This window comes from Sturnira hondurensis, unplaced genomic scaffold, assembly GCF_014824575.4.
Source record: "Sturnira hondurensis isolate 20B ecotype Veracruz unplaced genomic scaffold, ASM1482457v3 Scaffold0024822, whole genome shotgun sequence".
Taxonomy (NCBI): Eukaryota; Metazoa; Chordata; class Mammalia; order Chiroptera; family Phyllostomidae; genus Sturnira; species Sturnira hondurensis.
In genome coordinates this window covers 7,532,158-8,034,034 of record NW_028097453.1, presented here as the reverse complement: position 1 = coordinate 8,034,034, position 501,877 = coordinate 7,532,158, and the positions used below count along the sequence as shown (strand labels likewise).

Below are 501,877 nucleotides of genomic sequence, written 5' to 3'. Positions count from 1 at the left end.
GAGCTCATCAGACCTTAAAGAACTCCATTAACCGCCTAGCACATTCCCCCCTTGGATTCACCAAATTAAACCCCCGAAACCCCCTAAATCATGCCCTCTTCCAACTTAATTTCCTCATGTTAGACATGCGAGGCCGCTCCGCGGCCGATCGCCTCTGGCACCCTCAAACCCTAAACCAACACGCCACAGTCATGTGGCGCGACCCCCTCGCGCATTGTTGGAAAGGTCCTGACCCTGTCCTCATTTGGGGAAGGGGTTCAGCTTGCGTTTATGATCGAAAGGAGGATGGCCCGCGATGGCTTCCCAAGGGACTAATAAAGCGCATCCACCATCCGCCCACCCCATCCCATGAAACTGATCAGACCCCGGGGACAATAAGAACCTGAGGGAATTTTTTCCTTTCAATTACAGGTAAAACATGGCCTCCCCATGGCTTTTCCTCTCGTTACTGCAAACACTCTTACACCTGAGAGCACATGGAGGACTTCGAGAACGGCCCCGCGACATTCACCAAGCCCTCTATGGAACGCCCTGTGAATGCCGTGGAGGAACCACTACCAATTACGCCATCCCCTCGCGATATACTCAGGTAGTAGACTGCAACACAAAAACAGCATACCTAGCCTATTCCCTCACAGCGACAGGAGGTACATCTAAACCCGCATGGTCCTGTGTGCCTAAGCCTCCTGTCATACCTGCCAGCAATGGGATACCAGGACCATGCCCATGCACCACCTTTTATCCATCAATACACTCTTCCTGCTATAATAGAGTTCAGGAGTGTACCTCCGGCAATAAAGCATATTTCACTGCCATACTCCAAAAATCTAAAAACACTGCCAACATAGGGGACTGGGGATCCAGTTCAGCAGTCGCCGGTACTGACTCCCATAAATATTTACAGGCTGGCTGCCCAGGTACTGTAGGGCAGCCTGTATGCTGGGAACAGACCCCCTCCATCCACATTTCTGATGGGGGTGGGCCCCAGGACACCATAAGGGAACTCACTGTCCACAGGCAGACAGAACATCTCATCGAAACCCAGTTCCCCAGACTTACCCATCATCCCCTGGCCCTCCCCAAATCACGGGGAGTAGACCTAGCCACCCAAACTATGGATATGTTAACAGCTACCCACCAAGCCCTTAACACCCCCAACCCTACAAAGATTGCTGGCTATGCCTAAGCCAAGACACCCCTGTGCCTCTAGCTTTCCCTGCCAACATATCAATCCTCAACGGTGCCACTCTAAATTGCACCCTCAATCAACCCTTTAGGGTCCAGCCCGCACTTTTCCTTTCCTCCACCTGTATTTACAAGGACTCACAAAATAACACCTTCGACATCCCTGTCGGCTTTGCTAGCTTGGCCAATTGCAGCCACATGATCGACTATAACACGTCCCTTTGCCCAGGTCCCGGACGAGCCTTCGTCTGCGGCAATAATCTCGCCTTCACTGCCTTGCCCTCCAACTGGACAGGGCTATGTGTACTAGCTACCCTATTACCTGACATAGACATCATCCCCCGATATGAGCCCGTCCCTGTCCCTGCCTTTGACCATTTCGCAGGACGACACAAAAGAGCTCTGGCCATTATTTCCCTACTTGTTGGCCTAGGAGTCTCTGGAGCAGTAGCTACAGGAACCGCGGGATTAGGAGTTCCGGTCCACTCATATACCAAGCTTTCCGAGCAACTCATTGATGATGTTCAAACCCTGACTAGTACTATCAGTGATATCTAAGACCAATTAGATTCGTTAGCAGAAGTAGTCCTTCAAAATAGGCGAGGCTTAGACCTCCTCACCACCGAGCAGGGAGGTATATGTCTAGCCCTACAGGAACGCTGCTGCTTCTACACTAACAAATCTGGCATTGTCCGAGACAAGATAAAAAACCTCCAAGAAGGCCTTGAAAAACGGCGAAGAGCATTAGCCGAGAGCCCCTTTTTAACAGGACTTAATGGTTTACTTCCCTACCTCCTCCCCCTTCTCGGGCCCTTAATCACCATTATCCTAATCTTAACCTTTGCCCCTTGGATCCTCAGGCGTGTTACCCCATTAGTTAGAGACCAGCTCAATGCCATCCTAGGGAAACCTATCCAGATTCACTACCATCAGCTAGAGATGCTAGATCGAGAATGTGATCCATATTCATCAAGGCCCTCTCCCACGAGAGCTGCATAACCCTCGAGAGTTTGCATTACAGCCTAGTTGCTGTAATGGATACCCCTAGGTGCATGACAAACTACTGCAAGGAGAGGCCCTTAAGAAGGCCATTCTCGAGTCTCCTGAGAGGTAAGCCGGCTTGCATAGAGGTCCGTACCCATTTCCTCTCCTCCGAAAAAGGTACATACGGGGCTCAGGAGGAGCCTGGCCACTGCCTCCCCTAGCTGGTTAATGTCCATAACAATTCGTTACCTCCTTGCCTTAAAAAACAAAAAGGGAGGAGATGTCCGGGCCTAAAGACGGCTGAGAGCTTGGCTGATGCAACCCAAACAGGATATTGCAGCCAAGCCAGGCGGCCCCACACTTGGGGGCATCCCTGGATCCCGAGTACTAACTACCAACCAAGATGCTGATCACGCGCCCACCTACCAACCGTCGCTAGGAGCATGCAGTGAGCGTGCACAGGACAACCTATTAGAACCACTTCCCCTTTTTCCCTGCCCCTATATAACAGCCCCACTCAAAATAAAATTTGCAGCTTGATCAGAATCCTTTGTCTTGCTGTCATTCTTCGCGCCTCTTGTTCCCATCCCTATTTATCCGTTTCAGGTAGACTCGGGACCCCAGTTGACTGTTCCTCGCGACAGAACAGGCCCGGATACCTTCGTTCCGTGGTCCAAGTGAGTTTTAGTTACATACTCCTGTCTGTCGCAGTTTCGCATTCCTTTCAGGTACACAGAATCAATACATACTATTATTGCTCTGCTTCGAGAAGTGATCCGCTGTCAGGTTAAGGTAATAGAAAGGCTACTGTTTCTCATCTTTTTTTTCCCTTCCCACTTGGGCCTTGATACCTACACAGTTCTCCATAGTTGTAGGGGATTTTGGGGGGGGGAGTGTTTTTTGGTTTTTGTTTTTGTTTGTTGCTGTTGTAACACAATATGGATCAGGAAGACAGGAGGGAAGGGATTTCTAGGTGTTCGGGGACTTCATGGACCTCTGCCAGCTTGTCGTAAAACGTCCTCCAGAGACTTCCAACAGCAGGGTTTTTTTTGTTTTTTTGTTTTGTTTTGTTTTGTTTTGTTTTTGTCTTAACACCACTCGGCCTTAAAAACGTTTGTCCCTTGCCCGGAACAGTTCATCCTCTTTGCAAAAACAGAGGTGCTAGAGGTACCAGAGTAATACCGAGGCCCTCTCCGTTTTTGAGACTAGGCGGCTCCAAAGAAGTGTTTGCTAGAACGGTTCAAAGGCGATTAGACCCTGAACCGGTCAACCTATCCATGAAAACCCCACGGACAGCCACCGAACCCGCATCACTGGGGCAAGTGGTGGCGAGAGGCAAGGGTGACGGACCTATGGAACACACCAGGTGATTCGCGGTTGGTACCCACTGACGCGTTGCTTTTACAGTTGCCATATTCCTTGGGAGGATCCTCTCCACAGTTTTGAGTCACGACCCCAGACATTTTCTTGCCCCTTTTCCTAACTGTCCTTTCCCAGAATTGTTTGTAACGCTACATACAAAGCTAGCTGCATTTCCCCTTTATTCCTTCATTAATTCAAGGCACCAAATACACTACATTTCTACCCTGATTAGAGTTCAAGAACATTTTAAAGAGGTCAAGTGAGAGCAGAAGGTAAAGCACAAAAGAAAGCCGTAAAACTGAAACTCCCTACCAAAAAGAGAAAGAGAGAAAGACGGTAAGCACACTGCAGCAAGGTCCTAGCTCTCATCCCCTGGCTTTGGCTCTTGTTTGTGTGTTTCTTAGGTAGCTGCACAAAACCCCAAATACTATCTTCCCACATGATTTCCCTCACTTCCTGTCTATTCCACCCGATCAAGTACAGATAACTTATTTCCTAGTTATTGTACTAAATCTGCCCCTTCTCTCCCATGCTTTGTCCAGGGCCCCAGGGATCGCCTCCCTGCTTTTTTTGCACATTGTGAAATGAGGCCGATGGCTGGAACTTAAGAAGTTCAGGAAAAGCATGGAGATGGGGGGGGGGGGGCGTCAAAGAAAAGGGGAGAGATTGCGTTTACAGAATAGGAATATAACAAAAAATAAACATGAAAAATAAAAGAAAGAAACCAACCAAACACGCACGCTCACTCGTGCCTTCACAGACACACACACACACACACACACACACACAGACCTTAAGAGGCTGTGTCAATAACTGAATGTGCTGGGGAGGAAGTAGTCAATATCTGGTTCTGAGGACTCTCAAATATATGAGTAGGGAAGCAGAAAACAGCTAATCTTGCACTGACAGTGGAGATGTAACTAAATTACCCACCAATCAATAGTTCCGTTTAGCACCGACATCTACACTTACACGTTTCAAAGCAAGACTGACACCCTGTTCTGGCTCTGTGACCAGTATTTGTGCACATGGCTTCCCGAACCAAGGGAGAGATTTAAAACAAAAACAAACAAACCAACCCCCCACACACACCACCACCATTTGTACCCTGAGATAAATTAAACGTTCTGGGGTACATATAGCAGTAAACCGAATATTCTTGGAGTTAGCCTAGCTCAGAGTTCTGTTTTTCCTTTGGACATCTACTTAAGCTAATTTGTCTGATATATACATTTTTAAAAATTCCTTCGCCGAAAGATGTGTTTATTGAATTGAGAGAGAGAGGAAGGAAGGGAGAGAAAAACATTGATTGTGAGAGAGACATGAGCTGCTCTCCAAGGTGTTGGCAGGGTCCAGTTCCTAAACTCTTCTAGGAAAGGATCCCTAACTTTTTTTTAAAGATTGTATTAATCTTTAGAAGGGAAGGGAAGGAGAGAAGGAGAGAAATATCAGTGTATGGTTGCTTCTCATGCATCCCCTCATGGGAACTGGCCTGAAACCCAGGCATGTGCCCTGACTGGGAATCAAACTGCTATTGTGTGATTTGCAGGCCCGCGCTCAATCCACTGAGCTACACTAGCCAGGGCTGGAAAAAATTCCTAACTTTTAAGCTGCTGGCAGCCCTGGTTTTTTTTTTTTTTTTTGGCTGTGACAGCATAAACTCCAACTCCTACCACCGGTTCTTCCTGTATGTTTCTGCATCTTCTTATCAAGAACCAGTCATATTGAATTACAGCCCACCCTAATGACCTATTTTAAGTCAATTACATCTACAAAACTCTATTTGCAAATAAGGCCGCGGTATAAGGCACTGGGAAGTTTGCTTTCCAACATATATAGTGGCAGGAACACGGGTCAACCCATAATATAGTCAACAGCTCTGATAGGCTTGTTATGCCCCCAAACATGTCCCCATCATAATGCCTAAATATGTGATTATTATTTTTCAAATTATTATTTTCAGTGTCTCAATTTGAATGCAACCAATGACTTGTGGACCTGACCGTGGAGTGTATTGTCCAGCAAGAAATTTCCTGCGCAAAATTTCTCAAACCACTTTTGACACAATCAGTCAGCCATAGCAGCTACTCCCTACACTACACATTATTTTTTTGTCTTTCAGTTGTATTTTTACCTTTCTTGAAATAATAAAGGCTAATATGCTGAAAATGTGTGTTTTCTTTCATCTTCCACATTAAAATTGCTACACTAATATTCACCAATTTTAATAATACATTTTAACCCATGCTTATATGACAGCTGTCATGATAGAATCTAACAAACTTCTTTTGAATAAAATTAAAGACAACTAAGCACTACTACAGCAATTGCACAGAAAAAAAAACAAATGAACTTTTTGGCCAATGCAATAAAACTAGAAAAAATTCACTATGAATTGCATATTAGTTAATATTATTGAGTTCTTAAATTTTTGGATGTAATAATGGTATTGTTTTCATATAGGACAATGCCCTTATTTTTCAGAGACACTATACATAAAGTATTTTGGGAGAAGTTTCAAGATAGTTGCAACATCTTTTTGAAACCAGAAAAACTGGTGTTTGGGCTACCTGTCACGTACCAGACCCAATAAGCAGGGACAGCAATTGAATCTTTATGGGCACTTACTCAGAAGGACAGTGATCTGGGAAGATGGTGGGTTTATACCCTAACAGACTGTCTTAAATTCCATTTTCAACTGGAGGAGAAAAGGGGATTGGAATTCAGGGGGAAAGTTAATCAGATAAAAAGCTGTAGCATTCTTACATCTGTGTCCTGGGCAGTGGACATCTCACCCTGGAGGATGATGGTTCAGAAACCATCTTGAATGATTGAGACCTCTGAGGCACAAAGATGGAACTGCTTATAGTCTCCAGAAATCAAGGACTGTCATACCTTCAATTCCTGAAACAATAGCTTTTACATCCATTGATTGCTAAGCTTATTAGCTGTTGGGGACCACTTTGTGTGGCTTCGGACACTGTAGTTCCTCACAAGCAAAACCGTGCCAGTAAGTCTTGAACAAAAAACTGGGAATGCTGGTAGCAGGTACCATCCCATACTAACACCACTAACATCGAGGGTTCCTGTGGGAAATCAGGCCCGAAGTATACATTGTATCCTTTGAAGCTTGCTTTGCTTCGCTATAGCCCTTTGTTATAGGTATAAACCAGATATTTAATGCATAAGAAGTAAACTCTCTATCTCTTGAAATACGCTTTAAAAACTTTCTGGTATCATTATGTCTAACAGACCCTGACCTGAGGCAGATCTTTGTGCTTCTTCAACTGTCATCTATACATAATATCTGTTTTTTATAACTATAGCCTTCGGACACTGATTGATGAGCTGTCCATGTATGCTGCATATCCCTGCACTTATGAAACAGGGTGGAGCCAAGACGGGGGCCCCAAATAGGGATTCGGAATGGGGTCCAGAACTCAAGGTGTCGAGGAAATATTAGAAAGGTATATAGGATGTTCTCCTCCCCGCCACAGGTATAAGCTGGGGGAAGGGACACATGGAGCAGGAAGATGCAGAGCTGTTTTGTACAGCCAACCTCTGTTTTGCAGCTAACCTCTGGCATGGTCATTTAACATACCTATAACCCTTAACTGGTTGCATAGATATGTTCAATAGCTGTGGCCATGCTTTGAGCCAGGGAGATGGAAGTGACTTCCACCCAGGCAGCTTCCCCTGGCTACAGCACTTATGTCAGAGCTTGGAGATTGGCTCTATGACATGAGGCCACACCTGCCCAGACTCACCATGGCAGTTCAGTAAACTTGGAGTAATACAGGAATGCTGGCAGGTGCAACTGATTGTAGGAGGAGTTGGAAATGGGGGTACAGAGGAAGGTTGGTGTGGGGACTTAAACCCAGACACAGCAGCCATTAAAGGAGGAACTACTCGGCTTTGGCCAGGGTGGGGGCCCCCACAGCTTTGCTGGGGAGAGGACCCCACAGCTTTGGGGTGCTCTCTTTGGTCACATGGCTTAAGAAGTAGGAGAGACTTTGCCTGAAAGAAAGGGGATGAAAGGACTCTTGCTAGTGGGCCATGAGGAGGTGTCACATGACTTTGGATTAACTGGAGGTCCTGGCCTGACACAGCTGATGGTGCTGGGAGCCTGAATCACGGACTTCTACTTCTTTTCCTGAGATACGGTACCCCAGACTAGGGCAGAGGGAGAAGGAACGACTTTGTGTGTTTGTGGGTGTTTTAACGAACTGTGGGATTTTAATGAAAATATTGGGTCAATACTTTACGTCTGTATGGCTTTAAATAAGCATTTCCTTTCCTTTCCACAAATCTCTGACATTGAGAGACGTCTCCTCTGCTGGCGGGCAATGTGAACCTAGTTGGGGTTGCTTTTGGTAACAGTATATTGTACGCACCTTTGACCCTGTTCTGTAACACTTACCCTGCACGATCCAAATAAAAACTGTTTCGCAGAAGGGTTCAGGATATTCTCCGCTAGAGGAAATCTTTTTTAAAAAAGATTTTTTTATTTACTAAAAATAAAGAAATAAATAAGATTTTATTTACTTATTTTTAGAGAGAAGGGAAGGGAGAGAAGGAGAGAAACATCAATGTGTGGTTGCCTCTCACATATCCCCTACTGAGGACCTGGCCTGCCACCCAGGTATGTGCCCTGACTGGGAATGGAACCTGCGACCCTTTGCTTCAGAGGCCCATGCTCAGTCCACTGAGCTACACCAGCCAGGGCTCCACTAAAGGGAACCTTTACCACTGGAATGACAGACTGTGTCCTGGATGACTCATTCTCATCCTTGGAGGGCTGGAGAGCCCTCCACAATTCCACAATTAGCTTTTGCTAGAAACTGAAATTTTTCCAACATTTGAGCCTGACACCAAATGATGGTTCTTGAAAGTGAGCCATTATTTTCAAGTGGTTCAGAAAATGTGTGTACATGTAAATGAAAAAACAAGACAGAGATAAAATGCAGTGAATAACTAGAAATGGTGAGGGCCCTGGCTGGTGTAGTTCAGTGGACTGAGCGCGGGCCTGCGACCCAGAGGATCTCGGTTCCACAATTCCCAGTCAGGGCACATGCCTGGGTTGCAAGCCAGTTCCTGGCAGGGGACACATGATACATTGTGTGTCCTCAGCAGAGGCAACCATACATTGATATTTCTCTCCCTCTCTCCTTCCCTTCCCCTCTAAAAATAAATAAATAAAAATATTTAAAAAATAAAGTATATCTTTAAAAAAAGAAATGGTGAATCTAGAAAAAGAAATAATGTCAGTTTTTCATCACTTTGGTAGCTTCCAAAGTTCCAAAACAAAAAACATTGACAAATAAAAACAAACCAAAAAACAACTTGTAATCAAAGACTTTAAAAACTGGTACAGAAATAAGTTTCATAGACATTAATTATTGTTTAACTTTATTAATCCCACTAAAATATTGACAATATTGACTTTTAAAATTCATAGAATTTCAAGATAAGATCATATAAGATTTTTAATTCCTTTATATTTAAAAGGCTCTCCTATGTTTGAGTTATCATACTTTAACTAAAATTCTGACTAATATTGCTTTTCATTATAGTTTGCAAAATCCATCAGAGGTAACAGTGATTTATGCAATTGCACTAGTTTAGGTATATTGAGGGGAAGATTAGGATCTTCCAGGACATCAAAGGGAAAACATTCCAAGTACCAATGCATGGGAGATTATGGTGTGGTATGGTTCATTTGTGTGCAAATGGATGTACCCCTCCAAGGGCCAATGGCAGATATCCGCTTGACGTGTAAAAGTTTCTCAAATTTACACAGCAGCAGAGGGCAGCTGTTTTGAAGTGCTCAGTCCAAAAACCTTCAATCAGTCCTCGATACTTCATAATCCACATTCAGTTAGTTTAAATATATACCTTGAATACCTCTCACCATCTCCACTGGCCCCTGGGTTCTCAATGCCCCACCATGGAAGAAGTCCAGCCCCGTCCTCAGCAAGGCCAAGGCAGGAGGCAGTGTTCAGAGCTTTCACCTGACGTGAAAGCTTAGCCCTTTGGAGCCAGCAAGGTGACTGCTAGACAAACAGTCTCCGCCACTAACCAGGTAGCTTAGCTAGTTCCCTGGTGCTCTGAAGGCCGAGTCTTCGTGGCTGCAGGCCACATGGCTGTGGAGAGAGAACATGTGAGCCCATGGGGGCTAACGTGTAACTGGGTGGGGGGAAAGAGAGAGCGAGAGAGAGAGAGAGAGAGAGAGAGAGAGAACGCTTCTTGTGTCCCTGGGATTACATTAGACTGAATTTGGGACGGACCAGGTGCCTTTTCTAAATGACCAATCAATTTCCCAGGGTTTCCCAGGCTTGACAACTTCTTACCATCTCCACTGCTATCAGCTCTCTTTCGAAATGCTGTTACTGTAGCCTCTTTGATACATTTCCTGCCTCTACTCTAGCTCTCCTAGTGTCTTTTTTAACACAGCACCTCGGGCGAGCTGTAGAAAACATAAGTCAAATCATGTCATTACTCCAACCAAAGCCTCCTGGGGCACTCCAAGTTACTGAGAGTAAAAGCTAAAATCTTTGCAGTGGCCTATGAGATTCTTCGAAGTTGTACGTGATCAACTACCGCTCTGATGCCTTGCCTCTGGGAATCTTTCCTTTGCTTACTGTACTTTAGCCACAGTAGCCTTGTGTATTCCTTGAACTCCCTGAACTTTTGCCTGCCTCAGGGCCTTTGCACTTGCTGGCTTTTTGGCAGGGCGGGCCGGGGCTGGTGGTGGGGCTAGAATACTCTTCTCCAAGCTATCCTATGGCTCACCGGGTTACTTTATTCGGGCCTCTGCTCAAATACTAACTGATTGGACCTGTCATTCACACTGTGCTCCATAGTCTGCTTCCCATCATAGCACACATCACCCCCTTAATATCATTCTGTTATACATTTCTTTCATTCGCTTATTTCAGCGTCCACCTACTAGGATCTACCTTTATGTGGATGGGGAACTCTTCTATTCTGTTTACTGCTATATGTACCCCAGAACGTTTAATTTATCTCAGGGTACAAATGGTGGTGGTGTGTGTGGGGGGTTGGTTTGTTTGTTTTTGTTTTAAATCTCTCCCTTGGTTCGGGAAGCCATGTGCACAAATACTGGTCACAGAGCCAGAACAGGGTGTCAGTCTTGCTTTGAAACGTGTAAGTGTAGATGTCGGTGCTAAACGGAACTATTGATTGGTGGGTAATTTAGTTACATCTCCACTGTCAGTGCAAGATTAGCTGTTTTCTGCTTCCCTACTCATATATTTGAGAGTCCTCAGAACCAGATATTGACTACTTCCTCCCCAGCACATTCAGTTATTGACACAGCCTCTTAAGCTCTCTCTGTGTGTGTGTGTGTGTGTGTCTGTGTGTGTGTGTCTGTGAAGGCACGAGTGAGCGTGCATGTTTGGTTGGTTTCTTTCTTTTATTTTTCATGTTTATTTTTTGTTATATTCCTACTCTGTAAACGCAATCTCTCCCCTTTTCTTTGACGCCCCCCCCCCATCTCCATGCTTTTCCTGAACTTCTTAAGTTCCAGCCATCGGCCTCATTTCACAATGTGCAAAAAAAGCAGGGAGGCGATCCCTGGGGCCCTGGACAAAGCATGGGAGAGAAGGGGCAGATTTAGTACAATAACTAGGAAATAAGTTATCTGTACTTGATCGGGTGGAATAGACAGGAAGTGAGGGAAATCATGTGGGAAGATAGTATTTGGGGTTTTGTGCAGCTACCTAAGAAACACACAAACAAGAGCCAAAGCCAGGGGATGAGAGCTAGGACCTTGCTGCAGTGTGCTTACCGTCTTTCTCTCTTTCTCTTTTTGGTAGGGAGTTTCAGTTTTACGGCTTTCTTTTGTGCTTTACCTTCTGCTCTCACTTGACCTCTTTAAAATGTTCTTGAACTCTAATCAGGGTAGAAATGTAGTGTATTTGGTGCCTTGAATTAATGAAGGAATAAAGGGGAAATGCAGCTAGCTTTGTATGTAGCGTTACAAACAATTCTGGGAAAGGACAGTTAGGAGAAGGGGCAAGAAAATGTCTGGGGTCGTGACTCAAAACTGTGGAGAGGATCCTCCCAAGGAATATGGCAACTGTAAAAGCAACGCGTCAGTGGGTACCAACCGCGAATCACCTGGTGTGTTCCATAGGTCCGTCACCCTTGCCTCCCGCCACCACTTGCCCCAGTGATGCGGGTTCGGTGGCTGTCCGTGGGGTTTTCATCGATAGGTTGACCGGTTCAGGGTCTAATCGCCTTTGAACCGTTCTAGCAAACACTTCTTTGGAGCCGCCTAGTCTCAAAAACGGAGAGGGCCTCGGTATTACTCTGGTACCTCTAGCACCTCTGTTTTTGCAAAGAGGATGAACTGTTCCGGGCAAGGGACAAACGTTTTTAAGGCCGAGTGGTGTTAAGACAAAAACAAAACAAAACAAAACAAAAAAACAAAAAAAACCCTGCTGTTGGAAGTCTCTGGAGGACGTTTTACAAGCTGGCAGAGGTCCATGAAGTCCCCGAACACCTAGAAATCCCTTCCCTCCTGTCTTCCTGATCCATATTGTGTTACAACAGCAACAAACAAAAACAAAAAACAAAAAACACTCCCCCCCCAAAAAAAACCCCTACAACTATGGAGAACTGTGTAGGTATCAAGGCCCAAGTGGGAAGGGAAAAAAAAGATGAGAAACAGTAGCCTTTCTATTACCTTAACCTGACAGCAGATCACTTCTCAAAGCAGAGCAATAATAGTATGTATTGATTCTGTGTACCTGAAAGGAATGCGAAACTGCGACAGACAGGAGTATGTAACTAAAACTCACTTGGACCACGGAACCAAGGTATCCGGGCCTGTTCTGTCGCATGCGGAACAGTCAACTGGGGTCTGGAGTCTACCTGAAACGGATGAATAGGGATGCGAACAAGAGGCGCGAAGAATGACAGCAAGACAAAGGATTCTGGTCAAGCTGCAAATTTTATTTTGAGTGGGGCTGTTCTATAGGGGCAGGGAAAAAGGGGAAGTGGTTCTAATAGGTTGTCCTGTGCACGCTCACTGCATGCTCCTAGCGATGGTTGGTAGGTGGGCGCGAGATCAGCATCTTGATTGGTAGTTAGTACTCCGGATCCAGGGATGCCCCCAAGGGTGGGGCCGCCTGGCTTGGCTGCAATATCCTGTTTGGGTTGCATCAGCCAAGCTCTCAGCCGTCTTTAGGCCCCGACATCTCCTCCCTTTTTGTTTTTTAAGGCAAGGAGGTAACAAATTGTTATGGACATTAACCAGCTAGGGGAGGCAGTGGCCAGGCTCCTCCTGAGCCCCGTATGTACCTTTTTCGGAGGAGAGGAAATGGGTACGGACCTCTATGCAAGCCGGCTTACCTCTCAGGAGACTCGAGAATGGCCTTCTTAAGGGCCTCTCCTTGCAGTACTTTGTCATGCACCTAGGGGTATCCATTACAGCAACTAGGCTGTAATGCAAACTCTCGAGGGTTATGCAGCTCTCGTGGGAGAGGGCCTTGATGAATCTGGATCACATTCACGATCTAGCATCTCTAGCTGATGGTAGTGAATCTGGATAGGTTTCCCTAGGATGGCATTGAGCTGGTCTCTAACTAATGGGGTAACACGCCTGAGGATCCAAGGGGCAAAGGTTAAGACTAGGATAATGGTGATTAAGGGCCCGAGAAGGGGGAGGAGGTAGGGAAGCAATCCATTAAGTCCTGTTAAAAAGGGGCTCTCGGCTAATGCTCTTCGCCGTTTTTCAAGGCCTTCTTGGAGGTTTTTTATCTTGTCTCGGACAATGCCAGATTTGTTAGCGTAGAAGCAGCAGCGTTCCTGTAGGGCTAGACATATACCTCCCTGCTCGGTGGTGAGGAGGTCTAAGCCTCGCCTATTTTGAAGGACTACTTCTGCTAACGAATCTAATTGGTCTTAGATATCACTGATAGTACTAGTCAGGGTTTGAACATCATCAATGAGTTGCTCGGAAAGCTTGGTATATGAGTGGACCGGAACTCCTAATCCCGCGGTTCCTGTAGCTACTGCTCCAGAGACTCCTAGGCCAACAAGTAGGGAAATAATGGCCAGAGCTCTTTTGTGTCGTCCTGCGAAATGGTCAAAGGCAGGGACAGGGACGGGCTCATATCGGGGGATGATGTCTATGTCAGGTAATAGGGTAGCTAGTACACATAGCCCTGTCCAGTTGGAGGGCAAGGCAGTGAAGGCGAGATTATTGCCGCAGACGAAGGCTCGTCCGGGACCTGGGCAAAGGGACGTGTTATAGTCGATCATGTGGCTGCAATTGGCCAAGCTAGCAAAGCCGACAGGGATGTCGAAGGTGTTATTTTGTGAGTCCTTGTAAATACAGGTGGAGGAAAGGAAAAGTGCGGGCTGGACCCTAAAGGGTTGATTGAGGGTGCAATTTAGAGTGGCACCGTTGAGGATTGATATGTTGGCAGGGAAAGCTAGAGGCACAGGGGTGTCTTGGCTTAGGCATAGCCAGCAATCTTTGTAGGGTTGGGGGTGTTAAGGGCTTGGTGGGTAGCTGTTAACATATCCATAGTTTGGGTGTCTAGGTCTACTCCCTGTGATTTGGGGAGGGCCAGGGGATGATGGGTAAGTCTGGGGAACTGGGTTTCGATGAGATGTTCTGTCTGCCTGTGGACAGTGAGTTCCCTTATGGTGTCCTGGGGCCCACCCCCATCAGAAATGTGGATGGAGGGGGTCTGTTCCCAGCATACAGGCTGCCCTACAGTACCTGGGCAGCCAGCCTGTAAATATTTATGGGAGTCAGTACCGGCGACTGCTGAACTGGATCCCCAGTCCCCTATGTTGGCAGTGTTTTTAGATTTTTGGAGTATGGCAGTGAAATATGCTTTATTGCCGGAGGTACACTCCTGAACTCTATTATAGCAGGAAGAGTGTATTGATGGATAAAAGGTGGTGCATGGGCATGGTCCTGGTATCCCATTGCTGGCAGGTATGACAGGAGGCTTAGGCACACAGGACCATGCGGGTTTAGATGTACCTCCTGTCGCTGTGAGGGAATAGGCTAGGTATGCTGTTTTTGTGTTGCAGTCTACTACCTGAGTATATCGCGAGGGGATGGCGTAATTGGTAGTGGTTCCTCCACGGCATTCACAGGGCGTTCCATAGAGGGCTTGGTGAATGTCGCGGGGCCGTTCTCGAAGTCCTCCATGTGCTCTCAGGTGTAAGAGTGTTTGCAGTAACGAGAGGAAAAGCCATGGGGAGGCCATGTTTTACCTGTAATTGAAAGGAAAAAATTCCCTCAGGTTCTTATTGTCCCCGGGGTCTGATCAGTTTCATGGGATGGGGTGGGCGGATGGTGGATGCGCTTTATTAGTCCCTTGGGAAGCCATCGCGGGCCATCCTCCTTTCGATCATAAACGCAAGCTGAACCCCTTCCCCAAATGAGGACAGGGTCAGGACCTTTCCAACAATGCGCGAGGGGGTCGCGCCACATGACTGTGGCGTGTTGGTTTAGGGTTTGAGGGTGCCAGAGGCGATCGGCCGCGGAGCGGCCTCGCATGTCTAACGTGAGGAAATTAAGTTGGAAGAGGGCATGATTTAGGAGGTTTCGGGGGTTTAATTTGGTGAATCTGAGGGGGGAATGTGCTAGGCGGTTAATGGAGTTCTTTAAGGTCTGATGAGCTCTCTCTACAATACCTTGTCCCTGAGGGTTGTAAGGAATGCCTGTAATGTGCTTAATTTGAAGCTGCTGACAGAAGGTCTGAAAATTTTTTCCGGTGTAACCGGGGCCGTTGTCTGTTTTGATAGTGTGGGGTCTGCCTAGGATAGAGAGGCAGTGGATCATGTGAGAGACAACGTTCTTAGACGCCTCGCCTGTCTGGAGGGAGGCAGCTATAAAGCCACTGAAGGTGTCAATAGTGATGTGGATGAATTTTTGCTTCCCAAAGGCAGCGAAGTGGGTAACATCCATTTGCCGGATGGCATTAGGGATGAGTCCCCGGGGATTGACCCCCAGATGGGGTGCAGGTGTTGAGGGGACGCAGTGAGGGCAAGCCTTGACAATTTCCCTGGCCTGGTCTCTAGTAATTTTATAAAGGAGGCGAAGGGTGTGAGCGTTTAAATGGTGCAAGGTGTGGGCTTCGGTGGCCTCGGCGATTAGATCTGTGAGAATAGGGCAGGCGATCTGTGTGGCTACGTCTGCTAAGGTGTTGCCTTCTGTCAAAGGCCCAGGGAGGTCAAGGTGAGCGCGGAGATGTCCAATGTAAAAGGGGTGCTGCCTTTGTAAGATAAGGTTTTGTAGCTTGGTAAATAGGGGGGTGGCGTTTGTGGAAGGTTTAATGAAGGGGACAGTTTCTAGTAGGGGAACTGACTGAGCTATGTAAGCGCTGTCAGTATAGAGGTTGAAAGGTTGATTTGCAAGCGAGGTGAAAACTTCAAGTATGGCAAATAGTTCCAGGAGCTGGGCGGAAGAGTATGGGGATTTGATAGAAAAGGGCTGCTTGTCTATGACATAGGCGGTGGTGCCGTTTGAAGACCCATCAGTAAAGACGAGGGTGGCCTCGGGAATTGGTGTCATTTTGGTTACTTTGGAAAAAATGAACTGGTGGGTTTTAGCAAACTGGACAAGGGGATCACTGGGGTAGTGATTGTCAAGATGTCCTGTGAAGGAGGATAATGCTATGGCCCATTCATCTGAGGTTTGTAGAAGCCAGTTAGTTTGGTCTTGTGTATAGGGGGTAATTATGGAGTCAGGGTCTCTCCCGAATAACTGACGGCTGGTGGACCGTCCTTTCATAATTAAGGTGGCAAGAAGGGAGGGGTAAGTGAGTAATACTCGTGAGGGGGAAGCTGGCAGGTGGACCCAAAGAAGGGGGTGGCCATTTTTTGTAAAGTCTTCTGTTGTAGGTTGCCAGAATATTCCTGTTGGAGTATGGGTTGTAGGGAGTAATAGGAATATGAGGGGTAAGTCAACGAATCTGTCTGGTGTGTTGGGTTTGAATGGCTCTGTTAATAGTGGTTAGGGATTCTTCTGCTTCGGGGGTTAAGGTACGCGGGGATAGAGGGTCTGAGTCTCCTTTTAGAATGTTATTGAGGGGAAGGAGGGCTTCGGTGGGAAGTTTTAAGTAAGGCCGGAGCCATTGAATATCCCCAAGTAGTTTTTGAAAGTCATTAAGTGTCTTTAGGTTATCAGACCTGAGGCGGATGCGGGGGGTAATCACTTGTTGGTTATATAGCTCAAATCCTAGATAGGAATACGGATCAGATGTTTGTACTTTATCAGGGGCGATTTGTAGTCCCTGATTTGCAAGGCACGTAAGCATATTGGCATGGCAGGCCTTGGCCGTGTTGCTGTCAGGACAGGCTAGGAGGATATTGGCTTGAGGCCACTGAGCTCTCACTGGGGCAATTGCAGCTGCAACAAACTTTTGACACAAGGTGGGGCTATTGGCCATGCCCTGTGGTAGTACCTTCCAATGGTAGCGGGGCATAGGACTTTGGAAATTGGTTTGAGGGACACTGAAGGCGAAGTAGGGTTTGTCTTCTGGGTGGAGAGGGATTGTGAAAAAGCAGTCTTTTAAATCAATAACAATTTTATAATAGTTGGCAGGGATGGCAGTAGGCGAAGGGAGGCCAGGCTGTAAAGCTCCCATGGGGACCATTATTTTGTTGACGGCTCTGAGATCTTGTAAGAGGCTCCATTTGCCTGTTTTCTTTTTTATAATGAAAATGGGCGTATTCCATGGGGAGTTGGTGGGCTCAATGTGTCCTGCCGAGAGCTGTTCCTGTACTAACGCTATTGCAACTAGGGTTTTCTCATGGGTAAGAGGCCATTGATCAACCCAAACAGGGTCTGTCACTTTCCAGAGGATTTTATCTGCATGGGGTACAGGACTGTCAATGGACATTAGGGAAAATTCTGGTGGTATCCTAGGCCTGCCTTATCTGCCTTGGGGGTGATGGTAATGGGTTCTGTGATGCCCTGATTTTCTTTGCCTAATCCTTGACCGGGCAGGTAGCCCTGATTAAGTATTTGAGTCATGACAGTGCTGTTGGGGCAGCACATGATTACTTTCATTTGTGCTAGGATATCTCGTCCCCATAGGTTAACGGGCAGGTTGGGGATGATATAGGGGGTGACAGAACCACTATTCCCTTCGGAATCTTCCCACCGTAGAACTTGAGCGCTTTGTTGAGGGTTGGTCGTTTGCCCGATGCCGCGCAGGTGGGTAGCGGCAGAGGTTAGCGGCCAAGACTTTGGCCAGTGGGATTGAGAAATGACTGTGGCATCTGCTCCTGTGTCTAGAATGCCTGTAAAGACTTTACCATTAAGTTTGAGCTCTAATAAAGGGCGGTGCTGGGATATCTGTTGAATCCAGTAAGCGTCTGAGGAGCCGGGGGTACTATGGCCCCGAAAGGTTTTTTGAAAATTTGAATTGACATGTTGTAAGGGAAGGATGATAACTTGAGCTAGCCTAGTTCCTTTTGGTATGGTAATTAAGTTCAGAGTGGTAGAAAGGATAATGTGGATTTGCCCTTCAAAATCATTATCAAGGATTCCAGGGAGGACCTGGATTCCCTGAAGGGTAGAGCTAGCTCCGCCAAGAATAAGGCCAAAGGTGTCGGGTGGTAGTGGGCCATATACGCTGACTGGGAGCGTTAAGGGGCTATTCTCTGATGTTAATATTGTGTCGGTGGTGGTACAGAGGTCCAATCCTGCGCTGCCTGCTGTTGCCCTCCATAGGTCGGTGATGTGGAGGCGTGGTTGATTACTGGAAGGGCAGGGATGGACTGGTTGGATACTTGGGGGTTGAACTGTGAAGCCCCGGAGTTCAACCCTGGGTTGGGGCCCTGGGGCTGGCCCCTATTAGAGTTTCCCTGTTTTAGTGGAATGGGTTGTCGGTAAACGTCTATTCTGGAACGGCATTCTGATGCCCAATGAAATCCCTTTCTGCAGAGGGGACATTTTGTGGCAGGGGGAGGCTTTTTAGGGGTAGGACTGTCTATATCTGGGCTAGCCAGGTTCTGTGCCCTTTGAGGGCAGGATTTTAAAAAGTGTCCAGGCTGGTTGCAGTTGAAGCAAAGACGATTAAGGTTATGGGTTTGCTGACTGGGCGCAAAGTTTTGCAAGGCAGCTCCGATAGCAAGCCCGAGAGCATGGGCGGAGCCAATGCCCGAGCAAAGGCAGACATAGTCACAGAGGTCCCCCTGGCGGTTTGGCCCGAATAGCATCTTGGCAGGCGGGGTTGGCGTTTTCAAAAGCGAGATGCCCGACGAAGGCGCTTTCGCTTTCGCCTTTGCCGGTGCCAAAGAGCCGCGCTCTGCTAGTTCCTGCAAGCGGCTGATAAAGTCGCTGTACGGCTCCTCTGGGCCCTGTCTAACTTTAGCAAGGGAAGTAGTAGCCGCGCCTTTCTGGGAGAGGAGCTTCCAGGCTTTAAGGCCAGCGGACTGAATCTGTGTTAATAGCCCGGGGGGAAATTGAGCCTGTTTTTCGTTATGTTGGTAAGGGTTAGTGCCGAGAAACTTTTTTATAGTCCAGTGTTTAGAGGAGGATTTACGCGTGTTGCGCTCAACAAATTGTTTAGAGGTTTCTTCATATTCACTCTTCCAGAGTATAAAATCACCTCCGCTAAGGGTGGCTCTAGCTAGGAAGAACCAATCATTAGGCGTGAGCCAGCGTTCACTGAGGTTCTCAATCAAGGCAATAGTGAAAGGGGCAGTAGGGCCATAATTAGCTACTGCTGCTTTGACCTTTTCTAGGGTTTTTAGGCTAAGTTTTTTGTACGTGTGAGAATATGAGGCAGAGGCTCCTTCATCTCTAGTATTGCCTTCTGTCTCTTCCTCATCAGAGGCTGAGTTGTCTGAGTCTTCTTCATTATCACTGTTGGGTAGAGGGACGGCAGAGCTATCTATGGCTCTGGGTCTGCTGGGCCGATTTTGGGACCTGGTAACTGGGAAAGCTAAAAGTTCAGCAGGAGGGGAGACTGTCAGGTCAGTAAACTCTTTTGCTACGGCTTTGATTTCACGTATGAGAATTAGGGCCTCTTGAATGGAGGTTTTTCGGAGGGGAAGATTTCGGTGGGTGGCCAGCGGCTCAGGTCTGTTTAAATCAGGGGGTAAAATGGCCGCCGCATCGGGCGCGGTAGGAGGGCGTAGATTAGCGGAGGCATATGGCAGCGGCCGAAATGGAGGCGGCGGAAATGGTGGAAGCATTGCCGCTAGGAGGGGGGGCCAATCAGGATTGTTATAGCAGGCCGCCTCCTCCTCTAGGTCCGCCTGATGCGCTGGGTCAAGTTGATCCTCAAGTCCTGAGTTGGCGGGGCTTTTGAACTCACTAAGGGCAGGGTATATTGGGGCAGGTTTTGGACCTGTGTCAATATCGATGGATACTGAGGGACAGGTTGAAGGGGCCCGCGAGGGCGGCCGCGATGGAGGGTCTTTGTATCTGGCAGATCTGGGACAGAGGGGGCTCTGGAGGGGTGGGCAGGAATGGTTGGTAAGAATTTTCTGGCCCTCTTTGCATAAGCGTTGGATGTCTGGGGCGTGACACTGATTAGTGAGGACATCTTTTATGAGGTTATAATAATTGAAGGTGGTAATAGGGACGGTCTGGGGGCCAAAAACACGGTAGTAATCGTTAAGGCAATCCCCGACCCGATTCCAAACTCGAGAGTCAATCGTGCCTTCCTGGGGGAACCATGGACACGTTTTAAAAATGAAAGCAAAAAATGAATGTAAATCTTTCTTTCGAACCCGAATTCTTCGAACCTTGAGGGATTCTTTTAATTGGCTAACATTTCATTCTGAGAACATGCTTGTCCCATGATTGGGCCTTACCTGGCCGATGCCGCCGTCGGGGTGGGGGTGGGGGTGGGCGGGCAGGTCACCATCCAGAAGTCGTCTCGCGGTCGGGCAGTCACAGCGCTTCTAGCGGGTATCGGTTAACCGGGATGGCTGTCCGCTCAAGCAGTCTCCGGGGGGCCCCCACGTTGGGCGCCAGTTGTTCCGTCCCGCGGAACAGTCAACTGGGGTCCCGAGTCTACCTGAAACGGATGAATAGGGATGGGAACAAGAGGCCCGAAGATAGACAGCAAGACAAAGGATTCTGATCAAGATGCAAATTTTATTTTGAGCAAGGCTGTTATACAGGAGCAGGGAAAAAGGGGAAGTGGTTCTAATAGGTTGTCCTGTGCACGCTCACTGCATGCTCCTAGCGACGGTTGGTAGGTGGGCGCGTGATCAGCATCTTGATTGGTAGTTAGTACTCCGGTTCCAGGGATGCCCCCAAGGGTGGGGCCACCTGGCTTGGCTGCAATATCCTGTTTGGGCTGCATCAGCCAAGCTCTCAGCCGTCTTTAGGCCCAGACACGGGCCCACCAAAAGTCTGCTGTGGGTGCGGAGGCGTGGCCTCGAGTATTACTTTGGTGTTCCAGTAACATTTGGTAATAAAGCTTCCAGAGCTTCTTGTTCTTCTTGGAAAGAACAAGTCAGTTCCAAAGCACTGACTGACCTGACTGACCTAAATGCCACAGAGCCAACCCCTGCATCCCGGCCCAATACCCCTCCAATTAGATGGACTTCAGTACATCGAGGACCAGGCATCGTTAGACGTTTGTACCGTGGAGGCGGTTCCCTTGACCGCGAGTGAACAGGCCCTTCCAGGTAGTTCTCCGGCCAGCTACGTTACATCTGGCCCTGTGTTTCGTGGGCACCTCGCCCGCCCCCCTTAATAGGACAACATTTTCACCGGGAAACGAAGGGGTAGGTGGCACGGGGGCAGCAGGGTGGAGACGTGGCAGTAAAGACAAGTGACACAAGCGACCCAAGCTCTTTCGCTGAGAAGGTAGGTGGCTCTGAAAAGAGCCTTTGGGGGTGAAGCGGCCGGCGACTCGTGCGAGCGCCGCGTCCCGGGAGGGGCTCACTTGGAGCTGGTGTACTTGGTGACGGCCTTGGTGCCCTCGGACACGGCGTGCTTGGCCAGCTCGCCGGGCAGCAGGAGGCGCACGGCCGTCTGGATCTCCCGGGAGGTGATGGTGGAGCGCTTGTTGTAATGCGCCAGGCGGGACGCTTCGCCGGCGATGCGCTCGAAGATGTCGTTGACGAAGGAGTTCATGATGCCCATGGCCTTGGACGAGATGCCCGTGTCGGGGTGCACCTGCTTGAGCACTTTGTACACGTAGATGGAATAGCTCTCCTTCCGACTGCGCTTGCGCTTCTTGCCATCCTTCTTCTGGGCTTTGGTGACCGCTTTCTTCGAGCCCTTCTTGGGCGCGGGAGCGGACTTGGCCGGCTCAGGCATAGCGGGACGCGCGAGCAGAGGTAGAGAGCAGGAAGGCAAACGCGACAGCAGCGGGACCGAGGCTACCGGAAGCGACTCGGGACTTATAGAGGATGTATGCAAATTAAGGCTCTGAGCACGCTGCATTGTGATTGGTGAGTTTTCAGCGGCGCGCTTGCGAGGGGGTGGGGGAGGCGGGCATGCAAATGAGCGGATTCTCCCTGCGCTCTGTTATTGGCCATCGGGACAAAGCTGCGCTGGGGCCAATCAAAGCGCTCTCTGGACAATCGCCGTTCTGCCTATAAAAAGCTGAAGCGGGGCCGTTGAGGGCGACTTTCTCGGTCGTCGGTCGGGAGCTACTGGCAGTGCCCGGTGCCGTCATGTCTGGTCGTGGCAAGCAGGGAGGCAAGGCCCGCGCTAAGGCCAAGTCCCGCTCTTCCCGCGCTGGTCTCCAGTTCCCCGTGGGGCGTGTGCACCGGCTCCTGCGCAAAGGCAACTACGCCGAGCGGGTAGGGGCCGGCGCGCCGGTCTACATGGCGGCCGTGCTGGAGTACCTGACCGCCGAGATCCTGGAGCTGGCGGGTAACGCCGCCCGAGACAACAAGAAGACGCGCATCATCCCTCGTCATCTCCAGCTGGCCATCCGCAACGACGAGGAGTTGAACAAGCTGCTGGGCAAAGTGACCATCGCCCAGGGCGGCGTTTTGCCTAACATCCAGGCCGTGCTGCTGCCTAAGAAGACGGAGAGTCACCACAAGGCAAAGGGCAAGTGAGGCCGGCGCTTGGCGCCCACCCAGCCCCCGTTTCGAAGAGGCAGCACCTGTGAAATCAAAAGGCTCTTTTCAGAGCCACCCACTCTTTCAAATAAAGGAGCTGTTAACAGTAGCTAGTTGCTTGGCAGGCCACTTGTCGCGGCAGTAAGTGGCAACCCCACCCATGTGCGGCGCTAGGCTCCCAACTCCGCCACCTCGATTGGGCTGGGTGGGCCGGGGCCGTAAGCCTCAACGCAGCCACCTCGGACGCAACAGACCCCTCGGGCGCCGCCCGTCATTAAGGCGACTGTTGACTAAGTCCTCTGTCAGGCGGCCCCTAGTGCCCTCACCCCAGTCTGCGCTGAGCGCGCAACTCCCCAGTTAACCCCCTGAGGCCTCCGCCCGGCCCTTGAGACCTAGCAGAAGCGGAGCAAGCGGTTTTTCGGGATTCTGGCGGGCCTGGGGCTTGGCCCAGCCGAGGCCGGCTTTCTTTGTGGTTGGTGGGTTTGGGTGTTTTTAGAAGCCTTTTAAGATAAGGGGACCCCAGTTAGGCGGTCGGAGGCGGGACCTTGGGCCCGGGGCGGGGACAATTTTCCGATCCGAAAGGCAGGAAAAGCCGTCCTTCAGACCGACTAAGGGGCTCTGAAAAGCCAACAAGGTCACCAGGGGGCCGGTGCCAAGTCAGAGACTGAGGTCCCATTCGGGAGCGAGAGGGCCTGGTGGGTGGCCTGACTTAGGGAGTGAGGGGTCGCGGAGGAACACTCTGAACAGTTGCGATTAAAAAAATACACACACACACACATATATATATGACAAGAAAAAAAAACCCCACCAAGAGCAAAAAATTAACAACACTACTAGGCCGGAGAGAAAAAACCAGGTAGGAAGAACTGTGGGCATATACTGGAAAGTAGACAGGGAGGCGGGTGGCTGGGGGCAGGGAGCATTCTGCGCCAGCCAATCGGGCACGCCAGGGGAGATGACGTCACAGCCAATGGGTAGCCAGCGCGGGACTTTCAATTTGATGGCCCCGCCCAATAGGGAAAAGACTGTGCCTATAAAGACGGCTGTTGCGGCCCCGGGACCGATACCCTCCCGTCCGCTGTGTTGTGTAGGTGTTCGCCATGGCCCGGACTAAGCAGACCGCGCGCAAGTCGACCGGTGGTAAGGCCCCGCGGAAGCAGTTGGCCACCAAAGCGGCTCGCAAGAGCGCGCCGGCCACGGGCGGCGTCAAGAAGCCGCATCGCTACCGCCCGGGCACCGTGGCGCTGCGCGAGATCCGGCGCTACCAGAAGTCGACCGAGCTGCTGATCCGCAAGCTGCCCTTCCAGCGCCTGGTGCGCGAGATCGCGCAGGACTTCAAGACCGACCTGCGCTTCCAGAGCTCGGCCGTCATGGCGCTGCAGGAGGCGAGCGAGGCGTACCTGGTGGGCCTGTTCGAGGACACCAACCTGTGCGCCATCCACGCCAAGCGCGTCACCATCATGCCCAAAGACATCCAGCTGGCCCGCCGCATCCGCGGGGAGCGGGCCTAAGAAGCGCGCGCTCGGTCCTAGGTTCCATCGCATCCAAAGGCTCTTTTCAGAGCCACCCACGAGGTCACTGGAAAGGCGCTGTATGCCACTGGGTCTCCGCGCGTCCGTGGGAGGGGAGGGCGGGCGCTCAGAGGCGGGCAGACAGTACCGGGCTCCCAACACGAAGGGCGTAGTAAAACCCTCCCGCTGGCTCGCCTTCCGGCCCGTTACTCGGAATCCTGGGAGTTCGGGACAGTACTCGGCATTCTCGCGCCCACGTGGTCGGGCTCCTCTGGGCTGTCTTGTCCACGAGCGGGATCCGAGTCGGTGGTGGGCCGCCTCTGGAACGAGTCCTTGGGGCGCCGGCGATTCGTGGCCTGGAGTCCACCCGGGAAGCCTCTCCCGCCTCCCGCCCCCGCCCCCGCCCCCGCCGGAAATGGCCCCACCCTGCGCGGCTCTCTGGCTGGAGAGGAAAGTCGTCTCCTCTGTCGAGGCGGGGCGGTTTCTGCAGCTTCAAGGTTCCGGGTTCCTGTGTCACCACGACTGGATGGCACGTCCCACCCTCTTATCCTAAGCTAAAGCCTGGGGCGGGGACACGGACCCTTTGGGCCACTCGTGAGCCTGGGCCTTCAACGGACCGTTTCCAGCCCGGAAACCTTCGGCTTTTCTCTCTGGGTACTCCGCCCAGACGCGGTTTCTCCACCTTTTTGAAAGCTCCCTTTGCCTCTCGAGATGAGACACAAGAGGAGAGAAGTAGGGACTGTGGCGGGCCTGCTACAGGTTGCCACACGTTCCTCTAATCTGGATCTGGGCAACTTCCCAGGGCGTGTCTCTAGGTCTCCCCCGGGTGCCTGATTACCAGGCTGGATCTCCGCTGGGGCCTCGGAGGCGCGTGAGGGCACCAGCTTTGCACCTATCCTCTCACCCATCCCCAGGGCACACAGCTCGAAGGGACGTACTGACACAGGCTGGCTCGCTATATCAGGTCCGGGGGTAGCTGAGCACACCCTGGAACCTGAGATAGCGGTGTCAGGTGTCGGTCCTCTCTGCCTGCCGGCCCCGAGCTCTCACTGCTTTCATCTAACAGCCTCCGCCCCTCCCCGCTTCTTTCCAGGGAAGTCGCGCTGTCTAAACCTCAAATTTAGTAGCATTGTTGACACCCAGCCAAGAACAGGGTAAGATTTTGTGTTCCTGTCACTGTAAAGGCCTACCTACCCTCACAGGAGTCTCTCAAATCTTTCGACTTGTTTGGGAGACTGGCACAAACTTGAGTTCCTCAATACAAGAGAGCCATTGAAGACGCACGTTTTACCATTTAATGATTTCTGTACTTAAATCACTTCTCTACTCTCAGATGAGAGTTAACGGAAAATGAAAGACGAGGTAAATAAATGCTCTTCCTCCTGATAATTAGCTTCTTATGTGGCTAACTTGGTTGCAGGAAAAGTCTACCCTGCTTCCACCGAGTGAAAAACAGCCCGCATTCGCTCTGAATTCTGCCTTGGGGCAGCAGGGACTGGTGCGTGTGCCTGCGTAGAGGGGAAACGAGCTACTGTTGGCCTTGCTGATTCACACCTTTGCTTCCTCGCAGAGGACTCGGCCTTTGGGTTCACACTCTCTCCCGGCAGAGGACTCGGCCTTTGGGTTCACACTCTCTCCCGGCAGAGGACTCGGCCTTTGGGTTCACACTCTCTCCCGGTCGTCCTCCTTACCCTTCTTTCCTGGTCCCCATCTCGGCCGCCTCGGGTTCTCCTCCTCTTTCTCCGCCAGCCCCATCCACATCGTGGTTTCTACCCACGCGGGCCTTCGCCTTTTCCCTCCCTGCAATTCAAGCGGCGAGATCACGGATGCTCTGCTCTCCGTATCTCTGCCTCTGACAAGTGCTCCCAATCGGTATCTCCTGCGGAGACCCCTGTCCTGGGCTCTACACCAACGTTTTTCTAACTGCCTTGCGGCCGGGTCCTTCTGGATGGGCGACAGGTGCTTGGAACTCCAGTTATTTCCAAAACCGCATCCTCTTGTTTCCCCAAGCTATTTTTCCCCTTCCAGAGTTCTCTCATCTTAATGAAAGACACCTTCGGTTCCCCATCCCGAGCCCCCCCGGTTAACCTGTTCAGGGCAGAAATTCCTTCCTCTTGTCTGTTGTCCAAATCTCACCAGTCACCAAAATGTTATCAGATCTACTATCTGACTTTCAATTCTGCCACCCGCCCTCCATCCATCCACCTTAGTCCACGGACACTCTGCCCTGCAGCTAAGCTTCCACTCACTCTCTGTGAGAGTTGTCTTTTCTTTAAATGCCTGGAAACTTCCCACCTCCTTCCCAATTCCCTTCAGAATGAAGTCCGTCTTCTTTCTCACGGCAGTTCAGACCACTGGCGGTTCAGATTGGAACCCTCCTCTTGACCGTGCAACACAACAGGTCTGCGACTTCAGCAAGGAAATCTCCGTAGGCCTCACTCTTCCCCACTTCCGCCGGAAAAGCGGCGAGAGGCAGTAGCACCTTGCCGACGCTCTCCTCGGAAATATTAAAAGTGACGCTTCTTAGAAAGCACCCAGCGCGGTGTCCGCTCCAGAAGAAGCGTTCGATCAGTTTTAGCTACTCTACGGATAGCGATTACATCTAAAATATCCCAACATGTACGTCTGGGACCCGGTGTACGTCTGGCTCCCGGTCTCTCTCAGAGCCTCCCCGGGTTCCAGGCGTTCTGACCCCACGGAACATCCGCGGTCCCCAGGTACACCAGGCCCTCCTCACACGTTCCCGTTTCTCCGGCGTGGAATGGCCCGCCCCCTCTGGGCAGCCCTGAGAGCCCCTCCCTGCTCTTCAAGATCCGGCCCCTTCCCTTCAGCCTCTTCACCCTCATCTCTTCGGGTCCTCCTCCTTTGCCTCCCCACCACCCCCACCCCGTCCTATCCTAACACCCCGTCCTACTCCCTTACCTTCAACCATCAGGCCGGGAGTATCCCCCACCCCAGGGTAAGGATTGGGCCTCGTTCACCTCTGTGGCACCCGCACCCAAGCAGTGCCCGGCACACCATAGCTGGTCGGGAAATGCTGGATGAGGGGCCTAGTTCACCTGCCCTTCGGCTCTTTGCCTTCAGTGAGGGAGCTGGGCCTCTCGTGATGCGCGCCCCCACCCCCACCCCCACGGCTCTTGGGGTCCTTGAAGTTAGCAGACCAAGAGCAGGCCTGGACCGGACCCCTGGGAGGAACTCCCAAGGTCCTTGGCAGGGTCGCGGAATACGGAAATACAGGGCGTCTGGAAAGCCCACGAATGGATGGCCAGGGTCCCAGACTTGGCCCGCTCCTGGGGAGAGTGACTGAGCAAAGAGTTCGAGGACCTGCACCCCCGCCCGCGACGCCAATCCGTCCCCGGGTGCAGAGGATCTGGGGAGGAGGAATGTCTGCTTTCCTATCAGCAGAGACCTCAGGTTCGGCCTTGCTGACGCAAGTTTCCGGGGATGTGGTGGAGGGTGGGGGTTCGGTCGGGGGCTGAGAGTGAAGTACATAAAGAAAGGCAGGCAGGAGGAAGGAGGATGCCAGAGAAGAGAAAGGGCATGGGGAACACAACTCCAGGGCCTCACCTCCCCGCTACGAAGTGGGGGTGGGGAGTGGTTAAGGCCCGAGGCCCCTTACGGGGAGGGCCAGGGCTCCTGGCCCATAACCGGGAAGAGGCTCCAGAGACAAAAAGACTGGCATCTCCACGTCCTCACGCGTAGAGCAGCATCCTAACGGCACTCACTTCCAGGTCGCCGTGAGGATGAAAAGAGATAGGACGGTCCACACACAGAGGGCTTAGAACAGAGCCGTACACGCGGTCACGAATCTATTTGCAGCACCAGCACCCACGATGTGAATAACAGTGACATATCAATTGACCTAAGGCCCAATCTCGATCGTAACCGCAAGCAGGTCCGCCTGCCTGCCGCCGCGGAAGCAAATACTCCACAGGCAGGTGCTCACGTAAAGGAGAGTGGTTCATTTTCAGGCGCTGGCCACCTGGAAGATGGGGCGCTCCCCTCTCAAAGCCCATCGCCACCTCTCAGTGGAGGCAGTGGCAGTGGCTTTTATAAGGAGAGAGAGAGGGGAACAGAGCAGAAAGGGAGGGGGTTGAAAAGTCCTCTGCGTGCAGGCGAGCACAGGCCGTTCCCATAAGGCAAATGACGGTTCCGCGTGCGTCGTCCTGGCTCCAAGGATGGATGGAGGTCAGCCAGTCTCCCGGAGCCGGGGCGCTCGAAGGTCGGAGTCTGTCGTCTTCCGAGGCCAGTGCCTAGGATTCTGATACAAACGAGATGTTCGTCTACAAGCTACACACTCGTCGGGAGTCCGTCAGCGCTCACAGGGACGGTGTCCAAACAATGATGGGGCGGGTCACCATTTCCCACGGTCGCAAGTTTCCACCGTCCCGCAATCACTTCATTAAAACACACACACGCACACACAAGTTGGTGAAGAATTTTTAACACGCCACCAGCTTCCAGACTGCGTGGCATGGGCAGTAAAAATAACCCGGGTTCCTAGGTGGCTTGTGGCCCATCTTTCACTCACCTCCTCTCCTTCAATTTCACAATAACCCCGGGAGGGAGCGAGGGAGGGCCTTCTTTTCACTCTGATTGAATGGTCGAAGACACTGAAGCCCGTGAGGAAGGGACACCCGGGAATGTGTGGCTCACACAGTCAGAAGATGGCACCGGCACGGGGTACAACTTGAGCCCGAGCCCTATGGTTTGCTTCTCGTTACATTGTTTCGGAAGAAAACAGTACACCATCCTTACATGTGGAGATACAGTATCGCTGCATACACACGCAGTAGCTCCGTCTTCTGGCCCCAAACTTCGGTGAGATGGAACTTCGTATTACTACCTACTGCACGTTCATACGCACCTAAAAATTGACACGGAGGTGTACAAAACACGGAGGTTGTTTTTCACTTGGGAGAGTTTCGACCCTCCTTTGCTTCATTAATTAAGGATACCGCCTCCCATTTTCTGCATTGAGCTTGCCACCCGTTCGCGGCCTACAAGCCGGCAACCGAAGAACAGGGCGATAGAGAAAATTACGAGAACGCAGCTCGAAACCAAGAGTACTTTTCACGCACTGGCCAGCTCTCACCCTAATTGTCTTAAAATTGCACTAATGAGTTCACCTGTGATCTAATGCCCTGAATTTCTCTTCCCCGGTTTCTGAATGGCTGTTGATCGGACTTGACTTTGCAGGTGCTCGCACGCCTTTTCAAGTGAGCAGTGAATGGCACAAAACAGCGTCCAAGGTGACCAGGGCCCCGGAGCCACCTGGCCTACTCCCTCACTGCGGAGGGAAGGGAAGGGAAGCCCAAAGAGTAACTCTCGAAGCTCGACAGGATCACGTGGCAGAACTGGCCACGCTCCGGAGCGCAAATCTGGGGCTGCCTTGAGTCTAACAGCGAAGGCGGCTTGACCTGGCCTCCTTTTGCCGCTTTCAACTCCCCACAGCCCAGCAATACGACCGCCAATGTGGGTAACGCGCCGCAAAAGAACGATGGAGCACAACGTCCCCTTCAGATAGCTGTGAGCAGAAGGGCTCTGCCGGCATCCTCCCGTCAACCACGGGAGCCCCCGATGCACAACGAGGGCGAAGGGAGAAGCTCCTCGGGGGCGGCCAGTACCCCAGCACCCTAGCCGGGAAAGCGAAGCGAAAGCGCGCCCCGGAGGCAGGAGGGAGGCAGGAGGAAGGGAGGCTGGGGTGGCTCACGTGGTGAGGTCAAGTTCCCGCCTCAACCCCGGGCCCCTAGCCCCGTCCCTGAGGAAGGCCCCCAGCCCCGTCCCTGAGGAAATTAGGTATGTGGACGTAGAGGAGAGAAATACCAAGTTTGAGTGGTAAAGGCAGCAGTGCCCTAAATGGCTGAATCCGCACACGGAGTGCTGTGGAGCGCCTTTCACTAGTCCACGAACACCCAGGTCCCGACGTGGCTGCACAGCTGCAACGTGGCGGAGAAAGCCTCGGTCCCATTGTTGGCGGTGCGACACCGCGTGATTTACAAGCACTGCCTCCTGAAATGCGACGCTGGCGGGGGCACAGGGGCAGTTGGGTGAAGGGCCCAGCTGCAAGGCGCGCGCGGGCACACACACACACACACAAACACACACAGTACCCAGCTCTTCCTAAAACTACATGAGTGGCCCTAAAAAGGGCCTTTGAAATTGTCGCACGTTAAAGCCTGTAGCAGCGGCCTAGCCTCCGAAGCCGTACAGGGTGCGTCCCTGCCGCTTCAGAGCGTACACCACATCCATGGCAGTGACCGTCTTGCGCTTGGCGTGCTCCGTGTAGGTCACCGCGTCCCGGATGACGTTCTCCAGGAACACCTTCAGCACGCCCCGGGTCTCCTCGTAAATGAGGCCTGAGATGCGCTTCACTCCCCCACGCCGTGCGAGCCGGCGGATGGCGGGCTTGGTGATGCCCTGGATGTTGTCTCTCAGAACCTTGCGGTGACGCTTCGCGCCACCTTTGCCCAAGCCCTTCCCTCCCTTGCCTCTCCCAGACATGGTTACTACGACCTGATCACTCAAGCTTCGGTGCTGGTGAAGCCGGCTCGGCCCCTGATATAGGAGATCATCGGACCAGAGTGAAAACCGGAGAGCGCGCGCGAAATGGTCCCCGCCCCTCCGCAGTCCCTGGTTTCTTTCCTCGCCTGTCCTGTCCCTTCCCCCACTCCCCACGCCGCCCTCTAGCGGACCCTGTCTGCCCACAGTCAGATCCCAGACCCGCCTTCGGAATTCCGCAGCTGTTTTCCTCCCCTTCTCGCCACCTGGCCGCTCCCCGGACGCATTAATATTTACCCTCCTGGGGGGAAAGACCAGAAGGGCAAATGGCGGCCAGGCGTGGGGAAGAGACGAGAGAACGCGCGCCGGGTTGAAATCCAACGAAAGGATCCCAAGCTCCGAACCCGGGCAACACCGAAGGGCGGGGGAAAAAAGCAGTTTCCGAGCCCATCTCCAGAGCACCGGGTCCCAGTGCGGGTAGGGGTGGGGCGAGGGGGAGCCGTACGGGGAGGTCTCCGCAATGCCGGGGTTTTGCCTCCACTTTCTGGGTATGGGCATTCGTATGTTGAAGACACCATGTGACCGCACTTGTAAATAGGACTTTTAAATAGGCGGGTAACACGATGGGATCGTGGGGATGGGCCCCAAGTTAACAGGAGTGGTGTCTTCTTGAGGAGCGGGGATCGGAACAGAGACGGCACAGAAGGACAACTGTGAGAGGGCAGCCACCTGCGAGCCTATTTCATAGGTGAAAGACTCCAGAAACCATTTGCTTTCGCCTTTTCCTGGCATTCCTTTTGTACTGTAACCCCTGCTAGACAGGGTGCCTTTCTTGGTGGTCAATACAGAGGAAGTGCTTCCAATACCCAAGGAGCAATTCATTTGGCTCTCCTTGGACGTCCAGGATAACCTGGGGCTCCTGTGAGGAGATGGTGGTCATATTTCCCCAAGCCCTCTGGGGACTCCTCAGCTCTGTTAGTCCTCATCTTCAAGGCACATTTGGGGACTGGTGTTCTTCCAGTATTCCCTCTTGTGTGGGTTAGGACAGTCGTCTTTTAATGTCCCTCCTGCTTGTAATACATACATTGGTTTTTCTTCTGACACATGCCTGGTATTAAATACCCTAAAGGCTGTTTCCATCAGTTTGGAATGTTTCGTCTCTGGCCCTATTGGTAATTTATTGGGGTTTTGAGGCTGGACCAGGAGTTTAGTAGTTGCCCCCGCAAAGCAGCTCCGAGATGATTTCATGAGAAGGAATTTATTGGAAGACAGCAAGGATGGTATTCAAAGCACCGTGTCCCAAATAAAGCATCTGACCCATCTTTTGGGGGAAATCATTGGCAATTGCAGGTATAGGTTGGGACATTCCTGTGAATTCAGTTAAACAACATGGCAATACATATCCATGTTTGAAAATGGCATAACATCTGTGCTTCTGGGAGGAAATTTCAGTATTTTAAGGAGGGTGTAATGAGGAAAGTCCATGAAGTCATTAAGATCAGCAAAGTTAAAGACACTAGAAGATAAAATTTTGTTTCTGCTAATTCTAATAGGCCCTAGGATTGCTTATGGTAGCCTCTTGTAACATCATAAATTTTGCAATAGATGTAATCAGTCTGCAGAACATCGCTTTTTTAGCTCCACACAAAAGTTACAACAGTAGGTACCGCAGCATGAAGCCTACCATAATGACCACTAAGGCCATCAGTATCTTCTTCCATAAGGTGGTCCTGATCTCAACCAGGGCTCAGCCCATTGGTTTATCAATAAGAATGGGTCAGATATCAAATTTATTCACATCCTAAAGAGCTGGAGATAATGTTCCCAGAGTTATCTGGTACACACACACATACACACAAAAGTCAAGGTGTATTCTGTTGTTAAGGTGTATTCCTCCTTAGGCTCCTGTGTGAGTATCTAGTGCTATTCTATTTTTGGATTACAGCATTTATCAGGGGTATTTCCATAGTTATGAGTGACATTCCTTTGAAGATATTTAAGCAACATTGGTTATAGCTTGTTACTACCTAACAGATTATGCTTTCTAATCCCAGCTGTGGGGTGAAAACTGATAACATGATACCAATGGAAGATAGACATGGTGCATCCATTCTGCAAACCAGGATAGTGAATGAAATTGACAGCTGTTCTTTTGCCTTCCTTTCTTGTACGTATGCAAGAGAGCTCAGAGAGCAGCTGGTTTATAAAGAACAAGTCACTGCCATGCCCCTGGTCCCTGATAGGCCTGTCCTTACACAACAGAGGACTCCAAATATTCAAAGTTTAGTCCAAAAGATACTTTTATGACTGGTCAGAATGGAGCTCTTCTGATTGGTTGGTAAAGATGTTGGTGGTGTTACAGAAAACAACTCAGCCACTTCCGGGTGTACAGAGTGGAAGTTCATTTTATGCGGGCGGACCCAGAGAGTCAGTCTTCAAATTCTGGGCCTTGAGCAGTGGGAAAGCCGTTATTTTTATAGAGCAAGGAAGGGCCTGTGCTTTAGACCGGAAGCAGGAGGCAAGTTTACAGAAGCAGAAAGCAGAGCGTTTCATTATCTCTGGTATGTAGAGGATAAGCTAGAAGAAACAAGATGAATTACTGGAGTGTAAAAACCTGGGTTGTAAAAACAACTCCCTAATTGCTATGCTGTATTCTAAAGTAGCTATCAACTTCCCCCAACATTTCCCCCTTTGATGTTTGACAGCGCTGTTAGCTGGTCTAGCATCACTATAAGGCTGGTCTATACATTTTGGGGTATCTTCTGATAATGATGCCTCTGGAGGGACAGGATCTTGGCAGTTGTCCTGTGAGTCACTGTGGCCTCTAGATTCTGGACTATGGTCCGTAGTATACAGGGGCCAAAACTCAGGCCTAAGAAAATGATGATTAGGGGTCCCAGGAAGGGGAGCAACCACTGGAGCCAGGTTTGAGGGTTTATTCCCCAGTTCTCTAGTTCTAACTTTCTCTTTGGTGTGGCGGTTTATATTCTCTCTGATTTCTTTAACTTTCTTTGCTATGATCTCTGACTGATTTACATAGTAGTATCATTTCTCTCTTAGGAACATACAGGTTCCCCCCTTTCCCTGGATTCAGAGCATTAATGAGGTTTCTTTCCTCATCATTTTTCTCCTCCTATGATTTACTATTAGGGAGGAGTTCTGAGATTTTTTCTCCTGGTATCATATAAAGGACAATAGACGAAGGTGTCATCTTCTTGTAACTACTTCCGGCTGGACATGGACGTTGTCCTACCTACCCTTGGGTCAGCGGTACCCTGAAAGAGGAGGGGGGTGCAGCGTGGAGGCAGTCCTTCCTGCAAGGGGAAGGACCTTACAGGGTCCTGGTCAGTTGGCTGTCACCAGAAAGTTGCAGGCTTGGTATCCAAAGGCTGGCATTACTGGACCGTTGGCCTTCTGGTCAGGTCATATTCTGGAGGTGACAGATTAGGCAAGAAATTGGAAGCACAATTAAATCATAACTATTAAATGACAAAGACAGGGACTTCAGTAAAGAATGGCTTATCTGGAGGAAGGTGTACAAGGCATGCTACAGCTATCCAAGACTCTTGTGGCCTGCTATACTTCACTTGGGCTGAGGGGAATACATTAGGATTTCCCTCCTTTCAGATTTCTGAGCCCTTTTTGTCCAAGCTATCAAGACGGGAAAGGGAAAACCAGTTCTAAAGTAAAGCCTACAGACTGCCCCAACCATTTATCAACCTAACTACTTTGTTCAATCAAACCACTGAGTCTCAGGGGGGCAATGATGAAGATGGGCTTCTTAAGTGAGGCCTATATTGTAACTAATCATCGATAGGCATAGGCAGGTCATAGGCATTCGCCCTATGAAAACAGAAGGACACATAGGTTAATTCACACAATAATTCCCAAACCAGTCTCTGTGCCCATGAGACTGTCTTTTGGGATGACATTCCATTGCAAGGTCCTTCCTGAAATGACATTTAACAGTGGTAATTTGACAGGTCCTTTGCACCTGTAAATGGTACATCTTCGGTGACATCACACACCTGGTTTCAACTCTTAAATGAAAATAAGCTTTTAAGACAGTTAGCTGTGCCATTCTGATGTCCAATACTGAGCATAGTGATTTTCCTTGAACTATAATTTTTCTCCTTAAGATCACCCTTACTGTTATTACAGGGACTACTTTGGGTCCCACTTTTGATTTTGACTGTTCATTTGCATAAACACACCAAGAGCAGCTTGGATCACTTAGGATCCTTAAGTCTGCTTTGCTGGAACTCACACAGGGAACTTTCAGATTGACTTCTCAGTCCGCCCCTCAGGGCCCAGAAGCAGAGCCACACACACATCTGCCATCTGGCTTCACCTGTACCAGTCATTTCACTCAAATCCTTGAGCCTCCATTGTGCCTACAGGTTCCTTTTAGCCACCTTTCAGGAAAGCAACCTTCGTTCCTTCCCTGGAAAGGCTGGCTGGAACCACACAACCAACCAAAGTACCAGGTTTTTTCTCGTGCGCTTTTGCTAGCTTCACAGGTCAATCCCAGTTCCTCTGAGCTCTCTGGTAATGACCAGAACCCATACATGCCTCCTTCAGGCATGACATTCCAGTCCTGGTTAACAAAACCACTATTAATGATTGATCTTATTGGTTTTATACAAAGAAACCTTACATCATTATTTATTCCTTCAGAATGCCAAATTCTGGAGGGATCAGGTAGGGAGAAAAACACAAAGCTTGAAGGAAAATGTTTCTCCTTCTAATACCCATCAAGATGCATCTCCATGCCTTATACCTTCTATTACTAACACCACATAATTTCTTTCCAAAACCTTCACATTTCCATTTATTTTTATAACTTCCCACAGACATTCTGCAATATTCACAAACCTTCTATAACCTTTTTACCTCTCCAGATTTCTCTATAATTTACTTTTAATCCCTGTTCCTTTCCCACACTGGGAAGGACTGTACTTAAACTCAGTATCCGGGAGCTAAAAGTCCCTAGCACTATAGGCATCTTCTACTAAAAGTCCCTAGATTCCCAGGGACATTTTGCACCTTTCTGAAGCTTAGACCTTGCAAACACCCTATAAATCAGATGGTCAGCCTTGGATCTCAGTTCATGACCTTCAAAACTAGAGCCATTCCTATCAGAACCAGTTACACAGAGAATGTGACTGCTGCAGGGTCCACACAGCATCAGTATACAGCTAAGCAGGTTTACAGAAGCAAGAAAGCAGGGCTGCTGATAGGGCCATACAATGTTCTTTTGTTCTTACTTCTTAGTTACTTAGTTGCTCACCCCTCCTTATCTTAGTGGCTGGACCATGCCCTTCTGACTTGTCTGGGCTTGTCTAAGCAGGTCTCCTGCTACATCTCCCCCCTTTATCTATTCTGAGGATGGGAGGAGGTCTCCCAAAGACTAACTCATACGGGGTATAGCCTGAAGGGTTAGGGGCATTCCTAACCCTAAGTAGTGCCAGCGGCAGCAAATCAGTCCAAGGTAGTCCAGTCTTCTGGTGCAACTTAGCTAGAGTTTCCTTGACAGTCCAGTTCATGCGCTCTCCTTTTTCCGATTTCTGGGGTCAGTATGCAGTGTGCCCACTCTGTTTCGATTTGTGCCCCTTCTTTAAGGACACCCGGTACCCAGTCTTGGTTAGCAGTTTGAACAGGTGGCAAGGGCCCTCCCAGCACCAGTCTCGGGTTGGTGCGGCTGAAAGGAGGTCATTTACACACCCAGTAACACTGGGTCAGGCTCCTTCTCGGTGAATGATTTTAGATCTCTGGCCAGGGCCTCTCCGAGGGGAGTGGGAGAGGTTCTGAAGCCCTGTGGCAGCCTGGTCTGGGTCTAAGCCAGCTAAACTGAGGACTGTAGGCGCCCATAACCCTGGTCTTTGTTGCCTGCCAGTGGGCTTTTTCTTTTTCCTTTTCGGAGCAGATACAGAGCAAAATCTGAAACATAGAGTTCCAAAACAATACACAGGTAGAGGCATTCTCTTGCACCAATGTGTCCACTGGTGCCTCGCAGAGACATGCTCCTTTGGGCCCGGTCTCACGGCAGAGTCATGCTGCTTTGCCTCAGGCTGAAGCACTCAGTTAGTGCCAACTGACCCTTCCTGGGTCCCGGGTGGCAAAGGCATTCTCCCCAACCAGCTACAGGCAACCTTTCCTAGGTCTTACAATACAGGTTTCTGATCATAAACAGAACCACATGTGAGAAATTCGCTCTTTTCACACAAAACAAGAAAACAAGTAGTTGAGGTTTCCTTTACTCCAGGTTTAAAACTTTCATATCCTTTATACATATTTCTACTTATCTAGATTTATCTATCACTCTTTTTACTCTTGGTTCCTCTGCTTAGGCAATCTGGTGGTTCCCTGCTCCCGGGAGGTATCTGGTTTCCTAAAGGACCCACAGCCAGGGCCGCCAGCACGGGCTCAGGAGGTTTTCACAGCTCTCTCCTGGCTCAGTCAAGGGGCCTTGGCTGGGGTAGCCCTGCTTGTCTCCTTGGCGACCCGTTTAGCAGGACCGGGTGCAGGGGGCCGTGCGGGCCTTGGCTGCCTCCCGTCCCTCCAGCCCCGGGTGGGGGGGTGGGGGGGTGTCACTCTTGCTCCGTAGGTTTTTCACCCATGGAGCCACAAACACAGTCACTCCTACAAACACACAGACAAACATCCAAGAGTTTATACAGTCCAGCCCGAGTAGAACTGCTCCCGTCGGGATATGTTTCCCCTTCCAGATGGCCAATTATTTGGTCTCCAGAGGTCTTAGAGCTAATTGCCTGCCTGAGAGGTGATTAGTCTCTCCTTCCACCGCGAGGGGTGGGCTGATCTCGGGCTCTGGTCCCCGGGGCACTTACTGATTGGCGCCTTCTCAGGTCGGGATAGTTCCAGTCCGCATCCCACCTACCCAGGTCGAAGAGCGGTCCGGAGGATGACTTCCCCGGAGTTCGGGGTGTCCGGGATCCGAAATTACCGGAGCGTGCGCTTCCCTTCAGCCGCCGGGCTCCCTCTGGGTCACTCCCCCGTTGCCCCTTTACCGGAGGCAAAAAAGGCCTGCTCACCATGAGTGTCTTTTCTGGTCAGGCAACCAAAATGTGACAGAAAACAACTCAGCCACTTTCAGGTATACAGAGTGGAAGTTTATTTTACGCGCGCGGACCCTGAGGGGTGAGTCTCCAAATTCTGGGCCTTGAGCAGTGGGAAAGCAGTTATTTTTATGGAGCAAGGGAGGGCTCGTCTTTCGGGCCAAAAGCAGGAGGCAAGTTTACAGAAGCAGAAAGCAGAGCGTTCCATTATCTCTGGTATGTAGTCGATGAGCTAGAAGAAACAAGACGAATCACTGGAGTGTAAAAACTTGGGCTGTAAAAACAACTCCCTAATTGCTATGCTGTATTCTAAAATAGGTATCAACTTCCCCCAACAGTGGTAGGGCAGAATATACCTACGCAGCTCTGATTAGATAGAGAAAGGCTGTCCTATTGCTTTAGATAGGATTCCATGAACTTCTTTTTGCCTGAGAGATCCCTGTGAAAAAATGACTGCTAGGCTCTGTTTTTACTTAAATTTGAGGCCAGTGAGCCCCCAGGAAGCCTCCTTAGTAGGTATCGTCTTTGTCAGAGTCCACATATTGGAACTCTGTCAGACAGGGTGTTCTTTTAAGTGGTCAACACAGAATAAGTGGTTCCAGTATGCAGTAGAAATTCTAACAGGTCTTCAACTTCTAAAGTAACCCGAGTGAGGCTCCACAGTGGAGATGATCTTATTCCGCAGAATCTTTTGGGGAGCAACTTGGCCACGTCAATCTTCATATTCAAGGGGCATTTGGAGAGCAGTGCTGCTTCCCACCCACCCTCTGGGGATGAGTGGAGCATCCCTCCTCCAGTGCTTACATATGGACATTGGTCCTGCCCTAACTTAGGGGCCTGTGAGCCTTTCCTAACGTGGAGCCAGGGTTACTCACTGGAGGCATCTTCTTTTGGAATGTCACCTGGTCCCGAAGGAATGGCTACTGCCAAAGGAGCAGTCTAGTTTTCTTTTCCCTGTCTTTCTTCTTTTCATCTGTCCTGTCACTGAACATGGTAAAGGCTGTTTCTATCAATTTGGAAGCGCCGTTTTCCAGTCCTATTGCCGGTTTTCGGAGTCTCTTCCTTTCTGTGTCTGGAGCACTTTGGGAAATGAAATAGGTGCCCAGCACTACTTTCCCTCCTCCCTCCACACTCCAGGGAGTAGGTTTTTGAAAGGGAGGCAGATAGTAAGCTAGGAAAATTCCTGGGCAAATGGAATGGGGAAGTTGAGATAAGATCATTAAACAAGGACAAACAAACTGAACAACTTACAGCTAGTGAACTGCAAGACCTTACCTTCCCTAACCAAGGACACTTGAGAGGAAAAGGTTTATGCAGAGACAAAGCCAGTGGCGATTACTATGGCGGCACCATTCGCCAGCAGGCCTATGACCTGGTTAAACCTGACGGCCATTTTACTCTTCTGAGCTTCTGTCTCCAGGACTGAAAATTACTGGAAAACAAGAACAGAACGTCACCAACTGCCCCTGCGGCTCCAGGCAAAAGATCACACTGGAGCAAACTGCAGCTTATTATACAAAACCACTCACACTTCCTGTTGCACAGCCTCCAGCAGCCCAGGGGCCATACAACAGCAACCCCTTCCACCCTTTTATAATCCAATTAATAACCTAATAAAAGCTCAAAGCACTTGCCACCCGTGGCTGCTGCATATCTCTACACCTAGCCTTTTCCCTCTCTTGGAAAGTAAAATAAAAACTTTGCTCTCTGCGTTTTCTTCTCAACGTGAATTCTTTCACAGCCTGCGTCACAACCACCCTAACAGTTTATACCTCCCCCCCTCAACCAGAGATTATCTAGTTTAAATCACCCTGGTTAGGAAATAGAGAACAGAGACTTAATTAATGCCACCTGTGACAGCCAAACGCAAGGACAGATGAAGTCAGGGGAACTAATAACAAACACCTGATTATAGCAAGACCCAAGATCAAAGTAAAGCAGTAAAGCTGGCCAGAGAATAATCCCAAACTCCCTTCTATGCTCATTTTGATACATCAGCATATTAAAAACACCTGGAAAGCTGATGCATATCCTATTGAAACCCTCCCCTAAGATTCTCCCCAGAGTGGGAGGAAAAATAACCCAGACAAAGACCTGGTGGGGACTCGCTTTACAGCATACCCATACCCCTTCTTGGGCTTGGACTTCTTACTGCCTACTAAACCCTAAGGGTTCCTGTGGGATCCTCTAGTGGCAGAGACTTAGAAGCCAGCGTATTAGGGGGCAGGAGTGTCTTGAATGCCAAACGTGGAGGGGGTAGATTTTACCTTATGAATAGTGTAGGGGAAAAGGTTACAGAAGAGAAACAAGATTAACGTATATGTGGAGATGCTCATAAATATTAGTAATCAGAAAAAGGAAAATCACCCTGACTGGTGTGGCTCAGTGGATTGAGTGCTGGCCTGAGAACCAAAGAGTCACTGGTTCAATTCCCAGTCAGGACACATGCCTGGGTTGCAGGCCAGGTCCCCAGTGAGGGGTGTGTGAGAGGCAACCACACATTGATATTTCCCTCCCTTTCTCCTTCCTTTCCCCTCTTTCTAAAAATAAATAAAATTGTTTAAAAATTTTTTTAAAAGAAAAGGAAAATCAAAGCAATAATGAGATGTTACTTTAAGCTGGATACTCTAGGAAACATTGGAAAGCTGAATAATTCCAAGGGTTGCCTAGGATGCAGGGCTTACGTATGACTGGTGCCCTTCTCGTGGGCTGTGGACTAGGGCAGCTATTCTGAAGAGCAGCCTGATACTTCTTAGGTCAACTAAGTAAACATAAGAACCAGCAATTGTACTTCCAGATATTTATCCAAAAGAAATTCCCACACTATGAGAGTGGACAGAGAAACTGTGGTGCATACACTCTGTGGAGAACTCTGCAGCATTAAGTGGATTAAATGGGATTTAAATAACATAAAAATGGGAGTAACTGCAAGAAGTTTGTCAGTGGAGAAAGGAAACCAAACAACAACTGCCAAATCTAACAGCAAAATTGCCTTACAGACAATTAGGTTTGTGGAAAAAATGCTTGCAGCAAAGATGCTCATGGCAAAAATAGTGGACAGTAATAAGTCACACCAGCTGTGATTCTATTTGGTTCTTTAAGATGACTACATTTTTCTTGTCTAATCCTGAAAACTCTGGCCCTGCCAAGCTGTTTATACTTCATCTTTACCTTTATTGTCTGCCTTTATTTCTACATTCTGGCTATATTCTCCCTCCTTCCACAGTGATTAGAGAGACTCTAAGAACTAGATTGTGTGAAAAACTGGTTTTTATGTGTCAGGTCCCAGCTTCAGTCTTTCATACAGACCTCCTTTGATTCTGAAAACCTTCCTGTAATCTGAGGAAAAATTCTCAGTAACATTAAGAAGAGAAAATTGAACTTTGATAAAGCTAGAATTTGCCATGGTTCACATAGCCTAGAGTATCTGGCTGTCTGTCTATCTATCTATCTACCTATCATCAATCAGTCTATCTGCCTGCCTCTGATCATTTTGGAGGAAATATACATGCTTGTTTTAAGCAATTCAAACAATTTAGAAGTGCTAAATGAATATAACAAAAACCAACATCTATACATCATTCTTGAATTTCTATGAGCATTTTTCTGATAATTCTCTATACATTTATACATATTATGTATACTAGTAACATTCTGTGTACATAATAATTCTTTGGACTCCAGTGGAGAGATAACATGTACATTAAGATCTAGAATATAAAGGTCAGAGTGAAAGGTTGCAAAAGAAGAAAATAAGAATGTAGTGGGTGACTCAGGAGCATCTAGCCTGGGTGCCTGGGAAGATAGCGCCCCTATGTAGAGAAGTGGGGGACCTGGAAAGAAAAGGTAAGACTTCAGACCGGTCAATTGTGAGATTCAATCACTCAGTGGGGCAGGCAAGTAAGTGTCTCTGTTACCCTGTAATGGAGGCAGAGAGAGCCTCCAAGTAAATTCTATATGGTCATTTATATACGTTCTAGTGGTAGTTCTGATTTCACCCGAGGAGGGAAGAGATGGCAGGTGAGCAGTGGCTTTTGGAGAGCCCGTGCCACCTGGGTGAAAATGAGAAGGAAGTCATTTTGTTAGTAAAGTGATAAAATAGTATTATATTCCTTATTGTTACAGATGGTGAGAGACTTTCTAAAAAACAGCCCTTTATTAATGCAAAAAGATGCATAATGCATATTCTGTGCATATTGCATGTTTGGCAATATTCAGAGGTTGCATACAGCAACTACGGGGTTCAGTTAACCCATTTCATGGTAGTATTTAGTGGAGGAGCAGGATGGGAATGAGGCCACTGTTGATTTTACTGTAAAGAACATGTATAATTATTGGTTTAAGGACAAGATCTTGGAGTAATTTAAGAGAAAAAAGAAACACAGCTATTGATTATAAAATTCAATACTATTAAAAATACAGACCAGTAATCTGTAAAATAAGCTGACTACAGTTTTTATTCATACATCTTTTTTGTTTACCCTAAATACTTAGGTAAACAAAATAAGCTTTTGTTTACCCAAAACAAAGAGAAAATCAGCTTTTACCTGTTTCCTCTTGGAATATTTTGTACTACAGCAAACTTACTAGGCTCATTTACCTAATTTTTGTTTCCACTAAAGAAAACAAAATTCAACATTATAGTGAACAAATATAGGGTAGTATATATTCAGACTCTAAATACTTTTGTTTCATTTAAAGAAAAAAGTGTTACTCAGATCAGTGGTTCTCGAATCTTAAAATGTGTATCAGAATCACCTGGAGGGTTTGTTAAACCATAGGTATGTTTCACTCCCCAGAGTTTCTCTCATTTAATAGGTATGGGGTGGGTCCAAGATGCTGTAGTTGATTTTAACTAAAAAGTTCCAGGTGATCTGATGCTCCTAGCTAGATTATAGCTCACACTTAGAACCACTAGCTTAGCCGGTGGGTAGTTTTCCCTCCACTCCTCCCATTATTCTGTGATTTCTCTTCAAATCTTTAATATGTCCTTCTCCAGAGTATCTCAGTGAAGCTCAGATATATTCAATCTACATTACCTTTAAAGTTAAAAAAGTCATAGTGACATTTGCTATCAGTTGCAACTGAGATTTTAATTGAAAGGGAAAATGAAACATCTTTAACACCGAATCCTGATTTATTTCTCACCTGGAGCTCTTCACAAACACTGTTCTTGCAGCTCTTTCCCTGCTCCTCCTCCTCCCTCTCCCCTTTACTGTGTGTATGAGCAGGATGCCAGGCATTCTGCTCCTTATTCAAAGCCTGACACAAGCCCCAACTCCACAGCCATGCTTCTCCACTTCCCAGCAGCCAGTGACTTCTGTCATTACTATATTATAGTGGAAGGATTCCTATAGTAATTATGGTGTATATTTATTTATGTTAAAAATTTTGTATTGTTTTCTGCATTTCTTTAAGATTTTATTTATTTTTAGAGAGGAGAAGTGGGGGAGAAAGAGAGGGAGAGAAACATCGATGTGTGGTTGCCTCTTGAGCGTCCCTTCCCTAGCCCACAACCCAGGCATGTGCCCTGAATGGGAACTAAACCCACAAACACTTTGGTTCACTGGCCCACACTCAGTCCACTGAGCCACACCAGCCAGGGCTGTTTTCTTGATTTCTTATCATACTGAATTGTATGCTACCATGTGGTATTCAACCATATATGTGCGTATATATTCTATTTATGATTTTTCTTCTCCATTCTGATAAGCTCCTAGAGGGTCAGTCATGGCCTTTGACTGGCTGACATCTCCATGTTAAGCACCATGTTTTAAACCTAGTTCACCTTCAAGTGTTTGGTTCTAAGGAGAACAGCTGAATACAGAGGAACAACTGGCTTTTCTTTTGGGAGCTGACATAATTTCTTTTTTCTGCCGACTACTATATAGCCAAATTTAGCTGTAAAATTACACGGGTAGAATGCTTAAAACGTCCTTTACTTAAAAATGTAATAGCTAATAAACTATAATTAGGCTTAAGGATTAGCGGTGTAGATCTACCACATTTCAAGAAAATATAGAAGCGGTAGTACAGAGAATGACACTTTGTTCTTTACTGTGCAGATACAGAATAATTTATTTGCTTTTGCCTCACCAATGATTACATTGTACTTTCTATATTGATGGTAGGTGTGTTCCTGCAGGCCTCTCATTCCTAACTACAACAGCCCCTATTGGGGAGGTTACACATTTGAATCGTTACTTAAGATTTGCTTTCAAGACATTAAGATTATTAATTTGTTTTGCTATTATAGGATATTGCCTCTGCACCTCTATCTTTGCAGTGTTGTCCCTGAAAGACAATTATCTCATAGGTCTTTGACTAAATTTCCTTGAATGTAATACCAAGTAACCAAAATCTAAAAAATGTAAGGTACAGAAGACGCTTGTGAGGACACTTTTTATTGAACACCAAAAACACAGGAAACCAAGACTTTCTACACACTGGTCAGAAAACCGCCATTTTACAAATGCACTAAAGAACTCGACATTTGCCCCACCCTGTATCCGGCTGTTTGAATGGTTAACTGGATTTGGTGAATTTCCAAGTACTCCTGCATCTTTTCAAGTGAGCACATCACAAAACTGCATGTTATGTTCAGGCCCTTTGGGCCACCTGGCTCACCCCCTCACTGAAGAGCCGGAAATGAAGCCCAGGTTACTCGAAAACGGTCAAGAGGCAGAACTGCATGTAGATTATAAACCTGCAGCTGCCTTCCCGCTTTGCTCAAATGTAGCGAAACTGGAGCTAGAGGGTCAATTGGTTTTCATTTCCCACAGCCTAGTGTAACAAGCGATCACTCTTAACAACCTGAAATACTGCTTCAACCTGGAGCATTGAACGGTTTAGGCTTTTAAAGCTGAAGTGAAAGGGAACTCCTGAAACTTAGACGGCTACTGGGTAAATACACACTCGCCGCTAAGTCCTAAATGCAATTACCTACATTGCGAAAACAAGTGTTACAGCTCCTTCAAAACGCACATGGATGGCCCTAAAAAGGGCCTTTGGAATTGCCACCACTTTTAGAGTTCAACAGGCTTAACCTCCAAAGCCGTACAAGGTGCGTCCCTGTCGCTTCAGGGCGTACACCACATCCATGGCAGTGACCGTCTTGCGCTTGGCGTGCTCCGTGTAGGTCACCGCGTCCCGGATGACGTTCTCCAGGAACACCTTCAGCACGCCCCGGGTCTCTTCGTAAATGAGGCCTGAGATGCGCTTCACTCCCCCACGCCGTGCGAGCCGGCGGATAGCGGGCTTGGTGATGCCCTGGATGTTGTCCCTCAGAACCTTGCGGTGACGCTTTGCGCCACCCTTGCCCAAGCCCTTACCTCCCTTGCCTCTCCCAGACATGCTTACCACCACCTGGCCACACAAAGCTCAGTGTCGGTTAGGCCAACTCGGCCCCTCATATACGAGAGCATCGGACCGGATTGAAAACCTCAAGCACATGGGCGGGAAGTGGTCGAAATCGTCCCCGCCCAACCGCGGTTTCTTATTTCATTGCTCACGTGTCCTATCCCTTCCCCGCTCCACACACCGCCCTCTAGCGGCCTGTCTGCGGCAGCCAGGTCCCAAGCTGGGCTTACGGATTCCGCAGCTGAGCGGTTCTCGCCACCTCGATGCTCCCGGGAGACATTAAATTCAGGCGAAGAGGAAAGGTCTTTCTCGGAGAGACCAAAAGAGCAGCGTCCAGAGAAGGAAAAGAGGCGAGGACGCCAGCACCATGTCCGATCCCAAGAGGATCCCAGGCTTCAGGCTGGTGACAGGAAAGGGCTACAAGCAGTTGTGATCCTTAGACAGACGGACTAGGTGATCTTCAGAGTGGCACCTGGGATGTGGGGGAAGGAGGAGAGGAGGTCGCCCTGGTGTCCGAGTCTCGTCTCTATTGTGGTGGTAGGAGGCTTGAGATTTCGCCTCACCCGGGAGAAGTGAGATCCTAGGAAAATTGGTCACATTATTGTAAGAGCTGCCAGACTGCCCTAATAACCTAAGGCGCCAAGGAAGGTTAAAGGAACTGGGGAATGGAGATAAAGAGCCTGCTTAATCTTAAGGCGTTAATGACAGTTGCTCACCACTCAGGTTTGCCCGCCAACAAGAGACCCCACCAATCAAAACCTCTGCCTTTGTTCAATCGAGCCAATAGCTAACCGCTACATCTGCTTCTGTATCCCCAGCTTGCTTGCCTGCTCTTATAAAAACCCAACAGTCTGTAAGCCAGGCGCGACTTCCATTTTGGCGGCTCTGCGTAGCCGCGGGACTGCGGTCTCATTTGGGAAGTTCGCCCCTGCGCAGGTTAAAACTTGGCCAATAAATATACCATCAAGTTGCTCTCAGTTTCTGTGGACTCCTTTCACTCGCAATTTGCATATAACATTTGGAGGCCCCAGCGAGATCGGGAGGAAGTCTTTTGGTTGGAAACTGAGAATTCGGAACCCGGGTAAGTGTGCCGCGGAAATTGGGTTGGAGTCTAGACTCATTTGAGCCGTGAGGCGGTAGGCGAGACGTTGCCGGTAGTCCGCCCACGGGGTTCTCAAGGAGAGGACGCTCTCGAGAACCGGAGCTTTCGCTCCCGCGACTTGGTCGCATTGGTATATTTTCGTTTCTTTTTTTCGCTGCGACTGAACGCGCCCGCGAATTGTGAATGTGTGAGACTGTTGTGCGCCGCGGCCTGTTTGTGCGTGAATGGACTGAGTGGAAAGGACTGGGTTGTGTGTGTCTGTGTGGGTTTATTGTGATCCTCACCGTTGCAGCCACTTTCCTCATTCGAGACGTCGTGAGAACTGCGTCCGCAATGGGACAAGGAGGCTCTACCTCAAACACTGCCCTAGACTGTTTACTAAATAATTTCTCTGACTTTCAGAATCGCGCCCGGGGCTACGGGGGTCCGCCGCCCGACCCGGAGGTCCTGCGAACTCTTAGTGAACTCGAGTGGCCAACCTTTGGCGTGGGATGGCCCACGGAGGGGACCTTCGACCTACCCCCTCTACTTGGGGTCCGGCGGGTAGTATATGAGACCCCCCACCCAGATCAGATAATATACATAGATGTATGGATAGATATAGCCACTGACCGCCCGGGCTACATACGCCGGTGCCAGTCAAATGGCCAGAGAAGAAGAAGGGCCCTCTGTGTGGCAACGGCGCCAAGGCAGAATCCCCGATTGGAGGGTGAAAAAGGGCGCCGACCGAAGAAGGGCCAGGCGGACGGGGGAGGGAAGGAATTATACCCCGTTTTGCCCGAAATACCCGAAGACCCGCTGTTAGCTCCCTCCGCTCCTCCCCCATATCATCGGCCACCACCCGACTCCTCTAGCGGGAGGACGGAGGGAGTCCAGAGCCCTCCTCATACCCGCGGCGGTGCACAGTATGGGGGTGACGGTTTGGCGCCAAAACCAGATGGCACCGCCATTTTGCCACTTAGGGAAGTGCCGCCAGCACCAGATGCACCCCCACGGGCACCGCCCCGACTGATATATGTACCCTTTGCACTAGTGATTTATATAATTAGAAGCATCAAGACCCCCCCATTTTCGGAAAAGCCTCAAGGGTTAATCTCCCTCCTTGAGACCATTTTTAGAACCCACCAGCCCACATGGGATGACTGTCAGCAAATCCTGCAGACCCTCTTCACATCAGAAGAAAGGGACAGGATTATTAGGCTGCAAAAGCTGTCATGGGAGAGGAGGGCGGCACAGCAGCGGGGAGGAGGGAGCTAGAAGATATCCTCCCCTCTCAGCCACCTAATTGGGACTCCAATTCCAGTGGGGGAGGGACGCGCGCCTCCAATATCGCTGGGTTCTACTCAGGGAACTAAAAGCAGCAGCTAGGAAGCCCACCAACTTCAGCAAAGTCAGTGAGGTCATACAAGGACGAGAGGAGTCCCCTGCTGCCTTCCTAGAAAGACTTATGGAGGCTTATAGGGTATACACCCCCTTAGATCCAGAAGCTCAAGAAAACCTACGGAGCAGGAGTGACACCCCCCTTGCTGGAGGGACGAGAGACGCCGCCATTTTGTCTCCGGGAAGTGCCATTGGTGTGGGATGCTCCCCCCGGCTGGTGCAGCCAGGCCGCATCCAGGGCCGAAGCCCCACTGCCGCCGCGCCCGCCGCCGCGCCTCCTCCGTGTGTCCACGGCGTGGGCAGATACAGCCGTGCGTCGATCCGGGAGCCGGCAGCCCGCCCTCCCGAGTCCAATGCTTCTTGGATGGAATCCTCGTCTGGCTCCTCCTGCCCCTGGCCCCGCTGAGCCCCAGCGACAACGTGAGTTCCTCCCGGCCCCGCCCTTCGCCCCTCGGAGCCGAGGCCACAACGGCAGTTCCGCCCAGCGCCTGGCCCCGCCCTTCGCCTCCACCGGTGATTTATATAATTGGAAACATCAGAGCCCCTGGGCGGGGCTCGGGGCAGCTGCGGGAAAGCCCAATGCCTGTGTGTTATTTTCGGAACTCTGTGTTTTAAGTTTTGTTCTGTATCTGTATCTGAAAGGGAAGAGAAAGCCCACTAGCAGGCACCTACAGCCCTCAGCCTGCTGAGGGTCTAACTCTAGCTGGCTTAGACCCAGACCAGACTGCCACAGGGCTTCACAAACTCCCACTGCCCTCAGAGAGGCCCTGGCCAGAGATCTAAAATCACTCACTGAAAAGGAGACTGGATGACCTTGGACAGATTTGCTGCTGCTGGCACTGCTTAGAATTAGGAATGCCCCTAAGTCTTCAGGAGACCTCCTCCCATCCTCAGAATAGATAAAGGGGGAAATGTAGCAAGAGACCTGTTTAGACAAGCCCAGACAAGTCAGAGAGACTGAGTCCATTTGCTGAGCCACTAAGATAAGGAGGGGTAAACAACTAAGTAACTAAGGAGTAAGAACAAAAGAACATGACCCTATCAGTAGCCCTGATTTCTTGCTTCTGTAAACCTGCTTAGCTGTGTGCTGCTGCTGTGTGGACACTGCAGCAGTCAAAATTCTCTGTGTAACTGGTTCTGATAGGAATAGCTCTAGTTTTGAAGGTCATGAACTGAGGTCCAAGGCTGACCATCTGATTTACAAGGTGTTTGCAAGGTCTAAGCTTCAAAAAGGTGAAAAAATGTCCCTGCGAATCTAGGGACTTTTAGTGGAAGGTACCTGTAGTGCTAGGGACTTTTGGCTGCCACATACTGAGTTTAAGTACTGAGTTTAAGTATAGTTCTTCCCGTGTGGGGAAGGAACCAAGATTAAAAGAGAATGATGGTTAAATCTAGATGAGCAGAAATATATGTAAAGAATGTGAAAGTTTTAAACCTGGAGTAAAGGAAACCTCAACTACTTGTTTTCTGATTTGGTGGAAAGAGAGCAAATTTCTCACATGTATTCTGTTTCTGATCAGAAACCTGTATTGTAAGACCTAGGAAAGGTCACCTGTAGCCGGTTGGGGAGAATGCTTTGCCAGCCAGGACCCAGGAAGGGTCATTTGGGGCTGATAGGTGTATCCACCTGAGGCAAAGCAGTATGTCTCTGCCATGAGACCGGGCCTGAAGGAGTATGTCTCTGCGAGGCACCAGTGGACACATTGGTGCAAGAGAATGCCTCTACCTGTATATTGTTCTGAAACTCTGTGTTCCATATTTTGCTCTGTATCTGCTCTGAAAAGGAAATTGAAGATTCTAGAAAAGGTTGAAACTTCATACTCTGTAAGAAAGTGAATAAGGAAAAGGTTTATAAATATTGTAGAAAGTCTGTGGGAAGTTATAAAAATAAATGGAAATGTGAAAGTTTTGGAAAGAAATTATGTGGTGTTAGTACAGAAGGTATAAGGCATGGAGATGCATCTTGATGGGTATTAGAAGGAGAAAGATTTTCCTTCAAGCTTTGTGTTTTTCTCCCTACCTGATCCCTCCAGAATTTGGCATTCTGAAGGAATAAATGATAACATAAGGTTTCTTTGCATAAAACCAATAAGACCAGTCATTAATAGTGGTTTTGTTAACCAGGACTTTGACTGGAATGTCACGCCTGAAGGAGGCATGTATGGGTTCTGGTCGTTACCAGAGAGCTCAGAGGAACTGGGATTGACCTGTGAAGCTAGCGAAAGCCCACGAAAAAAAAAAACCCTGGTACTTTGGTTGGTTGTGCAGTTCCAGCCAGCCTTTCCAGGGAAGGAACGAAGGTTGTCTTCCTGAAAGATGGCTAAAAGGAACCTATAGGCACAATGGAGGCTCAAGGATTTGAGTAAAACGACTAGTACAGGCGAAGCCAGATGGAGGATGTGTGGCTCTGCTTCTGTGCCCTGAGGGGCAGACTGAGAAGTCAATCTGAAGGTTCCCTGTGTGAGTTCCAGCAAAGCGGATTTGAAGATCATAAGTGATCCAGGCTGCTCTTGGTGTGTTTATGCAAATAAACAGTCAAAATCAAAAGTGGAACCTAAAGTAGTCCTTATAATAACAGTGAGGGTGATCTTAAGGAGAAAAATTACAGTTCTAGGAAAATCACTATGCTCAGTATTAGATATCAGAATGGCGCAGCTAACTGTCTTAAATTTTCATTTAAGAGTTGAAACCAGGTTTGTGATGTCACCAAAGATGTACAATTTACAGGTGCAAAGGACCTGTCAAATTGCCACTGTTAAATGTCATTTCAGGAAGGACCTTGCAATAGAATGTCATCCCAAAAGACAGTCTCACAGGCACGCAACTGGTTTGGGAATTATTGTGTGAATTAATCTGTGTGTTCTTCTGTTTACATAGGCCGTATGCCTATGACCTGCCTAATCTGTCACCTCCAGAATATGACCTGATCAGAAGGCCAACGGTCCAGTAATGCCAGCCTTTGGACACTAAGCCTGCGACTTCCTGGTGACAGCCAAATGACCAGGACCCTGTAAGGTCCTTCCCCTTGCAGGAAGGACTCCCTCTGTGCTGCACCCACCTCCTCCTCTTTCAGGGTACCCCTGACCCAAGGGTAGGTAGGACGACGTCCATGTCCAGCCTGAAGTAGTTATAAGAAGATGAGACCTTCGTCCATTGTCCTTTATATGATTCCAGAAAGAGAAAGGAATCTCAGAACCCCTCCTAATAGTTAATCACAGGAGGAGAAAAATAATGAAAGTGGCTCAGTTGAAGAAAACTTACAATGCATAAATAGGCTTGACTATGGCCCAGGGCCAGGACAGGAGCGTCCTCCTAGTGGCAGGACACTCTTCTCTCCTTCCTAGCCCCCGTCCTAGGACCCCTGATCATCCCAAATAAAGAAAAGTCAAAGGTTTGACTAATGGAGAAGAGAAGGAGGGAATGTAAGAGCTGCCAGACTGCCCTAATAACCTAAGGCGCCAAGGAAGGTTAGAGGAACTGGGGAATGGAGATAAAGAGCCTGCTTAATCTTAAGGCGTTAATGACAGTTGCTCACCACTCAGGTTTGCCCGCCAACAAGAGCCCCCACCAATCAAAACCTCTGCCTTTGTTCAATCGAGCCAATAGCTAACCGCTACATCTGCTTCTGTATCCCCAGCTTGCTTGCCTGCTCTTATAAAAACCCAACAGTCTGTAAGCCAGGCGCGACTTCCATTTTGGCGGCTCTGCGTAGCCGCGGGACTGCGGTCTCATTTGGGAAGTTCGCCCCTGCGCAGGTTAAAACTTGGCCAATAAATATACCATCAAGTTGCTCTCAGTTTCTGTGGACTCCTTTCACTCGCAATTTGCATATAACAATTATATTGCCAAAACTTCTGGAGGTCAGTGAATCCGCTGTACTGTCATCCAAACTTCTGGTGACAGAAGAATAGATAAAGAAGATTCAACGATATCCGGTAACTCTTTCTAGATCTCTAAAATCGACTCTTTTCAGCCAGGATTTTGATTTCAAATTGAGGCCCCACACAGAGCCCAGAAGTTTGCTGAAACGGGTTTCTCAAGAGGAAGGACACCTGCTCCACATGGAGTCATTACCAGAAACTGCCCTGTGAAGTTGACTGGGGTCCTTACGGATACCATGTTCATTGCCAGGGTCTTCTGGAGGCAAATCCATGAGAAGATGTGGTTTCTCCATCATAAAGAAGCAGAGTTTTTCTGAGGAAGGATTCTCTTATTTCATTTATTTATTCATGTATTCAAACATCTTGTGTGCCTTCTTTCATCTCACCTTTGGCTTCTGTATGCCAATGTGTAGTCATGGATTTCAAAGCGGTGTTTTTATCCAGATCCCGGCGGTTGTTCTTCACTCATTTTTAAACTCAGAAGTCAAACTCTCCAAAAGTCAAAATTTAAAATGCAAATCTCTAAGGTGCAACTGCCATGGGGACTGAGAAGGTGTATTCCCTCACGCCTACCCCTTTCCTCCATCTGTTCACTGAACGATACCACTGTACATCACATGTTTAAAACAACACCTTGAAATTCACAGATGTTGAGGGGTAGTAGAAGATGCCACCCCAAAATAAGACTAGGAGTTCAGGACATGCCAAACCAAAATGGTGCTTTGGTATAGTGATTTTTTGGGGGGGGCCATAGGTACTTAAAAAAAACAAATGCCAGGACACACTTTTGAACTCCCCCTGTCTGACTAAAGACAGGTTCCCCCCAACCAAACTCCATTGCCTGGGCTAAAGAATGAAATAAGACTGAGCAAAAGGAATAAAGCATACAAATTTTAATGTTTGTGTTTGTACACAGTAGCCTTCAGAAGGAAATTAAGACCTGAAGAGCCCATTGATCCCCAAGTGTGTACATCCTTCTACAACAAAACCGTGATTCTGAGGCTGGGGCTGGGGCAGCAAATAGTGGGACAATAGCCAGGGTACATGGGGGTAAGTCATGGAGGATACGGGGTATTGTAGTAGGTTGGTTGGTACAGCTCCATTTTGATGTCGATTCTGTGCCTCTGATGTAATGAATATTCTTCTCTTCCTGGGACTGGAAGGGTATCTCTCACGTGGGACATTTTATGAGCTACTTTTAGATAAAAGTGGCAGGTCAGAGAGCCCTTTCTGCATTGGCTGTTTCTCAAGTTCCTTCAGCTCAAAATCAATTTACCAAAGTGGCATGTTTGGGGGAAACATGTTCTGCATCCCATTAAACTCATAGCTGCTATAGGGAAGGTGAAATTTCACTTCTGCTGTTAGAGTTTTTGGCTGGGCCTGAGAATTAAACTGATGGGAGACATTAACGGGAGGAACCATATACACTTATGTACTGTCAGTTTTACTTGCCATGGGAGCCCTCGTAAAGGTCAAAGACTCCGTTAGAGCTGAACACTTACACACTGAATTGGACACAGACTACTCAATCGGGAAAATGTAACATGGCAACAGGGTTTGAATTGGTGCATTAACAGTGGGAAAGCGACCAGGAAGGTAAGGGTTAGTTTAACAAGATTCATTTGAGGTTTCTGTCAGCTTTGCACCTGCTGTTCTTCAAGTGCTTGTAGCTCACAATAATCCTTATGCCCAAATGGCATATTTTAGGCAGGTCATATTCTGCCACGGATGGGGTACAGGATGTGCTACACCAAAATATGGCCCCTTAGCATATTAAATATTTTAATGTGGCACCTTCCATATTAAAGTGGTATTCCCATGGATTTTCTCCCCTGAAACAGGTCATAAAACCCTCTTATGTGAGATGCCTTCCCTAGATCCAGAGGAAAGGAGCATCCCTATTTTTAAAGGCAAAGGACACACAGAAGGGCCCCAACAGGCCTTGCAGTTTCCCCCAGGTTCCTATATTTACCTCATAATCTGTAACCCGTCTCATTTTTACAGACTGCCCACGCTGCATTAAACTTAGCACAAAAATATTCAAGTATAACTGTTTCTTCAGATCTTCATTTTTTTTATGAAGATTTCTGTGTCACGTAAAACATATGCAATGAGTTCGTGCGTTTTTCTCCTGTTAATCTGTCTTTGGCAGTTTAATTTTCAGATCCAGCCAGGGACCCCAAGAGGCTGGAGGATAACTTTCTCCCTCTCTTGTACCCACCCCCCACTGTATAGTACAGGCAGTAGTACTTAAGGAATGAAGGGGAAGTTTTTAATCCAATGAGCAGTATGTTAAGGGAATGAGTTGTCTCAGAATGGGATAATAAACGAAGCTCAAAATCCTGTGCCTTCTCAATTTGGCCCAGGGCTGCAGGCCACTCAAGACAAAAGGGAATCAGGCATCTGACCTCATCTTGGTGGGACCTGAAGCCCTGAGGGTACTTGAATCAAAGATTAAGTACAAACTGTCTTCCCAGGACACATATCTTAATTTAGTCCATTACTTTTGTATTAACAACAAACCTGTGAACATATAAAACATTAGGAACCTAATAATTCACCTGTAAAACATTTTCTTTTGCCTGCTAATTTCCTACGGTAAATCTGAAGCTTCTCAGGCCTGTGTTTCCCCCGTCACAGTGCTGAATAATAAAATTTCAGTGCCTAATCTTGAAACTGCTGATTCTTATTAATTATGGCGAAAGAAACTTCAGAAGGATTAGGAAGAAATATTCCCTCTTCCCCACAGCTGCAGCAAAGCAAAGGTTCTTCTGCATTATAAACTTGCTTCTGATAAAGCAGCTATTGAGAAATATCACTGAAATACCACTATATTTACCAATGTGGAGACGAGGTGAAACTGAACTAACATGGACGTGAATTCTGTTATTCAAAGTGATTTCTAAGGCAACCACACTCTACAGTTTGTTATATTTTGAGTAGTGTTACCTATGTGACAGGATGGTGAAAAGCTAGGAAAATTCCTGAGCAAGTAGAATAGGGAAATTGAGATAAGAAAATTAAACAAGGCCAAACAGTTTAAGCAACTTATAGCCAGCTGATGATTTGCAAGACCTTCTCTCCAGGAACCAAGAACATTTGAGAGTGAATAGTTTGTATCTCTCCTCTCTAACCAGAGAACACCAAGCTGAAATCTCTCTGGTCTGGGAAAAGAGAGAACAGACACCCAGTTAATGTCACTGGTGCCAGTTAAAACCAAGGTCAGATGAAGTCAGGGGAACAAATAACAAAAACCCCATTAAAAGCCAGACAGACCCAAGATAAAAACAGTGTAACAGACCAAAGAATCTTCCCACACCCCTGTATATGCTCATTTTGACGCATCAGCATGAAAGACGCACCTGAAAAGCTAATGAATGTTCTGCTGACAGCTTCCCCTATGATTCTCACCCACAGAAAAAAGACACAAAGCCCTCAGGACAAAGACTCAGGGCGGCTAGCTGTGGAGCGCGCCCCTCCCCCTTCCTGGGCGTGAACTTTTTCCTCCCAAAGTCCAAGGGTCCCCAGGAGACCTGCAGCCAGGGGATCACTGGGCAGCCACAGCTGGACCTGAGCTTCCCCCTGATCCTGTCTCCGAGCCCCCGTGTTTTCTCTCATTTCCCTGTGAGCTAAAAGCAGCCCTGCTGGCTCACCGCTCCGTTCCTGTAACTTTTCTAGGGAGCCGAAGCAGAGCAACGCCTCGGCTCTCTCCTGTTACTTCTACCCCGAGTCCTTCCTTTGTTTTACTGTCCCGGCCTTAATAAATGTACTCTCAAAATCACCTGGACTCCTGTTGTGAAGTCTTTCCTACACAAAGTCAAGAACTCACACACTACAGGCCGGACTGAGGCAGACCCGCTCCAGGCTGGTCCCTGTCCAGTAATACCTATACTTCTTAGAAGTTGACTATTTTGATTAATTATTGTATTCGATTTATTGTCCTGGAATTAATATTTAAATTTGCATCTCTTTTCTGAAGAGTAAAAATTCCTATACAATTCCTTTATTAAGCCAGAGAAAGAGTCTTGGGATTTTCTTTTTTCTATATCCTAAAGGTAAAATAAATTCCATGACTTTTGGATTCTATATGAATACACAGCTTGAACATCTTTTTTTAAAATATAAAGTGCATACATAGCCAACAGTGCATACATTACAAAATAGAACAACCCCCGCCTCCCCCACTCCCGCCAAAACAAACCCAAAACATTGCAAAGAAATGTGACATTTGGGCAAGCTGCTTTGGGCTGTCACCTAGATGCCATAATTTCTTCTGATTGGAATAGTTCAGTGGAAGAAGTTTGAGAAACATTAAGTGATGTGATTACATGACAGGAAAGTTCATCCTGTCATGAAAGTTTTAAAAGGTACTCCAAGTCTGATGAAACTGGAAATCCATTATCATTTCACTCTCTCACTTTAGAATATTATGCAGGCCTGGTTACTATCTGAGACACACCATAATTTCTCTGAGGCTGTTTCTTTATCTGTAAAATGAGGAAAATAACATCTATTTCACAGAGTTGTGTGATTAAATGTGATGGTGCATAGAGAAGAATTTGAAAATACTGATTCGTGCTCTATACATGTAAGGCATTGTTACAAACCACCACAGGAAGGCGTAACAGCTGTTCACATCAGGTGTATTTTGCCTGACATTCGAGATCTTTCCCCTAGGATAGGAGATTGCTGCTGCCCTGGGGGCTTGTGGAGACACAAAGACACCAAATTGCTACATTGTCTTTAGTGTTCAGGAAATCCGCTCACAATCACTTATTTCACTTTGACTTCTGCGGGAAGACAACCATCCATATTGACATCAAGGTAAGCTGTAAGCTTTTTTGGCTTGCTCCAGTTCTCAGGTTTGAGTTTTTACAAGGTTTGGATTCAGTGCTCTTTCAATAAAATAGGCAGCTGTTTCAAAGTTTTGTATTTATTACAACTTTAAGCATTAGTAACCTTACCTAAGTGCTGTTTTATGGCATGCAATTTTCTGAGCAATACTTCAAAGCATATGAAATAATGAAAAGGTCTTTGATCTTCAATTTCCTTGTAGAGAAAGCTTTTAAGCATTAGAAAACGCCTTAGTGAAGGACATATGCTGGCGATTTAGTAATCCATGAATAGTTTATTTGTCTTGAATCTTTAACTTTTAGTCTGACTGAAGTGTAATTGGACTATTTAGAAACTATTCACCACTGTAAGGGAGGAATCAGTATTTCTGGTCTTATCTTCCTTCATTTAGGTTTCATCTGTAACACGTACATGATCATTCAAATGGACTGAGGAGAGAACAGCATTCCAGCGGGAAAAGGATACAGAGAGGAGGACGATGCTGCAAGTTCCACCAGGTCAGCATAGGCCTTGCACGGATTCTGAAGTCAGGTAAATGCAAATTAAACTTTTGGTTCCTTCACATTAACTATTGTTTTGCTGAACCTCAGTCATATTGCGCTTAGCGAAGTGTCAGGCACTAAGTATTAACTGTGGGAAAGGCGTTACAGTAACTCATGGCTGGAAATACAGGCTGCAACCCAGCCTGATGTGGAAACCGGCCTTCAGTGTCTGAGTCATTATGGTTGAAATGAGACATTCACACAGACTACAGAGTCCTGTGGAGGAAAAGGGACAGCGGAGCTTCTCCCAAGGGGAGCAAAGCCTTGGCTCTTGCCGGGACTGGCCTTTATTAGGCTGCACATTACATGATGGTCCTCATTTACTATGCACGTGTTGCTTTAGGTGACTACCTTTTACAGAAAACAATGGACCAATGCCGATAATGACATCACAGAAGAGGGATATTTGCAAATGAAGAGGCAAAAGTGGTTGAACCGGTTACACTGGTCCTAGGAAGGTTTAGCTCAGATTTTGGGATGTTACTCTGTAGTAAATGTTTGCCACTGGGGGCTGGGCCCACGCCATGCAGAATGGTCTCCTACACTAGTCCATGTGAAGGCATACTTGTATTTCTAAAAAAGCTGTTAAAATACAAGCTCCAGATGTGCAAAACCACTTTGTAATGTGCTCTTATAAGATTCACACCAATTTAGTCCTGGCTGGTGTAGTTCATTTGATTGAATGTGGGCCTGAGAACCAGAGGGTCGCTGGTTTGATTCCCAGTTAGGGCACACACCTGGGTTGCATGCCAGGTCCCCTTAGGAGACGTGTGAGACAACCACACATTGGTGTTTCTCTTCCCCTCTTTCTCTTTTCCTTCCATCCTCCAAAAATAAATAAATGATATCTAAAAAAAATGATGCCAATTTAAAAGGAAGATCTTTTTATAAAGAGATTAGCGTAAGAATCTAATCCAGTAAAGACTGAATTCTAGCCAATGAGATCACAGTTCTGAAAGTTCCTGGTAGCTTTCTGGCCCAATCAAGGCGAGGTTATGTGTATAAATAAGCTAGTCTAAGCCACGTAGAATAAAAGCGGCGGCATCATGGCGCGTACTAAACAAACTGCGCGTAAATCGACCGGTGGTAAGGCCCCGCGGAAGCAGTTGGCCACCAAAGCGGCTCGGAAGAGCGCGCCGGCCACGGGCGGCGTCAAGAAGCCGCATCGCTACCGCCCGGGCACCGTGGCGCTGCGCGAGATCCGGCGCTACCAGAAGTCGACCGAGCTGCTGATCCGCAAGCTGCCCTTCCAGCGCCTGGTGCGCGAGATCGCGCAGGACTTCAAGACCGACCTGCGCTTCCAGAGCTCGGCCGTCATGGCGCTGCAGGAGGCGAGCGAGGCCTACCTAGTGGGGCTCTTTGAAGACACCAATCTGTGCGCCATCCACGCCAAGCGCGTCACCATCATGCCTAAAGATATCCAGCTGGCTCGCCGTATCCGTGGGGAGCGGGCTTAAAATGTACCGGCTTCAGCAAACACCCAAAGGCTCTTTTCAGAGCCACCCACATTTTTTTTGAAAAGTGCTGTGCTGGATTTTCAGTTACGCCGTATCACATCACACACCAGTGTTGTGGGTAATGGTACGTTTATCAAAGTCCTGATTTGGTTCTACCAGTAACATTCTCGAAGGTGCTATCTCAAAATGTTAGCATAAATACGAATGCAGAAGGTAACATCTTTTGGAAAGCAAAAGTATTTTTGGATTGTCTAAGTTTTAAATTGTAGTTTCTGGAGCCATGCTGGATGTTCGCTTAAAATTCTTGTTGCCCAGGTGGTTAGGATTTTAACTGGTAAGAATGGGGTAAGAGACATTGTAATGGGTTCGTAGATGCCTAAGATCCCGAAGACGGGCGTGAGGTAGAGACCAGTTACTTAAATTACTAAGCTTTAATAAGCTTTTTGTTGGTTGTTTAAGAAGTATATGTCCAATTTCTAGTGTAGTAGGTTCCTCGCTGCATAATACAGGTAGCACAAACCAAAAAGGGAACTTAAGGGAAATAATACCTCGAACTTTAAAATAAAATGCACAGAGCAAAACTGCAAGAATAAGATACTTAACGTATCTAGCCGGCGCTATAGATCTCGCCCATACATTAGCCTACCTGGAAAGTGAAAGCTAGCAGCAAACAAGACCTCCAAACTGCAATCTATCCATTGTCATGATTTACTTGTTACTGTGAAATGGGGCATTTTGATTGGCTAACAAGACTTTTGTTCTAATGACCACTGAGGGGGAGCGAGCAGTATCTTATTTACATGAGCCCCACCTCTATGACGCCACTGTTGGAAGTAAACCAATGAAAACTCAGTACTGTGCGAGTCTTCATTTGCATGTAGGCTCTATAAGAAGCGCGCAGCTAACTCTGTTGTACTCGCGGTTGGTTCTACTGGTGAGTGTCGTTTGTTTCTCGCTGAAATGCCGGATCCTGCGAAGTCAGCTCCTGCTCCCAAGAAGGGCTCTAAGAAAGCTGTTACGAAAGTGCAGAAGAAGGATGGGAAGAAACGCAAGCGCAGCCGGAAGGAGAGCTATTCCGTCTACGTGTATAAAGTGCTGAAGCAAGTTCACCCGGACACCGGCATCTCTTCCAAGGCCATGGGCATCATGAACTCCTTCGTCAACGACATCTTCGAGCGCATCGCCGGCGAGGCCTCCCGTCTTGCGCATTATAACAAGCGTTCGACTATCACCTCCCGGGAGATTCAGACGGCTGTGCGCCTCCTGCTGCCTGGCGAGCTGGCCAAGCACGCCGTGTCCGAGGGCACAAAGGCGGTCACCAAGTATACCAGCTCGAAGTAACTGTGCAGGAAACGTGATAGAACAGCTACTTTTTACCCCAAAGGCTCTTTTCAGAGCCACTTCAATTACAAGAAGTAGCTGTAAACGCTTGTAAGATTGGTAAGCTTTTGGTTAAGTGGGTCGGGCTCGTGGTCAGTATTTGGGTTTAGGGCAAGGTTGGGACGTGATAAAGGCTAGTCAGCCTATTAAAACTGGAATCTTCTGTAGTCTAGTGGTGTCTAGTAGCACGAGTCTTGGTGGTATTAAGTGGTTTGTTCTCAGTGGTCGGTACTTAACTGGCATTTTAGTAGAAGTGCACAGAACCCCGAGTTGAAACGTTGGCATTGTTTCAACACTCGAGTGGTGAGGGTTTTTGCCATTCCATGTCCCTAAGTGTGTTCATAAGTGTTGAAGCGTTTTCCTAGCGTGTACAGATGGAGACCTCCACTTAACATGCTTCTAAAAGACCAATGAGTCCAGATGTAGCCACCTTATCCTGTTTTTCTTGCTCAGTAATTATCAGGCATTTTGTCCCCCACTCCATGGGCCATCTGGCAATAACCAGAGACATGCTTGTCATCACTGGGGAAAGGAGTACTCATTGCTTGAATTTAGCCGGTAGAGGCCAAGGATGCTGCTATAGGAAGTATCCTGTAATTCCTAGGATGGCCGGTAATCTGGTCCCCCTCCTGTGTAGTGTGGGAAACCCAGGAACCAAATCCCTTTCAGAATTTACTTAGTCCTTACTTTGATCAAGCCTTCCCTGCCCTCACTCCTACCCAGCCAATATTGCTGTTGGTGAAAGCTGAGCAGCAGTACAGGCTTCCCAACTCTGCAGGGGAAGAACCACCTTTGTGCTTCTGAAACGTCCAGGTGCCTCTCCTGAACCTTCCTGATGAGGTGGAAAGGAGGTCGTTTTTAGTGTTCCCAGGTGTTTTGTTTTTCTTAATAGGGTTTCGAGGGTATGATGTACAAAAGTCCACAGTTAACACATGGGGTGAGCTTTTAAGGACCTCTTGTTCAAAACTTGCATAAGGCTATTTCTGACAAAGGCTTATTGACATTTTACCAAATAAAATCTACCCTCAAGGCAAAGGTAAATTAAAAGTTTCCAATTCACTTGACAGGCCTTGAAATGAGGCCATTCTTGACAAATTTGGAGGAATTTACAAGTCAATCTTGTGCTTAAAATGAATTTGACTAAATTACAACTTAGGAGTTTAAATTTACATCCAGTTAAAAGTTGCATAAATTGGACTGTAATAAATTGCTTCTCACTGGTAAACTGGACTTCTCAGTGAGTCATCTTGTGATAGGAGAATTCACTCAAGAAATGAGAAGGCCAAGGTGTTCTACTATCTACAGTCAAAGTTGAAGAGAGTTATGTCTGGTCTCACCTAGATTCTTAAAGTCTAGGTGCTCTCTTAACTACTAGGACAATATTTCTCAGTCTTTTGAAGTGTTAGAGCATCATCAATTTGCTCACTTAATCAAAAGCAATCATTAATTATCCATTAAAATTAAATCCTAATCCCTTATCCTGAAACTAAAGGCCTTCTACCAAATGGTGATTGCTCATTTCCACCAGTCCTCCATTTTATACATCTGTCTTAAACATCTCTTTGTGCTTCTGTCATATCTTTTTTCTGTAATCAGTTGTCCTTCAAACAATTCAAACCCTATCAACCTGTTAGTTCTTTAGAATCGTGCTCAAATCTCACTCTGTAAAGCCTTCCCATCCCATTCTAGTTCACAGGGAAGTCTGTCCTTTTCTCTTAAGGTTTTATTCCTTGCACAATGCATTCACAACCATGTAGCTTTGAAATATTGTGTAGCCTTGTTCCTTATCTTTTTCATTGTTTTTCTTGTGTTTGTTTTCTTTGGGTACTTAGAATCTTCCACAAAGTCTATTTCAATGCCTATTATAAAATAGTTTCTCATTGAAAGTTTGTTGACTGACTGCCCAGGCCATAGACGTAGAACCCAAATTGATCTGAGAATGGAAGGTTCAAGAATGCCGATAAATCTGCCTATCCTGTCCTTCATTTTTTTCTTGCTCCTTCAAGCTGGAACATTCTTCTAAGTGCCTTTAATAATTGACCCAGTTAAAACTCGTGTTAGAGATTTAAAAATCCTGAGAGGGGCAGATAAAGTAGGGCATTTTATAGCTTCCCTTCAGCCAATGTAGCTTTGTGGCCAAAACATGAGATTAGAGTGGAGCTTTTGCAGCCTGTGTGAGGTGCTGCTTTCCCAATGCTGTAAAGCAGGATGAGGAGGGAAGGGCATTTCAGCAGACGAAAAAGGGGGTTGGGATTAAGATGAGGAGCTTTAAATAACAGGTCCAGAAAGCAGGCAGTGCAAGTGTAGAAATTGGTTTGCCTGGTTAGGTCAAATGTCATCCAGATTGGTAAAGTCATCTTTTTAAGGATTAGTCAGTGGACTATGGTATGTCTAGAAATCTCTAAAAATGACAGTTTAATCTTCTGTGATGTCTTTTAGACAAATATTTCACTTTTTAAATGGGTGCATTTCCTAAAAGTGATCCAAAAGTCAAGCAGTCTCTTTAGAAAAAGCATCTAGTTTGTACTCCAGCCCTTCTCTTTATCAGTGAGATTAAGGCAAGTTTTTCTCTGTTTGTGTCTTCATCTTTAAATTGGGAGTAATAGTAATGCTGACTTCATAATGCTTTTAGGAAAGGTAAAGAGTAAATACATGTAAAAATGCTTAGACTTGACAATAAACATTTCCAATGTTAGCTGTTGTTGTTACTAGGGAAGTCCTGTCGAGTGTTAGGCCAGTTTTTGCATCTCTGATGTACCAGTGGTAATATCTACTAATTCAAGATCGTGTACTAAACACATGTTGCATTTCTCCCATCTTCCACCTCTAATTTAGAGAAAATTGACCAAAAAAAAAAAAAAGTTGGCAGATGAGAGAAAAGTTCAAGAACAATTATTTAAAGGTCTTAGAAATTTAAAATGTGGATATTGATACAAAAATTCAACAAGAGAATTGAATACAAAATAGAATAGGAATAGCTACAAGAAAATACGGGAGCTGAAAGAGGAAGGCCAGAAATCTTCCCCCAAAAGCATGTAAAAAGATATAAAGATGGAAAATAAGAAAAAAAGTTAAATGGATAGATTCAGATGTTACAAAATTTATCCAATAAGAATGTGAGGAAAGAATAAAAATAATGTAAGAAATAACATACAGACCTACTGAATAATGTTCCAATTGGAGCTATTTAAATGATAAACTTTGTGAGTGGTATCCCCAAAGTTGTGCAGTGGACAGCCTAAGTGGCCATACAGAAAATTTCTTGCAGAAAAAATTTTAAAGACTATTTTATAGAATCTATACAATACATAGTTACATACATCCTCAGACTGTGAGGTCCTGTTAAATGCTGAGCATAGAAAGGTAAATTAAAAGGACCTTCACCTAGAGACCTAATGATAAATTTCGTAACACAAGAGTTAAGGAGATGACACCCTGGGAAAATTCTTACAAAGAAATAGGAATCAAGTTTATATCAGACTCCTTATTTTGCAATGCTGTATATGTGAGAAGATAATAAGCCAGTATTTTTGTAATCTAGGGAAAATAATTTAGAAACTAAATTTCTATATCCAATCCAACCACCATTTAAGTGTGGCTAATTTTTAAGACTCTTTTGAAAGAATTTCTGGAGTTATATTCCATCAAGAATAAGAAAAAATTCTAAGAGGAAGATGTGGGATACCAGAAGCAAAGGTGGCCAGTGAAATATTTCCTAAATATAAGTTTAGATTCTAAAAAAAATTGTTTCAGTCTTAGAACAATTGGTCTTTATTCATCTAGCTAATTTTATAATGGAGTAACAGAAAACTAAGAAATTAGAAATCAGGTGGTAGGAGAAAGATGAACCAAAGGTTCAACTAACAAGATATGCTACACATACCAAATTACCTGCAATACAAATTTAAAAGAAACGTGCCATAAATGATAGATGTAAAGTGTTCTGAGGTCAGATACAGGTACCAATGTGATAATCAGGGCCACACAAGAAGCACTGATTTATTGAATCCATCAGGTCTGTACTGAAATTTCTCCTCCGTTTTGATTAGTTATTCAAGTTTGGATTTTAAGATTTTTGTTTAGGTAAGCATGTGACCACAAAAGATTTTACATTTATGTTCTCTGCTCCACATTTTACTTACAGTTTTGAAGAAACAAGAGCTCAAAACTACTAGAGTGACCGCAAATACGGGCATCTTTTGGTGTGGCTACCCCTCCCCATTAATTTTTTTTTTAAATCAGGAATTCAAATTCTAGGCTATTTGTCATGGGTTGACAAGAGTGAAGAGAAATGAACAAGCTAAGTAAGAATTACATTATATTCAGGAAGAGGATATAGATATTATTACTCTAGAAGTTGTTAGAAAAGCATAGGTTTAAATATATATAAACAATATACGAGGTCTGTCCAAAAAATATCCAGCCACAGGATGAAAAACAGAAACATTTATTGAAGATACAAGAAACATTATACATAGCACAATGAGGCCTCAGTCCCCTTCAAAGTAGGCACCTTGGGATCTCACACAGTTCTCCTAATTGCCATCAGCTGCCCTATTGTATTTTCCTGAATCTCATGGATGGTCTGAAATCTCTTCCCTTTCAAAGGTGACTTTAGCCTCGGCTGGTGTGGCTCATTGGACAGAGCACTAGCCTGTGAAACAGGTTGTAGGTTGAGTACCAGTCAGGGTACATGCCTAGGCTGTAGGCCAGGTCCCCAGCTGGGAGTGAGAAGGAACTGATTGATGTTTCTCTCCCTCTTTCCTTCCCCTCTCTCTAAAAATAAATAAATAAAATCTAAAAAATTAAAAAAAAAAAAAGGTGATTTTAGTTTTGGGAAAAGCCAGAAGTTGCAAGGTGTCAGATCTGGGCTGTAAGGGGGCTGAGTCACCTGGGTGATTTGATGTTTTGCTAAAAAACTGTGCATGAGACGTGATGAACGAGCAGGTATGTTGTGATGAAGCTGCCAATCACCAGTTGCCCACAGCTGTGGCCTTTGGAATCATCCAAATAGTGTCTGTGGGGAAATGTTCAAGCTTAATGCAAAATTTGATGTAGATTCATTGTGACAACCACACAGTACACATGCTCCCTCAAGAGTATCTACTGCCCCCACTGACTAGTATAGTGAAGTTGTCATTGTTTACGCATGTGCATTCCAGTGAAACTCTCCTTGGCTGCCAGGTTTCATCAATGTGCAAACCAACCGTTCTCACTATATTAACAATGGCTGGACTTTTTCCAGACAGACCTCATATATGTATATGTATAAAAAGCACTAGAAGAGGGATATTTGGATATTTCCTCTTTGGATATTTGTATACATTTAAAAAAATATATATTCACAAATATTTAAAATATGAATGATAAAATTCGGATATTTCAATCCCAAAAGCAGCAATTCAGTAAGTGATCATAAATTGTTTGCTCTTAGACATACACCCATGCATATATTCAGATGAATGTGCATACAAAGGTTTTTAATAAATTAACAATCAGTGTCCTGGCTGGTGTAGCTCAGTGGATTGAGCACAGGCCTGCGAACCACACGATCACGGTTCGATTCCCAGTCAGGGCACATGCCTGGGTTGCAGGCCAGTTCCCAGCAGGGGACTCACAAGAGGCAACCATACACTGATGTTTCTCTCCCTCTCTCCTTCCCTTCCCCTCTAAAGGTAAATAAATAAAATCTTAAAAAAAAACAAAACCAAAATCAGTGGTTATATGTTAATATAGATATACCTTTCTCAGGGACTGACAGATCAAGGTGACTAAAACTCATTGATGTAGAGGATTTGAAGAACACAGTTACCAAGATTAATCATAACTATATTTAAAATTGAAAAAGTGCGTTATTCCGAAATTCACGTGGAAATTCACATGGAAATTCACATGGAAATTCACATGGAACACTGGTAGAAACTAACCACGTGTGAGATGGCCAATGAAAGCTGAACAAGTGCTGGAAAAAGCTGAAACCATGCAAGACACATTCACTCATCATAATGCAATGAAATAACTGAAAATGCTCTCCTTGATGTATACTATTAAAGAAAAGCACATGGGTTAAAGGGGGATATCGCAATAAAATTAAACACTTTTTAGAAATAGAGCGCCATACATTAAAACCTATGCTAAGAGATCAGAAGAAAATCATAGCTTTAAATTTTACTTATGGGGAAATAGAACTATTAAAAATAGTATATTAAGCTTTCAACCAAAAAGCTAATAAAGGAGGAAAGAAACAGAAATCAATGGAATAGATTATACTTCCCCACTCCCACTCTCCTAATTGCCATCAGCTGCCCTATTGTATTTTCCTGAATCTCATGGATGGTCTGAAATCTCTTCCCTTTCAAAGGTGACTTTAGCCTTGGCTGGTGTGGCTCATTGGACAGAGTGCTAGCCTGTGAAACAGGTTGTAGGTTGAGTACCAGTCAGGGTACAGGCCTAGGCTGTAGGCCAGGTCCCCAGGTCTCTTAAAGTAGAATTAAGAGAGAAAACAAAAATCTGGTTCTTTGAAAGAAAATAATGGGTTAATTCTTAAGTAAATTAGTACTGAAACAGTATGCAACTATCAGCAACATGAGACATAGAAGATCATTGAAATTGGTATGTATATTTGATAGATATTTTTGAAAATATATACAAATATTTAAAATATGAATGATAAAATTTGCCCTAAGAAAAATAGACTATCTGAATAAAATATAGCTATAGAAGACACTGAAAAGATAGGCAAATAGCTACCCTTGAAAAAGCACCAGGCCCAGACAATTTTACCAGACTTTGAGGGGAGAGATGATATTTATGTTATGTAAAGTTGATGAAGACAATGATAAAAGATTAAAAGCCACCTGCTTATATTATGAGGCAATGACACTGAGAGATATTAAGTTGTTAACCCCTGCAAGTTAAATAAAAGTGTTTGGTACAAACAAATCATCTGTAAAAATTAGGTATTATGGGGCCACAATACAAGATTTCAAAGTGGAATCAGAGATAATTGGGGTAAGAAACTGCAGTCTAAGGAGCTATTAAGTGTAGGGTAAAGATTTCAATTGTAGTTTATTCTGTACAAAGCCTAAGAAATTTTAACATGTGATTCAATTAAAGTTAGAAAATGATTATTTTCCAAAGTAACTATGGTGCCTAGAAACTTGTTGTAAATGCCTATTTCTTCTCTCCAAGGCTTTATCTGCCCTTCCAGAAGAAGTCACAGCCGGACTCCACCCGATCGCTGTTTTACTGGGGACCCTGTCAATGCTTCCTCCACGTTAAATTACCTTCTCCGAGAGCACCGCCTGTGGGAAGTTTATTTCTCCAGAATGTGTAGACCAGTTATTTCTAGTGTTTCTTAGAGATATTTTACCTCCATTAAATCACAGACCATGTTTGGGAATCTCTCCCTTTACCATACGCTCCCTGTGCACAATTTATTTTCTATCCTCTCTAAGGGTTAAGGAGCACTACGTGCTTAGTGTGATATGGAGATGAGAGGGGAAGGCAGGGAGATGAGCTACTTACCCTTTGGGGATTTTGACCCCATATTTAGAAACGAAGCAAGAAATGAGGACTAAAGGAAGGACAGCAACAATTCTGTTGGCTCCCATTTTACTGCATTAATGAAGAAGAAGTCTGACCCTAAAGAACCACCTTATTATGGAGGCCCGGATTTTCAACTTCAGCATTTTTTTTGACATCCTGCCAAGCTTAATATATAGTTCTCTTATGGTCTTTCGGTGTTTACACTATTATAACAATGAAGTTGATAATAATTACTTCTTAAGCTTCTAACAATACCACTTATAGTAACTCACAAAAATGACAAACCTGGAAATCCACAAAATGATAAAATTTCTAGAAAGAAAATAACTTGTGAGATATTAACAATGATATAAATAATGGGGTTATGTCATGTTCATGAATGATAAAAGTCAGTATTATAATGATGCTCCCTCCCTCCAAAGATATACAGACTTAATGCAATCCCATTCCAAATCCAGTATCACAGGAGAATTTGATGTAGCTGATCACTCTTTCTTCAGACACTTCCATTTCTTCTACCTCATCAGCAATTCCTCATCAGCATCCTTTGCTGCTAAATCATTTACGCATCCTTTAAGATTTGCAGGTTCTAGGGTTCAACCTTAGACCATTTTTCCATTTTCTATCTGTACTTTCTGTTTTCACTGTCTCTTCTACTTTGTCTATGACTCCGAACACCACATATGTGGTGTTTGATTCTCAAATTTTTATCTCTTGTCCAGGCTTCTTCTGTGAGCAACTAAAATGTCAAATAGGAATTTTAGATGCCCAATATAAAACTTTTGCTTATTGCTACTCCTCTCTAGGAGTTGTTCCCGATTCCTCTTTCCCACATTCCCTACATTTAACCAATCAGCAAGCTTTTTTGGCATTTCCTACAAAATACATTCTAAATGTGACCACTTCTCAACATCTCAACTACCACCACACTAATCTAAGTTACCATTCCCTCGCACCTGGATTTCTGTTTTCCTTGCTTCTCAACTGTTGCCCCCTTACTGTCTCTGGGGGTCTGTCTGCAAATAAGCCTGGTGGCAGTGAGGACTGTCAACCCCCCTTCCAGCAGTTGCTTGGAATCCCAAGGCAGGTCTGGCCATCTTTGGCTCCTGGGCAGGGAAATTCCTAAGTCCAGAAGGCGCTGAAGTTTCTCCCAACTGGCTAAGGGAGCCAGGAAAGACCCAGACTGGATGCAACTCTGTTTTACCCCAAACCAGGCCAGCCACTTCAGGGGTTCATTCTTGTTAGGAATCCTCTGAGTGTTCGGAATGGGTCTGCACTCTTGTAGAAACTACTATGGTCCTGGAATGAATTTTAGGGCTCTCCCTAGGGGGGCTGCAACAGGAGAAACAATTGATCCACTCTCCTCACAACCAGTGGCCTGTTTTCCAAAACACTCTACTCAGGGGTGGTGTTAGGTCTGGAAGCCCTGGGGTTTTCCGGGTGAACCAGGAGCCTCTCAAATGATGCCTGGGTATGTCCAGGGACAATACCGGCCAGGGACAATATTGTCCAGGGACAATACCAGCCCTGGGTATTGTCCCTGCTAAATCTGAGGGCAAAAAGGAAGAACTCACCTCCATCCCCCAAACTCATCCACCCACCCGGGGGTGGCCTCCCTACTAGCTGCATCAGTCTCCTCCAGGCCTTTGTTCTCAGTCCTGGAAACTTGTCATCTGGGATAAAAGAGGCCTTGTACCCGTGAGGGAGAAGCCCCGTGGTTCCCCAGTGCATTTCAGAGAAGCCCTTGAAGAGCCTAGAGGCTCGCTGCACAATGGCCTGCAGCCTCTGCCGGCCCGGAGATCAGATGGTGGAAGGACCAGTAGGAACTCGGCCTGTACCTGATTGGGCTGCCATTCCGCACGCTTCACCTGCTCCCTCCCTGCGGCCGCTGCCCGGGACCGCCTCTTTCTGTAGTCCCTGCCCTAGGGCCCAGATCTCGGGTCCCGGGATCCTCCCCTTGCTGCGGTCACCTAGGCCGTGCTTCAACGGAGGCCAGACTGAGCGCTCAACCCACTCCCTCTGCACCTCCCAGCAGCCCCTGCGCGAGATGGCCGATCGGATTCCTCCCGCACTCCCCTCCCCACCGCCCCCACCCTCCACCCGCCCGGGCCCTGGCCTAAGACGCCGCAGGCATTGCCTATGGCTTCCCGCGATATTTCTCTCCTGTTGCTGCGGGCCCAGCCCACGCAGGAGGTGGCTTCTCACACCTGCCTTGCCCGAGTAAACAAGGCAAGATATTGGGGGCGGGGGGGGGCCCGTTCAGAGTTGGAAGCTCTTTTCGGTACCGGAAGGAATCGGATGCCCATGACCCCTCGCTTTCCTCTGCCAGCACAGCAGATGCCGCCAACGCACTCTAGCACCTATTTCTTGCTCCTGCCCGCTCTAAGGAAGCAAGAATTCCTCGCGGGGCCTTGGGGGAGATTGTGGAAAGGGTGCGCCTGTCAGCTTTGCTCAGCTGGGTCCTCGCGCTCGCGCGCGCCCCCCAGCGGCCTCCTTAACGAACTCAGGTCTCAATGTGCGGACCGCAGGGTGGCGCCAGCGACCTTCCGCGGGACACGGTCCGAGCACCCCGGACCACACTGGTCGGAGAGCTACCACAGTGGCCTGTCCATCTCGCAGCCAGGTTCCAGCCACTAGGTTACTGTGGAGCTAAAAAAACGTATTAATGACTTTCTTAAGTAGCTGACTTACAATAGAATATTAATGATCGATTAATGGCAAGCAAACCTGTGAACTAAGAAAACTGAATATGGATTTACAATATTCAGTTTTGTGGGGGAGGCTGGTGGGGGGGTAAATGAATGAAACAATTTCTTCTAAATTATTTGAGGAAATATAAAACACCAATTTATCTTCAATGTATTCCTTTTACTTGTAGACATACATACCCTAGCCTATTGTGATGCAGCCAAATTCACAGATGAATAGATCAGGTATAGAGCTATGCATGTTTGTTGCCTAGATAAAGTAAGGTGCCATTATCAGTATTTCTTACTTACTCTCTCTTTGCCTCATTCTTATGACTCTTCCTCCACAGCCAAGCACTTTTTGGTGATAGTATAAAGAAGAGGGAAGGTCTTGAAATGAAAGTCGTTGTAAATTCTGCCCTACCTATACTATGGACCAGGATTCAGAACATCTCAACATGGGCCAGTGTATCCACTTCTAACACATAGCTTTGCCCCTAACACCCATGAGTATCACATAAAGAAAGACTCAAATATTTACCTCTGGCTTACAGTGCCTTTGTGGCTTTGGTACACTCAGATTTTTTTTCTTTACTACCAGGGTGATGTATCATGACTTGGGATGGGTGAGAGAGATGCCTTTCTTTTGTAAACTGGGAAAAGGGTGTGTGGGAAAGAGTAGGTGGAAAAGGAGAACCAGTTTTGAACATTTACTGCAGGCATTTTCTTAGGCTGTGCAATATAATGAAAGAGTGCACAGGGAAGTTGATGGTTTGGACCTTGATTCCCTCAAGCAGTTTGCTTCTACTGCTAACTAGTAAAATTCTAAAATCTGACCTTAATTTTTTTAAATAGTTTATTTATTTTTAGAGAGAGGGGAAGGGAAGGAGAGAGAGAGAAAAAAACATCAGTGTGTGGCTTTCTCTCACATGTGCCCCCACTGGAGACTCAGCCCGCAATCCAGGCATGTGCCCCAACCGGTAATCCATCCAGTAACACTTTGATTCACAGGCCAGGGCTCAATCCACTGAGCCACACCAGCCAAGGCATACATTTCAAGTTTTCACCTTACTGTGTTGCTCTTGGTGAAGAGCAACAGTAAGTTGGCTTGCCCTTCCACTCCATGGTTCCTGGACCCATATATTCTTTCTACTGGAGTCACAGTGAATATATGGCATCCTGGAGAATGGCACCTCCATTGTATCTTCCAGTTGTCTTTTCGGCAGGCTGTCCAACTCTTGTAGACTGGCCAGTCGGCAGTTTCTGGGTGGTGCGGTATATGATCTGCCCAAGTCCGGTGGTCACGGCCGCTCCTGCACTTTCACTCCTGCTGGCCTGGTTAGATACTCTGCAGTGCAGGACTCCATGCCTGAGGATCGGGCACTCTGAAAGCCCCTGGAGAGTGTGCTGTCTGAGCCGGGGGTGGGCCAGGAAAGGCAAATCCATACCTGGAGTACATGTGGATTCCTGCGAGAAAAAAACTGATGGCCCTTCCAGGATGGAGGGGGCCCAGTGCAGCCAATGGGATACCAGGTAGCAGGTGGTATCCTCGAGGTAAAGAATCCCAGCAGAGGCTCAGCCTTGGTCTCTGCTATTTGGCAGCAGCACTAGCTGCATGAGCCTTGGTGAGAGTCCATGGCGTTGGGCCATGTGTAGTTCGTCTGTAGCTCGTCTGCTTCTGTTTCCATTACGCTGAGTGTCTCTTACTTGGGAGATGTTCTCTGCTTAATGGGTGATAAAAAGATCTTCACACTTCGAGCCCACTGCCATGTGCCCACCCACAGACTTCCACCACAGACGTCCCTATTCTTACTCTTCTAATCTTCCTTCTGTGTGCCTTGATCAGCCAGTCACGGCATTTGCCCCCATCTGGAGGGTGGATATAGTCTCACCTGGGGTGATTTCTCTGTATGCACGAAGTGGGTGACTAAGCTTTCCACCTGAAACCTGGCCAGTTGGGATGACTCGACTCACCACTACCTTTAAAGGCCTCCTGTGAGTTGCTGTAAACTTTCAATTTGCAGCCTCATATTGAATCGGTCCATTTAAAACTTTTTTCCTCCCCTTTCAGCTGGTCATAAGGGATGCCCATGTAACCAAAGGTGCTGGTGGGTGCCATGGGTGCCTGAGCTGCCTGCTCACACAGTTTGTTTGTGCCCTTTTGTCCTGCTTGGTCTCAAAAGTACTATTCTTGTTAAATTGTCACTAGGCCACACTGACCTTATGACTTGGAAGATCTAACTATACCTAGCTCATTCTGTCCTCATTGCCACCTAGTGATTAAAAACAAAATAAAACAAAAAAACTTTTCTGTCCCTACCAGGGCCCGAAAGCACACTAAAAGTTGTTTTTCAAAAGGCATCTCTGTTGCAGGTGGCACAGCCTTGCTCCGGAATCACAGGGGGATTGCACTGTGCTTCTCCAGCTGGCTCTTGCCAGATTCTGCGCAGCACCTTTTCTCTCCCCCGATACTCCCAGTGCCACGAGGTTTGCTGCATTATCTGGCCCGAGTGGTAGAGGCTCCCTGCATTCCAGCTTTGACCTACTGAAAGCCCTTTTGTCCCATGGTGGGGCAGAGTTGTAATGGCCACCATAATGACAAGGTATGTTAAGACGGACAAATGAAGCAGGCAACTCCATAGACGATAATACAATTCATTATAGAGTGATTTACTTATAGGAATATTGGGTTGGAGCAGAACAGATGACCCAGCAGTCTACACAGATTCTCCACTACAGATTCCTGTTGCCGTACCTTTTTTTTATTTTTTATTTTAGTATTGTAACTCAGGCACTAATGATTGATGAGACAAAGAAACCAAGAGTGAAGTGCACGCCATACTTTCTGGTGGTCTTGTGATAGGCGATGGCTTATAACAAATACTGTCACTGGTTTGGTGGTCCTGCCATTCCAACCATTAGTAACAAAAATGTTTATGACTCCATTTGAGGGAACACAGATAATCGCCAACCAGAAGGCTTTGATAAGGACAGTGAGGTGGGTCAGAGGTCAAAGCATGGAATTTAAAAATGAAATGAAATTGCAGGCTCAGAGATGGAGTTGTTTTATGCATACCTACATCTATACACTCTTTGGTGCTCCAGGTCCTGTTCAAAGCTGCCAGCCTTCCAACGTTACCCGAAATGGGCCCAATAAGGATCCTCACACATGAAATACTCTGCTTGTAAAGCCCGGAAAGGCCCACCAAGTGCTGTGATTTCTCTGAGGTAGGGGGGACAGGATGCGATAATATGGTTTTGAGGCGAGGCCCTGACTGCTGGACTTTCGGATGTGGTAGCTCCCTGAATCTTTCAGAGTCTATCTCCCAGCCCCTGGAGCACCAAGTTTCTCCTGTGTGCTGGTGCCACTCCTTGCTCATTTGGCCTGATTAACATAACGTGTGGGGACGACTTTCCTCGAAAGTACCCCCAGCTGCCACGGATGAGAGTAACCATGACTGAGACATGATGTGATCTGCTTGAGGGGCAGGGGAGAAGTGGCCATTTTCCCATAGGAAAAAGGCTGTGAGCAGTGGCCAGTTTCTCAGGGGAAAAGGCATTGAGCTCCCTCCTCCAGGGGCTTTTATTGGGTTGTAATTCACAGGAATACAGGGTGGCAAGAATCAAACAGTAAATAACATTTCAAAGAAATCTGAGGGCTTAGTATGAGTCAGAGTCTGTCAGGAACGGAGTTTTAGGGTTTCCTGCTCGAACCCTTAACATATGAATGAAAGTACTCTTAGCAGAGCAGATTTCACAGGTTTATCAGGAAGTCTTTGTGATGCCAGACTGTTTCTCAGGACTCGCTCTAGTAAGGCAAGGAGCTGCACCCCTCCCCATCAGGTATTCAGGTTTAAGGGGATTAGAGCCAGAAAGCGCTCCTCCCAGAGGACAGGGGACTCAGGCTTTGTCAAAGCAGGGGAAGGTAGGGCAAGAGTCCATTGCTCCCTCTTTGTTGCAGCCCCCTGCCCCAGTCCTTCCATGAAGGTCTCCCAAGTGAATTCGTCTGGCTTAGGTTGCCCCCCCGCTGTGAGGGGTCTTACCCATCATTGACTTCCGACCAAGCTTTGGGGGCAGGGAGAGGAAACTGAGGCAGCGTTTGCTACCAGAGACAAGCTTTGTCTCCTGCGGCTGGCATTCCAGAGGTCGTCCCTCACCCTTCGCCACAATTCCTAGAACCAGGCAGAGCGGTCTACAACAATAATGCCATCAATGTAATGGATTAATATGAAGTTCTGCAGGATGATAAAGATGAGGGTGAGTCGGCTTAGCTCTGGGACAAAACTGTATATTGTATACTGTACATTCCATGTGAATATAAATTTGTAATTCAGACAGAAAAGAATACACATCATTGGTCACATATCACGTGCCTGAGGCCACACTGATTTTCTCTAGTGGGGCTGCCGTGGCTATTGTGGCTACTACTTAGTTGAGCTGGCAGTCATATCCAGAATCCATCGACGCTTCTGCAGGGCCCAGTCTGCTTAGCTGAATAAAGGCGTAATTGGGATCACTTCCATCCTTTAGATTTGTACCACCCCGTACAGTAGCCACTAGGCACATGTGACTATTTAAGTTCAAATTAATTAAGCAAAATTAAAAATTTAGTTCCTCAGTCACACTAGCCGGAAAGTGCTCAACAACCACATGTAGCTCGTGTCTCCAGTTTGAGATGAAATAAAAATAAAGAGGAGCGAACCCTTAAACCTATAGGGCCAAAGGCCAAGGACAGGGCACCCTGCCCCTGGAGAAAAACGTGAGGCCTGGGCACCCACCTGGAGAAAGTGTGAGGTGGTCTCAGGCCTTGATCAGTCCCAGCTCTCAGGCTTGGGGAACAGGCAGGCAGGCCTGTACTGGGGGGCACCCAAGAACCCATTCCTGGCACAGATAAAAGCCAGAAGTAAGGGCAGACTGACGTGCAAATTGTTCAATGAAGAAATTTATATAATCAAATGAATTTTTTAAGCATTGAAATACATATGAGAAAAAAACTGTGACAAAGATTACAAACATGGAAAAGTCTGGGGAGGAAGTACAGGAGAGATCATTTGGTATTTGTCTTTCACCACCTGGCTTATTTCTTTATTTAATATATTTTACAGATGCCCCATTTTCCCTCCTTCACTCTCCTCTACCCCGTGCACCCCCTCCCACCAACATTCCCCTCCTTTAATTCATGTCCATGTGTCATACATACAAGTTCTTTGGCTTCTACATTTCCCATACTATGATTACCCTACCTCTGTCTATTTTCTACTTACTGTCTATGCTACTTATTCCCTGTACCTTTTCCCCCTCTCTCCCTCTCCCCCATTGATAACCCTCCATGTGATCTCCATTTCTGTGGTCCTGTTCCTGTTCTAGTTGTTTGCTTGGTTTGTTTTTGTTTTTTGTTTTAGGTGTGGTTGTTAGTAATTGTGAGTTTGCTATCATTTTACTGTATATATTTTTTCTTAGGTAAGTCCCTTTAACATTTCATATAATAAGGGCTTGGTGATGATGAACTCCTTCAACTTGACCTTATACAAGAAGCACTTTATCTACCCTTCCATTCTAAATGAAAGCTTTGCTGGATAGAGCAATCTTGGATGTAGGTCCTTGCCTTTCATGACTTGGAATACTTCTTTCCAGCCCCTTCTTGCCTGTAAGGTCTCTTTTGAGAAATCAGCTGACAGTCTGATGGGAACTCTTTTGTAGGTAACTGTCCCCTTATCTCTTGCTGCTTCTAGGATTCTCTCCTTCATTTTAATCTTGGCTAATGTAATTATGATGTGCCTTGGTGTATTTCTGTTTGGGTCCACCTTCTTTGGGACTCTCTGAGCTTCCTGGACTTCCTGGAAGTTTATTTCCTTTGCCAGATTGGGGAAGTTCTCCTTTATTATTTGTTCAAATAACTTATCCACTTATTGCTCTTCTTCTTCTCCTTTTGGTACCCCTATAATTCAGATGTCCTGGAGATTCCTAAGCCTCTCCTCATATTTTTGAATTCTTGTTTCTTCTTTTTTTCTGATTGGATGTTTCTTTCTTTCTTCTGGTTCGCACTGTTGATTTGAGTCCCAGTTTCCTTCCCATCACTATTGATTCCCTGTATATTTTCCTTTATTTCACTTAGCATAGCCTTTATTTTTTCATCTAATTTGCAACCAAATTCAACCAATTCTGTGAGCATCCTGATTACCAGTGTTTTGAACTGTGCATCTGATAGGCTGGCTGTCTCTTTGTCACTTGGTTGTATTTTTTGTGGAGCTTTGATCTGTTCTTTTGTTTGGGCTACTTTTTTGTCTCAGATTGCCTGCTACATATAAGGGGCAGAGCCTTAGGTATTCACCAGGGTGGGCAACCCACGTCCCTGGGTTGCCCACCCTGGGTTGTGATGCTATATGTGGGGGAGGGGTCTGAGAGGGAGCAGTGCTATTTTCTCCTTTCTCTTCCAGTTTTCAGTCACTTCCCCCATGACTCACAGTCAAATTGGTCCCTTCTGGTGGTGGTTCCCAGGTGGGTTGACTTGTGTACGTTCTAGGACCCTGTGGGTCTCTCCAATGAACTCTCCTGTGAGGCTGGGAGTCTCTCCCACTGCCGCCTCAACCCCCACAGGTGTTTCCAGTCAGTGGTTTGAGGCTTTATTTCCCTGTGCTGGGACCCCAGGTTGCGAGGTCCATTCTGCTCCCCCTTTATTTCATCTGGTTTATCTGCATGCGAATGTGGGACCACGTGCTCTACCAGCTGCTGCTTCAGTCTTGCTGGCCATCTGCAGCCTTGTGCACCCCATTCTCAATCTGCCACCTTGCTTTGTCCACCAGCCGCTGCCTTGCCATGAGTCCTCTTGGTCCCGGCTGCCCGTCTGTGACCTTCGTACCCATCTGGATGAATGTTTTGTTTTTAATTCCTTGGTTGTTGGACTTCCTTACAGTTGGATTTTCTGTCAGTTCTGGGTTTTGTTTTTAAATTGTTGTTGTCCTTCTTTTGGTTGTGTGAGGAGGCACAGTGTGTCTACCTATGCCTCCATCTTGGCCGGAAGTCCCCTCTCAAAAGTGATTTGTATGGTAGGTTTCCTTCTTTTTGTTCTATATTATTTATTTCCTCTTGTGCCCTTATAACCTGTCTCTCTTTCTGTCTCTGTCTTAATCTCTCGTACTTATACACACACTTACCTTTTTACCCTTTCCCCAGAAATATTGCTCAAGATACCCAATAGGATAATCAGGTTAGACTTGATTTTCAAGTTTTTAAAAAAAATTTATTTTTATTTATTTTTTAGAGAGAGGGGATGGGAAGGAGAAAGAGTGGGAGAGAAACATCCATGTGTGGTTGCCACTCGTGTCCCCTGCTGGGAACTGGCCTGCAACCAGACATGTGCCCTGACTGGGAATTGAACCGGCGACCCTTTGCTTCATAGGCCCATGCTCAATCCACTGAGCTACACCAGCCAGGGCGATTTTCAAGTTTTTAAAGATTGCTTTGGAGGAGGTCTCACATCAAATCATCCCTAATTATAAAATTTCCAAGTTTCGTTCCATTTAAGGCAGCTCATTTATTTGCTTTATTTAAGAGTTAGTCGGATGCCGTGGCACTCACAGTTCTGGCGTCTTTCACCTTTTGGATGTTTCTGCCCTGTGCTCATGGAAAGGAAGGTGCAGGGCCTGTCTTGACTTATGGGCACCCTCAGAGCTGTTCCTCCTCCCCCGGCTCCTCCTGGGGCTTCTGGGGCCTGTCTTGCAGCTAGTTTTTTTCCTGACATCTCAGCTCTTCTTCTAAACATCTGTCTTTTTGACAGAAGGATGTTGTTACCTTCTTCCCATGACCAGAGTCGGCAGGAATTTCTAAAATCCACTTTTTCTTTCTCTGCAGTGTCTTATATATCATCACACAGAAAACAGTGTTTACCAAAAATATTATTCCCAGTACCAGATGGAGCAGGACGTGAAACCACTCAGGAGCTGGTGACTGAAGCCCTGGGAGAGAAAATGAGGAGAGAAGAAATGCTGTTTAGACACCAGGGGCGGTCTGACTGGGTTGTGTTTGGAAGAGACGGTTGACTGAGGCCTGCCTGCCATCCCTGTCCCCAGTGGAGACGTCAGTAATTTCAGGGGGCAGGAGGCAGCTGCAGGTGGCCCCGGCTGGGCCCTGTGGTGTATGGACAAGGGACGGGCTCCTCAGAAGACCTTCACTACCAGGGCCCTGTCGTTGGACTTTCTCCCTAGTCTCAGAGGCAACTGCTATTTCTACTTAATACTTGAAATGAATGTGAACTGAAGATGAACCCTTTTTTTCCAAGGAGCTTTTTGTCCTGGAGCTCACAGTCCTGTCACCCCAGCCAGATATAGACACCTGGGCAGATATTTGTGTGTGGCCCTGAAAATCCTCACCTTACCAGCCTGCCACATGAGGTCCTTGGTTCTCAAGACCTATGATAATAGATAAGAATGCAATATATTGCTGATTAGGGTGTTGGTGAGAGAGAAGGAGCAGAGGGAGGGATAAGAAGAAGAGATAGAGAAAGAGAGAGAAAATGGAAAATATAGGAGAAAAAAGAGGGAAGGACAAAAACAAGGACATAATTAGAGAAAGGAAAGGAAATAAAAGAAAAGGCAAAGAAAAAAAATGTAATGGTGTTTACAAGATTAGCGAAGTTCTGAATCAAGAGCGGAAAGGCCTGTTCATAGCATTTTCCTGTCCACGCCATGAACAGACCACAGTCCCATTGGCACAAAGGGAGCATCGTCTCTTGTGCTGGTCGATTCCCATCATTCTCACTCACCAAGCACTTGAAGCTCCAGTTCGGGGCTGCGCTTGATGACATCTCCATCTCCTGTGGTGGCCTCACACCAGTAGAACCCGGAATCTTCTCTCCCAGCAGTCCATATCTGGTAGTCAGAGGATTCGGCCCTGCTCACCAGGGTCTGATTGGCCAGGTAGAAGGAGAAGTAGAGTCGCACCAGAGGGCTGTTCGGGAGCAACCTCGTCTCACAGCTCAGATTGACCGGATTGCCCTCCAGCAGGGGCAGTGAAGAGGATGCTCTCAGCACCGGGGCTGGAAATAGCTCTAAAGAAAAAGTTGACAATTGCCTGCTTCAGAGTTAAGGTTCATTTTGCGGAAGATATACTTCTCCCCACCGCTTTGGGAGCCTGTCTCCACAGAGTGTATCCATAAAACACAATTTTTTCCACTTCCAGCAGAGAGGCACTGTTACGGTTTCCGCATAGATATAGTCACCAGCTTGCTCATAGCCTCCTGGGAGAATCCTCCACACAGTTCACGCTGTCCTGAATAACCATGTTATTCATTAGATGACTGTGCCTTTGGGTAATGTTTGGCCAGAAGTGGATACACCCACACCCTGGCCAGTTCAGTGTTTCATTGCTTGTATTCCTGCCTCAAAAGATAATCTGGGACAATACTTTCTTTCCCATAGGAATTAACTTTTTTTTTCAGATAGAAAAAAGCTGATAGTGGTTATGAGTACTAAGATGAAGTCCATGAAGGAGTCACGACAAAGGCCACGTGCAACTGGGACAGAGGAAGCTGCTTGGACGGCAGACGTTCAGGAAGCAGTGCAACCAGAGAGGCCACATCTCCCCAGAGAGATGGACAGAAAGTATAACCAAGCCCTAATGTCTTCCTGCCCTCCGTTTCTAGCAGGTGTGTCCCACCTTTTGGCATCTCTGGGCCACACCGGAAGAGAAGAGTTGTCTTAGGCCACATATTAAATACACAAACACTAATGAAAACCCATGATCAAAAATAGGGTCATGCATAGTTTTCACTATATCCGCCACTACAGATAAGCAAAAGAGTCCTCTCGTGCGGCCTGCGGGCCACAGGTTGGACACGCCTGCTGTGGAGCTTTTATGAGATTCCCTGGGTTATTTTCTACCTACTTGAGTGACTCTTTATTTCATGCAAATAAAATAAAATTGATGAAATGGATCCTCACCATGCCCTGGCCTTGAAATTAACTCCTGAGTTTATTTACAGGGCACCACGGTATTCTGGAAAGAGCAACAGACTGGGACCCAGAGAACCTCCGTTCTGGTCCTCCCTGACCCCCACCTCCGCTCACCCCTGGCCACTGGTCATGCTGTGACCTTCAGGAAGTCAGGGTCTCAGTTTCTTCATTTGCAAATTGAAGCAATCATTTATGATGGCTTCACGGGTCCTTAAAGCTACAGTTCTATGACTATTCAGATACAATACCTTTAACAGTGATATTTACTCCCGCTGATGAGAAGCGAGGCTTTCCATACAAGCCCGAGCAGTGGTAGATGCCATTGTGACTCACGCTGGTTTTCAAGATGGTAAATTCAGGATTCCAATAAGAAAACTTAAAGGTCTTCTCATTGTGGTAGAAAAATATCTTGTATATCGGCTTGTTCTTCCATCCATGACACCTCAAGGCCAGAGGTTTCCCTTCAGTGACGACTCTGCTAGAGACCTGCAGTAGTAGCCAATCTGGAAAATGGGGGCCCAAAATGCTTGAATACAGTGGCACAGGTACCCTTAAGGAAGTCAAACACTGGGGGCTTTGTCTTTCTCCTTGAACACCCCACCCTGGAGTTCTGCTGAATCTGAGGCCTATCTCACATTCCTCAAATCTCCTTAGCTTTGCCAGGAAGAAAAGCAACCTTTCCCAGCAGCCCTGACCACGGCCCCTTCTTGTCTTCTCTGACCAGATCTTAGAGGTTGGTTGGGACAACAGTTTTATCAATGTGGTAGGCAGTATTCTAAGATGATCCCAGTAAGTCACACCCTTGTCTGATCCCCTTCTAGCCACCAGAGTATGACAAAGTTGGTGGGGTGTCCTCCCATGACGTTGTTACACTAAATGAGACTCGGTGCTAGCTGTCCGACTAAGAGTCTCCTGCTGGCCTTGCAGACGTGAGCTGAGGTGTTGTGAGATGGCCTGTGACAGACACATGTGGCAGGGGGCCTCCAGCTGACAGCCCGCAAACAGGCAGAGACTTCAGCCTTATAGCCACAAGGGGCTGGATTCTGCCAGCGACCCTGTGAGCTTGGAAGACTCACAGGAAGGACCACAGCCCAGCAAGCACCCCGATGGCAGCCTCAGCAGAGCACCTAGCTAAGCCGCCCGGAGGCTCCTGTCCAATGGCAAGATAATCAATGTATGTTGCTTGAAGGTAAGTCGGTGGTAATTTGTTACATAGCAATAGAAAACTGATACACTCAACTCCTGACTAATTTGTTCATAAGATCACATATACTAAGGCAAACACACATGGCAAACATATCCAAACATATTTATGCTTCTAAATTAACAGAAATACTCACATATGTGCAGATCAGTGATATAGCTTGTAACAGCAAGCTCCAAGTCAAATGGGCCCCCACTTTGGATGGGCACCTCTACACATAACTAAAAATGCTTCTTTTTCCCCTCCCTGGGCAGTTGGTTTGGCTAAATGAGCGTGAGGTTCTGAGAGGACAGAAGCGGAGAAGGGACAGAAGCACTTCTCCCCCCTCAGAGCTCACCTACGGGGGAAGGCGGGCGTCCCGTGCTGCGCAGAGCACAGCTTTCCGTCTCCGATGCTGCGCTCTTTCCTCCCTATTCCTGTTCTCCACCAGGAGGTGCTCAGAGTGCGCCACCCCCACGCGTCCGCACACACAGTGGGAATTTCAACAAACCTCCCTCCGAAATCTCCCAAAATGCTAGTGATGATATAAACATTTCAATGACCCAGTGAATAGACTCAGTTTCATGGATTTACATAGAATGCTGTACCTCAGAGAAAATTCTCATAGTTTCCAAATGCACACCCAACAGTTGTACAAATTGAACACATACCAGACCACAAAGCAGTTTTCCACAAGTATCAGGGACCCGTACCATATTTAACAGAAATTCTGACCAGAATGCCAAAAACACTTTTAGAGAAAACACTTTCTCTAAAAGTAGAAATCAGTGACAAGGAAAAAACACCACACTGCAAAAACGCTTCTAAATAAATCATGAGTAAACGAAAGAAAGAAATTTATAAATAAAATTGAAAACATTTAGCCTTAAAAGATAAGAGTATTGTATATCAAAAATTGGGGAATGTGGCTTTTAGCAGACATTAATTTTCTACTCAAAAATCATTCTCCCTATCTTTATCACCTTGGAGTAGGGTAGAGACACTCATTTTAAACCACAGGACTGGGACTTGGGTCCATGGACCAGCTGTATTTTCTTGGTCTCAGCACACACCGATGAACCGAAGTAATTGGGAGCTAGTGCAACGCCATTGAAGCCTCCACTGCTGACTGACCGTGGCAAACATCTTTACATACAGTATGGAGAACATCAACCAAAAAACTTGATGTAGTGTACTGTAATAAAATTAAAAACTTTTGCTTGTTGAAAAAGAAAACAGCATACTCAGATAGCAAGAAGCCAGGCCACAGAGTAGAAGGTATTTACTACACTTGAACAAGGACTCATACCCAGGATGTATTAAGAGCTACCACAAGTCAATATGGAAGAGGCAGAAAAACAATTTTTAAAAATTGGCAAAAAACCTAGGCAGGTACTTTACAAAAGAGGATATCCAAGCAAATAATAAATGTAAAAAGTACTCGGTATCATGAGCCATGAGGGAAATGCAAATGAAAACCATAGTGTGATGTCACTGCACATGCGAATGGCTACAGCGAAAAATACAGGAAACACCTGCTGTTGCTGAGGGGCGACCACGACTCACCCTGAGAGTGGGTGCCGACCACTGCGGAAAGCTAAAGCTGAATATATACGTATTTTGTGCCCCAGCAATTCCACTCCTAGGCAATTCCAGCAGACATGTGCACATACGTGCACCTGCAGACAGGCACAGAGAATCCACAGTGAGTGTCTCTAAGAGGCCCAAACTGGAAACAACCTAACAGTCCAATTAAATGGATGAATATGGAATATTATACTGTGATGAGAACTGCAACTTTACATCTGTGAATCTTACAATTGACGTGAGTAAAGGAAGCCAGACACGAAGAGCATGTACTATACTGTACTATATCCATTTATATGAAGTTAAAAAACAGGTGAAAACATATGGTGTTGAAAGTCTGTGGAGGCAGCAACTAGAAATGGGCTAGAGGGAGATTCTGTGACTCTGGAAACATTTATTTTTCCGGGTGTAATTTACTTTGTGAAAATTCACTGATGTGTACACTTCAGGTTTATTGTACGTTATACTTCAGTAAAATTTACATCAAAATACCATGTAAAAATACATAATTGTTGACTTGGGAAAGAATATACCTGCCAACAAGGACTCCTTAGGGTTAATTGGGCTCAAATTCGTAGACTCTACCAGCCACTGCTGGCAGGGGCCGCTCCTGCACCCTGCATTTCAGGGGAAAGCCTCAGACTGACTGCCGGCTCCCCGCTCTGTGCCCCTTAGGAGGGAGTCCCTGGAATCAGCTTTCAAGCAGTGGGCTCAGACATGCCTCATCCAATTGGAGTGGCTCAAACCACACAAAGTCTTGTATTAAAAGTGTTGTCAGCTCCCCTCACCTCTCTACTCTCTAGCATAGGACTTGAGTCCCGGAGGCCTAACAGACACAGGGTAAAGCTAGCATTTCTCCAACGTTCCTGACGTTTCCTTAGCTAAAACACATTTCCTCCAAAAGCAATCTAGTCCACATAAACCTAATTCTGCCTGCAGGATGGATTCACTTTTGCATTGTCAATTACACGGAAGTTTTAGCTTAATGCTTTTGAATAACTAAATAATCTGTTTGAATGATTTGTCCTGAATAATGAAACATTTTGATCTAAAGAGTATTGCAGTCTCCATCTCTTGATGTAGAAACCTCTTACAGACTTAAGTAGATGGTAGGCTTTTTTTCTGCTTCTATTCATCAGAGTTTAAAATGATAATAAAATAAAATAATAAAATTAATAAAATAAAATAAAACAAAATAAATACATTTAATAAATAAATAACTGTATGAAATGAAATACATAATAAATTAAAGGATAAATATGATCATAAAATAAATAAAATAAATATGTTAAATAAATACATAAATAAAAATAAAATTAAATAATATAATAAAATAAATAAAATTAAGTAAATTAAATAATAAATAAAATAAATACATAGAATGAAAGAAAGGAAATAAAAATATAATAGCAAAATAAATAAAATTAAAAATTAATTGCTTATTAATATAAATAAAATAAAAGAATAAATTTTTAAAATAAATAAAATAAAGTTTCACAGTAATTCCATATCCAGAATATTATCCTACAGATATACCATGAAATGTGCCCCAGATAATATGCACAAAGATGTTTACCACAGCAGCGCTTGTCAAAGCAAAGCATGGAAACACACTGGAAGCTTAGCAATAACGGGTAAATCGGTTATAGCACAGCCAGAAGGCAGACATTTGCAAGTATGAGGTAGATCTCTATTAATATAAGCAGACCTTCACAGTATTTTAAGTGGTAAAAGGTGTAGGATAGTATATATAGTATTCTACCGACCACTTGTTTTAAAGTTTATATTGTTGACAGTTTTGTTTCTGTGGATGCTGTGTGCAGGGCTAGGTGCTTGGGATGGGAGGGAGACTTCATTGTGCATCATTGTCCATTTCTCCAATGAGTGTTATTTACTATGGGCGGGTATAATTTTTAAACAAAACTAGATAACTTTGAATAATGACAAACTCCTAGGGCCTGAGTTTTACTCTAGATACCCTCCTCACACCTGCCCCAGTCGAGTGTTTGGGGGGCACAGTTTGAGGACTCTGATGTGGTCTTTTGATGATCTTGACTTGGTTGACCTGGCAGGCGCACAGAGCTGAGACCCATACTCAGACAAATCAATACACACACACACACACACACACACACACACACACACACAGACACACACACACCTGACATCCAGAAAGGAAAAAACACAAAGGAAGACCTTGCGAACTCCAGCTGTCCTCTCCACGCCGTACTTACCTCTGTGGACTTCCAGATGTATGGGGTCACTTGGCTGCGAGAGACCTGTCTGGCACCTGTATTCCCCAATGTCATTGACACTGGCAGCAATGATGCTGTAGCTGGGGGTCATGGTCTGAATGGCTGTGCCATTGAGAAACCACTGTGTAGAGCTGTCCCAGGGCAGGTGGGCTCCCTCACACAGGAATGTCACATTTTCCTCTGAAAATACACTGACCCACGGAGGCTGCAAAGTGAGCACTGACTTTGCAAGGTCTGCTGTGGGGAAAACAGAAACAAAAACAAGTGGCACAAAAGGAAAGGCTCTGAACAATAGGGAGGTTCTGTAGATAGCACTAGGGAAAAATGTATATTTAGATTAGGTTGAAAAATAAGCAAGAGAGAACCTACAAATCCAGCCATGAAGGATGTCCAGACCCGGCTGCAGAGGCCTCTGTTCATGTTATGAAATCTGGGTGTTGCTGATTTGGGGTTCTAAAAACCCCCAATGAAATGGGATAGACAGTGAAACAGGGTTTTAAACTAGTGCGACTGGGTTGAAGTCGATTTGCTGGATTACCTCTGAGGGTTCCTCTCAAGCCTTAATAAGCACCTGCACTGGAAAGCAAGATTCAAACCCCTCACTTTCTAACAGCCCAGTGTCTGCTTGATCCTCTCTGAGGAGAAAAAAAAAAAATTACTCAGCTTTCTTGTACGGTGACTAGTGTGGAGGAGGCTGGAAAACCCAGCACGGCTGCTTGTGCAGGTTTGCAATCCTTGCCCTTTCTTGCTAAATAGGCATTAAGTGCAGAGGTTGAAACTCATTTAGAATATCTTAGAGAGAACCCCTAAAAACCAGGATTTTATCAAAACCACATTCTGAATATAGGAGACCTCATATAATTTACAAATGTCCCCCCTTTCTACCCTCTCCCCATACTGTCTTCTTTAGGATAATAAAACCTAGCTTTTGGAAACAGGAGTGTGCCGGAGGAAGAGAAGTTGAGTTAGCCATTACTCACCTGTTTGACCATCACCTGGAACTGTAAGCGACCAAACAATAGAGACATCACCAGTTCGTCCGTGGAAGAAGAAAAGAAAGGGAGAATTAGGGGACAGAATTAATATAGACTTTAAGGGGCCAGCTTAGGTCTCTTTAGTTCCTCTCTTCCTCCTTTCCAAAAATCAGGTACCAATGGTACGGAAGAGCCTATAGGTGGTGATTGATGGGACTTTATTATGACCTGATGCTTCCAGGCTTAATGTTGCCTCAGAGTTTCCCTTCCCACCCTTTTGATAAAGTAAAGACCAATAAACCATGGAAGCACAGATACAATCATTGTCTCCATACTTCTAGCCTAGGTTACCAAAGGAAGACAGAAAACACTCAGTCCCCTTAGCCAGTGCCTGCCCCTTCTAGTGACCCTCTCCAAGCCCAACTTACCCCAAAGGAGCAGAGCTGTTAAGAGCCACATCTTATCCCCAAGGTGATGGCACCAGTGGCATCTGTAACATGCAAGACATGGAAGAGAATCTGCTGAGGCATCCGGAGCCAAGATTAGGAAAGAGGAAGGAAATGGCCTCTTCTGATCATGTCCATCCTGTCCCTTTTCTGGGAAATACATCCAGAATTCTCGAAGCATGCGCTCCCCTCCCTCATGCTCCTCAGTCTGTCTCCCCCCATGAGACACTGGATTTGGGGGTTATGAAACTCTGAGAATCCAAGGGGAGGGCTAATGTTTTAGGACATTCTCTTCTGAATATTCCCTCTCTACCAACTATGATTCTTTTGGGGCTAGAATATGGCAAAGCCCCATTTTTGAAACTGGCTCAAAGCCTGGCTAATCCCTCCAACACTGGATCAGTTGAAACCAGACTGTTCTCCCTCAGCCTCTGGGGGACACGTGAGCAGGTACTCACCTGTAAGAGCACCTCTAACACACACCAGCGCCTGTTCCTCCGGGAGTGCATGCAAGACCGGTTCCCATTTTCATTGAAAAAGAAGGAGGCCATCTTTCTGAAACACATTCTGAATTTGGGGTATTTGCCTTGGCTAAGTTCAAGGAAATTATACATTTAATGTAAATTCTATAGAGAAGAAAAGTAACTCATGTAGAAGTGGAAATGCCTGTAAGAAGGGAGTATCAGAGTGTAGAAGGGAAGCTCTAGGCCACCAAAGTGAGTTGTTTCAGGAGGCAGAGTTGTTCAAAGATAAAGAGCTTTTTTTTTTTTAGTTATTCTGTTAGGAGAGGAAAAAAAAAACTAAGCAGAAACTAGGATGAGTTCAGTGGGAGCAAAAGGGACTTAGGTAGCAATCTCACTGACAAGAGAATTAAAAATGACAAATAACGCTGCAGATGGACTGGACGGCCCCAGTGCCTCACCCCACCTTGAATCTATGCTATCTGCGCAGCCTCATGGGAGGCTGCTGGCACTTGCCTGAGCCCGGGCTTGGTTCATCCACGTGACTTTCATTGGCCAATGAAACCAATGAAATACGGGTGGAAACAGCCTTGTGCTAAGTCCAAGCTAGACTTTAGGAAGCTTTCCATACAATCGTGCATCCTCACCTGTTTTCCTGATTGTCATGATAAGAGCACAGGCTGGCTGTTGGGAGGCAGGGCTGTCCTCACCACGGCAGCCTGAGGTAGAGCTGCCCCAGCTGTCCTGCAATCTTCACGTGAGAAACAAATGCTTACTGCTGTGTCCCACTGAGATTTGGATTTTTTTAAAAGATTTTATTTTTATCTTTAAAGGGGAAGGGAAGGAAAGAGGGAGAGAAATATCAATGTATGGTTGCCTCTTGTGCATCCCCTGTTGGGAACTGGCCTGCAACCCAGGCATGTGTCCTGACTGGGAATCGAACTGTGATCCTTTGTTCACAGGCTCATGCTCAATCCACTGAGCTACACCAGCCAGGGCTGAGATTTGGAAATTTTTATAGAGCGATAGCTGACTGATACAAATGCAAAGCCAGGAAAGTGGGTGAGGAAGAACTCAGGATGTTCTGGGAGAGACAGGAGAAGCCTCAGCTGCTTGAAATCTACATTTCAATTCTGTATTTATAACTATTATACTATTTGGTCCTCAAAATTTTCCACTGCACGGATGTATCATAATTTATTTTATCAACATTTCTTCATAGACACACAGGTCATTTCTAATGTTTTACTGTTATGACCAGCATAATCTTACACCTAGTTTTAAACACTTCACTTATTTCTGTAGGACACAGTTCAAGAATCAGTATTGCTCAGTCAAAGGAAATAAAGATTTGTCTTTGGAGGGATGCTGTCAGATGTCTTTCACTACTATCATCGTTGCATGTGTTTGGAGAATGTTTCTTATGTACCAGGAAAATACACTTTTTATGTATTTTATCATCGAATCCTCACTATAAATTATGAGTAGACACTACTGTGATGTTTATTTTACAAATGAGGAAGTGGTCAAAGAGAAATTTGGTAACTTGTCTGAGATTATAAAAAGTGAAAACAGAATTGAAAACCGGACAGTTTGATTTCCTTTACACTCTCACAAATAGTGCATAATAGTCCCCACCCCCTCCCTTGTGATTTCTGCTTTGTAGTAAAATAGTTGCTTGTTTGAAAGCGAGTAAGTGCACTCGCTTCACAGACCAGGGAAGCCCGGGCGAATGAGCGCTGCTGCGGAAGAGAAGTGAAGGAAAGGTGAAATGCTTTTTCCTGAGAAGAACCTGTAGTTTCCAAGTATTGAAGAAATGTAAACCCATGGAAAAAGAACCAGGAGATAATTGAACAAACACTTAACTAAGGCAGAGTAGTCACTAGTACTTAATGGCCAGTGAAAATCATGATGCTCCTAAGGACTATTAGGAGAATTTATATCTAAATGTGACCTATGTACTTCCATGTATTGATGATATTTTATAATACCATCATCCTCATAGGATTTATAGATTTAAAATCATTTCACAAACACACTTTTCTCATAGACTTTGGTCTTACTTGCCTATTTTAACTAAAATATTTTTCTTCTTACAGTTGATGATAGTAATTTGTGAACAATGACTTGATATAGTTTTTGAAAGGTAAAAGAACTTACATCTTATTAAGAATTGACAAAAATTATTTTATTTTGGCATTGGTTATAAGTAAAAAAGCAGTCAATAATTCCTTATTCCCTACTATTCCTTCTTGAACAGCCATATATTTTAGAAACTATGAAAATGTGTCAACTAAATTTTAGGTAAATAATGTATATACGTGTCTATGGCACAATTTTCCCTCAATATGTTTTGCATGCTATAGACTATTCCTTGAATAGCTGCAATGTACTACTACTTTGTTATACTTGCTAATGCTGTGAGTCTTTCTCAGGAGATTCAGATAAACTTTACCTAAGTTTTTCTTCAACTACTGTCGGGGCCTAAAGATAGCGGATGCAATCTATCAAGATCGCACCAGGAGGGCTTGGCTGAGGCAACCCAAACAGGATATTGCAGCCAAGCCCGGTGGCCCCACCCTTGGGGGCATCCCTGGATCACAAGTACTAACTACCAATCAAGATGCTGATCACGCGCCCACCTACCAATCGTCGCCAGGAGCATGCAGTGAGCATGCACAGGACAACCTATCAGGACCACTCCCCCTTTTCCCCTGCCCTCTATATAACAGCCCCGCCTAAAATAAAATTTGCAGCTTGATCAGAATCCTTTGTCTTGCTGCCTTTCTCCGCACCTCTTGTTCCCATCCCTTTCATCCGTTTCAGGTAGACTCGGGACCCCAGTTGACTGTTCCGCGGGACGGAACAAACTACCATTCATTATAAAAAGTCCCTCACTGGTTCAATTTTGAATTTCCATTAGAAATTCAATTTTATTTTTTTATTCTTATTCTTACTTCTTAATCTATCAACTCTTTCTCTGGTTCTTGAATCCTCTAAGTCAATCCACCAACTTTAAAAAATTTAATCCTCACCTATGACTTTATAGTTTTTTCATTTAGTCTTTATGGTTACTTTATGGTAGTGTTAGAATTTGTCTTTTATAGATGACTTTAACTTTGGATGCCCTTGTCCATTTCCCACTTTGTCATCATGAATATATACATCAAGCCCTTTGACTAATTTTCTTGTGTGCCCTTGAGATTTCCTAGGCTCTTTAAATCAAATCATTATAAATCATAGTCTGTTCTGTTACACACACTCTTCACATAGACCCTCCCCTAACTCTACTGTCTGAGTGTGAGTCAGCACTACCCTGAAAGGCCATCATACAGACCCACACTATAAGAGGAGCCCACAGTGGCTTGTTGGATCTTACAGTGTGAAAGTTCTGATCTTTCCTTTTCCCTAAGCTAGGACCTCTCTCCTGCACCACCTTGGCATATCAGAAACACCTTCAGAGTCATGGTAACATGGGCAGTAGCCAGGTGGTCAAGACGGTTTGCAACTATAGGGGTAGAGGAAGAAGTCAGGAAGGTAGAGAAGGCAGAAGGTTGACCACAAACTCTTCCTACTTCTTTTGCCCTGTTCTACCCCATGGAAAGAAAACAAATCTTTATTTCTTTTTCAGACCTTTAAAAGAGTTATGTAATATTTTATGCAAATGAAAGAATGGACAATACACGTGTATATAGTTATGATTCACAATAAGCAAATAAACAGTTATGAACCTACCACTTAAGGACTAAAATATTACTAGTAACAGACCAGATTTCCAGCAACAATGGAGTAGCAGAGATTTGATTTATTTTCTCACCTGAAATGACAAAAATAAAATATAAATAAAGGTTTTCAAAACAGTACATAATTATGCAAGATAAACGCCTGCATAATGTGTTTCAGAAAGATGGCCTCCTTCTTTTTCAATGAAAGTGGGAAACCGGTCTTGCATGCACTCCCGGAGGAACAGGCGCTGGTGTGTGTTAGAGGTGCTCTTACAGGTGAGTACCTGCTCACGTGTCCCCCAGAGGCTGAGGGAGAACAATCTGGTTTCCACTGATCTAGTGTTGGAGGGATTAGCCAGGCTTTGAGCCAGTTTCAAAAATGGGGCTTTGCCACATTCTAGCCCCCAAAGAAACATAGTTGGTAGAGGGGGGATATTCAGAAGAGAATGCCCTAAAACATTAGCCCTCCCCTTGGATTCTCAGAGTTTCATAACCCCCAAATCCAGTGTCTCACGGGGGGAGACAGACTGAGGAGCATGAGGGAGGGGAGAGTATGCTTTGAGAATTCTGGATGTATTTCCCAGAAAAGGAACAGGATGGACATGATCAGAAGAGGCCATTTCCTTCCTCTTTCCTAATCTTGGCTCCAGATGCCTCAGCAGATTCTCTTCCATGTCTTGCATGTTACAGATGCCACTGGTGCCATCACCTTGGGGATAAGATGTGGCTCTTAACAGCTCTGCTCCTTTGGGGTAAGTTGGGCTTGGAGAGGGTCACTAGAAGGGGCAGGCACTGGGCAAGGGGACTGAGTGTTTTCTGTCTTCCTTTGGTAACCTAGGCTAGATAGAACTCATGAGTATGGAGACAATATTGTGCTCCCATGATTTATTGGTGTTTATTATATCAAAAGTCTTAAATCTCTCTTTAAATAATATCTGTATGTGGTATGAGGCAGGTATCCAACTTCTTTTCTTCCTTAGATATAACCAATTAAATTAAAAAACTTAAATCATTCCTGACATGAACTGCCAATTCTATCATAAACTGTTTTCTTATATATGTGCTTCTCTTCCTAGAGTCTCCATTATTTTATTCCCCGTTGCCTTATCCTGTGTCATTACCACATTGTGTTGCTACTACAGCTTGTTGACCCTACAGAAGGAATACAGCTGTCAACAAGGATGACTTTGGCTAACTGGGCCCAGCTTTAGCATCTAGCAGTGTATTGTTTGCAGAGGGCCTCTTCAGGGAAAAGCCACCAGCTGGGCTGCTAAGCCTCCTGCACTGCATTCATGTGGTCTGAGCAGAACCCTATAAAGGAGTTGTTAAAATCATAATTTAACCAATGGTTGAACTGAGCCCTGTCCAGTCCAATGAGCTCTGTCCTCACTCCCATTGTTAGCAACCAATGAGAGTACCTCCATAAGGACCACTCAGGACTCCCCGATTCTGACTAGTCAGGACAGTGTTATTTGAACAATCAAACTATACAAATTTGGATTCATTATTTACACAGAAATGGGCAAACACGAGACCAAGGTGGGCACTTTATATAACTGGAACTCCCTTTGCCTTAGGGTAGGCACTTTAAGTTTCCACCAGAAGCTGCCTGCCTCCTGGGTTTGCAAACTGTTTACCTGAGTAAAGTCTCTACTTTTACTGCACCCTAAGCTGGGGACTCCTGCTGGCAATGGATTGATGGCAGTGACCTTTTGTAGACAGGCGTTATAGGGCATCCTAACATATGGTAGTGCACGTCTCCCTGACTTACCCATCTTCAGGAATGCTATTCTTTTGTTTTTGCTGATTTTTAAATAATTATTGGGCTTTAAATTAGAACTACATTAAATATGTAAATTAATTTGAGGAGGATTTGTATCTTTATGACACTGAGTTTTTCAAACCATAAATTTGGTGTATCTACTCAGTCTTTTGCTGTTCCTTTAATAGTGTTCATAAGTTGCATAGTTTTCTCCATACTTGTCTTGGACAGATCTTGTGGGAGTTCTTCAGGGTGCCTGTGTGTGTGTGTGTGTGTGTGTGTGTGTGTAAGTCTTTGCTAATTCAAAGAGTCATTATAAATTCACATTTTCTAACTGTCTGCTTATAGTATCATGGAAATGCAGTGGATTTAGGAAACAATGACTTTATATCCAGACACTTTAAATATTTTCAGATTATTTATTTGCAGATTCTTTTGTGCCTTTTTTGTAGATGTTCATATTATCTTCAACTGTTATAGAGCTTTATTTCTTCCTTTTTGGTCCATATGTGACTATTTTCTGTAGGATTTGGGGAGATATATCTTTTCAGGAAATGATCATTTACATCTCAGTTTGCTGAATCATAAATGGGTGTAGGATTTTACTGAATAATTTTTCTTGCTAAGTTGAGAAGGTAATTTTCCTCCTTAAATTTATTATGTGGCTAATTATACTTAATGGATTTTCCGATGTTAAGAAACTCTTATATTTCTTTTTAATGTAAATTTAATTTTATCATGATTTAGTATAAATTATTAGGTGTTGATGGATTTGACTTGCCAGCATTTTGTAATTCATATTTCTACATTGATATTTATCACAATTTTCACCAGAAGTTTGTTAATGCTATTAATATTTTCAAATAACCAACACTTAACTTTGTAGATTTTATATATTGTACCTTGTTTTTTATATTTTAATTTTTTGTTCTTATCTTTTTATCTTTCTTCTTTTTTTGTATTTGTTCTGTTTTTTTTCTTAAGTTTGATGCTGGGGTTATCAGTTTTATCCTTTTATCAGTCTTAATACAAGAGTTTCTTCTTTATTCTAATTACTATTTTAACTATATCTCATAATTTTGGATTCATAGTGTTTCTATTATTGGTTATTGATAAATATTCTAAATTTCCTTGACTTTTTGATTAAGTTTTTTCTGTTATTTGCTACTTTTCTCTTTCCATTTTCCTCTTCTCATGGTTTGAAATTTTTACACACTATTTTTCTTCTTAGTGGTTGTCCTAAAAGTGTATCTTTTATGTTTTCTATAAGAACTTACAAAGATAATCCCCAAGATGAAATCTTCAGAGAAGAAACCTTTCACCAATTTCATGCTCGAGGTAGTGACAACAGAGTATTAGTAAAAGTTCATGGCTGTGTAGTTCTAATGTACGGAATGTCTTCTGTAGCTCTATTTTACCACCTTTTCCCCCAAACTATTTCAACTTATGGCAAATCTGTCTGTGAAGATGTTGACTAACCCCTTTTATGACAACGCAACCCAGAATTTCTCTAAGAACTTTCCTATTGGTGATGTAGTTCTGTCCCTCGATATCCTGAGGAACTGATGATGAATAATGGTGGTGATATTTTCCTCACAATAACCGATGTGAGGAGGCACATTGGAACACCGGGAAAATAATGTTCCTATGAGTAAAATGGACACTTTGAGGAGCGTTTTACAATCCATTGCAGCTGGAAGCTTCCAGTCTAGTGAGCCAGCTAATGCGTCTGCCCACGGTCCCCCAGCAGTCCAGACAATGAGTAACGATCACTCCGTGATGAAGGTCTGTGGGAGGCAGAGCAGTTTTTCTGAACTTCAAAAAGCTCTCAGTTCACAGAACTCCTAGGGATAGCTAGCTGTGGACTGATGGACTCGGCAATGTTTTGTCACAGGAGAAGTTAATTGAATGAAAACACTGCACTGCTGGGGATCATGGGAAGCGCATACATGGTCTTCACCCTTGAAATTGTCTGCACAATGGCTTTGTTTCCTAGGGTTGCATCCAGTCCAGGTCAACACTGACTCGCAGTGTAACTCGCTCATGCCACCATGACTTCATTTCTCTTGCCCAATAGCCTCTAGGCTGATCTTAGCAGGAAGTGAAAACAAAACTTACTGGAAAGGCAGAGTAACAGAAACTTAAGTAGATTCATCCATCTAAACAAGGCTGGGATGCTCCAACATCTGACTCGGTTTTGTGCCTCAGAAAGAAAGCTGAAAGAGGTCAAGTAACCTGGTTATAGTCAAAAGGTTAATAAATAGTGCCGAGAGACACAAACTTGTTCCAAGTCTTGTTTTCTGCAATAGTGATATAATAACTGTTAAGATTTGACCAAAAGGGAATTATCGCTAATTGACCCTGAGTATGCTCCCCTCTGCATTGTAACTGGGGAATCTTTTCTCAGGCAATTAGCAGCTTTATCACATAGAAGAGGAGGCAGCTGAAATTTAGGCAAAGCCAGATTCTTTCTGGGGAAAATCAGTTCTTTGCAACAGAGGTGTGGTGAGAGTTAAGAAATAAAGCATTTACATATTATGGTGGCTTACCACTTGGTAAGGATAGTAAGTGTATTATCTTCTGACTTTACAGAGGGTGAGCCGAGGCAGGTTGTAGTCAGAACTTTTCTTTACAACCATAATTTAGGGTATTAGGGTAGACTTCAATAACGCCTCTGTTCAAGACAGCATTCCGGACAGATCCTCTGGCCCTCCTTCTTCTCACCTGACTTTGTGAAGATGCTGTCACACGGGGGTAGTCACGTTTACGTCAGGGTTTTCTGTTGAACACTGTCTGGGAAGGAAGGAAGCTGGCTCTGTCTGTGTCGCTGCTGAGCCACGATGGCTTGAATAGGATGCTCCCCCAGGGAGGACAGTGACAGTGTTGTGACATTCCTAATGTCACAATCATATTTTTTCCCGTTCCACTAGTCGCTTCTGCCTCCAAGTTTTGGTCCTTCTGATCTCAGAGACGTTGCAGTTGCTAATGTGGCCCGGACTTTAGCCCACTCTCCACAGTTTCAAAAGCTGTGGTCTATGAGGCTAAATGAAACAGAGGAGATGGGAGGTCTGAGAGTTCAAGGATTTCCAGAGATCCAACCAATCATTACTCTCCCTGCTTTGGTTAGGAATACGGTTATCCCAGCTCAAATAGAAGACTTTTGGCTCAGTTTAGAAAACTGGGGAAAGGCCATTTCCTATATCAGATGTGCAGGACCCTCATTTTCACAAGCTAAGTGAATTTAAAGGTAGTTTCTCTTCTATACAGATTTTAAAAAATTATTTCCTGCCCTGGCTGGTGTAGCTCAGTGGATTGAGCGCGGGCCTGCGAACCACACGATCACGGTTCAATTCCCAGTCAGGGCACATGCCTGGGTTGCAGGCCAGTTCCCAGCAGGGGACTCACGAGAGGCAACCATACATTGATGTTTCTCTCCTTCTCTCCTTCCCTTCCCCTCTAAAGATAAATAAATAAAATCTAAAAAAATATATATTTCCTTTTTCATAGTATTTTTTTAAGATTTTTTATTTATTTATCTTTAGAGGGGAAGGAGAGAGGAAGAGAAACATCAATGTACAGTTGCCTTTTGTGCGACCCCTGCTGGTAGTTAGCCTGCAAGGAACCGGCCTGCAACCCAGGCATGTGCCCTGACTGGGAATCGAACCGTGATCGTCTGGTTCGCGGGCCCGCGCTCAATCCACTGAGCTACGCCATCCAGGGCTTTTCATAGTATTTTTAACACCAAGTAGATGGGGATGAGGGTTCCCCTCACATCAAGTAATACTGATATTAATGACCCACAGGGAGGGCAGAGGCCGCAGGTTAGCGTACAGTCCCACACGACTGGCCCCCACCGTAGAGGACAGTCAGCAGGCCAAGTTGTCACCTGTGCTTTGGGCTCACCACCTATGCATGAGGGGTTCCCCTAACTGCCTCCACAGGTTTATAAAAAGTATTGATAATATCAAGTTGGAAAGAATATAAGACACTGTATATTTTTATACACTGTCAGTAGGGGTGAATTGGCAGAGCCTTTTTAAAAAAATGTTATTTAGCAGCATATAAGCAAATTTGAATTTTGCCCATTAGGTTAATATATTACATTGGACCATATGAAATTGCCAGTAGTTGACAAATTTTTACCTAAAAAATGAACTTGATAGATCAAAAGAAATCACATGCACTAAGACACAAACAGAAAACAAGTAAAATGTTTTCAAAATTTCAAGAGGGTCTTATGTAGGATAGATAGTGAACCAAGGCAGGGAGGAGGAGGGAGGCATGTCTCACCCACTAACTCGGCAGGCCTGGGCTTGGTCTGATAATATTGCCAGGTGTTCCGACATCACAGGAAACGCCATGTCAGCACGGGAGGAGGGTGGTCCCTGAAATTCTGTGTATCCTCATCTCCACTATCTGGGAAGGAAAGCCTTGAAACTGTGCTTTCATCCCAAGGCCTGGAAGGTGGGAGAGGGTCCAGTGTCCAGAAGAAGCCCACAGAACAGCTTTGGTTAGTTGCCTGCCTCTGGTTACATTCTGTTTCACTACGAGTCCCTGATGCTTACAGAGAGAGCCCGTAAGTAACTTTGGGTGACTGCCCCAACTTTAATTAACTGCTTCCTGTCATGTATCTGCTTTACAATAAGATGAAGGAGTGGGGTCTTAAAGAAGATAAGGATTCAGGCTAACAGACCCCCACACATTCCTAAGTTTGGGTATTCACGTCCCCCCAGGAAAGCTGAGCTGGTACCACCTTTACTCGTCAATCAATATGTAACTTCTTCGCCCCATCCCGCCAACTATGTAAACCCTCAGAACAAAGGACTCTCACCCTTGGCTCTCGGGCAACCCCACTCAGGCCACCCAGCCTCTAGATACACCTGTGCTTGCCCACCCTGGCCTTTGCCTCCCTTACTCTGCTTTGCCTCTGCCTTTCATCCCCCGCTCCCCGACCTAGAGAGCTAGGCCGTTCTCTTCCATGAAAACCGATCACCAATAAACCCTGCTTGCACACTCATAGATTCACTGCTCTGTAATTTTTTATGGTGTGGGCAAAAACTGAGTTTCTGGGAATTTCTCTGGTAACAACGGTATGGGTCAGAAGGGAACTGAGCTAAACCAAAACTCATTTTCAACTGGTTGTGTAAGGCAAGAATTTCCCCTCTTACAGAGGCCTCGAGGGCTGGATGGCATAATTTCCATTGTTCTATCAATTGCTCTGTCTCCTGAGAGAATGCTCATTCTTTCCTGATTGCAAATCCATACATACTTCATTGCCATCTGGGAAGTATTTTATTGTGTCTGGTGTTTTTGGAGACTATTTTCCACTTAAACATTGAGAATGTGGCCCTAAGCCATAATTTCTGGATATCATTTTGAAGCAGAAAGTGAGATGACCATTCAGATAGGAAACATTCGCAATGGCCAGTCCCAGATTCAGCATTAGATAGTGTATGGACCCGTCGTGGGGGCCTCAGGATGTGCAGGAGTGCTAGAAATTCGCTTCCGGGGTTCTCTCCGTCCAAGCCATCTGGCAGTTGGAAAGAATCTCAGGATTATTCCACTGCAGGGTCGCGGCAACCACCAAAAACATCGCTAGGATAAAAAATGGCGGAGAATTTTTCCATCACCTCCCCAAAATCCTAAGTAAACCTCACACTTTTGTGCTCGCGACTCTTTTGACCACAGAGCCACTTTCCTGTGCTGACCTGGCTTCTGTTTATTTAAATCTCTGTGCACATGTGCTTCGGTCTACAACACCTTTAACAACATAATAAAAATAATGAATGTTTGATTTCAAATGATGTGACCTGGTTCTTTTTTCTAAGTAAAGTCTGAACATGAATGGAGTGGCCAGCTGGGGGATTCACAGGAAACACAGTGTTGGCTTTGGAGACTGCAGCCTTTGAGCTCGTTGCCCAGGGTAGACTGGCAGAGGAAAGCACGTTCTGTAGTAATTTCCTGTGATAAAGTCTGTATTTGTAGCGACTTGACAGTTTCCACAATGGTGGGACTGTGATTTGTACTCCATCCTGTGGTGTCAGCAACGTAGGCTTAAGTCAGACCCGTAGCAGTAAAATACAAGCATATTTCTTGAGGTATTTAGTATATTTAGAAGTTGATAATACATTTCCGGTAATAGTGACAAGGATATTTAAATCAACCCTCCTTCTGAAAACCAAGGTTGGATAAAACATAGAAAAACATATCCTTAAACTCATCAATGGGACAATTAAACAATAAAGAATTACCATGCTAAGGTATAAACGAAGTGGAACCCAGAGACATTAGCACGCATGGAAACCTCCTTTTCCTATGGGCATTTCCCGATTTTGCAAATTACGTGTGACAGCCTCCTGTTGTTAATGGCGCAGAAATAAAACACCAGGCTCTGAGCAAGTTAGGGAGTCTACCAGAACATTTCTATAAAAAGGTAGGACCCCAAATTGCTATAACATTAGTGGTACAGGGGGGATCTGGCCAGATCACTGGGCAGAAGGGAGGGACCCCAGAAACAAGTTGGGAAGTGCTGGAGGCAGCAGAATCGAAGCCCAAGCCAGTGATAAATCTCCATACCCCAGGGTAAGGGTGAACGAACGAGCACAGCTCAAGACGCAGCAGGGAGACGCTTGCACAGCGTATGCTCCGGCTGAAAAGGTCCCAGCATGTGTACTGCAGAGGTTATGGTGGCAGGAGGAGGGGCAGAGATGCCCCAGGTGCCTAGCAGGAAAGCCTTCACTGTGGGTCTCAAATCTTAGACCATGATTATTTTTTCAAATACAATATGTAATATGCACTCAGTGAACACACACAAAAACACTAGACTTTGGGTGTGAGAACCAGTGGACACATCAGGCAACAGAGACTGACCCTTGAAATAGTGGAAATTATGAAGTTACCAGAAAAACTATAAAACAATGGTATCTATAGTGTTCATGAAGCAAACAAAAATTTGGAAGAATTTTGCCCACTAGGTGCCCACAAGGCCACCTAAGGCACCAGTCTACCCACAAAGATGCAGGGGAGGAACTACAGCTTGCTGTAGCAGGGCAGCCCCGGGCATCATTCCTTGTGACAAGTGTTTGCTCCTCCATTAGGTATTAAGGGCTGGGAAAGTGGGAAGGCCCTGCTAGTAAAGATGCAAATGAGGGTAGAGCTGCACAGCCCTGATTGGACATAGCAGGTCTCAGTCCATTGGTCAAAACAGGATTCCAAGAACTCCTTTATAAAGTTTGAGTAATTAAGCAGTAACTGCAGGAGGTTTGGCAGCTCAGTTGGTGGCTTTTACCTGTGTGCAGAACGCATGAGAGGCCTCTGCTAGAGGCTGCTAGACTCGCATGAGAGGCCTCTGCTAGAGGCTGCTAGACTCGTTATGAACTTGTGCCCCATTAAGCAACCACAAGGAGTCCTTGACAGATATGTTCCTTCTCAAGGTCCATGCAAGCAACACCTGCATTTCCATGCTGCTTTGGAACCACTTGCAGTGAGAACACTGCAAGCATATAGGCCAGCCTTACGTTTTTACTGTGACTAATTTTTACCTGGAAGTATAGCCTAAACACCAAAACAGAGAACAGAAAAAGAGCCCCGAATTCAAGTCTGCTGAAATATGAGGCAGTTCTTACAGTTTGTCTCTTGTGGACTTAAAGTCTATGGAGAAGTTGACTATGATAAATTTGGTTGATGGTAAATAAAGTTTAAAATTATATCTAAATAACTGATCATTTTTTTGTACTCCCTCTAAGTGTTGGGGGAAGATGAAGTCAAAGTTTGGGGTGTGTATCTTTGGTCCATTATATTAGGTATGTCTAGAAAAAGTTCAACCATTGTTAATAAAACAAGAACAACACCTATGTAACTTGGCAGTTAAGGAGAAAGGACTGGAATGTGCATGCCTGCACAGTGATTACTTCACTGTACTGGTCAGTGGGGGTGGTAGACACTGTTGAGTCAGCCTGGATACTGTGTGGCCACCACATTCAAAATGATTGAGCAAGTAGAACAATGAATCTGCATCAACTTTTGCAATAAGTTTGAACATTCCTCTGTGGAAATTATTAGGATGATTCAGAAGGCCGCAGCTATCATATATGGGAGTCTTATTTTATTGTAAGTTTATTATATATTTTTTCTTTCAATGAATTTATTGGAGTGATACTGATTAACATAATTATACAGGTTTCAGGTGCACAACTCCACAACACATCATCTATACATCGCACTGTGTGTTCACCACCCCAAGTAAAGTCTCTTTCCATCACCATTTATTTCTTATATACCCTCTTCTACTCCCTAACCCAGTACACACTACACTGTTGTTCATGCCCATGAGTTTCTCTTTTTTTTCCTTTTTACTCAATTTCTATACCCCTCCAACCCACACTCCCACCCCCTCCCAATGATAGCTGTCAGCATGCTCTCAGATATCTATGAGTTTGTCTCTACTTGGCTTGTTCATTTTGTTCATTTTGCTTTCACACATATGTGTGAAACCATATGGTACTTGTCTTTCTCTGACTGGTTTATTTCACTTAGCATGATACTTTCTAGGTATTATGCTGCCACATAGGGTAAGATTTCCTTCTTTTTATGGTTAAGCAGTATTCCATTCTGTAAATGTACCACATCTTTTTCATCCATTTACCTACTGATGGACACTTGGGCTGCTTCCAAATCTTGGCTACTGCGAGTAACCCTGCAGTGAACATAGGGCTATATACCTTTGTTTGAATTAGTGGTTTTGGTTACTTTGATAAATCCCCAGAAGTGGAATTGCTGAGTCATAAGGCAGTTCCATTTTTAATTTCTTGTGGTAACTCCATACTGCTTTTCACAGTGTCTGCACCAGTCTGTATTCCCACCAACAGTGCATGAGGGTTCCTTTCTCTCCAGGTCTCTGTCAACACTTGTTATTTGTTGACTTATTGATGAGAGCCATTCTGACAGTGTGAGGTGATAATCTCATTGTGGTTTTAATTTGCAATTCTTTGGTGATTAGTGATGTTGAACGTGTTATCACATGTCTATCGGCCATCTATATGTCGTCTTTGAAGAAGTGTGTATTCTGGTCCTTTGCCTGTTTTTAAATTGGATTGTTTGGTGGGGTTTTTTGGGGTAGTTTATAAGTTCTTTATAAATTTTGGATCTCAACCCCTTGTCTGATGTATCATTGGCCAACATGTTTTCTCATTCAGGGGGTTGTCTTTTCATTTTGTAGATGGTTTCCTTTGGCGTGCAAAAAACTTTTTGTTTGATGTAGTCTCATTTGTTAACTTTTTCTTTGTTTCCCTTGTATGAGGAGGGAAAACATTGCTATGAGAAATGTCCAAGATTTTACTGCCTATGTTGCCTTCTAGGATTTTTATGGTTTTGAGTCTAACATTTAAGTCTTTAATCCATTTTGAGTTTACTCTTGTGTATGGTGTAAGAAGGTGATCTAGCTTCATCTTTTTAACATATCTGTCCAATTTTCTCAACACCACTTATTGAATAGACTACTCTTACCCAATTGTATGTTTTTGCCTCCTTTGTCAAATATTAACCAACTATAAAGGTGTGGGCATATTTCTGGGCTCTCTATTCTGTTCCATTGATTTACATGTCTGTTTTTATGCCAATACCATGCTGTTTTGATTACTACGGCCTTCCAATTTTATTCTTCTTTCTCAAGATTGCTGTGCTATTTGGGGTCTTCTGTGGTCTGTATAAATATTTGAAATATTTGTTCTTGTTCTGAGAAATACACCACTAGTATCTTGATAGGAATTGTGTTGAATCTATAGATTGCTTTGGGTAGTATGGACATTTTAATGATGTTAGTTCTTCCTATCTATAAGCTTCCACTTATTTGTATCTCCTTCAATGTCTTTCTTCAGTGTCTTATAATTTTCCAATTACAGCTCTTTTACATCCTTGGTTAAATTTATTCCTAGGTAGTTTTTCGAACAATCACAAATGGGACTGTTTTCTTAGCTTCTCTTTCTAATAGTTCATTATTGGTGTATAAAAATGCAGCAGATTTCTGGATATTTATTTTGTATTCTGCTACAAGGAAAAAATAATCTAACTTTACACTTAAAGGAATTTGAAAAAGAACTATAAATTAAATCCAAAGTGAGTAGAAGGAAGAAAATAATAAAGATCAGAGCAGAAGTAAATGAAATAGAATCTAAAAAAAACAATACAAAAGATCTGGACCTGGTTCTTTGAAAGGATAAACAAGATTGACAAACCTGTAACCAGACTCATTAAGAAAAGAAGAAAGAGAAACAAAATAAATAAAATCAGACACAAAGGAGAAGTAACAACTGACTCCACAGAAATAGAAGGCATTGTAAGAAAATATCACGAATGACTATATGCCAACAAATTGGACATTCTGGAAGAGATGGATAAATTTTTACAAACATACAATCTTCCAAAACTGAACCAGGAAGAATCAGAGAATCTGAATAGACAGGTTACCACTAGTGAAATTGAAGCAGTAATAAAGAATTTCCCAACAAACAATAGTCCTGGACTGGATGGCTTCACAGGTGAATTTTAGCAAACATTCAAAGAACTAACACCTCTCCTTCTGGAACTGTTCCAAATGATTCCAGGAGGGAAGACTCCCAAGCTTGTTTTAGGAGACCGGCATCATCCTAATTCCAAAACCAGATAAAGATTCTATGAAGAAAGAAAACTACAGGCCAATATCCCTGATGAACATAGATGCTAAAATCCTCAACAAAATATCAGCAAACAGGATTCAGCAATACATTAAAAATACATGATCAAGTGGGATTTATTCTAGGGATGCAAGGTTGGCATGATATCAACAAATTAATAAATGTGATACACCATACAAACAAAATGAATAAAACCCACATGATCATATAAATAGTTGCAGAAAAAACATGGGATAAAATCCAGCACCCATTTATGATTTAACAAAACAAACAACCACTCAAAGTGGAAACCCTGAAGATTCCACAAAAAATTCACTAAAAGTGATGTATGGGAATATTATATTCACTCAGCAGTTCCGCTTCCCAGAATGTATCTTCGATTAATCCTCAACCCTATTTCTATCCCGTTTTTGGAAAAGTGAACGACAGCGCTAAGAAAATGCAAAACACAACAGAAAACACAGCAATTAAGACCGTGCTGACCGGGAACCAACCCGAGAACGCAGTGGTGAGAGCGCCAAATCCTGGCCACTACCAGCAGGAAACTGCAAGAGTCACCTCTTTTCTCTTTCTAGCAAGAGCTATCCTTGCACCGGCCTCTGAAAAAAACCACCGTTCCATCCTTTCCGGTGTCACCTCCCCCTTTTAAGGTATTGTCCCGGAAAGTCATTTCCTCTTTGCTTTCCCTCCAAAAGAAGCCCACACCAAAGTTCAAGCATCCACGGGATAGTGGACGCGCCCCGAGGCCACCAGGTTCACAAGACCGGAGCAAGTGGTCCCTTTCCGACGGGCCCTCAGCACTGCCCTAGAGGCGCGCCTTCACGAGGCGGCCTGGAGTGGAGAGAAGGGGGTGGTGAGGGAGTGGAGACACCTAGGTTGAGATCGGGATCCCCAACTTCAGGAGGGACTCCGAGGGGAGCGGACCGGAGCAGGCGGGGCTGGTGCACGCTCTCAAGCGAGGCTCCCCAGCCCTGAACTGGACGCTGGCTCTTACCCCGCCCTCAACCTCCCCACCCTCCGCTATTTGCCACGCCCGCATTTCCCCCTCCTTAGTTGATGGAAACTCCATCCTTTGCAGGCTCAGGCCAAAACAACTTGATGCCGGTCTTTTTCTCAGAATCCACATCCTAAGCAGTTAAAAAATCCTTTATCCTCCCTGGCTAATTGCGAACTTCGATCTGCTCAATCTCTTCCTTGGTCTCTGATTTTGCCGAATGGCTCGCCAGTGAAAGTAAGGAGGCTGTTTCAACTCGCGACCCTCGATCCATTAAGACTTCAGGGTTTGAGACTTTTCATCTCGGGACACTGGGGTTGGGCCCCCGCCGAGACTCCTCGGCTTTACCCGTCTAAACCAGCCTCTTCCAGGCGAAGGGCCAGGGGCAGGGCTGGGCCCCTCTGGTCTGGTCGGATCAGGGGCCCCGCACGCCACCAGGCGGCCTGCAGACGAGCTCAGGGTGGCCAGGATTCACTTTGCCGGGAGGCTGCGGGATGCAGGAGCGCTGTGCGCGCGGGCGCACGTAGCGAGCTTGGGGCTGCCGGGCACCCACTGCGCAGTAACGTCGCGTCTAGTTCTCACCACGCGCAGTAACGTCCGGATCGAGGCAGGGAGAGAACCGCGGGAGAAAGGCAGCAGTCCTGTCCAGTAAGGATCCCAAAAACGGTCTTGAAGAAACAGAAAGGGAGGGGTGGAAATAGCAAAGTGCATGGAAGAAATTCTGAGATTTCCTCATCTACAGCCACAAGCAAGAGTTGGTACCCGGTCATCCTGGTGCTGGTAAAGGTGAGTTGGGTGTCTGCCTCCAGTTGGGGCCAAAGCAGATAATCTTGGCCTGGCTACCAATGAGGACGCAACCCCTCCGCCCTTTGCACATCACTTGAATCTGTAACACTTGAACTTCGCTCCCTAGGTTTTTCATGAATTGCAAAGAGTTAACTGGTAAATTTATTTTTAATGCACTTGAAATATGCGTATTTTAAAATCTTTAGCAAAGGAATTTCTGACGGGTTTTGAATGAGGACTTTGATGTATGGGGGAAATTCGAGAACCACTAGGCTGGGGAGGCAGCGTCTAGTGTTAACGACACACACCCAGGAACAGCACCTCAGCCAGGCAGGCCGGGGCCTAGGCTGGGCCTACTTTACTTCAGGTGCACTCTTGGTGGAACTTAAGATGAATCTAGGACATTCCCAACAAATATTTTAATTTTAATATTTTTAATTGAATTACACATTCCCAAAGTTATATAACTAGCACACGAAAGCTGCTTTATATAATACCATTTTTTTCAAAGATGGGAAAAAAAGATGATATATAAATGACAAAGCCCCATAAAATGGCTTTTAAATATTGGTTGTTTGCACTGAAGTTTTGCTTTCTTGGATAGGCAACACGTAACTCCTCTTTCTACAAAATCTGACAAGCACTGCAAGTCCCTAAAATCAACTTTCTAGTTCCAGCCCATTCTTTCCTGTGCCTTTCCTCGGCATCTCCCCATCGTCTTTTCTATACAATAAAAATCAGTTCTTCCTCAGCCTCTAAGTTGCATCCCCTCACTGAACAATCAGCCCACTAAGTTAGGGGCCTTCCCGTGAGACTCCGTTTCTCTGCAAAAAACAGAAAATTGCAGATCAAACATTGTATTCATGGTCATAAATAACAGAAAAAAAATTTCTATGACCAAAAAATATCTAGATGCCTTATTGAGTGTTGCAGATGTTTTATCTCTAGTTTGGCTCTGAAGGTAGCTGGAGATTTACTTCCTCCAGAAGCTTCAACAGAGGATCTTTAGCTAAAGGCTCAGCCATAACGGATGAGGGCACGTGCAATGAAGTGAGAGTATATCTTGATTTGCGTGGTGGCTACTTCTCCATGTGCATATTTCAAAATGTATTAAGCTTTGTGGAAACGTCAAACCTGGAAGACTCTACAACTTATGAATAAGTTGGTTACTTCTGTAAACAAGACAGTATGGGAGCAGTAAAAGGATACCTATATAGATAAATGGAACTGAACTGAGACACCTGAAATAGACCCACCTTATATGGTCAAGCTATTTTTTTAAAGATACTGTAACAATTCAAATGGGAAAGGAGCATAATTTCAACAAATAGCCCTGAAACAACTGATTGTCTACATAGTGAAAAAACTGCAGTTCCTACCTCACAGTGTCAATGAAAGCTAATATGAGTTGGCTCATAACCAAGCCACACAAATTAAAACTATACAGTTTGGGGGAAAATACATGAGAATATCCCTGTGACTTGGTGGTAAGCAAAGATGTCCTAAATATGACACAGAGAAAAAAGTAAAAAAGAAAAGTGATAAATTAGACTTTAACAATATTATAAAATCTTCACCCCAGTAGACATTAAGTGAAAAGGCAAGTCATAGACTGACAGAAAATACTCAAAAAACATACGTGGCAAAGACCCTGTCTCCAGAATATATAATGAATCCCTAATATAAAAAGATAGAAAAGAGAGGGCAAAGGAATGAGGGATGGAAACACAAGAATCTGTAGTCCCAAAGAGCAGAGCAGAAAACTTGTGAATATTTTTACATGAAAGGTTATAAAAATTTCTGGAAGGTGAGGTTTCTGGTCTGCAAACAAGCCATGGAATCTATAGTGGTTTAGGATAGTTCTGAGGCCAGGAGGTGAATTATATACAGCCCAGCACAAATAACGCTCCTTATAATAGAATAATACAAAATATTCTATTACAAGATCGTAAGCACATAATTCTGTAACATAACAATATCATACTCAAACATGCCATATGACATGTTAGGTGGAATGTTCAAGTTAAAACTATAAATTATTACACCCATATTATTACCCTACCAACCACACTCAAGCACGCCTCACTTCTTCCAGACCCTGTATATTTAAGAGCTGAAAAGTAAAACAGTAAAGATTGTAGAGAAAATTTAGGAAAATGTATTCACAATCTTAGAGTGGGAGAGATATTTTAGAGTAGGGTGCCTTTTAACAGTAAAAGAAAAAATAAAGAAATTAGATTTCATCAAAATTCATATGGAAATAGAAAGGCACGCCACAGACTGAGAGAACATACTTTTAATATTCTTATCTGAAAATTACTGTAATATTGAATATATAGAGAGCTTTTAGAAATTAACAAAAGCCAAGATAATTAAAAACGAGCAAGATACTGATGTAGGTTTTCTTCACAAAAGAGAATTTCTAAATGGGCAAAATACATAACAAAAGACATTCAATATCATTACTTATTAAGGAAACAGGAATTAAAGCCACAATTAGATACCTTTATGCACCCACAAGAATGAGTAAAATTTTAAAGACAGAGAACACAAGAATGTGGGTTAGCTGTCATATATCTTGTTGCTGTTGAGAAGGTAAAATTGCACGGGCAGTTTCTCATACAGTTAAATTTACACCTACCCCATAACACAGCAGTTCCACTGTCTGCAAAAAGAATCGTACAAGTATATTCATAGCATCTTCCTTCACAACAGCCACAACTAGAAAAGACCCTCTCACTCATCCACAGCAATAGGACAACACACAGGAACAAAACTCATCAAAAACGACAGAATAGCCCTGGCTGGTATAGCTCAGTGGATTGAGTGCGGACCTGTGAACCAGAGGATCGTAGTTCGATTCCCAGTCAGGGCACATGCCTGGGTTGCAGGCTGATTCCCAGCAGGCCAACTCCCAGCAGGGGATGCACGAAAGGCAACCATACATTGATGTTTCTCTCCCTCTCCTTCCCCTCTAAAGATAAATAAATAAATAAAAATCTTTATAAAAACAAACAAACAAACAAAAACGACAGAATAACACACTCGACAGCATGGACGCATCTAAAAACATTATATTGCATGGGAAAAAAAGCCAACCACACAAAAAAGTATATTCATATGTGAATTTCAAAATAGTCAACCCTAATCTATGGGGCTAGAAATCAGAATGGTTTATATCTACCTATGTTTTTGTGAACCGTTTAAAGGTAAGTGACAGACATAATCACTGAACCTAAACAATTCACCATGCAAGTGACTTAATCTCTTTTGATACCATTTATGGACTCCAACATTCCTTAATTCAGGTTTTCAATCCACTTTTTCTGTAAAGAGGTCTGCCAACATTTTCTGCAGAGCCGGACAGTAAATATTTTAGGCTCTGTGGGCCATCTCGTCTCTGTGGCAGCTGCTCAAGTGCCACTGTGCTGCAGAAACAGCCATCACAGATATTACATAAAAAGTAAGCATGGGTGTGTGCCGATAAAACCTTATTTACAAAAACAGGCTGCGGGCTGGACTTGGCCGGCTGGACTTGGCCAGCTGGCCCTGATTTACTGAGTCCTGCACAAAAATTACAATTCTTTTTCGTGCCCAACTTACGACAACTCGTCCTAGCTGGGTAGCTCAGTTGATTAGAGCATCTCCCCGGTACACCAAAGTTGCGGGTTCGATCCCCAGTCAGGGCACATACAAAAACCAACCAGTGAATGCATAAATAGGTGAAACAACAAATCGATGTTTCTCTTTCTCCCTCTCTTCCTTCCTCTCTCTCTAAAATAAAAATCAGTGAAATATTTTAGAAGTTACCAAGAAAAGTCCTGAGTGTTTTTGTAGGCCTTACTTTTAATCTTATTTTTGTCTTCAAAATCTTGGAGCTTGATCAAGAAGTCGGGAGGCAAATCTTCGTGAAGTCGTCTCTCTTATCACCGAGCATGAGGGCCAAGAGCAAGGGCTCTGGAGGTGAACTGCCTGGGTCTGAGAGCTGGCTCTCAGCATCGCAGGGACCAACTGGTGCAAAAGTGAGCTCAGCCTCTCAGGGCCTCAGTGCTCTCCCCTGCGACAAGGGGTGCTGGCGGCCTACACCCGCTCAGGGGTGTTCAGTGGACTAAGTAAGTTATTCCACGGTGAAGCACGGAGGAGCCGAGCTGTAAGAAAGCTGTTCGTATTGTGTCTTCTGTTTCTACTTCTAACTGCACCACTGCTGACACTCAACATCCACCAGAATAAGTTAGAGTGTTACATGGTTTGGTTGGCCTCTGCTCCCCAGTATTAGTGACCAGCCTCTGGACAGCTGGTTATCTGATGGCTTTGAGGATGACTTGGCGGACAGAGGAGATACTGCCACAGGGGACTGGATCCCACTCCATCAAATTCTCGGACCTTGGAAAGGCATCGCGATGGCTTAGCTCATGGCAGACAAACTTTTGCACATAATTTTAAGAAGTGCTTTTAATATCCAGTCATATTCACCCAAATATTATTAGAGAAATCCAAGTATATACCAATGACACCTTCTTTTCTGTTGTTCTTAAGAAATCAAAGTAGGAAAATTGAATTTACCTGGAATTTGTAGATGTTCTGTTTCGGTTATTGATTATCTGTGGCAATCCAGCGTTCACCCTGAAAACAAATAAATAAAGCCTGGTTTAAAAGAATTCTGTCTGGAGTACTTGGAAAGTTACCAATTCAGCTAGGATCCACCACAGTACCAGCTTCAGAGAGAAACTCATTAGAATGAAAGGATTTACTGCCTTTTCCCCTCAGGGCACTTGCCTGTTCTTGGCAAGGGGCAAGAGACTGAGAAGCTGGGGAGAGGGCAGCTGCTGGGAGTCAGAAAAAAAAAGCACTTTAATCTCAGGGGGGTAGGAGTGAAGAGGTAGGGGGTTTGGGGTGGGGAGGGAATGTCCAGGTCCTGGAGAGCATTAGGAAGTAACTGAACACTTGGTAAATGTTTTTCCCTCAAAGCATTTACAAATTCAGCTAAATGCTGACAAGAAGCTAAGAAGGCAAGCAGGGTACAGCTGAAAGAGCAGTTTTCAGTGGTACCACGGTGCAAAAGAGCTACACTTAAATTGAAGTTCAAGACCCTCCAAGGAGAAAGTGCTTCTCAGATGGGAGTCCTGAAGATCTATAGCCCAGGAATGTGGGCAAAACCAGGTGCAGCCTGAGACTTCCCACGGGTTCAGTCACGCTCAGTCACGGGCTGCACTGAGGCCATCTGCCCCTCTGTGATCGCACCCAGCCGATCACATTATCCAAAGCCTCCATAGTTTTCCACACGTCATCAGGTCTGTTACTCAATCACATTTCCAGGCATGCAAAGAAATAAGAGCAAAAAGGGGAAACAACAAACCACTGAAACTGGCTTACACCCCGACTGAGCCATTGCAGTATCAGCAGCGAGCACTCGGGGTGGGGTAGGTGTGCAAGGATGCAGGCAAGGGGGTGAAAAGTTAACACCAGACAGCAGGGATTTAAAAATCAAATAAAAGTTCTAAAACTGAAGTACAGGGTTTTGACAGTGTGGACAGCTGAAGAAGAATTGGTAATAAAAGATAAATAAGTACAAGGGGGACTAAATGGTTATGGAAAAATACAGTTAAAATACCCATTTCATAAAAGTAAACTGGTATGAAATACCCAGCTGGCAGAGGGCGAAGCAGAGGGACCTCAGAGAGGAGAGTAATAAGGAGCACGGGGCAAGTTGTAAAGGGCCACCAAACGCGTCTGGAGTCTCGTGTCATCCGGTACGAGAATTGGGTTGAAAGCAGTTTTGTAACATGTAATGGCCAATTAAAGAAATAACTGAGGAGCATTCTAGCCAAATGTCCAAGAAACTCTGCCCGCTCCAAATAGGATGAAAACACGAGAACTGCATCCAGTACACGACTGTAAAACCGAATGTCAAAGGCAAACAGAGTCATGGAAGCATCCAGAAGGAAAAAACTCACATGACTTTAAGTATTAAAGGGCTAAAACACTATCATTTTCAATGTACAGTTTAACCCCTGACAAACTGTCGTTCAAAGTAAAGGCCTTTCCAGGCAGGCGGCGAACTGCACTGAACAACAGGTGAGGGTAGCTTTTCAGGCCGAAGTTCAGGGACCCGAAGGGGAACATGGGAATGAAGGAAAGAATGCCGAGATGGGTTAAAAATGTGAGTGAGTAAAAAAATTACTGTCCAAAATAATAACAACAACAACAATGTCTGTGTGATTTCAATGTACTTTGAAATAAAATGCATGACAAATGGAGCTAACATGAGTAAAGCCCTAGCATTGTGTGAGAAATATGAAGTGTATCAGGACGAAACCAAAAGCTCCACAGTGATTTGTGTGTGTGTGATGTCAGCGGTTTCAAAAACACGAAGCGGGACTCCAGGTCAGGCGGCCCCTCCCACTCCCCTATGCAAGTGGCTCTGTTGTGTCGCTGAACAACTGCCGGCACTTTTCACTGATGCCCTCCATTCCATGGATGAGATTTGTAAAAAGACATCATTGATTTTTAGAGAGAGGGTAAGGGAGGGAGAAAGCTAAGGTGTGAAACGTGGATGTGAGAGAGAGACATCAATTGCCTAATGCCTCCTTTGTGCCCCTACCAGGGACCGAACCTGCAACCCAGGCATGTGCCAAACCCCCACCTTTCACTTTACGGGACGGCGCCCAACCAAGTGAGCCGTACTGCCCAGGGCTTCATGGCCTAGATTTTACTGGGTTCTGTCATGGGCCTTTTTCTGACTTTTTGGCAGCCCAGGTAACTCTCTCAAGATCTGAATAAAAGAATAAACAAATCTATTAGATGTGCACATTTGCACCACGTTCAATACTCAGTATTCACTCAAGGCCATAAAATATTTTAAGGACTTTGATAAAGTGGATAGTAACTTACAGAGCCACAATAAAATTCAAAACAGGTATTAGCAGAGTATGATGTGAATAGAGGGTTTTTAAAAAAGCAATGCAAAAACCAATCGTCTACAAGTAGCAAAGTTTGGGGAGGGGGGGTGTTTAGAAGGTTGACATTGACTTCATGTTAAATGAAACCCCTGCGTGGCTCCCTACTGAGAGGAAAAGAAATCCAGCATTGCGGTGGAATATAGGCAGTATTATGGGATGGAAAATAAGATGTCATTATGCTAAATTTATTAGTCAAAATTAGAGCATTATACTCAGTTTTTGGTCACTATGCTCTTGAAAGGCTATTGGGGTATAATTTGGAGAGTTCCCAAAGAGAAACAGTAATAATGAGTAATAAAGCTTTTAAAACTTCTTTGAGGAAAAGCCACAAGAATTATCTTCATTGAAACTATCTTCAAGAAAATAAAAGGTGTTGAGAAAATATTGTTTTGATGTTTTCTAGCAAAAGGAAGCTTAATTCGCTTAGGTTTTTCTTTAGAAACATATCGCTTGGTAGTATCAGCCGAAGGGTACCTAAAACTGGCTGGTGGAGAGGGGTGGTCTGGGTTGTAGAGAAGCCCAGGGACAGGCAGGCCTGTGCTGAGCGGGGCTGGCCGCCAGAGGGCAGAGCCTCCTCCGGTTCTGTAGCTGCCTGCACCTTCTCATTCCCCGATTACCGCTGGAAACCTGGCTCCCTGACTCATTCCTCATTCCCGTGGCACAATTGTTGACTAGGTGTTCGCCATCTCAAACTTTATTCCTACTGCACGACTCTCAAAACTTGTGGCTGATAAAAAAGGTTTTCTGATATCTGAAGGGATACTCCCAGGGAACTTTGTCTAATGGTAAGTAGCAAAAATATCCATCCCTTAACCCAGCTTAAAACCCATTTGTTTTCATTTGTTGACATCACTGTTTGCTTGCTTTTTCTTCTAAAACGCCTCTAGGCCACCCTCATCCTCCTGTTGGCAGTGTCTCCCCCCACCCCCCCCATTTGTTGTGTCTTTCCTCCAGCCCAGTAGGTCACCAGGGTCATGATGGCTGAGGGGAGCCCTTCACGTGGGCACATTGTAGGCTTTGCTCTTCCTTGTAATTCTGCTCTTGTGATCTGATGCTCCTATAGGATTCTCTTTAAAACCCCAATTTCATGAAACCACAGTTTTGTTTTGATACCTCTCGGTAGCTTTGGAGAAAAGCCTGGCCATTGTGGAGACCCAGACACATTTCTTTCCCATCCCTTTTCTTTTTTTCAAAGGAGGCAGTAAGGGAGTTTTTTCCTGAGAAAATACTACAACTGAAGGCTGGGATGCATCAGCCCTTAGAGAGGAAGGGAGCTGCTGAGAGAGGAGGGAGCGGGCAGGAGGCTTGGCCGGAGGAAGCAGGACCCTCCTCTGAGTCCCACAGCAGGTAAGAGACCTTCAGAGGCTTCCACTGTCAGAATCAAGTTGCTGCCATCACAGCTAGACCTTCCTGCTAATTCCTTAGGGAAAAGGCTATAGTGGTTTTATCATTACATTATATTACTCAGAGTAATTTGGTTTTAACTAACAACTCGTGTATTCACCAAATATATGATCTTCGCGGGTGCTTGAGATTTCAGGGAAATCTCCCAGTCTTGTGAGTGGCGTCACTTCCGTGCATCGTGCATCGACAGCGGCTCGCAAGAACCTCCTGTTGGCAGAGATGTTTCTCTGGCCAACGCTGACCTGTCCCAGCCCAAGAAGGGGGATTTGCACAAAGGCTCCTTCAACTCCACTCTGTTCTCTGCAGATGCTCCTGTCCCTGGTTTCTGAAGTGGTGTTTTTGATGAGCTTAATTTTAAAAATAACCTTACAAATTTGCCAAATAATGGCCTGGTGGCTGGATTTTTCATTGGTCTATCCTGAATGGCTGCTCTCCTATTACTTTTCAAAGGTGTTCAAATAATATAGGATTAACTCACTACACAGTTACCTGTGGGCACCAGTTATGGAAATACTAAACCATCACTAACTTGCTTAGTGGTTGAGGCAGATCAGAGGCGATTAAAATTCTGCTTTGTGTTCCACTGGGTCACTGCCGACATGCACCACTTAAATTTCACTGGCCCAGAGAATAATGTTAGAGCTGAAATAGCCTTAGAGTCAGTCATCTGTCCTCATTTCGGAACTGAGAACACTCAGGCCCCCGGATACAGTCGCTTAATCGAACTGGCAGAAATAACAGAATCCTGGGCGCTCAGTTCACAAAGCCTACACCCACTTTGTCAAATACATTTTTACAATTTATATTCTTGTGATTATTTTTGTTAAAAGTTGACTTTATCTTGGAGAAGTTTTAAGTTCAGAGAAAAATTGAGTGGAAAATATGAAGAGTTCCTGCATCCTCCCCTCTCCCACACATGCATAGCCCCCTCCCCCACTACCAACACCCTGCCCTGGACCTGTATGTGTGGCGTAGTTTACGTTAGGGTTCATTCTTGGTGGAGTGCACTTTATGGGTTTCGACGAAAGTATAAAGACACGTATCCACCATTAAGTATAATCCACCAAAAGTATAAAGACAAAGTGACCATTCACTGCCCCAAAAATACACTGTGCTCACCTACCTACCCCTCCTTCCCTCCCTCCTAATCCCTGGCGACCACCGATCTTTTTATTGCCTCCATAGTTTTCCCTTGTCCAGAATGTCACACAGGTGTATATGCAGCTTTTGCAGATTGGTTTCTCTCACTTAGTCATCTGCGTCTAAGTCTCCCTCAGGTCTTTTCGTGGCTTGACTGCTCATTTCTTTTTAGTGTTGAATAATATTCCATTTTTCTGAAAACATACCACACTTTTTTCATCCATCGACCACCCGAAGGACATCTTGGTTTCTTCCAAGGCTTGGTAATGATGACTAAAGCTGCTATAGACACCGTGTGCAGGTTTTATGTGGATGTAAGATTTCAGCTCATTTGGATAAACATTGAGGAGTATGATTTCTGGATAACATGGTAAGAATATGTTTAGTTTTGTGAGAAGCCACAAAACCATCTCTCAGAGTGGCTGTAGCATTTTGCATTCCCACCAGCAATAAATAAGAGTATCTTTTGCTCCACATTCTCACCAGTACTGGGTGTTATCAGTGTTTTGGATTTTAACCATTCTAACAGGTGTGTACTGGTATCTCATTGTTGTTTCAATCTGCAATTTCATAATGACATACGATGTTCAGTGTCTTTTCATATGCTTACTTAATGCTTTTTTATTAAATGTAGGTGAGTCCAGAACACTCCCTAAATCAAGTCCAGTACCATTAAGGTTTTCTGTGCATAGGGACAGACTGCCAACAATGAAGTTTACAGTGGTTTTGATTTCCAGAGCTTCCTCCCAACAGCAGGTTAATTGGCCAAAAGTGTTGGTTGAATGACTGAGGGATGGACACCCAACACTTCTGTAAAGTCACTTTCCTGTCATGCAGGCATGTATAGGAGCTGGTTCTAGTATTCACTGAGTCTTCCTGAGCATTTACATAGCTACATACCTGGCAGTCATTTTGATTAGTAAAGAAATGTGTGCATTGCGTGATGGACCTTAGTGGGCAAAAAAATCCCTAATAGAAAAAGGAACATGAGGTTGAACATTTCATGTTAGCTTGTAAAGTAGTTATTATCACAATAATTATTATTAAAATAAGTCCTGGGGAAAAATGAGGGAATCCAACAGAATCTTGATTCTCTCCCATGATTTTCCTTACACTTTCCCAATTAACACCTGGCTTTGTTCACTGTGCTGAGATGGATTATAAACTGAAGAGAGGGACTGGGAGCAGATTTTAAAGCAGAATTGCAGAAGAAAGCCTGGTTCCCTTTTCAGAAGTATGGGGCAGGGGGGAGACAGTTTCGGAAGGGGCATCTCACACGGAGGAAGGCTTTGTTCTCCTTCCTTCATTCCCTTTACCACATTCATGTCACTAGTGCATGCTGGAATTCAGCATGGGGGATTGTGGGTGACATTCTCACAGTACTTTCTTCTCAAGTGTCACCACCTATCAGTCACCCCTGTCCGGCGTTACTGTTTCCTTTCCACTGTAGGAAATACTCCCTGATCCAAGATCAGGCTCGAGAGTTGACCCGCCTGCGGCAGAAGGTGAGGCTCGGCGGGGCCGTCTCCTCCCTCCTTGTCCAGCATGTCAAGAACACAGTGAAGAACTTTGAGGAGCTCCTCGGCAGCAGTAAACTGGACCGCTCCGTGGGGCAGCACTTCCGTGAGCAGCTGGCCAGTGGGCGAGAGCTGGCAGAGAGCCTCGCCCACAAATTCAGCGCAGGTGAGCTGGCCCCAGGGCCCAGGAAGACCTTCAGTCCCTCCCAAGGACCTAGGCTCACAGGAGCCCACAGCCACCCACAAGTGACTTCTCAGTCTGGGGCCCTGGCAGAGTCAGGACTGGCTGGTGGGGAGCGACAGAGAAGCCCCCAGGGTTGGGGATGCTGTGATCATCGCCAGCTCCTGCCTCTCTCACGGAATGTGTCCGCTGGGGCGGGAGGCATCACTGGGGATGACAGCATTTATCTGAAATGTATTGGCATAAAGAGAAGTAGAACGAGGGCCACTGGTTGCTGTGAAAAGAAGGGTCTTCGATTCCTAGTTCATGGTTGACTCATATCTGTTTATTACCAGCTCTGGAGAGGGTTATATTTCTTTTTATTCCTGTTTTGTCAACCAAAAAAATAAGTCAAATAATACCAGCCCCTGAAGGCTGCACGATTGGTCTAAGAACCAAATGTGCAATATTAATAAGTGCACTACAAAAAAGTGATGAAAGGGTCACGCTGATTGGGCGTGGTTTACACTGTATGTACTGGTACCTGGTGTTGGGAACATCAATTAAATACTGTTCCGGAGCTTTTTACTTAGGACATTTTCTAGAACACCTGAGGGCACATGGCAAGAGCGGACTTGAGGCCGCTGTGTGTGCTCCTGGTGGTGAAGTCAGAGAGGTGGGACGGGGACGTCTGTCACCTCTGAACAGACAGGGGCAGTTTCTCCACGAAAGCTGTGACAGGACACACAGACTCGAGACTGGGAACCAGCCCTGTGGCAGGACTTGGAGGCTCTGGCTGGAGCGGCTCAGAGCCCAGCTGGACCAGTGTCCCATAATCTATGGGAAAGGAGACATTGTTAGGTTGTACTCTGATGCAGGGCAGCGCAAGTAGATTATGGCCTTGCTGTGGGCTCAGGAAGGCCTGTGCCAGACAAGTTGTCTGAAGACTCAACCCCTGGTCTCCCGAGAAAATTCAGAGTATCCTGGGCTCAAGCGACACGCAGCCACGTCTCTGATCCCAGAGAGAAGCCTGCCTTTGTTTGTAGTCCAGGAACTGACACCTGCTTACGTCGTGACTGACCCTTTTGGGAATTTGGTTTTCAGATGACTATATAAATAAGAAGAATCAGAGGGGACAGATGCTTCGGACTCTCAGGTAACTCTGTGTTTTCAGGGTCTGTGTGGGATGTGGCCTGGTGAGGGATCCAGAGCAGGGCCGAGGAGGGCAGGAGGGCCGGAGGGCAGGAGGGTGGGAGCTCTCACACCCCGCACAGAAGCAAACGGCTGGTGATGCCATCGAACCGTTGTGTATCCTTAGTCTCGTTGCCTATTTTGTTAACTTTATCGTTCTGTTGGTTCCCATTCTCATATTAACTTACCAACTTAGTCATATGGGGCTGCTGTAACCTAACTACCCAGTCTTAGGGGTCTCTGGTCCCCCTTGGATGACCTCTGGCTTCCCCTAGCCTTTTGAAGACCAGAGTGAGATTACATCGGGGTTTTTTAAGGCTGACCCAAGGGATGCTGGGAGATGTTAAATAGCTACACATTTTTCTTGCAAAAAAATTAATACTATAGGAGTATACTTAGGGGAGGAAGTCTAGAAAGTACCAAACATCTGGGAGTCTGCATTGCCGCAGGAAGCAGTTTGAAATGGGCCACTGCAAATACTATGAAATGGATTATGTTCACTGAGCGCATTGAGTTCTCACGGCCTCTGGGTGTCCTGTGAAAAGACATGAGTGCTATTTAAAGGGCCCCATGGTTCTTCTCTCTTGGTCAGGGTGTTTGTGGCCAAAGCACCTGTTTACGGTGGTTCTCCTCTGGTTCCCCCACTTCCCCCCCACCCCCGTCTACCCCCAAATACCAAGGAACTGTTTGGCTTTCTCTCTAAAGAAAATGTCTCCTTGACATCTGGGGCCTCTTTTGTGAGTCCCCAAATCAGTACATCTGTAGCATTCAGGTGACCAGTATTTTCTCTTCTTTTTCTTCCCCCTCTAGTATCTTAAGGAAGATGAATAAGATGGGCGGAGGGACGGAAGTCCTAGAGACCAGGCGGGATGCCCCGCCCTGGACTCTGTTCCAGATCCACTCCAGCAGCTGTGCACAGCGGCCTGCCCATTGCTACCCCGGCTGCGCCTCCCCACGGCCCGAGGAGCAGGAAGTGCATCCCACGGTGAATATGGCCAGTAAGTACCAAGACAGCCTCCACTTTCCTGGCACTCACTCATCATCCAGACCAAACCCTGCGGATCCACGATGGACCTAGTTGAGCACAGGTCTGGGACTCAAGGCCAAGCGTCACTAACATCGGGTCTCTGATCTTGGAACCCTGGGGTAAACAGCCACAATTTCTATTTTCTGCTCATCACTAAATATTCTTTGTTATTTGTGCACTTACAGATTCCATCCATCATTCTAATAATTTGGCTATAATATCCCCTAAACCATTAGTCGCTGGGACATGTCTCAGGTTTAGACTGAATCCATCACCAGCATGTCCCCTCCCCATCCCAGAGGACACTTGTATAGCCTTGGTGGGGACAGGAGGAGGAGAGTAAGTTTAAAATCAGCACTTTAACTTCCCTCCTAAGAAAAGCATTCAAATTTTTTTAGGCAACTGTATGAGTCAAATCCTGATGTGAATAACACTGAGAAACCATCCTCGGTTCCTGGCTATAGCTGATTTTTAAAAAATATATATAATTTTCTTTTTTTTCTAAAGTATTTTAGGCAATTGATGAGCCATCGTGCACTTTGACCTGGTACTATTCCTGTTTCTCATTTTACCCTGAGGAACAAAGCAGTACAGTGTTTCCCCCAGGATTCTAGCAGCCAAGGAAAGACAGAAAATATACATTTATCAAGCACCTGTTATGCTCACATTGTTGACCACTGGTGCTTCGTTTAATCAGTATTGTGATCCTCTCCAGCGGGTGTTAGTGTCCTGACTTGCTAGCACAGCTGAGGGCAGTGAAGCTCAGTGGAGTCAGGGGACTGACCAGAGGTACCAGCAAGGATGACATGCACCGCGAGCCTGCCTGACTCGGAGGCTTGGGCGGTCCACTGTGCCGCCGCTTGGGCTGGCAGGGACCAAGCAGGGACGGAATACCTCATACACTCTTCTGCTGGGTTTCTGCAGCCAATGTTTTGCCAGTCTGCTCTTCCTGCCCCCGAGCTCAGCCCAAAGGCCTGGCCTCTGCAAATGAGACAAGACCCTGCACACACTGCCCTTCCACCCAAGAATTCATAAGCAGATGGACTGCCCTTTGTATGCCCATGAGCTCTTCCAAGGGGCCCAAGGGAGTTGTGTGTGCATCCTTGAACTCCACTGCCCAGGGTTGCTCGGTTCAACCTCAGCACTGCCCTGAGAGACAGCAGGAGGAGGGCAAGCACACCTTCCCCTCGCCCGCAACCCCTGCCGCACACTGCAGATGTGGCCTCTGGGGAGGTACTGGAGAGCATCTGCCTTGTTTCTTGCTGCCTCTGTCTTCCCTGAGGGAGAGGGAAGCCCTCCTTTTTCCCATTTGCTGTCAAGATCATCTTAGAGGGCAGTGGCTTATTATTAATTGGCAGCTGGTCTTACATAAGCTGGGGGAGGAGTGACCCACTGGGTACTGATTTAAGTGTGCAGTTCCCTAGAGGAACTTGACGTGGTTGAGGTGAAACAAGGACCTCACTCCTGCCTGCCTTGGGAGAAACACGTCTACTTTACAGCCCTTGACAATAATCCTTGAACAGAGGCAGACTGTTAAACTTTTCTCAGAATCATGGTCCTACCGCCCTGTTGGGTTTTTTTTTCCTCAAAGGGAGACAGCAAAGGACATGGCCATGTTTTCATGGCATTACTGAGTTGTAAGATGCATATATTTTGTGGTTCTACAATCCCCCACACAGAAGTACTGCAGTCATTCTTTGGACAGGAGCTGGATCATCTGAACTACGTTTATGAATTATTTTTGCAATCTCATGAGCCATTCTGGTGGGTCCGAATTGCCACCTGCCTTGCTCAGACAGCCCGTAGCCTCTGTAGGGGTCCAGAGCAGCTCAGGCAGGAGGAGGGGGGGTCCCCAGAAGTGAGTCGCCCTGTCTAGATTTCCTGCACCTTGGCTGGAAATGGAGGCCATTTTCCCTTCCTCTTCCTCCTCTAACACCTCCAGTCCAGAGCAACCCATGAAGCTGGTATGCTGCTGGCAAGGGCACAGACTGTTGGGTGAATAGACCACCTGGTTATGGACCAGCAAATGCTTCATTCTCTTACTCTTTTTGTTCCTAAGATTGGCAATGGGTCCTGCTGTTGGAGGAGTCATTTCCCAAGTTCCTCCCTGGGATCATTCTGGCACTGAGAATGTTAGAGGGAGCGAGGAGGGGGGCCCCTGTACTTTATGTGTGTGTACTTTGATTCTTGATACTACACCTAACCACTACTCACTGATGTCATGGGTCAGCAAGTGACTGTAACATTGGGATGAAATGTGCAGTCCTTGGGAAATGAGTTTCTAATTGACATTCAACAGTAGGCTTGGGATAGCTGACATCCACTTTATAGACTTCTGTCCATGAATTACTCTATTAGTTTCCCAAAATTGCCATAACAAAGTATCAAATCTTGGTGTCTTAAAACAACAGAAAAGTGTTCTCTCACAGTTCTGGAGGCAAGGCATCGAAATTAAGGTGTCAGCAGGTCCACTCCCCTCCTCCGTGCCTCCTCCTAGCTCCTGGTGGTTGCCGGGGACATTCCTTGGCTTGTCGTTGTGCCACTCCAATCTCTGCCTCCATTGTCACATGGTTCTTCCCCCATGTGTCTCTTTGTCTCTTCCTCTTCTCATAATGGAATTTGGGGTCTATCTTAACCCATTATCATCTCCTCATAGCTAATTACATCTGCAAAAGCCCTATTTTTGAATACGGTCACATCCAGGGTTCTAGGCGTACATGGATTTTTGGAGGACATTGCAGCCCAGTGTAAGCATCTTTAAACAATGTCCTCATTTCTGACTTCCCCATTTTTCCTCACTTATGTTTCTTTCTGGCCAGATGACAGCCTGGCCACTCCTGCTGATCCAGCTCCATCGCCCAGCAGCCCTTCAGGGGCCGGATCTGCGCAGCCCTTCTGTGCTCCGAGTGGCACCAGACAGCTGAGCAGGACACCAGAGCCTGGGCACCATGGGTGCAGCAGCCCGGGAGACGAGATGAGGCCTCAGAAAATGAATGCGTCCGGGCACCTGTCCTCTTCCTCCTCCTTCTACCAGCCCAGCTCCACCGCCTCGGGTACAACACAAAGGAGCAGTTGGTGACATAGAGCCCACTGACAGGAATGGCACCTTTATTTCCTGGCCAGAGGATTTTCCATCCCTCTGTTAGGTCTTGGCTCACAGAAGTGGGTGAGGAAATGAAGGGGCAACATCCCATGGGTTAGCCAGCGAATGAGATTCCACCTCAGTGCTGGGCCTTTCCAAGTGCCTCTCCCGTGTCCCTTACCTAGGGACTCACTCTGGGCAGGAGACTACTGGAAGTCAGGGGCATTCCGAGGCTCTCTGAAGAAAGGATGAGTTGTCCCACATTCATGTGCTCCCTTCCCTCTGACTACAAACTACTTAGAATGACTGCAACCTAAATTTAGACTGTTCTCGAATTCCAAGCTCAGACTTCCATGGGAAGGTCTTCCTCAGGTCAAGAGCTATTATAGGATTGGAGACTGTTTACACACACACACACACACACACACTCACTCACTCCCTTTGTGTACAGTTATAAGTCAGTCCTGCCTCTCCAACTTTGCCATTAGGTTTGGAGTCAGTGATCCTGGCACTCAGGGCCAAAGGGTGCAGCCATGTAGAGAAATGTCTTGGAGCAGTTCAGTTTCTGGAACCCAGATAGTATAACAATAAATCATTTAAAATTCTCACAGATTATTCTGGGAAAGATAGCAGGGTGGGTAAGAATTCAGTATTCTCCTCCTCCCAGAACCACATCAGAAATACAACTAAACTATAGAACAACCATCATTCAGAACGGTTTGAAATCTAGCTGAACAGAAGTCCTATAACTAAGAATATAAAGAAGAACCCACATCGAGAGTGGTAGGAGGAGCAGAGATGCCGAACAAGCTGGTCCCACACCCATGTGTGGTGGATAAAAATTGGAAGGGTATCTTGGCTGCAGAGGTACCCCCTGAAGAGTAGGGGTCCCAGCCCCACACCAGGCCCCCCATCCTGGGGTTTCAGGGCTGGGAAGAGTCCCATAATTTCTAGGTGTAAAAACCAGTGGGGGTTGTGGTTGATAGAGACAGAGAACTTCTGGAGTTCCAGGCAGTTCTTCTTAAAGGACCTGCACACACACTTACTCAGGCTCACTCTGAATTCCAGAGCTGGGATAGCAGCTTGAAAGATGCCAGAGGTATACAGGGAAGAACTGAAGTGTCTAGCATCAGAGCAAGAGCTGGAGGGGCAGCTTTCTCCCCAACAGAAATGCTGGCAGAGCCCATTGTTCCTTTTCTGAGCCCTTCCCTTACAGAGCTGGCAGGCAGGCACTGTATCTGAGTCTGTATCCCCCTGGCTGTGATTCCCTGAAACCCCGTTCCACAAACTTTTGGGCCCACCCAAAGTTTTTCCAGTGGCTTTTCCTTGAGAATGTTCCATCTTGGCTCATGCTCCAGACTTTGCTAAAATCCCTCAAACAAGCAGCATCTGGCCTCAGTGTGCCCAATACCTCTGGCTACGTTGTCCCAGCCCCAGAACTAGCCACAGCTGGCCTTGGTTCACAGCTTGGCCTTGCCTGGGCACCTCCAAGGCCAGCACCAGTGGTGGCCATCTGCACATTGCTTTGTAGCTCATGCTGGTGGGCCCAGGCAGAACACAGACTTTGGCTGACCTTGTCCTGCACCTCTGGGGAGGCTCCAGACCCAGTGCACCTGATGGACAACTTCAGACCATGTTAAAGCATTACCTGACCAACTCCAGCTTCAGCAACACACTGAAGCAACAGATTCAGGGGGGCACTAGAACCCCCTTAATGTAAGTTCTGCTCCATGGGGTGATCCTCCATAGTCGTCACAGCTAGCCCTTTACAGTTGATCAACCTGTGGGGCTATATCCCTCTGTGTGATGTGCCAAAAGCAATTAAGGCTCAACTACAACCGGAGGGTGTACACAGCCCCAATAGGGGGGGACACCTGGAGTGCCCAGTTTGGGTGAATGGGGAGGCTGTGCCAGTGGACCCTACAGTACACCTACTACATTAGGCTAATCTTCCAAGCCTGGGAGACATAGTATCTCTACCTGATACATAGAAACAAACAGAGAGAGGCTGCCAAAATGAAGAGACAAAGAAACATGTTCCAAATGAAAACAGAACAAAACTCTAGAAAAAAAAACTAAGCAAAAGGGAGACAGGCAATCTACTAGATGCAGAGTTCAAAGACACTGGTTATAAGGATGCTCAATGAACTTTGGGCAAGAGTTGATGAACTTAGAACTTCAACAGCATAAAAAGGAACATTGAAACTATAGAAAAGAACCAGTCAGAAGTGAAGGATACACTAACTGAAATGAATTTATACAGGGAATCAACAGAGTAAATGAAGCTGAGAAAACAGTGATTTGGAATATAAGGAAGCAAAAAAAAAAAAAACCCACTCAATTGGAACAGCAAAAAAAACCAAAAAACAAAAACATGATGAAAGTGTAAGGAGCCTCAGGACACTTCAAGCATACCAACATTCACATCAAAGTGCCAGAAAGAGAAGAAAGATCAAGAAATTAAAAACCTAATTGAAAAAATGATGACAGAAAACTTCCATTAGCTGGTGAAGGAAATTGACATACAAGTTTAGGAAGTGCAGAGAGTCCCAAACAAGATAAAACCAAAAGAGGCCCACACCAAGACACATCATAATTAAGATGCAAAATATTAAAGAAAAAGAATCTTAAAAGCAACAAGAGAAAAGCAGTTAGTTACCTACAAGGGAGCTCCCATAAGACTGTCAGCTGATTTCATGACAAAAACTTAGCAGTCCAGAAGGGATTGGCAAGAAATATTCAAAGTCATGAAAAGCAAGGATTACTCTGCCCAATAAAGCTATCATTTAGAATCAAAGGACTTATAAAGAACTTCCCAGACAAGAAAAAGCTAATGGGGCTCATGACCACCAAACCAGTATTATATGAAATGTTAATAGGTTTTCTCAGAAGAAGAAGGGAAAAAAGAAAAAAATATGAATAAAATGGCAGTAAATACATATCTATCAATAATTGAACTAAAAAAAATGAAGCGGAACAGAAACTTTTTCTAGGAGGAGGAGAACATTAATTATCACTCATTACTCGCAGCCTGATCCAATTTCACATGCATTTACCTTAGCCTTTCTGTGAGTGGGTGGATGTTAAAGGTAATGGGTCAACAGGGAGGAAAGATATAAGATAGGGAGGAAGGCCTCCAGATTGTTACCAAAGAAGGTAGATAAACTTTATAATTGTGACGCCAGTTTTACCTTGAGGCCTTTAGCAGTTTCTCACCCTGGTCTCCAGCCTGGTGTCCATTTCCCTGAGATGTCCTCAGTCTCTGCCTGGGAGGAGACCCTTACAGAGGACCATCTTGTGATCAAAAGCCCAGGTGTTCTTTAAACAAAGTTTCCTGGTGCTTTCTGGGTACCCAGGTGAGTGGAGGAAGTTGACACAAGTATAGAGGTGGGTAGGGATCTTGTAGAGAACCCCTGGGCAGGCCCCACACCTGCCTATGAGTGATCAGCCATCTTCTTCCTCTCCATGTCTTGGTGGTCTTCAACAGGGACTGACCTGCTGGAAAAGAACCTTGTTGAAATCCAGAGCCTGCGCCAGCGTCTGGAGGACTCTGTCTGCACCAATGACCGCCTGCAGGAGAGACTGGAACATGCACTCAGCAATCTGGACCAAGGAAAAGGTAGGAAGGCCCAAACCCTCTGGCTCTGTCCACGTGTAGGGAGTTTCAAAAGGTCGTATAGGTTTGCAGTTGTCAGGCACATTGGTGTGTACCACTCCACTGTTCCTCACAATCAGCCCAGAGTGGGAAGCAGGCACAATTGTCACCATTTTATAAATGAAGACACTCAGTAGCTTGCCCCACTCTGTGCCAGGTCCTATTCTCAGGGCTGCCTGATATGATACCCATTCTTGTAACTCCTTATACTGCCTGGTGCTGCTCCTGCGCTTGTATCCTGACGGGCAGATGGTAGAACCAGGACTTCCATGGTGTCCACATTGGCAGAAGGAGAAGCATTTCTCACCTTCAGGCCACAGCCACATGCCAGACACCCCTGCCACATCCCCCATGTGAATAGCCTGTGTTCCCGCATTCTGCACCCTGAGGCTCTAATCACTTAGAGACCAGTCCTTCCACACCCCTCCTTCCTTATCAGAAGAATGATGATCAGGTCCCCTACACTAATACAGCAACAACCATAGCGGGGGAAGGCTCTGCTCCCCAGCCGCAGCCATTGCGTGTGGGTGTGTGGCCCACTGTGGTGCGCCTTAGTCACATCACTCTGTTGTCCCAGTGCGCAAGGCCCCTGGGTTTTCTGCTTGGCTGGGACTGAAACTTTGGCGTGTGCAGGAAAGTGGGTCTTTGAAAGGATCTGTTACCCAAATGTGTGACTTGTGTGGGTTGTTTTTATTCACTGCAACAGTGTCCACCTCTGGCTTCCACGGGTGGAACGTGGAGTCCATGCTTTCGCTCTGCACAGGAGAAGGGGGGGCCTTCTCAGAAGCTAAGTGGAGTTGTCGGGCTCACAGAGGGCAACACCCAAGCCTGGTCGCTTCCATACCCCTCCTTTCCACAGCAATACCATTTGGAGAAGCAAAGAGAAGAGGATGGAGAGTATAAAATTGCCCAGACCCACGCAGCCCAAATTGTAATAGTTATACTCAATCTAAACAAGGCTGCTTCTTATGAGATCCCACCAACATGTCCGTAGACTCCAGGCTCTAGGTGTGAGCAGGTCTGAGAATTCACGTTGCCCAATCTTCGCAGATAACCAGAGACTCACTGGCTGTGAGCTGGTTTCCAGCTTGGTGTCTCTGTTCCCGCTTTTCCTACTTCCAGCTGGGTGTGAATCCAGTGGGGAAGGAATGTCAGTCTCCGTTTGGAGCAGTCAGTGAAGAGAGTCCCCAAGTCCCCCCAGCTTTCACCGCGGCTCTGTCTCTCCCGCCCTAGGCGCTGCCCAGTGAGCTCCATCCAGATGGCTCCCTCACTCATGCACTCAGGGTCTTTGTGGAAGGGTCCTTCATGCAGCTCTGGGTCAGGACCTCTTGTGACATGGCGATGCCTGCAGGGCCTAGAGGAATGTTCTTCGGAACATGTCCAGCCCCCTTCCAACAGCATTCTTGGCTGTGGACTTGGAAGCATCAGACATGACCTTGAAGTGAATGGACCAAATTAATAAATTGTTATTTAAAAATTAATGTTTACATATATTTATTGAATGCCTATGAAGAGTAAAATTTCTGTAGGAAAGAGTAAGACCCAGAATGGCCTAAAATTCATAGAAAAGGTTAAAGGGGAAAAAATGAGTCTTCTCCATGATCTACCCCTGTTTCAGGAGAATAGACTAGAAAGGCCACTCCTGGGGCCTTTAGCCATCAAGGGTGGGGCTGTGGGACTCCCTGGCCCCCACTACATTCCTGGTGAGAACATGAAAACTATCACATGTGAAAAGATAGGAGGATAAAATCTGAATGTTTTAAGTGAAGACAATTTCCCAGACCCAGGCAAACTCCATTCAAGAGAATGACAGAACCTGCTTCTCAAAGTCATGACTACCACAGAGTTGTCTCGAGGCTGGAAAATAGCAATTGTTAGTTTTTCAAAATAATGAAAGTAATACATTTTAATGTGTAGAGAAGAGTACATTTTTTTTGATCTTTTGAAAACTAAGGCTGGATTGACATTAATTAGATAGTGTGTGAGTACAGAGAAAAGGTGGGCACTGGGAGCCAGAATAGGTTCACCCTGAGCAAGTTAAGCCACATTCACGAATCAGCAGGTCCGAGGAGCTGCCCAGAGAGCTGAGCCAAGTGCAAAAATTAGGCCCATGTGTCAGCGGCCATGGCATGACTTGGCTGTAAGACAACTTCTGGATGCCACTTCTTTTCGGAAAGACATAGTTTTGCTAGTTTTCAGAGTGTTTTGAAGGAGTATTTAATGAAAAAAAAGCACCTGAGAAGAAAAGACTGTCTATTAATATAGTGTCATTAAATATCGGAACGGTTGTCCTGTGGAACCGGAATTAAATTCTGTGGGGTTGGAGGGCAGAATGAACGCCCATGGATGATAAGGACACAAAGGCCTAGGCAGACTTCATGACGAGAGCGATTTCTGCCAACTGGCCTGACTGACCCGTGACAGAAGTCGCGTGCCTCCTTACGGAAAGAGCGCTCTGTCCTTGGGGGTATTCAAGGCTGGGACAGATGTCCCCTCATGAAGAATGTCTGAGAGGAAAACCCTGAAAGGAGAGAGCTTCCTGAAGTAGGTCCCTTAGGCACAATCTGGTTTTGTGATTCTTTGGTCGACATGCGTGGCTTGGTCTTTTAAACGTTTTGTTGCAGGGTTTGTACACGTCTTGAGTGGATGCTGCCTTTATCAGTTGGTAATCACAAGAGTGTCCACACACCGCCTCAACAGCTCTCTGAAGCCTTGCCAACCACCCACAGCCATACCAGGCACATGAGCCCCTGATGCCTGGGTACTGAGCTCAGCTCCTGGAATTTGGACACCACTCTTATTTCACTGAACCCAGATAAGTGCAGGTCACCCCAGGGGCAGATACATAGCCCGAGTGGGCAGGACACCAATCGTGAGCTTTTCCTCCACTGTTGCCTGAGATCTTGATGTCAGGGGGGGTGTGATGGGGCTCACCTGCCAGCAGACAGTCCTGCAGTGTGGAGAACTCCAGTCCCCTCTCCCTGTATCGCCTTCCCAGCACGGACTCATCAGAGCAGTCCAAGGAGATGAGATTCCCGAGGAGGCCCTGCTGTCCTCTCCATCCCAGTTTCAAGAGCTCAAACCGCAGGGGGAGCAAAAGCAGGCAGAGTAACAGGAGCTTCCATAGAACTGGAAGGAGGAGCGACAGAACTTGTATTTCCAGAAGGAACAGAACTTGGACACCCAGCATCTGGATAAACGCTCCAAATGCAGTGGTCCCCGTTTCACGAGCCGGAAGTGCCTCGGGCAAGAGAAGTGGTGCCTACATGGATAGGCTCCAGCATATTTTGTTCTGGGATACCATCTCAGTCCTCATTGGATGGTCTTGTGATATAAAAGCTGTGCTTTATATCACTTTCCTAAAAGAATGACAGATGCTGACATCACAAAATCACCTGGCCCCAAAGACTCAAAGAGGCGTCATGGGCCATTACTGTATTAGTTACAGCTGCATGTCCCCACCCTGCAGTAGGTTCCCGGTTTGCCACTTCTTTTTTTGTTTTGTTTTTTGCTTTAGGCAAATATAGGTGCTCAGGTATTTAAGCCACTCTCAAACGCCTAATCCGTAACACCATAATCATACAGTCGACCTCACGTGGCTGTGGGGAGCACCAAGATGGCTTACAGAATGCCCAGCAACATAGCAATCACTGAATAATGGCCAGGCATTGAATATATTCTTTATATGTCAGATCTCTTCTATTTTGGGGTGATTTATTATTCCATTTGAGGTGCACCAGTTTTTGTCCTTCTCCAATCCCTCTGAACTCACTCTTTCTTGCTTTCTGAGGAGGACGTTCTCTTACTCTCTCGGTATTTCTTATCGAACCAATCTCGCCTGCCTTCGAATACTGCCCTCCACAATCCAATCTGCTTACACATTTAACTTCCATTGTTTCAGTGTAGTAGTGTTTGGCTATGCTTTCCCTCTATGCTGTCTTTCTGCCCTCCTTGCCTTCCACATGAGAAGCCAGCCCTCTGTCTCAGTCACCGTTGTGCGTGCTCACCTACCAATCAGCCTTGAGCAGGAAATGAGACCATACTCATCAGAAACAGGATAGTTTTAACCAAGGTACTATCGACAAGGTGGCTCCTCTCATGAGATCAGCCCAGGGCGCAGAGGAAATCACATCTGTGGCTCTTGGGTCCACTTAATTTCTTGTTGCCACTTATAGCTCAGACTAAAGGTAAAGAAAAAAAGGTGGAGTGACATGAGCTTTCACAGAACTGGAAGGAGAAACAACAATTCTACCATTGCTCTTTCCTCTATTCCCCACACTTGCCAATAGCCGATACCCTTACATCTGTTCTGGGTTTGGCTCTGGTGATGGCCGTGAGAATTTGCCTTGCAGACCTTCCTAATCGGTGTAGCTCAACTGGCTGAGCACCCCAGCTGCTGCGCTTTAAAATCTGTCTCTGAGGCCACAGCTCCCACGGGCTGCTCCTTGCCAATAGCAGCCCACAGCGGGGATGCTAAGACAGACCCTTTCCTGGGAGACACAGGACTCTTTGTTGGCTGAATTGGCGCAGTGACTTCACAAGGGCTTTGATGGATTTAGACATCGTGGCAGGCAGTCTTGGACACTTCCACCCAGCCTTCTCTTCCTCTCTTCCTTGCTTGGAGTCAGATTTGCTTCATAGCATGAAGACTCTCCCATCCACCCTAAGTACCTTCCTAGTTCCTTTTACACAGGCATTTCCCCTAATAAAGTCTGTGTATATTTACTCAGCATTTGCTTCTTGCAGAGTCTGGAATAACATTGCTGTCATCCTGCCAGCCCCTTCCACCTCTTTGTGCTGCGTGCACTATGAACTCTGCTTTGTCCCAGATACAGCTTCCCCTCTCTCCTGACCCCGCCCCCCAGCCACAGGGGAGTCTGTGCATCAGGAACACACGAAGGCCATAGCCATGCATAAACGTGCTGTGTTGATCACCCTTCATTCGCTTACGGTCACCTGCAATACATTCGTGAGCATACAACATTCAGAGAGCAGAACAAAGCCACTAAATTGAAACAAAGGCATTTCAAGGAAGGGCCTCAGCCTTTGAGGAGTTCTCACACCAGTGGAGACATAGGAATTCAGAAAGCAAGGAAGTACCGTGGATAGGCCTCGTGGTAAAAAGTGTCAAGGGTACGCTGAGGACGCAAAGGCAGAGGTGGTCATGTCTTCTTGGGAAAAATGGGTAATATTTCAGAAGGGAGGGGCTGTGCCCGAAAGCTGCAAGGTTCTCTAGGTGAGCGCTACAGCTTACCCAGCACACTTGAAGCACGAGGTACAATTTGTTGAGAGTTAAGCTGTCCAACACATGCAATAGACTCTCTCTGGGATGGTCACAATGTCCTTTCACGGTACCTTCCCCTTAGTGAAGCCAGGAGGCCTCCGCCCCCTTTATTGGAAAACCATAGATAGATGTGTGGAAAGATGGACGGGCCAGCAAGTAGGTAAAGAAAGGGACATTGATAGGTTGAAAATATAATATAATTTGTTACCACTTCCATGGAAAGCAAATTTTCAAGATTTACTTAAACGAAAAGCATCTAACTAGGATAGTGTAGCAAGCGCACGTCCCGTTCTCTACATCATAGAAACCCCGCAGTTGCGTGTGCGACAGTGATGGCTGCAGCATATTTGTAATTACAACACCCTCAAGCCAGCTGAATTTCAAAAGGGTTAAAGAACTAGCCCACAACTATGGAAGAAATGCCTTTGTCAAAAATAATGCCGAGGCTCTTTCTGCCGCCCCGAGCCTGTGGCGGCCTGCCGGGAACAGGACTCTGTGACAACAGATATTCTGGGAGGCTGTGGTTACAAGACCATTCCTGCTGGCTGTAAGCGGGGTCTCCAGGCCCAGAGGCTCACCGCTCTTCTTAAAGCTGAAGATGTTTATGCTTGAGATGAAACTGAACTCTAGGCAGAAGACATGCTTATGTGTGCAAAGCAAGAACAGCACAGTGACCCCTGGTGGCAAACCAAATAAAACCAGAGTCAGCCAGTTGGGCGGGGGCGGGGGCGGGGGGCGGGGGAACCTGTGCTCTTGGAAACTATTCACTGTATAAAATGGAAAATGAAAAATGAGTATATACCCATAAAAATCTGGGTACCCAGTTATAAGGAAAATACAAAATTGAAGGAAGTATTTGTAGCTTATATAAGAAAATGTATCATACCTAGGATATCTAGGATAAGGCTGATGTCTAGGATATCTAGATAAGATTTTATTAATTAATTAAAATCTAGGATACAGTTTTCAACCTCCCCTTCCCCCACCCTTAATCGAGAAGACTCAAAGGGTTAGGTCCAGACATGCTGCTGTTTGAGGGTCAGAGGTGCTGAGTGAGTTGATTTGTCAGGGAAGCACTTTGTCTCCTGCCAATTCTGCTCATAGGTGGAAGTCCCAGGGCCAGACAAATCCCAGTGTTTTATGGCTCACCTAGTAGTGTCGGTCCTTAAAGGCAGCGGTTCAGATTAGTTTTCACCGTCAAGAAAGCCAGTGAGGCAGCTCATCGTCTAAGCGTGATTTGCACCGAAAGATGAGGCCTCCCAAACTGCAAACAGAGACTTCTTCGACGCCTCTTGAAAAGTATTTTCTCTTGTCTGCCCAAATCTACTAATCTTAGCTAATTCCAAAGACTCAAGAGTGTAAGAGAAATGATCTTCAATTATTTCTGTGTAAAAACTGAGTTCCCAAATATAGTATGATTCTTCTCTTTCTTTTAGCAGGCCTTTGAAACTGGCTAACATTCCTACAACTAACCATTGGAAAATTATAGACTAGGTGGGGATAGAAATAGCTTTTCCATAGGGTCCTTTTGGTATCCTCTCAGTCTGAGTGTGACTGTGTGTATATATCTTGTAATTTGATATCTGGTAATACTTTCTGTGAAACATATATCTCTCATGGAATAAAAAACACGGCTTCCTGTGAAGTGGGTGTAATATAGCACTATGTAATAGAAAGCATTTTTCATACTTCCTGAGAAAAGAAAGGAGAGGAAATTATCCAGTATTCATTATGAGAAAATATTCTGCAACTTCAGAACTACATTGCCTTATTGAAAGGCTACACCATGTTAGAATCTCAGAGCATGAAGAAAAGACTCGAAGGACTTCTAGAGAGAGAGAGAAAGGGACTTTGGGTGAAGCATTAAATCTCAGAATGTCATCAAAGCTCTTAAAACAACATTAAACAAGAAAAAAGATCAGGGAAGACCACTTTTTTTTCCCCTTGGAAGACTGCTATTAAGCTAGAATTTTATACAAAAATCAAACTGCCAAACATGTGTGAAGGCGTATTAGGGCTATTAGCGTCCAGTAAAATGAGAGCAAAAATCAAGGAACAGAAAAGCACAAAACCTAAAAACAGGACATTTAACACAGAAGAGGAGGGAAGAGAAGGCCCAGGATGACAGGTATGAAGTTCGCCTAGAGAGTGATCAAAGTAAATGTGAGCAGAAGCATGGAGAACTCAGTGTGGGAAGTGTTCTGGAGAAATTAAATAAAACTGAGCATATGTGATATTTATTAACAGGGAAATTCCAAGAATCGAGGATGTTGAACAAATCTGGGCTGCTGACCAGTTGTCCTAAAACCCAGCTTCCTCTCCAAAAACTACAGAAGCAAGAGAAAAACATGGCTCCCAGGACCTGCGGCGTCCGGACCACACTGGTCAAAGCGGTAACTGACCAACGGCAGTCCCCTCTCGCGTGGCCGGTGGGGCTGGGCTGACCCCGTCAGGTGACAGGAGATCTGCAGGGCCCAGTCTCCAGGAGCAGCATTGACCTGAGGCAGTGGGAGCTGCATCTGTGGTGGCTCTGAGACACGATTCATACTGGAAGAACCAAGATGCTCTGCCAGGGCTCAGAAATTAGGAAGCAGGGACCAAAACAAGTGAGAACTCTAAGGTGCCTGATCTTTTTGGCCTCTAAATTCATTCAAATCAGTTCGCTAGTGGCTGTGATGAAGGCGACTGAAGATCCCTCTAATAAAGCTCCCTGGAGGAAATCTTATGCAGCTTGGTCTTAGAGGAATTCTTAGGGGTCAGGTCTCAAAGTGGCCACTGAAGCCTGGACGCCTTTGTGTAGGGACAGCTTTGGATCCCAGACCTGAGCTGGGAATTGGTAGCCTTGAGAAGGAGCTGGACCCCAGTGGCAGTTCTCCCCAGTTAGTTCTTTCCAGGAGGAGCTCCAAAAGCAGAAGGGCTCTCGGCGTGGTTGGGAGCTGGGGCGTCACCGAGTCCAGGTGTGGGGTTGCAGAACCTGAACTGCTGGGAGTGTTCTGAGCTATTCAAGCAAGTTTGATTTCGGAACATCGGTGGCTCACTGGCAGTGTCTGTGGGTTCATCTGGAGTACCCAGGCTTCATGTCTGGCCAGTGTAGTGTTTGCCATTCACTCTCCCACAGTTCATTTGCTGCCTCGGAAGACTACCTGGGGGAACCTTCAGTGTGCATGCAGCAGTCCTGCTGGACTGATTATTGTACAGGCAAGCCTGGTCTACGCAGACATCTAGCAACCAGGAGGCTGCTGTGAACTGAAGGAATTTTCAGAAACCTGGTAGTGACTTTGGAGTAAAAGATATTCAGCAGTCTGGCTTGTGTACCTTGGGGCCAGGTTGTGATTCTGGAGGGATAGTGCTTGGTCTGAGGCACAACCATCACCCTCAGGTTGTGTCTTCCAAATGGGAAGTGAGTTCTGGCACATTCCTTGAAAGTGGGACATTTAGAAATTGTATCCTTTGCACATTCACCCATACCTCTGACTGATCTAGACAAAATCAGCAAGTCACTGTTGAACTCTGATTTGCATGCTGGGCCTCGGGGGTTACCTAGTAGCTTCTCACTATGCAGTAGGCATGAAGTGACTGAACCCCCAGGGAGGAGAATGGCTCTGGGGTTTGCCAGAAACCCCCAAAGTGATAAAGATGTTAGGAACCATGGCCTTAGGGAACCAGAGAAATGCAAGGCTTATAGGTAATAATCCGTATATATGGAAAGCTCAAGGAGGGCAGTTTGGCCTCCCAGGTGGGTGAAGGTCAGAGTCTGGATGAATCAGGAGCCTGTGGCTTCCAGGAACACCAGCTGCTTGGGCTCAGCCCTGCTCAGCAGTGACACTTGGCTCCAGAGAGCCCCAGCAGGTGGGAGAGAGGGGGACGGCTAAACCAGGTTGTGTCACCCAACCCAGACGGACATAGTAACGGGCAAGGACAAAGCAGAAGAGAAGGATGAGTCTGTCTGAATCTGCACAGCACATATGACAAATGGATGTCAGGTTATGTTTGTAGGTAACACTAATTACGAAGCTGTAGGACTGAAGACTTTGTTTCTTTGCTCTGGCTCCCTCCATCTTTAGAGCCAGCACTGAATTCCTGATGTGCTTTGAGTCTCTCTGACTTCCTGGTCCGCTGACCTCCAGATCTGGGTTGAAAGGGCTCGTGTGGTTAGGTCAGTCTATCTGGGTGATCTCCCCATTTTAAGGTCAAATTAATTACACCCACAAAATCCCTTCTGCCGTGTAATGTAACATGATTGAGCAGATGATCCCAGACAAAACAGACCGGAGACTTTAAAACAAAATGTGTCAAAGACAAAGAGGAATATTTTATAATGATAAAAGGTTTAGTCCATCAGGAAGATATAATAATTATAAACACATATGCATCTAAGAGAGTCCCAAAATATAGGAAGCAAAAACTGACAGATTTAAAGGGAGAAATAGAAAACTCAACAATAATAGCTGGTTCGTCAATACCACACTTTCAATAATGGATAGAATGACGAGGCTGAAGATCAACAAGGAAATAGAAGACTTAAATAGCATAACCTGATAGACATGTATAAAGCACGCCACCAACAAGAGCAGAACACAATTTCTCTCAAGTGCATTTAGAACATTCTAAAGGACAGACCACTCACTGAGCCATAAATATTAGCTTCAGTTCATTTAAAGGACTGAAATCACATAAAATTTTGAGACATCTCACAAATCAATACTGTCACACAGTCTAACCATAGGTTGACAACTCTAGGTAGTTTGTCTCGTCCTTCCTTCCTTCACTTTGTCCTGAATGCTCAGTGGCACATATGGAGGTGACCACAGTCACACACGTGTAGGCCCTCAGCCCGGAAATCTCAGGCAGCTGAAGGGAAGACATACACATTCCAGGAAAGTGTGACTAGTTCCAGCCTCACAAAAACAGGGAGGCAGTGAGACACAGGCAGTAAGGAGGTGTCAGGAGATCACTTTCTCTGCGGTCTGTACCCCTCTTTAAAACCTCAGAGTCTGTGTCACCAAGTCCCACTGCACAGAAATGTGATGGATCACCACCAACCCCAATAGACCCACGACCCTGATCTTTGCCATGCTCTGACTGAGATTACAACCACCAATCAATAGCTTTGGGTCAACACAAACTATCAATTAATGTTCTATAAAAACTGCTCTGGGCATAAAGAATAGCACTAGTTAGTTTACAAGTCATTCCAAGCGAGGTGGTCACTACATGTACTCAAAGAAACACTCAAAACCTAATTCAATGGCTTTGACAAATTCAAAATATACCCCGTGGAACTAGAGTGAAATTTATAAGTGACAAGCACAAAATATGTATATAAAGATGAAAACATGGACTTCCAGCCAAGATGGAGGCATAGGTAGATACACTGTCGGTGCCTCCTCACACAATCTAAAAGACAACAACAAATTTAAAAACAAAAAAACAACCAGAACTGCCAGAAAATCAAACTGTGTGGAAGTCCAACCACCAAGGAGTTAAAGAAGAAATACTCACTCAGACCAGTAAGAAGAAGAAACTCAGACCAGTAAGAGGGGTGGAGACGGGCAGCCAGGTGGAGAGGACTCGCGGGCAAGGCAGCAGCTTGTGAGCCATGCAAGGTGGCAGCTGGTGGAACAGGCAGTCCCACATACTGCAAGGAACAGCTGGGGAGTGAGACAGATCCTGCAGCCCAGGGTTCCAGTGCAAGGAAATAAAGCCTCAAAACCTTTGACTGGAAAAAACCTGTGGGGGCTGAGGCTACAGCGGGAGAAACTCCCAGACTCATAGGAGAGTTCGTCGGACAGACCCACAGGGTCCCAGAATGTACAAAAGCCCACTCAACTTGGAATCAGCACCAGAAGGGCCCAATTTGCTTTGGGGTAGCAGAAGAAGTGACTGAGAGCTGGCAGAGGGCCCAGCAAGCGGCATTGTTCCCCTTTGGACTACCTCCCACCCCAGCCACAGATAGGGCCACGACATAGCGACAGGAGTTGCCCTGCCCTGGAGAATACCTAAGCTCTGCTCCTTAGACCTTAAGAGGCACCTGAGATTAAAAAAATATATATGGCCCAAATTGAAGAACAGATCAAAGCTCCAAAAATGAACTAAACAATGAAGAGATAACCAACCTCTCAGATGCAGAATTCAAAACACTGGTAATCAGGATGCTCACAAAAATGGTTGAGTGTGGTTGCAAAATAGAGGAAAAAGTGAAAGCTATGCAAAGTGAAATAAAGAGAAATGTATGGGGAACCAACAGTGAAGGGAAGAAAACCAGAACTAAAATCAACAATTTGGAACAAAAGGATGAAATAAACATTTGACCAGAACAGAATGAAGAAACAAGAATACAAAAAAAATGAGGAGAGGCTTAGGAACCTCTGGGACAACTTTAAATGTTCCAACATCCAAATCATAGGGCTGCCAGAAGGAGAAGAACAAGAGCAAGAAATTGAAAACTTATTTGAAAATATAATGAAGGAGAACTTCCCCAATCTGGCAAAGTAAATAGACTTCCAGGAAGCCCAGGAATCTCAGAGAGTCCCAAACAATTTGGACCCAAGGAAGCACACACCAAGGCACATCATAATTATATTACCCGAGATTAAAGATAAGGAGAGCCTCTTAAAAGCAGCAAGAGAAAAGGAGACAGTTACCTACAAAGGAGTTCCCATCAGACTGTCAGCTGATTTCTCAAAAGAGACCTTACAGGCAAGAAGGGGCTGGAAAGAAGTATTCCAAGTCATGAAAGGCAAGGACCTACATCCAAGATTGCTCTATCCAGCAAAGCTATCATTTAGAATGAAGGGACAGATAAATGCTTCTCAGATAAGGTCAAGTTCAAGGAGTCCATCATCACCAAGCCCTTATTATACGAAATGTTAAAGGGACTTATCTAAGGAAAAGAAGAAGATCAAAAACTATAGACAGTCAAATGACAACAAACTCACAACTATCAAAAACTGAACCTAAAAAAAACCCCAAACAACTAAGCAAACAACTAGAACAGGAACAGAATCACAGAAATGGAGAGCACATGGAGGGTTATCAGCAGGGGAGTGGGAAGGGGAAGAGGGACAGAGAATAAGTAGCATAAATGGTAGGTAGAAAATAGACAGGGGGAGGTTAAGAATAGTATAGGAACTGGAGAAGCCAAAAAGCTTATATGTGTAACCCATGGACATGAACCAGGGGGCAGGGGTGTGCAGGGCAGAGGGGAATAAAGGGGAGGATAATGGGACAACTGTAATAGCATAATCAATAAAACAGATTTAGAAAAATAAAGTGTTCTATGAAAACAAACACGTGGTTTGAAACTAAAAAAAAAAAAGATTAAAACAGAAAGCAGCCCCCACACAGAAGAGGGTGGGACTTTTTGGTGTGGATGTCAAACCTGACTTGCAGTTTGTTGAACAGCCAGCATGACTCCCCGGTGAGGGAAAGTGGCCACCGCAACACTGGGCCGCAGCAAGAAGTAAACGACATAGTTGGGACAGAAATCCTTTTTACAAATTAATTATTTATACACTGAATATTCTACTCACACTTTTAAAAATAATATTAAAATGGGCCCTGGCTGGTGTAACTCAGTGGATTGAGCGTGGGCCTGTGAACCAGAGGATCACGGTTCGATTCCCAGTCAGGGCACATGCCTGGGTTGCAGGCCGGTTCCCAGCAGGGGACACAAGAGAGGCAACCATACATTGATATTCTCTCCCTCTCTCCTTCCCTTCCCCCTAAAGATAAATAAATAAAATCTTAAAAAAATAATAATATTAAAATGGTGTGGAAAAACTAGAGAATCAAAGAACACCGAGACTACCTAACAGTTTTGGAAACAATGAAAGAATTGGGGCAATATGGGTTGCTTGGTGTTTTCTGGGTTCTTGTAAGAATGAACAATAAAAAACATGCTTAAACTTTAGAAGGAGATGGGTCTCAGCCCAGGGTACACAGATGCTGAGAGTGGCCGCTGAGAGGGTGGTGCCCATCCGCGCTGACCCTCAGAAGAGACCAGAGGGTTTTGTGTATAGTGTGGCCTAGGCAACGGGAAGACAGGGGCTCCTGAGATTCCATGACGCTGTCCATCTTCTAGTTCTGTTATTGTGACCCCAGACGGTTCCCTGGCGTGAAGGGTCCTCTCTCTGGCACTCAGAGCCTGAGCTACAGGCGGTGCCTTTGGCTCTGAGCTTTGGCACACTGTGCCTTATTTTTGTGGTTAAAAAGTCTCCGAGTTTTGGAATGCTGATAAAGATTAGCTCAAAGCTGGGTTAAGAATTACATCTGCATTCTTTAGACTTGTTCAAAACCATTTTTTCACTTAAAGAGACTTTGTTGGGGTATCATGTGCCTCCTAAAGAGCCCACCCATTATAAACATAATTTCCCAGGCACTGCGTCACCACAATCCATTTGCGTGTTTTTAGTTTATTATCTGTTTGGTACTTTCCCCCAGATTCTGGCTCTATTTCTTCTACCACGAGCTTCAGCACGGCAGCATCTCCCCCCACTTCCTCTGGTCCCAGGACAGAAATGAGCATCCCGGAAACCAGCCAGCACCTGTGCTCCCAGCTGGAGGCAAGCAAACAGGACTTCGGAGACATCACAGCGAAATTCCTCACGTGCCAAGCTGCCGCTCAGGCCCTGGCCAAGCAGCTCCAGAAATACAGTAAGTCTCTGGGGTCACAGTCGCCAAAGTGATAAATGATGGTCCCTCTTCCCTCTGAGAACCTAAACACTTGCCACACTTTCTTCTTCTCTTTCCTTCATCAAAGTAAATGTCATCCTGACTATATTCCTAGAAAGGTAGAAGTGGGTATTTCACCTTCAATTTTCAGAGCATGGAAATGCTGAGGCGGAAAGGAGTCAAGTTTGCGGTGAAAGTGTAGGGAGGAGTGGAGGCGAAAATCTGGATTAAGGCACTAAACTAAAAGTCAGACATTTACTGAGCACTCATCTGCAAAGCACTGTGCTGACTACACCAGGGGAGAGGGAAGACAGAGAACACCTATATGTTGCGACCCTCCAAGGCCGGGCAGGTCCACGGTATTCACACAGATGGAATAATGTTCACGGAGCCATTGGAATGTCTGGCATGACTTTATTCACAGGTGGGTGAGCCATGCATGCTGTGAGCTGTGTGTCTATCTGCACGTCTCATGTCATGACCCTTGCTCCCCAGCATGGCACCCATCATGGCGCCGGTCCCCTTGCATGTGTCTCCCATCGTCGCCCCTAGCAGGGAGTCCCTACGTGTTGAAGGGACTCCCTTTACTAGAGGAGAACAAAGCCGGAAAACTGCCAGAACATTACATTGCATAACATCTTTCTGCACATGCGAGCCCACTTCGTGTGGTGGGGACAGTTTGTCAGGCCCAGTATCAAGGCTGTGAGAACACTGGTTATCAGGCACATCCCAGGCTCTGGGAACACTGCGCCCCTTAGTCACTCAGACATCTGGGCAAGGAAGCCAGACTGCCTCCACTTACCCTACTACCTCCCTGCCTTAAGGGGCCTTAAAGCTGTCTATTCCCAACCACAGACACGTGGAGAGAAGAACATCAGCAGCAGACACAGAGGGAAATCCTGATGCCAGGAGCAAGATTCTTTTCCCCCATAAGTTCAAAGAAGCCATTCTTCACACCCTGGTGAACGCCTTGAGAGCAATTCCAGGAAAATCCGAGACTCCAGCACCTTTTCTCTCTCTCCCTGAGCATGAACTTTGCCCACAGCAAGCGAGTCCAGGATCTGGGCTTTGAGACACAGGTCCAAGATGAGAATGAGGCCCAGTGGAGGAGACCCTGGGTCCCAGGAGCGGGCCGGGTCAGTGGAGGGGCTGCCCCTTCCCTGTCCGTGTTCCGCTTTCACTCTTGGAAATCCACTGGGCAAACCTGTTCATAATCCAGGGGAAGGGGGAGCTGTGGCCACTGAGGAGCATGGGGGCGAAGGCACGGGAGGGACAGGGATCTCAGAGGAGGGTTCTTATTGACGTTAGGTTGAGCTTGCTTTAAAATTTCTACACTTGTTTTTCAATAAATCAATAGTGGGGGGCAGGGTATAACATTTGCTGTCCAACCTACTGACTTGGGCAAGAAGGCCTACTTATTAAAAGTGGAAAGATGGACTTTGGGGTGTTGAAGTATAACTTTTTACATTATTCATTATAATCATAATACATAAATACATAATACATAATACAACTGTAGGACACATTTGAAGCTACAGGGGGAAAATATCACACAAGATCTGAGTGAAGGTAATGCGGTGCAGGACAGCAGGAAGAGCGTGTTCCCCGAGGCCAGACTTCCTGGGTTAAAATCCAAGCTGCCTGGGTCTTGGTGCCTCAGCGCTCCCATCTGCAACGGCAGTAGGAACAGTACTGGTGCTGATTCCACGCCGGTAATCCTTGCAAACCTGCTAGAACAATATACTGTGGCAAACGTCACGCAGTCGTGCTCCCTTTAGCCCGACCCAGCACTGGTTAGCATTTGAATACACACCCCTCAGAGTTTTTCCCTAAATGTACTCATACATTTTTGTGCAGTGGTATCCAGAGAAACTTGTAAGTCTTTGAAATATTGGGGGTGGGGGGCTATTGAAACGCTCACTGTTGGAAAATCATCAGGTTTGCAGGCACTCGGGTCTCCGAAATTCCTACTTCATGCCCCACGTTACTGTTTTACTTAAGAGGCTGCCAGTGGTAGAGCGACCCAAGATTTGGAGTCAGCCCTCGGGGGGTGTAATTTCCAACTTTGCCTCTTTCCAGTTGCATCATTTTGAGCAAGTTATTTTACCTGCCTCTGAGCTTCTTCCCTCATCTCTAAAGTGAGAGTCAATCAAGTACCGTGTAGTTGAAAGATTAAAGGATGGGATGCAGAAATCCCAGTGTAGAGCCTGGCAACAGGGTTAGTCTCGTGCCTGGGATGGATCCTGCCTCCTCCCTGGAGGGCAGTGAGCACAGCAGCAGGTGGCACGCGTCTCTGTTTTCTCAGAGTACGAGGACCTCACGGAATCCGTGCTGAAGGAGGACGCGCCATTTGAGGAGGGGGATCTGGCAGAGGTGATGGGAACAGCTGCCTGGCTTGGGTAAGGAGGTACCTGAGTGCCGAAGTGTGGGAATTACTGTTTGAAGTGGGGCAGCCGAGCTGGCAAAATAAAGAGCCAGGAGAAGGGCAGAAGGGCACAGGGCAGGCACAGCAGCAGACAAATGGTGGGGCTGTGGGACCTGGGTTCTGGATTCGTGAGGTTTTGGGATTGTTCCGTAAATCATATAGGAATAATATGAAAATGCGCTTGGGTTGCAATGCTAGCCGTGTGGCTTCTAGCTGCGTGACCGTGGGCAAGTTTACCTAACTTTCTGCATCTGTTGCCTCAGCTCCCTCCTCTGTAAAATGAAAACACCAACAGCCCTATCTCAGAGGGTTAGGAAGATTAAATGCGTGATGACATGTGGCCAAAACCATCTCTGACACATAAAGAAGCTCTTGACAAATATTTGCTCTAATTGTTATACTTGCTCCTATTTTTTTAAAAGATTTTATTTATTTATTTATCTTTAGATAGGAAGGAGAGAGGGAGAGAAACATCAATGTATGGTTGCCTTTTGTGTGTCCCCTGCTGGTAGTTAGCCTTCAAGGAACCAGCCTGCAACCCAGGCATGTGCCCTGACTGGGAATCGAACCGTGATTGTCTGGTTTGCAGGCCCGCGCTCAATCCACTGAGCTATGCCAGCCAGGGCTCTTGCTCCTATTTTTTAATGGATGTGGTGGTTGTCATTAATGGGCCAACATTTTCTAGTACAAGAGATATTGTCTAAGCTTTCCAAAGTTCCCTTGGGTGATAAAAATGTTTCTTCCCCAATTTTGATTTTTTCCCTAAATAGTATACTGTGTGGAGCTAAGCGGTAGGGCTGCTGGGTAGATGGATAACGAAGCAGCTGTCGTCTGGAAAATGCATTAATTTGCTGAGAACCAGGATGGACCATCCTGAGAGGGTTTTAAATACGGGGTGGACTGTGTGGCACTCAAAACTTCTTTTAACCTCCAGTTGAAACCAAACCAGAGAAGCTCACATGTGTGAAATCCACTAAAGCAGACATATTTGATTGAAGGAGGCGTGGGTCTGGAGCCCCCCTTTCTCCCTAGGCTGATGCGTTCACTCCTCTGGCACTTTCCAGGAACACCACGGCACACAGTTCTGTATTTTTGTGAAAGACAATCGGTAGACCACCCAGTAGACAGTAGGGAAGAGACTCAGGGATCAGAAGGGTAGGGTCTAATCCAGCTGTAGGGTTACGTGCTTCTGAGTGGTAGTGGATGGAGTCCTACCTGTGTGTGAACTCTCTGTGTGGCGACCGTAGTAATACATGGCCCTGTCTCTAGCCTCACAGGGCTCACATCCTACACTGGGATCCATGAGAACTATTTGTACAATAAGAAAACAATGCAATCCTGAACTTTACTTACTCTTCAGCACCTCCTTACTGATGTGCTATCCTTCCTGACTCTTTGATTGGTCTTCCTTTCTGTCCTTTAACTGACACCAGATGCACCCGCCCAACATTCTGTGTCTGGCTCCCCACCCCCTCTCATTCCAAATAATGTTTGATGAACATCACATGGAAATGCATGCGGCTGAAGTGAGGAAGAGAAGAGGCACCTTTTTAAAGCCAAGTTAATAAAAAACGAAGAGACAAACCCACTGGTGTTTCCTCACTCCCTCGGCCACAGATCCAGTGTGGGAGAATTCAACTCGGGATCCCTGGGGGCACCCTAAGTGCTGCAACTCCCATAGCCTGTGAATCCACTACACTCACTTTGCCATTTCACTTTCCTTTCCCACCTCAGGAGATACGAGTACCTAATTCAGGCTCAGGCCAGAGAACTGGCTCACTTACGGTGGCAGGTACAGGAAGGGAAAGGTGTCTGCGACCTTTTCACCCAGCACGTGAGGACTGCAGCCAAGTCTTTTGAGAACCTTTTTGGGACCACTGACCTAGCCTGCCACCAGGGACAAAGATTCTGTGAGCAGCTGGCCCAAGGAAGCCAGCTGGCTGAGAGCCTCGCCAGCAAACTCGGCCCTGGTGAGTTGGTTTCCAGGCTCTAAAGACCCTGACCTCCTCCCCAGGACCCCGCCTCACATAAGACGCCATGCCTCCAAAACTCTAAGAGTGACTTTTTAGCTGGATGTTTTGTGCTGGGTTCAGACTATGGATAGGGAAGCTGTCACCTGGAAATACCTGGGGACATTCATGTGGGCCCAAGGCAAGACCCCACAGACGTTTTTCCTCCAGGAGTCAATGCCGAGGCTGCACCAGCCCTTGTGGTTCTTCCCATTGTGTAACCACGGGGTGTGCCTCGGCAACGACCCTCAGGGGCACTGGAGAAAAATGGGAGGAACTGAAGCAAACCCAAGGGCTATTATTCACAGGTCCTAGAGGGTACCCAGCACCTTACAGGCCGCGGAGCAAGGTCACGGGTAGAGAGAGAGCCTGGGTCTTTGGGTCCCACTTTCACGGGGGTTGAGGGTGGGTTGTCTAGGGTTTCCCAGGTTCACTCTCTGTATTGGTGAATTTAAAACATAAGAGTGGTAATTAAAGTGCAAGAAGGAAAAGACAAGTGCTCAAACATCAGTTATCCAAGTCAACCAGAGATCTCGGAAACAAAGGAGACACCGGGGTGGGGGGGCAGCAGCCTCTTCACCTTTTGTGCGGCTGGCAGTGTGCCAAGGGGAGGCCGCTGCCCTGGCAGGGGCTGCCTCTGCAGTCAAAGCTTAATCTCAAGCATTCGGATTACAAATTTAAAAAAATGTATGACTCTTCTAATATGTTAGATACAACTTTGTTTATTAAGTTGGTTTGGTTGACATTGGTCAGTGAAAGTACATAACTTCCAAGTATACAATTCTATATGCAATACATTATCTATATATTGCGTTGTGTGATAAATCTCCTTCCATCACCATATATTTGGCTCCCTTTTCCTTCATTCTACCCCCACCCCCTTTCCCTCTGGCAACCATTTTTTTAAAAAGCCTAACACAAACTATTGTTCTGGGGTATGTCCCCAAGTAGTGCGGTCATGAAAAAGTAAGGAAATGCCTCTGTGACAGGACAGCGATGAGTTCTGGAGGAAGCCAGGAGTTTGGGGGGCGGGGTACCGGGAAGACACACCCGGGCCTCCTCTGGGGCAGTAATGCTCTGGCCCTTGACGGGGGTGCCGGTCACCGGGTGCTCACTTTACAAATATTTGTTAAACTATGCACTTTTTTGGCATTCTATATTTCACAATTATTCAATTTTTTGATGAAGAGAAAAGCCAATTGTCAGGTGCTTACCTACACCTGGTTTCCACCTCCCTTTCTGGGGAGTCTGGCCTGTCAGGACTGCTCCGGTTGAGTACGGTGGAGAAAGACACAGGGCTGGAGGTCACAGTGTCCCGGCCCCCTCCTTCATCACAGCAGGAGGCAGCAGCCAGCCAGTCGTTTGTGGTTTTTAAGGATTATTGAGACGCAATATAACGACCCGCTGTAATATCAGTTCTGAGTTTTGAAAAATGTATACGGTGGTGTCAGTACCACCGAAATCAAGATACGGAACAGGTCCCTGCCCCCGGAAGTTCCCTTGTGTTCGTAGGCCCCCACTTTCCCTGCCCCCAGCCCCACGCAGCCACTGGATCCGTCTTCCGTCTGTCCAGATTCCCCATCTGCAGNCCGGGTGCTCACTTTACAAATATTTGTTAAACTATGCACTTTTTTGGCATTCTATATTTCACAATTATTCAATTTTTTGATGAAGAGAAAAGCCAATTGTCAGGTGCTTACCTACACCTGGTTTCCACCTCCCTTTCTGGGGAGTCTGGCCTGTCAGGACTGCTCCGGTTGAGTACGGTGGAGAAAGACACAGGGCTGGAGGTCACAGTGTCCCGGCCCCCTCCTTCATCACAGCAGGAGGCAGCAGCCAGCCAGTTGTATACAGTGGTGTCAGTACCATCGAAATCAAGATACGGAACAGGTCCCTGCCCCCGGAAGTTCCCTTGTGTTCGTAGGCCCCCACTTTCCCCGCCCCCAGCCCCACGCAGCCACTGGATCCGTCTTCTGTCTGTCCAGATTCCCCATCTGCAGAGTGTGTCCGTGGTTCGTCCCGTTTGTGACCGAGCACTATCCCGTCACAGCCGCGTTCCCCCTCTGGTTTACCCACTCTCCCCCCGAGGGACATCTGATGGTCTCCAGTGCGGGGCAGTTAGGATGAATCGCTATAAGGATTCACATACAGGTTTTGTGCGGAAGGAAGTCTTTATTTCACTTGGGTAAATCTGAGAGCAGGGTTGCCGGGTCACATGGTAAATGTATATTTAACTTACAAGCAACTGCCCAACTGTTTCCGAATGTGGTTGTACCATTTCCAGTTTATTTGAAGAAGTTTCTTTTCATTCCTTATTTGCTGAGAGTTTTATTTTGCATAGATGTTGAATTTTGTCAAATGATTTTTATTCATCTGTTGAGATGATTGTGTTATTATGTGAAGTACTTTTAGATGGTACTCTGGGCGTTTTGAATGTTATGTTGTGGGCCCCTGGTCCTGTTAAAATCTTCTGGAAATTATGTGTTAGCCGGCAATCAACCCCTTGAGGCTCCGAAGGCAGCTGGTTGAGTTCTGTCCGCTCTCTGTGGGCTGAGTTACAATGTCAGGTCAGTATTCATGCCTTTGAGGTGTTGTTCAGGTTGGTCCAGCAAGTTTGTCCCTCCGGTTTGGTCTGGACTAGGCAGTTCATGTGGTGATTCAGTTCTCTAATCCTCGGCCTTGAGTCCTTAGGTCTGCTTCACATGCATTGAGTTTGTGGATGAGCCCGGGACTCTTGTTAGCTCACGGACAGCTTTCCAGCCTCTCCCAGTCTGGCCCGGTGCCCAAGGGTCCCGTTTCTAAGCTCCTCCCTTCAGAAAGACGGGCCTTTCTCTGAGATTTGTCCTCTCACGCTTCGCCGCAGTTCCGCACGACTGGGGCTACTTTAAGAACAAGAAGGCAAGAGAGTTGAGAGAAAAAAAGGGGGTACTCTGCACTTTTCAGACAACGGGTCTCCCTTTTCCTGGCTCCTTTGACCAGAGAGCTGGATTCCCTCCTGTGGTTCAAGTCTCTGCTCACCTGGACAATACACTTCTGTGGCTGTGCTGGTCTCTGAGTGGGGTCAGGNTGAGTTTGTGGATGAGCCCGGGACTCTTGTTAGCTCACGGACAGCTTTCCAGCCTCTCCCAGTCTGGCCCGGTGCCCAAGGGTCCCGTTTCTAAGCTCCTCCCTTCAGAAAGACGGGCCTTTCTCTGAGATTTGTCCTCTCACGCTTCGCCGCAGTTCCGCATGACTGGGGCTACTTTAAGAACAAGAAGGCAAGAGTTGAGAGAAAAAAGGGGGTACTCTTTGCACTTTTCAGACAACGGGTCTCCCTTTTCCTGGCTCCTTTGACCAGAGAGCTGGATTCTCTCCTGTGGTTCAAGTCTCTGCTTACCTGGACAACACACTTCTGTGGCTGTGCTGGTCTCTGAGTGGGGTCAGGAGAGAAGAGGGGGAAAAAAGACAAATGAAAAAGGGGTGAAGATTCTCTTGCCACTCACTCTCCGGCATGCAGAGGTCCTTTGGTCCTGTTGTTTGGTTAGAAAGAGGTAGTTTCTTCTGAAGTTTCTGTGGCTCAGACACGGCAGCGGGTTCTGTGTGACAGTGGTGGGGACACACACCCTGGTCTAGCACCCGCCCTGCGGTGCAGAGGGTCACAGGTGGAGGCACACACAGAGGGCAGCTGGGCAAGCACCCGCAGGGTGGCCGGGGAACAAAAGACGTTTAAAACCCTTTGCCTTGACTCGGTAGCAGACCTCAAGGTAATGATTCACCACACCAGGAGCTTTCTGCCCAGGGCTGCTCAGGAAAGCCAGCCAGCCTACGTCGCTGAAGACACATGCCGAGCCCTCCTAGAATAAGGCTTCCAGAGCATTCTGAACACACACGTTGAACACTATGTCTCTGATCACACCTCATATTTGTGGTGTGTGAGGTGGGGTCTGCTCAGTTTCTGACTCTATTTGTGGTTCATAGAAAATCAGAATGACAAGGATGAAGATGGACAGAAGGCCGTGGCACCCAGGTAACTCTGAATGATGAAAAGGCTGATGATGGGATGGTGAAATTTAGAGAAGATTCCAGAAACAGACCACAAGGCCAAGGTCCTAGGTCCAGAAAATATAAACAAACAGAAACTGCTGATTGTCCCTGTTGTGTGAATTTATCATACAAAGATAAAACAATGCTGTCTGTTCTTTTTGCAGTTCTTGTATTGGTTAGCATTTCCTAATAATTCCTCAAGTTTAGTTATTAGCTAAAGGCAGTCTGACCTAAAAGCAAACCAGCCAGTGATCCCCGGTTTCTGTATTCTGAAAACCTGTGTGTTTCAAAACCAAAGTGAGATGCCTCTCTGAGGTATGTTGGCCGATGTTTCATAGCCAGAAAGTTCTTCTGAAAGATAAAACTCAACCCACATCAAGTATTTGGAGAGAAAGGTCTAGACGCTGTGAGAGCCCTAGGAGATGATATTCTCAGGGTCCAGTGTTAAACGGACGACTTCCTACAAAACTAAATTTGTCCGCAGTGTTTTAGAGCCAATGTATGGTCTCTGCGTGTCCCGGTGTCCTATGTGTGTTTCAGGGGAGTGGCCGAGTCTCCACCTCATCCAATGTCATGAGGTCGGGACACCGAGCACCTGCCGCTCTTTCCTCCCCAGTTCTAGGCGCACTAACCTCAATCAAAACTGGACTGGCAGGCTTTCTCTCTGATTGGATGGCCCCTTTGGTTTCTGGTACCTTTTTCATGAGCCTCAGACCAGGACCAGCTGTGAAGCTTTGATTCCAGGCTGCCTCAGTTTAATCTCCTCACTCGCCTACCCTCTGCCCCCAACCAGGCGCAGCAGGGGCCTCCAGAAGGAAGAAGTGAATGAGGTCCTGGAGGACTCGCTAGATGAGCGGTATCTGACTCATTCCAGTGGGCACGACTCCTCCCAGCCTCCCAGCAGCGATGCCTTCCTGTGTGCTGTGCAGAAATCCAGCTCAGCTGTGGCTATAGCCAGTGAGTACCTCCGTCATAAAGAGAATAAAACTCCGGCGACCAGAAGACTGGGGAATTAGCTCCAGTGGCTTCTGTGCACTTACCGCCTCGGTCTAGGCTGAGTGTGCCACCTCTGCAGGTGGGCCCTGAAGATTCACTTTGAAAACGTGATGAGGTTGAACAGAGCTCTGAGGCCAAGTGTCCAGTTCCGGGCCCTGGAGGTCAGGTAATTTGCACTGCTCCCGGTCCACACGTCACCTCAGTCACGCTGGCCCTCGCTGGCACATGCGGGCTGACGGACTCCAGGCAAGAGAGAGAGTGAGGGGTGGTGGCAACTCCCTGCCAACTCTTCGGCCGTGTACAGGATCTAATAGGCCTCCTTCTTTCGGATGAAGCATCTTAGCTTTCCTGAAATGTTCTCACTAATTACAGATTCTGAGCAGTGTCCCTTGAGCTTTTTTTTAGCTAAGGATATCAGCAGCCTTGCCCATATTTTTGGAGGTGTGATTATCATTGTTCCTGAGTTCACGTCCTGGTCCCTGCCTCCCTCCGGTGGCTCAGCTCCCATAAGGTTCCATCCCACCACCGGAACGTCAGGTAGGGTCTCTGGATGGCTGGCATTCCTACCCTTGGTGTAGCACCACAGGTTTTGGTTTTTGAAGGTGTGTGAGCTCAATCACTCTGTGATCTCATCTAAACCTACAGGCAGCATATCTCGCGGAGGAAAGTCTGAATCTAGCAGCAATACCACTAGCGTGCCCCCTTCTTCCCTCCCTCCCCCCCGTGAAGCCCCTCCAGGAGTGTAAGAACCCCTTGGGGTTGCAGCCTCACTGGTGTGTGTACACCTCAAAACTTCCACCTTCGTCTCCTTTCCTTATGTGACTTTGACTTTCCTTTGGGGAGGAAAGGATGGATTGTTAAAGAACCATGCATCTTACGTGCTCTTCTGCGTGACAGAGGGGGAGACTGTCTTCACTCGCTCACTGCCCACTCAGTTTTTACAGGGATGTTATAAGCCATGGTAGGGTCTGTCTTTCTGCTGGAAGTGGGTATAAATACGTGCTACTCAGACAGACCCTTACAGAGGCACCCGCATTCCTGTTTCCCATTTCACCCTGAGACACAGAGGGCGGTCTTCGTCACCTGCTAAAGATGGTCAGGCATAATGCAGGTGGCAGAGGTCATTAGTAGAGAGGAAGACATTTCCTAGCGCCCACAAAGTCGTATGGAAGAGGCGGAAGAATGGCGAAAGGCAGAGGTCTTGCCGAGAGGCCCCTGGCCACCCCGTTAGTGACCAGGATTCTCCATCTTCTGCCTCATTCCATGTCCCGGTGGGGTGACTGCAGAAGGTGAGATCCAGAACCTGCACCAGCACCTGGAGGAAATCCTTTTCATCAATGGCTGCCTCGGAGACAACCTGGAGCATCGTCTCAGCATTGCGGACAAAGGAGGCAGCACAGGAGGCCCAGGTCTGCAGGCTTCACTCTGAGGGCGTGTCACCTGTGCAGGCTTCACGGGTTTCGGGCACGTTGCTGTGCCTCACTGATTCCTTACAAATGGCCCCGCTAGGGAGACAGGGCAGGCACTTCTCTTGCTACTTCATTGTTGAGGAAATAGGCTCAGAGATTGGCCCCGAGGACGACCTATTCCTCCAGCACAGACCTCTGGCCTCCAGACCACTGCTGTGTACTCCCTGCTGCTCCTGTGTGACTGTCATTCAGTAGGACGTGGGCTGTGGGCTCCTGATCCAGCAGAGTGAGGGTCTCCATTGCTGCCACCCTCACCCCCCCAAGCCTCACGTCTGGGTTCTTCTTCATCCTCCCAAGGCGGTTCATGCCACGTGCTCCTCTTAGACCGCAGTCACACAAAGGCCAGCGTTCTGCCGTCTGGTGCTGGGCCACTCGGTGGGAGAACACATGAATGCCCTGAATTTCTTAAAGGCCACGTGAACATTAAGCTTCTTCCCCATTTCACGGAAGTCCCAACCTTTAGGTTCCCTTGGTTTTCTTCTGCACCGAGACAGAAGGGAAGGAGAATGGCAGAAATCATTCCCTTAAGAAAATGCGTGTAACTGGCCTAAACAAGCTGTATTTCCTGGAACAGGATGCACTTCTAACCTCTACAGGGAGATCTTAGAGTCCGTTGTCCAGCTGCACAATGAGAATAGAGAGATCGGGAAGGAAACCGGAGGCTCCCGGCTTACCTGAACCGTATTCCCAGAGGTAAGTGGTCAAAACCCAGAAAGTGCGATCCCTCTCAGCAGTCGTTTCTCGGGCCCCTCCTGGTTTAGAATGAAAGTTGGTGGGAGGCCAGCGCCATCCTAGCCCTCCTGGTCCATAAACCTCACAGTGTTTCTCAGTCTAAGGAGGGCTGCCTCCTGGGTGTCCCCTGTACAGCCGCCCAGACTGTAAGTCCCAGGAATGAGTAACCCTGGGAAATTTACTGTTTAGGCACAGACTGAACCCCACTACAGCAAGCCTGAAAAGAGAAGAAAGCACCCCAAAGTGAGAAGATTTAAGGGAATAATTATTCCAAAATCTGCCAAGATTAGATAAACTCACTGCTAGGATGCTGAAAGAACAAGCAAATAGAATTTGGATTCTGGGTCAATAGCCTTTGAGAAAGGCCCTGTAAACTTAAAAAGAAGCAAAAGCCCCAATTTTCAAACTGATGAAAATAAAGTACTAAAACATTTAAATAAATGTAATTTATGTTGACTCTTGGCAAAAAACAAATTTGTTGTACTCAAACCTTAATATTCCAGGCACCTTATGCTTTCTAACTCTTACTATTGCGGAGAAAAGGCAAACCAAAGCAAAATACCCTCAGATTGGCAAAAATGTTTACAAACCTACAAAGTATCTTCAGTCCATCCCCTATTTGATTGGCTGCTGACTGGAGGTTCCAGTGATGACCTCCTTGGACTTCAGATGCCAGATGCAAGTTCAGGTCGTTACCTGTGCTTCTGACTGACTGGCTATGAAAATTAGAGGTTCCCAAGACCCCCCACCTTAGGTTCAATGAACAGAACTCAGGGAAGCATTTTACTCACTAGAGTATGGGTTCATTACAGAAGAATGTATAGCGTAGGAACAGCCACATGGAAGAGACACAGAGGACAAGGTACGAGGAGAGGGCACTTCCCTGCCCTTCCAGCACCTTGATGTGTTCGCCTTGGAAGCTCCCTGCATGCCATCCTTTGGGGTTTTATGCAGGTGCCGTCACACAGGCAGTTGAGTAACTCACTGGCCATTGGTGGTTGAACTCAATCTGCAGCCCCTCTCCCCCCCTGCCCCACCCCAGCGGCGGGAATGGGGCAGGGGATGGGACTGGAGGTTCCAATGCCCCAATCATGTGGTCGGCTGCCATGCAATCTTCCCCCACCCCGAATCTTTAGGTGCATTTCAAAAATCCCATCATTCAAATCGCCAAACACGCCTTCCTGGCTCTCACCACTTAGAAAATTCCAAAGGCTTGAGGAGCTCTGTGCCAGAAACAGGATGAAGACCAAATAGATATTTCTTGTGATAGATCACAATATCACAGATGCTGTGAAGACCCTGCCGTTTTTCACATTCTATGGTTTTTACCTTGGCACCACCCTCCTATTTAAAAGGAACAAGATATAGATTTAGGAGCAGGATTTCCATGCAAATATCCCCTCTTACACAGAGCAGACTGTTTTCGAGTGTGCGTGTGTGAAGCCAGGCACGTTCTCCTGGGAGGTGCGAGAAAGGCCTCCCCTTCCCTCCAGAAGAGAAGACGGGAGAGCGAACTGATGCTGAGGAGGAAGTGGAGGGCTCAGGCTAAGCCCCCTGCGGCAGCTTGGGCAGGGCCATCCGCCTTGTGAGCTGGTGGCGGCCTGTGCTCCACACAACGGGGTAGGTGGTGGGAGGGGTCTCTCCCTCTCATCGGCTGGTGTAACTGCCCCTTTCCAGACTGGAGCCGGCCACCCAGCTCACCCACTTAACTGTGTTTGGGTTGCACATGGCCTCTCTCCTCACTTACCTCTTCCTCCAGCCTCAGGTAGGTATCCACCGAACCTGAGAGAGGATTCTCATTTAGTTTTTGTTTGTTTGTTTCAGATAACAACTAACTCGGGGACTACAAAAAGTTCTTGTCTAATTTCAGTAAAGTTTCTTAATCACAGCAGTTCCCCCAGCTGGTGAAAAAGAACCTAACAAAACAAGTGGAAGTTGAAATCTGGAATAAAGATGGCTTCACCTCTGAGAACTGGATTTCATGGCCACTCTAGATTTTTCCTCCAAATGGAGAGCTTGATTGCAGACATTAAAGCCCCTCATCACGCAGATAGAACTGCCTAAGAGACACCGATACCTAGATTCAGACAATCTTGAGAGGCCCGAACCCTTTTCCCTCCCCACCCCCATCCTGGGGATAGCTGGAGTCATCCACAGCTGGCAGAAAACGGCAATGACTTGGGACAAGCATAACACACAACAGTATCACGGCAGCCCGTTCAGCTGTTCAGCACATGCCCATTTCCCTTAAAGGCTGAAGGTTTAGAAATCTCTGAGAATAGACTTTATCTTATATGCATTCTGTCGCCTATCTTTTTTTGGTACAAATCAAAATTATAAAGTGTTCTGTCTCCAGCTAAAAGGAGGAAACATAAACATTAGTATGCCCACGACATTCGTACCCCAGAGTGAAAGCAATCAAGTCTGGGTGCATCACTTCACTCCAGAACTACCTGTCACCGAGAGCCTGGTATTACACAGAAAAACTAGACTGTGTCTCTCTCTCACTTTGGGAACTGAGAGAACTCAGGCAAAATATTCTGCCCCCCTAGTTAGGTGCTGTAAGCAAAGGAGCAGTTTCATACACGTCCAAGGGAACGATGACAGACTCTCCACCAGAGAACGGTCCTGAGAGGTGGTTGTTCACTCTTGTATTTGGTGTGTAGGCCTAGCAAAAGTCCAGTCTGGTGGTCTGTTAAGGACCCACAGAGAGGTTACACCTGCAGGGAACTGGTAGTTTTCAGATAACTCCACCTCATTTGACCATTTTTTTCCCTGAAAATAAATTCCTCGTATCCATTGATTTGGCTTTTGCAATCAACTATAAAAGTGGGACATTTTATTCAGAAGCATTGAAACCTACCAAGCAGCCTCCTACTCACTGGACCCAGGTTGGAGGGCTAGCTCCTGAGAGGAGGACAAGTCCTGGGTGGCACGCAGGGGTCTCGCAGATGGGTTTGTGCAGCGGACTAGTGACTGACACTTCCTTGCACTGGCAGCTGGTTTTGAGGGCCGTCACGCCCTCCTGCAAGGTGGAAGCCTAAAGACAGCAAATTTTAGTCCAGGACTTAGCCAGCTCTTCAGTCTCCCCGTTTACACATCCCCCCACAATTATTCATTTTGAAAATTTCAAACCTGCATATAAGTTGAAAGAGCCATGCAATTCTATCCACCTAAATTCAACATAACAGCCACTTGCTCATTTTCTGTCTACACACACACCCACACACATGTTCATATTTAGCAAATGATGACAAAAAGCTCACGTCGCCCCTAAATACTTCAGCACGTATTTCCTGAAATTAAGGGCAATATCCTATATAACCACAGTAAAATTCACTCAAATCTAAGCACTCTAATACTAACTCAATAATACTATCTAACATATGCTCCAAAATGTGGCCTCTGTACATAGACAGGTGCTCTGTCTACAGAGCATGCCTGTGCCCTTCGCCCCCACCCCACTCCTAAGCTCCAGGGACCCGTCTTTTGTTGTAACCTGTTTCCTGAGCCCGTTTCTTCTCCGGTTCACTTCTTCTACCTCTGAGACTCAGGACTTTCTCTTACAATTGGAGTCTTGGCCCTGAGTTCTTCTCCTGGCCATAACTGCAGAACCGAGGTTTCTGAACGGCGCCTCACACCTGCTGCCATTTTTTCCACCAACAACACGGTGCGGTGTCGGAGATCGTCCTCCCCGCTGTCCGCGAGTCCCCTCCAACGCTCGCCTGCACTCTCCTGCTCCAGCCTGCTGCCTTCCATCCTTAAGCTCTAAACGCAACGCAGCCCACTCCAAAAAGAATGAATATACAAATATATATAAAATGCACACACATATGAGAGGTTAAGTCTGAAGAGTGTGTGTTGTGGCTCTGATATTTCCCCACGTACCAATTAAAATTCCTAAATTGCACTTTAATCTTTCTTACCTGGAACTTTATCCCACTTTTTTTTTTTTGTTATTGTTGTTTCTGAAAAGAACAGTAGGTAGGTATTTGTGCTTCCTACTGCATCCTGCCAGGCATGGGGCTCTCCAAGAACAAAGTTGTAGTAATAATAATAATAACAATAATAATAATACTGTGACTATTTTTGCAAGGAAAATACTTAAAGAAATTCAGCATCTGCCAGCAGGTCAGCGCTTTCTGTAGTGGATGCAGTGACCCCGGCTCCAGTCCGAAACCGCAGTGTCTGCTTTCTTGATTTGAACGGACACGTTTTCCGGCTTGCTTTTAATCCCAGCACCGACCGTGACCCTGACAGCGGGTCCAGACAGCGGTCTCGCCAACACAAGGCCTTGGAGAGTAGGAAAGGCGACCCCATGGTAAAGCGAATGCCTAGAGCCAGGTCCTCATTGAGAACCCAGGACGCGCCCCTGTCTGAGCATGCGCAGAAATTACTCCCAAACGTGGAACCCTCTCCTGGAGCCTTGTTCGTAGCTTCCACTAATGAAATAGCGCCGTCGTAGCCACTTTTCTGGTCGAGATATTTAAAACGTTAGTGAAACATTTTGCGTTAAAATAAAATCCAAACTCCTGGCCAGTCTAACTGTGTGGGTTTATCTCCACCCCCCCCATCCCCGTGTTTATGCTAACAGCGAATTACCAAACTGTAATTCACAGCGTAAAATGCAACAATATCCTACAAAGCACGGGAAATCCCTCCACAACAAAGAATGGTCGTGTCAACATCGGTGGCGCCGAGGGGGAGAGTCCCGGGTGCAGACCCATGTCCGCACTCCTGGCCAACGGGGCGACAAGAATTCCCGACTCATTATTAAATGTGGGGAGCCTCGTAAGGGATTTTTGGCCGGAGCACCCGAAAGGACAGCATTTCCATCCACTACCGTAGGGAGAAATGCCGGCGCGGAGCCGCGGATCTTCGGGGAAAGCATGTTCCACCCCCCACCCCCACCCCTGTGGCCTTGGTCGGATCCCCTCGGGGTCCCTCCCACTCTGGTCTCCACCTGGGCACCGTTTCCACCGCGACCCTCTCCCCGCGTGGCTGTCCGGCAGAGGCGCCACTGCAGGGCCGAGCCACTCGGAGGCAGAACTTTCACATGCGACTTGGAACTTCCCTTCGGCGGCTTCTCCCTTTCCCGGTTTCCTCCCACCCCCTTGCTCTTCCAGCCGCGGCGACTGCCCAAACGTCGTCCTCTACTCCCTGAATCCAGCAAGGGGGCCGGGTTTTGGGCTGGAATTTAGCAGACCCAAACAGTGCAGACGGCGGTGTGCGCTCAGCCCAAAGTTGGACAACTCACTGCCTGCAGCCCCTCCCTGTGTCTGCGCGCCTTTGTTCAGTCTCCCAGCACCATCGGGTAATTTTTCGGATATGTTTTTGTCCACAGTTCATAGCTGTTATCTGTACAAGAGTGACTCTGAAAAAACGTAAGCGGCCATTACCAGAAGCTGAACTCATTCTCTCAGTAATGGCAGCCGAGCAAACTGGGTTTAAATCTCTGCGTCGCTGTGTCAGCTTGGCCGAGTTGACAGACACATCTCCAAAGTCGCCCATCGAGTGAAGAGGAGACCTGAGAACCAGTGTGTGCGGAGGAAGACCAGGGGGCGCACGAAAGGCGGCCTCCACCGGGCCTGGGGAGCTGCGCCCCTGAGCAGCGACCAGCGGCCACCGTCACTGTCCCTCACCCAAGCGTTAGGGCTTCGCAGGCTGTGGAGGCTCTTCTACCGCTGGTCATTGTGCTTCACTGCCGCTCCTGCGCGTGAAAGGAAGATGCCTGCGTGTGGAGAGACTTTACAAGAAGGCGACCCTAACAGCAGGGTCCCAGCCCTTTGGCCGCCGGGGACAGAGGCTCGTCCATCTCTGGACTCTGCGACCACAGCCCAGTCCCAATAGCGCTCCGGGAGGTCTAGGTCCGCCTCCCCGCCCCGGGGCTGCCGCCCCTCCGGGGATGGTCCAGAAGGTCCTACTCTCCCAGGTTTCTCTGAAAGCGTCCTGCTTCACATCGAAGCGTCCTGCTTCGATACATCCAGCGCTCAGCCCCGCAAGTGGCGCGTGGAAAAGGCGTTCAGGTGCACAAGCCTTGGCGGGAATTGGCGCACTGAGGCTGCGAGACTGCCCGGAGGAGGCAAGAGGGTGGCGCCCGGGGTAAGAAGGGACTTAGCACCGATACTCAAAGATCATCAACAAGAACAACTCAGTTGCAAAGTGGATGGAAACCACCTTCAAGGAAGAGGCCTCGGGCCCTAAACAGAACTCCGAATGTTCCCCCCTAAGACCCTTTGCATCTACAGTGTTTCCATCTAGTGGGAATCCTTTGTTCCCATCCTTCCAGTGCTGGAGGTGTTGGGGGGGGCGGGGGTGGGAAGGAAGAGACACTTAATTCTTTTTGACGCCAATGTTTTATTCAAACCCCACATCTAATTAGGAGTTTATTTTTTTCTTGAGGGTCAGGAATGGACGTTGGTCTGCCCAATTCTCCCCTGTCCTGATCTCTGAATTAGAACAAAAGACTCTCCTTCATTTAAAAACAAAAGGCAGGGAGATCAATTTGACACGGGACCCTTGGCCCTCTGGAGAGCCGAGGATCCAGACACTTAATTTTGGAATAGTGTGTTTGGCCTGTACCTGCACCGTCCCTTTGGCTCTGCTCCCAGTTTCCACCCGAGGCCTGTGGAAAAAGACAAATACATGAAATGCTGGTTTACCAGACACTGAAATCAGGCAGCAAAGGATAGCATCCCTGAGAGATAGGAATCAAACAAGGTGAGCCCTACTGTTGGCCCAGCTCACTGCTTTCAGAGACTTTCCAGGGTGGACACGAGGAGGGGCGCTGCAACCAACTCATTGGGTTGTGGAGATGAAGCTGAGCCAGGCCGCTAGAGTTCACGGAACAAAGGCCCAGATGTTAGCAGCAATGTTCTTGAGTTTGGCAAGAAAGAGTTCAGAACCCAGAACTGGAGCACAAGAGGAAGGCAATTTAGAATGCGAAGCGAAAGTACCCTGGAAGAGCATATTCAAGCAGGGTGCTCAGAGAGCTGCCCTGGCTTTTTAGAAAGTCACAGAGGCAGCAGGAGTGAGGCAGCGGGGCTGTGAGGGCTCAGGAAACAAGTTACAAGGCAAACAATGGGCCCGTAGAGATTAGGGGAAAGCCAAAGGTGCAGTCTTGAAGAAGGAAGGCAGGGGAGGGGAGAGAGAGAGAGAGAACTGAGTCCTTTGTCTTAACAGTTATCATCTGTTTTTTAAAGGCAGGACTTTCAGGGGAGGTCTCAGGGGAGAATACAATAGAATATTCATCACGTTTCTGAGTGTGTCTTTTAATATGCTGATTCATCAGTTTGAGCTCGCAGAGTCAGGGTCTTGGTCTCTACCTGGTCTCTACCTGGTCTCTACTGATTGGTCGGCGCTAGGGTAGGTGGTCATTAGTCATTGCATCTGGTCCTGAGCCAGGCACCGCATCACTTCGTCTGGATATGCTGCTTTTCTGTGCCTGGACCTGAGGCCTAGATGTTATCTCTCGTTTGACCAAAACTGTCTCTGTGGTCAGTAGACCCAGGCTTCCATTCCTAAAATTATCTGATGGTGATCAGAACCTCCTGGTCCTGAAGGTTTAATGCCTTAATCCCTTAAGGAAGATGTGCAGAGAGGAGGCAGGTGAGTCAGGGTGCTGGATGAGGCCAGTCTGAATCCGATGTCGGCCTGTTTGCCCATTGCACTTGCCACGGAACGTTCCTAGTTTCTTACTCTCCTGCATCACAGTGATGAGAGAGATGGGCAGAGAACACAGGCGTATGCAGAGTCTCCTTCAAGCACTTGTGAAGAAACTGCCTGAGGCCAAGGGAAGAACCCTCTGTGAAGATCAGAAGTTTCAGGGCCTGGTGCTCACACCGGACAGGAAACCATGCTCATTCCCACCAGCCAGAGCAGACTACTCACAGGCCACTGTGAAGAGCCCTCAGGAAGATCTTGCCCCAGGTGAGGGAACACGCAGCCTGAGACTGACCTACCTAAAAACTCATAAAAGCAATCCCCCAAGGGATCAAACTGTTGACAAGTCACTTAACTGGACCCCAGGACAGAACTCCAGAAGATTTATGAGACCACCTAAATAGCCACTTCCCCAAATGGTAAATTATGACAATGTCTGGCCTCCAGTCAAAGAGTGCCAGGCAGGCACAGAGGCGGGAAAACCTACCCACAACGAGGAGAATAATCAGTCTATTGAAATGGAACCATAACTGATGATATTACAATGAACTTTAACAGTTATTATGAGTGTTACATATGTCCGAAGAGTTTATTAGAAACGTTGAACATGTACGAACGTCCAGAGTCAAACTTTAGAGATAGAAGCAATAATGTCTGGGATAAATTCACTAGATGGAATTAATAAGAGATGAGACCTTGCAGGGAAAAGATTAGGGAACAGAAACCCGTGAACAATGGAAAATATCCAAAATGAAACACGGCCTAAATTATGTTTTAAACCAGTGAGTGGCAGTGCAAACTTAAAATGCCTAATGTAGGAGCAGGAGTAACTTTCCCGCGATCTGGCGTTGGTCCCTTTTAGAACCCCTCCCACCCACTCCTTCGGCTCCCGCCCCAGCCACCTCTGCCAGAAGGAGCGGAGGGAGCCCCGGTGGCGCTGCCGGTCGGGTCCAGCGGGAGCAAAGTAATCACGGGAGCCCACCGGCCGTCCAGCTTCCCCTCGGCCCCTTCGGCTCAGGCCGAGGGGTTCGGCTGCCCCGTTTCCCTCAGAATCGCCCAACGCAGGGCTTTCGAACTCCACCAGCGCGTGGAGTGGATTCCCCGTCTCGGGCCTTCCAAGGTCGCAGAGTCTGCGCAGCCCTGCGCAACAGGGGCGTGGGCTCCACCTAGCGGCGACCGAGCGCTTGCTCTACCGCCTGCAGATGTCTCTGTCGGTAGGTCTCTGTGGCGCAATCGGTTAGCGCGTTCGGCTGTTAACCGAAAGGTTGGTGGTTCGAGCCCACCCAGGGACGTGTTTCTTATTCTTAAAAAAAAAAAAAAAAACAACAAACCAAACCTTTGCGCCTGTTTCTTCTTTGCATATTTCCCTCTCAACCATTACCGAGACAGACTTCCGCCATTACTACCCTCCTGTCTACTGTGTCTCCTGCACAACAGGAGGGACCTCAGCCAAGAACTTTAGGGGAATCTGAAAGTCACTGCACTGTATTTTCTTTAACACTCTCCACATACTTTTCATATTAAATTGTTTCTGTCATTGTGGGGTTACAAATAATGCTGTACTCATCATTCTTGTACACATATCTGGCCACTTGTTCAAGCATTTCTATGGGGTAGGGTCCCAGAAGAGCAATCATTCTACGGCAGTGTTCACGTGCTTTCTATAGGATTCCATTTCTGCTCCTTCTGTTGACTTATTACACATCTGCCGGGTCCAGCCTCGGCAGGTCTCAGGGTCCCCAAAGGAGGGACGGTGCAGGCGATGAACGAAGAGTCAGATACCCGACTGGAGAACCGCCAGCCTCTGAGGTTCTGACCGAGCTCTCTGAGTTTGATTTAAGCTTTATTTTTATAGAGACTGTTACACATCATTAAAGGAACAGGTGTATGGCATAATCAGTTCAACAGAAAAAATCAATACAAAGGTAATTAGGAAAAATACAGGAAATTGCACAGACTCCGTCGTGTTACGCAAAGGGTATTTTGACCAGGAGAGCCATCAGTCAGATAATTAGAAGTAGCTGTATGTACAGAGTTTTAAATGTCTCATTGATGAATAGATGAATTCATGTGGATGAATAGATGTTCATTTAGAATTTGGCATGGGTCAAAAGGATACGCTAGACTGGACAGAGGTTATGGGAAATTCACTGCAAGGCCTTTGTGTGTCTAACTTATCTATCTTTCTGTCTAACATGCTTCTTTATGTACTATGGACTCTGACTCCTTGGTAATTGTTTCTACGTGTTTAGTTTGTAATAGGTAACCAACTTCTCCTGTTTCTTTGCCTGTCTAATTCTAATTGATATATATTCCTGTCCAAGGTAGAGGAGGGGCCATTACTCAACAACTTTTAAACATTCAGGGGCTACTTCATTAGGGGGGGACTTTGTTCTCTGGCCAAGAACTCATTTTGTACAACTCCATTGGAATTATGCGGATCATTGGGCCTGAAACACAGGTGTCTAAAAATCCCACCACCTATTAATCGCAAACACAAACATGCAGGGAGAGAGGGACGGGAAGTCCAGCCACAGTTGCCTCTGCTGTGCAGATGCATCTCATCCGTCTGACGGCTGCTGGTCGGCTCCCGACATGCATCACTCCTTCTCTGGTCGTTTCAGCACCTGCCGTGGGCCCCGCAGCGCACACCTGGACCTCCCCACAGCCTGCCCTCTCGTGGTCGCGTCTCCCCGCCCGCCCTTGGGCTGGGGTTGCCATGCGTGGCACTTTACACCTGCCACGAGCCCCGCCACCCACCACTGTCACTGCTGTTTCGTCTGTCCCACGTTTTTAAAGAGATGTGAGTAATAAGAAGAACATCTTCTATTGCATATATTTTCCCGTACAGGTACTGTTTCTGTCTTTGTGTAAACCCGGATTTCCGCCTGGTGTCGGTGTCCTTCCCTGCGGAGGACGCCCTCCGCGCCCCTCCTCTAGTGGGGTCCGCCGTGATGAAGTCTTTGTGCATCTGCGTGTCTGTCCCCGCCGTCACTCCGCTTCATCTCCGAAAGACTTCTTGCGGGGGAGGCACAGACACAATTTTTTAAGTTTGGTAGAATTATAATTTCCTTAATGTCTACCTAATGTAAGTGTAAGTAGTGGTGTGTGAGATTATGCACTGGTGTGTGCTTATACTTTTTAGATTTCAGTGTGGCTACTGGAAAATTGTGTTACATGTTAGACTTGCCCTTTCTCTCCGTCAGACAGCAGGCTGTAGATCCTACCCCCAGCTCAGGGGGAGTAGGCAGGGCGGAAGGACGTGTTAAAGTACACCCCGGCCTAAATCCAGATTGTGAGGATGCTCCCGAAGGAACAACTCAGTTTCTTTAACAAGTGAATGGGAAAAGACAGAAGGAGAGAAAAGAGAAAAGAGAAAGAGGAAAAGGAAGCAAGAGCCACTGAAAGGGGAAGGAGGAAGGGTGGGCTGGCAGGAGTGAGTCAGGGAAGGAAGGAAGGAAGGAAGTAGGGAGGGAAGGAGGGAGGGAGGAAGGGAGAAAATAAGAAATTACATTTTTCAAGAGATTTAAAGACATATCCAGTGACCATAGTTGGTGGACCTTCTTTGGATCCTGATTCAAAGAAACCAACTTAAAACAGTGGAAAATTTGAACACTACTTATGACATGAAGTATTTTACATTAATTTATGAATAGTTATGATATTTTGAGAATGCTTTAAAAATAGTCCTTCTTTAGGGAAAGATACTGGTATAATCACAGATAAAATAGGATGTTCGGAATTCACTTTCAATGATGCAGGAAAAGATAAGGGGGTGGCACGGGAGGAAAACAAATCAGCCATGAGCTGGCGTCTGTTGCAGCTGGTCAGTGAAGACAGGGGTGTTCTGTCACATGAGTCTGCCTACTTTTGTGGGCCCTTAAAATTCCACTTCTGTATGAGGATGATAAAGGGTTCACCTAGGATGATGGCCGCTGAATCTCTCCACACATATTTCAAAGGGCTAGAGATGAACAGAGTCAAAAACACCACTCGCAAGCCTGCCCGGGAACCACCACAGGCCAGAGAACATTGTGGACTCCAACTGCTTTGTACTCAGAAAGGTCTGGGAGCCGACAGCAGTCGAGGGGTCAGCAGAGACCGTGCACTTAGAGGGGAGGACAGCAAGGAGGACCTCCACTCAGGAGGGGGCACCGGTAAATGCATCCACAGGAGGAGTGTCGAACACTCAGCGCGTGCCTGAGACCTGGCCGACCACAGCTCCGGCTAATGGGGAACCAAAGGAAGGGGTTTGACAGGGCAGAAGACCAGAGGTGACGATTTGGGGGATGCACAATTTGGGGGGCAATGGGGAAGACCTGGATGAAAGTAACATCTTTTGGGAGCTTGTGATAAAGAGGAAGAACGAAGTAAATGATATAAATGAAAGATCCGATGGTGTAAAACAGAATCCCAGAATCAAGATGACAGGGGAATTCAAGGGTTAAAGATTTTAGCTTTAATTAGAGTTCAGAAGCTTAAATGATTACTGCACGGGGCACTAGGTGACCTATGTGACTCCTGGAGGCTAACAAGCCATTCAACCTTTGTGCCCCAGGGGGTCTGCAAGCAATCGAGAAGGTATCTGAGCCATTGTGTTCCAGGGAGGGACTGTCTGTGACACAGATAAAGAATTCGTGGTGGTTGCTGAGGCTGGTGTGGCTCAGTGGACTGAGCAATGGCCTGTGAACCGAAAGGTGGCCCGTTCAATCCCATGCCTGGGTTGCTGGCCAGGTCCCCAGTTAGGGTCCAGTGAGAGGCAACTAACAGATGTGTCTCTGACACAGATGTTTGTCTCCCTCTCTTTCTCCCTTCCTTCCCCTCTCTCCAAAAAATAAATAAGAAAAATTACAAAGAAAAGAATTATTGATTAGTAGACAAAGAAATACTAGGAAAATCGTCCCTGGACTGCAATTCTTACCTGATTAACCTTTTCCCAGACCCCTCACCTACACTTTCTTCTCCTTATAAAAAGGTCAGCTTGAGACAAGAGTTTTCACGGTAGGTAACCCGCCTTCTCAGGTTGACGGCGTCTCAGTGAAGTGAGCCCACAGAGATTCACTCCTGGTCTCTACTTATTTGTTCTGGCAGCACGAGCACCGACTCTTCCAGTTTTACTGTCGCTTCTTCTACCCTAAGTCCTTCCTTTGTTTCACTGTCCTCAACTTCAATGGACGTCCTCTCAAAATCACCTGGACTCGTATTGTGAAATCTTTCCTACATCAGGTCAAGAACCCCCTCGCTACAGGACGGCCAGAGGCAGACCCACTCCCGGCCAATCCCTGTCCGGGAACAGAAGGACAGTGGGAGGGGCGAAAGGGATCAGTTCCATGGTGATGGGAGGGAACCGGAATTACTGCTGAGCATTTGCAAATAGTGAGTCACAATGCTGTCTTCCTGGCATCTACAGAACCTTAGAGACCCACTTTACCAAGATTCCAATTGATCAGTAAGTCAGTGCATTACAGGAGAATGTGAAGAATAAAGCAGAGCATTTTACATCTAGAAAATATGATTGTCCCTCTTACCCCCAGATGGTGACATGCATGAGGTCAGGGATTGGGACAGTGCAGTGCATCGCAGGCGTGTTGAACCCCAACACCTAGCACATTACTTGTGCCATGTAAAAACAGAGGTCCTAATGAATTAATAAATAAAATGTAATATATAAATACAATGGAATAGTATTTAGCCTTAAAAACGGAGGGAATTCCGTGCTATAACATGGATGAACCTTACAGACCTCTGGTAAGTGAAATGAGCCACAGGAAGACAAATACTGTATAACTCTGTTTGTACGAGGTATCTGGGGGAATCAAATTAGCAGGGCCCAAGAGCAGAATGACGTTGACAAGATGGGGGTGGCGAGAAATGGGGAGTGGTTGTTTTGTGGACACAGAGCTTTGCGTGTTCTGAAGATTGCTTGCACAGCAATGTGATATGCGTAATACTACCGAACTGTACACCTAAAGATGGTACAGATGGTAAGTTTATCTTACGTGTATTTTACCACAAGTTTTTAAAATGAACTTCCTCCAAGACTCTACGTGGCATAGGCCCCAATGATACCTCAAATCTCATCTCCTCCGTCTCTCCCCCCCTTGTTTCCTCTCTCCTCCAGCCACACAGGCCTCCTTGATGTTCAATGAACTTGCCAAGCTCATTCCTACCACAGGACCTTTGCACAGGCTGCCCCCTCTGCCTAGGATAATATTCACGGCCAACTCCTTCTTGCCAGTTGGGACAGGGCTCTGCCCGGGGCCGCCTGGCTGGAGGGAGGGAGAGTCTGGTAGGGACCCCACTGCTCACTCTTGCCCACCCCTGTTATGCTGTTGCTGAGACTCATGCAGCTGGTCCAAAGTTCAATGGTTGGTACGACCTGTGTAGAGCCCAACCCTGTGCAGAAGTAGAATAAATGAACATATGATGCAGTTGAGACCAGTGGCCGCTGGCTTGACTCTAGAATAGATCAGTGATGCAGGGGCTGTTTATTTAAAACAAAACTCTACATATGAAACCAGTACAAAGCAAAACTGAAAGAAAAAAAGGCAAAACTCTGGGGAAGAAAAGTTTACTTCCTTTCTTCCTTCCCTCACCCTGCTCTGCTCATACTCCTTCCAAGCTTCCTTCTGTCCATCCTCCTTTCTACCTTTCCATCCATCTATGCATTCTTTCTCCCTTCTTTCCTTCCTTTCATTTTTACTTTCAGACATCCACCTTTTCTTCCTCCTCCATCTATTCCTTCCTTTATTTCTTCTACCATCTATCCATCCATCTACCCATCCATGCATCCTTCTGCCATCATCCCTCCTCACTGCTTCTCTTCCTGCCTTCTTCCCATTTCTACCGCCTTCTATGTATCTTTCTGTCTGTCCTTCCTTCTAGCCCCCTTTCTTCCATCTGTCTGTCTTTCTTTGTACCCTCCCTCTATCCTTCCCTTTCTTCCATCCATCCATCCGTCACTCCTTTCATCTGGCTTGTCCTCCTTTCATCAATTTCATGCGTCTTTCTTCTTCCCCTCTTTTTTCTTTCATCCACCTTTTCTCCCTTCCATCTGTTCATGCATCTTCCTCCCAGAGACAAGGGGCAGCGCTCTGGTTGCCAGCACCGTCTCTGCTACAGAAGGCCTTGGTGTTGCGATGGCTCAAATGTGTATTTTGTGGCAAAAAAAAGTCCAAATTCTTCTTAAACTAGAGTAACTGAAACCTAATCAAAGTTAAGTGACTTTTCTAAAGTCATGTTGCCATCATTTAAGTGCTGTTAAAATACCCTTAATACCATACACTATACATTGAGCAATTATGTACCAAGCTTATTTAAAAACTTCTGAAGTCCTAGCCAGAACATGCTCAGTGGGGACAAGCTAGTTTTCAGAGAGATGACCTATTGTTTAATTTTTTTGTACAATGGAATTGTTTTCTCAGTAAGACCACATTAAGGTTGCACGTGTATGAAACTGTTACTGTGAATAGAAAGTCTGAGGTGACTTAGGGAACGGGAGTCCTGCTTAGTGTCACGGGCCTACGGAGAGACAGCACCCTCTTCATGCACCTGAGGAAGCAGCACGTGTGTCTCTGCACCCTTCAGTCTACAGGTGAAGGTGGCTGAAGTGGGTGACAGCGACCGCAAGGTGGCGGAGAAATATGGCTTTGGACTTTGGGATTTGCAAGTGGGAACATGCAAAAGAAAATACGTAATTTTAGAAGACACTTTCACATCGTAGTTGGCGGTAAAGGCCGCTGAATGTTTAATCCATGAGCTGCCAATCAGTTTATAGAGTGACTGTCCTGGTTTGGCCTTGGCCGATATTAACTATTTTAAGAAAGGTCAGGGAATTGCGGAAGAGCACAGCTACCTCAAATGGAGATAACCCGAAACATCACATCGCCCAGTCATTCTCACAAAAACCACAGATGCGACTGCGTTCAAGTTGTACTCACATTTTCAAGGATAAAATTAATTGGGAGGCACAAGCAAAGCAACCAGTAGCCTGCCACCACCAACACTGATTCTCCCCGAATTAGGACGTGCTCCAGCCCCGATTAGCCATGGGTGGCCTCTAAGTAATGTACGAGGTCATCACACAAAACGGAGCTGCTTCTGGTTATTTCCTATGCCATTACTTACACAACCAATATGACGGTTTCCAGGAAACTAGGCCACATAATCCCATAGATTCCAGGTTTCATTCTTTGCATAGTTCCACGTATCTTACTAGATAAAACCTACTAAAGCCATAGGGAAGGACTCTCCCAATAGCAACTACCATTAGTGTATTTGGTCTCCATTAGATATTCACCAGGAAAATTAACAAAGATAACTTTCTTCCTCTCCAGGCCATTCCCCCACTGAAAGGAAATAATAGCAATTGGAAGGAACATTGTTTCTCTTCCCCAGATTGTCTAGGTGGAGTTTTAGGCACAGCTTGTAAATCAGCAGGCGTTCCATTCCCTTTCTCTGAGAAAGGCTGTCATGGTTTCTCCCAGCCTAGCTCATTAGTTAGTGCCAGATTTCAGGGGGAATATTCTTAGAAATAACATGATCACAATCCTCTCTGGAATCATAAGCCACTTTATGAGCAGGCTTCCGTTTTGCTACCCCCTCCCTCATTTTCCTTTATAACCTCTTTGACCTACATCCTTCCCCCAGTGACGGAGCCAGCTCAGATGTATTGCTCCCCCTAGAGGTGGGCCAAGGAGGCGCATACGCATGGCCATGCCCAAACTTAGCCCTAACTTGGCTACCTGCAGTCGTAAACCAGCGTTAAGGTGCCATTAGGAATGTACACTGCCAGGTTTAATGGTATGGATTTTGTATATTTTGTATGATATTAACATCCTTGGTACAAACTTCGACATGGGACCATGGGATCAGACAAGAAACACTGTGTGAAGTGTGGAAGATATTATCTAAGTTACTCTCAGTTGTGTCATTGCTTTCTCCCCTTGCCCTGGAATTCCATCTGCAGAACCTAAAACACTTTGCAGTGGAGCCCCCACTTGCCATCAGATTCAATCAGAGGACACAACAATTTAAACTGTCAGCCAAACTTGAAATGTTTTCGACCGCCCATTCCCATGATCACTGCCAATGAGGGTGATACTGATGTGGTATATCCGTGTCATGTTATGTTTCTCTGTCTATTCCTGTGCTCAGCACGTCAAGCTCTGTCTGCTAGCGCACCTCTGAGCACACACAGGAAACCCCAGAACCTTACGTGTGGGGTCTTCGGGTTGTGCTTGGGAAATGGCAGCCAGCACTTCATGTCTCTCAGAGCTCTGCAGGGCTCTTGATAAGGCTGGGCCTTAGGCAGTGCCCCTGTCCTTTCACTGTGGCGAGGAGTGACAGAGGGTGGACGGGGGGGGGGGGGGGGGGGCTCGGTGGGGTTGGGGCTGCAACTCCCGGTTTCTGAGCTGGAAAGCCGAGGCAAAGCTCGAACACGCGCGCACGCACACACACCCCCCACACTATTTCCATGTTGGCAACAATGTTTACAAATCTGTGAAATGCCAGCAATCTGCTCCAATCCCTCCAGACTTGTTTGCTGACCTCCTGCTTTGAGCAAGGCTTTCCTTCCGTCCACTCAACAGGAGACGCTCCAGCAGCCCAACGCAGACCACCAGGGATCCTTTGACCCCTGTGTGTAAGCCCCTCCTGCCTCTACGGACTCTTCCGAGTAGAAGTGCCTGCCCATGGGCACCTACCGGAGCTTCTGGGGAGTACAGGAGTGTTCCACACCCAAACCCCACTTACTGCTCCTCCCCAAAGGCACCTGGCAACCACTAACAGGTGCAGAAGTCTGACTGTTCCGTTTCCTGGCCTGGGGGGGATTAACTTTTAAACACAATTTACCTCCAAGCTCTCCCACAGCTGTCAGGACAAAGCTCCCCATTAGACTTTGCTTGAAATCACATCACAAACAGCAATTAACTCTAAATGGATCACAGACTAAATATAAAAGCTAAAATAAAACCTCAAAAGGAATACATAGAAGAAAATCATTGTAAATTTGGGCTCAGGAAAGAGTTCTAAGGCACTAAACAAAAGCACAATACATAAAAAAATTAATGAATTGCATTTCATTCAAATTAAGAACTTTTTTGCACCAAAAAACACCATTAAGAAAATGAAAAGATAAGCCATTTACCAGCAAAAATACTTGCAGATCAAATATCCAATAAAAAAAACTGTGTTCACAATAGCTAAAGAACTTCCTCAACTCAATGAAAAGAAGCAATGTAATTTTTTTAAGTCAGTAAAACACCTGAATAGATATTTTACCAAAGAGGAGTACATGGTTTGTTTGCAAGCAGATAAGAAGGTGCTCAAAGTCATTAACTATTAGGGAAATGCAAATGAAAAACAAGAAGACAACACTTTACACAAAGTAGTGGATTCTGTTAAAAAAGACACTGCCCTGGGGGCTGAGAATGTGGAGAAATGGGACCACCCCACACTGCTGGTGGGAAGGTGAAGTGATGCGGTCGCCTCGCCTCGGAAAACGCTTTGATAGTTTCTTGAAAGGTAAACATTGGCTACCAGAGGACCCAGCAATACCACACCGGGAATCTACTCCAGAGAAACGAGGACAGGTGCACACAGGACTTGTTCGCAGGTATTCACGGCAGCATTAACTACAACAGCTACAACAACAGATACTGGAAACGACCCAAATGCCCGCCAGCTGGTGCGGGGGTAAACAAAACCTGCTGCGTCTGTAGGATGGAATGTGTTCAGCAATAAAAAGTAGCGAAATCTGATACAAAGCTACGGCGCAGATAAACCTCACAAACGTTATGCTAAGGGAAGGAAGCCGGTCACAAAACACGCATATTGCCCTGGCTGGTGTAGCTCAGTGGATTGAGCACGGGCCTGTGAAGCAAAGGGTCGCTGGTTCGATTCCCAGTCAGGGCACATACATGCCTGGGTTGCAGGCCAGGTTCCTGGTAGGGGACCCGTGAGAGGCAACCACACATTGTTTCTCTTCCACTCTTTCTCCTTCCCTTCCCTTTTAAAAATCAATTTAAAAAATATTTAAAGACAAACTCGTAGAGACTAAGGGCAGAGTGACGTCTGTCGGGGCGGGAGGGCCCCGGGACATTGAGGGAAGTGTTCTGAAACGGGGTTACGTACTTGACCAACTCTGTCACTAAAACACAAGTTTACAATGGTTAAATTTTATTGTATGTGAATTTAATGTTGTAAAAGGGGGCGTCAGTCCCAAAGCGAAGGGCGTGGGGTCCTGCGATCCCGTGGGAGCACCTTGCGCGGAGGCGCTACCGCCGGGCCGAGGGGCAGGCTCGCCCGCAGCTGCAGTGAGGGCGCCCGGGCCACTCCACCGGAGTCCGGGAGGCGGACGCGTTGCTGGGAGAAACTCCGCGGAGCTCCCGGGACCTTAAGGAGGAGGGCGGGGAGGAACTGAGGGCTGCAGGGCACGAACCACCACCCACACGGGCAGGTGTCGTCCCTGGGTGGGCTCAAACCACCGACCTTGCGGGTAACGGCCAGTCCCCCCGCCCGAGCGCGGCGCGGACACCAGTGGGCGTGAGCCACGTGCCGATTGCACTCCGGTCTCCTCCGGCCCCGCCGGGAAGGCTCGGGTTCCCCCGGCCTGTCCATCCCGCCCGCGCGCACAGCGAGCCCGAATGGGCCGGGAATCCGAGGCGCGCACGCCGGGCCCGCCGCCTCCTCGCCGCCCCGAGAGCCGCCCCGGCCCGGCGGAGGCCCGCAGCCCCTCGCGGGGTCACTCACCTCCCGCTCCCGGCCGGCGTCCGGGGTCGCGGTGGGAGGACGCGAGCCGCGGGCCGGGCCGGGCGCGCCCAGGAGATGCCCCGCGAAGGACGCCCGTGCCCCTGGGGTGGGGGTGCGGGGCGGGGGAACCGAAACGAATCTACAAAGTCTGGGGACTTTCTGTCCCAGAGGAACCCAGGTCTTTCACACCGGCTGTCCTTACAAACTGATTGTGGCGGCAGACTTGGAACCGGGTAAATGCTCTAGAAGCGTCTGGAGCCCCCAGCCCCACCCCCCACCCCGGCCGGGGCGGCGACGGGGAGAGGGGCGACTGGGGAAAGCAGAAGGGGTGAGGCTGAGGGTGGGGAAGCTGGAGTGTGAGGGGAGGACGGACGGACAAAAGGTTCAGCTCCGGCGTCCCGTGGATCGAGGGCTGACTCGGGCCGGAGACGGCTGGGAGGTCGTGCTGTGACTGGGCTGCCGGTGGGACCCAGGTGGCTTGGGTTTGAGGTCGAATCATAACCGAGACACGGTTCCCGGTGCCTCACGGCGGCACCGTGCGGTTCTACCTTTTGAACTTGGCGGGCGGGGCGGTGGTCCAGGTGGCACCGACAGTGGGCGGCGCGGTGCGCCTGGAGGACGAAGGTTCAGAGGCAGCTGAGATTCTGCCTGAGGCCCCCAGGGCCGGGCGTCAGCTAGCGGGGGGTGGGGGGTGGGGGTGGTGGGGGTGGTGGGGGTGAGTGCCTGTGGCTCCATGAACCTTCTTCTGTGGTCTAAATAGGGCCTTTTGGGTTGCCTCATTTTTGTTGTCTTCAGACCCGCGCTTCTCTGGTCTCCCAGAGAAGAGGTCTTCTCTTTGCAGCTCCTAGCCCATCGCAGTCCCAGCAGGGGCCTGCAGAGGTCACCTTGAGCCTTCCATTTGGAACTCGGCCTGCAAAGAACCGGGACTCCCTCTCACTGCCACTTCCCTGGCTTAAGCATCGCGTGCTGATCAAAATGACTCCCCACCTGAGGTGACTCAAAAAAGGGACACTCCTGGTCCTGGCCCGGTACCGGTTGGTTGGGGCATCATACGGATGCACCAAGGTTGCAAGTTCGATCGCCAGCCAGGGCACATATAAGAATCAAGAAATTAACGCGTAAATGGGTTGAATAAGAAATCAGTGTCTCCCTCTGCCTCTCTCCCTTCCTTTCTCTAAAAATCAATTTAAAAAAAAATTTAAAGGGAAATTCCTGTTTGCCACTGCTCATCTCTGACCCAAAATATTTACGTTGGCATACTGCCACGAACAGAATTCTATACTGGGTGAAAGTTCATATATTTCTTTTTTTAAAATAATTTTTAAATTTAATTCTTGTTCAAGTACAGGTTTCTGTCTTATATTCCCAACCCTCCCCGCCCCCCAAAGTTCATATATTTCAAGAAAGACAAGTACCCTCTGATTTCACTCATATGTGGCATCTAAGGAACAAAATTAACTAAAAACCAAAATGAGACAGACTCATAGAGAGCAGGCTGACGGCTAGGGGAGGGGATAAGCAAAAAGGAAAAAAAATTCATGGGCACCAACAGCAGTTTGGAGATGGGAGGAGGACGAGGGTAAGGAATAAATGGTGATGGAGGGAGACTTGACTCGGGGGTGGGGAGCACACAAAACACTGTACAGATGATGTGTTGTTAACCAGTGTCACCCCAATACATTCAATTAAAAGGAAAATAAATATATTGCAAAATTTAAGGTTCCAAGGGAAGGACTACAGCGCCCTCTCGTGGTCTTCTGGGCCCTTTGTTAGGCAAGGGACTTCGGAAGAAAACCATTCTGACAGCCCCATTTTGACCTAGCTTTAAGGTAAAGGTTAGTGGGACCCCAGGTGCGCTAAGTCTGCCACCACCTCCCCTTCCTCCACCATGAGCTTTTGGCCTTGAATGAGACCTCTACAATCAAAGTCAGCCTTTGGAGGAGAAAAATAAATAAAACTCGTATCTGCAAAACAAAGCAACTAGTCACCAATGGAGCACTTCTAGGGGTCAAAGTTGGGTTTGTCTTGATTTGCTGTTCTAGATTATGTCTCGAGGTAGTGCCTTAGTTTTACTGAACTGTTGAAATTAGAAAGCTTTTTAGTTCCCGTACTTGGCATCTGAGTTAATATGCTGTGGTACTCAGAATAAACACCCCCCCGCCCCGCACCCCATCCCGGTGTTTCTATGGGGACCTGTGAATACTTGACCTTACATAGTAAAAGGGACTTTGCACGTGTGATTATGTTAATTAAAGGCCTTGAAATGAGAGGAATATCCTGGGTTATCCGGTGGGCCCCACATAATTGTCAGGGGCCTTGAAAATGGAAGAGGCAGAAAAGGCCACAATGATGCCATGTGAGGACTCTGCCTGCTCTGGCTAGTTTTGGGGTTGGGGGAGGGGGCACCAGCCAGGTAATGTGGGCGGCTTCTGGAAGCTAGAAGAGGCCAAGAAACAGATTATCTCGGAGAACCCCCAGAAAGCTCGAAGGCAGTGCTGCTAACACCTTGATTTCAGTCCAGGGAAATCCTCGTTAGACTCCTCACCTACAGAACTTCAAGACAGTGTCTTCTTTTAAGCCACTAAGTGCATTGGGACATTGTATGACAGCGTCAGAAAACCAGGGCAAGTGTCTAGCTCACTCACTGTAGCAGGGAAGACCTGAGGGATCTATAAACCCTGTGTGAACTCTGCAGGTTGTGTTGTCTGTAGTTGACAGGTCAAGATATATTTTTACATAGTTTAAATGTTACGTTATCATTTTTTCCCATTCGTTTCTATAGAACTCTCAGCCAAGTCTCCTCACAGGGCTCAACAGGGTTCTTACTTGAATTGCATTAAGGCAAGTCAGAAGTCAGTGGTGGTCACGCCAACTGATTTTTAAGAGTGGGCTCTATTCCTGTCACATGGAAACACTATAGTGTACAGAAAGTTAAATACTAGAGACTCCTTTTCTCAGAGATACTACTGTGACTGTTTTTAAGGCGGAGCTACTTTTTGACGTTTCGCTTTCCCAAAAGTTAGTTTGTGACGGATCCTGACCAGATCTGAGATTTGTATGTCATATGTTTTCATAAATACATTTCTTACAAGCAATATTGGAGTTCTCCATGGATTACCGGTCATATCCTCAATGCCTATCAGCCCTGGCACAGGGATGAAGGAAAAATTGCCGGGCTGCTGGAACAACCACAGGGCAAGCGGTCCTCCGATTTCGCTACTTTAACATAATAGTTGTGCTGATTCGTCACCCATTTTGCTGAATCTGCCAGCGAGCTCCTCTGTACTGACAGCCAAAGGCACTCGTGGGAATGCTTAGCCTGGGCGTGGGCACGGATGCTGAGGTCACACCAGCTGCTATGAAGGTAAGGTGTTTGTAGCTCAGGCATGAGTGTGTTGACGGATGTTTTCATTTTTTAATGGTTTCTAGAAAATAATTGTGGATTGGTAGTTTTACTGGACCTAACTGAGGACTTGCCTCAAAGAATATTTTAAGGTCTTTATGTCAACATTTATGGAACAACTTACATACTTTAAAAAAAAAAACTGATTTCAACGAAAGAGGAAGAGAGGGAGAGAAACAGTGGTTTGCTGTCCCACCTATTTACGCCTTCACTGGTTGACTCTGATCCGGGCTCAAAGCCGCAACTTTGGTGTGCTGGAGATGAAGCTCTAACCACTAAGCTACCCAGCTAGTGCGACTTGCATACTTTTTTAAATGAAATGTTAAGATAAAATAAATGTATTTATAGCTTTGATTCAATATTATAAAACAACGTTTCTTGAACTGTGGCCTGCAGTCTGCCGGCAGGCAGGTGGGCAGTAGAATCCCCTGGGGTGCTTTTGTAACAAATGCAGAGTCCAGGCCCCACATGACTAACCATCTCTGGTTTGGAGCCCAGAGAGCAGCTTCCATAACCCCGCAACTGACTCTAAGCACCCCAAATGTAAGGACCGCTCTTTACATTTTTAGACTGGGGATTCTTACAAAATGACAAAGAGGGAAAACTTTTTTCTTTTAAACTTAGACCTCACATATGAGGCTGTGCATTTCTCAAGGGCAGTGTGCGCTTCCTGTCCTCACACACTCAGCCTAGAGCCTGCGGCAGACACTGGAGACAAAGTAGGCGAAGAAAAACTTTTTATTTCTTTATGCACATTTTGCCCTAATAGCCACCAGAACAAAGAGTTTTCATTTCCTCTCACAGACCCTGCCCACCAGTTATGTTGGCCTTCCACATCTCGCTACAGCAACATATATAAATATATATCATACATTTGTACACACATACACACCTTCTAAAGCACTGGGAAGACACAGATGAGGTTTAGCACATGCCACCTAAAAATGATCACTGGTTTGCTTTACGTGGGACCTGCAATGGGCTTGCTCTCGCCCTCAGTCCCAGGTCCCCGGGGGAAGTGAGGATGGTGGAACGGAACAGCGGGTCTGGCGTGAAGCCGGTGCTTTTTCATGAAAGAACAGGAACAGGAAGTGCTAGGCTAAGTGCGAGATGGTGTCCGGGCAGTCACCCCTTTCGCTGTGTGGATTCAAAGACCTCACGTGCTGCCATGTAGGCAGACACCAGCCTGTGACCCAGAGGAGCTGACCCGGGTCTGGTGGGGTCTGTGAGTGGTGCTGGCTGAGCCCACCATCCTGCAGGACAGCGCCGCTCAGTCATGTGCTTTTGAAACTGCTGAGGAGCTCGTTTTGGGACCACGTGCCCCGTTTGTGGGGAGCAGGGTCCCCTTTCCCCTGAGTTGACCATCTGAGGGTAGTTGCTGAGGCGAAAAATGTGCTGTTGCTGGTTCCCCTGCCACTGGGGCATTTAGAAGCAGTGCCAGGAGGCCCTGGCAGACTAGGCGTGTTTGGCTTAGTGAGGAGCCGTGGACCTTGGCAGATGTGTTCGCTAAGTGCAGAAAAGGCGCTCTGCCCGTCACCCTGCCCCCGGCTCCCCTAGACCCCCAGCAGGGGTGGAGGTGCAGGGCCAAGCTCTCAGCAGACGGGTAGCTGTGCAAAAGGGGGGCAGGCCCATCCCTCCTGCTGCTTTAAGGACCTCTGGTGGCTTCGCTTCTTGCAAGGCTCCTGGAAGGCAAGGGTCACGAGACTGGAGTGCACGGCAGAGCCCTTAAGGATTTCACCTGGATTGAAAATAAAACAAAGTAACTGCCTGTTATCGGCCCTGCTGGCGGCGTCCTGAGGCTGCTGTGAGGGCTGAGTGGGGGCAGCGCATTAAGTGGATGAGCTTTGGGGATGCTCTGTGGCTAGGGGGCCACTGCCGCCACCAGGTTGGAGGAAAGCTTCCCACCTCCTGGTGTGGTGACAGGCCTGCCCAGAGCCGCTGCACCCCAGTGGCCAGACCCTACCACCCCCTCCTTAGGCGCCAGCTCCCTCTCCAGTTCATTCTGGAGCAAAGTGATGACTCTTGTGATCTCCCAGGAAAAGAAGTGCTTAGTATGTATGACACATGCACACGTAGGAAAGGGGGGGCATTGTGCAGTGGGGACCCTCTGTTATGTCCCATGTACTCAACACGGAGAAAAAGGGACTGCGTCAGCAGGGGACCTTGCCAATCATTTAGGTCTAGTGCCACCTCTGGCGGATGAGGGGCAGCGGGCTCAGAGACTACAGGGCCAGCCAAAGCCACACAACCAGTTAGTGACAAGCCTGGGACTAGAACCCAGGCCTCAGGCACTTTGCAGTGGCCAGAATAGAGAGGAAACTTCCCATGGGGAAGCCAGCGGGTACTGCAGCCAGCGGGTTACCTTTGCTGGGACGGGAATAAGGCTTTACAGAGGCAATCTTGGAAGTGTTCTTCTAAAAAGGCTCAGGAAAGAAAGGAATCATCAGAGAAAAACCAAAGGGAATTAGAAAAAAGGGGGTGGACAGAGTTCTCGCGGGGCCCAACCCATGCTACCCCAGGTCGGGGGCAGGATTCTCGTGGGCTTCCGGTCAGTAGCATGCTCAGTTGCTTACAGCTGAGTGTTAAAGTCCGGGTTAAAAGACTTAGTGTCTGATTTTTAAGCCATTTCTAAAATCTCGAGTTTTTCTTTAAAGTATCTACTTGCTAGGGGATGTGTTAGTGTTTTAAGTAACTGTAGAGACTGTCATATACATCAAATCTTTCTCTGTAAGTTTCAGTTTTTACTGTCAAAATTTCCTTCGGGTCAATGAGACCCACTGGTTTTCTGTTGTGATACAGCTTCACGGAAAAAGACAAATCCAAATCCAATTGCTGTTCGCTGCCCAATAGTGCACAGCGAAATCGATTTACTAGGTTGGATCTTACTTTAATTTTTTTTCCCAGAAAGTAGGACAGAAAACGCCAGAACACACAACTGGCCTCAGGAGCCCTTCACTGAAAGCTAATTCAGAGGCCGACACCCACGTGGCCGCTGACCGGAATCAGGTGGACAGGCATTTCCCTGGGGCCCTGACTCGGCACAAAAGGAGGGCTAACTGGAGTAGAGAGAGGAGGATGGCCAGGAGGGCGTCCTGGGGCGGAAGAGCCCAGGGGGACGGGAACTAGAGGATGCCTGCTGACCACCTGTGCTCCCACAAGTGGACGGGGGACCTGGCGGTGGTCAGAGCAGGTCTAGGGTCATCTGCAGACTCTGATGACAGATGGAGATGGGGTTTGGGTGGGCTCTCTGTCGTTTCCTTACCTCCAGATTAGTCCTCGCCTTCTTCAAAACATCATGAGTCCTGGTCACTGCAACAACAGAACAGCCCAACAAGACAGACATCACCAGCTGGGCCCCCCTTGCCTTGGGTGTCCTTCGGGCCCACTCAGCTTGGGGCCTCCTGCCGTCCGCCCACCCCGCCATCCCTCTGCGTTCATGATAACTCGTGGCTCAGGAGGTTCGGGGACATCACATCAGTCTCCCGGCCCCTAGTCTCTCTGGCCACTGTCCATCCACAGCACGGTGAGTCTGGAAGCCCCGTTTCCTGTCCCCCTCCCTGGCTCAGGCACCCACACTGGCTGAAGATGAACTGCTCCAAGCTCTCCTTCTGCTGGGTGGCGGTCCTCAGGTGCTTGGCAGTGCTCTGAAGGAGGCTCTCCTGTTTGGACAGTTTGGTTCTCAGCTCCAGAAGTTCCCTTTCCATGGACTCTCCCTGGGGAAGAGGAACAGGCTGCCTGTCAAGGTCAGAAGGCTTCAAGCACCCTTTGTAGCTTTTTACCATCCACAGGAGGATTCTAGAATCTTCCCAACTATTTCAGATTCCGTGAGAGACTACAACCCTGCAGCTGCTACCAGCTGAGGATGTGGCCGTTGGGCAGGGACTCTGAGCACCTGGAAGCCCCCAAGTTCGGGAGAGGCCTCCACTCCTGCTGCAGAGGAGAACCTGCCCCGGCCAGCACTGATCTCCCAGCTGCTCAGCACTCCCACTGAGTACCGCCGGCCTCGTTATATCTCTGGGGATCACATAACTGAGGCCTTCGTTATATCTCTGGGCATCACAGCTAAGCCTTGGTAATTTTTATGCCTGGGGGGACAGGGCTGGCCTCAGACAGTCTGCAATTTTGTAAATATTTGTGTCAGCCTTGAGATGGCCAAACCCCCTCTCTTGGAATTAGCATAGTTGTCCCCAGACTATTAGCATAGTTGGGTCCTAAAAGTGTCAGCGGTGTTAATCTGGAGTTAGAAGGCCTGGGGGGATATTCTGGAACTGCCTGTCCAAGGTACCAGCTACCAGCGGGCAGGCCTGAGGTCTGAGAGCGCCTGGGGGCAGCTGACTCTCCCTCGGCCTGACTGGCAGATGCAGGCTTAAGTGATACGCTGGGATTCCAGTGGGTGGTTACAAGAGTCCACTTATCTCAAGGTGACATTCTGTGACCCTGCATGACTACGCGGCTGGTGGGAGTATTTATGCTTTAACCTGTCCCTGAAGTTCAGCCCAACTTCAGAAAGTTAAAGCCTTGGAGCATTTATGGCTACCGGGTTCTCATGTCCCTGCCTTCTCCTTCTCCTTCCCTTTCCTCTTTGATTTCTTATCCTGGGGGTGGGGGGATGGGAGGGGAGGGAGGCAGTCAGAACTGCACGGAAAGCAGCCACCACAGCTGAAAGGTCTCCCCGGGGACCCTCCTCTAAGGTCCCACCCACCTCAATCCACCACCGGCCCCCGATCTTCAGGACCTGTGGGGCTGAAGAGATGGCGCGGTGAATGGGGGGCAGACCAGTAAAGAGCGCTGCCTCTTACCGCTTTGCCAGGCAGCGCGGGGCTGTGGGGGCTGGGCAAGGCCGCTCGCCAGAACACGGTGAGGAGGGAGGCCGACTCCTCCAGCACGTGGTGCAGGGCGTTGGCACTGCTGCGAAGTTCACGGAGGCCTTCGCTGCTGAGCACCTGGGAACACGGGGCGGGGCCACCACTGAGGCTGAGAGGTCACGTCCCCCCAGGCACAGTGGGTCCCACGAGTTGTCAGTGATATGAAGCTTCCTCTGTGAGTGAGGTGTAGGCGCGGGGCTGCTTGCACCTGTGAAACCCTAACCTGCAAGCCCAGCATCTCCAACCTCAGCAGGCACCTCCATTTGCAAGAATTCATTTGACTCCAGCTCCCCCGGTACTCCCTTTAAGCTTCCACTTCTGCTCTGGGCTCTTCAGACTACAGTCCTGAAGGGGAGCGAACTACACCATTTTGGTATATTGATCAATTCGAACTAAAGTTACTTAAGGAAGAGCAGGTGCAAGAGAGATACTCTGACCCTCTCCCTGAAAGCAGGAAATAATCTCCCAGGTGAAAGGAACCCTCCCCAGACTAGGAGGGGGAGAAACATCCTTATCACCAGGGACAGAGAGTTCCCGAAAGAAGGCTGTACAACAAGCAAACCCTGTTACTTCTATCAGCGACCCCAAGCCCAAACCCCTTTGCTTCGTCAGTTCTCACACTTGTATTCCTTCTTTGGCTGAGGGGTGTGCAAGCTGCCTGCTTTGGTCACTTCCTGGAGCCTCAGACCTTTGGGGCTCCCATGTGAAATTAAATTTGTCTTGCTCCCATTAATGATGTCAGCGTAATTGCTGGGCAGGCCAGAGTACCCAGGGGGCAAGGGAAAGGCCTTCCTCCCCTGGCACCCCCTGCCCTTCCTAAATCACACTGTGTATTGTCTGGGCATCAGGCTGCACCATTCATTTGCAGCTCTGGGACTGAGCTCTTCTCACCCGGCGCGCCCTCCTCACCCAGAGAACCTGCGCGGCCCCCGCGGTGTCACGCTAGGAGCCCGGCACTCTCCTCACCTGGGATTATGGCTGCTTCTGCATCCCTGCCCTACGCCCAGCGGGCCACGTCTAGCACTGCTCCCGGAGCCCCTGGTGTGCACATTCACTTGGACGTGTGTCCTCCTCTCTGGTGTGGGGGTTCCCGGGGCAGAATGTCCCCACGTGGCCCAGCATCTCCAGTGGCTCAGGCCAGCACAGCAGCTGGTGCCTGGTCTCTCAACAGGAAGTGCTCTGAGAAGCGGGCTGCCTGCCTTCCTCCCAGGCTCAGCCCCAACAGGGAAATCCCACGGCTGCCAGGCTTCTCACCCCTTACACACACACAGCCCATTTGGATGTGAACTCGCAAATTCTGATTAAGTGATTTCCCTCTGACCACAGATGGCCACGTGCCGGCAGGACCGTAACAGAGAATGAGCTACCACATGGCACTCGGCACAGTACCATGGATGGCGACGCTGCAGAGGCTGATCTGAGTCCTGAGGGGAAGCACCAAGGTGGCTACATCTGGAACGGAGTTTACAGTGAAAACGGGAGACGGAGAAAAAGGCCGGCTGGGTGTCAATGGAGGATGTGTCCGCAGCCGTTGGGAGATGTACAGTGCTGGGATGGGATTACCTCTGTGCCCCGAGCGTCGAGGCCAGGGCAGTGGCAGGCCGACCTCACGACAGACGCCACCTTCCTGACCAGCAGTTCGCCTTCTCCAATCTGCTGCCTCAGGGCACTGTAGTCGTCAATGTGGCCAACGACGTGGCGGCCGTGCTTACTGGCAAAGGAGCCATCGGCAGCGTCTCCCTCCAGCTTGGCGGGGCTCTTTGTTACCGGGGAAACATCCAAACCCAGCTCTGGAAATGAAACCACAGCAAACAGGACCCACTGACATTTATAATCGTATCTTCAGTTCACTCAAGTGCAGAAGATCGATTAGAGAGTGAAAGAGCCAGGAACAAGGAAGGCCGGCGTAGAGAAGCATGAGCGCGGCGTGAAGCCCATAGATGTTCTGGGTTCCAGGCTTTTATAACATTTCTTACGTTATCTCATAGTGACAAAAGTGCCAGGAGGCAAATTTTGTGCTAATTACAAATATTTACAACCAATATTAATTAACATTTTTTAATGTCTGGGATGAGGAGACACTGACCAGGAGTTCAGCTGCATTCCGCAGCACTTTCGAGAAGGGAGTGATTTCAGTGCAGTGGAGCAACAGGGAAGAAGGAAAACCGTGGGAGAAAGTGTAAGGGCAGGACAGGTGGCCACAGCAGCTGTCATGTGTGGAGCTGAAGGCTTCGGGACACACAGAGAAGACTCGCGAAACTCAGATGATGAGCGTGCAGAAAACCAAAGATTGTCACTTGCACTGACAATCTTTGATCCTCAGTCCCTGAGCCTTTCAGTGGCCATATTTACCGTTTTTCCTGTTGAAGCTGGCCACATCCGGACCAGGAGCAGCAGCAGAAGAACTGGGGAAGACCAGGGCTGGATCCATGCCAACATCCCGAACTGGAGGGGAGGCGGCTGCATCTAGGCAGTGGAGACCAGAACGACTTTCAGGAACCCCGAAACCCACTGCTCCCCAGCACATGCACAGCCTCCTTCCCCGCATCGGAGGTCTGAGGCAGCGCGGCTCACCTCGCACGTAGTCATCGCCCATATGCCCCAAGCAAAAGCAAGAGCAAAGGAATCATGTATTTTGGAACAAGATGTTCCTTTAATTTAAGGGTGTTCCACGCGAAAGCAATTTCTAGTTTAAAAAATTATTAGGTATATTTTTCTACCCCCAGTATTGAGTAATTTCATATGTACCATACTTCGTAACTAAGTAGACATGTGCATAAATGATGTGGTACATATGTTAAAACCACTGACTCAAGAAGTGAATGGACGGATGAGTGACAACTGAGCATTCTCATCACCATTCTGATGCGGAGTTAGTGCTGCAGAGCAAATGCAGACTGAAAGACAGAAGCCTTGGTGGGTGAGAGGTGCCATAATGGAGACCAGGGAGCAAGCCTACAGTGGAGGAAGTAGAAAATACCACAGAGACAATGGGGACAGCTGTAACTGAACACCAATTTTTAAAAAAGAAGCATCACATAGAGAGAAACACTCCCGCCCAGGCAGATGTGGCTTGGCGCCTGCTCCCCGACCTGGGCCCCTGTGGCGGGGACGGCAGGAGGAACGGTGACCGAGCCCGAGGGGCCGAGTCCGGCTGCGTTGGGGGGCACAGCGAGGGAGGGGGAAGCTGGTTAGAGAGGAGGCCCCTGCTGAGCACCGCACCCGGCGTGGCGGCCCGAGCAGCCTGAGCAGGCTGAGTGGTTTCCACGTGCCAGGCACCATGCCAGTCCGCATACGCTTTCCCGCTTAATGGCCACAAAACGTGACCGGGGAGCGCCACCTGCGTCCGACAGGTGAGGTCCCTGTGCGGTAAGTGGGCATCTAGCAGAGCCAGAGGGAGAGGAGGACTACCGCGCTCTGGAGCAGCAGGCAAGAAAGTCTGAAAGCTCAGCTTTAGGGAATCTGGGCAGAGGTGGTTTCTGATTAAAATAAAATGGAGGATGTGGCCGTGGAGGTGAGTGGATAAAAACTAAATGGTGAACCAACTGGTGGAGGGCAGGGGAAGAGGAAGTAGAAATAAATGTATCGAGAGACTGTGTGGGGGCAATATTGCCATTCATGTTAAAACTGGGGGAAGAGAGATTGATGAAGGATATTGAGACAAGAGGGAGAGAACCAGTTAAACCTTCTCTACCTGCAAAGGTGGGCAAGGCGTGGGGGCAGAACTGGTTGACAGCCACCTGGAATAAACATGACTGCCGTTCACTACTTTCTCATAACCAGGATTTTCTTAGGGACGGGGATGTTCTTCCTCACAGCCAAGTTCTCCACATGTTCGGGAAAGGGAGGCCAGGCTAGACAGTCTGGGAAGGCCAGCAATACGGAGCATGGTGAAGCAGAAGGAACACAAACTGGACGTCAAAGCGTCCGGTTCAAACCCTCGGTTGATCTCAGCTCCTGTAAGCCTAGCACATCAGTTAATGTTTCAGCGCCTAAGTCTTCTCATGCAAAAACAGAGAGAGTAGACCCTGCCCTGCCTCAGATGAAATTATTTGAGAAGTTGTTTGACAACATGTGGTTTTAAAACACTCCCAAAACACAAGGAATAGTTAAGATACACAGCTGTCAATGGTTGAGCAATGCTTATGGTGTCAAACACTTGTAATTACTTCATTTAATGCTCCAAATAACCACACAAAATATTGTTATCCACATCTTAAAAAATGAAGAGGAAATCAAGGCTGAAACACCCTGGCCAAGGCGAACAGGCGGTAGGTGGCACACTCCGTATCCGGAGGCAGGTCTGACCCTGAATCCCAGGCTCCCATTCAGGCACTGTACTGGAGCATCTCCAATTTCACGCTGATCTTCAGGAGCCTGGAGGAGGCAAGACTGTCCCTGGCCCCCCAGACATCCTGGCGGCCTCCCTGCTTGCCGAGGGCTTCCCAGTTCCCTTTCCTTCCTACCTTGGAAGAACGGCTGCTTGCTTCCAGCGTCAGAGTTGGCCGCTGAGTCCTGGCTGACTGAGGGGGCACTGAGGCTGGCCTTGCCGGCACCCCGATCCAACTGCTGCTCCAGCTGCAGTCGCAGACTGTTGTTCACCTCAACGCTCTGCTCCAGCTGCCCTCTCAAAGCTCGAATCTCTGCCACCAGGTGGCTCAAGTCACTGCTCAAAGGGCCCTGGTGACAGGCATCCCAGGTGTAAGCTGAAAGAAGAGCGAGGAGGTTGGTAGCGCCGATCCAAGTATTTCTATGCATTTGTCAGAACACTCCTCTGTGACACTGACATTCCTTTCTGCCAAGGACCCACTGTCATCGCAGGGTCCTAGGCATGACATCTGTGATGGATGTGTCGTTTTTCCTGTGTGGAGTCTGGCACACACTCCAGTCTGGAATTTTTCTGAGGCTCAGATTACCCACATGCATTTAGAGGGCATTTGACTGGCAGGTGAGGTCAGGCCTATTGCTTCACCTCCATGTTAACTTTAGTCCTGCTGGCCAGGAGCAGGGTCTTCTAAGACAGGAGGTCAGCACAGTGCCAACGAAGGGCAGGGGCTGGGGGAGGAGGAGAATCGACAGCCCCCATGCTCAGGAATCAAAGAGGACAGGAGGAGGAAGGCACAGGCCTCTGGCAGCATGTACGAATGGGAATCAGGCACCACAGACCAGGGACCGCACCTAATTGAAATTTTTATCTGCTCCATATTTTTTACCTCCACTCCCTACACCGTCTATTTGTGCCTATTGGGAGTGAAGAGATAGGCGAAATCATCTATAAGACCACCATTGCATTAACTGAGAACTTTAAGGCCAAGTGTGTCTGAAAAGGTAGAATTTGTTCTGGGTTTCAGCACAGCAAGAGAATGCATCTACCGTGCACACCACAGAACACGAACAACACATGCATCTGAGCCGCAGCACGTACTCAAACTCGGTAGTATTTCTGCAATGAGTTACGTGAAAATTCTCACTAAGTTGGATAAACAGAGATGGCAAATATACTTTGGTCAGTTTGGTTAGTTTTTGTCATCAAATGAGTATATGAAAAAGAGTTCAATTCAAACAACAATAAAACTAAAAAAAAGGGAAAAAAAAGGGTTCAATTCAGAGCTCTTATGGGATTACAGAATTAAGAAAAAGGGATTATGGGGCTTTAGTGGTAGTAACTTTGAAATAAATTCTAAAAGGCCCATAAAACAGATAAAGGCATGAAAGAGGAAGTGAGTCAGGACACTAACCCCCAAGTTCCACGATGCTCCTCCCTCATTCTTTTCCCCCATATCCAAATTCTCACAATATTTTGCTTATTTAAAAATGTCACTTATCCATTCTCCCTTTTTTTCCCAATAGCACTTCAATTAGACTTTCATCACTTAATGCCCAGAATATCACTACACCCATTCAATAGGTTTCCTTGATTTTAAGGTCTTCCAACTCCAGCATATTCCACCAGTCTGACCATCCTAAGATTCTATTTCCATCAGGTACCTATTGTGCTTGGAAAAAGCCAAGCACATTTCCACCACCTACTTCACAGAGTGTAAAGTTTCGTCCTACCTTACGGTCTTCCAACTCCCCTTTTGACTACCCTGACTCCTCACACCTCCTGACACAAAGCTCTCCCACAGGCAGGTGGGTCTCCCCGCCCCAACACTCCCACGCCTTTGTGCATGGCTATTCGCTCAGCCTGCTGTGCCCTCCAGATTTCCTCAAGTTCTAGCTCACCTTCTCAACAGCAAAATTAGGAAACTCAATCAGGTTTTATGGAAATTCAAATTTCACAGAATAGTGAAAATTCTTAACATAGTAAACCATATCGCTTATGGAATTTTTAAACATGCAATCAAAAACAACCTGGAGTTGACAGACTCAGGGAGCCAACCTCCCATGCAAAGCAAGTGCTTGACAAAGCATCCCTTTCTATTTAAATAAGGCGTGAGTTCTGGCTGGTTGGGCTCAGTGGATTCAGTTCCAGCCTGCAAACCAAAGGGTCACTGGTTTGATTCCCAGCCAGGGCACATGCCTGGTTGGGGGCAAATGAGAGGCAACTGCACATTGATGTTTCTCTCCCTCTCTTTCTCTCTCCCTTCCCCTTTCTCTAAAAATAAATAAAAATCTTCAAAAAATAATAAACAAGCCCTGGCTAGTGTAGCTCAGTGGATTGAGTGCAGGCCTGTGAACCAGAGGATCGCGGTTCGATTCCCAGTCAGGGCACATGCCTGGGTTGCAGGCCGGTTCCCTGCAGGCCAACTCCCAGCAGGGGACGCACAAAAGGCAACCATACATTGATGTTTCTCCCCTCTCTCCTTCCCCTCTAAAGATAAGTAAATAAATAAAAAATATATATATTATAAATTAAAAAATAATAATAAACAAGGCTTAGATGGGGAGCTCACTCTCTCACAAACCAGCCATTCCATCACTAGAAGTCTCTAGGGACAGGGAAAGACTGAATTATGTTGACCCAAATTCTGTCACCCTTCACCCTCTGGCCCTTTAATAAGACTTTAAAATTTAAATCCAGCACTGAAATTTAAGTCATATTAGTGGAATTTCCATAAAAACATTTTTCTATCTTAATTCTCTCACTGGGGAAGGGGTCAGAGTGGGAGCCTGCTGCGTGGGCTGCATGTTGGTCAGGATGTGTTCAAGGCCTTTTTCAGGTACCACCGGCACAGTTCTTTGTATTCACGCAGCATCACTGTACAGTCAGGACTTTGATGACCTGGGGTTTGGCCTTGATGGTGGGTGAAGTTTGACTCTTATGGCCTATTTTTAAGGATGTCTAGGTTCCATCTGGCACCCACCTCTGGGCTTTGTGTATGGGGGCTCCCCTCTCTTTTTATTGGAAGCCCCAGGTCTGGGCATCTTTTTCTGAGACAGAACTTTGTAGCTTTCCAAGCTCTCTGAACTCCCAAGGTCGTGAGGACCTCACTGGGACTCGAGGCACAGGGTGGGGGAGTCGGGGCGAACACATACCTTTCAGCCCCTTCTTGGAATTGCCGTAAAGCGCCTCGTAGATCTGCAGCTCCGACTGGAGGGTCCGGAGGAGCTGCTGTCTCTCTTCACACTGCTGCTGCAGGAGGGCCAGCTGGCGCTGTAGCCTGGCGGGGAGAGGCACGGGCCTGCTGAGCTGGGGCGGCCACTCGGCCGAACCAGGGCAACAAGCTGTGAGCCAGCCTTTGCCCCGCAGAATCTTAGGCTTAGCTATCAACTCAGGGGTCATGAAGACCATGACTTTGATTTTATAGACGTGGGAACAGGGGCCCAGGGAGGGAAAGGAGCTTTGCTTGGAGCCACGTCATTGGCTGCATTAGCTAGGACACACCAACACTGCCCCCAAAGTGCTCCTTTCACACTGCCAAGCAGTTAGAGAGTTTACGCTGGGGACGAGCATCGAGGCTGGTATAGAAGTCTAAGTCCCAACTTCGGAGTGAAGGGGCAACCCCAGAGAAGTCCTTCTTTCTGCTCGGTCACCCATAAGTCAGCGACAGCAGAGGGGAAACTGAGGTTTCCCAAGGGGCCATTAACCCTTCTTCAAACTCTGAAACAGGGGCCACCTTCCTTATCGGTGGGCTCCCTCTGACCTGCAGTCTTTCTCTTGGAGGGACAGCCGCTCCTCCTGGAAATGCGCGATCTCCTGCTGCTTCTGCTTCAAGTCTTCCAAAAGCTGCTGCCGGTCCACCTTCTGGTGCTCCAGCTGCACTTCCAGCTCTTGAAGCCGGGATCTCGAGGCCAGCAGAGCCTCCCTCAGGCACTCCGTTTCCTGGGAGTGCTCTGGTGAGCAGAACACAGGAGCATTCAGGTTGTGAGGCAACGGTCAGCGGGAAGAGGAGCCCAGGCACATCCAATCTGACAGACAGAACTAAGGCAAAAGGAGCCAGGAAGGCACAGAGTGGCGCCCACTGCGTCCACATGCCCTGGGGGGGTGGAGGCCTGTCTTTGTGGTGCCGGATCCTCTGATTTCACAGGGTCTACCTTGCTGTTAGAGAAAACATTCTAGTTTCTAACGCTCACTATTTTCTAAGTGCTCACAACCCTCTGTGTAATAATCCATCCTTGAATTTTACTGAACATCAAGACTTCCTGTCTGCAGTTTTTAGGATATATTCTTGCCATCATTTTGAAAACAGGCCATCAGTTCTAGCCTAGTGGCACCTCTCTGATCGTCATGATTTCTTAAAGAGTCTTGACAAGGACTCTGAAAATAGGGCTGCAGGCACCGTCAGTCCTCTGGGGTGGAATTCACTGGGGCCTGGCAAATGGCACTCATTTAAACCTCTCGCTGTCTTCTCCCCTGTGAGGCCCAGTCTAGTCTTTCCGGGCACTCAGTGGTGGTTCAGGAGTTGTGCCTTGTCTCCTATCTGGTGACTCTCGTCCCCTTCCCCGAGCACGAGCTTTCCTCTCACCTCTCCTCGCTCTGCAAGGGCTCATTCAGAAAACTATTGATGATCTCTTTCCTTTTCCACAAGCATTCACGCATTCTGGACTTGATCCTTTTGACCCTGTTCTTAATCTTTTATGGTTATTCAATGAATATTAAAAATAATTTGTTATTGATGATACAGTGGTCAGAGCAAGTCAGTTAACACTAAGGTCAGCTGTGCCCCAGGCCACGCAGGAATGATGCCCACCCGGGGGTGCCAGTTCGGAGTTAGGAAAGTTCTTGAGGACGCTGTGCCAGCGCCTCCAGATACAGAGCCACGAGGTCTCCTGACCAGAGAGGAGCCTACTGACAAGGGAGGGGACGTGGTGAGGAGACAGCAGCTCCACCGGGAGGGATACGCAGAGGTGAGTAAGTCTGGAGAAACTCATGTCCTTCCTCTCCTGGTTCCAAGTCAGCTGTGAGTTGGAGGAGGCAGAACAGATACCCAGGAAGCGCCTCCTGTGAGAGCTAATGACTGCACAGCCACAGGTGAGTTTGCCCAGAAGCCGTGGATTTCCTAGGGCTGCCTGTCCTGGAGCCTAGGAGTCTGAGGGCCCAGTGTGGGCACCTCTCAGGAGCAGCCCTTCTAGACAAGGAACAGCCGTAGGAATTTGGGGTTGGTGGGCCTGGGTAGCTGTTATGTCCACCTCCTCCGTCTGCCTCTCCAATTGGTAACTGGTGTGGCCAGGGAAGAAAGGGACGCAAGAGTGATCACAGTTTGGGCTTTTAACCACCCACCTCTGGAGATGTGACTCAGCCGAGCCTGAAGGCTCCGATTTTCCTCCCTGAGGACTCTGTTCTCGTTGTACAGCTGAGGTGTGGACTCCAGGCTCTGACTGCAGAAGGTAGAGGTGGCTCCTGTTCCAGAAAGTTCAAGCAGTCAAGTTATGCAACTGGGTAACAGGTTGTGTCAGAAGACGCCCCTTCTGTGTCTCCAAAGATACTGTCCCGGCCCAGCACAAAACCCTGAGGACTCGAGTCCTGGGCCTAAAGGCCAGTGGGGGCTGCAGGCCTGGGTTCATGTCCTCCTGTGGGGGGCGGGGTTCTCTGCTGCATTATCCCACCCGTGCTGCAGTTGTGGGGAGGCACGTTCCCCTAAATAGCTGCTGCTGAGCTGTGGGCAGGACAAGGTGTGTGGAAGGAATGGCACCCCAGTCACTGCACCTGTGGGGGGAGGGGGGCGAAGGCCACCTTGGTAAGTGGCCGGGGGAGCGTCTCTGGGACCTGGCTCTATCACTTGTCAACCACATGACAAGGGTGCAGAGGGGTCAGCAGGAAGTAGGTAAGCGGATTAAGAATGGGATGAGAAGTCAGAGGGCTCTGGGCCAGACCTTGCTGGTTCTGCCCTAAGGAGAGTTACTCTCTGAGCTTCCCTACATGGTCCAAGCAAGGGTAATGGTACTTGCCCGGCTGCCTTGCTGGGCTGTTTGCAGGGAGCAACTGGAGTAAAGCAGACCACTGTGCTTTAAACACTGAGAAGCTCTGGCGGAGGGCCCTCCCTCCAGAACTCCCTAATTATGACCAGAAACAGGACACCCTGGGCCTGTCCTACCGCTTCCACGGGCAGTGGAGCTGAGCCGGTGTTCCAGCTGCTCCCGCAGGCGGTCGTTAATGCAGATGGACTCCTCCAGGCGCTGGCGCAGGTTCCGGATTTCACCAAGATGCTCCTCTAACAAGTCAGCCCCTGCAGTCACCCACCAGGATGGGAGAGAGATGGGAGATGGAGAATCCTGGTCACAGATGGGGCCTATTTGGGGTGGGGTTGGGGGGGGGGCTGGGCCACTGGCCTAAACATCACCATCTTCTGCCAACTGCACCCTCCCACATGGGCACACCCAGGAACACAGGACACTTTCAAACACCGGACAGCCAGGTGCTTATTAGCAAGCCCCGTGGCTTCCTCCCACATGGGGCTAAGTGCAAGGGAGATAACAGTGTAAGTGTGCAGTGAGTGTACGACAGCCCCACATGGTTTAGGAAGTTAACCGAAGTCTGTGGACAGGGCCTGCCTGGCATCTGGAAAGGTGGGGCTACCCCGAGTGCTACTTGGGTGCGACAGGGAAGGTCTCACGCTTCTCCAACACCTCCCCTCTCACTGATCCTTGATTAAACATCGCTTAGCAAGAAACAAGCTCTTCCTCCCTCTCTGAGAGGCCTCAGGTCACATGTCGGGAACGGAAACTCACCCCGTGTTAATGGCCCTGAATGCTGCCCTCCCGTCGCCTTTAAAGGGAAGGACACGGAAGGCCAGCCCCCAGTGCTCTGAGGGAAGGGGAAGAAGTGCCCCCAAGGGAAGGATAAAAGATGCAGAAACCAGGAGTGGGAGGGGTGCTAATGACAGACTACAGCCCCTGCACCGTTGGCTTCGGCTCTGTCTTTTTCTGAAACTGACAATCGTCTCACTGTTGGAACTGAGCCGCACCGCAGCGCCTCCCCGCCCTGGGACAGTGGGAGCGAGAGGGCAAGTTTGAGCTGGGTGTTCTGCTCAGGCCATATTTGCGGGGTGGGAGCTATGTAGAAACAGCCGCCCTCTCCGGAACGATTTCTGACTGCCAGAAGAATGTCCTGGGAGTGCTGGCACCCCGCATTCTGGAAGGTCCTGGAGTGGCTGTCAGGGGCTCAGGATGCAGGGGAGAGGCGGAAAGGGGAGAGCACAGTGGGGGGCAGGGGCTGACTTTCCCCTGACTGCAGAGCAGGAGGCCCTGGGCAGGAAGGATGAAGGCTGCTGGGAGCACGGCCACGCCCCTTCATTTCACGCCCACTCTGTGAGCCAGGGCTAGAGAAGACAGGAAAAAGCCCTGCCTGGGGAGGAAAGGGGGAGACTCTGAATGGGATCTGTTTTCTCACCTGTGGGTTTGGAGTTCAGCTGGCACACGGAGGAGCCAGAGGAGAGGTCCCCGGACACGCTCCCTTTCTGAGGCCTCATCATATCCCACTGGCCACTGCTGCCCAGGTACCGGGGCTCCAGGATTCCGCCCAGCTCTAGGGTACCCCTTGGAGAAGAGGGGGCCTGGGCAGCGTTGAGGTGGTGGGAAGAGCTGGCTTCTGAATGGTTGCTCCTCAGTGTGGCTGGGGAGGCGGGGTGGCCAGTGCTGACACCTGGGCAGAAAGCAACACGCGTGAGAAACAGCACCAGAGCAGAAGCATGTGGTTGCTAAGAGCGGACACTGACGGGGGACGCGTGGGATGTCAGCGGCACTGCAGCCCACTGCACACACCAGTTAGACAGAGACTCACAATCTGGACGTCACATATTTGCCATCCTGAGACAGAGAGGCAGGGGACAGATAAAGTACCTGCAAGTCACCAGTGGAAACAAAAGAGAAGCCCAGTGGCCACTCCTGGCTCCTGCTGTGATCCCTAATAGATCACAGTTTGGGGGCTGAACTGACCCCCCAAGTCAGGGCTCGAGGACGTGGCAGGATAGAGCACGAAGCGCGCTGTGAACAGGAATGTTTGTTGGCCTCTGGGTCCCCGCCTTCCCCAGAAGCTGACCAATCACTTGCCCTTCTTTGGGGCTGTCGGAGGAGAAAGGCACACGAGATCCAGGTAGACGTAGTCGCCCCAATTCCTCCAGACGGAAGAACTCTTTGCTGAGTCTGGGGGAGGCGCTATGGCAGGCAAGCCGTGACTGGGACCTCACCCAACGTGACTCATCACTCCTGTCTGAAGGGTCAGGGAAGACTCTTCCACGGAGGGGGGCGGGGCCTTTCCTTTCTCAGACTGATGCTTTCATGGATCTTGGGAAAGCATGCACTTTCCCCTGAGCCCCATCACCTCGGCTTCTACGCAGAAAGAAGCCCAGCTTGGGGAGAGACAGAGAGAGCCGGGCAGGCCCTGGTTTAGGTTATTCATACTCCTATGATTGCTGTCTTCCAGGGATATATACACGGGCAGCGGGGTAAACAGGTAGCTCTACCTAAGCAAACACAAGTGAGGTCAGATTTCCTCCAGCCAAGCCAGACTCCCCTGAGGGGTTGATGTCACCGGCACTTGCCAGTTTTTATCTCCCTTTTTTTTGTAAAATAAATTTCCCCCCTTTTTTCCTTTTTAATATATTTTATTGATTATGCCATTACAGTTGTCCCATTTCCCCCCTTCATTCCCCTCCACCCTGCACACCCCATCCCCCACCATTCCCCCCTTTAGTTTATGACCATGTGTCACAAGTTCTTCACATTCTATATTTCCCATACTATTCTTGCCCTGCCCCCTGTCTATTTTCTACCTACCATCTATGATACTTATTCTCTGTAAGAGAATTCTCTGTATCCTTCTCCCCCTTCTCCTCCTCCCACTCCCCTGTTGCTAACCCTCCATGTGATCTCCATTTCTGTGGTTCCGCTCTTGATCTAGCTGTCCTTTTGTTTTAGGTGTGGTTGTTAATAACTGTGAGTTTGCTGTCCTTTCACTGTTTCTATTTTTTATCTTCTTTTTCTTAGATAAGTCCCTTTAACATTTCATATAATAAAGGCTTGGTGATGATGAACTCCTTGGATTTGATCTTATCTGAGAAGCACTTCATCTGCCCTTCCATTCTAAATGAAAGCTTTGCTGGACAGAGCAATCTTGGCTGTAGGTCTTTGGATTTCATGACTTGGAATACTTCTTTCCAGCCCCTTCTTGACTGTAAGGTCTCTTTTGAGAAATCAGCTGACAGTCTGATGGGAACTCCTTTGTAGGTGACTGTCCCCTTATCTCTTGCTGCTTCTAGGATTTTCTCCTTCATTTTAATCTTGGCTAATGTAATTATGATGTGCCTTGGTGTATTCCTCCTTGGGTCCAACTTCTTTGAGACTCTCTGAGCTTCCTGGATTTCCTGAAAGTCTATTTCCTTTGCCAGATTGGGGAAGTTCTCCTTTATTATTTGTTCAAATAAGTTTTCTACTTATTGCTCTTCCTCTTAGACCCCTTCTGGTACCCCTATAATTCGGATGTTGGAACATTTAAAGATGTCCTGGAGGTTCCTAAGCCTCTCTTCATTTTTTTGAATTCTTGTTTTTTCATTCTTTTCTGTTTGGTCATTTTTATCTTCCTTCTGGTCCACTCCCTTGATTTGAGTCCCAATTTCTTTTCCATCACTATTGGTTTCCTGTGCAGTTCCCTTCATTTCACTTAGTTTAGCCTTTATTTGTTCCTCTAATTTGTGACTAAAATCAACCAGTTCTGTGAGCATCCTGATCACCAGTGTTTTGAACTGTGCATCTGATAGGTTGGCTATGTCTTGGTCGCTTAAAAGTATTGGCTCTGGGGCTTTGATTTGTTCTTGTGTTTGAGCCATAATGTTTTGGTCTGTTCACGCCTGTTAGGTATGAGGGGCGGAGCCTTAGGTGTTCACCAGGGCGGGGGGAACTAGTCGCTGGGTTGTGATGCTTATGTGAGGCCGGGGTCAGAGAGGGGCAATGGTGTTTGTTCCACTCTCTCTTGGATTTCCGTCCCCTCTGCTGCTTCCCGTAAGCGAACTGGGCCCCCCTTTGTCCCCCCTCCTCCCAGGTGTGTGGGCCCGTGCACCCTCCAGGACCCTGTGGGTCTCTCCAACAAACTCTCTGTGAGCCTGGGAGCTTCTCCCAGCACCTCAACCCCCAGAGTTTTTCCAATTGGTGCTTTTAGGCTTTAACTCCCGCTGCTGGGGCCCTAGGTTGTGCAGTCTGTCTCACTGCTTGCTCCTTCTCCTGGTTTATCTGAGTGTGAATGTGTGACCGCGGTCAGCCAGCCACCTTGTGCCCTCACTGGGTCCACCCATTGCCACCCCACACCTGGGACCTGCCAATGGCCACCTGTGCACCTGGGTTGGTCCCATCCAGCAGCTTTTTCCTGTGCGACTCCACTCCACCAGCTGCTGACTCCACCCCTCTTACCAGTCTGGATGAATGGTTCATTCTTGTCGGACTTTGGTACAGTTCAATTTTCCATGTTTTGGTTGCATTTTTGTTACTAAAACTTTATTGTCTTTAAACTTGGTTGTGTGAGGAGGCATAGTGTTTCCACCTATGCCTCCATCTTGGCCGAAAGTCCTTTTTATCTCCTTTTATAGCTGGTTCTCAAATTTGCCTATGTACTGGAAATACTTGGGACAATGTAAAAATATATAAATATATTGATGTCTGGACCCCCAGAGATGTTGCCTCAATCGGTACTGGACACGGCTCAGGCACTGGGTGTTTTGAAATGATCCCAGTAGCTTTAACAGGCAGCAAAGTTTGAGAAGCATTGTCTTGGGTCTTCCCTTCCCCAGTTTGCAAAATATAGATTTTTAAACAAATCTCTGCAGTGGGGACTTACATTTTGAAGCGGATGAAACATGTAAGCCTCTGAATTTTACTTAGGATACAATAAAGATGTGATTTCCTACCCACTTTGGCCCTGACAAGGCAAAGGGGGAAAGGAGCCACTGACGATCTCTTACTTTCTAACCAAGTTCACGGGAGGGTCCAAGGTGTTCTCACTCCCAGTCTCCCTGGCTGCACAAAGCAGAGCACAGGCCGCCAGCCCCACAAAGACCCGAGACAGACTCTCGCCCGAGATTTTAGCCCCACAGTGACCTGAGAGCCCACCATGCACCACTGTGGGAGTTTGTTCAATGCAGAAAGGAGAGCTCATGACCGATGGTCCCTCGGAGAGGGACCGCATCTCAGGCAGGCAAAGAAAGGACTACCGTCTTCCTCATGAACGCTGGGACCACTGCAACTCTGGTCAACGCCTCAGACTAGATATGGCTTCAACCCACATCACCAGGCCCCTCTTTATGCAGTGCTCTCCTACTACATTTCCCTTTGGACAACTGAAAACTGTGGGAAGGTAAAGGGAGAAAAAGTAGGCTGGTGAAGTCTCTTGCCATTTTGGCACGGGACAAATTTGTTATCCATCAGTGACTGGTTCCAGAACTGCTACAGCAGTAAGTTCTAGGTCAGACACACCAGCACTTTCCACTGACCTCTGAAGAGAAAGAAAGAAAATTGTTATAAGGGGCCTCGAGAATTTGTTTGGCTGAGCTCGGCTCATGCTCTGAAGAAGGTCCAGTTTTGGGCCCATCTTTCCTACTTGCTAGTGACCTTGAATGAGCAGCCTCACTTCCTTGAGCCTTAGGTCCCCTCTCTGGCTCTCCCTATCATGCGAGTTATAAGAGGCTCAGGTAAGACCAGGTTCCTGTTGCTATATAAGCCTGGACTGCTCTACTTGTGTCAGTGGATAAGCAAAAGGTAGCCTCTTGGACTCACTGTCTGCAGAAAGGAAGATGTACAAAGTCTCCTAAAAATGGTGTTAGTCTACTTGGTTCTGAAAATCAAACAGGGATTTCCATTTTCAGGGTTGACAAAAGAAAAAATCTGGTCCAAATGACATCTGAGGACTGAGTCACACAAATTCTCGGTGTGTTCTTAGGTCACTGGACTCCCTCTGTGTGGGGACCCTTACATGTCCCTGGCTCGCCCAAGCTTCTCTGGAGGCACAAAGTGTTGTTTTAAGGTCGTTGCAAACTGCTTTCTGTCATTTTTCTAAAGTGCCACTAGAAAGCAAATGAATTGTGTAAGGTTCTTTTCTCATTTTTTCTAAGCTATAATTGATCAAACACAAAAATAATTTTATGACGAGGCAGCCCACACACACATTGAGCCCTTTTCTAAAACATGACTATACGCAGTTCACGGATTCACGAATTTGTGACTGCAGAACACCAGCTCTCTGTGAGTCAGTGGGCAGAATTCACAGCAGACGCCACAGCTGCGCTTCTGGTCCTAGTTGCCCACATGTCCCCTGGCCAGGGGCAGAAATGAACCTGTGCACTGGGAAGACGGGCTACCGCCTCTTCCAAATCCCTCTACCGCCGCCTCTTGGCCCGTGCCTGAGGATGTCAGGATGCAGACTTGGTTTAAAGCATTTCACAGCAGGAAGATACAACGGCCACGGGAAGGGCCCCACCAAACATGGCCGCCTTTGTAGAGGCCGCTTCATCACCCACGGGCTGGGCTCAAAGCTGTCTACCTCGCCCTGCCAGCCGGCAGGTCACTGGTATGTCGGGCTTTCAGCACACTTGCGGGTGTTTTGCACTGGCAGCGGAGGGAGGAGCACCGGGTTTAGGACCTGGTGAACAGATGAGGCACACACCCCGGAAAGACAACAGTAAGTACATGTACAAAATAAAAAGCAAGCAGAGTTATCCTGCCACCATCCACTGATAATGTGTAACCCTTGGCTGTTTTTAGGGAAAACTGCCATCAAGCCATGCAGAGCCACGTGGGGTCAGGGAGAGGGCTGCCACTCGCAAGCACACAAATGCGGCCGAAGTGCTCACTTTCTCCCAATTGCTTCTGCAGCATCTGCAGCTCCTGTTGTGCCGCGGCCAAGGAGACTGTGGGTGTCTCACAGCAGCCAAGGAGGGGAGGGCCAGTGGAGCAGAAAGGCAGGAAGCTGGGTGGAGCTGAGGGCAACGGTGCCTGGGGGAGGCTAACCAGCTTGGGGATGGAGGGAAAATGAAGGCCTGGAAACAGAAAGTTAGGGAGAAAGTCGAGACATCATTAGAGAGAAAGGGAGAGAAAGGAAGGGGTAAAAGATGGAGAAGACGAAACTCTTCCCTGACCAGATGTCTCCTTGGGAAGTGGCTGTCACTCAGTGTGGTGCTGCCTGGGACAGCTAAGAGTGACCACTGCCATGGCCAAGGGTGAGCACTGCCACCCAGGAGGCTGGCCTGACGGGCCCTTCCTCCTTCTCCCCTGCCAGGGCCACCCTGCGTACACAGTCTGTGCTCATCTTGAGAACAACTGGCTACAGAAGGCAAGGTGGCATCACAGCAACCCCGGGCAGAGCCAGGTCAGGGCAGCCGTGTCTGAACGCTTCCTAGGGCCCTGGGTGCTGCTCTCTGCAGGGGCCTGTCCTTGCCCTGTGTCAAGACTCTCTGTGCACCTAGAGTTCCTTTTCTGAAAACATCGGGGCTCACCCTAAGGCAGGCAGGGCTGGACCAGGAGTGGACTCTGGGAAAATTTGCATTATTAAAGCATGCAATTCAAGACTCTGATGGAAACAGATTTCAGAATTCCAGAGCCATATGTTCATTCACCAAATGAAAAATAGAAGCCTCCACAAAGAGATATGGACAGAGGGGCTTACAAACCTGTCTGGGCATTCGTATCACTGGGGAAAAATTCCTCCCCCCCACACAGACTCTGAGAGTCCCTGTGCAGACCTACTGAACCACAGACCCTGGGAGGAGAGCTTGGAAACCTGCACTGAAACAAATCCTTGCAGGCTGTCATTATGCGGCTCACCTACAGAAAGGTCTTTAGGAACCTGGGAAGTTCTGATGTTTGAATCTGTCTCTTCTTCCCTAAAAACCGTTACAGGGCAGGCATCCCAGGGAGGGAGCAGACACTAAGAGTGACATGTGGAGACTGGCTCACGTGGAAGAGGACGATCACATTCCAAATCATACCCGCTGGCCCAGGACACTGACACGGTGTAAGAGCAGTGCTGCAAAGACCCCCGAACTGCCAAGTGACACAGCCCAGGCATCCTTCAGGGGGGCATTCTGATTTTGAAACCCTTGGCCTTCGCTCGGTTTGACCCCAGCTCATTTCTGCAGATGTCTACCGCGCTAGGTGAGCGGCCTCTCCCCAGGAGTTCCTGGTCCGGCTGCTGCTCACTGTGGCCTAGAAACTTGAGCCCAGGCTCAGGAAGACATGTCCTACCCCTTAAGATTTGGGCAGACTTGTTCTCAGGAGAGACGGGGTGACAGAAGGAAGCACTGTGCTTTCTGAGGTCACCTCTGCACAAATCTGACCTCACCGCACACACCCTGAAGACAGCGGCCAGTGTGGGTTGGGGGTAGGAAGACAAGACAAGGTTTGCCCTTTCCCTGCCCCATGGCTGGTGCAGACCTTCGATTAAACAGTGTGCCCTGCGCCTACGCTGATGCAGGTGAGTGAAACGTACCTTTCTAACTGGACCCAGGATACGCACCACATACACGTTCAAGGACTGCCAACCCATTCATAAACCCCGAATGAACAGAATCTTGTCTGAGGATACTGAGGCTCTGCAGCCAGGAAGTACGCAGCCCCCCTCACTGTGAGGCTACGGCACAGATAAAATGGGTAACGTACAGGGGAGCAATAGGTGTGAACTTTTTTTTTTCCTTTGGCTACTATAATCTTGGGAGGAATATTTTGCCCCTTTGTACTCCAGGGTGAAAGGAGAGAAGGAAACGAAAATGTTCATTAGCTAACTACTGATCAGAATGGGTAGGGATCTCAACGTCTGCTGTGGATTACTGATTTTTCTAAAATGTTTCAAACAACGAAAAGTCAGACACAGTGAATGAGGATGGTCTCTTCAAATATGCCCCCAAGAGTGGAAACACCTGTCCCTGAAGAGAAGTCAAACAGGCAGCTGGGGGAGAGGAGATGAGGCCCCTGCTGGCTGACGGGTGCATACCTGGGCGGACCTGGCTGGCCTCCTGGGGGCAGTTCTGGGGAGCAGGCAAGCTGACAGGGTTGCTGCTGGGTTCGGCCTTAGCCCCCGGAGGGGTGGTGGTTGATGATGGATTAGAAGACAGTACAGCAGAATGACTTGAATGATGGATGGAATCTACAAAACCCATGAATGAAAGAAAATGATGTTCCACAGAGAACTGGAATCTGGCCTGACAGTTAACCAGGGGTAACGGGAAAGAGCCTCACTTTCAGGGAAAGCACCAAGTACAAGCACTGTGACCAGGGTTCATTTCCTTATGTACAGACAGCTCCCTTAGTGAGGCAAGCCACCTTAGAGGTGATAGGCGGCAGAGAGCCCTGAAACCAGGAAAATGCACCTCCTATAGTACAAGGCGAGTGTGCAGCATCTGTGGAATGTTGCTCAGGAGCTGCACCTAACAAGATCACTACAGGAAGGAGCAGGTGTCCCATCTTAGAGAAGGAGGTCAGCCAGAGAGATTCTGCGCTTAAGAGGCAGTAGGGAAGAAAAGTCCGCCATGAGCTTCTTCCTCTCCCCACTGGGGCTCGCCTTGTGTCTAACAGCACGCACATGCTGTGCTGTGGAGACCTGGTGACAGTGGTCACTTGCAGAGTCAGGAGCACAGCAAAGATCCTGACCCACTGGGGCCTGTGCTTGGCCCTTGGTTTCAGGGCCATGTTCAGCCTGAGCCACACCAAGGTTGATCTATAAGGCCTGGTTTTGGAGGTCTCCTCTCAGCCTAGATAAAGCTGGTGCCACTCGGACAGTGAGGCTACCTGGGTGACCAGATGAAGCTTTCTTCTCTTCATAGTGTGTGTACTCGCTGGCTACATCCATGTCAGAGCAGGCTTCCAGCTCGTCAGACAGGAAGGAGGAGCTGCTGGGAGACCGGTGGGAGTCGGACAGGGCGCGGCTGCTGGAGGGCGTGAGGGAGCGTGCATCCAGCTTGGCCTGCAGAACTTCAATCACTTGCTCCTTCTCCTGCAGCTCCCTGCTTAGCCTAGTGAGGTGAGGGAGGACAACAGGTGAAATCAAGGTCACCAGACCAGCTAGCCTCAACTGAGGCACGTGAGAAAAGCCACAGAAGCCAAGGGGACCATTCCTGCAGAGAATAATTGAAATAATCCACCTCTGATTAGGGGTGTGGAGTAGGTGGGGTGCAGAGGGAGGGGAAGCAATAGCTACCCAGTGCACTGGCCACACGATATGCTGAGGACTCGGGGAGACCAAGCCAGCCCTCTAAGTACATTGCTGCTTAAAGTAGGGTCCCCACGAAAGCTACAGCCTGACTGGTTACCTGTCTCCAACAAGACGAGTACAGAAACGGAAGGTAAGCACTGAGAAACATATAGCAGTTTGGCATTGCCTTACCATCCAAGAGTACAGTAAGTGAACTCATCCGGATGACTGAGAGACAGACCACAGGTGTGTCCGATGGATTAGAAATGAAAATAAAAGCAAAACCAAAACACTTTGTCCGCCACCATGGTATTTTGAGAAGCACTGTATGGTGAAAGCACACTCATGACACAAAGTGTCTCAGACTAGTGGCTACAACCCTGGGCCCATATTTTATTGTGCATTACGAGGCTGTATGCAGTGACTCACTGAACACTGGTTTCTAAGGCACTGTCGTGACCCAGGGATCATCAATGTCTAGGCCTTCTTCACTAGGAACTGTAATATAATTATTTTTTTCCCAGGGAAATTGGGTGGCTTTAAACTAGCTGCCACCTCAACTGGGGGAAAGCCAACCTGGTGAAAAAGTACACCCTGGTCTTTAAACTCATGGGGTGGGGGAAAGAGATTTTGCCTGGGGCAACAGGCGCACAGTGCAGTGTGCAGGTGATGTTTTACTGAGTATACACTTGAAACTTGTATGGTTTTAAGGACCAATGTCACTCCAATAAATACAGTTTAAAATGTAAATAAACATATGAGGGGGAGAGGAGCAGAGGAGACCCTTGGGGATGATAAGGACCCCCCCAAATCTGGGTAGTTCATTTTTAATCAGGCTGACTCTCTGTAACCAAGCCTGAAGAATAGATATGCAAATAGAAATCAACAGAATTGTATCAAAAGAGAGTAAAGAAGTAGGTTAAAAACAGCAGTCAAGTGTTCCATGAATAAACGAATTCATTACAACCAGCATTCTCCTCCTCCGCCCGCCCCCATTTGTGAAGTTGCAGCCATGCTCAGCTCCTGGGGCCTTGTTCCTTATCCCCTGCCCAGATCCCATTTGAATTACCTGAGGGCCAGAGGCTCAAGTCCAGCTTGATCTTTCTCACTCTTATGATCTTCTGCAAACCAAATTCAGAAAACAAACAGTAAAAAAATTAGGCAGGTCCCACTTCGCACATTATAAACGCAGAAGGCTATTTGTGTAGAGAGTAAGGATTACTCTGTGTGGGTCCAGCAGATGTGGGAGAATTATTCTGGGAGGCCTCACAGTGTGTCTTTAGAGAAGAGACCCGGCAGGCTTCCCGAGCTCACTGGGCAGGCCGTCCAGGCCTGGGGTCGCCACCATGACTTCCTCTGCCCTGAATCAATACGAGAAAGTTCAAAAGGCACTTGCCCGGCTTCCTTCTACAATGATCCAGCCTCCAAGGCTGCCCCACACTGACTGCCAGTTGTACAGCTCGTGCCCTGTCCCAGCTTTCCTGTAGAGTCTACTCTTTGCCTAAGGTGAGTACCAGCCCAGGCCCTGAAGACTGATCATGCTGTACCCAGGAAGTTCTAAGCAAAGACCTCCAATAATAACCAACATTCCTAGCCCTTGTACTATGACAATCATACCTAAACCATGTCCTAAAGGGCACGGTGCTTTAGCTATTGGATATTTGAATTACATTCACGTATGATACCATGCAATAAATAAATAAAGAGAGATACCAAGAAGATAAGTCATTTGCCCAAAGCAAGTTCATGGCAGCTCCAGGCTAGAGCTTGGGTCTTGCAGTTCTAAGCTCAGGGCTCTTTTCACTATCACAAGGTCCTCTGATCTCATCTCCCTTTCTCCCCACTAGCTCTGGATACAGCGCTAGTGGATGCAGCAGCCTCCCTCCCTGAAGGTCACATTCCACGATGATGCTGTCCCTACAGTGGTAATCAAGGCCTCTCTAGCCCTGTGTGTTCCACTGCCATGCTTCCTGCCGTTCTTACTGTCAGGCCTGATCCTGTAATGGCCCTGGGGAATGAAGTGAAACCTGGATGCTGAATTAAAAGGCTGTGGTTAGAGGGGTCTAGGCCTGGGGCTCTGACAGTGACTGAAAGCGTCCCAGAGCCCTGTGGCCAACTTACTGGTGCTGAGCTTGCTGCTGAGCCGCTCTGTCAGCTGGCTCCCCTGGGCGAGCTGCTCCCGGAAGCTCTGCCCCAGGTAGTAGTCAATGTCGTTGCTCCTTAGGAGATCCTCGAAAGATTTTACTGTATCCTTTACATGCTGGGCAAGAAGATAACAGATACCTCTCCCTTCTCGTATCTTCTGGCGTAAGTAGGATAGTTCTCGGGCCTGATCCTGAATCAGGGAATCATATTTCCTAATGCAGAGACGAAGAGGAAAAAGTAAAAATGGCAAAGAGTGAATGACAGGTTATTGGGGCTTCCAACGAGACTTCTATGAGAAAATCTCTAAGGATCTCCCCCCAGTGGGATTCTGGCACATAAGCCAAAAAGGACAAGTGTTTCAGAATAAATTCTGCTCTGACAAACCATTGCACTAAACAGTTATGACACGATTCTGTATGTGTTAGTCGTACGACTGAAAGTGAATCATAAGTTCTGTGGGGGAAAGACAGCCATAGCTTTTACACCCCCATAGCGCTGCACAGTGTGGACTCAGTGATACTGATAAATACTGAGCACACTTATTGAGCAAGTACTAAGTAAACACTAAAACTAAACTGAGTAGGCTCACTTAGTCCTAAGTCTGGAGAGGACCTTTCATGTGCTCCATTCCTAAGACCACCCATGTAAATGGCAGACTGTATCACAAAGACGGCCACTGCACAGCTCCCATCCGTCACCCCCTGGCCACAAGGCTTTGCCACTCTTCCGTCCGCAGGTAGAGGCTATTCTCCATCTCCTTAAATCTGGCTGGGCTCTGTGACTACTTTCAACCAGATAGTACAGTGGAAGTGACACTGTGCCACATCCAGAGTGGCCCTTACCTGGCCTGGCAACTTGCACTTCCTGTCTCTTGGAAGCCAGCTGCCACATGGATGTGAAACTACCCTGAGACCACGCTCCTAGGAGAAGCCCAAGCCATGTGGCTCCAGGTGGCTTCCAGCTTGGGCACAGAAGCCACATGGAGAGAAAGAGGAGCCAGGGAGCAGTCACCAGACTTGTCAGTGAGGAAGCCGTGTCCAGCCCAGCCAGACCTTCCAGATGAGTCCAGCCCTCTCTACCCGCCATGGCAGCCACACGAGAGACCCCCAAGCGAGAGGCACTCAGCTGGGCCCAGTCAATCCATGTAGTTATTGTTTCAATTTGGGGCTGGTTTGTTACTCAGCAGGGATAATCAGGACAGATGCTGGGTGGCTATCTACCCAGTGTTTTTCAACACCAAGTATCAAGAACAGTAAGAATTATGGCAATAGTACTGAGAGCTTAATAGAGGGTCTGGCACAAATAATGCCCCCTTTTTATTACAAAATCACATAAGCACATAATTCTCTAACATAACAATACCACATTTGAGCACACCATATGATATTTTAGGTGTTCAAATTAAAGTTATAAATGATCACCAACCACACTTTTGCTGGACCCTGCATATGCCAGGCATCATTATAAGTGCTTGTATTAATTCACTAAAACCTAATAACTACCCTTTAAGATAACTTCTCTAATATCCTCATTTAACAAATAAGAAAATGGGCTCAGAAAGACTAAGTAGGTTGCACAGCTAGTAAGTGCCAGAGCCAGGACCCACGTCCAGGCAGTCTCACTGCGACACTGTCACCTCACTAATGTGTTCCCGGGGGGAATCCTGGAGAGCTGGTCTCTCCAGGGCGGGGCCAGCCTCCAACGCCCTGCTGGTTGCTTCTGTGTCCTTTCTTCAGACCCAGGTCACTCAACAGTAAGCGCTCACTGAAGTAAGCGCCCTGATGGGTTTTCTCTTCTACCTGCCTGGCTACCCTACTTCGAGCACAAACTCAGACATCATCAGTCATGTAAGGGTCCCCCTTACCCAGGCCACGAGGCTTGTCTCAGCTCCTCAGCCAGCTTCCCCTCTAGTCCAGTTTTCGGGAGCTGGGCCTCCAGCTGGGACACTCTCTGGATCAGACTCTCCAGATCCTTTTTAGCCTGAAGCCCCGGGGCGTAGAAAGCCCCCGTGCCATCAGACAGCCACCCCTCATCTTCGTCAGTGACACTGTGAGGTGAAGATCCCTCGAGGGTGCCAATGGCCTTCAGCTTGCAGGGTCTCTCCAGACTGGACGAATAATCACTTGTTACTGAGAGAGATCGGACCCGGCTCTTGAGGTTTTGAATGATCTTGTTGGCAGTCTGCAGCTGGGCCTTCAGATCTCGGATGTCCTTGTGGAGGACAGAGATGTCTTCTGACTTTCCATATGCCTGGAACTCCTCCTGCTTTCCCAGCTGGCTCTCCAAGGGCTTCTTCCCCGGGGGGCTGGCCAGCGTCGAGCCCAGGCGCTCCTGCTGAGAGCACAGGCCCTCCACGAGGACTGTCTCCCTGGGGCTGTCGTGCTCCTCACACTCTGAGGAAAGACAAGGACGTCTTCCTGAATAAAGGTGGGCATGCTACCATAGCCCTCCCTTCAAGGGGAGGCAGGTCCGGTCAGTAATTACGACAGCGACCCTCGAAGCAGTACTGTACTCAGCCCTGGCACTGGACTAAATACAGTACTTGTCATCCTCCCAACAACCCTGCAGGCAGGTACGGTCACCCTCTGTGTTACCGAGTGGTGAGATTTTCAGTTTGGTGGGTGTCCCTACAGTCAAAGTCCTTTTATAATAGAGAAACAATTTTAACTTATGATGTGCATATTCCCAAAAGCTCATTTGGTCTTTTCCTTAATAAGTACAACTTAGCATTTTTTTCTATAAAAATCAATTGGCTAGAACAGTTTTTTCTTTAACAGAAGTATGGTGGAAACTAATTCTAGAAATTCAAACTCACAATAAGCCTCATCTTGGGCAAGAGTTTTTCACCTGCCCTGACGGGGTGGCTCAGTTGGTTAGGTGTCATCCCGCAAAGCAAAGGTTGCTGGTTCGATTCCCGGTCATGGCACATGCTTAGGTTGCAAGTTTGGTCCCCAGTCGGGGTACATATGAGAGACAGCTGATCAATGTTTCTCTCTTACATCAATATTTCTCACCCTCTCATTCTCCCTCCCTTCCCTCCTCTGTAAAAAAGTTTTCCTCCAAACTTCCCTTCCCTCTCTGGTCCTGTGCCCTCTTCAGTCTACTAGTCTACCCCCCACCACTCCTGCTCATCAGGTGTGAGCCTGGCCAACAGCACCCAGACGTGGACGCTGACTCTGGGGAGGGAAGGTGAGCCCACATGTATGCTCTTACCGGGGCTGGTACTCTCTTCCCGCTCAGCCTCATTCTCACTTCGGCCACAGGTCTCATAGCCCAGGTCCTGGAGGTCCACCTGAACCTTCCTGCTGACCTGCTTCACCGAGGATTCACCTGCTTGTTAGAGACAGAGAGTGTTACAGGGTATCTGAGTTTCTCACATACTCAGTGTCACATACAGTGGCCCCTGGGGGCGGGAAGTCAGATCCAGAGTGAAGCTGGTGCTTCTTTGGACTCCTGTGGTAGAAGAGACCACGCTCTCCAGGCAGCGGGACTTCCTCCGCCAGGATGAGCCTCTCTCTGTCCACCACTGATGATCTCCCCTACAGACAACCTAGGCTTGGTTGGGACTAGACACCTTTAGGCAGGCATTGCATCCTCTTATCTCTAGAAGCCCCAGGGCAACTAGCAAGTGCCTTATTCACAGAAGCTCAGTAAATATTGCAACGGAGCTGAACTAATTTAGAATCCCAAGACATCTATACCTGCACTGCCCAATAAGGTAGCTACTAGCCACGTGTGACTACTTTATGTTAAATTAATTAAAGTTAAATAAAACTTAAAATTCCCAACATGAACTAGCTAGATTTCATGTGCTCAATAACCACATGTGATACAGAACATTCCCATCACTGCAGGAAGTCCTATAGGAAAGCACCGATTCTAGACCAACGGTGATGATACATTTTTGAAGAATCTAATGTGGTGCAAAGAGAAGCAAAAAAAAGAAACAATTAGTACATGTGAGTGAGGTAAAGTGGGTTGCTGACCATACCAGAAATCACCAGACCTTGATATCAATCCATTTCCTCCCAATACTCGCACTGCAAACATTTTTCTCTGCCCTCTGCAAATTAAATTAAATGGCCACTTCCACAATTCCAGGACCGTGGTCAAGATTGGGTTCTTTTCAGGTTGGGGCAGAAAAGTGAAGTTTGCAAAGCATGTAGCTTCGCCGGCAGAAGACAAGCACTTTGGTGATTAGGAACTCAAGACTTACTGAACATGACTCTGTACTTCTCCAGCTGATTGGCCTGGGCAAACACAGTGGCTTCTGATATCAGCAGCTTCTCCTGGAGATCTTGATAGCGTTGTTTGCATTGTGCCAGCTGGGAACGCAGCTGCTTGGTGGGTCCTGGGAGGCTGAATTCTGACTGTGGCCCAGGACCAGGGGCTTGGGGCTGGTTATCCAGCTGTGGAAAGGGGCCAGCACAGGGAAGTGAAGGGACACAGGCAGTCTGAGGTCACCCCCCATGCACCAAGGGCCACTTCCCCTTCTGAGCCCTGCGGGCTTTATTCCTGTGCCTGTCACAGTACTGCTCAGGCCATTTGGCAGTGACTTGCTTTCCAGATGGAGCTCCTGGAGAGCCGGGAGAATGTTTTATTTATCTCAGCACCTCCACCACACAGCACAGTGCCAATCGAGGCCACGGAGGACCTCTCAGTAAATGTTTGTTCGGTAGCTGGAAAGAGAATTGGTAGGAAGTTCCACTCATCTCCCCGCATTCCTGCCCCAGCCACCCTCTCTGAAGCCTCAGCAAAGCCCCTCCCTCTAAAAAAGATCCTCATAACCTCCTCTGAGACTCAGGGACAGAACCTGTGATTAGCTGTGATGAAAATGGCAGTGATAAGGGAAAGATGTCATTACACACCACCCGTCTGGGCTGTGTTAAAACCCGCGCACGCCTATCGGGCATCCCGCTGAAATGACCTGTTTCTGTGCCATCTTTCCCCTCCGCACTGAGTACCTGAGGGACAGAGCTTCCTGCCAACACCTACTGTGTTACTAGAAAAGTAATCACGTGAGACATATTTCTGGGAATTAATTACTTGAGAAATATTTATGGGATAATGCTGCAAAAGGCTTTCTAAGACTGAGCATGTGAGGAATATCATGCCCACTGCTTGTGGTGCAAAGGTGCCCTTCCCCAGTACCTCCTGCCCCCGGGCAGGACTGCTTGAGGTAAAACCTGACACCTCCAGCCCTCCTCCACAGGGCCCTCTCCCCATCTCATCCCAAACTTACTTGGTGAGCATCCATTGCAAGGGCAGCCCCGAGGTTGAGGCTCTGGGGTCTGGGGTGGGGCCTCATGATCACATCCTCCTCTTCGTGGCCTTGGGGCTTCCCAGGAGGGCACACCGGCTCTGTGCTCATTGCATCGCTCTCCCTGGCCAGCTGCACCAGGAGCCCTGGATTAAGTTTACTAGTGCCTTCCTTGCTGCTCAGCGCCAGCTGTTCTTTGAGGAGGTTAATGGTGTTGTGGGCATTCTTCAGTTTTCCCTGGAGCTTTCTGAACTCAGCCTGAAGGCTCTTCTCATTCAGATCCCCTTTGGCCACCACAGTCTCCACCATCGCCTCGCCCTTCTCCTTGTCCTCCTCAATCTCCCATCCATCAGACATGGCTTCTCCCATCTGCTCTTTCAGCTCTGCGTTCTCAAGGCAAAGGCTCAGCATAGTGTTCCTGCCGGAAGCATACATTATCAAGGCCCAAGTTCGACCCTGACCTCAGTTCCTAAAAGCCCATTGACCCACGTCTCGCCCCAGCATAGACCCAGCAACGCCAGAACATGACTTGACCTCAGAGACCTACAATAACACTCTCATTTACAAACAAGAAAACCATGGCTCAGGCAGAGTAAGAGACTTGCCTGTGCCCCCATAGCTACCTGGTGGCAGCAGCATCATTAAAAATCTGAGACTTTAGATGCCCGATTTTGTGGTCTTTATCTGTGCCATACAGCCTGATATTCTAACTTTCTCTGGGCCCTGGAGTAAGCAAGGGTACTTCAACTGTTAAGCAAAAAAATAAAGTCCTTGCCTGGGACAAATTTGTTAGCATAGACTCTACAGTTCTATTAATTACCATCAGTCAGTTTTCAACTACTGGACGAGAAATTGGGACCCAGGAACACAGAGGAAACAAATACTACTAATCAGAACTTCAATCGAATGAACTTTTGTAACTATCTGCTTCATGTCTGACTGCCGCGACAGAAGATCGTGAGAGCAGGAGCTCTGTCCTGTCCGCCCTGTATCCCCAGTGCCTCCACATTAAAGAGATAAAATGGACTCAACCAATAATTTTCACCGAGCCATTCTAGACCCACTTTTTCCTCCCACCAAATCCTATAGTCGGGTTGGTGGAAGCAATGAAAACAATATGGCTTTAACGAGGCAATTCACTATCTATTGTTTTAAAGCCAAACAATATGGCTTTAAAATAGGCAATTCGCCCAACCTCTTTGAGCCTCAGTCTCCTACATAAAATAAGGATTATGACATTTACCTAGTGGAGTTATTGGATGCTTAAATGAAACTACATATGCATGGTGGTTAGCTCAGGGTCTGCAGTGGAGAATCCTTTAATTCTGCTGAACCAGCGGCAGACCTGAGGAACCCTAACATCAGGATCCGATGGCGTGCTTTCAAGGCCCATGAATCTACAGTTTTGCTTCAGTTCCACAGGTGCTTCTCCAGTGTGCTACACTGAGAATTGCTGACTAGACGAGGCGAAGGAAATGAATAATTCACCACTTGAAGCACCAGCAGTTGGCTATGCCCCGAGATTCAATTGCTCGGAATCCTGAAGTTTTGGAACCAAGAGCAGAGTTTGTCTAGTACTAATTCAGGAAGAAAATACTTCAGGACCTAGGACTTGGGACAGACTATCTCTGAGAGGGTTTCCTCAATGGAGAACAACGGAGCTGGTATTTCACCAAAACGGAGGTGTAAGAAGGAGTAAAAGGGACACATGTGTAGTAGAGAAAAACACTGAATATTTTAACTCTATGCTTTGGGGGAAAGCCTATTGTTTTCACAGTACAAACTAATGAAAACAAAGCTCAACAAAATCTTCTCAAGAGGTAAGCTATGCATTAATTATATACATTCTATCTTCTGCAATATCAGGGAATCTGAAGGTTGGGTAGAGAGTTAAACAAGTCAGAGTTTCCGGTCAGTAACTCTCGGGGAAAAAAGGAAAATAACGCTTGCCCCGGCTGAGTGGCTCAGTTAGTTGGAGGGCTGTTCCCCAACTCCAAAAGGTTGGGGGTTCAGTCTCCATTCAGGGAGCATAAGGGAGGCAAACGGCTGATGTTTCTCACATCGATGTTTCTCTCTCTCTTTTTCTCTCCCTTCTTCTCTAAAATCAATAAATACATCCTTGGTGAGAGTAAAGGAAAAGGAAAATCACCCACAAAAATATGTGCATGTGGTTTGACTGTGAGTTCAATCAACTGTAGGATCCAAAGAGAGAATGGCGTTCTTACCTCTGACAGCTCAACTGAGTTTACGTAGAACAGAGTTTAAGTAAAACTCATCCTTTAACTTAAGTGGACTTTAAGGAAAGAAATTCCAGGCTAACTCCGAGTAAAAGAACCAACAAAAAAGAACCATGAGCACAGGAATGATTCAAACACCGTCTGACAAAGTATGTAGTGTGAAGGAAAAACACAGACTGTAAAATCTGGGAGCCAGGGGTCTAGCCCTGGACTCTTACCCAACCTTGAGCAAGTTACTAGAACTTTTTAGGCTTGAGTTTCCTCAACCACAAAACAAGAACAGTAGGTTAGATGCCAAGGTCCTCTCTAGTGCTACTGTAATTCTAAAATTCAGGGATGTTTCAGGGGGACCTAATAGGCGGGGGAATAATAGGGCATGAATGAGAAGTTGTGCGTCTGCAGCGCCGTGCTCTAAGCGACAGGCCATGCTGATTATGGGTAATCCGGGATGCATGAATACATGAATTGACCCCATGTTACCAGCACGTTCCCCAGCATCTTTTGGGGGGGGGAGGAAGAAAAAGGCATTAAAGACAATGTGGCCAGTCTAGCCCGTGAATCAGCTATTTGCCACTTTTGTGAAGATACCAGAGAGTAATAAAATTGTTGTTCTGTCATTCAAGGCCTCGTGCTCCTGGGACAGAGCTGAGTAGAGACAGAGTTTATGCTTCTCGTAAACTGTTCTGGTTGTGCACACAGCAGTGAAGCATCTTGGGTGCCAGGAGATTCCTTATATGTTCCAATCAATTCAAAAGAGCAATACCAGTTATACAACTAGATTTCCACTCCTGATTATCATCTGGATGGCTAAACATGAGCAGTATCATATGAAATTAAAATGAGCTTTATTTGAATAATTTGAAGGGTAATTATCGATAATCCCCATTATCCAATATTATTCACTTTTCTCTAAAGGACTTGCAGAACCACAATCGCCTGGAGCCTCGGATGTGGACCGAGAAGCCCCACGGCAGCGTGGGTGCTTTGGCTGCAGCAAGGTGAGTCCCTGGGCTATGGTGGCCTCTCAGTTGGCAGGCTCCCCGTCTCTGGGGCTATGTCCTACCTGATGTGGGCCACCGAGGAGAATCCTGCTTCCTCAATTTGAGCCTTTAGCTCTTTCAGTTCCCCCTCAGCTTTCCTCTTCTCCTCTAAGTGCCGGTGGATCTCAGCTCTCAGGCGGAGCATTTCCTCCTGAAGACCCCTGTCATTTTCCCCTCCTGTCGGGAACGGAGAGGGAAGAGACACCTTCTGGGTCTCCACAGCTGCCAGACTTTTCTCCAAAGCCACTCTGATGAGCTGAAAGAAAATCATGGTTTAAAGAAGTCAGGTCATTGAAGAGGACTCAAGAGGAACACTGGATCCCACAGGCAGCCTTGAATGGGAACTAGAAAAGGCAAACCTAAAATGAGCTCCCTCCAGTTCTTCCTCTGCCGTAAGGGCCCTGGGGACTGGTCTGGGTGGGGAGGGGACATCTCTGCGGGCAGGAAGAATTGTTGCCATGGGCAGGAAGAGGAGATTCCAGAGGTGGGTGAGGAAAAAAAACACGGCAAATAATAAAAAACAAATGCAAACAAATGAGGTTTAAATGGGACTGGAAAATGTGGGCTCCGTGATTCTTCTCTTCCTGAGGGGGCAGATTTCCCTGAGTCTGCTCACTAGTCAGGAAGCTTCCTAGGCTCCAAGACTCTTGAGCCCTTGACTGCGAAGATCAAGATTCCAGACCCCAGAGCTCAAACCCCAGGGCTGTGCTCTTAACTCAGGGTGATTCGGAGAGAGGACTCAGGGCGCTCCGCAGTCAGGAGTCACGGTCACAGAATCAGAGTCTGGGCGAAGCGGCAGCTTAAGACAAAGCAAGCTCAATTTCATTGGCAGCAGGAGCTCACACCCCACAACTGCTGGGAAGTTGAAGTGAGGCCACTCCCACCAGCAGGTGATTTCTCTGGATGGTTGATCGCCCCTTGCCCATGCTGCCTGCTAAACTCTCTCAACAAATCTAAGCACGTGAGATGAAAACAGGGCAGCAACGATTTTCCACCACCCTTTTAAAAATACTCTTGAAGTTACTCCTCAGTGTTTTCACTAAAGCAGATCATACGATTTTTCCTCCACTGAGAATTTTTAACTTTTAGACTTTCTTATTCATCTTGGGCTCCTCTCCAATTTTCCCTATGCTTTTAAAAGTGCAGAAACCAAACCCCGAGTAAGATAATCGACTTAGTGAACGACTAATTATTTCAGTGCAAGACTTTGCCTGTCTGTCCACTACTAATCCCGTATACCCCAATGTCATGTTGGCTTCTTTCTCCTCTCAGTAGCAACATTTTGAGGTTTTACCTCCCTTCAGGTCAATTTTGACCTCCCAATTTCCCGCCTCTCCCCGTAGCTGTTTCTGGGTCATGCTGTTTGTCATCTTTCATCTCTGTAAATATCAGGACTGTGCTTGTCATTTATGAATTCATCCTGCCTATACAAAATCATTCCCCAAGGTCCTCAAAATATTTATGCGCATCTCCATAAATCACGTAGTGGCTGCTTGATTAAGGAGGACACATCGCAGAATTAAATGCTTTATTCCTTCATTCAGGTCACAAATATGTTGAACAGAACAGGGTCCCAAGGAGCACAAATGGGTCAGTGACTAATACTGCTGCCTGACTTGGCACAAAGCTACTGGCTTTTGCTTTTGATTCCATAACAGAGCACATGGTCTAGGTTTCAGGTATGTGATGGGGTTGACTCACAGCATGTATGTGCGAGGGCGATTTGGAGCATAGCCGTTGGGGTTGTGAAGAGATGTGCATCCAAGGCAGAGATGAAAGAGGTGAGCCAACACGACTGCTCATTTCCTAGGCACTCAGGCCCCCCTGGGATTGTGAGCCCGAGATCTGGGGGGCTCTGGAATGTCTGTCTCTGCGCCCCTGTTGCCAGACTGGGTTGGACCGGTGGCTCTCCTGCATGTATGTGTCACAAAGGCTCTGGGGCAAAATAAAGGAAGGGGGATTGGCTAAGACCACGTTAGAAAGTTTAGAACCCCAGCCCCCATGGACACTGTGTGAATCTGTCTGTGTAAGATCTGCAACTACCCTAAGTAAACGCTGCCATCATCTTTAAATATGAGCCCATTTCTTCTGTTCTAAACCTTAAGGGTTCCTTCTGCTTAAAAAGAATGTCTAACTTTAACGATGCCTGCCTATTTTTAATGTGCCTTCTGCAGGAATATCTTTTTCTATTGATTTAGATATATCTACTTTATTTAAATAAAAAATGAAGACCCATGGAATGTTAGCCTTGTAAGGGACCCTAAGGTCCATCTGGTCTAATCTCTCAACTGAAAACAAGAAAAGGAAGATCTGATTTGTTCCCAGGCTAATTTGGGTTTTCGTATTTCCATGTCAAAGGAAGCTTACTTTGGCTAACTTATCTTTAAAATTTAAATGCAAATGCATGAAGGCTAATATTTCTCCTCCCCCCAAGTCAAAACCCAAGTATGTGTGGTGGCAGTATAAATCCTTTATTTCTATTATTAATTATATATCTTATAGGGTTCCCCCCCTTTTCACATTTCCTATTCATCTGCTCTGTTGCTCCCACTGTGCGTAACTCAACTATTTTGTGTCCTGGGTTTCCATCTGCCCCACCGAGGTCTACGTGTAGCTCTGATCTCTTGTCGGAATAGGGCTGTTTCGTTTTTACCCTATTGTTTCACGTCTCTCACCATGTAAGTCAGTTGTCTGACGGCATTAAGGACATTAACGATATTCTCTTCTCAAGTTCATCACACTAAGTCTACCCACTTTCCTCTCCTTTGATTTGAATCTTGATTCTTGATGAACTTTTCTCCCGCAAAAGTTTAAGTATGACAGTAACTCACTTCCTTCACAGGAATTTTTAAGTATTTATTACGGACCTTACAGTTGACAGAATGGAAATTACCATCATGGCCGGACCTGACACTTCCTGAGGTGGGTGAGTTCAAATATAAGGACAGAGCAACTTGCTTTGGCCAAAAGCTGGTTCCTGCCTTGGAAGAAACACAAAATTAGATGTGTTTGTTAGGGCGCTTGTGTGTATGCTTGAGGTAGGAGGGGAGCTTTGTGTTGAGAACAAAGTCAACCTTCCAAGAACACAACTAGAAGAAGCTCAGAGCCCATATTCTTAAGGAACCATTTTCCTTGGAAACGAGCAAACACATTTTTGAGACTCTGGACACAAAACAGTTACGGCAAAAAAAAAAAAAAGCTTTATTTAATTGGTAGCAGAAGAGTCACACCCTCAAGCTCCAGAAAAGTTCAAGTAAATTTACAATGATTTCACACACCTCTTACCCAAGATTGAAGATCCGAGTTTCAAGGAAAGGTGATGGAAAGCAAAACGGTCCTTACCCAAGATACTCTACATCCAATAGGTATATATGTACTTTGACTACCATGAGTCACGCCCCAATCCAAAGATTTTTTGAACCCGTAATTTACTATCTCCTATGCCAAGTAATAGGCAGACATTGCAAGGGAAACACAAATGCCCCCACTAAAGGTTTATTTCAGGATGGAACTAACCTTCTCAAAATGTGTTCTGGTCATTTTCTCCATGCCAGGCTATAGGAAAATAGGTTAAGGAAGAAACGACTTTACTGACCAGTTTGCCTACATCTGAGAATTAGAGTGAAGGCCTTGCCAATGAGAATTGGGCTCTCTTCATATCTGTGTCTCCTGTTCATTTAGTCTGAAGTTAATCCTGATCCACGGTAGCGAAAACCATCAGTGACTTGCTGACAGCTCAGCCTAGCTCTGTCTTGGGGTGGACATTTGGCAATCCTGCAGAGCCGTCTTGCTCACCTAAGATCCTCAATGAAACCAGGAAGTGAGAGGCAGAGGGACCTGTCCAAAGGGGCTGTGGTGCACATAATTAAAGTTACAAGCACTGGTCAGCAGGATTCAAAAGAAGCTGTTCAAGCAAAAGGAGAAGTAGAGCTCATGCAGAAACTCAAGGGAAAAGTAAGGGTTAGGTATGTCTAGAGCAATAAAGAGAGGATCTCGACAGAAGGTACAGAATCTGTGTTGAGGATGCGAGATGCTCCAGACAAATACTCGTGTCTTCAAGAGCCAAAGATTGCAAAATCCTCAGATTATGGAACTGCTTGCTTGTGCTCTTCTTGTTGGTTTATTAGCTGTCTCTTCCTTTTCTTGTGCAGGACACGTACAGGCCGACCCAGAAAGCCTCATTTCCCCTACAGTTTTCCTAATAGCCCCAAGGAAGTTATCAGTAAAAATGCCCAGTGACCTCTCCAGGACAGGTACCAGTAATTCATGTTCTCTTTAATAACTCAGAGAGTCACGGGCATGGTCCATGTAGGAGATGTGAGCGCTCAATGTCACTGGGGACACATGGGAGTACCAGTGAGTGCTGTGGTATCTCTACTGGTGACTTAATCTCTGAGATCCAGGATATTCGACTCTTGAGCTTCATTGATGGTTGGTGTTTCAGCCTTGGGTTCCGAATTCTGAGGTGTGACAGGGGCTTGCTCTTGAAATGTCGTATCCAGATCACCGACGGGTCGTGAGCTGGGTGGTCCAGCCAGTTGCCCAACAAAGCTCTCTTTTATACAGTAAGATTTCACGGAGAACGATTCTGATCCTCTTAGAGTTTCTCAGAGAGCACTCTCCCAAAGCAGGTCCCAGGTCCTGCTACCTCCCCAAGTGGCCCTTCGATGACTCTCTGTCTTCTGTGGTGTGTTTCAGTTACAAAAGCCCAAGAGGAAAAGTGTCTGTGGTCTTGTAAGTAAATATTCTCCTGAAACTACAGCTATAGACAGTACATGAAGCACACGTGGGTGAGGGGGAAGGGAGCAGGAGTAAGAGATAGAAGGAGTAAAAACAAAAGAGTGGATTGAAGAGAAAAACAGAGCGAGGAGGGAGGTAGGCAGGGTGGCTGGGAAGCTCAGGGAGGGCAAGAAGAAGACCAGGAAGTGCCTTATATAAAAAGATAGCTCCTCATCTCGGTCCACAAGGGCTGCAGGAGACCACCGGACCCCAAAGGGCTATGAGCCTTCCACCCTGGGACCCAGCACCTGACTCGGACTTACTTGCTGGTGGCTGTTGTGTGCAGCCTCCTCCTCAATACTGTCAGTGAACTCGGTGCTCGCATCTTCGGTGTCGTCCCCTGCAGCTGCGCCTGGAAATAAGTCCAGAAGAGAAAGGTGACTCCCTTCACAGGTGGCTTCCAGACAGCAGCTAAAATTACACTCTTTTTGCCATCTGCCTCTGATTTTTTTCCCTTTCCCATAGGTGGCCCCCTAGCCACCTGGGCCAACAGAGAAGGCAGAGCCAACGTGCCCAATCTGTAGAAAAAGCCTTCTTGCTGTATCACAGGATACTTTCTTACTAACACTAATACTTTCAAGCTTAAGTCTCAAAACATAAGCTGGCTTAGCCTGCACAGACCTGTACCTACGGAGCCAACTGTCAGAGGGGTTACCCCTCTCACCTATTTCCAGAACATCTGAATTATGCCTCCTCCTGCCACTGACAGGCTGTTTAACAACCTAGCATGACTAACCTTTTTCCTACCAGTGAGTGTTGACAGGGTCCCTGATTTTCTGGGGACTAAGGTAGTTCTGCCTTTCTCATACGTTTTCATTGTTGGGATCAGCTGTGCATGGGTGACAATCTCTCTGAGGAACCCTGCTCTAGGGTCCCTGTGTCCTACACAAAGCTCAGATCTCATCAAGACCCAAGGCACGGAATGGTTCAGGTGTTCCTTGATTCCTTCTTCGACATTCCCCGTCCCCATCTCTCTCAGACTCTTGTCTAATGCTGACATCCATTCCTGAGGGGTTCCTGCACTGCCTGAGTAGCACTGAATCCATTCTTTCATTCCCCACAGACAGACACAGTCATCCCAGGGCACACATACCTACACCCCGCACTAAGGGACAAGAAGCTGCAGCTGGTGGTCTGGGCAAAGGTCTAGTGCAGCGCTGCCCAACAGACTTGCTGCAGTCCTGTGTCTACGCCACCTAGTCCAGTAGACACTGGCCACATGTGACTACTGGACACTTGAAATCATGGCCAGTGTGACTGAGGAACTAAAATTTTGATTTAATTTAAACTAAAATTCAAACAGCCACATGTGGCTAGTGGCTTCTGTGTTGAACAAACCAAGACCATTTCTTCCTCTCCACATCTGTGAGAATAAAATACTGTCTGGGCATCCAATTTAGACTAAGGCCTATGGCCCACACTATAGACGTCTTCTGAAAGTGTAGGAATTTATGATGGTTAATTCATTCAAACACCAAAGAAAATCTACCTTGACACTCTCTGGGTCTTATAAAACCTACTCAAGTTGGAGAACCTAGAGATCTAGTGGCGACCCTGACCTTGGCAACCAACCTGTTCAAACTCCTCTTCTGACCACTGAGTAGTAGTAACCTGGACCTCAAAGACATTAGGTGGCTTGTCCAAGGTTATAAAGCTAGTCCTGACAAGCCCTGTCCCAAGAAGCTGAGTCTCTGGACTTTCAATGGCAACTCACTGTTCCTTCTAGTTACAAATCAGATTTTTATCTTTATTTCTTCCTTCAAGACTAAATCCCTACTCCTAAACTCAGGCATTCATGGATGAAAGGCCCTGCAAGAATAATGGGAATTCACTACCATCTGCATATTAGGTGAACTGGGGCAGTTCACACCCACATTCTACCTCAGCACCTGTGAGTTCATGCCAGAATGTTTGCAATGGTCTGAGCCAATCTCATTCAAGTACTGAAGGAGTAAAGAAGTAAGCAAGTTGTCCCGACAGCTTAATCTTATGACTCATTCCCTGATCACCGTGAATGTTGTGTTAACGTGGCATCAAGGCAGTACCCTGTTCAATAAAGCCCTTCCAAGGCACCTCTACCACTGAGCATCTTTAGAGATCCGTGGCAGGCAGGGCACAATAGAAATTTCCAATGCTTGTTCTTTCAAACCAGCCTCAGAAAGACCTCATTCAGGACATTGGCTGTGTAGAGGTGAATGAACACACTCCCTAAGTTTTGGCAGCCCTCTGAGTCTAGGATGCTAATTCACTTGAGGGTGTCCATGTCATACATTATGTTTACTTTCAAAAAATGTTTTCTATACAGCAGTACAGGTCAGAATCTTTATTTTTTTCCTGCAAAGAAAATGAATAGCCTCACTCAGTGACAGATTAAGACAAGACACTTCATTGTTTCCCTTCTGAGTGTTGGGCTAGAGAAGTGATTTTCAACTGGTGTGCCCTGACACAGCACACTGGTGTGCAGTAAAATTTTTAAAAACACGCCACACCTGATTATTTAGTCAGGAGGACTGACCCCTTTTCCCTTAAACTGTCCAATAAAAAAATGACAACACCCAACACAACAATAACCATCTGGTGCAAATGAATAAAAATGGCACCATTTTTTCTGTCAGGTCAGCAAAAAAATTGTGTGCGCCACAGCATTTCGGTAATTAGTTTGTGTGTGCCATGCGATGCACAATGTTGAAAATCGCTGGGCTAGAGGATGACCTTGTGGTTGAAGAAAGCACAGCTCCAAGGTCAGGACCATGCTTGGCTGTACAGCCAGCAGGCTGGGCCCGCATCCCAAGGGGAGTCCCGTGCTAGCTTCCCGGAGTAAGGTAAGTGGTGATCAGAATGGGTGATTGTCACCGGTCTCAAAGGCTTTTGTCTAACTTTCTGCCCTCCACTGCCTTTCTGATGCCACATCTGCATTTCTAGATAAGCTGTCTCTTTAATTCATTCAGGGGCAGAACACTATGCTTTCCACTTCATCAGGAGTTCAATTGGAGACCAAGCAAGAATGCTCATTTCGTCCCAACACTCCACTGTACAGGGGTTTGCCTCCCTTGGTTATTTTTCTAGCTGGTCTGCTATTCTTCCTTCGGGACAGCTTTAAGGGCTGCTTATCCTTTCATCAATTTAAATCAGAGTGTTGAAAGCCTTTTTTGTGTTATAGTGGGGTAAGATAAAATTCTTATAATATAGAAAATATTGAAATGCATATTGTCCCACACAAGGTCCTGTATATTTTACACTACACATCCCTCTTTCTGTTGTGAGTTTTTTTCATAAATGACAATATAAGAGCTTTTTTGTGGGAAATATTCCTTTTTAAACTTTTTTCCCTCCTTTCTAAGTTTATAGGGCAACAAAACTAACTTGGAATATTTTAAATTTCTAATTTAAAGGTCCTATATTTTAATGAATCTACTACTTATTCTTCATAAATGTGAAATATGTCACTTTTGGAATCTGTGAAAGCTAAGAAACTTCACTCAAATTTGACTTGCTTCTCTAGGTTTTATCTCAGTGTTAAGTGTTACATGTTAGACTAGAAATTTTATTAAAAATTTTTATCTGAGGCTTCAATGGTGGTTCTCAACTTGTGGTTCTTGCAAATTTCTAGGCTCTGAACCACACATAATGAGGTGGTACCAAAACCTTCTTTTTTTAGATTTAGAAAATTATGTTCTACCAGCTATCTGATTATAAAGTACACAGAAATTAAACACACCTCCGAAATACTACAAAATCCTTGGGCAAAAACTTAAGTGTTATGCAAGTATATTCTTTTTATCTTTGAGGCAAAAATTCATGTTTGTGGCACTTTAAAATGGAGGATGGCACAACTATTAAGAGCTTGGGCTCTGGAGCCAGAACGTCTAGTTTCTGCCTCCGTCGTTACATGAGTTATGGCAAGTCACACCCTCCCATACCTCAATTCCCTCAGTTGTTAATTACGGTTAATAGTGATATCCACTCCCTACAGCTGTGAATTTTAAAAGATGGCTACTTTTGAAATGCTTAGAACAGTGCTTGGCATATGGTGTGTACCAATAAATATTGCCCTTAAACACTATTATTTTCTTGTTATTGTTGGTAAACTGAAGTGGCCCGTGGGCGGAAAAGGTGAGGGTTGAAAAAGCAGGCCATGGAACCTAACGGTACCCAGCAGAGGGGAATTTTATACCCAGTGTTTTTAACTACATGATCTTGACTGAGTCTGTCTGCACTTCACGTCCCAGTATTTCCCCCAACAGGAGGTTGGAAATAATACTTTGCTCCCCCTGCTCCACAGCACCATTGAAAGAACAGAGTTGTAAGTAGGATGCACTCTTTTGAATAATAAGGTGCTTCACACATAGGGCTCATCATCAAATTATAACAGCCATAGAACTCCGTCATGCATGAATGAGCCTTAGAGGGAAGGTCATGAAGTGTCATGGTCAGTCTTCAGTGAGGAGCCCAAACACGGCTGCAAGGAGACGATACTCCCCAAACTCTACAGTCATTACTATGTCCTCTGTAAGCTGTTAACATGCAACTAACAGATAAAGAGTAACATCTTCCCATATAGTTACTCAGAACAGAGGAGTCACAGCTACTTTGAAAGTTCAAAGAGCTAAAAACTTTACAGCACGAACAAGTTCATGGTGTCAAGCACCGGATGTTCCTTCCCTCAGTGCCAGGCTTATGCGCCAGGTTCTCTGGGTGCATCTTTCACTTCTCGGCACTCTGCTACGGGCTCATTACAGGAGCTTTTACATGTGCACATCATGCCCCAGCTGTTGCTGGCGTAAACATTGTGATGCTATACGAGAGAATCAAAGAAAAACCTTCTGTCAAACTGCAATTTCACCTGCATTCACTCCCTTCTGGATCGTGAGAAAACTTGGAGATTTGGCAGTCCTCCATAAACTTCTGCCGAGAAATAAAATTCTTTAACTAGACAGATTCTGATCATAGAACAGAAGCAGCTAGAAAACTGTTGTCTGTGGTCAAGCCCCTTCATGGTATATCTTTGTCTTTAAATTGCAACATTCTTAAGCAGCCTTCCAGCTTGTTTTATTCAGAAAGCAACTGTTTTCAGTGCTTGAAATTCTGTGATTTTAAGGAATTCTTCCTGCTCATGGTCTCTCTTGTCCCCTCAATGGATGCAGGAAGCAGGCCTCTCCAGGAACGTTTATGAGGACAGCACCGCCCACCACAGTTTGGTTCCTCGCAGCCCCATCCCACTTCCTACTCTTCTCCTTCACAAGGAGAGCAAGAACGGGTTTTAAGGTAAAGTAGCCCACTTCACTTTTCTGCAGGATATATAATATTGTTTCTTTAGTCTCACTTCCTTGAAAGAAGAAAAATTTGGGTTTATTCCTCTTCCTTCCTTTAGTTACATAAATACAAAGGCGTTCACTCATTCCAGAGCCTTACTTTGACCTGGAAATTCAGTACAATGATCAACAGACTGATTTTCCTACAAGAGGAAAAAAAAAAAGATATGAGCTCTTTCTACTTTTTTTCCATAAATCTTTTAAGAATGAAACCAATAGTGACTGTTTGGCCTTGGATCTTTTTATTGATCAGTAACAATTTTAGTGTGCCTCTACTCAAGTAGCTGAAATTCTAACACGTAAAAAAAAGTACACTCTCCATCCACTTCAGTATAAATGATAACACAGTTTAGCACAGTACTGTGCTGTCAAGAAATAAACTTCAAGAGAAAACATACAGCTAATTTTGACGGGGAAATAGTCCTGGAAATAATCTAATGCCAAGTGACTGCATCATTGAACATGTCACTGCCTCCTTCCTTTAAATTGTTACGAATCACTTGAATTTTTCTCAACAGCTCTCGAAGCAAACTTTTAAGTAATAAAAGTAAAGCTGTTGTTATTATCAAACCAATAGTACTTCATGGTAACAAATTCATGATTTATAAAACACACTTCTATATACACAAATGCAGCTTGAGAGGTTGGTAGTTTAAAGCAATGACTTTGATAACTGCAAAAAGCAGCACTGCACACTCAGGATACACACTACGAGCAAACCTACAGGTATTTGCTAGACAACTGTGAGCTCCTTCATGGGAACAAGGAAGCTGATTTGGTTCATGTACTTAACACCCCTACTCTTCAGATTATTTTAGATCAAACATTGTCTGACGTTGCTGAACTTTCCATTTTCATCCTTCCAGAATTAGAGGAAGAGGAAAATAAAATGATAAAGATTTTTATTTCTGGAATTTGACTTTAAACAACAAAAAGGGAAAGCAATGCAAAAACAATTAGTACATGACTTTATAAGTTTAATTTTCTTATTTGAAATCTAGAGCCCTGGCTGGTGTAGCTCAGTGGACTGAGTGCGGGCTGGGAACCAAAGGGTCGCCGGTTCGATTCCCAGTCAGGGCACATACCTGGGTTGTAAGCCAGATCCCCAGAAGGGGGCACATGAGAGGCAACCACATACTGATGTTTCTCTCCCTCTCTTTCTCCTTCCCTTCCCCCTTCTCTCTAAAAATAAATAAATAAAATCTTTTAAAAAAGAAATCTAGAAAAATTAGTATTGTCAGCTCTACAATTTTGTGTTCCCCTTCTCCTTTCCATCCTCTGTTGGAAGCTAATTACAATGCAGATTTTTTACTTGGGAAACTCATCCCAGCTCATGTGATTACACAGAAAGAAGTTGAGGACTTACCTTCCGTCAAAACTCAGCCTATGTCACAGCATCATGTTTGTCTTGAAATCATAATAAAAATGGTTTAACAACATTCTTGCTCCAAATGACTAGTGAGAGGGTGGCTTAAATCACACTCCAAAATGCACGAAGAAGAAACCATTACCCTACAGATATCACTGGAGTACTGACCACTGACTCGCTCCTTTGTTTTCATTATTGGTTGCCTCGTGAGCTCCAGAGTCCTAGCTACTCTTTCTCCAGTGCAAATGGTTCCATGTTACCAGACGGGGAAGAAAAGCTGAGCTTTAACCCAAAGAGAAATGAGAGAAAATACTCTACAGGCTTCATCTCACAGGATGTTAGTATCTGAAAAAGAAAGCTAGTTGCATTTATTCTACCATCAGTACAATTTCTAAAAGATGAGTTGGAGAATAAACTGGGTGTAGGTTACTAATATTTCTTCCTGACTTCTTGGGAGCTTCGTCATGTTTCTCTGCAGGACACTGGCTGCACGTTGGTAAAATCATTACTGAGTAAGTAGGACCTCAACTTACTGAGGCCCTAGTTGAAGAGGGATGTGAAATGTGAAGATTCTGTGACTTTTTCATATAAAAAGACCATGAAACCAGAAAATGATGACTTTATCCTAACAACAGGAACTACAGCTTTCTAATTCTAGCATAATGAAAGCCAAGGTATTCAAGTATTGTTCCCTCTAAGGCTTACAGTCCAAAAGGGAAGTGACTTGAGGTAGGTCAGTCAACCTTAGATCCTCAAAGAAAGGAGAAATTTTTTGTATAATCTGGTCTCCTCCCCTATTCCCTAACCAGAGGGTTCTAGACCCAACTGTAAGACAGAGAAAACTGTAATCGATTTCTGGAACTGTTTTGAAGCTGTAAGCCAAATTTCTCAGGACCGGTTATGGAATCAGGAGCATAAATAAGCATAATAGTGATGGGTCTTTTATAAAGATATGCCACAGAGATCACTTGGGTATAAACTGTGCAAGTAAAATATACTAAAGTACCTTCTAAGAAAATGTCTTGAGGCTAGAATCTGATACCTTGTATAGGTCAAGATTTTCTAGATCTTTAATAGAGCTTTCATGATTGTTAGACTATTGACAAATCTTTAAAAAATATGAATAAGGAAATAGAGGTACCAAAAATACTGCTGCTGTCCACAACTGAATGGAGTGGAGTGGGGGAGGGGAAGGGTTAAGTGGGGGTAAAAATAAAAGTACACCCTATCAAAGTAAAAGGCTGACAATATTACAATAGCCCAATCATGTCTTTTCTAAAGTTATAACTTAGCTAAGTAGCTAAAAAGGGAACACCAGGAAAATGTGGATTTACACTAGGCACTAACAATCATCAGACTTCAACAATATCGTTTAAACCTGCAATAGAGAATAGTTTAGGGGGAATATCTTATCAAAGGGACTTCCATTTCACTCATTAAATAAATCCTCCTGGAGGTCCTTCTCAACTCAGCACTTTAAAAACTATAGACTTAGTCTCTCTTGACCTTTTACAACCATTACTTTACACATTTGCTATTATTTCAGAAAGGAAATGGAAGAAAAACCAAATCTATCAATATGGATTTTTCTCAATTTAAGTTTCACAATTCAAATTTAGCATGAGCTTAGGAGGAATTTAATTCCTTTATTTTCTTTTTTTAGAGATTTTTTTAAATTCAGGCACAAGGTTCTATTAGCAAAACACACAGTGCTTTAGCTAAAATTATGGTAATGTTGAGCCCTGGCTGGTGTAGCTCAGTGGATTGAGTGTGGGCCTGTGAACCACACAATTGCGGTTCAATTCCTAGTCAGGGCACATGCCTGGGTTGCAGGCCAGTTCCCAGCAGGGCACTGACAAGAGGCAACCATACATTGATATTTCTCTCCTTCTCTCCTTCCCTTCCCCTCTAAAGAGAAATAAATAAAATCTTTAAAAAAAGAATTATTTAAAAAAATATGGTAATGTTGAAAAATGCCTCAATAACCCAGTAAGAAGAGAAAGGGTCTGTGCTTCTGAAGAGAGAACAGAATACTATTATATCATGCTAAATATGATTATATAAATGATGTGGTAGATCACAGCATCTCCTGCACGTGGGTTATAGAACAAAATTCATCAGAATTGTGTTCCCTAATAATATGTCACATTATCATACAAAAGGGTTGGACCAGCAAGCTCTCTCCAGGCAGCATTGTTTGCAAGCCTGATTGTTGCTATCCACACCAGAAAGTTAGTACGAGATTTTAGTCACATCTATGGTATCAAGATCAAACTCTTAATTTATCCTTTGCCACTAAAGCACTTAATTTTCTAAAATGTTTTCCAATGACCAGTATCAAAGGCAAGTACCAAATTAGTCTGTCTTTTCAGAATCCAAATCAGGAGGACCAGAAATTCACTTACATTTTTCCCCTAATCTATTTTCAATAGGAAGTTGGGGTTTCTCATTATCCATCCAACTACCTTAATATTTCCAACACTTAGCAACAGTTCAAGATACCAAGGGAAATTCCTGCTCTTGTTCAAGGTTGACAGAAGCAGCAGTGGTAATTAATGTAAGTTTCTGTACTCACTGCAAAACATCGAACACAAGATTCACCCAAGGTTGACTCTTAGTGGTCTTAGAAAGCTTCCTTGGTCTACTAGAAAAATAAAGGGAAGACATTTCCTAAATATTTGGTTGGTTGATGTTTTTAAATATTTTATTTATTTATTTATTTATCTATCTATCTATTTATTTATTTATTTATTTATCTTTTAGAGGGGAAGGAGAGAGGGAGAGAAACATCAATGTATGGTTGCCTTTTGAGCATCCCCTGCTGGGAGCTGGCCTGCAGGGAACTGGCCTGCAACCCAGGCATGTGCCCTGACTGGGAATTGAACTACGATCCTCTGGTTCGCAGGCCCGAGTTCAATCCACTGAGCTACACCAGCCAGGTCCTGGTTGATATTTTTAAAGGTCAATAACCATCCCTCCTTCTTCCTTTTAGAAAGTTACAAAAATCTTTGTGGAGGAAAGGGTCTCTTAAGATTAGAAGACTAGGAAAAATGGATGTTTCTGCTTACATTTCCTATCTTCTTTAAACGACTCCCCCCCGCCCCCACCCCAAAGCCATTAAACCTGGAAAGCATTTCCATTAAAAGGAAGGCTTATGGCTACCAATCTTTGCAAAATACTTAATCAGAAGATGCTAGGGTGTTACTCTTGGATGGAACTTAGAATGTCAGGCAAGCTGTATCAATACGTGTTTAACTGTGAAAAAATAAAAGTGTCCTGGCGAAACGTGGAGGGCCAACAGAGAAGTCACTGTGCTCCACCTACTTTACAGAGAGTACACAGTCACAGGGACGGTGCTAGAAAGCTCACTCTCTGCTCATCACACTCCATGTTTAAAAAACGAAAATCTCAGCTTCTAATCTAAGAGACTTCCATTCAGCAAAGTAAGAAATCTCATGGTGTTGAACCCATAAAGCTCCGAAGTTATCCTGGTTATTACTCTTTACACTCTCAACACTGAAGACACCAGAAATACGACCTCTGGTGCCTCTTTCCCTACACCTGCCACGCTGCTAAGAAAGCACTGAGACAAGGCCAAAGCCTACGAACTCACATCTGTGATATTTCTTTCTAAACGACTTAGACACCTCAAAGCCTGAAGCCTATTACTTACTTTAATACGGAAAAATGTAGAAGCACTAAAAAGTGAAAAATGTAGATTTCCATCCAGGGTCACTACCAACTGACAACATACTAGCAATACACTCCTCTGGCTATAATGACTTATTTGGTGAAATACTAACTTTAAAGGGGAATGTTCATTTGAAATGACCTTTTCACATAGAGAATTCTGACTCTGGAAGACCTGGGAGCTTTCTAAAGTCACGTTCAGACTAACTAACATACCCTTGGCTTCAAGAAAAAAAAAAGTTAGTGGAATTTAATCTCCTAGTCTAATTTCACTGTCATTCAACAATCAACTCTGAAACAATATTAGAGGTAAAGATTCACTACAAATGCTTTAATAATCTTTGCCTCTGCTCCTTAATTTCCCCCACCAATATTGTCCTCTACTACGCCAAGACTTGGTTTTGATTACCTTTTGATAAGGATTATATCACTTTTGCATAGTCATTCTTATAGACTTTCAATCTCTCTCTCTTATTTTCAAACTTTTATTTGATTTAAAAATTGCTTTCCCTCAAAGAGCAGTTGATTGAATGGCAAAAATAATACACACGCATGCACTGATGACATGATATGGAGAGTACGAAATGGATTGTGAGAGCAGGGGAGGAATAAACTTTATTGGCCCACAGGAGGGGTAAGGGAATCAGGCGGAAGGGCTGAGGCAGAGAAGGAATACGGGTGGGAAAACTAAAATGGAATGATTTAAAATGTGCAAATACACTTTGTAACCTCCACCGTTCAATTCAGAGATAAACATGTACCGTGAAATACAGGTGGACTAAAGTGAGTTTCACTTTGTACTTGACGCTACTTGTACCAGGTTTATCATTAGTAAGTCACCGTTTAATTCTGCCAGAGTCAGGCAAGGCTCCCTCTGGTTAGTACAAACAAGGCTCTCTCCATCCTGGTGCAGTCTGACCCGCCAGCGCTCAGAAGGCATGCTTGTGACGAACTCCCACACTTTCCAGTGCCCCACCTCCATTGGCGGCCAGGGTCTCCAGCCGGCTTAAGCGCTCCAGGCTTCTTCCAAGAACTTCTTCGAGCCGACCGCGTAACACCTGGGCCCTTTCCAGTTCCACCTGCAGAGTTCGGTCTCTCTCAGAGCTGATTAAACATGCCATATGGAAGGAAAACGGATTAGCCATCAACTGTAATGAGTCCACACATGCTTGCAAAGAGCCATCAACGCCACGAGAGCTTCTAAAGTAACTGTCTCCAGGACACAGGAAATGAACGCAGTCTTTGAGGTGGCATTTGTTTTCACTGCCAGTAAATCAGCAAGGCCTGCTCCTTTCTTTAAAGCTCATCCTGTTACCTAGGTTCTGGGCCAATCTCACATACAGTTATAGTTCCCGAGATTTATCTCATACCTCCATGGAACACATAAGAAAAATTTCATTATTTGACTAAACATTAGTTTCTGAAACACCAAAAACCCAGGAAAAACTCAACACAAACTGAAGCAATACTGAGCCAGCAGGACTGTTACTGAAGACATCTGTTCTCTCGTTTGTTAACCAAACTTGACAAGGCCCTGAAAAGGAATTTGGTTCGCAGAAACTAAAGACCCAGACCTTCTTTAAAAAGTAACATAGTCAAGGGGTATTCTACCTTTCCTCTTCATTTACTTGCTTGAAGTACAATAGAAAGAAAAAATATTTTAAACCCAACAATAAATGAATAAAAATCAGGAAAGAAAAAAGGGGGCTAGGAGGGAAGGCAAATGGAAAAAGGGAAGGGGTGTGATATAAAATGAACCAGAATGATATAATACATATGACGAAAATCAAGGTGTACAAGTACACACATTCATCTTGATGGCTCTCAGTGATCCTGGGGTGATATTCGCCATCATAATAAACATATTTTCTTTAGTGACATTCAGTGGACATCAGTTCCCTGAATAGCCTTACTCCTAGAACATCCTTTAATAGGGCATGAAGCAGAGAATGAACAGCACTATACACTGAGTGCTTACTGTATACAAGGCATTATTGTCCACACCTGCCAGGTCTTCTCACTTGAAATTTATAATAGCTATATGACTCATTTAAGATTCAGGCACTTGGCTCAGAGCAATCCACACAACAGATGACAAATTATGTGGTCCCAACAGCTGTCTCTGCTTCCTTTCCTCCCCTCTTCGATATCAGTAAGCACCTGCACTTAATGAGATCAAAGGAAACAGTGCAGTCACTCTCTTACCTGTCTGGATGGGCATGGAACTTCACCAGACTGCTATAGAGCTGTCTCTCTGCTTGCAGGGCCTCATTCAGCCGACTCCGTTCATCTACCAGTCCTTCTAGCATCAGCAGCAACTGAGAAAAGAATAGAAGAAATATGCAAATGAGACATGAGACAGGAAGGCAGTTAATCCTGAGAAAGAGACCAGGAGAATGTATTAGCACGTACTGTGACTAAAAAAAGCTCACTATATTATTACTTACATTTTCCATAGTACTTTAGTTTTCAAACTGATGTCACACATTTTACCTTTTTCATCTTTAAAACTCCATAAGGCAGAACTTAAACATGGAAGCAAGTATAAGAAAGAGAGGAGCCTAAAGCATAGAAAAGAGGCTGACAGAAAGAAGTGGGAGAGAAAGAGAAGAAGGCCAAGAGGGGAACGTATAATAAGACTTAACAGTATTCTCCACTCATTCAGTAAATATTGAGCCCCTTACTATGCGCCAGGATCTGATCCAAGGATAAGTTTACTCTCTAGTCGGGGGAAGACACTCATCAATCACACTGGTCATTGTGCCATATAATAAGTGAGATAAAGACGACGAGTTATGACAGTGTGTACCCAGCAGAGACCAGTTTAAATGAACTGGCAGACTTAAAAGCCACATTGGACTGAGATGAGTAGTTAGTGAGAGAAGACAGAGACACAGAGCACAGGCAGGCAGGTCTTTCTGAAAAGTGTGCCACTGAGAAAAGGTTAGATAGCTGGTAGTAGCTACAAAAGAATTTGGGGCAGGGGAAGAGGTTTTCTTCTTTTTTAAAAAAACTTTAAAAAAATTTTTTTTTAATGTAACCATTTAAAAATGGTTAAATGCAGGCAGATGAGAAGGCTTCAGCTGAGAGAGGTGCCTTATGGATGAGGTATAACTGACAGCGTGTGATCACTTCTCCTTTAAGAATTACAACTGTGAGGCCCTAGCTGGTGTAGCTCAGTGGATTGAGCACAGGCCTGAGAACCATGCAATCGTAGTTCGATTCCCAGTCAGGGCACATGCCTGGGTTGCAGGAGTTCCCAGCAGGGGACTCAGAGAGGCAACCATACATTGATATTTCTCTCCTTCTCTCCTTCCTTTCCCCTCTAAGGATAAATAAATAAAATCTTAAAAAAAAAAAAAAAAGAATTACAACTGTGAGAAAGGAAGAGCTGTGGCTGCCCTTGACCAAGGCAGGAAACTTCATAGCACAGATTCTCCATGAAATTCCACCAACCGACCCCTTTGTAACTAAGACTGACAGCATTTCCACTGTTTATTTCACCATTAAAATACAGACTGTGTTCCAACAACTTACTTGTTGTCTTCGGTTTCCTGAAGCTTCCTGCCCCTGTGATTCTACCACAGCAACTTTTTCCCGAAGAAGTAAGACCTCTCGGGTCAGGCGGTCCATAGCTGGTATGTCTTCAGGATCAACCAGTTGCATCTGCAGGTCCTAGAAATCAAAAACCAAAAACAGTAGTAAAAATACTATGAGGCAAAGGAGTAAATGCTTCTAAAACAGACTGCTACTCTTTCAAGTGGGACACTGATAAGCCGTATGAAGGTAACGATGTATTCTTTGCAACTCTGATAAATCGAAGAGAATACGGTAAAATCAAGAGACTTTAACAGTGTATCAGAGAGATAAGCACAGGCCAAGAGACTCAATGCATCCAAGTATTTGTAGATGCCCCACAGGTTTTCTGAGCTGCAATGATTTCCAATGGTCGTTACAAAGCTTGGAAAGACCTTTATGAGGTCTTCTTTAATCTGCATGCTCCTGGTCAGGGACTCCATATCAGCCGCCTGCACCTGCAGCTCCTCCTCTTGCACAGCCATCATGGACTGTAGGGCAGAAAGTTCCATCTGCAGAGAAGAAATCCTCCAGTCAGTGGGCTGGGAAAACAGTATCTGTCACATTTATATTGTAACACTGAGGCAAATGTTTTTCAGCATCATATCACTAAGAGCCAGTAACGCCGCAGGTAAACATCGCAATATGAACAGTGATCTCCTGGATCAGCTCAATAAACCACACAGTGTGGCACCGAAGGATGTTTTATGGGAAGTTGTAACAGTGGTTTGAGTGGTGTCCTGCAGTTTATTTAACACTGTAACACATCAAATTTATTGAATTAGGACACTGTTTATGATACTTAAAAAGCTGGTCATCACTAGCAGATGGAAGAATAGATGAAGTTTTTCTCTACATGAGTATTTTAATTAATAGCTGAAAACGTGATAGAATATCATTTTGCAACCCTTAATGAACTAATGGGTACAGGCATCAATAGCTAATTGCATCACAAGAGATCACCAAACAGGACACACCTCCTGATAGAACATGCCACCACCTACAGAGAAGTCCTACCACATGTTAGCACTGCGTGCCCTCAACTTTCAGTGTTGTACCTTCTCTTTCTCCTCACCAGAAAATGACAAAGAATTTTATTATATTTTATTGTGACAAATATTTTATTATGACATCACTAATAATCATGATGATAATCAGAGCTGTTAACATTTACTACGTGCTTACTATGCTCCGGGCACTACAAATGCTTTGGAGATATTTAATCCTTTTAATAAACCCAGTGACCTGGCTCCTGCCTACTTCTCTCCGACTTCAATACCTTCATCCTACTCTTCGTTCAGCATTCTCTAAGCACACCGGGCTCTTCTGTCCTGGGAATATGAGACTGACTCAGGCCTTGACACTGCTCTTCCCTCGGCCTGGACGTCTGCCCCGGAGCTGCTGTCGTCTCACCCTCGGGTCCCAGATCACCCACCATCTACTCAGGGAAGCCTTCTTGGGCCACTCTAGCTTGATCCTCGTCCGTGTTACTGCTTTTTTTAAAAACTATACATTTAACTTTCTTTATCATCGTCATTTAAAGCTTGACTTTATAAAACACAAAAAGACATTTTTAAAAGTTCCATATCACTGGAATTTAAACAGTAGAAAGAGCAATAGCTTTGTAGATGTCCATTATACGCAGTAAAATCAAACAACTGGGAGGTATTTTTTCAACATGGAAACAACATAAATGAAATAAATAGCAAAAGGACCTTACAGCAATGTTTTATTATTGTGGATTATCAGTTACTTTAGGATATAAACATAGATTCTGAATATTCAGACTTCTTTTCCTGTGTTTCATTCACATTTACCGATATTTTGAGGAGCTATTTGACCAAAAGGTCTGATTTAGGAAGGCATTTAGCTTTACAGAAAACGTTTTTCCATTTGCAGTTACCACCTTCAAAGGAACTGATATTTCAGTGCTGGTGTAATCTGCTAGTTCCTTCTGAACAGTGTAAAAAAAATTACATCAGCCCTAGGGGAAGTCAGACAGGTACCCCAAAATGTAAAGTATGGTGTTAAGTTTTCCCCAACTAAAAATGAATCAATGAAATCAGACATGAACTATACTGGACTTGGTTTCAGGAAACACACATCTGAGAATTACATTATTGTTCTTGTCTCATCTTCAGCCACAAACAGGGAGTTTCTAGGCCCCCATGCTGTTCACTCTGCGGATGGCAGTAGGGAAAGAACACACACGACATGCTCAGAACTGAGAGTGAACTGTGGTCCCAACTCTTCCCCCTTTCCAGGTACAGCCAAAATCTTTGTCTGGATAGATCGGTAGATCAAATGAACAGTGGTGGAAACGTCACTGTAGCTGGATCCGTCTGATCACCGAGCAGATTTCATCTTGGATAGCTTTCTGAGACTTCTCTCTGGGTGTGTGCTGCCATCTTGGCAGCCTTGCCACACCCAGTACCAAACAGCCATCTTTCAAGGACCTCACCACTTTCAATGCTCGAGATGACCACCCGCAGTTTCTACACTGAACGCTGGACAACCACATTATTTAGGTATTTTGTAAGCTCAGGATCAGTAGTTACAAGCAAAGGGATCCATATTTCCACACTTGAGTGAAGGTTTCAGGTGGAGAGATGCCACACGGACCTAAATGCTGATGCCGAGTGAGAAGAACTTGGCCACGCTTTCTGTGCTCCCACGCGGAGTGACGCCCGGCTTCCGGGAGAGCTGCCATGCCACGGCCAGGCCTACGCTGATGCACACGGCCCGTACAACTATCATCTCCCTCAAGGTGCTTCCTATAATCTGTAATTACATTATTTATTTGTAACTGTGTATATCTCCCCAGGAGAGTTAATTACACCGGGTCAGGCACCTTGTTGATTTTGTTTACAACCTCACCCTAGCACTAGCGCTGGGGAGCCTTGGCACCCTTATAGTTGATGAATGAATGAATGAGTGAATGAGTGGATCCTCAACAGCCCTATTGGATAACTTACTCTTCTCCTCAATTTAGAGATGAGATGGCTGAGGCTACGAGAAATTAAGGAACTCGTTCAAAAATCACACAGCCAGGAAGTGGTAATTCCAGAATGTAAAGTCAAGGAAGAGGACTCAGAACCACTAGGCCAGAATGACTTTCCTATAGATCCTATACATCCACATATTCTTTAAGGCGATGGCAAGTTATTTCTAAGTAAACATTTTAAAGAAATATTTTGAAATAACTAAAAAAAACCCCAAAACAGTGTGGTAAGTGAAGACGGATGGCACACAGCTAGTTTAAGGTGTAACCAGGCTTCCTAAAGGAAGCAACACTTCTTTCCTTAAATAGATCAAATGTAAAGTCTAATTCCATCAATGCTTACAGTACCACTGTGTGCGCTCACGATGATTTATAAGTACACAAAGTCATCTGATGGCTTTGGGCTACTATGGAATATCAGGAGAAAATGTCCCTCCTCATGTTTCTTTGCATGTTGAAGGAGCCCAGGGAGTGTAACTTCTGACCTCTCTCCATCCCCTCCCTCACTCGGCCCCATGGTCAAGGGAAGGACAAACCAGGCATGTCTGACTTGGGCAGCCTCTTCCCTACCATGCAGACTGGGTGATGTGCCAGGGCCCAGTGCTACCCGGGACTGGGGAGATAAGTGTACCTAATTCTCGGGAACGGCTAGCAGGCTCACTTGGCTTTGGCATTAAGTTCTCTACCTAAGCCTTTATCAGTGATATGGCTGATAAAGTATCACACTACCTGTCATTACTTTATTTCTCCGTTTGTTCAGGTCTTGGTTATGGAAGAATGGGTGCTATTTATTAGGCCTTCTTCAGAGGTCTCTATCATTAAATATCCAGGTATTTGCTCCATTAAAGAAAAATGAAAACACGAGGAAGAAATATCATTGCAGCATGATAGAGGTCTGCACATAGGTTTTAATCATGGCACAACATCCCAACAAGACAGTCAAACCGAGCTTCAGTTTCCTCAGTCACCTACTGAGGAAATGATACCTACTTCTCAGGAATGGGTGAGAATAAGAGGAAATGTATCTAAAGCGCCTGGCACATAGCAGGCAACCAGTGAATGACAACCACTCCTACCACTACTACTATTATCTCAGGACAATAGTGGGGATGTTTAGAAAGCTGGGAAAATCTATATGCCTTTTGAAAGACACCTAATATTAGAGGGAAGGTGATACTGAACATAAGGCACTGACGTGAGAAGTTGGTAGTTGATTAGGACGCATGAAGGTAAGCAATACAGCTACGTATCATTCAATCAAAATACCCCTTTAGTCATATAATTTTATGATTTGGAAAACGGGACCAAACTAAACAGTAACATTGCTCTGAAATGAGTATCTGACATGAATAATAAGAAAATGGCTAGGGAAGAGCCAAAAAAAAGGGCAAGGCAGGGTGGGGGGGCGGTGAGACTAGGGGCTTTTAAAAAGTGGTAATTTTAAAAATTCCACACAATTTTGTATCCTCAAAACTGTAATCACACAATGTTAGTCTGCTTGTGAGGAGATAAATGGTGTAAAAAGAGAACTTAGAGGTCCAATAATGTAATTCCATCACAAACCTAAACATAGGTTTTATATTATAGATCTAAGCCAAAGGGGTGGAACAAAGCGGAGGAGCTACAGACTAGCCAGGTGCACCTCATTTAGGAACCCGTGACCCTGACTGATCTCCTAACAGGGATGCCATGGGAACATTAAGGCTTTCCGTTTTCGCCGGGAATGCTATGGCGGCCCTAATATTCCTTCTAGATCATAACTGGACATAACTAGCTACGCAGGGAGGCAGAAAGGGGAAGGATTCTGTAAGGCTGAGAGGCCTCTTCTATAAAAAACCAATGACAATTTTATTGCTAGAAATACAGACAGCATAAAAATGAGAAAAACTATCTGTTCCAGGGAATGACTACTTACAATGCCTTTTGGGTCACAAATGACCTAAGTTGATTTCTTAGCTTTGGCATTTCTTAATTACATGACTACTCCCCACTTCCATGTTTTAAAAAGACTCCTCATTTCAGCTTCTTCATCTATAAGCTAGGACCAATACCACTTACTTTGCATTAATGGTAAACGTTAGTGCTAATTCAAATACCCAAGGGAGTGCACTGATTATAGCACATAGTCAATAAACATACTGATCCTTCTCAAATCTCTTGTACCCTTGTTTCCAAAACTAATTTCATGGCTCTAATGTCGTAATTCTAAGCAGCAGTTGTATAGCATATTGTTTATTCCTAAGTACTTTACAATTATTTTATTCCCGTTAGCAATGGGCAGAGAAAACTGCAATTTCAGCATTTAAAAAAACAGTCCCCATTTATAAAAACAAGAGCATCTTGGAGAGGTAATGTGTTTATGAAGTAATTACATATTTTCTCCAGAAAGAAAAAAAATTGCACACCTTATATTTGGGCCCAGATATTATAATTGGAGCACTTGTAGTCTTTTAAATATAAAGTATTTTGAAAGAAAAACCAGGAATTTAGAAATTAGGCTGGACTAGAAAACTCACCCGACTTTCTCTTTCTTTTTTAGCCATGAGTTCAAGTTCCTCTTTGGCATTACTCAGTTCTTTTTCCAGCCCTGCAACTGTGTCCAAGTCTCCTAAAATTTAAAAATAGTGCTAGTTTTAATCACTCATAACATAATGTGATCTCTGCTGCCTCATTTCTCAGGAATTTACTCTGACAAACAAAGAAGCAAAAAAACATATGCACAAGTTGTTCTTTGAAGTGTTATTTATAAAAGCCAAACACTTCAAGCAACCTCCTTGCCTATAAAAAGAAGACTGAATGAGCCAGAGATCTATACAAAGTTTAAATTTCCTGTGTGATAATTATATTGTAGTTATGTAAGTAATTGCCCTTGTTCTTAGGAAACACACAGTGAAGTATTTAGAGATGAAGGGTTATGATGACTGTAAGTAATTTTTAAATGGTTCAGAGAAAAGTGTCCCATCTGTATGTGTGTATGCAAATAAATAATGCAAATGTGGTGAAATGTTAATTGATGAACCTTAGTAAAAGTGTACAAGAGTATTCAATATACTATTTTTGCCACTTTCTATAGGTTTGAAATTTGCAAAACAGAAAATGGGGGAAGACACTTTTTAAGAAAGGTATGTAGAAAGTAAATTAAACAAATGCAGCATTCTTCACTCTTCAACTAGCATAAAGTTTTCTTACTATAAAATGACTACTCGTATGACTTACTGTATTTTTCGGACTATAGGACGCACTCGCCCCACAATTTAGGAGGAAAGTGGGGGTGTATCTTATAGTCCAAATATAGCTTGCCTGCCTTACCGGGGCGGGGGGGGGGTGGTCAGTGGCAGTGGAGCAGGGTCACAGGTTATTAAATATTTTACTACATTTTGCTTCAAAAATTTTTTTTACTATTTTCCTCCTCTAAAACCTAGGTGCATCTTATGGTCTGGTGTGTCTTATAGTCCTAAAAATATGGTATCTATGGCTTCCATAATATCCTACACTATAACGGACACAAAGTTCTTATATTCTTGATACCATTAAAAATCCTAAGCACACAACCTTTCTCATCATAGGACTATATTTACCACTTCCTTAATCATGTTGAGTCTCTACTTCTGCAACTGGCTGGGGAACATCTTCCCTGAGGCTACCCTAGATCCCAACCTTTTGATCTGTGGAAGTCACAGAGTCTAATGCCAGGTCTCCATTTAAATTTTGCTCCTACCTGCTACAGAATTTAGTTGTTTTTAGGGAGTTCAACACCCACAACCATCCTTGGATGGAGCTGAGCCTGGCAAATAACTCAACTGCTTGCCCCGCCCAACACTGTAATGTATGTAGGTGATGTCAAGGTACAGGGAGTATCCTCAGCCAGGAGTTGTCAGCCCAGGTCCTGCTGTGCAAGTTTGGAAACTCTACCTCCTGCTCTTGTTAATCCCTGCAGAGCTCTCTGAAAAGGAGGTTGCAATTTCCCTGGGCCAAAGTGGGTACCCAGAGCAATAACCTCAATTCAACATAAGAGAAAAGGCAGTTCTTACTAGAGTAGACATGTCTTCATCCTTTCAGGGGAATCCAAATTTAGTTTTTCCAATAAGGAAGGAAGGGAAAGAGAGTCTTGGCCAAACCCACTAACAGACAATTACAGAAGGAAAAACAGATTCCTTGATAAAATGAAATCTGATACTTACCTACTGAGGACCTGGGTATGCTGGTATCCCCTTTGGCGGTTAGTGAAGTGCTGTCATCTCTGTAGGGTATATTCTTTGAAGCCTAAAAATTGGAAGAGTTGGGAAATTTAGGAAGATGCAGGAGCCTTGACCATAATGACAAGGACTGGAATATGCTCACACAGTTCGGATAATTATCAAACTTGGGCCTCAAATATTACACAAGTCTCTAGTTCTTACCTGATCGGTCTGCTCTCCAAGATGGGCGCTGACAGCAGTGACTCCGGCTGGCTGGTTAGAGAGGAGCGCTTGGGACACCGTGAAGTCTTTCCCCCCTAAACACTGGCGCAGGGCCTGTAACTCTGAATTTTTTTCCATTAGGGCTTGCACCATCTTCTCTGCAGCAGCCTAGTGAGGAAACCACACATAACATTAGAACGATATTCTAATAAAACATAATTTGTGTTCTGATGTTATTTGTTAAAAGCTAACTGTTTATGAAGTCAGAGGGGCCCTGGAAAATAGTTTCCTCACTTTCAGTTTATGGGTAAAAACACAGTTGATGAGTGGAAAGTCTCTTGTAGGTAGAATATTGGAAAAACTGGCAATAACAGATATTTTAAAGACAAAACTATATGAAATTGGTTCTGCTAGAACTCTATGAGACTAAGGTGTTAAGATCCTGGTTTGAATAGGGGTAAGAGATGTTTCTCTTTACTCTGGGATACACGTGCTTTTGACCTAGACGTCCTTCACCCAACACCAATTTGGTTTGTTCCTCTTAAGGCTTTGTCAAGTTTTACCTTTTAAGATTGGCCTTCTCTGCACAGATTATCAGAAACTGCAGTCTTGTCTCTATTCCCAGTTTCCTTCCTCATAAATTTTTTTATAATGTGCTTACTGTTATCTGACTTAGCTGTTTATTGCCTCTGTCTCTCTTCCAAGTGGATACTAGTTTTCTAAGGAAACTTCCAGGTACTATAATGCTTGTTCAGTGCTGAACCCCAAGCACCCAGAACAGTGTCTAGCACATAGTAGGCACTCAGTACATAACTACTGAATGAAGCAATTACACAGAAACCTTATCAAGCTACAATCTGAACCTCAAAACAACCAATGCAGTTGACTCATTTAAAATCTCACAGTTTCTAAGGCGGATGATGGTATAACAAGGAAGAAATAGAGAGCGTTATTTGTGACTGTTACTACAAAGAAAGTCTGCATTTAATCAGAAAATCTGGAAATAATGAACTAACAGTAAAATTATTCAGGGTTTTAAGAGGACAAATCAAAACTGTGTTAGCTATATCACAGCACGAACTATCTCTGGGGAGAATTTCTAGCATTTTAAAGGAGAAGCTGAGCTCCAGCCATCATTTCTAAGGGAAATAAAAGAATAACCTTCCATTTTCAGTAAGTAAAATTTGGGCTCTCTGGGGATTTGGACATAACTATCTTATACGTATCAAAGCATTATTAATTTGCCTTATTAAAAATCTGTGAAGAGATTTTATGATGAGAAAAATAAATAAATGACATGTAAGACATCTGGTGTCACACGTACGATCTATCTGGCCAGAGATCCTTTTATAATAATGCTGTTTTTAGTAGTGCTTCCCCCTCATCTGGAAGCTTGTAAGAAATGCAAATTCTTGAGCCCCACCTGCACCTCCTAATTTCTGTCTCTGGGTGTGAGCTTGGGAGTCTCTGTCTTTAAAAAGCGACCGAGGGGGATCATTCTGCATGCCAAATTTGAGGAGCAGATCTAGAGGAATACCATCATCAATCCTTTTCTTGAGTTGGAAATCTTTTGTAATTCTAGTCATCACCTAGGTTCTCTTGTTTTACTGACAGCACTGTCTAATATTTCTGAGGTGTAATAAGATTGATTCTTTCAAATTACCAAGGGGTTAAGAAGAAAATTCAAATAAATACCCGTTAGCTGCTTGCCAAAGACTTAACTAATCCCCTGTGATTCTGCTAGGTCTATTCTAGAAGCAGTTCCGCAGCCCACAGTGGCATGTTCCAAATAGAGCAGATTTGCTTAGGGGCCCGAGAATTAGGGAGTGGAGTGTTGCTGTTCCCACAGCACAAGGAAGCATCAGAAAACACCGTGGTCACATCACACAGGCAAGTGATAGAACCTGCTTCCCTCTCAAAACTGACTGGGGAGATTCTGATCAACCGCTCCCTCAAACGGAGCACAAGTCAACTCCAACGCTCTGTAGCCTTGAGGAGACGGACACACGAAAATGGAGGTAACTTAAAAACCTACTTTTGAAATACTTGTGCACCATTATTTTGATTCTCATCACGGCTTTGAAAAAATACATTTTTTTCCTCTCAAGATAACTCAGATTTCACAAAAATTAAGAGAAAATGTATGTAAGTTTTCCCACACCTTGGTTGAAAATACCAAATGTCACTGATGTCTTAATAAATCAAAATCAAAATCAAAATATGCTGGAACCCCATATCTTTTTGTCAAAACTATCAGAATACTGAGGAAAAGAAAATGTTCATAACGAAGTTAATGGGTGGGAACATGCATTGTTTAGGCATCCTCCCAAATGCAAAGTGTTCTAGAACTGTTTCATACTTTAAAGAGCGACGTAAAACTGTATTCCAGTGAATAGACTGAAGGGGAAAAAACCTAACAGAGCGAGCTGTAAAATAACAAATATACACATTCCAAGGTCCAAATGCGCTCCGTCCGCGGACCACCAACGCACTGCGGAACACTGCTCTCCTCTGCGCGCCAGTCCTTACTCGGCTCTGCTGCTCCCTGGAGCTCATGGACTGAAGCAGGCCCTGAATCTCCGTTTCATGCTCCACCGCCTGTCTGTTTCGATCACTGAGAAGGTCCTGCAGCATCCTTTCCTTCCGCTGCAGACGCTGGCACAGCTCCTCCGCTATCTCACTCTGCCCTGGTCCGAGTTTGCAGAGTAATGTTGCGCTAACATCCTAAGGCAGAAGAAACAGTGTGAGTTTTGGAGGAGAGAATTCCTGCTGCTATAGAGCAAAGGGTTTAGAAGAATCTATCATAGGAGGAAGAGCTGTGAGATTCTGAAGAACAAGTATCGATGTTTCATTTATTTTTGTTTCCCCAGCTCTAGCATAGGCCTGGCACAACTATAAATACATGCTCAGTGAATGAACACCAACAATACAGAAGAGAACTTATAATGGCAACTGACGCTGTTTTCTGAAATAAGTCCTTTCCCTATTTGCTCAAGGCTCATAGTAATTAATATTCGATGAGGATAAATGGTCACTCAGTTCATTTATTTCATGTAATTTCTCCCCAGTGTGACATTATGGGGGAACACAACGGTAAGCTGAAAAAGAACAAGCAGTGTACCTTTTGGCATGGTGACAGTTCCCATTTCTACACTGAGAGGTAGTAAACAGGGGTGAGAACTGTGGAGCCACACTGCCTGGGTTGCACACTGGCTCTTATGAGCTATGTTAATGGGTGGGGACAAGTTAATGTCGCTTGAGATTTCTGTTTCCTTATCTGTAGCAGAGGGATAAAAATATGTACCTTATAGACTTGGGAGGATTCAGTAGGTCAATACCCATTAAGCTCTTAAAATGGCAGCTGATATAGCATGAGCACCAAAACTAATAAAGGTTAGCCATTATATTGCAGGTTTAAAATTAAAAATGTTTTTCATTTTATTTTTAATTACAGTTTATATTCAACCCTATTTTTTATTAGTTCCAGGTATCCAGCATAGTGATTAGATAATCATAGACTTTACACAGTGTTCCCCTAACATTTCAAGTCCCACCCTAGCTCCGCACATAGTTACTTCAGTATTACTGACTACATTCCCTATGCTTCCCTGTACATCCCCATGACTATTTTGTATCTGTCGATTAGGACTCCTTAAGCCCTTTCGTAGGTGCATTTTTTAGACCTCACCAATCCTCACATAACTTTTTTAAGTAAGATAATTTGTCTCCTTGCCTTTATAGGAGTAGGAATAAAAGTCCCAGCGAAAGCCAGTGACTTGCCAAGCAGAGAAAGGAATTGAAGACTCAGGTCATTGGCCTGCCAGACCTCAAGAGTCCTAATCCAAGACTGAGTTTATGTAACTGCTAAACCAACCGTCTTTAAATTAACCCAAATCTTGCCTCCACTTCTTTGTTTCTGTCATGCAGAGATGTCTGTAACTGCTGGATGATACTTTCTTGTTCCTTCTGCCAACGGCTAAATTTGGTTTCCATTTCTTCTTTCAGCCACTGGAGGTTTTGGCAGGTAGCAGATACCTGTTCCACTTCCAGGCCTTTGGCCCTCAGGAGACTCTCCATACTCTAAAGTCACAAAAGAAGCAACCGTAAGTCACAGACCACCCCGCACATCTCAATTTACACAAGGAACTTGACCTACCTTTAATAACCTCCTATGTTATCAACTACTTTATGAAAGGAGAAAACTTAGTATATCATCTAAAAATGCCAGGATAATCTATTTTTCGTTTTTAGAAACTCTCACCTAGCTTGTAGAAAGATAAATGTAATGTATATAATAAGTATTCTGGAGGTAGTAGGCTATATCATAATGGAAGTGATGAACTTTAAGAAGTGGCAGGTGGTTAGATATATAAGCTCTAAAATAAACATCCAAAAATAGCCCACAGTAAATATTAACAAAATAAACAAGTGCTCTGATTGTAGCCATACAGACACATGTGCAACATTAATGAGAAAACCACAATTAATAGTTGCACCCTGGCAATGCTTGTGTAAAAGTCTACAGATATTGACAAAGATTAGAAACTAATTAGAACCATGTACAGAAATCCCTATTCACTGCTTCCCCCGACAAAGTTTGTGAAAGCGCTAAAACTTCTCCCTTCCTAATCTTTAGTGATGAAACTAATGACTGTTCTTTTTGTTTTGTTTTGTTTTTCTTATAAAGCAAATACGCTGATTTTCAGAAAACCATAGACGGGCTAAGGCTTCAGGAACCCAAGTAGGAGAGGGATGCCAAGACAGACAGATTTTGCTCGCACCTGCATGGTAGCTTCATTGGAGGAGAGGACACCGCGCAGTCTCTCTAAGTCATGATCTCGCTCTCTCACGGCAAGATGAAGCTGCCGCAGCTCTTTCTCTTTTTCTTCTAGAGCGGAGAACTTTTCATCTATAGCCCGCTGCAAGGAAAGCAAGGATCCTAAAGCTCCGTAAGAGTCACTATTCTGATCACCCCTTTCCAGTAGGAATCTAAATATAAAGGGATGGAGAATGAACTCTGAAAAGCAGCAAACCCAACAGACACAGATTTCTATAGGACCTACGTGGAAAGAACAATCCATAGCGTCGCGAGCACAATTATGAGACATACCTCAAGGGCAGCATCTCTATCTTGTATTCGCTGCCGCAGTTTCTCAAGTAGCATTTCATTTGCTTCAAGGGTTTTGTCTGAGTGATCTCGATACTGTAGGAGCTCCCGAAATTCCTAATGAGACCAAAAAATACTTTCCTTTTTTCCTGTATCCAATATTAACTGGATTCCCATACTCTGTCAAACAATTTGTGAGTTATTCAGGATGGAAACAAAATGTAACCGCTTTCATGGGGGAACAGAGTTTAACAGAGAAAAACACGTTTTTAACTATTCTGCATCACATATATGTATGTGTGCATTGCTAGCTTCCTAGCAAAATGCATTGAACACAGATGCATTGACTAACTCTGCCTAAAGGTGTCACTAAAGATCTCACAAAAGATTACAAGTGCTCTGTCTTGAAAGGAGGTGCTTTTCAAGTGAGGAGGTGGTAGAGGTACTTCTATCAAAGAAAAAATGTACGCACAACGAAATGTAAGGGATTCGAGGTGACTGAAGCTTACAGTAAGTGGTAGAAGTGATTGCTGTCTTCTTTAGTGTCCCATTTTTTAAAGATTTTATTTATTTATTTTTAGACAGAAGGGAAAGGTGGAAGAAAGAGAGGGAGAGAAGGAGAAACAACAATGTGTGGTTGCCTCTTGCATGCCTCCCATCAGGGGCCTGGCCTGCAACACAGGCATGTGCACTGACTAGGAAGTGAACCAGTGACCCTTGGGTTTGCAGGCCGGCACTCAACCCACTGAGCCACACCAGCCAGGGCTAGTGCTCCATTTTTCCCTAAAACTTTCATTTTATCATCTGGGAAAATTTATATATACACCTTCACCTGCTAGACTAAGAGCAGAGGCCATATCTTATCTTTGTCTTCCTAGCACACTGACTCACAGAGTGCTTAATAAACTATGTGCTGAGTATTTAGTGCCTACATCTTTCAGGTCTATATCTATTGCCTCCTACCCTTTCTGGTTAGCATCTTGGTTCACAGATTGCACTTTCTATTTCTTTTGAATCCTACTGGTTCCCACCTCTCACTATTCTACGTGTAGCAGGTACTCAAAGTAGGGGCACTGAATCTGGAGATTACATGAACAGGAACGTCAAAGCTCTAGGATCCCCGTTTTAGTTGAAATCATCACATGACTCACCTGAAGCAGCTGCTCTTTGTGACTCAGACTATGGTTTAGATGCTCAATGTGTTGCTCCTGGGTTCGAACCTCATTGTATTTTTCAGCCTCCAGGGTACGGAGCTGTTGGCTCTTACTCTGCAATTCTCCTTGTAGCTGCTGCAATGCTTTTCGTAATTCCTGAATTAAAGAGATTCCCCTTTGTGTGTTTAATGTATTTTTTATTTTTTGAATTTTTATAAAAGTTTATTTGAGCCAAACTGATAACATAAGGAAGACTTCAAATGTTCTCCCAGGTTCTCTTTTTCACACAATCTTAAATTTTCACACGGGCATTAGATACGGAGGCCTTAAAACTTTCCAGGCATATAGAATGAAATATCAAGTAGCAGAAAGACCCATTCTTAAAATTACTCAGAAATATTATATACAAATGAACTAGGATATGAGAAATTGTGAGAACTATGGATGGGGGTAGGATGTAAATTTGGCATTATAATTCAATGCTAGTTTTTTGGTTTAAAAATGATAGACCTCTATAACTACTAAGGAGAACTCTGTCTGACTAAAAACCTGGACCCTTTACAATAAGCGCAAGGATAGGATATTTCTACCACCCTTTTAAATCTTAAAAAAAAATGATAGCATATGCTCTAAACTAACAAGATAAAGAAACCACGAACAATTATGTGTTTTATTTTTAGAAAATACATGGCTAATGGTGGGCACCATTCCTTTGACCTTGGTTGTTCTTCCAACTTTTGTTTCTTGCTGACTCTTACTCATTCTTCAAGAATAACTCCACACACTGCCTTCTTCATGAAGCTTTCCCCGACTCCCTTCTTCAGTCCTCACTATGTTTCCTATAGGACCCCATATGGACCTCCCCTACAGTATTTAACACACTGAAATTCTGTTTATGTGACTGTACCTCACGTTAAATTACAAGTAACTTACGAGGAAGGAACCTGTGATCTTTACTCGCGTATTTGCAGAACACAGCCCCAACATTCGGCACACAGTATGAGGCAACAGATGTTGAACTGAATTACTCAGGTTAAGCAAGTGACTAAAGGAATCGACACAAATGGTCTGGAATAAAAGTTGTCATCGGGGCAAAGTCAGCCTGTAGGGCCACAAAATGATTAATGATTTACCTGGTTGTGTTTCCAGGAAGCCTCTTTCTGCTGCTCTGTGTCCTGGGCTGCAGCCTCGACAAACTGCACACATCGTTTGGCATCAGCCAGCTGGCGTTCTCTTTGTCGTATGACTCTTTGCAGCTTCTGAATTTCAAGCTGGCTGAGGAACAAAGCACTCTGAAGGTCCAGCAAAGCCACCTGCTGCTGAGCCGGAGAAGTTCCCTCGGAGGTCTGAACAGAGTAAAAACCACGATCACAAGGAGGGCAGGCACTGAGCAGCTGAGACGACCAACAGAATAAGACTGTGACAGAGAATGGCACCACCCCCCCCACACACACACTGAAGTCCCATCTCTGGGACCCGCACATACATGAAGCTGTCTGAGCTGGCTCTGGTGCAGCATTTCTCGAAGCTTTGCCATTGTGTCATTTTGACCTTCGATCACCTGGTACAGCTCTTCGGTCTGAAAACGAAAGAGGGAATACCAAACATGCTAGTAAACTGAACATGAACTCCATTATCTCGCCTGTACAGACTTTAGTAAGAGGACCACTTCAACATACCAATTCAGGTTAAGCTAGAATTTCTTTAGGGTAAGATTTGTTAGTCTGACAATATCCACTTCTATAAAAATACAGAATACTTGTTGACTTTGATGGGACAAATCATTTCTTCACCAGTCCTTGATAGCCGTATATTTTACCTCACTTTCCCTGCTTTTCAGAGTTTCCTTGAGGCTTTGAATTGTAGCATCTTGCTTCTGAGATGACTCCTGAGCAGACTTCAGTTCACAGCTCATTTCATTCAGTTTCTCTTGGAGAATCTGAATTCAGAGAAGTAAAATATTTATAGTTTGCTAGTTCAATTTCTTTTGACCTCAGATGGAACTATAAAATCCTCCCTCAAATCTAGGTTTAGAAGATTTCTTGGGAAATAATTGACTTGCTTATTTTCTACATATAGTGATTATTGAAGCCCTAAGCCAATCAGCTAGAGAAAGTAGCAGGAAATGTGAAATACTTCCTTCTACTCTCAGTTACTTCAATTTCCACTCACTGTGCTTTCTCTGTGGCGGCAGCCATCCTGGGCACGTGTCCACATGGGTCACTGTGGACCCCTTACACGAAAACCAAGGGGCTTCTGCTATATAGTACAGGACAGGACTATACCAGCCCAGAAGCTCAGCATATGGGACTTTTCTTCTGCCCACATGTTAAAATCCATGGGCTATAAAGGGGTGAGAAGTTCAGCTAGAGTCAGAAGCACAAACCTCCTGTCTCAGCACCTTATACAGTTAAAGACTGTATTCAAGCTTTAATCACAGACTTAGAAGGCACCAGAAATTCTGATCTGTGCAGAATAGGCTAAAATCCTGACGAGAAATAAAGAGAAGAACTATACTTTTAAATCAAATATTACCATGAATACACAGTACCCATCTCCCAAGTCCTACTCAGAGAGGTTAACAGACTCAGCTAGAGCCTGTGATCTCCAAGGGCTGGTGGTGATCATACCTTGTTGGTGGCCTCTGTTTGCTGGATTTTTTCTTGGAGTTCTGCCATGTGGGAATCAGATACAGACTGTTGAGTTATGATGGTCTCATCTGAATTCAGCTTTTGTTGTTTAAACAACTCTTCAGTCATGGGCTAGGGAGAAACAAGACAAGTAACATGCGTTAAAAGTAGCCAACACTAAATTTTATCTTTAAATGCTTCTCGCATCTTTTGTCAGACTTAGAAAACCAGAGTTGCTGCATGAATTATCAGTGTGAATTCCTAAGACAGTCCTGTTCCTTATTAAGAGTGATTCACATCCACCTTCACTACACTCCCCAGCTCCCCTCCCTAATTCTCCCTACGAACTCACATTAACACTACCTACTCGGTTAAAACCTATTCAGAGTTTAAAGAGAGGGGAGGACTCAAAATAGAAAAGGCTTATGATGATACAATATCCACTTTATCCTGATTTCAATCAAGGAATCCAAAAGGCACATTGATCAAACTTGTGCCATTCCTGAGAGGAAAAGTTATATTCCAACTATCTTTCTTATAACACGCCCGTTCACATTATTGGAGACATGGCAGATTTTGAATATGGACTATACCATAAATAACAGCATTTTACCAATACTAAGTACTGCAGTTATATAAGAGATGTCCTTGTCTTTAGGAAATAAATGCTGAAGAATTCAGCGTAAAGATCCCTAATATCTGCAACTAATTCTCAAATGGTTCTGAAATAAAAAAAATAATGTATCTATATAGACAGTGGGAGCAAACTGTAGCAAAATATTAGGCAGCTGGTGAATGTGGGAGTTCTTTGTAGCTCCCTTATGACTTCTCTAAGTTTGAAATTACCAGTATTTCAAAATAAAATATAAAAAAATTAAAATAAACTTTAAAATCCATAGTGGCCCAAGAAGGAGTTATGTCTTGCAGAAACAGCAATTCACCAAAAAAATTCAGTTGAAAAAACCCAACACTTATTATTTATATATGGGCTGATCAATTGGACTAAGATGAACTTATTGAACTGCACCTAATATTTATGAGCTAAGAGTAGTCACTAAACTAAAGCTTTAGGAATTCAGTGGGCATTAAATTCCATCTCCTCCCTGGCTGCCCCACCCCCAGACCAACTAGGAAAACTATAAACCCATTAGGAAGAGAAAAAGCCAACAGCTATTCCTTTTCCCTTCCTCCACACTTCAAACTCTGATTACCACCTTGCAGGCAGCGAAGTTATGGCTTACCTTAAATCCCTTCCTGCCAGCAACTGACTGGGAGCATGAAGATTTCAGAAGAAAAATCTTTCCCATTCCTCCAGTGCTATTTATCAAGTTTTCTACTTCACCGTGCAATGCTATCTCCTTTGCTCACTGTACTCTAGCCCTGGACTATCCAGCAGATGTATTAAATACCACAGTACACAAAGCACCGAGGAAGATGGATTGGGAAGCTATGTAATAAAGGAACAAGGAAATACACAAAATATCGGATAGTGACAAGCCTTATGCAATAAAACAGGAAATGTGACCAAGTGATTAAGTTATTCCAAATTGGTTGATCTTTGGAAAGTCTTCATGAGGTGAGACAACATTTAAATGGACATTTGAATGAGAATGAGCCTGTCCTGCAAAGATGTACAAAACTAGCCAAGGCAGAAGAAGGGGAACAGCTATTGGAAAAGACCCAGGGTGGATATGAGCCTGGGAAAAAGAGAGGCCTAAGTAACCAGAGTATTACTTTCTAATAGAAATACAATGAGTTATACATGTAATTTAAATTTTTCTAATAACTTCATTGGCCAAAGTAAAAATAGGCAAGTGATATTTTAATAAAAGATCTAATTTAAACCACTATATCCAAAATACTATTATAAACATGTGTTCAACATAAAAAATTATAAACGAGGCGCTTTACATTTTTTTCACACTAAGTCTTTGAAATGAGGGGTACATGTTTCACTCCCAGCACATCTCAGTTGGGGTTAGCCACATTTCAGGGCTCTGTAGCCACAGAAGGCCAGCTGAATAGCACACGGATAGAGCACAATGGGCAAAGGAGATAGTAATTTCTGAGGAGGTGGAAAGGCAGGGGTCAAGTCATATATAGCTTTTATTCTCATTGACATGAGAATGGACTGCCAAGTTTTTAAAAGAACAGTAATCCAATCGTATTTAATTCTTTAAAAGGTCACTCAAGCTGCTCTGTGAGGCATGGACGGTGGGGAAGCACCAGTAGAAACAGGGAGACTAGGTAGAAGGCTGTAGCAATAACGTCGATGGAGGGTAACAGTACCCTGGATTAGAGCGGTAGCAACGGAGGGGAGAGAAATGGACAGATACATTCTGAAAGTACAGTCAATTGGGTTAGATAGTGGAAGACAGAAAAAAAAAAGAAGAAAACGACTTCTAGAAAAACTGAGGGGTAGGGAGGGCAGGTGGAAGTGGAAGAAGGGGTGGGGAATAAACAGTGATGGGAAAAATAACATAAAAAGTAAATTAAAACAAAAAGAAAAACTAAGATATCTGTTGTGGTATAACAGGGAGCTTTGCCCTGAAGTAATGTGAATTATGTCACACATAAGAGAGGTAACTATTTAATAGTTGTGTAGAATAATTCTAAATGATAAATACTTTTATCATTTATTTAATGATAAAACATTGTCTACAAAACTTGGCTTCTTACTTCCTCAAATAAAATGACTTTTCAATTAGCATCTACTATAAGACAGTTTTCAAATTTAACCTATAACAAACAGAATTAAAGAAAATAGCCCGAAGTTTAAAATATCAGGAAAGGTGGTCATATCTACATACTTGAAACCAAAGGGCTGTGAAAAAAACTTTAAAACTAATCATCTGGTCCAATCCCATCTTACATTTGAGGAACCCGTGACTCAAACATGGTAAGTGATTTGTCCAAAGCTACACAGGAAATCAGGAAAAGGTTCCAATTAAACCAGAACTTGGTAATGTATCTTTCGCCTCTATAAAGCCACTACCTACCATAATGCCTGAAATAGTATGGAGACCAAAAGTTTTTGTTTAATAAGTTAATTACAATAAAAAGCAAACAAAAAACAGGCCTGTCTCCTAATTCTCAGGCAAACGTTCTAATCATTCAGTAGCTCTCTTAGAAATAAAACTACAAAGATATCGAGGTAGGTAGGGAGGAAGGTAGATAGACAGATATTTAATATAGATATTTCATAGCAGCAACTTTAAAGCCAAAGAGTGCCACAGAAAAGTACATATGAACCTGGATCTCATATGAACCCATCTTGGCATAAATTATCATAGGAAATTCCTAAATCTGTAAATGTAATGTACCAATCTAAAAGCTAAAAAATGTTAGTTTCTTCTTTATTCATAATTATTATTTCACATCTCAGAAAAATGTTCTTTCAGATAACAGAGTGCCAAAAAAGCACTCAGCTAAGTCCCACTGAGCCAACAGCTCATAATGAATCCTTGGCAGCATCAAGTACATAAACCAATCGATCCTCTGAAGATTTTCTAGAACCTGAAGTCAGTGTGATTGATTTGGTTGATTAGTGCTGATCTCCAGAGTATCAGCTACTAAAATCATGTTGTGATAATCTTAGCTAAGTTGCTCTTGACTCAGGACAAATCCAGTACCGGAAAAGAGAATTGCTTCTTCCAGGCCTCATGTTGTACATTTTAAGACCTTGAGGCCAAAAGGCTGTACTTTGTATCTTCTGGGTTCACAGCAACGTTCTTGGCCTAAGAGAGGCCTGGAACTGAGGACTTTTCTAGTCCTCACAATGGCAGGTCACAGATCTCAAACGGCTGCCATTTTCTATCCTATTGTTAATAAGAGAAGATACATAAGAACCAGCTAGCATAAAATTAAAGGCCTAATCTTTGACTAGCATCTAATACACCTTCCAAACGGCCTGATCTAAGTTACGTAGCTGGACTACATGAGAGGTGTAATTTACCATGGTCATACAGGAGCTGACCCTGGCACTGCAAAGCTTGAAGCAAAGATGTGCTCTTTGAATTTAGGTAGAAAAGGAAACTGTACACGGGCCAGAGCTGAATTGCTGTTTACTAAGGAACCACACCCCTCCTATCACAGCTTCTCTAGTTCAGAACAGACAGTAAAGAAGGAAAAATTACCGCTAGAATATGCCTTCGAATCCTTCTTTGGATATTTAAACAATCCTGTGTATTCAAGCACAAATTCTGTAGAAGGCAAGTAAGTCAACTTACATATAAGAAATTTGGTTAGCAGGAGAGTGACACCATTGCTATTTGTCTTTAATATAAAGAAGAAGAAAAGAGAAAGAGAGGAAATAAGACCAGCAATCGGGAGGCACTGTGACGGTGACACTGTAAGGTGCACAGAACGGGGTAAGTGGAGGACCAAACAAAGGAATCAAAAGGAACTTATAGAGCAACCTTGCTCTTTAGGATAAGAGGTTTTCTTCATATTTGTAATAGAATAAAACTAAATGAGATTTTTTTCTTTTATGGTTTTTTCTTTCTACAAACTAAAAAAACAACTACCAAAAAGAATTTACATTTACTTCTATTCTTTCCACATTTGTTTAGAGAAAGAGACAAAAACCAGTCTGCCTTTGTCCCATTTTGCTCTGGCGTTGCCATAAAGCACAACAGGCCTAGGGACCTTAAAAGTCAACCCACCTAAAGAACAGACCAGGGGTCCAAAATATACATTTTAGGGAGGGAATTTCAGGGGAAATAAGGGAGGGATTTAGAGGAACCTATATTAAGGATACATGGACAATAACTGAGAAGGGTGGAAATGGGAGGGAGGGGGGAGGATGGGGGGTGGGATGGGATGGGAGTAATAGAAAACTGCACTTGAAAAATAATTAAATAAAAAAAATTGAAAAAAAAACAAAATATACATTTTATTTGCGAATACTTTAAGTCTAATTTATCTTTCTATTTCCCCCTATATCCTTAATTATCAGAGAAAATGGCACGGTAATTAAATGCCATAATTCAAGCTGAATGTTATTTTCTCCCTCCTCCCGATGTTTTATTATTTAACAAAAAATAAAGAATGGAAGCCAGGTGACAGCAAAAAGGTCATATGCTATTGTTTTAAACGTCTATTTTTCTAATGTCTAAATTTAGTGAAATAAAGGGACTTGAGCTAAAGATACAGTCAACATAGTTTGTATGTGGTCAGTTTTCTTCACAGTACCCCTGAAGAATTCTCTTGGAATCCTTAAGTTATGGAAAAAAAGGCTCATTGTTTAAAATAAGTACTTATGTAATTCAATGTATATCAGGCAATGTGGCTTAATATACAGAATTAAAAGGTCTTGGCTGAGAATGGCTAGGGATTTTGGGGCTCTGCCTGGGCTGTTATTTATACCACGAGCATTCCCTGTCTCTAAACTGAGGACCTGCAAGAGATGATCTTTAAAATCCTTTCCAACACCAAAATTTGTTGAGAACCGGCACCAAAAGATAGTATTTTTAATTAACTATGGATTTAAAAATTCCTCTTGTTTTGCCTGCAATCTTCCAAGTCTTTACTTTTTACAACAGTGACCATACATGAAGGGGGTAAAAAAAGCTTTTTTCCCACCCACCCTGCCCAGCCTACTTTTAGACTAATATGAAAGCACCATTTTTAATTTGTGCATCTATGTCTGGTCACACAAATACTGTAAAGCACAAATTTAGCTGTTGAGGCTCCACTCTAAGAAAAGGAAGCAAAAGAAAAGCACACAAGCACTGAACATACTAATACTCAACATTCTATACAAATAAAAACACTTTAAACTTTATCATAGCACCTTCATATATACTGTTTCTGACAGTATTGTCATTGTGATGCAAAATTTATATATAATAAAAGTATTTTTCAAAGACTTCAAGTGACAACAATTTCATTTGTTATCAAGCTCTAAATTTCTAGGATGATGTTGACTGTGGCTGGCTTCCAAAAATGCCTTCTAGGTTGTCCACCTTTGTAATGGTTATCACTAAAGGACATGTACCAAATAGAATGGGCCGGATGTTTCAATGTTCGATAAAGTTAACGAACCTAGCATTTACTGTTGTTATAGAAACAAAGTAGCACCTGTCAGTGCCCTAGCTGAATTTAAGTCACATGAAATCAACTGGCCACATACAAACAGCTCAAATTAAGATCTACTGCCATCTTCTAGTCATTTAGAAATTCAATAGTATAATGGATGAAACTCTCCTATCACCTGATAATGGGTGAATCCTTTAATATCAAACATCTTCTAAAGGACATCAGGGGACAAACTGACTGTGAAAAGTTTTCTTCTTAACATTTTAAATGACAACATTTGAATTCCCAAAGTCTCTTTTATGAGCAAGTCATCATTAGTCCTCACATGGTAGTATTAATTAAACGTTAATATAATTCATGTAAATATAACATCTGGGCAATGTTTACATTAATATTGCCCAGATGTTACAATACTTTGGTGGATTAACAGGTTTTCCCAAACATTCACCCTATACCCTAATCAGTTTGAGGCATAGGTGGGGATAAAAAGGCTTACTGCACCAGGGAGAACTCCCTCACAGAATGGGAGAAAACATCTACAAATCTAAAAATAAAAACAAAACAAAACAAAAAGAAGGGGGGGCTAAAAGTAAAGTTCTAAAAGAGTTCCATCAGAAATAAGATTGTATGTGTTTTCATAGGGTTAAAGTGAATTAGGAATATGTATCCTTTTGCCTTTAAAAAAAAGTCTGCAATTTTGATATTTAATAGGAAGGCTAATAGACGTTACTACAAAGAGTATTGTGAAAAGCAAATTATTGGGTGTAAATGGCACACAAGTGAAAGGTGCCAACAAAAACGGGCTCAATGAGTTTCTTAAGTCTATAATATTATTAACCTTCACCTAGGAGTCATGTGAAGCTTGAGGCCAGTAACTATAATCAGAAAGGCACTGTGTAGCCATTTTGTATACCTGGACCCGGAGTGGCAAATACTCTTCACAGAGATCATCCCAGAGCTCCTGCAGGTCTGAAATCTCCAAGGAGTAACTGACAGGTATCTTGTTAGTGGGTTTCAAAGACCTGTTAAGGAAACCGGAACTAACTCCATCTGTCATGGTATGGCCGGGCCTGGCTCCAGGTGGGCTGGATTTCACTGGAATAGGAAGCTTGCTCCCTCGGGGGCTCTGGATGGGTTTATAGTCAAGACCTCTAATCATGCTAAGAGCTAGCTCCAGCTTGTGATTACACATATGCTGTGGAGCCTGTTCATCGGAACAGCAGTCACACTTTACAAGTTCCTTTGCACTTTTCTCGGTTTCCTCATCCTTTTGTTGCGGAGGACTAGCCTGGACACTTGCATCCAAAGATTCCACAGAGGATCCGGGAGTCCCCTCCTCCATGCTTTCTCCATCTGGGGGTACCTTCGCGCTTGCTAAGTCCGGCGGCCCGACATCACACAGTGCTGGTTCTTCAGTGCAAATGCTGGTGGACCACCTGGAAGAAGGGCCATATGAGACACTTCTGGCCACCTTTCGAGGCACTTTACAAATGGCTTCATAGTCAGAATCAGCAACCCGCAACGCTGCACAACCTCGGCATCTCCTGGGACGGTTTCCAGGGCCTTCCGAAGCATGGCAGCTATGTAGCTCCTGAATCTGGTCCTCATTTTCTACCCAACATTCAAACCCCGAATAGGCAAAATCTTCCTGGAGCAGCGCAGAGTATCGTACATCGGGTAAGCTGGAAATGTCAACCGTCCCATTCCCCGCCTTGGCCTCCGCGCCAGAGTCATCGTTATTCTTTCGATACATGCTGGCAATGCAGAACTTGAGGCGGTCCTTCTCCAGCAGCAGCCTTTGCAAGCGCTCAATAGAAAGAGCTTCGATCCGGGCGATAACGGTGTCGAATCTATAGATCCGATCAAGCATGAAAGCGCACTTGCTGCAAGCAAATTCGGCTCTGCCATCTCGGGAGACATCCTTGCCGAGGACGTGCGAGAGCAGAACCTGGAGGTTGAGCTTGGACGCCGTGTGGAAGATCCAGCGCCGCTGGTTTCCGCACAGCTCCCGGGCACAGATCCTGCAAATCTCCTTCATCTTCTCTCTCAGCTTCCCTGAGGCGGCTGCTGCTGGGCGATCATTCACTGGCGTGAGGTCGCGGTCGGTCTCTCGTCTCGGTGGCTTCGGGCCAGCATGGCACAGCCCCGTGGACTCCCCACAGTGCAAGCAGTCACCTCTGCCACCCGCGCACGAGCTCTGGGTACCGGAGCGGTCAGCCCCGCCCCTCGGGAAGGGCGCCAGCGAAGAAACGCCTCAGGGAGATGCTGAGTGACAGCAGCGCAGGCCGCGCTCGGAACCTTTCTGGTCGCTCTAGCTGCCTCTCCCACCAGCCGCCGCGTCTCCAGCGTCCTCTCTTTTAGCAGGCTGAGTTCCCGATGCATTAGGTGCCGCCGGAGACTGACGCAAAGGCTGGGAGACTGGAGATCAGATTTCAAGATGGCGTCAGCGGCTAAGCGCCCGCGGCCTGCGGCAAGTTCCTCTGGGAACTGTAGTTCGGAGGCCGCACCCCGAATCTGCGCATGCGGTTGGTGACGGGCATTAAATCGGGTCGTCCTCCCTCGCAGTGGAACAACGGACTTGGTTTACAGCGTATTCCCAGTGGGAAGCAGGACAGACTGGGCCACTTTCGTCTGATTGCTAAGAGTTCAGGGAGAAAGCCGCACCCGTCCCCGCCCGGATCTCCCTCCCTCGCCTGCAGCATGTCCTGAGGCTCCGCGCGGGAGGAGGAAGCCGAATCCCCTCCCCTACGGGTAGTGCCACGTCCTCTGACAGGGTAACCAGGCAGCGCCACTAGGTACCGCCGCGTGCGTGTCCTCCTCTCGCCTGCAGCCCCACCTCCTCTCCCCACTCGGTCTGAGGCCTGGATTCAAAGGCCCTGGGGCCGCAGAGGCAGCCGAGGAGAAAGGGTGGATAAACCATGGGGCGGCTTGGGAGGATTTTAGGAGGCTCGATTCAACCTTGCCCTTGGGAGTACCTAGAAAAGAGGAAGAGTTTCTCTTCCCCTCGCGATGTTGGGATTTAGCACTCCTGGTTATTTGCCCCTTGTTTCAGAGTACGAATCAAGAGATGGTACAAAGCAGTCACCTGTGAAAGAGTCCAGTAATTGCCACGTGAATGCAGCTGGTTAAGCAAAATTAAGTGGGCTTTTTCAGAATGTAGACACCTGAGATTTTCTTTGAGGTAACGGAAGTTCTCATTTTGGGGGGAGGGGGTGGGTAGTAGAAGAAAAGACCTAGCTGCTTTGAGCACGAGTCCAGGTTGTTGGGGAGTGCTGCTCTCTGTGCAGTTAGGGCTGGGATTTCTCTGACTTCAGTTAACATTCTCTCATTCAACACCAGGCAGTTTAAGTCACCCCACCCTTGGGTATAGAACTTGGCATAAACAAAGACTGGAGGGAAGGTGGAGCTCTGACTTGGAGGAAATCGGGTGTCAAATCATTTTTTTTAAGATTTTATTTATTTATATTTAGGAGAGAAATACCAGTGTATGGTTGCTTCTCATGTGTCCCCTTCTGGGAACCGGCCTGCAACCCAGGCATGTGCCCTGACTGGGAATCAAACCGGGATCGTGTGGTTCGCAGGCCCGGGCTCAATCCACTGAGCTACACCAGCCAGGGCCAAAAATCATTTATAATAAAGAATTTTCTTGGCGTGAGAGGTAGACACTAGGCAGGAAGGAAAACGGCCCCCAGCAGTTACTTGGAATCACCCAGAGCAGGACATTTCCCAGTGACAATAATGCTGAAATCTCACTAATTTGACCTTGTGAGAGGTCAAGCCCAGCAACAGTCTAATTATATCTGAGCCCCTACTCCCAAACATGAAGACATTCAAATGCCTTCAATGAGAGCTCATAATAAGCCATGCAATTTATTACGGTGGATTAAATGAGGTTATTTAATCCATCATACTTTAATAGTGCTTACTTAGCTCATTAAATAAGAGCTCATGTTATTTTAAAAAGAATATTTTAAAGTAATTTTAAAACTTTATGGTGCTCTGCACACATGAGTGCATTGTTATGTAATCACCAGAACAAAATCTTATTATCTCTACTGGGAAAGAGGACAGTTCTTAGAAGTTTGGGGTCCATGGGGTACAGAACTTTGCATGTGTGATTTCACCTAAATATTTTACATTTTGGCCCTAAAACCAAGAATGTAAAACAGAGTTCCAAGTAAAATTCATCAGCTGCATTTTTGTCTGTCTCTAGGTATATGAGCTTCACAGTCAGAAGAAATTACAACAATCTTTGGAATCTACAGTGAACTACAAAGAGGCACACAAATAGTTACTGGACTCACCCTATGATAGACCACCTGCCAGGACACTACCCTGTCTTAAGTATTTTTCTAATGAACAGCAAAGATTCAAAGGTCCATAAAAGAGCAAATTAAGACACTAATCAAGCCTCTTTTTTGACTGTCATTGCAAGCCACATTTTCCTACTGGAAAAATGCTAATAAAACAAAGTAATTAATGAGACAAAATGCTTTTCAGGAGCAAACTAATACTTTGTATCATTCTCTATTCCATAAATAAGATTTTGTATCTAGTTTCAGGCTCTAAACTTTTTTTTAAGAATTTTTTTTTTATGTTTTAGAGAGGGGAAGGGAGGGAGAAAGAGTAGGAGACATCTATGTGTGGCTGCTTCCCATACGCCCCCTACTGGGGATCTGGCCTACAACCCAGGCGTGTGCCTGCCATAGACTAGGAATTGAACCCACGCCCCTTTGGTTTGCAGGCTGGCAGTCAATCCAATGAGCCACACCAGCCAGGGCCGTAGTCTTTACATGTTAATGACTATGTAGATAGCTTGGTGTAGAAGTGCTAGTCAGGATAACTGAAGAAAAAGCCATTTACCTTTGAAGAATATGTTTGCTGTAAGTAAAGATCAGTATACTGAAAGAGAGCTAGCGGTATATAGGCTTCCATCAACAAATAGGGACGAATCACTCAACAATCAAAGAAACTCTGAAGATGGCACTTCTCACCCCTTGAGAAATTCAAGAACCGTATTTCAAAGTGGATAGTAAATTAAAGTACTAGAAATAGTTCTAACATGATTATTGGTATTATAAAATAATTTAATCTCAATTAAAAGATCACTTGTGTATAAATAACAACACTTAAAGTAAAAATGAAAAAATAAATGAAGAAAAATTATGGGATGATAAATTCAGCATTTCCTGGTCCTCCTCAGTATCATCTTGGTGGAGGTGGGGTATGTAGTTAACATGGCCTGCCAATGGAAAGGCAGGCAAAATGGGGGGACCGAATGGGAACATTTATTTTATATGCCATGCATCATTGGAATTTGGGGCAGTGAATGTGTATTCATGTATTATTTTTAGATATTTTTTAAATTTAGAAAATATTCTGTAGTTACAATCAAGAATTGTGCCAATTTAACACACAAAGACGAGCATCTAAGTGGTAAAACTTGAACCTAAAATAAGAATTTTTGAAATACATATAACTATATGTATGTGAGCAATTTATATAAATAAAGGTTCTAAGGGGGTTATACAAGTTAATAAATAGTGATCATGCCTAGGCTAGGGAATGGAATTATGAATAATTTTTGTCTTTCCTCACTTGTATTCTGTAACTTTCTGTAATAAGCACTACTACTTCTCTGATAAAAAAATACTGTTACTAAGAAAAATGTAGGATAAACACATATTGATATATTCATGCAATGCAGTACTGACCAGCAATAAAAAATGAATTCTGATACCCACAACATGAATGAATGTCAAAAGCCTGAAACAAGCCATGTACAAATCAGTGTATCCTAGGAGATTCCATAAGAAAAGAATCTACAGTGATAGGAATTCAGACAGTGGTTATGGGGAATGGGATAAGGTGAGAATCAGGTGCAGAGGGGCACAAAGGAAGTTTCTGGGGTTGTGAAAATGTTCTGTATCTTGGCTTGGGTCACGGCTACGTGGATGTGTGCAATTGTCAACTCAACCGAATGCTTATGTCTGTGGATTTTATGTAAGTATAGTTCAAATGTAAACATGTATTAGAAACTTTGAGGGATTTCTTTGGCAGAAAATAACCCACACTAATCATAAGAATTAGCTTGGAAAATTGGGAAGATAAAATACAGCCCAGAAAAAATTCTATAAAAGGCCCCACTGCAAATTCAAATCTTTATAGTGCTTGTCCATGTGAACTTTGGGAAATTATATGCATATGCATGCCACACATTTATGACTGAAGCAAAGCATATTCATGTGAAATTTAGGGCTTTTGTGATGATTTAGAGTAGGATGACTACTTCTAAAATGTATCAAAGGTACACAATAAAGGAAAATTTGTGAACAGGTTTCATATTATAACAAGTTATTATGAATTGAACAAATTACTGATTGTATATATCAGCAATTTGCCCTCAAAATGGATTGACAAATGCATTCACTTACCAGCTCTATGTCCTAGGTCAGGTCACTAATAGCTGGCCCTTAATTTCCTAATCTACAAAGTAAACATGTTGAATTTAAACACTGGTTTTCAACTTGGCATGCATCAGAATCACCTGGAGGATTTGTTAAAACAGACCGCTGACACCTAAGAGTTTCTGATTCAGTTGGTCTGGGGTGAGACTCAAGAATTTGCATTCCTAACAGATTCCCAGATCATGCTAATGGCACTTTCTGTGAATCACACAAACCACTGAATTAGAACTATCCCAAACTATTCTCAGTCAAAAGATCAGAAAGTCTGTAGATAAACTGAAAAACTCATCAATGTAGAACTACTACAAAACCTTTGACCTTAGGGAACTGTATACTAATTTGAAACAAGATTCCTAAGTACAATATTATTACGGTCAGGATCTTTTGCACTCTGTTTTGATCTCTAGATTTTGGGGCCTTGGGAAGTACCTCTCCCTCTTGGGATGGTAGTCACTTTCGTACACTCAGCGTTTTACTGTTTGTTTCTAAGACCTACTTGTAAGCTGGGAGTTTCCAAGAGAATCAGATGTGGAAAATTCCCATGTCTCAAACCAGTTGTATGAGGTTTCATTGCCCTAATTATGGCATTGGAAATAGCTGTTCTAATTACTGAAAACTATGCCAAAAAGACAAAGTGACTGGCAGAGAAGCCAAAGAAAATGAGAAAATGCAAGAGTATCAATGTCAACCCAGTTAGGCTTTATGGTAATACCGCAAGCATGATTTCCCTGTGTTGCCTGGAAATATTTAAGATATCAAAACAACCATGTTTTGCATTAATTACTAATACAGCATTTCAAAACACCTGTCTTAAAACCAGGGGCTATCCAGTTCGACTACAGATTGTAATAATATGGGTATCAGCAGAATTCCTTACAATGGTAACATCAGTCTTTCAACTTAAGTTATTAAATACCCATAGCTATTTAAGAGAATTTTAAAGTATGATTAAGTTAATCAACCACAGTGAGTAAGGATTCAGGCAAACTTCAGTATTTCTTTTCTCTGCCTTCAGGGAGCTTTCAGTTTAGTTGAAGGGGGAGGAAATGTGGATGCTATTAGAACAACTGACTACTAAACTGAAAGGTATTGACTTAAATCTGAGTGCAGATAAAACTGAAATTAGCATGGGCTAATGTAGTTGAAGGGGTCAAGAGAGGCATTTCAGATGGGTCTTAGAATGGAGGAAAAAAAGGGAGGGCAGAAAGAGAAAAGTGCATCTCAGAAGTCTTGGAAGTTGGGTTAAATACAGTGCTGGCCTGTAGGTAAGAGGAGATGTTACAGATTTTGTGGGACATGTAAATGGCCAGGTTCATCCTACATCCAATTTCATCCTACATCCAAGTTCATTCAAAGAACATGTGTGAAGGGCCAACTCTAAGCTAGACACTATGCTGTGGTGCTATGGGGGGCCTTGGCAATGATTAGAATCAGACTTAATGTTACAAACTTGAGCAGAGAATGGCATGATGAAAACTTTATTTTAGGAAGATAACCCAGGCAGCAGGCAAAATCTCAGTCAAAAGATCAGAAATTGGAGTTTCAAGCCCTGGCTGGGGTAGCTCAGTGGATTGAGCACAGGCCTGCGAACCACACAATCGTGGTTTGATTCCCAGTCAGGGCACATGCCTGGGTTGCAGGCCAGTTCCCAGCAGGGGACACAGGAGAGGCAACCACACATTGATATTTCTCTCCTTTCCCTCTAAAGATAAATAAATAAAATCTTTAAAAAAAAAGAAATTGGAGTTTCAGGGAGAGATTTGGGATGATTACAGGAAGACCTGCTGATAAAGAAAGCAGTAAATACAAGGATCGTTTTGAAGGAATGAACAGCCAGACTTGATGACGTATATGCAGAGAGGGTGAAGGAAAAAAAAAAGTTAATGGAGATAAGGTTTTTGGTCTGGAGACTGATAAAATGGTTTAAATGAGCAGAAATGTGCAGTTGAAGAGTAAATTTGTAAAAAAATAATGAAATACTTGATTCGTGACCTGAGTTGAAGTAACTCAAGAAAACTCTTCTGCAAGGAAAGCACAAGTGAGAAGGGGACAGAATTTCAAGAATGAGAACAGTGGTTATAACACTATTAAAAGCTAGAGATAGATCAGCAGGAGAAATACAGTTGGGCATATCATTTTCCTTTTTTTAATATATTTTGATTATGCTATTTCCGTTGTCCCATTTCCCCCCCTTTATTCCCTTCCACCCTGCACTCCCCCCACCCACATCCCCCCCCCCTTAGTTCATGACCACGGGNTGTCCCATTTCCCCCCTTTATTCCCTTCCACCCTGCACTCCCCCCACCCACATCCCCCCCCTTAGTTCATGACCATGGGTTGTACATAAAAGTACTTTTGGCTTCTACATTTCTTAAACTATTCTTAACCTCCCCCTGTCTATTTTGTACCTACCATTTATGCTCCTTATTCCCTGTACCTTTCCCCCTTTCTCCCTCCTTTCCCTCCCCGATGATAACCCTTCATTTCTGTGATTCTGTTCCTGTTTTAGTTGTTTGCTTAGTTGGTTTTTGTTTTTTCAGGTTTGGTTGTTGATAGTTGTGAGTTTTTTGTCATTTTACTGTTTGCAGCTGTGATCTTTTTCTTAGATAAGTCCCTTTAACATTTCATATAAGAAGGGTTTGGTGATGATGAACTCCTTTAACTTGACCTTATCTGGGAAGCACTTGATCTGCCCTTCCATTCTGAATTATAGCTTTGCTGGATAGAGTAATCTTGGATGTAGGTTCTTGCCTTTCACGACTTTGAACACTTCTTTCCAGCCACTTCTTACCTGTAGGGTTTCTTTTGAGAAATCAGCTGATAGCCTTATGGGAACTCCTTTGTAAATAACTGTCTCCTTTTCTCTCGCTGCTTTTAAGATTCTCTCATCTTTAATCTTAGGTAATGTAATTATGATATACCTTGGTGTGTGCTTCCTTGGGTCCTACTTCTTTGGGACTCTCTGAGCTTTCTGGACTTCCTGGAAGTCTATTTCCTTGATCAGATCGGGGAAGTTCTCCATTATTTTTTCAAGTACGTATTCAATTTCTTGCTCTTGTTCTTCTCTTTCTGGTACCCCTATGATTTGAATGTTGGAACATTTAAACTTGTCTCAAAAGTTCCTAAGTCTCCCCTCATTTTTTTTTGAATTCTTGTTTCTTCATTCTGTTCTGGCTGAATGTTTCTTTCTTCTGGTCCAAACCATTGATTTGAGTCCCGATTTCCTTCCTGTCAATGTTGGTTCCCTGTGCATTTTCCTTTATTTCATTTTTTATGGCCTTTATTTTTTCCTCAATTTTGCGACCATACTCAACTATTTCTGTGATTACCAGTGTTTTGAACTCTGCATCTGATAGGTTGGCTATCTCTTCNCCATTTATGCTGCTTATTCCCTATACCTTTTCTCCCTTTCTCTCTCCTTTCCCTCCCCAATGATAACCCTTCATTTCTGTGATTCTGTTCCTGTTTTAGTTGTTTGCTTAGTTGGTTTTTGTTTTTTCAGGTTTGGTTGTTGATAGTTGTGAGTTTTTTGTCATTTTACTGTTTTCAGCTGTGATCTTTTTCTTAGATAAGTCCCTTTAACATTTCATATAAGAAGGGTTTGGTAATGATGAACTCCTTTAACTTGACCTTATCTGGGAAGCACTTGATCTGCCCTTCCATTCTGAATTATAGCTTTGCTGGATAGAGTCATCTTGGATGTAGGTTCTCGCCTTTCATGACTGTGAAGACCTTTCCAGCCCTTTCTTGCCTGCAAGGTTTCTTTTGAGAAATCAGCTGATAGCCTTATGGAACTCCTTTGTAAATAACTGTCTCCTTTTCTCTTGATGCTTTTAAGATTCTCTCCTTATCTTTAATCTTGGGTAATGTAATTATGATGTACCTTGGTGTGTCCTTCCTTGGGTCCTACTTCTTTGGGACTCTCTGAGCTTTCTGGACTTCCTAGAAGTCTATTTCCTTTATCAGATCAGGGAAGTTCTCCATTATTTTTTCAAGTAAGTATTCAATTTCTTGCTCTTGTTCTTCTCTTTCTGGCACCCCTATGATTTGAATGTTGGAACGTTTAAACTTGTCTCAAAAGTTCCTAAGTCTCTCCTCATTTTTTTGAATTCTTGTTTCTTCATTCTGTTCTGGCTGAATGTTTCTTTCTTCTGGTCCAAACCATTGATTTGAGTCCCAATTTCCTTCCTGTCAATGTTGGTTCCCTGTGCATTTTCCTTTATTTCATTTTTTGTAGCCTTTACTTTTTCCTCAATTTTGCGACCATACTCAGCTATTTCTGTGATTACCAGTGTTTTGAACTCTGCATCTGATAGGTTGGCTATCTCTTCATTGCTTAGCTGTATTTTTTTCTGGAGCTTTGTTCTTTCATTTGGGCCATTTTTTTTTTTTTTTGTCTTGGCATGCCTGTTAAGTTGTAAGGGGTGGTACCTTAGGTATTCTCCAGGGTGGGACAACCCTCTTTGCTGCTGTATGTGGGGGAGGGGACCAAGAGGGAACAATGCCACCTGCTCAGCTCTGCTGGCTTTCAGTCACTTCCCCCACTATCCACAAGCAAATCGGGCCCTTCTGGTGCTGATTCCCAGGTGGGTAGGTTTGTGTATGTTTTAGGACCTTGTCGGTCTCTCCAAAGAACTCTTCTGTGAGGCTGGTAGTTTCTTCTGCTACCTCAACCCCCACGGGTTTTTATAGTCAGAGGTTTTGAGGCTTTATTTCTCCATGCTGGAGCCTTAGGTTGCATGGTCTGTCTCGTTCCCCAGTTTTCCTCCACAAATGTGGGACTGCCTGCTCTGCTAGCCACCACCTTACCCACCCAGATCCTCCAGCCACTGCCTTGCTGCAAGACCTCTCCTCCCCAGTTGCCCGTCTCTGCCCCTCCTACTGGTCTGGATGTATGTTTCTTCTTTAACTTCTTGGTTGTTGGATTTCCATACAGTTCAATTTTCTGGCAGTTCTGGTTGTTTCTTGTTTTTACATTTGTTGTTGCCCTTCTTTTGGTTGTTGGAGGAGGCACAGTGTATCTACCTATGCCTCCATCTTGGCCAGAAGTCTCATTTTCTGTAACTGGGTGGATTTGTACACTTCAGAGTTGTTATCTTTAATTCTTCAGAATCCTTCCATATTAAACCAGATATTAAATTATTTTCGATTCTGTTTCTGAACATCTCTAGCTTTTGAGAAACGTTGCTTCACATTTTCACTACACTTTCCACTTCAGGTTCTTGAAACCTAAAACTTCAATCATCATGCAGTCTTAGAGGCATGCTTCTCTACTCCTTTTGCATACTATTTCTAGAATATTCCTAATAAAGATCCATCATTGTACTACCTATAGGATAAAACCCAAAACCCTTAGCCTGGCATTTCAATATCTCTACAAAAAGATCCTAATCTACTTTGAGCTTCTTCTCATACTTCTTCCCTAATCAAACAGTGACAAGGTAAATTTTTTAAATAGAAATGTGTTTTGTTACCTATATGCCCCTGCCTCCCTCTTTCCTAATCTGATGGACAGGCCCTTAGCATTATCTTGTCTCAACAGTTTTTATAGAGTAAGAAGCAGAGGGTGAAGTTAAATGCATTCCCTGACTTTTATAAAATTCTAAACCTACCTAGAAGATTAAGCCAGATGTCCTAGTGGGAAAAAGGAGAGAGAGAATGTCCTTGAGGTCAACAAAAGAGGAGACGGTGAGATTTTACCCATATTGGGAAGAGTCTGGGGTCAAAGAGTAACAAGGACCCACCTGCATTCCCTATCAGTGCCCTGAGGCAGCAGCGGGACCTGAGAGGAGAAGACTATGGGCGACTTGAAGAGGCTGGACTCTAGGTCCGTGGGTTCTTGCTCCGTAAGATTCTAATACAGCTAGCTGTTAGGGGCGGCCGAACCAGGCTGGCTGGGGTACGGGTGCGTCAGTGGTGGACCAATGATCAGAGTAATCTCCCCGATGCTCTAGCACCTGAAAAAACCGAGCGGCCTTCACCTTCACATAACTGAGAGGGTGGGGGTAAGAAAGCACCAAATGGATAAAACCGAATTCCCCCCAAGTTTGATTAGGATAGGGACTCAGGATAACAATAAATTGATTAAAGAGGGGACTAATGGTGGAGAGAAGATGAAGGGACTAGTTAAAGAACATGTATGAATGACCCATGGACATGGACAACAGTATGGGATTGACTGGGAATGGGGTGTGGGTGGGCTGAGTGGAAGACGGCAAAGGGGAAAAACTGGGACAACTGTAGTAAAATAACAATAAGAAACTTAACAAAAAAGGTTGGTTTAAAGACAGTAATGTAACATTTCCTGTATAAATGAATTTGTAAACTGAGAGTTATACCCACCATGAACCTTTTGTAGGTGTCCACTGAGGCCTCGTTCTAGAGCCCTTTCACCTGCCTCTTTTTATTCTTTTAATGTCATCTCATCCGTTTCCATCTTATACCAGTGACTTCTCATGTACATCTTTATCCCAGGTACATTTTTATCCCAGAATTCTCCACCAACGTCAGCCCTCACATTACAAAGCTACCTATTTGCGTCTGCATGATGTGTCAGAGACATTTGAAAGTTACCACAGGGAAGACTCAACCCTTGATCACCGTCTTCCCCTACCTGTAATGCCCCCCACCTTCCTCCTAATTCTGCATCAGGGTCAGCAAACTCTGAACTGTGGGCTACATCCAGCTCCCAGCTGACTTTGTAAACAGAATTTTACTGGAACACAGCCATGCCAGTGCCTTTCTGTATTGCGTATGGCTCTTTTTGTGCTACACCAGTAGACACTTTATGACCTGCAAAGTCAAAATTTAAATTATTTACTATCTGGCCTTTTACAGAAAAAAGTTTGCTAGTCCCTGCTCTTTGTTTTCCTCAACGTACTTACCATAATTTGCAATTATTTCTTTGTTTGTTTGATTACCTGGTAATTTATCTGTCTGTTATTAGAATGTGAGATCCTNGGGTCAAAGAGGGACAATGGCTCTCACTGGTCTTGCAGGGCAACTAAGTCGCTGGGTTGTGACGCTATATGTGGGTGCGGGGTCAAAGAGCGACTCTGGCGTCCCGTCTGCCGCCTGCCGCCCTGGCCCTCACCGGTGCTGAAGGGCAACTAAGTCGCTGGGTTGTGACGCTGTATGTGGGGGCGGGGTCAAAGAGGGACTATGGTGTCCTGTCCGCCGCCTGCCGCCACGGCCCTCACCGGTGCCGCAGTTGCTGCCGTCACCGGGCCCACGCGTTTCGTCCCACTGCACATGAGTGTGCCACCGCCGTCAGCCCTCGCCTCCTAGGGCCTGTGTGGTCTGTCTCACTGTGCGCAAATATGCGCCCGCGGTCTGCCCCGCACCCCAACTGGTTCCCGTCTGCCTGCGCGCCTGGGTCGGGGGACCCTGTCTTGCCCGACCCTGCTCGCTGCTGGCTCTGCCCCTCTTACCATCCCCGTTGAACGGTTAGATGTAGTCGGACTTCCGTATAATTCAATTTTCTGTCCTTTGGTTGTGTCCTTGTTTCTCCAAACCTTTGTTTTATTCAAACTTGGTTGTGGGAGAAGGCACAGTGTTTCCACCTATGCTTCCATCTTGGCAGAAGTCCCAGGGCTCTCCCTTTCTTAAGGGAAAGGGCTCTCCAGCACATAACAGCACCACAATCTGGCCATGGCGGACACTCAGTAAGTAGTCACTGACTAGCAAATATGAATGAATGAATGAATGAATAAATGAATGAACAAATTCTATTTCAAATTTTTGCCTTCATATGAATTTCCATTCTTGGTTACCTTCTACTGACCTCATATCTTAGGCAATAGAGTTCTGTAATAATTAGTCCCCTGAGCTTCTTTCCCCTCCAGTCTATCCTCCTTCCACATTAATTTTTCTGAAACAGAGTCCAGATCCTTTTCTGCATGTAACCTGGAGACCTAATAACTTACCAATTAATCACAAACTTCTTAATCTTCCACCTAATCCCCCTGACCCTTGCTTCACCCCTATTTCTCTAGCCTACACTCACTGTGCCCTATGTGTATCCTGTTCTGATTATTGCTTCCTTACCCTGAACTTCCTACCTCTCCATCTCGTCCACTTGGTATAATCACTACCACCTCCCCCTGTCAAATCCTATCCAACTTTCAAGTATCTCCTTTAAGCTACCTTCAAAAGAAATGTTTCTCTACTTTGAATTTCCAAAGTCCTTTAGTACCTATGGTGATTTGTGTGCCATTTCTTCATATTGCCTTTCCCAATTAGCTGGTTAAGCTCCTTAAGAAAAACCATACACCTTACTCATCTTGTTATCTTGTGAAGTACCAAAGAACAGGATGTTCCTAGATCTCAGTATATAATCATAGAATGGATGAATGAACGAATGAATATGAATGAATGAATGAATCAATGCTTTTCCTTTTCATGCCTTATTAAAATCCTACTCATTCCGCACAGATTGGAATCTTCACTGCCCCCACCCCCCAGATGACTTTTTCCTCCACTGCTTTGTATTCTGTTTCCATCAGTGCCCTTCCAGTTAGATTGTAATTTTTAGAAGGCAGAAACGAAACCTTATACATTCTGTGTTCCTCTTCCTTCACCTAACAGAACTATGTGCATTGTAAATGCTCAATAAATATTTTCAATGAAGCTGTAAAGAAGTCCCTTATTTTTCCACCTCCTTTGCTGCTCTAAAGGGTCAGAGCTAGTGTTCTTAGCTGATAAGAGTTCCCAATGAGTGTTATGTCTGGGAGACAGTGATGCTGAATGAAGACTTGTCACTGAGTCCAGCATCAATATTCATCAGCTTAAGAAGGGGATACAGCCCTGGCTGGTGTGGCTCAGTAGATTGAGTGCTGGCCTGTAAGCCAAAAGGTTGCAGGTTCAATTCCCAGTCAGGGTACATGCCTGGGTTGCCGGCCAAGTTCCCCAGTTGGGGGCATGCAAGAGGCAACCAACTGACGTATCTCTTGCACATGAATCTTTCTCTCCCTCTTTTTCCCTACCCCTGTATCCAAGAAATAAATAAGCCTTAAAAGGGGGGGGGGGTGCAAAAAAGCTGCTTTAAAAAAAAATCTTATATGGAGTTGGCTGGAGGTACCTGAGGTAATGATCCCTGCAAGGTTTCAGTCTGCCTTGAGCTTTTAGAACACATTATTGCCTTAACCTCCACTTCAGACCTCTCCATGGTAACGCTGGAATGTTTGCTATTTTAGGAAATGTGCCTCACTGAATGCAGTGCTATTTGCATTAGGTTCCGGCCAAGCCAGAAAAGCAATGGCTTGAGTGTCTGCTGCTTTGTGTGAGTGCCTGATTGTTTAAGGTATGCCTCTCCCCAATCCTGTTGTTCTGTTTCATTTTTTAGGCCAGCCACAGTGAAATTACATGTTAATAAATATTGCTTATCTTACACTGGGGACAAATAAAGAGGAAAAAAGGAAAGAAACCAAATGAGAATTTCTCTAGCCTCTCCTTTGCAAGTATATCACTTCCCCTGCCTGCACACCCTCCAGGATTGGTTTCATTTAAAAGGTTCTTTGAGATGAAGCTCCCACCTTCGGTAGAAGGGCATACTATCAATAACCGTTTAACCACTGCCAGTTTTGCGCTGCAACATTGAGGATGCGTACATCAAGGAGGCGAGAAATGCTCTGTAAACTTCGCTTTATTCGATTTTCTGACTCCCTGGTGGAAAAGATGACAGCCACATCCAACAGCGCTGAGCACTCTAATCACGACATGCTATGGATCTGAACGGATGTGGAGGCTGGAAGCAAACACAGAGAGTTGTCCACTGGTGGCAGGTCAAGTGTATGCATTTTGTTGTTGTTCTATAAAGTTAGTTATATAATAGGAGCGCAGAAATATTGTGCAAGCTAAAACGGATGCTGTGCAGTATTTAGGTAAAATGGAAAAGGAAAACAAAGGGATAGTAAAATCAATTAAATCAAATAATCTGTATCAAAACAGTGTGTCTTATTTCAAAACAGGGCATGAAAACGCAGCTGCAATGAGAAGACAACACTACAGCAAAGGCGTCAGGGGTCACGAACAGTAAGAGCTGCCACACATCACGCATGCAGAGGGGGGAGACAAAGTGCTGTATAACTGGTTTTAGAGTGTTCTTTGTACCCCTATCTAATGCGCAGAATGGACTAGCTGAAGCAGCGAACAGCTGTTTCACACCATGATTTACTGCCTCAGGGGGTGACATCAATTATCTACTCAGTCAATCCTCAGTCTAAACAACCACCAGTCTTTCTAAAACGCAATCATATGCCCTTAACTTCTTTTTTAAATCCTCTGTTTAACAGAGAAGCCCTCTGTTAACATGAAGTCCTTAGCTTGACCTCTCTGGAACCTTCCAGCTATGTATTTCATCTCCAGCACTTACCATATACTTGGTTATATCACTTCCTCCCAATTCCTTAGCTGTGTTCCGTCCCACCGTATAGACTGCTCCCCCCACCTACAGTGCACTGTTTCCTGCTTGGTGAGCTCTGTTTAAGGCCCAGGTCAAGCGTGACTTCTACGAGAGGCTTTCTCTGACCTCCACAGGCAGACATGCTCCCTGTTATCCGTAAGTCCCCGCAGCACTGTGCATATTTCTATGTCTTTATCATCCTGTATTTTAGTCCTATACACACCACACTGTTACTGCTCTACAAACCCCTTGAAGGCTAAGACTCCGTAGACCTGTGGCTCTACTGAGCAACTGCACAATCTGCGAAAGCGCATTTTGCAAATTCATGGGGGCATTTCTTGTTTTTATTGTCGTTACAATGATGAGTGGAGCAAAGGGTGCTACACAACTTGCAATGAACAAAGCATGACATCTGAATGACTTTCAAATGACCCCTGGGGCACTGAGGGAGGTAATAAAACTGTTTATAATCATCTGACCTTAGGCCTGTATATATGAGCACATTGATATATACTAAATCTCCCCATAATTGAACCAGTATGTACATTAAGAGAGGACTGCTTTTATTTCACTTGGAAATGTACCGAGAGTTTTTCACTAAGCCATTACTAGTCCGGTGCTCAACCCACTGAACCACACCGGCCAGGGCACCTCTCGACATTTCTGAAGTGCCAAGATAACATGCCTGCATGTTATAACATCACCTATAACACAGACCACATTCGAAGCTGCGACAGTCACAGTGACTTCCGTTACAGCTCTAGGCACCTGTTCCTTTATGTCTTTTAATACAGCTGTGCTCAAAAATTTACATAGTAAAATAAACATTATTTTATTATAACTTACTCTATTTTTACGTCTCATGTTAAAATATACTTCACAAGGTTGTTTTTAGATTTAGGTTGAGTTAATATAGAAAGTATTTAGAGCAGCACCCCGCACACAGAAAAGGCCCCAGTATGTCCTGATTTCACTGCTACAGAAAGGTTCTTGGATATTCACTGATACATATTTTAAATTACACTTGGAATATGTATTTGAGAAATCCCATAAATTCACTTCTAGGATTTATAATAATCTGAACCATTTGAGTGTGACTAAACATTTCAGGATACTACAAAATGTGCTTCAATATTTCTTTTCGTCTAAGAGATTAACGTGGGATATAACGATCATCGTGGCCAGTTTGGGCGGAACCGGAGCCAGTTTGGCTCCGATGTGGTCCTCCTGAGAAGCAACGACTGAAACTGACCACTATGGGTTCAGTTTTTGCCTATAAAATAGTTTTTCTATGTGCAATGCTAACAGATCCAGAGGGAGAATTATGACCATTATTCTTCCTAATCAATAACTGCTATATTTATTAATTTTGTCTTTGTTTCAAAACAAAGACACTTGCCATGTGACTGAGGTTTACAATATCTGACTCACTGACCACATCTTTGTAGCTGCGATTCATTTTAAGAATAGCTTTACTCTTTTCCAGGTTGTTATATGGATAATGATGATAGTAGTTACCATGTTTTAAGTAATATGCTAGAAGCTTCATATGGTAGAAAAACATTAGGGTTTTTTTTCCCCCCAATCCTCACCTAAGGATATATATTACAGATTTCTAAAGAGAGAGGAAAGGAGAAAGGCGGGGAGAGGGGGAGGAAGTGAGAGAGAGAGGGACAGAGAGAGAAACACTGATGTGAGAGAGAAACATCCATCGGCCACCTCTGGTACACAGACTGGGGATCAAATCCGCAACCAAGGTATGTGCCCTGACCAGGGACTGAACCCACAACCTTTTTGTGTATGGGACGATGCTCCAACCAACTAAACTCCCCACCCAGGACTGAACATGAGGAATTTTTATGCCTATTTTACAGAGGACAAAACTACTTGGAGGGTTTATGTAACTTGCCCAAGGCTCTACAATAAAAAAGTGTTGACACTTGGATTCAAATTTGAAAACCTGAGCCCAAGAGACTACATTAGAATCAGTTACTGAAGGATCAGGATTGTTTTTCTAGATGTGGACCTGACTGCACCCTTCCCTATGTCAATCTGAACCACTTACGCAGGGCTAAAAGTTTCCAAGACATTAGAGAAATCATTTCAGCATTTCTTTCTGTCCAGGCCACAGAACATAAAATAGAAGCACAGTGACCAAAACCATGTCCTCTTCCGTGGAACCTGAACACACTCTGGGAGAAGGAAGTTTCCAGAGGGTGCTCTGGATGCTCACGGAAAGGTTGCATTGGCATTCTCCGGCCAGGCCACTCCGGGCTTTTTCAGAGATGATAACGCACAGTAATTCTATGTACATTGGCCCACGCTTGGGGCTGCATTTTTTTCCCCATAAGGCTCAGACCCAAAGGGAGAAGCTAGGACATAGGCTTTGGGAGGCTTCCTGTCCTCCACATCTGAGAAGAGCTATTGTCAGAGGCCCCCTGTGACAGAGCTTTCTAACGTGCGTGTTCCAGCCAGTGGGCCTCGGAGTGGCCTGGAGTGGCCCACCACTTTGCTAAGATGTCAGCCCCTCGGCAGTCAGGTCGGGGATGGGTCCAGAGGTGGACATGGGCAATCACCTCCAACCGTGACCAGCCTTGGTCACTTCAAAATACTATTGACAGTCATTTCCTATGAAAAGGTTTGACAAACACCGATTATCTTACAGAATTAACAGCACAACACAATCAGGTTTGTAAATGTACAAAGAGTTGGGTAATAACAAGTCTTTACAAGTAGGTACCAGGCCTCATTAGAGAAGCTATCAATTTAGTATAATTTATAGGACTGGATGCATTTCTTTTTCTGCCCATGAATTGTTATTACCCTCTGAATGCCGTACTTACCCTTGCTCTAAGCATCCCTTTAGAACAGACAGGGACAGTTTAGTCTCTCCTAAATTATAATCTTTCTGTTCTTCAAGTCTGTTCTGAAAACTGATACGACCCAATTCCCCTCACTAACATTGCAAATACTGAAGGACCTATACTCAGTGTGGTGCTTACCAAAGACACTGATGCAAATAAGTACATGGACACAAATATATCCATATTTATGTGTCTCTAAATATAAAACTGGAGCAATAAGAGTGATTTTATTCCAGAATTCACATGCATATTACATCTTTCAAAGTGCTCACCTTGGGAACTATCTACTTTTTCTGATGATGCTGGACTCATTATAATAGAATGTCATTATTATATGAGACTTTGGAGATTATTTGGGCTAATTTTACACATATGGAAGCTGAGAAAGTGATGTACTCCTAGTCATACAGTTAGTAAAGAATCAGGATAGAAATCCAATTCTCCTAATTACCTCAAGTTTTTTCTAATTAAAAAAGTGTTATGGAGGGCCCTGGCCAGGTAGCTCAGCTGGTTAGAGCACCATCCCAACGTACCAAGGTTGTGGGCTTGATCCCCAGTCAGGGCACATACAAGAATCAACCAATAAGTGCACCAGTAAGTGGAACAACAAATAAATCTCAATCTCTCTCTCTCTCTCCCCGCTTCCTCTCTCTAAAACTAAATTTTAAAAAATTATCAAAATTAAGGAAATAAAACATGTTATGGAATCCTTTCAAGAGTCCCATCAGAAAATTTCCATATATTTCAATACATATCTTGCAAAAAGCCCATGAACTTTACATTTTTACTCATCTCTGTCAAACTATATGCATACAGACCATTTTCTGAGTGTGTTAATCAAGGCTTTCCAACCAAAATGGAGCCACAGTCCAAGAGGTTTGCAAGTGTGGCCTAGACAGCGATATCTTCTGTCCTCACTGCAGCCTAAGCACCCAGACTGGCCTCCTCCAAGCGAGACACTCCATCTGCTCACCACCACACCTTGCAGACGGTACCATCTGTTATTAGTCTCATGACACAGAATGGTCGTGAAACCTGCTTTAAACCAATTGTCATCACTGCTTTTCTATCCTGAGTCCGATCGCTGTATAGGTGAACCAATAAATTAAACCACATATATTTTGCTTTGTTTCGGGCCTAAGATCTATAAGAATAGCTGGTAATTGTTTACATTGTTTGGACACAGACATATTCTAGGGTTCCTTTAGAATGTATCTTTTTAGTGAATTAAAAGTACAGTGGAGGGTGGGAGTTCCCTCTGGGGTAACTTCCAAGGACAATAGTATAGATCATTGCAATTATTTTCACCATAGTGAGCGTTCTCTCTTCAACAGTGAAACCACATTACACATTATATAGAGTTATAAATCACGCAACATAGTAGGGAAAATTCTAATGGCCCCCATGATCCCCACACCTGGGTCTCCACACCTTTGCACAATCCCCTCCCCTGGGTATGGGCAGGACCTATAACTTCCTTCTAATCAACAGAATAAGGAAAAGGTAAGGCGATATCAACATATAGTTATGCAATGCTACATACAAAAAGTGAAGGGATGTTACAGATATAATCAAAGCCCCTACTCAGTTGACTTCAAGTTAACCAAAACGGGTAGCACACTGGTCACCCGACTTAATCAGGCGAGCCCCTTAAAAGAGTGTCTAGAACTGAGAAAAACAATAGTGTTCTCTCTCTATACCCTCCCACCCCCGTCTCCACTGCTGGCTGTGAAGAAGCAAGCCGCCGTAACTTCTACAGCCACACAGAAACAAATTCTCCCAGCAACTCAGCAGTGAATCCTTCTTTAAGTGAGCGTCCGGAAGAGAAGCAGCCCAGCCGAAACCTGGATTTCAGACTTGCGAGACCCTGAGCAGAGAAGCCAGCTAATCCATTCCTGGACTTCTGACCCACAGAATCTGTGGGGTAATAAACGTACATGGTTTTGAACCAGTAGGCATGTAGTCATCTATCACGCAGTGATAGAGAGCTAGTGCACCAAGGCGTTAGAAGCGCGGGACTCACGGAAGCGTGGATGGCCCGAAGCTCACCTGCACGTCCATGCTCGCTGGCTCTTCCAGCAGACGCAGCAGTTGTTGTTTCTCTTGAGAGAGCTGGCCCACGAGCTTCTCCTGGGCAGCCAGGCTCTGGCTCAGGTCTTCGATGTGTCTGGGTCAAAGAAAAAGACAGAGTGACAATTATGGTCATGAGACTACTATTACTTTCAGCCCACTGCAGACAGAGCACGGTTCAATACGGTAGGTCTTGGGCTTTGGGATCATTTAACTCTTTGATTCTTTTCTTCAGGAATCCATGTTTGCTCTGCTCCAGCCCCCAAATATTTACACAAGTGACTCTTTGCTTACAGTGTCGCCAGTTTCATGGGCCTCCTGAAGTGGGCCCATGGATCTATACACCACAAGTACATGGCATTCTAGAAATGAGGGCCCAGAAGTTGTGGTTTGGGGGTTGTTATTGCTGTTTCACTCAAAAAATAATTCTTAGGTAAGGATTATGTAGACTCAATGCACTCTACCAAGTACTGGGAATATGAAGTTGGAAAGACACAAACTGTGCTCTACACAAACTTAAATTTCTTTAGGGTATGTGCCAAGAATTTGGGGAGAGGGGAGACAGGAATAGAAACAGATAACCGTAATAAAATGTCATAAGTGCTATGATACCGGAGCTGTATACCATGTAGTACATTGGGCACTGCCAAGGAGCTAAAGGAACACATAAAAAAAAGGCGGGGGGGATTCGTTTGACGGGAAAGAGTCTAGGGAAAGCTCAGGAAAAGAGATTTTGAAGACTGGATTATTTTCCAGACTCAGGGAAGAGCTTGACCAGAGGAATGAAGGCATTAGATGCAAGGTAAATTTGGGAAAGAGTCACAGGTGGGGGAAGGGGGAGGGGGGAGGAGGAAGGCAATGGCTGGAGAAGAGGCTGGACATTAAGTTAAAAGATGCTGTGTGCTGTGCTGAAGTATACAAGCGACAGGTTCAAATCAACCTGTCATTTGCATACATTATTCATCTGTAATGTGCAAGGCACATCTTGCTGTTTCTCTGTTTATACATCTTAGAGTACTACAGACCTCTTTCCTTGGAAAACGCACTGTGCCAGGTGAAAGGTTTCCAAGTGGGATGATCACGCCTGTGCAAGTGTAAGACAGAGAGAGCACCTTGGGAGGAAAACAGGTTGGCAGAAAGGTGAGGGGGGCCAGAAAGGCAAATTATAAATTTACTTAGGGTATGAGGATCAGCTAAGATTTTGGGGCTAAGAAGGTTAGAGCTTAAGAACAGTATGCAAATGCAAGCTGTCGTGCTAATTCTGGTGATGAACGTGGCCTCCTCCTCAAATCCCCGTGGATCTGTGCTGGAACACCTCTACTTGGCAAAGCCTCCAGCCTCACTCATCACTTTGACCCTCAGTCTGCAGATGATCTGTTTCTCCTACTTTATAAACCTGTTCAAGGACCTCTGACTGAACCCCCTCGAGTTACTTGTCAGGTGTGAATGTTTTCTTTCTTTTCTTCCTTTTTTCTTTTAGTTTAACAAGTGCTTACTGAGATGCAGAAATGAGACTGAGTCTCAAGGAATCTAGCAGGGAAGATCTGAAAGAAAATACAACGCCACACTGAGAAGTGTGCGATAAAGGATGTGTACATCAGACAAAGCAACAACACAGACTTAATTCTGCCATCACAACAGCCTTCGCAGATGCAACGACTGATGCCTTAATGGGTTTTTAAGAATGAACAGGTCTCCAGGAGGGAAAAGGTGNGGGGCTAAGAAGGTTAGAGCTTAAGAACAGTATGCAAATGCAAGCTGTCGTGCTAATTCTGGTGATGAACGTGGCCTCCTCCTCAAATCCCCGTGGATCTGTGCTGGAACACCTCTACTTGGCAAAGCCTCCAGCCTCACTCATCGCTTTGACCCCCCCCCCCCGCCCCCGGCTCTGCAGCTGATCTGTTTCTCCTACTTTATAAAGCTGTTCAAGGACCTCTGACTGAACCCCCTCGAGTTACTTGTCAGGTGTGAATGTTTTCTTTCTTTTCTTCCTTTTTTCTTTTAGTTTAACAAGTGTTTACTGAGATGCAGAAATGAGACTGAGTCTCAAGGAATCTAGCAGAGAAGTTCTGAAAGAAAATACAACGCCACACTGAGAAGCGTGCAATAAAGGATGTGTACATCAGACAAAGCAACACTACAGGCTTAATTCTGCCATCACAACAGCCTTCGCAGATGCAACGACTGATGCCTTAGTGGGTTTTTAAGAATGAACAGGTCTCCAGGAGGGAAAAGATGCTGCCCACAGAAGGATGCACACAAGCAAAATTCTGGAAACCTGGTGCGGCATGACTGCTTTACATAGGGCAGGGTGGCTTCAGTTTTGGATTCCAGCTGTGCCTGAAAGCAGGCTACGTAACTCTCTGAATGCCAATCTCTTCATTTATAAAGCATGATAATCCCTATCGCATGGGGAGTTAGGGGGATTAAACAAAAATGTAAAGTACTCAGCTCCACTGTAGAGTAAGAACTCAGCAAAACTTAGTCCCCATCAGTGTAATGTGAAGGGGTCTCATGGTGGGGGATGATTCTGAGAGAAATCGGGGGTTGGATCATGAAAGACTTTGATGGCCACACTGAGGAGAATGGATCTTTTCTCCTGAAGATGCTGGAGAGCTTTTTAAATGGCATGATCAGAGTTGGTGTCAGATCACACAGGTCAAGGTGTGTGCATTGCATTTTTTAAAAACCTATTCAGTTAAAACCATGTAAGGCTTTTCTGACCCCATTGCATCATGCCTCTAAGAGGCTAAATTATTTGTCCATGTGATAACGTTGAATTCCTGGCTTCAAAACTGCTCCGAATTGTTAGACTGGGATAGACTGGAGAGGGGCAGGACCAGAAGCGAGGAGAACAGCTAGAAGCTGCTGCAGTAGCCCAGATAATAATGATGGCCTTACCAACTGCCCAACTACCTTTAGCAATGAATTCAAGTCCCTTACTGTGGCATATGAAGCTGGCACAGTCAGACCCCTACTGTCAGCACAGCTTACCTCTGCCCAGTCCCGCCCAGACCCTCTGCTCTAGTCATGTAGAACTATTGCAGGTCTTGAAAGATGCCCTTCACCGAGTCTCCCCTCCACAGTTTTTCCTTCTGCACAGAACATTTCTTTACCCCATCCACTTCCTATGCTTTCTCCTAACTTCTCTTCCTTCTTCAAAACTCAGCTCAGATTTCAGCTCCTCTAAGAAACTTTTAGTCTGGAACAGATGGCAATCCTGCAAGTAAGTCCCCGAGCACCCCATGTTACTTCTGTTGGAAAACTTATGCTGATCGTGTAATGTTTCTTTTTTCTTTTTTTTAAGATTTTTATTTATTTATCTTTAGAGGGGAAGGGAAGGAGAGAAGGAGAGAAATATCAATGTATGGTTGCCTCTGGTGAGTCCCTTGCCGGGAACTGGCCTGCAACCCAGGCATGTGCCCTGACTGGTAATCGAACGGCAATACTCTGGTTCGCAGGCCTGTGCTCAATCCACTGAGCTACACCAGCCAGGGCGGATCGTGTAATGTTTCTTGATGTGAGAACTGGGTCTTTCATCTCTGTAACCTTAGTGCTTAGCCCAGTGCCTGGAATGTAGCAGGTGCTCAATAAACATTTGTAAAATAAGCGAATCCATGTCTCTTGCCTCACACCACTTGACCATTGTTCTATTTATAACTACTTCAGGCTCCTGATTGCCAGCACCCATTAATAAATAGCATTGAAAGCTCGACCCTAAAAAGAAAAGCTTTGGTTGTAGGAGCCATCGAGTCTTGGCAATGGACACTGTACATCCTTAAAAGGGAAAAATACAGCTGCTGTAGGCACTCACGGCCTCGAGAAGAGGCAGAAGACAAGTGACAAATACAGAACCAAAGGCACCTACTTGTCCTTCTGGGCCAGGGTCTCAGCGTACTGGTCGGGCCTGACACAGTCTCCTGGTACATTGTCCCTGTCCTTGGTGACTCCCTTCAGTTTCTCCGAGAGCTCCAGGTTACACTCTTTCTCCGCTTCCACCAGAGCTGCCATCCGCGCAGCTTCGTTCTTTGCTAGCCTGGATTCCTGCAAAAAGAGCAAGGGCTGGGCGGCTGCAAAGTCCCCACCTAGGTTAGGAGCTCTAAAACACAGGGACACTGGGTGAGGTGGGAAGCCAAGTAAGGAGGGAAAGGTGCATGCAGGGGGCAGAGTCGTTGGGAAAGAGGAAAGGGGGGCCTGGCCCTCTGGAGCCCCCCGGCTCACCTCCTGCAGAAGCTGGATCTTATTCTCCAGGAGCTCGTACACATGCTGCGTCTCCTGCTGTCTCTCCTCAAACTGGCGCCGAAGCTCTGCTGCATTCTGGCTGCTGAGGTTCTCCACATCAGCACTAAAACCAGTCACAGCCAGTCACAGAATTTAGCAAGTGATCCCATGAACGTTGTTTCACAGTGACGAGGAGGAAAATGACGTATTTTCCCCTCTGCAATTATTCGTGGAACTGCTCTTCCTAACCTTTTCAGGTAATCTTTTAGGAACTCTAAATCTTTGTTGCCTGTCAATCAGACTCCCTAGCGGCTCCATTATTGCTACAGCTTTATGAGGGGCGTGTTTCATTTGGAAAGTGGGTGGGTGGTCATCAAACGGTTCAGAACTCAACATCCATGTTCACCATCATCTGTCCCTGGACTCTCCCACTCAGACTGTCCTCCCAGAGTACCTTGCTAGTTTCCTGCCTTTCTTGCTATTTTTATTTAAAGTGTTCCTTCCACGTAGGTTGCTGGGCCAGAATTTCCATTTGGACAGCCACAGAAATGCTCTCTGCCTTTACAGCCAGACGCCCATAAATATCTGTTGAATCCAGGCTGCCTGTCCAGAGTTCCATCCCGTTTTCCCATGATCCCATGCAGAGAGCAGACATCTCGTCTATGGAAGCTCAGGGTTCTGGCCCAGCCTCACTCCTCTGATGTCCTCAGGAATGAAATGTCCAGGCGCTAGCATGAAGCGGGTCAGGTGTCACCGGCTTATTTTTAGCTCTAGTAACAGCTGCCCTTGGATATCTGAGGATTAGAAATCTGGGGGCAGTATCAGGTGCTCAGTGATCTTAATTCCGGTTTGCTTTTATTCCTGTTTTAAGCCATTTGTTGAGAACCATGAGCCATCTTTTGGTCCACAGGGCAGAGAACAATATCGAACCTTTGTAGGTTCTTGATAAATCACAGCTACTCCACCCCAGCCTCACGGTACTTTAATATTTGAGCCAGAAGGTCATGTCCATGGAGACCAACTGGAGCTTCCCTGAAGACTACAGGATTCGTTGGTTGCTTGTGGACACTGCTCAGCACCACCCCAGAGGCTATATTTAACTTGAGTGCCCATGTCATTATACAGCCTTCTGGGAATAGAAGGGTCTTGGTTGTATAAGAGACACAAATCATGAGAATATCCCCAAACAGAAAGACTCCTAAACAGGTAGACCTCTGGAATCATCAACTTTTATTTTGACTCCATATTCCTTGATAAGTGTAATAGACCAAAGCTAACTATCATATTGTGAGAACAGAAGTCACACATGTTCTGCGTGCTCAGTTTGCCGGGAATCCTGATCCGACAGGCTACAGCTGTCGTAAAGTCAGAAGAACCTTGAATTGGTGCCACATGTGGGTTCTGCCACTCATCTGAGAAGACTTCAACACTCTGTACCTTAGTCTTCTCATTTCTAAAAATATAACAGCTCCACCTAATTAAAAGCTGAAATGATAATAGAAATTCCTTAAAGCATTACACAAATCTCAAAATCTATTACTCAACTGTTATTTTATAAAATACTTTATATTTTATAAATTTTCCTAAAATCTACCAACCTGTTCAATGCTTTAGTAAGTGTTTACTAATGCCAATATATCGTACATTATCGAGTCTGGTTTTGGGTATTCTGAGCTTGCTAGACTCGTCATCCGAAACACCAAGAGATACTGTAGCACCAGAAAGAATGTCAGATCAGACTGACTGTATATTGATCCTCACGATATAATCTGGAAATTATTTTTAATGACAATTTTAATAATACTTATCATTTAAAACCCACTTTTTAAATGATAAAAACTACAAACTATGAAAGTAACCATTTTAACAACACAAAAGCGTGTAAAGAAAAAAATCAACTCTTCTCCCCATTACAAATGCCGAACTCACTCTCCCGATGTAAGCAATCTTAAAGAGTCTGACATATAACCTTCCAGTTTTAGCTATACACAATCAAGCAAACACATGTACACACAGACAGGGCCGCTTGTCTTTATCCAAAAGGGCTGATACTATAAACATCACTCAGCAATTTTCACCCTCACCTAGTCTATCAGAGACTTCTGACCAGGATAGTAATATAAAGCTAACACATTCTTTTTAATGAGTGCATAATATTGCACAGTATGGTTATATTGAAATGCCTTTTACCACTGCTCTACTGAAGCATAGTTGAATCTAGGTTTTTGTGATTATAAATAATGATTCTGTAACCATCCTTATACATCTATCCTTTCATACTCATGCTTTTATTTATAGGAATAGATTCCTTCTAAGATTTATTTGAGCAAAGGAAAAATAAGCATATTTTTTACTTTGAGAGGAAGAGCCCTATCCCCAACATTTTGCTACATTTCACACTCTCACCAGCAGTATATGAGTGTGCCCATTTTCCACAAACTGTGTTATTGGTAGATCACTGACCAGAACGGTTAAAAGCTTAGGTGTGGTGAACTCACCAACCTATGGCAGGGTCTGTCAGACTTAGTAACACACAGAGAGTCCAAGGGAAAGAAAGCACATTATTTCAGTTCCTCAAGTGGACACAGCATCCAAAAGCCAGAGTTCAGGGTAAGAAATTTGGTTCCAAATCTATTGTTCTCAGATTACTGGCCGGACTCTTGAAGGGACCAGAACTCAACTACTGTAAACTGCAACTTACCAGGTTTTATCCAAATGCTGTTTCTTGTCCTGCAGCTCTCGTTTCAGGCTCTCCACTTCAACCTTCAGCTCGATGTTCTGAAAAGCACATAGACAATAACTGGCCTAATTGCCACAGACCTTCTACCCTGGAACCAGGTTCCTATTCAATCTTGCCTCAGTCCACAACGCGTCATCCCAAGTCAGCCCTTCTCGTGGCCCTTGACAGAGAAGTGGAGTCGATAACGCAGCCAATGATGAGCAAACTGTGCAGCTCCAGGACTTCCCCGGGGCTGCTTACCCATTCTCCTAATCTGTCCGTTCCTCACTGCCGCTGGCCATGAACACCTCCGAGCCTGTTTGCCTCTGAAGTGTGGAGGACAGAGTATATCTTAAAATATTTTTTTCTTATCAACACAGGTCTATTCCTGAAAACCAAAGTGCTGTATATAGGACTGTATTTTAAATATACCTAGGAAGTGAATTCTTGAACATTTTAAAAAACAATACATTGTCTTTATCATAAAATTGGACTTTCATAAACTGCATTTGTTTAAGGTACAAGGAGATTCTGATGGCAGAACAGTGAAGGGAACAATGGATTTTTATGGAGGTGAAGTAGCCACAAATCAGATTTTGACACACAGAAAAAGAAAAGAAAAACGTCCCAAGTGAAATACAAAGATATGGTGAGAGGTTGTACATACAGAGTCCAGGGCAGGTGAAGTGGCCTGGTGTGTGGTGAGGAGTAGGAAATCAGTCCCGAAAACGGTTTACGACTAGTTCATGAAAGGCATGTGAAGAAACTGAATAGTGATCAGTAGAGAACAAGAACTCACTGGAGAGCTGCGGGCAAAATACCGTCATGCTCGGGTTTGCCTTGAGGCAGGTGGAAGGAATTTGGGGTAGACGTGAAGAAGAGGGAGGAGTCAAGAGGCAACTGACCAGAGTACGGGTGGGCGTGGTCTGAGGCCAGCGAAGCACAGGGAGAAAGACTCGGAAGACCTCTCAGAGGTAGAAGCCACAGGGCTTGCTGATCTGTGGGAGACTCCGATTAGACCAGAGGGAGGGGCAAAGCCGACGTCGAAGTTTCTAGCAAGTGGGTAGCAACGCGTATTATTAACTAAACAAGGGAACACAAAAAGAGAAGCAGGTTTGTGGGGTAACCCAAGGAGAAGTCTATTAGTTCAGGGATTTAATTTATTCAGGCTTACAGCTGAATGCATAGAGATGAGTCAGTCCCTTCCCTGGTGAAATCCACAACATAGTATTAAGCAGGAGGAATCTTATTAATACTATGGTATGGGCTTCATCAAATGAACCTCAGTTTTCTCCTGGGTACAGTGTGGTTGCTTTCTTTTTAAAATAAAGACAATGACGTCCATCCCATAGGGGACTCGGTGCAGACTAAATGAGATAATGTACACGATACACCTAGAGCCCTGCTGCTGAACAAACTTCACTCACTTTCCCTTCGTTCCCAGGCTGTCTAGTACCGGCTCAGCCACACCAGGAAAAACATTTACCTCTAAAGGGAGGAGAAGTGGAGTATGTAAATTATGTGTTCTCTACCTGTCCCAAATCTAGATAAGAAAATGAAGTGAATAACTGAACTGATTTGGTGAAAGATTCACAAATTTGAAGACCTTAGCATTTTTCTGTTTCAGGTCCCTCACTTTAAAAAAATAAGGAAATGGAAACCCAGAAGGGTTCCTCTCTAAGATAAAAGCAGTAACTTAGTTCAGCATTTCAGCCGGAGATCAGGTCCGGACACACGGCCAACTTTTCCCTAATTTAGTGGAACGTAGTAAGTTACAAAATTAGGGAACACGGTACGTGAAGCATACTCGTGGAAGTTGCAGAGGCAGGAAGGAGGCAGCGCTGAGAGTGCAGGCGCTGCAGGCGAGAAGAGGGCGTGGCAAGTCAGCCACCCTCCTAAAAGCCTCAACTTCCTCATCTATCACGCGGGGGTCATGAAAGAGATTACAAGGATATTAAGACTGAATAACACACGGAAAGCACAGTGCATGGTGCCTGCCATACAGCAAGCATTCAAAAACTACTAACTATTATGAATGATAAAACAACAACTTACCCTGTCTGACCAAGAGAGCTACAGTTCTCCGCCATAACCACATATTAAAATAGTATTATTTCATAGGCAGGAAAAAAATTATTACACCCAAAGTGGGCCATCCCAGGGCCCTACACACACAAGCTAAACACTCTTCACGTTCGCTTTATCCTGCTGGGATAAGTAAGTAGAAAAGAGAAATGAAAAGGAGGGAAAGAAAACAAAATAGGAAAGATAAAAAATGAATTACTTCTCCAGGCTTTAGTATTATGTCTATTCAATCAAACAATGAAATTTATGAGTCTCACACAAAACTGCTAAAATAGCTTCACCTCAACAAGATTAGATCTACGATCAATGATTCTCATGGATCAAAGTAATTTCATAGCTGCTACAAAATCTTAGCACACGGAAATTCAAGTACATACCCATTTAAAGGGATAAAGTCTAACCCACCTATAACTTCCTTCTACAGAAAAACCACTGACAAGTTAAACAGTGTTTTATCAGATTTCTCTGTGTTGGTAGCTTGTTTTGTTTCAGGAAACATCGTTGGACCAGAGCCTGAACAACAATCCACGTGAAACCCAAGATTCTGCTGAACTGATTCCCATCCTGGTGTTCCCTGAAAAGTCCCTCATAGATGGGGGTTACAAGTGGTCAGCAGTGACCTTACCTGACTCAGTTTCAAGTCTTCAGTTTTCACTCTATTAATTGATCTACTGCTCATAGAATCCAAAATGTGGCTTATACTTTTAAAAACAAGAAGATTTTAAAATTTATGCCCCAACAGAGGCTATGTCACATTAAAATCTAAAAAATATATATACTTGGTAAAAAAATAGAAATGGTGCCCCAGCTGGGTGGCTCGGGTGGTTGGACCATCATCCCATACACCAAATGGTTGAGGGTTTGTCCCCAGTCAGGGCACGTAGCTAAGTCGTGGGTTCGATCCCTGGGTTTGCTCCCCAAGGAAGGCTTAATGGGTGAGTAAAAAAGAGAAGGGTGGAAGGCATTGTAGATGAGGAAATATGGTATTGAGATAGAAATTGATATAGAATCCAAAATGTACAAGCGCCATTCAGGAGCTCCCTTATTTTAAACATAAATATTTGATACTGCAAAGTTCTGGAATAACTTTTTAAAATGTTAGTCATTGGCCGATGAATGGATAAGCCTAATGTGGTATAGCCATAAAATATAATTATTATTTGGCCATTAAAAGAAATGACCTATACAACATGGGTAAATCTTGAACACACTAGGCTAAGTGGATGAAGTTAGGCACAAAAATACCACCTTGTATGTGATTCCATTAATATGAAATGTCCAAAAGAGGTACAGCCATAAAGAAATAAAATAGACTTGGTGGTTGACTCTGGGCTGAAGAAGGACAGGGGGATTGGGGAGTGATGGTTAATAAAGCTGGGGTTTCTTTTTGGAGGGATGAGGAAAATGTTCTAAAATCAATTATGGTGATATTTGTACATCTCTGTGAATGTACTAAAAATGGTGACGTGGACATTTTCAAACTATAGACTCTAAATGGGTAAGTTACAATGATATGTGAATTTTCCCTCAAATTGCTATAAAAATGTTTTCAAAATCCCTAGGAAGTTAGAATAGTTAAAATTCAGTGATAATTAGAGCTTCTCTAACAAATTAGCACTGCATATTTCTTTTTGGAGGAGGGGGTTTAACCTGTGCTGTAGTTTTTTCCATTACCATTTGGTCCCCTTACACTTCCCTCCGCCCAGCAATCCCCACACGAATGTCCATATCCACGAGTTCTTTTTCCTTTTTGCTCTATCCCTCTTCGCAATCCTGCTCTCCCCCCCACACTCCCTCCAGTCCCTGCAGTTACCACCCTGCAAGACACCCCCTCCTTTTCGGTGGAATCAGAAATGTATTCCAATTGGTCATCACCAATGAGATCATCTGTCACATGGGCCCTCTCCACCCCCCATATAAAAAACAGGCCATCTGCCCAATAGGAACCCTCTCTGTTCCCTCCCCCGCAAGGGAAGATGTCAGTGATCTAAAACTGTCCTTTGCTGTCGGCTCCCTTTCCCCACCCTTCTTACCGCAAAAACCTGCCATTTTGTACAACCCCGGGATCACCCTTCAAGCTGCTAGATGGGATGCTGCCTAATTCATGAGATGCTTAATGAAACCAATGCAATCTTCAAATTTACTCACTTGAGCTTTGTTGTTTAACAGTCCTTAGACCATACGGTCAAGATTCTAGTCAGAGGTGTAACTCCTGCCTTTCTACAGGTCCCAGGTTCACTGTCTTCTCCTATTGCAGTTAAGCTCCAAATTAGACACAGAGGTTGTCCCAGCATGTGACAAGGGTCCTTCACGCCAGGGAAAAGACAGCAGGGCAGTGTCCACAGTGTCTGTAACCAGAAGACTCTTCAAGGCCAGGGTACTTTCCTGCCAGAATCTGCTTTAAAGTCCAGTTGTCAAAGAGACGGAAAAAAACCAAGTGGAAAGTTTCAGCTTATACTCCTACAATACATAATAGAAGGATCCCCATCCAAATGGCAAAGCTCCTCTGTTTGGGTCACTCCTTCAGGCCCAACCCATGTTGGTCCTAAGTGGGGACCTGAACACAATACCACTCTCTTCCCAGCCCGAGTAGACAAACACAGACAGTCACATCCGAGTCAACACCGAGGCTGAGAAGTTCTAAGGAGGTCAAGTGTGTGGATAGACGAGACAGAGAGAGAGAGAGGGAGGGGGAGGGGGGGGAGGGAGGGAGAGACAGAGTGACTTGTGAGATGGTAACATTTGTTTACTTCTTTTTGGATCAAATATATGTGAAATACCCACTTTAGGTGTGCAAAGTACCCTAGTGGGTACTAGATAAGGCAAGGCAGACGTAATTGCAGTCTGCAGTCCTCAGGGAATTTACAGCCTATGGGGTGAATTAAACAGATGATTACAGTGCAGTGTGATCAATGGAAGGGATGCAGAACCAGAGTGTGTGGAAATGCACACAGGTGGTGGCAGCCAATGGCAACAGACACACAATCAGTACAGGTCCACCCTGTAACCGCAGCTTTAGCCTCCGAGACCCTTCCTCTCAGCTCCCTCGTTCTAGTCCTTCAGGGGGTGAGAGGGATAAATCCAAACTGCAGAACTGCCAGGGGAAAAGAAAGAATCCAGTACTGAGGGCGACACAGGGCACGATGCAGAGAACGTAGACTTTAGAACCAAAATTCTAGCTCTCCCACGTTCTTATCAGGTTGAATCACAGGAAGGTACAGACTTAACCATTTTTCACGGTTTCACAGAGTTCACATAGTTCTATATATTTAACCTCTGTATTCTAGAGGTAAATCACTTAACCTAAGGTTCAGTTCCTTCAGGTGCTAATAACTACCTTTCAGGAATATTGTGAAAATTAAATGAGAAGATATAATGAAAGTATCTGACATATAGTAGGTGTTCAATAAATGTTAGTTTCCCCAAAGGTAGGAAGATGCGTGAGTCGTGAGAAGGAGAGAGAGCTATTTCTGGTCAACATTGAATTGAGGAACGCAAGAAGAGACAGATGAAAATGATTTGTCTTTGGATTTCGATGGTGCAGAGGCAACGGGTGTGGGGGCAGGAGGTATAATGGAAAGCTCTGTGCCTTCGGCTCAGTTTTGCTGTGAACCTAAACTGCTCTAAAAATCAAGTGTATTACAAAATATGGAGAGAATATGAGGTATCTTGGGCTTCTCTTAGTTAGATGCTGAGCTCAGAGGTCCCCATATACTCGCTGCCTTGGTGTGCACGCTGTTCTCCAAATTAAACTGTTGTCGGTGTGTCTCCAGCTATTCATTCCCTAGGGTCGCTCTGTTAAAATCTTGGTTGAGTCCCAGAAGCCTCTGTTGATCTGGCCCAAGTGAGCTGGCAAGTGAGAGACCATACACATAAATACCAATGATCTCAGAGCTTCTCTCCCCCTCCCAGAGCATTCCTCAGCTGGACGAATCTCTCTCACTTGGCTGGGGCCTCTGGGTCCACAAATAGGCCTGGCTGGGCTTAATTTAGCAAAGTGCAGGCCTCCTGTGAAAGCTGGGGTGAGGCTGGAGCCCCTGAAATCCCCAGGACACCTCGTGCGGGGACAGGAGCCCAAGCCCACTCGAGGGGCCTAAAAGGATGCTCAGCATGACTTGTTTCCCTCAACTATGCGGGAGAAGGAGCCTCAGGAATGGCCCCGTGCTTCGCTGGCTTCTCTCTGAACAGCAGGCATGGAGGGGGGAACAAAGTAAAACTTTGCTATGGAGTTAAAATGTATAAAAACTGCATTAATTTTTCTACAGATAAATTAGTACAGGGGAAACCCAAGTCCTACTAATATTTTAAAATTATCCATGTCATCTGATATGATCTGACATTTATCCCCAAACTCAGCTCCCTTGCTTTTATCTTTCAAAAAGGATAAAGCCACTGATCGGCGTCCTGCAGAGTCCAGGGCAGTTTTCTCACGTTGAAGCTCACACCCCACACTGGGGCCGAAGTCACTCCTCCCTGGAAAGCCTAGCTGTGACCTGCAGCCAGGGCCTGTGATCAGGCAACTCATCTGAGGTTGTCCTTGTGTTTGAAACCAGGGACAGCATTTATACTGTAGGGTCCACAGCCCCCCGACCCAGGATGGCAGCCTCAAGCCCCACGTAGCTATCAAACCCTTGAGAGGTGACCAGTCCAAACTGAGATATGCTGTAAGGGCTTCAAAGATTTAGTACGCACTGGGTTAGCAAAGGCTAGCCACAACAAGAGAATACAAATTCTCAGTTTTTAAATAACCATTTCATGTTAAAGTACTATTTTAAATATATTATGAACGTCAATTTCACGTATTTCTTTGTACTTTCCTTTTTCTATGGCCACCAGAACATTTTAAATTTCATCTGTGGCTCACGGCAGATTTCCATTGGACAGCACTGCCCCGTAAGATGTCAGGACAAAGGTGGACCAGTTTTAAGCACATTGCACAGAAACATGCTCGGACCTGCCTTGCACTTAATCCTGTGGCATAGAGGAATTTTTAGGGGTTTTAAGGAATTATGGCATTCTGTAACCAACAAAACAGACATGACTCCAGCTCATTACAAGTGAAGCAAAATGAGAGGACTGATTACACGCACAAAACTGAACAGGAGTCAGATCACAGCACTGCTCAAACCGTGTTCAGACACTAAACTCTGGGTGTTGGGAGGACAGGGACCCCCTCTATTTTCTCACCATTGTGTCCCCATTGTTGCTTGAACAGTGCTCATACATAGATGATCACGTCTTTATCGAACGAATGAATGTTGCTCAAAATAAACACAGCCCACTCGAACAATCTCACTGTCAATTTCTTCTTCCTCCCTGGCTGGTGTAGCTCAGTGGATTGAGCACGGGCCTGTGAGGCAAAGGGTCGCCGGTTCGATTCCCAGTCAGGGCACATGACTGGGTTGCAGGTCAGGTCCCCAGTAGGGGACACATGAGAGGCAACCACACATTGATGTTTCTCTCCCACTCTTTCTCCTTCCCTTTCCCTCTCTCTAAAAATAAATAATTTTTTTTTAAAAAAGAATTTCTTCTTCTCACCTGTTTCTCATCTTAATTTGTTTGCTTTCTTCTTCTGCCCACCCTTTTCTTAGAGAGACTGTGCAGTTCCAGGGAGGGCTGCAGGCTCACCCGGAGTGCCCCAGGGCACAGCTGCTGGGCCTCTCCAATGGAGGAGATGGCACGGGATGAAAAAGTGGTCTCCTTACCCTTATCTGTACACAGGAGCCTCACTTGCAACTTCAAGGGTGTTTGCAATCCATCGACACAAACTTTCTGAGTCTCTATTACAGGCTCAACAATATTCAAGATTATGTTGAAGGCTATAGAGGAAGTTTGAGATCAATTCCAAAAGGAGGGACAAGAAATGTATACATGGAAAGATAGTTGTCAGCCAGGAGTAACGCCTGCTGAATAGTGTACCTGAACTGTAACTGTGGGAGGAGCACAGGATGAAAGATGATTTCAGGCAGCATGATGAGGAAAAGCCCACCTCAGCAGGCAGAATCTGAGTTGGACTCTGAAACCTGAGCAAGCTTTGGACAAGCAGAGAAAAAGGATATGGGTATTCCAGGTGTGAACAAGGAGATGTCAGCAGGAATCAGCACAAGTGAGAGAGAGTGACTCACTCTAGGAACATGTTTGGAAATACACAGTGGGAGAATAAAGCTTGCTTTTCACCTCATCGGGAATACTGAAACAGTGGGAAGAAAACTCTGACCACTGTATCTGCCCATCCACCGGCATCTGAGCTCACATCCTCTGTCTCTCCACTTGTGGCCGTAGATCAACTATCCATGCTCCCATGTAAAGCCAGACATTCCACTTACACATCTGGTCTCATTCTCTCTACCTCTCAAAAGTAATGCAAAGAAAGTCTCCCCTCCTCTCCTTCACCAATCTTCAACTTTCTACTGGAAAATTCCATCGGTACACAAACATGTTATTATTCATTTACCCTTAAAAAATCTTCATAAATCCTTACTGGTGAGTTTCTTTGCTCTCCTTTGCAACAAAACTCCTCAACATAATCTGTTAACTAATTAACTCCAGTTCTCCTCTCATTTTTTGTGATACTGGCTGTAACCAGGCCTCGCCTCCAGCAGTCCACCAAGACTACTCTGACCAACATCACTAGTGACACTCGTTTTGTTCTATCGAAAGGTCAATTCTTAGTCATCAGACGACTTGGGCTATCAGCAGCATTTCCAAACCCTGACCCCTCCCTCTTCCCTTATATCCTTTCTTTATTTCGTTTACATGACTGCAGGCTCTTAAGTTTTCTTTACCAGTTGCAGCTTTTCTATCTTCCTTGCTGATTCTTCCTCCTTTCCCCAAACTATTACTGTTTGAGTGACCCCAGGATTAGGTCTTCAGTCCTTTTCTCTTCCCCTTTGGTACTTCTAAGTCCCTGGTGATCTCGGAGCATTCTCATGGCTTTAAATACCATGCACAGGCTGATAACTCCCAAACTGATGTCTCCAACCCAACCCACCACCCAGAACTTCAGACTTCTATGTTCAACTGCTTACCCGATAGTGCCGCTAGAAATATCTGACAAATATCTCAAGCACGAATTGACTGAAACTGAAATCCCACTCCATCCTCAAATGTGCTCTACCTACAGCCTTCCCAGTTTTAACTACGGCAACTCCATCCTCCCAGTTGCTTAGGTTTTGACCCTGGAGTCTGCCTTGATTCCTTCCCTTCTCTCACATTCCACATCCATCCACAGCAAATCCTGTGTGTGCTGCCTTCACTTCGCCCCACATCAGCTGCTCTTACCTCAGTCCACTCACCATCACCTCCTAGGTGGACAGCTGCCTAACAGCCCTTCTGCCTTCTATCCTTGCCCTTCTAGGGCTTATTCTCAATACCATAACCACAGTGAGGTTTAAATTTTTTTCAATTACAACTTACAGTAAACATTGTTCTGTATTAATTTCACATGTACAGCACAGTGGTTAGACAATCATGTACTTAACCAAGAGCTCCCCAGATATTTTAAGTACCCACCTGGCCCCATGCATTATTATTCAGTATTACTGACTCTATTCCCTATGCTATAATTTACCTCCCTGTGGCTATTCTGTAACTACCACTTTGTACTTCTAAAGCCCTTCACCTTTTTCAACCAGTTGCCCTACTCCCCTCCTCCCCTCTGTCAACCGACAGGTCACAGTGATCTTTTCAAAAGGCAGATAGGATTGTCTTTTGTTGGGTTATTGCTCTGTTCAAAACCTTTCAATGGCTTCCCTTGTCAGTATGAGTAAAAGCCAAAGTCTCTAAAATTATCTATAGGGCCTATCTGATCTGCCCCAGCTCCATTACCCCCAGCGCCTTCTCCTGCTGCCTTCAACCTCCATGCTTTCCTGGAATGTTCTTCTCCTACTTATCTGTTAGGCTAACTTCCTCACTTCCTTTAAGGCATTGCTTTGAAAACATAGCCACTTTGGAAAATAGTTTGGCAGTATCTTATAAACTGAAATATATGCTTATTATTGGACCTAACAATTACTACTAGGTATTTACCCACAAAAAAATAAAACAAAGACTTGTACATGCGCAGTTTTATTCATAATGCCAAGCACTCGACATAACCCATATGTTCATCAGCAGGGGTGTGGATAAATAAATTGCATTTTATTCATACAGTGGCATACTACTCAGCAATAAAAAGGAATGAATTACAGACGCAACATGAATGAACTTCAAATCATTATGCTAAGTAAAAGAAACCTGACACTAGAACCTTTACTGTATGATTCCATTTACATGACACTCTAGAACAAACACAACTAAGCAGTAGGCAGAAAGCAGATCAATGGTTTTCCTAGGAACAAACCTTCCTCTACTAGTTAACCTCACGGTTATTTCCTTCTGTTTCCATCCCAGCTCTACAAAAAAAAAGTAGGACGACTGCGTGGTGGACAGACTCTAATGTGACTCCCACAATATCTGCCTCCTGGTGTTCATGCCTTTGATAACAGCCCCCGCCCCGAGTATGGACAGCATGTGTCATTTGTTCCTACCCTATACATATAACAAAGGTAGGAAGTGTCACTCCTGTGACTATGTGAAGTTTTAAGACTGTCTTGCTCGCAGACTTGCTCTAGAGCCTCTCTTTGCTGACTTGATGTAAGTTGCCATGTGGGCTTTCTACAGGCAAGGGGCAGTAGGTGGCTTCAAGGAACCGTGGGCAGCCTCTAGCCAAGATCCAGCAAGAAGTTGGGACCCTTAGTCCTACCCTCATAGGGAAATAAATTTTGTCAACAGCCCAAGTGAGCTCAGAGGCAGCTTCGACCCCAGTCATGTCTCCAGATGAGAACTCAGCCCAGCCAATACCTTCACAGGGGCCCAGTGACACCCTAAGCAGGGAATTGAGCTAAGCTGTGGCTGGAATGCTGGCCCACATAAACTGTGAAGTGATAAACATGTACATGTGTTTTTAAAATCACTTTCTAAATGTGGCCTTCCCTGACCACTCTTTAATACTACAACCTGCCCTCCATTCTTCCACTTTCTGACTCTCTCCGCCCTGCTCTATGTTTTTCTTTTTATTCCCAAGAGGACTTAAACACTTTCAAATATTCTATATATTTATTGTTCATTGTCTTCTCAAGCTAGAATATAAATCCCATGAGGCTAGTAATGCTTACCTGTTTTGTTCACTGATACATACTCCAAACATTTCCAACAGCACCTGAAACAGTAGGTGCTCAAAAGTATTTTGAAATGAATGAGTCCTGATGCTTATGTTTAAATCAGAATCAATTGATTCTTACTCTCATCAGAGATGAGGTATAGCTAGGTAGTCACCATCTGCCACATACTGAGACTCCAAGTCTGTAAAAGCTACTATTAGGTCACCTCTGAGTTTGTCCTTCCCCAAATTAAAAATCCCAATTCCACTGCCCTTTTCACATAAACCTCATTTTCTAATTTTTATTTTGGTTTGAGTAGTCCCCAATTTCTTCTGTATTTCTGGGGTTCGACACTAGACTCAAGGCAGTGTATGGGGATAAGGATAGCTATGGTTTGCATTACATTCCACATGGCAATTTGCACTTATTTCACGAGTAAAAATGAGGTCAATGCCCCCATCTACTGAAGATGCATCAGTGAGATAATGCCACCCCTTCCTGTCACTATGAAAATAGGTATCAGTTCACTAGAGCTCTTTCTTTTCTCTTCAGCCAGGCCTTAACACAATGCAGTTAGTTACTAAAAAACATCATTTGCATTTGAAAGAGGGACTTTTAATTCTAAAGAATGTGCCAAGGCCTGGATTATTAACTACAGAATCAGGCCACCGTAGCTGCTGGGATAGCAGGTACACTCCCTGAGGCTCCTGAGGGCAAACCTGGCCCTGTGAAAAACAAGGACAAGACTCCAAGGTCACAGGGCTCTTCTGGGGTTGAAATTAAATATGTATCAAACACAAAGCCCAGAGCCTGGCCAGCAGTAACACTGAATGGACTTCCTTCTCCCGAGGATTTAAATGAGAAGCATTTAGCACTTATGTGTGAAACTGGGGGAGAAAAGAGAAGACATGGGACAAAGGACAGGAAGAGCCTAACCATGGGGACAACACTGACACCAGAAGGTGGGACAAGACCTGTTTCCTCCTGACCATTTCTTTTCCTCCATCTTCCACTGACTCAGAGGCACGGGTGACACCCTCCAACACACCTGGAGGAAGAAGGGTTAGGAGAAAAGAGGAGAGAGAGGAATTCGGAAGCTAGCGGGTGGGGGCCAGCTGAGGTGGAGATAGCCTGAGGAGGCGTTCCAGTGCTGACCGACATCACCACCATCCACCTGGAGCAATTCAGGCAAGTCCACCACGGGCCCCTCTGCCACCAAGCTTTCCACAGGCGAGGGCACCCCTGTGCTCTCAGTGCCAGCTTGCAGAGGCTGGCAGGGACCGGTCATTACTACTCTCACTCTGAGTCCTCTGAGGCTGCAAATGGTTTGGCAGCAAACTGGGCCGCTCCCCAGTCCCACAGCCTAGAAAGGATCGGAGAGAGAGAGACTTCGAATAGAGAGTGCACCCCATCTGTAAGGGTCTGCTCATCTGAGCCCCAGAGGTCCCCTACCTCCATCTGATGTCTGTGCCAAGAAGACCCTAAGGTCCAGCTCTGGACTCAGGAGTTCCTGACCTTGGAGCACAGTGATGACACCTTGCGTCACGAACTGACTCGTGCCAGGTTTATGCTTGGTCCTTAGCACAGACTCAGTGTGACTAGACAGAATCTGGACGGGGAGGTGGAACAGCGCATCTGAGAGGGGCAGCCACTGTGGCCCTGAGCCAGGGCCGAGAGTCCCCTTTTGCAGCTCCAGGTCATGGCCTTCCTGCCGGCAGCCTCCCTGCACTTACCCAGGGGCCTCAGAGCAGGCTTCTTCCTCAAGCCTCTACGTGGGCTTGCTGAGGCCCCAAGTACTTAACAACATGAAGAGGTGGCCTCCTGACCTTCATGACAGTGGGCCCTGTGTGAGGTCGGGAGATGAAAAGTTGGCACTACAAAGCAGCCAGTGCCTTTTATTTACGCCCAACCTCTTCAAGCCAAGTTTCTAAATAACAGGGATGGTAACTGACCAGTGTGGCCCAAAGTCTGTTCTGAAATTGCTTGGCAAAAGGCCACTGGACTATCACTCGGCTCTGCACGGAACAGCATGTACCAAGTCTTTCGGTGTGTGGGCAGTTTAGCTGCCATTCAACGTGACAGAATGGACTTCTTTCCAGGTTGCACCAGCCTCCACTTGGTGCCTTCAACGTGTATAACAGCGCCTCGTTTTGCTGTGAAGTTTGTGAATTTGAACTTGCTTAGAGGAGATGGCAAATGCCAGAGCAAGAAGCCGAGATTCAAAAAATGTTCCCAGGGGCTATGTAAACACAAATGAAACTCCTAGGGAAGGCATATATAAGCCGAGGAACTAAATAACTAAGTGTTTTCTTTTGGCAGCAGGCATGGGGTACAGAACCATTTATCTATAATTACTTCGGCTCCTGCTGTGAATACTCTATTTTAGCCCCGGTTGTACAGAGGAAAAGAAAGTCTAAATTTTTAACAAGCACATAAATCCCCTAAAACTTTGCTGAAGACCAAGGGAGACATTCCAAGAGCCGGGGTTATGGTCCCAACCTGACCATTCATTTGCTGTATGACCTGAGGCAAGTTACTCTACTATTCAGGCCTCAACTTCTTTATCTTTCAAATCAATGGCTTACTCAGGGAAAGCTGAAGGGATGGTATATAAGAACTCTCTATATTATTTTTGCAATTTTTCTGTAAGTCTAAAATTATTTTTAAATACAACACTTTCTTAAAAAGTGAAAGGATTATATAGATTATCTTCAAGATCCTCTTTAGCTCTAAACTGTAATTCTAAGCTTTATTTAAAGTAAATCTCTTTCCAGCTATCCAAATACATACCAAAGCAGCTTTCTGCCCAATCTTCCTACCACATAGAAGATGCTGATTAGCCCCCAGCACAAACCTATTTTCTGCTTTTAGCAGATCCCCAGCAAAAACTGAATTCTCCCAAAACCCATTCAAAACACCCCATCCTTATCCACTTTGTTCCTGCAAAGGAGTCGATTCATCAAGTAGGGAAAAGCTGTGCCTGACAGTCCCTGCTTACAGAATCTCAGTTTTCCCCTAGCAACTGGGCTAATTATAACCCCAGCTACCTGGTAACAGCACTAGATTTTCCTGACACTGGCTGCCGTGTTAAAGCTGCCTCCGCTCCACTGGCACCTCCCGCACCGAGAAGGCATCGGATGAACTGAGAGACTGGGGGAAGGGAGGCGGGCACCTACCTAAGCTAGGATGAGTATCCAGAGAGGCTGTTCAGAATCACAGAACCTCCCCCATGTCAACACGCGCCACCAGCATAGCACAGAGCGGCGACCTATGAACCCACTGACAGACACGATTTTCCCCTAAAGTCCACAGTGTGCATTCGGGGTCGCCCTTGCTGTTGTACATTCTATAGGTTTGGACAAATGTGTAATGACACGTGCCCACCATTACAGTATCCTGCAGAACAGTTTCACTCCCCTAAGAGTTGTCTATGCTCTGTCTATTCATCCCTTCCCGCCCCCGCACCCCAAGCTCCTGGTAACTACTGACCTTTTTGCTGTCTCCACAGTGTGTCTGGCCTGTCTGCCCTGCTTTCCTGCCTTACCTTCCTAGAGTCCCTCTTCCCCACCTACCAGAGGGATCTAGGTGTTCTCTGCTATTTGAAGCCTATCAGCCGCTCCCTAATCATCCTCAGGCTAAAGTCTATACTCTTTAAAATGGCACATTGCCTGAGGGAGTGGAGCGGTGGTGACGGGTGGAGGGAGGCACGGGGAGATAAAGTGGGACAACTGTAATAGTATAATCAATGAAATATAAACACATAAATAAATAAAATAAAATGGCACAAAGGATTATGCCCTGCATACCTTAAAGCCTCGTCCTGTATTTCTACTACTTAACATTCGTCCATACAAAACCACTTTAATTCTCCTTGAGACCCGTGTGGCTTCTTGCCTCTAGGCCTGCATTTCTTCAAAATCACTCTATCCACCCTATCATCCACTGACTAACTTCGCACACAGCTCCATTTCTGCTTTTCACCACACTCTCACTTGTGTTTTATTAATCTTTGAATCCCCACTTCTAGCATCCTACTTGGAATACAGCAGGTAGCCAATTCATGTTTATTGATGAATGAAGGGACAAATGCAAAGCTCTTTATGATCTGACCCCTGCTTACCTTTCCAGGCTCACCTTACCACCACCACCACCACCAGCCTGTATACCATACGTCCAGCCGGACTGAACGCCCAGCGCCGCGCCAAGCACACAGCACTTTCCCATGCCTCTGTGTGCGCTTTTCCTCTCCCCGAAGGGTTTTTCCCCCATTCCTGGGTGTGTTGATTATGCTTCAAGATCCAATGGAAACTTCACACACTCGGCAGGGCCTTTCCTGGTAGATTTTATTGTTCCCCTTAGTACTACAGACCAGTCTGTACTATACCATTTTTATTTATTTGTTAGTATCTTTCTCCACCAACACTGAGCATGGCAGCTGGCTCGTAGCAGAGCGTCAACAGACGTTTGAAGGAATGCGTGCATGTGTGTACGAGCAACAGATGGCCAAGGTGATAATGCAAATAAGGGAAACATTTGAGACAGGAATTTTAACTGCCTCCAACTATATCATGCTCCTTCTATCAGTGTGTAAACCTGGAGGTACACCACTAATAAAAAGAAGAGGCGCTTTTTAAAAGCTCACGGAACAACATAAATTAGGTAGACATAGGTAAGGAGATAACTGAAAGCGAATTAGAATTAAATCAGGCTCCAGAATTTAGTTTTAGATTTATCTCCTAGTGATTGCAAATAAAAGGTCCCAAGTATTCAATGGAAAAAATCTCTTCTTCCCAACAGGCAAGTGGTATGACTTCTAATTAAAGGCTTTAAAAAATGAAAAAAGTTTTAAGCAAAAACAGGAAATAAAGTCATGTTAGTCGAGGGCTCCACAGGTTTAATAAAGTAACTATGACAGTTATGGGAAAGTTGCTTTAAAAATTTTTTTAGTGTGGTAATATACATGTAACTTCCGAGATCAGACGAGATCGGGCACGTTCAGGGTGGTATGGCCGTAGACTACATGTAACATAGAATTTATCATTTTAACCACTGTTAAGTAACTGTTCAGGGGCATTACGTACATTCGTACAGTTGTGCAACCATCCACCTCCAGAAGTTTTTCTCCAACTGACTATATCTATTCAATAACTTCCCATCTGCATACCCCACCCCACACCCCACCACTCCACTGACCTGGCAACAACCATTCTGATCTTTGTCTCTATGAATTTGACTACTTGAGGTACCTCACATAATTAGAACCATTTAACATTTGTCCTTTTGTGACTGGTTTATTTCACCTCACATCACGTTCTCAAAGTTCATCCATGTTGTAATGTGTGTCAGAACTCCCTTTTTAACGCTGCGTAATATTCCATTCTAAGTGTACAGCATGTTTTGTTTACCCATTGCTCTGTCAGCGAACACAGGTTGCTTTTCCCTTTTGGCTGTTGCGAATAACGCTGCTGCGAACATGGGTGTGCAAACACGTGTTCGAGTTCCTGTGTTCAGTTCCTCTGGGTATAAACTGACAGGTGGAATTAACTGCTGGCGCATGTGACGACTCTCCGTTTTCTTTTCTGAGGAATCACCACACCGTTTTCGCAGTGGTCACACCACTTTGTATTCCCAACCAGCTGAGCACAGGGTTCCCAGTTTTTCTGCATCCTGGTTAACACATATTGTCTTCTTTTTCATTTGTTTGTTTGTTTTGTCTTGTTTTGATGAGAGCCACCCTGACAGGTGTGAGGTTTAAACTTTTTAAACCAAGAACATAAAGGTCACAACAATTTAATGAATGGACCCTCCCTACTTTCCTCCTACTGCCACTCCCAAGAAGAGGACACGGACAAGCCTGCCTGTGCCGGCCACCGAAAGCGAGAAGGAGGCATCAGCACCCGTGGCTGCACAGACATGGGCACACACCTCTATGTTCACACCAGGCTTCCAGAGAAGGGCTTAAAATAGTTCGGCCAAAGTAGGGTTTTTTTCCCAACATTTTATTCATTTATTTTTAAAATTTATTTTAGAGAAAGAAAGGAAGAATAAGAGAGAAGAAGAGAGAAACATCAATTTGTTGTTCCATGTAGGTACCGTGTATTTATTTATGTATGTGCCCTGGTTGATTCTTGTTTGTGCCCTGACCGGGGATCGAACTCACAACCTTTGCATATCAGGACAATGCTGTAACTAACTGAGCCCCAGCCAGAACCATAGCTAAAGTAATTGTTATTTTTCTCTCTTTACTTATAGTTCTCCCTTCCCTACTATGTCCATTTCTTTAAGTTCACATCAGTAAAATATAGGGGAATCTTCAGCAGCTAATTAAACAAGGTATCCAACTGTGAAAATAAAAGCGAATTAACTCTAACAAACATAAGAATACCATTCATTGCAACAGTAGCTGCAATAGCACTTTTAATTTATTTGTTAATAAATAAATAACTTTGGAGAATAATCTCAGAGGTGCATACTCTTCGGGTAAGCAGGACACTAATAATCCTTTACATTTATTTAACACCTAACACATTAAAACACGCGTTAGGAGTCCACACAGGGGAGGATGGCAGGACAGGAATCCATGGCTCCCCTTTAGGAAATGAAGGCTCAAAGAAGTTGTGGACTCGGACAAAGACATCGCTAGGAAAAGGTGGACTCAAATTAAGTTTTCCTGATTGGGTTCAAGACTTGAATCCCTACATTTAGATTTCCCTCAAAGACACTGTCTTTCTGCCCTTGACCAGTTGCTCAGCTGGTTGGAGCATCCTCCGTACACCAAAAAAGGGGTGCGGGCTCATTCCCCGGGCAGGGAACACAGGGGAGGCAACTGATAGATGTTTCTCTCTCACATCAATGTTCCTCTCTCTCTTTCTCTCTCTCTCCCTCCCTCCATTCCTCTCTCTCTGAAATCAATTTAAAAACATATACTCAGAAAAAAATGAAAAACATATCCTCAGGTTAAGATTCAAAATCATTAAAAATGATACTATCTTTCTGCAATTGCCTTCCATTGGTCCAAGTAAAGGTTCCGAAGCCATATGGCCTGACCCAGCACCTTGGCACTTCACAGAACTGCTGGATGCTTAGCAAAGAGCAGTCAGTGTACTGACTGAAGTAACGGTATAGCTCATATACACTATTAAAGTAACAGCATACTTCATATATACTGCTACTCGTCGTATTGCCCAAGGCCTGAAGAAAATCAGCGTGGGAAAAACAAATTAACAAAGAGAGTAGATCTTAAAACTTTTCATCATAAGAAAACCGACCTTTGTGAGTGTGTGTGGCAGTGTATGTTAACTGGACTTACTGTGGCTACCATTTCACAATATATACTTCTACTGAATCATTATGTTGCATATCTGAAACTAATACGTCAATCTCTCTCAATTTTAAAAAGAGATAGGTCTTAAAAATTTTAAAGGTTTTGTTTATTTATTTTTAGAGAGAGGGGAAGGGAGGAAGAAAGAGAGGGAGAGAAACACCAATCAGTTGTCTCTTGCTCGCGTCCCAACCAGGACAGAACCCGAAACCCAGGCATGCGCGCCCTTGACCAGGAATCGAAGCAGTGACCTTTCACTTCATGGGCCACCACCCAAACAACCAAGCCACACAGGTCAGGGCTTGAAAAATCTTTAAAACTGAATTTAGAACCAGACCAAGTTATATCAGAAAGTACTAAACCAAAATGATAAGAAGTGTTGAATTATAACCAATCAGTCATAATAATTTTTATAAAAGGAAAGGACTTGTACCATTAGTAAATAAAATGTTTTCTTTAAAAAAATTTTAGCAAACCCAGCCTTTCTTATCTATTGTCTTCGAAGAAAGAATTCATGTCTGAGGGTAACCGTAAATCTACTACAATAGGGGCACTTCACACTATGTTCTTTATAAATGGGAAAACTAGATTGAAGAAATGAAATGAGTAACATAAATTATCCCAAACCCACTGCTGAAGACAAAGAAACTAATTTAGTTTCTGGACCTAAAAAAATGGTCCAGATCAAATATGTCCAGTAACTGAACTTATCTGGATAATTTTGTCATCTCTCAGTTTGTCACAATAAGGGCCAATATTTTTTCAGGACTTACTACATGATAGACATCATACTGATTTCAACTAATTGGCTTATTTAATCCTCCTCCAGACCCCGTAAAATAGGTGCTGTTACAACACTCACTTCGGCTCAGAGAAATCACAGTCTTTGTCCAAGTGAACACAGGGAGCAAGTGTAAAAACCAGGATTCCATCTCAGGTCTGTCTGGTTTATAACTTCAGGCTGCTAAGCCCAGTGACAGCTGAATAGTAGAAATGATGAAAATCTCATAGGCAAGTAGTGTCTGTTCACCACAATTTAAAAAACCTAGCTGTACACATACGCTATGGATAAACTTCAAAGTTTGCCCAGGAAAAATATCATTTGATTTCCAAGATAAGAGACCACGGCTCCGAGAACCCAGGAAGGTTACGGCCCAAACAATAATGGAGCACGACGCTTGCCACTCCTGTCGGAAGCCACATCCACGTTAATCTTCTAGTGTCCACTGTGTCACTAAACATCGACTCTATCTGGTCTAGGAAGACAGCCTTCGGGTTCTCCGGATATCTTTGTTATTGGACTTGGCCCGGTCAGATTTTAAATTCCATTCTAGAATCTGTTTAAAAGCACCTTAATAATAATGCACTGAAGTTTAACACATAAATAGTCACTGGAAGGCAAAACACAGTGGATGGTGTCTTTGTGCATTGTTTGGGGGTTGGGTGTTTTCCACACAGCAGTAGATTTCATAAATTCCAGGGCTGAACGTATTTCTAGTGGTACACACTCAGCTACAATGAGAAGATGCAAGATTCATCAACATCGAGGAAATCAACCAAGTTGCCACCCAGAAATTATTTCCCGGAGCAGCTGCAGTCCAGAAATGCGAACAAGCCCTTCTCCACAGGAGAGGCCATACTCAGCTGTGGGCCAGTCACAGCAATTTCTCTCTTTACTTTGCTCCAGAATCAGGACCTACCTGTACTGCAATGGTTTCTTTCTTTGGTTACGGGTTCCAAATTGCTTTCCCCCCAAACTGAACTTACAATTACTATTTGCTACCAAGAGGGGGCAGTGGTACTTAATCAGGTAGGTACATGCACCAGTTTTTCTGTGCTGAAGGTAAGTAGTCTCATTCTGTTTGTTTTTAGTTATTTACAAAAACTGAAGCTTAAAGGATGATTTAAACACTCAGCAGAAAAGTACCCACTCTCACAGAACCAATTTTCATATTAATTTAATACAATTTTATTAGTCCATGGTTAGCATGTGTTGATTATTTCTGAATTCTCTGAACAGCTTGAAAAAGAGAAACTCTTTTTTTATTTACTTGCTTGGAGGTTGATCCTCCTAGGTTTTCATATAACTCTTAACACTTCTCTTACAATTAATCAAAATCCTTATGAATTGCATCTATTTTAGCTTCTCCCTTAATCAACTACTTGCCACTCGGAAAAACAAAACCCTCTCGCTCCAACCCTTTTCTCCTTCAGTTTCCCATACTTCCCTTCTCTGCTGTCATCATTGTCAAAAGCTCCACTGTCTCTCCTTCACACAGTAATTTTTCACTGCTAAGTACAAACATCTCAACAAAATATAAACTGGCAGAAATATGTAAAATAATAATTACTCTCTACAACCAACTTACATGTTTCTCAAACATTAGTTTTATTTAAAAGAATCATGCATACAACACCCAAATTATTGCAGATTCTAACTCAGTTGGTGTGATTTAATGTTTTTACTCTATTCAAGGAAGTGTCCTTCCAACACTAAAAAAAAATCTGAGTCATGTGACTTAGCACATGATGATGCAATGCATGTCACCCTTGATGTCTCTTCACCTACACTACTGTTATTTAATCAACCTAATCTTGTGGAAGGAGTCATAATGTGACTAAAAAGAGTGAACGTGAGACACCCCTGGGGCCCAGGACAGGACACCCCAAAATATCCCACAACAGCGTATTGGTTACTTTGAATTACAGTTGCAGTGGGTACCTGAAGGGCACCTTGACACTCTCCGTCTCACTGAATGCAGAAAATAAATCTCCAGGGTGGAAGGTGTCTTCCCCCACCTGGACGACCCCCCTTATCACTAGAGTTAAACAACTCAGAACTGAAAAGTCTGTGTAAACAAATCTTGTTGGTGCGTTTCTGATACCACTTTGTTTCAATTCCTCTTTGATGAACACCCAAACTTTGCAAAGGTTCTTTTCTAACAAACACCAAGTTTCTCTGACCTGCAAATTTCTCACAGATACTGTTTCTTTGTTTAAAAGATGCATGGTTTGAGAATTTGTTTGAGCCTTGTTTTATTTTTTTTTAAGATTTTATTTATTTATTTATTTATTTTTAGAGCGCAGGGAAGGGAGGGGAAATGAGAGGGTGGGAAGCAATGCTGTGAGAAACATTGATCGGCTGCCTCACATATGTGCCCCAACCAGGGACCAAACCAGCAACCCAGGCACACACCCTGGCTGGGAATAGAACCAGCGACCTTTCACTTGGCTGCACAGTGCCCAGTCAACTGAGCCACACTGGTTAGGGCTGAGCCTCGTTTTATGACCTGGGCATCATATTGTGACCCTCTCATACACATGTTTTTTTCCCTGTTGATCTAGTTTCGTGTCAATTAGTGCAGTTATAGGAACTAAAGAAGCTGGGTGGGATGGGGAGGTCTCCCCTTTCATAACAACACATTCATGGGAATATTTGAGGGTGAGATTAAAAGAACTAAATCTCTTCCTCATTTTAAAATATCATAATCACTATTACTGCCAGCGGACACATAACTAGTACCCCTTTGTATATGTATGAAGCTATGAAGTTTAACAAAGTGGTTGAATATCTTTTTAGTTAATCTTTATGGCTGTATTTCTAATAAAAAATAAAATGAGGCTCAAGTCTCAAACCAGGAATCTCTTAAACAAAGAAACAATATCTGTGGGAAATGCACAGGTCAGAGAAAGTTGGTGTTCATTAGAACATTTGCAGAAAGGAATGTCTGCAAAGTTTGGGTGTTCATCAAAGAGGAGTCGAAACAAAGTAGTATTAAAAACAGCCATAAAGATTGTTTATTCACACTCTCAACAAATAACTTTTAGTGTCTGTTGTGGAGTGCAAATGCTCTTAATGTCAGTTCTGCAAGGCCTGGAACAAGCCCCAAGAGGTTCAATTACCTGCCACGAACCTGCCACGTCCCCTGGTTGTCCAGGGCTCCTGATGTGCTGGTTTTCTAAGTCCTTGTCCTTCCATCAAAACAAAACCACCCTGGTCTCCATCACTCCCTCATCGCTATGTCGTGTGAGATAATAATTCCAATTATGGAGTTAATGATTATTCATGGCTTTATGTTCTGTTTCCCGAATAAGAGCATTTTAACTTAAGGCTTCAGTTTTTCCCAAGTCATTGGCAAATGGGATGAGTAAGTGACAGGTAGAATGAACAAAGACCTGGTGAGAAGGGAAATACGGCGACACAGTAGTTTGAGATCCTTCAAATCAAGCGGTGCCAGTAGCTGCCTGACTGTACTTAACACTGAGAAGAGACAGGGCCATGTCTGCTTCCTAAATGGGACTAGTGGCAACATTGGTCTCACAAAATGGTTGTCACCTCTGCACGTGACAATGTCCCATGACCACTCCCTCCCCTCCCCACAGCAGCTCCTATAACCATTTTTTTTTTTGAAAGAGAAAGAAACATTGGTCAGTTACCTCCTTTTGTATGTGCCCTGACTGGGGATTGAACCCAAAACCTGTTGGTGGACGGGGACGACGCCCCCACCAACTGAGCCACCCGGCCAGGGCACCTCCTACAACCTTCATCCCACTGCTCCAGTACAGCAGTGCCCGGCACACCCCACCCCCAGTGCTCACTGCAGAGCACATGGGGAGATGAAGTGAGTCCCACCGTCTAAGAAACTACTCTTCTCTCTGCCTTGCTTTGGGGACAGTCAACAGAAAAACGCTCCTCTCTCTGCACGGCTGTGGGGGCGACTTTCCTCGCAAGTCCCCCCAGCCGCCACGGATGAGAGTAAATATGACTGAGACATGATGTGATCTGCTTGGGGAGGAGAAGTGAGCAGTGGCCAGTTTCTCAGGGAAAAAGGCCAGCAGCGGCCAGTTTCTCCGAGGAGAAAAAGGCCCCCGAGACCCCTCCTCCAGGGCCTTTTATTGGGTTGTAATACACAGGAATACAGGGCTGCAAGGATCAAACAGTAGATAGCATTTCAAAGAAATCTCAGGGCTTCAGAGTCTGTCAGGAACAGAGTTTTAGGGTTTCCTGCTTGAAACCTTAACATATGAATGAAAGCACTCTTAGCAGAGCAGATTTCACAGGTTTATCAGGAAGTCTTTGTGATACCAGATTGTTTCTCAGGACTGCTCTAGGAAGGCAAGGAGCTGCACCCCTCCCCAACAGGTATTCAGGCTTAAGGGGATTAGAGCCAGGAAGAGCTTCTCCCAGAGGACAGGGGACTCAGGCTATGTCAAAGCCAGAGGGGGCTGGGGAGAGTCCATTGCTCCCTGTCACAGCCCACCCCCCAGTCCTTAAGGCCTCCCAAGTGATCAGGTCTGACTTAGGTTGCCCCCCACTGTGAGGGGTCTTACCCGTCACTGACTTCCGACCAAGCTTTGGGGACAGGGGGAGGAAACTGAGGCAGCGTTTGCTACCAGAGACAAGTGTTGTCTCCTTCGACTCACATTCCAGAGGTCGTCGCCAGACCTTAGCCACAGGGAGTTGAGATACAGTTCCTAGAACCAGGCAGAGCGGTCTGCAACACACAGCAACCCAATTCACCCCCTAGCTCTACTCAGAAGCAAAGACTGCCTCCCCCTCTCATCTCTCTGAGCCACCAACTGTCCCTCAGCAACATCCTCCGCCACACCTGGCAGCTCCAACAGGGCACATCCCTACTTAGCCCATAGAAAAGATGAAAGGTAACTGTGGACCAGTTTGGGGAAAATTCCTTTTAAAGCATAGAAATCCAGGAAAGAAAGAAAATAGGGCTAACCCCTGCCCCAGGCTGGCTGTTCACATTAGTTGATTTGCCAAATAATCACTCGGGTTTCATGGACACTAGTCACTCCTCTGCTCCAGATACGGGCGAGCAGCCTGTAATGCCTTCCAGAGCCCACACGGACAATGATCATGGCTGTAGTCTCCTGATGGCAACAGCCGGAGATTTAGAACCTACGATAAAGTCACGGGTGACCAGCTCCAGGTCACTCAGGCCACTTCAGTGCCTGTCCAGACACTGAGAGGGCCCTGGAGACCAATATTGTGGAAACCAGTTAGGACGCTTAATCCCTGTGACCTGCAGCCCGAAGTCCTCTTACCAAGGTGCTGTCTCATCCCACTCTCAGCACAGCCAACCCCCCTCTCCCTCCCCTACCCCAATCACTCAGCTGTCAGTCAAGACAGCCCTCCCTGGGGAAGCCACCATTTCCCCTCCCCACTCTCCTTCATTTTAAGGTTGCCTATTGCCACGACCGAAAATGCCTAAGATTCTGTCTTAAAGTTTATCTGCATCGTGATCTTCTCAAACAAGCACGAATTTCTCAAGCAGCAGAAATGCCCCCAGCCGCTGCCCTTTTCTCCACAGCATCATTCTCTGCCTCCCTGGCCCAGAGCTAGAAGGGGCCCTTCTCCATCGGTGTGTGTGACCTGGCAACTTCTGGCTCAGTCACCCGTGGGGCTCATTTTAAAATGCACATTTCTAAGCTCCCCACCCATTACTAAGTCATAATCCCTGGGGGGTGAGGCTGGAATCTACATTTTAACCAGCTCCCAAGGCCACTGGATTTGTTCTGCAAAGTTCCACACCGGAGTCTGAGAGCCTCTGATTTAATCCAGCTCCCTGTCTTCACAGAGAGAAAACAGGCACAAAGCAAGTGGCATGGGCTTGTCCAAGGTCACACGGCGTCAAGGTGAGCGGTCCAGGCCCGGAACCCACCTCCCTCACTCATCCACACGGCCAGGAAGAGCCTGGGATACCCACGCGCGGCCCCAGCGGCGCCCGCGCTCCCGCACTCACCCGCCTGTAGATGTCCTCCCGGCTGGCCTCATACTTCTGCTGCATGCGCTCCTCCAGGAAGTAAATGCGCAGCTTGAGGCTGAAGTTCTCCTTCTTCAGGTCATTGAGGTGCTGGGACAGAGTGCGATATCCATTAGACATGGTGGGCAACCCATGGGGAGGAGCTGGCCCAGTCACCCCTTCACCCCAGGAACGTGGTGCGGCTGCACCGTGGCATGAAGCGAGTGGCCGGGGGCTGCGAGGCTACGGCGACATGGCCCGGTGGCTCGTGCTGTCTCGGGGACCTGGGACCGGGCTCACTGCTCTGGGTGCTGGAGCGCAGCGCACTTTCCTTTTTTACCTCGGGGAGATATTTGCGGAATCCCTGACAGAGGAACATGCTGCGTGAACTCAGACACAAGTGGTGTAACCCGACTCCAGGCCAGGACTCCGAGCTGCCAGCCCGCCAGAGCCTCGCGGGTCCAACTGCAGGCAGTTAGCGGCGTCTCGGAAAAGAGAGCGCAGCGACCCCTAGAAGCTTCCAGGAAATGGGGAACGGGAGTAATTCAAGGAGACGGTGGGGTTTCAAATAAGACAGGGAAAGGGAGGGCGTAGGTGGGCGGGGGGCGGTGTTTAAGCCCCCGGTGTCTGGTTTGCATAATAAAACTCAACCGAATGTGGCCAAAAGCAAGAAATGAAGAAGACTTGTACACCAAATGGTGATCACGTGTCAAAAAGCCCCTTCTGTCAGGTGGAAATCTTACAGGGCTGCTAGCCAGAGGGGTCCCTAACTCCCTCTGATGACCCCGACGCTCACCTCTAATCAGTTCCTTCCCAGTTTTTCTCCCCTGACTTTTCGGTGCCGCTTAAATCAATACCCTTTATTACCATGAGCTCCCCTAGACACACCAGAGAAAAGAGCGCACCACTGGGATCTTTGCAAGTTTTGTTTACCAGTTGCGCAAGCTCAGAAAACAAGTTCTGTTTACCAGTTGCGCAAGTTCAGAAAACGCCAGGGTCAAAGGCTCCTCCCCTCAAGGGACCAAGGGAAAAGGCGGGGGCGGGGGAGGGGACGGAGGGCGGGAGGCCGCAGCCTGGAGCTCAGAGTTGTCGGTCAGTCCCTGGTTCTTAACTCTGGCACCTGCCAAGTGGAGCTAAGCGCTCGCCACCAGATCCTGTTCCTAACGCAACTTAAGATCCTTGACTGACAGCTGCAACGTTAGCAGGAAGTGTTATTTATATCACATCACTCAGGACACCGAAAGTGACTGACCGGGAGACACACGCCAGACGCAGGTTTTTGATTGCAGTCAATAATAGGCTGAAAAAAATTAATATTAACATCCACGGTAAAGGAGACTGAGAAATTTAACTTAATCCAAGTTCTCACTTTCTCCCCAACCCACCTGCTCTTCATTCTTCTAATTCTCTCTTAACTCTTCATAATGATTCTGAGCAACATCTCCTGAGTCCCCACCAGGTGGTACATCGGGCATGAGGGACATGAAGGTGAAGACAGTCCCAACCCTCAGAGAACTACATAAATAGAGGTGCCTGTTTTACAACATTCTCCTCCAGGCTTGTGTTAGTGACACTTTTTACACTTTATACTGCAGTCTAGCACACCCGGAAGTGAAGTGGAAGTTTCACAAAGTAATGGCACCATCGCTACGTGTGACACAGGCTGATGTTATCGAGTCTAACTTCTCTTCCTGGGGGTGGTCCACTGAGCTGATGTCAGGCCACACTGACATTTGCACCTCGGGTCTGAAATGCACTGAAATCTGTGGGAACCCAGAAGACAAAGTGATTAATTCTCACTGGGCTGATGACAGGAAACTTCATTCGGAGTTGCACTTGCACAAAGCAGTCCCCGCTACCCCAGCCTGGGAAGATTTCATCTTCTTTTGAGCTCCTAAGATAAATGTTTGCATTGGGCAAGTGTTCGCATGCTGCCTCATGATATTGCTTTTCTGTTGTCTTGAAGGGTCATGCACACCTTTTCGAGACATTGTACTTGTGTATTTCTGTTTCTCCAACTAGTCTGAAAGCTGTCCAAGAAAGGACTTATGGCACATGTATTTCTACCTTCATTCCACTCCCACGACAACCAAGAAGGCCTCTCCAGTAACTTTCAGCTCCCTCTACAGCCTGTGTAACAACCACCTCAGCCAGACCAGAATGTGCTGAGAACGCACTTTGTGCCTGTGTATTCTCATCACATAGTATTAGGAGGGACTCCCTAAATATTTGTTGAATTGATGAACGGGCAAGTTCAACATATTTCACATTTTTGCTAAGTACATTTGTTATACGGGCTAGCTTGCTTATAGGGCTAGCTATAAGCTAGCAATTTGTGAACCAAATTGCCAATAATGTAGAAAGGTTTGTTCCAATAGTTCCAAAGAAACTACACTTGCTAGAATGATTACTGTAGAAAAATGGTGTTTTGTTCATTTAAATTTCTAGGTGTATGCACCCATCTTGACCTTAGTCCTGAACCCCAGTCTATGTCTAACTTCCTGGCAGAGATTTCCACTTGAACCGAACTCCTGATCTTGCCCAGTGTGTCTGTTCCTTCCTCACTGGACCTCACTTCGATCTGTAACGACTCAATACTTGCAGTTGCTTGGGTTAAAACCTTTGAGTGTATTCTTGTCTATTTTTCCTCATACACCTCATCTCACCTATCTGTAATTCTTATTATTTCTACTTTCAATGTATCTGTCTGTGTTTACAAACTCCAGCTATTTCACCTCTAGCACTAGCACCTGTACCACTCTGGGCCAAGATACTATGATCTCTCTCCTAAATTATCTGAATCGCCCTCTCATGGGTGTTCCTTCTCCCACCCTTGCTCCCCCATAATCTGTTTTTAGCTCAGCAGTCACAGTGATATGTTTAAAATAAGTCAGATTACTCCTCTGCCGGGAACTCCCATTGGCGTCCCATCTAATTTAGAGTGAAACGCTGAATCATTTCATTAGTCCATAAGGCCCAAGGCCCTCATCTCTCCTCACTTTGTCTTTTACTTGTTTCCTCCTCCTCTCCCCCTACACATTCTGTGCCAGCCACACTGTTTCTCTTTGCTGTTTCTCAAACACAGTAAACAGCCTCCTTCCTCAGAGCCTTCGAGCTTGTTAATCCTCTGTGTGGTATGGTCTTTCTTTAGATATTTAAAACTGTAACTCACTGTATGTCTCACCTTAGAACTCCATATCTCCATTGTTTTTTTTTCTTCCATAGCACAGTCATCATCTAAAATATATTTACCTGCCCTGGCTGGTGTGTGGCTCAGTGGATTGAGCACTGGCCTGTGAACCAAAAGGTCGCCAGTTCGATTCCCAGTCAGGGCATATGCCTGAGTTTCGGGCCAGGTCCCCAATTGGGGGCATGAGAGAGGCAACTGATTGATGTATCTCTCACACATCAATGTTTCTCTCCCTCTCTTTCTCCCTCCCTTCCCTCTCTCTGAAAATAAAATAAAAAATAAAAATAAATTATATATTCCTTTCTATTTTGTTTCTTGTCTGTCTCTTCCCACTAGCATGCAAACGCCAGGATTTTTGCCTGGTTTGTTCACTGCTGTATCACCAGCACCAAGATTGGTACCTGGTGCATAGCAGGTGCTCAATAAGTATTTGTTGGGTAAAAGAATGGTGAATCATTAATGTATTGACTTTGAACTCACCAGATTTAATTCTAAAAGAACTTAATCTGTATACTAAATTATAGAGATGTTTTAGGATGAAGAGCATATCCTAAGACCTTCTTCTTTATAAAAAGGTTATAAGTGAAGTAAGTTATTCTAACAGACTAATTTCAGTACCCAACATAGAAACTGAACTTTGTATAAGATTATGAAAAAGTGAGATATAACATATGACAAATTACAACTGAAGGACAGTAGGAACTGCACACATGGTAAAAACTATAGCAATTAGGAGGAGAGCTGTCAGGAGGTTCCACAGAGAACTGGCCTCTCATCCTTAAAGGATGAATCAGGTGTGGCTAGGCTGGGTGGGAAAATGCAAGGCGATCTAGGTGGGTGGAACTTTAGCAGAGGTGCAGAGAGCCAATGGGCTGAAAGGGCACGACTGTCCTGTGATGGAGAAACAGAGAGGATGGGAAGGGAAGAACCATTTTCGGGAGATCTGGAAAATCAGGGTTCCAGAGCCTGAGTTGTTCTTCTGGGTACATCCTGGCTCTCAATTTGGACAAAGGGTGAGGAGAAAGGCAGTGGGGGGGGGGGGGGGTAGGGCCAGGAACTGCTTACCAGGATGAATGTTTGGTTCGTGGTTGCTTGTATTTGTTTTTTGTAGTTTTAATAAACAAAAGTGCACATGCCTGGGATGCACGCTAGACCTAGTAAATGAGGTCCTCTCGTGGGCAGGGCCCAGGCCTATGTGTCTTCGCAAACTCTTCATTACTTAGGAAATAAACACTGTGGGTTCTTGAGCAAGGTTAGCGGTCCTATCCTTGTTCTTCCTTTTGCAGACAGTGCATTGAAAATCTGTGCTCTTCCCTCAAAATATTTTTTTCAAACACTAATGGTTCTCCTCTACCTTTTCCTTAATTTCTTCTTCCCACTGCTTCTTCTGCTTTTTTTATTTTTTGAGAGAGAGAGAGAAAAACACTGATTTGTTGTTTCACTTATTTATGCATTCATTGGTTGCTCCTTGTATGTGCCCTGACCTGGGATCAAACCGGCGACCTTGGTGTATTGGGAAGGCGCTCTAACCAACCGACCTGCTCAGCCAGGGCTCACTGCTTCTTAATGTATTAGCTCAAACTGGAAATAAGACTCTGATAGGGACTCAATCAACACCAACAGTAGCAGGAGGATTACAAGCCAGCCACTGTATGTCATGCCCCAGTAACATAATAAACAACTGTCAAGTCAGCCTTCAAAAAAACCTCGGTTTCATATTTGCCTAATTGCATTCACACCCCCAGAAAGGTTTTTGAATGGAAATTTCTGAAAACATATTTGTCTTTTACCATTCTCTCTCCTAAAAATAAAGTTCCACTCAACTAAAAATGATTACTATCTTAATTGGCACGTTTTCTTCAAATATAGCAACACTTTCCCATCTTAAACTCTATTAATTTGATGTCCGTGATAATTCATATCTTTGCGAAAAATATTCTAAAGTAACATAAACACAGAAACAGGAGAATAGTGTTTTAAGTAACCTCTAACATTGTACTTACTATTCATTTACAAATAGGCAATAAATATGATCACTATTATGCATATTTCTCTAGGGGAAGTAGCTGGGCACTGTGGAAAGAGCAAAAGCTTTTGAACCAAGGAGACCTAGGTTCAAATCCAAGCTCTGCTATTTTCTAATTGGGTAACTTTAGAAGATTACTTACAAGTAGTTAACTGTAGAAAAGGAGTCAGGAGACAGACTGGCAGGCTACTAAGAAGCTTGTAAATGTATCTGAAACACTAACTTTTGTTTTTTAATCTGCAGCAAAGAGTGAAAATAATATTTGGTAAAATTTAAATATTGGATACATGGAGAGTATTTTATTATTCTTTGTACATTCCTGCCATTTGTAAAATAGCCCACAATTTTTAAAAAACGATTTAAAAGGGAACAAAACAAGAAATTATAGGGAGGTATTCATCAACTAGATACAAGGATAAACTCGCCAGTGGAACTGGATGCAGTGAACTTATTGCCACACTCCATTCACACATTCACACATCAAATACTTATTGAGAAGGTACATTATGAGAGAGTAAATTTCCTGTCACAAAAGGGATACAATTGAAACCTTAAAGAACCTCTTGTCGAGGATATTGTTTAAAATCTTTTTAAGTATATTTTATTGATTATGCTATTACAGTTGTCTGACTTTTTTCTCTCCTTTTTCCCCCTCTGCCTTGCACCCCCCTCCCACCAGCATTCCTCTCCTTTAGTTCATGACCATGAGCCATACTTATAAGTTCTTTGGCTTCTCCATTTCCTATACTATTCTTACAGTATATCCTCCACCTGTCTATTTCGTACTGACCATTTATTCTTATTCCCTGTACCTTTGCCCCCATTCTCCTCCCTGCCCCCTCCCTGCCAATAAGCTTCCACGTGATCTCCATTTCTGTGATTCTGTTCCTGTTCTAATTGTTTGCTTAGTTTGTTTTTGTTTTTAGGTTCAGTGGTTGATAGTTGTGAGTTTGTTGTCATTTTACTGTTCCTATTTTTTATCTTCTTTTTCTTAGATAAGTCCCTTTAACATTTCATATAATAAGGGCTTGGTGATGATGAACTCTTCTAACTTGACCTTATCTGGGAAGCACTTTATCTGTCCTTCCATTCTAAATTACAGCTTTGCTGGATAGAGTAATCTTGGATGTAGGTTCTTGCTTTTCAGGACTTGGAATACTTCTTTCCAGCCCCTTCTTGCCTGAAAGGTTTCTTTTGAGAAACTGGATGACAGTCCTATGGGCACTCATTCGTAGGTAACTCTCCTTTCTTCCTGCTGCTTTCAAGATTCTCTCCTTATCTTTAATCTTCAGTCATGTAATTATGATGTGCTTTGGTGTGTGCATCCTCCAGTCCTGCTTCTTTGGGACTCTCTGAGCTTCCTGGATTTCCTGGAAGTTTATTACCTTTACAAGATTGGGGAAGTTCTCCTTCTTTATTTTTTCAAATAAATTGTCAATTTCTCACTCTTGCTCTTCTCTTTCTTGCACCCCAATGATTCGGATGTTGGAATGTTTCAAGTTGTCCTGGAGGTTCCTAAGCCTCTCCTCATTTTTTTTTGAATTCTTGTTTCTTCATTCTATTATGGTTGAACGTTTATTTCTTCTTTCTGGTCCAGATCATGATGATAGTCCCAGTTTCCTTCCCTTCACTGTTGGTTCCTGTATATTTGCTTTATTTCACTTTGCATAGCTTTCACTTTTTCCTCTGTATTGTGACCATACTCAACCATTTTTGTAAGCATTCTGATCACCAGTATTTTGAGCTGTGCATCTGACAGGTTGGCTATCTCTTCATTGCTTAGTTCTATTTTGGAGCTTTGATCTATTCTTTCATTTGGGCCATATTTTTTGGTCTAAGCAGCCCATTATGTTCAAGGGGGCTCATAGGCATTTGCTAGGGTGGGGCAACCCACTAGCTGGGTTGTGGCACTGTCTGTGGGGGAGGGGACCGAGAGGGAACAATGCCACTTGCTCGGCTCTCGGTGGGCTCTCAGTCACTTCCTCCGTTACCCACAAGCAAACTGGGCCCTTCTGGTGCTGATTCTCGGGTGAGAGGGTTTGTGTACATTCTAGGACCCTGTGGGTCTCTCCAGGAAAACTCTCTTGTGAGGCTGGGAGTTTCTCCCATTGCCACAACACCCATAGATTTTTATCCAGAGGTTTTGAGGATTTATTTCCTCACGCTGGAACCCTGGGTTGTGGGGTCTGTCTTGCACACAAGTGGGACCACCTCGTCTGCCACTCACTGTTTCACCCACTCAGTCCTCCAGCCCCTGCCATCTCGCCATGTCTCCTCTCCTCCCCAGCTGCCCATCTCTGCCCCTCTTACCATCGGAATGAATGGTTCTTCTTTAACTCCTTGGTTGTCGGACTTCCATACAGTTCGATTTTCTGGCAGTTCTGGTTATCTTTTGTTTTTAAATTTGTTGTCTTTCTTTTGGCTGTAGGAGGAGGCAAAGTGTATCTACCTATGCCTCCATCTTGGCTGGGAATTTTGTTAAAAGTCTTCACACATCACGTAGGAGTAGTTAGCTCTAAAAAACTTTTAAGATCCTAGCTGTTCTGAGATTCTATGTTTGAAACATATTTTTTTTTCCATAGAAACAATACTACCAGAAGAGGCACCAATGAGAGAGCTATAATTCTTTGAAGAATCTCAGAATACCCGATCAGCTCTCTAAAGCTGAACCCTAAAGATAGCGGGCAATTCAGGCTGACAGCTCTGGCTGCCTTGTGCAGAAATTAAAAAAGGAGATGAGTGAGTATAAAGGACATATTTCCAAGACAAAAGCAGCAATGATGACTGGGATCCAAGGATGGCCCCCCAATAGACTGTTCAACCCATACCTTTGCCAACTGTCATGTTTTCAAAACAGCTCTGTAAAAAGAGCATGCAAATGGACAATATTTCCTACTCCTTAGAATCCAGTGGGATCAAACCCAGGAGCCCAGCTTGTTCTGGAATGGAGGACAGGGGTAGACAGGAGGAATGGGGCAGGGAGAAGGAGGGGGGTGGTATGTGTGAAATACAAATATTTTATTTATAATACATCTACGTGTCTGGGAGTCCCTGTGCTTTTCTGATAAATTCTTGGTTGCAGGAATACAAAAATTCAACTTCTGGTTGTTTTGGATGACTTGGGCTTGTCTTACAAAATTAATTGGATATAATTACATCCTCCTCAGGGCCTTAATCATGACACTAGATGAACACGGGATTACCTTGTGACTGACAAAGGACTTCCACTTCTACGCAAGTCCCTGAAGGATCTTTCTAAAAAGTATCATTCACTGTAAATACTCTTCCTTGTGACCCTGGGGGCTCTGACTACTTGAACCTTTATAAAATACAGTTATCTCCATTTTCAAGATGAATAAACCAAAGTAGGTATTCAAAAGATTAAACATATGGTCTAGCAACTGCTCCTACTTATGCATCCAAGAAAATTGAAAACATATGTCTATACAAATTCTTGTCTATGAATAATCATAATATCCCAAAAGTAGAAACATTCCAAATCTTCACTAACTGAGGAATGGATATACAAAGTTTAGTATATCAATGTGATGAATCTCATTCAGCTGTGGAAAAAAATGAAATGCTACATGCTACACCATGGATGAGCCTTTGAAACATTATACTAATGTGAAGAAAAACAGGCAAAAAGTCACACATCATATGGTTTCATCTATATGACATGTTCAGAAATGGGAAAGTCCTAGAGAGACAAAGTGACGGGTGAATGTCAGGAGCTGGAGAGAGGAGGAACAGGGAGTGACGGCTGAGGGGTACAAGGTTTCCCTGGGGTGGAAAAAGTGTTCTGGAACTAGATAGTGGCAATTGTCACACAACTCAATGAATGTACTAAAACCACAGACTTGTACACTTTATGGTACGTAAATTATATTTTAGCATAGCTCTTATTTTAAGAAGAAGAAAGAAACCCAAGCTGAGAGAAGTAGCCTGCCCAGTCCTTTGCCTTTTACAAATAATTTTTTAACGATAAAGTTTCAGTTAAAGTTAAATTCAATTCAACTTAGTAAAAAGCAAGGGTTTTAGAACTGATCATTTCAAAATGTTCTATATATTGGTCCTGCTCAAATTGGGGAACCCTAACATAAAGGCTCGATGAGGTATCCTTTAAATGGCCCTCAGTATCGAAAACGCATGGGTTATTATGTTTTATCAAGTTAAGGTTTTGTTACAATACTCGGATAAAACAGAAAGAAAACATATGATCTAGTCTGTTTTAAACAGGAAAAACATACTCATCAGGCTGTCCTGAAGAATATGCACAACTTTGGCACAGCATTCTAACAAGGAAAGCGGCAACCAAAGTCAATGAACTTGGTCTTCTACTCATCGCATTCTACTCTTCTACTCATCACTTCTACTTTCACTTCCACCCAGGGTTTCTGCCCTGTGTTCCCGAAGTCAGCTGTGGATGCCTGCTTCCAAAAGCAGACTGTGGATTCTACAAAGACCTTTTTTTCTTTTGAGTTACATAATAAATCTTTCTTCTGAAACCCTGCTTCTAAAATTTCAACGTAATTCCTGAAGTTCCAGAGTCTTAAATGCTACAGTACTAATCATTTCATTCCATTTCCTCCCCTAAAATTCAGAAGCAAACTGATACCCACAGCCTTTTCTTGAAATAACTGGCCTGATGACAAGAGCGCTAACAACAGCACTATTACATCAGGTCAATAAATAACCCTGTCTCTGGCAGCATCATCACGTGGACAAAGGACAGGGGCTCAGATGATGTTCCTGCTGCCTCCCCCCGCCCCCACCCCTGTGCAGATACACACCCACACCACCCCCAATCCTAGAATAACAAGGTGCTGTCGTCATCATCACATTAGAGCACCATGAACTATATAAAACCAAAACAAAATAAGTAACAACTTCCCTGACTACCAAAAATACACAGCCCACCAGGACCAGTGCCATCAGAGACAGTTAAATGCTCTCCACGGCAGGAATGGCTGTTGGGCTGCTGGCAGCTCTCAGGGACCCTCGGGCTCTAACCCAGAGTCTCCATCAGTTTGGCTCCATCGGCACCAGCAGAACCTGGTGTTGTTTGTTCACAAATGGCTCAACCCAGGAAGATTATTTGCTGAGCTTCTGGTATGCAGGGGGAACATATATTTATGACCTCACCTGTTTTTCCAGGTCTTTCAATAAACCTTTCTCTACACTTCTCTAGGACAGAAGGCAACTTTAAAAGCACAGTTAGGAAACTGAGTTTGCTCTAGGCATGAGCTCTAAGAGTTCACAGTATTCTGTGAACAACCGTGGCTGCAACAATAAGGCTTTGAGCAGGAACAGGGGTGGGGGTGGGGGGCGGGTAGGGGGAGACACTGCCAACTTGAAACTCAGTCAACACTCTAGTGCTCCAGCCTTGACAAAAAGCCTCCTATTTCTGAGTTCCCTCTGCTTTCTGTTGCTTCCAGGGTTGGTTATGGGTATCAGTGTCAGCCTGAAAAGTCATTGCCCTTCACCACCCCCACAGCTTTGACTGAACTATCCCCACCTTGCCCTTGAGGCATTGAATTAGATAACGCCTACTAGGGAAATCCTCTCTGATCTTCAGCAACTGGCCGAGGCCCCTCCAGAGTCATTTCTACTCTTATTATTGGGATTATCTGCTTGACCGTCATGCCAATTAGATTTAGAGTTTCTTAAGAACACAAGAATCTCCTTAATTCTGCTCCAAAAATGAAAATCGCTTTACTGCCTTTTGGTCTCTGTGGCTGTTGTTTTAATGATTATTTAAAAACTACATGTGTTTACCCCAGATGTTCCCTTTTTCAGTGGATGGTATCACCTAGTAATTACTCAAGGGAGAAAGCTTGAGACCATTCATTCATCCAAAACACAATAAAAAAGTAAAAAGCACGCCTTCTATAACTAGGCACTACGCCTACCACTATATTCAGTAGTGAACAGGATAAACCTCTGCTGTCATGGAGCTCAGGTCTAGCAGAAAAGAAGATTTTGAACAAACAAATCATGTTATTGAGGGAGAAGTGTTGGGAACCACCCTGCCTGGTTTCAGAACCTGTATCCCCCCATGGCTAAGGCCGAGTGAGCGACCTTTGGACCATAAGCCACCAAGGAGACAAAGCTTATCTCCCTGGCAAGAGTGCCAGCTTCTGCTCCTTTGACTTCAACCATAGCTGGCCCCCAATGCTTGGTTGGTTAGCCAATGATGGGTAAGATTCCTCAAGAAAGGACTGACCTAAGACAGGCACGATCACGCGGAGGCCTCAGGGAAGGACTTGAGGGGCTACAGCAAAAGGGGGTGATGGACCCTCGCCCCTCAGCTTTGACATAGCCTGAGTCCTCATTCTGTCTGCGAGAAGTCTCCTAGTCTCTTGGCTGCCTTACTTCCCCTGCCTGACTTAAGCCTGAAACAATGACAGAGGGCAGTGCAGCCCTGTGCTGCAAAGGGCTTGTTCCCCAGGTGATCAGGCCTGAGAGAGAATACGTAAAATCCTGTGAAACCTGCTTTGCTAAGAGTGTTCTCAATTAAATAATAAGGGTCTGAGCAGGAAATGAGTCTGTTTCCCAAAGTTTTGTAGCCCATTGGCTAATAGACCCTGACTCAGAATAGGCCCTCAGAGTTCTTTGTATGTTTGATTCTCGCTGCCTGATAATGATTAATGAGCTTTACCTGTATTTTTGTGTAAAACGAACCCAATAAAAGCCTGTCAAGGGAAGGGTTGGGGTGCTCTCCCCTTGAGAGAGTGGCCAGGCCACTCCAAGGCACTCTCTTCTTGCAGCCCCCCAAGTCCTTCCCACTTTCTCCTTGAGAGAGTAGCCGGGCTGTCCCTTTTCCTCCACAGGACTCGGTAGTCCCTGTTAATTTGTCTCGTATCTCATCCATAACGCTGCGGACACTGTGGGCCAGTGTCCGAGACAGAGAAGGACAAGGAACTCTGAAAGTTTACAACAGATAACCACCTAGCTTGCCTTGGGAATGGAGAAATGAATTGGTGGTAGGTCGAATTTCAGCTTCTTCTCACTGGTCATACATCTAATCAATTGCTCAGTCTTATCACTTCTGCTTCTGAAATCTCTCTTTCAACTGCCCAGTTCTCTCACTCCTACACTGCCATCACCAGCAGCCTCTGTCTGGACTTGGACTTGACTCTAAGGAATTGACTCCTCCCATCCAGAGTCCATACAGAAGCCACAAAGAGGTATTTCTAAAAGAAAAAGCTAATTAGGTCACCTCCCTGTTTAAAAGCTTTCAATGGCTCTCCATAGAGCTCTGATAAAATTAAAAACCTTTTACCTAACTTATAAGGTCCTGCATATGACCTCCCTCACTGTCCTGCAGCCTCAACCCTGCTCTGCATTCCCAGCCAGCACGATCTAAGACGAATAACCTCACTACAGTGCTTCCTCTCATCTGGATCTTGATTCGTGCTGTTTCCTCTGCAAGGAATGTTCTTCATTGCCCCACTCCCAGCCCATATCAGCAGCTAATACTCATTTTCTTCCTTCAGGTTCTTAGATGTAGTTTCCTAGAAAAAAACTTTCCCTGAATCTTCTCACCCCTTCAAACTGAGTTATTAGCCCCAGCGATAGATTATGTACCTAACTCTTGTACTTCTACACAATGATTATATCCTGTTGTAATTGGCTAATCTGTAAAGTCTATGAAGGCAGAAACCATGTTTGCTTATTCACTATTGTATTTTCTGTACTCAAGACATTATGTTGTACATAGTAGGCACTTTAGAATGATTTGTTGAATGGTTATAAATAAAATGAATACGTTATTAAAAATTCAGATAATACAGCCCCAGCCAGTGTGACTCAGCGGTTAGAGCATTGTCCCATAACTGAAAGTTTGTAGGTTCAATTCCCAGTCAGGGCATATCGCGTAGGTTGTGAGTTCATCCCCTGTCTGGGCACTGGAGCTTGAGATCTTTCCTACCCCCAACCCCCCGTCCCCACTGTGCCCCCTGCTCCCCAGCGTAGATCCCTGGTCTGGGTGCAGACAAAGGCAACCAATCGATGCTTCTCTTGCATCATTGTTTCTCTCCCTCCCTTCCTCTGTCTCTCTAAAAAAACAAATGAAAATGTCTTCAGGTGAGGATAAAAAAAATTAGATAATACGGAAAGCTACAAAGAAGGCGAAAATCATGGCTAATCCCATCACCCAGACATAATCACTATTAATATTTTGGTGTATACCCTTCAGACAGTTCTATTTTTTCTCCCTTAAAAATGAGATCGTATTTTATGTAATATTCAAATTGTTATCGTTTTGTTATTTCATCCTAAATTTGTTATGAACATCCTCCTATGATGTTCTGCTTATATATATATACCATATCTGAGATAATCAACTCTCATTTTGATGGATAATGAGATTTCTAATGTTTATTTAGTACAAAAATACTGCAATAAACATTTATCCCTGAACACACATTTTTAAAAAGACACTCGTAGTTGACCACTGTGTATTTAACAGCTAGAACTGGGTCTGGGGTACAGGATGCACCCACACACTGAGGGGACAAGCGGATAAACAGTGAAATGAGTGAGGAGATCAGCTGTCCGCCGAGAGGCGCAGTGAGAGTGTGGCTAAGAGTTCAGGCTCCGAATTCTGGACGCCTGTGAAAATCCCGGCTCTCGCACTTCCTAGCAATCACCAGTCTTTTTCGAGCTTCGGTGTCTCTCTCTGTACAAACCAGGACAAAGGATGTATTAACCTCAGTGAACTGTTATAAGAGCCAAATAAGATAATACAAGTCAAGTGCGTTCATAGAGCCCGGCACACTGCAAGCCCTCAATAAACAGTAATTGGTATCATTATTTTGTTGCTATTTTAAAAATCTATTTTTGGAATGGAAATTATTACTGGAATGAAAATTCCTCAAGGTCCACAGAAGGAAGACAGAGCTTTCTTCATGCAGTGAAGAAAAGAGGTTCATATATATATATATATATGAATACACATTTTTTATATTTTTCTAATATTTAGGTTTTAAAGACATACATTTACTTGGCAAATACTGCAATCTTGTGAGATCTCTTTCACTGTTGCCTTAGCTGTTATTCAAATTAAATTCTACATGCATGACTTGAATTTCCAATGCCCCGATCGGACTGTATACTCTTTAAGAATGGTATCTGGTATGCATCTCCTACAACACCCAGAATCATTCATTTCATTTACAGTTAAGAAAAAAACAATTGCGTTGATACCTATCTGGCAATGTTGCTTAGGAATGAAAACGCTTCTGAAGTTCTGTGGAATGATGGTGCGGAATCCTCCGAAAAGTCATGTTTTCAAAGAAGAAAATTCTGTCTGTACTATTGCTGAAAGTCCAGGATTTCCTCTATCCCCGTCTCATCTAATAACTCTGTGAATGCCTCAGACACCAGTGGAAACAAAATTAGTACGCCTGGGGCACTGTGGTTTGGGGAGCATAAATGATGTTTGTTTGTTTTTTAACAAACACGCACTTCACTGGTAGCATTCATTTTCCAAGGCTGTAACTAGAGAGAAACACTCAAGTAGCGCTGAAACTGCTGGATCTAAAGCTATCGGGGACACAATCCAGATTCACCTGAACCAGAACAGGAAACTGACTATGAGAATTCAGATCTCAGAAAGGCAGAAAAGTCCCTTTTAGGACTTGTTTTCCCCCCTACAGATTTCAAGAGTCAAGTGGAAACATTTCCCAGGGTGGGTGGGGCCCCGCCAGGCTGACTCACTGTGGCTGGATTCAGGCTACCGGGGAAAGCTGGCTTCAGACTGTAATTAGGTGAACACTGCAGCTGGTCGTGCTGGCATTTTCATGTTAAAGACAACAGGATTTTTAAAAACGGGTAAACAGGAGAGGGCAGTGCAGGCGTCCTACCCCTCCACATGGCTTTTCTATAGCACCTGCCGGGTGACTCTACGTGTAAAACCGCACGTCTTGTTCTGTCACTTTAAACCTGTGTAGCTTCAGCTACGTGATTTGAGCCTTGGTCTCTTCACTGGTCTAATGGATACAATAATATCTATGTCATAGTTAGGAAAAGGAACTGAAAAATAGCTGAAATAAAATACATCAAGTACCTAGAAAAGTGTCTAGTGTATAATACATTCTCAATAAATATCATTTATTATTATTAGCTACTATTAATGATCTCCTTAGTTAAGTCCTGTCAAATATTTCCAAAGGTCTCTGCTTCTTTCTCTTACTTGGCTGTATAATTTTACCATTCCAGTTTGGGTGGACAGCGGTCTTTCTTTAAACTCATTGTCAAAAACAAATGTACTTTTCTTCGCTTCTCAGTTTCCTGTCCTAACCATTCAATGAATACACCAAAATCCTCCTTAGAGCCATTCAACTTACTGTGAATACATTTAGTGAATCCTGAGTAGAGGCTGGGGAAATGCGAATTCAGTAAGTTCAGTTTAGTTGGTGTACATTTACTGAGCCCGTAGCATGTACCGGCATTAGGCTAGATCCTAGAGACTAGAAAAGGGTGAGCAAGAGGTGTTTTCTACCCTTGAAGATCTTAGAGTCAGGGTATAAATTTAAGACTGGAGAGCCAGGGAAGGCATCCTAAACAATAGCAAAAACAAACAAGCTGACCAGAAAATGGCACGAGGAGGCTTTAACCAGGTAATAGTGGAAAAGGTATATTAGGCAGAACAAAGAATGGGGAATATCACAGAGCTCTGAATTGCAAGCAGTGCAGAATAAAGGGAGTGTGAGGGAGAGTATGAGGAGATAAAAGTAGATCACCGGTTCACGGGGCCAAGACAGACTTGCACTCTGCTCTCATCTCAGTAGGAGGAGCTAATGGTTCTCTGTTCTGTCACCACCAAACTTTCATTAGCTGAGCTTCCTGGCCTAGAGAGTACTCACTATTTTAGGTCACAAAAACGATGAGCATTTTCAGGTCCACATTATGAGATTAGGTGAGTTCTGTCGGTACTCTTTGTGTCTTTATTTCTCATTTATAAACTGGGGTGATAATCACGCTTTCGTCACAGTGTTGTCGGGAGGATTAAGTGAGGCAATACTGCACATACTCCAAACAGTACCCGACACACAGGAAGTGATCCAGTCCTGTTAGCTAGTATTAGGTGCGCGCTGCTCTGGTCTCACTTATCCCGGACATGCCGGGGGTGGGGTGGGAAGGAGTGGGTACTGTAATCAGTGAGAAAGCCTGCAAGAAGGAGTTTTTCTCAACACCATTTACATGTAGAAATCTTTCTGACCCAGTAACCTGCTCAGCATTTATGATAATGCTACTGAACCCTGAAATAGTCACAATTTCTGAGCCCTGGTAAAAAGTGTATCATAGTCTTGTTGTTATTTATTTACTGGGGGACACATAAGGGAGGGGGATTTAGAATACAGGGTTTGGGAGAAGTAAGGCCTGCTTGAGTGTGGTTGGTAGGGTAACACTATGGGTAACATAATTTATAGTTTGATTTCAACGTTTCACCTAAAATGTCATATGGTGTGATTGAGTGTGATATTTTTGTTAGAGAATTACATGGTTGTGCTTTTGTATAGAAATAGAGGTATTATTTGTGCCAGACCCTGTATTTCCTATCGGCCTTTCTCTCTGTCCCAGCATAGTTTCCGTCAGTGGTTCCCAGCATTGAGAAGGAAAAACTAACCAGAGATATTAGACCTAGATGTTAATAGAGAGGGACTTAAAACCCCACACCTGAGAGACAGGTGACCTCTACGGTCACCAACTCAGCCCTTTATCTTCCCTCTTCCCACAGCATCTGGCTATCCATTCTGTCAGTGGAGGTGGCATTCCTCACTTCCATGTTTCCGGTCAGCTCTCAACCAAAAGGATCTGGCAGGCAGACTGGCTTTCAGAGAGCACCCCACCCAGCTGTGAGGAGTGCAGCAGCTCTGCCCACCCCTTCTGTGTTGGAGGAGAATCTAAAGGCGAAGAAAGAGCAGGGCGCTGGGTGTTACCAGCCCCACCCCCACCCCCAGCACCGCAGCTGTTCAGAGGTTGCTTCTTCAAAAACCTCTTAATATTCCTGCAAACTCTCTGTGTCTTAAAAAAAACCCCACCAGTATCCATGACAACTCTGCGTGAAAACAAAACAAAGACAAGACTAGGCTGTTTAATTCTCAGACACACATGATATGGAGCATCTTCTTTGTCCCCAGGAATATCTGGCAGGATGCACTTTAGGTCCTAGTGAAACATTTCTATTTACAAACTGAGGGGAGATGGGGTGAGCCCATGTCAACACTGCTTTATTGACCCTGCTTTGAAAACAGAACTTTATTATTTATGTCAAAAGCTGTCAATTGAAGAATAAAAGAAACCCACATATCTCAAAATATATATACACAGTACTCCTGTGTGGCCTGATGCCTGGGTAACCCCCAGGGGGCACCAAAGAGCTACTTCTATTTTTAGCACACAGGGGTGTAAGAAAGCCTGGGTGCTCTTTGCAGGCTATCTATCTACGTGTCAGTAGCTGAGTTCTATACGGCACAGTCTTCCTGGGAGCAATCCAGAGTACAGGGATCTGGGGACCTGTATTACATTGTCAGTAATTTGCCTCCGCCAAATCTAAGGATAAACATATCAAGATGCAAAGCACTTCGAGAGCTGAATCAGGAATTTCGAGCCTTGACAGCAGATTCTCACTGCAAAGCAAATGGCTGTGGCTGAGCCACCTCACACCACAAACAGCATCCAGATACGTGGAGTCGTCCATGCCAGCTACAGAGAACACGCTGCCAGCCCACTGGCCTAGGTTCCCAGATGCCATTTAAACTTCCTGAATTGATCAGAGAAGCAAACCAGGACTAAAAACGGCTAGGAAGCAGAATCACTGGTACAGGCAGTTGCCCACAAACCGCAGTGCATAGCATGTAGCTAATAGTGCAGATGCTCATTGGGACACACGCTCATAAAAGAGACACCATTATGGTAAGAATGCCCGCAAGCCAGAGCAAGCCTCGGATCATATTTTATTAAGACATCACTGCTGCCCCCATGGTATTTCCTCTCATTAGGATAGCAATTACCCACTCAGGGGACTTACCTTCTCAAAGTCTCGAAGAGCCTGAGTCTGCACCTGAGGGCCTTTTTCAAATGCTGTCAGGTAATGTGTCTGCCCAGAGGGGACCTTCTCTCCACTTCTCCAGGTCTGTGACTGCACTGGAGGGCCTCGGTCCTTAGTGTCACTAAGAAAAGCTGCCAGTGAGAGGGAACAGATATTACATAATGGTGGCATTAGGATCGTTCTAACCCGCATCATGCAGCAGAATTTGATTTTTGCAAAATACAAACCAATTCTTGGCCACACAGAAACAGTCCACACACAGTAGCCCGGGACAGATCATGTTAATAATGGTTTCCACCCGTGAAACCCACCAGTTACGCCCAGGCCTCTTTGTAACTTGATGTTCCTGCTTCTCTATCAAGAAGTGTTTGTTTCTCCACCTCTTGAATCTGGACTGGCCTCATAACTTGCTTTGCACAATACAATATGACGAAAATGCCACTGTGTGAGTTCCAGAGACAAAGCCTTGAGAAGCCTTGCATTTCTGTTCTTACCTTCTTAGAAACCCAAAGCCCCCCTGCTGAGAAGTAGTCCAGTCCACCCTCCTGGTGGAGAGAAGGTCAAGTTCAGCAGGAATGAACATGCTCAGCCAACAGCCCCTCACCAACTACCAGACACTTGAGTAAAAAAACCATCGTGGACCCCTGGCCCCAGGCAAGCTGTCAGAAGATTGCAGTTAAGTTTGAGTGAAACTTAACAGTCTCACTCGAGTGAGACGAGCAGACAAAAAGCCCAGTCTGCCAACACAAAGGACTGGGAGAAATTACAAATCATTGTTTTAAGCCCCAGGTGGACAAATGTTTTCTTGTATTTTAGGCTCATGGGCCACACCATCTCTGTCACAACTACAAGTTCTGCTTTTATCGCTCACTCGAAGTGGGCACAGGTAATATGTGAATGAATGAGCACGACTACGTCACTGTAAAACGTTGTCTACAAAAATTGGCAATTGGCCCCATGGGCTATCGTTTGCTCACCTCTGTTTTAAGCCACTAAGTTTGTCACATGACAAAAGATAACTGAAATATTTTCTCTTTTTCTTAAGTCAAGCTATTAGCAAAAGGTTTTCTACAAATCTCTCTATAGAGAATCTTTCAGGTTATCATTTAGAAATAACAACCAACTTATTTAACTGGCCTTACAGGTTACAAAATAGTTTCCACGAATTATTTCATTTGTAAAGGTACTGCTTCTTAGGCAAGTATGTATATACCCAGGCATGCAGACATTATTAATAATTATTTCTACTATTTTCTGTATCTTTGTTAACTTTAATAAAGGCATTTCTTCTGACTCAGAAAATTTTTTTAAAAAGTGTGTGGTCCAGGTCCCAAGAAGCCCTCATGAGAAAGGGGCCTATATTTATAGCACAGATGTCTCAGGGTGTCACAGCAGGCGAGGACAATAAAAAACACTTTCCATTTGTACAGCATCCTTCAGTTTACCAGACACTTTCAAGTATACCATCTTTTTTGATTCATACTAATCTTTTGTGGATTAATGTTGAGTTTGGTCAAAAATTTTCCTGATTCTATTGAAACACCATATGATTTTTCTCCTTTTTTTTCTGTTAATGTGAAGAAGTTATCTTGACTGATTTTTTTTTTAATGCTGAGCTAACTTGGCATTATTCAGATAAAGCCCACTTGATCTGATATATTATTCTTTGTGTAATATTGCTGGAACAGATTTACCAATAATTTATCGGATTTTTTTGCTATTGTGTTCATAAGAAATATTGGTCTGTTGTTTTCTTATAATAGCTTTGGTTTTGATACATAGCTTTTGATTTTAGCATCATCAAATAAGATGGATTTTGTTTAGTTCTTCATTTTCTGTAAGACTTTTGTGTCAGATTGGTGTTATTTATTCCTTATATATCTGATACCATGAAACCATTTGGGCCTGGAGTTTCTCCGTGGGAAGGTTTTAAATTATGAATTCATATTTCACATTTGAATGCCTACTCAAAGAAATACGAACTCAATCTAATAACACCTATTCAAAGAAATTGAATTCATACACATGGAGTCTTCATATGTTCCATTTCTTCTTGTGTCATTTAAGGTAAATTGTATTTTTAAAGAAATTTGTTCATTCCATCTAAGTTTTAAATTTATTACCATAAAGTTGTTGATAATACTCCCTTAATATCCTTTTTAATGTCTGAGATCTGTAGTGGTATCCCATTTTTCATCCCTAATACTGGCTGTTATACCCTTTTTTTATCTTTATAAGCCCTACTAGGTTTTATCAATTTTATTAATCTTTTCAAAGAAGCACCTTCTGGCTTTTAAAATTTTCTCATTGTTTCTATGAAAGAATAAAATAAATGAATAAATCAGTAAAATTAAAAATAAATAAAAGTACTGCAACCAGTGAAATAGACTGATGTAATCCATTTCACTAACAAGTAATTAAAGGTTCAGAAAGATGGTTTGACCAGGATTACATTTCTGAAAAGCGGCAGAACTAGCTTCTCTCCCCCGCCAGCCTTCCCAACATTCTGCTACTACTGTGTTATTTTAGCATCAAAGGGGATTGTAACACATCGAAGAGTCAGGGCAAAACAGGCAAAGGGGCAGAGCTGCCATCACCCCGTTAATCAGAGGAGGCATTGCTCAGGGAGAGGCCAGTGAAGGCGAAGCTGCCACTAACCTGGTGCCTGCCTTTGAATAGTAACAATGTGAGAGAAGAAGAAATCGGGGCTCACTGTAAGTGCGGTACAGAGAGGGCCTCAGAATGAGGTGAGTGTGGGACTGTGGGCAGAAGACAGAAAAATACATCTTTTCTTGGCTGACAGAAGTAAACAACGAACCTTTATTATTGAATTTTTGTTTTTAGGTCAGGAAGAACGACAGCATCAGAATATGAGCTTCGTGGGGAGCATCTGTGGAGGGCAAGTGAGAGCGGAACGGGCTCGGTGAGTTCCACGGAGGAAAAGTGAAGGAGACCCAGGCACCCGGGCGAAGGAGATCCCGAGGAGCTGGCTGCGAGATGTCCTCACGTGCTCGTTTTCTGTCCTGTCTTTTCCTTTTCTTTTTGCTTTCCTTCTCTCCTCCCTCCCTCCCTTCCTTGTATATTCTTGTCTTCTCTGTCAAGAATTAACTGACCATATATGCATGGGCACCAAAAGCAAAGGCATCAAAAGCAAAAATAAACAAGTGGGACCACATCAAACCAAAACGCTCTGCTCAGCAAGGAAACTGTCAACAGCCCAAAAAGGCAGACAATGGGATGGGAGAAGGTGTCCCTCTCTCCTTCCCTCCCTCCCTCCCTCCCTCTCTCTTTCTCTTCCTTTCTGCAAACTTGCCAAAAAGAGCACAAGAAAAAAATACTTCAACTGACCTCTCAGGATTTTCTGAAATGCTCAGAAAAGAGCATTTTCTGCCTTAAAAAAAGATACAAGAAGAAGGAAGAGGAGGATTCACTGTCCACTGACCTTGCCTGGCAGAGAATAGATTTAAATTAGCACAGAAATTTAAAGCAGGTTTTATTGGTGCACAGCACAAATTACAGATAAAGGTGGTATATATTCCATCTTTTATTGTCTTTGATTCAGCTTGTACAAAATAACTGTTATTCTGTTGACTGTATACCATTCTGTGATTGCAAATTAATAATATATGTTGCACCTCTTTTGTTGATATTCTGAGTATTTCTAAGTAAATGCAACTGTTTCAATGAAAAGAAATGAGAAAATTATTTCTCCCATATTTAGGTGACATTAAATAGGCTATTAAGTAGAAGAAAATTTGATAAACCAGAACAACAATATACTACAGTTCAGTCAGTGGGATATGATGGAAAAAGACAAGCTTTTGAGGCTTGGGTATGAATCCTGACTATATGCTAATTGCGGGAATTTAGTCAACTCTCTCAATGTTGCTGCACTTCATTGCCTCTGTAAAAATGGGCACAATGATACTCACCTCTCAGAGCTCTCATGTGGAGTAAGTAAAATCACAAGTGAAACCACCCAGTAAAATCTTGCTTGTATTAGGAATTTTTTCCATTCCATTTTTGCCCCAGTCCTTTAATTTTTACCTCAAAATGGAGGATCTTAGTGCTAAAATGAGGATGGTGGGTCCTTGGAATTTGTAGACATAACATGCACAACTAAAAGTGTTCATTTGAGGCCACTCTGAAGTCCTTAACACCTTCAGATTATAAACTTTTTCCACCTTGTGCATGCGAGCCATCTGTGCTTCAAGGCTGGTATGAAAAATGCAAGTCACTTAGCAAAGTACAACCCTTACATGACTAAGTGTTGTGAAAAGCTGTCCCCACAAAAGCGCTATCTTCACATTGGTTTTGTAACTAGGTGGATCCCTGGCTGATGTTAGGGCAGTAATGGTGTGATATTATTGTGACCACATTAATAATTACATTTCCTGGATGCTTACTGCTTCACGAGCTCTGGACCAAGAGCTCCTCCCACTTAATCTCAATTCTTACACTGACACTGTTATTATACCCAGTTTAATGATCTATTACAGTCGAGATTTCGTGTTAGTGGCAGAATCTATTTTGATCATTTCGCAAGTGACTTTAACCTTGCAATTACAGAACCATTAAGAATATGAAGCATCCATACAAGTATTCCAGTTATGAATCACTGCACTGTGCTGGGAAGATGAGGAATTACACGCTGCGGTGGTACATTTGGAAATTCACAAAAAGTCTGAGGACGTCGCCATGATGAATTTAGAGAGTCCATGATTCAAGGCATCTATGAGCAGCAGGAAACCGAGAATTTAATAAGACAAGGCGCACAGCTTCCTTACCTGCTGCAGGACTTCTTCTGGGCACCACCTCCCCATCATCCTCTGCAAAATAGTCTCTGTGGAGAGAAACAGCGTTAATGAGAAAACCTCTCTACAAGATCCCCAGTCCCTAGGGTAGCAAGACCTCTATTTCTGTTTTCATTTATTTCTCTGCAAGTATTCACTGAACTCCTACTATGTGTCAGGGATAGGGTTCAGTGCTGGAGGTAAAGACCAACCCCACAGGAGGTGCTCCTCTCCTCAGTGAGTACACCGAGGGGTGGCCATCCAACAAGCAATTCCATAAGTACTGAACTGCCATATGGCAAATGCTACGAAGGGAAATGAAGAGTAAGTTGAACTGTAGAGAGACTCAGAGAAACTTAGAAAAGGAACATTAAAACAGATGAAAAGCCCTGGCTGGTGTAGCTCAGTGGATTGAGCATGGGCCTATGAACCAAAGGATCGCAGTTCGATTCCCAGTCAGGGCACATGCCTGGGTTGCAGGCCAGTTCCCAGCAGGGGACACAGGAGAGGCAACCATACATTGATATTTCCCTCCCTTTCTCTTTCCCTTCCTCTCTAAAGATAAATAAATAAAATCTTTAAAAAAACTGAGATAAAGAGAATGTCGACCAGATGAAAAGTGGGAACAGAAGCATGTGTTTCATCCTGGGAACAGCAAACAACCTGGGTCAGGAAGGAAATGGGCTTGTTAGAGAGCAGAGGGAACCTGGCTGCGACCAGACTTTGGTGCGGCGGGATGGGGTAAGGATAGTGAATTTTATGTGAAGGGCAATGGAGGATTTTCAATGAGGGAATGAGTGGTGGAGGAGCAGGTTTAGATTTTAGAGAGATCTTCTGGCTGCTGAACGACACCATGTGGAGGGAACAGGAGTGGGTGGAGAAGGTGAGAAACTGTGATGGTCTCCACCAAGCGAGAAGACAGCGGAGATGGAGAGAAGCGAAAAACTTTGATACGTTTAGAAAGTAGAACTGACATAGCAGACTTGGAAAACAGACCAAGCCCATTAACGGAAATATTAAAAACACCAAAACCAAGTAGCAAGACGCGTGTATCCACTCAACANAAGCATGTGTTTCATCCTGGGAACAGCAAACAACCTGGGTCAGGAAGGAAATGGGCTTGTTAGAGAGCAGAGGGAACCTGGCTGCGACCAGACTTTGGTGCGGCGGGATGGGGTAAGGATAGTGAATTTTATGTGAAGGGCAATGGAGGATTTTCAATGAGGGAATGAGTGGTGGAGGAGCAGGTTTAGATTTTAGAGAGATCTTCTGGCTGCTGAATGACACCATGTGGAGGGAACAGGAGTGGGTGGAGAAGGTGAGAAACTGTGATGGTCTCCACCAAGTGAGAAGACAGCAGAGATGGAGAGAAGCGAAAAACTTTGATACGTTTAGAAAGCAGAACTGACATAGCAGACTTGGAAAACAGACCAAGCCCATTAACGGAAATATTAAAAACACCAAAACCGAGTAGCAAGAGGTGTGTATCCACTCAACACATTGAAGACTGCCATCCTTAGCACAAAAGGGGGAAAAATCTCAAAATGTATTAACAAATATTTGTCGAGCGCCTATGTATTTAGACACAGTTTTAAGCAACTCGAATGTAGCAGTGAACCAAAATGCCTGCATTCACGGAATGTAGAGTCAGGAGAGACTAATAAGAAAAATGTATCGCTAGCAACTGGGAATTAAAGAAGGGAATGAGGATGGGGGGTAATGGGGGAGCAGGGGGTTCCGTTGTGAAGCACCAGAGGTAGCCACGGGGCACTGAAGGAAAAAGAGTCTTCTAAGCAGAGAAAATCAAGTGCAAAGGCTCCCAGGAGGGAACGTGCCAGAGCATTTGAAACAGCAAGGAGGCCAGGGTGGCTGCGCAGACTGAGTGTGGCGTGACTAGTAGGAGGTGAGGTCAGGGGAGTCGTGGGGAGGCTGAGGGGGATCACATTACATAGACTTTTGGGACATTTGAGTGACATTTAGCCACTGGAGTCTTATGAGTCAAAAAGAGAGATAAACTCAATGATGCACTGTTTTAAAAGGGCTGGCTGCTGTTTTGACAACAGACTGGCTGGGTGGGGAAGGCAGAAACAGAGATGTTGCGATAATCCTACAATGACATGCTTTCAGCATTCAGCGTATTCCTTAAATTTGGGATGCTCCCAGCTGGTTGTTCCAAAAATAATCCTGAAGACAGAGATTCAGAGGGCTTCTGTTTATAAAAGCCAGAAGACATTCACAGGATGGCAAGGAGAGCCTGGATTTGTTCAGAGATTTCTGATGTTCTTTCTTCTCTGCCTCAGGTCTGGATCTTGGCACAAATCTTCACTTTGTGAAGTTCCAGATGGACATGAAAGGACCAGAAAGGACACATGGGTCTACACACACCACCTGCCAATTCTTGATTATTCAAAAGCAGATCGCCAGTTTGTAGTTCCTTCCAGGCCCCCGGCCTCTTTCCCTTCCCACCTCTCATTAAAAACTTTCCTTGAGAGTGTAACAGTTACGAGATGAATGCACTACTTGGATGTTGAAACTATCAGCCGGAACAATATCTTGAAAAATTTGTGGGAATAAAAACTTAGCTGCTTCTGGTCACGTGTTGGATGAATCCCTTCATGCCCCGCCTGCAGACTTAGGTAGCCATCAGAGCAGGGTTATTCCCCAGGCTACATTCAGCCCACCCAACATGTTTTATTTAGTTAACACAAAGTTGACCCATTTCTAACTTCCCTTGGAAAATGAATGTGTCTAGCAACACTGGGGGCCTGCCTCCTGTATGGGGATAACCTGCATGTTCTCCAGTTGGCCTCAGTCCCGTCGCTCTCACGTCCTGTCTTTGTAGTCCCAACTCATGGACTCATTTGTGACACCTGCCAGGCCCCTTATAGGTCTCGAAGGCTATTATCCTAGTAAGAGGTCAGGTACACACAGAGTTTCACTTTTGCCCTGACTGGTGTGGTTCAGTGGGTTCGGTGTTGTCACACAAACCGAGGGGTTGTCTGTCTGATTTCTGGTCAGGCACACCCCTGGATTGCGGGCCAGGTCCCCGGTTGGGGGTGAACGAGAGGCCAGATTGATGTTTCTTTCCCATGTCGATGTTTCTCTCCCTTTCTTTCTCCCTCCCTTCCTTGCCCTTTAAAAATAAACAAATGAAATCTTTAAAAAACATTTTTAAAAAGGCAGTTCACTTCTGCTTGAAGACAGTCTTGAATAACTTATTGGGTTCAGCACACAATTCTTTAATTTGTGATTATAAGCTATTAAAGGGCTTATAAGTCACTTTTACCTCTTATGGGCTTCAGTGTCCTCAAATATTTGTAAAAAAAAAAAAAGGTGCATGTATTTCTACAGTTCCTTGCAGTAATTATGTAATTCTATTCTACTAGATGCTTCAGCATAAAAATCCATTTTAATACTTTCCAAGGATCCAGGGAACTTTCCAGATATGATCTCCCTCAGTGGTCCTTGCTTTGAAGATTCCACACTCTAGACCAGGGGCAGATCACAGCAGGGCCATGCATATGGGCCCCATGAGACGCCTCCCCTTCTCTGCCTGACCCACATCCACTCTGAGCTCGCTGCCTGCCCAGATGAATCAGTATCTGAAAGAGTGGAGAGGTCACTTTCGATGGGCACCGAGTTAATGGGCTTACTGTATGTAGTCTCAGGAGGTTTTTAAAAAATCACTCTAACTCTATTAACAGCTCAAGTTCCCTCTTATTGCCAGAGAGTAGGGCTCGTTCGGCTGCTCCAAAAGGTTGGTAAGGAATCTGATGCTCCCGCAGGGAAGGGGCTCGTAGTGAAGAAACACAGGGCACATGTCTAGGGGTTGCAGTTTGTGGCATCTGATCAACCCGAGTGCAAAGGGAACTGCAGTGGAGTCGAGACAGACGCCAAGCTTGCCCCCCCAACACACGCCCACGTGCAAAAATCACACCCACAAAGCAGAAATATGTGTTAGTAAATTCTCTCGTATTACCCAAGCCTGGAAAAAAACTTGTATATCTTTTGTCCTAGTTTCTGAGATTTGAGGGTTTCTAGATTTCTTTTTTTTTTGTTTAACACGAGTCCACAAACGACCCATGCTCAGCTAGTGTGCGGTTCACCAGAGCATGCACGGCTCTCCTGCACTGATGTGCATCTGTGATCTTCCCCCCAAGATGCTTTTCTACCCCAAAAGTTGCTTTTCCTGTATAAATGAACCATACTTTCCCGCAATGAGCTTCTCATTCTTTTCTCTCTACCTCATCAATTTGTTAATACTAACACCAATTAAATAAAAGTACACTCATTAACCATCACCAAGACACTCTTCTGCTCAATTTGAACAACAAAAAGTCTTCCAAGGACATCCCGCCCATCAGCTGTCCACCCACTTAATTTCTGCATGGAATACTACCCACATTTTCATGGCTTGTTGATGAGTAGCTGTGAAAACATTAGGCTCAAGCAACACATCAACATTCTAGATATCCTATTACTAGCTTTTCCTAGTTTTCCAGGAGTGGGTTGAGAATATTCAGAAAACAATTGCTCCCCTCAGAGCCATCTGCTACACTCTGATACTCTGACGCTGTCAAATTGTGCTCTGATAATTTCGTCCAACAATTTTCCAAGTGTGGTAGAAATGTCACTTGTCAGGAATATCCAAGGCAATCAATTTTGCTTTGCTCAAAAATGGCCACTGAGATAGCTCCTTTCTGAAAGTTGAGCAGCTTGCTGGTCCCACTAGTCCGGTGTCTCCTAACATTGTGGGGGAGGGGTAGAAACTTCAGTCTTTCTACCTCAGCAAAGGGCGACACCGCAACAGGGCCTGCAAGGAGATAGCACCTCTGAGGCAGCCTCAGACAGTCCTTCGCAAACTGCCTATTTGGTGTGATTGCCTTGTTTTGCCTGTGCAACTTGTAGACTGAGAAGAGCAATGGATCACGACCAAGGACTGACTATATTATTCACGAGCAATGGCAAGATGGTAATTGTGCAACTTCACCATCACAAAGCGAATCGATCGACAAGTCTTCGAACAGTATGAGATAGTCGTATCTCTGTACCGGACTCCCTCAAACTACTTCTAAGGAGCTGTTGTCTGTCTAGGCCTCATTACTTTTTCCTTCTTAGTCTTACCTATTAAGACCATTAATGTAGAGCTATTTCTTGCCATATGAGTGTCCACACTTCCAAAGGGCTGGTTATCTGTTCGGGGCCCTCTCCCGGACACTCGCACACGCCGAGGTTATTGGGTCACCACATAGTCTGGTCCCAGTTGCTCACTCACCATCCCCCCCCACCTCACTTCTCTCTGCCTGGGGCCAAAGGCCATCTCCCAGATGCATCTTTCCAGCTTCTTTTCATATGGTTTTCTTATTATAATGAAAAATTCAGAAGGCGGGAAAACAATCTGCTACAACGGCACTTAGAGCAAACACCTGGGCCCCCTGAGTGCTACGTTTACGGTTTCCCGTTCCGTTTCATAACCGTTGAGTGTGCAGCTGCTTGTCTGGCAAGGGTAGTAACACGAAAGTAAACAAGGAACACGTGTGGCCATCACGGTGCTCAGAGGCTGCTGGGGGAGGAAGACGGGGTTCAAAGGAATAATGGTTAGAGTGATAGATTTACAACAGACTGCAGAACATAAATGAGACGACAGGGTATTTTGTCCTGATTGGTGGGGGAGAGTCTGGTCTCAGAAATCTATAGACAACAGAGAACACTGAATCTAGGCCTTGAAGGGTGGGTATGGACACATAGGAAAATGTGACAAATGTCCCAAAATAGGGGAATGAAGGGCATGCTCTGGGCTTTCGTTTTGCTCCTCCCACCTGCGTAAGCCCCAGCTATGCCTCAGCATCCCTCCTTCCAGCCTCCTTTGTACCTTCCCCTCTCCTCAAGTCTTTTCCCCCCAAACCCGAACCCTCAGGTAGGGGTACTAAGGGGTACTAAGGGGAAACCATTTCTTCAGCTTCACTTTCCTCCTCACGCATGAAAGCTTTGTCTAACTACTTGGAACACCCAAAGATGACTTAAAATAATGTCAGTAAGAAGGAACCAGGGCTAATTCGCTCTATCGTAAGAATGCCTACTGATACAGACTAGCAGAGAACCCGGAGACGTGAAGAAGCAGGGTGTTTAGGATGGTGTAATTCTTATAAAATGAGGAAGCATGTTTTGATTTAATTTATATTGCTTTTCTAATAAACGCCCTTGATAAAAGGTGAAATATGTAAGGGATTAGGCCTAGCATGGCCTTCTCAAACAGTAGCAGACATGTAGGACAGGAAGGCTGCTGAAGTCTGCTGTCTGTTGGGGTCCAGTACTGGGCACTGAGCCAAACCCACCACCTCACTTAATCCCCGTATTCTTAAAGCTCACTCGACATGAGTCGCTAGAGTCTGGTTCAAATGAGAGAAATCTTTCTAATGTTCAAAGAGCTACCTTTCCCGTTTTTAATTTATATCCACACTCAACCGTTGCAGACACAAAAGGGCCTGAAGGAGAAGGAGCGCTGTGGCCCACCTTCTTCAATATGGGGTGCTCTGGCTCTGAGAGTTCATCAATCACGCACGGTGCCAACTTAGACACATTCACAGGTAACACTCTCTGGACTGCCTGCACGTGACCTTACAGTTCAACATGCTTTATTACACTGGAATTTTCCTCACCACTAATCGGGAACCGAATGGCCAGCATCACTATCTAGACACCCACCACCAGTGCTGCTGCCCTAACTCCCTGAGCGCCCACTCTGTTCCAGGCATTATCTCCTTCAAGCCTCACAAAATCCTGTAAAACACGAGCTGTTACCTCAGTTTTCCAGATGAGGAAACGAGTGGCCCAGAAGGATAAAGTAATTTGCCTAAGATCACACAGCAATTTGGCTAGTTGGTCCAGACACTCGAAATCTGCACCTGTTTGACCCCAAACCTCTACTCTGCCCCGTCCACTCTGTTTGCGCCCACGCAGTTACTGGGTAAATGAGCCCCCTTTGTACCTGCTTTCCCTCCAGGGAAGTGACCCCTGAGAAAGCGAGGGGAGAAGACGGGTGGGCGGTGGTGCTGGGGGAAGGAGATGGAATTTGGATTCAAATCCTGACACAAATTTGTTTCTTGGGATACTGACTCACTCCTGACGGGCACGGCTGACACTTGAGTATGTGCGCCGGTATAAACAGATGCCGTGTGATGAGTGACTAAAATCCTAAAAGGGAAGTGGTAAGTATGACTTTTTATATAGGTCCTACCTATCCTGAAAAGCGAGCCATCCATTATTTTATACTTCCCCATCCCTACCCAAATGCCTCCAAATTCATGCCTTCCTCCAACCCCTTCTGGCTAATACTTGTCACTGTCCCTAACAGACAAAGGGAATAAAACAATAGGCAGGAGAGGTGACAGAAATAGACACAATCGAAATGGGAAAGACCTTTAGTGAATAAGCTCGGAGATTTCTCCTCACATCTTTTTAACTCTTGCCAAGAGAGACACTGAGTACGTGTGCCCCACGTTTCAAATATTGCCAGAAAACCCCATTTGGCACCATGCTTGCAAAAACATATTCAAATGCAAATAGGGTAGAAGTCACAGATGCAGAGCATGAGACTATTATATAATAAAGGCAGTAAGATTATAATTTTTTCCTACCTCAAGACCCATCATTATAAAACTGCAAGCTAGCATGCTTAATTGGCAGAGCCCCTCTGACAAGAGGGAGCATCACTCACGCGCCTCCCCCTCTGCACGCTGAGTGTGGGCCGACTTGGCACCGCTACGGTAACACCCGGTTTGCTCCAGTGCAGGCTGCAATTTACACCCTTCACTCAACAGAATCTATTCACTGAGACTGACCTTGGCCTATTGAGCTCTGGGAAGCACTTTTTCTGGACTGCTAAGTCCTCAATAGATCTAGGGAGCTACAAGCAACACTGTGCACCTGCAACAACTTCGCATTTTATGATCTATTTTTGCTCCTGCACGAAGTCTTCATCCTAGAGGATGAAGTTTTTCTTCTTCTAGGAAGAAAGAGAATAAAGAGTCTAATGTTGTTTTCTTGCTGCTATCCATCAAGGCTCAGAAAAATCACCTACTACTATACTTTTGACCTATGAGGTTAACAGACACCCAAATATCTAACAAATTCTCCTCCCTGTCCCCTAAATCAGCCAAGGCACCAATATTCTTTTAAAAGAGACATGAAAACAATATGGTTTGGATTCAGTCTCATCACCCAGGGATGATACATGGTCTCTCCACCCACTTCCAAAACTTAGCTTGTGTTTTTTGCTTTTGGTCCTGGCGATGCATTCTGTACTCCTCAGTTTTTGGTCACAACCACTGATCACAGCCCCGGGGTACGCCGAGGCTGTTGGCTCAGTCTAGCTCGGAGCTCAAGAGCAAACATTAAGAGATAGGGGACCACTGTGGAAAGCAGTATGGAGACACCTCCAAAAATTAAAAATGGATCTGCCTTTTGACCCAGGACCCCGCTTCTGGGAATATATCCAAAGGAACCCAAAACACTAATTTGAAAGGACATATGCACCCCTATGTTTCCTGCGGCATTATTTACAATTTCCAAGATATGGAAGTAGCCCAAGTGTCCATCAGTAGGAGAGTGGATAAAATAACTATGGGATATTTACACAATGGGATACTACTTGGTCGTAACAAAAAAAAGAAGAAGAAAATTTTACCCTTTGCAACAGCATGGATGGACCTGGAGGACACTATGCTAAATGAAATAAGCCAGTCAGAGAAAGACAAATACCACATTGTTTCACTCACATGTGGAGTCTAATGAACAAACAACTAACAAGCAAAATAGAGACAGACTCATAGATGAAGAGCAGGATGATGGCTAAGGGGTGGGGGCAGAGGTTAGGGGGTGGAGGGGCTGAGCAAAAAGGACTCATGGACATTGACAACAGTGGGGTGATTGTGGGTCCAGGTAGGGATGTAAAGGGACTAAATGGTAATGGAAAAAAATACAATAAAAGAAGAGACAGGTGACTTCTTTTTCTCGCTTTCATCTTTTTATTCATATTATCTTTTACTGTTTCTTTTCTTAGTAACATCTATGTCTAATGATTTGAAAAGAATTACATGCTTCTTTTAGAAATTTTGGAAAGGAGAAGAGTATATAGAAAAAAAGAAAAATAATTTTTAAATGTTAACACTTAAAGGCATATTGGTAAAGATTGTTATATATTTACTTTTAGTTGCTCTCCAGTTCATACGCCTGTCTGAATTCTACAAAATAGAAATAACACCAAACAAACTTTTGTATCTGAATTTTTATATTATGGAAATCAATGGTTTTGAGAAATGCATTTTTCAGGGAAGAGGAAGAATCGGGGAGGAGGCAAGTGAGTGAAGGAGGAGAGTGTTAACATTACAGACTTGCCAGAGAGTGGAAAGAATGAGCTTAGAATCTCCCTTCTCAATATGGTTTTATGATGTCCTAAAACAGAGCTCACAGCATGCTAGAGAATAATAAAATTGACTAAGGGTGAGAATTGTTGAAGCAGCAAGAGATTCTAAAGCAACTCTGGGAACAATTCAAATAGCTGACTCAGAGGCCAATGCTCAGTAGGGAGATGAATGAAGAGCCACAGGCCTGGAAGGTACAGAAAAGTGAAGGAAATGGAGAGAGTTGTAAGGTGAAGCGAATATTCTGAAAGAATGAAGAGATGGGGCATTTGACCTTGTGGTCAGGGAACATAAGTTTAGAGTTCAGAGTCATAAGGATGGGGAGTTTGGAATGAAGATGAGCTACAAAGTGTGGCTGTGCTTGTGGAGTGTTCAAGTGAATATGAGTTGAGGAACTCTGAGGTCAGATGCAACAGAAATACATAGTCATGTCTGGTAACCCCTGTAGGATGGCAGTACCTTGAAGCCAGGATTTTTGTATCGTCTCATTACCTACCTACCATTTAAGAAGTCTAGATCATGAAAGGAATATGACACACTTTTCTTCAACATGTAATGATCATTTGAATGTATAATGGCATCAAGCTCTGCTAACCTGCTGTGTCCATTCCATAATGAGACACCTACCAAACAGACGTATTCAGATGAGCCTTGCAGGGAATGTTGTCTGCAAAGCCCTTAACTGAAGCTCCAGTGAGTGCTAGAAGCTACGTAGATACTGAATGTTTAGAAACAAAAACAATCCTTTCTTCCAATAATCTTAGAGTATGAAGAATACACGGTAAAACAACTAGCTGCCTGCCAATATGAAGAAGGCAGAGTGTGCTCTGGCTACAGAAAACACTCAGAACTAGGTTCCACAAATAATCTGAAGAGGAGATAATGCTGGAAATAACCTCTGAAGGACAAAGTTATCCTAGCAAAGGCAAGGCTAGGTGTGTAGGTGGCAACAACTGGTATACCGAGGCCCACTCATAATAATTTTAGCTCAGGGCGAGAAAATAATGACACTCTAGAGCCAGCTCCCTCGGTCTCAGCAACAGCGCTGCTCCCATGGTGCCAATACTCTGGAAAACTCTAAGTAAATCAACGCACAGAAGAGTCCTTCCAAACCCAACTCGGTTCCAAACTTCACATGTTGTCACTTGGTAAACATAAATGTAACCTGAGACAAAACCATATATTGAGTTAGTTTTAAAGCAACATATAAAGGGTGTTGTTCATAATCCTATAACCAGACACAGCAACTATTTTGTTCTCTCTTTGGAAAAGACATCCCAATATATCTGCATAAGTTTAATGTAAATTATATCCACTTTTACTTTCTTATAATAAAACTTTCTCTTTATTTTAGGAAACACACCGAGATAACAGCAACTGTGAGGCACTTTATCCCAGAGAGAAATAAAAGAGGGGAGCATTACTGCAATTCCCCTGTGACGCCCTATATCCTCGCGTGCCGCTTAACGTCAGCAAGTGCGCCTCCACTCCCCTTTCTGCAAGCAGGGACTCAGGCCTTGAAAAAGATATTTAAATGGAATGTAATACCCGCTCTAAGTAGTGTAAGTTACATGATCCTAAACCCTAAGCAAATTGGAATGTATTTTCAAGAACTAGAAGTATGACATAGTTATTCTACTTTGAACATTTGTCATTCCAAAATAAACCTATGAAAGAACATGCTTTATCACCTAGATGTTTATCAAAAATATATAATAGTTAACAATTTGACAGTGTAAGACAAATACCATATGATCTCACCTATGAGTGGAACCTAATCAACAAAACAAACAAGCAAGCAAAGTATAACCAGAGACATTGAATAAAGAACAGACAGTAACCAGAGGGGAGGTGAAAGGGGATAATGGGGGGGGAAAGAGGAGGGTTTTCAGGAACATCTATAAAGGACACATGAACAAAACCAAAGCAGGGTAGGATNATTTGACAGTGTAAGACAAATACCATATGATCTCACCTATGAGTGGAACCTAATCAACAAAACAAACAAGCAAGCAAAGTATAACCAGAGACATTGAATAAAGAACAGACAGTAACCAGAGGGGAGGTGAAAGGGGATAATGGGGGGGAAAGAGGAGGGTTTTCAGGAACATCTATAAAGAACACATGAACAAAACCAAAGCAGGGTAGGATCCAGGGGGAGAGGTGAGTATGGCTGGGGGGGGGGGTGAGTCATCGGGGGAAGGAGACAACTGTACTTGAACAACAATAAAAAAATTCTGAAAGTTAAAAGCCTTAGTATAGGGGAATGATAATAACAAATGATGTTATTTTTCCACGTGACATGTTATTATTTTTCCACACGACACGCTACTCTACAATTAGACTAATAATACTCCACATTATGAAAAGGAAAATAAACATGTTCTTCAATTGTGCGAAATTTTAGAATTTATTCAACTCTCTTAAGTCAATTGATGTTTTCTACATGTCAGCAGTTATTGCTTCTTTTTTTTTCGTTTTTAAAAGAATTTATTTATTTATCTTTAGAGAGGAAGGGAAGGAGAGAAGGAGAGAAATATCAATGTATGGTTGCCTCTCGTGGGTCCCCTGCTGGGAACTGGCCTGCAACCCAGGCATGTGCCCTGACTGGGAATCGATCCGCGATCGTGTGGTTCGCAGGCCCATGCTTAATCCACTGAGCTACACCAGCTGGGGCAGTTGTTGCTTCTTTACACCCCTGCCACCTTGGACTTGATGAGAAGTCCTCTTCCCTAGCTGGCCTTGAATAAATCAAGCGAGAAAGAAGTTTCTGCAGAATGGAACGAATATAAAAGGACTGGAAATAATGAGACAGATTAACAGGGAGTGTGTTAGAAACTACTAAAGTGCTACGAAAACACGTTGTTATTATTATTATTATAAATAGCCTATGACTAATCAAGTGCTTCAGCCATGAGGAAAAAAATAAAATTCAGAGTGTGCTTGTCTTGCTGACCATAGAAGTCAGAAGATGTTCTGAGACCGAGGAAAACAAGTCTTCAGCGCTTTAAAATAGAACTGGACAGGGCCACCCCGGGTCATCAGGGCATCCCTTTTATTCTGGACTTGCTGTTAAGTTTAAATGTTATTTGAATTTTTGCCAGAGACAACTTGTGGAGTGTTCTGAGCCCAGTTTGGAATTTTATTTATAAAATAAGGTCCGTTTCAACAGGAGTAGTGAGTGTCCCATGGCATCCACCAAATGAATGGGTCTCCACACAGACCTGAATAAATTATCCCTGAGTCACCCGAATGGAGAGGGCACGGTGACGGGTGGGAGTCAGCCAACTCACCCTTTCAGAGACAAGCACAACCTCTTCCCAGGCCTCTGACGGTTTACGTCCGACCTTAACACGTAAATAGGAGAAAGGCAGGCTGGGAGGCCTCACCTGATCTAGGACGCGGGAATCCAGTGGAGGCGAAAGCACAGATGGAGACACATTCCTCGGGCCAAAATCTGAGTATGGGCCTACTCAGATCAGATCAAAGTTGATCAGAGTTGTAAATGCACAGCTATTCATTCACCAAATAAAGAAAATACATTTCTATAAGTGATGAATTAAACAGGAAATCCTATGTCCAAAGACCTCTCCACAGTAGAATTTTGAAAAGGGGCATTCCCTAATGTGCAAAGCAGCAGCACCCCGGTGAGCAAAGCTACGAAAGCAACCAGATCTTCAGGCTCCAGTGCTTGCGTAACCGCGGTGGCCTCAGCTGCCACATCTATAAAATGGGGGGAACTCCCATCTCTGGCTCTCACTATGCGTGAGTAAACAGGACTCTGCTAACTCACCCTGAACTCAAAGAGAAATAAACGTCCTTGCTTCCTCTTGCTTAAGAGTTAATACTGAGCAGAAAATGTGCAAATAATCTATGTCAATGAAAATCATTTAAGTGCAATGTAACTGCATCGTGTCTTACTTGAAGGCTACCCTTTAGCTATGGGGGAGAGGAGAAACGAAATCAGGATTCTTGAATTGTGAGACCAAATCTCTATTTTTCTTGGATGTTTATGGCCTTCCCCCAATTTTCACACAGCAGGCAAATACAATACTTGCATTTTTATTAAATCAAATTACAGGTTCATGTAAAACAAAACAGACTAATTAACTTGTTTTCCTTTCCTAAAGTTCAGTCTTAAAGGTAGCCCTTAAATATTTTGAGTTCTTTTTTTTTTTTAGTTGTTTGTTCAGGGAAATTGTATAAGGTTCACATATGATTCATCTGACTTTTACTCAGCTTTCCCATAGTTTAGAAAGGAGAACATTTCCACCTAACTAAAAAGGGAAGAGAATTCGTAATGACTTTTCCAGCATTTAACAGTGCAGCGGGCTGAGCGGTTGCCCTCCAAAGCGGCCCACATTCGCACTATCTGGAACCTGTGAATGTGCTGCTCTACATGGGAACGGAACTGCCAGATGGGATTAAGGATTCTGAGATGGAGAGATGAACCTGGATCCTTCCCTTGGCCCCAGAGTGACCACAAGGCACCAGGGTCCTTGTAAGAGAAAAACAGGAGAGCAGGAATGAGAGATGAAATGAACCGAGGCCGGAGTGATGCCATTTCTGGAGAGGGGCCAAGAGCCAAGGAATGTGGAAAGCCTCCAGAAGCTGGAAAAGGCAAGGAATGCACACAGTCCTGCTGATACCTTAATTTTAGCCTAGAGGACCCACCTTCAGACTTCTGACCTCCAGAACTGCAAAGTAATAAACTTGTGTTGTTTTAAGTCACTAAGTTTGTGGTAATTGGTGACAGAGACTCTGAAATACCCACACAGTTTAAGGAGTTGCTGGTCCAGATAGATGAACACTAACAATTAAGAGCAGAAGAAGCTATTTGTCTGACCGGTACTAGACTTACAGGATGAGCAAAGCTGTCCTCATCACCTGGTCCTCATCATTTCCAGTAGCTTAGTCCTTTGACAACCCCTGCCCTCTGCACGGATAGCAGTGTCATTAGTGACCAAACCAGCCCTTTGTAAGGCTTCCGTATTCCTGTGAAATTTGCTATTCCAGAACTAACCATGCTTTCCCCAAAGTATTTGACCAAAGCATCTGGCAACAGTCAGGCATGACTCCTGAGGGAAAAAAAACCCCACTCCCACTGATCTGTAGCAAGGAAGATGTGCAGAGCTGGGGTAGGGGATGTTGAACTTAGAGAGAACTCAAATACTCAGCACCCTGTCCTTTTTTGGAAGTCTAATCAAGTTAAAGAGTGTGTAGGCTCACGTGAGGAACCACTCAGAGAGGTGTGGGGGTGTCTTTCCAGAGCTGCCAAGAATCCAACTTGGGAATAGACTCACAGTCTTAAACTTACTCGTAAACTTAGGAGTAGTTAGGTTAAGTAGCCAGATTCACAACGAGCTCAGAAACCAAACCACCTACAAGACTCAATTGAAGCAAAGCAATTAAGAGCATATGGAATTATGTATTTTGCCACGTATGATGAACACCTTTTTGCCCAAGTTTTTGAGGGAAAAATGAGGGTATAATGATTACACACAATGGATATGATAATCCCATGTATAACGTGTACAAAAACGTGAGTGCACATTATACACAGCAAAATACGGTAGATGACTCAAGGCTGTATTTCTTCCTCACCTGTGTGCATTGCCTGGGGATACTACTTAATATCTCTAAAGTTCAATTTTCTTGTCCTAAAAATGAATATAATAACATTTACCTTATACCTTATAGGGTTCTGAGGATCAGGTAATATAAAGTACTGTATGAAAGGGGATTAACTCAGAAGCTAATGAATGCAAGCTTAATAAATGGTAGCTTTCTGGTTAATTTTTATTCTTTGAATTCCCCAAGCTGTGCTGCCTCCCTGTGCTCCCAGAGCAGCCAGTGCCCACATCTGCCTTTGCCTCTGTCAGAACTAGACAACGAGCAAGCGAAACCCTCAAAGGCAGAAACCAGCTCACTCACTGTTTTGCACTTAGCGTTTAGCAGTGTATGAGCTGTGCTGGGCTCTCACATTTTAAATAATGAACTGATCTTAGCTGTGAGTTAGGAAGTATTTGAGACATCAGTTACCATACACAATCATTAGATTTTTCCATATGTGACCCATTAGGTGGTGGAATAAATTTAGTGAGTCACATCAGCATTTTTTTTAAAGAAAAAAAATAGGGTAGAAAAGATCAGAGTACAAAACACATAGTAAGGTTAAGTACTGTTACATGAAACTTTTAAAAAATCTTCACTGAAGACATATTTCCACTGATTTTGAGAGAGAGAGAGAGAAACATCTGTGTGAGAGGGAAACACTGCCTGGTCACCTCCCACGCTGGGCCCACAACCCAGGCATGTGCCCTGAGCAGGAACCGAACCGGCAACCCTTTGCTTCACAGAAGGTCACGCCAACCAACTGAGCCAAGAGTCTAGGGCTTCGTGAAACTTCGTCTCAGTTAAGTATGGGAGTGTGCTTGGTTGCAATGTAAATATAGTTCTTATTGTGGGCAGGGGTTAAAACAGAAGGGTAAAAAGAAAAGTGTGAGCATCTGACTGTTCCACTTCACCAATATTTGGTATTTTCTGTATTTTTTCTTTCATCCCGATAGTGGTATAGCAATGTGGTTCTAATTTGCATTTCCTTGATGTCTAGCGACATGGAGACCTCGCTGCATCTCTGTCCTCTTGAGATCCTCCTTATAAGCACTTAAAAAAACTACTTGGCAGCTTCTACTAGAGCTGAACATGCATTGCCTACCACCCAGGAATTCTCCCATGTATTTACCCAAAGGAAATGTATACTTACATTCACCAAAAAACATCTACAGAACTGTTCATAGCAACACCATTCATAAGAGCCCCAAACTAGAAATTGCCCAAACGCTCACAACAATAAAATGGATAAGTAAATTTGACATATTTACACACAATCGAAACCTACACAGAAGTGAAAAATGAATGAACTACTACAACTACACACAACAAAGTCAAAGAATCCACAAGCATAAGACTAGGGGAAAGAAACCAGACACAAAAGAGTACACAGTGGATAATTTCAGTCACCTAAAGTTTAAAACGAGGCCAAACTAATCTGTGGTGTTAGAAATCGGGACCATTTATCTGAAGGTCAGGAGGGCTTTAGGGGTGTCGCTAATGTTCTCTCTCTTTTGACTGCCCGTCACATAGGCAGACGTGGTTTGTGTTAGCTGGACTACAAACACGTGACTTGGGATTTTTCTAAATTATCTCTGCATGTGTATGAAATTGTTATATCTAAATATAAAGTTCAAAAAAGTTAATATTTTTTTTCTGTGTGAAAGACACACAGAGAGCAAGAATCCCTGATACTCGCTCTCATTACCATCAAGAGGTCATCATGCCTTTGCCCGAATAACTCCAGGGTCAACCGTCTATTTACCGCCCTGGGAGGTCACTTGTTAGAAGGCTTTTCCCTTACTTGCCTCCCTACAACTTGCTCCATAACTTGCCTCCCTACAACTTGCTCCAACCGTGGTTCTGTCCTCCTGACAGATTCCAAATAAATGAACTCCCTCTACCACTGGCTGCTCTTTAAATGTTTGAAGGAAGCTACTACATAACCCCCTCCCCAAGTCTTCACTTCTCCAGACTAAAGAACCCATGTCCTCCAATAGCCCCTCAAGGTATGGTTTTCGGTCCCTCTTATCCCTTGAATGCATTCCTTCTGTCTGTCCAGTGATGCCCAGAACCGAGCACAGTCCCCCTCCCCCCAGAGGGGCCTGAGAAGAGCAGAAAAGAGCAAAATCTAGACTCGTCACTTGTAAATCTGGACAGTGTACTTCTTCTCATCAGCACACCCTAAAGCTTCAATTCACCCTTTCTTTCAAATTCACATTGTAGAGCTTACTCCTGTTGAACAATTAGCTAAACATCTCCAGGTCTTTTAAACAATTATGGTGAAGCCCACATTTACTCTCTGTGGTTGTCCAGCTTCCGAGCTCTCTTAGGACGCAGAGCGCTCTCTGGCCCCATCCCAATTCTCGGAAGTGGAGTCTGGAGGTGGAGTATCTGCTATGGAAACCCCTCTATACACAGTACCTCTACCTGCCTTCCCACTGAAAAACCAAAATGCAGTCTTCCCCTCAACACCGCCTCTTATCCCTGAGTGAGCTCCATTCTAAAGAATATTTGGAGGGGGTGGAGAAAACACAATTTCACCAAGCATCTCCAAAATATGACCTAAAAGCAGGCAGTCGCCCTGGTCTCTTTCTCCTTTCCTCTCCCAAAGTCAGCTCCAACCGAGACTCTGGAGATGAGCGTCGCTGGGCTCTGCTCCCTCAGCCCTTTGCTTTTGTGTGACTGGCTCCTGCAGGAAGTTGTTAGAAAGGAAACGTGGCAGGGTGAAGAAAATGTGACCTTTTTCAAGGTAGCTGAAATCAAAGGTATCTCTAAAGAGAGACCTGCGGGAATCCCTCTCATCTGTGGAACGAGGAAAAGACAGACAGCCATTTCTACAGAAACTCCCAGGCAGCCTCATGGATATTTTTAACACCCGGACGGGGCGGAGAGGAGAGTCCTGGAGCAAGGACGCATCAGAGGCCCGACCATGTGCAGGAGGACCAAGAGGAGTGGACTGGGAATCAGGGAGGGCGAGGCGGCGAAGGAGAGCAGCTGTCCGAGGCCCCTAGTGGAGAGAGGCGCCCTCACCCTGCAGGCTGGGGGTGGGGTGGGGGTGGGGGAACCCCAAATCCCGGACGCGGCGAGGAGCCGCGGCTCACCTACCTCGTCCACGTCTGCTCCATTTTCCAGGCACAGTCCTCACTCCCGGGAGCTGCTCAGCCGGGAGTGGACGCAGCCTGGGAAAACGAGAAGCCTTGCCCACGAATCTCCAGTGCAAGAAGCTGCAGCCTTTTCCTCCCCAGCTCCCTGCTTCTGTGTCCGCGAAGAGTGAGCTCTGCTCCTGCTTTTTTTTTTTTTTCTTAAACCCGATTTGACGTGGCCAAACCTCCAGCTAACGGTGCGACGGGCACAAGGGAGGGACTGTTCTCAGTAGGAAGCTGGACGCGGAGCGGAGCGGCGCCCCGAGCTGTTTGGGAGCCTCGGCCAGAGGCAGCGCAGGCTGAGACACGACTGGCTGGCACGGGTGGCTCGGGACCAGCTGAGCTGTCAACCGCGAGAGGAGGCGGGGCTCCGACTGCCCGCGCCCAGGGGCCGAGCCGGTCCAGGTTACTCGCCGCCCGAACACACCCTCCAGCCTACCGGCCTTGATGATGGTGGCGGAAGGGCAGAGGTCTTAGGGGACACAGCACCGAGTCCTCTGTCCCTCGCCCACCTCACTGAGGAGGGGCTTTGGAAAAACCAACGGTTGGGAGAATTTAGAGAGAAGGTCCTCGTGCGCGGCTGCATCACCCCACCCACGGGTATCGGGGCCAGAGCTGGTTGTAGGAACGTCTCAGGCGCAATCCCGGCTGAATGCATACGCACAGCTAGATGGCCAGAGGATGTGCTGTTACTTTCCTAGATACCTGACACGTCAGCCCCACCATTAATTTGGGGACAGGAACCTTCCTCGGCAGGGGAAGCATCCCAAGGAAACCCTGCCGTCGCATCAGCTGACTCCATCTCACACATCCTGGTCCTACGGTTCTACTCCAGCTCCCGGGTTTCCGTTCCCTTGCAACTGGGAGGCAACTGGGCTCTACCCTGGGCCATCTATTTATGAAACAAGGTTTAAACAAGTCAGATGCGCTATAATTAAAGTGCTTACAGCCCCGAAGCTCCTTTTTAGCTCTAAAATAAAACCTTTTTATTATGTGACATAATCACTGTTATTATTAGCATTACCACTGACCTTTTTTTAATTTGCAGAAAGCTTTATAGTGCCCACATGTGGCAGTGCCAATTATTATTACTTGTTTCACAGATGATAATTTGATACCCAAAAGGCTCCAAGTCTCTGCTAAGGCTTGTTTTCCACACAGTGTGGCCCCAAAGACACGTTCTATGAAGATCAGACCAACGACGCTTCTTCAGAATGAACTGGTTCTCTCAGGTATCCTGGAGTTAAACTCACAAGGACCCTAGCATGCCCAGAATGGGTGAGATTGTAGGGAACTTGTATTCTTGGGGAAAACTGTCATCCTGCTTCCCATCTCCTGGAGTAGTTCTCCTGATTATCAGTACGTTACAGGGACTGAGAGGGCAGGGTAATATTAAGACATGTGAGGGTTCAGAGTAATAGTCATAAAAGCCCATAGCATGGAACCCCCCTTAGTTTCTACCTAAGGCCATAGCACTCTTGAGCTTAGGCTATTTCCAGGAAACATTTTAAAATATGTAATGACACCAGGCTCACAGGCCACCTGTTTTGAAAAGAATCTTCTGCTGCTTCTGAAGGGGGGCGGGGAGAAGAGGAGGACAGGGAAAGTCAGGTTTCCGTCCTCCATCTTCCAGTTGGTGCTATATTTAGTTCTGTCTCAAATCAAATTATGGGCCAGTGAGTTTGGAGAGAAACTGTCTACATGCACTGCACTTAAGAAATGATACATTCACTAGATACAGTGTGGGGGTCTTGGAGATGAGGCCAGAAAACAGGCTCATTTATTTTTAAAATTACTTTTTTTACAAAGTTCACAATATGCTCATTGTAAAATATTTGAAAAAAAATACAGACAAGAATTCAGAAAGTAAATTACCTATAATCCTTGGACACAATGTTAAAATTTGTTTAATTTCTGTCCAGTCTTTTTAAAATATCCTCTAATCCAAACAGTGACTCTCTTACACATATTAGTATATTCTTGAGAAACATCTTTGTTTTTTTTGAGTTAAACTTATTGTCAAAAAAGAAACTTCCATTATATTTTGAAAGAAAACTATTCACCCATGTACCTAAACCTCCAGCACAACTGCTTAAATTTCTCCATATTCCCCTCTAGTCATTATCTATATATTACATTTCTATTAGTAGAATTACAATTACAACTTAGACGTAAATTTATATCCTCCTTTTTTCACTTATTAAATGTTTGTCCATGCTGTTGGGAAGTGCCCATATTCATTATTTTAATGGTTGAACATTATATAATATCAATATAATCACAGTTTACTTAATATCATCTTATTACTATATAGCTATACTGTTTCTAATATTAGGCCCATAAGCAATACCTTATGGAAGTATTGCCTTTGTTGTTTTATTCTTTGGAAGGCATAGAAATTTTATGGTAAAAGAACTAATTTTATCATCTTACATGACCTCAACAGCACTAGGACTTATTGTTCAATATTTTTGGTTATTTAGTAAGTAAGATATAATTTGAGAGTTATGATATTTTAGACATCTATCTACACTCAACATCATGTCACCTTACTTTCTATTTCTCAGAATACCGACTGGTAAGTTCTTATTTCATATGCCTACTTGCAAACCATTGTCTGTAGTAGTTGGTCATCATGAAATCTTGCTGTATTGAGTCACTGTATAATATACAATACATACTACATTGTATTAGTCACCTCTTTGCTGCTTAACAAAGAACTCCCAAATCTCAGTATTGTACAACAAATATCCATTTCCACTCAAGGATCTGTGGTTCAGGTATGAATTGGTTCAACCTGGGTTCAAATCTGCTCCATGTATCTCTCATCCCAGGACCCACACTGAAGAAATATTACCTGGGAAATATTCTTGCCATTCTTTCACAGGAGTGAAAGAATATTGGCAGAGACTTGTGATGTCTCTTAAAGTCCTTGCTCAGAACTGTCCTTTCTGCCAAATAAGTCACACAGCCATGTCCAAAGTCATTGGTGCAGAAAAGTGCACTCTGCCCACTCTGCCCATGAGTATTTGTGGAACAACGATACAATCTACCAGTTAATGCTATGTCCTACTTCTTGGCTTTTTGTTAAGCTTTTCTCTTTGCGGATACATGATAACTTTCCCTTCTCCACACCATTTAAAGTTAGGTGTGGCTTTTGGCCAATGAAATATAACTTCCTTTGGCCATCAAAATGTGAAAGGAAGTCTCACATGGCCACTTCTAGGTAGAATGCAGAAGTTTTTAAGGGCCAGTATACAATAGGCAACTGTCAGTTTCCACTGTTGTATTAATCCTTGAAGTGATATATGTCAAGATGAAGTTTTCATCCACCTGGGTCTCTGAGTGACCCCAATGATCAGTATTCCTGCTGACCCAATTGAATGAGTAAGAAATACATTTTTTGTTGTATTAAGTTACTGAAATCTGGGTATTTGCTACTGCAGCATAACCCAGCCTATCCTGACACATTGTATTTTATTTTTGAATTCATTTTGAGACTGAGGCAGAGAGAAGACTACAGGTCCCAGTGCTTGTTATGTATAAAGTCACATATCTTCCTGCTTGTGTCTCTCTCCCATTTTTCTGGATTAGCACTCACAGAATCGGGGTAGATGATGTTGACAAATTAAACCAATTATGTTATTCTTTCCTGACAATACTCACTACTCTTGAACTGGTCATCTGATTGTGCTTCAGGAAACTTTTTTTAAAGATTTTATTTATTTATCTTTAGAGGAGAAGGGAAGGAGAGAAGTATCAATGAATGGTTGCCTCTCATGTGTCCCCTGCTGGGAACTGGCCTGCAAACCAGGCATGTGCCCTGACTGGGAATCGAACCTCGATCCTCTGGTTCGCAGGCCCATGCTCAATCCACTGAGCTACACCAGCCAGGGCAGGAAATATTTGAATAGATAATAAAGGGACATAAAATAGGAAGGTATCTGTCTTTACACTCAGCTGCAAATATTCCAAATGTACTTTAACCAAGTGTTAAATTTTTCTGTACCCTTTCTCTTTCTTCTCCTCCCCCACATGATTCTGGGTGAAAAAGGACTATTAATCATAACGTGGATACTCCATGAATTATAAGGAAGTAATAAAAATAACCATGTCTCCAACTTCTGGCCAAGATGGAGGCACAAGTAGATTCACCTTGCCTCCTCGCATAACCAAAAGGCAGACAGTGACAAATTTAAAAACAAACAATAACCAGAACTGCCAGAAAACCAAATCGTATGAAAGTCAGACAACCAAGGAGTTAAAGAAGGAATGCTCGTTCAAATGGTAAGAGGGATGGAGATGGGCAGCCAGGGTGGACAGGACAAGGCGGCAGCTGGAGGACCAGGTGGTCCCATATTCATGTGCAGATAAACTGGGAGGAACAACTGGGGAGCAAGACAGACCACACAACCCAGGGGTCCAGCACAGGAAAAGAGAGCCTCAAAACCTCTGGTTGTAAAAACCTGTGGGGGTTGCAGTGGTGGGAGAAAGTCCCAGGCTCACAGGAGAGTTTGTTGGAGAGACCCACAGGGTCCTAGAATGTACACAAGCCCACACACCTGTGAATCAACACCAGAAGGGCCCAATTGTGGGAAGTGGGAGAAGTGACTGAAAGCCAGCAGAGCGCCGAGCAAGTGGTATTGCTCCCTCTCAGACCCCTCCCCCACATACAGCACCACAACTAGTGAGTTACCCCTCAGTGACAAATACCTAAGGTTCCTCCTCATAGAATGTAACAGGCTGCTGAGACAAAAAATATGTATATATGGCCCAAATGAAAGAACAGATCAGAGCTCCAAAAACAGAACTAAACAATGAAGATAGCCAACCTACCAGAAGCACAGTTCAAAATACTGGTAAACAGGATACTCACAGAAATGGCTGAGTATGGTCACAAAATAGAGGAAAAAGTAAAGGCTATGCAAAATGAAATGAAGAGAAATGTCCAGGGAACCAACAGTGAAGGGAAGGAAACTGGGACTCAAAGCAACAATTTGGAGTAGAAGGAAGAAATAAACATTCAATCAGAACAGAATGAAGAAACAAGAATTCAAAAAAAATGAAGCGAGGTTTAAGAACCTCTGGGACGACTTTAAATGTTCCAACATCCAAATCACAGGGGTGCCAGAAGGAGAAGAGAAAGAACAAGAAATTGAAAACTTATTTGAAAAAATAATGGAGAACTTCCCCAGTCTGGCAAAGGAAATAGACTTCCAGGAAGTCCAGGAAGCTCAGAGAGTCCCACAGAAGTTGGACCCAAGGAAGCACACACCAAAGCACATCACAATTACATTACCCAAGATTAAATATAAGGAGAGAATCTTTAAAGAAGCAAGAGAAAAGGAGATAGTTACCTACAAATGAGTTCCCATAAGGCTATCAGCTGATTTCTGAAAAGAAATCTTGCAGGCCAAGAAGAGGCTAGGAGGAAGTACTCAAAGTCATGAAAGGCAAGGACCTACATCCAAGATTACTCTATCTAGCAAAGCTCTCATTTAGAATGGAAGGGCAGATAAAGTGATTCCCAGATAAGGTCGAGTTAACGGAGTTCAGATCAAAAATATGAACAGTAAAATGACAATAAACTCACAACTATCAACAATTGAACCTAAAAACAAAACAAAAACAAGCTAAGCAAACACTTAGAACATAAACAGAATCACAGAAATGGAGATCACATGGAGGGTTATCAGTGGGAAGGGGAAGGAAGGAGAAAGGGGGAAACGGTATAGGGAAAAGCATAAATGGTAGGTACAAAATAGACAGGGGGAGGTCGAGAATAGTATGGGAAATGGAGAAGCCAAAGAATTTATATGTATGACCCATGGACATGAACTAAAATGGTGGGGGAGGTGGGGGATGCTGGTGGAAGTGAGGGCGCAGGGCAGAGGGGAATAAAGGGAAGGAAAAATGGGACAACTGTAATAGCATAATCAATAAAATATATTTTTAAAAGGAGAAACATAACTTTAAATGTATTTCTCTGCATAATTTTTTTCTACCTACTTATCTCAAGTTTAATTAAGAACTTCACTAATAAAAAGAGAAAGGCAGAAAAAATAACCACGCCTGACGTATTTTTCTACATTTTCTCCTGAAAGTGTTGTATGTACCGACACCTTTCATCCTCCCCATAATGTACTGAGGGGGCTCCAATGATCTCTGTTCTGTACATGACCACCGTGGAGCCCGGGCAGGTGAAATATGTTGCCTGAGCTCACAAAGCTGAGATCCGAAGCCAGTTTAGCTCCAGAATGGCATGCCTAACCACTCACTGTGCACACCGCTTCCCTAATTTTGACCCCTGACATTCGCCGAGACTTAGCAGGACGCTGTCTGCAGCACCTGTCACTTCCCTGATCAGCTGATTCAGCCAACTCCGCTAGGCAGCAGACGTCTCCTTTGCTCCTCTCAGCTCCATGTCCGTCTCTGTAACCTTGGGCTTACAAAATGTCCTTTCCAGACAGAGAGGAATCATTCTGCAATTGAAGACAGACTTTCTGTGGTAGATTAAAGATGACCACAAACTCCTTCCTCTTCTCCTACTGAAGGTGAAATCTAATTCCTCTCCCTTTAATCTGGGTTGGTTTTAAGGACTTCTTTGACCATAGAATGCAGTGTAAGAGATGTTTTGGGACTGCCACCGCCTATTCAGAAAGAAGCCTTGCAGCTTCCCTGTAAGACTCTGGGAGACTTGCTTTTGAAGCCCTGAGCTGCCAGATAAGGAATTTCCCTGCTAGAGAAACCATGTGGAGAGGCCCTGAGACTAAAGGAAGAGAAGAGGGAGCCCAACGGAGCCCACCATCTAGCAGTTCCCACCAGGTGCACGGGATACGAGCGAAGCAGTCCTGGACTCCCCAGATCAGTCTAGCCATCAGCTGGACATAATTAACCAACCCCAGCTGTGGTTATATGGAGTAAGTTTGCCCTTCTGAGTCATGCAAGAATTACTGACTCCCCAAATCATGAGATACACTAAATGTCTTCTGCGTTATGCCATAAGTTTTGAAGCAGTTTACTAAGTAGGACTAGATAACTGAACCAGCTTTGGTACCTGTAAGTGGGGTGTCACAGTAACAAAACCCTAAAATAAGTGGCTTGACTTTGGGTCCTGGATGCAGCAGAAGCTGCAATGGCCACAACTGGGATGATAACTTCGAATGCATACAATAATTCTGACACATTCTCAGTGGAAGGACACTGAGGGGAATATGGAGAAACTGTGAAGGACGGTGAAGAAAATGCTACTGGGAGCTGAAAAAAATGATCTGTGTTATGTACTGGCAGAAATTTCGCAAAACCATTACCATTGGAATGTGTAAAATAGAGGGGCTAAATAGAAGGAAACATTCAGTTCTGAAGCAAAATTTAGAAGAAATATAAAGAGTCAGCACTAGATTCGAAAATGAAACCACTTCTTATCCCCAGCCTCTCCAGATACCAAAAGCTTTCAAAACAAGAACTACAGTTTACCCTTGAACAACACAGGTTTGACCTGCGCTGCTCCGCTGACACAGATTTGTTCCTCCCTGTCATCAGAGAATGTGGAGGTTCCCGGTCAAGATGGCGGAGTAGGAGGACGCTGCACTCATCTGCTCCCATGACTATGTCAAAATTACACCTAAATTATACGACAGTCAACCTGGATAACCATCTGAAGACTAGCTGATCATAAATGTTATAATTAAGCATATAAAGAAGAAGCCATGCCAAGACTGGTAGGAGAGGCAGAGACACAAAAGGAGCTGGCCCCATTCCCAGTGTAGTTGAGAGTCCAGAGAAATAACTCAGCTGCAGAGATTGCTCCTCCCAAACCCCCCCTCCCACTGAGGAACAAGGAGTCTCAGTCCCATGCCCAGCTTCCCAGCCCAGAGCACCAGTGCTGGGAAGAGGAGCCCGTATAACATCTGGCTGTGAAAATCAGCAGGATTCCATCCATAGGGGTGGGATGGAAGGTTGCTGAAACCACAGGGGCCCTCTTAAAGGGCCAGCACACCAACTTGCACACACAGGCACTGACCTTGGGCTCTGGCAGAGAGAAGGCAGCTCAGGGGATGCCGGAGGTGGACAGGGAGAAACTGAGTTGTGCAGCTTGGAAGTGAGGGTCGGAGGGATGGTGCCATCTTTCCTGTGTTGAGAGCCCTCCCCCCACACAGGCAAATCAGAAGCCGCATTAGCTTGGTGAGCTCCACTAACTCCACCCTGATGACTCCCTAAGATCCCGCCTTACTCACCCAGCCCATGGCCCAAAGCTCTCTTAGCACCAACCAGCCTGGACCTGCTCTGAAGCTTTTCTTAAAAACCTCTCCAGGGATTCCTGTCAGACTTGTAAGTTGCCTGAAACATACAGGAGAAACCGAACTGTGTGGCTTCAGGGCAAGAGCAGAAGGAACAGCTGCCATCGTGCCTGTGTTGAGCCCTCCTCCTACAGGCCCAGGGGTACCATCTTTCCTGTGCGGAGGCCCCCACTCTAGAACGCCAGATCTGAATCTGCTGTACTATGGACTCCACGAGCTCCGCCCTGATGACTCCCTGAGACTCTGCCGGACCCAGCTCGCACATGGCCCAAAGCTCTTTCAGGAGCAACCTGCCTGGGCCCACATTGCAGTCTTTCCTAAAAACTCTTGAGGGATTCCATCAAGCTCAGGGGTATGAGAGACATAAAGGGAGAAACTGAGTTGTATGGCACCAAGACGAGGGCTGGAGGGAGGGCCAGCCTGGTGAACTCCACTAACCCCAGCCTAACAACTCCCTAAGACCTCACCCTACTGCAAAGGTTCGCAGGCCGCAGGCAAATGCCGCTGGCCTTGGTGTCCCCTGAGACATCTGCTGAGTAGCCTCAGGCCCAGTGCTGGCACTAGATATAAACCTATATTAACCTGGTGAATACCATTTGCCTCTGGTGATTCCCTGAGACCTTATATCATCCAACTTGTGTACCACCCAAGGATCTTTCAGCAGCTGAGTCTCACAAGCAGCCAGTGAGGTGGTGGTAGGTCTTGGGGTACTTGAAAGTTTTGCTGGCCTGCACAAGTCCTAGTACCGGTGGAAGCCAGCCTCAATTCACAGCGTGCCCCTCCTGTGTGCATCCAGGCCCAGCACAGGCCCAACACAGGCAGCAACCAACCTCAGATTACTCTGTAGCCCCTAACAGAAGTCCCAGGCCAGGCACAGGCAGTGTCTGACATTGACCTGCAATGGAGTCCCTCCCAACAGGCCCCAGAACCAACATAACTGGTGGCTGGCTTCTGTATACAACAGAGCACAACTTGATTAGCTCCACTAGTGCCACACCCAAAGGGTAGTTTCAGCAAGCTCCAGACCCCACTGGGAAAAATCCCACTTGATGGTGTCAGCCCCTACACAGCAGCCCATACACTATGATTGTAGCCAGTCCTCACAGACAGTCAACCTGGGGGTCAATCCCACTCAAGGCTCTACTACAACAGGGGAGCATTCACAACCCACATGAGAGACACTCCTGGAGCGCCTGGCTCAGGTGCTCAGGAGACTCTGCCCCTGGGCCCCACAGAATGCCTACTGCATAAGTAAGGCCACACTGCCAACACTGGAGCTATAGCAGATCTAATTAATACACCAAAATAAACACAGAGAGGCAGCTAGAATGAGACAAAGAAATATGTTCCAAATGAAAAAATATGAGAAATCTCCAGCTAAAGAACTAAATGAAATGGGGACAAATATAGAGTTCAAAATACTGGTTATAAGGAACTAACAGGAAGAACAGATGAACTCAATGAGAAATTCAAAACAAAGATAGTAAGCATAAAAAAGAACATAGAAACACTCATAGAACATGAGAAAACACTCAGAAGTGAAGAATACAATGACTGAAATAAAGAATATGGTAAAAGGAATCAACAGCAGATTAGAGTTCAGAGGCAGCTGAGAGTTCAGAGGCAGCTGATGCTAATGGGACTTAATTTGTTCCCCCAAGCTAATCAAACTCAGAGGCAACTTGGTTACCTTAAGTTCATTCAATTCCACATTCGTTCAAACACAACACATATCCTAAGCATTGTGCTACGTATTTAAAGTCTAGCGTGGAAAGTCAGACAGTCAGTCATCCAACCGTAATACAAATCAGATTGTGTAAATGCTACAGCAAAGGTGCAGAGAGGAGCCTGGAGGAGGAGCCGGTCAATGAAGCCTGACTAGAGAAGGTATCATAAGAAGGTAGCATCTGAGTAAGGGCCCTGCCTGGTGCTAGGAATACAAACTTTATCTCATATTAGCACTGCAAAAGGTCGTGTTTTATTAGACAATCTGAATTTTCACTGTTAGAAGGAGAGGTGTTCCCAGCCTCCTCTGAGCGATTGTGTAGGGCCCGGTTCTTCCAGAAGAGCCGCACTGTGTCGTTGCTGACAGAGACAGGCATTACATTTCCTGCTCTGGAGTAAGTGACTTAAGTTGAGCCCCCCTCCCCCAACTTTGTCAATTTCCAGCCCTCTTATTTTGACAGGTTATATAAACTCTGTATTTTCGCTTCCTCATTTAAAAATAAAGTTAATAATAATAACTACCTAATAGGGGGGTTGTGAGAACACAAATAACGCATGATGTGTTTAATTTGTTGCCTAGCACAATTTTAGCATTCGATAAATCATAGTTATTTTTTATTAATGTTTGAATACCAGGCAGGATTCCAACCCTGTATAGAAGACGCGAGTTTTAACGTCAGTTTTGTTCCAAACCGCTCTCTAGGGCTAGGCCAGTGACCCGGGCTTGCCATCTCTCAGCTCTCTGATTTATCATCTGAGACCAAGGCACTGGCAAGGAAGCTGAATGAACTGGTTCCCTCACTACCTGGCTGGAGTTTCAGGGGCAAAAAAGTGGGTATATCCATCATCTTGCATTCCGTCTCTATCTCCCACCTTCTCCCGCAGTCTTAAGGACTCCGTGTGTGTGTGTGTGTGTGTGTGTGTGTGTGTGTGTGTGTCTTATTCAGACCCGTCTCCTTCACTAGTTNTTATTAATGTTTGAATACCAGGCAGGATTCCAACCCTGTATAGAAGACGCGAGTTTTAACGTCAGTTTTGTTCCAAACCGCTCTCTAGGGCTAGGCCAGTGACCCGGGCTTGCCATCTCTCAGCTCTCTGATTTATCATCTGAGACCAAGGCACTGGCAAGGAAGCTGAATGAACTGGTTCCCTCACTACCTGACTGGAGTTTCAGGGGCAAAAAAGTGGGTATATCCATCATCTTGCATTCCGTCTCTATCTCCCACCTTCTCCCGTAGTCTTAAGGACTGTGTGTGTGTGTGTGTGTGTGTCTTATTCAGACCCATCTCCTTCACTAGCTAGCCCTGTCAGCTGTAACAAAAACCTCTAGGAAAGACATTATGACCGAGCCTGGAGACAGCTGGTGGTAATTTACTCAGACAATCCCCCTCATTCTTTCAACACCCACTACTTATGTGCATCTGACGTGGGAGGAGGGGGAGTCATGCAAGAAATGTAGTATGTAAATTTCTAGGAAGAGGGTTAGAGCAGTGAAGACAGACTTGTGTGAAATTCCTCGATAATTCTCACTGCTTTGAACAAGGATATTGGGCCTTAAACATTGAAGGAATTGACGAGAAGGTTAGTAAATAAATTTCTGAAATCAGAAATACTGGAATAAATTGACAAACAGCTTTCCAGGCATTCAGGACAATGGCACCATCGCTAAAACCTGAGTCATTTTCCATGAGGGGACAAGCAGTTCCTGTCCGAGGCCAAGGAGCATGTCTCAGGCAATCTAGGCCACACAAAACACCCTCAGGGGTGATGACTAACTGCAGTGCATGATCCTGGTTTAGGGCTCAGACTGGATTCTGAATTAGGAAACATATTGATTGCTAAGGATAAGGCAGCCATACATACAGCTCTGGCTCCCACCTTTGTTTCTCACATCCTGCCACGTACTAGCCAGTCCCCAGATCAGTCAAGATGGGTTTCTCTGGATTTAAAATTCTGGCAGACACTGAGATCCCCAGGTGTCCGTGCCCTCTATAGACTGGACCTTAAGGATATATTTATATCTATGTCTATATCTATATCTATGTCTATATCTAAATAGAGATACACATACATGCATGCACACATATATGTTTATATGTAAAAGCTTCATTCATATAACAAATCAGTTTTTTAGAAATTAAAAAATTAAACATATGGCAAATTTGCAAAAATAGTACAGTGAAGTCTTGTAAATCCCTCACTTGATTCACCAATTGTTCACATTTTGTCACGTTTGTTCTCCCTCCCCCCAAAATTATTGATGACCCATTTGAAAGTAAGATGCAGATTCCTCACCCCTACATATTTCAGTGTGTATCTCCTAAGAATAATTAAAATGATTAAATTACTGTGATTATGTACCACCTCTTCTATGCCAACTTTTGTCACTATTAAGTAGAATCTGAAATGTTTGCACTGAATTATTTAATAAATATCTGGAGCTTTCCCTGGTAGACACTTGGCTCAAACCTGCATATCTAAGAGGGCTCATCAAAATAACTCCTAGGTGAAATTTAAAAAAAGGTGAAATATAAAACAAAGACAAATCTTCTCTTCCACACTAAGAAGTATTAGAAGTCAATTCCTTAGCAGTTTAGAACAGCTTGTTTGTCCTTTCTTTCAGCTGGCAAGGGTTCAGAAATACTGAAATACAGTCTCAACAACACTCACACAACAGAGAAAAAAATGTAACGGGAAAAATCCCACATCAGGGTATCCACTTTTATTTTAATTTTCATCTCAGCATAAAAGAGGGCAAAATCTTGAGCTATGGAGTTCAGTATCAAACATCTGGCAATCTCACACAAAAATGGGGAGACCTTAACAGTCTTTCATCTTTGCAAAGTTCAAGTAAGTACAGTGACTATGAGTGAATCGCATTCCAGATGGTATCAGTTCAGTAAAACAACAAATGCATCCAACGTTAACCACTACGATTCCTTTCAGCTAAGATATTTAAATTAGATGAAAGTATCCCATTTTTAGGCTAGGTCTGTGATACAACAACAGGTACAAAAATACTAGCCGACTCAGAGGATGTGATATACAGAAAACAATCATTGCATCCTCTATAAGAATGATTGCATTCTGTGTTTATTGTCTCTGGTAGGTTCTCAGGAGAGAGAGAGAGAGGGAAAAAAACGAGGCCAGAAGATCCTGGTGCTGATGGACTGTTCAACTTGTTTGAGATTTTGGTTCAACTGTGAAGGTGTTTGGGGCTGGACCTAGGGTGAGGCGAGAGAAGCGTTTCCTTGTGGTGCAAAATTTAAGGGATGCCAAAAACTAAGAAGTCAAGGTGAATGATATTTTAATGCAATAGTTTAATTAAAAAATTAATGCACCCTGGCTGGTGTGGCTTGGTGGACTGAGTGCCAGCCTGCAAACCAAAAGGTCTCTGATTCGATTCCCAGCCAGGGCACATGCCTGGATTGTAAGCCAGGTCCCCAAGTGGAGGTGGGTGAGAGGCAACTGACTGATGTGTCTTATGCACATCAACATTTCTCAACTTCTCCTTCTCATTCCCTTCCCTTCTCTCTACAAATAAATGAATAAAATCATTTAAAAATCAATGCAAAAATTCACAATGAAGAAAATACCAAAATTTTCAATAAAAACAGGGTCTGCCCCTACATTTTACATGACTCTAGGAGTGGATGCCTTACTTGCTTCATTGTGGTCAGGGCCCTGGTCGATCACCCCAGGTGGATGATAACAGCCAAACCTTCGGATGCATCTCCACTGGTACCTTCTAATGCTGTGTTCCGCTGCCCTTGTCGGCAGCATCTCTGTACATTGTGAACTGCCAGACATTGGGTGGCACCTTTAAGATGCCACAAGGCAAAAGTGACTGCAAACCAAAGCTCTTCCAACTTCCTTTCCAGGTAGTTTCAAAGCTCAGGGGCAAGTTCTGTGAGTTACAGGGCATTGGGGAGACAGGTGGGAAGGGGATATGGTGGGAGAGGGGAAATAAGAATAGGTTAACTCATGAGCTGCTGCTGATGTAACTCAAATGTGATTTTCAAGACCCTGTCCCTTTTATTTCAACTCTCAGTTTGCAGTACGTGCCCACATAACTCAAAAAGCAAATCTGCCTCACCTTTAGTCTTCTGGTCACACGGACTGCAGTTGGCTCTGGAAATCAAAGTAGTCATGCTACATGCTTTAGGCAGAGTCCACTTAATTCGAGGTCAAATCGAAACCTCTCCTTTGGCACGAAGTGCCCATCCACGAATACCAAACCTGGTCTTGTGACAGTGAAAATCGCCTACAGACACCCTCTGCTGGCAGAACCTATCCTACAGAGGCCTCATCATGTAAACTGTTTGGCTCTTAGACAGGACATAAATGCTCCTGGGAATCACAGCCACCAACACTACCTGGCTAAGGTCTTATGTCTGACCTGCTTCACAATTTATATTACCCATCAGGTCATCTGTAGGCAACAGGTATTCGCATTTTCCTTCAGACGGTTGCCTGGTTCCTAGTGGTGAGGAACCCGAGGCCTGCCTTCTGCCTCTCTACCTACATCTGACCCATAGAGCCAGGCTGCCTTGCTAGTTTTGGGTCCTTGTGCTATTTTTTTTTCAGCCTATCCTCTGGGCGGCACACTGGAGTCACAGCTCTGAACTGCTCAGGGAGCTGAACCGTTTGCCAGGTCCTTGACAGTCCATTCAAAGGGCCAGACTCTACCTCCAATTTTCTTTTATGGAAGTAAAACTCAGGGCCCAGTCCAACTGAAACCTGGACCGTAGTTCCTTAGCTCAGTTTCTGACAGTTTTAGTTTTAGGGGTTGGGTCCTGCTCTGGCCTGCCTTAACATCAATTTCTGTTGGTGAGACCAGGAGAGACCGAGTGGGAGCTGCCCTGAGAGGGTGGGGAAGGAAGGGCCAGCTGAGGGCCAGCTGAGAGCAGGGCGGTAAGATATAGGAAAGTCTCTTAAAGTTTCACAAAAGCATGAAAAAGAAAAAAACACTGCAGCCACTGAAAATCTGAAGCTGATGATTGAGAAAAACTAGTCCCTGTGTCAAATCTTCTAGTTCTGAGCAAAATAAGGGTATAAAATTTAGAGATGCACCAAAGTTACCATGGCCATTGAGCCAAGGACTGCCGTCTGGTTCTGGCTTTGCAAAACCCAGTAAGTAGTAGGTCCCTCCCCTTCCCTGCAGTTACTCTTTCCATGGTTTCAGTTACCTGCAGGCTGAAAAAATTAAAGGGAAAATTCCAAAAGTAAACAATTCATAAGCTTTAAATTGTATGCCATTATGAGTATTATGATCAAATCTCAGGCTGTCACACTCCATCCCGCTCAGGACATCAATCATCCCTTCATCCAGTGTCTCCACACCGCATAAGTACACACCCCACACACCAGCCAGTCACGATACCACCTTAGTGATTAGACTGACCGCACGTGGTCACCCAATGCTTGTGTTCAAGGCACCCTCTTTTACGTAATCATGTCCCCAAGGGCTGGAACAGTGGTACTGGCAACTCAGACATGCCAAAGAAGCTGTAAGTGCTTCCTTCAAGTGAAACTGTGTGTATGCCTAGGACAAATATAGTATTAACTTAGGGTACTATCTGTGGTTTCAGGCATCCACTGGGGTCCTGGACTGTGTCCCTCAAGGATAACGAAAGGGGCACTACTGTAGCTGACTTCGTATTGTTTTTTACATCTCTAAACTTGTTCTCGTGATATTATAATATCTAATCGGCATAACATACCTGTAAGTACAAACAAAGTATGGCATTTAGACTTTTTACACCTAAACATTACTCTCAAATACAGGTTAAGTATCCTTTGAAGCTTTCATTTCAAATATAGTTAAGTAGTTTTAAGGATACTTAACCTGTATTTGAAATGTAAACCTCCTAATATGCTTTATATGTTGAAATTCTGTTAATCCTTCGAAGCATAACATTTTAATTATTACTTCACAAGTGAAATAACGCACTAATAAAAAATAGCTGTGAAAACTACTAACTTAAAATCAATAATTACTATCATTAATATTAATAGTTACTTTAACTGCATATATAGCCCCAGTTTCTGGCTCTATCCAGCCCTGACCAGCCTGAGTGCAGCTCAGCTAATTCATATTAGAAGCACTTGAACTTGGTGGCAAGTATTGTTACACTGTAGTGCATGTGAAAGACAATGGGTACACCAACTAGATTGCCCTTTTCTTGGGCAATCTTCAGTAAATTAATAGTGGCTTAGGGGCCATGTCTGTAAACTAAATATACAGGATAGGGTAAAAGGAGATTGCAGTTGTTCATATGGAAATAAATAATGACATAAGAATACACTCAGTTTCATGTGCTCACAACTGTAAACCTACTCTTACCCTCCCCTGTACAAGGTGGTCTTCCAACAGGCCATCGAAGGCAGAGCTTCCCAACCAGGGTACCTGTTACACTGCAAACAGGTTACACTGTCCAGAAGTTCACCTCTTCCACCTTGAAGTCATCCAAGCGATAGCCAAAGCTAGTGACTGCCGGCAGCGTCTTCCAGAGCTATTGTTCTGAAGATGCAGACGAAAATCTCTAACATGACATACATAGCTTGGCACAGTCTTCAGCCTCAGCTCTGCTTACAACCCTGATTTTTGTGCTTGACTTGTTCTAGCCTCATTCCAGAAGGGAGAAAGGGACAGAAAAAATCCTGTTGTTCATCTAGTTTCCAAGAGCTGAGGTAATGGATGTGAATTGAGATAGGCAATCTTTAAGATGGCCCCCAGTGATCCCTGGTAATCACACCCTTCACGTTGGAAAGAGATTCTTTATTATAAGGTATTGACTCGTGCAATCCTGGAGGTTGAGAAAGCCTACATTGTGCTGTGTGGAAACTGGAACCCCAGGAATGCTGATGGTGGAGTTGTGATCAGAGGGCTCACGGTGTAAGTCCCAGTCCAAGGTCAAAAGACGAATATTCCAGCTCAAGCCGTCAGGCAGAGAGAGCAAAATTTCCCTTCCTCCATCTTTTTGTTCTATTTAGGCCCCCAGTGGATTGGATGGTGCCCACCACCCTGGGGAGGGCAACCTGCTTTACTCAGTCTACTGATTTCAGGTGCAAATTTCATCTGGAAACACCCTCACAGACTCACCCAGAAATTATGTTTAGCTAAATATCTGGTCACCTTATGATCTAATCAGCCACCAAGATTTGGGGTAATTTGCTATGCAGTGATAGGTAACAGATACAGAGACTCTTGAACCTTCCTACAATTCAAGGTCATGTTGCCAAGTTAGAGACCCAGGTCTAGCATTCAGAAAAAAAGCTAGTATTCTCTTAATAGTAAAGAAGGACAAATAATTTAAAACATTTATTTAAGACAGCACAATGGGAAATCTAGGGAGGGAGAAGTAGCACCTTTGTAAGACCACTCTGTAGAACTTCCTGCCTAAGCACTCTCCAAAATTTGCTTTTAATTACTACCAAAACATTTTTCTTTTAGAAAATATGTAAAATTTATTAAAAACTTTCTTGCTGAGAGGACAGTAAAGCTGTACATTTTAGTTGCAGTATTCAGTTGAAGATTCCAAAGTCAAGGTTTAGGTAGCAATGAGGCAATGAGATGTTAAAGACTGGAATATTATGGAAACTAGAAGAATGCTAAAATGTAGTTTTATTTCTCTTTGTACAGTAAGGTCACTCATGCATGTTAGCATCTCTTTATTTGGTCCACTTCCTCTGAGCTAAGGTTGCATGGTTAAGTGTGGGTACAGATACAGCACACGTATAGTGAACAAAAGCCCCCCATTCTCTGCACACAGGGGCCTGTCATTCTGGGCACTGAGCCCAGCTTGCTTTAAGTCTTTGTTATTTGAAGAGTGTCCCAGATTCTCCTTTGAAATGTGCAATTCACCTATTTTCATTAACCTAAATATTGAGCTATCTGCTGGGGTTTTTTGATAGATTCTTGGTCATGTCCAGGCACACTTCTTCTTATTTTAAATAGGTCATTTATTTCTCTGTGTTGACCTGCAGGCATTTTGTGCAATAAATTGAGGGCAAATCCCTACAAAGTCAGATTTTAGTAACGCAGCTGATTATTTTAAAACGAATGACATTTCACACTTGATATACTAATTTGGAGACAAGACCATTTTCGTCAAAGCGCGATCAAAATCTTATTGATTTTATCTGTTTTTTTTGTTTGTTTGTTTTTTAAGGAAAAGCCAATCTGAGGTCATTGAAAGGAAGAAAATGTAAAGCATTCAAATGTGTGTTCCGGTCAGGATGGCAGGGGAAGTGCATGCTATGCTCACCTCTGCCTGTGATCACATAAAATGACAACAGAATTTTGGAACAATCAACCTGGAGAACCATCTGAAGACTATCTGAACAGAAGTCCTACAACTAAGGACGTAAAGGAGAAGCCACATCCAGACTGGTACAAAGAGCAAGGATGCGAAACAGGCTCGCCCCATACCCACCCTGGTCTCATCCCACGCCCGGCTCCCCAGCCCAGAGCACTAGTGCAGGGAAAAGGAGCCCACAAAACACCGGGCTGTGAAACTCAGAGGGGATTCTGTCTATCTGGGTGAAACGGAAGACTGCCGGAAACCCAGATGTCCTCTTAAAGGGCCCACACACAGACTCTCACCCACAGGCACTCACTCTGGGCTTCACTGGAGGGACAGTGGCTGAGGAGGCACCAGAGACATACTGGGAGAAACTGAGTTGTGTGGCTTCAGGACAGTGACTGGAGGGATGGCTGCCATTGTCCTGTGTTGAGGTCTCTTCCAATGCAGTGCAGGTGGGTGACATCTTTCCCATGTTGAGCCATCCCCAACACAGCCCAATCTGAATCTGCATGAGCCTAGTGAACTGCACTGGCTCCACCCTTCTGACTCTCGAGACACTGCCGCACCCCACACCCGTACTGCCCCAGGCTTCTTCAGTGTGGTCAGCCATCCTAGGCCTGCGTAGCAGTCTTTCCTTAACAACTCTCCATGAGTTCCAATCCAGCTAGGGGGAGCCAGAAACACACAAGGAGAAACTGAGTTGTGAGGCCTCAGGGCAAGGACTAGAGGGACAGTCACCATTTTCCTGGGTTAAGCCCTGCGCCCACATGGCCAAATCTGAATCTGCATTAGCATGGTGAGCCCTGAGGGCTACAAGTAGGTGGTGGCTGACGTCAGTGTAACCTGAGATTTTTGCTGAGTAGCCTCATGCTCAGCACTAGCTGCATTAACTTGGTGAACACCACTCCCCACCACTTCCCCCCATGACTCCCTGAGACCCTGCCCTACCCAACTCACGTACTACCCCTGAGGTGCCTGAGGGTCTTTCAGTGGCTAAGTGTTACAGGAGCCAGTGGCAGGTCTTGGCGTGCCTTGTGCCTTTTGCTGACCTGCCCCAGGCCCAGTACTGGTGGCAGCCAAACTCTGTTTGCAGCATGGCCTTTACCACATAAATCCAGGTCCAGCACAGACAGTTACAACTGTGAATCACTTCACTTTGTAGCTCCAACAGGTCAGTACAGGCAGCTTCTGATACTGACTTACACTGAAATCCTTCCCAAGAGGCTCCAGAACCAACAGACTTGGGTGGCTGCCTTCCAACCACAACAGAACGCCAGTAGCTGCACAACCCAAGGGTGGTCTTGGCACCAGACCCCACTGCCAAAAATCTCGCTCAATGGTGTCATTCTCCACACAGCAGCTCTTAGGCTATGGTTGTGGCCAGTCCTCACAGCCAGGCAGCCTTAGGGCAATTGCACCCACTTACATGCCAACATCAATCAAAGCTCAACTACAAGAGGAGGGCACACACAACGCACACAAGGGACAATCCTGGAGCAGCCGGCTCAGGTGATGAGGGAGACTGCGCCACTGAGCCCCACAGGAAACCTATTGCACAAGGCCACCATGCCAAGACTGGGAGACGTAGCAGATCTAATACATACAAACAAACCCAGGGAGGCTGCCAAAATGAGGAGACAAAGAAACAGGTCCCAAATGAAAGAATGGGAGAAATCTTCAGAGAAAGAGCTGAATGAAATGGAGGCAGGCAATCTACCAGATACAGAGTTCAAAACACCTGATTATAAAGAAGCTCAAGGAACTTAGTGAGAACTTCAATGAAGAGATAGTAAGCATTAAAAAAGGACACAGAAACCATAAAAAAGAACCAGTCAGAAATGAAGAATATAATAACTGAAATGAAGAATACACTAAAAGGAATCAACAACAGATTAGATACAGCAGAAGATCAAATCAGCAATTTGGAAGACAAGATAACGGAAAGCACCCAATCAGAACAGCAGAAAGGGAGCGGGGGAGGGAAGAAAAAAATGAGGATAGTTTCAGAGAACTTTTGGACACTCTCAACCATAACAACATTCACATAGGGATACCAGAAGGAAAAGAGAGGCAGAGCAAGGGATTGAGAACCTATCTGAAGGAATAACGACTGAAAACTTCCCTAACCTGGCAAAGGAAATGGAAATACAAGTCCAGGAGGTGCAGGGAGTACCAACAAGATGAAACCAACGAGGCCTGTACCAAGACACATCATAATTAAAATGCAAAGGTTAAGGATAAAGACAGAATTTTAAAAGCAGCAAAGGAGAGGCAGTTACCTACAAGGGAGCTCCCCTAAGACTGTCAACTGATTTCTTAGTAGAAAATTTTCAGGCCAGAAAGGACTGGCACAAAATATTCAAAGAGATGAAAAGTCAGGAACTACTACCTAGTTTACTATATCCCAAAAAGCTACAATTTAATATTGAAGAAGAGATAAAGAGCTTCCCAGACAAGTAAAAGCTAAAGGAGATCATCACCACTAATCCAGTATTACAAGAAATATTAAAGGGGCATCTTTAAAAAGGGGGGAATAAGAACATTAATATGAATAATAAAATGGCAATAACTACATACCTATCAATAATCGCTTTAAATGTAAATGGATTAAATGCACCAATCAAAAGACATAGGATAGTTGAATGGATAAGAAAACAAGAACTATATATATATAGTTCTACAACAGATCCAATTCAGAGTGAAAGACACACAGACTGAAAGTAAAGGCATAGAAAAAGATATTTCAAGCACATGGAAATTAAAAAGAAAAAATACTGGGTGGCAATTCTTATATGACAAAATAGACTTTGAAACAAAGTCTATATAACAAGATACAAAGAAGGACATTACATAATGATATATTTAACAAGAGGTTTATAACCTTTACAAACATTTATGCAACCAAGTAGGAGCACTAAATATATAAAGCAAATATTGATCGTACTTTCATAGAAATTACGTTGAATTTATTGAAATTATGTTGAAATTACGTTGCTTTGGTTATCATGGATATTTTAATGATGTATATGCTTTAATTTATTTGTATCTTCTTCATTGTTTTTGTTCATGTATTATAATTTGCCAAGTACAGATCTTTTACCTCCATGGTTAAATTTATTTCTAGGTATTTTTGATGAAATTATAAATGGGATTGCTTTCTTAGTTTCCCTTTCTGATAGTTCATTTTTGGTATACAAAAAGGCAATTGATTTCTGAATATTAATTTTGTATCCTGCTATTTTACTGAATTCATTTATCAGGTATAGCAGTTTTTTTATAGAATCTTTAGGGTTCTCTATATACAGTATCATGTCACTGCAAGTAATGACAGTTTTATTTCTTCTTCTTCAATTTGTATGTATTTTATTTCTTCTTGTCTGATTGCTGTAGCTAAGATTTCAAATACAGTATAGAGAATACAGTCAGTAATACTATAATAACTATGTGTGGTACCAGGTGGGTACTTGGAATATCAAGAGGGGACGACTTTCTAAAGTATATGCTCATCTAACCAATAGGCTGTACACCAAAAACTAATATTAAATAATATCAAATGTGAACTTTAATTGAAAAATGAAATTTAGCCCTGGCTGCTGTGGCTCAGTGGATTGAGTGCCAGCCTGCAAACCAAAGAATCACTGGTTCGATTCCCAGTCAGGGCACATGCCTTGGTTGCTGGCCAGGTCCCCAGTAGGGGGCATGTGAGAGGCAACCACACATTGATGTTTCTCACCCTCTCTTCCTCTTTCCCTTTCCCTCTCTAAAAACAAATAAATAAAATCTTAAAAAAAAGATTTACCTATAAAAAAAGAAAAAATAAATAAAAAATAAAAAGAGTGGATGTTTATATCTCTTGAGATTCCTATATCTTTTTTATTCTGTTAATATGGTTAATTACACAGATTGATTTAAGAATGTTAAAATCAATGCTGAGTTTCTGGGATAAATCTCACCTAGTCACATTAACCTATCCTTTCTATATTGTTGGATTAGCTCTGCTAAAATTTTGTTAAGAATTATCCATCTATGTTGAGGAGGAATATTAGTTTCTATCCTCCACTTGTAAAATTACCCATCCATTTCTAATAAAACCTCTCAGAAAATCATGAATAGAAGGGAACTTTGGAAAACCTATAGGTAATATCTGAAAGCCTCTCTCCTAAACTCGTAAACAACACAACGTGTTTGCTATCACTAATTCAATTCAATTTTGTACTAGACAAATAGATTAATGGAACAGAATAGGAAATTCAGATAGACTAGCTATATATGGTCAGTTGATTTCAGTAACAGCATCAAGACAATTATACAGAGAAAAGATAGATTTCTCGACAATGTTGGAACAACTGAGTACGTGCAAAAAAAAGAATCTTTATCAATACTTGCACTTTATACCAAAGTTAACACAAAATGGATCATAGACCAAAGTGTAAAACTGTAAAACTTCTAGAAGGAAACATGAAGAGAATATTTCTGTGACATTGGGTTAAAAAATGGTTTCTTAAACATTACACTAAAAGCAAAATCCATAGAAGAAAAATGTGATAGTTTGTATTTACTTCAGCAAAATTTCAAAACTTCTGGTGTTTGAAAGACACTGCTACTACAATGAACAGAAATGCTATAGATTGAGAGAAAATATTTGCAAAGTACATATGTAACAAAAACTTGTATTTAGAATATATAAAGAATTCCTAAACTTAACAATCAAAAATGAAACAACTCAATAAAAAATGGGCAAAAGAATTTAACAGACACTTCGCTGAAATATACAGACAGCATTTAAGCACATGAAATGATGTTTAACATCAGTGGTCAGTAGGGGAATTAAAACGAAAACCATAAGATATCATCTCACACCCACTAGAATGACTGTAACAATAAAAACAGTGACAAATGTTGGCAAGGATGTGGAGAAAGGGGAACCTTCATACATCACTAGAAAGAATGAAAAAGATACGATCCCTTTGACAAAGAGTTTGGCAATTTCTTAAGAAGTTAAACATATGCCCGCTATTGCACATTTAGAAATTTACCAAGAGAAATGAAAGCACGTGGCACACACAAAGACTTGCACATGATTGCTCACAGCAGCTTTATCTGTAATAGACCAAAAAATGGGGAACACCAACAGCTGGTAAATGAATAAACAAATTGTGACATAGTGATGTAATGAACTACTACTCAGCAACTAAAGAATAGGATTATTAAGACCTCACTATTTGGGGTGCTCTATTCACAAATAAGGCATCGTTGCATGGCAGTTTTATTTACAGGCAGCAAGTAAAGAAGACAGGATTCCTTTCCAAAGCTCTGACTCCAGGAAGTTAAGAAGTTGAGGCTTATCCATTGCTTATACACACTGTTTGGTCAGTTACATGCTGATTTCTTCTTTGTAGTTGGCTACACTTATCAGGTTGGGTTCCTGTCAAACTTATCCTGTTTACAACTAGTTGGTCTGCAAAATACTTGGTTACATTTTAAAATTTAGCAAGAATGCCCCTGACCTTGAGACCTTTCTCCTATCCAACAGTAGGGATTATACAGGTGCCCCAGTTCCACTTCTCTACCCGCATCGTGATTTTTACCTAAGGGAAGTAAGCTTGACATTTGGAATTTAAACTTTGCAATGAAGACAAACTAGTTCAGAAATGTCCGGACACTTGAAGTACACACAAGGATTCCTACCACCTGGTTGAACATATTAGCTCGTCAGAGATAGAAAAGAAGGTACATGAGAAGAGAAGTTGATCGCTGATGACACTCACCATCCGAGGAAGAAAGAACTCATTTATATCTCCTGACACTCTGAATCTACTGAATTTTTTTAAATGCTCAGTTCTCCTTGTTTTACTTCAAGTTTCACAGACAACCTTTCAGTTATAATTTGGCTTCTAAACGCAGCAAGTATGCCAAGAAGCCTCACTGCAGTAACAAAAGAGGTTCTAGCTCCCTAAGATGTTAGAGTCCTCATAATACATTAATAATTGGCTGTTCCAGATTCAGATACTAGTCTTGTGGATTTAATATCAGTCTGAGGAACAGGCTCAACAAGCTAAAGACCAGATTCTGACATAATTTCCAAGATAATGCCATTTGCATGGTCTCTTGGGACAGTCAGCTTCCCCTATAGAGATCTTTTTATTTCTATTTTATTTCAGTTCATCCTTCTATTATAGCACTTACTTCATACTATAGTTAGAGGAACATAGTTTATAACTATACATATACCTGAGGGTAGCTTTGCATCCAGATTTGCACTGGCCTCCACCATCACTGCTAAATGAATAACATTGAATTAAGTCAAATACGGATGATGTGCTTTGTTACATTTTTTCACTGACCAAAATATTAAAAAATTGGATATCCAAAACACCCCTTCCCAAATACAAGCCTCTAACATTCATAAAACTCTAATACCATAGCTAAGATAGATTTAATTTTATTGTTGTTCAAGTACAGTTGTCTCCAGTTTCTTCCCACCACTACCCCCGCCCCACCCCCACCATTCCCACCTCCCGCCCCTGATCCTACCCCCGCCCTTGGTTTTGTCCATGTGTCCTTTGTAAACATTCTTGAAAATCCTTCCCCCTCTTCCCCCTCTCCCGCCTCCCCCACCCATTTCCCCCTCCCACCTCCCCTCTGGTTACTGTCAGTTTGTTCTTTAAAAGTATGCTGCACATTCCTGGAGAACCGCTTTTTAAATGAGGGTCAGAGTAGCATCAGGCTTGGTGAAGTCACTGACATTTGAGAATTATGTTTGAGAATTCCTGAAATGTTTAAAAGCATTTCAGGGTCAGCATTACATCAGCTGAGCTGAACATAGAGATCTGAGAGAGGAATAACTATTAAGGAAATAATGAAAGTGTGCTATCTATTTTAACAATTAAGTCACAATTTAGAGAACTGAATTTCTAACCCTACAAACTTTGTGTTTAATGACAGTAAAAAAATCACACATTTATGACAAAGAATCATGATGTATTTAAAATTTCACTTCTTTTTTTAATGTTTTACTGAATAATTTTTATTTTTTATTTTATTTTTTAATATATTTTATTTATTTATCTTTTTTAGAGAGGAAGGGAAGGAGAGAGGGAGAGAAACCTCAATGTACTTTTGGTTGCCTCTCCTGAGCCCCCTGCTGGGAACTGGCCTGCAACCCAGGCATGTGCCCTGACTGGGAATCAAACCGCCATCGTGTGGTTCACAGGCCCGCACTCAATCCACTGAGCTACACCAGCCAGGGCAAATTTCACTTCTTTTGAGTAGAAGAATTTATCCCAATGTACATAAAATACTCAAGAAGACCTTAAATTATAAATAAAAATCAAACTAATTTTTTTCTTGTTTTAGACATTTAAAAAATTCCAAGTAGTCTGTGAAAAATATGCAATACCCCATAGGTACACATTTTAAAATAACACTTTTGTTTGGGCTAAAATTCTTGACGTGCTCCGTTTCCGACCTGGGCCGGTTCACCCCTCCTTAGGCAACCTGGTGGCCCCCCCGCACCCGGGAGGTCACCATATTGATGCCGAACTTAGTGCGGACACCCGATTGGCATGGCGCACTACAGCCCAGAACTCCTGGGCTCAAGCGATCCTCCAGCCTCAGCCTCCCGAGTAGCTGGGACTACAGGCGCGTGCCATCACGCCCGGCTGGGCTAAAATTCTTATAAAAAGTCAAATAATGAATACTTACTGCTTCATTCCTTCCTAAAAGCAGTAATTTACGATGGGCTTCTTAATAGAAGTGTGATTCCTTTACTTGGCTATAAAAAAGAAGAAAATCTTACCCTTTGCGACAGTACGGATGGACCTTATTTATTTAAGTGAAATAAATAAGCCAGTCAGAGAAAAGACAAATACCCTATGATTTCACTCATACGTGAAATCTAATGAACAAACTGAACTAACAAGGAAAATGGGGACTGAATCATAGATGGAGAGCAGATGACAGCTGGGGCGGGTGAGGTTGACGGCGGAAGGATTGAGCAAAAAGGAAAAAGGACTCACCGACATGGACGACAGTGTGGTGATTGCTGGATGGAGAGGGGTATAAAGGGACTAAATGGTAATGGGAAAAGTACAATAAAAATTAAATTAAAATAAAGTCCCCAAGGAGGAAAAAAATAAGCGTGATTCTTTTAAGCAGTGTTAACTGAGTATCTGACTCAATTTTCTCAAACAGTGGACAGTGTGATGAATAAACACAGTAAGTGTCTGTGAATAAACAGATTCCTAGTTCACAAGTAAAGCATAGTCCTGAACACAGGATACAGGTCCATTACTATTTACTTCTGTAATTAATACTCAGAAGACCCTAACGCTGACTTTGTGCATAGGACACTGAAGCCTTAGAGAAATGAATTAGTTTTTTCAGATCCCACTTAGAGACTGAAACCACTGTTGCTTTGCAGAGACCTAGCCCTCCAAAAAGAATAAGCTAAAGATGCTATGACAAGGAAATGCTTATTTAAAAAAAAAAAAAAGCGGCAGCACCATCTCTCTCTTCCTTAAAAAAAAAAAAACATGTATATAACAGGTTTTCATCCTGCTGCTGCTACATGAAGATAATGTGGGCCTAATTCGTCTCGTCTGCCCCGCCGGAGCCGCAGAAGGGGCTGGGTTTAGGTGGCGCTCCTCCCGCACGGCCTCAGCCAGCCACGGGCAGAGCCCCAGCTCTGCAGGCGGAAGGTAGGTAGCCCGGGAAGAAAGAACCATCGCCAACCCCCACTGTGCCGTCTGCAGCTAAGAGAATATTTTTTAAAGGGGGGCGCGTAAGAGAAGGCAGTGCGTACCCTTTCAAATGTACACCCACGCACACTCCGTGATCCTTCATTTTGCTATCCCCATTGCTTCCACCCTGGTGTTGCCTTCTGAGTCATGCGCTCATCGCTCCCTGACCCAACGGGCATGGCCTTTAACCTCGTCTCCACCGACAAAGTGGGTGTCAACACATGAAGCAAACATCTTGGGTCACAGACCGGGTTTCCCAAGCTTTAGTCCAGCAGAATCCAGCGCCACACCTAGGCAACTCCCCGTTATCTCTTCCCCTCCCGCCCCCTCCCCTAACCTCATCAACTCCCACCCCCACCCTCACCCCGGCGCCGCAGGCTCCAGCCCCTGAACGGTGGGTTTTCCGGGCCGGCGCCCAGCCGCACGGCCGTCTGCAGCCTCCGGACGAGGTCCGGCGATGCTCTCACCTCATCCAGGGTTCAGCCGCCGCGGCCGTCTCTTCCTCCTCGGCCGCCGCTGCCCAGCTCCCGGCCGGCTCCAGATGCCTTCTTTCCCGGCCCGCAGGCTGCCACGAGGACTGTGGGGCTCGAGCCACGTCCCCGAACCAGTAAGGCGCGTGGTGCGCCCAGCCGGACGCGCGGCAGCAGCAGGACCCGCTGTCCGTGCGCTTCATGGGTTTCCCGGGCCTGGCCGCCCCAGTCCTAGTCACGGCCCCTGCTTGGCCTCCCCGCACTGCCTGCGCGCGTTCTCTGGTGTGGACCGGCATCCACTCCGGTTGCCACCGTAGTGCGGAGACCTGGGAGGACCAGGCCTCCTCCGCGGCCGCCTCTGCCACCTGCTCCGCCCAGACCGCTCTGTCCGTCTCCCACAAACACCCGCCGCTGCCTCTTCACCCTCTACCATATCCCCGTTCGCTCCCCACCCAGTGCCTCAACCCGGAGATGTCTTCATTCCCAGACCTCTATTTTCTCCCTTCCTATAAGCTCCGCTGTCACCTTCCTTAATTTACAACCTCAGAAATTGTCTCCTTTTCTCACTCTCTCTCCTGATTTTTGTCATGCTCTTCCCGCCAAGCCAGTCATCCTCTTATATTATTAGACTCTCCACAGAATCACTACTTTGCCAGGTTGGTGGCTAGCGTCCTTTCTCCCTCTTTGAAAATCTCCTTTTCCTTTCAGTGTTCCCATTACCACAAACACCTTTCCTCTAAACAAACTCAATTGTCCTTTCAGTTGAGACTTTCTGATGGCCCTTTTTCATGAAGAGCTCACAGTAAAATATATATAGCTTGGTATCCACTATCAAATCAAGGGAATGTTCTCATGGTCTTAAAAAAAAAGTTCATAGATCAAATAGACCTACTAAATGTTTGTTCTTAAAACGCTTTTCTTGTATTCCCACAATGTCCTCTAAGAACAGAAGGTAGCGAGTCTTCAACACAGCAGAAAGCTGGCCGGCTCTTCTACGCCCCATGGACCTGCAAGGCAGTATCATAGATACATGGACCCCAGGGTCCGTAGGCAATAATCACTGTTGTTGACGGACTCAGTGTGAAGGAAGCTGAAGTCATCCTCAACTCATTTTCCTCCCAAGTCCGCTTTCAGTCCTGTCTTTAAAAACAAACAAAAACAAAAACAGAATCTCAGCACTACCATCCACCCCAAGCGCCCAACCTGGGAGTCTTAGAGACTTGTCTCCGTCACTCATTCCCCTTCTCCTTTTCTTTAATCCTATTCCTTTACTGTGTCTTTACGGGGTTCTTCCCATCATGATTCCAACTGCCTCCAGAAAAACGAAGCCATCAGTGATCTCATCATTCTTTCTCTTAAATCTTCTAAATTAATCTATGTCTTCACCTCCCTTTCCTGTCCCCTGTCCCCCAATGTCTCTTACTCGGGCAATTCACCCTACCACTCTCATCTCTACTAAGAAATTCTTCATTAACTTTTCTTACCTTTTTATCTCTAGCCTCCCTCTTCTCCTTTAGATCCATCCCCAGCAAATAAACAAGTTCAAGTCTTATCCCCCAAACAGAGTCCTTTCCCCACAATCCATCATCGTACTCTCATCCCTTCATCACTAGTTTGTTTAAATACATTGTATTCATTTGATGTCTACACTCCTTGATTTCCTTACCATCTTAACTTCTACAGCCAGGCTTCTGATCCTATCACTTAGCTGCTGTTCTGGCGGACTCAGACTTTGCTTTAGCCCACAGAAGAGTTGTGGATTTTATCTTATACACGAATTAAAAAGAATAGGAATGGGGTTCCTTAATTTAAAGGGAATCTGCCATCTTATTTGAGGCAGATAAATAGTTTCGTGCAGTTACTTGCCCAAAGCTAGGAAGTGCTGAGACTTCCAGCTCCAGCCAAGATGGAGGAACATGTTATCAGACTAACGCTTCCCCTGGACGGGGAGTGAGATAGAATAGACTATATCATTTTTACATATTTGTAAGTATTTATAAATAGATTATGCATTACATAAACATTACATGTCTACGTATATAAAATACAAAAATAACTCTTTGAAGGTATTGAAGAGTTAGCAGGTAGGACTTGAATCTATGACATTTGAAAGAAGAAGAGCACATGAGGTGAGACACCATATTTACCCTGAGATTTTTTTCCTGAGGGAAATTTCCCAACCAGGTGCTAGAAAATAAAGGCCAAATAAAAGATGGCAATATTGCTGGGCTAAAGAATCAAAGTTCAAAATTCAGAGATATCAAAGTGGCTGGGACTTGAGAGAGAACTCCCAAAGAAAAGAGAATGGCAGAGAAGTAGCTCAGTAATCTAGGCATTTGCCTGCCTCAAGATATTGTAGTTGTCAATTCTTAAACCCAGCATGCAAAAGCACACCAGAAACAAACAAATAAGCAAAACAAAACAAAACAAAAAACCCAGCCATTTGATCCTGGCCAGACAGTGCAATTGGTTAGAGCAGGATCCTGATATGCCAACGTTGCCAGTTCCATCCCAGTAAGGGCATATACAAGGATCAATCAATGAATGCATAAATAGGTAGAACTACAAATTGATGTTTCTCTCTCTCTCCAATCAATAAAAAATTTTAACATCAGTTTTAGGCTAATGAGACTTCAGCATCCAACACAAGTTGGACTTCAAGTCTCCCTAAGGCAGAGAGATACCCAGAACTTTCAGTTCAGAACCCCAAAGAGGCCATACCCTCAGAGTAAGGACAATACTGAAATAGAAGAGATCTAACAAAGCTTAAAAACAAGACTTCACAGTCTGCCGGGTTTCTGTCTATTTGAATTTTGGTGTTAGATAACATTTTCTACAACCTCCAATTTTTTTTTTTACTAACAATGTCTAGGATACAATATAAAATGATGAGGCATGCTGAAAATCAAATTCAAATGACTGAACACTAAAAGAAAAGTTAATAGAGCCCTGACCAATGTGGCTCCGTTGGTTGGGCGTCATCCTGCAGAGGGAAGGATTGCCAGTTCAGTTGCCAGTTTCATCCCCATTCGGGGCACATGCAAGAGGTAACTGATCAATGTTTTCCTCTTGCATTGATGTTTCAAAAAAAAAAAAAAGAGGAAAAAGTTTATAGAAACAGATAGATACTAGAGTTGACAGAACTTGAAATAACTATGACTCAGGTTTAAAGAAAATATGGGAAAAGACGGAGAATTTTTTTCAGTATAGAACTGGAATCTATTAAAAATCATATGGACATTTTAATTATAAAAACCACAATAATCAGATGTAAGAACCAATGGGGTGTGCTTAACAGCAGTCTGAATGCCGCAGGAGTCAGGGTCAGTGAAATGGAAAATAGGTCAGTAGAAAATTCCCAATCAAAGAAAAAAAAGATCAGTTTGCCTCCTCAATATCTTGACAGTATCTTTCACAGAGCAGAAGTTTTTCAATTAAAATTTAAATACAGTTCAAATTTTCAATTCTTTCTTTCATGGCTCCTACCTGCATTGTATCTAAAAAAATGTCACCTAAGCCAAGGCCATCTAGATTTTCTCCTCTCACTTTAGGAGTTTTTTAGTTTTCCGTGTACATTTAGGTCTTTGATCCACTTTGAGTTAGTTTTTGTAAGAGGTATAAGGTCTGTACGTAGATTCCTTGTTTCGCATGTGGGTGTCCAGTTGTTCCAGCACCATTTGTTGAAAAGACTGCCCTTTCCTTATTAATTTGCCTTTGCTTCTTTGTCCAAAATCAGTTAACTATATTTTGTTGATCTGTTTGGGGGGCTCTCTATTCTGTTCCTTTGATGTATTTGTCTGTTCTTTCGCCCAAGTCACACTGTCTCGATTACTCAGGTGTTGTTGGTCCTCTGACACTGTTTTCTCCTTCAATATTGTGTTGGCTATTCTGGGTCATCTACCACTGTATACGAACTTTAGAATCCATTTGTTAGTATCCACAAAAGAAGTTGGTATTTTGATTGGGATGCATTGAATCTATAGATACAGTTGGGAAAAAATGGCATCTTGACAATATCGAGTCTTCCTATCCATGATCACGGGATATCTCTCCATGCATTTAGTTCTTTTTTGATTTTTTCTCTCAGTAGTTTTTTTTTTATTAATTACCAGAATTGTGCAATCATCACTGTTATCCAATTTCAGAACATCTTTGTCACCCCCAAAAGAAGCCCCATAGTCCCCTCACAGGCACTCCATCACAGGCACTCACCATTTCCACCTCCATTATCTGCTCTTCTTCCTTCCAGCCCCTGGCAACCACTAACCTACTTTCTTTCTTTATGGATTTTCTCATCTGAACATTTCATAAAAGTGTAATCAGACAGTACATAGTCTTTTGTGTCTGGCCTTTTTTCACATAGCATAATGTTTTCAAGGATCGCTTACTTTGTAGTATATGCCAGTATTCCATTCATGTTTATTGTGGAAACTGTATCACATTGTGTAGAAAGACCACATTTTGTTTATTCATCCATCAGTTAATTGGCATTTGGATTGTCTGCATTTTTTACTCTTACGAACAATGCTGCTATGAACATTCATATATACACTTTTGAGTGGACATATGTTTTCAATTCTTTTTGGTAGATACCTAGTAGAATTGTTGGATCATGTTACTCTGTGTTTAACTTTTTCAGGAACTGCTCAGCTGTTTTTAAGTAGTTGCATGATTTTACATTCCCTCTAACAGTCCATGAAAGTTCCAGTTCCTCTGCATTCTCACCAACATTTCTTATTATGTGCCTTTTTTATTCTAGTTATCCTAGGTAGGATGTGAACTGATAGCTCATTGAGCTTTTAATTATTCTTTGATCCTCACTCAAAAATATGCCTACTGATGATAGAGAGAGAGACGTCAATGTGAGGGAGACATTTGTTGGTTGCCTTCCATATGTGCCCTAAGTATATGCCCTAGCTGGGGACTGAACCCATAACCTTTTGGTATATGAGCCGATGCTCTAACCAAGCCACGCTGATTGTGGTTTTGATTTGCATTTCCCTACTGACTAATGATGGTGAGCATCTCTTCAAGTGTGTATCGGCTATTTGTAGATAAGTGTTCTTTTTTATTGTTTTTTTTAAAGATTTTATTTATTTATTTTTGGACACTGGGGTAGGGAGAAAGAGAGAGAGAGAAACATCAGTGTATGGTTGCCTCTTGCATTCCACCCACTGGGGACCTAGCCTGCAACCCAGGCATGTGTCCTGACTGGGAATCAAACTAGCGACCCTGTGGTTCACAGGCTGGTGTTCAGTCCATTGAGCAACACCAACCAGGGCTATTGTTTGTTTTCTAAATAATATTTTATTGATTATGCAATTACAGTTGTCCCGATTTTCCCCCTTTGCCCTACTTCACCGCCACTCCCTGAAGCAATCTCCCCACTGTGGTTGTGTCATGTGTCATGCCTATAAATACTTTGGCTACTCCATTTCCTACTTTGTACTTTACATGCCCATTGCTATTCTGTAACTACCTGTTTGTACTTCTTAATCCCCTCACCTCTTCACTCCCTCCCCAACACCCCCCTCCCATCTGGCAACCATCAAAATGCTCTCTGTACCCGAGATTCTGTCTCTTCTTAATATTTGCTTATTTTGTTTTTTAGATTCAATTGTTGATAGATTTGTATTTTTGGTCATTTTATTGTTCATAGCTCTGATCTTCTTCTCTTTCTTAAATAAGTCCCTTTAACATTTCATATAGTAATGATTTGGTGATAATCAACTCCTTTATTTTTTTCTTTTGGGGGAAGTTCTTTATCTGCTCTTTGATTCTAAGTGATGTTTTTGCTGGGTAAAGCAAACTTGGCTGTAGGTCTCTGCTTTTCATGCCTTTGAATATTTCCTGATAATTCTTTCTAGCCTGCAAAGTTTCTTCTGAGAAATCAGCTGACAGTATTATGGAAACTCCTCTGTAGGTAACGAGTTTCTCTTCTCTTTCTGCTTTTAAGAGTCTCTCTTTATGTTTAAAATCTGGCATTTTAATTATGATGTGTCTTAGAGTGGGCCTCTTTGCATCCATCTTGTTTGGGATTCTCTGTGCTTCCTAGGATCATATGTCTATTTCTTTCACCAGACTGGGGAAGCTTTATTTTATTATTTTTTCAAATAGATTTCCAATTTCTGGCTCTTTCTCTTCTAGCACCTATGATGCAAAATGTTGGGATGCTTAAAGTTGTCCCAGAGACTGCTTATACTACCCTTGTTTTTTTTTTAATCTTTTTTCTTCTTATTGTTTTGCTTGGCTGTTTTTTGCTTCCTTATGTTTCATATCATTGATTTGACTTTCAGCTTCATCCACTTCATTTCATTTCATCACTTCATTTACAGAGTACTATTGTTTCCTGTAAATTGTTCTTTATTTCAATTAGTGTATCCTTTGCTTCTGACTGGATCTTTTGTACTTGATTGAGGTCCTCACTAAGTTCCTTGAGCCGCCTTATAATCAGTGCTTTGACCTCTGCCTCTGATAGATTTCTTATCTCCATTTCATTTAGCACTTTTTCTGGAGTTTTGATCTGTTCTTTCATTTGGGCCATGCTCCTTTGTCTCCTCATTTTGGCAGCCTCCCTGTGTTTGTTTCTATGTATTAGGTGGAACTACTATGACTCCCTGTCTTGGTAGTGTGGCCTAATGTAGTAGGTGTCCTGTAGTGTCCCATGGCACAGTCACCCCTATCACCCAAGGTGGGTACTCGAGGAGAGCCCTTCATGTGGGCTGAGTACACCTTCCTCTTGTAATTGAGCCTTGGTTGCTGTTAGCAGGTCAATGGGAGGGATTTACCCAGGCCAATCAGCTGCAAGGATTGGCTATGACCACCGACCACCAATCTCTGCCCTCCATAGAAGATCTTGTATAGGCAGGATGATGGTGTTCTCATAGGGTCTTTAGCTATTCACAGATCACTGGACCTAGGGTTTTCCAGGTGGTTCAGGACAAGGTCAGCCCCCACCTGTGTTCTGCCCAGGGTCACCCTGCCAGAGTTAGAAAGCAATCTGAGACAGCTGCTACTTGTGCTGCGCTGAGAGATTCCCAGGTGAAGCCAAGCTGTAAATCTATGCTGGCTTCTACTAGTGCCGGGCTTAGAGCTAACCAAGGCCAACTGTTGCTTGTTTGATGGGATTTGGGAAGTTGTGAATCATAAGCCAAGACCAACCATTCATGTGAAAAAGCAGCTTGGGTGAGCCCATAAGTCGGTTGGGGCAGTCTGTGGGGATCTCCAAGGTGGGTTACACAGTGTTAGCCAGGCTGATGGAGTCTCATATGGCAGCAGCTTGTTGCTCTGTGGGGAGGGTTTAGAAAAGGGTCAATGGCCTCTGCTCACCTTGATGCCAGAGACTTCAGTTTCTCCCAGTGTGCCACTGGTGCCTTTCAAGCTGCTACCCCAGTGGTGAAGCTCAGAAGGAGTGAGTATGCATAAATTTGTGTGTGGGTTCTTTAAGAGGAACCTCTTAAAGAACCCACACACTTGGGCCTCTAGAGGTTTCTTCCCCCAACTCTATTACTGCTGGTTTTTGCAGCCAGAAGTTGTGGGGACTTATCTTCCTGGCACTGGAATCCTGGATTGGGGGCCCTGGTGTGAGGCTGAAACTCCTTGCTCCTGAGATATTCCTCCCTAATTTCTATCCACTACACATGGGTGCAGGACCAGCCCATTCCGCATCTGCACCTCTCCTTCCAGTCTGGATGGATATGGCTTCTTTCATTCCGTAGTTGTCAGACTCCCACTCAACTCCATTTCTGTCACTTCTGAGTGATGGCTGTTCTATATTTTAGTTGTAATTTTGAAGTGATTTTGTGAATAGTTGATCTATGATTCCATCTATGATTCCATCTTGAGCAGAGGTCTACAATAAATATTCTTTAGAGAAATGTTTATTCAAATCATTGCCCATTGTTTGTCCTTTTCTTGTTGAATTGTAAGAGTGTGTGTGTTTGTGTGTGTCATGTGTGTGTGCATACAATTTCCTTACCTGATATATGACCTGCAAATATTTCCTCCCATTTTGTGGTTTGTCTTTTGATTGTCCCTTGAAGCAAAAAACGTTTTGCTTTTGATGAAGTTCAATTTTTTTCCTTTTGTGCTTTAAGTGTCATATTTAAGAAACTATTCCTGAATCCAAGGTCATAAAAATTCATTCCTATGTTTTATTCTAAGAGGAATATAGTTTTTGGTCATACATTTAGGTTGATGATTCATTTTGATATGGTTTTTATATATGGTGTAAGGTAAGGGCTGTTAGAACGTACTGGGACATGGAGGACCTAAGCCACCACCTATGCTGTAAGAAGGAAGGTATGCATCGTGGGCTGAATACCTGACCATGAGGTTCCCTATTATCAGAAGCAACTGAGGCATAGCCACCGGCATCCCGCTGGAAACCAATTGAATCCTCACTCACCCTCCCCTCTCCTGCAGGCTTTCCCCAGAAACAAGGTCCATAATTCTCCCAGACTTTCTGTCACCAAATCAGCCATCCCCAACCAGAGGACACTGCCTTGCAAACACCTATACCCAGGACACCTGGGTCAGATCAGCAGGGTGACTCACCCTCCCCAGGGGTCTACCACACACCCTTAAAAACCCTTCCACTTTTTCCCTTGCTACTGCAGTCTGCTCAGGTTCAACCTGCCTGATCACAGTGCCCCACCTCAAACAAAAAACCTTAATTGGATCTTTTTGGCTTCCAGTCCTTTCTTAGCCACCTGGGCTACCTAACATGGGGTCCATAAGCATTGTTTTAAATGTGAATATCCAGTTGTACCATCGTTTGGTGAGAATACCATTCTTTCCCAAAATAACTGAATTATTTTGGTACCTTTGTTAAAAATCACTTGACCAGAGATGTACAGGTTTATGCTGGACTCTCAGTTCTATTCCATTGATCTATAGATGTCTATTTTTACCCCAGGATCACACTGTCTTAATTACTGTTGTTTGTCATAAATTTTGAAATGAGGTGGTGTGTGTTCTTCAACTATTGTTTTTCAAGGTTGTTTTGAATATTCTTAGTCCTTCGCATTTCTATACAATTTCTTAGTCCTTCTCACAATTTCTGTAAAAAGAAAAAGCCAACTGGAATTTTGTTAGGGATTGCAATGAGTATGTAGATCTCTTTGGGAATTATTGTAATCTTAACGCTTTTAAATCTTCTGACCCATGAATATGGGATGTCTTCTCATTTATTTAGGTTTTCTTTAATTTCTTTCAACAATGTTTTATAGTTTTCAGTGTACAAATCTTACACTTTTGATAGAATCAGCTAAATACTTCATTTACATTGATGCTGTTGTAAATGGAATTGTATTCTTAATTTTATTTTTGGATTAATTTCTAGTTCATAAAAATACAATTGATTTTTTCATATTGATCTCATATCCTGCAACTGTGATGAAATCACTTATTAATTCTATTTTTGTGGATTCCTTAGAATTTTCTATATATAAGATCAAGTCACCCACAAATAGATTTCTTGTTATTTCTTCCTTTCCAATTTTGACAGCTTTATTTTTTTTTCTTGCTTAACTGTCCTAGCTAGTACTTCTAGTATAATATTGAGTAGAAGTGGACATCTTTGTCTTGTTCCCAAACTTAGAGGAAAAGCTTTCAATCTTTCACTTTTAAGTATGATATTAACTATGGGTTTTTTATAGATACCATTTATCGGGTTGAGAAAGTTCCTTTCCATTCCTAGTATATCGACCATTTTTAATAAGAAAAGATGCTGGATTTTCTCAAATGCTTTTTTTGGCTTTTACTGAGATGATCACGTGAGTTTTGTTCTTTATTCTATTAATATAGTGTAATACATTTATTGATTTTCTTACATTAAGTTGATCTTGTATTCCTAGAACAAATCCCACTTGGTCATGATATATAATCCTTTCTATATACTACTGGGAAAAGTTTACTATTTGGCTATTTATTTTATTTTATTATTATCTTTTTTTTTATTTTAGAGAGAGGGGAAGGGAGGGAGAAGGAGAGGGAGAGAAACATCAATTGGCTGCCTTCTGCACACATCCTGACCAGGGACGGAACAGAAAACCCAGGCATGTGCCCTGATCAAATTGAACTGGCAACCTTTTGGTTTGTGGGACAGTGCCCAACCAACTGAGCCACACCAGCTGGGGCTATTTTGCTACTTGTTTTTACATAGGTATATTGGTCTGTCATTTTCATTTCTTGTGAAATCTTTGTGTGGTTTTAGTATCAGAGCAATTCTGACCTCATAGAATGAGTTGGGATATGTTTTCTCTCTCTTTATCTCTCTCTCTGGAAGAGTTTGCATAGGACTGGTATTCTTAGGCACTTGCTAGAATTTACAAGTTGAGCTGTCTAGACCTAGAAATTTTTGTAGGAAGCTTTAGTATTATTACTACTACTAATTTAATCTCTTCCCTCGTTACAGGTTTATTCAGGATTTCTATTTCTTCTTACATAAGTTTAGGTAGCTTGTGCCTTTCTTGGAATTTGGTCAGTCTCATCTAGTTTATCTAATTTGTTAGCATACAGCTGTTCATAGTACTCCCTTACGATCCTTTGTATTTCTGTGAGTTAGCAGTAATATCTCCTCTCTCATTTCATTTGTAATCTGTATGTGGGGGGGTTTTGTGCTGTTCTATTTTTTTAATTTTATTTTTCAGTTACAGTTTACATTCAATATTATTTTGTCTTAGTTTCAGGTGTACAACATAGTTGACCTATGTGTTTTAAAAAAAAGTCTGGGTCCCCACCAGCACCTCCTCCCACAAAACAAAACCACCAGAAAATTCCATTTGAGATAAATTTCAACAATTACAAAGTTATGACAGTTACAAAAGCCAACTTATAAAAAAACACAAAATGCCTCTGGTGCAATTTGTGGTAAATGGTATTTGTATATAGTTTAATCCAGATATAAAATACCTCTATAATTTCCAAAGTGGTTTAAAAATTATACAAATCTTATGAATTTATGACATCACTCAAATATCATCCATCACACATAATATCTTTTCCAGAGTCTTGAAGCATTTTAGAGGTTCAATTAATGCTTCTGTCTTATTGGTATTTTCAGGGGGTTTTTTTCCAGCAGCATTTCCCAACTTTTTTTGTAGAGCATATTGAAAAAAATCAAGTGGCAACATAAAACTTGCTAAAAACCTGAACTCAATTACAGTAATTTCAACTGAGGTTTTGCCATGTGTGGCAACAAAAATGATGGATACCAACAAAAATACACATTCTATCCCAAAGTAATATAAAAAACTAATACTTTTACTTTTGAAGCAATAACTTTGTCATAAACTGGAGTACAACACACAGAATGAGGAGACTTATAAGAAAGGCATTTACAAAAGTCAAATCCTGCACCAAAAAAGTGGTGTATTGCAACTTCTTCCCAGCAAAAGGCTGCCAAGAGAGAAAAGCTGGAAGTCTGTGAGATTACCACAACCACTAGGGCTTTGTCCCCTGGCAGGGCCTAGGTCCTCCTCTGTGTAGGGCTGTACTCAGGATTAGGTGAGTGTCGTTAAGAAGATGCTGGCCGCAGTGAAGGACATTCTGGTTTGGTCTCTAACATGTAGTAAGGAGTCTGCCTGCCTCTTTGGGGGAAGGCCTGCTGTTTCTTGGCTTGGTGGGTAAGTCTACCTAATTCTGGGGTAAAATTTTAGCAAGACCTTTAAATCATCATAGATCTAAATCCATATGCCCTACTTAGTTTGATCAGTAACGAAAGTAATATTATTTGTCTATTGGTTCCTATGTTTATTTCCCAATTTGATCTCAACACAGAAAAGGAAGAAAGGATTGTTGTCTTAATCCCCTAAAACCCTGACTCAAACCTGCTATTGTAATATTTTTAAGAAGCAACAGGCTGCATAAATAAATAGCAGGTTAAAAAAAAGTGAGTTGCTTTCAGGACGTTGGTTATCATCTGCCTGAGGGCTCTGAGGTGGGACTCCTTATAGAAATGGTGCTGACTTTGGGTCTGTAAGATTTCCAGAACCAGAGGATTATACCCACTAACAAAATAGGGAGTAAAAGTTCCCACATCAGACAATGACGAAGTGAGAAGGTTGGCTAGGGAGATAGGGAAGGATAACCACAATAAACTAATTAACAAAAATTGTATTTTGGGGAGGTAGAAAATCACCATCAGAAAGCATTAGCAACAAATTAGGTTATACTTCATTCTGTCACAATTGATGACTTACTTCATTCTGTCACATTTGATGATTCAAGTTTCTGGCAGATAAAGCTAAATGGGTCAGGCTGGTAATTTTTTTTTTTTACAGGGAATGGTAACAAAGACTAATAATAACTGAAGGATCTGACCCTTATGGTTGTAAAGAAAATCACTCAGAGAAAGTTGTTCATTAATTTCTGAAAGACCAGTATGGATAAAAGAGAGAGAGTCCAATAAAAAAGGAGGAGCTGAAGGAGTATAAGGCGAAGAAGCCAACCGACTCTGGAGGTTGTTGAGACAACAGCAGCTAAGATCAGGAAATTGTAATGGCTGCCAGGAACAATACAATGCACTTGGACTCCACAGAAAGAAAGTGGGGCTGTATGTCTGAGGTGCAATCTAGGAAGACATTCAGGGTTAAAAAAATCGCCACCCAAAGCTTTTATTATTCCCAAGTGAGAGATGTGAAAAGAATGGGTATAGAGGTGGGCTGGGAGGTAATGGCAGGGAGACAGAGCCAGGTAAAATGTCACCCCTACCAGCAATCATGTTTCTTCATTAAGCCAGTACCTGACATTCTTTTCAGCCCATAGCCCTTGAACGGTACATATTTGTTGAGTAATTAATTGGATGAAGAGAATGGTTATGGATAGGTCTCCATTTAGTACGCTCCCATTATGAATTGTGCTGTATGCAACCAATGAAATATTGTTTCCTTCCACGAACATGCCGTTCATTCAGGCATTTACGCAATAAACATTAATTGGGCTTTGTTAAGTTCCCTGTACAGGATACTAGACTCTGGGGAATAACAAAAGACTACTTTTTCGGCTGTGAAAGGATCTGGGGGCTAGCAGGAGAAGACATCTGTTAAAATTATTTTAATTTCAATATTATAGTTAGATGCTATCAAAACGACTCCAACTATCCCTCCCAATACCGCACCTCCCTACGCCACCCCCACTATCCCAAACTCCAAGTTGGCCTGGCTTTCCTAACAAAGTAGGGAGACAGAGCAGACACTATGAAAGAAGTAGTTTCATGAACTGGTTTCTAGAAGAGAGGCTGGATATTTGAAGTCGGCCATCTGAAGTAGTAATTCTTTTAAATAGGGGCATTCACATTACTTACAATACACACTTTGCTCTTTCCTCCTCCTTCCTCCCCAAATCTCTACTTTTCGCTTCAGTGTCTGGACAGACTGAGTGCATAGACACAGAAAAAATCTGTGAGCGAACTCAAGAATGAACAAGACAGACTGCTGCTTTAATGGAGCTCGAACTGTAAGAAATTTAGTCAGGGATGGTAATTCAAAGTCGCCACCAGCACAGACCCTGTCAGTACTGTCCACCTTACATGCTGCTTCCCAGCACCCGCAGGGCTACGAGGGGCTGCGGCCTTGGGGCGTGGCCGAAGGGCAGACACCAACGTCAAGGCGGGGCGTTCTTGGAGATAGCCAATAGCCATCTAAGAGGCGGAGCTTTTGAAGCTGACTGGCATAGAAACCCACGGATCAGAACCTAACTGTGTGAGCTGAGGAGGCAGAACCGGAAAAGTTCTGATGTTGTAGGGGTGGTAGGTGGGGCTGAACACGGGTATTCAGGACTACAGCTGTATAGTAATCTGTAAGAAAACGTTTCAATTTTTTAATAACCAGTTCGGCAGTACTAATGTATATGTCTGGATAATAGTAGAAATATAGTGGCTATTTTTGTCTGCTAAGAGCTTCACCTCCTTCTGAGAAACGGTCCCCCCGCCCCCCGCCATTTAAACAATCATGCAATTTGAACCGGAGCTACTGTTTACTTAGAGACTTTTTCTCCAAAGCGACAATGTTTGATGTGGGGGTACATAAGGACCGTAGGTTTCTAGGATTGTTATTCATCTTCAAAACCTAGCTCAGTGTCTGGCATATAATTAGGAACTCAAGAATTGTTTAAGAATAAATGGACACAAGCCTTTATTGCTTCCTTTGATCTCACGTGTAAAATTTCTGCAGTCTTCTAATGGAAAGTCATCCTGTTTTAGCAGCTTAATTTAAATTGATTTAGATATGTGCTTTCTCGGTTTCTTTGATAAGAGTTAAGAATTTGCTGTCAGCTCTGATATTCAAGATTTCTGTCGCCCACCCCACCCCAGTACAACATTTACAAGCTTAATGATCCTTGTATTTGACCCATTTCACAGTGTTGTCAGGTTTCAGGCAAAGGATATACATAAGCTTCATAAACTTTAAAGTTCTGAACAATGTTTGTTACCACCCCCCTTTTTTTCATTCAGTGTAAAAGAGTTGAGAACCTTACCGATTTTGATCACAGCGTTTGCCATTACCTAGTCCTTTATCTCCCAAAGGACCAAAGGCAGGATCTCAAAGGTAACTCCTGCGTGTGAACGAGATGATGCTGATCAAGTCAAAAGCAAAAGCAAATCAGATTTCAGAGTTCCTGAGGTCTAAATGCCCGGGGGTTTCAACAGAGACAACTCTGGCATTCTCCTGATGGAGGCTGTAACCTAAGATCAGTTATTCACATATAATATATATATATATATATATATATATATATATTCACATATAATATATATATTATTCACATATTACATATATATATTATTCACATATTACATATATATATATATATATATATATATATATATATATATATATATATATATATATATTTATTTTTACCAGAAAATGTTCAAGGATCCATTCGGGGACCACAAACAAATAAGCAAAAAAAAAAAAAAGACAAAATTTTCCGGCCAGAAATATATGAACATATACAATATTATGTATAGCATATATAATATATAAAATAAAAATTAAATATGAAAATAGGTAAGCCTTGGCTGGATAAATCAGAGCATTTGTCTCGATAGGGCAAGGTTCGGGGTCAGAGTACACAGAAGAAAAAATCAATGGGTGCATGGATAAGTGGAGCAAGTGGATGTTTCTCTTTCCCCCTCCCTGTCTCTCTCAAATCAATAAAATGGAAAAAAGAAAAAGAAAAGATGTAGCTCGATTTTGTTTTGTTTTGTCTGTTATACACCCTTTAAGTACCCATCAACTCCCACCCTCCTTCCCAGCTCTCTCTCCGAACTTAAAGTTTCAAGAACTAGAAAATTCTGATTTAGTTTGTGTGCCACGTCCCTTCAGGGGTTAAGGCTTATTGGAAGCTTTAAATCCAGAAAAGTGAGCTTGGAAGATTCTGAAGGTGGAGGGAGAGACCACGGAACTAGTGTTCCGGTAGTTGTGATTCTCGGTGGGAAGCCAATTCTGGGGACCGGTAGTGGAAAGCTCCGGAGCTTGTTTCCGGCCACCTCAGCGGGAAGCGGAGACATAAGGGGCTGGGTCTTGGGGAACTAAGGTAAAGCTAGAACTGTTGTAGCGGCGGAGGAAGTCAACCCTGCGGGCCAGTATTGGGTCCCAGTAACCTGTGAAGATGTTACTGCTCACGATGATTGCCCGAGTGGCGGACGGGCTCCCACTGGCCGCCTCCATACAGGAGGACGAACAGGTGAGCTACTAGACCCCCGCGACCCCAAGTACCTCCGAAATATTGTGCTCTCAGCACCCGATTTCTTCTTAGGATGCTGGAGACCCTTGTGACTTCTCAGGCACTCCCGTCCCCTTTGAAATTCGCTTTTATCTTTTGGCTTTGGAGAGACTACCTGTTAAAAGAAATCTGTTCCGAGGGCGGAGGTAGATTTTTGTGTTATCTGTTTCTCTTAAAACGAGCAAACATCGCTTTGGAGAATGGATAGGTTCGGCTGATTGCCATCACCTAGTCTTCTGTAACTCTTAGGAACTTTGTCAAAATGTAGGATTTCTAAATTTTTGCTGCTGATGAGGTTGAGTGACAGGTCCTGGGTTAAAGTAGCTCCTGAATTCTTCAACTTGAGCACCTGATCCTTGACCTAGCTTGCTGACATCTTTTGAAAGTGGGTGAGGTAATATTGCCACATATACGCACCTGTCTGAAGTTCAGTACAGAACCTTCTTTCAAGGTTATGTCGAATTCCACCTCCTTCAATAAGTTCTTACTGTTGGAATTATAACGCGTGTAGTATTCCTGTTATGATTTATACCTTTATTTTATTATTTTCCTTGGTCTTGATAGAGTTTCCTAGCAGGCAAACGGCAGATTTTAGTTATCTTTGTGTTTCCCGTAGCATTTACTACAGCAGCTTTATGCTGGTAGGTGCTCAAAAATACATTGGATTTATTAAAAAACAACAACTCCAGACATCTTGAAAGGGAGAACCTTTGTGATGCAGACTCACAAGAGAAATTTCTGGTATGAGATAGGTTTCTGGAGCAAGGATGGGAGGTCCTGGAGAAGGGAGGCTAAGAATGAAATTTTACAATAGATTTAAAGTAATCCATTTTATATTACAACCTAAGTAGTTTTAGGGGGAAAATACCTCAAGGCCTTAAAAAATGTGAGTCTTAGGAAGAATTATTTTGCATATACCTTTTCTTGGATTTTTCATTCATATATTCATGAAAAGAAAAAACGTAATTGAGCACATCAAGTGTGCTAATGCAGGGGTTAGGGGACATAATCCCTACTTTCATGGGGCTTAGAGTTTAGTAGAAAAGCCAGATAACTGACAATTATCATGTAGTGTAATTGCTGTAGGATGGAAGAATGTTCTGTGGTTGAACATGGAAAAGGTATGGTATCCAAGTTGATTTGGGGCGATCAGGAGAATCTTCTCAGAAGAAATGACATCTAAACTGACCATAGTGTCTAGTAATAAGGAAGTCTGCCCTTTGGTTATATGCCTTTGTAGGTTTGGTGTAGAAATGTTTACTTTTGCTTTTAGAATAATAGTGATACAGATTTTGAAATTGCATGTCATGCCCAGTGAAATATTTTCTATTTCTTCAACACAAACACTGATACAATATGTTAAAAAAAATGGAGCATGCCCTTACTTTTAAATTGTGAAATATTTTTCTTTTTTTTAAAAAAACTGAATCAAGAAGAAGCAGACCACTTTTTTAAAAAGATTTTATTTATTTATCTTTAGAGGGGAAGGAAAAGAGAGAAGGAGAGAAATATCCAATGTGTGGTTGCCTCTTGTGAGTCCCGTGCTGGGAACTGGCCTGCAACCCAGGCATGTGCCCTGACTAGGAATTGAACTGCAGTCATGTGGTTCGCAGACCCGCGCTCAATCCACTGAGCTACACCAGCCAGGGTGAAATATTTTTCTTTTTAGCAATGTGTTAAGATTTAAAGACCACTCTGCAGAAGGAGAGAGTGAAAGTTTAGAATGGAATGTGATTTTAACAAGCAGGATGGTGTGGGAAATATTTCTTAAAGGATATGTCATTCGAGGAATAGTTTTCCCAAAGTGAGGGAAGTCTGGTTAGTTTTCCAACTATTGCATTGAATTTCAGTGTGGGCAAAGAATGCAAAATGGATTTGAAGTCAACTTAATTTTAGTGGGCCCTTACTCTCTACCTTGATACTTCATTGAAAAATTGACCTATTATTGTGTTTCTTAATTTTCCAAATTAGGTATTGGTTTACCAAGGTGGGTTGCTTTGTTCAACTGACAAGGAAAGAAACTTTACACAAAAAGATTTTTTGTGATTGTAATTTCTTGGTAATTTCCTTTCAGAAATGTGGGCTTTGAATGATAAAGTCCTAAACTTTCAGTATCTGCAAAAATATCAACTGTAGACTTTTTTTAACCAGTACAATAGTATAGAGAATGTTTACAGAATGCTCTGTGCTAAGCCTGTTAAGTGAATGATGTCATTCAGTTTTCATACCAATAGGTACTGTTATAATCCAAATTTATGGATAAGGAAGCTCTGGGGCTTAGAGAGGATAGGTCTCCTGAGTAAAGTCACAGAGCTTATAAATAGCACAGTGGAATTTTTCATCAAGGTTTCTTAACTTTGGCATTATTGACCTTTTGGGATGAATAATTCTTTGTGGTGGGAAACTGTTCTGTGCATTGTAGAATGTCTTGCAGCATCCCTGGTCTCTATACCTTAGATGCCAGTAGCATTACCTCCACCCTCCCTTCAGTTGTGACAACGAAAAATATTTCCAGGTGTACCTGGATGGGGTTGGAGCAAAATCAACCGTGTTTGAGAAGCACTGGTTTTTTAATTACTATCTGTCAGACTCTAGACCACAGCCTTAGAACCTAACTGCTACACTTTACTGCCTTGTTCTAAGGCTTTTTAATAGTGTATTTGCGTCCTAGGAATCCAGAAATAACTTTTAAGAAATGGATATCTCGACCAAATAGTTTTATGGTGAATACCTTAATTGTCCAGGCTAAATAATTCAGTGTACCTTATCAATTAATATTGATAAAATAGAAACCATGTTTTAGGTAGTAGGTGCTAATCTCTGTATAAGCTGCCTTATTACTGCATTTGAATGGCTATTTAGGTAATACAATAGGGAGTAAAATGATTTAGGCAGAATATCTTATGCACTGTTTCCTCTGTGCTTAACTAGAAATGAGGGCCTCAGCAGGTAAAAAAGATGAATGTTTCTCTTCAAACCTAGAATCTGTAATTGATCCTCTATTTACTTTCTTTCTTCCATCCTGCTGTGTTTCTCCTTTTCAGATGTTTGCAGTTTCTTCACCTATTTTCCTGTTCTACCTCAAATCTAATCATATTCTCTTCTCTTTATTTTGCCCTAGCTCTGTGGACTTGAAGACATAGTAGGCAACAAGAGAGCAGATAGTCTGTTTACAGTTAAACGAATTTTAAATGAATTAACCACCTTACTGAAATTGCTTTTAGAGGAAAATGGTTGGTTCTGGTGCTTCTGGCCTTTGACCAGTTGAGTTCAACAGGAATTTAATAGTGATAAGAGTTTAGCTAGACATTCTTGTAAGGCAGAAGATGGGATTGATACAACTGGTTGTTCCACAGTCCTAGTGACAGCAATAAAAAATATTGTGGTTGTGTGGCAAATTACTACCCTGTACTTTTTATATTATATACAGAACCAAATCCTAAATATGCTACTGGATGACCTCAGGTTAGTTTCAGAGTTTGTCCAGACATTTGCGTCCTCTTTATTATTGGATTACTAACAGACATCCCATTGAGGTGAATACAGGTTTAAGTCTGTACTGGATGAAGTAGGATATCTAATCTATTTTTAGGTAGACTGGCTGACTATGGGCCCTTTGTGATTTTAACCTTGAAAGCAAACTGAGGGCTTATCTGTAAAGCAGTGATTATATTGTGAGGTTTAGATCCTAGCTGCCAGGGTTTTTTTTTTAGCATTTCCTATGAATTCAATTTAATATTAAATGGTGAGATAGCTCCTAGAAGGTGGATCTGCTACCATTGAGGCAGTGTTTTTTTTTTAAGTTTTATTCATTTTTAGAGAAGGGAATAGAGGGAGAAAGAGAGGGAAGCATCACTGTGTGGTTGCCTCTTGAGCACCCCCCACCAGGGATCTGGCCCACCATCCAGGCATATGTAACCTAGACTGGGAATCGAACCAGGGACCCTTCCTTTGGTTCACAGGCCAACACTCAATCCACCAGCCAGGGTGTGAAGCAGTTTCAACTGAAGAAGTGGTATAATATATTTGCTTAGGAGCAGGAGTTCCAGAGATTGCTTCTGTTTGGGTTCCAATGCTATCCACTTTCCTTTTTTTGACCCCAAGCCCTTGGGCAAGTTTGAATTCTCAAATATAAAGTAAACTTAAGGTGCTTACCTGCCTTTACCTGACAGACCTCTGTGGTTGTAGATATTTTAAAAACAGCAATGTATGAGTTCCATGTGCAGTTTGCTGGTTTAATTTGATTGGGGATGGAAATTGTGCATGAGTGGGTTTTTTTTTTGTTTTTTAAGATCTCCAAGTGATTCTAGTGTAAAGCCAAGGTTAAGAATCATTCATCTATGTTGATATTATTTCTTGGCACCTCAGTAGTGTTTTCAACTTTATTTACATTCTTTTTCTCTATTGTTGTGGGGTCAGAATTCTTTTGAATGCCGCTTAATGGCAGAGGGAAGCAAACAAATTAGCAAGTACCGTTCAAACCTAGGAACATAGGATATTGTGCACTAGTTCAAAGCATGTGATATATACACTTTCCTTTCTAACTGGCTGACCAGTTATGAAAAAATATATGCGTATATGTATATATACATATGTATGTAACATTGTTTAATGATAATAGATAATGTTAATTATTTCAAAGTGTTATTAATATATGAAACTATGTATATATGTACATATATACACAGGTACATGCATATATAAACAAATATTGATAAAGAAGTATTTCTCATGTGAACAGCATTATAACAAATAATTGCCATAAAAACAGTGTTAAACTAGATAAATATATTAGATGATAGTTTTAGTGGGCTCCACCAAACTCTCCTGGTTCACCTCATGCTTGTTTACTTCCTTATATTTAAATTTTCAGGTCACCATTTTATTTTTATTTTTACTTATTTATTTATTTATTTGCCATTTTATTTTAATTTAAATTTTTATATTGAGGCACAAATGACCTATAACATATTAGTTTCAGGTGTACAACATAGTGATTCACTATTTGTATATACTGTGAAATGGTCACCACAATAAATCTAGCTACCATCCATCATACATAGTTACGATTTTTTTTCTTGTAATGAGGACATTTAAAATTCACTCTCTTAGAAACTTTCAAATATGCAATACATTATTATTAATATTTTATTAATATTATGCAGTACATTAGATCCCCATGACTTATTTATTTTATGACTGGAAGTCTGTACCTTTTGATCCATTTCAGCCATTTTTACCACCTACTGTCTGTCCCTTTGCCAACCCCCAGTCTGTTCTCTGCATCTGTGAGCTTCGTGTTTTGTTTTGTTTTGTTTTTTAGATTTCACATATAAATGAGGTCATGTGTATTTGTCTTTCTCTGACTTGTTTCACTTAGTGTAATGCCCTCCAGGTTCATCCATGATGTGGCAAATGGTAAGATTCCATTTTCTTAATGGCTGGATAGTATTCTGTTGTGTATGGATACTCATCTTCATCCATTGTTCATCCATTAATGGGCACTTAGGTTGTTTCCATATCTTTGCTGTATAAATGTTATGAATGGTAGGGTGCATTATCTTTTGAAATTATTGTTTTCATTTTCTTTTAATAACTACCCAGCAGAGGAATCACTGATCTTATGATAGTTGTTTTTTTTTTTTTTAATCTTCATTCGAGGACATGTTCATTGATTTCAGAGAGAAATGAAGGGCGGGAAAGGAGAGAAAGAGAGAAAGAAACATCAAAGTGGGAGGGAAACATCAATCAGCTTCCTCCCATAGGTGTCCCAACCACTGGGGACCAAACCCGCAACCTAGGCATGCTGCCCTGACCAGGAATCAAACCCGCAACCTTTCAGTGTATGGGACAGTGCTCCAACCGAGTTACTTAGCCCGCCAGGGCAGTAGTTCTATTTGAATTTTTTTGAGGAAATCCCATACTGTGTTCATGGTGGTTGTACCAATCTACATTCCCTCCAACAGTGAAAGAGGGTTCCCTTTTCTCTGTATCCTCCCCAACACTTGTTATTTCTTATCTTTTTGATATTAGCCATTCTCATAGGTGTGAGGTGGTATCTTACTGTGGTTTTGATTTGCATTTCCAGTTCACCATTTTAAATATAGCTATACTGGCACGTTGCTTACCTGTCACTTAAACCATTTTTTATTGCTTCCTTGTGTTTACTCTTAGAGCTCAGTGGTTTACTATCTAGAATTTTAAGATTTAATTTTATACTTTTTCAGTATTAGACCTCACATCCAGACCGGGGGCAAACCTTGCATAAACACTTTCTATTCAACATGTAGTTATTAAACATCTATCAAGGAGAGACTGTATCAATCATTCAAACCAAAATAAATAATCCCCAAATAAAATAATTCCTTCCCATCACATGGCAGAAGTTTCCCCGCAGTATGTAGGTGAAAAAGTAATGCATATCTGCTTTCTATTCTTCGTGCGTTCTTCTCCCTTTTGGATCTTGTAGGTTGGTGAGAGATGATTTTTCCTTTATTCCCCTTTTTTTTTAAACAAAATTATAAAATCATGTAGAAATCATTTAGGGAAATATTACCTGTAATTCTAGCATCTGAATATTATTTTCATATTTTTATGCACATATCCCTTGCTTTTCAAACTTTTGCTATCCAGACTTGGGAACCAAATATTTATTCAGTAAAGGATATTTGACTTTCCAATCTTTGTCCTTACTTTCCATTTTTATTTAGTTGCAGTTACAGTGTTCATGAGAATTTAAACAGTCATTGGTGCACACATTACTTTTGCTGAAATGCTCAAACTGTAACACTGGTGGAAGATTTTGCTTGACATTCCAGCATAAAAATAAAACTTACCAGTTCGCTGTTTACAGGATTTTTCCCGAGTACAGAACAAGTTCCGGGTACAGTTCTGTGCTGGTAACTATACAAGTGAAGTGGGTTATGATTATGAGGAGGCACTGGCTTAAAGTGGAAAGAACACTGGACTGAACGTTTAGAGTTCCTCAGAGATGTAAATTACAGCACAGGGAGTGTAGTCAGTAACGTGTAATCACCATTTATGGGGCCTGGTGGGCACTGGAAACATTGTGGGGAGCACCCTGTGAAGTGCATGGTTGTCTGACCACTGTGCTGTACATCTGAAACTAACGCAGAGTGATACTGAATGTAAACTCATTGAAAAGTTTACAAAGAAGTTATTTTCTAAAAGCACAACAACCAAAGAAAGCTAAGATTGCCTTAAATATAGTTGAAAGGTATACTTTTTCTTCTTAGCAAATAACTAATATGATTTTCCTGAAAATCATAGGAGCTAGATTTTCTTTTTTGGCGTAAAAGTAGGCCTGTTTGTGTGTTTGTTAAAATGAATCTTACCAACTTGTAAATGAATGACCTTGTTCACATAGTCCTTTCTCACACTCTGATGCTCCTCACTAATTTATGGTTTTTTGAGTGTGTATGTGGACGATTCTTAATTGAAAGTGTCTTCTTGCAGTCTGTCCGAGATCTTCAAAAGTACCAGAGTCAGGCTAAGCAGCTCTTTCGAAAGTTGAACGAACAGTCCCCAACCAGATGCACCTTGGAAGCCGGCACCATGACTTTTCAGTGAGTACAACCCTGATTTCTCTGTGATCCTTTCAGTGTGAGATACAGTGAGTGTGAGTAACACCTGATGAGAACAGTAACCATTTTTTAAAAGTGAAGCTAACTGTAAAAGTATAGCCTCTTCATGGAAGCAGTTCCCTAGCTCTAATTCTATAAAACCGGAATCCCGGTTTGTTTATTCGACTTGCACGCAGTAATCTAACCTGTTACCCTGTGTCTAGTGAATGCTGTACCCATCATGCAGTGCAGTAATAGGTCGCTTTTTGCTTTAGGACATTCATAGAGCCAGACGCGTGTAGGGCAGGATCCTGCTCAAACATTTACTAACAATGTAACCTTGAAAAATTCACATATACTTCTCCAGACCTCAGTTCCCTCTATAAAATAGGAAATGTAATCATAGTTTTGGTTATACATGGAGGGAATCCGTGTATATCAATTTAATAGTTTGTCTGTCATGTAGAGAATAGTCGATAACTGTTAGTTACTACTTAGAAAAAAATTATAAAAAACACTTTAAGAGCATTCCAGTTAGTGGTTGTAGATAATGCATATAGCTGAGAGAGGGATCAAAGGCACTTCATTGGATTTTAAATTATTCACAAATAATTGGTATTAAATGTTTAATACATATGAAGTTTGAACATGATGAAACAGGAAGGATTTAAGAAAAGAGAGGACAAGAAGAGCAGAGAGAAATGTAAAAGGACTAGCTTAGTAAACCTTGCTATTTTAAGAATTCCGATAACTAAGGTAATATAGACCTGGGAGGGACCTTCTGTATTCAACTTAAAAATCTTTACCCATCAAAGATAAGCAAATAAGCATACAAAACCAAAACAAAAAACCATGGCTAAAATAGTGGTTAAAATAGTGGATATTAAGTTTTATAAGGTATTAATTTGTGTAGTATATAAAATATTTTCTATAAATCTCATTTTTAATATCAAAAAGTTACAGGCACTTAAGTAAGGTACCTTTCTATCTATCATGGGTTAGGAACAAAAGAAACAAAAAACCTAGGAGAGTTCTCATAGAATTGAAAACAGATTTCCTTTTGCTTTGTTCTTTTAGGACCTTTATACTTATCTCAATCTTCATTTCCATCCAAGAGCTATTTCCTAAAGATTTATTCTTTGGCAGACTGTGTTTTAAGTCTTGTCTTTAATGGCATAGCTTTTGATGAACTTATCCTCTTATTAGCAGAGAGATGCATATGCAAGCAACTGTAAGGCAAGAAATGCTACCATTGGGATATAATTGAAATGTTTTGGAAACAGAACAAAGCAATAAATTTCCATTTATAGGGAGTAAATTTGAGGAAAGGGGATAGAGGGAGACTATAAAGAAATTCCATAGAAAAATTATAGTAGAATTCAGCATATGAAAATTAACAAGGTTTCCTCAGGTACGTAAAAGAGTATTATAGTTATAATAATACTATGTAAGTAGAAGTCCACGAGGATGGGAACTAACCCAGCTTGTCGGAGAACAGCATGTCATATAGTGTATTAGGAAATATGATGCAACGTGGTCTACACTTGTGTTGGAGGGCTACAGATACTATCCCGAGGAGGAGGATTTTCTTTTGTGCATGCTGGGGACCCCTAGAGATTTTAAGTAGGGTAATACAGTCTTTTCACTTGTTAGGAATAAAATCGATGGTTTAGATTAGAAGATGGTCTAGACTGATGGCAGGGAGACCAGTTAACTCAGGTGCCCAAGTGAGAGATAGGACAACAGTGTTATTATTATCGTCATCATCATCACCGTAATCATTTATTATCATCATCATTGTTTTCAAGGGCCTGAGAGATCATGTAATAGACTGAAAAATACTACTCCATAGAGTTCTTGGGTGCCTTAGGAGCAGGGTATGTGTAATACTTTAGGCCCTTAGACTCCTACTTAATCTAAAGAACTTATTTTATTTACTATACATATTGGTGTCCTGAGTGTAATTTTTGCTAAAGAAAGAGTATAGTGGCTAAAAAGACATTTGAAAATCACCGAGCAGCCTAACTTCTTTCTGAGAGTATGTCAGGAATGTAATTATGAAGCCCCTTCCAGAGGCCAGGACACTCACTGCTCCCTCTCACAAGAGGACGTCGTTCTGTTACTGGCACTTTCCAGTTGAACAGAGCAGGCCTACCCTAGATAGGGAATATCACTAGGCCTGAGGTTGTTATCTTCTGGACCTAGTAATATTGTGGCATTAACTTCCAACCGTTAAGTAGCCACACAATTTTTTAGTTTCACTGTTTTTCTTACAGCTAGGAGGAGTTTAAAACTGTGTATACTAGTATACCATACATAATCAAAGGGTGGATATAGTCACAACTCCATGGTTTCAAGATAAAAGCCTTAGGTATTAGGATATTTTAGTTGAAGAATTATATAGTGAATAGATAATTATAATAAATATGTCTAGATACTACTTTTGCAATATACTTCTAATAATGGAAAGATGTTTGCTTCTGATTCCAAGGATTTGTGGTTTCAAGTTGACTTTCTGACTTAGTTATCCTCAAAGGGCTTAAGTTAGAATATTTTTAAAAGTTTGTATGACGCTGAGAGTCTGCTTCAGATTGTTAGAGGTATTGTTCCTCTACAAAAAACTTTTCTTACTTTTTTGTTCCTCCAGTTACATTATTGAGCAAGGAGTGTGCTATTTGGTTTTGTGTGAAGCTACCTTCCCCAAGAAGCTGGCCTTTGCCTACCTGGAAGATTTGCACTCAGAGTTTGATGAACAGTATGGGAAGAAGGTGCCCACTGTGTCCAGACCCTATTGCTTCATTGAGTTCGGTGAGTGTTTGCTCCTCGCCTCTGTATCGGGGAGCAAAGGGAGCAAAGAATATGGAAAAGGCTATTTGTTATGCTGCTATAGTTTTCACATAATTGTACTGATGTTTACTTACTAAAGTAGTGGCTTCTGCCTTTCCCATTCCACCTCTTCTTGTTTTTTTGAATGAATGGGGCTTTCTTCTTATAAGTAATTTTCTCTGGTCTTTTGCTCTTTTCCCTATAGAACTTGTTGCCCTTTGCCCTTTTTGGTTATTTGGTTTGGTTCTTCATTAGGCTCAAGAACTGTGCCTGAAGATCTACTTGAGTGGCACATAATAGCTGAGTTCTTTCCCCAGACCCACAGACACATCCACACACTCGCACACTCACAGTAAGGCTCATTTTATGGAGGTCAGAATTTGAAAATCAGAAGCATGGTGTTTTGTTTCTTTGAGAAAAGTAAGATTCGCTGATTTTAAAGAAAAGTACTAGAAGGTAGATGTCATTGGGGGGTAACATTCACTACATGCAGAAGTAGTAAACACAGGTGTTGATATCTATGTAAGAATTACAGACTCATCACTGCTCAGATCTGTTAAAGTATCTGATGGCCGTAGTTTAGAGGAAATGTCTGAGTACAGCAAGTGGAGGAAGTGAGAACAAGTATGCTCAGACTACGTCACTAACATTTTTAGTTAAAAAAAGAAATTGGTTTTACTATCTCTGAGTTTCTGAAGTGTTTCAGGTTTTCTAGATGAGATCATTTGCTTTTTAGAAATAAATAAAATTTAGCAAAATACTCCAGTGTTTTATAACTCCAAACTCTCCAAATGCTAATTGTTTTAATGTCTGTTTTTTCAAATTTTATTTTTATAGATAATAGCGGTCCAGTAAACCCAAGAAAAAAATAAGCTACTGTTGTCAAGGTCACACAGGAAATAGTTGATACACTCAAATTAGGTTAAAGATTTATATGCAAAGATACGAATGGATATAGGAGGACTGCAGGGTACTGGACAGTAATCATTACCATCCCTAGGCATGGAGGGATGAGAGGAAGGAGCAGTTTCTGGACTGGGGAAGGAGACAATTTAGAAAGACCAACTTGAGCCCTGGCTGGTGTGGTTCAGTGGACTGAGTGCTGGCCTGTGGACCAAAGAGTCACAGGTTCGATTCCCAGACAGGGCACATGCCTGGGTTGTGGGCCAGGTCTCCAGTTGGGGGCATGCAAGAGGCAACCATACACTGATGTCTTTCTCCCTCTCTCCCTCCCTTAGCCTTTTGCTAAACATAAATAAATACATACATACATACATAAAAAGAAGGCCAACTTGAGCTGTAACTTTTGGTGGACAAATAGTGCCAGCCCAAGGTGATTTCTCAGGGAGAAGCTAGAGGAGTAAATACACTGACATCACTGTTCGCTCTTCCTTCCTACTCTTGGGGCTGAACCTAACTGGACACCAGGGGACAAGGAGCCCATTGATATAGCCTGTGTAGGTCAGCTTCCCAAGGCAAAAGCAGGGTGCAGAACGGTGGAGAGGAGATCTAGAGGCACATGAAAGGCACCCAGCACACACAGTTTAAGATTTTTGCCAAATGTTAAGTATATAATCTATAATAATTTCATTCTTATACTTTTGAGAAATTTAGACATGGGCTAAATATGCACAAGACTGCAGTTTTATAGTGGCTATTTGGGAAACACCCTAACACGTTTGCTTTACTTGAAGGTTACAAACAGTGAAATTGGGAATGTATGTTAAAGAAAATACTTTATATTTTCAATAAAAAACCCATTTATTTATTTTTAGAGAGAGGGGAAGGAAAGGAGGAAGGGAGAGACATCAGTGTGTGGTTGCCTTCTACTGGGAGCCTGGCCCACAACCCAGGCATGTGCCCTGACTGGGAATTGAACCATCGACCCTTTGGTTCTCAGACCGGCACTCAGTCCACTGAGCCACATCAGCCAAGGCTTTTTCTGCTTTCTAATGATAGAGTGACTCTTTTGTCATGTTAGCCTGTAGAAATGCTAGATGATTGCCAGCATCCTTTTCAGGGAATGTGTCAAGTTAAGTAATGAAACCCTTTGGGTGCTTGGAATACAGTTTGAGAATTTCTGCTTTCAGGAAGGGCTTACAGTAGTAGTGGGTCTTAATTTCTCTAAGGATCCTGAGAGCAGATACTTCTAATTTAGAGTTGTGCAAAGGGCATTTCTTCTGAATGGTTATCTCATTATATTTTTACATTTTACAAATGAAGACATCAGAACTCAAATTTTAATACTCATTCAAGTGTTTGGTTTAACCATGGAGAGTTGCAATCGAGGACTGAACCCAGAACTGTATTGCCTACTTCAGTACTTTGAAGGACATGAAAGAAGTCAATAATGGCCATTTTTCCTTATCATTCTAGAGACCTACATTCAGAAAACCAAGAAGCTCTACATCGACAGCCGTGCTCGGAGAAACCTAGGCTCCATCAACACTGAGCTGCAAGATGTGCAGAGGCTTATGGTGGCCAATATTGAAGAAGTGTTACAACGAGGAGAAGCACTCTCAGGTACCTGAAAGCTATACAGGTCTTATCGAGAGGTGGTTCTCATCCTTATAGCCTTGCCTGTGGAAAATCCAGATGTCCACAGGCAAGGGTAGCTTATGTTGGGGTACCTTTTATGCTGCCAGATTCTACTGAGCACTGTTAAGAATTCATCTCTCAGAAATAGATTACATTGTAAAACTTCCAATATGTTTTTTCCTAGCGTGGTTAGTTTTTGTGGAGTTGGAACTGTGTAAGCATATTGTTCCATATCAGAAATAATTACTATGTCTAAGATTTTACAAAATTAAGTATTTACAGGAACACCTACATAAGTTAAGGGAAATGAAAAGAAGAATGAGAGGAAATTGTCTATTGCAGTGGTTTCCTGAGTAGGCACTTGGGGCAACTTTACTGCTGCCAGAGCAAAAGTCATAAAATGCCACTTTCATCAAGGCATTCCTCAGCGGAAAAACTGTAAAATCTCTTACTGCAAGATAAGATCTAGTCTGATCTCAACTTAACTTTTCATTCAGTCAGTCATCGTTATTGAGTACTTGGCAATGTGCAAAGCATTGTGTTCTCTGCGATGGAAGATAAAGAGATTACGAGCTGCTCTGCTTCCTGGTTCACAAACATTCTGACTCATTCTGGTCATCCTGGAACTGTTCTTTAAAATCTAGATAACAACTGCCTCTCTCTTTTTTAATTGATTTTTTTAGAGGGAGAAGAAGGGGATGGGGAGAGAGAAGAGAGGTATCGATTTGCTTTTCTACTTATTTATGCATTTATTGGTTGGATCTTATATGTGCCGTGTCTGGGGCTTGAACCTACAACCTTGGCGCATTGGGATAACACTCTAACCAAGTGACCTGGCTGGCCTGAGCAAGACCTTTCTCTTTGCAGAAAATCTGATCCTTATAGCCCACATCACATTAAACTCTTTAAAGCACTTAGCTACATATGTGGGTTTTTTGGCATATAATGGGGCATTGGTATATAAATGTGTAGATGTTCTTGTTTACCTATTTACCTGACATATAAATATATATTTAATACATAGTGTATATATTTAATGTATATATAGTGTATATATTTATATTTAATGTTGAAGTGTTATATAAGTGTTTAAATGTTAACTGAAGTATTTAATGTGAGCATGTACTATTTAAAGGTAGTGCTTATGTTTCATGTCTATTTCATATACTTCTTTTATGCCTCATAGTAGTGATCACAAGTAGATATCTTAATATTTCTTGAATTTAACCTTGTTATCTATTTATGAATATATTTTTTAAAATTATATATTGCAAAATTTAATCTTTATGTTAGTGAGAAGTGGTCCCAGTGTATAGCTTCACATTCTTTAAACATCAAATTTTGAGTGAGTCTGTGTATATTTTCATTATAACAAACTTACAGTTTCTACCCGAGATAAAGTAGATGTGCACAGGAATTTTTTAAAAATTCAAAATATATACTACATTGATTAGTTTATCGTAAGCGTAAAGAATTCTCTTCTAGGGCTTTGCTGGTTGCTACATAGCTGATAATGCCGACTGAAAAAGAAATTTACATTTAAGCCCTGGCCAGGGTGGCTCAGTCGGCTGGGCGTTGTTCCACAAAGCTAAAGGTTGCTGATTTGGCTCTTGGTCAGGGCACGTGCCTGGGTTGCAGGTTTGGTCCCCAGTCGGGGTGCATGTAAGAGGCACTGATAGATGTTTCTCTCCCTCTTTTTCTCCCTCCCTTACCCCCTCTCTAAAAATAAATAAATAAAATCCAAAAAATAAAAAGAAATACATTTAAACCCTAAAGTTACTTGATCTGATTGGGAAAATAAGAAACATCGCCACAGAGCAATTTATAGATGGTATAAGGAAACAAATATCAATTGAACACTTTGTTGTGCCAGGCAGTATGGTAAGGGGACTACATATATCTTACGTGTTCTTTGGAGTAATCCCAGGTGAGGTGCATGGTATCAAACCAGTTTTATAGATAAAGCAGCAGAAACTCAGAAAAGTTCAGTAGCTTACTAAGAGTCCCCTGCTAGTGACTGGTGGAGTTTTTGGCCACGGAGTTGTCTGTCTCCAGCATAGGAGAGTTTTAAATAGACATATAGACAGAGAACTATACAAATGCAGAAGGAAGTAGATAAATGTGAACTGAGCAGGAAAGATTTCTTGAAATTTGATAAATCAGGAAGGAGTAAAGAGTGGTATTTTAAGAGGAAGAAAAAGCATTTCTGAACAGAGCATATGAGAGGGACAGTGAAAAGATGAGCCTTCCTCAAAAAATTTTATTCTTTAAGCTTCTTCATAATAAGAACCCATCTTTTATGCCTTCTTCACTTCCAATTTTTTTAAGTTTTATAGTCAGTCTACTTTGCATTTAAGACCCAAGAATAGTTCTTATGGGTTCTTTCAGCAAGATCAAATTATGCCCTTTTTTTACTGCCAAATATACTGTTTCTTTTAAGCCATGGATTTTATTCAAAGGGGTCACCCTGCTAGACTGTAAATTCCACAAATACAGGGATCAAAAAACCACGTTTGACAGTCATTGTATCCTCTGACACTTCACATGGTGCCTTCACATGTTTCCTAAATTACTTTTCTCAGCAGTAGCTTTGGGTTAATGCTATGGTGTACTTCTAAGTGTTCCTGTGTAAAGGAATTCCCTTACCTATTACTTATTTCATATTTCATATGTTTGTTCCTCTGCCCAGTTATTCCCAGTGGATTTAGATTCACTTAACAAAGATTTTTTTTTTTGAGCACTGACTATATGCCAGACCTGTCCTAGTTACTGGCGATACAGCTATCAACAACAGTAGTTAAAAACCTCTGTCCAGCTAGTAGGCTGGTTAGAAAGATTCCTTACAGCACTGTCATGGTTATTTCTCAGCCTATAACTTTTTTTTTAACATGAATAGGTGTTTTTCTTGTAGACAAGTTAATAATTTAGATGTGGCCGTCATGCCTGTGTTATTAAGTCATAGCACATTTCTCAATCAAACTAGTCTCTATTAAGCAACTGCAAATATTCCAAAAGCATTGTCTGAGGGAGAACAAGCAAATTCAGATTGCAAAATAATTATTCAAAAATTTAAAGAAGTGCAGTGTTTAATCAAAATTCATTTATGTCAAACTGAGAGGTTTTATTCTACCTGTTTTTATTATTAAAGGATGCTGTATACTTTAGTCTAGCTTGTGTCTGGCCATTTCTCTAAGTGCTCAGTTCACAATTACAAGAAGATAATGACATTACAAATGTCCTTGTAGGAAAAATAAATGTTGCAAAAGATTCTAAAAAGCTTGATTTAGTAGAGCTAGTAGTTTTCTAGCACCTGTTGTTGTATTTTAAATACAATATAACTTTCCTAAGTTTGTTGAATATAATTGCTGGAGAATCTTAGAAATTTGGCATTCACCCTTGAAATAGGGCTTAATACTCAGTGTTTGGTTCCTTGAATTTTCTGGGTTCATGAGCCTTATTTTACATATGTTATTACTTTTCATAATATGAGAGAATATGATTTAGACTGTTGAAAGACTATGGAGATGCTTAGGACAGCCAGCATGTCTCAGATGTTTACTTCATGCAGGCATTGCGCTCACTTTAGAGGCATTCTCACATACCTGTGCTGTGGTGATAAGTTTCTGGTATCCCCTTTACATGTTGAACAGATGATGAAGCTGGGTCTTTGAAGAGGCTGAGTAGACCAACGTCACATGGCCAGTGCATCTGAAATTTGAACCAAAGAGTCAGAGGCCAAAGTCTGTACTCCTAACCATTTCACTATACAGTCTCAAGAATTTGAGCAAAATTTGGCCTCATAATTTTTAAATGCATTGTAGAGGGACTTCTGGTCAAGATGGGGGCATAGGTAAACATAGCTCACCTTCTTGCTCAGCCACATCAAAGTTACGACTAAAATATACAACATCTATCACTCAGAAGTGGCAGAAATTGAGTTTAGTGGGAGTCTGACAACTACAGAATTAAAGAAACCACATTCATCCAGACTTGTAGGAGGGGCAGAGATGGAACAGGCCAGTCCCACATCCATGGGTGGTGGATAAAAGTTCCGGGAGGAATATCTCAGGGGTGAGGAGTCCCAGCCCCACACCAGGCCCCCCAGGCAGGGCCAGTGCCAGGAAGATAAATCCCCATCACTTCTGGCTGCAAAAACCAGCAGGGATTGAGTTAGTGGAAGAAAATTCTAGAGTCCCAAGCAGTTCCACTTAAAGAACCCACCCACAAACTTACTCAGACTCACTTCCTCTGAGCTCTAGCATCAGGGTAGCAGCTTGAAAGGTACCATGTTATACAGGGAGGAACTGAAGTGTTTAGCATCAATCAAGGGGAGAGCTAGGGCAACAACTTTTTTTTTAGACAGAAAGGTGGTCAGAGCCACAGAGCCAGCAAATATGTGCTATATCTGCAAATCCATCAATGTGGCTAATACAGTACCGCCTGGAGATTCCGTGAGGCTCCATCGCACCCAACTTACAGCTGTTAACAGTTGCTTTTCCGTATGAATGGCTGGTCTTGGATCATGCTTCACAACTTCCTAAATCCTTTCAAACAAGCAACAGCTGGACTCAGTGAGCTACCAGCCCCTGTACCTTTTATTAAGTGGCTCCAGACATGGCACTAGCGGCAACCAGCCTAGATTCACAGCTTGGCTTCCCCTGGGAATCTCCAAGCCCAGCACAAGTAGTAGCCGTCCCAGATTGCTTTATAGCTCTGGCAAGGTTGCCCTGGGCAAAACACACGTGGGGGCCTGCACCACCTGGGAAACCACAGGGCCAGTGCACCCAGTAGACAGCGACAGACCACATCGGAGCACCACCACCCTGCCGCTGCACAGGTGATCCTCTGCAGAGGATGGAGGTTGGTGGTCTGCAGTCACAGCCAATCTTTGCAACTGACTGGCCTGGGTAAATCCTTCCCATTGACCTGCTAACAGCAACCAAGGCTCAACTACAAGAGGAAGGTGTACTACTCAGCCCACGTGAAGGGTGCACCTTGAGTACCCAGCTTAGGTGATAGTGGGGGCTGTGCCACTGGACCCCACAGGACACCTATTACAGTAGGCCACACTACCGAAGCGGAGTCATAGCAGCTCTACATACTACATAGAAACAACCACAGGGAAGCTTCCAAAATGAAGAGACAAAGAAACATGGCCCAAATGAGAGAACAGATCAAAACTCCAGAAAAAGAGCTAAATGAAATGGAGATAAGCAATCTGTCAGTTGCAGAGGTCAGAATACTGGTTATAAGGATGCTCAAGGAACTTAGTGAGGACCTCAGCAGTATGAAAAGATCCTGTCAGAAGCAAAGGACACACTGATTGAAATAAAGAACAATTTACAGGTAACAGAGTAGATGAAACTGAGAATCCAATCAATGATATGGAACATAAGGAAGCAAAAAACAACCAATCAGAACAACAAGAAAAAATATTCCAACAAAAGGATAGTGTAAGCAGCCTCTGGAACAACTTCAAGCATTCCAATATTTGCATCATAGGGGTGCCAGGAGAAGAGAATGAGCGAGAAATTAGGAATCTATTTGAAAAAATAGTAAAGCTTTCCTAATCTGATGAAGGAAATAGACATACAATTCTAGGAAGCACAGAAAATCCCAAACAAGATGGATGCACAGAGGCCCACTCCAAGACAGCATAATCAAAATGCCAAAGGTTAAAGATAGAATATTAAAAGTAGCAAGAGAAAAGCAGTCAGCTACAGAGGAGTTTCCATAAGACTGTCAGCTGATTTCTCAAAAGAAACTTTGCAGGCTGGAAGGGATTGGCAAGAAATATTCAAAGTCATGAAAAGCAGGGACCTATAGCCAAGATTACTCCACCCAGCAAAGATATCATTTAGAATCATATCATTTTATCTGCAAAGAGCAGATAAAGAGCTTCCTTGACAAGAACAAACTAAAAGAGTTCATCGTCACCAAAGCATTAGTATATGAAATGTTAAAGGAACTATTTAAGAAAAAGAAGTTCAAAACAGTGAACAACAAAATGGCAATAAATATATACTTACCAACAATTGAATCTAAAAAACACACTTAGCAAATGAGAACAGAGACAGAATCATATATATTGAGAGCGTTTTGATGGTTGCCAGATTGGAGGGGGATGTTAAGGTTGGGTGAAGAGGTGAAGGGTTTAAGAAGTGAAAATCTGTAGTTACAGAATAGCCATGGGGATATAAACTACAGTATAGGAAAGGAAATAGCCCAAGAACTTACATGTATGACCTATGGACATGAACAATGGTGGGGGGATTGTCTGAGGGAGTAGGGGGTGCTGGGTAGAAGGGGGCAAAGCGGAAAAATCAGGACAACTATAATGGCATAACCAATAGAATATAATTTAAAAAATATGATGCATTGTAGATTTTTCAGTACTTTAGTGTCATGGATTAATCAGTACATACTACCTTATCCTTAAAAAGGACAATTTAAGCTTCATGGTGGTTTGGTATATCACTCATTTTGGTTGTTTTTTTATCTTAATACATTTGATAAAATACTTCCATGTACTAATTAATGTTTTTCTTTTTTTCTTCTTTGACAGCATTGGATTCAAAGGCTAACAATTTGTCCAGTCTGTCCAAGAAATACCGCCAGGATGCGAAGTACTTGAACATGCGGTCCACATATGCCAAACTTGCAGCAGTAGCTGTGTTTTTCATCATGTTAATAGTGTACGTGCGATTCTGGTGGCTGTGAAGTAGTGAATCCAGTCACTGGCGAGGGAGAGCCTAGAACCCAACAGGAGTATGTTTCCAGGAAGCTGAGCTCACAGAGATGTGTATTAGAATCCAACGTAATTGGAACGTAATGCCTCTAAAGACTGCAAGAAAAGACATATCCTGGAAATGAAAGGTTACACCTCATTGAATAGAGCTTACCCCTATGTAGAAAGTCTCTTTGGGGGCAGAGGCTTTCTCTGGGTACTAAGCCATGTATGTTAGGGAACAGTAGATTGTTTAGTTTTGTGTTTTTTTCCCCAGTTGTTTTATGTTTTTAAAACAGCACTGACTGGGGAACTCTCATTCTCAATCAGAGCCATCACTGAGATTTAACTTAACCCACCTGCGCTAGCAACAGTCAGAAGTTCCTTCGGAGAAGGCAGGTTATTGACTCTATCTGATCAACATTCCTTTTGTTGGTGACATTTGTAATTTTCAGTAATCTGAGTTTTTTGATGGCCTTTAAAATAAGACTCCAGTATGTGAAGGTTAATTAATGTGCTGCAAAGATCTTGTCTGTTAGCCCCTGTAGCAAGTTAACCTTTGTTCTTTTTCTTTTATATTTTGCTTATTGCACAATTGCTTTAGGGTTAAACGAATTATATCAAGATGCCTTGAAATTATATTATAGCACTCCTTGATTAAGACGCTAAAATGTTTTCTGTCATTTATTCCTTACAAGACTTAAATTTGTTTGGGACATTCTTTATTTTATTTTTCAGCATCTGGTTTATATTAAGATGAGTGAGCATAGCATACGGAAAGCTGGAGGCCCCTGACTTATGAAAAGAGAGGCCCAGCTCATACCTGCAGCCTCGTCCTGCCCCTTTCTCCGCCACGGTTTTCCCACTGTCTTCTCCTCACCACAATTTTATTTTTTAAATTCTTGCCCAATAGTTTCATGTCCCATAAGCGTCCTCTCAGGACAGTCTCAGACTTCAAAAAGAAGAATGTTCAGCTCCGTAGTTAATTCCATTTGAGTTTTTTGTGGAGTGACTACTCAAACTACTAAATACTACGTTTATCTGGAAAAGTCGCTGAGAGCTCTCACACCTGCTTCCGTTTATGTAAATTCTCTGAGAATGATCTAGAGCCACATAACTCCTTTATAACGGCTTTTAACGAATAAAAGTACCTGTGATTTTTCTCTTCTTTGCTCAGGGATGATGAGGATTTCCTTTTACCTTCCGAGATAGAATTTTTTAAATGGGAGAGTAGCCTTTTTCAATATTGTCACAAGGGTCTGCAGTATAACCTGTAACTCCTACAAATACTGCAAATATTTATTTAAATTGTACAGGAAAATGAGCCAACTTCTTAACATCTTTGGAAAGAACTTTAACCAGTAAGTAATTTTATAACTATGGGGTCACCAAAGCTACTGTCCTGATTCCTGATAGAGACAAAAATTCTATTTCCTTGTAATAAGGCAAGGAGAAATGCTTATTTTATTCCTGATAATTTCCAGAACTAGAATAAAAATTTTTTTCTTTCCATTTTGGACCTAAATCTGCTAATTGGCATTTTGTGCATGAAATATGAAGTTACTCTTTTTTATAGAAAATAAGTTAAGTCCCTGAAAGGCTTGTCCCTAAGTAATGATGTTGGTAATAAAAGCCTTTGAACGGCTGGAAAGCCAAATAGAGGCACCAGAGCATTTGGTGCTTCCGCAGGGGTGCAGAGTGGCAGCTCGTCGTTGAGAGTGGCATGCTGTCGCCAAGTGGTCAGCGTGAAATAAATACTTCTAGAATGTTCCCTTCAGTGTGAAGTTTTGTTATCTAGTTCGTTTATGTACATATGACCTTCCAGGTATATTTCTACCTAAACTCAATGGGTTAGTTAAAAAAATGAGAAGAGGAATTGAAGAATGACAAAGAAATTCTTAGAAATGGTTTAAGATAACTATGGTAGAAAAAGAACAAGACTGTCATAATATGGCTCCTACTTCTGTTCTTTTTTTAAAAGATTTTATTTATTTATCTTTTAGAGGGAAAAGGAAGGAGAGAGGGAGAGAAATATCAATGTATGGTTGCCTCTGGTGTGTCCCCTCCTGGGAACTGGCCTGCAACCCAGGCATGTGCCCTGACTGGGAATCGAACTGCGTTCCTCTGGTTTGCAGGCCCGCGCTCAATCCACTGAGCTACACCAGCCAGGGCCTACTTCTGTTTTTTGTTAGAAGTAGTGGGAAGGGAAGATCTGCAACCAAACAGAACAGAAGGTATAGCGTACAGGGTTGTTAGGAACACATTGAAAAGCCACCTAATTTACTTTGGGAAGGAGTGTGGTGAGAAGAGGAGAATGGGATATTCCAGAGTCAATGGCTTATACAAAGTCATGAGTTACAAGAATAAGGCACATTTTGGGGATTGTAATTAGCTGGTTCAACGTACGGGGTAGGGTAAGTGTAGGCAGTGGAGACTTAGGAAGAGGACCTAGAGTGGTCCACTGTCGCAAAGGGACTTGTCCCCCATGCTAGGGAGTGCGGGCTACACTGATGTCCAGGGCAGAGGATGACACCAGATGTATAGTTTCGAATGATCATTCTGGCCATAGTGTAAAGGATGATATTAGGGAGGGATAAACCTAGAAGTAGGAAAGTGCAACTAAGGAGCCATCCTTAGTTGGCCAAATGAGACATAGGAGGCAGGTTTCAAATGATTTCCAAGAAAGGAGTTATCCCAGGTGCCAAATAATACTTAACACATAATGCGTGCTTTATTGGGAGCTAATTTGATTTCACATTGAACTGAGTACTGCTCACACAATATGAGTGAAGAAACTTTTTACAAAGGATCCACTCTGAGGTACAGGGAGGTAATTTGTCCAGAGTTGCCAAGTTAGAAAGTGATGGAGCTGAGATTTGGACAGTGTGGCTCCAGAGTCTGCTTTCTCCATTACACTCCCCCACCAAGTGGTCAAATAAGTACCAAGGAATATTTTGAGTTTAGCACTTAGGAACTTAATCATACAGACAAGTAATCCCAGAGCACTGGGGACAGAAGTCAGATCACAGTAGGTTGAGGATCCTGTGAATTACTAGGAAGAACTCTTACAAGCAGCTTTTCTGGGAGTTAACACTGAACTTCCTGAGATGCTTATTAAATTAAGAAATCTCAGACATGTTAAAATACAGCAATATTTGACCAATTGTACATCTGTTCATTTAAATGTCAAACTGGTTCTTAAGCTTTTTGGAAAGCCTTTGAAAATCTGGTGAAAGGTATGTGCCTTTACCCCAGAAAAACATTCACTTGTACATGCGTACTAAGTATTGCACACTACCTCAAGGAATCGAGAACTCCATAAAGCCTGTTCGTAACCCAGTGGTCCATGATCCCCCAGGTAAGAACCCTGGATATGTAGGATGTGGAATTCAAAGGTAAGTACCCAGAAGCCTTGGGAACTGTCCAGCTCTGGGGAATTGGAAAAACTGTATAATTTGAACTAACTTTGTGGATGAGATGCATTCTTGAAAGTTGTCTATAAAAAAAGATTCTATTTTCCTGTAGTACATTTTAGGGAGCTAGTTATACAGAAAAATATTTTGGTCTCAGTTCTACCAAGTCACATTTAAGAATCTTAAAAGTTTTTTACTTTTATCAGTAGGAAGTCTAGCAAAAGCAAGTTAAGATGAATGGTTAATTATTTTTGCTCACACAGTGTTGAATGTTACATGTATAAGAAAACATCACATAATTTAATTTTCCATCTTATTGGGAGTTTGTATGACTAAAGGCTTTAACATTGGTGGCCACACAATTAAGGCTTTTGGTTAATGTTTTTAGCAAAACTGATTGAACCCTCCCCTGCTTGTCTTCAAACAGCTCAGCAAAAAGGTGAAATGCAGTGGGTGTATAAATGTTATTACTATAATTGCAAATAAACTGGTTGGACCAAGTAGCTTGTACTGTAAAGGCCCCCAAAGAAAATTTATAGCATGTTATGTAATTTGAGATAGAATGGGCAAGTTGAGTCTCACATCCTATTCTTTATTTTTATTTTTAAAATATATTTTATTGATTATGCCATTACAGTTGTCCCATTTCCCCCCTTCATTCCCCTCCACCCTTCACACCCCTCCCCCACCATTTCCCTTTAGTTTATGTCCATGTGTCACAAGTTCTTTAGATTCTATATTTCCCGTACTATTCTTGCCCTTCCCCGTCTATTTTCTACCTACTGTCTATGCTACTTATTCTCTGTACCTTCTCCCCCCTTCTCCTCCTCCTCCTCCCTTTCTGCTAACCCTCCATGTGATTTCCATTTCTACCGTTCCACTCCTGATCTAGCTGTCCTCTTAGTTTGCTTTTGTTTTAGGGGTGGTTGTTAATAACTATGAGCTTGCTGTCCTTTCACTGTTCATATTTTTTATCTTCTTAGATAAGTCCCTTTAACATTTCATATAATAAGGGCTTGGTGATTATGAACTCCTTGAACTTAACCTTATCTGAGAAGCACTTTATCTGTCCTTCCATTCTAAATGAAAGCTTTGCTGGATAGAGCAATCTTGGATGTAGGTCTTTGGATTTCATGACTTGGAATACTTTCCAGCCCCTTCTTGACTTTACAGCCCCTTGACTTGACTTTCTCTTTTGAGAAATCAGCTGACAGTCTGATGGGAACTCCTTTGTAGGTGACTGTCCCCTTATCTCTTGCTGCTTCTAGGATTCTCTCCTTACTTTTAATCTTGCCTAATGTAATTATGATGTGCCTTGGTGTGTTCCTCCTTGTGTCCAACTTCTTTAGGACTCTCTGAGCTTCCTGGATTTCCTGGAAGTCTGTTGCCTTTGCCAGACTGGGGAAGTTCTCCTTTATTATTTGTTCAAATAAGTTTTCCACTTGTTGCTGTTCCTCTTCCCCTTCTGGTACCCCTATACTTCAGATGTCGGAATGTTTAAAGATGTCCTGGAGGTCCCTAAGCCTCTCATTTTTTTTGAGTTGTTTCTTCATATTTTTCTGTTTGGGCATTCTTTTCTTCCACTGGTCCACTTTCTTGATTTGAGTCCCAGTTTCCTTCCCATCACTATTGGTTCCCTGTGCATTTCCCTTCATTTCTCTTATTTTAGCCTTCATTTGTTCCTCTAATTTGCGACTAAAATCAACCAGTTCTGTGAGCATCCTGATTACCAGTGCTTTGAACTGTGCATCTGATAGGTTGGCTATCTCTTGGTTGCTTAGAAGTATTGGCTCTGGGGCTTTGAGCTGTTCTTCTGCTTGAGCCATGTTTTGGTCTGTTCACGCCTTTTAGGTATGAGGGGCGGAGTCTTAGGTGTTTACCAGGGCTGGGCGACCCAGTCACTGGGTTGTGACACTGTATGTGGGGACGGGGTCAGAGAGGGGGGAAAATGGTGCTTTGCTCCGCTCCACTCTCTCTCAGATTTCTGCCCCCTCTGTGGCTTCCCACAAGCAAATTGAGCTCCTCTGGTGCTGGTTCCCAGGTGTGTGTGGGCTTGTGTACCCTCCAGGACCCTGTGGGTCTCTCCAACAAACTCTCTGTGAGCCTGGAAGCCTCTCCCGGGACTTCGACCCTCGAAAGTTTTTCCAGTTGGTGATTTTAGGCTTTAATTCCCATCGCTGGGGCCCTGGTTTGTGTGGTCGGTCTCACTGCTCGCTCCTTTGCCTGGTTTATCTGAGTGTGAATGTGTGACTGTGGTCAGCCAGCCACCTTGTGCCCTCACTGGATCTGCTTATTGCCACCCCATGCCTGGGATCTGACAATGACTGACTGCCTGCGCTCCTGGGTCAGTCCAGCCACTTTTTCCTTCCCGACCCTGCTCTGCCAGCCACTGACTCCGCCCCTCTTACTGGTGTGGCTGAATAGTTTGTTGTTATCGGACTTCGGTACAGTTCAATTTTCTGTCTGTTTTGGATGCGTTTTTGTCACTAAATCTTTGTTGTCTTTAAACTTGGTTGTGCGAGGAGGCACAGTGTTTCCACCTACGCCTCCATCTTGGCCAAAAGTCCGTACATAAAGCCTCACATCCTGTTCTTGTTCATTACAGCCAACGTTGACCCAACAGTGTAAAACTATCTCAAGAAGTTTCATCATGCGGTTCCAAGTGCTTTAACTGAAACCATGTTTTAGATTAGAAAAACTTGGAAATTTGACGTTCGTGTACTACTCAAGACATCCAATTTTTTTTCTTTCATAACCTTCATTTACTGAGAACCATGCATTGGGCATTTTACACATGTAATTACACTCTTTTTAACCATTTTCCCAGCTTTCCCAAGGCCACATAGCAAACTGAAATGCTTAGGTCCAACTCTGGAACTGTTGGACACCCACCCAGCACACGTTCTATTCCTGCTCCTGAGTAATCGTGCAGACGTGTTCGTCTTAAGTATTTGGCATTTCGCTTTGTCCTGTCAAGTTTATTTACTTTGCTTTTTGGGGAAACGGTATATCTTTTTTAACAATATCATGTTATTCCATTCTCTTTATTTTTTGTCATTTCTTCTGAATTCTTTGATAATGTTTTGTTTGTTTGTTTTTCCTCGTGAGTTCTTATTTGCCATTTCTCATCCTTGGTTTGAGGTTTTCATTTGGTCTCAATGTTCATTCAACATTTTTCTATATCTGACTCATTAAAATTTTAGCAAAATAATTTTTGAATCTTCCTTTCCTAGTGCTTTTGCCCATTCTCTCTTTTTCTCACTTCTTTCTCTCTCTTTCCATTTTACTTCATTTTCCTAGATGCTGTTTTTACTGAGGAGTTAATGTAATCCTTCAACTCTGCTCTGTAAGCAAGAGCTTCAAAATCAACTGTTATGTGTACTCTTTATTTTTAGACCTTAGTTTATCTTCCCCTTTATTGCTTTTATAATATACTATGATCTCCTATTAATACGGTTATGCCCCTGCTTTAAGGAATCCCTTTACTAAAAATTTCAAACATGGCAAGAATTCTTTAAGAACAAGCCTCACTGGCTTGCCTTCTGTATTTAGGGCATCAGCTCTAGCTTCTAGGATCGATAACTCTGAAGTACCCCTGTCTATCCTCACACTTGAGGTCCAGACCTAAAGTTTTGCTGCTTATTAGAGATCTGTGTTTGAATGGTCCATAAATATGTATCTAAATACATAAATACTGTATCTGAAACATTACCTCCATTTCAACACTCAAAGGTAAAACTACCTTGGGCTTCCTGCTGTATTTCAGTTTTTAGGCATCCCCTTTACCTGAGCTACAAGCCATGAACTACATTTAACTCCTGATTTTGCCTTCAGCCTCTCAACTGTTACCGAAGTTTGTTTTCAATAACCACTCGTACATCATCACTTCCTTTCCCTCGGCCTTAGAGTCAAGCCCTCATTAACTTTAACTTGGACTCTTGCAGTGGCTTCCTTCCTACTCTACTTACACAGGTCCCTTTTCCAACCCAGCACTACCATGTTAGCACCAGAAATTTTCTGAAGGCGTTGATCACACCACCATTCCCTATAGAATCAATGATCACATACCCTGCAGTCTGCCTTCCACAGTCTGTGCTTTGTGTCATTCCAGGTCATCCGCCACTTCCTAACCCCCACCCCTTTGGCCTGAGCCCTGCCACATTATCTCTTCTCTACCAGTCAGGCACTTGGCCTTGTGCCTTGGCTCATGAGTGCCTTCTCTCCAGAACATCTTTTTGTAAACCACACCCCTCTCCTTTTCCCTTTTGATTTAAAAGAATCTGAATGTCTGCTTATCTTTCAAAGACTCAGCTCTGATGTCTCCCTTGGAAAACCTTTCTGACAGTCTCATGTGCTTCTTCCCACCAACCTGAGAGAAATCACAGTTTCATCCTCCCTAGCAACCTGTTTACATTTCCAGTGTAGAATGTACCAGTTTAGAATAGCCGTCCCTGGGTGCTTGTCTGTCTCCTTGGCGCTCAGTACAATGGCTGACGTTAGAGGGACTCAGCGGTATTTGCAGAACGAATACACTGACTTAAAAAAATTACGTACAAGTTTTCTGGAACTGGGCTATTCTGTAAGTCATGGATATGTACATCGTTGGAGTGGAAGAAAACACAGTGGAACAAAATGGCATAGGTCTAGTAAGGGAATGGGGAAGGAAAGAGGCACGTTAAAAAGAAGTCACGACCAAAGTCCAACAGGAAGATTCTATGGGTAGTGAACACGTTGGAGAAGAGGAAGATAATACAGCAAATGAAATCAGTCCTTTAGGGCAGAAACAATCAAAAGGTAAGAGGGGGAAGGGGGAGGAGAGTGGGGCATAGAGGTAAATTAGGCTTGGCAACCAAACAGGAAGTCGGACTGGCAGTCTCCGGCTGGCTCGTTCTCAGCTGACCACAGAGCCTTCGTGCCCGTGGTTGCTTTTATGTTGTGCGGGGAGTGGTAAGTGAGCTTTTATGTCACACTCAACTCCTTACCAGTTTGTTATCAAAAAGTGACTTCACTCCTGACTGGTGTGACTCGGTCGGTGGGTCCTCATGCCACAAATTGAAAGGTCACCAGTTTGATCCCAGGTCAGGGCACATGCCTGTGTTATGACTTTTGTCCCCATTTGGGGCTTGTGTAAGAAGCAATTGATCAATGTGTCTCTCCCTCTCTTTCTCCCTCCCTTCCCCTCATTCTAGAAATAAACAAGTAAAATCTTTAAAAAATGTGACTCCAATCCAATAACGAATACCTTGACTGACATGCCCTATAAAAGAAGACATACTTTACCATGTCCCAGTTACAGAACTGGCGTAAGGCTTAGTTTTGAGGGACTGATGGCCGTTTTCACCTGCCTAATGTCTCCAGGGGTCCCTTGCAACTAGTGGAGGGAGACAGTGAAGTTCGTAGGGCTGGGCGTACGAGGGCAGGCGGTACAACCCGTGAAAGTAAAGACTGGAGAGCACATCAATTTGTATGCTTTTGGTTTGACCATTTGGTTAACATGCAGAATGTATTTGCCCACCCAGAACTGTAAAATAAATGTACTCTGACCTTCAGATTGGTTTTCCGTGATTTTTTCATCTTTATACTCTGCTTTTCCTTCCATCCTTCACAAACTTAATTTTCCCAGTAGCAGAGTTGGGACTTACTGTTAACAAAACTCTATGGGCCAAAGAGTCTTTAAAAAAATAGTAAAACAGTGGTTCTAATTTTTTAAGATAGTAATGGGATGTAAAGTACAGGATAGAGAATACAGTCAATAATATTGTAACAACTGTATGTTGACAGGTGAGTATTAGACTTACCAGGGAGATCACTTGATAATTTCTGTAAATGTCCAATGACTATGTTATACACCTGAAGCTAACGCAATATTGTAAGGTAACTGCACTTTAAAAATTAAAAATAAAAAAACCACTAAACTAAATACTAAAGAACTTCCAAGCTAAAGTTTAAGATCTGCTATAGCCCATGTACTTGTTCGTGGGATGCCGGTAAATATGTTTTTGCTACCATAACCGTGTAGCCTTGCTAAAATCCTGTACGGTCCGATACAAAGCTTATTTATGTCCACCAATTAGGCGAACACTATACAACATTGCTGATGGGGCATAGAGGTTTACATGAGAGTACGGCAGAGACGAATTCCTGGCATCCCATGCAGTAGGTCTGTGCAGGTGAACGGGGAGAAAACAGCGAACTGGGGACTTGGGAGCCTTGGCTTCTAGACCCAGCTCCCCACTCTGCCCCCGTGGGACTCGAGGTGAGTTATTTAGGCCTCAGTTTCCCACAGTTGAAAAGGGGAGCAGTATCTGCTAGCCTACTTCACATGGATTATTGGAGGATAAAGGCAGGTAAAAATGCAATCATGGTTCTGTGCTTTATGAATTATTAAGTGGTCTGTAAGTGCTGCTGAATGTCACTATTATTACTATCATTGTTATTCATCTAACTTAAGGGGCACATTCAGGACCAGCCTGATCCAGCTTTTCCTCTGGAAACTAACAACTCAGTCCCGTGACCATTCTACTCTTGCCGGAGTGGCGTCCCAGTCTGGCTGTGCTGCGGCATTTAGGATCCCTTAGCACCATCCAGTCCTCAGGTCATGACGTACCGTTTCCAGAAGAGGGAAGCAAAACTCCAACTCAAAGGCTCGTGTTACTTCCTCAAAGTGTCTAACCTACTGTTTCCTTGAGAGGTCACAACCGCACTGCAAAGAGAATATGTTATTTATTTATTTATTTATTTGCTATTCTTTCCCATTTTTCTCAATTACAGTTTCTATTCAATATTATTTGTCTTCATTTCAGATGTACAGCACAGTGGTTGATCGTATACTTTACAGGGTGTTCCCTCGGATATTTCCAGTATCCACCCGGCTCCATCCATAGTTATTACAATATTGTTGACTATATTTCCTAAGATGTACTTTACATCCCTGTGACTGTTTTGTAACTGCCAATTTGGACTTCTTAACCCCTTCCCCTTTCTCAAGCAGCCCCCAACCCCCATCCTCTGGCAACCCTCAGTCTGTTAAGAGAGCAGCTTTTGACAAATGGTCCTTAAGTGACAGATGAGACACATCTCGTTATTATAAATACTACAATATAACAGACATTCACTCATTTCAAATAATATTTTGTCTTTTCTGTATCCTCTGAAGAAAACAATTTGGGCTATTCCTTTAATCTCATTTTAATGATTTGACTGGTGTACCCAGAAACTCAGCCATGTTTTCCTGTTTAATTCCAGAATTTTGCATCTCACATAGCACTGGTTTTTAAATAATTTTTTTAATAAGGAGAAAGTCAGTTGTTCAGGCCTAATTCTTTCCATTTAAGATGCCTACCTAAGTCTAAAAAATGATCCCCAGCACTGTCTAAATGTGTCTGTTATAGAGTGTGTCTGTGTCATTGGGAGCAAGTGTTATTTGTACCTAATCATTCTTACTGTTTCATTATTCAAACTTGTTTTAAAATATCCTTGTGCTTTTATACTGTGTAAGAACTCCAGCAGCTAACATCTGAACTGTTTCAATAGCAGGTCTTCTCTATATTTTCAAGTGTGGTTGAGAGCCACTCTCCCCAGCTTGGAGATACATTTTCTCATCTGTTATCAGAATACCTGCTCTGTGCTTAAAGTGACTTGTTCTCTCCTCATAAGTGATAAAAAGAGCCAATTCTGAATCCGATGCTTTTTCTGCCTGTTGTACTACAATCAGAGTGCAAAGGCATTCTGTTACAGTTTTTCAATTTCTTCTGCTCTTGTCAGTTCATTTCTGGCTCTGCTTTTCTAAAAGAAAAAAACAGACTTTCCCATTCCAGCCCCCTCCCGCTACCAGCACCTCCAAGTCAGAGTCATCTTTCCCTTCCAGCTAAACCTCTTCCTGTCCTTAAGAATTGCATCACATTCTCGGCGTCATGTAGGCCAACACCCCCCACGTGGGCACCAGGGAGTGTACGGGCCTTTATTGGTTGAAAGTTCCTCTCTGGTGAGCACAGAATAAGTCACTCGCTTCCTGACTTCCAGCCCTGGCTGAATTCATCTCTGGAAAAAAATTTCTTAAATTTTTGTTTGTTTATATATCCCCTTCACCTCAAATTGGCAGTTACAGAATAGTCACAGGGACGTAAAGTACAGCTTTGGGAATATAGTCAATAATATTGTGATAACTATATATGGCGCCAGATCAGTACAGGAAATATGGAGGGGAACACTATGTCAAGTAGGTGATTATCTAACCACTAAGCTGTACACCTGAAACCAATACAAAATAAAATTGGAAGAAAAATAAAATTAAAAACAAACAAACAAACAGATAAATGAATAAATCCACTTCACTTCAGTCCAATCCTAGAACAAGCAAGATTTTTACCAGGTAGGAATGGTGTGGAAGGTCATTTTGGGGAGAGGGTGGAGTATGCACACCTTGCTGTCTACCTTTGCTGTTTCTAATTCTTCGCTTCCCTCTCTCTCTTTTCAACTCAGTCAAATCTGGTGTTGGCTCCCAGTGCATTGAAGAGGCTTTTGCTTAGGACAAGTAGTGCTCCCTGTATCACTAAATTCAATGGTCACATCAGTCTTTATCTTACATGTCTCTAAGCAGCTGATGCTATTGACCTCCTTGAAAGATCCACTGTCTTCCTTTGGTTTCCAATGCACTAATATTTTTGTCCTACCTTAGTCATGGATCCTCAGCGTTCTTTGCAAGGTCCTCCTTCTCTATGAACTTCCTAAGTGTTGTGTTACTCAGGATCCTGACCCACATCAGCCTCTTTTCCCTCTATGCGCTCTGTGAATCTCATCTCCTTCCACGTCTAGTTGAGGTCTGTGTGCCAATGCCTTCCAAATCTCTACCTCCCCTGAACTCCAGACATACATTTAATTGCCTCCTAGAACTTCTTCAATTGGAAATTCCTGGAATCGTATTCACTCACTCAAATAAGGTTCTAATGTTCCTTATCCAAATATATACCACAACATCCACCCTATTGCTCTCGCCAGAAACCTAGGATTCACCCTTGATTACTCTTTTGCTCACCCTCTACATTTAATCAACAACCAAATTCAGTAAAATCTACTTCTTTGAATCTTCCCATGTACCCTCATCCCCACCTGATTTAAGTGATCACCTCTGGGTTTTTTAAACTCTTTGCTAGTTTTCCACCCCTTTGTCAGTTTCTCTCCCCTTGGATGAATTTCCACCAGCGACCGGGAGTTCTTTGTAAATGTAAATCTGATCAATTTACCTCCCTCTGTTCAAAATCAATGTAGTTGTCTCTAACTATCCTATTGGACTATCCTTAGGCTAGAGTCCAATCTTTTAGGCAAGGCTCATAAGCCCTTCGGGATCAGCAGCTGCCAGTCCGCACTCCACTCCTGTTGGATTCCAGGGTTTCAAACACACCTGCTTCATCTTGCTCCTAGGCCTTCACAGATGCTCTTTCCTTTACTGAAACAATCTAGTGCAGGACCTTGAACATAGTTAATCTAAATCCTCCCTCCCCAATTGCCAGTTGTCTTGTTCTTGAATTAAAATTGGATTTAGAAACTTCATTTTTTTTTTGGTAACATTTGGGGAGTGGATCTGAAACTCTCCAGTTCCCACTGCCTTTCTCTCTCTCTTTTTTTCAATTTATTGAGGAAAGAAGGGTGGGGAAGAGAGAACACTGGTTTGCTGTGCCACTTATTTATGCATTCACTGGTTGCTTCTGGTATGTGCCCAGACCAGGAATTGAACCCTCAACCTTGGTGTATCAGGGCAATGCACCAACTGAGCCACCTGGCCTCGGCTACTACAATTTTAATTAATTCTTTTAAAATTAGTAAACATGCCTTTAAATTAAATTTATTGGGGTAACACTGGTTGATAACATTGTATAAACATCAGGCGTGCCATTTTGTAATACAATATCTGTATTCTCTATTGTGTGTTCCCGACCCGACATTGGTCTCCTTCCATCCCCCAATATTTGACCTGCTTTACCCTCTTTGTCCTCCCCCAACTCCTTGGGATTTAGTTAAATCTTGAATTAACCTTATTTCACCCTATATATTTCTTTGAAAAATATTTCCAAGGCTATGCTCTAATGAGAATGTATTTGAACAAATTAACTCAGATCAGGATTGACTTTTACTATGGCCAAATGTGAACGCAAACATGTTTTTTAAATTACTGGAATGTTTTCATCATTGTTCTTCATCATGACATTTTATCTTTGGAATTTTTTTTCTCATTTCCAGCTGGCTTCTACCACTTTCCTTTTTCACCTTTCAACCCTTCCCCTCTGGTTGCCCTATACTCACCCCTCAGTGGATCTAGTTTGCATGCAGCGGTAGCTGCTGGGGGCCCTGGTTAAAGTAGACGGGCTCAGACTGCAACAGGAAAGCTCTGAATCGAAAGCAAAGGGGAGGAAGCACAAACCGATACCCACCACAAAGCTGCTGAGTGCCCAGCATGACCCAAGCCGCACCCTCTGATGAGGAGTCTTGTGGAGGCGTCAGAAGCCACAGGGTTTAATAAATCATCAGCACAGCCTGTTCTCCACTTCCCCCGATCCAGCCTTCCTGGGTCACTATGAGTGTCACCAGGTACTGGCCTAAGAAGGTGGGCGATGATGGAAAAGACTCCAGAGAGGTAGAGGCTGAGGGCAAGTCCCGGAAGTGAATGACTGTGGAGCATTCATCTCAAACTTCCCACATGGTCCAGCTCCATGAGCGGGAAGAGCCTGGGTACACGAGTGTTTCCCACAGGCCTCCACTTAGGGTGATACCCACATTCCCTAAAAGCATCTTTGCTACCTGCCTGAAAAGCTGCCGCTTTTTTTCCATTTTTATAACTGCAGATAGAGGCCCTGTGAGATACAAGAGAACTTTACATTCACACTGAATTACAAACAGTATTTCCAGATTCTTTCTTGACTTCAGTAGAGGGAGAGGGACAAAGGGAAGAGATGTGAGAGTCAGAGATACACTTTACCTACTTTGTGCTTTTGCCATGGTCTCTCCTGACTACCTGCATGTGTCCCCTCTGCTATCGAGGAGCTACCGATTCTTCAGCAGCCCGAACGACAGAGAAAGGATGGAAAGTGTGGGGAAATGTGCAGGGACTTCGTCTAGATTTTAAACACTGGTCAGGTTGGGAAGTCCTTGGAATGCTGGTCTCCCAAGGGCTCATTACCCCGGAATGTGGGGAGGTGAAAGAAAGCTGGCCCGGTTTTTGCAGCTGGAGATGCAGAGCCCTGAGAACAGGGGTGACCCTCTGCATCTGGAGGAAAGGCTGCTTATGCTTGGCTGGAAGTGGGCACTGTGTCTTCACAGAGTGCCAGACTCACACTTCAGATAACAGAACAGGAAGTACGGTTAGTGCAGCTGGGAGGGGAGAGAACTAACTGTGTACCCAAGACCATGAAGTTACTCCTTGGCCTCTTTGCATCATGCTTTCCTGTCCTGTAAGTGACTGGACTTTGTGAAGCACTAGGAAACAGGTGACATCTGCCTCAGGCAACCTCCTGCTCCTGCAGCATCCTCACCCCCTCCTGGCAGGTTTAGCTTCTTGAGACTCTTCAACTCAGAAAACCTTTCAGGATCTAGAACATGAATGAGGTTGCAGTGGAGGAAGTACAGGTACTTTGATAGCAGGTGAAAGAAACAATTCTGGAGTATGGGGACCTTCTTCTCTCGCAAGGCCAGAGCTACAAGTTCTAAAAAGACGGCCTCTGGTTTGCAACCCCAACAGCAGTGAATCAGAACAGATCCTAATAAAGGGGTTTGAGGTCAGATGACTTTGTTTTGAAATAGCCCTCCCCACTCCCTCCCTTTCTCCCTCCCTCCTTGCTTTCATCCTCCCTCTCCCCCTTTCTTTCTTCCCCTCAGAGAGGAAGGGAGGGGAGTGTAACCTTAGAATGGGAAGTTCCTCGGAGCTCCAGCTCCGAGGAATGCTGCAAGCTTCCCAAGCTTCCCTGCTCAGAGTTTGCCCGCTTTCTTCAGTGGTCAAGGACATTCCTCTTGTTAAACCCTCAAGCTGTGTTTAATACTTATGCGTGTCCAAGCCGCAGGCGCTGAGTGGCTGTGCTCCCCAGGTGTGATCCTTCAGCTTGTGAACTGCCTTTGTATATTACATTCCTTAGATAAGGGAAATTAACAATATGACTGCACCGGGGGAGACAGGGAGTGTGAAAAAGCTTACTTATGAAAGAAGAGGCATAGGTTGGCAGGAGGGCGTGTGGAGTGAACTTTAGGTATGTTTATACACTTGAGGAGAAAGCAGGAAGAGATCTTAAGCAAGTCACTTCATTCCTAAGCTTTAATTTTCTCATGGTTGGGGGGGGTGGTTCTATAAAGATTAAAGTTAAATAAAAATTAAATGCATGGTAAGGCTTATACACTGCAAAGCCCTTCACACGTGTTAATTATTATAACCATTGTCATCTAGTGACTGTACAGATGAGTAAGCCCTGGTCACAGCTCTCTGTCTGTCTTTTCCACCCTACTCCATAAGCCGGTGAGGAAGACACGGACTCTTGAGTAGGCAGGCCCAGGCCCAGGCCCCACAGAAGAGGCTACTAGTAAGGGATTTGCATCTCGTCCTGCTTTAACCTTTGAGGGGGAGATGTGTGCATGTGCGCATGCGCACGATGAGTTAACCATTGTGCTGTTTCACTTTGCTCATGTTCTTATTTTTAAATTCTTACTAAAAAAAATGGGCGCATTTTCGATCCAACATCTCTCCTAAAAGCTCTAATTTAGGGAAAACACTTTTAGAAATTAAAAAATACTCTTCTTAAGATGCAAGGGAGCCCTGGCTGGTGTGGCTCAGTGCATTGAGCACGGGCCTGTGAACCACACGATGCATCGTGGTTCGATTCCCGGTCGGGGCGCATGCCTGGGTTGCAGGTCAGTTCCCGGTTCCCGGCAGGGGGCACACGAGAAGCAACCATACATTGATGTTTCTCTCTCTCTCTCCTTCCCTTCCCCTCTAAGATGAATAAATAAAATCTTTTAAAAAATTTTTAAAAAGATGCAAGGGAATGTACAAATAAGATTATACACATAGACTTCTGCTTAGACAAAGGAGCACTGTCCTAGAAGTGCCCAATGTTAATCCCCAGCTTTGTTTGTAGGGAGGGTTAACCTTTTATTTTCTCTGGCTAGTTGCAGAATCGCATTATAATTTTGCTCTGATACAAATTTAGTGATAGCCATCGTGATTGAGTTTTCCAATTCACTGCAGTGCTCATATACTTTAACCAAACAATTCCCATCAACTTTACACAGCATTATATAGGCAAACAATCAGTGAAGTTTTCCCCTTGGTTGTTCCTTGGCTTTGCAGCTTTGCTTCGCCCAACCCCCCTGCTCCCATGTGTACACAGTTGGCAATAAAGCTCTCTTGCAAATCCCACTCCCACGTTTCCTTTCCCCGGTGCAACCTTGAGACGATTTATGCCTTCATTTCTGGGTGCGTCTCTTCGCCTGTTCCTTATCATCCCTCCTCCTTCCCTCAGTCCATCCTCCTCCTCCCCTGGCCCCTCTCCGCCTCCAGCTTTTATTCCTAGCAACCCTTAGGGCAGTTCTCATAACCTGCTCCTTCAAGCATTACAGGAACACATTTTTTGAGGGCACTGAGTGGAACAATCTGGTGTCTTTTTCCAATAGTGAACATGAAGCCACTTTAAAAATAGCTTTATTGAGATATGATTTATATGCTGTAGAATCCACATGTTTAAAATGTAAAACGCAATGGGTTTTAGTATATAGAGAGTTGTACATCCATCACATTAATTAATTTTAGAACATTTTCATTATCCCCAAAAGGAACTATCCCCATTAGCAGTCACTCACCATTTCCACTTCCCCTAATTCTTGGCACTCACTAATCTATTTTCAGTTTCCATAGATCTACATATTCTAAATCTTTTACATAAGTGAGACCACACAATAGGTAGTCTTTTGTGACTGACTTCTTTCACCTAGCATAATATTTTTGAGGTTCAACCATATTGTAACATGTATCTATACTTCTTTCCTTTTTGTTGCTAAATAAGATTCCATCATGTGGTTAAATCGCCTTTTGTCTATCCATTCATCAGTTGGTAAACATTCAGTTTGTTTACACTTTTGAGTCTACAAATACAGGTGGTATGAACATCGATGTACAAGTTTTTGTGTGGGCATGTGTTGGCATTTCTCTTGGGTAGATACCTAGGATTGGAATTGGTAGGTCATATAGAAACTCTATTTTTAGCATTTAGAAGACCTGCCAAACTGCTTTCTAAAGTGGCCGCACCATTTTACTTTTTCATCAGCAACATATGAGGGTTCCAATTTACCTGCATCTTCACCAAAAATCGTTGTTGTCTGCTTTTTAAATTATAGCCATTCTAATGGGTATCTCATTGGGATGAAAAAAAAAAATCTTGTAGCACTGGCTGGTGTGTCTCAGAGGACTGAGTGCTGGCTTGTGAACTAAAGTGTCACTGGTTCGATTCTCAGTCAGGGCACATGCCTGAGTTGGGGGCCAGGTCCCCAGTGGGGGGCACATGAGAGGCAACCACACATTGATGTTTCTCTCCCTCTCTTTCTTCTTCCCTCCCCTCTCTCTAAAAATAAATACATAAAATCTTTTTAAAAATTCTTGTGGTATACTGGGTGATGCTCTAATCAACTGAGCTGCCTGGCCAGGGCTCATTGTGATTTTAATTTGCATTTCCCTACTAACTTTCCAGGTGCTTATTAGCTATTTGTAGATTTCCTTTGGAAAATGTCTATTGTAATTGCGTATTTTTAAACTGGGTTATTTGTCTCTTTATTATTGAATTTAAGAGTTTTTAAGATTCTGCCCTGGCTGGTGTGGCTTAATGAATTGAGAGCCGGCCTGCAAACCAAACAGTTGCCAGTTCAATTCCCAGTCAGGGCACATGCCTAGGTTGCAGGCCAGGTCCCCAGTAGGGGGCATGCAAGAGGCAGCCTCACATTGATGTTTCTCTCCCTGTCTTTCTCCCTCCCTTCCCCTCTCTTTACAAATAAATAAATAAAATATTTTTAAAGTGTTTTTAAGATTTTATATAAAAATCCTTGATCAGATTTACGACTTGCAAACATTTTCTCCCATTCTGCGGGTTGTCCTTTCAACTTTCCTCATGATGTCTTTGAAACACAGAAGTTTTTAATTCAGATGAAATTCAACTCATCAATCTTCTCTTTTATCACTGGTGCTCTTGGTGTTGTCTCTAAGAAATCAATGCCTAACCAAGGTCACAGAGACTCAGTCCCATGTTTACTTCTAAATGTCTTACAGTTTTAAGTCCTACATTTAGGTCTATGATCTAGTTGAGTTAATTTTTATGTATGGTATTTGATCTAAGTAAGTCCCAATTCTTTTTCATGTTGGTATTCAGTTATCCCAATAGCATTTACTGAAGAGACAATTCCTTCCCATTGAATGCTTTCAGCTTCTTTGTTAAAAATCAAATGACTGTAACTGTTCGGTTTTATTTGTGGATTCTGAGCTCTGTTCCACTGGTCTGTGTGTCTGTCCTTATTCCAGTGCCATAGTTTTTCAGTGAGCTTTGAAATCAGGAAGTGTGAGTCCAACAACTTGTTCTTTCTCAAGATCATCCGGCTACTCTGAGTCCCTTGCCTTTCCATATGAACTTTAGGATCAGCAGAAACTGACACACTGATCCTAAAGTTCATAAAAAATCCCTCATTTTTAATAAGTGCTAAAAAAACTGTTCTTCCATACTAAGGATCAAATCGGATAAGGAGGATGAAACAAGTAGTCTTGGGGGTTGTGGAACGCGGTGCGGGGGGGTCCTTGGAAAGGGGGACCAAACCACTGGAGGAGGGGAATAAAGGAGCCCAAAATTTGGTGAACTTCCCACCCTGGTGAGAGGAATGTTTGTTCAGAGGAGGCGGTTTGATTTAGCACCAGGGGACACTGTGAAAGATAATTAAAATGGCTAAGTCCATTGATCTCTAGAAGGGAAAAAAAAGGTCTCTAAGTAAGCGGTATTGTCAGGTTGTTGATTCTTCCTGAAGAAGATCCGCATCTGACTAAAGGAAGCAGCTGGCCCTTTCTCAGGATAACACAAGGAAAAAAATGAAGAAATTCCTCCCAGTCTTTTCTTACCTCTCTGCGGCCAGCCCTGACCTTTGTTCATCTTTGTTACCCTGCCCCTTGATAAGCTCCCCAAAAGCAGAGGGAGGAGAAGGAGAAGAAGAAGAAAATCATAGTGGCAGAGAGGATGAGAGATGCTAGGGGTAGAAGAGGAATTCGGGAGCCGTTAAAGGGAAAGATGTTTAAGGTACTGTTGATAGAATGCACTGTGGAATGCGGCATTAGGTAGCAGAAGCCATAAAGATGATCACATTCTTTGACTCAGGAATCCAACTCCTGATAGTTTATCCTAAGGAAATAAGACAGGCAAAAAGCCTGAGTAGCAATGCTAATGAAAATGTTATCTGGAATAGCACCAGCGGGAACAACCTATATCTCTAACATAAATGTTTGATGGCATCATGACATGCAAAGAGGGTAAATGATCATACTGGCTCCACTGTCAAAATACACCGTGAATTGCATCACTTTTCGCTGCATTCTCTGCTCCCCTCAGGTGAAGTCACATCATCTCTCACCTAGATTGCAATGGCCTCCCAACTGGTTTTTCTCCTTTTACCTTTGTTCCCCATTCCCTACTCTACTTTCCACACAGTAGTTACAGGAATCATTTAGAAATTTTTTTTCCAGTTACAGTTGTCATTGGAACCATTGAGAACAGTTAAGCACGTAATTTCTCCATTCAAAAGCTTCCATGGCTCCCCTCCCATTTAGTATAAAAGCTGATGTCTTTTGTTGGTCCCAGCCTTTCCCCCGCCCTCTGCCCCACATCTGGCCTCTGTCACTCCCTGACCTCATCTGATGCTACAGTACTTTTCCTCTTGTGCACTCCAGCCTGGCCACACCAGCTTCCTCACCACTTCTTGAACACATCAGGTCTTCTCCTGCCTCAACGACTTTGTACGCACTTTTCCACCTTCTCCCAGGTGTCCACTTGGCTCATGCCCTCACCCTCTTAAATGTTACAGGTGAGCTTTCTTTCCCGGATCATCCTATTTAACATTGCCATCTGCCCCCACCCCCAGCTCCCAGCATTTCTATTTCTCTTCTGTGTTTTATCCTCCTCGTTCCACTTAGCACCTGACGTGACTTCCTTGCCTGGGTTATTGCCTGGTTCTCCCTGTAGAATCTGCGCTCTGTGGGAGCAGGGATTTGTGTGTGTTGCTCACTCCTCGGTCTTCAGTGTCGTGACTCTGCCGGGCATGGAGTAGCTGTTTGATAATTGTCTGTGGAGTGAGTGAACACCTCCACAAAGGTGATCGCTCTGAAAGCTAGGTCACAATGTTGAAAGTGGGAAAGCACACAGGTGCGAACGGTGACATACACAGCGGCTGTGACAATGTGGTGTACTGGAGCCTGGAGCTGCACTCAGAGAGACCTGGATTTGAATCCCAAAGCCCCCACTTTCTCATTGCGTGACCTTGAGAAAGTGTGTCTGACCTCTCAGTCTCACCCTGGTGTTGTAAAGACTCCACGAGGAAATGTAAATGGACCCTTGATACACAGTGGGTGTTCTCATCTCTTGAGAAAGGATATTTCCCCCCAGGGATAAGACCTGGTGGAAATACGCAAAAATGGAAACAGTGGTGTGTGTCGCATGGAGGAATTAAGAATACTTATAAACATTTAATTTATTCCAAGTCCTGCCTGTGCACGGGTATATGTAAAGAGTGTAGACCAGGAATGAGATGCTCCTGGGTTCTGGCTCCACCTGTGATACTCACAGGATGTGTGACATTAATTTGAGCAAGTCCTAACCTCTCTGGGCTTGTTTCCTCATCTGTAAAACCACGAGGTTAGATTTCATAACTTTTAGTCCCATCAGTGCTTAAAACGCCACAACTCCAGCAGCCAGGCCTTTCCACCTGGCTTTGCCAGACGTCAGCCCAGCCCCACTCCAATGTGATGGCCAGATGGTTCTAATCTTAGGCGTAAAAGACTCTATTCTTTGGTTTTCAGAGGCCGAGAGAAACTGGAAAGTTTAGAAAAATAACTAAGCCAATGAGTTTCCCTCTCTCTGACTCTTACACACTGCATTCATTTTGTTCAAACTTACGAAAACATGAAAAGCAGAGCAAATAGGCACCTTAGTGTTTGAATCAACTGTGCGAAGTTTTAAGCCATGAGGAAAGTGTGTGTGCGCGTGTGTTGAAGCAACAACCCAAAAGTAGCCGTCAGCAGTTTTCAACTGTAACTACAACCTTGTGCCCTCAGCTGTGAGCGCAAGGGAGGAGGGAGTGGTGGGAGGCCACGGCGGCGGGAGCCGTCCCCTGCTTTGGAAAGCTCTGGGCTTTGTTTTCTCGAATTGCTACACACCCTGCAGGCAGGCCAGGCGGAGGAGACTGAAGGATGTTTGGGTTTGCAGGCTGCCGGCCACTGTCAGCAAGTTTGCAGCCCTGGCTTCACTTCCCTGAAGTCTGTGTGTGGGGAGCGGAGTGGGGGGTGGGTGCTGGTCAGCTGTCCTGGCCTCCCTCCACGGAAGATGCAAATACCTCATTAGTTGCAAGTGTCTGACTTTACCCAGCTGAAAAGGGACGATCTCATCTGGGAAGGGTCAGTTAAAAAATGACAGAACTGCCCAAAGTAAACAGAGAGAACAACCACAACAGAAATGGTCCCTGCCCTGTTTTCTTATAATTACCGGCCGGCCACGGCCACCAAAGCTATGGCTAGAGTCCCCCCTCCCCGCTGCCAGTTGCCCCCACAGGCCTTGCCTATGCCCTTGCTGACCTGAGCAAGCGCCTCCCTGAATTCCGGCCTCTCTCCAGCCCTCTCAGGGGAAATCAGGGAGAGTCTAGATTGCAGACGGTTGTGAGCATGGAGTTTGGGGGTCGTCAGACGAGAAGGCTCTGTAGACCTCATTTATTAGGACCCCTAAGAGGTGAGTAAACTCAGCTTCAATGATGTGCCCAAAGTCAGAGAGCAAGCTTGAGGCAGAACTGGTCTCCTTGTTCCTAACCCACTGCTCTTCCCAGATTATCCTACTCTGTTGTAAGAAACTAAAACATAGAGCAAATTAACTTTAAAGTTCTCTTTATCCATTTTTTTCTAACCCAATTCTACTCTTAGGGCTGCGTGGAAAAATGTATTTTGCGTTTAGAGTTGTGTAATAGCACCTTGTTTGGACTTCAGTGTTGTCATGATCTGTTTGCCCCTCCAGGCAGCACTGAGAGGTCAGCAGCTGAGCATAGTGTGCAGACCATGGGCTGTGGTATGCGCCGGGCTCTGCTCTGCACGTCCCAGCTGTGTGAACTTGTACAGACAGATGATCTACTCGCTCTACGACTTCATTTCCACATCTGCAAAATGGGACAATCGCAGTGTCAACTTCAGTATATTGTCATGATGATTTCATGAGGTGATACATGTTATGCACAGTGAAAAATCTCAACAGGCCCCAGAGGGGCACCTCAGCTGGTTAGAGCATCATCTTGATAGGCCAAGGTTGCAGGTTCAGTTCCCGGTCAGAGTGCATGCAAGAAGCAACCAAGAATGCATAAATAAGTGGAACAGCAAATTGCTCTCTCTCTCTTAAAAACAAAAACAGAAAAACCCCACAACTCAAACAAATTGTTACTAATCCTGGAAGAAATTTATTGTTCCCTTTTCACAGACAAGAAAATTAAGGCTCAGAGAAGTTAAAGGGCTGTAGTCACATGATTGGTCAGTAAGAGAACCAGGATTTGGCTCAGCTTCCTGACTGCACACTCAGGGCCCTCTCTGCACCACTGTTGAGTACGCATACTCGGAAGTGGTGCTGGGCCCTGGGTCAGAAATGTCTGCCTCTAGCATCATGAAATGACATGTTACTGATTAAGCCCTCACATGCCAAGGTTTTGGGAAATGGATGCTTCTGAAGTGAAGAAGGAGCTCACGTGCAGTCTTTTTATAAGGCAATCTTTTTATAAGGCGATCTTTTTATAAGGCAGCCTGTGCACGGACACCAGCCTCTCAAATGAGGCCTGGCACTCATCCCCAGCCCAAGCCCGGGGGAGCTGGGTTCAGGGCCAGGTCAGAGGTCTTCTTCTCAACCTTCCTCTCCTTTGGCAATGCTTCCTTCGTGCTCTTGGAATACTTCGCCTATTTGGTGTTAGAGCCTTTTTTATACTCTCTCGCGTTACAGCGTTTTGTGGTACCCGCCTGATGCCCCTGTGGGAACAGTGGGCTCCAAAGGGAGACGCCCAACAGGACATGCTCGGCAGTGGCAAGAAAATATGTGAGCACTTGTGTCTTTGTGTTTTTTATAGAAAAATATTAAGAAAAGTTGCTTTACCAATATTTAAAGATTAGTAGAGCAGAACATACATAATTTATAATAAGTATGCAATTGTTGGGAGTGAGTGCATGCTAATTTGGTGGAGGGTAATGATGAAAAGAGTTTGGAGGTAACTATCTCAACAGGACGCTTCCAGAGGGCAAGAGATAGATCTTGTTCTGATTTGTATCCCTCCTCCATCTTCATTCTCTAGCACTGAATGACCATTCCCCAAATAAACGACTTTGGCATCAGTCTGAACTTGGTTATCTTCCCCTCTTCCTTTCGTCATCCGTCTAATGTGATACTGTCGCATCCAGTATTCTGCCAAGACCTGGGTAAATAATAAAGCCGGGTTTGAAAAATAAAGAGTTCAGAGTGTCATGATTGAAAAATACGAGGCTGATAATTCCAAAAAAGAGTTAAAGGCAGTGAATAAGGTACAAAGCAGGCAAGAGGAAAACATCATGGAGGAGTTCGTGGGCACCGAGTCGGGCACAGAGCACCAGCACCTTGGTCTGAAAAATCGTGTGGTCTGGGCATCCGGATATTTTCAAACTCAGCACTGCCCCCTCCCAACCCCACCCCATAAAGCAGCAGAAAGCGGCACAACACGATGAGAAAGTGTCTTGGAGAAAGAAGTCCCAGCTTTGTCACTCTGCCTGGTTGGGTGATCTCAGGAAAGGCCCCTACCCAAGTCCTCCCCTTCTCCCAGGAAAATAACTCTCTACCCACAACTGAGGTCAGACTAGATGATTTGGAGGTCACAGTCCTGAATACAGAAGTTCGTATTTTTCTACAAGAGATGATTTACACTTTGAGCAGCACCGTGAAGCCCACTGGACCAAAAATATCACCTTACTGCTAAGTCTTCCATGAAGCGTGACATCCCCTCCTCAGACACTGTGTCTCCATGCGAGGCTTACCAGCCTGCCAGTAACTTGCTGGCACGCAGCCACTTTGAGTCTCAGCTATGTCCATTTTCCATGTGGAGTGAGACAGCAAGTCATCACAGAGTACATACATGTTATATATACCTATAAATACACATAAATATATGTATGTATACATAGAAAAAGAACTGAGAGATACCCACCATACTTTTAACGTTGGTCATTCCTATGCAATAGGAAAGTAGAGATGAGGGAAGCCCAGTTATAGAAAATCTCCATATTTGGGACATTCCTCACTTTATGGGCCTTGATGGGATACAGAGGCAACCTCTCACTACAGAAGCTGAAAAGACCAGATATTTATTTCCAGCCTCCTGTGCAGCTATGCCAAATCATATTTTGCCATGTATAATGCACACTTTTTTTGCCTAAAGTTTTGAGGGAAAGATAAGGATGCACGTAAAGATATAATTCCATATCTATATAAATGTTTTTAATTCTTTTGTTCATGCTTATGTGTTAAAAGTGTAACTCTAGAAAGCAATAATGATATCCATATGTTGAAAAATAAATGCTAAAATTCCTTTATAATACAAAAACAAGTATCTAAATATAAATCAATAAATAATTGGGTTAAAAAAGTTAAAGCAAAAGATCTTTTCCCTGAAAGTTTGAACCCAAAACATCAGTGAGCATTATAAACAGCAAGATATGGTATATAAGGATCTGCACTGGACTTTGACTCAGGAACTAGTGATCTCAAAAAGCAGACAGCTAGATCTACCCTGCAGAGAGGGTGTCAGGTGCCATAACCACACTCAGTTTCCAGATGCTTCAGTAGTGGTTCTAGAAGCAAGGAGCAGCCTCCAGATTTGGGGCGTTCACACAGTGAACGTGCAGTGGAGACATTGGTGTCTTTATAGGGTTGTTCTAGAAGATGTTTCTGGATCTGTGACCTCCAAACCTGGATCTCCAGTCCTTCTGGATTGGACTTGGTTAAAAAAAGAAAAAGGTTTTTGAAGTATTTTTTTTAAAAAGCAGGTCTCCGTCCTTTTCTGATCTCTTATTTTCCCAGTTCCCCTCTCTAGAGGTAGCCACAGTTGCTACTTTCATACGTCTTCCTCCAGAGATATTCTGTGTGTGCGTAAGTGTATCTACATATCTAAGGAAAAGCACTAAAAAAAACCACCAAACACATAAATGGGGTCATTCACACATATTTGTTTCATATCTTGCTATTAAACTTAACAATATATATTGGAAATTATTCTTTAAATGTACTTATTTTACCTATAAATAGAAAAGTACCTCATTTTTTAAATGGCTGCTTAGTATTGCATACAGTATATAGAATGAATACTAGGGGTGTCCAACCTTTTGGCATCTCTGGCCCACACTGGAAGAAGAAGAGTTGTCTTGGGCCACACATTAAATATACAAACACTAATGAAAACTGCTAAGCAAAATAAAAGGTTTTAAGTAAATTTATGATTTGGGGTAGGGCTGCATTCATAGCCACCCTGGGCTGCATGCGGCCCGTGGGCCATGAGTTGGATACTTCTGCTAGTCAGTCTCCTACTGTGAATGGTTGGGTTGCTTATGGCTTTTATGATTGCAAATTAGGTGGTAACGAGTATCCTTATAAATATGTCTTAAATATATCTTAATGCCTAGTGAAAGCATATTCATGGGATAAATTTGTGGCTGGGAAGTTGTTGGGTCCAAGGGTATACGGTCACTATTAAATTTTGACAGATAGTACCAAAGTGTGGTACAAAGAGATTACATCAATTTTCAGTATCATAAAACATGTTTCAGACTTCCTGTCTCCCTGTGTCCTCACTTCACCATATGTATTCTCAGATTTGTATAATGTTGCTATTCTAAAAGGTTAAAAATGATTTCTTATTATTTTACTTCTCATTCTTAAAGCCACAGGTAAGGCCAAGCATTTTTCTTACATTGAAATGCTATTTGTACTGATTTACCAATGTATTCTATTTATGTCTGTTGCCTAATGCTTTCTATTAGACTTTGATCTGTTTTTGATATTTTTTGTAAGAACTCCATATTTTAAGGCAATTTGGTCTTTTTTATATTAGTTGCACATATTTTTTCCCAATTTGTTTTTGGTGTCCTGACTTCATCTTATTTGATTTTGCTTTTTTGCCTGACAGAAGTTTTGCATTTTTATGGATTCAAATGTGTCCATATTTTTACTCATGGCTTTTGATTTTGCTTAGAATGGTTTTTGGTTGGGAAGCTTCTCACAGATTCAATGTGAGCCACCCAGCAAGGGCAGAACACTTCTTTTTAAAAGAAACCCTTAACAAAAAAGAGACTTTAGAAATTTGAATATGATTGCAAATATTTTTTAAAAACTCAGTAGAAGATTTGGAAAGTAGAAAGTAAAGCATACAGGCCTGGCTGGTATGGCTCAGTGGAGTGAGCACTGGCCTGCGAACCAAAAGGTTGCTGAGGTTGCTGGTTTGATTCCCAGTCAAGGCTCTTGCCTGGGTTGCAGGCCAGGTCCCCAGTTAGCGGTGCGTGAGAGGCAACTGATTGTTGTATCTTTTGTGCATAGTTATTTCTCTCCCCGTCTTTCTCCCTCCCCTCTCTTCCCCTCTCTCTAAAAATAAGTATTTTTTGAAAGTAAAGCATACAGATAAGACATGGAACATAGAAGATACAAGAGCGCAAGTAGCTTATTTGTGAGATGATCCAGGGAACACATGTGAGGCAGTGGGACGTGAAAGAAGGAGGCCACTAAGTCTAACCAGTTACTGTGAACAACTGGGACTTGATTCCCTTGGTGAATCCTGGAGACCAGTGTAGAAACTGTGCCTCGAAGTTATCCCCACTCAGGGCTGAAGGAACTGGGGTGTTTAACTACTAACTTTCATCAGTCTTTGGTTAAGGGCTACTTGCAGGGAGGAGGGGGTTAATTCCCTAAGATTTCCTGAGCAAAGCTGAGGCCAGAAAAACCCTCCAGCAAAGAGACGTTTGTGCTGGTAATTTAGACTACATGGATGTGGTAAGTGCTAAGAGACTGTGGGCAGGGCATTGATGGCATCCGTTATATCCTCCTCGCACTCTTTCTTAGAAAATCGCTGGAGGGTGTGCTCCACCTAAACAATGGAGCGAATCGAGAACGAGGAAGCGGTGGAACCCGAGAACCAGACTATTCAACACAACTGGGGAAGGGAACCCCCAGGATGTGGTGAAGAGAGATCCCAAGGTGACAACTGTACTGTGTGGAGGCTTAAAAAAAAAGAATGCTTTCCCTTCCACCTTTTAAGTTCTTCTAACTGAGCTAAGAATCAAATTAGCACAGACAGATTAACAGAAGAAAACCAAATTTTTAATATGTGTGCTGTTGCATCCACCAACCGCGAGAACAAATGTCGGAGACTTTCAGGGTTTCAAAGATGTTACTTTATTGGCCGAGTTTAACCTGCGCAGGGGCGAACTCTCAAAGTGTCCGGAGATACGATGCCCGCAGGGGCTGCAAACGAGAGTCGAGAGTCGCGCGCAGCGCTTACAGCTAAGTCCTTATATAGAGGCAAGCAAGCAAGCGTTCCACAGAAGCAGATGTGGCGGTTAGCTGTTGGCTCACAGAGCCCACATGCGGGAACAGGGTGGGGTCTGACTCAACTGAAAGGAAAATTTTGAAACTAAACAGATGGCAATCAACTTACAGGATGTTTGCTAGGGATGCAGGCTCCTTGGGGCTGAGACCATTTTTCTTGTTCCCAACATGTGCATGGGGAATTCACCTTCCCATGAAAATTCCAGAATAGGACGCAGCATTGGCTATATAAGCTATTTTGGACAAAGGAAAAAAGGTGGGGTGAGGTATTAGATTTCAGAAGTGAGAGTAGGCGATTTACAGGTAGTTGGGGACATACATGGCCGGAAAATCTTGCTGGGCAACTCGGAAACAATGGGACATGGAATAGATAACAGGCTTGGAGTCTCCCTGGCGGGGGGTCAAGTGAGGTGACGCCAGGTGATTAAGCCAAGGGTCTCTTCCTAAAGCAGGTTTTTCTGTCTGACGTTCTTGGACCTGAAATGGGCCGCAGGGAGATGGGGAATCAAAGGTTCTTTCTGAGTCTTGTTTCTTAATAAACAGCTTAAAATCAAGGTCCCAGAGGCAGTTGTAGAATTTCTCTTCAACAGCAAGCCCAGAGATCAATTTGCCCAAATAGGAGCAGATCTGAAGACTCTGGAAAGACTTTCTTAAAGAAGAAATTCACTAAACACTAAATTTGTTGGAACATTTTGAGAGGAGACAAACTATTGGGGAGAGTAGGTAGGGATTGAATTCTTGAGACACGCAGAGGAAAATGCAGGCAAATGAAAAATGGCACAATTATTCACTCCAGGGAAAGCAACATGTTTTTCAGGAACGTGATCATAATTGATTTTACTACACAGGTGTGAAGAATATTTATTTGGTCAAAATAATTTAAACTCTGAGTATCAATCTAATGACGACACAGGTATGTGAGCCAGAAAATATATGTGTATGTGGCATTTTCCACACTACAGAGTCAACAGATTTCAGGGTTTAGAGATGTGGTGCAAAAAAAGGGGGTGGGGTGGGACTAGGCAAAGCATTGGGGATGATTTCCTCTGGGGAATGAGCAATGGCAGAGCTAGAGTGGGGGGCTGCTTTTAATAATGTAGAACTATTCTGTTCCTTACACTGTGCATATTTAAGGGTGATGTAAATACCTAAGTGAAAAGCAGCAACTGATCTCTTTTCTTCCGCTGTGTGAATAAAGGAGGAAGTAACAGAGACGGGGCATCATTCCCAGCCAATGAGGAAGCTGGAAAGACAAAGGGAAACTTTCTTGTTTCCTGAATCCATCAAGCCATCGTCTCCTGTTGAGGCCGGAAAAACGAATTATGAGAAATGGGAAATGAAGACTGTAAAGTTCTTTAAAAGAGCTGTTGATGCCAAACTGACTTGAAATGCGGGGCTGCCCCTCGGAGGGTTTGGACCTGAGGAGATGATCTCAGGTAAGTGCTCAGAAAGGGTTCTACCAAATTCAAAAAGAAAACCAGGATTACATTAGAGGGGTTATGATTAGCACAAAAAATATCAGTGGAATAAATTCTTAATTGTGTTTGTATATACATTTCTTTTTTTGTTTGTTTTTTTTTAAAGATTTTTATTTATTTATTTATCTTTAGAGGGGAAGGAGAGGGAGAGAAACATCAATGTCTGGTTGCCTTTCGTGCATCCCCTGCTGGGAGTTGGCCTGCAGGGAACCAGCCTGCAACCCAGGCATGTGCCCTGACTGGTAATCGAACCGCGATCCTCTGATTCGCAGGCCCGCGCTCAATCCACTGAGCTACACCAGCCAGGTATACATTTCTTGAAATTTTACTTTAGATGCCAGTTGCTTTACAAACCAGAATTTTAAAATACGAGTGTTTTGGGTTTTAAAAATACATGGAAATGCTTTGTACGGAGCTTTAAAATACTTTAAATTTTTAAAATTGCAGTTGACATATAAAGTTATATCAATGTCAGGTGTATAACATAGCAATTAGCCGTTTATATAACTTAACAAAGTGAATACCCAGTAAGTCTACTAGGCATCTGGCACCATACAAAGTTATTACAATATTATGAACTATGTTCCCTATACTATACTGCACAGCCTCATGACTATTTTTATAACTGGCAGTTTGTACTTCTTAGTTCCTTTCACCTTTACATAATTTTGATTAACCTTATCTATGATTGAAATCACAATTAGATCAGTGGTACAATCAAGACACCGTGGTCTACTACTTTTTAATTGCAGGCAAAACATCCATGGGAATGGGACCTCCCGGGAGCTAACTCCATCCTACATTCTCCTCCCGTCTTCCGTCTCTAGCCACTGGATCCTTCTCCTCAGCCTAGAAAAGGCTCAATAAAACTCCCATCTAAGATAAAAATAAACAAGAAATTCTCCCTTTAGCTATCAACCCAACTTTCTCTGTTCCTTCATCACAAAACTTCTAAAAAGAATACAGGCTAACTTCCTTCTTTTCCTTCACTTCCTCACCACACGCTGCTTCTTCACCCTGTGCAGGGCAGTTTCCTCTTTGACCTGCTAGTTCATAGGTCAAAGGACTTTTACTTGCCCAATCCCTTGGTCCTGTTTAGCTCTCATCCTCCTCAACCGAGGTCTTTGACTTTTAAAATCCGTCTGAAGGTCTGTCTCTCTGAACACCCCCCCCACCATGCTCCCTATTCCACCCCCCACTACAGTCTAGCCACACTAATGTGTCTTTCAGTTCCTCTAACGTACTCGGCTCTTACTGCCTTAGACCTGGGACCCCCTCCCCACCCCTCCAACTGGCTATGTCCAACTGACTTTCAAGTTAGGGTTAGTTTTCTATCACTTCCTCAGAGTGCCCTCCCTAAGTGCCTCCTCCCCTCCCCACCCCCATCAAACTAAAATTCCCCACTTTCCATCTTAGGAAAGTAGGTTTTTTTCCCAAATTACTTGTACAGTTTATAATGATAGACTTTAGTTCTATGTCTATTTGCTTAAACATCTACCTTTCCAGAGTATAAGTTCCATGAGGACAGGAACCGTGTTGGTTTTCTTTAGTGCCAGGTATTTAGAATTCAGCACAGTCCCAGCAACAGTAGATGCCAAATATCTGTGGAATGAATGAATGAATGAAGCGCTTTCTTCGTGCCAGGCACTACAGCAAGTACTTTACATGCATCACCTCATTTTTATTTTCACAGCCACCCTATGACAAAGTATGATTATCAGGGGGAGAAACTGAAGCTTGGAGAGACTGAGTAGTAATGCCCAAGCCCTCGCCAAAAAAAAAAAAAATGAGTGGGAGAATTGGGATACAAAAATATATTTCTTTGAGTCTCTGTAGGACTTCTTAATTACCATATTCTAGTGCTTCACAGCTGACAAATCTTCAATATTGGCCTTCCGAAACTTCCCCCACACTTTTCCCCTCGTGTCTGTCTCTACGGTCTCTCCTGCGTCTTCCTTCCAGGATCTCTTCCAAGCTAAACAATGGGAGGCGGGTGGGGGCCTGGTCACAAAGGAGACTAGGCGGTCCTGGCAGCTTTCCTTTTCTAACACGTGTTTCTGAGAAGTCCTCAGAAAGCCTGCGAGGTAGACAACCATGACAATGATCGACATTCTGGCAGTGCTCCTGCCCTTCCTATGTGCTCTTCTCATTTCCTGCCTCTCCCCCGCCACACACATCACTTCGGGTTGCTCCTCACTGGGGTGCCCCACTCAGGCTTTCGCTCCCTGCTCACAGATGCCCTCAGCACATTCCAGATCCTTTTCTTGACAAAAATGTACCTGTCCTGGAAAAGGTCCACTATAGAATGGTAAGTGAGGAAAAACACGTAAGATGAAATATTGTATCAATATTTGCTGTGGGTTGAATTGTGCCTCCCTCCCCCATCCCAATTCATATGTTGAAGTCCTAACCTCCAGCGCCTCAGAATGTGCCTTTATTTGAAAATATGGTTATCATAACTGTGATTATTCAAGTTAAGATGAGGTCATACTGGAGTAGGGTGTGTCCCTAATGAAATATGACTGTAGTTTTTACAGAAAGAATCCATGTGGAGAGGCGGATATGCACAGAGCATGAAGGTGAAGACAAATTGTAACGACACAGAAGCCAAGGAAAAACAAAGATGGCCAGCAAACCAGCAGAAGCAGGGGAGGGGCCTAGAGCATCATGGGCTGTACGGGCTCAGAAGGACCAACCCTGCCAACACCTTGGTCCCAGACTTCCAGCCTCCGGAGCCTTGAGACAACACCTTTCTCTTGTTTAACCCACTCGGTTTGTGGTAGCCAGCCCCACTGAACTAATAGAAATAGTATAATCCCAGCCCATCTATGTTATGGATTAACCTCTTCTCTCTGTCTCTCTCTCGCACACACACATACACACAATGAAAAGGAGATATAGCTTATAAATAAGTGGTTCTTTTGGGAGGGTGGATGATTGGTGATGTTGCTTTGTACTCTTTTTATGCACTTCTGGGTGTTTTCTGAATTCTCTCACATCTCTACAATATTGTGTATTATTACATAGACAAATCCTGGGCTCCAGGGTCCTCAGCTGTAATTTTATTTTATTTTTTTAAACTATTTTATTTATTTATTTTTAGAGAGAGGGAAAGGGAAAGAGGAAGAGTGGGAGAGAAATATCAATGTATGGTTGCCTGTTGTGGGTCCCCTGCTGGAAACTGGCCTGCAACCCAGGCATGTGCCCTGACTGGGAATCGAACCAGCAACCCTTTGCTTCACAGGCCCATGCTCAATCCACTGAGCTACACCAGCCAGGGCCTCAGCTGTAATTTTAGAAGATCCATACCAGTCGTTCAGCATTCTTGGAAGGATTAAAGTGCCTGGCACACAGTAGGTCAGTTGGTGTCCCTAGAATTAGAAGGGCAGCTCCAAAGAAGTCAGTCAAAGCATTCATCATCCAGGGGTTGCTCAGCTCTTAAATTAAGGCTTCGCCAGGGCTGCCGAGCAGGGCTGAGGCTGCCGCTCAGCACTGGCTTCTGTGCGCGGCAGGGCTGAAGGCGGAGAGTGAAATGGCGCAGGGGAGCTGGCTAGATACGATGGGGCTGGGAGGGTCAGCAAAGAAGAGCAAGAGATGTTGGACTCAAAGGTTGATTAGAGGAAGATTGGTTGAAGGAGGACAACTTAATCCATTTGGGACAACGTGTCTTCGTTTGGGGTGGCTGTCTGGTGGAGCAGCTGAAAAGGTAAGAGGGACCAAGATAAAGAAGGAAACACAGTCAGGAAGCGATCAATTCCCTCTAATACGAAGAATGACCATCCTCCTCATTTCCTGTCTGAAAGCTCTCCGGAAATGGAGTTACTTAACTTACTTCTAACTTTCACAGCCCACGGGAAGATGTTCTTTCCCAGGGAGGGGTGTTTTCCAAACATCCCTCTGCTTGTTTTTGGTCATATCTGGGATAAGTGTTCTTTTCTGGAGACTGTGTAGGTAGATGCAACCCAAACATTTAGCCTTGCCCCTGCCTTCTCTCAACAGGGAGGGTTGTCTTTAACCTTGATTTTAGCCATTTGTGACTTCAGATTAATCTTTGGTTTTCAAAAAATTAGGGGCTGATTTGCTTCTTTGTATTTAGCTATATCTTCTCTATTCCTACCCTAAATCCCAGCAATTTAGGGAAGATTTAGGTCCCCCCAAATGCCAGTCATAATCTATTCTTTTATTGGAGATCGCTGATGGACTCGCCCAATCCCCTTGCCAAAGCATAATGTCCCCTTTCCTTTTATATCTGCAAGATTATGTAGCAACATAAGAAAACATTTATAATATAATATGAAACAGTGAAAAGAGAATATAAAAGTTGTGTGTAAATTATTATTGCGGCTATGTAAAAACAAATAAACAAAAAATACAGAGATACTACTTTACATCGGTCAGAATGGCCATCATAAACTAAGCAACAAACCACAAATGTTGGAGAGGTCGTGGGAAAAGGGGACCCTAGTTCACTGTTGGTGCGATTGCAGACTGGTACAACCACTATGGAAAACAGTATGGAGTTTTCTAAGAAAACTGAAAATGAGTATGCCTTTTGACCCAGCAATTCCACTGCTGGGAGTATATCCTAAGAACCCTGAAACACCAATCCAAAAGAACCTATGCACCCCAATGTTCATAGCAGCACAATTTACAATAGCCAAGAGTTGGAAGCAACCTAGGTCCCCATCGGTCAATGACTGGATCCAAAAACTATGGTACATATACACAATGGAATTCTATGCAGCAGAAAGAAAGAAGGAGCTCCTACCCTTTTCAACAGCATGGATGAAACTGGAAAGCATTAAGCTGAGTGAAATAAGCCAGGCGGTGAAAGACAAATACCATATGATCTCACCTTTAACAGGAACCTAAACAACAAAACAAAGAAGCAAGCAAAATATAACCTTAGACACTGAAATAGAGAATAGGCTGAAAGAGACTAGAAGGGAGATTGGAGGGAATTTCAGGGGAAAGGGGGAAGGATTCACAGGAACAAGTATAAAGGATGCATGGACAAAAACTATTGGGTGGAAATGGGAGGGAGGTGGGGAGCACTGGTAGGGGTGGGCTGGGATGGGAGTAAAAGACAGAAAACTGTACTTGAACAATAATTAATTAAATAAAACACACACACATACATACATACAAGGAAAATAAGCCCAAATGAAAACAAATCACATAATTAATAATGGTTATGTTAGAGAACTAGGATTGTGGATTTTTTCTCATTATCTATTTTCCTAAAATTTTTCATTATAATGGGGAAATAATTTTATAATGAAGAAATAGGCTTACTAAGATCAGGCAGGAGGCAGAATGAGTAACAAAGTTTGATAAGTACAACAGGAAAGCTAGTGGTAGATAAGGTTTTTCTGGAAGTATATATACATGGTTCTCGACTCAGTGTGTGTGTGATAGAGCATTATGACCACAGAATTGTTGTGGAAGACATGTAACCCCCTGTCATCCAGCGTACCCTGAGAATGACCAAGAGCAAGAGCAGCACAAGACTTCAAACCTGTTGAGCGTTTGAGAAGAGCTGGGGAGGGGAGCAGCTAGGAGTCCAGGCACACTGGAGGTTTGGAGGCTGTGGAGAGGCTGTGTAGATGTTTCTAAATCTGGGGGTTTCCGGGAAGTGTTTCAAGCATGACATGCTGAGGCTCTGATACTGTTTATTTTTAGAAGTCCTGTTGAGAGGAGTATCTTTCACCTCTCACTAGGTTAACTGCGCTCCTTGGAACCATGGACATCTTTCTGCTGTAGCAGCAGTAGGATCAAAGCACGTGTTTAGAAAGAGAAGTGAAAAACACCAGATGTGAGCAAAGCCACAAGGGGAATTTCAGACGGGCAGCATGCACCAGATTACCCAATTTGGAATGTGGCCCAGGGCCCAGGACAGGCTGACCCTCTAAGGATCGGGCTGGAGGGACGGAGGTTATTGATCCTGATTTAAGCCAAATGCCGCTAACTTGACCTGTGACCTTGCTCAAGCCATTGACCTCCTCTAAGCCACTTTCACTGTCTGTAACGTGGAAGGACTAGCTTATTTCCTCTGAGGAATATAATGAATGGAAACCATGCTGAATACTAGAGGTAAGAATGAGTCGTGCTCTTGAAGACTGATGGTAAATTGTGTTTGAATATATAAACACCACAACATGTACACATTTCCGAAGCGCAGATACAAATATTTTGTGGGAAGGATATGTGTAAAAAAAAACAACCCCAAATGAAACAACCCAGAGCTTAAAGATTGTGTCACACAAATCACAAAGTAAATCGACTCACAGTGTAAATAACCTACATGTTGACAGTTGAAGGGGATGTGGCAGGATGTTTTTTCTGCCACCCACAGCTCTTTAGGTCTCCTGGGGACACCCCAGATCTAGACACACTACCTAGTACATAGTGCTGAATGAGCGTTAGTAGACAGTAGAGCTCACACCGCAAATTCCAGCTTTCTTAACCATGTAGTTGTATGTGGCCTTGGGTAGATTACTCCATACTTTTGTGCCTCCGTTTCCTATTCCGTAAGGTGGGATTGATAGGAATATCTACCTCACAGACTTGTTGTGAAGATTAAATGGAGCAGTATATGTAAAGAGCTTAGAAGAGTCCTGGGTGGATAATGTTCATTATTGTTATCTTCCCAAACCTTCCATGAGGACTTTAAAGTTCTCTGCATTTCTTTTGTTTGTTTTCTCATCCACATGGTTCCCACACTGATGCTCCATTTGAGAAGCTTTCCTGCCTGTCTTATTCAGCAATGTAGGACACTGCTCCCTCCAGACTTTAAACGAGCCCTACTCACCCACCCCCGCCCAAAGCCATTAATGTATTCCTATTCAGTCCAACTTGGGAGTTGAAAGTTGTGCCCACAGACACACATCTATGTAGCATTACTCAGTTCTCTGTCCTCACACTGCTGGGATGCTTACATAATGAGATGCCCTCTTAACCAGAGGACGTGTCCCCCTAAAGATTAAAAAATATCTTTTTCTCCTCTTTCGTCGAAGTTGTCGATGATGGCAGTCACAGCGTGGAGTTGGGAATAGCCTTGGAACCCCTGGGCATGGCCGTCTTTAGGAGGATAGATAGAGCAAGGAGAGGCATCATGGTTATAGTGCAAACCCTCCCCCCACTTCTTCGGAGAGAAGTTGTCATTGGAGAGGAAGGGGGGTGCGATACCGGGTTCAGGAGAGAAGACCCTGGGGTTCATCCTCGGGCCCATATGCCCCGGAAGTGGCTGTGTATAAGCATAGGAGAAAAGGAAAAATAATCTGATCAGTGAGAACTGTGATATTTGGGACTGTTAGGAAATGATGGGAGCAAAACTGAGTGGAATGTCAGGGGACGACCTTCCCTCAAGAGCCGGCCGGAATGGGCCCGCTTTGGCACCCGTGCAGCAGCGGAGCGGGGACTCCCATTGCAACCCTTCCCCGGACAGCTCGCGTTGCAGTGCCGCCAGCACGTGCGTGCTTCTCTCCCCAGGAGCGGCCTTGTCTTCCAGCACTGCCAAGTGTGCCTGCGACCGTTGCTGTCATCCTTACACTGCCACCGGCACATCACTTCACCTTTTTTTATCCTTCCAACGTATTACCTTCTAGAATGTTTTCACTCCACAATCATTGGCGTCCCCGAAGATGCTTCAATTCCATAGAAATGGTTGAGCCCCTGTTGTACAAGGCTAAATCCTAGAGAACTCAAAGTTGATTAAAAAATGTGGTCACCACTCTCAGGTAGATTTAAATGATTTAAATGGCTAAGTTACACTTAATCAATGTCATTCCTCCATGGCTTGGGGTCTTGTCCTGAGTATGCAAAGGCTGTGAGGAGATTTACTACATTTCTTGTGTGGTCAGCTCTTATAGCAACTATACACCATAATATTATAAGAAGTAGTTTCATCGCCATCAATTGAAATTTGATACCTGCCTTCATCTCAAATGCATTTCCAATAAGAAAACTATTTCCTTGGAAACCCTTCTCTTATCCTCCCTTGGAAGCTTAATATTTGTATAATTGAATTTACTTTCAATTATTTAAAACTGGCCAATGACAAACCAAAAATATTTCACATTTATATATTTAAGGAATTCCAATCTGCATAGTGTCAGAGAGTAGTAGTAGGAAGGGTATTTGATGCCTGGATAGTGGATAGATGAGAATATTGGTGAGGAGCACAGAACGTGGAGTTTGGCCTAGGCTCACCTAGGCTCAAACAATGGCCTAGGCTCACCTAATCATCTTCTCTATGGGCCTCCCTCTCTCGTTTGTTTCTTTACTACATTTATTGAGCACCTACTATACGTTAGGCACTGCGATAGCTTGAAAATGCAACAACAAAAGGAAACAAACACCATCTTTACCTTAGACAGCGTAACTGCCATGTGCAGGAACTAGGGTCCATGATATACCCGTTGACCACTAAAGGTAATGTTCAGCATTCCTGTCTCTCCTTCCAGAGAGTGGGGTGCACTCCACTGTCCCTCCCTCTTCCAGCCATCATGCAGTGAAGTTACAGTTGAGGCATGTTAAGTTCTTATTTAAGTCCACCTTAAGAGGCACCTGAGAATAAGAGGCGGGGAGGACAAATCCCCAGTACAGGAGTGAGTAGCTGAAAACTCCACGTTCTGTGCTCCTCACCAATATTCTCATCTATCCACTATCCAGGCATCAAGTACCCTTCCTACTACTACTCTCTGACACTATGCAGATTGGAATTCCTTAAATATATAAATGTGAAATATTTTTGGTTTGTCATTGGCCAGTTTTAAATAATTGAAAGTAAATTCAATTATACAAATATTAAGCTTCCAAGGGAGGATAAGAGAAGGGTTTCCAAGGAAATAGTTTTCTTATTGGAAATGCATTTGAGATGAAGGCAGGTATCAAATTTCAATTGATGGCGATGAAACTACTTCTTATAATATTATGGTGTATAGTTGCTATAAGAGCTGACCACACAAGAAATGTAGTAAATCTCCTCACAGCCTTTGCATACTCAGGACAAGACCCCAAGCCATGGAGGAATGACTCACTGGAACAAACTCAGCCAACTATTGATTAACTGTATTCACAGAATAGTATAATATTAGAGTAGGAAGGAACGTTATAGATTATATTGGATTACTAGTACAAGATAAAATTTTGACTCAGCCCTGACTGGTGTGGCTCACTGGATTGAGTGCCAGCCTGCGAACCAAAGCGTTGCTGGTTTTGTTCCCAGTCAGGGCACGTGCCTGGGTTGCAAGCCAGGTCCCAACTTGGGGACATGCAACCGGCAACCACACATTGATGTTTCTCTCCTTCTCTTTCTCCCTCCCCTCCTCGCTGTCTAAAAATAAATAAATAAAATCCTTTAAAAAGATTGGAATTGGATAGCCGTGGGTTCAAATTTCAGCTCAGGTTCCTCCTCTCTGTCCCCTGGGCCTGGGGCAGTTGGTTTAGCTTCTCTCTTCCGCCCCACCCCCCTGCCTTTTTTTCTCATTTATGTAAATACAGATTTTAAAAGGCTAGTGACATAATTGAAGGCACATGGCACCAAGCAGGCAGTCGGTGAATGTTTTTTTCATATGACAGATAAGGAGCCAAAGCCTGAGGAACTGATTGAACTTGTCTGAGTGCCCACAGGGAACCAGCGTCACACCTGGACGGAAGCCCCTGGCCTCCTGACCCATAGTCCAGCTGTCTTTCTGTTACTTTCCTAACGGGAGTTGAGCAAAGATAATTGAAAATACACTTCTCTCTGGTGTTCTAAAGCTTCAGAGGGACAGCATAAAAAGAGAGGAGGAGGCTGATGTGGGGAGAGAGGTGAAGAAAGCAGAGTTACTTCCCTGGTTTTGCGTTACTTTCCGGAGTTTGCATTGCTTGAGCACACACCCTCTAATGGTGGAGGAAAGTGGCAGAGCGTAGCCAACCGGGATTAAAGATTGTGTAACTTCAATCCACAAAGTAAATAATCTACATGTCCACAATGGAAGGGTGTTTGACAGGGTGTCTTTTTTTTCGCACACACAGTTTTTTGGGTCTCCTCAGGCCACGCCAGATCTAGACTAATTTTCCAGAAAGTCCTACATAAACATTTTCTTCAGAGTGCTGAGCTTGCTGATGTGTGGGTTTGGCAGAGAAGTGCAAATTAAAGAGGTAATGTGTGAAAAATCACTTGTAACCTGAAAATCATTTCAGTGTGGGTTGGGTGCGCCACGGGGTTGAGTAGAAAGAGCCCCGGCCCAGAATGCCTGGCTGCTTCCCCTGGTGCTGCCTCTAAACCAACTGAGGGGCACCCAGAAGAGGGAGTTGTCTTCTCTGGGCATCTCTGTTGTCACTTGTAAAACACCATCAAGTAGTCATCTGCTAAATATAGGACGTAAAACACTCACCATGTTTTATCTTCCTTTGTCCTTACAAGAGCTCCATGAGGTAGATAGTACTTTTCCCATATTAAAGGTGAAAAACCAGAGGTGTGGAGATATTGTGACTTGCCCAATATCATTCAGCTAGTAAGTGGCGGAATCTGCTGGAATTGGGATTTGAACCCAGAATGTGCTCTAACCTCGAAGACAGACTACCTCTACTGCGACCAGGGAAATAGGTGTTAAAGCTCCAAGCACTTTAGAGGAGTTTAAACAAAGGTGTGCTACAATCATTCACTGGGGGTATAATCGCTAGGAGGTGCCTGCATTCAGGAGATTTTCAGCTCATTGACTTTCTTATTCATTGCTTATCACCCAATCTGTGGGCCTCAAACCAGTTACCCTCTTTCACCTTTGTTGTTTGTGTCACTTCTCCGCACTGGCTGCTTTCAGGGGGAAGGAGCACCTCTCCCTGCCAAGGCGGGGGGCAGGGGGGGTATAAGTGTAGCAGCCATTCTCACACACACATACCCACACACATCAACACACATGCACGCACACCTTCATATTAGTTCATTATCTGCATTTTCAGAAATTGACAATTCAAGAATCTGTCATTGTCAGTGCATGTATCACATACAAATAATTTCCCAGAATTGGGGTTTACAGTGAAAAAGTGCTGTGCTGCAGTGGGGAGACACGCGCTATGGAGAATACAGAGAGACTTAGACCTTTCTGGCTTCAGCCCCAGCCTTGAATTCTGCTAGACCCTTAGGAATTTCTCCCAGCTCATTCAGCCTCCTGAAAGGCCCTTACCCTTGGTGGGCAGTAAGTTTGCTATGACCTCTGTCTCTTCAGGAGCTTATTCTGAGCTTCTCACTCTGCTATCTGGGTGTGTGCCCCTGACAGTGGTGGGCACCAGACGGTAAGCTTCAGGGGGGCGGGGTCACATCTGTGGAATTCTCTCTTCGGTAACTCATCACCACATCCAATGAGCTCTTTGGTGCTGACCACAGTCTTCATTCTTGCTCCTGCTTTTTGCTTGGCTTGTTGGGAGGCAGACACAAAAGATTTCGAGACTCATTGAATTTTGTATAGCCCAGAATTGTAGCATTCAATAAATGAATTTAGTCATTACATATGCACTTGTTGAACCCTCGGTGACATTATTTAATTTTTGCATTAATCCTTAATAATGACAAAGTATGTCTGTGACTGTGTCACACTCAGACACCCAAGAATCCTTTGAGAAGTGTAGAAAGGAATAAAAATATTACTTACCTCACGATGTTTGTGAGGTTTAAATGCAATGAACTACAATAAGCACTAAGCACTGGGGGCTGGCACAGAATAAACATTATTAAATCTTGCTATTAGCCCATTACTAGACCATATTACTAAGGAGAAACCACAGCGCAGATAAGCTAAGTCACTAGCTCAGGTTTATAGTTAGTGTTAGAATTTGGGTAAGAATCAAAGTCTCCAGACTCCAAACCCATTTTAGGAAGCTATCTGTTGAGATTGCAATTATGGATGGAAAAAAGCAGAGACTCAAAGAAACAGCCTACCTGACAGGTTTTATGGTGGGTGAGCAAGCAGAAGTGTCTAGAGATGAAGCACAGCTCCAGGGGGTGGGTGTGGTCCAGGTCACGCACCACAAGCTGCTATGCTATTCATTTAGGGTTCTGCTAAGGCTCTGTCTTCCCTCAGCAACTTCATGCACTTTGCTCCCTGCATCTTCCCACCTCTCCCCAACACTTCACCTAACACGTCTTCAAAGAGGTTGTCCTGAGCCTGGTCTGGGTTTGCACGCACCAATATAAGTGCCCCAAACATCTTGTTTGGGAGAATACTTGTGCCATATTTGTCTTCCCAGCTAGACTGCAAACAGTGAGAAGTCATCAAGTTTATCTGGCCTCCTGGTTGCAGTATCTCTGGCACCCTTATGGCCTCTGGCCCATTTGGTAAGTGCAGAGCAAGAAAAAAGAGGGAAGACATGGACTTAAAATGCTTTACTATTTTGCCTAAGAATCTGTCTGAGAGATGCTGTTGGAGTTGTGAAGAAATGTAGAAGACTCCAGCACACCGGAAAAGTGTGGAGAAGTAGATCGCTGTGAAGAATAGCCCAGGTGTTCATCCTCGGGAGCCGTGGCTGGGCCCAGCCTTCTGCAGACAAACGAAGGCGGGTTGGGAAGGAGCGGTTTCTGCCAGACTGCCTCTCGTTTGCTGCCTTTTGCTAGAAAGAGGCTGGACCTCCCTGCTCTTTACAGATGACTAACCAGGAAGCAGGCTACAGAACTCAGTGATAAACTTGCTGAGGGAAGAGGCCAAGAAGGAGTTCCCATCATAGCTTTCGGACTCCGCCGTGTTGACAGCAAAGGTAGTGGGACTTTTGGCAGGAAGCATCCACCTCCAGCAGGAATCAGAAGTGTGCCAGGAGGTAGGGCAACCCTGGCACCCCAGAGCCCTAGCTCTTTCCCCTTGCACCCTCCGCGACCACTGGTGTCTGGATGACTCTGGAGCCTTCTTCTAGGTCAGGGCTGCCGGAGGAAGGAGGTGAGGCTGGAGCTTCAGCAGGGGCCATTCTGTTTACGTTCCCAGCCCCTGGCCTTGGGAAGCCCCGAGTTCCCACAGTCACTGAGGCAGGAAGGTCACCACGGACACCTCATCTGTCTGGGTGGCTGACTCACTACAGATAAGCAGCAGCTGCTGCCTCCATGTTGGGGTCACCTCCCAGATCGTCCAGCCTGTGCCCATGTGCGCACGTGGGGCCTCATGAATGATGTGGCCGAGGGAAGAGGAGGTCTTAGGCACGCCTACCCAGCAAAACAAAGCTGCAAGAGCAGTACTTTCGGAGCTTATATTTGTCAAGAGCTCTGCCACACTTTTTCTCACATCGCTCTGACCACCAACCATGAAGAACACAGAGCAGGTGTTTTTGTGTCCGTTTTGCAGATGAGTAAACAGCCTCAGGATCTGTGAGTGACTGGCCCAACTTCTCACAACTAGTCAGTAGTAAAGGCTGTTTTCCAGCTCTGTTCAGTGGGTCTTTCCATTACTCCACGCAGACAACCAGCCAGGTGGACAAATTCCAGTTTTGTCCCTGAAAGAGAACTCTTCCTCCCAGGTTTAGCCTGTCTTCACCCTGTTTGGGGGGTGGTGAGAAACGCTTCAGTCCTGGAGTCTGAATGGTGATTCCTCTTCTTGCCAGCCAAGTACCTTAGCAGCTGTGTGATTTGCACTGGATTTCCCTAAATATTTGCTTCCACATACATAAAACGGAGATAACACTGTTTAAGTTGCAGGGTTGTTGTCAAGATTAAGAATAAGAGTAGACATCTATCGACTGTTTTTCCATATCCTAGGCTCAGTTCTAAACATCTTACCACCATTGACTTTTTGAATTCTCACAAGTCTATGTTATTTCAGACATGCTATGCGATTTCATTTTATAGATGAGGAAGCAAAGGCAGAGAGGTAAACAAACTTATCCCAGGTCACACAGCCAAAAAATAGCAGAGCCAGCATCTAACCAACCTGTCTGACAACAAAGCCAAATGCTTAATCTCCATATTCTACTTACTATGAAAAATTATGTTTACAGTCCATAAGAGATCCTCAATCAACAGTTGTTAATAGGAATGGGGGCAGAGTTGGCTTGACTTATAAACAAAGTGAAGAGCTAACTATCTGAACTAAGATAAACTAAAAGGCCCGTCCACTCAAAATTATCTTGAGTTTCTCATCTCCCACCACTAGAGAGCAGGAAGATGCCTTCAGGGACATTGGACAAAAATGTCTGGAGACATTTTTTGGTTGTTACAACTATGGGAGTGCTAGTGGCATCTAATGGGTAAGGCCAGGGATGCTGCTAAACATCCTACAGAGCATAAAGCAGTTCCCATGAAAAAGAATGATCTGGCCTTACATGTCCATATGCCAGGTTTAGAAACTAATATTAAGTATTGAGCACTTAGCATTGAGTCAAGAATATTTTAGGCTCTTGGAAAGCCTTGTAAATGCACACATTTGTCACATGGAATTGCAAAGGAATGTGCTGTTTAACCTCTATTGATGTTAACACAGTTCAGTAAATGTGATCATTTGTTATTGCCTATTGTTATCGTTACTGTTGTTGCCAAGCAAAGAGATGTGCCCTAGAAATGGTCAGACTGATTTGGGCCTTGGGGTGGAGTTAGAAAATTGAAGCTGGTTTTTTTTCATATTATGTTACCACCCCTCAGATAGCTGACATTTCTTCCAATATGTTGATGTAGGTCAAAAATGAACTCACAGCAATGCCATTTCCTTTCAGCATGCAACTCTATGAATCATTGGTATCTCTCAGTCTGGTCAGCTTCTGCTCAGAACTGCTCAGAACTGGTTAGATATGCTCACATTCAAATGTCAAATGTGCTCACATTCCATTGGTCAATGCAAGTTGAGAGTCAAGGTGATATCAATGGGGCAGAGATGTAGGTATATTTCTCCTAAAGGCCCCATTTGCAAAGGCAGTGAGTATTCCTAACAGTAATATAATCTACCACAGGAGTTTATCTTTGCCTCCAAAGTTATGAAGTTCATCAGAGCCAGGGCCTTGGCTTGAATCACTACCTTGTCAAGAGATTTTTATCAATAAACAGGGGAAAAACATAAAGCGTTGAAAGAGGCAAAAGAGTTGAAGAGGCAAAACCATCACATTCTAATGATTGATTTGCTGAAGAGCAGAGGCAGATGGCGAGTGTGTAGCAAAAGGTGGAGTCAAGGATGACTTCTAGGACTCGATCTTGGGTGACTGATGAATGATAGTACCAACAGTTGAGGTAGAAAATAAAGGTGAGGAGGCTGAGAATGAGAAAGGACCAGTTTTATTTTTGACCCAATGAACCTGAGCTGTCTTTGGAACATCCATGTAGAAATATACAGCAGACATATGCATATGTGAGTATGGTTCCCAAGCGAGTTATGAGCTAGAAACAAAGAGATTCATCAGCATATAACAAGTAATAAATAATAGCATTATGATTACATTTATTGAGCACTTACTATGTCAGGCATTGTTTTACATATATTATTTAATGCGCATAAGAGTCCTACAAGCTACTTGGTATTATTTATCCTCACTGTGTAGTTAAGGCTATGAAATCTACAGAAGCTTAAAACAAAACAAAACTTCACCCAAGTCTCACTAAAAATTCTAAAAATACCCAAATGCTTTGCTTCCACAACCCACATTTCAATCAAACATGCTCTTATTTGGAATCATGACAGCAAAAGAGAACATCCAGGCACCATGGAAAGAGAGAGGAGGTAAGGGCAGGGGGTCAAGGGCAGAACCCTGAGGAATATAAATATATAAGAATCAGGAAGATGAAGAGCCCTTGGAGAAGACAGAAAAAGAGCAGTTAGGAGAAAACCAGAAGGGTACAAAGCCTCAGAAGCCAAGTGTGCCGAGAGTAACAACAAAAGAGAGTGTCTAACGGAGTCAGAGACAGCGGAACACGCAAAGAGCAGGGCCGGGAAGTGTCCGTTTGTGTTGACAGGCAGGCCTAGTCCCTGACAGTTCCTCTAACCTCACAGAAGGTTAGAAATGAACAGAAATGAACCACAGATGGCTAGTCGAGTGCTGACTTGGGAAACATCGACCTGCTGCTGGTTCATTCTCATTGAACTTCGCCTCTAGAGGCCATCTTCATGTTTTGACCTGGTTAGGTAGGTCTTTGTGACCTGGCTTTTGGACTCTACTTGTGTGTGCATGTCTGAGGTCTGGACTGCTCTCTCAGCTTAGGAAACCCAGTCTTACACCACATCCCTACTGTTTGGTTACCACCTCCTCCTACTTGAGTGAGTGAGGTCAGACACTGTCCCTCAGTCCACAAGGCTGTGTCTCCTGCTAATTCTCAGCAACTCGGTTTTCAGAAGGGAAATAAAGAGTGTGGTTTCAGATGGTGGCTGCTGTATGTACTCTGTAGGAGTGGCAAATTACTGACAATGGGCTTCTGGCTTTGAGGTCACAAGTTGCTGCTCAGACCTTGCTAAACCTTGCAATGCCTTTTGCCAGAGCAGGATCTCCGTCTTCAGGTGGCCCTCCCAGTGGCCATACTTCTTAATCCAGCCAGCTTAAGCAGTTTAGGGAGATATAAGATTTATATTTGGGAACAAGAGGACACGTATGAAGTGGAACCTCTCATGTATGGAAAAATCAAAATGCTATCGTCCAACTGCAGCCTGGGAGACCACACGATGGACACCACTGGGGCCTTCTCACAGCCGCGACTAACTGGCAAGAGTCTTTGGTGTCCATAGAGTAGCCAACGACAGCGTTAGAGTAGGTAAGCATCCAGACCCGCTTCATTCCCAGCGGCTTGAACTGAACTCTAAGGTGAGGGCATCAGAATCCTCCAGCGTCTTTGCTGTCTGCATTCAGCTGGAGGCTGCACATATCCATCACCCTTCCATGACTACACCCCACCCAGCGAGGGTTATCAGATCTATTGAATAAACACAGAGGAAAACCCAGCTAAGTTTGAATTTCAGATAAACAATGAATACTTTTTTAGTATAAGTATATGCCACACAATATTTGGGAATATGCTTACACTAAAAAGTTTTTCAGTGTTCTTCTAAAATTCAAATTCTACCAGGTGGCCCGTATTATATCTGACAACCCCTATAACCTGAGATAGGAATTCATAGACCTTGGGATCCACTGGGCCTCCACTTCTCTCAAAAAGGCATTGGAACACTTTGTGAAGGAGAAAAGCCAAGAACAGGGGCCTCTGCTAGGACTCCTGTGGTCCTGATCTGTCTGGTCCCCTCACGGTCCTCCTGGGCCAGCTCTGGGTCTGCATGAAATTAGACCTCCTCAGGTCCTATAACCTTGTTTGCCTTTCATCAGCTGCATTTGGAAGATATAGAGTAAAAGACTACTTTCTAGAAGTGCCTAGATAATTTTTAGAGACCACGGTGACCCTTGTCCTGGTTTTTGTGCTACTTTAACCATGTCCTAATATACCTTTAAATATCGCCACACATACCTTGTCCAACTATGCTTCAGGTCATCCTCTAGTCCACAGTCCTGGGTTTTCTGAAGGCATCAGTACCTCCAACACAGTCTCCAGAAATGCATGGCATTTTTGGACCAAGTAAGTTCATTGTAGCTGGGTGTCCATAATTCGGGACTGAGATATGCCCTGGTCCCTTGAGGGCACCTAGACATTCCAAGATATGCTTGATAGCAATTTGTTATTTTCTGTGGAACTGACCCAGTAATGACCTCCTGACCTCCTAAAAAAGAGAAGGAAGTTGGCCTGATGTGCTGAGGTTGACACCATTTTTCAAGCAACTCAAGACTCTCTTCATTTCTGCTCCATTATAGTGTTAGCAGGAACTTACTGGGTGCCGGGCACTCTTTTAAGGGCTCTACCTATAATAACAAATGAACGCTCCTAATAATCCTATGAGATGTATGCTGTTATTATCACTGTTTTAGAGATGAGGAAACAGAGATAAAGTAATTCCTCTAAATTCACACAGGCAAAAAAGCTTGCTACGATGCGCAAGCTGAGAACTGGATGTGGGCAGTCCAGCCCCAGAGTATGTCCCATTAACCTGTTTGCCAACTCTAGGCAGCCTGTACCAAATGAGGCTCAACGCTACACTCTTGGGACTGGTGCTGGCGACACTAGAGGGACGACCCTGACTGAGAAGACCTGCCCTGTCCCCCATTATTCCTATTTAGGATTGCTATCAGGATGTCTTCAAGGCCAAGAGGGTCTAAGGCCTGATGGTGACCTCAGTCTGCGGTGGCCTGAAACAGCCAGAAAAAAACCTGGAAACTCAACTCATGCTAGGAGGTGGCTCACCTGATCTCATTTGCCTCAGTGCCCCATCAGCTGCACACCTGGCAACAGGATCACAGAGCAATGGCCCAGATTGTAAGCCTGGGTACCAGGGGCAGTGGAGAGATTTTTCCCCAGGAGACTCTGATGTGAGTACCATAGTCATCTTCCAGACATTTACCTGTGGGCCTCATTCAGATACAGGACCTCTTGTGAGCAACTCAGAGGGGTGTAAAGTACCAGGAAAGCCTTTCTGTGAGTAGGGTAGTGTGCACCCTGCCAGGTGCAGCACCTGGCATCAGCCGGCCAGCTCAGCCAGCTGTCCGTTCTGCCACCAAAACACAGTCTGTGGCCCTCTGGTAAGTGTTCTGGTACACTCTCATGACACTCGGACCCCAAGCAAAAACGACCTGGGCTTCCTGAAGAGCAGCTATGACTCCTGGTCAGCATATGCCTCCAGCACAGCATCTATGGGACTTCTGTCTCTGTCTGCCTTCTTGCCCAGTCATGACTGTCCTGGTAGTAACAGCTTTATAAAGACGGCATGCTTCCCTCCCTGCTTCTCTCCTCTGTCTGTTCCAGTCACTTGCACCCTGATGGATAAATGAGAGTTCCTACTTCCCTGGTCTGTCAAAGCACTGCTTTCCAGCCAGAGCCTTGGGAACTATCAAGCCCACATCTGCCTGCTCAGGAGCTCTGGATAGATGATGAGGGTAGTGCTTAAGGAATACCTGAATTCTTTTACCTCTCCCACGCAGATGGCTTCTCTGGTTAGTGTTGCTACCATTGACTTTGCTTTCATAATTTGTTTCCCCGCCTTCCAGAAATGCTTTCTTTGCAACAGTGTATTTTTTTTCATCCTTTCATTTTCTTGCACCATTTCTTCCCAGCACTATTGATACTTCTGCAGCTGGGTAGTACTTAGGAAGATATGCACCAGCTTGAAGGAACTTTGATGACTGTACCATGTTCTGGTATAGAGAGAAGGTATGAGTTCACAATGCATCTAATTGTCCCCCTAGCACAATCAAATGGGAAAGCTAGAGGATTGTTGATAATTATACCACCAGCAACAACAGCTATCATTCACTTGTTATATGCTAAATGTTTTGCATATATTTTCTCCCTTAATCCTACAACAGTGCAATAAGGATACTATTTTAGCTCCCCATTGTAGCTGAGAAAACTGATTCACCAAAGATCAATAATGAGTAAATAGTAGAGCCAGATTTTGAACCTCAGTTCATTTAAAGCCTGGGCATCCAGCCACTGTACTGCCACTGTCATACGTCAGCTAACTTCCTCCATGTCCAATCTTATAGCTTTACCAACCACCACTCCAGTGATGAGGGGGGATAAACGTAAATTGTGTTCCCAAGAGAGAGCCGACTCATTATGACAACCATGGCTGACCTCACCAACGGGACCATGGGAAAGAGTGAAGTCACATTGTGATTCGAGCCTTTGAAACAGAGACCCCGCCCGAAGGAATTAGGAATTTGTTATAACTACTTTCCTGTTTTGTTCAGGGGTGGATTTCAAACACCTATAAACATGCCTCACTCGTTAACAAACATTACCCCAACAAACATAGCTAGGGAGCCCAGGAAGGGGGGTTTGGCCTGATAAAGAGACAGGAGCTACAGCAAAGCTGGACGACAGGGAAGTTGCTTTCAGTAGATCCAGATGACAGTGGTACACCGTTTCTTAGCTACTCTGCAGGTTTGCTTTTTCCTATCCTATTTCAACTAACAAATTCTGTTTACTCTTCATGTATTTTCTCTTCTACATAGTTGCTTCTTTGTAAATTCTGCTTTCTTATCTATCATACTGCTCTGCTTCCTCGTGGCTTTGGTTTTGATAACCATGGTGCTCCATGGCTCTTACTCCATTGTACAGCATCCTTTCAACTTTAGTTTTCATGGCAAACTACCTCACTATCTCTATGTCTCTCAGTTCAAATCCCAGAGGGGTGAATCTCATTGACCTCATCTTTTAAATCTGATTGAACCCGTCTTTTCCATTTATGCCCTGGTTTTTGGAGAAGCAGCCTTCATTCCAAAGGCCAATCCCTGGTCCAATCAGGAGCCATCCCTGGGTAAAGAACAACCTACCTCTGCTGCTCAGAAAAGGGGGCTGTGGGTGGGGCAGTTTCATCTTGAAGAGGAAGTTGGGTGTGGCAGGCACTTTGTTGACATATCCAGTATAGGAGTGCTCCTGGGAGCCCATCGCTCATCTCTGAAAAGTGACTTTGTAGGTTAGGACTTGTCATCAGACAGCCCCAGGAGAGCCCAGCCAAATACAGCTGGTAACTTGCTGAGTTTGGAATTCTTGGCCTGCTACCTCCTCCTCCTCCTCGTAGTCTTCCTTCTGGGATTACCTTGAATCGTAAGCTCATGACCTGTTTGAAGGTGGCTTGTTTCTGGATTCCCTCTTCTACTTAGGTGAGTTGACCTCTGATTAGACTGCTTGACTTTTGGACAAGGTGAGTGTTTAGATTGAGCTTTGGTCTTGGATCATGCTTTTAGCTTGGATGAAATGGCTTTCCTTCTTGCTCCCTTGCTTCTACTCAAATTTACTCTGCTCCAAGTTATCACTTACCTGAAGGTACCTTCCCTTCCCAGCCCACCAACATATTCCTGAGGGAATGACATAAGAAATAGTTAGTGACTTCAGTGAGAGCAAGTTTAGAGGGATGGTTGGGGCAGAAACCAGATAGAAGCAAGTTGAGGAAGTGGAAAGAGTGAGTATAAGACTACTCTTCTGAGAAGTTTAGATGAAAAGGAAGGGAAGAAAACAGCCCATTTAAAGAGTTGTTTTATTTTTAATTTTAAGAATTTGCTTCTGATTATATATACACAACTCTTAAAAAATTAAAAAATTAAAAGATAAATTTATAATTTGCCATAATTTAATTAGCCACATAATTATGATAGTTACTAATTTTTGAGCACCTATTCCATAAAAGAATCATGTTAGTAACTTTATAAGTGATGTTTCTAGTCCCTGTGTACTACAAAGGACAAGATGAGCCAGAATTAAGACAGATATGTCTGTGATGCAGAACAAGACAATGTCCCTTCCCCTCAAGCAATGATTGACATACCTTGATTTGCAAGGGGGCTGAGAAGTTTACTTGGGGGAAACTCAAATTCTGGCTTCAGTAGGGTTTTAGTCATGGGTAGATACATCTGGGGAGAGTTATAGAGGTAGACAGTTTGCTGGTAGATATAGTGGGACCCCAGGGAGTACACAACTTGTTGAGGAAGAAGTCTGAGATGGCAAGCTGGGCTTCAGTCCTGGAAGGCCATAGTCAGTCTGGCTGTCATGGGGCAGGGTTGTACTCAGCTTCCCTGTATGTGTTTTCCTGGAAGAAGACAAAGAAGAGCTTCTGTGTAATAGAAAGAACCATTTCATGAAACTCTGCAATGCCCCAGGGCCTGTCGGTGGGTGGGTAACTGGGTGTAGCACCCAGGAAGAGAGTTATGCCTTCCATACTTTGAAAGAAGATGCTGACAGGCATCACGGGAGCAATTCAGGTCTAAATTTCCCACAAAACTGGTACTACAGGGCCAGCTGTGGTGGTAGAAAGAGTTTTGTCTAAATTGTAGCAAGGTAATGATAGCTAACATATCAGTTCAGTAACACTTTACCTTGAGTATTAATGCTAAAAAAATGGACTCTTACTTCCTCTTTTTCAGAAGCATTGTTGACTAAGACAACAATGCAGGGCTCTGAACGAGGCACGGGTGTGGGCTCCTAGCTCACCATGGTGCTGTCAGAGCCAGCAGCATATGTGTCCAGCCAAGCTAATTGTAACAATATGATGGTATAGCTGATTCAAGAACACAGATAAGGTCTGCCCGCTGGTGTCTCTGCTCAAACAATACCTTTTCCAAAGACCATCCTGTATAGTATAAAATTGAACACCCCCCTCTTCCTCACCCCAACTTTCTCTCCATAGCACCCATCGGCATGAGGGCTGTGTTGTGTCTTTGTGTTTATTGTTGTGTCCCCAGAGCCTAGATCAGTGACTAGCACAGAGTAGTCAATATTCACTGAGGTCACCCCTTTTGTGGGTTTCTCAAAGTATTTGGGAAAGGATGAGAATGACTAATATTTTAAATTAGCATCTTGAAGGATAGCCTGGGGGCATCTAGAACATTTCCTAAATTTATCATAGCCCTACAAGGCATGTGCTGTAATATGCCCATTGGACAGTTGAGGAAACCAGGGGTTAGAGCAAAAGCGACTTGCCTTAGGCTCCTTATGGCTGGGGCCAGTGTGAACTGATGTGAGAAGGAAGAAGGCCACATAGGAGGTATTGCTACAACTGAAGTAAAAAATAACAAAGCCTTGATTGATGTGGTAGAAATGGGAACAGAAAGAAAGAAATGGAAAGGAAAGGAACTATGAAGATTGATGAGAAATATGGGAGACAGAATTCAACACGCTGCTAGAAGCAGCCTGTAAAAGTCAAATGAAAAAAGGTGGATTTCTTCTAAGAAGGAGGTAACTTCAATTTTTCTCAGAAAGAGAGGATTGGCTGGTTGAAGACCAATAACAAAATAGACCAGGCAAATTCAAATCTCTGGAGCATTGAGAAAAGCTGTGGTAAATATACATTAACGTACATTTCATACTTGGATTTTAATTGCAAAACAGATGAGAGTAAAATACCTTTGGCAAAAAGAGTCGAAGCTGAGTCATAACATAGAGAAGATTCTGAAGGGAGTGTCCAAAGAATGAGTAAGAAAGCAGTGCAAAGCCTTGGGGAGAGGGGATTCTCATATTAGGATTCGGGGTTGTAATCATGAAGTTACTGGGCAATATAAGAACCCCTGGAAACAGGCCTTGGCTTAGCAAAAAGGAACTATTGAATCCAAGTAAGAAGGTCTGGCCCACTCCACTTTCCATCTCGCTCCAGCTCATCAGCTGGCGTTGCAAACTATCCCGTGACCCTCCCAGAGGTTTTGGAAAGGAACCAGGTGCAGATAACTGGTTCAGAAGGGCCATCTGGGAGGGTCAGCCACACATGGTGAAAGGCAGGTAGGGAAATTGAAGATTAATGCACGTAAGAGGCTAAACCCATCCCAGTCACATCAGATACTGTCTATAGGGGTGGCAGCCTATTTGTTTATTGGATCAATACTTCCTGAGTGTTCTTTATAGGCCAGGCCTTGTGCCAGCACTGGGCTAAGTGATGTAAATTGAGCTCTGAATAAATTATTTTCCGATTTTTCCACTTTCTTCTGGAGAAAGAATTGGAATGACATCTGGCTCTCACCGGCACAGAGACTGACCAGGGCTAGGTCTGCACGAGGCAGACATCAGCTTGGGCAGAGAAATCAGGTTGGGGCTGATACAATAATACTTATATTGTATCTGGAAGTTGCGTTCATTTTCTATGCTCAACTTGGTAATGTTTGCTTTATATTTGATAAACAAATTAACCATTTTATATTTTCTTATAAGTAACTTCTAGGTAAACAGTTATGATATTTGGGGGAAGGGCTTTTGATTTTCAGTCTTAACAGCAACAGCATGTCTACATTCCTGGGCTTGACAATCATCTAAAACAAGTATATTTCAAATCCCTCAGTAGAAGCAGCAGCAAATCAAGGAGAGCACAGGATCCAGCACCTCTTTATCACATGGCTAAACCATGAATCACCGTGGGGAAACCCTAGCAGGGCGTTAAGTGTTTTAAATCACTACAGGAGCAGAGATCAGGGCACAGATACTCTGGAGAGATGATCCCTGCCCATAACTCTTTGAGACACAACATTTGGTAACCACGTAACTCATAAGGGCAACATGACAATGAACTTTGCTTAGGGTGTGTGCCCTATTTCACTCACTCAGCCTGCAAATAGGCCTACACGATCACCCCTGTTCTCCCAGGCAAGAGAATTTGTCTTAATTAGCCAAAGAGAATTGGAGAAACACAGATGGTATCATCAATAGCCCTAGGCCCTTGACTTATTACAGAGAATGGAGATGAGTACTCAATTATTTGTCATTGTGGAATGTATTTTCCCTCGTAACAGTGTGGTACATGATTGTAAGATCTCCGTAGTCGTCTATTTAACTCTGAAACACGTATGTGGTTGACACCTACACAGAATCTAGCCCAGTAACTTTACTCTAACTAGAACTCAAAACGCATTGAGAAAAATGTTATACCAGTAGAAAAAGGGGAAAGAAAAGGGGAATAAACAAGAGGAAGAGCCAAAATAGAAGTTCACTTTTTAATTGTATTTAATTTTGGCTATATGTTTATAGGTATAGGTTCTAGATGAGAAGATTTCAATTTCTCCTCTAATATAAACAAGGATTCCAGGAGACAGAAGATTCTAGGACCCAGTTTTTAAAGTTTCTAGATCTGTGGACTACATTGTTTCAGCCTCAGTTCTATGCCCCCTTAAAAAGTGAAGCCATTCTTTGCAATGGGGAATTTTAATCAGTGTAATTCAATCTTAATGTTGATTGAGTGCTTACTCTGTGACAGGCACTTTTCTAGTCATTTCACATATATTAACTCATTAAAACTTCACAAAACTCTGAGGCATTATTATTGTTTGCATCTTACAGGTGAGGCCATTGAGGCACAGAGAGTAAGTAACTTGTTCAAGATCTCATGAGTAGAAAGTGATAGAGTCAGGATACACAGACAATGTGACTCCGGGGCCACACCAGCAGTCACCATTCTGCATTGGCTCTGTGTCAGCTTAGTGATCCCAGTGTATATATATCTCCAAGGAAAGGGTTTGTGAAAACAACCCTTAGATGTTTAAATGTTTTGTACTTGTTTATTACCCATTGAAATTTGTTAACTTTATTTCTAGAACACAGTGACAAAATTAGTTATAAAGTCATCTTTTTCTGCCCTCTTTTTTACAAGAGGTAGTAGTAACCTTTTAAGAAACAAGTAAGTGTAGAGTTACTTTGGTGAGGACAAATGGTGTACAGCGATTCTTACATAAAATGGACCAGCCTCCCAGGACTTGTTTTTGAGAGGTATCCCCTGCCAGTAGCGAAAGCAACCTACATACTAACGGAATTAATTTTCAATCAGATCATAATGTTTGTTTATATGCATTAAAATCTTCTAGATAGCCAAAGGTACATTTCATTTTTCTTTCTTTTTTCTACTTTAAGAGAAGTTTAATATTCTGATTCTATACATTCTATTTTCTTCAGCTTGAATTAAAATGCATTATTTGTCCTGGCTGGTGTGGCTCAGTGGATTGACTGCTGTCCCACAAACCAACGGGTCGCTGGTTTGATTCCCAGTTAGGGCACATGCCTGGCTTGTGGGCCAGGTCCTGTCCCCCACTGGGGGCGTGTGAGAGGAAACCAACTGATGTTTCTCTCACACACTGATGTGTTTCTCTCTTTCTCTTTCCCTCCCCCTCTCTCTAAAAATAAATTAAAAGAATAAAATAAACTGCATTATCCGATAAAACAGTAAGTAAAGTGGGTTAGGAGTTTGAAGATCACAAGCTTAGCTCCCCTTTTTTCTAATAAAATGTGAATTCTTCATTTATAAAACAAAGTGAAGATCTAAAATGCATATTCTAAAAATATGGCATTGTGACTCCTTAATAGTATATTAGAATGCTATATAGATACTCAGAGAAACAATTATATAATTTTTCATAAAGCTCTTGTTTAGCCAGTGATTTATTTGCCTTAGAAAAGTATCAATGGAGTCCCAGATCCTAAATCTTATAACCAAACTACCTTCTCCTTATTTATTTATTTATTTTATTTGATGGCAGAAGATCTTAATGAAAGTGTATTTATTTATTTTTTTAAAATTACAGTTTATATTCAACTGTACTTGAACAAGAATTAAATAAAAATTTAAAAAACTACAGTTTATATTCAATATTACTTGGTATCAGTGTCAGGCATACAGCATAGTAGTTAGACAAACATACACTTTACAAAGTGGTCCCCCCATATTTTTAGTGCCCACCTTGCACTGTCCACAGTTGTGGTGACATTACTGACTGTATTAACTGTGCTGCACTTTACATCCCCACGGCTGTTTTGTGAACACCCGTTTATACTCCATAATTCCTTCAGCTTTTCCACTCAGCTTCCCACTCCCCTCCCCTCTGGCAACCATCAGTCTGATCTCTGTCTATGAGTCTGTTTCAATCGTGTTGTTCATTTATTTTGCTCTTTAGAGTCCACATAGGAGTGAAATCATATGGTATTGTCTTTCTGTGTCTAGTTTATTTCACTTAGCATAGTAACCTCTAGGTCCATCCGTGCTGTTGCAAATGGTAAGATATCATGTTTATGACCGAGTGACATTCCATTGCATATATGTACCGCAGCTTTGTTAGCCGCTCATCTCTTGTGGGCCCTTGGGTGGCTTCCCTGTCTTGGCTACTGCAAATAATGTGTCAATGAACATAGGAGTGCATATATTCTTTAGAATTAATGTTTTGGACTTCCTCAAATATGCACCTAGAAGTGGAATTGCTGGGTCATAAGGCTGTTCCATTTTTTATTGTTTGAGGAAACTCCGTACTGTTTTCCATAGTGGCTGTACCAATCTGTATTCCCACCCACAGTGCACAAGACAGTTCCTTTTCCTCCACATCCTTGCCAACACTTGTTGTTTGTTGGATTATTTATGATAGCTATTCTGATATTTTGACAGGTGTGAGGTGATATTTATTAAGGTTTTAATTTGTGTTTCTCTAATGTTTAATGACATTTTCATATGTCTATTAGCTATCTGTATGTTCTCTCTGGAGAAATGTCTGTGCAGGTCCTCTGCCCATTTAATGGAATTTTTCTGGTGTTGAGTTGTATGAGTTCTTCATAGATTTTGGATATTAACCCCTTACTGGCTGTGTCATTAATGAATAACTTCCCCATTTAGTAAGTTGTCTTTTAATTTTTTAGTAGTATGTTTTGTATACATATTTTAAAGATTTTATTTACTTATTTTTAGACAGAGGGCAAGAGAAAGAAACATCAATGTGTGGTTGCCTCTTGCACACCCCACACTGGGGACCTGGCCCACAATCCAGGCATGTGCTCTGACTGGGAATTGAACTGGTGATCCAATCCACTGGGCTACAGTAGCCAAGGCTGTCTTTTCCTTTTTTTCCATGGTTTTCTTTGCTGTGCAAAAACTTTCTAGTTTGATGTCCTATTTAAAATTTTTTTCTATTATCCTTGCCCTAAGAGATATATCAGAAAAAAGTATTGGTAAGAGCAATGTCAGACATTTTGATTCCTGTGTTTTCTTCTAGGAGTTTTATGGTTTTTAAAAATATATATATTTTATTGATTATACCATTACAGTTGTTCTATTCCTCCCTTCATTCCCCTCCACCCTGCACACCCCCTCCCCCACCCTTCCCCCCTTTAGTTTATGCCCACGTGTCTCAAGTTCTTTAGATTCTATATTTCCCCTACTATTCTTGCCCTCCCCCTATCTATTTTTTACCTACCATCTATGCTACTTATTTTCTGTCTCTTCTCCCCACTTCTCCTCCTCCCACTCCCCTGTTGCTAACCCTCCATGTGTTCTTCATTTCTATGGTTCCGCTCCCGATCTAGCTGTCCTCTTGGTTTGCTTTTGTTTTAGGTGTGGTTGTTAATAACTGTGAGTTTGCTGTCCTTTCACTGTTCACATTTTTTATCTTCTTTTTCTTAGATAAGTCCCTTTAACATTTCATATAATAAGGGCTTGGTAATGATGAACTCCTTGAATTTGATCTTATCTGAGAAGCACTTCATCTGCCCTTCCATTCTAAATGAAAGCTTTGCTGGGTAGAGTAGTCTTGGATGTAGGTCTTTGGATTTCATGACTTGGAATACTTCCTTCCAGCTCCTTCTTGCCTGTAAAGTCTCTTTTGAGAAATCCGCTGACAGTCTGATGGGAACTCCTTTGTAGGTGACTGTCCCCTTTTCTCTTGCTGCTTCTAGGATTCTCTCCATTTTAATCTTGGCTAATGTAATTAGGATGTGCCCTGGTGTGTTCCTTCTTGGGTCCAACTTGTTTGGGACTCTCTGAGCTTCCTGGATTTCCTGGAAGTCTATTTCCTTTGCCAGACTGGGGAAGTTCTTTATTATTTGTTCAAATAAATTTTCCACTCGTGGCTGTTTCTTTTTTCCTACTGGTACCCCTATAATTCGGATGTTGGAACATTTAAACATGTCCTGGAGGTTCCTAAGCCTCTCCTCATTTTTTTTGAATTCTTGTAACTTTACTTTTTCCTGTTTGGTCATTTCTTTCTTCCTTCTGGTCCACCCCCTTGATTTGAGTCCCAGTTTCCTTTCTATCACTATTGTTTTCCTGTGCACTTCCCTTCATTTCAATTAGTTTAGCCTTCATATGTTCCTCTAATTTGTGGCTAAAATCAACCAGTTCTGCGAGCATCCTGATTACCAGTGTCTTGAATTGTGCATCTAAGAGTTTCGCTATTTCCTGGTCACTTAGAGTTATCGGCTCTGGGGCTTTGAGTTCTTCTTGAGCCATATTTTGGATTGTTCGTGCCTGTTACGTATGAGGAGCAGAGCCCTAGGTGTTCACCAGGGCCAGGCAACCCAGTCGCTGGGTTGTGACCCTGTATATGGGGGCGGGACCAAAAGAAGGCAATGGCTAGCACCCTTTGCTTCCTCCTGCTGCCACCGTGGGCCGCGCGATTTGTCCCACTGCACGCGAATGTGCGACCGCGCTCAGCAGCTGCTGGGTTCGTTACTCGGGGCTGCGCGGTCCATCTCACTTCTCACTCCCACCGTCCCAAGCCCCCACTGGGTCTGCCGGGGATACCCTGGATGCCTGAGCACCTGGGGTCAGGGGATCCTTCCTGCCCGACCCTGCTCCGCTGCTGGCTCCACCCCTCTTACCCGTCCGGTAGAATGGTTCGTTGTTGTTGGACTTCCGTATAGTTCAATTTTCTGTTCTTTGGCTGCGTCTTTGTTCTCCAAACCTTTGTTGTATTCAAACTTGGTTGTGGGAGAAGGCACAGTGTTTCCACCTACGCCTCCATCTTGGCGGAAGTCCAAGTTTTATGGTTTTGAGACTCACTTTCAAGTCTGTAACCCACTCTGAGCTTATTCTTGTGTATGGTATGAGAAGATAATTAGTTTCCTTTTCTTGCACATCCGTCCAATTTTCCCAACACCACTTATTGAACAGACTGTCTTTACTCCATTGTATGTTCTTGCCTCCTTGGTCATATATTAATTGACTATATGGGCATGAGTTTATTTACAAGCTCTCCATTTTCTTCCATTTTTCTATGTGTCTGTTTTTATTCCAAGAGCATACTGTTTTGATTATCATAGCCATGTAAAATAGTTTGATATTAGGTAGCGTGGTACTTCTTACTTTTTTTTCTCTCTTGAGATTGCTTTGGCTATTTTGAGGTCTTTTGTATTTCCATATACATATTTGGAATATTTGTTCTAGTTCTACAGAAAATGTCATTGGTATTTTGATAAGAATTGTGTTGAATCTATAGATTGCTTTGGGAAGTATGAACTTTTTAATGATGTTACTTATTCCTACCCATGAGCACAGTAAATGCTTCCACTTATTTGTATCTTCTTCAATTTCTTTCTTCAGTGTCTTAAAATTTTTGGAGTATAGATCTTTACTACCTTGTTTAAAGTACCTGTCCTTTGGTATTTTTTATGCATTTGTCGGTGGGATTGTTTTCTTAGTTTCTCTTTCTGGAAGTTTATTATTGGTGTATAAAAATGCAACTAGTGTCTGAATATTTATTTCACAACTTGCTACTTCACTGACTTCATTTATCAGTCTTAGTAGTTTTTTTTTTAAAGAAACTTTAGCATTCTGGTGAGATTGGGTGTGTTCAGAGCAGTATGGCCATAGACTAGGGTTCTTATAGAGTATTATGTCATCTGAAAATAATGACAGTTCTACTCTTCCTTTCCAATTTGGATGCCTTTTATTTCTTCTTGTCTGATCGTTGTGGCTAGGAATTCAAGTGCTATGTTGAATCAAGAGTGATCAAAGTGGAATCCTTGTCTTATTTCTCATCTTAAGGAAAAAGCTTTTAGTTTCTTCTCATTAAGTATGATGTTAGTTGTGGGTTTGTCATATATAGCCTTAATTACATTTAGTTATGCTTCCTCTATTCCCACTTTGTTGAGTTATCATAAATGGGTGCTGGATTTTATTATATGCTTTCTCTGCATCTATTGATATGATCATGTGATTTTTATTCTTTAGTTAAGTGGAATATCACATTATTTGACTTGCAGATACCAAACTTTCATCTCTGGAATAAATCCAACTTGATGATGGTGTATGATCTTTTTAATGTATTGCTGAATTCAATTTGTAATAGTTTGTTGAGGATTTTTCCATCTATGTTCACAAGGGACATTGGCCTATAGTTTTATTCTTTTGTAATATCTTTGTCTGGTTTTGGAATCAGCATAATGGTAGATTTGAAAAATGAGCTTGGGAGCCTTCCCATCTCTTGAATATTTTAAAATAGTTTGAGAAGATAGGGTTAGTTCTTCTTAGAATGGTAAAATTCACCCATGAAGCCATCTGGTCCAGGACTTTTGTTTGTTGGAAGTTTTTGGATTAATGATTCAATTTTGTTTGTGGTAATTATTCTGTTCAGATTTTCTTTTTTGTTTTGTTTTTCTTGATTTAGTCTGGAAAGATTGCATGTTTCTAGGAATTGGTTCATTTATTCCAGATTGTCCAATTTGTTGGCGTGTAATTATTCATAGTATTTTTTTATAATCCTTTGTATTTCTGTAGTGTCAGTTGTCATTTTTCCTTTTTTTCATTTCTGATTTTATTTAATTGGGGCCTCTGTCTTTTTTCTTGATGAGTCTGGTTAAAATTTTATCAATCTTGTTTATCTTTTCAAAAACCTTTTAAAAAATTATATTTATTGATTTTAGAGAGAGAGGAAGGAAGAGAGACACAAGGGGGAGAGAAGGAAAGAGAGAGAGAGAGGAGAACAACAGAGAGGAGAGAGAAACATCTATTTATTGTTCCACTTAGTTATGCATTCATTGATTGCTCCTTGTGTGTACCCTGACCAGAGACTGAACCTGCAACCTTGGCATATTGGGACAACATTCTAAACAAGGCCCCAGCTAGGGCCTTGTTGATCTTTTCTAAAAACCAGCTCTTAGTTTTTTTGATGTTTTGTATTGTTTTTTTTAGACTCTATTTTGTTTATTTCTACTCTGATGTTTATTATTTCCTTCCTTCTACTCATTGGGAGCTTTGTTCTTTTTCTAGTTCTTTTTTTTAAAAATATTTTATTTATTTATCTTTAGAGGGGAAGGGAAGGAGAGAGGAAGAGAAACATCAATGTATGGTTGCTTCTCGTGCATCGCCTGCTGGGAACTGGCCCCTGCCGGGAACTGGCCTGCAACCCAGGCATGTGCCCTGACTGGGAATCGAACCACGATCGTCTGGTTCGCAGGCCCGCGCTCAATCCACTGAGCTACACCAGCCAGGGCTTTTTCTAGTTCTTTAGGTGTAAGTTTAAATTGTTTATTTGAGCTTTCTCCTGTTTTTTGAGGTAGGTCTGTATTGCTATGAATTTCCCTCTTAGGACCACTTTTTCTATGTCCTATAGATTTTGGATTGTGTTTTTATTTTTATTTGTCTCAAGGTATCTTTTGATTTTTCTTGATCTCATTATTATCCCATACATTGTTTAGTAGCATGTTATTTAGCCTACATGTATTTATGTGTTTTTCATTTTTTTCTTGTATTTGACTTCTAGTTTCATATCATTGTGGTTGAAGAAGATGCTTGATGTGATATAAATCTTCTTAAATTTATTGAGACTTATTTGTGACTTATTCTGGAAAATGTTCCATGAGCACTTGAAAAGAATGTATATTCTTCAGTTTTTGGGTTAAATGCTCTAAAAATATCAATTAAATCCATGTAGTCTAATGTGTCATTTAAGGCCTCTGTTTCCTTGTTGATTTTATGTCTGGAAGAGCTATCCGTTGATAATAATCAGGTGTTGAAGTTCCCCACATTGACTGTATTACTGTTGATACCTCCCTAAAGGGAGATATTTACTCCCTTTATTTACTTTCAATAAATTGTCCATTGATATTTACTTTATATATTTAGGTATTCCTATGTTAGGAGTATAAATGTTCACAATGGTTATATCCTCTTGTTGAATTGATTTCTTTTCCTTAACATTATGTTATGTCTTTTTTATGTGTCATATTATAGCCTTTATTTTAACATCTATTTTGCCTTATATAAGTATTGACACTACAGCTTTTTTCATTTTCTTTCGCACAAAATATCTTTTTCCATCTCTTTACTTTTAGTCTGCGTGTGTCTTTTGATCTGAAGTCAGTCTTTTGTAGACAGCATATATCTTGTTTTCTTTTTCATTCAGCTATCCTTTTGATTGCAGCATTTAAGCCATTTACATGTAAAGTAATAGGCACTGTGATTTCTATTTTATTATTCATATTTGTGTTTCTTTTTTGTCCTTCTTTCCTAAGGAAGTCCCTTTACTATTTCTGTAATATTGGTTTAGTGGTGGTGATCTTCTTTAGGTTGTATGTGTGTGTGCATGTGTGTTTTTCTCAGAAGCTGTTTATCCATCCCTCTATTCGAAATGACAGCCTTGCCGGATAGACTATTCTTGGTTGCTTTCCATCACTTTGAATATTTTGTGTGAGTCCCTTCTGGCCTGAAATATTTCTGTTGAGAAACGAGCTGACAGTCTTATAGAAGTTGCCTGGTAGGTAACTGTCTTTTTTATTTATTATTATTATTATTTTTTGCTGCTTTTAAGATTTCATCTTTGTTTGTAATGTTTGACGTTTTAATTATGCTGTGTCTTGGTGTGGGCCTCTTTGGGTTCATATTGTTGGGACCACCTTTTTGGGACTCTCTGTGCTTCCTGGACTTCTGTGTCTTTTTCCTTCACTGGTAAGGGAAGTTTTCTGTTATTATTTCTTCAAATAGACTCTTTCTTCTTCTTCTGGTACTCCTGAAATGGAGATGTTGTCATTCTTCTTGTTCCAAAGGTCTCTTAAAATCTCATTTTTTAATTCATTTTTGTTTTTGCTGCCCTGAATGGGTTCTTTCTGTTACCTCATCTTCCATACTGCTAATTTAATCCCTGCTTCATTTAATTTGCTTTTGATTGCTTTTAGTGTATTCTTCATTTTAAGTATAATAGTCATTTCTTCCTGGCTCTTTTTAGTAGTTTATATTACTTTTTAATGCTTACTATCTCTTTGTTGAGGTTCTCACTAAGTTCCTTTAGCTTATAACTATTGTTTTTTAACTCCATGTGGTGTTTGCTTGCCTCCATTTTACTTAGTTCTTTTTTCCAAGCATTTTTCCAATTTTTTAATTTGGATAACATTTCTTTGTCTCCCTATTTTGGTTGTCTCTTAGGGTTTTTTTCTGTACATTAGGTACATCTGATATGTCTCCAAGTCTTGGTATGGTGGCCTTGTGCAGTAAAAGTCCTGTGGGGCTCAGTGGAGTAGTCTCTCTGATTATTTGAACTAGATGACCCACCAATGTCCCTTATGTGGATTATGTGAGCCTTCTTGTTGTAGATTAGTTTGATTGCTGTTGCCCCATTTGTGGGAATTTTGGCTCTCAGACTGGCTGACTGTGAAAACTGATCCCAACCACAGTGTATGAGCTGCTCTGCAGGAGCTGACCCCCCAAAGTAGAATTTGTCCCATCAGGTTCTGATGCCTGCCAAGATCTCTCTTTGGGTTTGCTAGTTGTGGTGTTAATCAGGTTGCGCTCTTGTGGATGGAAGCCAGCCACTGGGTTTATTTGTCATGGTGCCTGTAGAGGGACTCCAGTGCATCAATGCCAGATGCTGCTTGTGGCAGGCCCTGGGATACCTGTTAGGAGGTACAAAGCACTCCTCAGTTGGTGGCTGCCTGTTCTGCGTCCAGAGAAACCAAGCTATCTACTTCAGCAGGTTTCCACCAGACTGAGCCTGGGGCAGGTCAGCAAAATGCCCAAGACACCCTAAGATTTGGCTCCACCTGCTAGCTGCCTGTTAAGCTCAGCCACTGAAAGAGCTTCTGGTGGTACATGAAATGTATGAGGCAGGTTCTGAGTCACCAGGTAGGGGTGAGTGGTGTTCACCAGCTTGATAGATTCAACCTTGGCACCAGATCTTGGTCTAACTTAGCAAAAGTCTCAGGGTATACCAAGGCCAGCCATCACCTGCCTGGGGCCTGTGGATTTTTGCAGTGGGGTGGGGTCTCAGAGAGTCATGTAGTTGGAGCTGGTAGAGTTCAGCAGGTTAAAAGAGATTAAGATTTGGCCCTGTGGAGGGAGGGCTCCTCACAGGAATGGTGGCACTGCTTGGGGCACACAGGGAAAAGTAGTCCTTGCCCCAAAGCCACCAACTCATTCTCTTTCTGTGTATTTCTAATACCTCTCGAGTTTGCCTAGGTCTCCATGAGAACCTTTCAAGAAAGCCTGCAACATGGGCTCAGGCTGGCTGCAGGCAGCTGGTTCTCCTGCAGGGTGTGTGTTTGGCAGGGTGGGTGATAGGGTGTCAGGAGGGTGGGGCTATTGCATCCCTCCAGGCGGATGCCATATGGAGCGGAGTGCTTGACCCAGCATGGATGGCATCTGTGGGTGGCATGTGAGAGGGGCTCAGCACAGGGACATTGGTGGTTGTCCCTCCAGCTCTGTCCCCAAAGCCACACAACCCAATCTCTCCTTGTATGACTCCAGACCTCTCTGAGCCTCCATCCCTTCACTAGAGTCCGGGGGGAGTCCCTGTGGACTGGATGTTGTGTGCTGGTCCCCCAGCAGGGCACCTGGACTTTTAACAATCTCCCATCTCACCCTGGGAAACGAAATCCCCAGATTTTTATAACCGGATCTTATGTGGGTTCCTCTTCCTAGCACTGGTGCCGTGGGCTGGGGAACCCAGCATGAGGCTGAGACCCCTCCCTTGCACTTCAGGGGGCACCTTTGCAGTCAAGATATCCCTCCAATTCTCAGCCACAACACGTGGGTGCAGGGTGAGCCCTTGTCACATCTCCACCCTTACAAATCTTGGCACGGCTTCTTCTGTAAATCCTTGGCTATAAGACTCCTGTTCAGTTAGTCTTCAGTTGCCTGTTCAGGATGATTGGGTGGTAACTTAGTTGTAATTCTGATTTGGTTTGGGAGGAGGTGAGATTGCTTCCACATGATCTGGGACCATCTTGGATCCCTCCTACATCCTTTTCATTTTTCTCATCTGCTGTTTTCTGAAGTTAGTATACAGTTCCCTCTCATTTCTCCCAGGTTTGATGTAAGGCTAGCTTTTTCATATTTTATACCTTTAGAGAAAAGTCAGCAAAAAGAAGTGGATAGGAAAGCATTTAGACTTACTATGTACTAATTGGTGATATTTTAGTATTTCAGTAACTCTTATCATGTATTTTCTCCAGGTTCTGCTGGGTCTAGGATGGGGGAGAGAAACTTATCTTGAGTGACAACATTTCTCCTTCTCATAATCATTTCTTGCATAGGATATTTTTTTTTCTATAATCATCTCACTTTGGAGATAAAGGAAAAGGAAGTACATCATTTTTACTGGGAATTTTCCTCTAGAATGTTATTTTGACTTTCTTCATGAGATAAAAGAGATGCTAACATTACATCCTGCTTCAGTTTCAAATGGTGTATTTTGGTTCAAAGTTTGCTGTGAATTTTAGAATTTTGTATTGTGCCATAGTGGCCTGGCCAGTGTTTTTTTTTAATTCCTAATGACTATTAATCTTACACCCCTAAATATATTTCAGATGCAATTCAACAAATGAAAGTGAGATCCTATTAGTGGGTTTAGGGTTAAATAAGCCAATGAGAATAAGCCCCTTAAGAATAACAGCCTCAGGGAGACAGACCAGTCTGGGACAGTCCTGTCTCTTCTCCAGTGTGGGAACACTGTCAGCAGGCCAAGCTGCTCTCTGGAGGTGAAACCGCTACACCATACATCTTGTTTGTTTGGATGACATTGTGAGACCCAAATCTACCCGTTAGCTCATTCTCTAAGAACAAGCCAAGCAACTGAAACGGAGTATACACCCAGCTAGGTCAAAGCCCAAGGGGACACTAGCATCGCAGGCTTCGCCCGCCCACCTAGAGCATGAGCATGTGAGAGAGAATAAGGGAAAGGTGGGGTCCCCGCTGTCTTTTTTCTCTGTGTCCACCAAACTACTGAACAACCCTCTTTTCCTCTTCTAAAGTCTTGTTTTAAAGAACTCTCAGCTCAGTTGAGTCACTTCCAAGTTACTGTAGCTGGTTTAAAAACCATTCTTTGAAGTTATGCCCTGGCACAAATTTATCAGCTATGTCTTTTAGTAAAAATGAACCCACAGACATTGTTTAGTGTGAGAATATGGTCAAAGTGAGAATAGATAGTATATTAAGAAATTAGATAATTTATATATTTGAGCTAAATACTAGATAATGAATGCTATTTCTTAAGAAAAGTCTAATATAATATTAAAGTTAAAAACAAAATCTGTAATAAATTAGATTTAAAGAATTATATTCCAATAGTAGAAAAAGGGTGATGGTAGAAGAATATATGGAGAAAGCTTTTAATTAAATAATTTAATTTAATTTAATGTTTTTTTTAATTAAAAAAAAATAGGAGGTCTAGAAAGCAACCAATCCAGGTTGGAATTTGGGAAGAGAAGGCTCCAGGAAAATCTCCTGGGTAAAAAAAAACCCCAAAAGTAATGTACTTATTTATGTGGAAAATAGAATCAAGAGGCATATTACAGAGCTACTAAAGTATTTAGAATTAATGATTGCATACATTAATAAAAAATAAAAGAGTCAATTAATAACTCCAGGAATATTTTAAAACTTTGAATAAGAAAAAGAGCATATTTATGCTATTTGACTTAGCTCAGAAAAAAATTCACATAGTCATAATTATGTAAACTCTGAATGTTGATTTACTCAAAAATTATGATATAACTTAGGAAGAAAGGGAATTACTATTAGATTTCTAAAACTATGTTCACAAGTTATTTACTTTAATAAAATTTTAAAAAGAAAACTCTGGATAAAAGACAGTAAAATCATATCAGCAAAAAGATGTTTTACGAGAGAGTTAGTTGAAAGCTATAGTCTTGGCATGATAAAGATCAAATAGAATAGAAGCTAAGAGAAACCTTTGCTTTTTTATTTTTATTTTTCCTGTAGAAATTGGCTCTGTTCCTAGAAATACTGAATTTTAAATTCTGGAAACCAGGCCAGTCAGTGTTCCACTGAGAAGCAGAAATGTGAGAGCATATTCTACTGTGTCAAAGAGGTAGACAAATTATCCAAAGGACATGGAGGAGTTGATGGAGTCCTGTGTATGCTGCCGAGCTAATAAAGAGGACTTATTTAAGGGGGATAAAACTCAGGTTTCTCTCAAGCTTCTAATGTTTTCAAAATGTATTTGTCATATCACTTAAAGGCTTAAAATAATAATGATCTAGGTTCTGTTTATTTTTCTCAAAAAGGGAATAAACATTTGAGGAGACAATTCTGTACGCCTTGAGCAGGAAGAAGCGGTCCTTTTACCATGTGAATAATTTAACCAGAATCATTGCTCACTATTCAGGGAATGGTTTATATAACCTTTGGGTCAACTTGCGCTTCATGGATCAGTAAGCTTTTGACATTCACCTCTACAATCCAGAGACAGATTGGTTATTTGTAATACCAGCTATTGACTGCAAACTTTCAAAACAGGAACATCCCTTATCAGATTACAGAATGTTAGGGCAAAAGAGAACTGACAGATGATCTCAACTAAGCCAGCATTTTATAGACGAAGAAACTGAAGCATAGAGTGACTTGCTGATGCCTCACCAAGCTGGGGAAGATGCTGGCCCAGAGCTCAGCTCCTGACAGTCAGGTCCACGTTCCATCACTAATGTCATGTAGCTTCTCTCTCAATTTTTGGTGAATGAGTGTGTTAGGCACTGAGAAGGTAAAAATGAGATATAATACTTGACATCAAGAATCTCAAAATCTAATAGGGAGAATAGATATATAGACACCTCCTCCAAAGCCTTATATTGAATTCTGCACACTGTTGTTAGAAGGATCCCCCTAAAAATAGAAATGAGAGCATTTTGTTTGTTCCTGCTTAGAAGCCTGCAGTGGCTTCTCATTCTCATCAGGTAAATCCTCTTGATGTTGATGTTGAAGATCAGCCATAGAAAACCATTTGCTTTCCCCTAAATGTGACATGCTGTTCGTTTCTGCTAGGACTTGGCTCACAGAGTCCCCTACCCGAGTGCCCTCTCCTCATCCTCCCCCAGAAGGGTTATTTCCTTATAATACCTTTCCTTAAGCTCCTCTCCTCTAATCTCCATTCTTACAGGTGGAATTAGCCACTCCCTCTTTTGTTTATTGTCCACTGTGTCCTGCTTACACTTCTCCTGTAGCACCTACTGTGCTTCGTAACCCTGATTTAAAAAATACATCAATGTATTTGCTGTTTACACATATGTATTTCTCTGCTAATTGAAGGTAGGCTCCTTGGTGGCAGGACCATCTCGTTTGTATCCCTAGAACACAGCTGAGTGTCTGGTTCATCAAAACTCCACAGAATGAACTACCCATAGAGGCCCTTACAAAGAGCTGGGGCAATGCAGTGGAAGGAGCCCTGACCTATGCTTGGAGGAGCCGTCCCAAGAGATAAAGTATGTGGGCCACACCTTAAATGATCAGCAGCCCGTCAAGGCAGAGGGCGGGGGTTGGTTCATATGTGGTGTCAAGAATAGAGTGCACACAGGTGCAGAGGCCTGAGAAATGGTGGACATGGTGGCATGCTTGAGAAATGTTCAGGAAATCTGAGAGGATGGACTGTGGATATGTTGTTAAACTACAAGTATCTACAAGAGACAGTCAAGGCCTGTGTGTGAGATTTTTGGTAATTCGTGCTAAAAAAGGAGGCTTTTTGTTTTTGTTTTTATCCTCACCTGAGGACACTTTTTCATTGCTTTTAGAGAGAGAGGAAGGGAGAGAGAGAAACAACAATGTGAGAAACATCAATTGGCTGCTCTCATACGTGGCTGGACTGAGGATTGAACCTACAACCTAGGTATATGCCCTGACCAGGAATTGAACCCACAACCCTTCACCAATGGGACAACACACCAACCAACTGAGCCACACTGTCCAGGACAAGAAAGGAGTTTTGACTATATTACAAGGAACTAGTAAAAGAGTTGTGAAGGTCAGTATTCAAGAGTATGAATAACTGGATGTGCCTGGTGAGAGATAGGACAGCAACTGAGCAAAGGCTGCTCTAGAGAAAGTTAGGACTGGCAGTTCTGAGTCTGGTATGGCAACGCTGATCCGAGGGTTCAGAGAACTGAGAATGGTCCTGGTGAGAAGTGATAGGGGCCAGCAGCAGGGCAATGGAGATGGAGAAAAAGAATGATTGGAGAAATACAACAGTGGTGGAATGATGAGTAGTGACTGGTTAGAGATGAGGAATGACGGAAAGAGAGGAGTAAACAGTGATTCCAGCCCTGGCCAGGTTGGCTCAGTTAGTTCGAGCATCATCCCATGTCCCCAAAGGATGAGGATTCAATTCCCAGTTGGGGCACATACCCAGGTTGGAGGTTCAATCCTTGGTCAGGGCACGAACAGGAGGCAACTGGTCAGTGTTTCTCACACTGATCTCTCTCTCGCTCCCTTCCTCTCTCTCTCTAAAATCAACAAACATATCCTCAAATGAGAATTAAAAAAATAGAATGATTCCAAGCATTTATCCATGCTTGGATAAATGAATGGCAGTGTCCTGATATGGAATGCAGGAGGAAGAGATTGTTGAAAAGTAACATTAAATTGAATTTTGATGCTCATGAGATACACACATGAAGGTACTGAGAAAGCAGTTGGAATTATGTGTCTCATACCCAGGAAAAGGTGTAGGTTGTGAGTATACCTATGTGATAATGGAGTTCCCAGGAGAGAATGAGAACACCAGGAGCTCATGGGCGTGGGAGAAGAAGCTCTTGGACAAGGCCCTTGGAAATGGAAGAGAGAGAGTAATACAGCCAAGACTAAATTGGAGTAGACAGAGAAGAAGTAGGAACAGGTCCAGCATGGAGTCATGGAAGCCACAGAAAAAGAGAGTTTATTCTACAGGGAAGAAAGAGTAAGTGGTGTTCAAACCAGAGAAAGGATGAGGATGACGATGACTGAAAAAAGGTCCTGGAAGAGCTATAATATAAGGCTGCAGACACGCTCATTGAGGGCTGGACGGAGTCCAGCATCAGCCCCAGGGTTGAGCCAGTGAATCAGAGACAAAAGGCTCCTATTTCCTAGTCCCACCCAGTTCATAAGCTTGAGGTTGAATTAGATTATGATTTACACTAAAATGGCTTCATCTATTTAGGGCTAGTGAAATTGGGGTGGTTGGACTACTCTGGCATGAACTTGATAAAGAATTGAGGGGCTTTCACATTAATTTTGTTCTTCATTTGTATGAGTTGGGACTGGGTTAAGGAGGCAGCTGACTAAAGAAGAGAAAAACATAAAAGGGAAGGGAAAAAAAATAAATATTTGCTCTTTAAAAACGTAATGTGCCAAACAGCAGTTCTAGAATTTTTATCATCCTGTCTCCACAAAGACTAGGGCCTTTTTATAGGAAAACTATAAGATAGCATGACGAACATAAGCTTCTGGGCTAGCAAAAAAAATGTGATCACCATATAATTTGTTTCAGATTCCTCAAAACAGTTTTAGTAAGGGACTTAGTAAGTATGGGGATTCAAAGTGTGGGCTGTGGACAGTGTTGAAATTAGGAGTACAGAAATGGAGAGGAAACACTTAAGAATTGTCAGAGTGAATTAAGAATGCCGCCCTGGCTGGTGTAGCTCAGTGGATTGAGCAGGGGCCGGCAAACCACATGATCGCGGTTCGATTCCTAGTCAGGGCACATGCCTGGGTTGCAGGCCAGTTCCCAGCAGGGGACTCACGAGAGGCAACCACACATTGATATTTCTCTCCTTCTCTCCTTCCCTTCCCCTCTAAAGATCAATAAATAAAATCTTAAAAAAAAAAGAATGCCATGCCGTCAAGCACGTACTTCATCAGTGGACTCATTGTTGAGCGAGGTGTGGGTGAGTGTGGGTGTTGTAAAATTCACACAGGGATTCACATGGAGCGTAACCTGGGCCCTGGTCATGTGCAAGAGGAGCACGTGTCAGACCGTAGCAGGTTGGGAATAAAAAAAGAAACAAACTAAACAACAAACCCACGGACGGTTTGAGGAGCACCGCTCTTAGGTCACAACTCGTGTGTAGGTTAAACTTCTTACAGTTTCCTCGGGACAAGGTAGTTGACAGAGACATTGAGCACATACTAAAAAATTTAGACATAAAGTGAAAGGAAATTGGAAGTGATTGTAGAGATGTAAATTAGTGTTGGAAATTTCTAAAATTACCTTCCAAAAAGACTTTCTAGATTAAATGCAAGATAGTTTATTTTTTTTCAATTGTTTTGTTCATTACAATATCCCGCAGGTCTGTAGCAGTACTTGGTACATGGTAGGCACTAAATAAATATCTGTTGAGTATTTAATTAGTTGTTCTAACTACAATGTAGAGAATAAATTGAGTGGGGAAAAGGCAAGCATTAGAAAAAAAACAGTTAGGAGAACTTACATTCTAACTGTAGGTTGATGGGACTAGTCAGCCTAGTGAACACTAAAATAAAGAAGATCTAGAAATACTGAGAGAAATTTCCAATTTTCCCCACCTTGGTAGGCAGTGTGTCTATCCATTAGGGTCCAGTTTAGATATCTGGGGTCACCCTTGACTCTTCCTGTTGTCTTTGCACTCAGTATTCTGTCACTTTTTGAGTCTTAAATAAGACTTCTCCTACTATTCACACAACGTTATTTTAGTTCAGGCTGTAGCTCCTTTGCCAGCACTTGCACAGTAGCTTCCTAAAATGTCTCCCTGACAGGCTTTCCCCTGTTAGCTTTCTTTTTAATAGTTTATTTTTAGAGAGAGGGGATGGGAAGGAGAAAGAGTGGGAGAGAAACATCAAAGTGTGGTTGCCTCTCATGTGTCCCCCACTGGGGACCTGGCCTGCAACCCAGGCATGTGCCCTGACCAGGAATCGAACCGGCGATCCTTTGCTTGACAGCCCGCACTCAATCCACTGAGCTACACCAGCCAGGGCTCCCGTTAGCTTTTCTTTCAAAATTGAAAATCTGGTATTTTTACTCTGTTGTTTAAAACCATTAAGTGACTCCCAATTCACCTTCTAAGCTTAAGCAACACCCAAATCCTGTAGTAGCACAGTCCCTTTCAAGGCCATGTATCCTCTGGTACTTGCCTCACCCTCTCCAGCCTTTTCTTCTGCTCCTTACCTGGTGATCCTCGAACATCAGCAACAAGAAGCTACCTGTAACCCCTGCCTGAGGGTGCGGAGGGTGTGCGTGCTAGTTTGTGCTTCTGTGCTTATGCTATTCCTTTTGCCTGGACTGCCCTCCATCCTCATGCCCTGCCTACTGCTGCACCTGTATTCATCTCCTATTGCTGCTGCAACAATTTAATTTACCACACGCTCAGTGGCTTAAAATGACATGAACTTATCCTCTTACCTTTTTGGAAATCAGAAGTCTGAAACGAGTCTTTGGGGGCTAACACCAAGTTGTTGGCAGAGCTGCATACCTTTAGGAGGCTCTAGGAGAGAATCTATTCTCTGCCTTTTCCAGTTTCTAGAGGCTACCCATATTTTTGGCCTGTGGCCGCACCTTTCCCACCTCTGCTTCCATTGTTGCACCTCCTCTGGCTCTGACGCTCCTGCCTCCCTTTCTTATGAGGATCTGTGTGATGACATCAGGCCCGCCTGGATGAAATAATCTTTCATCTCTATAATCTTTCTCTCTTTCCTGAATGTAATCATGTCTGCAGAGGTCCTGTTGCCACATAAGGCAACATACTCCCAGGGTTAAGAGACAGGCATCTTTGGGGAGCCATTACTCGGCCCGTCACACCATTCAATGCCCACTGATTTCTTAAATCTCAGCTCAGATAGCACTTTTCTCTGAATCGTCCTCTGTTAATCCCTCCACACAGAGCCAGGCACTCTCTATTTCGTGTCATATATGTGCTGCCGTCACCGCATAGATTAGCTGGTATTGCATACCTGAAATTTTTATCTCTCTACTATACTCTCAGGTCTTGAGGGGGAAGCTTATTTCTCTTTGTACTCCCAGCACCTAGGACAGTACATGACATGTAGTAAAATGAACAAGATTTATTTTTAGAAAACGAATGTGCCAGGCACTGTGATGAGCCATTTTCATGAGACCTGAAGATGTGGATTTAAATGGTGACTGAAGCTGGTGTGTCCTGACTGTCCAGAGTCATCTCCTGTCACTCCCAACCTCCACCCTTCCAGCCTCATTCTCACATCCACTATCCCTCGAGTCACAAGGACTTTCTGACCCTTCTTTTCCTTGCCTTTCCCATCCTCATCTCTCTAACTTCATTGTTCTTCCTCCACCTTTTCTTTCTGTGAATCTCTATGCGTTCTTCAAGGCATACATATTTTAATCTCCTCAAGAGAGAATTAATCACTTCCTCATTTGATTTGCTAAGATATATTTTTATACGTATCTGTGTTACATATCTCACATTGTGTTTTGCTTGGCAATGTATACACCCATTCTCCCACAAGAGTGTACAAGAACCATATCTTGTTTATAACAGTGCTAGACATCTAGCAAGTGATCAATAATATTAAATTAAATTGAGCATGTGCATGTATGAGCATGGAGGGCCATAAGAAGGAATCAAAGATAAAGGATGCCTTTGATAAAAGCTATGTAGGAAAGAGTAGATGGACAAGATACTCAAGAGTGTCAGGAGACTCAAGGAAGCAGAGCGTGATGAAGAGCAGAATTAGAGCAACTGGCCTCCAATAAAGAGGAGAGCATGAGCAGCAGCACCAAAGGCCACTGAGGTGCTGACCTGAGAAATCAGTGAAAAAGGCCATTGAAAGATCCTAATGGTTTTAGGAAGCATAGCTTTTAGACTGCTCAGTCAGGGCCCTGAGTCCACTGTTTTAGGTTGGGGGAGGAAGGATAAGAGAGAAAACAAATGACTTGAGGAAGAGGAAAACCAGATTTCTTATTCCATTCACTGGTTTGAATGCCTGAGGACGTGACACCACAGAATACCTCTAGGTCAGGTTGGAAGGCTTGGTTCTTTCATCTATGACAAAGCATTCAAAGCATGGGGTGATGCGGGTAGTTCTCAGAAAACACAGGAACCGACCTGAGGTGTTCCCTTATACTAATCAGATGTTTTCAACAATGAGTAGTCGGTGTGGTTGTCCAGGGGCCCACTCTTAGGATCAAAGGTGAGATGGCTAATCTGGCTTCAGCTCTGAGAACAATTTCTCTTACATGGAACTTTTCTGGGTGTTGGGCTTTCTCCGCATAAAGCATTCTCTGACCCTGTGGAGCAATATTCTCCATGCCTCTACTTGCCTTGAACTTTGCTCTCCTGTCTTCCACCGAAACTACCTTCAGCTGCATTCTCCAACCTATATCTTGCTTAGCTAACCTCTATGGCCAGCTGTCTGGATTTTTTCCCAAATTGATTTCATCTAGCATGTAGTTCTGTGATCTGCTTCTGTTGTGTCTACTCTGGTCTGATAGATCATGCATTCTCAGTGGGAGTGAGAATGGGTTTTGGGAGGATAAAAAACAGCTTAATTTCTTAATGTATAGTGCAGATATAGTACATAAATTGATATAATAATATATCTGTGGTATTAAAATGTTATGGGGAACAATTTAAAAATGTCTAAAAAGGCTACTTAGGAGGGCAATATGTGTGTGGGGGGGAGGTTGAGAAACACTGTGATATGAGACCAAATTTCGAGTTACAAGAGGAACATTAAAAGAGTGGATGGTGAGGAAATGGAGGTAGCCAGGGTTGGTTACTTGCCTGAGAAGTAGATTAGGGAAAAGGTTCCAATCTGGCAAACAAATTTTGTGTGTTTATTATGTGTCACGAACTGTGTGAAACCCTTTCACATTTGTTAGCAGAAAGCTTCTCCTTATTTTAATCTCAATGTGCATGTTCCTTTTAGGAACAACAGTGACAGTTTCCCTTGAGGTATTAGCCTACCTATGTCCCCTCCACTTCGGCGGTTTTTATGCTAATCATGCACTTGGAGGCAACTCCTCATTCACATTTTGCAATATAACAAAATGAAACACACAGTCCAGCTTGTGTTTGTAGAAGCTCCTTTCATGGCAGCCTTTCAAGGGGTTGGGCAATTTAAAAGATGCAATTGTAATCATGACTAACTCATTAAGATGCTTCAGGGAAACCTGAATATCTTTAACCTACTTCTGAAGAGAGAGGCAAGGAAAATACAAGAGTGAGAACAATCCAAGGAAAACAATTTCAACTCTTTGAACAATAGACAGACTCCAGAACCTCCTGAGCTTGAGAGAGGGCAGGACAAGAAGAGTCTTCCTTAGAGGAAACCTGGCAGACGCTTTTGTCTACTTGCTCTTCTAGAGCATGACCTTTATTTGGTTATTTGTTTTGACTTTTAAAATGCTCTTCTTTGTTCACTCATAGCATTCATTAAGAATTTACCAGTAAGTCTTTGCATTTATACTAGTCAGATCGTGTATGCCACGTATTCGTCTCCTGTACTTGACTCCTGAGCTTTCTGACTCTCTTGCTTTCCTACCTTATCATGAGTGCTGAAGCAGGGATGGTGTTGTTGGGGTGGAAAACTGAGGGGAGAAGATGGATGAGCCACAATGTCCACTTTGAGTCTAGCCAACTCTTGGCAGCTTATCCGTGGCAAATCTTGTTTTCAGCTTCTTGTTGACTTTATCACCCACTCTGTGTGCTTAACTCTCTGATGGATGTTATCATTAGCTCTGTTTATTCATGATGCCAAGAGCACCAGTTGAACAAAGAACTATTCAGGAAACTCTACTCTTTAAGGGTCAAGTTGACCAGAAAAAAAAAGAAACATTACTGTTTTGTTAAAATTGGCTTTGTTTTAGAAATAATCATTTACATTTAGTCAAACTAGTTGTGTGTACAATCACAGTTCTGTTCCTTCTTCCTGTCATACTTTGCACTTCAGAAGGAAGAGAAGACATAAAGGGAAGGTTTCATTTTATTCTATTCTTTTATTCCTCCCCCAAGCATATGTTTACTGATTTTTAGAGAGAGAGAGAGAAAGATCTCAGTGTGAGAGAGAAACATTGATTGGTTGCCTCCTGCACACACATTGCCCAGGGATCGAACCTGCAACATAGGTATGTGCCCTGACTGGAGATGGAACCCCAACCCTGTGGTCTACAGGATGATACTTCAACCAACTGAGCCACCTGGCCAGGGCAAAAGGAAGATTTTAAAACACAGTTTTAGTATCTGTGCTGCCGAAGTGAGCACTAAAACAATTTTAAAACCCAAGTGCCCAGTAGATGAGTGAATATAAAAGCTATGGTAACTTTACACAATTGAATACTACTTTGCTGTAAAAAAAGAGGAAAATCTTACCCTTGAGAGAGTATGCATGAACCTAGAGAACATTATGCTAAGTGAAATAAGCCAGTCAGAGAAAGATGAGTATCATATGATTCTATGCATTTTTGGAATCTAACGAACAAAATGAACTAATAAGCAAAATAGAGGCAGACTCATAGAGAACAGGCTGACAGCTGTCAGAGGTGGGCTGGATGGGGGAGTGGAGGGATTGAGAAAAAAGAAAAAAACTCATGGATGTGGGCAACAGTGTGGTGATTGCTTGGGGGAGGAAGTGGGGAGAGGTAGAGGAAGGTATAGGAAAGATAAATGGTGATGGACAGAGACTTGACTTGGGGTGGTGAACACACAATACAATGTACAGATAATTTGCAGTAGGATTGTGCACCTGAAATCTGTGTAATTTTGTTAACCAGTGGCACTCCCATAAATTCAATAAAAAGGAAAAACAAAACAACAACAAAAAACATGGCTTCGAGTAGGAGTTTGAACCACAGGTAAATGTGTGACCTTAGGGGATAGGGAGACATCTCTGCTTAGGTGCATACAATTGAGAGGGTCCACTGACCACAGGAGAAGAGCGACAAGGGACACTGGTGGGTAATTCGGCAGCTTTTCCAGTTCTGGATCATTTTCACATTGTGACCTGAATATAGTTTTGTAAGTTTTACAAATTCTTGGAGTATCAGACATACCCACTCAAACAATTCTTTCAATAAAATGAGTATTTCTAGGTTGGCCTTGAAATCAGGATACCTTGAATTTAAGCCCTGTTGTGACCCTGGCTGACTGTAACTTTCACCCTTTTACTAAAAAGGTGTTATGGAGAGGTTAACACCCTCTCCAGGGTGTTATGAATAATGGAAAACATACAGACTTTGGAATTATTACAACATGGGTTCAAATCCTATCCCTCCCACATTTATCAGTTTGTTGACCTTGGAAAATTCATTTAACTTCTTTGGAGCCTCTCCATTTATTTGTTAAATGGAGGTAAAAATGATCTTCCTTGCAGAAATGTTGTAAGGAGCTAATGAGATCACATACAGAAACATTTAGTACACAGCAGTCACTAAATAAATAGCTGCTTTCATAGGGATACCTGCACAGACGTAGGAAAAGGCTAGGTGACGAAAGGCATGGCTGTGTGAGCTCATTAGCTGCTAGATGCTTCCTTGGCCACATAGAAATTCAAGTCTCTTTTATTTCTCCAGGATCTGGTCAGCACAGAAATCAGAATGTGCAGGAGAGGGAGAGGGAGGGGAGGGGGAGGGGAGGGGAGGGGAGGGGGAGAGGACGAATAAGGAGGCTGGAAAGGCAGAACAGAATGCTCTGTTCTCCCAAGAGGCAGAGAGTGTGTGGTGTTCCTTCAGCAGCAGGACAGAAAGAGAGGTGAATGGCTGACTGCTGGCGATGTGCTCACCAAGCCAAGCAGCCAAAGAACTTCCTGCTTAGTCTGTACAGATGTTGCTCCTTGGCTCTGGATAAGTCCCCCGAGAGTAGTTTGTCAAAAACAAGAGAGGCAGCTGCATAACTGCCTTGTCCATGGAGCTGACAAACCGGTATGTCATCAAAGAAAGAGGGAGTCTTGGGAAATAAAGGCCTGAGGTTCATGCTCTCAGTCAGGGAGTCAGGTAGGTATGAGGTTGCACCTTCGCTCTTGCTCATTAACGGAGTTGTTCCTTGCATTCTCCTCCTCTGCTTCACCTGCCTGCCCACTGCTGTGTTCCACTGGGGAGGCAGCAAATACCTACTCAAATCATTAATTATGTATTGCACGTGTACCCAACATTCATTCAACACGCCTACACTGAATGCATTCTATGAGAACAACAAAAATAATAAAATAGATGGGTTGTAAAGTACAGCATGGGGAATATAGTCAATAATATTATAATAACTATATACGGTGTCATGGACACTAGACTTATTGTGATTATTTCACAAGGTATATAATTGTCTCGCCATTATCTTACACATGTGATGCTAATATAATACCGTATGACAACTACAGTTTTAAAATAAATTTAAAAATATTAAGAATCAGACTGTGCACTCAAGTAGGCCTCAGTATAGTAATCACATGTTCAACTACTTGTTAAACGGTATATACCATATGCAGGAACCAATTGTAGAGGGGCTCAGGGAAAGGTACAACTGAACTGAGGGAGGCTTCACAAAGGAGATGACCTTCGATCTAGGTCATGGAGAAGGGGGGGTGGAGGAGGGGAGGGAGTAAGGGCATGCCAGGAAAAAAAGTACGTATGCAGAGATGAAGAGCGTGTGAACTCACAGCATATCTAGGAACTGCCTGGTAGGTCGATGTGCCTGGAACATAGACTGCGCAATAGGGAGCAGCAGCAGGAGAGAGGTAAATGTGGCCAGAATGCCAGTTTGGTTTTTCCCCAGCCTGTGGAATTTAGGCTCTACCCAGAGGGATTGGGGAGCCACTGGTAGGTTTTAAGTATAAAGTGGTAGGGTTATACTTGTATTTCAGACGATCTTGTGGCCTTCCATGTACTGAATGGATTGAAAGAAGGTGAGACCAGAAATTGAAAGATCAGTTAACAAGTCATCAATTGTATCAAAATGCTGCCAGCTGGTCCAGGAGGATGAGGACTGAGGAGTTCATTGGATTTGGCAGTTGAAAATCTTTGGTGATATCTAAAAGTAATTTTACTAGCATAATTCAAGCAGAAGCCAGGTTACTTAGCCAGGGGTTCTCAAAGTGTGGCCTCCAAACCAACAGCATTGGTATCACTTGGGAACTTGCTAGAAATGCAAATTATCCAGCCTCACCCTAGACCCCACTCCAAAGCTTTGGAGTGGAATCCAGAAATTTGTATTTTTACATGCCCTTTGGGTGATGCTGATGCATGTTAAAGTTTGAGATCCGTGACCTAAACAAATCTAACTCAACTCTTACAGTAATAGAGCTGCCTGATATTCCCTAAGTAATTGTTAATATCATGATTTCTCAGACCTCTGCATAAGTTGTTTCCTCTGTTGGTCATGTGCTCTCCCGCACTCAATATATATATATATAGTCTCTACCTCAAACTATAAAACTGAATTTATAGTTTGAGGCCTAACTCCTGTCACCTCTCACAGAAGTTTTTCCAATGGCATCTCCAGACAGCCCTTTAATGGATACTTTTACACATATTTCTATTATGACACTTATTTTATTGTGTTGTATTTTGGGGGGTTTATATTTATCTCCCCACTAGCTAGAAACTCCTCAGGAGTAGGAAGTTACTTGTTCATATCATTTCCCCATTGTTTTCACATAGTAAAACAAAAAGGAAGCTATCATGGGTTGAGGAGGTAAGAACACCAGAAGATAAACTACATTTTAAGAAGTCTGGGAGTGAAAAGAAATAGAAATTTGACTGACCCAAATTTAATGTGTGTGGTGTGTAATGCATTTAGGCTGAAATTAAATTGTTGGCTGAGGGGATTAAATCAGCAAAGAGATGAATGACAATGACAGTGAGGGCAAGAGGATAATGAATGGCAAAATGGCCTTGCAAAAGTTAGAAGTGAGTGAAATCAATAGCAAAACAGAAGGATTAGCACTGGAATGAAGGAAAGACTTTTCTCTGCAAGGATAGGAGTGAAGGTGGGTGCGTGAGAGATAGATTTTGAGGTTGAGAGGGAGGGGTTGAGGAATTTTTTAAAATTTATTTATCCTTTAGAGGGGAAGGGAAGGAGAGAGGGAGAAAAATATCAATGTATGGTTGCCTCTGGTGTGTCCCCTGCTGGGCACTGTCCTGCAACCCAGGCATGTGCCCTGACTGGGAATCGAACCTCGATCATCTGGTTCACAGGCCCGTGCTCAATCCACTGAGCTACACCAGCCAGGGCAGTTGAGGAATTTTTTAGATGGTATCCCAGTGTTGAAGTGGGAATGCTAGGGAAGGTTTTACAGGGAAGGTGATATTTGAGATAGGAGATGTCTTTATGGAAGTGGGAAGGGAAGACTGTTGCTGGGAGAGAAACCGGGAACAGAAAGAGGGAAAGAGGCCCCAGAAGAATGATAAAGGCTTACAAATGCCATGGAGGTAAGTAGGAGGGGATGGTGGGTGAGCTTAGAGAGCAACAGCAGGGAGTTCTTTGGGGCTGATCCATTTCACGTGCTAAAGGGCCCACCCATTCACCCCAACGGACTTTGGTAACATGAGCTGTATGGGAGGACTGTCTGCAGGCGCTGTCTCAGCAGTAAGCTAGACAACTCTGGACACAGAGCCCGATACTGATATAGAAAACATTCTAGCTCTATTTATCATCAGTGCTGAAACAAAATGCAGAAACTAACAGTGCTGCCCATGACAAGCATGTAGCAACAAAGGAAAAGATTTATGATATATGATTAGCTTCTAAAACAGGACACAAACTGCATATATGTCTTCCTTATAACTATTTGAAGTGTGCATATGAAGGAATAACTAAATGAAATACTCCCAAATGCTATCAGTGCTGGTATTCTAGGTGATTTTCTTTTAATTTTTAAATAAATTTTTGTTTATAATTGAAACAAAGAAATGGCAATAAATAGAATTTGTTCTTTCCTTACTGGCTTTGTTTTTTATTAGGTCCACTAAGAAGAGAGTATTTCAAGATAAAATTGTAGTGTGGAATGAACCTGAAAAATTATCTAACTTTCTCTCATCTGGGGGGCAGAAGTAGGAACATGACATTCTTGGAGGCTGACAAGCAAGAGACGGGGGATCATGCTGCAGGGGAGCACAAAGGACATATGTGACCAAGCCTTTGTCTCAAGAGACTTTGGAGACTGGGTTAACAATATAGAATTGCAGGACACCTTATTCTGTGCTCAAGAGGGTCCCTGAGGCAGAGGCAGGTGGGGAGGATATATACCATTCAGAGGTCAATTGTGTGCCACTGGAGGTGGTCAGATGGACCTGGGCTGTGCCATTGTTTATAGCTATGTGCTTTCGAGCAACTTCTTAGGTTTCACTGGGTGAAGCAGGAATAATAATATCGACTCATAAACTGGTTGGAGCATTACAAACAATAAAGTATGCGAAGTGCTTAATTTAGTACCCGATGCACAGTAAGCACTCCATCAATATTTATTGCCATCATAATTATTCATGTGATTATTGTTATTATTAGGCACAAATATTAATTATGCAGGGACCTGGTTTGGACTGGGGGCATTTTGAATTCTTTGGAGGGAGTTCAGGGCGGTGTCTGATGTTACTGAGTGCAGTTCTCCCTCACCGCTAGAACAATGCTGTGGGCTCACCGCAGGCCTTCGGGAGGGAAGAAGGGGATGTACAAGGAGGAACTCCATTCTGGTTCTTCTTTTGCTGGTGTTCGTGCTGCCTCCCCACTTCTAAACAGGTGCATATTACTTCAGAGCACCCTTTCACCCTCCTCTCCTGCTCTGGTTTTCTGTCTTCAACTCTTTTTACTTCCCTTTTCTCCTCAAAACCCCAAATGGTGTAAGGGTAAGAGACTATACTACCTTTGACATGTTCCAAGTTTGCCTTTTTGAAACTTGAAGATTGTCTCCTAATTCTAGGAATTTACATAAGTCTGTCTGTGTTCATACCATCTATTCCTTCCCCTACTTAAAAAACAACTGTACTCTCCCACTACTAACCTCCTCCCAGAACCAAACTGGAAATACAACTAAATTAAAGAATAATCGCCCTGAATTACCAACTAAGGTCTAGCTGAAAAGGAGTCTTATAACCAAGAATTTATAAAAGAAGTCACATCAAGACTGGTAGAAGGGGCAGAGACACAAAAAGGGCTGTCCCCTCTCCCCCAGATGGTGGCTGAGGTTCCAGAGGGATACCTCAGCTGTTTGGGAGTTCCACCCTGAGAAGCTTGGGGCCTGAACCCCAGGCTGGGCTCCCAAGCCCAGAGCGTAAGAGCTAGGGAGAAGTGACCATTCAACATTTGGCTATAAAAAGCAGCAGGTTTTCTATTTGCAAGGAGAGAGTAAATCTTCTAGAGACATAGGGCCAACACACAAAATTTCATTCACAGTCACTCACCTGGGCTCTGATGGAGGGAGGGTAGTGAGGATTGGAGTCTCCTGGGGAGAGTGTGGGGTTTGGGGCTCTGGGAAGAAGCTGTGGGGAGGGCCACTGGGGATCCCTATGCTGACTTGTTCTCTGGTGCCAGTGTCACAGTTGTCATCTTTCTTGGTCAGGACACTTCCCTCCTAGCAGCATCAGCCTGGGTAAAAGCAACTACCCCACCCTCTGGAATCCCTTTGGCTCCATCCTGCAGATCTTAAGCCCTGATGAAAAGACACTGCACAGGCCAGGGTGAAGAAGTCTGGCCAGACTCAGGGGGTGTCAGTGACTGACTCTGGGGTGGGGCTATTATCCCACTTTTCTGTGAACTTGACTGGCACTTTCACCCATGGGACAGCCAACACAACTACCTTTCCAGCTCTTGGCAGACCCAACCTCTGGGATCCAGAGCCCCCACCCACCTGACTACTAAGGGCTCCACCACGCCAAGGCCCAGGGTGGACTCAGTCATGTGATTCTGGGATAAGGATTAGACCCACCACCTTCCCTGAAGCCTGAACTGCACCTCTCCCTCATACGATATCCACTAACCCCACCCTCTTGAGTCCATCAGAGACTCTTTCAAGTGACTGAGACTAAAAGACAGCTGGCAGGCAGTGGCAGGCAAAGGCAGATCTCTGGGTGCTGTGGAATGTTTGCTAATCTGCCCTTGGACCCAGTGCTGGTGAAAGCCAGTCTTGGGGTACAGCCTGGTCATACCTGTATGCAGCCACAATCTGTGGATTGCTTGTAGCTTCAACAGGTTGTCAAGGGCCAGGCACAAACAGTATCTGACATTGGCCTGTACCAGAGATCCTCCCAAAAGACCCAGAACCAATACACCAAGTGGCTTGCTTCAAACAACACTGGAGCAGGATCCAATACACTTCACAAGCAGCGTATCCAAAGGGAGATTCTAGCAGGTACCGAACTCTCTTAAGGAAAAGTCTGCTTTCTATTTCTTTATTCCTTTCTTATTTTCCCGTTTTCTTTATTTTGTATTTTATCTATTAGTATTAGTATTTTATTTTTTTTATTAGTACCCCCAGAGCAGCTTACATGCTGTGGTTTGGATTGAGCCTCACAGTCAGCCAGCCTGAGGGTTGATCACACATACAAATGGGACAATGGCAATGAAAACCCAATTACAACAGGAGGGCCTACAAAACCCACACAAGAGACATTCCTAAACACCCAGCTCAGGAGATCAAAAAGACTGTGCCACTGGGTCTCACAGGACACCTACTACATAAGGCCACCCCATGAAGACTGGGAGTCATAGCAGACCTATCCAATACATAGAAACAAACACAAAGAGGCAATCAAAAATGGAGAGACACAGGGCCCCAAATGAAAGAATAGGAAGAATTTCCAGAAAGAGAGCTAAATGAAATGGAAGCTAGCAATTTATCAGATACAGAGTTTAAAGTAATAGTAATAAGGATGCTCAAGAAACTTAGTGAGAACTACAACAATATGAAAAAGGATATAAAAACCATGAAAAATAACCAGTCAGAAATGAAAAATACCTGACATCAAGAACATACCGGAAGGAGTAAAAATAGGTTAGATGAAGCAGAGGATTGAATCACTGACTTGGAAGGAAAGGCAGAGAAAAAAACCCATTAGAGCAATAAAAAGAAAAAATTCAAAAGAATAAGGATAGTTTAAGGAAACTTTGGGCCAATATGAAGCATAAAAATATCCACATCATAGGAGTAATAAGAGGAGGAGAGATAGAGCAAGGGATTGAGAACCTATTTGGAGAAATAATTACAGAAAACTTCCCTGACTTGGTAAAGGAAAAAAATCCCCACAATAACCCAGGAAGCACAGAGAATCTCAAACAAGACGAACCTAAAGAGGCCAACAACAAGATACATAAATAAAATGGCAAAGGTTAAAGACAAAGAGAGAATCTTAAAAGCAGAAAAAGTATAGCAGTTAATTACCTACAAGAAAGCTCTCATAGACTGTCAACTGATTTCTCAACAGAAACATTTCAGGCCAGAAGGAATTGGCATGAAATATTCAAAGTGATGAAAAGCAAGGGCATATGACCAAGTCTATTTACTAAGCAAGACTATCATTTAAATTTGAAGAAGAAATAAAGAGCTTCTTTGAGAAGGAAAAGCTATAGGAGTTTGTTACTACCAAACCAATAACACAAGAAATGTTAAAGGGCCTTCCTGAAGCAGAAGGAGAAGGAGGAAGAGGAGGAGGAAAAGAAGGAAGAGAGGAAGAAGAAACTACAACCCAAAACAGAGGAACAGAGTTAAAAGAATAAAATTGCAATAAATATGTACCTATCAGTAATAACTTTAAATGTAAATGGCTTTAATGCTACAATAAAAAGACATAGGGTAGCTAAATGGATAAGAAAGCAAGAGCCATATATATGTTGTTTATAAGAGACCTACCTCAGGATGAAAGATACATACAGACTAAAAGCAAGCCAATAGAAAAAATATTTTATGCAAATGAAAATACAAAAAGCTGGGACAACCACACTTATATTTGACTAAATAGGCTTTAAAACAAAGTCTACAGTAAGGAAAAAAGAAAAACACTCCATAATTATAAAAGAAGCAATTCAACAAGGGGATATAACTCTGGTAAACACTTGTGTATCCAACATAGGAGCACCTAAATATGCAAAGCAAATCTTGATGGACATAAAGAAAAAGATTGACAGTAATACAATAATAGTAGGGGATTTTAACACCCCATTGAGATCAATGGGTACATCTTCCAGACAAAAAATCAACAAGAAAAGAGTGGCCTTAAGTGACACACTAGATCAGATGGATTTAACTGATATCATCAGAGCATTTTACCCCAAAGCAATAGAATATACATTATTTTCAAGTGCACATGGAACATTTTCTAGAAGAGGCCACATGTTATGAGAGAAAACAAGTCTGAATAAATTTAAGAACATTGAAACCATATCAAACATCTTCTCTGACTATAAATGGTATGAAACTAGCAATCAATCACAAGAATAAAACTAAAAAAACACACAAAATCATGGAGGCTAAATAACATGTTACTAAATAATGAATGGGTTGACAATGAGATCAAGGAAGAAAACAAAAGTTACTTGAAACAAATGAAAATGAGAACACAACAACCCAAAATTTATGAGATACAGCAAAAGCAGTCATAAGAGGGAAATTCATAGCATTACAGGCCTACCTCAGGAAACAAGAAAAATCTCAAATAAACAATCTATACTTAAAGGTTTACTGGAAAAAAGGTATACCGGAGGTATAAAGGTACACCACCAGTAAAAGGTATAAAGGTATATTGGAAAAAACAACAAAGCCAAAAGTGAGTAGAAGGAAGACAATAAGAATCAGAAATAAAGAAATAAAGAACATAGAGTCTAAAAAAATACCTCCCCCCCAAAAATCAGTGAAACTAAAGGCTGGTTTGTAAAGATAAATAAAGTTGACAAGCCTTTAACCAGATTCATCAAGAAAAAAAAAGAGAAAGGACCCAAATAAATAAAATCAGAAATGAAAGAGGAGAAGTAACAATTGTCCCCAAAGAAATACAAAATATTGAAAGAACATATTATAAACAACTTTATGGCAACAAATTGGAAACTCAGGAACAAATGGACAGATTCCTAGAAACATACAATCTCCCAAAATTGAATCGAGAAAAATCATAGAATCTAAATAGACAGATTACAACTAGTGAAACTGAAACAGTATTAACAGAAAAGTCCCAATCAATAAAAATTCGGACCAAATGGTCTCACAGCTGAATTTTACCAAACCTTCCAAAAAGAACTAATACTCATTCTTCTCAAACTATTCCAAAAAATTCAAGAGAAGGGGAAACTCTCAAGCTCATTTTACAAAGTCAGCATTATCATTTCAAAATCATATAAGGACACTACAAAGAAAGAACATTATAGGCCAATTTCCCTGATGAACATAGATACTAAAATAAATCATCAACAAAATATAAGCAAACCAGACCCAGCAACACATTTAAAAGGTCATATACCCTGATCAAGTGAGATTTATTCTGGGAATGCAAGGTAGGTAGAATATCTGCAAATCAATGAACACAATACACCACACAAACAGAATAAGGGATAAAAACCACACTTATATCAATAGATGCAGAAAAAGCATTTATAAAATGTAGCACCTATTTATTATTTTTTAAAAAACTCTCAGCAAAGTGGGACTAGAGGGAACATACCTCAACATAAAGGCCATTTATGAAAAACTCACAGCCAACATCACCTCAATGGGCAAAAACTAAAAGCGTTTCCCTTAAGATCAAGAAAAAAATAAGGATGTCCATTTTCACCACTCTTATTCAATGTAGTACTGGAAGTCCTAGCCAAGCAATCAGACAAGAAGAAGAAGTAAAAGGAATCCAAATTGGAAAGGAGGAAGTAAAACTGTAATTATTCACAGATAACATGTTATCATACATATAAAACCCTAAAGACTCCATCAAAAAGCTACTAGATCTAATAAACGATTTTGTCAAAGCAGAAGAATACAAAATTAATATTATTCAGAAATCGGTGGCATTTCTGTACATCAACAATGCACTATCAGAGAGCAAGACTAAGAAAACAATGCTATTTACTATTGCAACAAAACAAAAACAACATACCTAGGAATAAATTTAACCAAGGAGGTAAAAGACCTGCATTCAAAAATTAGAGGACATTGAAGAAAGAAACCAAGGAAGATAAAAATAAGTGGAAGCACATACTGTGCTCATGAACTGAAGAACTAACATCATTAGAATATCCATAGTATCCAAAGCAATCTACAGATTCATTGCAATTTCTATTAAAATACCAATGGCATATTTCACAGATCTAGAACAAATATTCCAAAAGTTTATATGGGACCAAAAAAAAAAGACCCCAAATAGCCTCAACAATCTTCAGAGAGAAAAACAAAGTTGGAGGTATCACAGTAGTTGATATCAAACCATACGATGAGGCCATTATAATCAAAAGAGCCTGGTACTGGCATAAGAACAGGCATACACCTAGATCAATAGAACAGAACAGAGAGCCCCGAAATAAACCCATGCCTTTATGGTCAATTAACATTTGACAAAGGAGGCAAGAGCATACAATGAAGTAAAGACAGTCTCTTCAAGAAACATGTTGGGAAAATTGGACAGGTACATGCAACAAAATGAAACTAGACAACCAACTTGCACCATACACAAGAATAAATTCAAGATGGATAAAAGACTTACATGTAAGTGTTTGAAACCATAAAGTCACAGAAGAAAATATGGGCAGTAAAATCTCGGGCATGTCTCATAGTGGCAATGTTTCTGATATCTCCTTGGGCAAGGGAAATAAAAGAAAAAAATAAAGAAATGGGACTACACCAAACTAAAAAGCTTTTGCACAGCAAAGGAAACCCTCAACCAAATGAAAAGGCAACCCACTGAATGGGAGAACACATTTGCCAATGATACATCTGATAGGGGGCTAATACTCAAAATTTGTAAAGAATTCATACAACTCAACACCAAAACACTCCAAACAATCCAATTTAAAAAATGGGCAAAGGACCTGAATAAACACTTCTCTAAGGAGGACAAACAGATGACTAGTAGACTTATTAAAAGATGCTCAATGTCACTAATCGCCAGAGAGATGCAAATAAAACCACAGTGGGATATCACTTCATACCTGGCAGAATAGCTACCATCAATATTTCAACAACGACAAATGCTGGTGAGAATGTGGAGAAAAGGGAATCCTAGTGCATTGTTAGTGGGAATGCAGTCTGGTGCAGCCACTGTGGAAAACAGTATGACGTTTTCTCAAAAAAGTTAAAAATGAAACTGCCATTTGACCCAGTGATCCTACTACCGGGAATATGCGCTAAGAATCCCCAAACACCAATTGGAAAGAACATATACGCCCTACGTTAGTAGCAGTGTTATTTACAATAGCCAAGACCTGGGAACGGCCCAAGTGCCCATCAGTAGATGAGGTGATAAAAAAAGCTGTGGTACATTTACACAATGGGATACTACAGGACTATAAAAAAGAAGGAAATCTTACCTTTTGCAACAGCATGTGTGGACCTGCAGATTACTATGCTAAGTGAAATAAGCTAGTCAGAGAAAGACAAATACCATATGGTCTGACTTATATGTGGAATCTAATGAACAAAAGAAACTGATGATCAACAGAAATAGAAGCATGGATACACGGAACAGACTGACAGCTGTCAGAGAGGAAGGGGGGACTGGATAAAAAGAAGGTGAAGGTAGTAGCCAAAGAACATATATGCATAACCCAGAGACACAGACAACATGTGGTGATGCCTGAGAAAGGTGGGGCGGGGCCTCGGTGGAAGTGGGCAAAGCGGGGTGAATGGAAACATGTGTAATAGTGTTCAACAATAAAAATAAAGTAAAATATCAGCTTAAAAATAGTAACTATACTCCTAACTACTGTCTTTCGTAAATACTCTTAAATGATAGGCATCCGGAGAAAGACAAGGATTTAGGACCATAAGAGTTCAATTACGCAAGGCTCGTTAGAGGTAACTATATCTTCAAAAGAAAGCAACAGAGGTGTGAACTGCATACATTTTTGGCAATGAGGTGGACTTTCCTGGACCCAGATGTAGATCTCAATGTGAAAAGCAGTCTCTGTCTTGCTAGCATCCATTCTTGTCTTGTTTGGACTTTTAGTAAGTGTGACAAAGGGGGGGAAGGCGTTAAAGGTGTGAAGGAAAAATGGTTAGACCAGAGGTCTGAGCAAGAGAGCAGGGTGGTCATATTACATTATTTTTTGCATTTATTTATTTAACTCATTTTTATATTTAAGTATAGTTGGTATGCGATCTTACATTGGCTATATCAGTTTCAGGTGTACAATATAGTTGTACGCCTATATGTTGCAGGTGTACAATGTAGTGATTCAACATTTTTGTACCTTACAATGGTGATCACCCCACTAATTTTAGTGCAGAAATCAGAATGATGGAAAACAAAAACAAGCTGGTATGCAGATCAGGTGCAGCCACCACTCACCTGCTGAGTTCCAATTTCACATTCCATTCTACATCGATGAAATGTGATGGTGTACTTTGAGCTGTGCTGGAAGCCCTATTTGTATAGTTACAAGGTCATTATCTTCGGCAAGAGATACCTGCACTGAGCCCAGCAATTACCACCTCTGTCCCTGCACACATTAGCACACATACACAACACTGATTTGTACTTTCCTATCAAATTACTCTTTCCCTTTTTAATTAGAATGTTTTCAGAAGCAAACCCTATCGTTAAGGCCATGTATGCTTCCATTATAAATACCAGTTGCCAGCCATTAATTATCTCCTGATGAATTACTTTAGAAGGAGGCTTTATAACGCTTACTTTTAAAAATGGACTTTCTTTTTCTTGCTTTTGGTGCCCCCATCCTCATACCTAGTTAACCATTTTGAATTCCACATAGAAAAATGTTCTCTTTTCTTCAGCTTCAGGGTATCTGATCTGTATTTAGATAGTGTGAAGATTTTTTTCCATATTAAAGGTGGAAACTTTTTGTAGGCCTGGATCTCACTGCTCAGAAACTTCTTGGCTAATCCGGGAGGGAAAGAACATGAGAACGTTGGGTAGAAACAATTGAAGTCTCTGAGAACAAACACCTTAACATTTCACAAATATCCAGAGTTGCATAACCACCGCAGTGACTGAAGCTCTGGAACTCATCCGGTAATCCTGCAATTTGATAATTACACAGTTGTGAGTTTGTGAGATGTCCTTGTGCATATAGGTCAATCCTTTTTTTACATCATTATATATAAAATACATATACTGACTTAGGTATTGAAGCGTAATAACTCCCAGCATAAAATACATAAAGGAAAAATTTAAGTCAGATAATGCTAAAGTGAGCACTCCTGTACTAACTTCCCTGGTTCATGGACAGCAGAGAATTTTGGATCCTAGGTAACTTTTATAGGGACTATTCATCGTATAAGTACACACACACGAGAAAAGTTAATTATACAAGGACAATCTTAAATTTTCCTCTCCTTCATATTAAATCGAAACAAGCACATTCCTAAAGGGCAAAAATATGTCAAGAAACCCAAATTACAATTTCTTATATTGCTTACACCCTTAATCAGAGCAGAGACAATTGTGTCTTTGTTCATTTGAAGGGTCTGACTGGTTCCTAGATCTAAGAGTAGTTTGAATCTTGAGATTGAGTCCTGCTTCTGGAACTCGTGCCCTGTTTGGCTCAACCTGGTGGACCTCTCAGAATGTGCATGCACACTATGCCCTATGCAAGGCAAAGAACCAGTACTGTGGCATTTACAAACATGAACAAGAGATGGTTCTTGTGTTTACACTGTTTATACAGTTCAGTTGTATAGGTCATCTCAGTTCATTCATATCTTGCAGGCTGGAGACTAAACAAAATCAATGTGTCCTTAGAATTAATCGCAGTGCTCTCTACTTCCCATAGCCCTGTGCTTTATCTTTGCTCTAGTTATGTTTTTTTTTTTGCATGTTTTGAGCCCCCACCTCCCCAGTCCCCTCAATCTCCAGCCTCTGTTCTCTGTAATCTCCAGAGAACTGAGGCACAGGCTAATACATGCCTGTATTGCTACAGAGTCAAGGATGTGCTTGTGGAGGGTAGACTCTCAAAAAATGCTTTTAAATCAAAGAATACATTTGCTTATTTAGGCTTTGTAGTTACAGTGGGTCAGCTTGTTCTGTACCAATACGGAAGTGATAAGAAGCTGATCAACTTTTGGCCAGAGGTCCCGACACTAAAAATCCTCTTGAATGTATTTCACATCATCACAGAGAGAAAGAGTGGAATGATATAATCAGGAGTCAGAAGCTGGGGGTTTTGTCTCAGCTCAGTCACTAATTACTTATTTAACCTTGGGCGGACACAGTCACTATCTCAGTTTCTTCATCTGTGAAAGGGGGATAATAATGACTGGCTTAGCTATTTCCCACGATTACTTTGAGAATCAAATGAGATAAACACATATACTTAAAAGTGTTTTTGAAAAGCCCAAAGCACTGCACAAATTCAAAGCATTATTTTGCAATGAAACCTTATTTTTAATTCCTGCATCACACATCCCTCATTTCCTGGGGTATGTGGTGAGATACGTGGAGTAAGTAGCTCAGCCTATGCACCCCGATTCTGGGTATGTACCCCAGAATCTCTTCTGCAACATTTATAGTGTTTCACTGATTCAGCCTGGGATTCTCCAAAACACATAGATTTTCTGTCACTCTTGCATCTCTCTCCAGTTCATATAGACAGAGATGCTCCTCATTTAATATTTATTTAAGACATACATTATTGAGCATACAGGTACACTATCTATCGTGCTAGGAACCTGGGCAAAAGAGACAAATAAAACAGTATTTCTGCACTTAAGGGGTTTTACAACCTTTTGGATCTGAGAAACAGACACGAAAACAAATGTGCCCAATTCTGCATTTGTTTTGGGAGGCCATTTTACATATAAGTTTTACCTAGTAAAGACATATGTGTACATTTTTAGTTTTGACTGAAATGAAAATAGTCGTGGCCCTTACCCATGTTTTTCTACTGTTAATGGCCTATAGATTTTAATTTGAGCTTGGATACAGATTGTTTTTTTCAGATGAAAGTTTGTGAGATCCCATTTCTTTGTATCAGCGAAGCTATAAAACTTCGAGGAATAGCCATAGCTATGACTAGTTATAAGATCACCTGAGTGTTTTCCTGATAATTTCTCCTATAAAGTAGAATTTTCTTTGGTTAGAAGTACTGTTCTTGGGGAAGATAATTCCCAATCCAGTTGAGCAAGTAAACTGCTAAGTAGATTTGAGGCCAACATCTTCAGGAATCTCCTGGCATTTCATGTCCTCAGCTGCTGTTTCAGTTTTGAGACCCCACTGTAAGACCCCCCCTGAGCTTTTGATCGGGATCAGGGAAATATCGAAATAGTCACCTAAATGTGCACAGTGGAATTTAGGCTCAGCTTTGGGGAGAGGTCACCTATAGGAAACATATTTCAGTGCAAGTCTATCCTTTTAATCAGCCAGGCTACTCACAGCTCTCCCTAAAGTAGTCAACAGTCCTTGCTGCTACTGAATACTGTTTCCCTCCTTCTGGCTACATTGATCTCTTATCTTGCCTGCTTAGGTAATCCATCAAACCTCCTGGTCCTTCCCTGGCATTTCCTATGTCCATCATGCCTCAGGATAGTGAGGTCATTGCTAAATCCTTGACTGGCCTTTCCTCTCTCATTGAAGCAATTACTAGTCTTAGGAGTCAATGTCCATCTTTTCTGCCTTCCCACAGCCTGTGTCTAAGTCCTTATCTTCCTACTTTAGGGAGCAGGCTGTGGTCTCTATTGTTCAGCTCCCTCTATACTTGTTCCATTGCCTGGAACAGCTTAGATCACTAAACATGAGACGTCTCCTTTTCTTTATCAACTTCTTTCATCGTTTGGTCTTCTAACTCTTAGTCCAGCTGTTGAGGTTATCCTGGAAGCTTTACCTGACCACCCCTGGGCTGGGGTACAACTCAATGTCCCTTAGCTATCACACCGGATCTTAACTGTTGGCCACTTGTCTCTTCTCTTTACTCCTCATACAGGATCTGGCCTGTTCTACATATCCACCCACATGCTGGTTGATAGGTTGGACATACTTGTTCTCATCTGGCA

The 501,877-nt window shown here is 44.2% G+C and overlaps 10 protein-coding genes, 2 long non-coding RNA genes, 1 other non-coding gene and 2 pseudogenes across 39 annotated transcripts; 10 read left to right on the top strand and 5 right to left on the bottom strand.

Annotated features, from left to right (window-relative positions):
• Positions 1 to 21,351: 21,351 nt before the first annotated feature.
• Positions 21,352 to 21,894, bottom strand: LOC118981985 (histone H2B type 2-E). The gene has a single exon (XM_037038888.1). It carries the CDS (start codon positions 21,815 to 21,817, stop codon positions 21,437 to 21,439), a length of 381 nt encoding a protein of 126 aa, XP_036894783.1. The 5' UTR covers positions 21,818 to 21,894; the 3' UTR covers positions 21,352 to 21,436.
• Positions 21,895 to 22,115: 221 nt separating this feature from the next.
• LOC118981986 (histone H2A type 2-A) lies at positions 22,116 to 22,683 on the top strand. The gene has a single exon (XM_037038889.1). It carries the CDS (start codon positions 22,177 to 22,179, stop codon positions 22,567 to 22,569), a length of 393 nt encoding a protein of 130 aa, XP_036894784.1. The 5' UTR covers positions 22,116 to 22,176; the 3' UTR covers positions 22,570 to 22,683.
• Positions 22,684 to 23,418: 735 nt separating this feature from the next.
• LOC118982026 (histone H3-like) lies at positions 23,419 to 24,203 on the top strand (annotated as a pseudogene).
• Positions 24,204 to 30,169: 5,966 nt separating this feature from the next.
• Positions 30,170 to 45,051, bottom strand: LOC118981932 (uncharacterized). The gene is made up of 3 exons (XM_037038804.1): positions 44,707 to 45,051; positions 41,634 to 41,712; positions 30,170 to 30,885 (listed from the first exon to the last, which is right to left on the bottom strand). The coding sequence occupies exons 1-3, from the start codon at positions 45,011 to 45,013 to the stop codon at positions 30,276 to 30,278; spliced, it is 996 nt and encodes a 331-aa protein (XP_036894699.1). The 5' UTR covers positions 45,014 to 45,051; the 3' UTR covers positions 30,170 to 30,275.
• Positions 45,052 to 57,824: 12,773 nt separating this feature from the next.
• Positions 57,825 to 58,536, top strand: LOC118982027 (histone H3). Its single transcript, XM_037038932.1, has one exon. The coding sequence runs from the start codon at positions 57,825 to 57,827 to the stop codon at positions 58,233 to 58,235; it is 411 nt and encodes a 136-aa protein (XP_036894827.1). The 3' UTR covers positions 58,236 to 58,536.
• Positions 58,537 to 58,614: 78 nt separating this feature from the next.
• On the top strand, positions 58,615 to 67,958 carry LOC118982028 (histone H2B type 2-F). The gene is made up of 2 exons (XM_037038933.1): positions 58,615 to 59,675; positions 66,807 to 67,958. The coding sequence occupies exon 1, from the start codon at positions 59,196 to 59,198 to the stop codon at positions 59,574 to 59,576; it is 381 nt and encodes a 126-aa protein (XP_036894828.1). The 5' UTR covers positions 58,615 to 59,195; the 3' UTR covers positions 59,577 to 59,675; positions 66,807 to 67,958.
• Positions 67,959 to 68,689: 731 nt separating this feature from the next.
• LOC118982029 (uncharacterized) lies at positions 68,690 to 70,390 on the top strand. Its single transcript, XR_005065457.1, has 2 exons — positions 68,690 to 70,096; positions 70,201 to 70,390. It is a non-coding gene; the product is annotated as an uncharacterized LOC118982029 (long non-coding RNA).
• A 6,883-nt stretch (positions 70,391 to 77,273) lies between these two features.
• FCGR1A (Fc gamma receptor Ia) lies at positions 77,274 to 86,301 on the bottom strand. Of its 2 annotated transcripts, none has more exons than XM_037038923.1 (6): positions 86,228 to 86,301; positions 85,806 to 85,826; positions 84,805 to 85,062; positions 80,049 to 80,303; positions 78,612 to 78,896; positions 77,274 to 77,805 (listed from the first exon to the last, which is right to left on the bottom strand). In XM_037038923.1, the coding sequence occupies exons 1-6, from the start codon at positions 86,256 to 86,258 to the stop codon at positions 77,573 to 77,575; spliced, it is 1,083 nt and encodes a 360-aa protein (XP_036894818.1). In that variant the 5' UTR covers positions 86,259 to 86,301; the 3' UTR covers positions 77,274 to 77,572. The 2 variants fall into 2 exon arrangements, with proteins under 2 accessions (XP_036894818.1, XP_036894819.1); XM_037038924.1 differs by having other exon boundaries at positions 84,805 to 85,059.
• Positions 86,302 to 91,107: 4,806 nt separating this feature from the next.
• On the top strand, positions 91,108 to 126,249 carry LOC118981940 (myomegalin). The gene is made up of 8 exons (XM_037038814.1): positions 91,108 to 91,183; positions 112,798 to 112,949; positions 115,597 to 115,829; positions 116,928 to 116,979; positions 117,825 to 118,012; positions 120,861 to 121,094; positions 124,611 to 124,742; positions 126,012 to 126,249. The coding sequence occupies exons 2-8, from the start codon at positions 112,849 to 112,851 to the stop codon at positions 126,023 to 126,025; spliced, it is 954 nt and encodes a 317-aa protein (XP_036894709.1). The 5' UTR covers positions 91,108 to 91,183; positions 112,798 to 112,848; the 3' UTR covers positions 126,026 to 126,249.
• A 12,320-nt stretch (positions 126,250 to 138,569) lies between these two features.
• NBPF9 (NBPF member 9) lies at positions 138,570 to 150,335 on the top strand. Its single transcript, XM_037038803.1, has 8 exons — positions 138,570 to 138,717; positions 141,041 to 141,134; positions 142,895 to 143,130; positions 147,127 to 147,175; positions 147,986 to 148,149; positions 148,594 to 148,725; positions 149,475 to 149,597; positions 150,232 to 150,335. Exons 1-8 carry the CDS (start codon positions 138,582 to 138,584, stop codon positions 150,333 to 150,335), a joined length of 1,038 nt encoding a protein of 345 aa, XP_036894698.1. The 5' UTR covers positions 138,570 to 138,581.
• Positions 150,336 to 159,269: 8,934 nt separating this feature from the next.
• TRNAN-GUU (transfer RNA asparagine (anticodon GUU)) lies at positions 159,270 to 159,343 on the top strand. The gene has a single exon. It is a non-coding gene; the product is annotated as a tRNA-Asn (tRNA).
• Positions 159,344 to 169,790: 10,447 nt separating this feature from the next.
• Positions 169,791 to 373,510, bottom strand: PDE4DIP (phosphodiesterase 4D interacting protein). 26 transcript variants are annotated; one of them, XM_037038745.1, is made up of 48 exons: positions 373,197 to 373,510; positions 327,468 to 327,523; positions 322,660 to 322,811; positions 304,405 to 304,515; positions 279,083 to 279,159; positions 276,382 to 276,505; positions 276,029 to 276,204; positions 272,140 to 272,257; positions 244,319 to 244,450; positions 243,508 to 243,627; positions 243,175 to 243,267; positions 242,822 to 243,034; positions 241,686 to 241,844; positions 240,538 to 240,651; positions 240,209 to 240,346; positions 239,328 to 239,507; positions 237,957 to 238,151; positions 235,428 to 235,595; positions 235,209 to 235,290; positions 233,544 to 233,635; positions 228,422 to 228,538; positions 227,988 to 228,125; positions 226,656 to 226,768; positions 225,427 to 225,554; positions 214,343 to 214,431; positions 209,324 to 209,556; positions 206,006 to 206,441; positions 204,980 to 205,172; positions 203,977 to 204,096; positions 202,628 to 203,156; positions 200,740 to 200,975; positions 199,688 to 199,739; positions 198,216 to 198,439; positions 197,422 to 197,574; positions 195,287 to 195,472; positions 189,844 to 190,095; positions 188,549 to 188,680; positions 187,735 to 187,854; positions 186,158 to 186,347; positions 185,550 to 185,674; positions 182,537 to 182,776; positions 180,423 to 180,536; positions 179,634 to 179,860; positions 178,005 to 178,148; positions 176,780 to 176,918; positions 176,468 to 176,514; positions 175,568 to 175,619; positions 173,926 to 174,943 (listed from the first exon to the last, which is right to left on the bottom strand). In XM_037038745.1, the coding sequence occupies exons 1-48, from the start codon at positions 373,493 to 373,495 to the stop codon at positions 174,798 to 174,800; spliced, it is 7,674 nt and encodes a 2,557-aa protein (XP_036894640.1). In that variant the 5' UTR covers positions 373,496 to 373,510; the 3' UTR covers positions 173,926 to 174,797. The 26 variants fall into 26 exon arrangements, 25 of the variants coding, with proteins under 25 accessions (XP_036894640.1, XP_036894641.1, XP_036894649.1 ...); XM_037038746.1 differs by having other exon boundaries at positions 203,977 to 204,093; XM_037038754.1 differs by lacking the exon at positions 373,197 to 373,510 and adding an exon at positions 345,617 to 345,964.
• Positions 229,710 to 230,792, bottom strand: LOC118981903 (mitotic spindle assembly checkpoint protein MAD2A-like; annotated as a pseudogene).
• Positions 252,905 to 254,847, top strand: LOC118981904 (uncharacterized). The gene is made up of 2 exons (XR_005065432.1): positions 252,905 to 253,152; positions 254,571 to 254,847. It is a non-coding gene; the product is annotated as an uncharacterized LOC118981904 (long non-coding RNA).
• Positions 373,511 to 388,674: 15,164 nt separating the features above from the next.
• SEC22B (SEC22 homolog B, vesicle trafficking protein) lies at positions 388,675 to 410,382 on the top strand. Its single transcript, XM_037038775.1, has 5 exons — positions 388,675 to 388,892; positions 396,408 to 396,517; positions 399,162 to 399,322; positions 401,717 to 401,863; positions 408,444 to 410,382. Exons 1-5 carry the CDS (start codon positions 388,818 to 388,820, stop codon positions 408,596 to 408,598), a joined length of 648 nt encoding a protein of 215 aa, XP_036894670.1. The 5' UTR covers positions 388,675 to 388,817; the 3' UTR covers positions 408,599 to 410,382.
• The last annotated feature ends 91,495 nt before the right edge of the window (positions 410,383 to 501,877 follow it).

What these genes read in the sequence shown, in the direction of transcription:
- LOC118981985 (XM_037038888.1), bottom strand. Translation starts at nt 21,817, where the DNA reads ATGCCTGAGCCGGCCAAGTCCGCTCCCGCGCCCAAGAAGGGCTCGAAG.
- LOC118981986 (XM_037038889.1), top strand. Translation starts at nt 22,177, where the DNA reads ATGTCTGGTCGTGGCAAGCAGGGAGGCAAGGCCCGCGCTAAGGCCAAG.
- LOC118981932 (XM_037038804.1), bottom strand. Translation starts at nt 45,013, where the DNA reads ATGTCTGGGAGAGGCAAGGGAGGTAAGGGCTTGGGCAAGGGTGGCGCA. An exon ending in CACCTTGTACGGCTTTGGAG is followed by an intron (nt 41,713 to 44,706) that starts GTTAAGCCTGTT and finishes ATTTTCACCCAG; the next exon opens with GTGGCACGGGCTCTCCAAAA. An exon ending in ATCAGAACTACCACTAGAAC is followed by an intron (nt 30,886 to 41,633) that starts GTATATAAATGA and finishes CTTTCCCCCCAG; the next exon opens with GAGGGTAAATATTAATGCGT.
- LOC118982027 (XM_037038932.1), top strand. Translation starts at nt 57,825, where the DNA reads ATGGCGCGTACTAAACAAACTGCGCGTAAATCGACCGGTGGTAAGGCC.
- LOC118982028 (XM_037038933.1), top strand. Translation starts at nt 59,196, where the DNA reads ATGCCGGATCCTGCGAAGTCAGCTCCTGCTCCCAAGAAGGGCTCTAAG.
- FCGR1A (XM_037038923.1), bottom strand. Translation starts at nt 86,258, where the DNA reads ATGTGGCTCTTAACAGCTCTGCTCCTTTGGG. An exon ending in AACAGCTCTGCTCCTTTGGG is followed by an intron (nt 85,827 to 86,227) that starts GTAAGTTGGGCT and finishes GGTCGCTTACAG; the next exon opens with TTCCAGGTGATGGTCAAACA. An exon ending in AGTAAATATCACTGTTAAAG is followed by an intron (nt 78,897 to 80,048) that starts GTATTGTATCTG and finishes CTTTTTCTTTAG; the next exon opens with AGCTATTTCCAGCCCCGGTG.
- LOC118981940 (XM_037038814.1), top strand. Translation starts at nt 112,849, where the DNA reads ATGCATCAGCCCTTAGAGAGGAAGGGAGCTGCTGAGAGAGGAGGGAGC. An exon ending in CGCCCACAAATTCAGCGCAG is followed by an intron (nt 115,830 to 116,927) that starts GTGAGCTGGCCC and finishes TTTGGTTTTCAG; the next exon opens with ATGACTATATAAATAAGAAG. An exon ending in GCCCAGCTCCACCGCCTCGG is followed by an intron (nt 121,095 to 124,610) that starts GTACAACACAAA and finishes GGTCTTCAACAG; the next exon opens with GGACTGACCTGCTGGAAAAG.
- NBPF9 (XM_037038803.1), top strand. Translation starts at nt 138,582, where the DNA reads ATGAGCATCCCGGAAACCAGCCAGCACCTGTGCTCCCAGCTGGAGGCA. An exon ending in CGCCAGCAAACTCGGCCCTG is followed by an intron (nt 143,131 to 147,126) that starts GTGAGTTGGTTT and finishes TGTGGTTCATAG; the next exon opens with AAAATCAGAATGACAAGGAT. An exon ending in AGGCAGCACAGGAGGCCCAG is followed by an intron (nt 149,598 to 150,231) that starts GTCTGCAGGCTT and finishes TTCCTGGAACAG; the next exon opens with GATGCACTTCTAACCTCTAC.
- PDE4DIP (XM_037038743.1), bottom strand. Translation starts at nt 252,395, where the DNA reads ATGAAGGAGATTTGCAGGATCTGTGCCCGGGAGCTGTGCGGAAACCAG. An exon ending in CTTCCTGGAAACACAACCAG is followed by an intron (nt 241,845 to 242,821) that starts GTAAATCATTAA and finishes TCTTTAATTCAG; the next exon opens with GAATTACGAAAAGCATTGCA. An exon ending in TCGACGCTCGGGGCACAGAG is followed by an intron (nt 178,149 to 179,633) that starts GTAATCCCATCC and finishes CCGTGTTCCCAG; the next exon opens with GTGCTCAGCAGCGAAGGCCT.
- SEC22B (XM_037038775.1), top strand. Translation starts at nt 388,818, where the DNA reads ATGTTACTGCTCACGATGATTGCCCGAGTGGCGGACGGGCTCCCACTG. An exon ending in CCATACAGGAGGACGAACAG is followed by an intron (nt 388,893 to 396,407) that starts GTGAGCTACTAG and finishes GTCTTCTTGCAG; the next exon opens with TCTGTCCGAGATCTTCAAAA. An exon ending in CTATTGCTTCATTGAGTTCG is followed by an intron (nt 399,323 to 401,716) that starts GTGAGTGTTTGC and finishes TTATCATTCTAG; the next exon opens with AGACCTACATTCAGAAAACC.